This window comes from Oryctolagus cuniculus, chromosome X, assembly GCF_964237555.1.
Source record: "Oryctolagus cuniculus chromosome X, mOryCun1.1, whole genome shotgun sequence".
NCBI lineage: Eukaryota > Metazoa > Chordata > Mammalia > Lagomorpha > Leporidae > Oryctolagus > Oryctolagus cuniculus.
Window position 1 is genome coordinate 1,289,146 of NC_091453.1, and position 576,716 is coordinate 1,865,861.

The 576,716-nt window shown below is 43.4% G+C and overlaps 8 protein-coding genes, 2 long non-coding RNA genes and 3 pseudogenes across 32 annotated transcripts; 5 read left to right on the forward strand and 8 right to left on the reverse strand.

Annotated features, from left to right (window-relative positions):
- Nucleotides 1–749: 749 nt before the first annotated feature.
- Nucleotides 750–11,879, reverse strand: LOC138847717 (uncharacterized). The gene is made up of 2 exons (XR_011385661.1): nt 5,166–11,879; nt 750–2,351 (listed from the first exon to the last, which is right to left on the reverse strand). It is a non-coding gene; the product is annotated as an uncharacterized lncRNA (long non-coding RNA).
- A 56,216-nt stretch (nt 11,880–68,095) lies between these two features.
- On the reverse strand, nt 68,096–129,047 carry ASB9 (ankyrin repeat and SOCS box containing 9). Of its 9 annotated transcripts, none has more exons than XM_051827603.2 (8): nt 128,619–129,047; nt 120,674–120,753; nt 109,870–109,977; nt 105,697–105,859; nt 103,941–104,075; nt 102,273–102,464; nt 88,933–89,001; nt 68,096–87,616 (listed from the first exon to the last, which is right to left on the reverse strand). In XM_051827603.2, the coding sequence occupies exons 1-8, from the start codon at nt 128,710–128,712 to the stop codon at nt 87,435–87,437; spliced, it is 1,023 nt and encodes a 340-aa protein (XP_051683563.1). In that variant the 5' UTR covers nt 128,713–129,047; the 3' UTR covers nt 68,096–87,434. The 9 variants fall into 9 exon arrangements, with proteins under 9 accessions (XP_051683563.1, XP_017205412.1, XP_069923364.1 ...); XM_017349923.3 differs by having other exon boundaries at nt 68,096–87,613; nt 128,619–129,046; XM_070067263.1 differs by having other exon boundaries at nt 68,097–87,613; nt 105,697–105,847; nt 128,619–129,036.
- On the forward strand, nt 105,827–134,014 carry LOC103351770 (peptidyl-prolyl cis-trans isomerase-like 4 pseudogene; annotated as a pseudogene).
- Nucleotides 134,015–144,132: 10,118 nt separating this feature from the next.
- Nucleotides 144,133–169,204, reverse strand: ASB11 (ankyrin repeat and SOCS box containing 11). 6 transcript variants are annotated; one of them, XM_070067265.1, is made up of 8 exons: nt 164,179–164,508; nt 163,241–163,344; nt 158,406–158,485; nt 154,511–154,618; nt 152,480–152,630; nt 148,524–148,658; nt 146,368–146,559; nt 144,133–144,718 (listed from the first exon to the last, which is right to left on the reverse strand). In XM_070067265.1, exons 2-8 carry the CDS (start codon nt 163,311–163,313, stop codon nt 144,594–144,596), a joined length of 864 nt encoding a protein of 287 aa, XP_069923366.1. In that variant the 5' UTR covers nt 163,314–163,344; nt 164,179–164,508; the 3' UTR covers nt 144,133–144,593. The 6 variants fall into 6 exon arrangements, with proteins under 6 accessions (XP_069923366.1, XP_069923367.1, XP_002720042.1 ...); XM_070067266.1 differs by having other exon boundaries at nt 164,137–164,508; XM_002719996.5 differs by lacking the exons at nt 163,241–163,344; nt 164,179–164,508 and adding an exon at nt 168,816–169,204.
- A 3,018-nt stretch (nt 169,205–172,222) lies between these two features.
- Nucleotides 172,223–188,019, reverse strand: PIGA (phosphatidylinositol glycan anchor biosynthesis class A). Of its 5 annotated transcripts, XM_008272372.4 has the most exons (7): nt 187,878–187,969; nt 186,447–186,579; nt 184,024–184,803; nt 178,983–179,115; nt 178,155–178,287; nt 177,483–177,689; nt 172,223–174,540 (listed from the first exon to the last, which is right to left on the reverse strand). In XM_008272372.4, the coding sequence occupies exons 3-7, from the start codon at nt 184,739–184,741 to the stop codon at nt 174,274–174,276; spliced, it is 1,458 nt and encodes a 485-aa protein (XP_008270594.1). In that variant the 5' UTR covers nt 184,742–184,803; nt 186,447–186,579; nt 187,878–187,969; the 3' UTR covers nt 172,223–174,273. The 5 variants fall into 5 exon arrangements, with proteins under 5 accessions (XP_008270594.1, XP_051683558.1, XP_008270592.1 ...); XM_051827598.2 differs by lacking the exon at nt 186,447–186,579 and having other exon boundaries at nt 184,723–184,803; nt 187,878–187,975; XM_008272370.4 differs by lacking the exon at nt 186,447–186,579 and having other exon boundaries at nt 187,878–187,975.
- Nucleotides 188,020–196,971: 8,952 nt separating this feature from the next.
- On the reverse strand, nt 196,972–232,604 carry VEGFD (vascular endothelial growth factor D). Of its 2 annotated transcripts, none has more exons than XM_002719824.5 (7): nt 231,580–232,604; nt 211,214–211,424; nt 207,637–207,827; nt 204,533–204,681; nt 202,752–202,852; nt 198,123–198,318; nt 196,972–197,571 (listed from the first exon to the last, which is right to left on the reverse strand). In XM_002719824.5, the coding sequence occupies exons 1-7, from the start codon at nt 231,667–231,669 to the stop codon at nt 197,445–197,447; spliced, it is 1,065 nt and encodes a 354-aa protein (XP_002719870.1). In that variant the 5' UTR covers nt 231,670–232,604; the 3' UTR covers nt 196,972–197,444. The 2 variants fall into 2 exon arrangements, with proteins under 2 accessions (XP_002719870.1, XP_069923365.1); XM_070067264.1 differs by lacking the exon at nt 231,580–232,604 and adding an exon at nt 210,214–210,368 and having other exon boundaries at nt 211,214–214,531.
- Nucleotides 216,544–232,097, forward strand: LOC138847718 (uncharacterized). Its single transcript, XR_011385662.1, has 2 exons — nt 216,544–225,497; nt 227,959–232,097. It is a non-coding gene; the product is annotated as an uncharacterized lncRNA (long non-coding RNA).
- PIR (pirin) lies at nt 231,665–328,451 on the reverse strand. Its single transcript, XM_002719917.5, has 10 exons — nt 328,294–328,451; nt 326,400–326,526; nt 314,896–314,988; nt 295,601–295,684; nt 291,908–292,114; nt 266,539–266,623; nt 252,594–252,638; nt 243,373–243,455; nt 234,683–234,749; nt 231,665–233,165 (listed from the first exon to the last, which is right to left on the reverse strand). The coding sequence occupies exons 2-10, from the start codon at nt 326,493–326,495 to the stop codon at nt 233,053–233,055; spliced, it is 873 nt and encodes a 290-aa protein (XP_002719963.1). The 5' UTR covers nt 326,496–326,526; nt 328,294–328,451; the 3' UTR covers nt 231,665–233,052.
- Nucleotides 328,452–335,787: 7,336 nt separating this feature from the next.
- BMX (BMX non-receptor tyrosine kinase) lies at nt 335,788–389,093 on the forward strand. 3 transcript variants are annotated; one of them, XM_017350007.3, is made up of 20 exons: nt 335,795–336,058; nt 340,448–340,571; nt 343,928–344,074; nt 345,377–345,481; nt 348,143–348,224; nt 351,468–351,587; nt 352,530–352,594; nt 356,657–356,832; nt 360,162–360,233; nt 360,892–360,945; nt 364,542–364,596; nt 366,574–366,653; nt 369,066–369,193; nt 371,661–371,735; nt 372,439–372,610; nt 376,027–376,243; nt 377,125–377,189; nt 381,638–381,756; nt 384,341–384,498; nt 388,648–389,093. In XM_017350007.3, the coding sequence occupies exons 3-20, from the start codon at nt 343,937–343,939 to the stop codon at nt 388,720–388,722; spliced, it is 1,956 nt and encodes a 651-aa protein (XP_017205496.2). In that variant the 5' UTR covers nt 335,795–336,058; nt 340,448–340,571; nt 343,928–343,936; the 3' UTR covers nt 388,723–389,093. The 3 variants fall into 3 exon arrangements, with proteins under 3 accessions (XP_008270599.2, XP_008270600.2, XP_017205496.2); XM_008272377.4 differs by lacking the exon at nt 340,448–340,571 and having other exon boundaries at nt 335,788–336,058; XM_008272378.4 differs by lacking the exon at nt 340,448–340,571 and having other exon boundaries at nt 335,788–336,058; nt 360,165–360,233.
- A 4,710-nt stretch (nt 389,094–393,803) lies between these two features.
- On the reverse strand, nt 393,804–440,593 carry ACE2 (angiotensin converting enzyme 2). 2 transcript variants are annotated; one of them, XM_002719845.5, is made up of 20 exons: nt 440,454–440,593; nt 439,533–439,804; nt 430,640–430,798; nt 425,546–425,639; nt 424,992–425,135; nt 421,630–421,742; nt 420,072–420,177; nt 417,093–417,190; nt 414,401–414,570; nt 411,377–411,603; nt 408,262–408,406; nt 406,506–406,604; nt 405,711–405,833; nt 405,149–405,321; nt 403,567–403,625; nt 400,938–401,038; nt 399,640–399,756; nt 396,872–397,066; nt 394,646–394,775; nt 394,413–394,547 (listed from the first exon to the last, which is right to left on the reverse strand). In XM_002719845.5, the coding sequence occupies exons 2-19, from the start codon at nt 439,716–439,718 to the stop codon at nt 394,667–394,669; spliced, it is 2,418 nt and encodes an 805-aa protein (XP_002719891.2). In that variant the 5' UTR covers nt 439,719–439,804; nt 440,454–440,593; the 3' UTR covers nt 394,413–394,547; nt 394,646–394,666. The 2 variants fall into 2 exon arrangements, with proteins under 2 accessions (XP_051682905.2, XP_002719891.2); XM_051826945.2 differs by having other exon boundaries at nt 393,804–394,775.
- LOC127485083 (U2 spliceosomal RNA) lies at nt 410,942–411,109 on the forward strand (annotated as a pseudogene).
- A 2,088-nt stretch (nt 440,594–442,681) lies between the features above and the next one.
- Nucleotides 442,682–443,660, forward strand: LOC100351353 (ADP-ribosylation factor 1 pseudogene; annotated as a pseudogene).
- A 31,447-nt stretch (nt 443,661–475,107) lies between these two features.
- Nucleotides 475,108–517,055, reverse strand: CLTRN (collectrin, amino acid transport regulator). Of its 2 annotated transcripts, none has more exons than XM_002719875.5 (6): nt 516,700–517,055; nt 516,325–516,383; nt 508,097–508,182; nt 495,690–495,803; nt 488,654–488,848; nt 475,108–476,097 (listed from the first exon to the last, which is right to left on the reverse strand). In XM_002719875.5, the coding sequence occupies exons 1-6, from the start codon at nt 516,755–516,757 to the stop codon at nt 475,941–475,943; spliced, it is 669 nt and encodes a 222-aa protein (XP_002719921.1). In that variant the 5' UTR covers nt 516,758–517,055; the 3' UTR covers nt 475,108–475,940. The 2 variants fall into 2 exon arrangements, with proteins under 2 accessions (XP_002719921.1, XP_008270601.1); XM_008272379.4 differs by having other exon boundaries at nt 516,364–516,383; nt 516,700–516,828.
- Between the last annotated feature and the right edge of the window lie 59,661 nt (nt 517,056–576,716).

Below are 576,716 nucleotides of genomic sequence, written 5' to 3' on the forward strand. Positions count from 1 at the left end.
GCTTCTCAAAATGTCAATTTCATTTCTATAAGTTTCCTTTTAGGTGCTCTATTAGTTATCACAGGTCAGGGAGAACATATAGAATTTGTCCATTTGGGACTGGCTTATTTCACTAAGTATGATGTTTTCCAGTTTCATCCATTTTGTTAAAATGACTGGACTTCATTTTTATTATTGTTGTTTGTTTTTGTTTTTGTTTTACTGCTATGTAGTATTCCATGGTGGATGTATCCCATAATTTCTTTATCCAGTCTTCAGTTGATGAGTATTCGGGTTGATTTCATGTCTTAGCTATTGTGAATTGAGCTGTGATAAACACTGAGGTACAGACAGCTGTTTCATATGCAGTTTTTGTTTCCCTTGGGTAGATTCCCAGGAGTGAGGTGGCTGAGTCATATGATAGATCTATGTTTAGACCTCGGAGGTATCTCCACACTGTATTCCATAGTGGATTTACCAGCTGACATTCCCACCAATGGTGGATTGAGGTACCTTTTCCCTACATCCTTGGCAGCATTTATTGTTTGTTGATTTCTGTATGAACGCCATTCTAACAGAGGTAAGGTGAAACCTCATTGTGGTTTTGATCTGCATTTCTCTGATGGCTAGTGATCCTGAGCATTTTTTCATGAGTCTGTTGGCCATTCAGATTTCCTCTTTTGAAAAATGTCTGTTTAAGTCCTTTGCTCATTTCTTAACTGGATTGTTTGTTTTGTTGTTGTTGAGTTTCTTGATTTCTTTATATATTCTGGTTATTAATCCTTTATCAGTTGTATAGTTTGCAAATATTTTCTCCCATTCTGTCAGTTGTCTCTAAACTTTGCTGATTTTTTCTTTTGCAGTACAGAAGCTTCTCAATTTGATGTCTCAATTTGATGTAATCCCATTTATCGATTTTGGCTTTGATTGCCTGTGCCTCTAGGGTCTTTTCCAAGAACTGTTTTTCTATGTCAATGTCTTGTAGGGTTTTCCCCAATTTCCCCTAATAATTTGGTGGTGTTGGTTCATAGATTTAGGTCTTTAGTCCATTTTGAGTGGGTTTTGATGAAAGGTGTCAGGTAAAAGGTCTTGCTGCATGCTTCTGCATGTGGTGATCCAGTTTAAACCGTGCTTTTAACTTCCACATCTAGGACTATCACACATAGACTCTCTTGTCTCTCCATTTTGTTAGGCAAGGATAATACCACCTCATTCTTCCTTCTGTATTTCCTACTTCTCTTACACCTCTTAACTACTGTCAATTATATCTTTCTTTTGCATGATAACACTTATATCCTTACTTCTAACCACAGCTGTAATTTATTTGTAGATTTGTCTATATATGTGTTCTAAAGGTTAAAGCCTACAAACTTCATTTAAATTGGTATAATCAAATATTGTTCACCCTAGAATGAAATGGTGTTCTCTGGTGGCAAACTGTTGTAATCCCAGCTCTCCTTGTACTATTTGGGTAAACTTAGTTGTGTGATTCTGATACCTCATTTGAAAAATATGGAACAAGAATTTTACCTATCTTTTATGGTTGTTATGAGTGCTTAAGTAAATGAGCATATATAAAATACATAGTACCTCTACCTGGTAACTCCTCAACAAATAAATATTAGCTTTCATTATAATATATTTGCTTCCTATGACTTTAGTAGAGGAATGTCCCTAGCACCAAGTTTGAATCATAGTCTTTACTGATGCCATTTTCCTTTTTCTATATGGCCTCCAAACTGTTCATGTTGTCTGTCAGCTGATTCCCCTTAGATCTCCACTCTTTCCTGCCAGATTCCTGCCTCTTTCAGTTGAGCTGGATTTTCTCTAGATTGCCGCTCTGCTTTTTAATCCTCAGGTTTCACTGTTTCATTGCTTTAGAATTCCTTTCCATTTCACTTGTCTCTTACATCCTCTATTTCCACTGTAACTTGCCTTCAGATCTCCAGGCTCATTTTCATCATTTTTTAATTAAAATACATGCTCACATAACTTTCTGAGGAAAAACGCATGAATGTCAAACTTTCTTGCGATTCTGAAAGTCTTCATTATGCCCTCATACTAGCTTGATTTTTTCTTAGAATTTTACATTAAAATCATTTTCCCTAAGAACTTTGAAATTATTGCTCAACCAACATTTAGTCAAGTAGCCATGTGTCCCGGTTTACCTGTGATAGTCATGGTTTACCTCTATTCTCCAAAAGCTGATCCACGTGAAATCCCCTATTTTGGGCAATAAATTATATGGTTCCTCTAGCGTTTAGCATCCAGAGTTGCTGATGGAAAAAAGCATGGGAGTTTAGTGCTTGTTCCATTCTAAGTAATTTGTATCTTGTCTCGCAAAGTAGACTTTTCTCTTTATCCTCCATGTTCTGAAAAAAAAAAAGTACAAAATGTGTAGGGCTTTTTGTTGTTGTTGTTTTTATTGTTGTGGCTGCTTGATTGTCCTTTTGAATATTAACACTTTTTTGTTCATTTATAGAAAATTATCTTCCCTATTTTATTTGAAAACTTCTGCCCTCTTTTTCACTATTCTCATTATAATTACTAAGTTTCTGATTTAGATAACCAAAAAGATTTTGGGGATAGTTATCAAAACAGGGAATACAGAAAGAAGAGTAGATATAAAGAAGAAGCTAATTTTTAACAAATGCTTTGTCCATGGGACATATAAGTAGACAAAAAATGATGACATGTTCTCTACTTAGAAAAGATTTCCTATCTCCGTAATTCTCTAAGAAATAAGAGTATATCTTATTTGTGGTTTATTGGGAAAGAAACTTGGTTAATTATTTGGGAAAAGCATAGTTACCAAAAATCCCACGAGTCAAAATGTGGTTACTCAGTTATACCAAAGGTCTCATTAAAGGTTAATATTTTTCAATCACTGTATTTCAAAAACATGAATAGTAACATTCTTTATGAGTAGAAGGATTCATGCTGATTCCAAAAACACAAAATCAGCAGCCAGGGGAATAGGACTAGATAAAATGTTTTTAAAAACATGTCTCTCCCATTGTTTTCCTTTCCTTTTATAGTTTATTCCTTCTTAATCACACATTACCAAAACATTTCAGCCCACACGTTCCAGGATAATTTTCAAAGCTTAGAGTATGACACAAAAACACTCCAAGGTCATACAATAGTTGTACTTGATTGTGCCACTTGAAAGAGAGGAAATGCTTGAGAAAATAAAATATTAAAACACCTCTTCTGAAATTGTTCTGGAATCCTGTGGCCACCACTACGCAAAATGTTCCCTTTTGATACAAAAAAAAAAAAAAAAAAATGGAGCCTTGGGGATCCCCAACGGTTGTTTAGTTCATTTAAACATCTAGCCCACAGGCATTCTAAGCTGGCTCCTAAGGCATTCTCCTTAGTTTTTTCCCACCATTATTTTTTTGATATGGTATTAGGAGATATATATGCTAGAGTGTTTAAGCAGGCTCCATTCTGGCCAAGGAATCCATAGGCAATGGGAGGCCCAAAAGAATGGGCAGAACCAAGAGATTGTTGAGATGTGGAAGTAAGATACTGATCTATCTTATATGAGACTAAATTGCAGAGCCACAGGAAAGATTCAGAAGTTTAAATGGTGCCTGAAGATATCTTTGTGTGATAGAAAAATCTCTTAAAAGACCCACAAGGAATGTTATGGCAAACACTGTCATGGACCACCTAGATGTCTTTTCAGGAAGGAAGGATTTTACAACCTGGGAATGCTGTAGGCCTTCAGTCCTCATGGAGACTACCTTAGCTGAATCTAGCAGACTGAATCAATCCCAGGCCTTCTTTCAAGAGCAATCTCATCTAATGATTGATCCAGGACACATAAAGACCCAGCCCCTGGGCTCATCCCTGGACAACTTAGAAGAGATACTGCAGCTCCAAAATTCGGATGGGATTAGCTGATAGGACTACATTCCAGCTCAACTTCTTCCTAGGCCAATCCCATTGCCTTCCAAAGGTGTTGATCCTCAAAACTCCCTGATGAACTCCTGAGACCGTATCTACTAGTTCCATCCTATAACATCTCCAAGTCTGCTTCCCAGACAACCCAACTTGTAACAAATGAGAAGAACTAGAGTGTACTTGCTTTGCCAACAGTCATCACGATGCCCCCAAACCTTTGGGGGCAATATCTTCATGCTTGTGGGCTCTTTCAGAGTTTCATAGCACTTTCATCTCATTAGAATCTCAGACTCACTCTTTGAGTTCAGAACAATTTTATCTCTATTCTACAGATTTTGAATGTGAGTCTCCGAGAAGTTACTCAATTTACTAAAACATCTATAGAAATTCATATTTTTGAAGTACTTTCGCATCACCTTATCCTAAAGGAAGGTAGGGATACACTGTCAAAAGACTCAGGCCCTTTTTTTGCCACTGGATCTTTATATTTACTGTTCACAGTATGGGGGCTACAACTCCCTATGCTTTTTGCAGGTCTAGCTCCTCTGCATCTTTTAGGTCAAAATTTTCATGTCTTCTCAAGAGAATCTTTTCTGATCACCTTATCTACTTGAGCTTGTTCTTTCTCTAATTATATTTCAGCTTTTCACTGTTTTCATTTCCTGTACATTGCTGATCATAATCTACACATATTTTATTATTTACTTGTTTCTTATCTACCTCCTAAAGTACATGTAATATTGAACAAGGCAAGGACTCTTTTGTATTGATTCCTTATGCTTAGTGCACTGCTTGGTGTTCAACAAGTGCGCATTAAACTGCAACAAACTCATGAGCATGGCACCACACTTTAATAAAACCAAACTGTACCAGGGCAGAAAAACATCCCCTAGGAGCTATGCTATTGATATCTCCATTTTCCCAAGAAGAATATGTGAAAAAATAATACTTTGAATAAACTTTTGAGGTGTGGATGCAATAGCTAGCCAACCAAGAAAAGATTTATATAATGCTGGTGTTTCAAATGTTAAGGAAAGCAAAAACCATTTTGTCTCTCAAATGCTTTTGCAATCTATTCATCCACATGATGGTTGACTGTTAGTTCTTTACTTATACATATACCCAAAGGTGTATAGACATAAATATTAGTGGGTAATCTAAACTTTATGCTAAAAATACTTTAAATGCTTCTCTCTTGGTTACTATAAGTGCTAGATCTAAGTCCTATCCTTTTGGGAACTAAAGCTTCCACAAAACTGATTTCTCTCACGTACATTTCAGGATTGATTCATGAGTATGTAAGCAAAGAGAGTACTTCCTTATTCCTTCATCAAATCCTAGACCTCTTCGCCATCTTTCTCTGTCCATCTCTGCTCCAAGATGCTGATCTCTATGGACTGGATCACTTAATCCCCCATGCCTCTGGCTTTCAGTTGGGTTCATCTAACGGGAGATACCTGGAAAATGATCAGAACATGAGAGATTAAAAACAATTTGAAGTAATTATTCCCTGCCTCTTTCCTAGCTCTATATCTTCCTTGTATGATCACAATTTCTGTTGAGAGTCCCAATTCCATGGTTCCATCTACCACTGTGCCTGGCAGCTCTGTTCCTTCCTTTACCTCATCAGGGCCTAAAGATACTAACAGCTTCCTTATGTTATATACTCTGATGCTTCAGCATCCCTTAGTGGTTCTCTTATCTCTACCCATACCACTAACTAGTTACTTGAGGAAAATAATCTCTTCAAAACTTCCATTGAGTGTACTATTTTCTACTTGGATTCTGACCTATGTACTCATTTTCCCTGGCCCACTTTCCCATCTCACTCATCTTATTACAAGACTAAAGAAGCTGATAGAGCAGTACTAGGATGTTATCTCCTCCTGCCTGCTATTTACGAACATCCATGATGCTAGATAAATGTCTTCCACCAGTCTTTTCTGTCTTCGTGCTTCTGATGCTTTAAAAAACTGAGAAAGGTGAAATAAAATACAGTTCACATTTAGACAAGGATATTTTTCTGCTTAATAGAAATTAGTGCTGGCTGGTGCCGTGGCTCACTTGGTTAATCCTCTGCCTGCGGTGCCAGCATCCCATATGGGCACCAGGTTCTAGTCCCAATTGCTCCTCTTCCAATCCAGCTCTCTGCTGTGGCCCAGGAGGGCATTGGAAGATGGCCCAAGTGCTTGGGCTCCTGCACCCGCATGAGATACCAGGAAGAAGCACCTGGCTCCTGGCTTCAGATTAGTGCAGCGCCAGCTGTTGCAGCCATTTGGGGAGTGAACCAACCAAAGGAAGACCTTTCTCTCTGTCTCTCTCTCTCACTGTCTATGACTCTACCTGTCAAAGAAAAAAGAAAGAAATTAGTGCTAAGAGTTTAAAGCTAGTTTGGATTTCTTTAAATGAGAAAGCTTACCTTGAATACTTACTTTTGAAAGCTTTGAACATTTTTTGCTGATTTTTGAATGTTAATAAATCACTTGAGTGACCTATTTTGCATATAAAGTGCTTCACTTGGTTGCATATGCAGCAAGACAAACAATACCTGTGATGTTGGTGGTTCAGAAAAGAAACAAAGAGCTGGTAAAGTCTCCATTCTTTGAATCATTGTAAATGAACAAATGAACCTTGGGATAGGTACTTACCTTTGTGCCTAATTACAAAGAGGCCATTTTATGCAAAATATTTTATTGATGCAACTGAAATTTTATACAAATAAATGAAGTATTACATGAAAAATGATTTGAATTTTAAACAGAAAGGAGATACCAGTACAGTAGAGATATTGGACCTGGATCTATCCCTAGATATGACACATTTTAAAAATAAAATTTTGTACAAGTTACTTTACCTAAACATACTTTAAGTTTCTCATAGTTGAAACAATAGTAGTAAAACATTCCAATTTTATAAGTAATGAGATAGTTTGTTTCCTCCAAATAATAGCCTGAGACAAGGATTAGAGAACAAACGGTTTACTTGGGAATTGGTCCCAGAAACTAGAATGAATGAGCTTGCTACCACCATGAGTAATTTAAACCAAACCCACAGGGGCCTCTCAGACCATCCATGTAGAATTTTCCTCAGAATTGTTCTGAAAGAGAGAACACAGTGGCTGAAACATTAATCCAGAGAATCTCTTCTTGTTGAAGGTTGCTATCAGATGTTAACTCCCACACACCTTGTGCTGTGCCTGTCTAGAGGCTAAGAGGGCCACTGGAGCCCTAAGGATAAAAACAAAAACAGAGCTCTAAGTCCTTGAGGTTAGATAACTTTTGGGTACAGGGAACTGTCCATCACAGAGGTTCTGAAACCAGTGGGCTGTACTATGGCACAAAAATATGTCTGTTACACAAAATGTAAGTTAAGTGCTTTTTTTTCATGACCTGAACTAAGGAAGTTGTGGTGAGGATGGGGAGGGAGGAGGGTTTTGTTTTGTTTTGTTTTGTTTTGACAGGCAGAGTTAGACAGTGAGAGAGAGAGAGAGAGAGAGAGAGAGAGAAAGGTCTTCCTTCCGTTGGTTCACTCCCAAATGGCCGCCGCGGCCAGCCCGCTGCGCTGATCTGAAGCCAGGAGCCAGGTGCTTCCTCCTGGTCTCCCATGGGGTGCATGGCCCAAGCACTTGGGCCATCCTCCACTGCACTTCCGGGCCACAGCAGAGAGCTGGACTGGAAGAGGAGCAACTGGGACAGAATCCGGCCCCCTAACTAGGACTAGAACCGGGGGTGCCAGCGCCACAGGCGGAGGATTAACCTAATAAGCCGCGGTGCTGGCTGGGAGGAGGGTTTTAAGATACATTTTATGAAAGATCTCCACGAGTGAGATCCCAGTGGAAAGAACAGGTCATCAAAGAAGGAGGTACCTTTCTCTGAAGGGAGGAGAGAACTTCCACTTTGACTACAACCTTGTCTAAATATGATCAGAGTCAGTGAACTCAAAAGGCTTCCATAGCCTTGGCAACTCATGACAACAAGAGCCTAGGGTGATTACTGATGCCATAAACAAGAGTGTCAATTTGTTAAGTCAACAACAGGAGTCACTGTGCACTTACTCCTCATGTAGGATCTCTGTCCTTAGTGTGCTGTACATTGTGATTTAATGCTATAACTAGTACTCAAAACATTATTTTTCACTTTGTGTTTCTGTGTGGTTGCAAACTGTTGAAATCTTTACTTAATATATGCTAAACTGATCTTCTGTATATAAAGAGAATTGAAAATGAATCTTGATATGAATGGAAGGGGAGAGGGAGTGGGAAAGGGGAGGGTTGCAGGTGGGAGGGAAGTTGTGTGGGAGAAGCCATTGTAATCCATAAGCTGTACTTTGGAAATTTATATTCATTAAATAAAAGTTTAAAAAAAGAAAAAAATGTAGAAAAAAAATACATTTTAGCCAGAAATGGCAAGGTTTATCACTAGCCAGATAGAAAAATCCAGAATGAACTTTATACTTTTAATGTGGAAGGCTAGATAAATAGTTCAGCTAATTACTGAAGTAGTAAATATGTTACAAGGACAGTTACATGGAAGGACAGTAAGAGGTAAATGTTAGGTAAAATTTGGTTCATGATCCAAACTCTGTTTATTTTCTAGTTTCCTGAATATACAGACAAGTTTCTTTCATCATGATGTCATTCTATAATTCTGTAATTTCCTGTAGCAATGACGTTCTCATCTTGGGCTATATAATAATATGTGGGAAACCAGTATAGCTTTGTTATCCACAGCAGACTAGGTGGTAAGATGAATCAATCAAGAGGTTTCATACTGGGCCGGCGCCGCGGCTCACTAGGCTAATCCTCCGCCTAGCGGCGCCGGCACACCGGGTTCTAGTCCCGGTCGGGGCGCCGGATTCTGTCCCGGTTGCCCCTCTTCCAGGCCAGCCCTCTGCTGTGGCCAGGGAGTGCAGTGGAGGATGGCCCAGGTGCTTGGGCCCTGCACCCCATGGGAGACCAGGAAAAGCACCTGGCTCCTGGCTCCTGCCATCGGATCAGCGCGGTGCGCCGGCTGTAGCGCGCCGGCCGCGGCGGCCATTGGAGGGTGAACCAACGGCAAAGGAAGACCTTTCTCTCTGTCTCTCTCTCTCACTGTCCACTCTGCCTGTCAAAAAAATAAAAAAAAAATAAAAAAAAAAATAAAAAAAAAAAGAGGTTTCATACTGACTGATGTTGCAGTTGGGAGTATTTAGTCCTTTCCATGTTTGATATTTCCTTCACATGGAGGGATATCAGTTAATAAAGTCCTCATGCTCTCTTGATCTGAGAGAGACTTACTTTTTGGTATAACAAAGCAAGCTTACATAGCCCTAATCCTTCCTTCTCTACTTCTTTTAGGTTATCCTGCCTACAGAGGGTGTAGAACTTTGATTTCATTTAATTATTACCTTTGTATCACAGTCATGTTGTTTTCAGGGGTTCTAGTGACTTGATACATTAGGTCTGATTGATTCTAGAGAGTGGTGTTAAAAAGTATGCTTGTCCACAAATATACTCCATACTCTACTATCCTAAATGTTGATTTAGAGCTCCAATAGTAAATAAAGCTTTTTGAACACCCACAAAAAGAAGACCATTCAACTAGAAAGAACCATCACCCAAAAAATTGCAGCTCATTCCAAAAATATAATTATTACAGATGGAGATACTTAATAATTACTTAAGAATAAGCTAGGCTTTTCAAATTAAAGAAATATGAGAGCATATATTTCCAGAAATTTACCAAAGGGGTAGCCAGAACTCTGGATATTGACCCTCAATTGACCAAACACACAATTATGTATATACTCAGAGTATATGTGTGGAATATTGGAAAATTAATGGGACAGAAAAAATAAAAATATCTCTTTCTAGAGCATAATATCTTCATAAGACTTCCAATTCACTGAAAGGAACAGCATTTTCTGCCAATTTCTCTTTCAGATCAGACAGCCAATTTTCCCTGTTACCCAGCATCTTGACAGAATTATTATCCCTTTGTGCTTGAAAGGACCTTAGAAAATTAATCCAGCCTCCATGTTTTCTGTGCCTTCCAAACCAGGATGGACAAAGTTTTTCATAAAGAGCCTGGTAGTAAATATTTTGTTCACCACAGGGTCTCTGTGTCAACTCAACTCTGCCATTGTAGCACAGAAAACAGCCATAGATAATATATAAGTGAATGTGCATGGCTATATACCAAGAAAAGCTAGTCTAAAAATGGGTGGTGGAGCAAATTTGACCTGCAGACTTCAGTTTGTCAATTACTGCTCTAAACTAGTGCTACATAAAATAAAGTCTGTGGAGGGGCACTCATCCAAAACAAATGCTTTTAATATGTCCACCATGAGGTAGCTACAGAAGTTAACAGTAAACATTTAGAAACTTACATTGCAATTTGACATTGTTGACACCTAAGCACATAATTTAGGTTGGGAGAAGGGATAATTTATTCTTACTGTATTTACTAAAACTATCAGTTGATGATTAATTGGAAGTTAAACTCTGATCCTTCACCTATACAGTTTGAAAAGCAATACTCCAAATTCCAAAGTTGTCCTCATTTTCCAGATAAAAAAGGAAATTCAGAGAAGGAAGCTGTTGTCATCCAGTCAGAGCCAGAAATTGAATCCACATTTCCCAATTCCTAGTCCAGTGATAGTCCCCAACATGACACAAATTTCACTTTGTGTGTTAATGACTTCAAGTCTTAGAACGCTCCAGGGACACAGTTACAGCCTTGAGCCCTTGAGTCACCTTATAGTCATGTGCCAAGAGATTTTCTGTCGAAGTGGAGAATAGAACTCTCCTCTTCTGAACTCCTAACCCTGTGTTTCGTGTTATCTGGGCCCAGGCTGTTGCTCCAAACCATTCTGTCCTTTTCCAGTTATTTATTTAGAACTCTGAAATGTCCATGTTAAATCGATATAGAAAATTAAAAATTCATTCTTGTATAATTTCCATCTCTACTCCAGCTAAAATTACTGGGTTATGAGGAAGCCCTATGGCCCTCAATAAAATGAAAGGCACATTACCCCAAAAAGTATTCCTCCCTGAAAATTTTGTATGATTCACCTAGAAGTTTTTCAACCCCCATGAACATAAGGAAAAAAAAACTACTTATATAGCCAAAGAAAGTCCAGATCACTGTTCAAAATGCAATGAGTAATGAGGGGCACATGTAATGTCAGAGGAAGACAGTGGATGACATACTTTGCAAAGGGCCCTTGAAGTCCTACAAGTCTAAATGATGTCAAAGATTCATTGACGATGTCAGCAAGATCAGCTTAAATCCTTTTAAATGGATGGAAAATGTTTATTCAAAGATGAAAAAAAGGACTCCTTCAAGCATGATGCAGCCCATGAGATAAAATGGCCACACCATGGTAAATCAAGGAACACTTTTTGACAAAACTTTTAGTTTTATTTAAAGGACATTTAAATGCCTATCAATCTCAATTTCAGATTCCACTGAGTTGGTGTTATTGGCGAATGAAATAGGACTTGGGCCAAAATTTACCTGTTCTTAATAAACTCTACATAGATTGGAGATAATTAATATTAGGTATTTATTATGGATTTGATTCATACTTACAGACTTATTTCTAATTCCACATCATTTTTCTCTTTCCCTCAAACAGAACCCTAAAGAGCCTTTGGTAGATGATATGGCATACTTATTTGTTTTATTTTGTTTCTAAATATCTGCATGAAACAATAAACACTTATTTTTAATCATGCTACAAGTCAAATGCTCTTATGGTCCTGATAAACTTTTTGTAAATTAATCCAGATTAGTGTTGACTAGGACTTTTAGAATTACTGTACTGGTGATCTATCTAGGGCAATGAAGATATTCGGCCTTACATTTATTCAAAAATATTCACCAAGAGGGAATCAAAAAAGGTACAGCTACTATGGAAAATAGTATGGAAGGTCCTCATAATATTAAAAATAGAATTACAACATGATCCAACAATCCTGCTTCTGGGAATATATCCAAAATGATTTTAAGCAGGATCTCAAAGAAATATATGCACTACTCATATTCTTTGTAGCATTAGTCACAACAGCCAAGAGGTAGAAGCAAGCCAAATGCCCACTGATGGATGAATGGATAAAGAAAATTGGCATATACACACAATGGAATGTTGTTCAGCTTCAAAAAGAAATTCTGACACATGCTATGTAACATGGATGAGCCTTGAAGACATTATGCTGAGATAAGTCAGTCACAAAAAGACGAATATTGTATGATTCTACTTACATACATTATCTTAAGTAGTCAAACTCACCAAAACATAAAGTAGAATGGTGGGTGCTTGGGAGTAGGGGTAGGGGGAAATTAAGCATAGCATTTCGATGGGTTTAGAATTTCCATTTTACAAGATGAAAAAGTTTTAGAGGTCTATTGCATGGCAGTGTGAATATAATTAACACTACTAAACTGTTTACCTCAAGATGGTAACATTTATGTTTTATACCATAATTTAAAAAATAAATTAGTTTTAGAAAAATACAGTTTTCACCTATGCCACCTTGGAGGCTTTAGGAGCAACATATTATAGTGGTCAGACAACATAGACTGTGGCATTAATAGGCCAAGGTTCAAATCCTTGTGTTGGACAAGTTAAAATCTTTCTGTAAGCTTCAGCTCCCTCATCTATGACATACTCATCTTGTGAGACAGTTGATGAGAGTAAAACATCTAGGAAGCTAAAAAGCAGATGATTACAGTGATGAAAATGACGACAACAACAACCTGTTGCAAGGAGCCACACAAGAGAAACAGAATTCTCAATCCTAAAGGCCTCTTAATGTTTTGGGTTTTCTCTATTCGTTCCTATCTATCAGGTAAAGAATATCGTCCATTTTTCCTTTATAGGTTGTAGGAAGCCAGTAGAAACCTTCTTCGGTTATTTTATAGTGGAGTCATTTTAAATGATGAGCACACACCCTCCTATTGTTTCAAACTTTTCATTTCTGAGGAACAAAATAACCCTCTAGAATCATGACCTGAACCTGGCTGCCACTGAGTTTTGCAGCCACTAGCTATGAAAGAGACAGTCGGCATATTAAGAGCCAGGAAGAAACCACTCCACAATGCACTTTGCCCACTCTATCCTCAGAGTAAATAACGAGAAAAATTCATTTCCATGCTCAGATATGTGAGCTGGCATGCAGCCTGTATGTTTTCTGGCTTATAGTTACGGATGATAATGGCATGCATTGTAGTCACTCCAACACTTGTCTGCAGTATGGATTATTTTTAGAGCCTTACTTTTGAAATTTTCATCTTGGGAAAAACCTGTCATGGAGGATCATGATTGTGGCTCTAACAAATTTTTAATGCAATGTGCTGGTTATCATGGAATATAAATCAATACAAAATAAAAAGTGCTAGATCACTGAAGAGTGGTGGTGTACTTTTTCACCTTAAGTAATAAATAAAAGCAAATAAGTTCTTAATCAAGTTTCAGATTTTGGTTATGTAGCCTGGGGACTGGCAAACTGTTTCAGTAAAGAGCCAGATGGTAAATCTTTTGGATTTTCTGGTCACATTGCCTCTGTCACAACTATTCAGTTCTGCTACAGGGGGAAAAAAGGTGGCCATACACAATCCATAAATAAATTAGGATGGTTGTATTTATGGACATTGAAACATGTTCCAAAACAGTTGCATTTATTGACATTGAAATATTCATTTCATGTAATTTCCAATTGCTATTAAATTTCCTTCTTCTAACTTTGAAAACCATTTAAAAATCTAAAACATCATTCTTAGTTTGCAGCCTGTAAGATATAGGCCGCTGGCCAAATTTGACCTCCTGACTATAGTTTGCTGACCCCTGATGGAGGTTAATTGTCCTTTGGAATGTCAGTAGTGCCAGGAGGTGTCCTAAACATGCACAAAACAATTCCAAACACCTTAGATGGCATACCAAGGCTTTTGCTATCTTTCCTGAATCTTTTCTTCCCATTAGCACACTCCAATCCTCCTCTATCCAGATGAAACTATTTTTTCCCATCATTTTCAGGACTGTCAGATCACTATGCATTTTCCTCTTCCTTTCCCTACCATTTCTACTTGGTAAAATCCTACATATGCCTTAAGGTACAGCTTCAGTACCATATTCTCCATGAAAAATGGCTTTATACACTTATTTCTCCCAACAGAACAAATTTTTCGTGTCCTTTTCATTCACAGTCCTTTTTGTGTGAATCACCTTTGATATATATTAATGTCATATAATCTCATATTTTTCTGCCCATACTATAATCTGATGGTTACCTCTGTGAGGGCAGAAAATTTGTCATTAATAGCTCCATATGTCCCCAAGTCAATTCTCTTTTTAAAATTTTATTACTATACAGAGGACAGATTTCATTTATTTCACAGATACAATTCTAAGAAGTTAACCATAACACAATGCTGTGCATGTAACAGGTGTTCAGTAAATGTTTGTTGATGAATTGATTCATTAATGTATTCTGACACACAATCAGAGAAGCTTCATAATATGCTCATCAACACATCTCTAACTTTCTTGCTTGTGGAGCCCAGTTGGGAAGGAAGTGAGAAAGAGCTTTCCTCTGAAAAGGCAACTACTCCTGAGTAGCTGCCAAACATTTTGGGCTCCTTACAATCTGAGCCATTATACCAGTAGCAAGTGGGCGCAGCTTTCATGGATTCTGAGATAAGAGTCATATCACAAGGGAGTGTTTCAAAGAATCTTAGCAAGTAGAGCAAAAAGGAAGCTTAAAAATCACCTAATCCCAGGGCCAGCATTGTGGCATAGTGGGTAAAGCACCACCTGCAGTGCCGACATCCCATATGGGCGCTGGATCAAGTCCCGGCTGCTCCACTTGTGATCCAGCTCTCTGCTATGGCCTGGGGAAGCAGTAGAAGATGGCCCAAGTCCTTGGGCCCCTGCACCCACGTGGGAAACCTGGAAGAGCTCCTGGTTCCTGGCTTCAGATTGGCGCAGCTCCAGCCATTGCGGCCATTTGGGGAGTGAACCAACGGATGAAAGATCTTTCTCTCTCTCTCTCTTTCTCTCTCTCTCTCTCTTTCTCTCTCTGCCTCTCCTTCTCGTTCTGTGTAACTATGACTTTCAAATAAATAAATATATCTTTTAAAAGAATCACTTTATCCCATCAGTCCTTGCAAAATGAGAAAGTAGAGCTCAGGGATATCCCAGAACTATCTGAGACCCCCAGAGTCAAGGCTAAGAAACAGCCACTAGAGCTTGTTCACCCTCCCTTGGTTGAATGTATTGTTTCATTCCTTTGGGGTAAATACCAAGCAGTGGAATTTCTGAGTCAAAAGTAGGTATGTGTTTAATTTTGTAAGAAAACTAAACTGTTTTTCCAAGTGGTTGTAGCATTTCCGATTTCCACAAGAACACATGAGTCAGTTCCTCCATAGCCTCATCAACACAGAGTTTTCTCAGTTTCAATTTTAGTTATTCTCATGGCTCTGTAGTTGTATTAATTAAGTTTTTGCTACTATAATGAAATACCTGAGGCAATTAACTTTATAAAAAGCACAGTTTTATTTAGATTACAGTTTTGAAGGTTCAAGTTCAAGATCAAGTTGGCCCCATTGATTCAGCCTCAGTTGATGGCCTTCTTGCTGGCTGAGTCCTGAGGTGGTGAAGAACACTAAATAGCAATAGACAGGAAGTCCGAGTGTCTTTGTGTGGCCTTCCTTTCTCCTTATAAAACCATCAAGATTTAACCACAGTGGGGGTGCACTCCAGCAATCTTATCCAATCACTTCCTGAAGGCTTTACCTTCAGACACCATCATTAGATTGAGTTTCTACCCTTTTTTTATCACTAACATAAGAGTTTGGGGGCTAAACTCCTGAGTTTTGGGGGGAGGGCAAATATTTAAACCACAGCAGTAGTAATATTTCATTGAGTTTTAATGTATATTTTTAAAAAGATTTATCTATTTATTTGAAAATCAGAGAGAGAGAGAAAGATCTTCCATCTGCTGTTACTCCCCAAATGGCAGTGATGGCCACAGCTGGGCCAGGCAGAAGTCAGAAACTTCATCCAGGGCTCCCATGTGGGTAGCAGGGACCCAAATACTTGGTCTATCTTCCACTGCTTTTCCAGGCCATTAGCAGGGAACTGGATCAGAAGTGGAGCAGCTGAAACACCAACCAGCTCCCCTATGGGAGGCCTGTGTCCCAGGCAGCGTGTTTACCTGCTTCACCATAACACCAGCCCCTTGAAAATAGTTTTTAGAACATTGGACCAGAATAAATGTATTTTGATTCTCAGTATTTCATTATGGACTCACCCACATTTACTTTTATACCCCTCACCATATTCTTTTTAAAGATATTTATTCATTTTATTTGTATTTGAAAGGGGGGAGAGAGGGAGGGAAGGAGGGAGGGAGGGAGAGAGAGACAGAGAATCTTCCATGTGCTAGTTCACACTCCACATGCCTGCAGCATCCAGGAGCCAGGAACTCCATCTGAGTATTCTACCTGGTTACAGACTCAAACACTTGGGCCATCATCTTCTGCCTCCAAGGTATAATAGCAGGAAGCTGTATCAGAAGCAGATGCAGGGCACTAACCCAGGCACTCTGATATGGAATGTGGACATTCCAAGTGGTAGCTTAACCGGCTAGGCCATAGCACCTGTCCTGTTCTCATCATATTCTTAAGTAGTAATATATTTCTTTGCTCACTAAACTGATGTATTCTTTCAACTTGTAGCTGGCTGTAACATGCAATTTCTGCCACAGATTTTTGTAAAAAGCCACAATATTCCAATCCAATGTATGAAAATAGATGTGGAGTAGATTGAATTTCCTATATTGTCATCAAGCCTGTTGACCAAAAGCTATTTGATTCACAAAAGCCTTTCCTGGGTACATGGGTCAATGTTTATTTTCATGGATTTTGCTGTTCTAAATCAAATCAACCTGCCAACAAGCCATATTGAGTGCTCTAAGTCATCTCTGTGAGGCAGTTCGTGTATTACATATTAAATTCCAGTTCAAAAATCCAATTCCTCTTTTTTGTGCTAAGTTTTATTTACTTTCTTTTTAAAGCCTGTATTAAGCCCTTTCATCATTTTTAGCAGCCACAGAGACAATGAGGAAATCAAATTATTTTCCTGAAACATGACATCATCATAACTCCAGTTCAAGTAATAATAATAACAACAACAATAAAACCTTAGCTTTCTGTAATAACTCATAGCATGTGCATGCAATTGAATTATGCCTAATGCCTAAACCAAAGGGTAGAAATTGCCTCTCTGTTTCACTGATAAGGAAATAGTTTCAAGATGTAAAAAAATTCATCTGAGCTCATATAGCTATTGACCAGTAAGGAGAAAATCTAAACCCTTGTCTCATAAAATAGCTAACTGGCCTTTCTATGTTATGAGGAATATTTTCCAAAGGTGAAGAGTCTATTCCAAAATTAGATGTGATATAGCAAGTATAACTCCTGCTAAATGCTGCTAAAAAAAAAAAAGCAGGAAGCCTAGGAATTTGCTTCCTCTTTCAGCTCATGTAAAAGTGTAAAAGTATTTTAATGACATTCTTTTTATTTAAAAAGGACAAATCAGAGAATGCAAAAAAAAAAACATAAAAAGAAGAAATTAAAGATCAATTGAAATCACACCACAGTTAAGTCATTTGGAACACTGGAACATCTTTCAAAATTGCTTGTTCTCAATTTCCTATTTACTTTGTTGTTCATGGTCTGAGCACACACATGCACACACACACACACAGAGCAGGCTAAACTGAATAAGGATTGTTATCCATCCATTTCTCACTTCTACTCATCTCTGCTTCTCCTCACTTTCTGGATTTATCACTTCTCTCACGTTGCTAGGGAAACAGTGTCAATATGTTGACTCTTGGGAAGATTATTACTGGCTTAAATACTGGTTTATAAGGTAATCACCATGATCAGAGTGATAGATTGATTTGTCTGGTTAGCCTAAGTCTGCTCCTGTTTTTTTTTATTTAATAAATGTGAATTTACAAAGTGCAACTTTTGTATTGTTGCTTTCCCCCTCCAACCTCCCTCCCTCCTGCGGCCCTCCCCTCTCCCACTCCCTCTCCCATCCCACCCTTCATCGAGTTTCATTTTCACTTATCTTTATATACAGATCAACTTAGTATATACTAAGCAAAGATTTCAACAGACTGCACTCACACAACTGCACAAGGTATAGGGTATTGTTCGACTAGTAGTGTTGTCTTTAACTCTCATAGTAAAACACATTAAGGACAGAGATCCTTTGGGGAGCATGTGCCCAGTGACTCCTGTTGTTGATTTAACAATTGGCACTTTTATTTATGACATCAGCAATCACCCGAGGCTCTTGCCATGAGCTGTCTAGGCTATGGAAGCCCCTTGAGTTCACCAACTCTGAACTTGTCTAGTCAAGGCCATATCACAGTGGAGGTTCCTTCATCCCTTCAGAGAAAGGCACCTCCCTCCTTGATGGCCCATTCCTTCTGCTGGGGTCTTGTTCACCAGGATCTTTCATTTAGGTTGTTTTTGCCACTCTGTCTTGGCTTTCCATGCCTGTGAGACTCTCATGGGCCTTTTAGCCAGATCCGAATGCCCCAAGGCTTGATTCTGAGGCAGGAGTGCTGTTTGGGGTGTTTGCCATTCTATGAATCTGCTGTGTGTCCTGCTTCCCCCGCAGGATCATTCTCTCCCTCTTAATTCTATCCTTCATTATTTGCGTACACTGGTCTTATTTGTGAAATCTCATCGACACATACCCTATCTTTTTGATCGGTTATGTACTTACACTTATCACTTTACCAAGTGAGCTGGCATTGGTACAGCCTCCTTGGTAACACTGAGTTGAAATCCCCTGGCACATTTCTAGCACTACCATTGGAGGTAAGTCTGAGTGAGCATGTGCCGACCTATATATCTCCTCCCTCTCTTATTCCCATTCTTATATTTAACAGAGATCACTTTTCTGTTAATTTTAAACACCTAAGAATAATTGTGTATTGATTACAGAGTTCAACCAGTGGTATTAAGTAGAACAAGCAGAGCAACAACAACAAAAAATACTAAAAGGAATAAAATAGTAAGTTGTTCCTCAACAGTCTAGACAAGGGCTGATCATGTCATTATCTCTCATTTCACTTCAATGGGTTTCATTTTAGGTGCTCGTTTAGTTGTCATGGATCAGGGAGAATATATGATATTTGTCCCTTTTGGACTGGCTTATTTCACTCAGCATGATATTTTCCAGATTCCTCCATTTTGTTTCAAATGACCGAATTTCATTGTTTTTTACTGCTGTATAGTGTTCCATAGAGTACATATCCCATAATTTCTTTATCCAGTCATCTGTTGATGGACATTTTTTTTTATTAATTTTTTTTCACATGCAGAATGGACAGTGAGAGAGAGAGAGAGAGACAGAGAGAAAGGTCTTACTTTTTGCCGTTGGTTCACCCTCCAATGGCCGCCACGGCCGGCACGCTGTGGCCAGCGCATCACGCTGATCCGAAGCCAGGAGCCAGGTGCTTTTCCTGGTCTCCCATGCGGGTGCAGGGACCAAGGACTTGGTCCATCCTCCACTGCACTCCCGGGCCATAGCAGAGAGCTGGCCTGGAAGCAGGGCAACCAGGACAGAATCTGGCGCCCCAACCGGGACTAAAACCCGGTGTGCCGGCGCCGCTAGGCGGAGGATTAGCCTTCTGAGCCACGGCGCCGGCCTGTTGATGGACATTTAGGTTGATTCCATGTCTTAGCTATTGTGAATTGAGCTGCAACAAATATTGAGGTGCAAATGGCTCTTTTTTGTCCACTTTAATTCCATTTGGGTAAATTCCAAGGAGTGGGATGGCTGGGTCATGTGGTAGGGCTATGTTCAGGTTTCTGAGGACTCTCCAAACTGTCTTCCATAGTGGCTTTACCAGTTTGCATTCCCACCAACAGTGGATTAGTGTCCCTTTTTCCCCACGTCCTCGCCAGCATCTGTTGTTGGTTGATTTCTGTATGTAAGCCAATCTAACTGGAGTGAGGTGAAATCTCATTGTGGTTTTGATTTGCATTTCCCTAATGGCTAGGAATCCTGAGCATTTTTTTCATGTGTCTGTTGGCCATTTGGATTTCCTCTTTTGAAAATGTCTGTTAAGGTCCTTGGCCCATCTTTTTATTGGGTTGTTTGTTTTGTTTCTGTGGTATTTCTTGATCATTTTATAGATTCTAGTTGTTAATCCTTTATCTTGTGTAGTTGGCGAATAACGTCTCCCATTCTGTTGGTTGCCTCTTCACTTTCCTGATGGTTTCTTTTGCTGTAAAGAAACTTTTCAATTTGAGGTAATCCCATTTGTTTATTTTATCTTTGATTACCCATGCCTCTGGGGTCTTCTCCAGGAATTCTTCGCCTGTTCCAATGTCTTGAAGGGTTTCCCCTATGCTCTCAATTAGTTTCATGGTGTCATGGCATATCTTGAGTTCTTTGATCCATGTTGAGTGGATTTTTGTATAAGGTGTAAGCTAGGGGTCTTACTTCATACTTCGACATGTGGACATCCAGTTTTCCCAGCACCATTTGTTGAAGAGGCTGTCCTTGTTCCAGGGGTTGGTTTTAGGTCCTTTGTCGAATATGAGTTGGTTATAGATGTTTGGATTGATCTCCAGTGTTTCTATTCTGTTCTATTGGTCTATCCATCTGTTTTTGTACCAGTACCAGGCTGTTTTGATTATAACTGCCCTATAGTATATCTTGAAGTCTGGAATTGTGATGCCTCTGGCTTTGTTTTTATTGTAAAGGATTGCTTTAGCTATTCGCAGTCTCCTGTTTCTCCATATGAATTTCAGCATCATTTTTTCTAGGTCTTTGAAGAATGACTTTGGTAATTTGATTCGTATTGCATTGAACTTGTAGATTACTTTTAGGAGAATGGACATTTTGATGATATTGATTCTTCCAATCCATGAGTATGGCAGGTTTTTCCATTTTTTTTGTGTCATCTTCTATTTCTTTCTTTAGTGTTTTGTAATTTTCATCATAGAATTCTTTGACATCCTTGGTTAAATTTATTCCAAGGTACTTTGTTGTTTTTGTGGCTATTGTGAATGGGATTGATCTTAGAAGTTCTTCCTCGGCCACGGCATTGTCTGTGTATATAAAGGCTGTTGATTTCTGAGCATTGACTTTGTATCCTGCTACTTTACCAAACTCTTCTATGAGTTCCAATAGTCTCTTATAGGAATTTATTGGGTCCCCTATATATAAGATTGTGGGGAGCAATTCGGACTAGACTAAGTTACTGGAATTAAGACTTATTCTATGCATCTGCTCTCCCACAATATGGCGCTGGGAGAGAAGAAAACAGCTTTTACACAGCTGCCTCCAGTTCAACCAATAAACTGTAGGACTTGCTCCTGATTGGAGAGCAGCGTACTCGGCGTGTGGGCAGCCGAGTTAGGATTGGCGGAGGAGGACTATAAAGGAGGAGAGAGACAGCATGCACTGGAACATCTAAGCCCCCGAGAGAGCCGGCCGGTGGTGTGCCGCTCCCCTGCGGAAGTGGGGAATGTGGCCAGGGGGAACTGCCCTTCCACGGAGGTGGAAGGGACAGTAGCCAACCCGGGAAGAACCAGCAGCAAACCCGGGGAGGGCCGAGCAGATGAAAGAACAGCGCAGGGTCCTGTGTCGTTCCTCCACGAAGAGGGGGAGCGACATAATGGTGCCGTGACTCGGATATGAAGCCTAGGCAGGGTTCTGTGTCGTTCCTCCACGAAGAGGGGGAGCGACATAAGATCATGTCATCTGCAAATAGGGATAGTTTAACTTCCTCCTTTCCCATTTGTATACCTTTAATTTCTTTTTCTTGCCTGATGGCCCTGGCTAACACTTCTAGGACTATATTGAATAGCAATGGTGAGAGTGGGCATCCCTGTCTGGTGCCAGTTTTCAACGGAAATGCCTCCAACTTTTCCCCATTCAATATGATGCTGGCCATTGGTTTATCATAAATTGCATTAATTGTGTTGAGGAATGTTCCTTCTAACCCCAATTTGCTTAGGGTTTTCATCATGAAAGGGTGTTGTATTTTGTCAAATGCTTTCTCTGCATCTGTTGAGATAATCATATGACTTTTGTTTCTCAATTTGCTAATGTGATGTATTACATTGATTGACTTTCGAATTGTGAACCATCCCTGCATAACAGGGATAAATCCCACTTGGTCTGGGTGAATGATCTTTCTGATGTGCAGTTGGATTTGGTTTGCCAGAATTTTGTTGAGTATTTTTGCATCTATGTTCATCAGGGAAATAGGTCTGTAGTTTTCTTTCTCTGTTGTGTCTTTTCCGGGCTTAGGAATTAAGGTGATATTGGCTTCATAGAAAGAATTTGGGAGGATTATCTCCCTTCCAATTGTTTTGAATAATTTGAGAATGGGGTTAGTTGTTCTTTAAATGTCTGGTAGAATTCGGCAGTGAAGCCATCTGGTCCTGGGCTCTTCTTTTTCGGTAGTGCGTTTATTACTGATTCAATTTCTTCCATGGTTATGGGTCTGTTTAGATTTTCTATATCTTCACAGCTCAGTTTAGGAAGGTTGTATGTGTCCAGGAATCTATCCATTTCTTCCAGGTTCCCCAGTTTGTTAGCATACATCTCTTTGTAGTGGTTTCTGATGATTCTTTTTATTTCTGTTGTGTCTGTTGTTACATTTCCATTACTATCTTTGATTTTATGGATTTGGGTCTTCTCTCTCCTTTTTTTGGTTAGTTGGGCCAATGGTGTGTCAATTTTGTTTATTTTTTCAAAGAACCAGCTCCTGGTTTCATTGATCTTTTGTATTTTTTTTTTTTTTTGGTTTCAATTCCGTTTATTTCTTCTCTAATCTTTAGTATTTCTTTCCTTCTGCTGGATTTGGGCTTGATTTGCTTCTGTTTTTCTAAATCCTTGAGGTGCAAGGAGAGTTCATTTGTTTGGTTCCTTTCCAGCTTCTTGATGTAGGCACCAATTGCTATAAACTTTCCTCTTAATACTGCTTTTGCTCTGTCCCACAGGTTTTGATAGGTTGTGTTATCATTTTCATTTGCTTCTAGAAATCTTTTGATTTCTCTTTTGATTTCTTTGATGACCCACTGTTCATTCAGGATCATGTTGTCCATTCTCCATATGTTTGCATATGGTGTAGAGATTCTTGGTTTGTTGATTTCAAGTTTCACTGTGCTATGGTCTGAGAAGATGCATGGTGTAGTTTCAATTTTTTTGAATTTGTTGAGGCTCCCTTTATGGCCTAGCATATGGTTAATCCTAGAGAATGTTCCAGGTACTGGGGAGAAATACGTGAACTCTGTGGCTGTGGGGTGGAAGGTTCTGAAGATATCTACTAGGTCTATTTGGTCTATAGCATCAATTAGCTCTGTTGTTTCCTTGTTGAATTTCTGTCTGGTTGATCTGTCCATTGGTGAGAGTGGGGTGTTGAAGTCCCCTGTTACTATTGTATTTGAATCTATACCTCCCTTTAAGTCCTTTAGTAATTCTTTCAAGTAGCCAGGAGCCCTGTAATTAGGTGCGTATACATTTATAATAGTAATGTCTTCATGTTGGATAGATCCTTTAATCATTATATAGTGCCCCCCTCTCTCTCTTTTAATAGTTTTTATGTTAAAGTCTATTTTGTCTGATATTAGGATGGCCACACCAGCTCTTTTTTGAATTCTGTTAACTTGGAGTATCTTTTTCCATCCTTTCACTTTCAGTCTGCGTGCATCTTTGCTGATAAGGTGTGTCTCCTGAAGGCAGCATATAGATGGATTCTCTTTATTGATCCAATCAGCTAGCCTGTGTCTCTTGGTAGTAGAATTAAGACCATTCACATTCAGTGTGACTACTCTTAAGTACTGTCTTTTCCCAGTCATGTTTCCTGAAACGAGCTGTTTATGTATTTTGAAATTTGTAGCTTACTCTACTTTCACTTTTTTTTGTAGTGAAGTTCTTGTTTTTGTATTTCTGTGTGCAGCATGTCTTTGAGCAAGTGTTGTAGGGTTGGACGCGAGGATACAAATTCTTTCAGTTTCTGTTTGTCATGGAAGATCTTTATTTCCCCTTCATTCATAAATGATAGCTTTGCAGGGTATAATATTCTAGGTTGGCATTATTTGTCTTTTAAAACCTGAAATATATAATGCCATTGTCTCCTTGCCTGTAGTGTTTGCGATGAGAAGTCTGGGGTGAATCTGATTAACCTACCCCTGAATGTGATTGGTCGTTTCTCTCTGGCACATTTTAAGATTTGTTCTTTGTGTGTCACTAAGCTGAGTGTTGCCACAATGTGTCGCGGTGAATTTCTCTTCTGGTGTAATCTGTTGGGACTCCTCGTTATCTGCTGAATTTGCCTGTTATTATCCATTTGCCTTTTTAGGAAGTTTTCTGATATTATTTCATTGAAAACACCTTCCAATCCATTCTCTCTTTCCACCCCCTCAGGGACTCCTATTATCCGAACATTACACCACTTGATTGAATCTTGTAGGTCTCCGACCATATTTTTTAATTTTCTAATTTCTTGTTCCTGCGTTTGAATTGACTGTATTATTTCTGGAAGTTTTTCCTCGAATTCTAATATTCATTCTTCTATTTCATCTGTTCGATTTCCAAGGGATTCCATGGTGTTTTTTATATGGTCAATTGAATTTTTCATTTCCAGTATTTCATTCTGGATTCTCTTTAGGATCTCTAATCCTTGGGCTTGTTTTTCATTCAGCTCTCGAAACTGTTTCTCATTATTTCTAAGTAATTTTATTATTAATTTTCTGAATTCTTTTTCTGGCATGGTTTCAAATTCTTCTTCTTCAGCCTCTGTTATGGTTGGTTTAGCCTGCTCCATTGGCGAGTTTATAGGTTCTTCTATATTCTTATTCTGGATTTTTCCTTTGTTTTTCAGCATACCGTTTGGCTTGATTTTTAGGTTGATTTCCCTCTGCTATGGGCTGCTGTGGGTCTGTACCGATATTCAGTGTAAGCATGCTGCTCTACCTTCTAGAGTTTGTTTATTTATTTATTTATTTGTTTTTTATTTATTTATTTATTTTTTGTAACTTGAGTGGGCTGGTGTCAGGGCTTTGAGGTGCCAATCTCCGCCCCTTGGAGGCCAGTTTTCCTGTTCTTTTGTTCGCCCTAACGTGTCTGTGCCTGGGGTTTGTTGGTCAGCCACTCTCCCTCACTGCGCCTCCTGCGTGAAGAGTGCCGAGTAGCTCCAGACCACCTTTGGACTCCGCCCCTGCAGCTTCCTCCTTCCGAGCAGAGGCCAGCCTCCTTTACACCTGAATGTAAACAAACAGGATGGCTGCTCTCTGCCCGCTGCAGCTCTGATTGTGGGGAGGGCAGAGACACCAAAGGATCCTGGCGTTTTTAATCCCTCAGTTCGTTCCCCTGGATCGTGCCCTCTTCCTGCGTGCGCTATTCAATTTTTTTTTTTTCTGGTAACTTGAGTAGGCTGGTGTCAGGGCTTTGAGGTGCCAAGCTCCACCCCCTGGGGCCAGTTTCCTGTTCCTTTGTTCTCCCTAAGTTGTTGGTCAGCTGTCCTCCCTCGCTGCACCCCCTGCATGAGGAGTGATGAGTCGCTCCACTCCACCTTTGGACTCTGCCCTTGAAGTTTCCTCCTTCATAGTGAGGAGGCAGAGACAGTTCTCCTTTAAGTTTGAATGTAAACAAACAAGATGGCTGCTTTCCGCCTGCTGCAGCTCTGATTGGGGGGAGGGCGGAGACACCAAGGGATCCTGGCTTGTTCAGTCCTTCAATTCGTCCCCCTGGATTATGCACTCTTTCCGCAGGTGCTGTTCACTTTGTTTTGTTTTCGATTTCCTCCCCCACTCAGTCATGCGTGTCTCACCTGTCCTGTCCGTCCCAGGGTAGGTTGGGGGAGGGGTGGCGGCTGCTGCTGCCACGGTGCCAGGTGCCCTGTCTCACCTCGGCTTCCAGCGCTGGTGCGTAGACTCCTCTGCTGGCGTCTTGCACTTTAGGCGTCCGCATCCACCTCGCAGGTCTGCCTTGTCTCCCTAGTTTCAGAAGAGTTTCCTCTGCAGTATATTATCTCTAACTTTTCCCCGAAACTAAGAATCTCAACCCTTTTTGAACTTTCTTTTCCTGGACTATCAGTGTGCTCCCTCCCTATTCCACCATCTTGCCTTTCTCTCTGCTCCTGGTTTTAAAAGAAAAGGGTGGAGAGCCATGACAGAGAGGCTTCCTAGAATCTTATGGCCAGGGAGAAGGGGAGTTCCTTAAAGTAAGATCGGAGTGCATTTACTAGGTTCAGAGAAAATAATGACACCAAAAGGTGATCAAGAAATCACTAGAAAACTATAGATAAATCATTTCAAATAATGATGTGAAAATGTTAATTTGAAGCATCCTCAAAGGATCTACTAGTTTGTGAAGAAATAAGACCCATTAACCACTTCTTTCACTCTAGAAATTCAAGGTTTGTTTCAATATTTGAATATCAATAATTACAAGTTACAATTGTTGTACTGATAGACCAAAGAAGAAAAATACATATCGTTAGGTTTAGAAGGGGTAGAGGGCACCAAAAATGGACACTGGCCTCCTATCTGAGTCAGTTCCCTTTATCAAATCTTTCCTGGAAAACTGACCCAAGAATTACTGCTCACCACTCACTAAGGCTCCCTCCTCTTCAAGGAATGCTGGGAAATGCAATTGGTTTTAAGTCTGGGTACATGGATGCTCCCAACCATAAAGGGGTTCTGATACTGAGAAAAACAAAAAAAATGGACAATTAGAGGTAGCTGTCAGACTCTATATGTGTTTAATTCCTTTGTATATACCTGGTCTGTCAGAGAGATGTTTGTTGCACTCTATCACTCTTCTTCCATTTCTTACAATTTTTTTCATATTTCTTGAGGTATTAAATGGGATATAATGCCCTCTGACAAATAGTGTTGCTATGAGTTTTATCCTTCACTGTTTTAAAGTGACCCTTTTTGTATTATGTAATATCCTTTAATCTTAAGTTAAACCCTTGTTTGCATTTGCATTTGCCTAATATATTTACCACTTTTTTATCATCTGATTCCTTTTGCATAAATTTTCTTTTCCATTAGCATTTTTGTGTTTCTACATTTTTTCTCTTGTACTGAGAATAGTTTTCCTGCTCTCAATAGCCACCACAGAACATTGTATTTTAATGGATAAACTTCTCTTATATTTAATGGGAACACAAAAATATTTGATTATGAATAATCTTTGTTTTAGATGCTTTTGTGACATTTTCTTTATTCTTAACATGATCTTTGTCTCTTAGCTTCTTCCTGGTAAAATTATAGTTATGTGTTTTATTTTAAATTATAATTTTAATGAAAAGAAACAATTTCATTTTATTACAATGTATCTATTACTTTAAAATCTGAAATGGAACAACTACCAGTTTCATGGGAGATGACAGAAAATTCCCATTCCCCTCACTTTGCAGCTTTATTTTCTTTTAATTGTTGGCTTCTGTAATTTTTGATCAAAATGCAGGTCAAAAATAGCTTTGAAGTGACAGCACTTCAAAAATTTTGTGGAAAAATTGAAATTAAAAAATAATTTTATTTTGGTCCATAAAATTGAAATCCATGCCCAATTCTTTAAATTTTTTATTTAATAAATATAAATTTCATACGTGTAGCTTTTGGAATATAGTAGTACTTCCACATATACTCGCCCTCCCACCCCCACTCCTGTCCCACCTCCTACTCACTCTCCCATCCCATTCTTCATTAAAATTTGTTTTTAATTATCTTTATATACAGAAGATCAACTCTATACTAAATAAAGATTTCAGCAGTTTGCACCCACACAGATACACAAAGTATAAAGTACTGTTTGAAGACTAGTTTTACCATTAATTCTCATAGTACAGCTCATTAAGGACAGAGGTCCTACATGGGGAGCAAGTGCACAGTGACTCCTGTTGTTGATTTAACAATTGACACTACTATTTATGACGTCAGTGATCACCTGAGGCTCTTGTCATGAGTTGCCAAGGCTATGGAAGCCTTTTGAGTCCACAAACTCTGTCATTATTTGGACAGGGCCATAAGCAAGGTGGAAGTTCTCCCTTCAGAGAAAGGTACCTCCTTCTTTGATGGCCCCTTGTTTCCACTGGGATCTCACTCACAGAGATCTTTCATGCAGGCCAGTTTTTGCCACAGTGTCTTGGCTTTCCATGTCTGAAATGCTCTCAAGAGCTTTTTAACCAGATCCGAATGCCTTAAGGGCTGATTCTGAGGCCACAGTGCTGTTTAGAGCATTTGTCATTCTATGAGTCTGCTGTGTGGCCTGCTTCTCATGTTGGATCATTCTCTCCTTTTTAGTTCTCTCTATTGTTATTAGCAGACACTTGGTCTTATTTATATGATCCCTTTGACACTTTATGATCAGTTATGCACTTAAAATAATCACTTTAACATGTAAGATGGCAATAGTACCTGCCAACTTAATGGGATTTGGAGACCCATGGCAAGTTTATAGCTTTACTCTTAGGGGTAAGTCCGTGGGAACATGTGCAGGTCTGTATATCTCCTCCCTCTCTTATTCCCACTCTTATTTTTTACAGGGATCAATTTTCAATTCGATTTAAACACTTAAGAATAATTCTGTGTTAAGTAAAGAGTTCAACCAATGGTATTAAGTAGAAAAAGAAAATAGTAAAAAGGATAAAATAATAAGCTGTTCCTTGATAGTCAGGACAAGGGCTGCTCAAGCCATTGCTTCTCATAGTGTTAGTTTCACTTCCATGAGTTTCCTTTTAGGTGCTCAGTTAGTTGTCACAGATCAGGGAGAACATATGATATTTGTCCCTTTGGGACTGGCTTATTTCATTCAGTATGATGTTTTCCAGATTCTTCCATTTTGTTGCAAATGACCATATTTCATTTTTTACCACTGTGTAGTAGTCCACAGAGTACATATCCCATAATTTCATTATCCAGTCTTCTGTTGACGAAATGCCCATTTTTTACATAACATGCATTCTCCATGAACTTTTGAAAAATCCCTCATATTCATGAGTCTCAACATTTCTGTAACAAAATCAACTTGCCTTTTACTTCTATTTTCCACAAACTTTCTGCAATATCTTTGTAGCAGAAATGTTTGTTTATATTGTTCTATCAGGTAAGTTTAGATTCCCTGCAAGACAGAGACTTCCAAATAATGGCTTCCACAATGTTGGTCATTCTTGCCAGAGCCCAGTGGAACCTCAGCCTTGGCCTGGTCCTCAAAATCTCCAGCCCTCACCTCCAGTAACACTGTGGCAGCCTCGTACAGAGGCAAGTGATTGTTAGCTCCAAAGTCCTCTCTCAACTTGAACTAATTTTATTGTGTCTGGTCATTATCCTCCACAGATTTGGAAAAAAGTGTACATATTTTTCAAAAGGGAATGTAATGTTTTATTGATTTCCTTCTTTGGTCTTTTCCACCTTCATTCTTCAAAGGTAAAGTACATCTAAATTGCATGTTGCAAAAAAAAAACCTTCAAAATTTTATTGTATAATCTAAAGAAGGAAAACAAGGCAATCAATTTTCAACAACATCTTTTCTCATTGTCTGCCAGAGCCTGAGGCATATTTACCATGAAAACTGTGTTGTCTTTATGAAAACAAAATGTGTGTTCCATCAATGGACACAAGAGAGATACTAATTAGCTTGCACTAGAAAACAACTATATTTAATCTTCCTGGCTAAAATTATATGAACTAAACACAATCAGTTTAGATTAACTCAGCAGGCTCCTTGTGAAGTTCTTAATGTCCTAAGAAGTTTTTTTCTTGCTTATTTTTATTTGAAAGTGTTCCCAATCTGGACAGGGATTAACTTGGGAGATAGAATCCTATGCCTCCAGACAGGAATGCTATTAAAAATATTTCATGACTACTCAGGCAGAGAACCAATCAATCAGGATGGACTCCAGCTGTAAATAATATGTCAGTCAGTGAGTGTGCAGCAGCAGAAAGTAAGTCTTGCCTTTCTAGTAGTTTCATTGTTCTAAGTCGTACGTATGGGTCTTTGATATACTGTATTCCATACTAGATATGAGCAACTGTTGAGCAGTAATACAAAATGCATTTGTTTGGGGAGATGGAAATGTTAACTAACCTGATATGGTCATCACCCAGTGAGTATATGTATCGAATTATCACACTGTACCCATGAATATGTACAACAAAAATATTTTTTAGTAAATAAATAAATGGAAGTTCTGCCCTTAAGAAGCCTTGTCTCAGAGGATGAGACCTAGCTCGGGGCCTTTAGCTGCTTTCTGTTTCTTCAAATCCAGTGATTCTCCTCCCACTGTGTGCTCTACCATCAGTTTAAAATTCCCAAAGCATATTATAAAATAACTGAAATATATGAGGAAGAGCTTAAAAGCTGTAGAAATTGGAGAAGTAATTTCAGGCAAGGATCTGAATTCAATAATTATTTAAAAGTCTGTAGTTACTAGAAAAATTTACTCGGAGGTCAGTATCTAGAATTCCAAGAACCAACTTAAACATTCAAGGATTCATGGTGTTGTGCAGACTGGGAAAGTTAACCACTGGAATAAACAAATGAACATAATTATGTATCAAATTAGTAATATAACCAGTAAAAATAAATTTCAACTATCTTCATTTTTTTTAAAGAATTATTTGTTTGAAAGAGTTACAGAGAGATAGGTAGAGACAAAGAGAGAGGTCTTCCATCCAATGGTTGAGTCCCCAGATGGTCACAATGGCTGGAGCTGTGCCAATCCGAAGCCAGGAGCCAGGAGCTTCTTCCGGGTCACCCATGCAGGTGCAGGGGCCCAAGCACTTGGGCCATCTTCTACTGCTTTCCCAGGCCATAGCAGAGAGCTGGATTGGAAGAGGAGTAGCCAGGACTAGAACCATCGCCCATATGGGATGCTGGCACTTCAGGCCAGGACATTTAACCTGCTGTGCCACAGCACCAGCCCCTTCGACTATCTTTAAAACAGAGTTCTTTACACCCATAGGGCATCCATTACAAGGAAAAAAGAAATGCAAAGACTTTTTAAATTTTACTCAAGAGTTTCATGGTTAATGGAAACAGTACATTAATATCTTGAAAGTATTTAATATATTACAAGATAAAATAAATAAATGGAAATGTTTAAGATTTTTCAGTGTAAAAGTGCCACAAGTGTAAAGCCAAATAAGTAAATACGGTATAGTATTAAACTTAAAATAATATATGTTTTTATATCATATATATATATAAACTCAGAGTTTCTAAGGGTGTGTGTGTGTGTGTGTACATCTGTGAACTTCTAAAAATTCAGGGAAAACAGTTGAAAGGTAAATCATTTTTCCATGAACTTTTGGAAGATCCTAAATATTCTCAAACTGTTTGCTATGAATAACCTGGAAACAATGACATACCAGAAACTATGATCCCTAAGTGCCATTAACAGCTGAAAAGAAACAGGGCTCTTTAAAGAAACAGATGTATCTAAGGACAGGATACAGGAAATGCAATGTGAACTTGGGACAGCCAGCTGAGCCAGAAAGCAGGGGCACAATCAAAGACTAATGGGATTGAGCCAGAAGAACATGAAACTAGCTGGAAGAGGTTCCCACTGACCAAATTTGGGGCCATTTAAGATTCAAAAAGTATAATGAGGCTGTGTATTTGAAGAATGCAAACCAATTTTCATAATATTGTAAGTAAAATTAGCTGGCAGGTTTATAAGCCTGTGCTGCAGTAAATCAAAACCACGTCTTCCAAAAAATATAATGACTTTCATTGATTGAAATGCATTAACTATATTAAAATTCACAAGTCTCTAAGAAAACAACAAAGCACTTCTCTGCCATCACTGCAGGGGATTTTGTTACACCTACCTTTGCCCTGGAATTTGTATTAAAGAAACATTTTTTCCTAGCTTGCAATAGGCATTATATTTCAGAGTAACCAAATTGACACAGCTAATGAGAAATCTCTTTCTCAAAATGGAATGACAGCAGATAAGTATAGAATGAATGATTGAATTAGAAAACCACCCATCAGTATCCTCCTGTGTAATCACTGAGTCAGTGAGGCAAGGATTATGGTAGATGTTGAAACCACGAGGTAACTCTTAATGGCAAATTGGATAATCACATGTAACACTCCAGAGATTACACACTGCTTGCCGGGGGGGAACTGTACTTTTACAAGGAAAGGATCTGGTTGTCACCACATTAACCCAGTGATCAGTCACCATTATTGAATAATAATTGGGGAATCAGATCTTATGAGCCCCCAGAGGTGATGTGGTAGCAAATACACACCATCACTTATGAAATATTCCTTCCAGTAAATGCTTAATGTCAATTAAACCAAGCCTGAAGATCTGACTTCTAGTCTACAGGAAATACAGGAGATAGAGGAACAAGTAACACTTGAACACACCTAGGAAGTGGAACTGTTACGTGAAGCACTTGGGTTCCACTGATCATCCAAGGCTTCACACAAACAGCAACAATCTTCACACAGTGTAGGTTAGAATTCACAGGCAGGCACTTTTGCAGGATCCATGCAGAACTGAAAACATTATGGATGATATTCAAAGAAAGGGACTCCCTTTTTATGAATGGTCTTGCAAAATAGAGGGGGCTCAGGAAAGTGATATGCAGGCATTGTGGAGTTGAAGAAGCCTCTGCTGATACAGCCTGACAATCTTATGGGAAGCTGAGGTCGTGTGCAGTACCTCCCTCAACGGAGAAGGGAGAGCCACCAATCCCAGGAAGGGAATCCCTAGCAGGAAACTCAGAGAGTCACCAAAATCATTCAGTGGACAATTCTACTTGTCTTATTTTCACACACACACACACACACAATATTCCAATAAATGTTTCATGAATTAAATTCCACTTGTAGATTTAATTATATGTTTTCAATTGAATAAATTTAATGTGCAATAAGATTTTAATTAGATATCTTAATTCTATAAGAAGAAATATAAAAGAACGTGAGTTTGCTGTATTATTATTTTCTACCAAGTTCTAAGTGATTGCAAGCAAACTTCAGGCTTTAATTAAAATAATTGGGGTGTCAGTAGACATCTAAGCAGGATCTGAATTAATAAATGTGCTAACTGGATAGCCCTGCTGAGAACCTTAGCTCATTTAGATTTAACTGTGACCAGTGTTATTTCTAGTAGTAGATTTAGTATTTGCACAGCACTTGTTTATATAGCTTTGTTCTCAGACATTATCAAAATACTGAAAAGTAAACATTCCTTCCACTGTAGTTCCCTCCCCAGAAGAAAAACAGCCCCAGGTTTTGTTTTTCTCCAGAATTTTTCTATGTAGATTCATTGTTATCCTTCTATACTTGTAATTATCCAGCTTGACTTGATTTATTTTTAAAATAATATATGAACACTTTGGTCAAATAATTTTTAGAAAAGCTGAATGACTTTTTAGAAAGTGTTTATTTCCCCTTATTACCTTTAGTAATGAAACTGAAACTGAAATGGTGAGCAGTGCTGCTATCCTGAAAATTAATAGAATTTCCAATAGTAATTGAGTAAGGTTATCCAATACGATTGGTTACCTAAAAGGTCCTTCTGAAACAAAAGCAAAAACAGTTGTTGATGGAAGAAACTGCAAGTCAGGTATTTTAGCCCCTTAATACATAGCACTGCTTAAGGGAAGAGGTAATGTAGCCCCTTTTGCTGAAAATTGGTGTGGAGAAAAAAATTAGAAGTTCATCAGAAGATAAATGAGTTGCCACAGGTCACACAAGAAGTACGTAGTGGAGCCTTGGTTAATCTGCAAATATTGCAGTCTGACAGTTTAATCTCCAAACCGCTATTTCTCTCTCTCTCTTTCTCTCTCTCTCTCTTTCTCTCTCTCTCTCTCTCTCTCACACACACACACACACACACACACCCTCTGTGTGTGTGTTTCAAAAGAAAAATCAAAAAACCAAAAAGAGTATTAATGTGAGGCAACTATACACAGGAAGTAAAATTTGGAAGTTATTGATTCTCATTTATCTTGCAAGACAAGATAAATAGTTTTGTAATAAAACTATTTTGCTTATAGAACCCATGAGGCATTGACGTCATAAAAACTTGCTACACTTTGTGCATACGTCCTCCTTCCCACAGTTGTCCGTTTTCATGGGATAGATGCTTGATCTTTGTTGAAAGGACTCTTATTGCTACCCAGAATCCTCAAGAAATTCAGTGGTGGCTGTTCTTTATGAATCTTGATTTTATATGTACATATACAAATATATAAAATACCCATTGCAATAAAGCTTCTTTTCAAATCATTTGATTAAGTTGAAGTTTCCATCATTAAATATGAGCCTTGAATGAGCCAAGAAAATAAAATACAGGTTTTTCTTTTTTAATAATTAAAATGAGTGCAATATATTAACAAAAAGTAGACTTCTTCAATCCAAAGAAGTGCATATATTTCAGTCCAGTGAATTCTTATGTGTAAACTACAGGTGCTAGATGAAAGCCTTATTTGTACTATCTGCTTTCATCCTCGTAACTGTTTGAATTACATACTATCAATTTCCCCATTTTACAGATGAGAATACTAAGGCTCAGAAGTCAGTGTGGGTGTCAGAATTAAGGTTATGCAATATTGACCATGTGATGGCTCCCAGTTCTTGAGTGCTGGAATGAGCTCATAGAGTTTAAGCATTCAGCTTTGTCAGCATGGCAGCAGTGTCTCCTCCAGTCTATGGCCGGCCTCAGCAATTGTACTCAAGCTGCGACTTGAAAGAAAGTCAGAGAAGAGGTAACATCTGAATCAGACGAAGAAGGAAGGGACATCCAAAGGAAAGAAAACAAACGTGTTAAAAATCGTGAATATTAATATGTGGAAAGCAGCTTATGCATTAACTTCAAAAATGTGGTGTCACATTTTTTAAATTAATAATGGCCTCAGACTTTCATTTCCGTCCTTAACAAATCTCAGTAATCAGCTTATGAATAAACCACTAAAACCACCTTGTTCCCTGAGATGCAGATTCCAGACATGTTAAGACATGGGGTGCTATGAATGCTTAAAGATAGAGTTAGTAAAATGTAAGACAGTTCTGCTTTGAAACTTTCAAGTCTGAACAATGACAGCCTTCCCATAGAAACTGCAATAAATACAATCTGAACTTTGAAATGAATTTAGCTTGTTCCTGTCCTTCGTGATGCAATCAGTTCTATCAATTATAGCCACAGCAGCCCTGAGTACCTTGTAAAGAATTGCCAATAAAAATATGAAAATAGCTTTGCACAAGATGGGAGTATCATGACATCTGTTTTCAAAATTACTCTGCTATAATTGTTGGATCTCATTATAGTTGGTAAAAATTGTATTCTTTCACCTGGGATAAGTGCCTGTGATTTTAAATAGCATCACTTCAGAAATGACTATTGTGAATCCATGCTAATTACACTGTTGCATTGGGCTTGCCAAAAGGAGAGGATTCTTGCCAATGATTTGTATCGCTTCAGATGCTCCAGGCTCTGGGCAGCAACGAAACTCACATCAAACTGACTTACACGTGGGGGGGGGGGGGGGGGCAATGTACTAGCACATGTAAGAGGAAATCTAGAGGTGGGATGAGCTTCCAGCATAGAGACTTGGGTCCCTTCTGTTTCTTCCATGTGAGACTTTGAAATTTGCCAAAAAGAAGAAATGGCTTCCTGTCCAGCCTGCAGGGTAGGTGTCATCCCACAGTGTGATCATGATCTCCATGGAGTTCCAGGATAGCCACAGAAAGGAATCTACACTGCATCCACCCTCAATTATGTCTACCAAGTGAGCTTTCTCATGGAGCTCTCTGACTGTGGAAGCCTTTTGCTCCAACACCCTTGGAAAGTATCTCCTGGCCTCTCTCCTTGGTCCAAACTGGCTTAGGACTGTCCAGCCCTGAACTAATTACTGACAAGAAGGATGGAGTTCCCATGATTCTCTTGGGGACTAAGTGACAGGGGTAGAGTGAATTCAGGAGGGTTAACCACAATACCGACCATATCATATTTTAAGTTCAACACTAAACCTTCTTAGGACATCAAGGAATACTTCTGTGAAAACCTGAGGTATTCCTAGGAAGTATGATTTATTTAGCAGGGGGTCCCTTCTGATTTATCACAAACCATCAACAATGAAAGTGGGAGTACTTTTAACATCATCACTTTTCATGGTCTCAAAGTTTCTGTGACAATTTAGGCCGTGTCCTGAGAAGCAGCCCTTTAAGAAAACTTTCCTAGCTGGATTCTCTGATAGCTTCTCTGTCTCTTTATCCTCCCTTTTGGCTTGCAATTTGCAAAAAGGAGCTCCTGTCCTCTTAAAACCTAGCTCCATGATTCACAATCCTACTCTCCATGCTGGTGTCCAGCATCAACCCCATCTTTCACCATTACTTCTATGGCCCAGCATTCACTCTGCTCAAGTACTTTGGAAATATTTGGATACAAAATAACGGTATTGGTTAGCTGCAGTGTTATTAAAGTAACTCACAAATAAAACACCCCAGAAGCACAGGCAGTCAAAGCCAAAATTAACATTTGGGATTGCATCAAATTGAGAAGTTTCTGTACTGCAAAAGAAACAGTCAGGAAAGTGAAGAGACAACCGACAGAATGGGAAAATATATTTGCAAACTATGCAACTGATAAAGGGTTGATAACCAGAATCTACAAAGAAATCAAGAAACTCCACAAGATCAAAACAAACCACCCACTTAAGAGATGGGCCAAGGACCTCAATAGACATTTTTCAAAAGAGGAAATCCAAATGGCCAACAGACACATGAAAAAATGTTCAAGATCACTAGCAATCAGGGAAATGCAAATCAAAACCACAATGAGGTTCCACCTTACCCCAGTTAGAATGGCTCACATTCAGAAATCTACCAACAATAGATGCTGGAGAGGATGTGGGGAAAAAGGGACACTAACCCACTGTTGGTGGGAATGCAACCTGGTTAAGCCACTATGGAAGTCAGTCTGGAGATTCCTCAGAAACCTGAATATAACCCTACCATTCAACCCAGCCATCCCACTCCTTGGAATTTACCCAAAGGAAATGAAAATGGCAAGCAAAAAAGCAGTCTGCACCTTAATGTTTATTGCAGCTCAATTCACAATAGCTAAGACCTGGAACCAACCCAAATGCCCATCAACAGATGACTGGATAAAGAAATTATGGGACATGTACTCTATAGAATACTATACAGCAGTCAAAAACAACGAAACCCAGTCATTTGCAACAAGATGGAGGAATTTGGAAAACATCATGCTGAGTGAATTAAGCCAGTCCCAAAGGGACAAATATCATATGTTCTCCCTGATTGGCGACAACTAACTGAGCACCAAAGGGGAAACTTGTTGAAGTGAAATGGACACTGTGAGAAACAGTGACTTGATCAGCTCTTGTCCTGACGGTTGATGTACAATGTAATACTTTATCCATTTTAGTATTTTTTTGTTCTAGTACCATTGGTTGAACTCTGTAATTAACACACAATTATTCTTAGGTGTTTAAATTTTAACTGAAAAGTGATCCCTGTTAGGAATTTGGAAAACATTATGCTGAGTGAAATAAGCCAATCCCAAAGGGACAAATATCATATGTTCTCCCTGATCGGTGACAACTAACTGAGCACCAAAAAGGAAACCTGTTAAAGTGAAATGAACACTATGAGAAACGGTGACTTGATCAGCCCTCACCCTGACTGTTGATGAGCAGCTTAATATGTTATCCCTCTTAGTATTTTTTTTGTTTGTTCTACTTAATACTTTTGGTTGAATACTGTAATCAATACACAATTCTTCTTAAGTGCTGAAACTTAACTGAAAAGTGATCGCTGTAAAATATAAGAGTGGGAATAAGAGAGGGAAGAGATGTGCAATTCGGGACATGCTCAAGCTGACTTACCTCAAACGGTAGAGTTAGAAACATACCAGGGGATTCGAATTCAATCCCATCGAGGTGGCATGTACCAATGCCATCTCACTAGTCCCAGTGATCAATTTCTGTTCACAATTGATCGTAATGATAGGACTAAGAACCAAAGGGATCACATAAACAAGAATAGTGTCTGCAAATACTAGCTGATAGAATCAAAAAGGGAGAGAATGATCCAACATGGGAAGTGAGATACACAGCAGACCCATAGAATGGCAAATGTCCTAACAGCACTCTGGCCTCATAATCAGCCCTTAAGGCATGCGGATCCGGCTGAAAAGCCCATGAGAGTATTTCAGGCACGGAAAGCCAAGACACTCTGGGGGAAAAAAAAACCTAAATGAAAGATCTCCACGAGTGAGATCCCAGTGGAAAGAATGGGTCATCAAAGAAGGAGGTACCTTTCTCTGAAGGGACGAGAGAACTTCCACTTTGACCATGGCCTTGTCTAAATATGATCAGAGTCAGTGAACTCAAAAGGCTTCCATAGCCTTGGCAGCTCATGACAAGAGCCTAGGGTGATTACTGATGCCATAAACAAGAGTGTCAATGTGTTAAGTCAACAACAGGAGTCACTGTGCACTTACTCCTCTTGTAGGATCTTTGTCCTTAGTGTGCTGTACATTGAGATTTAATGCTATAACTAGTACTCAAACAGTATTTTTCACTTTATGTTTCTGTGTGGGAGCAAACTGTTGAAATCTTTACTTAATGTATGCTAAACTGATCTTCTGTATATAAAGAGAATCGAAAAAGAATCTTGATGTGAATGGAAGGGGAGAGGGAGTGGGAAAGGGGAGGGTTGCGGGTTGGAGGGACGTTATGGGGGGAAGCCACTGTAATCCATAAGCTGTACTTTGGAAATTTATATTCATTAAATAAAAGTTAAAAAAAAAGTAACTCACAAATATAGTCCTGATTTGGGTCAAGATTATAAAATCTTAAGGCAGTGCATACAAATGACCATGATCTTTTCAAAATGCAGATTCTGATATAGTATAGCTTCAGAGTTATGTTGATGTCAGCAAGAGCAAGAGGACCACCAGGAGGAAATGGTGAGATGATGGCACACAGGGACTACAATGGGAGGAGCAAAATAAGCCTAAAGAAGTTGTGTTGTGATTTTGTATTATGTTCTTATTTGAAAATGGAATGTGGAAATGGGGACATTGAATCTACTCTGTTGTCCACAATCTGCTGTTCTTCCTGTTCAAGCCTTCAGGTGTAACAAATGAAGTCGAGTATTCAAGTTGCTTTGGCTTATTCCTCTCTTGTAAATCCCAACCCTGGATCTCACATTAGCAGTGTACTGACTCACAATACTGCAGTGAGGCAACCTACATGCCAGGTGCCATGACCAGTTTTCCAGTTGGCCACTTGGTCTTAATTCAGTGCAGTGGTTGACTCATTTGTGTATGTTCCTACCAAGTTCTGGGGTTTTGATGACAGATGACACCCATCTGTTCCTCTGCCCTCTCATTTGACATTCTTAAGTCACATACTTGACATTGGCCTGGGGGACACCACAAGGGTAGATTCAGATGACCAACCCAAAATTCATACTTCTCTTCACACACACACACACACACACACACACACATTGGCATCTAGAGGGACTCTCTGTCACTTCAAAGCCCCATTCCGGAGGGGCTGTAGAAGTATGTGAGTAAATTCCTACTTCCCCCTTTTAGGCCAGCATTAGGGCAAATGATAACGAACTTTTCCATTTCTCTCATCTAGTTCAACACCTCTTCCAAAATAAGTATTTCCCTTTAAGGATTGCTGAAAACTACTCATTGGATTTCTGCTTGTATTCCTCAGAAATAGCGCTCCTCTTTGGGGGCTACCTCTATAGTTGACAAGTTCTATTCTCTTAACTGACAACCACCATCACTGTAGTACTTTCTTATTTTGGTTCTAGCTCTAGTTTTGTTTTGTTTTGTTTTTGGTGTGGGGGGGGGGTCATTCTACTTCCTCTAAAGTTTCTCATTTCCTTTAGTGATTACATAGTGATCCCCATACTTTCATAACATAGTGATCCTTACCTATTTCTTTTTTATCACTATCTGTGTTGAAATTTCTTGCCCAGGACATTACCCAATAAAATTTCCTCATTGGGACAAGTCACTACAGAACACTTTACCAAATACTAACCCAGAATAAAAATCATTTACTTGTTGGCTTGCTTTATTGCTTGTTTAAGCAGTCAGTTTACAGCACAGATTTTTATGGCATTTGGGTCACCAAGAGACACAAAGCTTTTTTGTATCTACATAGGAAGAGCTATTAAACCAGCCATTCCTCATCCTAGGGATAGTTGACATAGTACACAAAGCATGGTTTTTATAATCAGAGGACATGAGTACAAGCTTTGGTTCTTGCATTTGCCAAACTTGGGACAAGTCATTTTGTCCTTTCTGAGCTTCCATTTTTTTTTTTCACCTGGCAAACAGGATTGTTCAGAAGATCTGCCTTGCCTAACTGATAGGGTTCTTTGGAAAATCAGTTGAGAAAACACATTATCAAAGAATTTTCTTGTTTGAAAAAAATGATAGACATTTTAGTAATTCGTGGTTATTCCATGTTTGTGTAATCTAGTACCTGTTTAATTCCTGAAGATACAAAGTCTGAGGTAATGCATCAAAGTATTTTCTGATTTTAGAAAGACAAATGGAGTTGATGAATTTTTCAACAGAAGTTTTAATTAATCCAAGGCTTATTCTAAACCAATTTCAATATGATGACATTTTATGCCTATTTTATTTTTGGTTTTGTGCTTATGTTTCTAAAATAACCTAAGGCAAAAAGAGAGAAATGTAAGAAACATCTGTGTTCAAACCAACACAAATGAGCAAAAGTTTGTATTTTACATTATTTTTATTTTTATTTTGTGTTTTTATGCATGGGAACCTCCCTTACCCTCATTTCGAGTCCTATCTCCCATCCTTCCAAGAGCCAAATGTCAGTATGGAGGGATATACATCCTCCCAGTCCATGTTTTCCTGTTATCCTACAGAGATACCTACCCATGAACAACTCACCAGGGTGACTTATATGTTTACAATTAAATGAATACTATTGTACTGTGTGTATCTTACTGAGAACTGTTCTATTTACTAAGTCGTATGTTTTGAAGATCTTTCTGTGTTGACACATACGGATTTATTTATTTATTCCAGCCAGTGTACTCTATCTATGCACATAACTTAATGTATTTATAAACTCCTCTGTTGACCACTAATGGGATGTTTTCCAGTTGTCTTGTAATTCAAAAGATGCCACAATGCTCATTGCTCTAGCTCTCCTGGGGCTCCAGTGTCAGATTTTTCTCAAGAGTTTATTCCCCAAAAGAGAATTGCTGGATTTCAGACCATGCACATTTTTTAAAGATTTATTTATTTTATTTGAAAGCCAGAGTCACACAGAGAGAGGAGAGGCAGAAGGGGGGGGGGGTATTCCATCCGATGGTTCACTCCCCAGATGGCCGCAACAGCCGGAGCTATATCTATCTGAAGCCAGGAGCCAGGAGCTTCCTCTGGGTCTCCCACTGGGGAGAAGGGACCCAAGCACTTGGGCCATCCTCTACTGCTTTCCCAGGCCATAGCAGAGAGCTGGATAGGAAGTGGAACAGCTGGGACTCAAACTGGCACCCATATGAGATGCCGGCACTTTTAGGCCAGGGCTGCTGCGCCACAGTGCCGGCCCCCAGACCATGCACATTTTTAACAATAATAAATATTGTAAATTTTCTTTTCAAAAAGCAATGGTGAGGAATGTTACTTTCACCCTACAGCTTTGCAACACTTGGCATTGTCAGATGTTTTTATGTCTATCAGATTGATGGGTTTGAAATAGCATCTCATTTTAATTTCTGAGTTTGTGCTTCTTTTTGTATAGTTGTTAGGTATTTGTGTTTCCCATTTTGCCAATTGCCTGTTCCCATCTGCTTTATTTTCCTAATGCTGCTGTCACAAGTCACTACAAATGCAGTGCCTTAAAATGGTACACATGTATTAGCTTACAGTTCTGGAGATGAAAAGTCTAAAATGGGTCTTACTGAGTTAAAATCAAGGTTTTGGCAGGAAAGCACTTCTTCTGGACACTGTAGGGGACAATCTGTTTCTTTGCTGTGCTGGGCATTGTAGGATGTTTAGCAGCATCCCTGGCCTCTACCCACTAGAGTCTAACAACTCCTCCTCCATCTTACCCCCAAGTCATGACAACCAAAATTGTCCCTAAGCATTGCAAATGTCCTCCTGGGGGCAAAATTGCCTTTGGTAGTGCTTTATATTCTCCATCACACTCCTTTGTCTCCTGTGATGCTAACTCTAAGTTCTGTCTGGGATAGAGCTGAATGCACAGATAGGGCAGAAAGATTCCCTGTCCTGTGGGTAAGTTAGACATGTGGAGGAAAATGAGATAAGCTATCCTAAAAGCATTAAGGCAATAGCAACAACAAAAATATAAAGTTTACATCCTAGATCATTTTACCTTTGAGAACATGAATGTGGACATTTCTAGTTATAGTGTGTTTGAAAATAAGACCTCTGCTTTTATTTTCTAGGTAACTTCTAGGCAAACATGGTCTCAACAGGTCATATATATAATTGAAGTAAAAACTTCTTTTCTACTTTAATCCACCCTCCTTGTATATTACAAATAAATCTTAATCACTTATGATGTATAGTGTACAAAAACAGGTTCTTTGAAATTTTACCATGAACCCGAGAATTAACTGGGAAAATAATCATAATTTGAACAATTTCCATACAATTATAGGATCTTCCTGTAATCTCCACATATTTTTTTCCTTTAAAAGAATTCAAAAACGTTCTTGGTTTATAATACTCAGTTGTTCTGAACACCCAGAACACATGCAGTTAGAATGCTGACTTTTGTTCTGTTATTTCTTTCCATACTTGAGTAGATCTGAAGGATCTAGCTTGATGCTCTCAGACAGATCGTTCCTTTCTTGGTCAAGCTTAGTTTAATATTTTATAATTGCAAGAGGTGTCTAGGCCATAGAGGCCATTTGGGGGGATGAACCAACGGAAGGAAGACCTTTCTCTCTGTCTCTCACACTAACTCTGCCTGTCAAAAAAAAAAAAAAAGGTGTCCAGATAATCCACAGCCAATGTAATTACATGCACTGCTCACAAACTCTTTTGTCATTCCTAGCATGCTGGAAGATAAAATTACTCCCTGGGCAGGGAGGACATGGAGCCTCAGTTAGAGTGGCAGGTGGAGACATCAATAGCAAGCCTGGGCATGCCGGGAAGGAATTGAGAGAGAGGAGGTAGTCTCAGGCCGTGGCTTATGGATGAAGCCAGAAGTCCCAGCTCTTCTAGGTTTCCATGAAACCTGAGAAATGAAAGAGGAAAGGTCATGGGAAAGCACAGGCTCCAGACTGTCAAGTTTCATAGCTGTCACAAACCTGTTGGAAATGGGTGCACAGACTGAAAATGCACCTACATGGACTTTCTCTGAGAATAAGAGAGGCCCTTGTGTTGGGGAAGAGGTGAAGAGGTAGAAGGGCAGACATCTCTGCAGAGAGTTGTTTGGTTTCTAGCTCACAAAGGGTGGAGAAGCCTTTCAGATATGTTGGCTTCAGGATTAGAACTTAAATATATTCCACTGGCAGGAACTACAACTCTTGCAAGGCCAATTTATAACATCTACTCAAGAGCAATAATGTTAATGCATGTTAAATATTAATAATCACTGATTTTGCCAAGGTCTTCTGTCCCCATTTCATTACTTGATGAAACTACTCATTTTTTAAAGTCTTCAGAGACAGTGAAAATGGAATATGTTGAATGCTTTGAGAAGGTTACATGTAGAGGGCAGGAGAAAAGAAACAACAATGCAATAGAGAAAGTTGAAATACATTCCAGTGTGAAGGGCACACAGGGGTAATGTGCAGAGATGGCTCTTGATAAGGGAGCACAGACCAGAACTGGAGGACTGATTGCACTAGAGTAGACTGGCTTAATCCACGGGGCATGAAGAGCCACTGAGGGAATGAAGATGGATGTGGGAAGGGGAGGGAAATGATCAGATTTGTTCCTTACAAGAATCATTCTGGCTGCAAGTAGAGCATGCATTGACTTGTCTGAGGGTAGGAAACCAGGTGTGGGATGATGGAGGATGTGGGAGGGGTGGAATTAAATGAATGGATTCAAAAGCTGTCTGCTAAGGAAGAGAAAGGACTTAGACTGCTTTGGTCCCTTCCAGCAATTCTTCCCTGATAGCCCTTGCCTGCAGGACATCAGGCCTCCTTTTTCTGTGCTGTCCAGAACCCTACTCATCCTTCCACTGTCATCCCCCCTGTATTCAGCTTATGCCAGAGATGGGGAGTGGAGTGCAAGGAGAGAGGCACAGGATTGAAGCCAGAAGCCCTGGTCTTTAATTCCAATTATACTACCATAGGCTCTGACATGTTGGGTAAACTGCTTAACATTTCTACTGAATCTCTGTTCCTATAAAGTATAAAACAGAAATTTATGTTTTCCATGTCCAGTAAAGTTCATTTGAGACTCAAAATAATAGCATTATAAATGTAACATAAAATGATAAACAATCATGCTTGAGTATTGTTTCCATGTTTCTTACCTTCCTCCAATCCACATTCACACACACACACACACACACACACACACACACATTATGTGGAAGACAACAACTTGAAATAAAAGAAACAGTGAGAACTTGAGAGGTTTAACTTTCTATTTATCTGAATCTATGACTATGGGCAAGTCATAGTCCCCTTGAGCCTTGAATTAATAATAGCTAACATTTCCTATGTAGAATTAAAAGTAACCTTTTCTAAATAGAAAAAAAGTCTTAACTCCTTTTTTCCCCAATGAAACCTTTTATTTAAGGAATACAAATTTCCTAAGTACAACTTTAGGAATATAGTGATTCTTCTCACCATACTCGCCGTCCCACCCCTCTTCCTGCTCCCTCTCCCATTTCCAGTCCCATTCTCCATTAAGATTCATTTTCAATTAACTATACAAAGAAGACCAACTCTATATTAAGTAAAGATTTCAAGAATTTGCACACACACACACACACACACACACTTTGAGAACAAGTATCACAGTTAACTCATAATACAAGTCACTGAGGACAGAGCTCCTTCATGAGAAGTTAATGCACAGTGACTTCTGTTAATAATTTAACAATTAACACTCTTATTTATGATGCCAGTGACCACCTGAGGCTCTTGACATGAGCTGCTTTGGCTATGGGAGCTTTTTGAATCTACAAACTTCATCAGTATTTAGACAAGGCCATAAGCAAAGTGGAAGCTCTCTCCTTCTCCTTTGATGGCCACTTCTCTTCACTGGTGTCTCACTCACAGAGATCCTTCATGTAAAACATTTTTTGCCACAATATCTTAGCTTTCCATGCCTGAAATGCTCTCATGGGCTTTTCACCCAAAGCAAGATGCCTTAAGGCTGATTCTGAGGTCAGAGTACTACTTAAGGCGATTGTCATTCTATGAGTCTGCAGTGTGGACTGCTTCCCATGTTGGAACATTCTCTCCTTTATAGTTTTCTTTCTTTTTTTAAAGATTTATTTAATTATTTATTTTAAAGTAAGAGTTACAGAGAGAGATACAGAGAGAGAGGTCTTCCATCCATTGGTTCACTCCCCAGATGGCCACAATGGCCAGAGCTGTGCTAATCCAAAGCTAGGAGCCAGGAGCTTCTTCTGGGTCTCCCACGTGGGTTCAGGGGCCCAAGGATTTGGGCCATCTTCTACTGCTTTCCCAGGCCATAGCAGAGAGCTGGTTTGGCAGTGGAGCAGCCGGGTCTCGAACCAGTGCCCATATGGGATGCCAGTGCTTCAGGCCAGGGCGTTAACCTGCTGTGCCACAGTGCTGGCCCCTCCAAGTTTTCAATTTGATTTCTCTTTAAGATCTCAATTTTTGGGGAGAAATTTTCTTTCATGTCATGTACAGATGTCATTAGTTTGTGCATTTGCTTCTGATTACTTCTATGTAATCTTATGATCAATTTTTTAAATTCCATTTCTGATATTTCTTCAATCTCATCATCTTCATGATCTAGTATTAAAGTGTTGTGTTCTTTTCAGGGTGTCATGTTGTTTTCCTTATTCTTGTTTCTTGAATTGGTGCCTTTGTTATTTGGCATTTGTGGAGATACTCATTGGTTTCTTCTTCGTTTTTTTTTCCTGTGGTGGCTTTTATCTTTGTACTATTTCTCTGTAGATTCGTGGTGTGTCTGCTTTCAGAAAATACCTAGAGGCATCTGATGGGTGTGACCAGGGAGCTCTGTTCAGTTCTCCAGGGCAAAGGCCTGTCTAAGGTGACACACCCAGGTTTGGCATAGTAAATCTCTTTTTTTATCAGAGGGGAGGTTTATTTTGCTCAGCTTAGCTCCTCTCCTCAAAGGAGACCAGGGCCTGAGCGTTAGCTCCAGTGAGTATAATATTTGTCCACTCTGCCCCAAGGACCACACAAAGGATCAGTGCAATCCTCAGAGTAAACTCATATACCCCAGCAATGTCCCTCACCAGGTAACCAGGGAGCCCTGAGCATGTGGAGCCACCCACAGTGACTGCCCAAAGTCCTAGCCATACCATGAGTCCTCCCACACAGCCTCAGTGTTTTCACAGTCGCAGCACACAAGCCTCCCATGGTCACGAGCACACTGCCTGCTGTCAGTTCTCTCCACCAGTGTCAGGAGTCTCCACTTGGCTGGTTGCTGGGTGTGGACATGAGCTGGCACTGCTTTTACATATGTCCAAAATGGTGCCTGTTCTCTATCGGCTTGTTACAGGACACCATTGCAGGGTGATCAGGGAGAAAGAAACATGGCCTTCTTTTTTTTCTCCTCCTCTAGTTTGGCAGGTATACTATCGTCCACAGGGTTCCGAGCCAGGTTCCCTCTAGGCCCTTCCTGCAGCTTTATCACCAACGGCTTGGGTTGCTGCAGTCTGGTCTTACCTGACTCTCCAATGCTGGTGTAGAAGCTTTCAGCTGCTGGGGTACTGAGTTGTGGGTGTCCACACCCTCCACTTAGGTCCACTGTGTTCCTCTAATTTGCATAGTTTCCTCTGCCATTTTCTCCCTAACTCTTCCCCAAGACTGTACTCTCTCCACTTTTTTAAACTATCTTCTCCTAGTCTGGAGCAGCAAGCTCTCTCCCTACTCTGCCATCTTAATCCCCTCCTTTTGCATGTTTTAATTTACTTAATCCACATGAAAACCCTATGAGATGGGTACTGTTGTTATTCTCACTTTACAGACAAGGATATTAGAACCCATAGAAAGTAATTAGTGTGCTCAAAGCTGCACAGCTAAGTGGTGGAGCTGCGAATCTGCTTTCAGAGCTCACATCATGAACCACTATGCAGCCCTTCTAACTATAAGAGTATTATTTGCACATGGCTGTTTTATTCTTGTTTAAAGAATGGATTATTCATATTCTCCTTTTTCATCTTTGGCCCTCTTTGGCAATTTAGCAACATTTAGATTTATCTCAATAATTTCCTTGGAATAATCTCTCCATCAGTATTTCAGAGCCAGGCAAACTCTACAAAGATGTGCTATGAGTCATCCCTCCCTATTTCAAATTACTTGATGCTTTGTGACTTCAGCTATTTCTCTAGGGAGCCTAGTTCTTCATTTCATATCCCAGTAATTCTTTAAATGAAAGTCGTTTCTAAATCCACCTTCTCAATATCCTTTATCATTTGTTTGTGGTCACCACTTTTATTTGGCCCTTCTTACATGTTCTTAAAAACAATCACACATGACCTTAGTCAGTAGCCTTCATCCTGCTAATTCACAGCATTTCTCAATCCATGCTCTAATATCTAAAGGTAAATAGAAAAAACAAACTTGACTTTAATGAATATTTCATTCAATGAATATTTATTTTCTCATACTCTGTCATATGCATAAAATGCTTAAATACATTAAATTCAGTCTTTTCCAAGCTCTTTTAAAAATAGACCTTGAGAGTCTCTCTCTGTCTCTCTCTTTTCATCTCTCTCCCTCTCTATCTCTCTTCCTCTATCTATGCCTCTCTGTAACACACACACGCAGACACATACATATAAACACATGCTTTCTAAAAATTATTTATTTGTTATATTTATTTGAAAGTCAGAGAGACAGACACAGTGAGAGAAATATCTGCCATCTGCTATTTTTACTGCTTAAATGCATTCCAACAGCCAGGGCTGGGCCAGACTGAAGTCAGGAGCTAGGAATGCAATCCAGATCTCCCATATGAGTGCCGAGGACCCAACTACTTAAACCATCACCTGTGGCCTCTCGGGGTGCCTGTTAGCAGGAAACTGAAATAGGGAATAGAGCCAGAACTCAACCCAAGGCACTCTGATGTGGGGTGCAAGTGTCCCAAGTGGCATTTTAACTGCTGCTCCTAATATTCACCCCATACACATCTTTTGAATTCTTTTACCAGTAAAAGATTTTCTAAAATTCCACAAGCACCAGTGACATTTCCACCTGTTGGTCACTCACAGCATCAGCCATGATAGAATCTATAGGATAACATAGTCAAAAGTTTCCCTCTTGGCCTGCTGTGGAACTCTAATCCTATTTTTAAACAGCATATCTTCTAAATGAGCATAATAAAAAAAGGAAGAAACAATTAAAACATGTCCAACAATCCTTTCACAGTGTTTAGATAGTATTTAACCCAGTAGTTCTCAACCAAGATGCCATTTGCAATACCTGGAGGCATTTTTGATTGTCACTACTGTGAAGGATGGCATTGGTGGCACCTAATGCATAGAGGCCAGAGTACAATGCTCATGAAAGCCATGCACCACGCCAGCGCCGCAGCTCAATAGGCTAATCCTCCACCTTGTGGCGCCGGCACCCCGGGTTCTAGTCCCGGTCGGAGCGCCGGATTCTGTCCCGGTTGCCCCTCTTCCAGTCCAGCTCTCTGCTATGGCCCAGGAGTGCAGTGGAGGATGGCCCAAGTCCTTGGGTCCTGCACCCACGTGGGAGACCAGGAGAAGTACCTGGCTCCTGGCTTCAGATCAGTGTGATGCGCCGGCCACGGCGGCCATTGGAGGGTGAACCAACGGCAAAGGAAGACCTTTCTCTCTGTCTCTCTCTCTCACTGTCCACTCTGCCTGTCAAAAAAAAAAAAAAAAACCACAACCATGCACCACACAACACAAAACAAAGAACTGTCCACCCTAAAATGTCAACAGGTCCAAACTCAAGAAACTCTTATAATTTCTATCAGAATTTAATGCAATTGATGCTTGCACAATTCAATTTCCTAAAATGTGCTCTCCTAATAATTACACAACATCTCAGCCTGCAGACAGGTTTGGTGCAACTGAAGTTCCTCTCATAATATATTCATTGTGAAACTAAAAACATGTATACTCTAAGGTTATATCAACAAACCAGACTCCAAACCATATGTAGCCAGCAAAATCAGCAATCCATAACACATTTTTAAATGTTTCCAAAAGTCTTCATTTTTCAAAACAAACAAGACAACCTAATAAAGCAAGCCAAATTTCTTCTTGTAATTTAATTTCCTGTATACAGGATTTCAGGTTTCTAAGACGCAGTGTCATCTGATCTCACTTTCAGCTTGGTTTTGTGTTCCTGTGATGGGATATGTCATATCAGTCCTCCTGAGTTTCTAAATGAGAGGATATGTTCTGACGTATGACATAGCAAAAACTGCACCTGCAGATGAGATTCAAATCTGAATAATCAAAGAAAGGATATGCTAGAAAGGGTTATGCCTTTTTAGTTATCATACAGGAAAAAATGTTCTTTTTTTCTCATCAACTCCATTTCCACAATCAGTCTCTGTTGGAAGAAAATGTACCTCAATCAGTGACAACTGCAACTTTATAAACCCAGCCTAATGGCCCTTCTTGGCTTGGCCTGGTGCCACCAAAGACTGTTGGCTTACCCCAAAATTAGTTCTCTCGGCTACTCTCTTATTTTCATTTAGCAAATTCAGAATATTATGAAGAACCCTTCAACCCCTCTCTGGGATGATATCCAGGAGCCACTTTGCCTAAACAAAGTCATTGATTTTAATGGAACAAATGAAAGAGCCAATTAGTATTTGGTGGCTCCTTGACAAAAAAGGAAAAATGCTAGGACTCATTTGTCCTAAATTCTATCCCCAATTATAATAACAACTCTGCAACGAAAGTGACATTTCAAAAAAATAAATTAAATCATGTTACTCCAAGGTTAAACCTCTTCGATAGCTTTCCATTACTATTAGGATAAATTCCCAAATCTGCGGTAGAGCCTATAAGACTACCTTCCAATCCTTATCTTTCTCTCCAGGCTTAGTGCACTCCCTCTCCATGGAATTCTGTGCTCTCCTCTTCTGTACTCTTTAAGTACTCTTCCCTCTTACAAAGTTCATCCTCCCCATATCTGCACCCTTCCTTTACTTAGCTAACACCAACTCACCTTGCAGATCTTGGCTTTAATGCATTTTCTCAAGGAAATATTTCTGCTCTGCATCACATCTGCTAAAAATTCTATTGGTCAGGGCTGGCACCATGGCTCGCTTGGCTAATCCTCTGCCTGCAGTGCTGGCACCCCGGGTTCTAGTCCCGGTTGGGGCGCCGGATTCTGTCCCGGTTACACCTCTTCCAGGTCAGCCCTCTGCTATGGCCTGGGAATGCAGTGGAGGATGGCCCAAGTCCTTGGGTCCTGCACCTGCATGGGAGACCAGGAGAAGCACCTGGCTCCTGGCTCCGGATCAGCGCAGCATGCCAGCCATAGTGGCCATTTGGGTTGTGAACCAACAGAAGGAAAACCTTTCTCTCTGTCTCTCTCACTGTCTAACTCTGCCTGTCAAAAATATATATATACATGATAAGCCCATGGGAAGAGTGCAGATGTAGGCCGAGGGTAGAAATCAGAGTCAAGAAAGCAATCACCTCATTCCTCTTCCACACGTGTACAGGTGATGACTAGGGATGCAACAGTGCTCTTTTGGACATTGTCCATTAATTTACAGAGTTGAATGTTGAATAGTTCTTTGCCTCAACACATCCTCCACCTGAAGCTTCATCACCCTCTTCCACATCACCCGAGTAAGGTCTGGTAAGGTTCATCTTCCCTCCATGTGCAACCACAATGGCAATTAAACACCCTCTCTTATGATCAGCATGACTTACTCCTGCTTCTTTACCAATGATAACTGAAGCATTGCTTTAATTCTCCTACCTCCTAGATAAAAATGGTTAAAGAACCCCATCACCAAACTGTGTCAGTGTCCTGATGACTAGCTAGAAAAAGGCCCTAACTCCTCAAATTCTTCCTTACAGGATTTAGCAACCACCTAAGCTCAATAAACAAATTTTCTTTGAGTACAGATACAAAGTAACTTTACAAAGTTCATGGAAATGGAATTAAAGGATATTTTTGTTTTGGTGCAGAACATTTTTGGAATGCATGCATAGTTTTTTTCATACTACGTATTTTGTCATGAAGACCCCTCATATGTTCTTGAGGGTGTTTGGTCAGTTGCTTTCATCTCACCTCACTTCTTTTAGTACTCATCCCTATTCACAGAGTTGAGTACTCTGACACAGCCCTGGTTTAAAACACTGGATTTCAGGCACGGTCCAACAGCATAAAGGAGCCTGAAATGATATCACTGACTGAATTTAGGATTTACTCAGACTAAGCAATGCATTAGCTACTAGACAGGTGCAGGGAACAGTCACTGATAACACACGATGTTCCGCTTCTATAAATTCTGAACTGAATAATCAGTAATATATTCAGAGTGACTGTTATTCTCCTATTAGTGCCTAGACTTCCAACAAGATAAGGTTTTGTGCGATAAAACGCCCCCCTCCCCGTCCACATTAGCTCCTTATCAGAGCCAAACCTGCACAGAGGAAGCACAGTCAGTTCTTGCAGGAACCTAGAGACCCACTCTTCAGAATTAGCGTCACAAAATTCCTGGTTCATTTACCTTCACAGTTTATCTAATGACTATTTTATACTTTTTAATATGACATTGGCTTCATTTGTAGTCCTGGAAAAGTGGGAATAAATAGTAATTCTCACTTTTATTAATTTTTCAGATTCTATCAAAATCATACTCTATCATATTATTAAAAGACATATACACAGACCAGCGCTGAGGCTCAATAAGCTAATCCTCTGCCTGCGGCACCGGCACCCTGGGTTCTAGTCCCGGTCAGGGTGCCGGATTCTGTCCCGGTTGCTCCTCTTCCAGGCCAGCTCTCTGCTGTGGCCCGGGAGTGCAGTGGAGGATGGCCCAAGTGCTTGGGCCCTGCACCTGCGTGGGAGACCAGGAGAAGCACCTGGCTCCTGGCTTCGGATCAGCGCAGTGCGCCGGCCGCAGCGCGCTGACCACAGCAGCCATTGGGGGTGAACCAACAGAAAAAAGGAAGACCTTTCTCTGTCTCTCTCTCTCACTGTCCACTCTGCCTGTCAAAAAAAAAAAAAAGACATATGCACACTGTTGTGGAAATATCCTTCATCACAGGACTATCAGTAATTGGTAAATTTTCTTGGAATAAAGTATTATTTAGAAAAAACGGATGCGTATTCAGTATCAGCCTGAAAACCTGATAAGGAATGTTAAATCCTACTGAAATATTTCCCCAGGTATTCAACCAAAATAGTTCTAGAAACCATAACCTACTTTTCCAGCAAATTCCAAGTTCAGTTCTATAAATGAAGATGCCTTTTATACTCAAATGAGAAGGAAGATGAGTGAGTGACTTGTAAATATAGATGACACTTTTTTGAATATTGACTTTAGATGGGGCCGGCGCCGTGGCTCACTTGGTTAATCCTCCGCCTGCGGCGCTGGCATCCCATATGGGTGCCATGTTCTAGTCCCAGTTGCTCCTCTTCCAGGCCAGCTCTCTGCTGTGGCCCGGGAGTGCAGTGGAGGATGGCCCAAGTGCTTGGGCCCCTGCACCCCATGGGAGACCAGGAAAAGTACCGGGCTCCTGGCTTCAGATTGGTGCAGCACGCCAGCCATAGCAGCCATTGGGGGGGGGGGGGGTGAACCAACAGCAAAGGAAGACCTTTCTCTCTGTCTCTCTCTCTCTCACTGTCTATAACTCTACCTGTGAAATTTAAAAAAAAAAAGGATATTGACTTTAGAGATCTGAGTTTCTGTTTTCTCAGTTGGTTTTTCCCCTTTCTTAGTTAAAAAGAAAACTAGACTGACATGTTAGACATTAGTTTGCAAATTCTCTTCCCTCTGGGCACATGGCCTTTTTGTATTTCCTCACCCTCTTGGACTGAGGGTGGTCAGGCGCCTTGCTTTAACCAACAAAATGCAGAAAGGAATGTTTATTAATTCTTTCCACAAGAAAGGTTTCAGGTTGCCACTGTGAGACCCCTTCTCACCTCCATGGTGACCAGGAATAGTGCAGACTTTGTTGGCCTGGGTCCTAGGAGAATGAAATGTAGCCCCTCAGCCACTCTCACGATGAACACCTGTAACCTGAGAGTAACATGTAGTCATTCAGCAAGCCAAGGGGATTTTTCAGGGCACTTAGTTATCACAGCAGAACTTAAGTCACAACAGAGGTAAGCATTGATAGTGTTTAAAAAAAAGTTTTGTCAAGCAATACAAAAATATAGAAAGGAGAGTGGCACTGTGCAACACAGTAGACACTAGTCATATTTGGCCACTTAGATTAAAACTTCAGTAACAGTAAGTATTCATGTTCTTGGTTGCACCAGCCATGTCTCAAGTGCTCTACAAGCAGATGTCACTGGTGTCTACTGAACTGGAAAGCACAGGTAGAGAACATTTCTTTTCTTTTTTTTTTCTTTTTTTTTTTTAACAGGCAGAGTGGACAGTGAGAGAGAGAGACAGAGAGAAAGGTCTTCCTTTGCCGCTGGTTCACCCTCCAATGGCTGCCACGGCAGACGCACCGCGCTGATCTGAAGCCAGGAGCCAGGTACTTCTCCTGGTCTCCCACGTGGGTGCAGGGCCCAAGGACCTGGGCCATCCTTCTCTGCACTGCTGGGCCACAGCAGAGAGCTGGACTGGAAGAGGAGCAACCAGGACAGAATCCGGCGCCCCCGACTGGGGCTAGAACCCAGTGTGCCGGCGCCACAGGCAGAGGATTAGCCTATTGAGCCACGGCGCCGGCCAAGAGAGCATTTCCCTCAACACAGAAAGTTCTATAGGACAGTGCTGAAGAATTGAATAGCAAAGTGTCCAAATCACTGCCTATACCCCTCCAACTCCCTTCCTAACAGTTCTCAATACTTACACCTTGTTTGCGTCATTCCAGGCTTCGTGTACTTTTTATTAATTTTTCTCTGGCTTATGTTTTTTTTTTTTTGTTTTTTTTTTTTTTGTTTGTTTTTTTTTTGTTTTTTTTTGACAGGCAGAGTTAGACAGTGAGAGAAAAAGACAGAGAGAAAGGTCTTTCTTTTCCGTTGGTTCACCCCCCCAATGGCCGCTACAGCTAGCGCGCTGCACCAATCTGAAGCCAGGAGCCAGGAGCTTCTTCTGGGTCTCCCAGGTGGGTGCAGGGGCCCAAGGATTTGGGCCATCATCTACTGCTTTCCCAGGCCATAGCAGAGAGCTGGACTGGAAGAGGAGCAGCCAGGACTCGAACCAGTGCCCACATGGGATGCCGGTGCTTCAGGCCAGGGCTTTAACCTGCTGCGCAACAGAGCCGACCCCAATCTTTTGATTCTTATCTCATGACTGAATAACATTCATTTCAGGAATTTTTCCTGATGTAAATATTGTTCTCCTATTTGACTTTTGGTGATTTCTAGAAGTAACCACTTGAGCCATATTATTCACAGGGATCTTTGCCCAAGTTTCATTTTTTCCCCTCTACTTCAAAATGATGCATGATATGAATTGTGTTGCAATTTCTCTTTTTCCTTGTTAATAACAATAAAATTTGGAGATTATTTTGTCATTTATATCCTCCTAAATCTTCACTAATACTTTCATAATTTTTATTTTATATATAGCTCTTAAATCTAACTGAAATATATTATTTAGTCAATCAATAAATAATGTAAATGAATGTGTAAAATGCAATTTTGTTAATTATGAATCTATAATATTGGTTTTTCTATATAGATAGAAAATTATGTGTTTCCTTTTCTGACTAGTCTACCAGTGCCCAGTAAATAGTCATCTACTAATTATAAATGAACTTGCATCCATTACTGAATTCACTTTTCTGTCCTATTAATCTATTTATGCTATTTCTGAGTACTATAGGTTTTATTTAAAGTCTTATGGCATTATAGAATGTTTATAAAGTATTGTTTCTGATATGGCTATTTATTCTCAATTTTCCTTTTTGAAAATTTTCCTGGTTCTTTTTCTATACATTTTTCTATATGAATTATACAATTGGATTCTTCACTTCCTTTTAAAAATTGCTATTGGAATTTTGACTTGGAAAGCACTGAAATGAAAATTAATTTGGCAAAAGCTTACATCCTTCCAAGATCAGGTTTTAACATCCAGAAACATGACATAGCTGCATTTTTCAGGTATTATTTGATAGCCTTGCATATATGCTATTGATTTTTCTGTGGTTTTGTGTTATAATTACAACTACATATATACTTATCCATATTGGATGGTGGGTTGTCTTTTTAATTCAACTAACAAAATGCCCTGTATGGCAGTACAGATTTTGTTTTGTTTTGTTTCTTCATCTAACTCTTTCAGGTTGTAGGTATAATCTTGTGTTTTTTTAAGTACTCATTATTGTTGTTTATATTATAAATATAATCTTATAAACATTTCTTGGGCCCTGCACCCGCATGGGAGACCAGGAGGAAGCACCTGGCTCCTGGCTTCGGATCGGTGCAGCAAACCGACCATGGCGGCCATATAGGGGGTGAACCAACAGAAGGAAGACCTTTCTCTCTCTCTCTCTCTCTCTCTCTCCCTCTCTCTCTCTCTCTCTCACTGTCTAACTCTGCCTGTCAAATAAAAAAATCTTATAAACATTTTTATTTTCAAGTAAACTATGGTTAATATAAGAAGGCCGCCGGCGCCGTGGCTCGCTAGGCTAATCCTCCGCTTTGCGGCGCCGGCACACCGGGTTCTAGTCCCAGTCGGGGCGCCGGATTCTGTCCCGGTTGCCCCTCTTCCAGGCCAGCCCTCTGCTGTGGCCAGGGAGTGCAGTGGAGGATGGCCCAAGTGCTTGGGCCCTGCACCCCATGGGAGACCAGGATAAGCTCCTGGCTCCTGGCTTCGGATCAGCGCGGTGCGCCGGCCGCTGCGCGCCAGCCGTGGCAGCCATTGGAGGGTAAACCAACGGCAAAGGAAGACCTTTCTCTCTGTCTCTCTCTCTCTCTCTCACTGTGCACTCTGCCTGTCAAAAATAAAAAATAAAAATAAAAAAAGAAGGCCATTAATGTCTGTATTTTTAGTTTATATTTTAATTATATGATTATTTTCATAGATTTAATCTTTTATAAGAAAAAATCTTTTGGATTTTCAAACAGACATTTTTCTCTCCTTTCTAATATTTATGCCTCTTATATCTTTTCTTGATCTTCCTACTCTGACAGCGCAGTGATGAGAATGAAAATGTTATATTTTTCCTGGATTTGATACAAATGTTTCTACATCTCTCCATTAAACACAGGAGAAATCAGTCTTACATTGAATTGTCAAGTGTTTTTTTTTTTTCAGTATTTTTTTAGATGATTACCAAATTAAACTTCTTTACTGCGTTGGTGTCACAAATTACATTTATAAATGTCCAACTTTTAAGCTATCTTCTCATTCCTTGGACCAATTCTATTTAATAATTATGTAATACAGATTCAAAATATGACTGTATCTTAAATGCAAAATTTACTTAGAACTTCACACAAACTCATGAGTGTGGTTGGCCAAATGTATGTATGTTTGTGTGTGTGTGTTTGTGTGTGTGTAAGACACTTTTCTGATTTTTGTATCAGTACAATACTCACCTCAAATAGTGAATTTAGAAGCTTTTCATATTTTAGATGTTCTTTAATAATTCAATAAGCATAGTAGAAATCTGCACTTACAGGTTTTAGAGAAATTTCTTTAAAAAATAATACCTGAATATGGACCAGTTCTGGGTATAAAAACTTTTGAATATCATTTCCATTTATATTGTGAATATTATTCTATTCTATTTTGATATACCCTATTGAGTTAACTTTGCAAATTCATGTATTCTAAAAACTTTAATCTCATCTAAATTGAAAAAATAATTAATACAAAGTTGTGTATTGAACCCTCTTGTGATGAAATGTTCCTTTGTATCTCACATTATGCCCTTTTTTTCCTAAAACTCTTTATATCTTCTTCATTTTTCTTGACATTAAACTTTGTTAAGAGTAGACTATTTGGGGGTTATCTTAAAATAATGAGGTTTGTATTCTAGTGACCACTCTTTTATAGAAAAATGCCATTAATGTCTGCTTCATCATTGTTTTCACTTCTTTCAGGTTTCCCTTCTGTTGCTTTATTGGATTTTGGTTTTCAAATTCTAATTTCTTTCACTCTGCTTTTCTGAGAAGTGTGTTTATAACCGCATGTTTTGCTTCAAGAACTTCTTTAAGAACTTTGGTTATATTCTACATGAGTTGTTTTTTGTAGGGTTCTCACTGACCTTGATTGATCTTATAATTTGCTTTGTTTTCTCCTTAATCACAAGAGTAATTTGAATGATTTTGGTTTTCCTTTTTTTTTTTTTTTTTAAGAGTTACACAGAGAGAGAAAGAGAGGCAGAAAGAGAGGTTTTCCATCCGCTGGTTCACTCCCCAATTGGCTGCAACAGCTGGAGCTGCACCGATCCAAAGCCAGGAGTCAGGAGCTTCTTCCAGGTGTCCCATGCTGGTGCAGGGGCCAAAGGACTAGGACCATCTTCTGCTGCTTTCCCAGGCCATAGCAGAGAGCTGGATTGGAATTGGAGCAGCCGGGACTCTAACCAGCACCTGTATGGGATGCCGGCACTTCAGGTGATGGCTTTACCTGCTGTGCCACAGCGCTGGCCCCTGGGTTTTCATTTTCTCATTAATTTCTAATTTTATTGCATTGTAATCATAAAACGGCTTGTGATTTCTCTTTTAGACATTGTGTTTTTATACATGTTTGCAAAGAATATTATCTTCAGTTTGTTAGTTATGGAACTATACAAGGGGGGCCAGCTCTGTGGCGTAGTGGGTAAAGCTGCTTCCTGCAGTGCCAGCATCCCATATGGGTGCCGGTTCGATACTGGCCACTCCACTTCTGATCCAGCTCTCTGCTGTGGCCTGGGAAAGCAGAGAAGATGGTCCAAGTCCTTGGGCCCCTGCACCCACGTGGGAGACCTGGAAGAAGCTCCTGGCTCCTGGCTTGGGATTGCTGGGCTGTTGCAGCCGTTTGGGAGTGAAGCAGCAGATGGAAGACTCCCCTCCCTCCCTCCCTCCCTCTCCTTCTCCCTCTGCTCTCTGTAACTCTGCTTTTCAAATAAATAAATAAATCTTTTTTAAAAAATTAGATGAGGTTAAGTTTTCCCAAATATGTAATTAAAAGTTCTATATATGAATATTCTGGTTTTTTTATTTTTTTAACTTTTATTTAGTGAATATAATTTCCAAAGTACAACTTATGGATTACAATGGCTTCCCCCCCATAACTTCCCTCCCACCCCCCACTCTCTCTCCCCTTCCATTCACATCAAGATTCATTTTCAATTCTCCTTATATACAGAAGATCAGTTTAGTATATATTAAGTAAAGATTTCAACAGTTTGCTCCCACACAGAAACATAAAGTGAAAAATACTGTTTTGAGTACTAGTTATAGCATTAAATCACAATGTACAGCACATTAAGGACAGAGATCCTACATGAGGAGTAAGTGCACAGTGACTCCTGTTGTTGACTTAACAAATTGACACTCTTGTTTATGGCATCAGTCATCACCCTAGGCTCTTGTCATGAGTTGCCAAGGCTATGGAAGTCTTTTGAGTTCTGTGTTGTTGACAACAGTTTCCAGGAAGCTGTGTTAAATTCTCCCAATATGTTCAAGGATTTGTCTGTTTCTCTCCCTCTCCCTCCTCCTCTCCCTCTCCCTCTGTCTCTGTCTCTGTCTCTGTCTCTCCCCCCACCCTCAGCCGGGGATGGGCCAGGCCAAAGCCAGGAGCCACTAATTCCATCTGAATCTCCCATGTGGCTGGCAGGACCCAAGTACTTGAGCCATCAAGCTATCATTTGCTATTTCCCAGAGTGCACATTAGCAGGAGGCTAGATTTGGGAGCAGAGCCAGGATTTGAACCCAGACACTCTGATATGAGATGAGGATGTATCAAGCAGAATCCCAACCTCTAGGTCAAAGGCTTGCCCCTATTCTCCTGGATTTCTATTATATTGGTATTTCCTTTATATATTTTAAATTTTTGCTCTTCATAGCCATTGTGTCTCCTTAAAGAAATGTATCTATAGTTGACATGAACTCTTATTCTTTTTTACTTTTGACCACATTTAACAATGTTAATACTTTCATCCTTTCTTTCACTCTTCCTTTACTCTTTAGTTTTACCATTTTATTATCTATGTTTTCTATCCTTTACTTTTTTTATTTTTTTGACAGGCAGAGTGGATAGTGAGAGAGAGAGACAGAAAGGTCTTCCTTTGCCGTTGGTTCACCCTCCAATGGCCGCCATGGCCGGCACGCTGTGGCCGGTGCACTGCGCTGATCCGAAGGCAGGAGCCAGGTACTTCTCCTGGTCTCCCATGGGGTGCAGGGCCCAAGCACTTGGGCCATCCTCCACTGCACTCCCTGGCCACAGCAGAGAGCTGGCCTGGAAGAGGGGCAACCGGGACAGAATCCGGCACCCCGACCAGGACTAGAACCCGGTGTGCCAGCACCGCAAGGCAGAGGATTAGCCTTCTATCCTTTACTTTTACCATTTTATTATTCTCTTTTCTATCCTTTACTTTTTTCATTTTTCTATGTTATTTCATTTTAGGGATCTTTCTCATAAAAAGAAAATAGCAGGATTTTAATGTTTTTAACTAATCTTTTTTAAAAAATATATATATTTAAACAACCCATGCTTAGTATGGTTCTTAATATTCTTGAATTTATTAATACCATTTTATTTCATTCTTTCTGTTTATCATGACTTATTTTTATTTCTTTTTACTTCCCTGGCTTGTTCAGAAGGAAGACTTAGATACTCATTGACTTTTAATATGAGTACAATCTTTTAATATACTTTTGTTTAAAATTTAAGAATTTCAATCAGCAGAATAGAAAACTAATGATTAGGGGCTGGCATGGCATAGTGGGTTAAGCTGCCACATGTAATGTTGGCACCCTATATGTGTACTGGTTCAAGTCCCAGCTGCCCCACTTCCAATCCAGCTCCCTGCTATGGCCTGGGAAAGCAGTAGAAGATGGTCCAAGTCCTTGGCCCTTGCACCCATGTGGGAGATCAAGAAGAAGCTCTGGGCTCCTGGCTTTGGCATGGCCTAGCCCCAGCTGTTGCAGCCATTTGGGGAGTGAACCAGTGGGTAAAAGATCTCTCTCTCTTTCTCTCTCTCTCTCTCTCTCTCTCTTTCTCTTTCTCTATCTCTCTCTCCCTATAACTCTGCCCTTCTAATAAATAATAAATAAAATATTTTTTAAATTTTTTTAATTTAAAAAAGAAAGATGACGACTAATCCTAGGTTACTAGAAGAAAGTGGAACAGAAAATAATCAATACAGCAGTAGGCATGGACATAGGCTCTCAATTTCCTTCTTCACTTATTTTTTATCTCCTATGTAGCATCTAGCATTGTAGAGCCAGGGCTCTATCGCCATTATCATCATCCTTTCACTCTGGAATCTCTAATCAGGTATGGTGATCAGTAGCTTCTCCTGGATTTGTGCTTATCACTGTTCTTCATCCACATCTTTTTCTGTCTTGACTTGCATTTTCACTCTGTTGATATCCATCTTTGGGGAATGCTTTGAAAAAGCCTCCCTGAGTCTGCATATTCAAAAACACCTTTATTTCTCTTTACACTTGAGTGGTTGGTTTTCAGCTTATAGGACTCAAAATTCAATTTTAAAAAATATGCATCACGAGGAAAAGGGAAACAAATATGAATATTCATCTAATGTAGGCCACTCTGCTAGTTGCTTTCAGTATGCTTATTCCTGTAACATCAGAATAACCTCAAGGTCTAGGTATTCATTGGTACACTTTTCATAAATGGAAACTGAAGCTGAGAAAGCTGTTCTCCTGCCAGTGAGTGGCAGAGTGCTTTCAATCCACTGTTGCTGGCCTCGAAGCCCAAGCTCCAGAGAGAAGCACAGCAGGATGCAGAATACAACTCTCCAGTGGCAGTTCCCTCCACAGAATCATCAGTCTGAACAAGCATCATGCACAAAAAAATGCCTTTACAAGAGCTAAGGAAGCCAAGTGAGACTTCTCAAATCCAGGCTCAGAATCTGGAGCACATCTTTCCAATAGAAATACAATGCCGGCACATACGTGATTTCAAATTTTCTAATAGTCACATTTAAAAAAGTGAAAGAAAAAGGGTGAGATTAATTTTAATAACATTTATTTAACCCACTATATCCAAAATAATATCATTCTAACATGTAATCAGGATAGAAATATCAAAGAGATATGTTTGGCTTATTGTTCCTACTAAATCTTTAAAACCCTTATGGGACATCGAAGTTTGGATTAGCCGCATCCCAAGTGCTCCATAGCCGCATGTGGCTAGTAGCCACTGGATTGGGCAGCCCAGCACCACCCTATGCTGCTGTTTGAAAGCAAACACTTTCCAATCCTGCTAGCAAAGGCCCCGGGTGGGTGATTTTTTCAACCCTAGTTTGACATGAGGAAGTCTGATTCTTCCTGGAAATAATTTTATGGCTGTTTTGTGCTAATTGCAGATACACAATTAATTCTCCCTTGACCTTCATCTCCATTTTGTAGCACAGCCTCTCCTCCTGGCTTATGCAGCCAAAAGTCAGAAGCGCCCTCTGGAAGCCAACTGTTAATCCATTCAAAAGATAGATTAAACATTTCCCCCATTTGATGCCAGCTGCATATATATTTCTATACACACTTGAGTTCCATTTTCAGGAAAATACCTGGCCCCAGTTCAGACAGAGTTTTTTTTAATCATTCCTGGGACAGCGCTGGGACTAGGGTGAACATCCAATAGTTTTCCTTTACTCAATCCCCAGGAGTGTTATGAGAAGGAAATAACATACACACACAGCAATTTATTTTAAACCTCAGAAGCATCCGCCATTTCATCTCCTCTTCTGCCAGCATTTCCACCAAAATTAATCTCCCAGGCCCCTTGCAGAAGCTCCCTGGAGCCTCACAACTTCAACAGTACCAACAACTCAGACACTGGAGTTTGAAATAATAAAGGAAGCTCTTCTTCCATGGTGCACATAACAGGTTAACAGGAGGGGAAATTGGGGGCTGGATACCAGTAATGAGAGCGCCAAATTGCAGTTTCACTTCCATGATAAACAGCAAAGAATAGCAGTTAAAAGCTCAGTCAGCCGGCGCCGCGGCTCACTAGGCTAATCCTCCGCCTGTGGCGCCGGCACCCCGGGTTCTAGTCCCAGTTGGGGCGCCGGATTCTGTCCCGGTTGCCCCTCTTCCAGGCCAGCTCTCTGCTGTGGCCCAGGAGTGCAGTGGAGGATGGCCCAAGTGCTTGGGCCCTGCACCCCATGGGAGACCAGGAAAAGCACCTGGCTCCTGCCTTCGGATCAGCGTGGTGCGCTGGCCACAGCGCACTGGCCACGGCGGCCATTGGAGGGTGAACCAGCAGCAAAGGAAGACCTTTCTCTCTGTCTCTCTCTCTCACTGTCCACTCTGCCTGTCAAAAAAAAAAAAAAAGCTCAGTCATAAACCTTTGGGATCAACATATCACAAGTCTGTATTATGAGCAGTAGCATCTTGGGCAAGTCACCCAGTCACTTTCCTCCTTATTTCCTTCAATTCAAAACAGCAATCCTAATGTCTACTCCAAGATTAAAAGATGTGATGTATATAAAGCTTTATTATAACTGCCCAATAAAAGCAGCAAAATTTTTTTTAATGTTGATACTGAAGCAGTTATCTCCAGGCTTTGGTTCAAATGCTGGCTCTGCCATTTGCTAGATGTGAGACTTTGCACAAGTTTCTTATTTCTCTAAGCTCAGAGTCCAACCTAGTGATAGTCAAGATCTTGGCCTTGCAAGATTATTGCTACAATTGAATATGGCAACATATAAAAAGTACTTTGTATGGTATGAGCTACACATTGGGTGCTACATAAATTGTAGTATTTGTTACAATGGCTTGGTTTCATATTATAATGGCAATATTTCCATTATAATAATTTGATGAATTCTAGATGTTTCTGGAGAAATGCTCGTCCAACACACTGGCACACCTTAAATTCTTTTTTAAAAGATTTACTTATTTATTTGAAAGTCAGAGTTACACAGAGAGAGGAGAGGCAGAGAGAGAGAGAGAGAGAGAGAGAGAGAGAGAGGTCTTCCATCCGCTGGTTCCCTCCCCAGTCAGCCACAACGGCCAGAGATGCACCGATACAAAGCCAGGAGCCAAGATCCTCTTCCAGGTCTCCCACGTGGGTGCAGGGGCCCAAGGACTTGGACCATTCTCCACTGCTTTCCTGGGCCATAGCAGAGAGCCATATCAGAAGTAGAGCAGCTGGGTCTTGAATCAGCACCCATATAGGATGCCGGCGCTTCAGGCCACGGCGTTAACTTGCTGCACCACAGCGCCGGCCCCATATCTTAAACTCTTTTTTTTTTTTTTTACAGGCAGAGTGGACAGTGAGAGAGAGAGAGACAGAGAGAAAGGTCTTCCTTTCCGTTGGTTCACCCCTCAATGGCCACTGCAGCCGGTGCACCGCGCTGATCCAAAGCCAGGAGCCAGGAGCTTATCCTGGTCTCCCATGCAGGTGCAGGGCCCAAGCACTTGGGCCATCCTCCACTGCACTCCCGGGCCACAGCAGAGAGCTGGCCTGGAAGAGGGGCAACCGGGACAGAATCCGACGCCCTGACTGGGACTAGAACCCGGTGTGCCGGCACCGCTAGGTGGAGGATTAGCCTATTGAGCCGCGGCGCCAGCCACATCTTAAACTCTTAAAAATACAATGTCAACTGTTGACCTGCTAGGACATAAGAGCGTTTTTTTATTTTGAAAAGAACTTACTAGAACACTGGCAGAGGACACATGAGCCCTCTAAGACAGCCTGATAGGGAAATTGCATCCAGTGAGCCACCGGCATGCCCACTGTGGCAATCAAACTGCTACCTGCACTTCAAGAAGGCAAGAGAAGGAGGTTGCAGGACAAGAGAAATCTCATCTCTTTGGCTTAAATTACATTTTGTGCAGCAAATGAACCAAAACTAGAGTGTGGCAACTGATCTGAAATCTATCTGTGCAGCTTTTCCTGTTTTCTGTTGCACCTAGAATCCAAAAGAAAGAGAAAGTCAGTGCCATTAGCTATGAAAATGCCTCTAGCAGAGGAGCAGCTTGTAAGGGGACAGTGACAGCAGGACGTACATAAAATGTCTGATGAAAGGCAGGCTCCTCAAAACAGAGGGCTTCCCCCGGGAAATGAGAGCTGGCAAGCTCAGGAGCACACTCCATATGCCTCGTCTACCATCAAGAGCCACAGCCACTTGTGACTAAATGTCCCCACCTTCTTCTGGGCCTCAGGGCCAGACTCCCTCCATCCCACCCCACCCTGCCACTATGTACTTTCCTTTTTCAAGTCTCCTCACTTGTGGTCTCATTTTTGCTTTCTCTTCTACCCCTTGTTCATTTAGTTATTCATTTGATAAACATGTCCTTAGCATGGCACGTGACCATGTTTTCTCCACTTCTCAGAGTAACCTTCCTGGTCTGCCTGCATCACACTCAGGTGGGCGAATGATTAAAACGCATATTCCCAGGCTCCTTCTCAGCTCTAATGAATGGAAGCCTCTCATGAGTGGACTTCGGGGACTTTAATATTTTAGAAGGCCTCCAGAGTCATGTGATACACAGGCATGGAAGTCCCTCACCACAGAATTCATTTGCATTTTGTCTATTCCTTTAAGCGCTGATTCCTACACAGCACCAGCACCCATGCCATCTATTAGACAAGCTAACACTAGCTGTTTTAAACAAATACACCTGCACAATGCTGTGGCTTAGAATTTCTCACTCAGACAATGCTTTGGTGCAGGCTCATCAGTCGTGCAGTTTTTCTCGGTGGTGATTCAAGGCCCAGGATCCCTTTCTTCTAGTAGCTCTCAGAGTGTCCTCCAGGGCTGCCTTCCACTCCAGCGTGCCAGGTGAGGAAGAGGACGGGGGACCACCATTGAGGTTTTCATGAGCCGGGCTTGGATGTGGCTTTCCCACCTCTGTCTGCATTCCACTGCTCACACTGCGCCACAGGGCCACAATGACCAAGGAGCACTGGGAAGTGGTCGAGCCATGGTCCCAGGGAGCAGAGGTTTTGAAGAGAAGTTATTCAGCCTGTACCTCATACAGCTCATTCAAAAAAAAAAATGTTTCTTCAGCACCAGTTGATAAGCCTGACAATTGGAAGGTGCTATCCAAAGACATTAAAATGGTTTGTGGCTGCTGATTTTGTCACCTCAGAAATGAAGAAATATGTCTTCTGTACCCCAGCGCCCTGCAAGGTACTCTGTTGGGCCCTAAAGGTAAGCTGCAGCCTTATGGGGATGCTCAGGATCAGAAATCTCAGGTACTCTCCAGATGGCTTTAAAACACTTGCCAGCTGCAAATCTGACCATGGTCAATGTCCATGCCCGGCCAGGATGTTGACAGAGGACAGCATCCGGGTGAGGCATAGTAACCAAAAGAGCGTATCATCAAGAGACTGCTGTGCTGTGCTGGTAGAGATCCTGCAGCAAACCCGAAGCCCAGAACCTTGAAGGCTGTCATAAAATGAGCAGATATAGTAACCCATTATCTCCAAACTCATTATGTCAATCGCTTCGCTCTGCAGCTGGGAAAGGACTAGCAGGGATGTGAGATCTTGGGGCTTCGTAGCAATCAAAAGAGCAAGAACCTACCCCCAAGGGACTCTCATTTGCGAGATGGGCAGTTGGTGACAATGAGAAAGGTACCAGGCTGTTGCTTGATGATATTACAAATTGCAGTCTTCTGGAAGAAGTCTGCTTATATTTTTACTGGACTTGAAAAGATGCTAAGGCTCCATTTTGGCAAGAAATGGGGAATAAACAGGCTTTATTTAAAGCACAGCTGCAGTGCACATGTGTACAGACTAACAAACCATGCTCCACAGCTACACTTTTGCCAGAAATGCGCGAACAGCGAAACATAATTAAACTGCCAGCCACACAGAGATCAGCATTGCCAGCCACTGAATTTCTTGGTCAAGACCTAATAAATAGCCTTTAGCCTTAGAGATGTAGCAGACAAAGAAACTGTCCCTGAGCCGATCTCTGAAATTATACCTTCCTTTTCTCAGAACCCAAATGTTTACACAGCACTTTTCTTTTCCTGGTGGTAAGAATCAAATCTTCAGCTTTCTTTATCATTGTCACACCGGAGTGATTCACAATGTTTTATCCATTCCATACATGTATTAGCCCTTGAGAATCTTTCCTTGAAATTTCTGCTGCTGATTCTCTACTTCACCCCAGACTTTTTAAAAATCATAACCTTATTTTGAGGCTGGCACCGTGGCTCACTTGGTTAATCCTCCGCCTACAGCACCGGCATCCCATATGGACGCCAGGTTCTAGTCCCGGTTGCTCCTCTCCCAGTCCAGCTCTCTGCTGTGGCCCAGGAAGGCAGTGGAGGATGGCACAAGTGCTTGGGCGCCTGCACCCGCATCGGAGACCAGGAAGAAGCTCCTGGCTCCTGGCTTCGGATCGGCGTAGCTCCGGCCGTGGCGGCCATTTGGGGAGTGAACCAATGGAAAGAAGACCTTTCTCTCTGTCTCTCTCTCACTGTATAACTCTATCTGTCAAATAAATTTAAAAAAATCATAACGTTATTTCAGCTTCCACTGAAACTTTGCTGATCCCTTCACCCTAATTGCCTATCATTGAAATTTTTACATTACAAGGTTACCTACTTATTTCTTTGTGGACACCTTTAATTCCTCTATTGGAATAAAATAATAGATGGTTGAATGTATAGGTGGGTGTCTGAATGGATGGATGGATTGGTAGTAGAAGATAGAGAAGTGAAGAGATGGATGGATAGGTGACTGGGATGAATAGAAGAAATGGAGTTATAGAAAGATAAGTAGTATCATATAACAGTTAAATTTTTGAGCTCTGGAATCATGCTGAGTTTAAAGTTCAGCTTTGCCCATTACTTTTTATGTGAGCTTTGTAAAGTTAACTACCCACTCCTTAGATTCCTCATCTGTATAATGGGGCTAGTAATCTTTTCTGGGGTTATGATTTGATTAAATTAACACATTCACAAAGAGTTCTTAAGTGTGGTAATCACTTAATAAACATAAGGAGTTTTTATTTTGACAGATAAATAGCAAGTTTATGACAAAATTCACTTTTTTAAAATCTACCAGGAGAATTCGTTTATCTTTGTATAAACCTTCAAGTACACCCTATAGGCTATCATTTTCTTGAGGCAGGGATTATGTTCTATTCATCTTTTTATAGCCAGCACAGAGTCTTACATGGAGAAAGATCTTATTTTTTTTAACAGAAGAAGAGAGAGCAAGCATAGAAGTAGAGAGAGAGCCAGTGCTGTGGCATAGTGGGTAAAGCCTCTGCCGGCAGGGCTGGCATTCCATATGGGTGCCAGTTCGTATCCCGGCTGATCCACTTCCAATCCAGCTCTCTGCTGTGGCCTGGGAAAGCAGTGGAAGATGGCCCAAGTCCTTAGACCCCTGCACCCACATGGGAGACCCGGAAGAAGCTCCTGGCTCCTGGCTTCGGATGAGCTCAGCTCCAGCCATTGAAGCCATCTGGGGAGTGAACCAGCAAATGGAAGACCTCTCTCTCTCTCTGTGCCTCTCTCTGTAACTCTACCTCTCAAATAAATAAATGAAATTTTAAAAAAAGTAGAGAGAGAGGCTTGGGAAGTAAATAGAGTGTTTGCTGTCAGGTGGGGTTGGGGATGATTAAGGGACAGTTTCTCTCTTTTTTTATTTTTTTAACTTTTATTTAATGAATATAAATTTCCAAAGTACAGCTTATGGATTACAGTGGCTTCCCCCCATAACGTCCCTCCAACCCGCAACCCTCCCCTTTCCCACTCCCTCTCCCCTTCCATTCACATCAAGATTCTTTTTCGATTCTCTTTATATACAGAAGATCAGTTTAGCATACATTAAGTAAAGATTTCAACAGTTTGCAACCACACAGAAACATAAAGTGAAAAATACTGTTTGAGTACTGGTTATAGCATTAAATCACAATGTGCAGCACACTAAGGACAGAGATCCTACATGAGGAGTAAGTGCACAGTGACTCCTGTTGTTGACTTAACAAATTGACACTCTTGTTTATGGCGTCAGTAATCACCCTAGGCTCTTGTCATGAGCTGCCAAGGCTATGGAAGCCCCCTGAGTTCACTGACTCTGATAATTTTTAGACAAGGCCATGGTCAAAGTGGAAGTTCTCTCGTCCCTTCAGAGAAAGGTACCTCCTTCTTTGATGACCCATTCTTTCCACTGGGATCTCACTCGTGGAGATCTTTCATTTAGGTTTTTTTTTCCCCCAGAGTGTCTTGGCTTTCCGTGCCTGAAATACTCTCATGGGCTTTTCAGCCGGATCCGCATGCCTTAAGGGCTGATTCTGTCTCTCTTTTTTTAAAGATTTATTTATTTATTTATTTATTTATTTTAAAATCAGAGTTACAGTGAGAAATTAAGAGAGAGAGAGAGAGAGAGAGAGATGTCTTCCATCTGCTGGTTCACTCTAGATGGCCACAATGGTCAGCACTGGGCCAGACCAAAGTTAGGAGCCAGAGCTTCTTCCAGGTCTCCTACATGGGTAGCAGGGGCCCAGACATCTTCTGTTGCTTTTCCAGGCCATTAGCAGGTAGCTGGATTGGAAGTGGAGCAGCCAGGATTTGAACCAGCACCCATATGGGATGCTGGCATGTCAGAAGGTAGCTTTATCCACTATGTCACAACGCCAGCCCCAGATCTTAATTAAAAAAAAAAAAAGAATGAATGACTACTTGTTATATTTAACTCAGACCTAACCTAAAGAGTGCCAAAAACAAATAAGAGTTTCCACCATGATCAACTTTCCTCACTTTACTTCTTTTGGAATGATCTTAAAATACAAATATTACAGAATACAGGATACTTGTGGAAATAAACTCCTTTTAACTCTAAGAACTACAAGAACTAGTTGACACTAATCAAGAATTAACAATCTTAATCTAAAAAGACTTTCTCTGAAAGAGCAGATGCAGCACCTGGGTTGGGACTTCCTAGAAGTTGCAGCACTGGGACCTAGCTGCTGTTTCCCATGGAGTACCATCGCAGGGCCAGGGTTTGCAAGAGGGAAGGGCTCTGAAGCCAGGATCTAGCACTGCCCACCTAGCCTCTTCTCTTCTGGAAAAGTATGTTCTCATTTACTGGGCAGTGGACTGAGGCTTGGGTGCCTTTGAACTTACCATCCCCTTCTATCTAGCCAATGAACCACGTTGCCTGGAGATGAGACCAAGATGTCTGGCTTGGATAGGATGACGTTCAAGTGTACACCAGTGCTATCAGGAGCCAAGCAGGAATATTTCACCTAGATTCCCTCACTCAAAAGAGCCTGATGCAGCTAATTTGAGAGGTGATAACAAAAGGCATGAATAAGTGAGTGGGAAGAACAGAACAGGGAAGGAGAAAAAAACAGCATTGGGGTACATTATCAAAGTAACTGCTGTGCTAAGTAGGACCTCCATCCCACCAAAGAGGCAGCAGAATGACTATCCTTGAAGATAGGAGGATGAGGGGGTACAGCATTGCACCACAGCAGGCTAATACACCACATACCATGCTGATATCTTGTATCAGAGAGCTGTTTCAAGTCCTGGCTGCTCCATTTCGATCCAGCTGCCTACTACTGTGCCTGAGAAGAAAGTGGAAGCTGGACCAAGAACTTGGACTCTTGAAACCCATGTGGGAGACCAGGGAGGAGTTCCTGGTTCCTGGCTTTGACCTGTCCCAGAACTGGCTGTTGTGGCTTTTTGGGGGTTGAAATAGTAAATGAAAGATCTCCCTCCCTGTTCCTCTGCCCTTAAAGTAATAAATAAATAAAATAAATATTTAAAAATACAGAAATATGGGAGGTTGAAGTGTTTAGACAATAGAACCCTTCTCCTGGCCGGTGCCGTGGCTCACTACTTGGCTAATCCTCCGCCTGTGGTACCAGCATCCGGGTTTTTTTTTCTTTTTTTTTTTTTCATGCAGAGTGGACAGTGAGAGAGAGACAGAGAGAAAGGTCTTCCTTTGCCGTTGGTTCACCCTCCAATGGCCACCGCGGCTGGTGTGCTGCGGCCAGCGCATCACGCTGATCTGAAGCCAGGAGCCAGGTGCTAGGTGCTTCTCCTGGTCTCCCATGCGGGTGCAGGGCCCAAGGACCTGGGCCATCCTCCACTGCACTCCCGGGCCATAGCAGAGAGCTGGCCTGGAAGAGGGGCAACCAGGGCAGAATCCGGTGCCCGGACCGGGACTAGAACCCGGTGTGCCGGCGCCACAGGCAGAGGATTAGCCTATTGAGCCGTGGCGCCGGCCTATCCCGGGTTCTAACCCGGTTGCTCCTCTTCCAGTCAGCTCTCTGCTGTGACCCGGGAGGGCAGCGGAGGATGGCCCAAGTGCTTGGGCCCTGCACCTGTATGGGAGACAGGAGGAAGCACCCGGCTGCTAGCTCTGGATCAGCACAGCGCCAGCCATAGCAGCCATTAGGGGAGTGAACCAACAGAAGACCTTTCTCTCTGTCTCTCTCTCACTGTCTAACTCCGCCTGTCCAAAAAAATAAATAAAAGAACCCTTCTCCCATTAGCACCCTGATCCCTTAAGAAAGATGCCTCTCATAGCTGCTTCAGACCTGCTTGTCCATCAGCTGTGGCTCAGATGGAAAGTTCCTTGCAAATCAAGGCTCACCCTTCTCTCTCTCTCTGTCTCTCTCACTCTCACAGAAGTCTCTATTGAACCATGACTTTCATCAGTTACTGCCAGACTTCATTTTATTTTAATTAATTAATAACTTGGGAGGAAAAGAGACAGAAAGGACTCCCATTAGATGGTTCACTCTCCAGATACTCACAACAGGCACAGCCTGAGCCAGGCTAAAGCCAGGAGCCAGTAAACCAATCCAGGTGACCTATGTGGGCAGCAGGGACCTAACTACTTGGGCCACCACTTATTGCCTCCCAGAGTGTGTATTAGCAGGAAGTTGTAATCAGGAGCAGAGGCCAGACTCAAACCCAGGAACTCTGGTATGGGATAAAGGATCCCAACTCCGTGTCTTTTTTTCCATCAATAAACCTTTTATTTAACATATACAAACTTCATGCATTTCAAAAATACAACTTTAGGAATGTAGTGATAGTGATTCTTCCCACCCTACCCACTCTCCCAACCCCACTCCCACCATTCTTCCTCTTCCCTCTCCTATTCCTATTCTTATTTTTTACTAATATCTATTTTCAATTAACTTTATACACAGAAGATTAACTCTATACTAAGAGTTCAACAAATAGTATGGAAAACTGTTCCTTAACTTTTTTCATTTCTCTTTTGATTTCTTCAGTGAATCACTATTTGTTCAGGAGCATGTTGTTCAGTCTCCACGTGTGTGCATATGTTCTTAAGTTGTTGATTTCCAGCCTCATTCCATTGTGGTCAGGGAAGATGCATGGTATGATTTCAGTTTTTTTGAATTTGCTGAGACTTGCTTTATGGTCTAGCATGTGGTCTAGCCTAGAGAAAGTTCCATGCACTGGTGAGAAGAATGTGTATTCTGCATCTCTAGGATGAAGAGTTCTGTGGATATCCATTAGGTCCATTTGGTCTATAGTGTTGATTAACTGTTGTCTCCTTGCTGATTTTTGGTCAGCTTGATCTGCCATTGTGGAAAATGGGGTATTGAAGTCCCCCATTTCTATTGTATTTGAGTCTCTATTTCTCTTTAGATGCATTAACGTTTCTTTTAATTCCCTGTAATTAGGTGTGTATGCATTTATTATAGTAACATATTACTGGTGAACTGATCCCTTAATCATTGCATAGTGCCCTTCTTTGTCCCTTTTAACAGTTTTTGTGTTAAAGTCTATTTTGTCTGATATTAGGATGGCCACACCAGCTCTTTTTTGGTTTCTGTTTGCATGGAATATCTTTTTCCATCCTTTCACTTTCAGTCTGCATGAATCTTTGTTGGTGAGATGTATTTCTTATAGGTAGCAAATAGATGAGTTTTGTTTTTTAATCCATTCAGCCAGTCTATGTCTTTTAACTGGAGAGCTGAGGCCATTTACATTCAAGGTGACTATTGATAAGTAATGACTTGGCTCTGCAATTTTTTTCATAAATATTCCTATTTTTTACTTTGCATTTCCTTTGTACTTTTACTGGGAGATTTTCTGCCTTCACCTTCTTTTGTGGTGATGACCATGTTTCTGTGTTTCTGTGTGCAGCACATCCTTAAGCATCTTTTGTAAGGCTGGACAAGTTCTTTCAATTTCTGTTTGTTATTGAAGGTCTTTATTTCACCTTCATTCATAAACGAGAGCTTTTCAGGGTACAATATTCTAGGTTGGCATTTTTTCTCTTAAAACTTGGAATAGGGGTGGTTCTGTGGCACAGCAAGTAAAGCTACCACTTGCAGTGCTGGCATCCCATATGGGTGCCAGTTCTAGTCCCCACTGCTCCACTTCTGATCCAGCTCTCAGCTACGGCCTGAGAAAACAGTAGAAGATGGCCCAAGTCCTTGGGCCCCTGCACCCAAGTGGGATACCCAGAAGAAGCTCCTGGCTCCTGGCTTTGGATTGGACTAGCTCTAATCATTGCAACCATTTGGAGAGAGAATCAGCAGATGGAAGGCCTCTCATCCTCTCCCTCTCCCTCTCCCCCTCTCTCCCTCTGCCTCTCTGTAACTCTGCCTTTCAAATAAATAAATTTTTAAAAATAAAATAAACAAGTTTGACTAAGAAAAAAAGAGGAGAGGATTTAAAAAAGAAGACTTGGAATATATCTCACTATTCTCTCCTAGCCTGTAGGGTTTCTGATGAGAAGTCAGCTGTGAGTCTAATTGGAGATCTCTGAAAGTAATCTGGCATTTCTCTCATGCACATTTTGGAATCTTTTCTTTATGTTTTATTGTGGGAAGTTTGACTACAATGTGTCATGGTGAAGATCTTTTCTGGTCATGTCTATTAGGAGTTCTATGTGCTTTCTGTATTTGGACATCCCTTTCTTCAAATTAGGGAAGTTTTCTGTAATTATTTCACTAAAAAGGCCTTCTAAGCCATTTTCTCTTTCCACATCTTCAGGAACTCCTAAGTCCTGTATGTTGGGTTGTTTGGTAATATCCCACAAATCTCCAACACTGTTTTCTAGTTTTATAATTTCTTTTTTTTTTTGGTGTGACTATAAAGTTTCCAGAGATTTGTCTTCTAACTTGGATATTCTTTCTTCTGCCTCACCGAGTCTGTTGTTAGGGCTTTCCCCAACACATTTTATTTGATCTATTGAATTCTTCATTTCTAATATTAAATTTTGGTTTCTCTTTAAAATCTCAATTTGATGGGAAAATTTTTCATTCAGGTCATGTATGGATTTCTTTAGCTCATGAATTTGCTTCTGATTACTTCTAAGTAATCCTATGATCAATTTTTTTAATTCCATTTCCAGCACTTCTTCAGTCTCATCACTTTCACATTCTAGTATTGAAGTGTTGTGTTCCTTTGGGGGTGTCATGTTGTCTTCCTTATTCTTGTTTTTTGAAATGCTGTGTTCATTATTAGGCATTTCTGGAGATACTTGGTTTTTTTCCTCTGGTGATAGCTTTTATCTTTGGATTATGCCTCTGTGGATTAGTGAGGTGTCTGCTCTTTCAGTGAACACCTAGAGGCATGTACTAGGTGTGGCCAGGGAGCTCTGTTCTATGCTCCAGGGTGAGGGCAGTATCCAAGGTGACTCCCAAGTTAGGCTTGGTAAATCTTTTTTTTTAATCAGAGAGGAGGTTTGTTCAGCTCTATTGAAATGTTCTCACACTCACCTCTTCTCCTCCAAGGAGACCAATGCCTGGTCATTAACCCCAGTAAGTACAGTATTCATTTGTGCTGCCTCACAAAGGATCCATGCAGTCCTCAGTGTGAGCATGGATCCTGCAGCAATGATCTTCACCAGGGAATCAAGAAACCCCTAGCATATATAGCCACACACTGTGACTGCCCAAAGTCCCAGCCACACGCTGCACCCTCACATGCAGCCATAGTGTTTTCATAGTCCCAGCACACAAGCCTCCCATAGTCAGAAGCACCCAGCCACCTGTCAGTTCTCCCAGCTAGACTCAGGTTTCTACTCTCAACTGGTTGCTGGGCACACGGACATGAGCTGGCACAGCTGTTATGTATGTCCAAAATGGCACCCACCCCCTCATGGCTAGTTACAGGATGCTGATGCTGGGTGGTTGGGGAGAGAGAAACTTGCCTCTCCTTTTTCCTGTCAGTTGGAAAGTATGCTGTCCCCTACAAGGCTCCAAACCAGATTCACCAGGCTCTTCCTGCAGCTTTATTGCCAATGGCTAGGGCTGCTGCAACCTGGTCTCACCTCACTCTCATAAGCTGATGCTGAGGCTCTCAGCTGCTAGGGTCCTGAGTTGTGTGCATCCACACTCTCCACATATATCCACAGTGTCCCGTAATTTGCATGGAGTTTGCTCTGCTGTTTTCTCCCTAACTCTTCCCTGAGATTGCACTCTCTCCACGTTTTTTTAATCTTGTCCTGGACTAGAGCAGTAAGCTCCCTCCCTATTCTGCCATCTTGGTGCCCCTCCTCCCAACTCAGTGTCTTAAGCACTAGGCCTAATGCCTTCCCCACTGCCAGCCCTTCTCGAGGTCCAGTGCCAGATCTCCAACTGACTGCTAATGTCAAAGAAACTTTCTATGTTTGTCCAAAACACTACTAATTATCCTTCACCACCCACCACTGCAAATGAACATCTTTCTCCCATTGGCCTGTTCTGATTTATAGAAATGTCATCTAGACAGGAACTTGAGTCAGAAACTTTAGGTATCATCCTAGCCTTCTTCATTTCCTTCTCACTCAATCTCTAGTTTCCACTGGCAGTTTTATTCTGTCTTTTTAACATTTCTTCTTTCATACCCACTCTTTCCTTTCCACCTCAGCATCACTGTCTTGATTCACGACCTCATCACTTTTTCCACTAGAATTAATGTCATCATCTCCCAAGTAGTTTCTCTGTGTCTAGTTTTGTTAACTTCCTTTCATTCACTGATCATCCCACTGCTGAAATTATGTTTCTATAACACAAATAAGATCATGACACTTTGCAAAGATGTGTCATGGGAGGAAGATGGACAAAGATTGTTCTCAAAAAAGTCAGGCCAGGCATGCCATGGCCACTCAAATGATCACTGTACCAAATTCTCAGATTCAGTGGCATACAAAAGAGGCTGAGTTGAGCTTCATTCAACATGCAGTGAGTTTCTGGGCAAAAGAGATGAGAAGCAAAAGTGAAAGTTAAATTAGGCATCTGATGGAATATCAAGAAGATATGAACAGCTTTGTCATCTTACTGAGCTACAAAAAGAAATCCATTACTTTCTTTTAATGATGCATTTGAGAAAGTGCAATGTTGATGAAGCAGACATAGTACCCATGGTGATAGTCTGGTCTATAAAAGTCAAAGCTAAGATATTAATTCAGTTTGCAGTCAAAGGGCAATATCACTTGTGTGTGTGTGCGCGCGCACACACACTTCATAGGTATAACTTGGTCCTTGGCTACTACTATCCTAACATAATCTCCTATCCTTTTTCAACATGTGACAATCATGCCAAGCCAATTTCTTTTTTCTCAATGGAATATACTGTTGCATACTACCTTCTACTGGGACAGTGCTGTCGCCAATATGTAAAGTTTCTTCTCTCTCTCTCTCTCTCTATCTGGGGGGGGGGGCAAGTTTCTAATTAAAGACCTAGTTCAAAAAAGAAGACCTAGTTCACAGGCTCTTTCTCTGTGTATCATCATTCCTGTATATATTGTCCAAATGATCATTTTTTGCTGCAATCATTTGTCCATGTGTTTTTGAGAACTGTTGGGGGAGGGGGTCTTACTTATTCCTTCATTTTTAGTGCCAGCATTCTAATAATGCTGCCTAGTGAGCAAAAATGGTAGGTTCTACTTTTCTCATGTTGTAGTGTCACACGCAAGCCTTCCAACTGAACCTGAACATGGTGGCTATTCTGTAAAGGTTTTGATAAAGAGATCAGAAGTATCATACTTGCAATTAGAGTCAACTCTGTTCTGATGACCATTTGACAGCCAAAATTTTCAAACAACTGTGCTAAGATGCTTCATAAATGGATCATGTCAGTACTAATATAAACAGTTGGTGGTCTTAAATGAGGAGAAATTGTTTGAATTACAGTGACGGCCTCATTCCTGTGAATTCCCTCAGCAGCAACACAATCTGTTCACCCAAAAGAGGCTTTTGAAAAGCATCCCACATTGTGAAGCAATGCTTAATATGATGACTAAATTCACTCAGAAACATCTGTTAAGGTACTTTCTGCAAAGTAGAAATGATTTCTTTAATAGTAGTGAATTGTATGGAAGAACTTCTCAGTTACCCAAACATTGCCTCACCTTTGAAAACCTCAAGATTTCTTTTTTTAAAAGATTTATTTATTTATTTGAAAGTCAGAGTTACACAGAGAGAGAGAAAGAGGTCTTCCATCCACTGGCTCACTCCCCAGTTGGCTGCAACTGATAGAGCTGTGCCGATCCAAAGGCAGCAGAAAGGAGCTTCCTCCAGGTCTCCCACACAGGCACAAGGGCCCAAGAACCTGGGCCATCTTCTACTGTTTTCCCAGAGAGCTGGACCAGAAGTGGAGGAGCTGGGACTCGAACTGGCACCCACATGGGATGCCAGCTTACCTTACCTGTTACGCCACAGTGCTGGCCCCGAAAACCTCAAGATTTCCTCAAATAATATACAGCAATAGTAGGATGAGAGAAAGGCTGATCTGGGCTCACACCTACTGAGTGCCAGATATTAGTGCTTAACAGCCATTATTTCACTGGTGCTTAAATGCATTATTTCATTCAGTCCTCATGATAAGTACTTGTAATTTCTAGAATGTGTATTCTCTGTCATTTGACATCCTCTTTTCATCTTCTCTTTTAGCAAAATGTTGCTTGCCCTTTAAGACACAGATCAGATGTGATCTCTTCCAAGAGGCCATCTCCAACTCCCTCCAGGCACTTGTCTGTTCTTCCTTAGTGTCCTCTGCATAACTCTGTAGCAGTGCAAGGCACAGTTTTGCAAATCTTATCTGTTTCTCTTAGTGGGCTAGGGAATCCTTGAAATAGGGCCAATGTCTTGGTATCTCTGACAACTGAAACAGGAACTCTTCCTGGGTTTGGGTTTAGAAGTGCTTGTCAAGTCAATGTAAGCATCTCTCTTGGTGTTCTTACTTGGAAAGCACGTGTACTATTTCACAACATGTACATACTGTGAGGTTTGATTTTCTGTCAACTTGACAGCACACGGGGTGCACAGACATTAGGCCAGACATTATTCTGGGGGTGTTCGTGAGGGTGTTTCTGGATGACATTAACATTGAAGCAGTAGACTAAGTAAAGCAGATTGCCCTCCCTAATGTTAGTGGCCTCATCCAATCAGTTGAAGGTCTGAATAGAACAGAAAAGCTGAGAAAGATGGAAATTCTCTTGCCTTCAAATTGGAACATCCTTTTTTCCCTGCCTCCACATTTGAACTGAAACATCAGCAGGGGTTTTGAGCCTGCTAGCCTTCAGACTAGATCTATCTATCATCAGGTCTCTTGGGTCTCTAGCTGGCTGATTGCAAATTTTTTAATTTGCCAGCTTCCATGGACACAAGAGCCAATTCCTTAGAACTCATGTGTCTGTCCATCTGTCTGTCTATCAATTCTATTAGTTTTAAGAACCCTGACTAATATACAAACCTTTTTATTGGGGTACATTCTATAAATTTACTCTCAATATTTTGCCAAAATCACAAATCATGAATTGGGATCAATAACTAAGAAAGGTTGCCCCAAATCTCTATATGAATAATGCAAATAAGCTTTACATAGTGAATGTCAAGCAATCGGCTACCTTGGAAACATTATCGTAACTACTCATTCTTCATATGACTCAGACATTTGGCCTTGTATTTCTAGGGCACTATTTTACTCCACAAACAGGAGAAAGGAAGCTTTCATCCTTTTCTCCAGCAGATCTGAAGAGCTTAGCAAATGCTCTACATTTTAAAATGCTACCCTCCTGATCTGTCAAGGAAGCATTATATGATAGATTTATGAATTGTTATTTGACCCAGAATTCTTATTTTTTGCAGTGACTTTTACTTTTCACTTCACAGCACCACAGAGCATACAATTCCCAACATCATTACATAAGCAGCCCTTAGAAATCAGATAACATAGGCCGGCGCCGCGGCTCACTAGGCTAATCCTCCACCTGCGGCACCGGCACACCGGGTTCTGGTCCCGGTTGGGGCACTGGATTCTGCCCTGGTTGCTCCTCTTCCAGTCCAGCTCTCTGCTGTGGCCCGGGAGGGCAGTGGAGGATGGTCCAAGTGCTTGGGCCCTGCACCCACATGGGAGACCAGGAGCAAGCACCTGGCTCCTGGCTTTGGCCATTTTGGGGGGTGAACCAACGGAAGGAAGACCTGTCTCTCTGTCTCTCTCTCTTACTGTCTAACTCTGCCTGTCCAAAAAAAAAAAAAAATCAGATAACACAGTCACTATATGCATGACAATGAGTTTTCCTGCTTCATTTTTCTGCCAGGACTTCACAGAGGGCTCCAATTCCTTGGTTTTTAAAACTGCCCTCTTTTACGTCCACCAGATTTGATAAGGGAGAGAACTTTCATCAACAAGGATCCCCCTCCTCTTTAAATGATTTTCTTCTTGACATCCAATGTAATATATATTTGCTTCATTATTCTAACATCTCTCAAATACCTTTGCTACCTGAGCTGGATTTTATTATTTCCATATCACCTATTAGCCACCAACATTCGCAAACCAAATTCAATTCCTAGACCTTTATTCTCAATAAAATTAGATAATATATGTGTATCAGTTTGTCCACAAAAGTGGGGACCACTCTAGTTATTTTGAGCAGGGAAGGATTTGCCATCAGGAATCAGAGACTTACACAAATCCTAGAAGTGTTGGAGGGGAGAAAAAATTAATTTAAAAAAAATAGGGGTCACAGGAATTGCCACCAACAGCCTCAAATGCCCACAGTGCTGAAGTGGGCAATTTTCAGAGGTGCAACTGCAGCCCCTGTTACCTGCCTCCAACCACCACTGGGAAATAACAGCCTCTCAACGGTGCCCTTATTAAGAGAGTGAATCTGGAACTCTGATGATGAAAGTTCTGGGAGGTACAGTCTCCATGCTTTCACCCCTCTAGTTCAGAGGAGAGCTGAGAACTGCCAGGAAGCCACCCAGGATCCACAGAGGGTACATGGCACAGCATGAGAACATACTCAGTAAAACTCTCAGTGCCAAGATTGCAAAGCCGAAAGCTCACTCGGTGCTGGTGGTGACAAGATCCAAGTGAAAGCACTTGGCAACTGCAATGAGATATGGACCAGTGAGAGGGAAGAGTGACACAGGAAGAAGGAAAAGCCAGTCTCAGGGTGTATAATCGAAGTCCTCAATCACGGTGCTAAATGTGGATTCCATTCAACCAGAGAAGCAGGAGGAATGACCACCCTAAAGATGGGAGGTTGAAGTATGTAGACATTAGGGCCTTTCTCCCGTTGTGAGGGTAGTTCCTGGGGTACTTTCCTCATATTTCTGCTGTGTGCTTATACGAGGACCTGATGAGCTTCCAACAGTTCAGAGGAGACCTTGAAGCAGAATGCAGGAAGGTGTATGCTTGAGGTGGGGCTTTGTCTGTGCCAGCTGAGCCTAGATTTGCAAGGAACTTTCCATCTCCCTTACAGGACCAGCCAAGAGCCCCTCCTTCCCTGAACCTCATCACTGGTTTCTTTGGGAAACAGTGGCCACCTCTGCTTCCCCACCTCAACCAAAATTCAAACTCAATGAAGCTACACTGCTGTTTGATTAGGTATTGTATTGGCAACAGCCAAATCTGATGGTCCTTTGTCAGCTTTTATGTCTGGGAGCTGTGGGTGCAGAGGTGGCATTTACATCACAGGGGTGGATAAGGCTGCCTGGAGCTTTATGGATCAGAAAGTGTGTGCTTAACAAGTCATGTTGCTTAAGTGACTAGAGGCAGGGGACGGCGTGGGCTGATAGAAGGAATCCTCTAGAGGCCCAACGGAGCCCCAGCATCTGTTCTTCCAACCTACAGGAACATGAAATTAGAAGTTTTTCCTTTTGTCTTGAGGACTCTCTTCTTCCCAGACCCTCCAAATGCTTTGCTAGAAAATATCTTGGGTTTTCATTAACAAATATCAGAGTAGGAATAATTAGCAGCCAGTAAACCACAAGATAGTTAGATAAATGAGCCATGGGTTCTGTGGTGGGAAAAGCACCAGCAGAGGTGATTAAGGACGGCTGCTCATTGCAGGCTTGTCTGTCCTACCTCCCAGTCCCGTGCAGCCTGGGTCTGAGTACGACCCTGTGAAACTGTGCTCCCTTCGTTTACCCCATGCATTTTCATTGGCCCTTACTGCCATCTCCTTTCCACAGGGCAAGTCAGAGCACCCCTTACTCCGACTTAGGGCAGGACTCTGCTATCTTTGGAAACACTTTTGTCACCCAGTCACTCCCACTACACAAGGTATGACTGTATTCAAATTCCTTATCTGAATAGGAGCTAAAAAGAGTAGGAGGAGGAGGAGGCTATATATCAGTATGCACTATAGATTATAATTGATATGTAGGTCACTATCATTGAATAATACAAGGGGTCTTCAAAAAGTTTATGAAAATTCCTTGGATTTCAATGTTTTTGCACCAAAACAAGTTTATCTTTTAATTCTGTTTTCATGAATATTTCGAAATCCCCTTGCATGTTGATATTTTAGTATAAGATCAGTTGAACAAAAGAGCTCCAAATGTGGGTGCTTTTCTGGGTGGTGACAGAAAGAGCCTTATGATAGCCTCCTTAATCTTGGCTGCCTTCTTCATAACCACAAAAAGTATGACAGCAGGAAAGGAACGAGTACTTTCTATGGAACAAGCTGAAGTCCAGTGCAGCACTGCATTGGGAAAATGTGCCTGAAGAGACAAACTGCTATGTGTTTTCCTCCTTCTCTGGCTGGCTGCTCTGCTTTTCCTGCAGACCCTCATTCTTTTTAGGATTTATTTATTTAAAAGGCAGACTGACAGAGAGAAGGAGAGGCAGAGAAAGAGAGAGGTCTTCCATCTGCTGGTTCACTCCCCAGATGGCTGCAATGGCCAAGGATGGGCCAGACTAAAGCCAGGAACCTAGAACTCCACCCAGGTCTCCCAGATGGGTAGTAAGGACCTAAAAAGTGGGTCATCTTCCGCTGCTTTCCCAGGTGCATTAGCAGGGAGCTAGATTAGAAGTGGAGCAGCCAGGACTCAAACTGGCTCTTTGCTATGGGATGCTGGCATCACATGTGGCGGCTTAACCCACTGTGCCACGATGCTGGTCCCAACGCTTACTTCTGTGGTGATACGCACCATCGTCCACACCTGGTTCTTGTGCACTATGAGAGGTGGAACAGCGTCCCTGGCCTTTTCCATCTAGATGCCAGGGGCCCGCCCCAGTGGTGACAGCCAAAAATGTCTCCAGAGGTTTTCAAGTGTCCCCCAGGAAATGGGTTAAATTGTCCCCCACCGGGGACCACTGGCACTCCAAGAAGTCAGTGAGAACTCTGCAGATTGTACAAGGTGGAGAAAGGCTGTTTGGTTAAATGTAGGCAGTTGGCACTGAACTTGGACCATTAGCAGAGTGGTCAGAGCCCAAGTCAGTGACTGAGACAGAACTAAGGGGCGTGCATTTGCCAACAAGCAGGCATGGTTGAGGAAACCCTTTTCATTTATTTAAATAAGACTTCAGCCAAAGGCAGTTGCAAATAGCCAAGTACTATAGTTCAATCCCTGGCTGCCTGAGTGAGAAATCAGCACTGGTGCCAGCCCTGTGTTGTGTTCACACATCTCCTTAAGCTTTTATTTTCCCCTCTGCAATGACAAGCCCATTCCGGTCCACTCGTGACCTGCTAATGGGGTGCATTTTCATATTTATCTGCTTGCAGCTTGTCTGTGGCCTCTTTGGGAATGCTCCCTGATTGCTCTCCAATCATTTCCCACCCTTTTTGAGAACATTAGGTATTAATTCAAGCTTGTCAAATCTTATATGATAGGTTCCATTCAGGAGTTAATACCTCATCAACCTTACCTGGCACTGGAAAATTCAATTTCTCAAGATACCAGCTGTTATCCTGGAGACCTTGCATATCTCTTTGGAACGTATAACAGGAAATCTTCTTACCAGGCTAATTTTTTTTTTCTTTTGCGACTGGTAAGGTTCTATGACTTGGATGTGAAGTATGTCTTAATGAATCTTTGAAACAAATGCAATTAATAAATTTATAGTACAATAACCAAAGGGCTTCTTTACTATCACCCTACATAATAACAAATAAAGTAACCAGAGAGTATACACATGGAAGTGGTGAGATTTGTCTTAGACACTTTTGTGTGAAGGCTGTTGTTTTAGTCTCAAAAAGCACCTTGTACTGTGGGTGGTCTTTCATATGGCTGGAGGCACACTGTGGTGAATATCCAATCAACCTCAAGTTCTTGATTTAAGGGTTGCAAATGTTGCAAGTAGCATTAAAACGTCCACAGTTCATATTTCAAGGTGAAGACAGTCTTCCAAAGACAACAGAATGTTCCCGAGCTGTCTGTGTTGAACTCCAGTTGTAGAAACATCCAGGTTCGTTGTTGGCTCCGCAGGCAGGGAGACCATGATCATAAACAATCTAGCAGTAGCTTAATAATTACAGTAATTCCCAGGAGGTGATGAGCATAAAAGATACTTCAGAATGGTTGCATGAACTATAATCTAATATAAAAATCTCTGCAACAACCATGCTTGGCAGAGTTGTAAGTATGCTGAAATGATTCTGGTTGCCTACGTTCCAAATGGAAAGAAATGCTCAATTTCAGTTAGAGTTAGAAAAATTTTATTTTAAAAAGCTTAAATTTACAGGCCTTCTGAATCTTATGCGTATACTCCCAGAGTAATAAGCTCTGCTTATGGACTGCCCTGCTCCATTGTAACATGAAGGGCAAAACAAGGCAGAGAGAGAAAACATGCTGCATTTGCTCCTTTACCTCTTTTTTTAAAATTTATTTATTTATTTATTTGAAAGTCAGAGTTGCACAGAGAGAGGAGAGGCAGAGAGAGAGAGAGAGAGAGAGAGAGAGAGAGAGAGGTCTTCCATCCGATGGTTCACTCATCAATTTGCCACAACAGCTGGAGCTGCGCCGATCTGAAGCCAGGAGCCAGGAGCTTCCTCCGGGTCTCCCAAGTGGGTGCAGGGGCCCAAGGACTTGGGCCATCCTCCACTGCCTTCCCAGGCAGAAAGCTGGCTCGGAAGTGGAGCAGCCGGTCTCGAACCAGCACCCATATAGGATGCTGGTACTTCAGGCCAGGGCGTTAACCCACTGCGCCACAGTGCCGGCCCCACTCCTTTACCTCTTTGAGATCACATGATGATCATCACTAAGTTTCCTCATCATTCATTCAGCCTTGACCTCAGAGACACCCCACCCACCCCACCACCCTATTCTTTTCTGAATAGTGGCCTGCCTCAGGGCCTTTGCACTTGCTGTTCTCTCTGCCTCCCCCTACTACCGCCCCACTTTCAAGTTTCTGCATAGCTAGCTGTGTAACTACTTTGAGATTTTGACCTGTGTTTTTGAATGGCAATTTAGAATTGTTACTTAGAATTGCAATGTGTGCTGTGAGAGTTCACTGCAGTAGGCCTAGAACCAGCCAAGGCATGAGATCTAGGGATTTCTAATTGCACTGCTGTGTAACAGTGGGTGTGATATCAGGAGGGGTGTGCCAGCTGGTCAGCATTGTTTCGTGATAACAGTGAGACAGATGAGTGGCATCTCTTTAAGGAGAGCCCCTGGAAGGGCTCTGCTGTTATAGCTCATTCCCTGCCAAATAGTAAAAACCCAACACAAACTCACACTTTCGCCCATTCTCCATTTGGGGTCCCCTGGTACACATCTAGGGCTCCTGATGAGAAAACGAGAGAGTGTCACACCCCGGCCTTCACAGAGAGAGGGCAATGGACCTTCGTCGTCTCCAGAGCACTTGCTACAGGCCAGCCCTTGCCTGTGATGGGTCTGTGCTTACTTTCATGCTCTTTCTCCATGGCGTCCTTTGCCTGTACCGGTCTCAGATTTGGAAGCAATGTCCCCGGAGGGTCCTGTGCGTCTCCGAAGCAATCCAAGTTGTTTAACCGCTGTTATTACCAGGGCACAATCCCTATCCCGCCTCCCGTCCTCATCGCTGAGTTACTTGTCTCTATGGCACGTCTCACCATCTGACATATGTTTTAGGTCTTTGCTCTGTTCACCATATGACATATTTAGTTGATATTACTTTGCTTATTGTATTTTCTAATTGTCCTCCCACTGGGAGACCAACCAAGGTTTCTAGGTTAATTTTTTTTCTGACTGATGTATCACCACTGTCTGTGCATTGCAGACTTTCTACAGATACTCAGTGAATAAATGAATGAATTGGAGAAAAAGAGTAGAAAAATCACTTACAGTTCACATCTGTTTGGGCCCAGCTTCCAGACTGAAAATCGATACTCAGAAACTCGGAAAGACGGACAATGATAACGAGTGTGTTCACCTGCTGATTATACTCAAGTCGGTTATCCTAAGGGAGATGTTAACTGACAGTTGGCTGCAATAGGAATTGATGCCCCTAATCTACATTGACTCAAAGACCAAAAACTGATGTCGACGCAGGGCTGCAAACGGCTACGAGCTTCTCTTTCTGACAGCTATTTCTGCCTCTGAAGGCACTCAGAGTCACCCAGGTGTGGCATCTCGGGCAGTTTCCCTAATACTTTCAGAAGTGCTTGTTTTGGGGGACTTTGCTTGAGGGATGGAAGGACAAAATGGCTGCCAGCATTTGTGAATCAAGGACAACAGCAGTGAAACTTGGGGATCTGAAAGTTCGATGGAGGGGCAGGGATTTGGCCTAGCAGTGAAGACCCCACTTAAGATGCCCACATCCTGGGGCCGGCACTGTGCTGTAGGCGGCAAAGCTGCCCCTGCAGTGCCGGCATCCCATATGGGCACCGGTTCGAGTCCTGCCTGCTCTACTTCTGACCCAGCTCTCTGCTGTGGCCTGGGAAAGCAATGGAGGAAGGCCCAAGCGCTTGGGCCCCTGCACCCGCATGGGGGACCCACAGGAAGCTCCTGGCTCCTGCCTTCGGATCAGCACAGCTCCTGCTATTGTGACCATTTGGGGAGTGAACCAGCGGATGGAAGATCTCTCTCTCTATCTCTCTACCTCTGCCTCTCTATAACTCTGCCTTTCGAAAAAAATAAATAAATCATTTAAAAAAAAAAAAAGATGCCCACATCCCACATCTGAGTACCTGGGTTCAATTCCCAGATCCAGCTCCTGATCCCAACTTTCTGCTACTCTGCATCCTGGGAGGCAGTATGTAACGGTTCAAGTGGTTGGGTCCCTGCCACCCATGTGGGAGACCTGGATTGGGTATCCCACTCCCAGCTCCGGCCTGTCCAATCCCTGCTGTTGTGGGCATTTAGGAATGAACCAGAGAACAGGGGTTCTCTCTGTATTCCAAATAAGTAAATAACCGTTTGGTGGGGCCCTGGCACAGGCATTTGCCCTGCTGTCCTGCACTTGCTCGTCTGTAAACGCCCGCATTCGGACTGCTGCTCTAGAAGATGCAGCTTACCTTTGAGTGCTGCCCAGTGGGACAATGACCAAATCCTAGCGCACTGATTTCCAATCCTTTATCTGCATCAGAATCATCCAAGGAAATTGCTGTAAAATATTGCATGTGGCCTTGCTCTCCATTCTCTACCCTCAGTGGGATTCCAACTCTTTGGATCTGAGGCAGAATCTGAGGAATCCCTAGATTTCAAGGTTCTGTGTATGAATTTTCAGTTTGGGAGCATCTGCTCTGAATTGTGTCCTAAAGGCTTAGTGAATTCAAAGTGAACCAATTCTAGGAATTATAGGAGGAAAATACATTTTTAAACGTCAAAGTAGCAGAATCCTTTCAGAGGACACTGCAGTTAGCTCCAGGCTTGGTGACCTTGCTGACATCTCATTTCTGTCTTCCATTTGTTGTGTTGTTGTTCAGACTTCCAAAGGGAGAGCAGAAAAGGTGAAGGGCAAAATACACAATCCTGTAGGTTTGCTCTTGAATCGGTTGGAAAGAAGCTGGTGCCTGGTTACTTGAAAGTTGTTGGGAAGAAGTGAAGACCTGGGGACAGAAGCAAGATCTGTCCCCCAGTGTGCCACACCCTCACTCCTTTCCCAGCAGCTTATACCTTCCGATGCAGGCGACAGGAGCCAGCCTTGTTCTATACAGCCTAGCCCTAGAAGAGTCATGGCTGCAGCCAACTGGGATTATCTCCCAAAAGCTGATCGTGCAAATTTGTTCCCAAATTCTGCATTCACTGATGTCATGTTGGTAGCTTGAAATTGGTCATGTGGCCATATTTACACCAGAGAAATTGGCAAACACTGCAAACCAAAAGTTTTTTTTTCCCAGAAATTTGGATGTTAAACATTTTATCAACACACCACTACTCAAAGGTTAGTATCTGTGTCAGAATAGACAACATCCAGATGTAATTTTACTGTCTCCATTCGTTAGGTGAAATATTGAATAAAGTAGGTCCTCTGTGTTGTGGGCAGCCATGTATCAAGTATTGTCCTGTTATTCCACATCAGGGGAAAACAAGCTCCTCGAGGATTTCTGAGTCATTCTTTTCAGACCTAATAAGCTAATTCAAAGAAGCTCATTATTCCATGACTCTGCACTTAAAGCGAGACCTTTGCCCACAGTGACAAGCCTAAGAAGATGAAACTTTACAGCAAAAGCTATCTGCTTTGACAACTTCTTCCAGCACAGTATGGTCAGACCGAAGTTTCTCTCCCTCCTAAAATGGCTCTCTCCAGTCCTGACCTAGAGTGGAAATCATATGAGACACAGAAATTTACAGCCCAAGGAAAACGATCTGCCAGCCTCATTTCACAACCAATTTAGCATCACTAGCACTGGTGGGGATCCGTAGTGGAACAGCTGTCTTCCATCCCCAGATTACTGAACTAAAGACAGAAAACTGCTTACTCATTAATCAGAGGGAATGGAGTCAGCACTGCTCAGGCAAAGGAAGAAGCATGCTCTTAAAGCCGTGGAACCCACTGACCAAAGTCTTTGCAGATCCCTGGGGGAGTGTTGTGCTCCCTGGCGCTGGGCCTGGTGCACCTGTTGATTCTCTCTCTCTTCTGCTGTGAAGTCCCAAGCAGCAGAGTGTGTTTTCACCAAACCCTGCTGACGTGAAATACAAGAAGCAAAGGACACAACTGGGGCTGTTTCCATCACTACTGTTGGTAGCCAATACAGGACATTTTTTAAAGTTTAATTTTAATTCCCCATCATCAGCATTTGGACAGGTCCAGAACATAACCAAGACAACCATTCTTGAAATATGTTTCTACAAACACAAAAGTTAATGTCAAATTCGCAAAATTCAGGATTGAAAACAGTACTCTGGGCAATAAAAATCTTCCAAAGAAGCCATTTTCACCGCAAATATTTACTCTTAACTTTGTCTGAGAGAATCCCTAGACCATCCTCTCTTAAGACGAGACAAGTGTATCTGTTACACACCATGAACCTACTGACTCCATTTTAGTTGGGTTTATTGCCATCTGTGGTCCTCCCAAGAGTCAAGACTGATTTGTATTTCTGTGGCTCCCATCACACTTTTTTCTCCTTATGATGTAGGGACTATAGGACTACTGGCCTGTTGAACACATCTTATCTGAAAATCTGGAAAAGACAAACCAGTGGGTCCATTATGTCCAAGAACCTAGCACTCACACTCTCTTAAGTGATCATCTGGTTCTAAGGAAGTGAATCTACCAAGCTATTCAAAGATCTGATGGAATAGGAAGTTTTATAGTTTCCAGCTTCCACTAAAAGCAAAAATAAAGATGAGAGTTTCAGGAAGCCTAACAAGACACACACATGGATACTTACTCTGGTGCCCGACTGCTTGCTTGACTCAGTTGCCCATTCTCTGAGTCGTTTGGATTGCTTGATTCAAATTTTTCAGGGAAAAAATGTGAGTGACCAATAGCAAGCCTATAAACTAGCTACTCTGGGAGTACTGTCTGTGCTCGTCTCGTTACACAGTGGATATAGATAATGGACAAACCCCAGTGAGACAGTTTCTCATTCTCAAGACCAACAACAAGGAATGAGGTAAAGTAGAACAGGAAATTGATTTTGGACAAAAGATCCACCAGCATCTTTACTCAGCACTCTAACAAGCCATAGCATAGCATCACAGCCTGCAGTTAATTTTTTGAATGAATGTGATCTGGATTTCTACAATATGAAATTTACCTCTATAAATCAATTATATAGGCTGACTTGTGTTTCAAAGGAAAATATATCCACACACAAAACCAAAAAGTCAGCCATTCTATCATTTCAACCATTCAATGCATTGATTCACTGTGAAAAAAAATATCAAATCAGAACAGTTGATCTAGTGACCCAGAGCAGACCCAAACTAAAAGGAACAGAGGATTTGACATTTGTGTAGCAAGAAAAATTATTGTGATATTAATTGTGCTTACCTCTCACTGTGAGGTTAATGCTTTTGCCTTTCATTGCTAATTCCAGATCAGGGGTCAGAAAACTTTTTTCTGTAAAAGACCAAATAGAAAATAATGTAGGTTTTTCAAGCCAGATGGTCTCTGTGACAACTACCCAACTCTGCACTGTTAAAGCCACCATTGACAACATGTAAATGAGTGAGTATTACTGTGTTGCAATAAAGTTTTATTTACAATAACAGAAGACAAGCTGGTCTCCTAACCATTATTTGCCAACCTATGTTTTAGATCATTTCTATTCCTTCTCCTTCAAATACCTAGCCTCTTTTAAGTGTACCATCAGAGGGTACCACCCACTACCACTCAGTTCAGTCCTCAAGAATGTCTGGTTTTTAAGCCTGGCTCTTCATCTTCTTAATCTTGTATGCTGGTCATTGTTCTTGGCGACTTTTCCACTCATGGACAAGGCAGTTGACCTTGCACGCTAGTTTTGAAGTCCCTTGAAGTCTTTTCTACAGATGATCTTTTCCTCCGCACCACTTAATCCACTGCTTTCTCCTGGTCTGTCATCTCCAATAACCAAACTACCTCTAAAATCATGATTTTGAGCTTCTTGCTAATCACAAATCCTTCTTCCTCTATTTCACCTACTCTAGTGTCCCAGAAATCAGTAGTTCTTTGACTTAACAACACCATTGAAACTTCCAATACTTTGGCCCTACCACTGTTTCACTGTCCACAAGCCCTGCCCTCCCAAGTCTTCCTATTCCTCCCACCCAGAATGGACAAAAGATATAGCTTTGACACCACTGTCCCACATTCCCAGTTCTCCCCTAAGCCACAGATGCACCCGAGTTCTGTGTATTACAGGAAGAAAAAGCCAACCAGGAGCATAGCTCTGAGGTGGGTCCTTAGCATACCTAACGTCCCACTTCATCTCTCTAGTAAAGTCCACTTTCCCATCCATGGACACACACCTACTATAAATCTGTCTGTCCTCTAATCCCCAAAGTCACCTGTCCATATTCATTTTTCCTGTTTAATTAAGAAAATGGAAACTGCCCAAGCCTATGCTTCCCTGGGCTCAGGAGCCTTTTGTGCTGCAGAGTGCAAGGCTGAGGATCCCTACAGCAGGCACCTCTGCACTGAGGACCCACTTATTTTTTTTATTTTTTGACAGGCAGAGTGGACAGTGAGAGAGAAAGAGAGAAAGGTCTTCCTTTGCTGTTGGTTCACCCTCCAATGGCCGCCGCGGCCGGCGCACCGTGCTGATCCGATGGCAGGAGCCAGGTATTCATCCTGGTCTCCCATGGGGTGCAGGGCCCAACACTTGGGCCATCCTCCACTGCACTCCCTGGCCACAGCAGAGAGCTGGCCTGGAAGAGGGGCAACCGGGACAGAATCCGGCGCCCGACCAGGACTAGAACCCGGAGTGCCGGCACCACAGGTGGAGGATTAGCCTATTGAGCCGCGGCACTGGCCTGCTTTTCTTTTTTTAAAAAGGATTTTATTTATTTGAAAGGCAAAGTAACACAGAAAAAGGGAAAGAGATACATAGAGCTCTTCTGTCTGCTGATTCTCTCCTTTGGCTCTGTCGGCTCTGTCTGCTGGTTCACTCACAGCTTTGCTGTTGTGGATGAAGCCAGGAACCAGGAACTCCGTCCAGGTCTCCCATGTGGGTAGCAGGAGCCCAATTACTTGGGCCTTCATCTACTTTCCCAGGTGCATTAGCAGGGAGCTTGATCAGAAGTGCAGCAGCCTGCACTCAAACTGGCACTCTAATATGGGATGCAGGCATCCCAAGGGGCAGCTTAACCCACTGCACCACAATGCTGGCCCCTTGGAATGCGTTTCTGACAGCTGCTGAGGGGACCTTGCTAGATTTTCCCAGAGCTGAAAGGGAGTGAACACTTGGGAGATCTCAGGTGGAATTTAGCTACGTGGGGAGGCATTAATTCACCAGGACTGAAAGGAAACTGGGCTTTTGAGGTAGGTCCCAGAAGCAGGTGCTCATGCATTAACAGGGAATGGCTGCAGGGTCTCTTGGGAAAGCTGGCTCTAGCACTGGGCCCTCAGTCTCAGCCTGAGCATTGCGTTCCATGTGGCCTCAGAACCTCCTTCCACCAAGGAGCCACATGGGCCTACATGCTAAACGTCATCAGTGTCCTCCTGGACCTAAGACCCAGAGGGCCCTCTTCACTTTTGCGGGCAGCTTAAGGCCCTAGATATCTCTACTTAGCCCTTCGATGGACTCCATACTGTGACTTAGGTTGAATTTGCAGCCAGGCTGATGGTGGTCAGGACCAATCAAATTCACTTAGGAGAATCAAATAATTGGGACATTCTTTACACCCTATTTTGAAAAGTAAACTACAGACCCACTACATTTGATTCTGTACAACTCAGAGGAATGTGTGCCAGTGGCTTCCTGAAGCACATTCTTATTTAAATAAAATGCACATGTGGAGTGAATGAAAGCAAGGTGATCCCACCCCAGTTTTCATGGCCATAACCCAACATTTACAATGTAAATGCTCAAGCTTCCAACCATGATACAACGGAGGGGTGTTTTTGAACCAATGAAGCTTTAAGAGCTAGAATACCACATTAAAATTCCCACACAGGCCTGTAAAGCTATCTGATCTCAGTGTAAAAGAAAAAAAATCTCCACAACCACAAGCTTTTCAAAAGGGCATAGAAAGTTAGAAAATCTCATATCACCAGGAGTGAGCCAGGAGGCCTTGGGTGGGGAGGGAAGTGAGGGGAAATCAATTTTACTTGCTTTGGTCTCACAATGGATTTTGCAAAGCAAAGGGTAGAAAATCAATCTTGTCAAATCAGTGAGAATTTATATACTTGGAGGAGTCTAAAGGTCTTGGAGGGTGTATTAGGGAGTAGGACATTCTGCTCCTCCATCACATCATGGCGGCTACAGCAGGAAGCTTGAACCTTTTTCTTTACTCAGAGGACTTCTGCCATGTTTTCATCAAGATGAGCCCAAGGCAGAAGCCAAACTTGAAACTGATTTCCTTAGTCCCTGCCTAAACACCCGGATGGGCAGGATGGGAGGAAGACATAAGATGCCCTAGTTTTGCCTGTTCCTTCCTCCGCAGAATAAGCCTCCAGACTGTATCTGTAGGAAGCCCTCCATCTCTTGCCTCTGAATGTATATAACTCTGACATTTGGGGCCTGCTGGACCCTCTAATAAGCCTGACCTCTCGTGGTCACAGTGGTCACAGGGTAAGTCCACACCATGGTGAAGAGGGGCTGGCCAGTCCCAGCAATGTCATCAGGGAGCCAGACAGGAAATCTGGGTGTGGAGGCTAGACCTTGTGCAGAAGGTGCACCTGTAGTAAACTTAACTGGATTTTCTAACCATTTACTCAGCTTCTCTTTTGGTTTCCATAAACTTTAATAAGTCTCTGGTCCAACATCTGCTTCAGGGAAAGTGCTGTTCAGGTTTACAGAAGAATCATGAAGGCCGGCATGAGAAACAATGGTATTCCCCACCCGACCCTAGTTCCTGGATGAAGCATGCCAATGACCTCGAAGGGGTCTTGCAGTTGTGATTAAGTCCCAGTTGATTTAAGCTCAGGTTATTGTCCCTGTGGGTCTGACCTAATCAGAGATTTTTGTAGCTGGTCCCGGATTGTCAGAGAGATCCTCTACCATGCTGGGGACTTCCTATGGATGCGCCTCGTGCCAAGGAAGTGGGGCCATCTCTAGACGCTGGCAGCAATCCCCTGACAGCCAGCAGGACAATGGGGACCACAGTCCTAAAGCCACAAGCATCTGGAATTCTGCCAATCACCAGTGAGCTCAGAAGCCCCTGGAACCCCAGATGAAAACTGTTGCGCTGGCCAACACCTGATTTCATCCCCATGAGACCCTGAGCAGAGAATCTGACCCTCCTGAGGGATCCTGAAGCTCTGGCCCGCAGAAGCTGAGACACAGTCTGGTCGCTTGTTTTCAGTTTGTCAGAATCTGTTACACAGCAGTGGAAAACTACAGGGGAAGAGGGGGAAACCCACATACCACTAGCAAATGGGCAGTTTTGTTCCAAGCCCAGGCAGCTTCTTCTGCACCGTACCACATCCCAGATAGAGATTTGTCACCGACAAAGTCAGTCCAAAGCACTCTCAATTCAACCAAACAAGTTCATTTGCCCCATGGCCCTTGGTCTTAGGAGCAGGAGTGGTTCTGCACTCACCAACATTGCTGGCAGGGCAAGGCCATCCCACCTGCCCCCAAGGCAGCAGTTGGGGTCTCCCACGCTGCTTTATGTGATCCAGAATTGAAGGGCTGTGCATCCAGGCCGAAACCCGGGCAGCCTCCTAAGGTTACAGGAGCACCTCTCATTGGGCTCCTCCCCCACCTTCCAAGGCCTACCAGGAAACTAAGGAGGGGCAGTAGAGCTCTGTGCCTGAGGAAGAGAGAAAGCAGGATGTGGACGGGTTAAAAGCAATGGCTTCTGCGCTAAACCCTGGCTTCACTAACTACTAAGACCTTCTGCGAGCTCCTTAACTCCTCTGCACCACATGTGAAAAATGGGGCAAGAGCTATGAGGTTTTGAGAGGCTTATAAGCCACTGCAGAATCGTGCTTAGCTTTCAGCAAGCCCTCTAAAATGGGATCTGTTTGGTTGCTTTTGATGCTGACCTGGCCTTACAGTGAGGGCTAATGCGGGGCTTTTATCGTGTAAGAAAAGCACAACATTTGTCTCCGAATGGATAGACAGCCCATCTGCATCCACATCTGAGCCTTCACTGGCTGCTTGGTGACTGACAACTCCAGAATCAACACGTCATCCTTCCCAAGTCCCTTCCTCTTGCTTTCTTCTTTCACTGTAGCTGGATTGTGTTAGCAATATGCACCAACTGGCCAGCCTCCCTACTGAATAAAACCATGGAAAACATAGTAAAATGCCAATGCAGTATTATTCAAAAATAAGTATGTAAGCCTGCAATCTAAAAACAGACAATTATCACTATTAATAATTTTTGTTTGAGAGAAAGAGACAGAGAGATCCCATCCTGATTCATTTCCTAAGTGCTCACAATGGCCTCCAGTTAAGGGCCAAAGGCAGCAAGCAGTCCAAGTCTCCCATGTGGGTAGCAGGAGCCCAATCACTTGAACCATCCCTCACCTGCTGTGCTGCCTCCCAGGGTCTGCAGAAGCAGGAAGCTGGAAGCAGCAGCAGCCAGCTGTCAAACTCAGGCACTCCAATGCAAGACACAAGTTAAAGATTGATTTATTGGGGCCGATGCTGTGGTGTAACAGGTAAAGCCGCTGCCTGCAGTGCCAGCATCCCATATGGGCAATTCAAATCCTGGCTGCTCCACTTCCGATCGAGCTCTCTGCTATGGCCTGGAAAAGCAGTAGAAGATGACCAAGTCCTTGGGCCCCTGCACCTGAGTGGGAGACCTGGAAGAGGTTCCTGTCTCCTGGCTTCAGATTGGTACAGCTCCGACTACTGCCAATTGGGGAGTAAACCAGCAGATGGAAGCTTGCTTGCTCGCTCTCTCTCTCTCTCTCTGTGCCTCTCTGTAAATCTGCCTTTCAAATAAATAAATAAATATTTTTAAAAAATTATTTATTTATTTGAACGAGTTAGAGAGTGAAGCCTCCATGTGCTGATTCACTCCCTAGATGGTTGTAATAGCCAGCGTTGGGCCAGACTGACACCAGGAGCCAAGAACTTCATCCAGGTCTCCCATGTGGGTGCAGGGCCCAAGCACTTGGGCCATCTTCTGCTGCTTTCCCAGGTGCATTACCAGTGAGCTGGATGGGAAGTGGAGCAGCCAGGACACAAACTGGCACCCACATGGGATGCTGGCATCGCAGGCGGTGACTTTTCCTGCTACGGTAGGACACTGGCACCCAGGATGCACTTTAACCATCATGCTAAATGCCCATCCCCGATCACCGTTTTAAAAATATGGTTTCATGAGGCTAAGTTTACTCCATAATTCAAGGGAGGGGGTCTATTAAATGTCATCTAACCAACTTTAATGATGGAATTTACAAGGTTGTGCCACACTGGGGTGATAAATTATTCAAAGGTATTTGCCACTTACAAATACGACCACATGCAGAATCATCAAAACAGACTATTTAAATAGAATCTTGTTTCTGAGCATTGCTAAGGGAGGTAATTTCAAATTTTCCTCAATTGCAATGAGAGAGGTTGTGGTGGTATTTTTCCCATTTGTGGGAATAAGTATGTATTACATGGATTTGCAAATTGGTTAACTGCCTGGAATATTTAAGAACAAAACTACATTTCTGGTCATTTTATTACAGTCTTGGGTTAAACTCCTTGGATCTGGAGGAGGGAAGGTTATTATTCGCGAGGGTCTAACACATTTTATAGGAAAGAAGCAGGCCATGTTTTTAAAACTAGTGTTTTAAAAAAGAAAAATGAAGCAAAACGCCTATGGCTCCTCAGCCCTGAGCAAATGGTTCCCTGACTAGAGTGGAAGATGCAGGCAGTAAAACCTCTGGCTATCCGGTTTGCTGTTGTCAGCTCTGTGCCTAGAGTAGTGCATGGCACAGACAGACACAGGCATGCACCAGGTGTGTCCTAAATAAGTGAATTCAATGAATTAATGAAGTGGACAAGCAACAGGCAGGATGCTGATGTTCGTTAGCTGTCTGAGCTCTAAGTAATAGATGTAAACATGACCAGATTAAGAAGAAAACAAAACAGGAGCAGGAGGTGAGATTTGGTAAAGCCATATTCGAATTATTCGGTACACTGGAGGAGAGTAAGGAAACCCTGTGTCAGTGGAATCTATCACTACAAAGTTTTCATTCCTGAATGGAAATTTCCAGAGCCTCTGTTGTAAACCATTTTATGATGGGTCATTTATTAGAGGAGCAACCCGTTTGCTCAAGTGACTACGTGGCAACAGCGCCATCTGCTGGGATACTAGTTGGGCATTTTAGAGTAATATCCTAGAGTCTTTTCCTATAGCAAATTAAATCGAGAATCACAGGAAAATGACATTGGAAATATCTTTAAAGATCATCTAGGCCATATGTCATCTTGCATTTAAGGATTTGCCTTAAGTAGCTACAATATTCTCTTTCTTTCTATTGATGGAATGGTGCTGCAAATTCATCCCACAGAGAGATAACTGCAACAGCAGCCATCCACACTAGATTTTATCAGTTTCCTGAAATGTGAAACTGGAAAGCAGTTAAATCCATTCACTGAGCATCTACAGCACACTGTCCAACAGAACTTTCTGCAGTGATCCCTCTGCTGTCCAGTGCTGGAGTCACTAGCCAGGAGTGACTGCTGAACACCTGAAATGTGGCCAGTGATACTGCAGGACTGGCTTTTGAATTTTCCTTAATCTTAATTTACATTTCGTCAAGTGGCCACATAACACCAGTGCAGGGCTTCTGAGCCAGGGCACTGTTGACATTGAAGGCCAGACCGTCCTTTGCTGTGGGGGCCGCCCTGTGCACTATCGGATGTATCAGACGGCAGTTCTCCAATCTGTTCAGGACCTACCTAACATTTTGTCTGAGGCAAGGAGCTCACTCCTTTACCATGGCAGTAGCGGTTCTGTCATAAGAACAAGGAAGCTGAAAGAATGAGACAAAAAACAGAGAAACATTTTTCTTCTTTATCTTCCTTCTCGTGTAACAGAGAGGGAGCCGTGATAGTGATGGAAAATGCTGCCTTAGTGGGAACTCCCCAGGTTCACATCAGAAAGCCCATACTGCAATGTGTTGTTGTGCCTCCGCTCTGGGTAACTGGACATACTGATCTGAGTTGCGGTGCCTTACCTGGGGAAGGAGACTGAGTAGGACCCACCTGGTGCAGCTGCGGGGGGGGCTACAGCAGATGACACACCAAGTGCTCCTTGCTCAGTGCTGGATGCACGGTAGATGTTCAAAACAAGACTTGTTATTTTAGACTCTCTCTTCCAAGCAGGGGCGGAGAAAGTCTTCGTGCTGTCTACCCAGGAATTCAAAAGTACCCAGTGTGATTCGATTAAAAATGAAAAGCTAACGGAACAAACAAGCCAAGCTCTTGCGAGTCAACTTTATTTCTCACTGCAGCGGCCACAGCTCTCCGTGACTGCTTTCCTGTTGAGTGGGAAGCCACTGTCCTGATGCACTCAAAGGTGTAGGAGAAAGCGTTTCAGATGCTCCGGCAGGAGGAGCGCGCCGATCCTGTGGTGCTGCCGGGCTCCGAAACACCCGCGGATCCTCAGGCGGCACAACTGCAGGAGAGAGGGCGGCCCTGCGGAGACCAGAGGCAAGTCACACTTGGCTCCACTCCTCTACACTGCGTCGCATACAAGGGAGAGCTTGGTTATAGGAAATAATACGGGGCCGCGGAACAGGGGATTCTGTTGTGGCATAGAGGGTAAAGCTGCCGCCTACAGTGCTGGCATCCCAAATGAGTGCCAATTTGTGTCCCGGCTGCTCCACTTCCCATCCAGCTCTCTGCTGTGGCCTGGGAAAGCAGTGGAAGATGGTCCAAGTCCTTGGGCCCCTGCACCCACGTGGGAGATCTGGAAGCAGCTCTTGGTTCCTGGCTTCAGCCTGGCCCAGCCCTGGCTGTTGAAGCCATTTGGGGAGTGAACTAACAGATGGAAGCGCGCTCTCTCTCTCTCTCTCTCCCCCTGTGTGTGTTTGTGTGTGTGTGTGTTTCTCCCTCTAACTCTTTAAAAATAATTCTTTTCTTAAAAAAAAAAAAAGCTAGGGGCGGGGATAGCACAGTATTGCTTAAGATCATTTTCTGCTTTTGGTTGTGGGGCAGTGTTCATTGGTTGGTTGGAGGAACTTTCAGGCTGTGTTCTCTCTTTTCTGGGTCTAACGGAAATGAAATTGTTGCGTTTTAACTTGGAACAGAGTAAAAGAAACGTAAAGCTTGGCCACACTAACAGAGGCTTAAGGAAGCTAACTTGGGAATGACAGAGCTACACAAGAATTTCGATAACAGAAAGAAAGTTCCTGCTTAATGGTGTGCCTGTCTTTTCCCTTTAAAAATAAGGGCCTACTTCTAGATGCAGCTGTTTTGATTTCATAATTGGAGCACTCTTAAGATAGTCAACTATAATGAGCTGTTATGAATCATAGGTGTGTGTTATCTTTTTTCTATCATATTAAGGTTTCGATGCTGTGCTCAGAGCTATCCCTGCACTTCAACTCATAAGTGAAAAGCAAACTAGCACGAGGCTTGCTTAAGGGACTACACACAAGAGTTTATATTTGAGGACAGTGGTTCTGAATAGGGGCCTGGGGTGGGAAAGGGAGGGAGGAGGAAGTATTTTGTCCCCTAGGGGACATCTGGCAATGTCTGGAGACACTTTTGGGGAGGGGGTGCCACTGGCAACTAGTAGGACAGGTCAGGGACGCTGCACAGGACAGACTCCAAGGAGCCCAAACATCAGCAGTGGCATGACTGGGACACTGCGTTATTAAGGTAAAAGAGCAGAGCGTGATTTCCACACACACACCTCGACTCTGCACGAAACTGCAATGGAAATTCTCTTTGGTTTGTTTAAAAATGGCAGAATCAGCAGCAGCAGCAGCAAAGCTATATCCCTCGGGAATTTCGTAAGGCAACAGCCCTTGATTCAGACGGCACAGAATCACGTGAGGAGGGGGTCTCTTCAACTATGCCATGCAGGGTCCCACCCCAGAGATATTGCTTCAGTTGCTGCTGGCTGGAGCCTGAGCACCTGCGTTTGTGGTTGTGTAGCCAGGGTTGAGGATACAACCGAAAGCCCACCGTGGCCTCTGTTTCCCTGTGGCAACACCATAAGCTACAGGCGAACCGGAGTTGCCTATCAGGTGATGAGGAACAAGGAGAGGTGGAAATACACACGAGGACACGCACAGATGGAGATGCAAGACTGTGGGTCCGGCCAGACCAGTACATCCAGAAGGGGCCCTGTTGGTGTTTAGGACACCTTCCAGATCACGTCCAGGATACTGGAGCATAGAGCAGTGAACTGCTTCCTACTGTACTCAAGGCAAGTCCTAACTGCTCCTAACTGCAAAAGGTACCTCGTGGGGCAAGTGAACTTAAACTAACCTCACCAAGGACAGTTGGAGGGTCTGACTCCACACAGATGCGTAGTTCTACTGTCGGGGCAAACGTGAAGACAGGGGGCTGCTGAAGCACACGGAGAGTAAGGCCTCAGAGCAAGTGGGATGGAGAAGTCCGAAAAGCACGACACCCAGGCAAGCCCCAGATGCCAAGCCAACCGCTGCTGTTTACCGCAGTGAGGAAGATGCACGTAACCAGCATCGCTCTGACTCCATATAAACAGAGCTGAAAGCCCACGCCAGCTTTGCAGCCACCTGCGCCCATTCAGGGGGCCTTGCTCTGACCAATAATTAAATCAGCTAATTGCATATTTATCAACTGGCATTTTCTTTGGGGCCTCAATTTCTTTTTACCCCCCCCCAACACTCATGATGTTTTAAGGCCAAGTGTGTTTGAGAGGTTCCTGTCATGCTAGGCTGAAAGTCATTTTTACTCTTCATTGTGTGCCATGAGCAAACATTGCTTTAGATGTTTATCAAGAAGGGCGGGGTGGTGATATTATTGAGTTCCTCTCTCCTTCCCGCTACAGGAAAAACCCCGCCTTTCCTAACACCTACGCAAAACCCAATACAGGAGGTAGCCACTGTGGCTTAGCAAGTAAAGTTGCCACCTGCAGGCATCCCATATGGTCGCTGGTTCGAGTCCTGGCTGCTCCACTTCCCATCCAGCTCTCTGCTATGGCCTGGGAGGGCAGTGGAGGATGGCCCAAGTCCTTGGGTCCCTGCACCCATGTGGGAGATCTGGAAGAAGCTCCTGGCTCCTGGCTTCGGATCAGCCCAGCTCCAGCCACTGCAGCCATATGGGGAGTGAACCAGCGGATGGAAGACCTCTCTCTCTCTCTCTCTCTCTCTCTCTCTTTCTGCCTCTGCCTCTCTGTAACTCTGCTTTTCAAATCAATAAATAAATCTTTTAAAAAATGCAGAATATGGTTGGGTTTCCCCTAGTGTTCTCCAGTCACAACTCCCTGGAAAGAGGTGAGACATTTAATTAAGTCCCTTCCATGGGTACAAAGAAACAGGTGAACTGAATTGCCAGGGACACTCAGAAACAGAAATTGCTGCATTAAATCCACAGGTTGGACTTTCTGCACCTGCCTGGCCCCATTTCCTCGGGTAGGTTTCCGGCCCTCAGAGAGGTAACCTCCCCTGAGCTCCAGAAGTGACTCACGGAGGTTTCAAAACAAGTAGCAATTCTCTGCAGCAGCAAATGACACTTAACAGACCAATGGGACTCTTTATCCACATTGTCACCATGCGAAATGTGAAGCCAAGGCAGCAAAGGCAATTCTGAGACATCAAGATGGAGAAGCCAATGAAGGCAACGTGAAAATCCTATGAGATCATCTGATGAGTGAAGGGGATATACGCATCCTACGTGATGCCTTTAGGAGACCCTGAGGCCCTTTTGCCTTTGTGGAACCCTTTCCCAATTAAAAAAAAAATCATATTTTACAACAGTGTTGGTAGAAAGATGAGCATAATCCAGGTTGAGCTTTATGCATTTTTTTCTTCCAATTTTAAAAGAAGTTAAGACATTCCTGTGGGCCCAAGGCACTGTGCCATCTGTGCCTGATGGAGAACTCGGCCCTGGGTATTGAGAGAATTAGAGGAAAACAGGAGATGATCAAAATGTAGACCTTCCCAGTGATTACGCCACTGCTTGACAGAAAGGGTCTCAGTTGGTCTGCTCCTTGGGGCGGGGTCAGTCTTCCCTGTACGCTCCCCTGCCCTGCAGTAATACACTGTCTTGTTTGGCGAAGCTTCAAGGCAGGAGCTTGGCTGCCCTCAGCATCCCGGGGCAGTGGGTGTAGCAGGAAGGCCCAGGTTACAGCTTCTGCCTCGAGCCAGCCACACTTCTCAGCAATCGGGGACAAAATCACCAGATCACAAGGCACCAGCATCCTTCTGGTGGGGCAGGCTGCTCCAAAAATCCCAGCACCCCTACAATTTAAAACAGGCCGCAGTCTGGTGAGAAAGCAGGACTGAGCTGGCTGCTCAGCTGCCTCTTGGGGCAATTAAGACTGCAAGCAGGTGTCTCCTCAACCTGAGTTGCCTCCAAACTCAAAGCCCAAGGAATGTTCAGTTGTTGGGGTTGAGACTGTCGGTTACTTTCCACAGAGGAGTGTGGACTAAGTTGGTTAACGTACAAATGTAAATGTCTCTGGATTGGTGTGAATCCTCCAAGAAATTCCCTACACTATTAATTAGTGGCACTTTAATCCCAGAAATCAAATGCTCAGCAGTTTGGCCCATCTGTAGGGCAGTAAGACATCCTGAGGCATCACACAACCCCAAAGAACCATCATTCTAGTTGTTTTAGACAACTTTAATATTAAAATGCTCAAAGAGAGGCCGGCGCCGCGGCTCACTAGGCTAATCCTCTGCCTTGAGGCGCCGGCACCCCGGGTTCTAGTTCCGGTCGGGGCGCCGGATTCTGTCCTGGTTGCCCCTCTTCCAGGCCAGCTCTCTGCTGTGGCCAGGGAGTGCAGTGGAGAATGGCCCAAGTCCTTGGGCCCTGCACCCCATGGGAGACCAGGAGAAGTACCTGGCTCCTGCCTCTGGATCAGCGCGGTGCGCCGGCCACAGCGAGCCAGCCGCGGGGGCCATTGGAGGGTGAACCAACGGCAAAGGAAGACCTTTCTCTCTGTCTCTCTCTCTCACTGTCCACTCTGCCTGTCAAAAAAAAAATGCTCAAAGAATGTCTTAATTCTTTGAAAACTCATCTACCCCAGGTAAGAATATCAGCTTATTCCAAACAGCAGGATGGTCATTTGCTACATAACCGGTACTGTACCTATTTTTTTTTAAGATTTTATTTTTTATTTATTTGAGAGATAGAGTTATAAACAGAGAGAGGGAGAGACAGAGAGAAAGATCTTACATCCGCTGGTTCACTCCCCAAATGGCCACAACAGCTGGAGCTGTACCAATTCGAAGCCAGGAGTTTCTTCCTGGTCTCCCATGCGGGTGCAGGGGCCCAAGCATCTAGGTCATCTTCCACTGCTTTCCCAGGCCACAGCAGAGAGCTGGATCGGAAGAGGAGCAGCCAGGACTAGGACCAGCGGCCATATGGGATTCTGGCGCCGCAGGTGGAGGCTTAGCCCACTATGCCGCAGTGCGGTGCCTGTACCTCTTTACTCAATTAGCTCAACTTCCCCACACTGAGTAATAGCAGAGGATGATCATTTACAGAACTGGCAGTTAGAACTCAAGAACTACTTGCCTCCTACTAGAGCCCATAGGAGTCTAGAGTTAGGACTTAGGTTCGGGCAAGGAAGAAGCACCTTCTCTCTGCAAGAAGAGCTGCATCACAGGGCTCTCTGGAGGCACCAGCTCTGCAGGACGCTTGCCTTCGGCATTCTTAGCCTGGGTGTCTGCTCCAAAGTCCATGAGCAAGGCAGCCAGCTCCATACTGGACGCCCTGGCTGCTGCGTGAAGAGGGGACTCCAGACCTCTACCTTGGTTCACGGTTGCTCCTAAACAGGCATGGGAACAAAAATGGTCAGCCGAGGAGTACAGTCCAACCACCTGTCTTCTCAAAGCACTCAGCCCCCAAAGTCCCTGACCAAAGGGGTTCCCTGGTGAGAAGGGTGATCTGGAGAAAATGGGAGTTGACTTGATTCCATTTAATAATATAGGGAAAATGCCACTTGACAATGTGATCTGATGGGCAGCAGAAACCACGTAGCATATGAAGTTAAAAACTCATGTTTGCCACTATACATAGGCATGACAAATGTAAGTGAAGTTGTGGTGACATGAAAGCTGCGCATGTATTATTAATGGAGCCTACATATTAGCTAGTAAACAGAATGAGGCTAGATGGTGAAATCTCATCTATGCAAGCAGCCAAATTCACAAGCGGGGCAGCTACCATAGGGTTTAAAACCTGGCACTCAGGACTGTGTGGTCTGGACTATGACAAGCTACCAGCTCAGGGGGCGTCTCCTAGATGAGGAGGGCCAACCACAAGGTCACAAAGCAGGTGACCATGTTCTCAGCAGGAATAAGGTAGATTTCCAGAACTATCCCCACATAATTGCACCCATGCACTCTTCACAAATCCTCATCCCAGCCCACCTCCTGGCTCTCACTGTGACATCTGGAGACATGGCTTTGCCTTACCTGTTGTCCCTGTAATAAAATGAGAATCTACGTGCACTCAGCAAATGTTAACTGGATTGGTCTTCCATGTTCTTTGCCTTGTAACGGATGCCAAACATGGCACTTTCCTGGGTAGGATCTTAAAATCTATATAAGGCTCTGTGTGTGGTGTGTGTGTGTGTATGAGAGAGAAAGAGAGAGAGAGCGCGCGCACATTAGGGAAGCAGGATAAGAATCAACCTCATAATTCGTAGCAATGGCTGCCAAATGAGTGGAAGGCAATAAGGATAATAGAAATATTCAGTGGGAGAAGAGGTTACTGGAATCTTAAAGAGCAGAAAGGACTCCAGTAATGAAGGAAGTGAGGACATGGAGCTGGACAACAGCAGGGAAGTGAAAAGGCATGATGGTACACAGAGCTTTACAAAGAAAATATATTTACAATGGACCAAAAATGGGGCAAGTTCCATTTCCCAAAGAGAACTGGAAAAGAAGGTCCCAAATCAGAAGATGCAGCCCAAATGCAGCCAGTTTACAAGGTATGCAGAGTCTAATAATATGACTGATCAGAGAAGGAAAAGCAGAGAAGAGAGGAAAAACCAATCATCACTGAGGACCACCCTGGAAGGACGTGTCATCGCCATCAACATCATCTTGGTTACAAGTGTGAGAAATGAGCTACGAACAGTGTAACACAGTTCCCCCTGGAAACACAATCAACTTGAACCCTAATCCTGTCCAACTCTATCACTCACATTCCTTGCTCCACTACAATGGAAAGATCTTTAAAATATATTTAATTGAGTTTTCATTCTCTGTCCTTGTTTTGCCTTTTTTTTTTTTTTTACCTGACTCCAGGAGTTTCTTGGCACAGGCTATCTGCTGGTTTTCACAAGCCAAATAGAGAGGTGTTCCCATGTGATTGATGTTGTGGTCAATGTTGCCCCCGTGAGCTGCAAGAGCTTCAACACACTCCACGTGACCTGCAGCCCAAAGCAAGAGAGAACAGTTACAGCACAAGTTCCCTTGGCAAGAGAAACAATATCATCCCCAGGTTTTGTGTGTCTAAATTTGTTAACAATTTATCCTGGGACAAAGGCTATTTCCTTTACTTAGAATATGGAATGATTTTAGGGAATGAGTTGATCCCAAGATGCAGTCGCAGCTGTGGGTGCAATTGCACTGAGTTTGCTAGCCTCGGTAAGGAGGCAGCAGCCATCCACCTTTATCAGTGGCTTGTGGCTTTGCAATTGGCACAGATACAGACATGGAAGTGGCGGCTGAGGAGTACTCTGGAGGAACAGGGGCCGAAGGTGGACATGGCAAAGAAAGGGCATGGTGTAGGCGATTTACCACCTCACCAAGGGCAGGCCTGGGGAAATGGATGCAAGCAAGGCTTAGAAAGAGCTGCCAAGTCCATGAGTAGAGCCCAGCCCACCCAGTCAGCTTCAGGAAGAGCGTGGTCCGCACTTTCAACTGCTCTCCTTTACGTTTTCCTGTGATTTCAGTTTCATTGAATGTACCCAGTGAATCAGCGGGGTTTGCGTGTCTCCTAATAAATAAATATTAATGCTGCAGGAGCTCGTTCTCACTTGCAGTGGTGCAGTGAAATGGGAAGCCTTTCTGTGAAAGGCACAGGGTAATAAAAAGCCCTCTGGCAAGTCGTGGGCATGAAGAGGACGATGATAAACATCAGAGCAAAGCAAAATTTGCAACTTTATTTTTCATCTCCAAGTTAAGAATTTCAAGAAAACTGTAGCTTTATGAACAGAATCACCCTGAAGTGCATACAACATCTAATAGTTCCAAAAATTCAAAGTCTGTTTCACTTGGCAAACTTAAGTGGCCCTTAGACAATACTCTTTAAGAGAAGAACATAATTTGTTTTAGAAAAAACTTGATTTAGGGGCTGGTATGTGGCATAGTGGGCTAAGCCGCCGCCTTCAGTGCCAGCATCCCTTATGGGTGCTGGTTCGAGTCTTGGCTGCTCCACTTATGATCCAGCTCTCTGCTATGACTTGGGAAAGCAGTAGAAAGTGGCCCAAGTGCTTGGGCCCCTGTGCCTGCATGGGAGACCCAGAAGAAGCTCCTGGCTCCTGACTGCGGATTGGTACAGCTGCAGCCATTGCAGCCATCTGGGGAATGAACCAGCAGATGGAGGACCTCTCTCTCTCTCTCTCTCTCTCTCTCTCTCTCTCTCTCTCTTTGTAACTCTACCTCTCAAATAAATAAAAAATAAAATCTTAAAAAAAAAAAAAAAACTCGATTTTGATGGGGTCATGGGTTCTTCAATATAGCCCACAAACACTGGTGGATATTTGACTCTCTGCCATGTCCTGTCTCAGGAATACTGCTCTCAAAGGGAGGTTCTAAAACTTACTGTGCATTAGAATCGCCAGGAGGGCTTGCTACATACAACACAGATGACCGCCCACAATGACTGACTTCCCTGGGCCTTGAGTGAGGTCAGAACTCTGCATTTGCAAGCCAGGTCATGCCGAAACTTCTAGCCCCAGGACCCCATTTTGAGAACTACATCTCTAAAATATTCTTCCTCTTTCCCCCTTCTTTCAACAGTAAGGTGTCGCTGGAAGGAAGATTCACCTCTCCTGGCAGCTTCGTGGATGGGAGACGCCAGATCACTCTCAGGATGGGGGCTGGCTCCATGCTGCAGAAGCAAATTCACACAAGCCTGGCTGCCACTGACACAAGCATTAAACAAGGGAGTGTGCCAGTCCATAGTGACGCCATTCACCTGCAAGAAAAGCTCCAGGATGAAGACAAGCTGTGAGGTGGCCAGCGCTCAAGTCCAGCCTCCCTCCCTTTCAAGATAACTATTTAACATCCCTAAGCCTTCCCTGAATGAGGTATGGAATGTAAGGAGCCAAAAGTGTTACCAAAGATTCTATCTCCTCTGTACCCTCCCTGGGATCATGAAGTTGAAACTAGTTAGGACCATTTTTAATAGCTTACAAACAAATTTCCTTATTTTGAATTTTCATCCTAGACCTATCCCACATCAATCCAGTTTCCTCAATGCAGCCAGGATCATCTAAAACTGTTAAATTTAATTTTTAAAAATATTACATTACTTAAATGCAGATATGAAGTTAACACATGCCAAAGATTTTTTTTCAACTCATTCATTAATGGGGGGAGCCAGTAAGAAGGTTAAGGCTGATTCAAATTCTTATAGTCACTTAATAATAATTAATAGTCAAATAATAATCAATAATTGTGAATATGTGAAAAACCCTATGACAATTTTTTTTGGAGAATTTAAACATCAACTTTTTTTATTTTTTATTTTTATTTTTATTTTTTTTGACAGGCAGAGTGGACAGTGAGTGAGAGAGACAGAGAGAAAGGTCTTCCTTCCGTTGGTTCACCCCCTCAAATGGCCGCCACGGCCAGCCTGCTGCACTGATCCGAAGGCAGGAGCCAGGTGCTTCTCCTGGTCTCCCATGTGGGTGTAGGGCCCAAGCACTTGGGCCATCCTCCACTGCCTTCCCGGGCCACAGCAGAGAGCTGGACTGGAAGAGGAGCAGCCAGGGCAGAATCCGGTGCCCTGACTGGGACTAGAACCCGGGGTGCTGGCACCACAGGCAGAGGATTAGCCCAGTGAGCCACAGCGCCAGCCAGCATCAACTTTTATTAAGATAGAAAAAATCAATAGTGTTGTCTTTCTACTTTTTACTTGTTGAATATTATGATTAGTGGTGCATTAAGCATGTGATTATATAGTAGATTTATATTATGTTTTTGCAAAAATTTAAAAAAACAAAAAAGAAGGAAGGCAGATTGAGGGAGGGAGAGGGGAATGGAGGGAAATATGGTTCTCTTACACTGTACCTATGAAATACAAGAAATCTGTTCTCTTTATATTAAGAATTTTAAAAAATCAATAATGTTTATATGATGAAAATTGTGAGTACATACCTTTATGAAAAATGAAGACTTAATGACCCAAATGTCTAATTCTATCTGAATCAATCTACTAGGAGCTTGAGTAGAATGACCAGCCAGAGCACAAACACTGACTGTTACAGTGTCCTATCTCAGATAACTTAGGTGGCTCTCAAGTAATCAAGACAATGTTCTATAACATGGAAAAAAACTGCAAGGACCAAAGTACAAAAAAATTCTGAGCAATAATTTGGTAGAAAAAGATCTCATATTCGAGCGCATATGGGACAACAGAGGATTGTGGAACATCATTGGACAAAACGTTTCAGACATTTCATCCCACAAATAGTACCTGGACTACACTGATCTGACGTAGATAGATGATATGTGATTGTTTATGTAACTATTTAGAACAGGAAATTCCTTTTCCATTCCACATACAAAGGTAAAAAAATGGGTAGATACAAGCCCCTTTAATAGTAGCAACATTGCTTTCTACCTACTCCAATGATAAACATAACTAAAATTGTGTGGTCCTCGAGGGTAATACCCATAAAACTAGTTTAGTCACCTTTTATGTAGTGAAATTCTATATATTAACTCGCTGATATAGTATAAACATATTTGATTACATTTATATTTAATACCTTTATAATATTATAAATATTATTTCCCTCAAATATAAGTATTTGAGCATTCTCTTGATGCTTTCTGATACTCTTCAGTTTAAGTTTTTTCTTGAACATGGTAAACACTTAGGACAAACTACTCTTCAAAAGAAAATATCTACAAAAACTCTGTAATAGATAATAAACACACTCAAGAAATGATTTGCATTGGCCACATTACTTCTTTTTACTAGGTTCATCCAAGGAAGCTCAGGAAAGCATTTTACACCTGTTTTTTCATCTTTTATAGGTATATAATTTGGCATGTCTGAAAGCTATCACTCAGGTCAGGACAAAAGATGAAGAAGACTGTATGAAATATGTCTCCTCTGGCACATTCCCATACCCAACCCCAGACAGACGTGAAAAAGATGTCTACAGCTTTGTAAAGGTAAAACCCATTATGAGCCATTAGGGTTCTGTAAATTATTTAGGATTAATAAAAGACCACATTGGTAAAGAATGTTTTACTATGCTCAGTGCAAGTTCTCATTTTTCTGCTGAGGAAACTGAGGCCTAGTGAGGGTAAATGACTTGCTCAGCTAATAGATAATCGGAGCACAGCCAAGGCCAGGATGAACTTTGGACTAGAAATCCTTTTTTTTTTTTGAAGGTTTTATTAATGAGTACAGATTTCACATGTACAGCTTTTAGAGATATAGTGTTTCTTCCCTCCATTCCCTCCCTCACACCCCGACTCCCATCCCACCTCCTACTCCCTCTCCAATCCTATGACAATTCTTATAGTCAATTAATAGACTGCTGAAATCCATTTGTAAATATGAGAAGTTTTCAAAAATTTCATGGAAAATGCATATTATGAAGAATCTATGCATAAGTTTCATTTGTTTGAGGCCGAAGTAAACTTAACCAGTAATTCCATTTCCCCATATAGTTTTTGAAGTGTCCTCATAGATGTATAACTGGTTAATGTCCTAGGACCATGAGACTATGCTGTCTGGGGCTATCTCTTCTAAAGTTGGAAATCAGATCAAAATTTACAAATTAACATCTCGCTTCACAGTCTTTGGGCTACAATCAAATGGTGAATGGCAAAGCCAAGTGAAGATATATTCTTCTGTGTCTTTAGATACTTCACTGGTGGCTCTGTTAAGCAGTGATAATAAATTCATTCTCACACTCTACCTCTAAGCAAGGCCAGGATTACAGTGAGGCATAAGTGATGCCCAGGATACAACGCTTAAGGAGACACTCACCCTCAGGGCCCCATGAGTGTCCCCCCACCAGGAGTGAGCACCTCTGTAAAGTTTCTACCTGAGGTACCTGTCTTGCTTCACCTTGACCCTGGCCCTCTCTCCAGCTTTGAATAAGTTTCCTTAACCCCAACATAATCCTGGTGATGTGCCCAACTCTAGCTCTCTACTGATCTCAGAACAAAGCCCATTTTCTTGGTGTGCATGAGGCTGCTTGTGTTCTGAACCCTCTCACCCACCCACTCACTCTCCTGCCATAGGGAATGACTTGAAATTTGCTTCTGGCAAACTTCACTTCCCGGCACTGGCATTTGCTATTCGAGGTGGGTAGGTAGCCCACAATTTCCCCCAAGGCACCATTCGGCAGACCAACTTCAACAGATTCTTTGGTTTCAGCTTAGACACCAATTATTTTTATCCTGGGAAGCATCCCCTTTGGCAACATAGCTTTGCAACTCCTCCCATCACAAGCCTGACGCTAGTTTTCTCATCCCTGAATCTACACCTGCCCACGTGATTGGTGTTGGCCAAGGGAACAGTAACAAATGTGATGCAAGCAGACAGCTCACCCTTTTGGCTGCTCCTGCAATCTCTGCTCCCACGTAAGCCCTGAACAAGTCCAGGCTGCCTACTAATGGATGAGACCACACAAGGATTTTCTGTCTCCCCAGACATTCCAGTCATCCCAGCCAAATGTTGTGCTGCTTTCTACACTATTTTAATCATTTTCCAGTCATTGCAATGAAGGCAGAAGTTTCCCAGCTATTTATTAGTAGTGCCTTTTAGAAACTTAAATATACTCTAACATGAGTTTCTAGCTCAAAGCTCAGTATTTCATCCACCACTAACACAAACAAACTTGATGTCCATAAACAGCCCTCTTCATATTTCAAATCAGGCTAATCAAAAAGGCTGGAAATTATTCAGAAGGAATAGAAGTAGTCATTTCTCATGCTTGGTTTCTCGGATGTTATGTCGGTTGCACTTACCTGAGCTCCATGCTTTAATAAAATGTTTGCGCACAAGAGATGCCCTCCGAGGCAGGCTTCATGGAGTGGGGACACACGATCTGCCGTGATGAGGTTCACAGGCCAGCCCTGGCAGAGAGGAAATGAGCAGAGTAAGGTGTGCAAGGCAACAGGGCCCCGGGGTTGGGTTGCTTTTCAGTCACAGTCACAGTTTACCTGGCTCAAAGTCAGACGGTACACTCAGGTGATTACGATGAAAGAAAAAAAAAGGGACCTGCCCTACACTGCTGGTGGGAGGGTAAAGTGGTACAGCCACTCAGGGAAACAACTTGGCAGTCCAGGTTGGGAATATCCCTTTTTTAAAATGCTTGGGACCAGATTCTGGAATATTTGCATATACCTAATAATTATTTTGGGGACAGGACCCAAGTCTAAACATGAAGTACATTTATGTATATACCTCATTTATATAGCCTGAAGGAAATTTTATATAATATTTTGATAATTTTGTGCATGAAACAGAGTTTCACAGTGTGCAGTTTTTTACTTATTGGCATCATGTCCACACTCAAAACTCAGATTTTGGAGCATTTTGGATTTCAGATTCTTGGGTTAAGGATGCTCAACTTGTTTTTATTAGAGCTGATGTACTTGCCTACTACCTGGAAAACTGACTCTTAAGTATAGACATTCAATAAATACACACTTAATGTAAATATGAAAAGGCTTCAAAAAGTTTATAGAAAATCGGTGTTGGCACCAAAATAAACATTTTAATTCCATTTCCATGGAATTCCAAAAGGACTGCCTGTATATACAAGAATATTTACAACAGTGTTGGTCACAATAGCCAAAGCCTACAAAAAAACCAAATGCCCGGGCCGGCGCCGCGGCTCACTAGGCTAATCCTCCGCCTTGAGGCGCCGGCACACCGGGTTCTAGTCCCGGTCGGGGCGCCAGATTCTGTCCCGGTTGCCCCTCTTCCAGGCCAGCTCTCTGCTGTGGCCCGGGAGTGCAGTGGAGGATGGCCCAAGTGCTTGGACCCTGCACCCCATGGGAGACCAGGAGAAGTACCTGGCTCCTGCCTTCGGATCAGCGTGGTGTGCCAGCCACAGCGCACCGGCCGCGGGGGCCATTGGAGGGTGAACCAATGGCAAAGGAAGACCTTTCTCTCTGTCTCTCTCTCTCACTGTCCACTCTGCCTGTCAAAAAAAAAATTAAAATTAAAAAAAAATGAATGTCCATCAACACCCAACTGGATTAATAAACTTTGTGATAATCACTTAGCAAAAAGCACTTAGTACAGAGTTGAGTATGACAGAAAATGTATGGCCCACAAAACCGACAATATTTACTATCTGGCCCTTTACAGAAAAAAATGCTAACCCTGATCTTGATTAAAGGAAAGAATATATAATTTCTTATTTCATTCTTCATGTATAAGATTTTAAAATGTCCAATTAGCAGGGGGAAAATAGTGTATTTTCTCACATAATCATCACACTTTTCAAAAGCTGCTTTGTCAAAGCAATAAGAGAGGTGTGATTGTTACATGAGGCAAAAGTTATGTAAATGCATCAGACAAGTGGTTGAAAGGACAGGCCAGGGCATGGATCTTGGGCAAAAGATGTCCATAAGAAGGGTACCAGTATGAAAAAGTGCAGAATTGGTCAGTAAGGCAAAGCAAATCAGGGGTGGCCACAGGCAGCCACATCACTTCCAGAACTGTACAGCTCCCCCAAGCCAACCCTAGTGGGCAATTTCCAAGAAGATGCCCCCCCCCCAGCTCCAGCCAGCCCAGTCAGCCCATCTGACATCGGGCTCTGTCTAGTACTTACTGGTAGTGACAACTATGCCAGCAAGAATAAGGCAGAGAATAAGAGGAGCTTCACTGTGCCTGCCTTGCATGTCTCTGACCTAGGAGGTCCCTAGTGATTCCTGTCCCCTGATATTCATAGCCGGTTGTAATCCCCTCCCCTTAAGTGAGGGCTGAACTCCTGGGATCAACTTCTGAGAAAATGTGCTCTCCAGGGGACGGGTCACCAGCCCAAGACAGTCAAAACATGAAAAGCACTTGGAACACATTATCCTTAGCCAGAGGACATTTGTGCAATAAAATTCTTTTCCTGGAACTTTAAGAGCACGGTTAGTTTAATGAATGATTCAGTAATATATTGCACCTTTTCTTCCCAGAGTAGTTACAGGTTGTTTAAAGCCGTTCCAATACATTGCCTCACTCACCATCGTGCCCGACACACATTCTTCTACTTTTGTGAGCATTTATGAGTCAGCCCTAATCACCCTGTCCTTTTGGCTCTTAACCTGATTGGCGGGTTCACATAGTTTGAGATAGCCAGTCTTTCTAGCCTACACCTGAGTCTCCAGGAGCTCAAACCCAAGAGCCTGGGACGGGGTTTTATGAGACTCTCCATATCCGGCTTTTGAACTAGAAACTCCAGCGCCCTTTATGGTGTTTTGCCATCGCAGCTCTGCTGCTCACAGGGAGGGAAGAGACTGTGTCTCCCCACCTTTCATTGCCTCAAATCCCATTTATACCTAATGAGCACTCCATAAATGCTATCGACCCCCTGGCTCAAGAAGAATTTGGGTTACTGCATTTATCCCTTCACAAGTACCACCCATGGAATTCACAATGTGGCACCTGCTATTTTATTTTATTCTTGGCATTATTATTTTATTGTCTTACTGGAGGCATCCCCTCAAAGATTTGTTCTCAAGTCCTTTTTATTCCCTCGCAATGCTCCATACTCATCCAACCACTTCCACATTGCTAGAATACGCAAGAAATTCACAGCAAAATGTCAGCTGCATTTTCATCTGTGCAACAGATCATGAGCTGCAAGAAAACTGTCCTTTAAATGAAGTCTTAGTTGTTCTACTATGGGAAACATACTCCACCAGTCATGACTGCCATGTGTGACCAGCATTTAGGTGTTTATACATAAATCCAGGTAAATGAGATCCAATAAAGGAATTATTCACAATAGAGAACATTTTCACCCCGCATTACATATTCCCACTTCAATGAGGTTCTTTTCTTTCTAAAAATATAGGGCCTTGTTTATATTTCACCATCAAGCTACAGTTCTACTTTAAATGAACTGTGGTGATTTGTCTAAATTATTGACAAGTCTGAATCATATATCATTAGGTAATTTTTAACCTATAACTTCACACACTATCCAGTCCACAGAGGGTTCTCAGTTAAAAAGAAATATTGACTGGATGGCTTATATTTCATTTTTCTTATTATCAATGTCACCTAATCTCAGCCTGTGATCAGCAGCTCTTTCGGATGGGTCCCTGGGGCTGTGCACTACCAGAGCACCCACAGGCAAGACAGTGCAACTTGCTGTCCAAACCCCAAATCACACACTCACCTAGTCTGGACCAACTGGTCAGGCTTTGTCCTTTTCCCAGTCCACAGCTGCCACTTCCTTGTGTAACACTCAACAGAGAAGAAGCTCATGGACACCATCTCACTCCCATTCACCTGAATGCTCATTACCTTTCTACTTCACCAAGCAGACCAGAGCCATCTGACGTCCCGTTCCTACGCTCCCTTTAGCCCTACCTGTCGGTATTTTCCCCAGTCTTCTTTTTCTTTTCTTGTTTCTTTGAGGAATAAATACATGAGTCAGAGCTCACCCAGTCCCTCCTCCTTCCCCATGATCTTCTGTCATCCATCTTCTCACATGTGTTGGTGGCCCACATCTCTCCTCTTCAGGCACGCTTTGCTTTGGCTTTCTGCATCTTCCCATCCCTCAATCCCAACCTTCTGCCAAGCTACCACTCAATATCCTTCTTCCCTTCACTGTTCCTTCTTTTTTTTCCAAAAAAAACCTGCCTATGCCCATTGCCTCTCCTTTTACCCATACAAACCTGCCAAAATCCTGTCAAAACTGTTTTTAAAGCTCACCAGTGAATGCCTCCTTGTCGAATCCAATATACATCTCTCTGTGCTCTACCTCCTTCCACCTCTGAATTTGCAACATATGCGTCCTGACCTTGTGAAACCTCTCCTCTGGCTTCTAAAGTATACTTCTATCTGACTTCTAACCTCTGATGACCTTTTTTTCTATCTCTTTCACTGACTGTCATTTTCCTATGTTTTTCCAACATAGGCATTCCCTCAAGGACTTGCCCACAAATCATTTTTTCCCTTAATTCTCTCTCTCTCTCTCACACACACACACACACACACACACACAGAGAGAGAGAGAGAGAGAGAGAGAGAGAGAGAAACTTAAAATTACTTTCAAATCTAAATCTCCATCCATAATACATTTTCTAATTCCCTGCTGGCATGGCTTGCAACAAGTTTGGTGCCTACCAATGACCCATGCATTAAGAGCTTGCTCCCCAAAGTCTTATGTGAATAGATCAAGGATGGAACATAATTCAATGATAGTGTCTAAGGGTGGGCCATGGAAAGTGATCAGATTGGATTGAATTATTGGAGTGCAGCCACTATGATGGAATCATGGTGGCTTTATGAGAGACCACATTAGATATAGCTGATGACTATGCTTCCTCTCTGCTTTCTACCTCACCATAGGATCCTCCCTCTGCACGTGTTCTACCATACACAGCCCCCAGCCCACACCAGACCAATGGGGCCACCCAAGCTTGGCCTGTGAACCTCCAAAACAAAAATAAACTGTCCTCCTTCTCAAGGACTCCTCTCAGGTATTTCCTACAGTGATGAAAAGCTGGCTAACACACCTTCGAAAACATAACCTCTCAGAGACCCAGGTATTAACATAAATTCAGCCTTTGCCAACCAAATTCTCCCTGAGAAGAGTTCCTTGTCTTGCCAAATCTAATTCTCTTAATAGCACCACCATCTTGTTTTCATCCCTAGAACTGAGACCTCAGGAACGGAGATAGCTGAGTGATTCCTAAATTCCTTAATTCAAATACTGGCACTATCTCCTAATAGTGTGACCTTGGACCATTCACTTATCTTGCTAAGCCTCAGCTTCTTCATCTGTAAAATGGTGACCATTGTACCTACTTTCTAAGATTATTACAGACTAAAAGGATTATGTGTGCAAGACGCTTAGTGCTCAGGAACTTCTAGGCAGCTATCTTGGATTTGTTCTTTGTCAACTAGCTTTCAATCCGCTGCCACATCCTGAAGATCTGATAGGTCAGAATGCTAGAATCTTTCCTTGTTTCCACTCTAATAATGACTTAGCCATGGGGTGGGGTGTATGATAAGGACTTTTTTTAAGTTACTAAAGAGCCAGTTCTCACCACTTGCTCAGAGTGAGAACTTACTGGAAAGCTTCCTAATCTTGGCTGTGCATTGACATTACCTGGGGAGCTGTAAAAACAAAACAAAACACCAATCCTGATACCCAGGATGCTTCCCAGAGCGACTACAATATAATCAAAGGAGGTTGAATTCAGGCACTGGGATTTTTAAGGACCCCCACCAGACTCCAGTCCGAGAGGATTTTCGAAAGTACAGTCTAGAGTGAGAACCACCAAGTTAAGACCACATTGTGCTCAGGTGGTGGTGCAACTGTTTCGTGCTGGCCTAAAGAAACACTACTGTTGTTGTTTAATACATCTGTGTTGAAGTACAACAGATATCCAAAAAAGTTCTCAAGTCCTACACATAAATCTCAGTGAATACCACACAGCAACTATGCCTGTGTAAGCACTTTACAGGTAAAGAAAAGAATTGCTACCAACCAGACCAGTTATGCTCCATCCATCACCACCCATCTCTACTCTCAATGGTATTCACTAACCAACTCCTAACACCAGAGATTCATCTTCTCTGGCTTTGAACATTATATTAATTGAACTATAAAGTATGTATTCTTGTGTGTGTGCTTGGGTACTTTTATTCATCCATTCTCATTAATTTTAAGTAATAATTTTTTTTTAGTTTTAAGTAATAAAATGCCATAATATACTTATCCATTTTACTTTTGATGGACATTTATGTTACTTTCAAAGTGATTTTTGTTACAGCTGTGTATATAGCCATGCCTGTCTTTTTATAAACATATGCACACATAGCTATTGTGTATAAACTTAAAAATAGAATTGCTGAGCTATAGAGTAGGGTTGATTTTTTGATTTGGTTTTTTTTTAGCTTTAGTAGATATTGTTTTAAAATTTCCCAAATTGGATTACACACATTTAAACTCCCACTAGCAACATATGAGAATTCCAGTCGTGTTACATCCTTACTAACACTTACACATTATCAGTCTTTCCAAATACAACCATTTCGGTGGGCAGAAAGGGTATCAATATCTCAAACTTGTAGCTTGTATTACCCTAACTACTAATAAGCACATCTTGATACATTTCATGAACATGTGGCTCCCCTCCTCTAAGGAAGTGCCAATTCAAATATCTTACACATTTTTTGTGTTGGGCTGCTGGTCTATTTTGTACTGATTTTAGGCTAAGAATAGGAGTCCCATATTCAAAAGGTTTGTGGAATAGAGAATTTAAAGGTTAAGTTTATTTTGGTACAAAAAAAAAGTTTGACATCCACACATATGTATACATAAGATTCACTTATTACAAAATTTTCCTCTTAGTCTATTGCTTGCTTCCTCAATTTTCTAATATTAACTTCTGATGAACAAGTTCACTTTAATTAACCTACCAGTCATTTTGTTCCTTTTCTCGTGTTATTCCTTTTGTGTCAAATGCCTCAAGATCTCCTACAACTTCCAAAATGGGCTTTTGTTTTCAAAACACAGTGGTTCTGAAGAACCTTTTAAAAATACCAATGCAGGGGCCAGCACTGTGGCTTAGTAGGCTAAGCCTCCACCTGCAGAGCTGGCATCCCATATGGGCACCAGTTCGTGTCCCAGCTGCTCCTCTTCCAATCCAGCTTTCTGCTATGACCTGGGAAAGCAATAGAAGATGACCCAAGTCCCTGGGCCCCTGCACCCACGTGGGAGACCCAGAAGAAGCTCCTGGCTTCTGGCTTCAGATCAGCCCAGCTCCAGCTCTTGTGGCCATTTGAGGAGTGAACCAGAAGGTGGAAGACCTTTCTCTCTGTCTCTCCCCCTCTATCTGTAGCTCTACCTCTCAAATAAATGAATTTTTTTAAAAATATCATTACATGAAGCCGGCGCCACGGCTCACTAGGATAATCCTCCACCTAGCGGCGCCGGCACACCGGGTTCTAGTCCCGGTCGGGGCGCCAGATTCTGTCCCGGTTGCCCCTCTTCCAGGCCAGCTCTCTGCTATGGCTCGGGAGTGCAGTGGAGGATGGCCCAAGTGCTTGGGCCCTGCACCCCATGGGAGACCAGGAGAAGCACCTGGCTCCTGCCTTCGGATCAGCGCAGTGCGCCGGCTGCAGCGCCGGCTGCACCGGCCATTGTTGGGTGAACCAACAGCAAAAGGAAGACCTTTCTCTCTGTCTCTCTCTCACTGTCCACTCTGCCTGTAATAAATAAATAAATAAATAAATCATTACACGAGACCTTCCGGAGCCAAATAAGGATATCTGGGATGAGGTCCAAGCATTGTTATTTTCAAAAATCATCCAGGATTATGTCATTGTGAAGCCATGATATAGAACCAATAGGGTGAAGAGATATCCAACAGAATGGGAGACGCTTGCAAGCTATCTTTCTGACATAGGGATTAGTATCCAAAATATGTCTACAACCCAAAAAACTCAACCAAAAAAAATCCAGTTAAGAAATGGGCAAAGGACGAATAGACAGTTCTCAAAAGAAGAAATACAAATGTCTAACTACTATATGAAAAATGCTCAACATCACTAGCCATCAGGGAAATGCAAATCAAAACCACAACAAGATATCACCTCACCGCGTCAGAATAGCTATTATCCAAAAGAATAAATATTTATGTATTCAGTTTCTCCCCTTTTTTGGACTTAATGATAATTTTTATATATAATTTTCTCTTTGTTTTTTATAGACTTTTGAAGTTTGTATCTTATTCACCTTACTAAAATATGCTTATTTAATTTACCAAGTGTTTTTCAGTATTCTTTGATTATCCTAAGTGCTACATTTATTGTAAAAAGAAACTAGATATCTTTTGTGATGACAGTTGCTAGGTAACTCACAGATGTCCTTACCTCAGTTAATTCATTCAAACCCATATAAGTTAACATAACAGATTGAATTTTTGGTTTCAGTTCTTTATTCTCCTTTAGTAATGTAAGACATTCATATCCTCTCTATGATCTCATAGTTGGCAAAATATACTTCTTCGAACTGTGACTTTGGACTTCGTCACATGACTTGCTTTGATCAGTGGGATGTTAGTGGATGTGACATAAGCAAAGCTTCAAAGTATTCTTACAGGATCGGGCTTGCCTTTCTATGTTTCAGCCTTTTCCCTTTTCCTCAGCTAGCAGTAGTCCACACAGGATAAGAGATGTGCAACAGAGCTGGACCCAATACACAGCATGGAGCCACATGCAAGCCATGTCAGCTGACCCAAACATTCATTAGCAAGAAATAATGGTGCTGTATTATGTCACTGAATGTTGAGGCAATTTGGCTACTAAGTTTTGGGGTGCACTGAATCAGGCAGATATGAGGATGTTCATTTTCTGAAGGTGGAAATTGAGGTTGCAAGAAGATAACTCGAATAATGGGATAGAACTTACCTAAAGACATGGTTCTGGCTGGTATTCAGTCAACACATAAATAAAGACTATAAATGGTATCTGTCCACCTTAACAAGTGATGTATAAAAGCTGCAATGATCATTTCTGTCACATAAAATAAGGTAAATTTTCCACTTTATCTGAGAAGCAGCCTAACTTCTTTTAGCTAGCATTAGGTGTTATAATCTATATTTCTTTGGATAATAGGCTTGTGCTATCATAAAACAGTTTAAAAGATAGTGCCTTATGATAATATGAAATTTTTCTTTGCAAACTGTTTTCATATAGGAGGATTTCTTAATTTAGACAGGGTCATGAAATTGGAATTTCTTTTAAAAGATTTATTTATTTACTTGAGAGGCAGTGTTACAGACAGAGAAGTCTTCCATCCTCTGGGTCACTCCCCAAATGGCCAGAACAGCCAGAGCTGGGCTGATCCGAAGCCAGAAGCCAGGAGCTAGGTGCCTCCTCCCAGTCTCCCACATGGGTGCAGGGGTCCAAGCACCTGGGCCATCTTCTACTGCTTTCTCAGGCCATAGCAGAGAGCTGGATTGGATGAGGAGCAGCCAGGACTTGAAACGGCACCCATATGGGATACCAGTGCCGCAGACAGCTGCTTAACCTACTACAGCACAGCACCAGCCCCAAAATTGGACGTTTTTAAAAAGCCTATTTTTTTACTAAATTCTACATGAAATTTAGCATGCCCTTCAAATATTACATAACAAACCACAGTAATAGCAGCAGTGAATAGGACTATCACCACAGTAATCACAGATGTTTTTATTATATCATGATGGTTGCACAGACCTAAAATATCTCAAAATGTATGCTTATCTTAGCTGGAAAGTACGGTAATTATTAGAATCACCACTAGTATTCTTAGTTAAGGAATTACTTTTAAAGCCCATATATTATTATGTTTTACTATTTTGATATGTTTCAGGCACACTGTATTTTATACATTTGAAACTTGACTCTGAGAAGAGGTTCATGGACACTGCCAGACTGCCAAAGAGGTTCTTGGTGCAGAAAAGGCTAAGAGCTCTAACTTAAAAGATCTATGTTGTCTTTTCAGAGAGCAGAATTTTGAGACCAAAACTGCTAGGATTCTGAATGGTCACTTAAACGTCTCCCTTAAAAATGCCTTTGCTTAGGACTCCGGTAATTTCCAACCAGCAAAACTCAAATCAATGTGTGCTCAAAATTACACCTGAAGAGGGGCCGGTGCCGGGGCTCACTTGGTTAATCCTCCGCCTGTGGCGCCGCCATCCCATATGGGCACCGGGTTCTAGTCCCTGTTGCTCCTCTTCCAGTGCAGCTCCCTGCTGTGACCCAGGAGGGCAGTGGAGGATGGCCGAAGTGCTTGGGCCCTGCACCCGCATGGAAGACCAGGAGGAAGCACCTGGCTCCTGGCTTCAGATAGGCACATTTCCGGCCGTAGCAGCCATTTGGGGGGTGGGGGGACTGGTGAACCAAAGGAAGGAAGACCTTTCTCTCTGTCTCTCTCTCTCTCACTGTCTGTAACTCTACCTGTCAAATAAATAAATTTTTTTAAAAATTACACCTGAAGAGCAGAGAAACAAAAATTGAACTGTTCAGAGCTACTGTCAACTGGGGATTTAGCAGAACTGAAAATGTCTTTGAAATTACAACTACATATTGACAAAAAGACATTTTTAAGTCTTTATTTTACATGAGCGTTTTTGAAACAGCACTGCTGACATCTGGGGCTGAGTGATTTTTGATGCAGAGGGGCTGCCCAACGCACTGGAGGATGCTGAGCAGCACCCTTGGTCTCCACCACTAGAAGCCACTCTCACCCACCTCCCCAGTGTGCTGCAGACATTGTCAAAGCCACCAGAGAGCCACTGTCGTACATGCTATTTTTTAAGACACAGTCTACTGAATCAAGTGATGGCGATGTAAATACACTAACTTGCAGGTCATTCATTCAACAGGCAGGTAGTGAATAAGCTGCTATGTGCCTCTCACTGCATTACATTCTGGTATTATGCCAGCCTCCAAAGAAACAACTGCTTGTGTGGGACACGATGCACCTCATTTTGCTGAAGAGGAAATTTGTATCTTACTGTGAAGCGATGATTTTCCTCTTAGAGTGGTACAGCAATAGGATGTACTTAATAGTTACCATTTTGTTTGTCAGAAAGCTACCTGGCTGATGAGGTTCCTCAGAGAGAGCACACGTCCATGGATCGCAGCTTCATGGACAGGAGACCAATCAGACACAACATCTGCATGGAAACAGAGCAATGCGTTACAACCTGCTAATGCAGTGAGGCCCAGAGGCTCCTCCTTGTCCGGCCACAAGAGCCTCATGGGTCCCAGATGGAGACACTGGAGTCACTCAACTTCAGCACGTCTCCCCTCTGTCAATGTTTCTTGTGCAGTTTATTTGAAATGTATGGATAGCTCAAGAAACAACTACAGCCAATGCCTCAACTGAGGACAAAAGAGGCAGAGTGGGTGACAGATAGACTACTGTACTTGTATTTGCATGCTGGTTTCAAAGGCAAATGACCCATTTAGTTAAGTGAGAGCTTCACTAATTACCAGCGCTAGTGCATTAAGCTGTGGTTGCCAGTCTAGTTTCCTGCATGAAATAAACGTTGGCAGCTCAGTCATCACTGCCATATACTAATAGCAGTAATCATGTAATTACATACATCATTAGGTTTGGAATCAAATCTAAACAGGACCATGTCTATTTATGGATTGCTTCCTGTCCCAGTATTAACCGCAAATCGGAATTCAGTCTGACCTTGAAGCAGGGATATTATTTACCGCCAAAGGCAGCATGCCATGTAGCGAAGAGAAAGCTCTGAATGCAGACCCACCTGACCTCTTCTGGACAAGCTCTGGGCCTCAGTTTCCTTCTCTGTACAATGGGAGTAACAATGTACTTAGCCACAGCTCAATACATATTAGCTACTACGACTATTCTGCTCTAATATCAAACAGTCTTGACTATAGTCCATAATCATTGCTATTTAAAATCACAAACTTATTCTATGACCATATGGAAGGAATAGAGATTCTCAGAAAAGAAGCCTGTAAACCCTATCTCTCTCTCTCTCTCTCTCTCTCTCTCTCTCTCTCTCTCTTCATTGGGTGCGGATGTAAGTGAATGTGACGTAGGCCTGATTTTCTCTTATCTCACACTGCATCTAAGTTCCAGCACAAATAGATGCAGGACATCAAAATGTGAGCAGGCTTGCCTGTGCCCGCAACAGCGCTCACTCTGCCCACTTTGGTACACACACGACATACAAGTACAAACAAGGCAGCCTGGCTTCATACCACTTATGCCTTGCATGATAGCTAATAGCTCCTCAAAGCTGAGAAGACCTGGAGCACCAGGGCAGCTACGAACACCTTACCAAAAGCCCAGGAAGGAGGAGAGCAGAACACCTTGTATTTAACGAGTGTTGGCTGAGACTTGCCTGCCACCTGAGGCCATCAATGCCCTGGAAAATCTGTCCCAGTGATCAAATGAGTATCCTTCCAGATGGACTCAGGAAGCATCAATACATAAGAGGGGCCGGCGCCGCGGCTCAATAGGCTAATCCTCCACCTTGCGGCACCGGCACACCGGATTCTAGTCCTGGTCGGGGCGCCGGATTCTTTCCCGGTTGCCCCTCTTCCAGGCCAGCTCTCTGCTGTGGCCAGGGAGTGCAGTGGAGGATGGCCCAAGTGCTTGGACCCTGCACCCCATGGGAGACCAGGAGAAGCACCTGGCTCCTGCCTTCGGATCAGCGCGGTGCGCCGGCTGCAGCGCGCCAGCTGTGGCAGCCATTGGAGGGTGAACCAATGGCAAAAGGAAGACCTTTCTCTCTGTCTCTCTCTCTCACTATCCACTCCGCCTGTCAAAAAAAAAAAATACATAAGAGGAAGTGGGTGGGATGAGCCCACCCACACTACACTCTGCCCACTTAATGCTTTCCCTCCTGGGCTGCTGAGGTCTTGAGGTAAGAAACCTTGACTGACATGGCTTCTCCCACCTCCAAGACCTCACAGCCAATAGATACTCAGTGTCACCACAGCATTCTCCAAGGTTCCCATTTCCCTCGGGAAAACTGCTGCTCCTGGAGCTTGGACTTTAAAATCAAGACTACCGGTATGGCAAGACTGATCTCCAAATTAGAATTAAAAGGACAACTAGTTCCACTCTGTTGGTACTGATAATGCAAAATACAATTCACACAAAATCTGTAGTGACAAGAAGGAGCCACAAATGGAAAAAGCTTTTGAAAATCAGTTTTAAATAGATTTGCAAATGTACCTTAATGGATCACCATATGTGTGATGATTAATCCATTTCTCCTTCCAAGTGCTCAGCTGCTAAGCAATCTAGCTGCCACACTCCCCAACCTTCCTTTAAGCATTCTGAGATTATTGGAGTTGACAGTCTAAATAATCCAGGAAGCTAGCTGGGGTCCTACAGTGTAACTCTGTTCAGATTTCACAAAAATGGTACAATTATATTATCAAATGCAGAAAAAACAGTGCTTACTTTCTGCTCATTCATTATGCAACAATGACTCCCTTTATTCAGGGCAAATAAATAATCATAAAATTCTCCAAGAGCAAAACAAAGTCTACCTGAGGCTTTGCAGTATTTACAAAGCAGAGACAGCCAGTGTCTTTGAGAAATAAAATGTTGCTGTGGTACACCTGGTAGGATGCTGACAGTGCTAATATCTGTATAGCTGGCTGGCTAACATCTTTATTGAGATCTAAGCCACAAACATACAATTCACCCATTTAAAATCTATAATTCAGTGGTTTTCAATATATTCACAGAGTTGAACAACCAACAACACAATCAAATACCCATTCACTCCACATTCCCACTTTCCCCAGCCCCTAGCAACCACTGATCTACTTTCTGTCACTTTGGACATGCGTATTCTGGGTATTTCATATAAATGGGACCATACAATGTGTCCTTTTGTGACTGGCTTCTTTCAGTTAGCATGTTTCAATGTTCATCCACACCATAGCTTGTATGAATATTTCAGCCTTTGTTTGGCCATATAACATAGCTTATATGGATGGACCATATTTTATTTATTCACTCATAAGTTGATGGAAATTTGTGTTTCTTCCACTTCTTGGCTATTATACTTTTACAAAATTAATATACAAATTTTTAGGTGGATATATGCTTTTGATTCTCTTCTGTATACACATAAGAGTGAAATTGTTGTGTGATACAGTAATACAGTGCTTAGCCTTTTGAGACTATTTTCCAAAGTGGCTGAACCACTTAAGATTCCCACCAACAATGCAGGAAGCTTCCCCTAGTAACGTAAAGTCATTCTAGTCTAAGGTTTTTAAGCCTGTCATGGTATGTCTCTGCTTCTGTCCAGAGGGAAAACATAGGTCTTTGTGAAGACTAAATCCATCTCAAATTTAAACAAGGACGTTAGCATCAGCAGGTCTCAGAACAATTTAATGATTGTGTAAAAATGTAAAATACTGATAACAGATGTCAACATTTTCCTAACATTCACAGAGCACAGACTGAATGTGCAGGCACACACACACGCACATGCTTTGAAACATTAGAGGGAAAGTGGAATTGAAAGCAATGCACATTGTCCATGAACTTTCTCAAGTCCCCTTGTATATACAGCAAGCATCATAATTTGGAACATGGATTAGTCCACACACACTCTTCAGTTCCAGAAAACACTGAAGAGAGAGCTGAGATGTGTATGAAGGAGGGTCTGCCTGGCAGGACCTGGGAAATGCTGCTCCAGGGTTTTCCAGAGTCCACACCCCAAGCAGTCATTGAGCTTCAGGCTCAGCTCACGCACGGTTAAACCCAGAAGCAGCTTCAACTGCCTCTCCTACTAACTTGCAGCTGGAGCGAGCAGAATAAACAGGAAAGGGACCTACTTTCCTGTTAGAACATAGATGACGCCCATAATAGATGGATGGATGAAGCGGAGACTCAAGGGCACAATACCCTTTGCCGCTGACAGCACCACAGTCTTTGAAACTCAAGGGTCATTATCTCTATATAACACAGCATCGAAGCCATTTGGCAAATATTGAAGATTCTTTTCCAACACTTGTTCAACAATGGTCCATTGGTTTTGCTGCCAAAAAATGGATGCCAAATGAGGTCACTGGCAATGCCATGGATCCAATAGTATAGCTCTCGCTTAAAGTGAGGCAGGGATTCTTATAATGAAACCACTCCACAAATTCTCCAATTAGCGCCATTAAACTTATTTTTCTTTTAAACTGTGTCTCTATCAAACCTGTAGCACATTAGGAAGGCTGCCATTTCATATTTAGTGCAATTTCTGGAATGATTTTTTAAAATATCCATTATTTCAGAAGAGATTTAAAATGCACTAATTGGTATATTCTGAGAGAAGCTATTAACAAGGCTCCGAGAGTCCCAGTGAATGCTGTGCAACAACATAAATCAATCCATCCTGGGAAACACTTTTGCAAGGTCAAAGGGACAGAAGCCAGGTTGAGCTGCTCTGAGAGGGCAAGATCATTTGCTTTTAGCCTTTGGAACACGGTAAGCGGTGGATACATTGCAATGAACCAACACTGGCAAGGATCTCGGTGCTATGTTTACAATTAGAGGAGACTTTGGTTTGATTCCAGGACAAACAAAAGGAGGAGAGAGAAAGAAACAGGCTCACAATCAGAAAACAGGCACACAACAAGGCCCACTGAGGCAGTTTCTGAGCAAGTTCATCCTGTCCCTTACAATTCTTTATCTGGTTCCTTTACCAGCCTCTGCTCTCCTCTCTCCCTCTCCTGCCCCTCGTGTGTGTGTGTGTGTGTGTGTGTGTGTGTGTATCTAAACAGGGATTTCTCATTAACACCCATTCTGTCTGAACAGGCAGTTTTCCTCCAGAAAACTCACCTCTGCCAAGGTGCCCAATATCAAAAATTCCACCACAGAAGAATGAAATTGTTTCTTTGCAATGCCTGTTCTTGCCTGCCTTCTGTTTAAACGTGAACACTCTCAGGGGAGTGGGCTCAATTTTCTCAGGAAAGAAATCTCTCTGCAGGTGCAAATCTGCAGGTAAAATCCAAGCGATAGGCACTAAACATGGGAACAGTGGCTTCCTACTCGTGGAATTATGGGCGCCTAGTTTAAAGGATAACTTCAATGCATTTTCCAAAGATTCTAAGAGTAGGTATGAATTTCTTTCCTAGGGTTGCCATAAACTGGGTGGCTTCCAACAACAGAAAGCTATCGTCTCGCAGTTCTAGAGGCCAGAGGGCTGATGGAAGTCTGCAAGCAAAGTGCCAGAGCACCAGGCTCTCCCAAAGGCTCTAGGGATGACCTTCTTCATCCATTGGAGCTTCTGGCAATGGCCATTGATTCTTGGTGCTCCTTGGCTTGTAGAAGCTTCACACCAATATCTGCATCTGTCATCACATAGCATTCCCCTGTGGGTCTCCTCTCCTTGTCTCAGAAGGACACCAGTCATGTGAGATTAAGGACCCATCTCCCTGCAGTTACAACCTCGTTTTAACTAATCACATGGGCAAGAACTCTGTTGTCTAAATAAAGGTCACATTCAGAACTACAGGGAGGATACAATTCAACTCATTAATACAGTACCTTTAGCAGGAAAAAAGACATATTTTCCCTGCACCTGGGACAGGAGGGTCAAGTATTAAGTCTCTACAAAGAGCCAGTTGCCCATCTTCATAACCTTTCCTCCCACTCTCCAGAGGAGGACACCCTGCAGGTGGAGGTGGGAAGGGCAAAGCTGCCTACGACGAACCACCCCTGGGCCCCGTGTGCCCTCGCAGCTGGCCTCGTGCCAGGGGACATGCTTCACTTGAGCCGGCTTTCTCGCCCAGCCGCTTGGAAACTGAATTCTGAGTGCTCCACATTCCATCCTTCATGAAGGTCAAGACTTCAGGTGTCTAAACAATTACAACCAACTATAAATGAGGTTTTGCCCAAGAGGCAGGACTCCTGCGAAGCAGGAAGCGAATGACTCCACTTGCATGGGGAGGAGAAAAGTCCGGGAGAGCTTCGAGGGGGCAGTGGCTGCACTAGGTGTGGAAGATGACTAGGAGTTGCCAGTCGGTGAGAAGGTGAGACAGCAGACGTGCCTGGGCCTCTATCCTTGGGATTTGCACTTCTTCCAAAGCTTCTCTTCCCTTAGTCGCTGTGGAATTACAACATCTGGAGTTTCTTCCAGCTTCCCTGTCCGACTCCTGATCCTGTTTCCTTGACTGGAGGCCTGTTCCGGAGCTCTGTCCTTAGCTCTCGGCTCCTGGCCATCAGACAGTTTCTCTTGCCCGAGTTTCGCAACTTGCAACCTGTGCTCGCTCCCAAGCCTCAGCACAGCACCAGGCTGGTGAGCAGCCACCCCGGGCACGTCTAGGTGTGAAACAAAACTCCCCGTTCACACACGTCTCCCCGATCTGCTTATGGAGCTCTCTTAGCTGACGCTAATTTAGACTTGCAAACGTTACCATTTCGGCTGCCTTCCCTCCTTTAACCCTAATATTTAATGAAGCAGCAAGAGTCTCATTTCTCTTTCCCAAGAGATTCTCACTCTTTCTCTGTTATTTCCAAAGTTTAATCCAAATGGAAGCTCCATACTGCAACTAGTGCAGTGGTTCTTTACACGTGGGCCCCAACCAGTGCCACGAACAGCCCCTGGGAGCTTGCTGTGGCTGCACAGTTCAGGCCTCGCCCCTTCTTTATCCATCATCAGATGCTGTATTGCCTGCATTTTACCAAACCTTCCAGGTGATGCTTTGGCACAGGGGAGTTTGAGAACCAGTGGGTTCTCCTAAAACCCCATTACAATGTATCCCATGGCTACCAGATTTACTTACAGCTCTCATTATTGCGAAGTCCACACCAGAATGCACAGCTCCCAATTCCCTGCCTCCTGAAGCCCTTTAAAGCTTCACTAGCCAGCTGCATGCCTCCAGACTTGTCCGCACTCCCTAAGACTCTACATGGTAGCTCAAACAACGTGCTCACTTTCTAAACGCCGTCCTTTTGAGGGTAACACCCATCCAACATCACCCACCCAGCCCGTCCAATCAGGGTTGGCTCGGGACCTTTAGAAACCCCAGTGAAAAGTGGCTAGTGCCTCTTATGTGGAAAAAAAATAAGTAAAATACTTAACAGTAAAATAATCATGCAGGAATCAACCAAATTACTGACTCTTTCCATAATAATTGGTTTGCTGCTTTTAAAATATATTAACCAAATTCTTTTTTAAAAATGAGTTTTGATGCTGCTCTTCTTTCCAAATTTGTGCTCAATAATGAACAAATGAGCCAGTTTGTTGGCTCAGTCAAAGGGAAGGCATTTCTTATTTTATTTCTTCCAGGTTTTTTCCCTTTGAGTACCTGTACAGTAGGAGATTAATAAGGTCTAACTTTTTTATTATCCCTCTGATCAACAAATGTTATGGGCTGTCTACCAAGGTGTTTAATATAAGCATGCCTTGTTCAATGCCTAGACCCATTTCTTGGAATCCAGCCAGCCAACAGGCACCTGCTGGATGCTCATATGAGTGTGACAGTGTCTTTATGTGTGGGCCTCCATCCATTAACAACGACAGCAGGTGGGAATCATACCTCTAAGACATCTCTCCAAAGGCTTTAAAAAAAAAGCCTTTTAAAATGATTCAATCAGCATTTGAACATCATTTATAAATCTAGTCCCACCTAAATACCAAATAAGAAAGACTTTTTCACACAAAGAAGGTTTTGGCTTTAAAATTTTCCTATTTATAAGTAAATTTAAACCTGCAACTAATTGCATTTGACTCAGAAGGAATGATTCCCTGGAGCTGAAGTGTTTACTGGAGAAAAACCTGTGACAACGAAATCCGTGTCCTCCACGGGCTCTGCACAGAGAGGTAGAGAGGTGTCTCTGCACAGAGAGGTAGAGAGGTGTACACGTTTGAACACCAGTGTAAGGGACAGTAGCAGCTGGCCAGAGCCGTCTGTCCAGTCACTTCCCCACAGACCCACCTCGGACAGAGCGACTGAAACCGCCCGGCCCTTTCCTTTCCTCTCTCCTAAGCACAGCAGCCAACCTCCCACACTCCGGTTCCCGGCCCCAGCAACTCACCCCCCATCAATGGGTTTGCAAGCAGCCTAGTGTCAGAAGAGCCTTCGAGCCCCGGGGGCTTGCTGCCGATCCTGCCCCCTTGTTCGCCATCCATGGTGCTTTCCCGGGCCAGCAAGGTCCACGCTCCAGTTGCTCAGTAAAGTCCAAATTCCATGTTCCCCCTGTTCCCGGGAACTCCCAGTTCTGTGGCTGGCCGAACAGCACACGTTCTGCTCAGGCTCTCCGGCATGGCACTCGGAGCGCTACCTGTGGTCAGGCAGACAGGCACGCACGCCCACGCACGCACACACTCCACCTCGCCGGCTGGCCGCCAGCCAGAGCCCACAGCAGCCCCCCAGCCCCAAGTCTGCAAATTTGCTGATGTCACGTCCTTTCCAATACTGAGACCAATCGTTGAGAAAGCCTTGGAGTTTATCAGGAAGGAAACTCACTTTGTAACTTGGGGAAAGCGAGGGGAGCTGGGTGGGTGTGAAGGAAACAGCTCTCAGGCTGCAACCTTGACCCCCCTCCCGGGATCCGTTTGTTACGTGGGGGTTTCTTGTTGTTGAGACAAGCCCAGCACCAAGAGCTGAGAAAGCTGGTTTTGCAGCAGCCCTGCTGGACTGCTTGCACAGTAACACACACTGCACACCCTGGCCATCTGCACATGTGGTTTCAATTTTGCTGGGAGTTTCTTATGGGAAAATGTGTCTATATGTTACAGAACCGGGCGTTCGTCTTCTTCCTGTTACCTGCAGGGAGTTCACTGGATGTCCTCCTGCACCCTTCCTCCACATATTTGGTATTAACTTCTGAGTAAATAATGAAGCCTTGCAATTGCATTCATGGGCTGCTGGGTGGCAGGAGATGTGGAAAAAACCTCCTCTCTTTCTATTGTTATTTTTTCAAACTGTTTTGTGTTGTTGTTGTTAAGTAGTCATCAGCTTGCTGGTACAAAGTATTTTTTTTTCTGTATCTGTCTTTTCAGATAAACCCAGTTTCCCCATACCCCTGGGTGCTGCTTCGTGCGGACGGCCCCCTCCACTCCCATTGCTCCTCTTCTTCAGACAGAGGAGGAGTTTCACGCCAGCGGGGTAAGGCTCTGAGTTAGTCTCAAACGCAGTCTGGCTGTGCAGTGGTCACAGAGTTATTTTAATGCCAAAGGTTTTCAATTCACGGGTTCTCAGTTGGAACATTTGGTAACCACCGTTAAGGATTGGAAGAGGCTTTCTTATTTTAAATTCATTTGTGTGCACATGCGTATGCACACTTATCCCCCTCTATTTTCCATGAAATGTAATTACAGTAACCTTTGGTTCTATGCTTTTTACACTGATTTGCTCTGGGAGAGCTTTCCATTTCAGTGCATATAGCTTTGCTGTTTCTTTAGTTAGTGCTGCCTAGCATTCCATAATATGCCAAAGTATTTGATTATTCCACTAATAATGGAAGCACTGTGTTACCATTTCTTTTAGTACTTACAAAAGTACTGAAGACCATGTTTTTGTACATATGGCTTTGTGCACATATGCAATTTTTGGGAGATTCCTAGGAGTGGAAATGCTGAGTCAAGAGTATACTCATACACACGTGATATAGCATAGAGAACTGTAGACACACAAACCAATGAGTGCCTAAGACCGGTAGATTGTATGAATGTCGGTGTCCCAGTTATGATATTGTGCTATACTTCTGCAAAAAGGTACCACTGGGGAAAACCAGCAAACAATATGGGCGATTTCTCTGTATTCTTTCTGACAACTGCAGGTGAGTCTATCATTCATTCTCTGAACACAAACTTCGGTGTTAAAAAAAAAAAAAGAGGTGGCTCATTTGAAACTGGGATAAACACTGCCAAATTGCCCTCCATCTTTGCAGAATTAATGCAGAAGGCCGTGCAGTTTTCTCACCACTCCAAAAGGAAAGAGTTGAAGAACGATAAACCTGTGTTTGGCAGACACTGAGAAATTTGCTTCCAACATAGACTAGGTAAGAAGGAGTTCAACAGAGGAGCACACTGGGGAAGCTGGAAACTATTACCGTTTTATCCCAGGAAAATCTCCGTAGTATAGCTTCTTTATTTTCTTTTAATTAAATTTCAAGCTGAGATTTTTTTTCTTTCCACATTCAAATGTGACTGCCAGTATTACAATAATGATGTCCAGGTGGTTACCCTCTTACCTGGGAGGGAATCTATACACTAGTGACTAGGAGGATAAAACTGGACCATGTGGACTGTGATTATGGAGAAATGGGGTGGCTTAGCAAGACCCGTGAGAGAGAGAGAGCAATTATACCAATGTCTAATCAGCCCTTGTGAGCATCGTTGCACGTGTCTGGCTATTCAGTGAACTTGGCCCAGGTTAGGTACGAAAAGAAAATGATTGCTTGCAGCAGGTGGGAAGGCCACAGCCATGTCTTGCCATGTGCAGCATTCTCACGAGTGGAGCCTCTCCTCAGCCCTCAGTTAGATGTCCCAGGTACACCTTACCCATGGGTTATCAGACGCTTTCCTCCTGAGGCCTTGGGAAACCTCCAGTCACTTTTCAAGCCATCAAAGAGAGCCTAGGAGCTGAAAGCTCTTACTATTCCAGCCGGCAATTTTTCTAACAGAAAAGCCTTAACATCTGAAAGGTGCGCAGCCTCTGTGAGAATCTGGAATCTCAGCTTCTCAGGCAAAAAGCCTATGTGCTTTGGCTGTTGTGTAACCGCCTCTGCGTGCTGAGCTCGCTGACATTGCTGCTTTAGAGAGCAGTCACTCATCCCTACTCTGTCGAGCAGCACGAGAGCGCTCCAACAAGTTCATGAAAAATGGCATTAAAAAGAAGTTTGTTCGGTGCAAAAGGTTTTTGAAATATGTGCATATGAGGAGTCTTTAAAAATTTAACGGAAAATGCATATCATAAAAAAGTACACATGGGGGAACAGCACTATGGCATAGTGGGTAAAGGCGATTCAAGTCCCGGCTGCTCCTCTTCCCATCCAGCTCTCTGCTGTGGCCTGGGAAAGCAGTGGAAGATGGCCCAAGTGCTTGGGCCCCTGTACACACGTGGGAGACCTGGAAGAAGCTCCTGGCTCCTGGCTTCAGATCGGCCCACCCAGCTCTGGCTGTTTCGGCCATCTGGAGAGTGAACCAGAGGATGGAAAATTCTCTCACACCCTACCTTTCTGTAACTCTGCCTTTTGAATAATTAAATCTTTTTTAAGGATTTTATTTTATTTATTTGAAAGAGTTACAGAGAGATAGGTAGAGACAGAGAGAGCGGTCTTCCTTCCATTGGTTCACTCCACAGATGGCCGCAACGGCTGGAGCTGTGCCGATCCGAAGCCAGGAGCCAGGAGCTTCTTGCGGGTCTTTCCACATGGTTGCAGGGGCCCAAGGCCCTGGGCCATCTTCTACTGCTTTCCTAGGCCGTAGCAGAGAGCTGGATCGGAAGTGGAGCAGCTGGAACTGGAACCAGCGCCCATACAGGATGCTGGCACTGCAGGCTCTGGCTTTTTTTTTTTTTTTTTTTTTTTTGACACGCAGAGTGGACAGTGAAAGAGAGAAAGAGAGAGAAAGGTCTTCCTTTGCCGTTGGTTCACCCTCCAATGGCCACCATGGCTGGCGCACCACGCGCTGATCCAAAGCCAGGAGCCAGGTGCTTCTCCTGGTCTCCCATGGGGTGCAGGGCCCAAGCACTTGGGCCATCCTCCACTGCACTCCCTGGCCACAGCAGAGAGCTGGCCTGGAAGAGGGGCAACCGGGACAGAATCCGGCGCCTCGACCGGGACTAGAACCCGGTGTGCCGGCGCCGCTAGGTGGAGGATTAGCCTAGTGAGCCGAGGCGCCGGCCAGGCTCTGGCTTTATCCACTACGCCACAGCGTCAGCCCCAGGAGGGAAAGCTTTCTAGATTAAAAGATAACAGAGTTGATAACAAAATCCAATGCACGACCTATGATTGGATCCTGAATGATGGAACAAGAGAGGAAAGACTTCAATGGCACAACTGTGGAAACAAATCTGGATATATATTGGATAGTGGTGATGCAGTCATGTCTGACTTCCCACACCAAGAAGTGTTCAGTGGAATATAAACACATTTTGCACCAAATTGAAAAAGTTAATGCAAGTTCTACAGTTAGAAAACCAGTATATATAAAACCCACGTGGCCCAATCTGTTCACACACCATGGTTATTCCTCATAAACCCAACTGCTGGGCCGGCACCGCAGCTCACTAGACTAATCCTCTGCCTGCAGCGCCAGCACCCCAGGTTCTAGTCCTGGTTGGGGCACCGGGTTCTAGTCCCAGTTGCTCCTCTTCCAGTCCAGCTCTCTGCTGTGGCCCGGGAGTGCAGTGGAGGATGGCCCAAGTGCTTGGGCCCTGCACCCCATGGGAGACCAGGAGGAAGCACCTGGCTCCTGGCATCGGATCGGTGTAGCTCCGACCGTGGCAGCCACTTGGGGGGTGAACCAACGGAAAAGGAAGATCTTTCTCTCTGTCTCTCTCACTGTCTATGACTCTACCTGTCAAATAAATTAAAAAGAAAAAACAACTGCCACGTGTCCCGGAACCGTGGGCTGGTTGGAAACACTCTTCTCATTGCACAGTAATGCAGGTTGTAAAACAAACAAGCGAGGAGCTGGTGCGTTGGCAGTTCCACTGGAGAGCACCCTGGGTGATGGTGTCATCCACCTCTGCACCAAGGAGCAGCCACGCGAAAGCCCAGAAGTGCACACAAGAAACACAGCTGAAACCTACTATTCAAGCTTCTCCAACAGCCTGCTTGAATTTCTTGAAGTTTTGCAAAATAAAATATTATGATTATTGCCTTATTCACAATGTACAGAGGGATTTTACCATATAGACTGGTGATCTTACAGGCACTGGTCGTGGAAGAGAGTCTGTTTTTGGTCAACTGTATGATGATCAAGCAAGCTTTTTTGAGGAGGAAAAGGTGGCAAGAATTAAACACAAGAAGAAAAGCACTGTGTCCATGGTGAACAATGGCAGTGCTCAGCATGGGTCTCCATTTCTGATTACTACAGGAGAAAATCTAGATTACCTTCATGGTGTTCATACAGCATTTAGCAAGGTGATGGAGCCGTGGGCATAGTTAAGAAAATTAGTGAGGCCTTTGCTGATAAGGACTTTGTACCATACCAATTGCTTTTAGATAATCCATTTGGCACCCTCCTGATTTATTGCTGATCGATCACCAGAACCCACAAGGGAACAGTTAGTGGCCAAATAGGAGCAGATGAAGAAATTGATGATTTTAAAGAAGATCAGCTGAAGTAGACACCATCAGCCAGCTTAAGAAATAGACCAAGACCTACATTTTAAAGTCCTCTGTATGTCCTCCCCTCCAGTAATTGTTACTCCAAATTTTGTTTGTCATCCTCTTGCTAGTTGTTATAGTTTCACAATATATGTGTGCATCATTAAATGTAATAGTTTTTGTATATTTTTGAATTTTATATAAATGGCTTAATGTACATTTTTTTAGAAAGCAACAGCATGTCTTTATCAAAAATTTTGATATTTTGGCTATCTTGGGTGTCGCTCCCCCTCTTCGTGGAGGAGCAACACAGGACCCTGCGCTGTTCTTTCTGTCTGCTCGGCCCTCCCCGGGTTTGCTGCTGGTTCTTCCCGGGTTGGCTACTATCCCTTCCACCTCCGTGGAAGGGCAGTTCCCCCTGGCCACATTCCCCACTTCCGCAGGGGAGCGGCACACCGCCGGCCGGCTCTCTCGGGGGCTGCACAGGTGTTCCCCTTAGATGTTCCTGGTGCATGCCGTCTCTCTCCTCCTTTATAGTCCTCCTCCGCCAATCCCAACTCGGCTGCCCACACGCCGAGTACGCTGCTCTCCTCCAATCAGGAGCAGGTCCTGCAGCTTGTCAAGTTGGTGAGAGGCAGCTGGGTAGAAGCTGTTGCCTCCTCTCCCAGCGCCATATTGTGGGAGAGCAGATGCATAGAATAAGTCTTAATTCCAGTAACTTAGTCTAGTCCGAGTTGCTCCCCACAGATCCCCCTTTCTTTTTATTTTTGGCGTTGATACGCGCCTGTCTTCGGTGCCCCGCGGCACACACTCTGCTCTGCTTGCTAGAGTTGCCCACAGGTGCTTACAAGTCCTATCAATCAGGCAAACCGAATCCGGGTCCTCTCTTCGCCATGTTGTGAGGAGGTTTTTAGGCGCTGATGCGTGCCTGTGTTCGGTGCCCTGCAGCGCATGCTCTACTCTGCTAGAACTGCCTGCAGGTGCTTACAAGCCCTAACAAGCAAACCGAATCCAAGCCTTCTCATTGCCGTATTGTGGGGAGACTTATTGATGTTGATTCGTGCCTATCTTCGGTGACCTGCAGCTCATACTCTGGTCGAGCTGCCTGCTGGTGCTTACCGCCTTACTAATCAGGCAGACTGAATCCAAGCCTTCTCATTGCCATGTTGAGGGAGGCCTTATTTTTCTCCATTTCTCTATCTCCGGCATTCCTATCTCTCCCATTTTACTTCTATCTACCAGCATTCCTATTTCTCTCATTTTACTTCTAAACTTCTGTTTCTCTTATCCCTGCGGCTTCCCGGCACCCGCCCCGAGGCTGCTTCTCGGCGGCTTCCCGGCTCTGAGCCGCTTCAGCCCGCGCTTCTCCCATCTGCGCGGCTCGGCTTTGCGCGCACACTCCGCGGTCTCCACGCCCCTTTGCGTCCGCACCACGGCCTCGCGTTCCCTATCTATTCACGCCCCGTGCTCTCTCTGCACGCGGCGGCTTCCGCGAGTCACACAGCGTAGCTTGCGTCTCCGCCACTAGCATTCAATCCAAGTTCCCCGGGCTAACCTGGCGAATTCAACCCAGCTCACGTCTCCGCCCCACGATTTGGCTTCCCGTCCTTTGCTCCCCGGGCTAATCAGACGGATCCCAATCTGGCTTACGTTTCCGCTTCTGGTTTCAACTTTTCGCCCCCTATTCCCGGGCTAACTTGAGAATCCCAAAGTGGCTTTCGTTTCTGCCTCAGCCTGCCCCCCGCGGCTTCAATTTCCCTAACATTTTTCTCTACCCGGTATATTTCCCCAAGCTTTCCTCCAACAATACTCCTCCCTCATTTCTCCTGGCCTCTCCCCACAGTCCGCATCCGAGTCTGTTTGTTCTAGCTTTCACTTTCGCTTTCGACCTTAGAGATTTCTCCCAGCTTCCCCCCGTAGTCCGTATCCAAGTCTATGCCTAGGCTTTCAATAGCTTTTTCCGGCACCCCCTTCGTCCGGCTTTTCCCTAGGCTGTTTGCTAGTCTCTCTCTCCGATATTTTCCCATTTCTTCCCGTTTCTTCCCTCCTAAGTTTCCTATCCGTCCTAGGTTTCCTATCCGAGTCACGGCACCATTATGTCGCTCCCCCTCTTCATGGAGGAACGACACTAAACCCTGCCTAGGCTTCCTATCCGAGTCACGGCACCATTATGTCGCTCCCCCTCTTCGTGGAGGAACGACACTGAACCCTGCCTAGGCTTCATATCCGAGTCACGGCACCATTATGTCGCTCCCCCTCTTCGTGGAGGAGCAACACAGGACCCTGCGCTGTTCTTTCTGTCTGCTCAGCCCTCCCCGGGTTTGCTGCTGGTTCTTCCCGGGTTGGCTACTATCCCTTCCACCTCCGTGGAAGGGCAGTTCCCCCTGGCCACATTCCCCACTTCCGCAGGGGAGCGGCACACCGCCGGCCGGCTCTCTCGGGGGCTGCACAGGTGTTCCCCTTAGATGTTCCTGGTGCATGCCGTCTCTCTCCTCCTTTATAGTCCTCCTCCGCCAATCCCAACTCGGCTGCCCACACGCCGAGTACGCTGCTCTCCTCCAATCAGGAGCAGGTCCTGCAGCTTGTCAAGTTGGTGAGAGGCAGCTGGGTAGAAGCTGTTGCCTCCTCTCCCAGCGCCATATTGTGGGAGAGCAGATGCATAGAATAAGTCTTAATTCCAGTAACTTAGTCTAGTCCGAGTTGCTCCCCACACTTGGGCTTTTTGCCTTAATATTAACTTTTTAAAATATGATTTATTTTATTTATTTGAAAGGCAGAATGACAGAGACAGAGAGACAGAGAGATACAGAGAGACAGAGAGAGGCAGAGAGTTCTTCCAACCACAGGTTCACTCTCCACATGCCCACACCAGCCAGGGCTGGGCCAGGCAGAAGTCAGGAGCCAGGAACTCCATCTATGTCTCCTGGGTGGCAGGAGGCCAAACACTTGGGCCATCTTCTGTTGCTTTCCCAGGCACATTAGCAGGGAGCTGAACTGGAAATAGAGCAGCCGGGACTCGAACCGGTACTTTGATGTGGGATGTGGCTTAACCCACTGTGCCACAATGGCGGCCCCAGCATTGATTTTTTTAAACATTACACTAGGGACAGGTGTTTGGCCTAGCAGTTAAGACATCAGTTAAGATGCCTACTTCCTGTATCTGAGTGCCTGGCTCTGGCTCCTGACTTCAGCTTCCCACCAATGCAGACCCTGGGAGTCGGAAGTGAGTCTCAAGTAATTGGGTTCCTGCCACTCACACGGGAGATGTGGATTGAGTTCCCAACTCCCAGTTTCAGTCCTGCCCAGTCCCAGCTGTTGTGAGCAGTTTGAGAGTGTACCAATGAACAGACACTGCTCTCCTCTCCCCCCGCCACCCATCAAAAAAAAAAAATTCACTAAAGTTTTTACCTCATTGAGTTTTTTTGTCACCCACTAAAATTTTTGTCTCACTCTAATTCTAGCCCTGGTGAAGGGTCATGTTGTCCACTACATACTCACAAATAGTTCATTTAAAAATATATGTGTATAGGGGCCAGTGCTGTGGGGCAGTAGGTTAATCCTCCGCCTACGGTGCCGGCGTCCCATATGGGCGCTGGTTCTAGTCCCGGCTGCTCCACTTCCAATCCAGCTCTCTGCTATGGCCTGAGAAAGCAGTAGAAGATGGCCCAGGTCCTTGGGCCTCTGCACCCGTGTGGGAGACCAGGAAGAAGCACCTGGCTCATGGCTTCAGATCAGTCCAGCTCCGGCTGTTGCGGCCAATTGGGGAGTGAACCAGCGGATGGAAGACCTCTCTCTCTGTGTCTCTCTCTCACTGTCTGTAACTCTTTCAAATAAATAAATAAAATCTTTAAAAATATATATGTGTATGTATTAAGTATATGCGGGCTTACATATATGATACAGGTGTATGCACACATACGACATGTGTGTGGGTATTCACTCATATACATAGAGAGAGAAGCAAATGTGGCAAAATCAAACAATCAGTGAATTAAGGTGATATACAGGTATTCACTATACAATTCTTGGAATTTTTCTATAAGCTGGAAAATTTTCAAGCTGTAATCCTAAAGCAGGAAGAAAAATTACTAAATGGGTATAAAAACCAGGCATACATTTTTTACAGGTTAAGTTCATTAAAATAGGAAGCTGCTATTCTGAGTGTGACCCACATATTAGTCCTGGGACAGACTTTGCTAAGACCAGGGCCTCCGTTAACGAGAAGCCTCTGTTAACCATGATATTGTCAAATACATTCCGCATGCGAATGGAATATGTCCCTGCAAGAGCTGGCCCTGGCAGCGATGTTCGTTCACTGGGAGAACATGCAACGGCCTCCATTGCAGACCGTAGCCTCCCCTGACAAGCTGTGGCTCTGCAGCGCTCCGGCCCGCGCCATGGCAGCTTCAGGCGATGCGTCTGATGCGTCAGCTATTCTCTTTGTGTTCAGTGTCGCATGAGCGTTGTTACTGAGAAAAGAATCAGCTACAAGCCTCATATTTATTTGACATGGCAATGTTAGAAATAGCAAAGAAGAGAACCACTTTGGGAGAGACAGTTCCTTAACAAAATGTGAGCAAAAAATTAGATGTGGGCTGACATACCCAAGCTTTTAAATAATTTAGAGGATATTGAAATCATTAAAGCTTAAATATTCAAGTGTCACAGGCAAGCTTATTTATTTTAAATAACGGGTCAAAATAGATTATATGTTGGTACAGACAGATAAAAGAGGAGATAGATAATAGCTAAGCAGACAGACATATGGTACACAGATAAGTATATTAGGTGTATGAGAATATCTATATATCCAAATATATACCTATATGCTTCTATATAAATATGCAGACAGGTAATATTGAGTATTTATTTGGTTGTGGAAAGGCGTTTCCCTTAAATGTTTTATTGTGCATAGATTTTAAACTTTTACTTTTAAGTAGTTTTTTAAGTATGTGCATTGCACTTCTTCAAATCTTCTAAGAAATGTTTCCAACATTTTTCATCCCCGTGTTCTCTATCATAGCAAGAAATGAGAAATAATCTAACTATCCAAGAATATGGAAATAGTTAAGGAATATGATACCACCATTTGAAGAGTCTCAAAAAGAGTTTAAAACCTAAAAAATCATTAAAATGTGGTTTTTAGGAAAAGTGGGTATCACATATACTTTTATAATAGTGCATCTATGTTAAAAAGGCAAACAAATAAAATACACATGTTATAATAATACTGAAAGTACTCTGAAAGAAATCACTAAAACCTGAAAGTAAACATTTGCTAATAAATAATTGGATACATACATAGATAGTTATTTCAAAATTCAGTCACCCTGTCAGGGACCTTGGCTAACCAGCAAGTCTCAAATCATAGTCCTCCACCATCAGTCTTTACCCTAATGTGCCTGATTTTTCTTCTTACCCCTTTCTGACATGACGGTAGATAAGGACTCTTCAGCAAGTCAGTGCGAAATACGTATTAAGAAAAACTGCCTGGATTTCAAAACATTTTTGCACCAAAATAAACTTCTAATTGCCTTCTTCTACTGGAAGTCTCTTCATTTAATTATCTATTAGCTATTCCCTGCCGCCTCTACTGACGCTTGAATTTTATGAGGACAGGCATCTTGGCTGTCTTTCACATTGTTTCCCAGTGTCTGGCACATAATGGAGGCTGAGTAAAAAATGTGTTGAATGAATTGAGAAGCTGTCTAAGAGCACTTCAAATATGACGTAAATTATAAGAATACTATTTGGAAGTAAAATAGTGTGAAAAATGAAATAATCTGAGTTAGTAGTTAAGAATCCCAAACTTCAATTAAAAAAAAAAAGAATCCCAAACTTCAAACAAAATCATCTCATAAAAGTGAGATGATTAGTCTGAATATGGCTTAAGGGAATGTAGGACTTAAAGGAATTTAGAGTCTCTGTGTCCAATATAGTGCCTTCACTCAGAAACCCTAAGACATCAGCAGTTCACTCCAGCACACAGCACCCTGGGCCAGCGGATGAGTTCTAATGCCTGATGCCCTAGGACCCAGTTCAGGGTTTGGGTACCCCGCCCCCACACATACCCACACATCAAGGTCGGGAGGTCATCTGTGGGATCCGTGGGGTCCGTGGTCTGCAGTTTCAGAGCGTGATGGAACGGCAGGATCTCCAGTGCCCTAGAGTCTCGATGTGAATGTGCTAGAGCGGCTCGTCTCGGGATTAACACTGAGCTCAGACATTCAGCAAGCTCCCAGCTGACCCTGACCCAAGAGAAGGCACTCCGGACGGAGGACCGCCCCAGAAGAACATCCAAGTCTTGAAACTTCTCACAGGAAGAGACTCTCCCACTCTTTCCTGACATTTCCATGACTAGCAATGGCTCAAATGGCTCCTATTCTGTTTCAAATCCACCCTTTCTCTCAGTTTTTTAACTTTTTCCTTATGTCTATTTACTTGTACACCAACTTTGATAAATTTCCTATTCATTCCCATTACAAATATTTCTACGCATGAGCCTATAATATACTTACTAAATTCTGTAAGTAAACTCTTCATGTTTTGAAATGTAGAAGTCAACTGAGATGATTCTGTCCCTTACTATTTGCGGCAGATTGAACTGCACGTCCTTCCTGGCTTTTGGAAGATCCTGTGCCTTCTCCAAGACTTGTGAAGACTGCCTTCCCAAAGATTTGCGAGAATTCTTCAGGAGTTTATGTTTTTTCTTGTCACATCTCTCATAGAAGAGGTGCCAGTCCACATGAAACAGATAGTTTACAAATATACCCACACTTGCATGTTTACTGCAGCGCTATTCACAATAGTCAACATATGAAATCAACCTAAGTGTCCATCAACCTAGGTATCCATGAATGGATAAAGAAAAGGTGTTACGTCTAAGAAGATCAAAATTCTGTCGTAGAATTGAAACACCAGAAATCAACCCAAACATCTACAGCCAACTTATATTTGATCAAGGATCTAAAACCAATTCCTGGAGCAAGGACAGTCTATTCAATAAATGGTGCTGGGAAAACTGGATTTCCACGTGCAGAATCATGAAGCAAGACCCCTACCTTACACCTTACACAAAAATCCACTCAACATGGATTAAAGACCTAAATCTACGACCTGACACCATCAAGTTATTAGAGAACATTGGAGAAACCCTTCAAGATATTGGCACAGGCAAAGAATTTCTGGAAAAGACCTGGGAGGCACAGGCAGTCAAAGCCAAAATCAACTATTGGGATTGCATCAAATTGAGAAGTTTCTGTACTGCAAAAGAAACAGTCAGGAGAGTGAAGAGACAACCGACAGAATGGGAAAAAATATTTGCAAACTATGCACCAGATAAAGGGTTAATAACCAGAATCTACAAAGAGATCAAGAAACTCCACAAAAACAAAACCAACAACCCACTTAAGAGATGGGCCAAGGACCTCAATAGACATTTTTCAAAAGAGGAAATCCAAATGGCCAACAGGCACATGAAAAAATGTTCAAGGTCACTAGCAATCAGGGAAATGCAAATCAAAACCACAATGAGGTTTCACCTCACCCCGGTTAGAATGGCTCACATGCAGAAATCTACCAACAACAGATGCTGGCGAGGATGTGGGGAAAAAGGGACACTAACCCACTGTTGGTGGGAATGCAAACTGGTCAAGCCACTGTGGAAGTCAGTCTGGAGATTCCTCAGAAACCTGAATATAACCCTACCGTTCGACCCAGCCATCCCACTCCTTGGAATTTATCCAAAGGAATTTAAATTGGCAAACAAAAAAGCGGTCTGCACCCTAATGTTTATTGCAGCTCAATTCACAATAGCCAAGACCTGGAACCAACTTAAATGCCCATCAACGGTAGACTGGATAAAGAAATTATGGGATATGTACTCTTTAGAATACTATACCGCAGTAAGAAACAACGAAATCCAGTCATTTGCAACAAAATGGAGGAATCTGGAACACATCATGCTGAGTGAAATAAGCCAGTCCCAAAGGGACAAATACCATATGTTCTCCCTGATCGGTGACAACTGACTGAACACCAAAAAGGAAACCTCCTGAAGTGAAATGGACACTATGGGAAACGGTGACTTGATCAGCATAGCCCTGACTGTTAATGAACAACTTAATTCATTATCCCTCTTAGTAGTTTTTTTTGTCTGTTCTACTTAATATGACTGGTTTAATTCTGTAATTCATACACAGTTATTCTTAAGTGTTGAAAATTAACTGAAATGTGATCCCTGTTAAACATAAGAGTGGGAATAAGAGAGGGAAGAGATGTACAATTTGGGACATGCTCAGGCTGACTTGCCCCAAATGGTAGAGTTAGAAACATACCAGGGGACTCCAATTCAATCCCATCAAGGTGGCATGTACCAATGCCATCTCACTATTCCAAGTGATCAATTTCAGTTCACAATTGATCATAATGAAAGGACTAAGAGTCAAAGGGAGCACATAAACAAGTCTAGTACCTGCTAATACTAACCGATAGAATAAATAAAGGGGAGAGTGATCCAACATGGGAAGGGAGATACTCAGCAGACTCATAGAATGGCGGATGTCCTAAACAGCACTCTGGCCTCAGAATCAGCCCTAAAGGCATTCGGATCTGGCTGAAAAGCCCATGAGAGTATTTCAGGCATGGAAAGCCAAGACCCTCTGGCAAAAAAAAAAAAAAAAAAAAAAAAACCTAAATGAAAGATCTCTGTGAGTGAGATCCCAGTGGAAAGAACAGGTCTTCAAAGAAGGAGGTACCTTTCTCTGAAGGGAGGAGAGAACCTCCACTTTGACTATGACCTTGTCTAAACAAGATAAGAGTTGGAGAACTCAAGGGGCTTCCATAGCCTTGGAAACTCATGACTGGAGCATAGGGAGATTACTGATGCCATAAACAGGAGTGTCAATTTGTAAAGTCAACAACAGGAGTCACTGTGCACTTACTCCTCATGTAGGATCTCTGTCCTTAATGTGCTGTACATTGAGACTTAATGCTATAACGAGTACTCAAACAGTATATTTCACTTTGTGTTTCTATGGGGGTGCAAACTGTTGAAAGCTTTACTTAATGTATACTAAACTGATCTTCTGTAAAAAAACAAAAAAAGAAGAAATTATCAGTTCCCAACTTGACTCTCACTGGGATTAAACATGACAATATTCTGATCTGATTTCATCATTTAAAAAATCATCTATTATTTTTCACTTTATGTTTCTGTGTGGGAGCAAACTGTTGAAATCTTTACTTAATGTATGCTAAACTGATCTTCTGTATATAAAGAGAATCGAAAATGAATCTTGATGTGAATGGAAGTGGAGAGGGAGTGGGAAAGGGGAGGGTTGTGGGTGGGAGGGACGTTATGGGGGGGAAGCCATTGTAATCCATAAGCCGTACTTTGGAAATTTATATTCATTAAATAAAAGTTAAAAAAAATAAATAAAAATGAAAATTAAATTTTAACTGAAAAAAAAATTCTGTCGTTTTTCAGAAGGATGGATGGAACTGGAGAACATTATGTTAAATGAAATCTGTCAGGTACAGAAAGCCAAATACCACATGTTCTCACCGCTATGTGGAAGCTAACATTGATATCAAAGAAGTAGAGAACGGGAGCAGCACTGTGACACTGCAGGTTAAGCCACCACCTGCAGTGCTGGCTAATGCACCTGGGAAAGCAGTAGCAGATGGCCCAAGTGCTTGGGCCCCTGAATCCACGTGGGAGACCTGGAAGAAGCTCAGCACCAGTTGTTGTGGCCATTTGGGGAGTGAACCAGTGGATGGAAGATATTTCTCTCTCTCTCTTCCTTTCAAATAAATCCATCTTAAAAAAAAATAGAGAATATAAGAGTGATAACCAGAGCCCATCAGCCCATATTCCAAATGATTCAGCAATGAGCCCAACTTGGTGGCAAGTATCGGCATGTAATTATTTCAGAAACCCTGAAGATCTTGACTTTGATAATAAGCCAGTGTTTGGGTTGCAATATACATCAAACAGGGCCCCTAGGTTCAGATTGTTGGGGTATCCAGTGTTGCTTGATCCAGAACTGCTTACTTTGAAGAACAGCATGTAATATCAGAAGTGATAAGCAATAGATTCCAACCTCTGAATGAACTAACATCTTCCAAAATCTCTTTTACCAACCAGGGCCTCCGTTAACGAGAAGCCTCTGTTAACCATGATATTGTCAAAATATTTAGCTTTATATATATATATATATACACACACACACACACACACACACACACACACATTAAAAATGCAGAGAAATCAAAATTATAGCATAGATTTATTCAAGGAAAAAGATTGATAAAGGAAATAGAAGAGGGAACTAAATCAGAAACACATCTTGGACTACTTAATATTCATTATAATCTCATCCACTTGAATTTCCATGTGTCTATGCAGTGTCCAGGAAAGTGACTCTTGGGCACACAGGAAGCTGTATCACCAACAGTAGCCTGTTATTTTCACTCTACTTCACAGTGTTATTAAATTTATCACCACGAGATTAAACTAAAAGGTTTATGGTTGTCCCTTGGTTAATGAAAACGTTAAATTAACCAGGAGTTACCACTCCCCACATGTCCCATTTCATGGGGATCTACTCCTACTGGCTGAACGCATTGGAGGATACCGAGAATCCAGGTGTTGGGCACCTACACTAAGTACCCTGGGTACAGCGACAGCAAGCCTCTTATTTTGAAGTAACTGCCCCTGGGTAGTCGGAACTATTGGTATAGGAGGAATCTTTCCAGTGGCTCTGGTAGACGTAGCTGGTAGATGACTTGATGGCATGCTCGGCCCAAGCACTTCCGGACACACAGGCGACAGAGCTGAGAAAGAGCAGGCGGTCCTGAGGAAGAGAATAAAAATGGTGTAAACCTCATGGTGGTGGAGAGGGCTTGACGGTGGAAGGGGGAGGGCAGAGCTCTAGACGAGTGAAACTCTAAAAACCGAAGACAGCCTGGATCTGTATAGGAGACGCAAACGGCAGAGCAAGCACAAAATACAGATGGGGACATCACCTGTTTAGTGGAACATACAAGGGTACTTCAAAAAGTTCAAGGAAATGGAATTAAAAGTATATTTTGGGGGCCGGTGCTGTGGTTCAGCGGGTTAAAGCCCCAGCCCACAGTGCCGGCATCCCATATGGGTTCCGGTTCGAGTCCCAGCTGCTCCACTTCCCATCCAGCTCTCTGCTATGGCCTGGGAAAGCAGTAGAAGATGGCCCAAGTCCTTGGGCCACTGCACCGTATTGGAGATGCAGAAGAAGTTCCTGGCTCCTGGCGTCAGATCGGCTCAGCTCCGGCTGTTGTGGTCATGTGGGGAGTGAACCAGTGGATGGAAGCTGTGGAAGATGGGGGTAGGAGGTGGTTTCACAAAATGAAACCGGGAGGGCAATGACCCTCCTCCCCAGCAGAAGTCGCTTCAGAAGGCTCAGGACTGGGACCCCATCATAGTGAAAGCGCAAGTGCTGGGGTTAGAGGGCTTGGTTAGACTCCTACGGGTACTTCTTAGTTGCTCTGTGATCCTCAGCAAGCCAGAATGCTTCACTTTTCCCTTTTGGGGCTGGCATAAACACCAGCTACTATAAAATTTAGGAATGCAGTGAGATTACTCTGTTTCAAATCTCACTCAGTGCCTGGCACATGGAAAGCTGACTAATTATCTCTGATCCTCTCCTGAGCACACAAATGATCAGTGTGTGCCCAGAAAACCTCTTACTGTATGGATATGACATGGTTCTCTTCTGAATTTGGGATATGAAACTTTGGAAGCTCCATGTTTCTCCTCTGGCACCTACAGGTGCTCTTACTGCCCATGGTGGACATGGGAGTGAGGCAATGCAGAATGCAGACCAACCTCCTCTTGGATCTGAAGAACAAGCAAGCAATCTCCCCCATTTGGTTGTATTTCTAAGCTATAAGGGAATTTCAAAAAAGTCCAGGGAAAAAGTGAATGAAAAAGTAAGTTTATTTTGGTGCAAAAAAGTTGGAAGTCCATGCATAATTTTTTCATAAAATGCAATTTCCATGAAGTTTTTGAAGATCTCTCACATGCATGAATTTCAATTTTTTTTTTGCACCAACACATCCTTATCTCTCCATTCCATTTTTCTACAAATTCCCTGGTGTTTCCTTACGCGTACTCTGTCCATTACCTCCCAGCTTTGTGAAGAAGAGTTATGGTTTGCTCATTCATGTGCTTAGGCCAGAATAGACATGGCCGTTCACCCTCGTCAGGGGGAAACCAAGGTGTGTGATTATCTCCCCATTAAGGAAAGCACACAGCTACAATCCAGTGTACGCGAACGCCCTTTAGTTATAAGTGAATAACCACAGCATGCCATCTCCTAGAAGATATCTCAGTGACGTCACGACTAGCCACTTCCTACGATAGCAACCACCCCGTGTAAAAGAGAAAAGGAAGACCTTAGGATGAGACAGGAGGGAGCTGGCAGTGTACTTACGGAAGAGATGCAGGCGCAAGAGCGCTTCTTACCTTCACGGAGCAGGAGTGCCTGCTCCACACCGCTTTTTGGAGCTGCCAGATCGAGTGCACTGTTGCCCTGTGCGTTTCTGAGTTTCACATTAGCCCCGTAGTCAGTTAGCAGGTGGATGACCTCCACATTGGACTGCCGTGCCGCAGCATGGAGGGGCGTGTCCAGCCATTGGCCATGGTCAACACTGGCTCCTTAAATAAAGCAGACAGCCATAATTCAACACCAAGTGGTAATGTAAAACACAATGAGCCTAAAACATAGTTATCATACATTAAGACATCTTAACTGCCAATATGTTTTTTTTAAGTTCATGAAAAATGGGATTGAAAGATGAGTTTATTGGTGCAAAAAAATTTTAAACTCATGCACAGGAGAGGTCTTCAAAAAATCATGGCAAGGGGCGGGCACAGTGCCGTAGCGGGTAAAGCCGCCGCCTGCAGCACCAGCATCTCATATGGGTGCCAGATCGAGTCCCAGCTGCTCCACTTGCAGTCTAGCTCTCTGCTGTGGCCTGGGAAAGCAGTGGAGGATGGCCCAAGTTCTTGGGCCCCTGCACCCACTTGGGAGACCTGGAAGAAGCTCCTGGCTCCTGGTTTCAGATCAGCGCAGCTCCAGCCATTGCAGCCAACTGGGGAGTGAACCAGCAGATGGAAGACCTCTCCCTCTCTCTCTCTCTCTCTCTCTCTCTCTCTGTGTGTGTGTAACTCTTTCATATAAATAAATAAATCTTTAAAAAAAAAACATGGCAAATGCAAATCATGAAAAAAAAACTACGCATGGTTTGAAATCTTTTTTTGCACCAGCTTATTCTTTCATTGCATTTTCTTGGACTTTTTGATGTACCCTCATATTTGACAAATCTTAGAAAATATATTGTTTAAGCCTACTAAGACTGTCTCAAAATGTTTTGGTGAGAAAAGTGAAGTTAGACATCTTTAATCATTTTAATTACTGCTTTCCCATATGTATTGTATGGCACACAAAATAAAATATCTGAAGCTCCTGTTACGTCATTATTTTGGATTTTGGGGGCAAAAGATAAAGCTAAATTTATTTAGTATTTATATTATTTGGGCTCAAAAAGATTTTTTAGGATGTATTTATTTATTTATTTGAAAGTCAGAGTTCCAGAGAGAGGGGGAGAGACAGAGACAGAGAAATCTTCCATTCAATTAGTTCACTCCCCAGCCAGGGCTGGGCCAGGCTAAAGCCAAGAGCCTCATCTGGGTCTCCCACGTGGGTTCAGGGGCCCAAACATTTGGGCCATCCTAGGCTGCTTTCCCAGGCCATTAGCAGGGAGCTGGATCAGAAGTGGAGCAGCCAGGACACGAACTGGCACCCATATGGGATGCCAGCATTGTAGGCAGATGCTTTACCCACTACACCACAATGCTGGCCCCTCAAAAAGATTTTTGAACTTATAGAGAACAGTAAATGAAAGGGAATAGGAAAGATAAAAACCTTCTTGGAGATAAGAATTCTGAACTAAAGATTCTTACTACAACCTCCACTTTTATGGCAGTAGCTAAGATTGCTGATTCTTTTACCAAATAATAATTTCAAGACAGTTTACCTTTCCTGGACTCTTGGTTTCTATCTGTGCCTTTTAGAATTAAAATATGACAAAATAACGTAGCAGGACAGGTGTAAAAAGCTGGAGGCAAATGTCTGTTGTTTTTACCATCTGGCATCTTCCTGGTAATCACACCTATATTTCTCTCCCAGGAACCGCCCTCTTAGGAGTCTCAGTCGTGTGTTACTAGAGATGCCTGATGACTTCAGGGAAGACAGAATGCAGGCCTAAGCCAATCAGTGTACTGTATTCCCTTGGCCAATGTGATTGGGTCATAGGTGGGCACGTGACTCAAAAAGAGCCAATGCTGTTATGTATGGATGAGGAGGGTTACAAGCACAGGTGTGGCTGACAGTCATCCTGAGACTACTACGGACAGCCACAGCAGGTAAATGGAGCCAACATCAAAGGAAGCAGGACTGAAAATTAAAAGTACTCATTTCTCTGCACAAGTTCTGTTGCCAGTGCTCAACCAATAAATGCTATCAGAATTTTTCCAGCCCAACAAGAACTTCATCTTTGAAGCCAAAGACAACCAAGACGGCTAGCAAGTTCTTCTCATGAAGAGGCTGTGGAAATTACCTAATTCCAGAAGCTTCTTCACACAGTCTACCCTCTGGTAAGTGCAGGCTACATACAGGGGTGTTCCCAGCTGAGGCACCTCTTGGTCAATGTTAACATTATTTGCCAGCAGAATCTCCATGCACTCTCTGTGACCTGATAGGACAGAAAATAATCTCATTCAAGGAAGGCACACATTGGGTTTTCATAGAACTACAGGGCTGCTTATCTGAAACGAGCTTTAAAAATACCCAAATCTCTTTTTGTAGTCGGAAAAAGTTGTTTCTTGTTTTCTTTTGGAATGCTTAGGTAGAAATCCCCAAAGTAAAAATCACTAAGAGGAGGAGCATGCCCGTGACTTTCCCACTTGAACACCTTCGTTCAGCTCCTGAGAGAACTCCGACTCCGTGCTCCAAGGAGCACAGTTGAAAACACTTTCTAGAATGAAGCTACCACTTCACAGATGGAGGCTATAGGACCCACAGGTGGAAACAATTCACCCTATTATTACCCTGAAAACCCAGTGCCCAAAATCAAGGCCCAGCCCCCTTTCCTGTCCATTACAAACATCTTCTCTTCTTGCCCTACGCATGTGAGATCGGGTGTATGCCTTGCAACCTTATTTTGGTTAGCCTGGACCACATGTAAGAATGACTAAAATGGCTAGGTTTAGAATATATTTAAACACGCGTTCATATTGAGTGGCTAAGAAGGACTATGCTAGCAAACATTCTCCTTTGTACATGAATGATTGGTTCAGGAGGGAATGCCTCTGAGATATTGATGGGAGCTTGGAAGATTTAAATGTTCCCTTAAATCTAACAAACATTTTCTGTATAGATAACATGAAAGTAAGCTCCATCTTATGCCTACAGGATTTATCATGAATTCTCAATGTAAGTAAGCATCAAAACATACAACCCAGGATTTTGTAGATTCTAATCATTTTTTCACATTGAGTAAATAGTATACCTGGATTATAGCACCAATATCTCAAGGTATTGACTCGGACCGTGACCCAGGTTGCTCACAGAGGTTTCAAGCTTAAGACCCCAGGGGTCGGCATTTGGCGCAGTGGTGGGCATGCTGCTTGGGACGCCCACAGCTCCTGTCTGAGTGCCTGGCTTGGAGTGCAGGCTGTGCTCCCGATGCAGCTTCCTACTCACACACACGCTGGGAGGCAGCGGGTGATGGCTCAAGTACTTGGGTCACCCATGGGAGTCCCAGATTGAGTTGTGGGCTCCTGCTTTTGCCCTGGCCCAGCCCAGGCTGTTGCAGTCATTTGGGGAGTGAACCAACAGATGGAAGATGTCCCTCTTGTCTGTCTCTGTCTCTTAGCCTTTCAAATACAGTGGAAAAGAAAAAAACTGTAATATTTCAGAAGTAATGTCCAATCAGTACTGAAAACTGCCTGAGAAATATGGAGCATGTAATAAATATTTTTGAAACAGTGTTGTATTTTTTAACAAGAAAAAACTAATTTGAGCTAAATTTAAGCATTCTCATGAAGCTTTAAAAATAACTCCATGAAAGTTAAGTGGCTGGGGCCAGAGCTGTGGTGCAGCGGGTTAAAGCCCTGGCCTGAAGCACTGGCATCCCATATGGGCGCCAGTTCAAGACCCAGCTGCTCCTCTTCTGATCCAGCTCTCTGCTATGGCCTGGGAAAGCAGTAGAAGATGGCCCAAGTCCTTGGGCCCCTGCACCCATGTGGGAGACCGGGAAGCTCCTGGCTCCTGGCTTCAGATCGGTGCAGCTCCAGCCATTGCGGCCAATTGGGGAGTGAACCAGCGGATGGAAGACCTCTCTCTCTCTCTCTGCCTTTCTTTCTCTCTCTGTGTAACTCTGACTTTCAAGTAAAATAAATAAATCTTTTAAAAAACAAAGAAAGTTAAGTGGCTAGTACTAATACAAGGGCACTTCACAAAGTTCATGGAAACCAAGGTAAAAAATTTATTTTCATGCAAAAACTTTTGAAATCCAGGCATAGTTTTTTTTCATAACATGCCTTTTCCATGAACTTTTGAAAACTCCTCATGTAACAGTAGTTAAAATAATGAATTGCTAATAATTCTTCCATTCTGTGGATATTAGTCCTTAACATGATTTTACAACACAGAAGAAAATGTAGACATGCACAAACTGTGTTTATAGTTAATAAGCATGCATGTTTTATAGGCACAGAGATACCAAAAGCTCCATATAGTCATCCAAGTACTACAGGATTACTTAAGTAAGTCAAACTGTTCCTCACATTTATCCATTTTTAAACATTTGGGTGGAAATGCAAATAGCATTAAGTTTTACTGAAATCATTATTTAAAATTTGAAAAAGACTTTTATATCATTTCCAAAGTAGTTCATTACTCTATAACTTAAAGGACTTGTTTGGGAAATGACCAATATCTATTATGAATCAATAAATACATTTAGGACATGAAAGATAAGTACATTGAAATTTGAGTCTTTGGTTGCATTTAAAGTAATCTACTGGAAAAAATTTACCAAGTAACATCTTTATTAACCTGGGGAGAATTTTTCCCTATTGCCTCTTGAAATAAAGACCTTTATCCCCACTTACACCAGCAAAGATCAGTGTATTTTTCATCTTGATATAAGAAAACAACTCCACTTGTAGTTATCACCAAAATGTTGCTCTTTGTGTTTGACCTTTGACAAACGGCATTGTCCTCTCTTAAAAAAAAAAAAAAGCTTTGAAAAAAATTGTTTTATTTATTTGGGAGGCAGAGAGAATGAGCGAGCTCCCATCTGCTGGCTCACTCCCCAAATGACCTCAGTGACTGGCTCTGGGTCAGGGCCAGAGCCAGGAACCTGAAACTTATTCCAGGTCTCCCACATGGGAAGCAGGAATTCAATGACTTGAGCCATCGCCTGCTGCCTCAAAGAGTCTGCATTAGCAGGAAGCTGGTGTCAGGAGTGGAGCCCGAGGTGCAGCACAGGCGCTCCCATACGGGACGTGGGCTTTCTAAGCAGCATCGGAGCTGCTACGCCAAACACCTGCTGTACCTTGTCCTTGCAAAGGCATCTTGTTCCTGTCTTGTCTATGCATATGCTTCTTAGATTCCTTAAACTTACTCTTTTCCTTCCTTTCTAAACCAACTAGCAACCTGGGAGTCTAGTTTCCAGTGCCTTTTTAAATTGGCAATTTTGTTTTAATAACTGCCACCTAGAAGTCGGGAAGTTCATCTTTACTATTCGGAGATAGTATCAGCTTCGGCTCTCAGACGCGTTCATGAATTAATTCTATGTTAGCGGCTGGTGCTTTATGGGCTTGGGGGAATGCCCTGCTTTTCTGTACTAAGGAAGGAGACACCTGCACAGCACAACGCATGGAAGTCACAATCACTGCCTTGGCTGCACCAGCTGCCACTGAAACACCAGCGACGAGGCTCAGGAAAGCCTGCTGAGAGACTGCTTGGGCGGTGGGACATCTCAGACTCAAGACTTCCCAGGCTGTAAGGTCTGTTTCATAAGATCGAGGCAAATTCAAATGATTGCTGTGGTTTTTTTTTTTTAAAAAAGATTGATTTATTTATCTGAAAGGCAGAGTTACAGAGAGGAGAGAGAAGGATAGAGAAGAGAGAGAGAGGGATGGGGGTGGGGAGAGAATCTTCCCTCTGCTGGTTCACTCCCTAAATGGCCGCAATGGCCGGAGCTGCGCCAATCCAAAGCCAGGAGCCAGGAGCTCCCTCTGGGTCTCCCATGTGGGTGCAGGGGCTCTAGCACTGGGGCCATCTTCTGCTTTCCCAGGCGCAGTAGCAGGGAGCTGGATTGGAAGAGGAGCAGCTGGGACATGAACTGGCACCACAGGGGGAGGCCCCCACTGTGAGATTTCTAAGCCAATTGTACTGGAAGGGTGAGGGGGACCCGGGCAGCCCTGGCAGGACTCACGCTAGTCTGATCCAAGCATAGTGGAGTGAGCCCATAGTGCCTGCTGTGCATCGTGGCGGCTCATTTACCTCTCTTCACTGCCTCATGGATGGGTGAAGCCAGGTGCAGCTCGAGCTGGGCCTTGGCTCCGAACTCCAGCAGCACGTTGACACATGCCGCACTGCCACTGCAACAAGCGTTGAAGAGGGGCGTGGCTCCATGAACCGTCACTCCATTGACCTAGTAATGGGCAAAGAGAGGCACAGAGGATTTGCTATTCCATTCTCACCATCTCCACGTGTGTATTCCTGTGCATCGGCCTGGTGAATGAGGGAGGAAACTCTGCCTTGTTACAGTATTATGACGCCTCACAAGGTCACTGTGTGCGTCAAGTGAGTTACTATATGTTAAACACTTAGAACATTGCCCAGTGAGCACTTAATTAACATTTGCAACAACAATTATTGCCATTTTGCATTTACACGGAGTTGCGTGATTCAGCTCGCTTATGGTCCCTGGCTGAACATCTCCTCAGCAACTCTACACAGTCCTAATGTCTTTCTTGCCATATGTTTTTTATCCGGTCTACCATAATTCATATAAATTGCATATGCCAGCTGTGACTGCTAAAGAGATCATGCAACTCAAAGGCACATGGAAAGCAGCCATCAACACGGTATCTCCAACCATCCTCGGCAACTTCCAGGGTTATGGGAGGCATCTTGGGGCATCAGCAACAGATTGGAGAGAACATCAGGGGACCAAGATATTCTGATGGGGCAGCTCTGATATGCTTGAAATAAGGGCTTTATGTCACACGGTTTTGCCTCAACCACTAAAGACAGATGCTTAGGATAATCAGGATTATAAATTTTCTTCCTTCAGAAACAAAAAAAAAATTGTCTCCAGGGTTCCAATAAAACCTCCACTAAATTGGAAAGATGGCAGTGACAGACAAGAACAATTTCTTTCCTTGTTCATTTCAGCAAACATTTATTGAGCACCTACTACATGGAAAACAAAGGCAAGATGACCGCTTCTCCTTGCGTAGGTTAGGTTGGATTCTGTTACGTAAGGCCAAAACAGAGAGAGGTGATTTCGACACAGTAAGAAAGGCTTATGGAGTTGTGATTTATTGGATGGAGAGATGGCAGAAACAGGATGACTCCCAGGCTGAGGGCCAGCGAGGCCAGGAGACTGTCTCACCTAGTCTCCGAGAGTGAGAAAACAAGAGGAGGAGCAGGTCCCACAGGGAAGAACATGATAAGCACAGTTTCAGATGCGTGGAGGTTGAGGTGCCAGGAGGTTCCCAGTTATGGGAACCCGCCTACTCACTGACCAGCTTTCTCTGTCTCCTTTTAGCATTCTGGTTGAAATATCAAGTGGTTCGATACAAACATATCGGATGTTCCCTTACAAAACTGCCAGACAGGGAACACACCTCGTTCTTTTCGTCTCCAATAAAACGCCTCCTCTCTGACCCGCCACTGTTCCCCATTTCCTGCCAGCAATCTGCCTGTGACTGCAGTCATCTAGATGGACAGGAAGTGGCCGTCACACAGCCTCACCCTCACGGTCACCCAGGAGCCGAGAGGGAACCCCAGCAGAGGAGCGCCACCTGACAAACGCCTGACCGCGGTGACGTCAGGAAAATCAGTTTGCGCAAGGAGATTTCTCCATTCAGTTCCACACGCAGAACCCAATGCAAAGGAAACCATCAGGTGCTTAAAGACGCTGCATCTGATAAAAACAAAGCAGTCAAGGACTGGACTAAATGGCAGAATTAGTAACAGAGCAATATCTGGCAATGAAATATGAGTGTCACTGGGATTTTGCGGTGTTGGTTCTGTAGTTTACTTTGATATCTGTACTGTAAGGGAGCACCTCAGTCCCTCTTTGAAGAGGTCAGCACGGAAGTTAAAAATAAGATTGAGTTTTTTCAATGTGTTATTTACTAAAAGCTCACTGAACTTGATAATTTTGCTCAACAGAAATTGTTGCTGGTTTAGGTGTTGAATTAAGAGTGTTTCTTATGGTTCCTTTCAACCTTGTTCTCTTCAATGATTTCCAATAAAGATGAACTGAAAGTTTGTTCACAAATGGTCAGGGGTGGTACTCACGTGTGCACCATTTTCCAATAAGGCTTTCGCACAGGCCACGTGACCGCCAAGACACGCCTCATGGAGGGAAGAGACCCGGTTAATTGTCACGAGGTTGACGTTGACGCCCTGCAATTTGGAAGGAAGAGGGTTAAACGCCGCCATTGGGACAGCGGTGAAAGCCGTGCTGTTCGGCATATTTGAGGGGTTTTCCATGCCTGGGGGACAGGAGGAGAGGTCTTGCCGGGGGAGCCTAAACACAGTGTGGGAGCCTCAAATTCATTATGCAACACAGGCTTATGTACTAGGGCCTGGATTGTCAAAACGCAGGACACAAGTCGCTCTTCTCCAAAGGCCAAGCAGGGAGGCAGCAATGAAGAAAGCAGACAGCAAGAAGATCTGGATACCAGAAGCACATTCGAATTTAAGTGGGAGCACTGTGGATTCTTGAATCTGGCTTGCGGCACAAGAAACGTCACAAATGAGTTAGCCTTTAACCAAAGCTTGAAGCATAAAAGGCTTCGGGTCGGGAAGGCAAAGAAAGGGTGGACCATTAGAAGGGGACGGAACACGCCGCTGCAGGCCCCAGCTGCCTGCGTGGATCCGACAGAGTCCTAATGGGGGCCGAAGAAGAAAGAAAGTGCTTGTCTTCTGGGAATGAGGCCCCTGTGCATGTTAGGCTTCCAGGGGCCCGGAGCCAACAGGTGTGCTGGTTTAGGAGAGACACCCAGGTCGCAGCCCGGAGCGTTGACTGCAGGGGCAAGAATGTGAGACAGAAGCAAGCAGAGCTGGGGAGACGGCTCCATGAGTCCCAGCCAGACCGGAAGGGGGCTGCTGCGGGTGTGAACAGCAGTGAGATGACGCATAAGCATCGGAGCCAGAGAAGAAGAGAAGGTAGACACGGGTCTGGAACAGAAGGATGACTGCTGACTGGGGAGCAGACAGCAAAGTAGACCGAGGTGCCAGGATGGCCGTGCTGGCCCCGGCCCTGGGACGTGACCGACCAGACCACTCATCACAGTCGCGGCTTCTCTGAACCCCATCATGTCTTTTCCCAGGTATGAACGTCACTGCACTGTCCTAGCACGTGCCCCCTCCCCGTACTGCCTTCCTCACCCAGAACGCCATGACAGATGGTGAGGTCAGCCTAGCTGCTAGACGACTCTGGCTTCATACCTTGACTTTCACAACTTGGCTCTGACCATTTCCCCACTCTTCCTCTTTCTATCCACAAAGGGATTTAGGTCCCTGGTCTGTCCTTCCCGGATGAGCCCTGCTTTTGGTTCCCTGCATTGTAACTGAGCTGCTGAAAGCTTCCAAAACCAAGTGCCAAGATCCTGAACCCCAAACCCTAACCTACATACACACCGTCCCCTGCCAGGTCTTCGGCTGTGGCCAGCAGCTGATACCCACCCCCGCCACTGTCTGTCCCTTCGTCCTGATGCCTGTGCCTGCTGTGTCCTGCCCATTTGCATCTCCTGAGCAGGATGTCTGGGTTGTAGAGCTGCGCTACATATTGCAAATCCTGTGTCTAATATATCTAGGAAAGACTTTTCCTGCTCCTTTTGCCTGTGGAGGTGTGCCTTCTAAGAAAACAAGATAAACAACAGGCTTGTCCACAAGGTGGCAGGAGTGTGCTTAGGAAAACACTCGCATGGGGGCAGAACCTCAGAAGCTTTGGAGTTTGGAGGACTGTAACGCTGGACAGGCCTGCAAGGTCATCCGAAGCCAGTTACTGCAATTGCACGAGATGATGGAGACACAGAAAGTTCAGATTCCAGGTAGGGCCAGTGACAGCGGGGCGGCATGACATCCAGGAGCAAGAGCAAGTTAGGACGGCTCCATTTCATCACCCTGTTGAAGCTAACATGCTTCGGAAAAACTAAGAATAAAGAAGGGCTAAATGCAACATGAGCATCCTGGATTGGCCCTTGGGACAGAAAAGTACACCAGAGGGAAAACGGGTGAAATCCCAATAGCCCACAGAGAAATTAATGGTATTGCACCAATGTTAGAGCTAACTTCTTACTTTTTTTTTTTTTTTTTTTTTTTGACAGGCAGAGTGGACAGTGAGAGAGAGAGACAGAGAGAAAGGTCTTCCTTTACCGTTGGTTCACCCTCCAATGGCTGCCGCGGCCAGCGCAGCGCACTGATCCGATGGCAGGAGCCAGGTACTTATCCTGGTCTCCCATGGGGTACAGGGCTCAAGTACTTGGGCCATCCTCCACTGCACTCCCTGGCCACAGCAGAGAGCTGGCCTGGAAGAGGGGCAACCGGGACAGAATCCAGCGCCCCGACCGGGACTAGAACCCGGTGTGCTGGTGCCATAAGGCGGAGGATTAGCCTAGTGAGCCGTGGTGCCGGCCTAACTTCTTAACTTTTGACTGATGCACCATGGCTCTGTAGGAAGCTAACATAGGGGGAGTTGGGTATAGGTTACATGGGAACTCCCTGTACTATCTTTGCAACGGCACTTTAAAATCGTCCTGAAACAAGAACTTTATTTTAAAATAGTTGTAAAACCAATCTCGAGGTGGGAGGCTGAGAGGAAGGATGCAGGTGCCAGACTTTTCATTGTGTACTTTTTTCGTAACATTTTGATTTTTGAACTGGGTGAATATGTTACATATTAAAAAGTCATGAAATCAGATGAAATGCAAAGTGTTTAAAATAAATCAGCAAATGATAAAATCAGGTGCAAAGTCCATTTGATCATTGTTTTCCTTTTGCCTCTACTTTCTTAAGAAGTGACCAACTATAGAGCAGAAAGTTTAAAAAAAAAAGCAGCAGCCATGTGCAAAACGATAAGGCACCCAGCTGTTTCAATTCAACACGGTAAGGAAGCCAGGTGATAGCTAGAATGTGAGAAAATGACATAATGACTCACCTCCTCTGTACACATGTAGATTCTAAAGTAAACAAAGCAAATGGAGCGTGTACAGTTTCCTTCATCCATTTCACAAATATTTACCAGGCCACCACTCCTTGCCCAAGGTGCTGAGGATACAGTCATAAAAACAAAGTAGCCTTAATAACTAAGACTTTCATAAATCTTCCCCAGGAGTAAGATGTATCCATGTGTTAACCGACTGTAACGCTTGTGCTTGAACTAGAGCATCATGGGGGTCGGCAGCCTCCAAGATGGCACCCAGTGACCCCTGCTTCCTGGTTCGGGCTCTCTTGAAAACTGCCTTCCCTTTCAGCGTGAACCGCACTTACTGACTCACATTGAGTGGGTAGAACACGGCACAAGTGACGAGACACCGCTTCAGAGATCAGATTTTTCAAAACCTGTCACTTCCTTCGTAGACCCTCTCTCGCACTCTCTCTGGGGGAAGCCAGCTGCCTGTCATGACTCAGCTCTGGAAGAGGCCCCTGTGGCCAGGAATCGGGGTTTGCCAACAACCGCTTGAGTGAGTTGGAAAGGAGGTCCTTGCGCACTTGAGTCGTGAGACGCCTGCAGCTGTGGCTGAGCCGCCACCACCCAGCTAAGCTGCTGCTCAGCCCACACAAACCTTGAGACTCTGCTTCTTGTTTTCAGCCACTACGCTTTGAAGGGCTCTGTTACGCAGTGCCAGCTGCTGAGTGCAGCTGCGGCACTGTCGTGGCTTCACACACACTGCGGGAGTTAGTGCAACATGCATTGCAGGGCATCGTGCATCCAGCCTCCCAGGCAAACTTCCCATGAAGGAAGCTCCAGAAAGGAAGGGAGGGGAGCGGGTAGGAAATGAGGCAGTGCGCTGGGGGAGGAGAGGGAGAAGAAAGCTACAGCGAGGCAAAGGAGCACGCAGACGCCTAGAACGGCAGTGCTAGGAGACAGAGGGGGCCAGCCAGACCTCTGCTGCCCCCGCAACCAACACAGAGTGATGCTTCATTACAGCACAAGCACCGTGAGTCAAGTCTTCCGTTTACTTACTTGTGCAATTAAAGTTTTAAGGGCCAGTAAGCGCCCCTGGGCCGCAGCTTCATGAAGTGGGGATCGATCAGCCCAGCAGTCTGAAACACAAATCAAGTTCAGGGTCAAGGTCTGGACACTTCTTCCTGCAGCCCCATCCTGCTCCCCAGCCACTGTGAGAAGAAGCTGGGGGAAGAGGAGAGAAACAGGTACCTGCATGAGGCTCTCTCATCAGCCACTTTCAGGGTGACAAGCTACTGAACCTAAGTCCATTAGTGTGGTGGTATGTGCAGAGGGGCAGTCAATCTGACTTAGCAATAGATTTAGTCCAAATAGTGCCCAGTGATGCCAATAGCTCCAAGTAAGGCAAAAGGACGAACAAAACAGGTCGATGAGCTGCCACATTTTCATCCTTCCCTGGCCTCCCACCCACACAGCAAAGGCTCAGTAGCCTGTGTGCTACGAAGGAGACTCTGAGGGACCAGGAAAATGGTCTTTGCTGAAATTCCTTTGGGAACTGTCTCATAATGACTTGTATCTACTGTACTGCAAATATCAGTTTCCAGATGACATAATCCTCCAAAATTTTTCCTTATGCCACCTTGTTGTAGGAAGTTTAGTGTGATGGCTGAGCATGAGCTCAGTGGAGCCCGACTGTCTAGGTTCAAGGCCCGCCTTGACCACACACTCCGTTCAAATCAGCAAGCTGTCCAACTCATTTGAACCTCAATGTATTTATCTAGAGAACGGGAATGTGGCCGTCTAGTATTTGGTAAGTGCTTTCATCTCTAAGTAGGCCAATAAAATCCATCCACGATGTCAGGTGCGTGAGACCATTTATGATTCATGGGTAGAGACGTGATAGGACAGTACTCCAGGAACAGCCTGGAAACAACCATCGAGTGTCTTTTTCTTATAATTGCTTATCTATAACCAAGAACAACCAGCTTAAATGAGCATTTAAAGGGCCAATGTCATAGCATAACGGGTTAAGCTGCTGCCTGCAGCACTGGCATCCTATATGAGTGCCTGTTTGTGTCCTGGCTGTTCCACTTCTGATCCAGCTCCCTGCTAATGGCCTGGGAAGTGGCAGAAGATGGCCCAAGTTCTTAGTCTCCTGCACCGACATGTGAGACCTGGAGGAAGCTCTGGGCTCCTGGCTTTGGCCTACCCCAGCCCTGGCCTTTGTGGACATCTGGGTAGTAAACCAGTGGATGGAAAATAGATCTCCCCCTCTCTCTCTTCCTCTCTCTCTTGTCGCTCCCCGTCTTCGTGGAGGAACGACACAGGACCCTGCGTTGTTCTTTTGTCTGCTCGGCCCTTCCCGGGTTTGCTGCTGGTTCTTCCCGGGTTGGCTACTGTCCCTTCCACCTCCGTGGAAGGGCGGTTCCCCCTGGCCACTTTCCCCACTTCCACAGGGGAGCGGCACACCACCGGCTGGCTCTCTCGGGGGCTGCACAGGTGTTCCTTCAGATAGATGTTCCCCTTAGATGTTTCTCGTGCATGTTGTCTCTCTCCTCCTTTATAGTCCTCTTCCACCAATCCCAACTCTGCTACCCACACGCCGAGTACGCTGCTCTCCTCCAATCAGGAGCAGGTCCTACAGTTTATTGGTTGAACTGGAGGCAGCTGTGTAGAAGCTGTTTTCTCCTCTCCCAGCGCCATATTGTGGGAGAGCAGATGCATAGAATAAGTCTTAATTCCAGTAACTTAGTCTAGTCCGAGTTGCTCCCAGTTGCTCCCCACACTCTCTCTCCCTGTCTTTCCTTCTTTCTCTTTAACTCTTTCAAATAAATAAATCTTTTTTTAAAATGAGCATTTAAGAAGTAAACCTCTATTAAACATGCCAACGGGCAATCAGTTGTTTTGCAGGAAAATCTATTCTAGTTTGCAAAATGTGGACATTTTCCAAATCATGGCTGTGCTTTTCATACATGGGCTAGAATATAATGCAGTCTGGATTTAACACAAGGCACTGCTCTGAAGCGACCACTTCTAGATGAGTCTAATGGTGCTGAAAACTTTGGTTTCCCAGACCTGCAAATTTGGCATAACAAAATACCACCGAAGATGGGATTGTGTGAAAGTGAAATAATTCAAGGCCTCAAGGAAGAGAAACAAGGTTATAAACACTTCAATAAACATTTTTTGTATGTTGGAACTTACTGTACCTCTGAAACCATTTGGGTTATCAAAATGAGAAAAGCTAGAATAAGTTCCAAAGAATTGGACTGATATTTTTTAAAAGATTTATTTGAAAGTCAGAGTTACACAGAGAGAGAAGGAGAGGCGCAGAGATAGAGAGAGAGAGAGAGAGAGAGGTTTTCCATCCACTGGTTCACTCCCCAATTGGCTGCAATGGCCAGATCTGCGCCAATCCAAAGCCAGGAGCTTCTTCTAGGTCTCCCATGTGGGTGCAGGGGCCCAAGGACTTGGGCCATCTTCTACTCAGTGACATGAATAAAGGTCTAAACATAGTGAAGAGAAAACACTTTCCCATAATGGAATGCCATCTTGGAAATGTAGAAGAAATAAGAGCTGTTGTGGTGTAATGGGCTAAGCTACCACTTATGACACCAGCACCCATTATGCGCACTGGTTCGAGTCCTGGCTGCTCCACTTCTGAGCCACCTTCCTGCTAATGGCCTAAGAAAGCATTAGAGGATCACCCAAGACCTTGGGCCCCTGCACCCCCATGGGAGATTCAGATGAAGCTCCTGGCTTCAGCCTGGCTCAACCCCTGCTAATGTGGTCATTTGGGGAGTGAACCAGCATATGGGAGATATCTCCTTCTCTCTCTCTGTAACTGTACCTGTCAAATAAAATTTAAAAAAGAAAGAAATGTAGAAGAAATAGTAGAGCTAGCCTCAGCTTATCTCCCCAGAAAATCACTAGTTATATGGGGAACAGGGATAATTTTACAGTGGAACACGATGGTAGAAACCACTTTACCCAGGTGATCACAGTTCACATCAGCAATTCTGGAACAACTTGGCCCCGTGTGTCATCTGATGAATGCCACAAGTGACATTATGTGCCAATAAAGGGAACACAGTGAGAAGAACACGCCACTGCTTCTGTGAGATTCCTGCCCCAAATGCATAACCTAAATGTGATCATGAGGACACCGTGCACCAGCCATTGTACAAAATAACTGGCCTGTAGCCAGTTCAAGGAAACACTGGGGAACTGGTCCAGGTTGAAGGGGATTGGCAAGACACAGCATCTAAAGGCAACACCTGAGCCTCGATGAGATCCTTTTGCTATCAAGGCTGTCATTAGGACAGCAGGCTAAACGTGACTGGGTTTAGGCTAAACGTGACTGAGCAAAGAGAACTGGGAATTGTTGGTACCATTCCTGTAACCTTTCTGTTGGTCGAAACGAATTCCAAAATAAAAGGTAAAAAAAAAAAAAATAGATGAAATCATTTGAGATTCCCTACTCCTGATACAAATCGGTAATGCTTTTATAACAAAGAAAAACAAATAAAAAAAACTTTTTCACATGAACATATACTGTGTTTATATCTCCATTTGTTCCCGAGTCAGTTAAAAAGTGATGAGTGGACTATTTTTAAATCTCTTGGGATGTTTTTAATTTGCGTAAGCTGCCAATGATGAGATAATATTTGCATATAACCCTCAATTAGTCAGCCTTGGTTTTCCTCTAGTGCATCTCCATCCCATTCAAGATGCAGTGTGCTTGAGGCTCGTTACCCTCCTGCCCGATCGTCTTGGCAGCGAACGCAGGCTAGGAGCTGTCTTTACTCACGACTGGCAGTAACTCAGCACCGTGATGGATGGAAGAAGCACATCGACAGGGTGGCTTTGCTCCTGTTGCTCTACCAGCAAGGGACCGACCTGAGTCTCCTGAACGTAACACAGGCCCAGCAGCCCTAAGTCAAGCAGCGGATATCCAAAGTCATCTAAAATCTACAATCTGAAAGAGAGCTGACCAGATGCCACAAGTGGTAAATTCCACACCACGCACAACATTCTTAGAAATATTGTACAAACTTACCTTCAGGCTATCTGGATAAAGTATGTATGAAACATGAGAGAAGTTCACGTTCAGACTGGCATCCCAGTCCCAAGCTATCTCATTATGTGTATACGAACAGTCCGAAATCCACAAGGATCTGAAATCTGATAAGGGTATCCCGATACTCAACCTGTATGACTATTCGATTCAAGAATAAAAGCAGGCCGGCGCCGCGGCTCACTAGGCTAATCCTCCGCTTTGCGGCGCCGGCACACCGGGTTCTAGTCCCGGTCGGGGCGCCGGATTCTGTCCCGGCTGCCCCTCTTCCAGGCCAGCCCTCTGCTGTGGCCCGGGAGTGCAGTGGAGGATGGCCCAGGTGCTTGGGCCCTGCACCCCATGGGAGACCAGGAGAAGCACCTGGCTCCTGCCTTCGGATCAGCGCGGTGCACCGACCGGCCATTGGAGGGTGAACCAACGGCAAAGGAAGACCTTTCTCTCTGTCTCTCTCTCTCACTGTCCACTCTGCCTGTCAAAAGAAAAAAAAAAAAGAATAAAAGCAACACTGAAGTGGTAATTTGCTCTGCAGAGTTAACATGTGATAGCAACATGAAGCAGCTCCAGGGTTTCTAAACCTCATCGGCAAGGCTGCTGTGCCGACTCCCTTCCCCGCGGGAGGGCCGAACCTTAACCACACCTTGGCCCTTTCTCCAACTCGCCAGTAACTTTCTGCAGCTCGCCAGCCCAGGGAGACCCGGTCCGGGCACACAACAACATGGGTACAGCCCCCAAGCCTAGTGCTGCGGAGGAATGAAAGAAACGAGACACAGAACACACACCGTGTGTTTCCGCTTCTCTGAACACAGGACAAACTCACCTTCGGCGTTAGGAGCCAGCAGCAACCTGAGGTGGGGCGGAAGCTGACTGGAGGGGGTCACAGAGGGGGCCATGCTCTTGGGTGCTGCTTCCTGACTGTGCTCACTGCGAAAATCGAGCCAGCTGCTCACTTAGCATTTATGCGCTTTTCTGGATTTGGGGCATTCTTGCCTAGAGTTCCCAATCAAACTGCAACCACTGCTCCTCCTCACAGCCCCACACCTCTCCCCGTCCGGGCCCAGCAGGCAGCTGGGGGTGAGGAACAGCTTGTTCTCCACCCGCCTCCGCCTCCTGCCTCTGGGCGCCAGGTCCTCTGGTGCCTTGAGGGCAGGGAAGATGGCTTCCCAGGTACCTGGAACCCGAGGCCAGCCCTGCTCACCCGGCCTCCACGGCAGGCCTCATGCTGGGTCACCAGAGTCACTCCCAAGCACCTTTCCTACCGTGGGCCAGCAACGAAGCAACCTCTCCCGTCCCCAGCTCCTACCTCACGCTTCGGAAGTCACAGTGACCAGAGTGTGGCGCCATCTTCCATGGCAACAAGGAGGCGGGTCTAAGGGTTGCCCTGGTCTTGCTCCGGGGGCCTCTGCTTTCAGCTGTCTCTTCCCTGAGTTCTAAGTTGTCTGGGAGTGCCTCCTCTCAGGCACCCCTCACAGAAGCTTGTATTTTTCCTGGAGCCCCATTCCCCAGCTTCCAAGAGAGGAGGCAAGGGCCTTGCTTCCTGAGAACACCCCAGAACGCACGGCAACCACTGGGTACCACATGAACAGGTTTCATGGCTGGCAAGTGCCAGAAGTAGGCCTGAAACCCAAGTCTGGGGAACTCCAAAACACACCTCATTCTGGTTGGAAGATGTGTTGCTTTCTACATTCTGCCCATCCCCGTGGTAGATTTGCTCACCTTAGGGCTTTGTATCTCTCAACAGCACAAAGAACTCCATACCTTAGCCGTAGAAAGCAAAAGCAGCTTTGTTTCCCAACTGGAAATCAAATCACTCTCTTTGCAGCCCCACAGGATCTCCCGAGGTGGTCATGCAGAACCCTCCTCCAGAAACCTCACCACGGAAGGGCTCTCGGGCTTTTCTATTCTTGCTCCCAGCACAGTCTCCACCTCTTATATTCTCATTTTGTAAGTCAGAGCTAATTGTGAGAAGCGAAGGGGACAAGTTCTTTTGGCAGTTCAGGAGTTTTTCCATCCCTTTCAGGAAACATGCAAGTAAGCTCCCTGAATAGTGAGTGCAGAAGCAGAAGCCACTCTCTCTCCCCAGGCAATGTATTTTTAGTTCCCTGGCATGCTGCCTGTGTCACAGGGCTGCAAACACACTAGGAAGACGCTTTACTCTACAAATATGTTTGCCTGATCCTGATTAGGTGTGTGGAAAATGCTCAACTTTTTCATTTTCCCCCTTTACATTCATCTCTACTTCTCAGACTCTTTGAATAACAATTTCACAACAACTTCTCAAACCATATATTTCAACAACAAAACTGGTTCAGATGGGATATGGTTGTCTAAACCCCAAGTGTTAAGAGAAAAATCAAGTATTAATTTTTAATTTTTTTTGTTTTACAATTTTGAGCCTTCTAATTTCAACAAGTCTTTGGGATTACTGATTATTTCAAAAGACCACCTAACTAGTTATAATCCTTGGTATACATTGAATGATCTTTATTCTTATTCAAGTTCTGAAATCCTAACAACTTCTCTGGTAGCATTTATCAAAGAACACAAAATGCATAAAGAGCTTCAGTTTTGAACCAGAATGTAAGCAAGAATCTAGAAGAATTCATAATGTTTTAAGTATACTAAAGGTAATAAGGGAAAAATAGAACAAATTGACTGGGATATCCAACATATTATAAGAAGACTGGGTTAAAATTATATCCTCTAACATCCAGTTCTGGTCAGGACATGAAACTCAGTCAATGAACTGTGTTAGATACAATGTCCTGCTCTAGTGTGTGAGAAAGGAGGCTGAGCTGAAGGTGGGAAGGCAAGGAACTGGCTGTTCCAACTCGGGAACAGCAGGCACCTAGATACATAACCAGTTACTCAAGGGATGGTCAGGCCAAGGTTTGAGCAAACATTCAGCACACCTAAATAAGAGCAGAGGCTAGGTAGACACTGGGCAAGAATGGAAACGAAGGCAGGAAAATCTTAGTCTAACAGGACAAGAAAAAGGAGTCAGGATGATGAGTTAGGCAGAGACATGCTGTCAAATCAAGGTCACTCCCTTGAATTTAGAACAAGGACGAGTGATTTCCAACTTAACACTTAGAACTAACCTTTTAGTTTAAAATAGCTATTATTTGGAAGAACAGGATACTATAGTTTTGCAACCTCTCATCTGCAATTCAATGTCCCCCAAATTCTGAAAACCAAGCTTTCCCTCAGGTGTCATGCAAACTCCTTTGGCAGCGAAGTGTAGCCAGGACTCAGGTTAAGCAACTTTTTTAGTTGGATTTTCCCTTAGTGTGAATATTTAAATATAGGCTGAAGAAAGATCAAAATGTTTGATTATGGAAGGCAGCTCCGGCCCCGGTGGGAGTGCTGCGTGGTACACAGCATGCATACTGTGTAATCTTTCTACATCCAAAAGCTCCTCAATTCAAAAGCATGTCTGGCTCAAGGGCTGTGCATAACAGGTTACCAAATTATATCTACACTTTACTTTCACCAACTTTGATGACCATGTCATGGTACTAAATCTAGCTTAGTAATTAAATTAGCAAAGGTTGAAAAATCATGCAACAAACATGTGTCTCAGGTAAACTATAGTACCTACAGAAATATCGACAAGCTAAAGGTGGGAGCTGGTGCTCTAGAAACAATGTCATGGGCCAAAGACACACACACACACACACACACACACACACAAAATGTTTGACAAAATACACAGAGAAGATTGAAAATTCAGAGCTACAAGGGTATTACATGAAGTCTATGGGAAAGTGGAATTAAAAGAAGGTTGTGGGGTTGGTGCCGTGGCGTAGCCATCCTGTGGCATGGACTACCCATATGGGCACTGGTTCAAGTCCCGGCTGTTCCACTTCCAATCCAGCTCTCTGCTATGCCCTGGGAAAGCAGTGGAAGATGGCCCAAGTCCTTGGGCCCCTGCAACCATGTGGGACACCTGCAAGAAGCTCCAGGCTCCTGGCTTTGGATAGGCCTAGCTCCAACTGTTGTGGCCACTGGGGGAGTAGACTGGTGGATGGAGGACTCTCTCTCTCTCTGCCTCTGTAACTCCACCTTTCAAATAATAAATCTTAAAAAAAAAAAAAAACACAAGATTTTTGGGGCACAAGAAATTTTGAAGTTGTCTATATGAAGGCTCTTCAAAAAAATTATGCATGAATTACCAAGTTTTTGAAAACCAGCCATAATTTAATTCTGATGAGTTATCTACAAATGTAATAGTCAAAACCACAAAGAAATAACAAATAATGTATTCTAGATGAAATTCCAAGAATAATTTAAAAAACTTTCCAAAAGAATCTACAAAAACCTGATATTTAATAAATGATGTGATGCTGGGTGGCACTTCCCAGAGCGCTGGGACCCACGAAAGTCTACAGTCTGCCCTGGCTGAGCTTTTCACTCCCCTCCCTTTGCTTTTGACATTGCTGACGATGTTGACAAGAATGGGGTATGCTAGCAGAATCAAGGAATTTAACCTTGGGCGGAGAATTTTCTAAGTCAATGAACTAACTCACTGATTAAATGTCACCTATTTTCCCAGCAAACATTTGTCTGACCAATAAACAGTAAAAGTTATTTCTTGTTTAACACTTTCACAACATTTTTCTTGATATTTTTAAGACATCTAGCTTTAAATATGTAATATACGACTGCTAGCGGTCTCAGAAGACAAAATGACTGTTACAATTGCATAAAAACTACTGGCTCTGACCATATTATTATAGAAAGACTCATTAGCCAAATCTGGTGTGGGGATGCATGTATATGTATACACACATATATACATAGGAAGGAAATTAAACTGAGAAATTAACACACTTTCTCATCCCTGACTCTTATTAACAGTAACTGCAAAAATGTTCTTGACCTTATAACACCATGTTACTTGCAGATTAAGCAAATACTATCCTAGGAACTTGCACAAGTAATGATATGAACATTTGAGCAAAAGAATGAATGAATTCTATTTAAGAGACTTGTATTCTGGCTCTAGACTTAAGTTCAAACCATACTTATGTGGATTTTGACTATCACAAAGCCTTTGTAAGAGCGTACTAAAAGACCACAGAGACAGAAATAATGCACAGGAGTGACAGGAGAAAACATTCATAACACACCCTTGCTGACACTGACTTTGTTGGATTTTAATTAATTTAACCCATGAGCATGATGTATCTGTGAGAACATCAAAGCCACTGCTGAAAATTTCAGGAAACGTCTGCCCAAATTTATAAGTTAAATTACAAAATAGCTTTTCAAATCATGCTTAAAGTGAAACTAAAGAGAAGCATTAATTTATTTCAGCCAAAGTAACATACCTCCCTGAAATGTGTGACAAATGTAATCCCCAAAGGAAATCTCTTTCCACAGTCCTGGCCTTCTGACACTTTCTGAAACTTCAAAATTCTTCTCTTTTCCCTCAGTTAATTGAAGCATTCTGATGCTTTGTCTTTGGAGGTCTTACTGCTTTGGGTAAGACCACTCTATCTAGTGTCTTCCAAGTCTTCTAGTGTATTGGAATCGCATAGCATAAGTCTATTTTGAAAGAGAATCCTGGATGCAAATTGAAATGGATACTAGATAAAGAATGATGTAATCCTGGAACTCCTCTGAACACTAAAAATACATAAGGAAATTATGAAGTCTGTTTATGAATAAATACTTAATAAAGTGACAATCTCAGCAGTGATAGGGATATCTGATTCAGTTAGTTTTGTAGAATCTCAGTACAATTAAAGCGAATCATTTTCCTGAAAGAAACTGCGACAAAGCTCTACAAAGCATGAGACTTTAAAATGTTTATCCAAATCCGGGCATTTCATATTGTAATAACCTGTGTTTGTAGTGTTTTGCCTGGTGTCACTGGCAAATGGGCTTAGAGGTGTTTTTTTCTGACAGTGACAGTGCTTAATTCCAATTGCGAATGACAGCACAAAATATATATATATAGCATGCCACGTCTGCTGCTTTAGATCAAATTTACCAATAACTATTTCCTGAGGAAATGTATTCTTGCTACAATACTCTTCATCATTAAAAGTTTGGTTTAAAATATGAAAGAAAAGAAAATAATGCTATATATGTCATTCCTTGGGCCAGAAGAAATGAGATTTCTCAGAACAGTCTTAGAAAGCCACTACTCTACGTACCTCTCAAACAGTGACTGCTAATAGATCTACTCACTTGCAAAAAGGAAAGCTGAAAATCCTTCACAAGTTGGTGCAGGTAACACCCTTTGCCACTTTAAATGACAGAGCATTTTCAAAACTACCCAGTAAAAACCAAAGTCTAAATAAAATCTGCCTTCTAGAAATAATATTCCTATGAATTATCTAGGAGGGTTTTCTTTTAAGAATTGGGAGCAAATTCATGTATTTTACCTGAAATTCCACCATAGATCTCTTCTGCTATCCTAGCCGCTTCTTTTCTATTTCCTTTGACGATATAGAAATGGGTGAGGAGAGCCAAAAAAACTTTAATTAGAAGCTTGAAGAAAAAAAAGGTAGCAAACATTGTAAGAAAAATGTTTTTAAAGCCATAGAAAACAGGACCATCTTCCATTTTGGCTTATGCTCCGTACAGGTTCCTAGGACTGTAAAATTTCCCTGAGTTATAAGTAGTATCATATGACATCTATTTTAAACCTTCTAGCACTCGCTGCTCCTGTTACCAAGAACTCAGTTTGTAGGTTCTAACCTAACTGTGATTTGGTGACTGCATGTGCTGACATCCATGGTAAATGTTAACCAAACTAAAGAAACTTCCTTCTAACCAGAAACACCCAGTAGTTCTAGAACTATATTACTCAGCACTAGCTAACAAACCAGATTTGTGTCTGACACTTTTTACTCCCAATCTCCAATTTTTGCTACATTAATTTCGAAGGCAAAGTTGAAAAGATGAAAGAAACTTCTCAGGCCTCATAGGGACAAAGCAAGTTATTTGATGTTCATACAAAGAAGCACAAATACATCCACATTCCAAGCAGAAAATCCTATTTCTGAGAACATTTCCTCTTGTCTTCATTCTGTGGTTTATGGAGGATTAAGCCCAAATCTAAAATACCACAAGTTTAAAAAGACCATTTACTCTAAGGCAATATTTTAAAAAGGTCCCATTTTGGATGTCTCTCCAACCAAGTTAAAGTGTCAAAGTGACTGAAGTGTTGGTATACTTACTGTGGTAATTTCATCTGTGACAAGGTCCCTCAGCAAGGTTCCTCCCGATCATTCGCTTCCATGTCAAACAGCAGAGGGGCCTTTCTGGAAAACACAGGCCATCCTTGACCATGGAAGTCATAGCGACATGGACTGGAGAGGCGCCCTATGATCTGGGTGAAGTTCCCCAAAGAGTCCATGAACCAGTACCTTCCCTGGTTGGACGATATTCTCCTTATCAGTGGCCAATATCAGTGAAATTTATTTATTTTTAAATTTGCTCATCACTCCAGGTCTCTTCCTTCATTCTTGACTATGATCTTCTAAATGTCTAAAACCTACTGAAAAGACAAGTCAAAATAAAATTTTTAGAGCTCACTAAATATATCTTGCTTAATTAATGCTTCATGCAAATATAGGAATTTCTCCTAGCACTCAGGCAAATTAGAACGACCACCTCGGCCTGATGTTGTGGCATAGTGTGTTAGGTCCTGTATGAGTGCTGGTCCGAGTCCTGGCTGCTCCACTTCCATCCAATCCAGCTCCCTCTAATGTACCGGGGAAGGCAGTGGAAGATGGCCCAGCTACTTAGGCCCCTGACACCCACAGGGGAGACCCAGATGCAGTTCCTGGCTATTTCAGCCATTTGGGGAGTAAGCCAGCAGATGGAAGCTTGCTTGCTCACTCACCGCCCCCCATGTCTGCCATTTAAATAAATCTTAAAAACAAAACACCTCTTCTAAAAACAAAGACCACTTCTCTTTAAGAACTGTTTCACTGTAACTGATTAAAAGATTAGGGCCAGCGCTGTGGCTCAGTTGGTTAATCCCACACCTGCGGTGCCAGCATCCCATATGGGCGCCAGGTTCTAGTCCTGGTTGCTCCTCTTCCAGTCCAGCTCTCTGCTGTGGCCCGGGAAGGCAGTGGAGGATGGCCCAGGTGCTTGGGGCCCTGCACTCACATGGGAGACCAGGAGGAAGCACCTGGCTCCTGGCTTCGGATCGGCACAGCGCCGGTCATGGCGGCCATTTGGGGAGTGAACCAACGGAAGGAAGACCTTTCTGTCTCTCTCTCACTGTCTATAACTCTGTCAAATAAAAAAAAAATTAAAAGATTAAGCAACTTATACATGAGAATACAACCTTGGGTCCCAATAAACAGCTCATCCATTTCAGTTACAACAGTATAAAGATCCGAAGTTGCTTCCACTCTCAAAGAAGAGATATGAATGTAAGGTTTACTTTGCGAAGCTTAGATTACCTAGTAGAACACTAATGTACCAAAATACAAATACACGTAATGAAGGAGATGGGAGAAAGAATGGGAGGTGGGATGGGAGCGGGGTGGGGGGTATGGGGGAAAGAACCACTATATTCCTAAAGTTGTATCTATGTAAAAATGCATTCATTAAAAAAAAAAGTGCTGCTATGAAAAAAAATACATGTATTTTAGCTCTTTCCATGTATCAATCTTCAGTTGTACTCTAAGCACACAATCATCCATGTCAGGCCAGAGATGTATACTGCATTATACTGTTCTTCAATCTTGTTTTAATTCTCATTTAAAACATGGCTGTCCTTTGTGTATTACATACCGGAGAAGTTGGCTATGAGCAGCTCAACTTTTTAAAGGATGAATATTTCTGAGCACTTATTTACTACACTTGAGCATTATGCTTGATTTGGGCATCAAAGATTACTGGTATATAGTATAAGGGGCTTGATTCATAACGTTCTATAGAAGATGAAATAATTGACAGCATCAGAGTTTCTAAGCTTTAGCACTACTGGTATTTTGGACCAGATAATTCTGTTGGGGGGGGGGGGGGCTGTCCAGAGCATTGTGGAATGTTTGATTGTGACCAGGAACTGCACCCACCATTTAACGCAAATGCCCCATCTCCATCCAGTTGTAACAACCAGATATGTCTCCAGACAGTATCAGAAGTCCCCCTCCAGTTGACAGCCACTTGAGTCATAGCCAAATATAAATGATAAAGTAAAATTAACTCCCCAGGGTACTGTAGAACACAAATCAAATTCTCTATAGAATTTCAATTTTCATAACTTCATAAAAAATGCAGCCACAGAATGACACAATTAACATCTAGTTCTATTCTTTTGGGAATGCAGAAATGGAGAGAGGTTTTTAAAAACACTTTATGAAAGTAAATATAGACCCATGATAGCCAGACTTTGCCAAAAATAACTTCTGGTGCAAGATAAATTCAAAACTATGACTGTAGAGGATTGCTTTCCATTGCTTCCAACCAAAAGGGTGGGGAAAGCTGGGCTTTTGTCAAAGTATAGTCATATAGTTCACATCCACAATCATGTGTAGATGTATTCACTTGTCTCATATGCTCTTGTGCAGTAAAAAACAAGGGGTTTGGATCAGGAAATAGGACACATGTGAACTTGCCTTTCCAGTGAGTAAGACAGAATATTTTCAATATATTCTAGAAATAAAAGATGACAGTAATTCATTACCTGAGCAACATTTCCTGTTTTACTAACAAACCAATCAACACATCAAGCTGCACAAAGAAAAGTGGACAGGACAGGGAGGAAGAGGATCCTGTTCCGCTAGTAAACAACATTCAGTTCATAAAGCAAGACAAGCTCAAAAAATTGTCAAAATGCCATTCAGTTCTTTATTTTTTGGACATGTAGCATGTTGTAACAAATCAGTTTTACATGTGCAACTTTTTCTAACACCAAAAGAAATACAATGTATTTTTCATAAATTCCTCATCACTGTTAAGTTCACTTTTAAATGAATGTTAAGTAGCAGGGTACAACAATGTTTCACATACTGACCAGTGCAATACTGAAAGTTACAAGTAAGGTATCCAGAAAATCTGAAAATTAAGATTTAAGCAGGAGAAATAAATTTACTTCTATTTGTTAAAAAACATGGAAAATAATTTTAACTTGTACATTTCATATTTTACATGCAAACGTAACTAACTTCAAATTCTATTTTCATCTTCAATAAATGAGAATTTTAGAATTAAATGACAATTCTGAAAAAAATTAAGAAGCAAAAATACAAGAACAAAATAGTAAGGTACCTTTAAAAATTGCCTAGTAGAATAAATAAAACCAAACATTACAGTTTCTCCCTTTACCATGAATACTGGCACTGTTTATTTCATATTTACATGTCACTTTCTATGCATACAAATCCCAGTAAGACTGAATGGTTTGATCAATTTTCTCCAGCAAAAGAACCTCTAACCTTCTAGATTTTAAAAATTACACTCTCGTATTTGTGTTTTAATACAAACAAAACACAGATTTTCTTTTTGTAACAGTGGCAACCAGTTAATAGGCATATTGATACTTTTTAAAAAGTAAGTAGTTTTATGAATGATGTCTTTTTAAAAAATCCTGTACAGAATCACAATACTGACAGAATCTCTCCAATGTACCCAAGTGCCCCATGGTTTGGATTTCACAGTCCCTTTTTCACAAAAACATATTCTAAAGAGTTTGAAAAATTAAAAATACACACCATGTGGATAATTTGGGGTTAAAAAAACCCATGGCTCTGGGTAACGATTACAGTTAACACCCACCTACACAGGGACTGTGTTCCTGACATTCTCAGGCTCGATCTGTTATAAACACAACACTGGGGAGTGAAGCCTGTGCACACTGACAATACGTATCAGACATCAGCTAGGCCACAGTGAAGGGGAGTAACATATCAAAAAGACAGGGCAGCAGCTGGTTTGGAGATGACACACCTCATACACTCTGCTCAGGAAACATGAAGGCATTTACAGAGGACTGAATTATGCACTGAATGGGGAAGGCTTCTCTGCACGATCATCAACAGTGATATCGGTCCCTAGTGTTTGAAAAGCAAATAGGATCTTCATAGATACAACTGAAAGTGAAGGTTCTACCTAGAACACAAAAATAAAGTACTTGGAGTATGCTGGCATTTTTTTTCCTGGCATTGAATTAGCATGAGCATTTTTGGCATGTTGGATATTCTATCATTTTGTGTCAACTGTGACTACAATGAAGGAAGCCATTTGAATAATAATAAAGAGTGAACGTATCCCTGGCCCTTCAATGGCAGGAAGTACCTAATTTGGCATGTTACACATAGCAGGTGCTCAAAACATGGTGCTAGCTAACAAACCAATTTACAAGAAACCTGCTACTTCTATGTAACACCTATGGAGTGGACCCAACGAATGTGTAAGAGCATGACTGAGATGTTAATAAACGTCGATGACTATGACTTAAAATAGTTTATGTAGTTGTTGTACTTCCCCAAAGAAAATTTGTAAACATTTGGTGAGTGTCAAATTAACGGTATAACATTAAAAACTGGCCAAAAAATGCCCAGAAAACGTTTGGCCCTTCAGCACCCAAAGCTCTCAAAATATAATGTTAAAACATTTCTGCTAGAGGGATTTCAGTAATCTGAAAAATGTCATACCTGAGTGGGTTAAATCTTCTCTCCTAAATTTTAAGTAAGTGCAAGGAGTTTGTACACTCAGGAATTGCATAAGTTTCTATCTTTCCTCAAAATAAAACACTGAATGATATAGAGGTAGCATAACTTACTAAATTAACTTTCAAAAAAAAAAGCAAGGTCATTTTCAATATAATCTTCATAGAACTATTACAAAACATTTAAATCTTACAAGCCAGGCTCTCTTCTACCTGGTTTTACACTTTCCACTATCCTCAACCTTGTCTTCACTGTGAGGATGCTGATGCGTCCAGGTGCCCCTTGGCCCAGTGGCATCTACTGCAACATCAATGATGGAATCTGGAATTATCCATCTCAGCAAAACAAGGAAGAGAAAGTTGAACACAGCCAACAAAGCAAAAATGTAGCCTGTCACTGGGCCACAGTGAGAGATGAGCCTGTCCAGTCGTTGGTCCATTGGCAACACAGCCTCCTCAGCCACGCGGTCATAGACCTGGAAGGAGAGAAGGCCGAGAATGAGCACTCTAACCCAGCAGACGGCCCACGGGCACGGACAACCCACGCTGACCCGCCATGTCTCAGAAACGAAAGCAATCGAGCTGCTCAAGTTTTGTTGCTGTGATAGTAACGATGCCTGTAAGGAACTTCATCACAATAATTATTGCCATTTGATCCAAGGCTTCTTGGGCACTTCCTCTGGCCTACACTGCGTGATACCAAGAATAAGCCACTGGTCAGAATTCTAAAGTGCTAAGACGTCTCAACAGCTTCTGCAGTCACCACTATGGGGGCGCCATTCTGTTCAGCAGTGACTTCAGTGCTGCTAAGGTAGGACTGGCCTCTTCAGATGCCCCGACTGGCCTGAAACAACTCTCACTGGCATTGGGCAGACATCAAACACAACCAGAGTGCTACACTCTAGGGGGCTTCTGGAGACACAGGCTCTTCTTCCAACAACTGGGTGAGGCTGGCGAGGATATGGAGACATTTCATGGACTGCCAATAAAAGGTGAGGAAGATGGGCTAAGCTCTTGTAGATGGTACAGGTTGAACATTGGCCAATGAAATTAGGTTTACTGTTCAGACTCAGTAGTAGATAGCTTGCTTTTTAACCATTCCTGAGTATTAAACTCAGAAACATTAAAAAACAAAGAATACATCTAATGGGCCAGTGCTCATGTTTTTTAATAACATTTGAGCTTTACTTGTGCTCAGTCTCATATCAGACCTGTAAAATCATTTCCTTATGAACTCAAGAAAGTGAAAACATGCAGTGGCAAGTTCTGAAGGTCCATGGCCTTTCAAAGGTATGGGATATTTTCATCTAGCTCTTCTGCCCTGGGGACATTTTGAATACAATAACTTCAGAATATGTTGATACTGGCAAACTGTAATTGAAAAAGCATGTTTACAGCATGAATGTCAATTTAATTTGCGATTACTTTTCTAAATAACACAGTTAAACTAAAAAGAGCTGAAAAGGATCAAAACGTTCCAGAGTACAAAGAGCAACTACAAACTGATCTGCTTGTTCAATTTTATTTCAGATCAATTAATTAATTATCTTAAGTGATATAAATAATTACTATGGAGAGACTGTTAGGGATGACAATGAGCTATTAACAAGGATTAACTTTTTTTCTAAACATATACTATAAATTACCAGAGATTATAAAACCATAAGAAATGCAGATGTTTTACTATTATTTTAAGCATAGCTAAAAGAAAATGTGTGGTTACAAAAAGAAATCCTGGTTAACTCCTGTAACCCTGCCACCAGGGTCTTTTTCCTCTAAACTAATTACCTACAACAGCTCAGACTTTGGAAGTTTATATGACATCAGCCAAGAAGGTCAAGTCACAACTTACACAGCTGTAGCTCTCAACCAGGATGGAGATCAGCAAGGTATCACACAACAAAACCCTCCTAGGCAACTATCCTGGTCAATCATACTCCAAGTTCCATTTCTGCCCTCAAGCATCACAGTAGAATCTAGGCAGTAGTTAAGGAGGCAGGAAGCCATGAGCCCTACAAAGGCTACCTGGCAACCCTGACATGCAATCTCACAGGTCATCAGTGCTAGACTCCCATTTCCAAAGGAGAAGGCAGCTACTTCATATGCATGGAGCTACAGCAACCCTTCTAGAAGGTCAGCATGTCTCAGAGATACTTCATTCAAAAATAATTGACTGGAAAGCATGGATTTAGCCTCGCAGTTGAGATGCCTACATCCTATAAGGCAGTGATTGGGTTTATTTCCCACCTTCGGCTTCTGACTCCAGCTTCCTGCCAGGGCAGAGCCTGAGAGCCATCAGTGATGGCTGACGAGGGTGGGTTCCTGCTATCCACTTGGGATACCTGGGCTCCTACTTTCACACACTGGCCCCAGCAGCTGGGAGCTCTCCCCTTTCTCTCAAGTAAATAATGTTTGGCTATTTCAAATATCTCATATTTCAACAGAGAATGTATTACATATGATCATTTTTAGAACTTATATTCAAAAGACAGGCTCATCTTATGTGCTGAAACTCAAATTTATAGTAAATAAGAAAGCCTTACAAGAGAGCTATTCTTTCCTCAGCTCTACCTTGCTATCCATTCTAGGCTAGAAATTCATTACTCCACTGAATACGTTGATACTACAAAGCACTAAACTACTACCTTCTCTGTGTCCCACTTGGCTTTCTTTCTGGTTCATGATTTTTGCATACTAAGAAGGCGAATCAAGGCATAAGGCAGAGGAGGTCACAGGGAGGACTTATGGGACAAAGCCGAGAAGAACGAACGAAGTCCCTATGTCGAAATCAAGAGGCATGCCTACAACTATACTCCTATCTAGCGGTGTCAATCTATCGCCTGTCCCTGTCCTTTTAAAAATTCTCAATTGCTGCTTTTTATTTATGATTATTTTTCTAAGTTTTCATGTATGTTTTGAATTCTAACTTATTAGGTTCTCAATCAGCCCAAAGATGCAAAAATTCCTTTTCCTGCAGAAAATCACAGTAGTTAGCACAAGTACAGCCAGAGGTTTAGGAAATTGCCTTATTAGATATTTATGAGTTAAACAGTTGCTATGATGGGGAAAGCATGTATCTGTTAACAGGTCTATATGCTGTAGAATGATAAAGAGCCTCAAGAAAATCTCTGAGAGTAGATTTTAATACTAGTTTTGCCTCTAATTGCTGGGACCATCATCTTATACTCAGCTTAATGAGGGGACTAAGATTGCTTTAATGCCATTTTTAGATATCAAATGCAATGACTTGACTAGAAACTTAGCCTAGCGTGTGTACCTTAAGTAATACAGTTTGTTTCTTTTCCTGTGAAAGAGAATTCATAAATTTAGGCAAAAGCAGAAATGGTAAACTTGTATGAGAGAAAGAGCAAACATGCACGTGAATATCCCAAGTTCACTGTGCCGGCACATGACGTACTTTTTCAGTTCTCTCTGCCACATTCCTCCAGGTATAGAAAGTCTTTACTATGTTGTGGATATCTTCTGGAGCTGGCAACATCCCCGACCTCAGTTGGAAAATAGCTTTTTCCAAACCTTCGCACAAGGATTTTACTGAAGGCTCACATAAAATAATAAGACTTTCTGGAAGTACCTCAGGAATTCCACCAACCCTGGTACTTACAACCTGAAAAAGAAAAAAAAGAACACATGACCCAACATAATCCTATCTCAGGAAAATAGTCAAGTAAAAAAATTATCAACAGGGCCAGCTCTGTGGTGTAGTGGGTGAAGCTACTGCCTGCAGTGCTGGCATCCCATATGGGTGCTGGTTCAAGTCCCAACTGTTCCACTTCCGATCCAGCTCCCTGCTAATGTGCCTGAGAAAGCAGCAGAGGATGGCCCAAGTCCTTGGACCCTGCACCCACGTGGGAGACCCGAAGGAGGCTCCTGGCTTTGGATTGGCCCAGATCTGGCCATTGCAGCCATTTGAGGAGTGAACCAGCAGATGGAAGCTCGCTCTCTCTCTGCCTCTCTGTAACTCTGCCTTTCAAATAAATACATAAATCTTTAAAAAAATTATCAACAAACATTAATTGCCAAAATACAAATACAGAAACCCCAACGTTGCAAGCCCTCAACAATGTTTTACCTGTAAACCACAACTGGCTGCTTCCACGATCGCCATGCAGAATGCTTCCGTAAGGGAGGTATTAAGAAAAATATGTCCTTGAACTAACACATTTCTAACATCCTTGTGTTCTAAGGCTCCCAAAAGACGTACCCTGATTTTTTAAATGAGAGGGGAAGAAAGAAAGGAGTGAAAAATCATGCTGTAAGAGACCTAATTTAGAAGCCAAATCTGCTATTTACATTCCTGCCAATAATAATGTTTTCCATCTCAAAAGATTAGGATCGTAAAACACTGATCTGAAAGAAACAACTTCAAATGCTATTAAAACTCAGACTAACATGTTTCTAACTTTTGTCACACATATCATATTCCTTCTTCTCTTAAAATTGGTTTGCATGACTACTACACACTCTATGACAAAATGTTAAAGTATCTCAATTCTAAACAGCAAATGAATGGCCCTTTGAAAATTGATACTTCACTCACATTACAGCTCATGTGTTATCATATTGAGGAAAAGATCTGTCTGAACCTGTATGCGCAAAGCAATTTACATGGTTTGAGTTACATTATTTAATTCACAACAAATCTGCAAATGTACAAAGTGGGTAGGTTTTTTGTGCCTTCCATGGTGCCTCCAACAACCAGCCCCCAAGTCAAGTAATATTGTGCTCAAGAAGAAAAACTGTGAATCCTTTAACTAGGTTTTCCCAAATTTTTGAAATTCAGGCCTTGGGCTACATCGTATACCAATTATGAGTAAGAGACATAGCAAACCTAAGGCAGACATAGGCAAACCCAAATTTAAATAATCTTCACCCAAAACAACATGCAATCCATCAGTACCTGTCATGTAGCTGGTATCTTTCCCGCACTTCTTCCAAAATAATTCTCTTTGGTCCCTCTCCTCCAATTATGAAATGTAAATCTGGATATTTCTGACAGAGTTCAGGTATTATACCACTAAGCAAATCGGTCCCTGAAAATATAAAGTTGAATGTTGGAGATATTAAAAAAAAATCATCAGAACTACTGAGAATCCAATCACTTTGAAAAGTATTAGCTACACCCTCCTTCAAGTGGAGAAACTAACTCTTCAACCTTCGCCAGGAGGGTGGAATTCTTCACAAACTGCCAGTGCTCTCTTAAGAGTTTCAGTTCTTGAAGATACAGACCTTGACACACATGGTTACCTTCCACACACCCAAAATATGGACAGTTTTGTTTCATCTGAACAAACGCCTCTTTACACACCCCTGCTTCTAAAGGACACTTAAGGTGGCTACAGACTGCCTGAGCTTGCTCCAGAGCAGCCCAGCTGAAGGGAAGCCCAGCTCGTTAACATTGTGAGCCCTTTGGTCAACGCAGTCTCCCATTCTATAAAATGAACTGACAAATTCACCTAAGGTCCAAGGTCTCTTTCCACTATAAAAATCTATCCCTGGCCAGCGCCGCGGCTCACTAGGCTAATCCTCCGCCTTGCGGCGCCGGCACACCGGGTTCTAGTCCCGGTCAGGGCACCGGATTCTGTCCCGGTTGCTCCTCTTCCAGGCCAGCTCTCTGCTGTGGCCAGGGAGTGCAGTGGAGGATGGCCCAAGTGCTTGGGCCCTGCACCCCATGGGAGACCAGGAGAAGCACCTGGCTCCTGCCATCGGATCAGCGCAGTGCGCCGGCCATGGCGGCCACTGGAGGGTGAACCAACGGCAAAAGGAAGACCTTTCTCTCTCTCTCTCTCTCTCTCTCTCTCACTGTCCACTCTGCCTGTCAAAAAAAAAATCTATCCCTCTATGATCCCACTTCCTGCCATAGCAAAGGACTAAGCAACACTCTAACCTTTGCCTCAGCTTTACTCAAAATACAGTTTGTACAGAGAATTTTGCAATGAACACTACAGTATAAGCAAAATGTGAAAGACCAGACCATCCAAACCAGCTATAGCACATTTCTTCTGACTGGAATTAAATGAAAGTAACCGAACCACAACTCTGAGAGTATGTTAAGAGGACACACCTTGGTTCCTTCTTTAGAAAATAAATAGGGGTGGGGCCGGCACCATGGCTCACTTGATTAATCTTCCGTCTGCGGCGCCGACATCCCATATGGGCACCGGGTTCTAGTCCCGGGTGCTCCTCTTCCAGGCCAGCTCTCTGCTGTGGCCTGGGAGGGCAGTGGAGGATGGCCCAAGTGCTTGGGCCCTGCGCTCGCATGGGAGACCAGGAGGAAGCATCTTGCTCCTGGCTTTGGATTGGTGCAGCGCACCGGCCATAACGGCCATTTGGGGGGTAAACCAACGGAAAGAAGACCTTTCTCTCCGTCTCTCTCTTTCACTGTCTAACTCTGCCTGTCTAAATAAATAAATAGGGGTGGCATTGCGGCACACCAAGTTAAACTGCCACTTGTGATGCTGGCATCCCACACTGGAGGGCAGGCAGGTTTGAGACCCAGCTACTCTGCTTCCAATCCGGTTTCCTGTCAATGTGCCTAGGAAGGCAGAGGAAGGTGGCCCAAGTGTGTGGGCCCCTGCCACCCACGTGGGAGACCTGGATGGAGTTCCTGGCTCCTGGCTTCGGCCTGGCCCAGCTCTGGCCACCTGGGGAGTAGACCAGCAGATGGAAGATCGATCTGTCTCTCTGTTGCTCTGCCTGTCAAATAAACAAATCTTTAATAATGAATAAACCTATTTTCTTATAATATGGAAATACCTCAGGTAATATAAAGCAATAATCATGCCCTACTAGTCTAGTGGCTATCCAAAGTGACAGCAATAGGAACATTTGAGAATTCAGTTCATTAATAATTATAAATCATACATATTCAAAACTAAAAGTGTTTAATCATCCATCTAGATCTAAGTTTATTAATTTAAAAAATACACATACACAAACTGCATTTCTTATATCAATTGTCCCCAAAATAGGCAGATCAATTATAAAACAGATGCTAAAAGAGAAATCATACATATATGTGGTCATTTTTATAAACAGCTTTTGTTGTTGGTATTTTCAAAATATGATTGCATGTACTAAAAATAAATTCACATGCAATTTTTCTTATGAGGCTTCTCATTAAAATCTTAGTTTTGAGTCTTATTACCAAATCTACAGATTGGATTTAATCTACAGATAAACCACAAAGTGGCTTAATGGACTTTTAACATTTAGCCTCCTACAATTCCTTCATGTTCTTTCTTGCCTCCCCCTCCCAACTTTCCCCCTTTCTAATGCAGTCTGTTCTTCAAATAAAAACACCCCCACAGATCAATAATCCTGACTGCTAATGACAGCTAACATTACTGAATGCTTACTATGTTAGGCAATGTCTTTACAAGCACTGTGCCACTTAATCCTGACAACCACCTTAGAAGAAATAGAACTGATTAAAATTCAGTATTCAAAGAATACAGGGTTTCCCACTCCACCATAAAAAGAAAATTATTCTGGTGTGTCTAGGAAGAGTCTGACACACGGAGCATGCCAAGGGGATTTCAACTGCCACATTCACACAACATGGACAAGGACAATCCCTGTTTCAAATTGCTTTTAAAGCTCACTCTATCAGCATTTTAAGGAGTCTTCTCATCTACAACTAGCATAACAGTGGGCAGCCCGGGGCTGGAGGAATGGCAGACCTTAACTAAAGAACATCTGGACTCGTGTTTGTTATCTGTATTACTTACTGTGTAACCCCGGCAAGTTACTTACCCTGAGACTCAATTTCTTTGTCTGTTACATGCAGGTAACATCTACCCTATAGCTGTTAGGAGGGTCAAGTGAGGTACTGTACCATGCACAGGTTTTATCAACTGCAGAATACAAATGTGAGTTGTCATTACCACTAGAGCAAGAAGCGGGGAGTGCGTGCACAAGCACAGAGCACTGGGAACCCTGACTGAGGGCACAAAAGGCTGGGGAGATGGGGACTCGGAAGCAGTCAGCCGGGACACCTGGGCAAGGAGAATCTGAATTTGTTTTCTCTTACTTAATCCATTCCAGTGAGCTTTGGATATCTGGTCCAATGAACACCTCCTGAAAAGTGATGTTTGTTAATAAGGAACGGACTATTAATACAACTATTCATTTGATACTTTTTACAGGGGTGCCCAGCATAGTGAGGGATCCACAAATACATGTTGAGTATTGAACTGAGAACAGGAAAGGCTCAAACCATCTTTGGTGGTTAGCTCAGCTGGTTAAAATATCACACTGGTGAAGGAAAGGTACCACTTTATATAAGGAGTTAATTTTGCTGATCCTCAATCACGCACATCATAATCTTTCTTAGTTAGCTATCTCACAAAGTGTGTTATTTGATTAAAAAATAAATGAGCACATTTTCTAGGATACAACAAATGTATCATCAGTACTCCAAGAGGGATTCAGAATTCAGTTTGCTGGTCCATTCACATCTTGACTAAACGGAAGCACGTCACCGCCTTCTCAGAAAATGCAGTTCAGTCGAAGTCCTTGCCCTAACCTCCGCTGAACGGACTCCTTGGTCAACCAAGGCTTTCCATCCCAAATGTAAACTCTCTGACCAAGGCTCTTACCCAGATTGGGGGTCACTCACTAGCACACCATTGAGCTTCGTGCTTATCAAGATTCAGTTTGCCCCTGTTCTCAAATCCATTTGGTGCCACTTGTCTCTGTCACCGTATTAGGTAATTTTATTAAATATCACATAAACTGACAATGAGTTTCTACAAAAATTAAGCTGAATGGTTTGAAAACTTCAATAAAGACACAGGAAAAAAGTTCTGGTCAGGTAAGGGGAATTTTAAACCACCACACACAACTGAAAGCAAGTTAAAAATCCAGGAGCACACTATTGCATCAACTTTTAGGTTCCCACCCCCCTTTCCCTTTAAAAAACCAAAAGGGCAATGGTAGAGGATGTGGCTGAAATTAGTGACTGGATATGTGAAGCCTGCAGCCCTATCTCAAACCACCGGCAATTCAGTGTGCATTAATGATACCTGGAGTTAAATTCAAATCACTTAAGGGGTTCTGAAATTTTTTTAAATGATTCCCTACTTGAGATGACATTTTGTATTATTATAAAAGTTTTCAAATAGCATTCAGAAGACCATTCATATATTCTCAATAACCAGATGCCTTTTAGTAAATAAGCCTTCACAAACTCCACTGATGTCCATGCAGTGTGACGAAGGCCATTCAGCCATCAGTGGGCCCTCACCAGGTACACATTGTTCCTAAGTTACACAGCTGAAAACCCGGAAATGCAGAGATATGAAGTAACTTGTTGTCCTGTATCATACAAGGGGATAGAGCCTTTTTTTCAGCACTTACCTGCCAATATGTTATTAATGTCTTTTATGATTAAATGAAACAACCTACAAAACAGTAATGTACGAAACAAACCCACTGATTTTGAGCATATGTATGCATAAAAAGGGAAGTGAGAAATCAAAATATTCATCAGGGTCACCTTGGAATAACACAGTTACAGATGACTTTAGTTTTCAGCTTTGCACTTTTCTGATTTTCAAAACCTCTGCAATGAAAAGATATTACATTTGCAATCAGAAAGAAAACACCACGTGGTGGGCTCTACTCCTGACTTCTTACCACATATGCAGGGCCATTTTAACTTTTAAAAAGACCTGATGGATTAAACACAATCAGGTCATTGTCTTACGTTTTTGTAACCATCAAAACATCGAAGATGGGGGGGCAGCATTCACCATCATTCTAAAAATTTCTCTTCTTGCATATACACACCAACATTAGACTTTCTTTGCTACACTTAATGCAGAAATAGTTATAAAAGCATAAGACAAAATTAAAAGCCAAACAATCATTATATACAAGTATTCAACAGCTTTCCACAAGAAAAAATAAGTCCGCAATTATAGCTATCATTTCATTACCTTTTCTGTAAACAAGTCTGCTGACAACAATAACAGTTATTATACTATCATGCCTTCTAAATGGGTCTGGAGTGAAGTCAGTAGGATCTACCGCATTAGGAATGACGGATACTATTTCAGGATTCAGTGCTGCTCTTAGCACAGTATTTTCCTTACTAGTAAAGGAGACACAAATGATGTGGTTTGTGTCACAAAGAGACACAGTTAGAAGCTTGTTTGTAAGCACCGAGCTGACATCAGCAAATCCAAAAAGGGAATGGTCCGTGAAGACTGTCTGGAGCCCCATTGTCTTGGCGTGGAAGAGAGCATCATGGGCCATGGCAGAAAAAGAACTATGTGAATGGATTATCGTGACTCTCTCCCGAACAAATATGTACCTGAGCAATGGCAGACTGTGAAAGAGGGTCGTGGCTGTAGATTGGTTGTACATGACTTTCAGAGGCAAGTAATAGACTTTGAGGCCATTAGTGAGGTAACGGATGCCTTTCCGAGTTCCATACGCATGGGTAACAACTATGACCTTGTGCCCTCTTTCAATCAGGCACTGAGAGAGCTGGTAAATGTGACTTTCCACACCTCCCATATTTGGGTAGAAAAAGTCAGACACCATGCATATGTTATGAGCACTGGTTCTAGAGGCGGAAAGACTTCCAGGGCTAACGGGGGAGAGTGCAGCTGAGGGAGGCTGGCCAGGCCCACCTCTTCCTCTACAGGCCATGCTGAGATGGTTTACGCATCAGTTCTTAGAGCAACCCAGTTAAGATATATGTCCTCTATCACCTGAAAGAGAGAGCAAAACAGGATCTCAGCTCAGAGACAAAACACATTCCATATTCCAAATCCTGATAGACTGTTTGCATATTTATGTTAAATTTTGAGCTTTCTTCCCAGAAACAAAAAAGCATATAATCAATTTACTCATTTAGCAATATTTACTTATCACTTACTATGTGTCAGAAAGCAAAATTAGATTCGGTCATGTCTTAATTTTGCTCCAAAAATACTGCTACACATAATTTTGAATAAGTCTGTTACACCACAGCACAAGACAGTTTGTCATGCTAACAAACCAGTTCTTTTCAAATAATTAAATATACAGACATATACACATAAATATACCCATATATGCATTTCTCCTCTATGTTTTTTTATCACTTTACCAGCTTCTGCTTATTGAGTGGCCTCTATGTATCGGGTACTATGTGCTAAGAGTTTTCTGTATCAGGGCCGGCACTGTGGTATAGCCAGTAAAGCAGCCACCTGCAGCACCAGCATCCCATATGGGCACCGGTTCAAGTCCTGGCTGCTCCACTTCTAATCCAGCTCTCTGCTATGGCCTGGGAAAGCAGCAGAGGACGGCCCGAGTCCTTGGGCCCCTGCACCCATGTGGGGGACCCGGAAGAAGCGCCTGGCTGCTGGCTTTGGGTCGGCATAGCTCTGGCCATTCTGGCCATCTGGCGAGTGAACCAGTGGATGGAAGACACCTCTCTCTCTCTACCTCTGCCTCTCTGTAATTCTGCCTTTCAAATAAATAAATAAACAAATAAATTTTTTGAAAAAAAGGCTTTCTATATCTTACTGTAGCCTTATCAAAATCCTATAAGTCATCAACTCTACCTTACAAATACAAAGTCTAAAACTTAAAGAGGTTAAGGAACCCATCCACAATCACTCAGCTACTTAGAGGTAGCAATGTACCAGTCTGTTTCATTGGTGATCATGCCCCTCTCTTGCATTTGGTCCTGGTCTAACCCATAGGACCGGATGGAAATGATGTACAAATATTTTACAACTTGCAAAACATCTGTGGCTTCCACTTGTGCACTCTTGGATACCCTAATCTATCACGTAAGTCCAGCTACTAGGTTAGAGGGATAGGGGTGGGTAGACAAGGTGGAGGGCAGGAGCTCTGAGACTACACACAGAGAGTCAGAGGCCCAGCTATCCCTAGGTTCTTCCTTGGGTCTAGTTTCTAGCTAGCTAGCCAACTTAACACAGCCTCCCTAGTGACAGCAGGCAAGACCAGCAGCAGAAGTGCCAGCTGAGCCTAGCAGATGACAGAACGATGCAAAACAACAAAGGCATCATCAAGCTTTGGAGTGATTTATTATACAGGATAACTGAAACGGGCCAGGATTCTAATCTAGCTATACTGGTCCACTGCCTGATTTTTTAATAGTTCTACAGGAACACAGGCTTACTCATTCATTTATGTGAATTGCTACTTTCGTGTTACACCAGTAGAGTGGCTGCCACAGAGGCCACATGACCCACAGAGCCTAAAATATTTACCCTCCAGCTCTCTACAAAAAGTTTGCTGACCTCTGCTCTAGAGCTTAGTCACTGATTCAGTTAATCTCCTGAAGGCCTCCCAGTACTAGTTCTGCAGTTTATGCTAAAATACACTGTCTTATCCAGAGCACCTGCTGCAGGCAATCCATTTTCTCCTTCCTTATTCAAGGACGGCAATAAACTGCTCCTTTTACTTCTTGCTTCACCTTTCCTTCTGTTAACACAGGCCTTTCTTCCACACGCAGCCCTCCTTCAGTGTGGAGTCTGAAGATAAAGGTAAACTAGAGATGAGCTGGATCTAGGGCCATTTTCTATATCTCGAGACCTATTTATCTGAGGGGATCTCTAAAGTCATAACAATGCGAAATGCTCACTTACTAGTCAGTACCATTACAGATTCTTAGACTTTTAAAGCTAGAGTCTTGCAGATCTGGGGAAAATATTCCTTAGCTTTACAAATGAGATTTCCAAGGCTGCAGAAACTCTACCATACAATGGGAAGCCATCCTAAAGCTCAGAGTTCCAGATTTCACCTGCAAACTCAGAAAATTCAAATTAATTGTGTGTGCTAAGCCTTACCTATTCTCTCCAACAAATTCGTCTACGTTTTAAATACACTCTCAAAAAAACTCCGTGTTTGTTGAACTGAATTTACTAAGAGTCCATATTACCAAACATTGAAACACCTCAAGTCTGCACTTTTAAGTATCTTAACATTGTCTTACTGTGGCTTGTTATCTAAACCCGATCAGTTCTATCCAGTTTTTAAAAGAGGAACGATAACAAAAATAGTGAGTAATGAACCAAAGATTTTGTCATTAACCTGCGATGTTCTGTGACACACCTGCCTACGTCACCCAGGTTATCGCTCCTAATACCCTTATGTCGTAAAAACTCAATATATAGCACAACCACAGAATCTGATTTTAAAGCTTAAGAGAGGCTTAAAGAACTAGCGAGTACCTCCCTCACTTTAGAAATGAAAAGCCAGACAAGTTGAGTGGCCCATCTAAAGTCCCCACCCAGCCACTTCGGTGGCAAATTCGAGGCGACTGTAGAATTCACCCCCTTGGCCACAAAGTCCCAGGCACCAGCAGTGAGAGGCAGCCTTAGGGAGACCTGGCGGGGGCTGAGGGTCCACAGGACGGTACTTCCAGGGGAACTCCCAGGCACCGCCCAGCCTTCACTTTCCGAGAGGTGGCTGGGAAGCGACAGGGCTAAAGAGAGGACGACCCGGCCATTCAGCGACGCCGCCGGGGTCAGGCAGGGTCGCGCCAGGTTCAAGGGGAAGAGGAAAACAGCCGGAAAGTGGGCGGGGGCCGAAGCCCGCAGTCCCGGAGCCCCCGGCCCCCGGCCCCACCCGCTTCAGCCAAGAAACCCGCGACTCCAGAGCAGCTGCCCACAGGCACCCTCAACCCCACTCGACTTCGGAGAGCCTCCAGCCCGACTTCAGGGCCACGAGCCGGGTCAGCGTCGCCCGCTCCTCCGCTTGCCACGCTCCCACAGGGACAGCACGGCTCGGTCCGGAAGCGGCAACAGAAGAGAGGCCAGAGCGTACTTACCGGCAAGTCCCATGGCCGCCGGTGTCCGGACCTCCCGCGGCTGCAGCCAGAGTTCCACCCGGCGGAGCCGAGGCACCAATCCAGGGCATCCGCGCCCGAGCGCCGCGCCCCCGAGGCAGCCAATCATAAAAAGGCACTGGAATCACGTGCGGTAAGGACGCTCTGTCGCCCCACCCTTCAGCGCGGGATGTTAACGTCAGCGCGCCCTCGCGCATGTCTCTTGGACGTTGCGGAAGGTCTGGTGGGTTCGCATTTTGGTTGCCTAGTTACAGCGTCTCTTTTCTGGAAATCTGCTCTCCATGCCCGCTTTCCATTGGAGAGACATTTGGATGAGAAGGCTATAGAAAGCCAGGGTCGTGGTGGCGTTTTGTTTGTCATTATGGGTGCCACAGTAGAATCGTGTTAATGCTCACCACTCTGATAGGGTTGCCAGATGCAACAAATACACACCAAAAAAGTTCATAAAAATTGGAACTTTGGATTTCAGATAAACAACCAATGAGTTATAATATCAAACACTGGAGACGTCACTAAAATTATTTGTTAATCTGAAATTCAAATTTAGTTGGATTTCTTGCACTTTGTGGGGAGGGAGGCAGGAATCAGAAGTCTGATCTGCAGTATCAACTCCCACTCAAACTGGTTCAACTAGCTGTGGTAGAACTTGGCCAGGAGCCTAAAGAATCAATGATAGTCATCTAAAGATCATCCACCCTTCCAGTTGGTACTTGGAGTTCCCCAGCCCTGCCATGCGTATGTTTTCAGTTCATTTCTGGTGCCCTCCCAAAGCCTCCAAAGAGCATTAAATCCTATTAAAATCTTCCACTTTTGTATTGTAATAATACTTCAGCATTGAGCATTCATACTTCAGCCTCTGTCCTAGGGCCTCAGCATTAAAAGGTAAATAAACCATGATTCTTCCTCTCGAGTGTTCACAATCCCACGTGGATGCATGAGTCCATTATAGTCAGTTAAATATTAGGTGAAGATGTCCATTTAAGGCTATTTTCTGAAAGTCAAAGTTGTAGCAGGATTAACATTTAAATCCGGGGACAATTCTAATTATAGTGTTCTGCCTAAATGTATAATCTCAAGTTATGCCTTTAGAATTTTCTTAGAAACCGCTGAGTCCCAGCTGCTCCACTTCCGATCCAGCTCCCTGCTTCTGTGCCTGGAAAAGCAGCAGAGGATGGCCCTTTGCAACCTTGTGGGAGATCTAGAAGAAGCTCCTGGCTCCTGGCTCCTGGCTTCGGCCTGGCCCAGCCCTGGCTGTTATAGTCATTTGGTGAATGAACCAGCAGATTGAAGATCTATTTCTCTCTCTCCCTCTCTCTCTCTCTCTTACTCTGCCTTTCAAATAAATAAATTAAAAAACTGGTACTTGCACAAAAAATAGACATGTAGACCAATGGAACAGAATAGAAACCCCAGAAATTGGTTTGTGCAACTACAACCCACTAATTTTTTTTAAGATTTATTTATTTATATGAAAGGCAGAGTTACAGAGAGGCAGAGGCAGAGAGAGAGAAGTCTTCCATCTGCTGGTTCACTCTCCAAATGGCCCCAATGGCCGGAACTGCGCTGATCCAAAGCCAGGAGCCAGGATCCAAAGCTTCTTCCAGGTCTCCCACAAGGGTGCTGGGGGCCCAAGAATTTGGGCCATCCTCCACTGTTTTCTCAGGCCATAGCGGAGAGCTGGATTGGAAGTGGAGTAGCTGGGACTTGAACTGGCGCCCATATGGGATGCCGATGTTGCCGGCGGCAGCTTTACCTGCTACGCCACAAGTGTCAGCCTCTCTATTGAATTCTTAATGTCTATTATAATAGGTTTAATTACACAGAGCTCTTTTATGTTCTCTGACTTGTTTGCTGGTTGCACTGTCTTCCCATCATCCCCTTACATCACTTCCTCCCCACATACTACTGATTTGAAGTTTTCCACTCTCTGCTTAGTCTGTTTCCTCCAAATTGCTTTTTTCTGTTTTACTCTCATCTGAGATTTTTTCCCCCAGATATCTTTTTGTTTTTACACCTTTAAAAGTAAGGGACAGGGTTCAGAGTTTGGCACAGTGGCTGAGTTGCTGTCTGGGACGTCTACATCGTGTATCAGAGTGCCTTGTTAGAATCCCAGCTCCTCTGCATAGGACTCAGCTTCCTGCTAATGCAGACCCTGGGAGGCAGCAGGTGATGGCTTTAGTGGCTGGGTCCCTGCCACCCACACGGGAAACCCAGCCTGAGTTCCAGTCTGCTGGCTTCGGCCTGGCCCAGCCCTGGCTGTAGTGGGCATTTGGAGAGTTAGCCAGTAGATGGGAGCACTCTCTCTGTCTCTCTCTGTCTTTCAAATAAAATGGAAATAAATGTTCTTAAAAATTAAAAGGAAGGGACAAAAGGGATGATCAGAAGTCTGCTCCCTTTGGTTCTATGATGTGCTATGTAGTGCGAGGCTTGATTGTCTAGAAAGAGCAGTCTCTTTATAACAACCTCAGTTAGTTGGGATGCTCAGGGAATAGTTTTCTGGTAAGCCAGAAAACCCCTTTTTTTCTATTTCAATGCTGGTTGAGAACCATTCTAAATTACAACAATACACTTTCTTGTTTGGACACAGTATACTGGATATAATTTAACTCTTTTTTGATTTGGGGTCATGATTTCTAAACATCAGGGATCTTGGGATTATGTATATCGATGGTTTAGGCAACAGGGCTGGATGCAGCGCTTCAGATGAAGCAGGCATATTCCCTGGAACTCTCCTTTTTCAATAAATTTTTCCATAGGAAAAAAAAAAGAAGAAGAAGAAGAAGTCTGCTCCCAGGAGTGATGCCTGGTGACCTGATTGGACTGTCTTACAGCACAGTTCTCCTCCCAGCTGACTTCAGTTCACTTTAGATCTTTCTTCTTGAACTGGGCAGAGTGCCCTCCACCCCGGGGAATCGCTTTTCATGCAAAGGCCCAGCTGCCAGCATCGAGGTTGAACACAGAGGGACAGGAGCTGAGGGGCCTTGCCTCTGGTATGCACATACTCTTACTCCGCTTGTCATCGGCTCAGCACCGCACTATCATGGATGCCAGGAGTCCCCCAGCCTGGGTGCTCTCTCCTTGATCCGAGCCAGAGAATGAATAACCCATCTTTCGCGTGGACTAGAGAGGCAGTCACTCCAACATCGGGAGTGTGGGAGAGAATCTGGGATCAGGCGAATTCATACACAGATGTTGGATCCAACCTCATTTCCTCATCCCAACACTCCCAACATGCCCAGAGGTACTTGGGGCTCCAATTTCTGAGCCTTTGGGGGACTAGGCTTTCCCCCACTGTTGGCTTAAATGTCTTTTTTAAATTTTCAGGTCTGCCAAATCATTTACAACTTGTACGCATGGCTTTCAGCTTTCTGGTCAACTTTCCCACTCACCCTGTCCTTGTGGGTTTGGGCTTTTTAAAGTGCCTTTATTCCTGGGGAATATACTTCACTCAGTGATTTGGAAGAGAGCAAAGGTGGATTAGTATGGTTTTATGACTACCTCCACTCAAAGTCCAGGTCATAGACTCTAAATTTTAGAGATCATACCATGAACATAAGTACAATCCTTCAGTAAATGTATACATAATTTTATTTGAATTGCTATGAGCTGAAACTGCACACTACACATAACTAAATAAGGTGAGGCCATCCAGTTGCAACAACCCATCCAGGCCAGGTAACAGGATCTTTTTCTGTAGGGGCTCAAAGGACATTCTTAGTTTAATGTAAATTGATGACACTTGATAAGGTAAGGACTGTTTTATGCCAGGGATTGGCTAACTTTTTATGGAAAGTACTTATTTTAGGCATTGCCAGCAACATAGTCTCGGTCATAACTTACTGCACTCTCCTGTTGTAGAGAAAAAGCAGCCACACACAATACATCAACAAGTGAGCGTGACTGGGTTCTGATAAAGCATCATTTACAAAAATAGGCAGTGGGCCAGAATTCGCCTGTGGACCATTGTTTACTGGCTTCTGTTTCAGAACAAACAGTATCAGTGATTAAAATAACCAAAGCATATTTTTTTTACTAAGCTATTACATGATCAAATAACAGAATATTTTTTGGAATTTTGTCATTTTGTAAATATTCTGAGACTGGATCATTCACTATACTTCTTCCTAGAGTTGCAACATCTTAATAATTGAGATATGTGTATAATCTAGCTGGGTTTGAACATTATGAGTTACATAAAATTACTGTTGACTTTCTTTTCAGAGTTTTTTTCATTCACTGCTCACAACATCCACACAATTAAGTTGTTATTCATTGGGCACCTACTATAGGCAGGACATTGTTCTCACACTGAGAATTTAGAATGAATTAGACAAAGTCCAGCTCTTGTTGATCAAATGACCAAATCTATTAAGCTCACAATTTTCACTGAACTATGGCTTTCCTTCAAGACCTTAAAGTATATTCTTTGTGTCATCTCCTTTATCAGATGTCTTAGTAATCGAATCTTCATCCAACTCTGATATTAAGTTGCTCAATCTGTTTCCATCCCTAACGGACCTCCCAACACACAGTTTTAGTCACACATTTATGATCTGTGCTTTTATGTTAACACATTCTGTGGCCCTGAGGCTTAGATAATCAGGGACATCAGGGACCCATGGCATTTAGTATATTTGCTGTGAGCTCTGATGACTTCTCCCATTTTTATTTTGCAACAAGTTAAGAACTTTAAGCTTATGTTGCAGGGCTGTTAGTATTCTAGATATTCCTGTATGATGGTGCATAGACTCTGATAAAGCAATAAGCCAGTCACTCCTCTTCTACCCTAAATGACCCATCTGAACCCTGTCGCTCCCCCTCTTCATGGAGGAACGACACAGGACCCTGCGCTGTTCTTTCGTCTGCTCGGCCCTCCCCGGGTTTGCTGCTGGTTCTTCCCGGGTTGGCTACTGTCCCTTCCACCTCCGTGGAAGGGCGGTTCCCCCTGGCCACTTTCCCCACTTCCGCAGGGGAGCGGCACACCGCCAGCCGGCTCTCTCGGGGGCTGCACAGGTGTTCCCTCAGATGTTCCCCTTAGATGTTCCTGGTGCATGCCGTCTCTCTCCTCCTTTATAGTCCTCCTCCGCCAATCCCAATTCGGCTGCCCACACGCCGAGTACGCTGCTCTCCTCCAATCAGGAGCAAGTCCTACAGTTTATTGGCTGAACTGGAGGCAGCTGTGTAGAAGCTGTTTTCTCCCTTCTCAGCGCCATATTGTGGGAGAGCAGATGCATAGAATAAGTCTTAATTCCAGTAACTTAGTCTAGTCCGGGTTGCTCCCCACAGATCCCCCTTTCTTTTTATTTTTTGGCGTTGATACGCGCCTGTCTTCGGTGTCCCGCGGCACACACTCTGCTCTACTTGCTAGAGTTGCCCGCAGGTTCTTACAAGCCCTATAAATCAGGCAAACCGAATCCGGGTCCTCTCTTCGCCATGTTGTGAGGAGGTTTTTAGGCGCTGATGCGTGCCTGTTTTCGGTGACCTGCGGCTCATACTCTGGTCGAGCTGCCTGCTGGTGCTTACCGCCTTACTAATCAGGCAGACCGAATCCAAGCTCTCTCATTGCTGTGTTGTGGGGAGGCCTTATTGATGTTAATTCGTGCCTGTCTTCGGTGACCTGCGGCGCGTAAGCTGCTAGCCGCCCGCAGGTGCTCACCGCCTTCCTAATCAGGCAGACCGAATCCAAGCTCTCTCATTGCTGTGTTGTGGGGAGGCCTTTCTATTTCTCTATTTCTCTATCTCCGGGCATTCCTATTTCTCCCATTTTACTTCTATCTTCCAGCATTCCTATTTCTCTCATTTTACTTCTAAAACTTCTGTTTCTCTTATCCCCGCGGCTTCCCGGCGCCCGCCCCGAGGCTGCTTCTCGGCAGCTTTCCGGCTCTGAGCCGCTTCAGCCCGCGCCTCTCTCATCTGCGCGGCTTCGCACTAGCCCAGCGTTCCCTATCTACTTGAGCCCCGCACGCTCTGTCTGCGCGCGGCAGCCTCCGCGAGTCACACAGCGTAGCTTACGTCTCCGCCACTAGCATTCAATCTAAGTTCCCCGGGCTAACCTGGCGAATTCAACCCAGCTCACGTCTCCGCCCCACGATTTGGCTTCCCGTCCTTTGCTCCCCGGGCTAATCAGACAGATCCCAACCGGGCTTACGTTTCCGCTTCTGGTTTTAACTTTTCGCCCCCTATTCCCGGGCTAACTTGAGAATTCCAAAGTGGCTTTCGTTTCCGCCTCGGCCTGCCCCCCGCGGCTTCAATTTCCCTAACATTTTTCTCTACCCGGTATATTTCCCCAAGCTTTCCTCCAACAATACTCCTCCCTCATTTCTCCTGGCCTCTCCCCACAGTCCACATCCGAGTCTGTTTGTTCTAGCTTTCACTTTCGCTTTCGACCTTAGAGATTTCTCCCAGCTTCCCCCCGTAGTCCGTATCTGAGTCTATGCCTAGGCTTTCAATAGCTCCTTCCGGCACCTTTTTCGTCCGGCTTTTCCCTAGGCTGTTTGCTAGTCTCTTTCTCCGATATTTTCCACTTCTTCCCGTTTCTTCCCTCCTAAGTTTCATATCCGTCCTAAGTTTCCTATCCGTCCTAGGTTTCCTGTCCGAGTCACGGCACCATTATGTCGCTCCCCCTCTTCATGGAGGAACGACACAGGACCCTGCGCTGTTCTTTCGTCTGCTCGGCCCTCCCCGGGTTTGCTGCTGGTTCTTCCCGGGTTGGCTACTGTCCCTTCCACCTCCGTGGAAGGGCGGTTCCCCCTGGCCACTTTCCCCACTTCCGCAGGGGAGCGGCACACCGCCAGCCGGCTCTCTCGGGGGCTGCACAGGTGTTCCCTCAGATGTTCCCCTTAGATGTTCCTGGTGCATGCCGTCTCTCTCCTCCTTTATAGTCCTCCTCCGCCAATCCCAACTCGGCTGCCCACACGCCGAGTACGCTGCTCTCCTCCAATCAGGAGCAAGTCCTACAGTTTATTGGCTGAACTGGAGGCAGCTGTGTAGAAGCTGTTTTCTTCTCTCCCAGCGCCATATTGTGGGAGAGCAGATGCATAGAATAAGTCTTAATTCCAGTAACTTAGTCTAGTCCGGGTTGCTCCCCACAAACCCAATTCCAGGGATCCAGGTGCAGCTATCTTGGGAGTTATTGGGAGGAAAGGGGCCAAGCCAGGGCTCTCTATTAAAAGGCACCATCTAAAAGGCAACTAGAGACCACAGCCACTTCCAGCCCAAATACAGTTTGAGCTGAACTTAGGCGTGATCCTGGAACCTGTATAAAAGCCAAGAACTAGGCGCCGAGTTCTAGTCCCGGTTGCTCCTCTTCCAGTCCAGTTCTCTGCTGTGGCCCGGGAAGGCAGTGGAGGATGGCCCAAGTGCTTGGGCCCTGCACCCGCGTGGGAGACCAGGAAGAAGCACCTGGCTCCTGCCTTCAGATAGGCGCAGTGCTGGCTGTAGCGGCCATTTGGGGAATGAACCAACGGAAGGAAGACCTGTCTCTCTCTCTCACTGTCTATAACTCTGTCAAAAAAAAAAAAGCCAAGAACTTCCCAGAGATCCCAGGACTCCCAGGATTTGCTCATGGTCCTGCTTCTCTCCTTTGGGTAGTCCCTTTGGCTTATAAAGTACATTGTGCTGTCCAAACTGTTTTCACTAACGGTAACTCAAACTTGCCAGTTCTGATATATAAGGAGATGAGATTATCATCCACATTTGGCAGGTGGAGAAACTGAGGCTTGATGAGGTAGTTCAGCCTGCTAATACAATTAGGTGGCAGAGCCTATCCTTAAACTCAGGTCTTTTCTCCTTGTCAGTGATTCAGCCTCTCCTCTCCCGCCAAGGATAAGCAAAGTGACTTCTTTAACTATGCCATGTTCCTTGGGTGGTCTTCTGTCTCAACTCTCAAGGGAGCTTAAGAAAACATCCCGGAGGCCAGGGGAGTGGAAGAAACAGAATGAAAGGACAAAAAGCAAGCAGTTGAATGCTGTATATGTTTAAAAACCCAAGTTATGTGAGAGACCTTTTGAAAAGTTGATACAAAATAATAAAGTTAGAAGAAGTCCGTTGACATCAGTTCATAAAGTGAGGGCAAGAGGACCAGCAGCAGGACAAGTCAATGGCAAGACCGATGACAATGGGAGCAGAGTGGGGACTGCCCTCACCCCAAGGCCCAAGGCCGGAGACCTAAAACCAGGAAGTATCAGAGGACTTGGGGCCAGAGGCCTCAAACAACTTTGGTGAAAGCAGGGAGAATTCAAGAACAGCTCCGGAACCCTGCAGAGGCAGGGAAGGGGGTTGACATCCAGCCATGTCACTGGGGGCTAAGTATGTTCATCATTACACCTGTTTATGATCATACTGCTCCAGGGTGGTCTGGCCTGAGAAACTTGGGTTACACAGACTTGATAAGCACCCAGCTTCTAATCTCCAGAAATCTGCACTAGAGTGGGGAGAGAAACACAAACACAGCTAGTTACACAACTGTGTGATAGATTGTGTGTCTGTGCAAGATACTATGAGGGGAACCCATTTTTAAGTTACTTTTGATAAATCACACTGCTAATACTACTGAATTCCCACTGTTATACCAAAATTTCAGCGAAGTCTGTAACAGCAAAAATTATATGTAGGAGTCCTTTGGGAGAAAAACTGAGGGAAAAAGGCTTGTTTATGCCCTGTTCCCCGGTAGCCGGGAAACAGAAAAGAATCATATTGTCTTGAGAACTGAGATGTGAATGAGACTTAGAGTTGAGCAAGGGACAAAACGTGGAGCCAGGGGCCATCAGAAGTGGCACATGCCCTCAGTGATGTCAAGAGCATCGGTGGGCGTCTCTCCATCATGGGATGAGGGTAAGTCTAGTTCAGTTTCATTTCAAAGCACAGGGTGATTGCCAGGTGATTCTTGGGTCACACTCACTTAAGCTAGTTTATACTCTTAAGGTAGTTTATACTTCTCCCTTAGTTTTCCAAAGCTGAGGTTACGTTTTGCTGTGTTCATGTCTCTCTTTGCACCTCCCACCTCTAAATTCCTTCCAATCTCTATTTTTTTCTTTAGCATACAATGTATATTGGAAGCATATTAAAGGACACAATGTTTTATGACTTGAATAATGGTGTTTATTTCCATTAACTACACTTAAATATGGAACATCAGACAGTAGTTCACTAACTAGGAAACTACAAGCTGGACAGAAAGTCCGTGTGGCTCATACAAATCAAACTCTGCATAAGAATGAGACTCGTTCACAAGAGAGCTGCAATTAGCAGACACTCAGAGATTGTGCGGTTTGCCTCGTGAGCTCTGGCACCTGTCATTCCCTGACAAGCCAATCTTGCTCACTCAATCAAAGAAGGGTTCTTTAGGCCCCCTCCACTCCATTACTTTGTGTGCAGAGACATCTGCAGTGAGAAGACCAATCTTCCACTCGACACCCGCTAAAGACATCTGGAGAGCACTATGTAAAATAGATTTTTTTTCCCCTAACACCTGGGGAAACAATGGCAGCAGCTCAGCAAAGCAGTGTGCTGTTTAAAATGACAGCGCGGGGACCTGGAATCAGAGTTGCATCAGGGATTTTCTTGGCTTTGGAGTCCCCGGACAGCCCTTTTCTCCTTTGGAAAGCGGCAATGCCTTGCACACGCGTGTTTTCCACTTGCACATGTTCTGGTGTGAAAGGGGCATCTGTCCTCACAGCTGTTGCAAAAGAAAAGGAGGATGACAGTTCAGAATCGAGGGCTGAATCCAGAGGAGTGACTGTTCTCATCTGATTAAATTTTCCTAGGAATTTTTCCGGATATGTTTTTAAAATGTCCATATAAAATCCTGAATTGTTATCTCACGTGGATTTGAAATCTCTTAAAAACCCAATCGTAACCTCTGAGGGTTCTATTCATCAACAAACTTCCTGCTATATAAATCCAATGGCATCTTCTTCATCAAGGAAGAATACACAAATACATGTGAACATAGACCTAGACAGCAGAATGCTGATCTGAAAATGCCCCTCCCCAAAATAATTATTTAAATCTCATCAGTTTAGGTTTTGCCTAAGAGCTATAATAGCAGGTAGGAGTTTCTGAATTTTTAATCATCATTCTATATACTCTCACTTATCTGTTTTACTATCCCAAAGAGGCCGGAGCACTGAGGAAAAAATAGCTAAATAATGAATCTCACTGATCAGCATGGCATTTCCGTTAAATGTCAACGAGCCAAGTTCTAGGGAAAGCGAGACAGCCACTCGCCTGCAGGTGTCTGGGTGAAATCTCTTGTGCTTCTGGCAGCAGCTCTCCAGACTCTCTTTGCACTCAAAGCAGCTGCAGTTTTCCGGGTGCTGGATGAGGTCTCTGGGACACAGGGTCTTACAGACGCACTCACAACGCTCTTCATCGAACTGCATGTGTGGCCCGCAGAGAGCAGATTCCTGGAGAGGAGAGTGATCTAAATGGAAACCAAAACGTGCTGTTACCCAGATAGCCATGGCCTAGACGATATGCTCGCTGATGCTGACTGGAGATTCTACATCAAGCTAGAATAATAGGGATTCATTCAATCTTTCCAATAATTTTTGCCCCTATTTTTTTTCATGGAGTGAAAGAGATTCACCTCTGACTTTACAGTACAAACACAGAATTTGTTTGGTTTTCTTAGGTTTCTGATTTTGAAAAGTCACAAGCTGAATATTTTGGATAGTTTTTTAAGAGATTTTTCAGGATGCTAACTTGTTGAAAATGCAAAATTCCTGGGGCCAGCCCTGTGGCACAGTGGGTTAACGCCCTGGCCTGAAGCGCCAGTATCCCATATGGGCACCGGTTCTAGTCCTGGCTGCTCCTCTTCCAGTCCAGCTCTCTGCTATGGCCTGGGAAAGCAGTGGAAGATGGCCCAAGTTCTTGGGCCCCTGCATCCACATGGGAGACCTGGAGGAAGCTCCTGGCTCCTGGCTTCGGATCGGCGCAGCTCCGACTGTTGCGGCCATCCTGGGGGGTGAACCAGAGGATGGAAGACTCTCTCTCTCTCTTTCTCTCTGCCTCTCTGTAACTCTGTCTTTCAAATAAATCTTAAAAAAAAAAAAAGAAAAATGCAAACCTCCACTACCAAGTGTTAATAAAATACAGGATATCTAAGGATTAGGAGTCTAGTCCTCTCATTTTTTAGCAGATTAAAAGGAGGAAGCAACAGAAGCAATGGTGTTGCAGAATACATCTCAGACCCAGGGCGGCAGCAGAAGACTGAGGTAGTTGGGTCCCTGTCACCCATGTGGGTGACCCAGACTGAGTTCTGAGCTTATGGCTTTTGCCTGGCCTACCCCTGGTAGTTATGGGCATTCGGGGCATGGACCAGCAGATGGAAGTTCCCTGTCTCTGTGTCTGTGTCTCTCTTCTTTTCAAATAAATACATTTTTAAAACATGCAACAATGACAATGAACTTTGATTCCACAGACATCTACTAGAAGATACTTTCCCCTCAAGTGGAGAGTCTGAGAGGTTTTTGACACACCTAGCTCACAGAGACCTCTTCCAGAAGGTATACAAAACAATTGGATAGCTACAACTGCATGCCCAATTCTGGTGAGCAAATTAAAACTCAGTGAAAAAAAAAAGGCGGGGGGGAACAGGAACTTTGGAAGTCCTTGATTATGCTGCCATGTTTAGTTCCCCTCCCAGACCTGTCTGTCTCCCAGTCTGCCTGACTTAGGGAACGGCAGCACTAGCCGCCTAGACTCGCCCGCTGTATTAACTCTGATCACCGTGGCCACTGCATTGCGCTTCCTGGAGCTGGAGTTTGTTCCTTCCAGCACCACTGCTACGCCACAACTCAGCCAGTGCCTGGTACTGCTGTAGATGGCTGTCACTCTGCTCACCACTGCAAGTTTGAGGACTCCCATCTATTCCCCACACGATTTCCAGCTGCAGACCTAACGTCACTCACCTACTTTAAGCGCTGTAACTGTCCCTTCTCGCAATAAAAGCAATCTTGCCACCAGCATGTGCAAGACTCTCATGAGCTGGACTCAGTGACCTGCCAGGCTCCTCTCCCAGCCTCCCTTGCCTGTGTCTCCTATCCTATTTCCCATTCGTACCCACTCACAACACTTTGTTTCCCTAATAGGCCAGGGCATCTCAACACGCGCCACTGACCTTGGCCTTCTTTTGGTCAGTCATCCTTTTCTCCCAAATCTTTCCCACCCTCTCAAGTTCACCTAAGTGCCCATGGGTTACATCTCTCTGTTATGCCCCCGTTTCCTCCCCATTAAGTAAAACAGCCTGAAGGGTAGGAACTGGGTCTTGTTGCTCTAGCATAAAACAGACACTCAATACATATTTGTTGGATTTATTTGATATAATAAAGGGGTCCTGAAGCAGGCTGGTGTGTGGAGACTCGAAGACATTGGGTTAAACTGTGCATGTGATGAAACATAACGACAGCTCCATATCAAAATTCAGTCTCTTACTTTTAACTGCTCCATAACTGGTGATGCCTGAAGAATTCTGTGGACTGAGTGCTAGAAGGCTAGACCTTGGGAGACACCATTCTGAATTTTGTGAAGAGGAAAGAGGTGAGCTGAGTAAGCCATGCACCGGTGAGGCAGATGAGACTAGGTTGTTAAAGGACAGTTGAGGGGCCGGCGCTGTGGCACAGCGGATTAAAGCCCCAGCCTACAGCACCGGCATCCCATATGGGCACCAGCTGGAGTCCCAGCTGCTCCACTTCTGATCCAACTCCCTGCTAATGTGCCTGGATACAAAGCAGAGGATGGCCCACATCAGGCCCCTGCATCCACACAGGAGACCTGGAAGAATGGCTTCGTATTGGTTCAGCTCCAGCTGTTTCGGCCATTTGAGGAGTGAACCAGCAGATGGAAGATGGAAATTGCCCCCCCCCACCTCTGTCTTTCAAATAAAGTAAATCTTAAAAAAAGCATAGTTGAGAAATGCTTAAAATATTTACACTGACCACTAGGTGGCAGCAGAGATTCACTCAGCATGCTTCAGACAGGATGCCCCCTGGTACAGCTCCTGGCAGGGTGAGGTGAGGGTGGGGGCTCAGAGAAACACAGAATCCAAGGTGCCTGTTGAGCTTCAGCATGCTAGTGGCAGAGGCTATCCTCACATCCTTTAAAAGGAACAGAGACTGGATGCAGGCGAACTGGACGAGGCAGCGAGTAGCCGAGGGTGAGACCCCGAAGTGTTAGATGTTGATTTCCACCCCAGGGAGGTTGAGGACACGTTACCCACATGATCCGTCTTCAGCTTTGTTCTATTATCATTTTTATCAATAGAATGATAGGATTTTTCAAAATAGACTCTTGAAATTGTGACTCTTGAGAAAGGAAGAGATGGACCTATTAAATACTTGAAAATACAGACCACTTCAATTTTTTCTGTTTTGTATTGTGTGTGTTTCAACAGTTTATAACAAGATTTGAATCTAACAAGATCCAATTAAATTGGACTTAGATTCGCTAACCCAAATGCATTCATCTGGGAAAGAGAAGTTGTCATAGAAAAGACAATTGGGTCTACAGCCACATACATGAGAGTGATTGCTATTGAACAGTAAGCTCAGTACATGCCATTAGTTTGTCAGGGCCCCAGGAGAAATGAATGTGAACTTAGCCCGGTTAGGGAGTTCTAGGAGATGAAAATCAGGAGTGACCATCACCCAGTCTACCTGTTCTTTTGCAAAAATGTTGCCAGTTTCCTTCCCTGCCTGGGTCAACCCTTGCTCTTCTAGGCTCCTGGGATTGTGTTCAAATGCTAATAGGCACTCTCACTCTCTTGCGTGAACCAGTTGAGTGGTCTCCCTTCCTCCTCAGCATCACAGCTAAGCTCTGGCTCAAAGCTCACCAGATTTTTCTGCTGTGCCTGTGAGCTCCCCGCCCCTACCCCACAACCCCCAGTTTCCTCTCACACTAGCCAGCCCCATCTGTGTGAACTAACTGTGTGAACTTGAAGGTTCCCTCATACCCAGGGCTACACTTTCATGAAACACTGAGAGGGAAGCAGAGAAAACATTAGGTAGTGGACTGTTGTTTACAGTATCCAAAACAGATTTCTTAGCGTTTAATCCTTACTATCATTGCTTAAAGACTGTAGTTTAAAACAAGCAAGGTTCAAATTACACGACCCCTTGTGATTTTTTGTTGTTGTTGTTAGTGGAACTATGTCGAGCTCTATGGGAAATAAGTAAAAACTACATTCATTTTCGCCGTATGTTTGTTCATCACCAAAAGTCAGCGCAGTCTGAGTTAGGAGCAATGATGATAGCTTATCTCGTTTTGTTCCCATCTCCTCCCAGCCCAATAGCCATGCTTTGCTTTTAACTTTCCGTAGTCCCAGAAGTTTTTCCTTATTCCCCATTTCTTTTCCCAAATCACTGACATGTGTTCTGTGTTCACATGATGCAGCTGAAGGAAACTAAGTCCAAAGTCATGTTCCCTGAGACTTTCAAACAAATGAGCTAGTAAAGTATGGTTGGAGTGTTCAGTTCTGAAGTGGCTTTCATTAAAGTTTAAAGTTAGAAGTCAATGCCTTGGCATGCTGTAATCCTGGGCTTTTCTTTGAGTTGGAAAAGCAGAGTGGTGCATTCTACAAGATTATAGCACAAAGGGCCTAGAATCGGATCCCTTCTGTTACCTACCATAGGACCTACTATAGGACCTTGAAGAAACCACTAGACATCTTTGTAGGGCCATTTTGTGATTGTAAAAAGGGATAATAGGAGTATATTACAGGGTTGTTGTGAAGATTAAATGAGTTAATACATATAAAAGACCTACAGCATAGCCTGATCAAAGTTAAGTGCTCAATAATGTTCATCGCTATTGTAATTTTTATTATTCCTATTGTTATTTCACAACTGCTATCATTACCTTCTGTTCCAGCAAGTGGATTCTCTTCCTGTAAAACACATTTACACTTGTTGCTATCCCACAGCATGTCAATAGGGCAGAGTTTCTTGAATTGGGAACAGCTACAAAAAGAAAACAAAGAATTAGATTTAAAAGCTGCCAAGTCTAATCATAATTTTGAAACATTAAATACACTTCTGAGCAGAGAACAGTTAAGATTTTTTAAGTTTTTTTTTTTTAATCTCAGTCAGACAAGAGGACTAAGTTTTGAGACCTACTGTTTTGTATAGCATGGTGATTATAGCTAATAATAATGTATTGTATATCTCAAAATTGCTGAGAGTAAAGTTCAAATATTCTCACCACAAAAAACATGAGAATAGTTAAGATTATAAGGAGTTTAATTCATATTTATGAACTGCATCTTATTAGATAGCAATTCTGTAATTATAAGCTCTTCTGTGGAAACCTTTGGAAAGCAAACTGTAATTCTGGAAAATTATACTCTCTTTAAGAGGGTGAATGTTAAAACTGTGCCAATTATAGCTGTATTAACAGTTTGTTTACCAAACGTAAATATTGCTCTACATAGCTCCTAAGAGTACTGTGGTTAAAATGGAGATAAAAACACCGTTCAGGACAAAGGGAGCATGTTGAGGATGGGTGGTCCTCTCCTATGACCTTTTTAGCTGCTTGAGAGAGGTAGTGGTGTCCTTTGGCTCAGGGTTAATAAATGCATAAGGCCAGCTAACGGTTTCATTTGCCACTCAAACCATTTACCACTCTACAGCTGCAAAAATAAGTATCTGACATAATTATTTAATCTCTTCGTTCAATTTTCCCTTCATTTGTTTCTCCATAATTCAATTCCGTTTTTCCAGATCAATGGAAATGGTCCCAGAACACTTCAGAGTGCCGTAATTTCTTATATTCACAAAATTAGACAAGAAAATTTCAAAGTCAAATGAATTTTAATTCACTTCAATTTAAAATAAGAACTTCCCATTGGATAATCTTAAGGGGAAAGACTAAAAAGTTGCAAAAGTCATATAGGGATAATTTTGCCACTTCCCAAAGCTCCAGGAATTCTTTCATTCCCCTCATTTCAGGACTTAAACATACAAACATTTAATGCTTGTTCTGGAGTGAGGGGACATTTGTCACATTTATGGCTGGAGTACTTTTCCAACTACTTTAAATATGCATATGAAGAACAAAGATGCCTACATACACATGCTGAGTTTATAACCATTGAGCTTTTGAGTCCTAGCACAATATACATCTAATACCTAATAAAATAATATTTTCTGGGTTGGTGCTGTGGTGTAGCAGGTTAACCCCCTGCCAGCATCCTATATAGGTGCCAATTCAAGACCCAGCTGCTCCACTTCTGATCCAGCTCCCTGCTAAAGCGCCTGGGAAAGCAGAAGAAGGTGGCCCAAATGCTTGGGCCCCTGCACTCAAGTGGGAGATGTGGAAGAAGCTCTTGGCTCCTTACTTCAGCCTGGTCCAGCCCTGGCTGTTGCAGCCATTTGGGGAGTGAAGCAGCAAATGGACGATTTTCTCTTTTTTCTTTCTCTCTCTCTCTCTCTCTCTCTCTCCTTATCTCTTTGTATCTCTGCCTTTCAAATAAATAAAATAAATCTTTAAAAAAATAATATTTGCCAAATGGCAATTACCAGTAAATTTGGATTAGGAGCTAAAAGACGAAAAGCTTGAAGAGAAAGCAATGACTATAACTAACCAAGCATCTTCCACACACAGCTTTGGCCAAGGCAAAAACCAGCCCAAGCATTGCTTACCGGTCTTCTTCTGTGGTTTGGAGGGATCTTCTGATAATTGAGTATGGATGCCGAGGGGCCGTCGGCAAGCACTTACAACCTGTGTGGTTGGCAACTTTAACAGGCACTAACTCAGGTACTGATGTCAAAGGCACCGATATCTCAAAGAGCTACAGCAGGGAAAATAACCACAGGACATGTTATTTTATTTTACATTTTGCTTTGTACGAATGTCTGCACTCTGCATTTTTGCCTTTGTCATTTATGGTAGTGACGTTAGCAAAGTTTCTCGTTCAGAGTGAACTAATAATGGTCAGGGCCAAAAGACTGCTGGGCTGGGAGTTGGGAGACAAGCTTTACAAAGGGTCTAAACTTGGTCTAAATTTTAACTTCCTGGCATCACTGGTATCCTTGTAAAATGGGACTGTTGGTTCCTGCTCCTACATCAAATTTGAACGTAAACTGTAAGGATTAAATGAGATTAAAACTATGAAGTTTCTTTGAGATCTTGATGGATTAGACTATTATTCAAACTATTTACTTATCCCTTGCCGTTTCACCTCTATTGAAGAAAGGCACTTTCTTGTCTGTTGACTTTGGACTTGGCCATGTCATTTGCCTTGGCCAGTGAGGTGTTAGCAGACATGACACAAGCACAAACTTGAATTATGAGTGCTTTGTAGGCCATGTTTTCTCTTGCTTATGCTGTAGTCATGAGAAGACCATGAACTGGCAGGCTCACTGGTCCAAGGCCTGAGAAAAACAGGAAGACCTGGACTCACACTGCAGCTTGGAGTCAAGTCCAGCTGAGCTCACCCTAAACTAACTGAACTTCAGATACATGAATGAAAATAATGCACTAGTGTTTGAAGCCACTGAGTTTTCAGGTGTTTGTTATGTAGCACTGTATATTAATAGCAGACTGATACAAGGTCATCGTGCCCACACAAATCATCGTCACTAACAACTCATATGCCATTCTTTCAATGCTTCTATATGCGAAGTCTGGTTGTAAGCACTTTTATATTAATTCATTTAGGCCTTACAACATGATAAGATGGAGTAATTTTTTTTTAATCACCTTCAGCCCACAGATGAAGAAACAGATGTATTGAGACATTGTATAACTTTCTAGAGTGGTTCTATGATGTGTGGCGATTTTGAATTTGATCTCAACACATTATCAATTCAGCTTCCATTCCATGTAGTCCTTACTACACGTAGAGTACTCAGTTACTCGCTTTGTTTCTAGTTTACAAGATAGTCCATAACTTTGGGTTGACAGGTAGGTTCTTTTTTAACCACTATTAAAATGTTCTAATGTACATGTTTGGAAAGAAAAACTGCAATACACTAACACTTAAGTACATTCTTTAAAACTAATCATCTGTTGAGTGCAGTAGTCAAAATATTCAACTATTAAGTCGAAACAATCTATTAGGGTTCTGTTTATGCCAACTCCTCCATATGTGAAGGAACTTCCATGAGTCTAAGTCAGGGAGTGTTTTGAGAGCCTTTCCTTCACATAAACTTCAACTTCATGTCCTTTTGCAGTTCTTCAGCTACCCTCTAGGGAATAACATGATCATGAACTAACCCCTCTTACGTTATGCAAGCTTTGTTTCTACTAACAGTTGATGCTTAGCCACACTTATGTCATTGTTTTTGCTAACTGTCAAATAGTAGAGGCCAGAATTCTCACAACTCCCAAGATTCTCTAAAAGGATTTACCAAAGAAAATTCTCCAGTGTGAAGGATAGTGTAGAGGGTAAGAGGAATGAAATTAAGGATAAGTTAACTTATTGACACAACCAACTGACATTAAGAAAATTACCTAAGATGGATATATTCTATGCTTATATAATTGTACTTTTTTTCACAATCACAAGGAGAATAATAGAGGCCGAGGGGCTAAATGAATAGATCAATGACTGAGGAATTTGTAACATAGGACCAAAAGAAATGCTGCTTGATTTACAGCTTTTTATTACATCTTTTCTGAGTTTATTACTACTGCTCCCATATGCAATACTTATTACGTTGTACAACAACGTGGCTGCCATAGAAAGGAAAACTACACTACTGAGAATAAAGGATTTTATAAAATATAGAGAGCAGACTATTTATATTTATGTATTCTACTTATTTGAAAGGGAGGGAAGGGAGGAGAGAGGGGGAGAGCGAGCAAGCGAGCGAGCTCTCATCTGCTGTTTCTATCCCCTAAATCGCACAACAGCCAGGACTGGGCCAAGCAGGAACTGGGAGCTGGCAACTCCATCCAGATCTCCCACATGGGTGGCAGGGACCCAACTGTTTAGCCAGGATGTACATTAGCAGGAAGCTGCACTGGAAACCAGAAGAGCCGAGACTTGAACCCAGGCACTCCAATATTGGATGTGGCCATCTCAACTGGCATCTTAGCCACTGAGCCAGATGGCCGCCCCCAGAATTATTTTCAAAGGTTTTTTTGTGCTGGATATTCTCCCTTTGCCCTTCCAGAGACACCATCATCAATTTCGCTGCCCGCCAGGCCCTGTGCTCCAGGTCCTTGACTGCATCTAACATTCCTCTTGCCTCTCTCAGCCCCTGCCCCCACTCTGTGCAGGACTCAGGGCCGCCAGGGGCCCTTGAGACGCTCTCCTCCACTCTCCCTCTGAGTTCCTGAGACTGCTCCCTTCTCTGGCCTCTTCAGCACACAGGTGGGGACAGCCCCTCCCTTTCTGCTAGCCCCAGGTGCTCCACCAGCCCATCCCCTTCCTCCAGCCTCCACATCCTACACGGAAATCTCACTCATAGAACCTAACAGATCTACGAGACAGTGCAGCTATTTTCATTCCTTTCACCATCCTGTTCTAGTAACTTCCATGTGGTTGTCTGATTCTCCCCACTGTAGCACCAGAGAGACAGTCACTGATAAGATGGACTTCGGGCTCTGGAGTCATCCCATAGCCTGGTTGAGTCCCAGCTCTGCCATTTGCCAGCTGTGAAACTTTGGATGAGCCAGTTACCTCTCTGAACCTGTTTGCTCTTCTCCAAAAGGAAGAGAACATATAACGTTTGCTCGTTTCAGGGAATAAGTGAGATTTCGCAGGTCAAGCATTTGGCACTCGCTGCCGCCGTCCTACCTGTTTGGAGACGTACGAGGTGCTCGTGTTCATACAGATGAGGCTCTCCTCGTTGCAGCAGCCGCCGCAGCGGAACACATTGACACAGGGCGGCTTGAAGAACGTGTCGGTGCTCTTCCCCAGCTCGCTGGCCACCTCCACGCACGTCTCTCGCGGGCTGCACTGGGTTCTTTGCCACTCCTCATCTATGACTACAGAGAAGAAGCTCCTTGCGGCCCACACACCAAATGGCCCGTACAGGCCATCGTGCGCCAGGGTTAGGCTGAACAGTCATGTGCCCGTTTCCACTGCTTGTTTATTTTACTAGATGGATATTTTTGTCAGTCCTTAACCGAAGATTGTGTGCAGAAAGATCAAAACTACAACCTGTCTCTCCCTATCTGTACCATACCTTTGTGGCATGCAAGCCTTTTATTCCCCTCTGGGGACAAACATCACGTGCTGTGCACCAGGGACAACTGGAGAAGCTGGCTAAAGTGAAAGGAGGCCTGGGAGGAAAGCACCTGGAAGCCTTTTTGATCACGTGACTTACAGGACACAGCTGGGTAGCATTTCGTCTGCTTGAAGCCAGCTGTGGCTCGCTTTCTGTACCATCCAGACATGTCTTTCTGTTAGCTGCTCAAGTAACTACAGTAGGCCTGAACCCTGGGCAACACAGGAATGGACGTTTAAGTGGAACGAGTCTTGACTCAAGTCAGAGTTGTCTGTCTGCAAGGGCGTGCCATTCACTTTAATGGAAGGACCAATCCTCTGGTCCTAGCTAATTTGGGGGAAACAAGAAACAGAACCAAGCCTCTGGGACTAAAAAGAAACTTAGACACTTCATTCCAAAAGCAGCACTCACTTTTCTGTTTTAAATAAGATTTTGACACTTTGATGCTTCATGTGTATAGCCTTTCTCCAGCTGTTTGGGGGCGGGGGGAAGATTCAAATTTCATGATAAAGTGAAAACTGAACTTGCTTCTGGCTTGCCCTGGAACTGTAAAACTTACTATATGTCAGGGGCTGGTGGAGAAACTGACCCCCAATAAAATCCACCCTCTGGTAGTCACACCCTCCCCCTTGTGTGAGGGCTGGACCTAGGTGTTCCATTCTTATGAAGAGAATGCAGAAAAAGTGATGGACACCACTGCTGTGATTAGGTGAAAAAGACTTCAGTCCTTATCCCGTGCTGGCTCCTTGTTCTCCCGAACCCTTCTCCACTTGCGGAGTCTGCATGGCCCGGGACTGATGACGGCCTCTGGCCAACAGCCAGCAAGGACCCGGATCATCCGTCCAACTCTCTCTGGGGAATGAGCCCTGCAAACAACCGCTAAGTGAACTTGGAAGCACATCCTGCCCCAGTTTGAGCCTTGAGCCGCCTGCAGCCCAAGCCACCACCTCCACCGCAGCCTCTGGAGAGATGCTGCCGCAGACACAGCCAACTAGGCCGTGCTTGCATTTCTGATCCACAGAGAGTGTGAGATAAAACAATGTTGAAAAACAGCTAAGTTTGAGGATAACATGCTACGCGGCAACAGATAAACCCTTCTTCATCTTGACCTCACCTAGCCTCTTCCCAGATTACCCTGCACTGCCCTATCTGGAAACAGGTGTCCAGCGGAAGGGACAGGTAGGGCCTCTCCTCCCAGCACGCAGACAGGATACGACCGCTGGCGATCTGGCTCGAGGCCCTACGTGATTCCTGCAAGTGTCACTTCCATGTCCTTCTTTCCTCTTCCACCCCTTAATCCCAGCTGTCCTCGTATGTTGCTTCTCCAGTCACCAGAGACAGGAAGTACAAGATGCTGGGCTGTTGAGGGCAGCGAGCTACACAACTCACCTACGCTTGGAGATCGTTTCCCCACTATAACAGTGATTGTGAGAATCCCTTTGAAATATTCTGATGTGAATATTTATCCCAAGAGCTTTGAAGGCTGCAAATATGAGAAATCGCTCAACTGAGTATTAATATGGGTATTATTTAACTCACTGTTATAAATCATGGATCCTTGAAAAAACAAGTTCTCAACTTATGAAAATAGTCCCTGTTTAAAAGTCTACTGAAATGCTGCTTTTCGTTCGCTTTTTCTCGCTTTATAAAATTCAGTTCTGACAGTTTGAGAAGGTTTTAATCGGAAGTGTATGCGACTATGTCCAAGGCTCCATAGCCCCAGCGCTCTTAACTGCTGCACAGCAGTACAGCTCTGCCTCAGGGAATGCTCCCGCCTCCATAAGAAACAGTTGATAACAAATGCTGATTCGCCTAACACATCGCTTTGATTCTTTACCACTTCATAGTAACTGATTTAGAGGAGCCCTCCTGTAATGAGGAGACAAATTTTAGAATTTTCCAACTGCCTAATTCTTTTCTGATCCCTTGCTGACTTCTTAGAATCTCCTAGCCTTGGACTTATGCTGCTGCTTGTCTTCCCAGAGATCCACAGGCTCATCTTTGGCAGGTAATCTGGTTATGGCCTTTGATCTTCAGATGAGGTGCAGATCCCTTCGTTTTCATGAAGTGCATGCTAATTCAGTACACAGAAACAACTTGGCTAAAGTGGCTTTGAGCCCATGGTTTCCACCATTTCAACTCACTTAGCCACACAGTCGTACACGTGGAGAAAACATCCTCCTCCCACTCATGCTCACGTCCTTGCCAAGGGATTTCCCCATCTCTGCACATCCTTCCCCACAGCACAACGGTGGCATGCAGCATCTTTTTACAAATGAAGACCAAAAGCAAAACAATTCTAGGTAGAAAGAAAATAATCTTGGCTTAATGGTCAATTCAAATTATGTGATAAACAGTTACCAGCTTGTTGTGTTAATCAAATCAAAATGCTAGATCCACAACACCACGGTAGCTGCCTGTGCTGTTTTCACATGTCATCCAAAGGTTCATCTGAGGTCACACAGCTTTATTTTACAAGCAGTTCATTCATTTCATATGGAACAGTACCTACATCCAGTGATTTCCTTATAAAGAACCTCTGCACCTTACTAGGGAAAATAGCACTTCCTTTCAGATAGATTAATTTTTTGGCCAAAGAAATGATTCTTTTGTTTCAAGAATTTTCTCTCTCAGTTCCTCTCCCCGAACTACCGGTACCTCTTATTATGACCCAGCTTCAATTTCTACTATTACTTTTATGAAGGATCCTAGAGCTTTGAAGAAACAAAAAAGTTATGCCTAACCTATCTGATCTTGCCTACATGTACAAGCCAGAATGCTCTTTGTTGCTGAATACCCAGGTTGTTTTATTTTTTATTTGAACCCAGTGCATTTTTTTCTTGTTAACAGTGGTCTTTCTGCATTTTCTCCCTCACATTCCTGAATTAAATTTATTTCTATATTTTAAAGTGTTCTTTTGTGTTAGTTTTTTTTTTTAATGTGAAAATCATATTGGATCTATTTCTCTACTGACTAATCATCAAAAAAAAAAAATTTCAGGACTCATCACTAATACCAAAGCTATAAAATCAGAGATTCCCTTTTGTTCTCCCTCCTACTGAAACTTTTAGAAGTTGGTACACTTGTCACTCACTGATAAAGACAAGACTGATACAGAACTCGCCTCCGCACCCATACACCTACCTTTTAGTGTTTCAATGTCATAGAACGTCGCTGCGAACCTGGTGGACCGATGAGAGGCTGAGCGAGCGTCCACTCCGCTGAGACTTTTGAGCTTCAGCCGGCACTGCCACAGCTTCCAGTCCTCAGCGTGCGTGATGCGCAGCAGTTCTTCCAAACTAGAAGCAGCCCTAATCTGCTCTTCAGACCGTTCTAACATGGATCGAGATGACCGCTTTAAAAAAATACCAGTTCGAAAGCAAGTCATTAGATTTGTCTTGATCACCTTCATTGCTAAGACTTAAAAGTCTAAATAGATCTGAAAAGAAATTAGATTTTTCAGATGTATGTCAGGTAGGAAGTTGAAAATTAGCCCGTGTGTGTGTGTGAGAGGGGCCTGAAGACCAGCACCTAGTGTGGAAGCTCCAGAAGCCCAGCATCTTGCACTTCAAGTCCTGCTCAGACCCTGATAACCTCCCACATGGTCCCAGCCCTTCCCCCAAAGCTCCCAGGAGAATTCTCTCAGGACCAAATGGGTTACCTGACCTGATAACACGGGGCACTAAAACCTTCTCAGACACCCCAAGGGAAGCCCCTCTGCTCTGCCCGGGGCCAGCACATCTAGGGAGGAATTTGAGAATTTTCACCCAGCAAGCCCCTTCACCAGGGCTCCCCATCCTTTGTCCTGGAGGACAAGGAGGAGGAGGTAAAGAAAAAACCAGGAGTCCAAACAAAACTCCGCCTCTCGCCTCTCGGCTGAGCCGATCGCCTGCCCAGCCGGCCCAGGTGTAATCTCCCCAGTCAACCATGTAACCTCGCTTTCCCCCAGCCCAGCCCGAGTGACTGGGCACTCTCTACCTGTTCTTTCCTTTCTGGTGGATGCCCTATCCCTGATAAATCCTTATTACTTCGCTCTCTGTCTCATGCCTGAATTCTTTGTTGCATGAAGACAAGAACCCACGGCTTTTTCTCCGGTGACATGTACACCAAATGTGCAGGAAAAAGGACATCCAGTATTTCTGATTCACATTCTGCCCACTTACAATTGAATCAAAGAATTTACTTATCCCTCCTGGGTTCTCAGAACACTTACAAGGAATACTGCAGGAATTGAATGGTGGACTGCAAAATGTTATGTCCACATCCTGATCCCCAGAACTCGTGAACATGAGAAAAGGATATGTGCAGATGCAATGAAGTTAGGGACCTTGACATGAGATCATCCAGGATAATGCATGGGGACCCTGAATACAATGACAAGTGTTCCTCCAAGAGCCAGGAGAGGAGAAGCCACAGATTCAGAGGAGACAGGTGCAAGGGCTGCAGGGACAAGCCGGGCATCGCCTGGAGCCACCAGAAGCTCGAGGAGGTGAGGAAGGACGGACTCTCTCCAAAAGCCTTTGGAGGGAGCGGGAGCGCAGCCCTGCTGGAACCTTCACTGCAGATTTCTTCCGTTGTTTGAAGCTCCCAGCTTTGAGGTTATTTGTCACAGCAGCCACAGGAAACGACGACAGATGTTTATCATCCTACCTTGTAGCCAATGACAACTGTTTCATCGCCATTCTTTGAGAAACAGATTCACAAAGGCTTGTGGACCTTATCCCACAGTCACACGACAAAGATCTTGAGACCTTGGTAAACTTGAATTTCTGCTGACTTCGCATGCTCTTTTTTTATTTCTTTTAAAACCTGTTTACTGTTTCAAAAACATGACCTTTTTTCTGATAAAATACGGTTCTGGAGTTTATGCTGAAATTTTCTCTCCACATGGTTGTATAAAGTATCTTGGCTGATACAATGCAACTGTACTGAGTGGATTTGTGAGGGGGAAAGAAAGCTCCATCAAGAGAAGATTTTCAGTATGTAGCCTCTTGATCACAACTGGGGCCTGATTATGTAAACAACAACACATGCCTAAACAGTGAGTTACTATGAAGTCTTCAAAACCAGTGAGGTGGGGCACATGTGTGGACAAGAGGTTAGGTTCCCACTTGTAATGCCTGCATCTCATATTGGAGTGCCTGGATTTGAGACCCAGTTCCACTCCCGATTCGATTCCAGTTTCCAGCCAATGCATACCCTGGGGATGGGAGGCAGCAGGTGACAGCTCTAGTAGCTGGGTCCCTGCTACCCATGTGGGAGATTTGAATTGAGTTCTGGGCTCCTGGCTTCAGCCTGTCTACCCCAGCTGCTGTGGGCATTTGGAGAATGAACCAGCAGATGGGAATGCTCATTAGCTCACGCTCCCTCTCAAATAACAAAAATGTTGTAGAGGTACATCTGAACAGCATGACATGAGCTCGTCCCTAGAATGTGCTGGAAGCAGTAAGGTGATCTGTTTGTGGCTAAGACCTGGGATATTCTCTCTCTGAGCCTGGAGCTCCTGGGCTTTTGTTTTCCTGGGCTGTTGGGATTTGCAGGTTGAGTGCATGTTTGGAGCTGGAGTGAGAGGAGATGGAGGGCCAGTGTGGTTGCAGAGTGGTGCTGAGAGAGGAAGGGGGGGAGAGGGATGTGAATGTCAGCTGCCTGCTACAGGGGGAGTACAGTAGAGCAAAAAGAGATGAACAAGTGGGACTTGCAGAGTCCCGTGATGTACATCATCCTCAGTGACCCCCCACCAGCTGTGGTTACAATGCGCATCGTTCATCAGCATTCATGGAGTAGGGACTTCTGCCCATGTTTTTCTAATGGATACTGAAGAGTTGTTCCAAAGTGCGTGCTCAGAAGAGCAAGTGTGGTCCAAGTCATGTGTGATTCACTAATGACATGGTCTCTTTTAAATCACACATGAAAATAAACAATGGTTACTCTTCAGAGGTCATCAAACTATAGACTCCCGACCTGATTCAATCTGCCCCCTGCCTGATTTTGTATATAAAGTTGTACTGGAACACAGAAATGGTCATTTGTTTATAAATTATCCATTCCTTACATATGGCTGCTTTCAAGGTACAAGGGCAGAACTGACAAGTTGAAAGAGGCATCTTCACAATGGTTTCAATCTGAGGCCGCCTGTCTTTTTTCTCATTTCTTCAACATTCTCATCCATTATGTTTAATGACTACTTATAATACTGTCTCTACTCTTCTTGAAGTACTTACCAGACATATGTTGGAGCCTTTTACAGGTATATCAATTGGTTTATTTTCTCAATTGCCAATTTTCCAACTGTGTAGTCCAAGTTTATTTGGTTAAGTTTTTAATTTAAATAATCATATTTATAATCAAATATTTCTACCTTACTCCTCTTCGTATGTGCTTTTCTGCTTCGTTTCTGTATGTTTTTCTTAATTTATCATTCTTGTTTTATTAATACTATTCCTTTCTTGGTGTCTTTCAGGACCCTAAATATGCTTATTTTAAGTATTTTCCCAAGTTATTTTTAACCTCGCACATGTGATTTCTATGCTAATTATTTATTTTTAACATTTTTCTTAGTAATAATTATCTCTGTGCTTTGAAATTTTATTGAGTAGCTTCATCTTCATTGGGAGACAAAGTTTCCTTTCTCACTGTTCTTATCATTTGGAAATCTTGTAGTTGCAATCTCCCAACTCCATAGGCCCTGAATCCACAATGTTGTTGAATATTTCTGATTCACACATTGCTTAACTCAAGTCCTAGTGGCAAGGAAGCATCCACTTCCTTCTTTGCCTCTAGTTCAGCAGTGTCGTGGAAGGTCTAAGTGCAGTCAGCAATCAGCAGTGACCCCTCCTTCCTCTTTCATGGATCTGATGCGATGCACTCATGGAGCCCATTCCTACTGGAGCTGCGTGCTTCATGGCATCTGCCTTCCAGCCCGAGATGTGCCAGTCTCACAGCTTCAGCAGCTTCGTGTGTTTAGTGTCATCTCTGCACATGGTTAGCATCTGCACGTTTCCCATCATGTGATCAAGTTTATATTCTATAGACTATAAACTATCTCCAAACATGAATCTATAAGGTTATCTCGCTTGAACGTCCCAAGTGTGTATGTGTGTGTGTGTGTGTGTGTGCGCGTGTGTGTGTGTAATAAAGGCAGGGGAACCATGTATGTGTTTATAAATTGAGGGAAAGAGCCAACAGAGAGGAAGAAAGTGAAAGCATGTGTAGGAGAGAGAGAGCAGGGACCCAGTGAGGTTGGTTTGACGTGAATTCCGGAGATAAGTGGGGACAGGATGAGTAGATGAGAGGGTGACCCTCTGAGACAGAAGGGATATAGGGATTAATGCGGGTTTGTGGAATTGGCACAGCTTCTTCATCTAACAACTCTGGGGATGAAACAGAGGCTCATTTGCCACTAGTCTCTCTTTTTCTAATTATTCATTCTGTCTTCTAGTTAAACAGTATAACTACTACTGCATGTCCGGAATAGTCTTCAAAAGAAAATTTTCTGACAACACTGCTTCCACCTGAAAATAATGAAAGCAACCAACAGCTTTTAATAGGTTTTTAAAATTGGACTATATTGAAAGGATTTTTACTTATACAGGTGAATTTCATCCAATATACAGACATATATATTTCTCATAGGTTTCAATTCTATCACAGAAGTATTTTTAAGCTAGCCAAACTTGAGAACTCAAGAGAAAATATTAAAACTCTAGGTTGAATTAATGTCATTGAATGGCTCATGTGACTTGCCTTATCATGAGAAGTGTTTCCCCAACTACTCAGAATTATTTAAGCATATTTTAGGGGCTGACACTGTGGCACAGTGGGTTTAGCTGTCATCTGCAGCACTGGCATCCCGTATGGGCACTGGTTCGAGTCCCAGCTGCTCTGTTTCCGATCCAGCTCCCTGCTAATATGCCTTAGGAAGCAGTGGAGGATGGCCCAAGTGCTTGGGCCCCTGCAGCCACGTGGGAGACCTGGGAGAAGCTCCTGAGTCCTGGCTTTAGCCTGGCCCATCCCTGGCTGTTGCAGCCATTTGCGATTTGGGGAGTGAACCAATGTATGGAAGATCTCTCTCTCTGTAATTCTGACAAATCGATCAATCTTCAAAAAATAGCCATCTTGTTAAAAAAAACATACTTTAAGTTTCTTAATTTAAAATCTAGTTTGAAATAACTTAGAAATTAAAGTCATTTCACTATTATAAGCAGAAGTATAATTAATTCATTGGGGGCATCCATTTTCCAATATGCTTTCTGCACTGGTTGATTGTGTAATCAATTTTGTTATCTGCTCAGGCAAGCCAAAAGCAAACATTAAAAAGTGTTAATATAGTACCAAATACACACTTAAACCATTGATTTCAATTGTTTTAGCTATTATAAGTAGGTCATAATTTCTTCCTATTTTGTAACGGAAGTGCTAATCAAAACTAAAACAACTAAAAAGCAATCAGCAAGAGAAAGGAAATGAAATGGGGTTACCAGATCTCTGCTTTTTATTACAGAAGCAGCCTTTCTTTCCTTCTTTTTTCTTTTGGTTATTAATCTAAGACTGCTAGCAATTTTATTCCTAAATAATAAACCATTCTCTGATTTCTTGGCTGCCACAAGCCAGTTTCTACAATGTGAGGCTTAGTCTCTGGAATTGTAATTTATAACCTGAAGGACAGTCATTTCTCCTGCTATTAATTTCTAAGTTCACATGGCATTCTTCCCTGAGGATGCATGAGCAGCTCCATAGCTCAGACATAGGCACTGATCTAGGTCATGTGTGACCAAGACGGCAGGTAAGATGCTTTGAAAGGTATGACAGTGGGATTTCTAAGAGAAATTTGGAAGTGTCCATATTGTGCAGAAGTCAAAGGTCTTTGCTATTACTAATTTGAGCTCTTAATTTCCAACCTCTCAAAAAATATTTAGCCAAGTAATACATTCAAAGAGTGAACAAAGGCATGATTTGGTAAAATCAAGGAGACTCACTAAAAACAAAAAAAGCAGGAGGTTCACTTTGGTAGGCACAGCATAGGTTTAGGAGCAACAAGACTGGCAAAATAAGATTAGAAAGTGGGCTTGATGAAATGAGATACCACTTGACATCCAGTAGAATGTCTGTAATCAAAAAGACTGACAATACCAAGTGTTCCCAGGGGCGAGGTGCATGGGATCTACTGCTGATGAGATTGGAAAATATTACCACCAGTTGGAAAAGAGTTCAACAGTTGTTTAAAACTTAACATAAATTTATCATAAGACCAATCAATCCACTCATGGGCCTCTATCCCTAGGAGATAGAAAGTAGGCTTCCAGGGGTCAGGAATGGGAATGGGGGCTCACTATAAAGGGGCATAAGGGATGTTACATGGACGATGGCTGCACAACCCAGTAAATTTACCAAAAACCATTGCATTACTTAAGACGGGTGAATGGGTAAATTTTATTGTATGGAAACTGTATATCAATATAACTGTTTACTATAAAGAAGAGGAAGGATGCTGGAAGGCCAGGCTACTTGTACCCAATACGAGAAGCAATGGAAAATGTAGAATTGAACAATGGATTACTGAACATCTGTTTCATTGGTGTACTCTTTTGTTCATTTCTTTTGGCTTTGGCCTTGGTCCATGTTGTTCCCTCTGCTTGGAGTTCCCTCTGCTCTTTGTCTAGCTAAAGCTTTCTTCAATTTGACGTTATCTTCTCAGGGAAACCACTCTACAACTACCACCCCTGTCTAGGGCAGTCCTGTCACCTGGATTCCTAACATCCCATCTGTCCCTTTCCTCGCACTTACCACTACTGACACTAGTGAATTATTTGTGTCATTACCTGCTTTGTGTTTGTCTTCCCCACTGGGTTGTAAAAGCCTCTTAAGCAGTTACAGTATCTTATTCACATAGCAATAGCAAGAGCTGAATAAATAGTTATTAAATATATAAACAAAGTGATTCATCCAAAGCTTTAGAAAATTCTTCCCTGAGATTCTTCATTTATTGAAACTACATCACTTATCTTTTACATATCTTTCTCTAGATGTCCTTCCACATGCAGAACAAATGCCATCACTTCCTTAACACGTTCGTATTTCCCTTACTAGAGTAGGTCTCCTTGAGGGTAGAATGCCAATCGGATTCATCTCTTTCACACAATAAGCCTCCAAATATATCTGATGAAAAAATTTGTAATAGGGGCCGGCGCCATGGCTCACTTGGTTAATCCTCCGCCTGTGGTGCCAGCATCCCATGTGGGCACTGATTGCTCCTCTTCCAGTCCAGCTCTCTGCTGTGGCCCGGGAGTACAGTGGAGGATGGCCCAAGTGCTTGGGCCCTGCACCTGCACGGGAGACCAGGAGGAAGCACCTGGTTCCTGGCTTCAGATCGGCACAGTGCACTGGCCGTGGCGGCCATTTGGGGGTGAACCAATAGAAGGAGAACCTTTCTCTGTCTCTCTTTCTCACTGTCTAACTCTACCTGTTAAATTAAAAAAAGAAAAAAGAAAAAATTTGTAATAAACACAAACATACATTTGACAGTGATTTGGTCTAGGTTTGTGTGGTCTGCTTAATCTTTTGTAAAGAGTACAATGCTTCCCAAAACTTAATGTAGATACTGAAGACTTGAGAGCTGGCTAAAGCGCAGATTTCCATGCAGTAGGTTTGGGGTGACATCTGGAATGCGTCATTTCTGACAAGTTCCCAGGCGATGACCATACTGTAGGTTGGCTGACTGCACTTGCAGCAGAGGTTCTCAACCTTGGTTTCACCTCCATTCTACTTGGGAAGAAGCTTCAAGGAAATACTGATTCTTGAATCCCATCCTCAGAGATTTGCATTCCACAAATGTGGGTCACAGCTTTGTCAGCAGGATTTGTTAGCACTGGAGCTAGGTGAGGGGTGTGCAGGAAGCCTCTGTGCTGTCTTTGCAACTTTTCTGTAACTTTAAAATTAATTCTAAGTAAAAAGATTAGAAAATAACCTCAAACAATTTTAATGAGAACCACTCATTTGGGGCATAAATCTGATTTTTAAAACCTGGGTTAGTGCCTGAGCATTGGACAAGTCTACCACTCATCAGTGGGGAATAAATGGCCCAGTCATGCTGGCAAATAAGTCTTATTCTTTAAATTCCTTTGAGTTGTACCTTGGGTTCAAGATATTTACATGAGTATCTTCTGAACTGGATTTTTAAAGCCTTTTCCTAGCTCAAGTCACATGATTGCTGGCCTGTTCCCAACCTGAACGACTTTTTCAAGATTGAAGAATGATGATACAGCGTCATTGGCTGCACAGCATGGGGTTTACCACCTTATATAGAACTATCCTAAATGACAGGCTAAATTGCCTCCCAAATTTCCATAAAGCCCAAGCAGCTTATTTCTCAAAATAAAATAAAAAACAATAGGTACCACTTTAATGTGCTGGAATTCAAGAGAGAAGTATAAATCATAATCCTCTCAAAAGTCCGTCCTGGAAAGTATTTGAAAGAAAGCATAAATGAGAACATAAACATGGATACCAAGTGGAAGGAGCTTGGCTTAGCTTGGGAGTACATTCCCTGTTCTAGATATGGAAAAGGAGATCAACTTTGCTAAATTCCCCACTGGGACCTGGTTCTCACACTATGCATCCAAGCTTTTCTTTTTTTTTTTAAATAAAACAAAAAGCCATTGATGCAGGGTTGGCACTTGACCTAGTGGTTAGCACACCAGTTAAGATACTGCAGCCCACATGGGAGTACCCGGGTTCCATCCCTAGCTCCTGACTGCAGCCTCCTGCTAATACTGACCCTGGGAGGCAGCAGTGGTGGCACAAGTAGTTGGGTTCCTGGCACCCACGTGGGAGACCTGGATTGAGTTCCCAGCTACTGGATTAAGCCCTGGCCCAGCCTTGGCCATTGCAAGCATTTAGGGAGGGAGCCAGCAGATGGGTGCTTTCTCTCTCTCTCTCTCTTCCTCCCTGAGTGCCTCTCAAATAAAGCAATTTTAAGAAACCACTGATACTGTTTTCTTTGTCAAATTGTGTTGGAACTATGTCTTCAGGGGGTTTCGTGATAAGGAGGGCTAGTGAATAAAATTTTATATTTGCAATAGGCAGGAGGCTTGAGGTGACTTACAGAGGGAATATATTTCACACAGCTTTCCCTAGATTTGCATAGCAATTTAGAAGAGTTGCCTATGGTCCCTGTTCTCTTATTACTCAGCCCTGTGCAGTGGGTTGGGGTAGTGGGGGATGAGGTTACAATACAAGCAGTTCAGTGTGCCCATGACCTCTTAGAAACTTCTGTTTCGCTGAAAGAACAGTTTTTGCATTTCATCTTTAACTTGATGGCTAAGGTTTAGCAGAAACCACCAAATTTCCCTGTTTTGGGGTCCAAGTTGCACTGTCATGCTCTGCTTTCAGCTGTCTGCCACAGATGTTCTCCCTCCCCATCTGTCAAGGAATCTTCCAGGGTCATGCTGGACTTGTAGGCTAAGTTGATGTTTTGTGACTTTGCCTCCCATAACTCTCAAGTGGAAACAATATCCTCCAAAAGGAAGTTTTGCCTAATATCATAAACCACTCTACTGTCTGGACAAACAGCTTATTGGAAAAGAGACAGCCTGGATTCAAATGGTCCAAAACCACCTTTAAATGTGCTGGTAGTTTCTTATAAACATATGCTCACAATACGATACAGCAGTCCTACTCCCGGGAACTTCCCTTGATAAATTAAGTCCTATGCTCCCACAAAAATATGTACATGAATGTTTATGGTAGCTTTATTCATAACAGCCAAAAATCTGGGAACGACCCATTTGTCATCCAATGGGTAAACGGTTAAGCAATCCCTGGAATACTACTCAGCAAAAAAAAAAAAAAAAAAAAGGAATGAACCTCAGGTACATGCAGCTACTTGGATGGATTTCAAAGGCATTTTGAGTGAAAGAAGCCAATCTCATCAAGCTACGGACTGTATGACTCCATTTATATGACATTCTCAAAAACCCACAACGATAATGGCAGAGAACAGAGAATAGAGGTTGGGAGGAGGGTCTGACTTCAAAAGGGTGGCAGAAGAGCATGTGGGGAGCGATGAGAGAGTTTTGTGTCCTGACTGTGATTGTGGCTACTGAAATCTATACATGTATTAAACATGAAAATCGCAAAACCCACAATTTTTCCAGAGTAAATTAAGGACAAAATATTACTTTCTCCTTTTAAAAAAAACACTTCTAGGAGTTGTTTTCAGAAGAAACACTACTTTTAAAGTATCTGCTCAGGTTTCACATACATCTCCACAGGTGCATAAAGAAAAAAACGAAGCCACTTCTTAGGCGTCTGTGTTTTGTCGTTAGGGTCTGGCCTCACGCAGCACAGATGATGCCTGATGGCATGGGGCATCCCAACTGAACATTGTTGCTGTGCCTAACACTGCTGTGACTGCTCAGGTGGAACCTGCCAATGGCCTGGTCCAGAAACCTGGCTGTTTGGGAGTGTGGTGGGGTTGTCCTTCGTCTCGGGACCTCATGCTACTGATGGCTCTGTGGTTCTTTCCTTTGAATGTATTGATGAGAAATCCAGCAGTGTTTGATGAGACTTAGAGGGAAACTGCAGGAAAAGTATGCATGTGGGCACATTTGTGTTGAGTGTGGCTGTCCGGGTGTTTTAAGGAGATATGAGGGAACCAAGAAGGCAGAGATCTCCTTGTCCTCCGGTTTGATGAGGTTGTTGATGATTTTCTCTCCAGCCAAATCATCCTGCATTTGGAGAAATGTCTATGTCCCCCTTTGCATGTTTTAAATCTGTGCTCTACTCAAATGCCTGAGTTTCCACTCGGCGTAGCTGTGTTTAGGAAATGTGGGAACAGATGGGTGTGAGATGGGCTTGAGTGATAAGACAGCTCCAGGCCCTCTAAAAGTATGCTCTGCATTTCAGGCATAGAAAGCCAAGACACTGTGGCAAAAAAAGCAAGCCTACATGAAGGATGTCCGTGAGTGAGTGAGAAGCGCCCATCAAAGAAGGAGGTACTTTTCTCTGAAGGGAGGAGAGAACTTCCACTTTGCTCATGGCCTTGTCTAAAATTCTAACAGAGATTGTAGATTCAGAAGGCTTCCATAGCCTTGGCAGCGCATGTCAAGAGCCTTGGGTGATCACTGACGTCATACAAAAGAGTGCTAATTGTTAAATTAATAGTAAGAGTCACTGCACTAACTCCCCATGCGGGACCTCTGTCCTCAGAGTTGTATTATGAGAGTTAACAGTGAAACTTGTTCTCAAAGATCTATTTCGTTTCAGTGTACTCAGTGGAGGATATTCTTATGTCTCATAGTTATAGTTATGTTTAAGTGTCTAACTCCATTGCTTGTTTTCTTAGGTGCTTCCTTAATTAACAATAAAAGAAAGTAAGTCCTTGTGAACAAGTTTTAATGTAGTAAGTGGAGGATATTCTTATGTCTCATAAGTTATAGTTATGTCTAAGTGCTCACAAAAGATGTATCATTCTTGGGTAATTCTTTAAAGTTAAGTTTCTAAAAAAAAAGTGAAATTAACTCTGAGATGCAAAGACTTTGAATAGCCCTTGTTTGAACTGTTGAAGAACAGTTCTTTTTTCCATGCAAACTGTTTAACTCTTTACTTAGTATAGAGTTGGTCTTCTGTGTATAAAGTTAATTGAAAATGTATCTTAGTGGAGAATGGGACTGGCAATGGGAGAGGGAGGAGAAGGAGGGGTGGGAGGGCGGGTATGGTGGGAAGAATCACTATATTCCTAAAGTTGTACTTATGAGATGCATGAAGTCTGTATTCCTTGAATAAAAGGTTTCTTTGGGAAAAAAATTAAAAGTATGCTCTGAATAACAAGAGAATATGTCCATTACAGCCTTGCTATTACTGATCTAAAAAATCACCAGCCTAATGTCTTTACAGTGACTCAGTTATTGTTCAAAGCAATTTCATTCTGATTCCCTCTAAGGGAGCAGTAGAATTCCTCTTCGTTCTGATCTTGGGTCATGTGATATGTTTGGACCAATGTGGCCTTACAGGACATGATGCAAGCAGAGATCTGATTGCATGGTTCTCCTACGATTCCACCATCACTGCTGGCATGTGCTCCAGTAGCCCAGTGAGGCAAGGAGGAGAAGAGACATGTGGGGTAGAGCCTCACTCAACCTGTGGCTTGAGCCTTGATGCTGACTCCCAGCTGAGCCACAGAGACCTAAGAATTGATGATTGTTATTTAAGTCACTGAAATTTGGACTGGTTTGTTACATGGCACTATTGTGGCAACAGGCAACTGCTACAGCCCCATTTCAACCAGAGTAGCATAAGCCACTCAGGGAAGAGGATTTTTATGTAAAACTTTACTGTCAGCCCTGCTGTGCTACTAGCAGTCAGCCCAGTACCCCCTTTCACGGCTCTTCCTAAAGATCTAGTGGCCCCACATCAACATCCACTCATCTCTTTCTCCTCTGCCTTTACCATTGTCCTCCGCACTGTCGAAATGCCCAGTGATCCTGTCTTGTGACAATGTATGGATGAACCAAGCACATCACTGTCAAGCTTGCTTTTACTTTTTCATCCTACTCTGTTCTTTTGTGCAGTCTCTTGGGAAGAATCCAGGGTACTCATTCAATCAGAATTACACGCTTCTGAGTTTTCTCCACAACAGAGCAGCATTTTCTCTCTAGAAATGATTTGAGCCAAATTTAGGTTTCAGGAAAGCAATGCTTATCTCCAATATGCAGTGAATGACAAAAAGAAACTCATTATAAAAATTTACGTTATTACTTAAAGTTTCGGGCATTAAAAATATCCTTCCCACAGGCCAAACTGAACTCCCTGGCTGTTGGTAACACACGCACATAACTAAGACATCTTTATTTTATAGAAACATCATTTCCACTCACGTGCCTGGCACGAATGCCCAGTGTACGAAGTGTACAGCTTTCCTGTGCCCAGGGAGGAGCCTCCTGAACAGCAGAAGTAAAGCTGGCTTCCTGCAGCACACTTTGCCCGACTATCCAGTCATGGTGGGTTCACATCCCCACTAAAGGTGCTCTGAGTACGGACGCTGATTTCTTAAAGCAAGCATAGGTCTCCACACATTAAAGGAGCACGATGGAAACCAGTGGATTTTCTTCTTTCTACTCTGTCTCATCTGCCCCTGCCAAGCTATTTTATTACAGTTCATTCTCCAGCATTGCTGTAAGGCTGGGAATGTTTTGACATTGTAGTCAAAGGAATGCTCAGAAGCATTTAAGTAATCAAAGTTGTACATGATAGTCATTAATACTATTCACCAAATATTGCCAGTTTTCCATCTTCCGAGTGCATGTTAGGACTGCACATCCTGGCCCCTTGTGATATAGGAATGGGCCAAGGGGGCTGTGGCTGGAAGTGATTTGTGTAACTTCTAGGCCAGAGCATTTAACTGCCTATGTGAGACTCTCCCTCCTTCTGTCAGAGTGATTTACAGCGTTCAAGCTATAGATGCTCAAACCAGCTTCCTCTTGATGGTCCTATGATGCGAGCAACAAAGAAACCTCTGTGGTTTTTGAGCCCCTGAGATCTGTTATTGCAGCATGTCCTAGCCTAGCCTGACTAATGACGTATCTGACTAATTCACTATGTCTTCACAATTCACCTAGCATAAGATAAAAACATATGGAGCAAATCTTAGGTTCTCAGGAATGAAGTAAAGCATCAGGGTGTCCAAGTTGATCCAGACTTGCTGTGCAGCCACATGCTATTCTGTTCATCTTTTTTTCTGTGAGCACCAGGCTGGAAAGATGGGCTAAAGTGACTTCCTTCTGTAACTCTGGCTCCTATACATACATGAACACCTTACAGGATGGCTTGTGGCTGAAAGGACACTCCAGGACTCTGATACATCTGCTCAAATCCCATCCTACGCCCACAGGAAAACAGCACATGGTGAATACACTGCCTTAGAAAAATGCTTCCGAGTTTTTTAGAAATAATGAAAACAGACTGGCCATGATGCAAATAAATGTTGTGGCTACTAAAGCAGTAGTTCATATCCTAGATATCTTAAAATCCTATAAGCCTAGTCCTTCAACAAATATGGCCAGCCCTCTGGATCCATCTGTGGGCTCCTCATCCATGCACTCAACCAGCAGCAAACTGAAAACATACCCCTGCCAAGCTGCATCTATACTGAACATGTGCAGATGCTTCTCTTGCAATTATTCTCCAAACCATATAGCATAACAACAATTTGCATGATATTTACATGGTACTAGATATTATAAGTAATCAAGAGATGATTTGAAGTATGGGAGGATGTGCACAAGTTATATGAAAATATGACACCACTTTACACAAGGGACTTTTTAATCCATGGATTTGGGTATCTGCAGTGAGTCTTGGAACCAATCTCTCATGGATCACATAGGACAAATGCACTGTTTTAGTAACCACTCTGTTACAGGCTTGGCCCTAGGTGACTGTCGCTCCCCCTCTTCGTGGAGGAACGACACAGGACCCTGCGCTGTTCTTTCGTCTGCTCGGCCCTCCCCGGGTTTGCTGCTGGTTCTTCCCGGGTTGGCTACTATCCCTTCCACCTCCGTGGAAGGGCAGTTCCCCCTGGCCACATTCCCCACTTCCGCAGGGGAGCGGCACACCGCCGGCCGGCTTTCTCGGGGGCTGCACGGGTGTTCCTTCAGCTAGATGTTCCCCATAGATGTTCCTGGTGCATGCCGTCTCTCTCCTCCTTTATAGTCCTTCTCTGCCAATCCCAACTCGGCTGCCCACACGCCGAGTACGCTGCTCTCCAATCAGGAGCAAGTCCTACAGTTAATTGGTTGAACTGGAGGCAGCTGTGCGGAAGCTGTTTTCTTCTCTCCCAGCGCCATATTGTGGGAGAGCAGATGCATAGAATAAGTCTTAATTCCAGTAACTTAGTCTAGTCCGAGCTGCTCCCCACAGATCCCCCTTTGTTTTTATTTTTTGGCGTTGATACGCGCCTGTCTTCGGTGTCCCGCGGCACACACTCTGCTCTACTTGCTAGAGCCGCCACAGGCTCTTACAAGTCCTATCAATCAGGAAAACCGAATCCGGGTCCTCTCTTCGCCATGTTGTGAGGAGGTTTTTAGGCGCTGATGTGTGCCTGTGTTCGGTGCCCCGCAGCGCATGCCCTGCTCTGCCCGCAGGGGACTTACAAGACCTATCAGGCAAACCGAATCCAAGCCTTCTCATTGCCTTATTGTGGGGGAGACTTATTAGTGTCGGTTCGTGCCTATCTTCGGTGACCTGCAGCTCATACTCTGGTCGAGCTTTGCTGGCGCTTACCGCCTTAAATCAGGCAGACCGAATCCAAGCCTCCTAATTGTTGCATTGTGGGGAAGCTTTACTGATGTTAATTCGTGCCTGTCTTCGGTGACCTGCGGCTAGCCGCCCAGGTGCTCATAGCCTCACTAATCGGGCAGACCGAATTCAAGCCTTCTAATTGGCATGTTGAGGGGAGGCCTTATTTTTCTCTATTTCTCTATCTCCGGGCATTTCTATTTCTCCCATTTTACTTCTGTCTGCCAACATTCCTATTTCTCTTTTACTTCTAAACTTCTGTTTCTCTTATCCCCGCAGCTTTCCGGCACCTCGCCCCGCCGGCGGGTTCCCGGCTCTGCGCCGCTTCAGCCCGCGCGCCTCTCTCATCTGCGCAGCTTCCCGGCTTTGCGCGCTCCGCGGTCTTCACGCTTAACCCTTTCGCGTCTGAGCCACGGCCTACGCCAGCGTTCCCTATCTATTCACGCCCCGTGCTCTCTCTGCACGCGGCGGCTTCCGCGAGTAACACAGCGTAGCTTGCGTCTCCGCCACTAGGATTCAATCTAAGTTCCCCGGGCTAGCCTGGCGAATTCAACCCAGCGTACGTCTCCGCCCCACGATTTGGCTTCCCGTCCTTTGCTCCCCGGGCTAATCAGACGGATCCCAACCTGGCTTGCGTCTCAGCTTCTGGTTTCAACTTTTCGCCCCCTATTCCCGGGCTAACTTGAGAACCCCAAAGTGGCTTTCGTTTCCGCCTCGGCCTGCCCCCCGCGGCTTCAATTTCCCTAACATTTTTCTCTACCCGGTATGTTTCCCCAAGCTTTCTTCCAACAATACTCCTCCCTCATTTCTCCTGGCCTCTCCCCACAGTCTGCATCCGAGTCTGTTTGTTCTAGCTTTCACTTTCGCTTTCGACCTTAGAGATTTCTCCCAGCTTCCCCCCGTAGTCCGTATCCGAGTCTATGCCTAGGCTTTCAATAGCTTCTTCCGGCACCCTTTTCGTCCGGCTTTTCCCTAGGCTGTTTGCTAGTCTCTCTCTCCGGTATTTTCCCAATTCTTCCCGTTTCTTCCCTCTTAAGTTTGCTATCCGTCCTAGGTTTCCTATCCAAGCTAGGTTTCCTATCCGTCCTAGGTTTTCTATCCGAGTCACGGCACCATTATGTCGCTCCCCCTCTTCGTGGAGGAACGACACAGGACCCTGCGCTGTTCTTTCGTCTGCTCGGCCCTCCCCGGGTTTGCTGCTGGTTCTTCCCGGGTTGGCTACTATCCCTTCCACCTCCGTGGAAGGGCAGTTCCCCCTGGCCACATTCCCCACTTCCGCAGGGGAGCGGCACACCGCCGGCCGGCTTTCTCGGGGGCTGCACGGGTGTTCCTTCAGCTAGATGTTCCCCATAGATGTTCCTGGTGCATGCCGTCTCTCTCCTCCTTTATAGTCCTTCTCTGCCAATCCCAACTCGGCTGCCCACACGCCGAGTACGCTGCTCTCCAATCAGGAGCAAGTCCTACAGTTAATTGGTTGAACTGGAGGCAGCTGTGCGGAAGCTGTTTTCTTCTCTCCCAGCGCCATATTGTGGGAGAGCAGATGCATAGAATAAGTCTTAATTCCAGTAACTTAGTCTAGTCCGAGCTGCTCCCCACAGGTGACAGGAACACTGCCGTAAGCAAGACAATCTCAAGTTCCTCTTCTCAATAAGCTATCATTCTAGTGGGTGGTGACAAGTAATAAACCAATACACAAGCAAATAAAAATGTCTGGCACCAATGCAACCATAGATAAGGTAAGCAGTGTAATGACATATAACATGGCTCACAAACTATGACTGGTGGCCCAAACCCAGCCTGCAGCCTGTTTTGGTATGGTCTCTGAGTTAAGAAGGATCTTTTAGTTTTAAATGGCTGAAACAAAAGACTTCATGATGCATGACAATTACATAAAACTCAAATTTCAGTGTCCATAAAATTTCGTGGGAGCACAGCCATACTTGACATGATATGCCCTGGCTACCTCTTTGACCTCCATGATTGCACTTCTGGCCTCTACTTACAAACCCCCTCCAGCCACACTGCTCCCCAAGCTAACAGTCAAACACCCCAGCCAAATTCCTGCCCCACCACAGCCAATGCACTGACGGTGGCCTCTGCCTCCCTCAATTCCTTCAGGGCCTTGCACTAATACGACCAAATCAGAGGTCTCCCCTACCCACCAGGCAGCATTTCCTCCCCCTACAGGAATTTCTTCATCTTGCACATGTTTCAGATTTGCATACTGTCCACCTCCACCTGTCACATATGGAGTACAAGTTCCAAGGGAATGAAACATCGTCTTATTTCCTGTTGCATTCCTAGCCCCTAGATCAGTGCCTAGATATTCTAGGTGCTCAAAAAACACTCCTTGGGGGAAAAAATGAATGAATGGTTGGACATCGGAAAACTAATGAGAGATAAAGGAGATTATGTACACACTAGGACATCACAGCCAGCCCAGGCTTTCGACACATTGGGGTCTGAGGTATCTTTATTTTATAATGCCCTAATGTCTTGGTAAGATTGTAACAACTAGAGGTAAGGGAGAGAGAAAAGTGGACTCACCACCATAAAAGCAATAAGAGGTGATATTTAACCTCATCTCAATCACATTCCCAATTATATACAGTTCCCACCCACTCTGTTCATCTCACATTGTAGGAAAAAGTGCTCAGAGCAAATGTGCCTGAAAATGTGCTCAGAAACAGTTTTGCTGTCATTTGTGTCCCTTTGTTCTCTCGCACCTCTATCCAATGTGGTAATAAATGTGTTTGGGAGTGCGAGATCATACTCCCTCCAGTACTACATGGAATCATCTGTGTGTACAAACACTATACTCTTATTCCAAAAATCATCTTTGTAAGGGCTCAATAGTAAAGACTCATGCACAGGTTTGAATCTGGATTTTAAATAAAAAAATTAGTCATACAAGAACTACTGTATTCAAGATGTAAGATACAGGGGGCTCCGTTGCATCCTGGGTACCATTAATATGTCACAGTGACATGAAAGCTCCAAGCACCAGCCATACTCATAAATGAATAACTAGCTTAGGCCAGGTGTGTGTATCAAAGCATAGCATTCAACAAATTTAACTACAAGGTCAAGATGAAGAGGAACTTTTGGAAAACATTCTGATATCCCTTGTGCCGAGGACTGTGCCTGGTGAAAGCAGAGAGGAGACAACCTGGGGACAGAATTAGCATCACCATCCATTCTGGAAAAGAGGTGGTTAGAAGTGGGGAAGGTACGGAGGAACATACGCTCACGGGCTTTCTACTGTAGAGCATCATGAAACTGCAGCATTTTTATCTCAAAAAAAAATAATATTCAAATGCCAGTGTCTTGAACCATTACCATCTCACACTAAACTGCAATTTAATAACAAAACCATTAATAAACATATTTCTATAACCAATATGATATACCTCATTATCTCTCACCAGCTAGTCACATCTAGGCCAAAACTTCTGCTTAATTATAGGCAACCCTTTCCTTACTATCAGAAATAAGTTAAATTAGCTGGAGGCTAGGTGGATATAATCTCAGTATACACAGGTTCATTTTTGGAAGGAAATTCTGACATGTAAGAAAAGAACTTGGTAGCAGTAGTATGAGGAAGCATACAACGCTACATCTGCCTTGCACAATGTTTGCTGTCACATGGGAATCCAATTGCTTTCTTCATTGCCCAATTAAACAAATTTATGTTAACAATAAATTTAAAACTTCACTGTACCCAGGATACCTAACAAATATTTGGTGTTTGTGCACTTTAAAAGAGCTGAACCGCTAAAGAATATTACTTATTTCCAACAATTCTTAGTCTCATCTCTTGTACCACGAAATAAACGGATGCTTTAAAGTAGAATGGAATCGCTTCTCGGGGTTTTGGCTAAGCTCAAGTGTAAAGCAGGATGGAAATACTTTAAAACTCAGTGAGGCCAGCATATCCAAAGGATTTCTGTTGTGTGGATTTAATCAAAGCCTTGACAGCCTAAAAAGTCTTACCTGCTTGAAGCAGGTCACACTTCCTTCTCCTGCTACCTATGCTCAAAATGGGATTCCCCCTTTACCTACCGTGCGGCACTGAGATCCAACGATAAGGCTGGTCACAGGAAAGTGGAGCTCAAGATTGGGGTTTCTCCCACGTATGTTTGGCATTTGAAATATTAGGAAGATGCAGACTGGTAGACAAGATGACTCTACCCATAACACCAGTGTCATCCAACTTTTGATCTTACTGTCAATCCCTACCCTCACCCCCAGACTAATACCAAGTAGGAGCCTTTTCAGCCCTCTTGTCCCCCTGTGAAATCTTAGTACAGATATTCTACATATCCTTTTATCAGTGTATATCTGTGCTTTCCAGACCGAGAGTAAGGCTTTTTCACCTTTCCAAAGTCAATTTTCCCCTGTTGGGGGCACTATCACCCCTGCTGAAAACGCACGACCTAAAACAGCTACAATAACTCAAGCCCACATTTGATGGTCTATTCACAGCCAGAAATTCCTAAAGCAAAGATTTAACCATTCAGTCAAAACGGTTACATCTGAATCATCTTCAAAATACAAAGCTTAAAAATACATAACCTATGCAACACATAAAATTGGGTGAAACATTGTACTAGCTGTCATAATGCCCAGTTAATTTGTTTTTATATTGATTGGGCTCTACTTAATGCTTGTTTATAGAACCGAAGATCTGATTACTATTGCATTTTACACATTTCAAGGAGCAAAAAATAAAAAATAAAACAAAACCACCTCTGAGAAAATGTTCTGAATGGTAGCAATTGGTAATTTGCAAAACCAAATAGAAACCATCTGTTGAAGTCACTGGAATTTTCAGTTTTATAGAATAAAATGAACTAACCTTTGTTGCTCACAAATGACCTGAAACTAAATGGCCCACAAAGTTACATGTGTCATAAAAACACACCAGTGCTTCACTAGGAAACCACTGTCATCCACATACAGAGATGAAAAAAGATTGTATTAGAACTCCAAAAAACCTCAAACACCCCCAAAACAAGCATTTTCACATAATCACGCCAAAAGTTTAGTAAGCCTTAGAAACAGAACAGTCACCAACAAATGCAGGCTATATCCTGTCCATTACTAAGGGTGTTCTTCACTTTTACATTTTTTCAGAAACAATGAGGGCAAAGAAAGCAAGCCCTCTGCATAAGCCAATAAAATGAATCTTCATCACATTAATAATTGAGCTCACCTACCTTCAGAGGTCCATGGTCATTACTGGAACCCTGCACCAGCTGTATGTAAGACATCATGAAAATATTCACCACTGCCCACTCTCTGTACATTTTGAATAGTTTAATATCCACAGGTTACTAAGCAGTTGACATCAAGCAGGCAGAGAAAATTGTTTCAAAAGGCATTCTCCAGAAAGAAAGTTCAAAACCCCAAACTTCACATGGAAAAAACAATCACTTGTGATCAAAATCCAATGAAATGACTTCAATTAGGCAAGGTACTTTTTTTGGCACAACCTGGTTGCAGGGAGATGAAAAAAATTGTAAAATGTTCTCATGCTCCAAAAGTAATCAAGAGGTGGACATGTTTTCCACCTGAAACTAGAAAGCACTCTGAATTCACTTCACATCCAGCAAATTAAAAAAAACAAAACAAACAAAAAAAAAAAAACCAGTCTCTCCACCCTAAGCCTCAGGTTCAAGTTGCTTTACAAGGACGTGGCCACCAAAACTCACAGCCACAGAAAGCTGGAACCCAACTCTGGATTAAAACTTTTTTTTACAACCTTCATGGAAGCTTGCAGAAGCATGTGTCTTAAATCTGCCACAGATCTTGGCAGAAAATTCAGGGAAGTCTTGGCTGTAATCCTGTTGCATCCCTACCAATGGCAGGGCAGTTTTAAAAACTGACTTAAATGCTCAGAACTGCTGTTCCTTTAAAGCAGATAACCTGTAACACGAAACCGCAGCACAGTCTGCACTGCTGTATAGCAACAGCATCGCTTAGCAGGGAACTTCAGATCCTCGCATCTGCTGCCAGTGACATGCAGAAAGCAGTCAAGTACATACAAAAATAACAAAAGTGTCCATTTGCACATGCAAAACGGCAAACAAACACAATTTTTAAAATGTTATTGTTATTTAAAAGGCAGAGAGAGAGAGAGAGAGAGAGAGAGAGAGAGAGAGAGAGAGACTCACATCCATTCATTCTCCAAATGCCTGCAATAGCCAGGGATAGGTTAGGCTGAACCCAGAAGCCAGAAGCCAGGAACTGAATGCAGGTCACTCATGGGAGTGGCTGGAAGCTTAGTACGGGAGCCCTCAGCACTGCACCCCAGGGTAATACATATGCAGACAGCTGGAATCAGAAGCCAGAGCCAGGACTCAAACCGAGGCTCTCTGATACGGGATGAGGGCACCCCAAGCAGTGTCTTCACTCTGCCAAGTATCTCCCCTCAAAATTTTTTTAGCAGAAGCTTAGCAATTTAGGTCAAAATGAAGAAGACTGATTTTTAAAGAAGTGATGGTTAGGTTTATTCATGTGTACCAAGAGATGCCCTACACGCGCTGCTACAGAATCCATAATACCACTTTCGTATGCAACTGTTTCCAAGTACCAGTTAAGTCAGCTTTAGAAACTGAATGTCTTGAATGGTTGGAAATTACAAACAGCAAAATCCTAAGAAGCATAAAGACCTTCTCTTGTGTTCTTCACTAGATTCCAATCTTTGATTTCCAGGTCTTGGCCCTTTCAAATCCATTTTTTGCATTTCTGAAATCGAGAATGGCCTGAGAAATCTCTTCATTCGTGTTCATCACAAATGGACCTGTGGCAGAAGGAGACATTTAGAAAGTTCTGAGTGACAATATTTTCTCTACCACTAGAAATGGTGAGTATTTCTATGACCCTTAATTTGAAAAAACACAAGCATATATGAAGAGTAAAAGCCTGTTTTCACAGTATTCGATTTCCCAAGGACTTTAAAATGGATTTGTTGATTTGGATTGTGTATGGTTACAGATAAGGAAGACCAACCTTCAGATAACAAATGCAAGTGCATCTCACCCATCCATTCCAAGTACCATCAGCAACAGTAATTTTTTATTTGAAACATTCTTAGATTCAGTTATATTACAAGCATTTTTATAGTTTTTATTTTTATAGTATTAGCTAATGTCAAGAATTGAACCAGTCTGACACAAAGAATTGGCAGATATTCTAGTTCAGTGTCTAAGCCAATGACCCTCTTGATTTCCCCATCACATTGTTTCATTAGATGCAAAATATCTATCATTGTTTGATTACATATTTGATGTGAAATATCTGTCATTGTTTGATTACATGGGAAATATCTAAAAGCAATCAAGAGTTGAAGTCATTGTGACAAATACTTATCCCAGGATTTTCTGCCTCCAAGTACATACTAGTGCTACTAAATGAGAATTATCTCTATTCACTTTTGAAAAAATAAAAAGAATGATTTAAATATTTTAACAACTTTCAAAGGAGTACTATTCCTAAGAGGGTCATAGTTTTCTCTGAAAGTAAAGACTACAAAGACAGCATTTGCTATGGTTTGTATGTTTTGTCCTTTCCAAAATTTACTGACATCTGAATGCCACTGTGGCAGTGTTGGGTGTGGGACCTTTAAGAGGTGATAGGTACTTAAGAGGGGTTAATGCTGTTCTCCCATGAGTGAGTTCTCACTGTGATGGGGCTGGATTAGTTATGGCAAGAGCAGGTGGTTAGAAAGTGAGTTCTCTCCTTACAACGGAGCTTACTCATAGTGTTTTGCCTCTTCTGCACATGCCCATTGGCCCTCCCACTTTCTGCCGTGAGTCGAACAAGCACGAGGCCTGCTGGCACTAGGCTTTTGGACTTCCCAGCCTCCAGAACTTTAAGCCAAAATAAACCTTTTTTCTTTATAAATTACTCAGAGGCATCTTGTTACAGTAACAGGAAATGGACTAAGATACGATCTAAACAACTTATTTTTTGGTAAAGGTAAAAATGATAATTCAAGCCTCCAGTGAACTACAAAATCTTTTTCAAGTTGAACTATCCTAGGACACAATAAAAAATATCTATTTTTGTTCTTCCCTAGTTCTAAGTCCTACACACGATAGGTACTTAAGAAACGAGTTTTTTTTTAAGAGAAATGAATATAAATATGCCATGCATATGTTTTCCTCTGACAATGGAGAAATAAAACAAAATCCTCCCATTTGTAGATGGAGATATAGGACAAAAATCCCGATACTCTTCCCAATAATAATATATATGTAAAATACATTCAAAGAAACAGAAAATCAACCAAGAAAATTGTGATAATTTGCTGCTTACCATGTTGCACGACTGGTTCTCTTAATGGCTCTCCAGCAATCAAGACAAAATGGCTTCTCTTGGGATCCTAAATTTAACCAAAAAAAAAAAAAAACAATAAGCATTCACATTTTTAAACATCAAATTGGGAACCACTTGATGTTGACTTGCTAGCCAAATGGATGATATTCTGAATCCTGAATACAAGTCCTCAGAATGTGTGTGCAAGACTCAGTACGAAAGTATTTATTTCTTAAGACATTCGCTAGCAATAGCATTCAAGGATAAGTCCAGGCCACCAAAATATTATTGTTCTCAAATTAAAGGAGAATTTAAATTGAGGTTTTCTTTAACTGGAAACATCTTCATGACAAACTATGTGATTGAACTGGTTTATTATAGGGCTTATGATTTCTCTCTAACAATATGTTAAAAGGAAAATTACTTATGAAAATCCAAAAATAAGATTTTCCTACTTTTGACATTTATTACTATTAGTGTGAAATATGCCCCAGAAATGTTGTACTAAATGGAATCATAAAAACAGAGCATCCGCGGCTGGTGTTTTCGCACAGCAGGTTATGTTGCCTCCTGCAAAACCAATATCCCATGTGGGTTCTGGTTTGAGACCCAGCTGCTCCACTTCCAAAAATCCAGCTCCCTGATAATGTACCTGGGGAAGCAGCAGCAGATGGCTCAAGTACTTGGGCCCTGCCACCAATGTAGGAGAAAATTCCTGGTGCCTAGCCCAGCCCTGGCTGCTGCAGCCATTTGGGAGTGAACCAGCAGATAGAAAATCTCTGTCTCTCTCTGTAATTCTGCCTTTCAAATAAATAAATTTTTTAAAAAAACAAACGACAAAACAAAAAACCCAGAGTATCCAAGGGACATCTGCTCAGGTGAATTTCTTTCCAAAAAGAGTCTCAGATTAACATCTCCAGAAGTTTTGGTATAAGAATTAAGGCTAGGGGGCCGGCACTGTGGTGCAGCAGGTTAAAGCCCTGGCCTGGCAGTGTCGGCAACCCATATGGGCACCCGTTTGAGTCCTGGCTACTCCACTTGCAATCCAGCTCTCTGCTATGGCCTGGGAAAGCAGTAGAAGATGGCCCAACCCACATGGGAGACCGGAAGAAGCTCCTGCAACCCACATGGGAGACCTGGAAGAAGCTCCTGGCTCCTGGCTTTGGATCGGCTCAGCTCCAGCTGTTGTAGCCTCTTGGGGAGTGAACCAGCAGATGGAAGACTTCTCTGTGTGTGTGTGTGTGTGTGTGTGTGTGTGTCTACCTCTCTGTAACTCTGTCAAATAAATAAAATAAATCTTAAAAAAAAAAGGCTAGATTTTTCCCTCTGAAACTGGAAAATATTTAATTATAATATACAGGGCTAGTGTGGATACAGAGAAAGATACACTTTCATATATCACTTGGGAGATTTTAAAGAGGTGCAGGCATTGTTTCAAAGAGCAGCTTGACAATAAAACTGAAAATTCCCAATACAACTGACGTCCTGATGCAGTAATGCCAGTTGTAGGAATACAGTGTAAGGGAATACTATGTTTCACATAGTTTCTTTATTGTTGCACTATTTATCACAGCAAAAATTGAAAATAGTTCTCTAATAATGAGGCATTGGTTAAATAATTAGGATATGGAGTAGGTTTTGTAGTGCAGGGGGTAAACTGTCCTTTGTAACACCGGCATGCCATATCAGGGTGCCAGTTCAAGTCCAAGCTACTTTGTTTCCAATATGACTCCCTGCTAATGTGCCTGGAGAAGCAATGGAAGATGGCCCAAGTGTTTGGGCCCCTGCCACCCACATGGGAGACCAGGATGGAGTTCCTGGTTCCTGGCTTTGGCCTGGTCCAGCCGTGGCTGTTGTAGTCAGTGGGGAGTGCACCAGTGGATAGAAGACAACTCTCTCTCTGCCTTTCAAATAAATACATAAGTAAATAGTATGATTGTCATTTTTAGGGAAATCAAGAAATCACATATTGAGAGGTTAGAGGAAAAACATACCAACATATCAGCAATAGCCAGGACTGGGTCAGGTCATAGCCAGGAGCTGGGGACCCAATCCAGGTCTTCCACATGGTTAGCAGGAATCCAATTACTTGCGCCACTGCTGTTGCCTCCCAGGGTCCACCTTAGCAGGTAGACAGAGTCTGGAGCCAGAGCAGGCAGTGAATCCCAAGGCTGTCCAGTATGCGGCAGGGGTATCTTCTCTAGCGTCTTAACCATCAGACTAACCACCTGCCCAACTGCTTCACTTTTAGCATAGATCCTCAATTAGATCTTGTGGTTATGAAATCCATAAGAGATTCAAAGCTAGAAGGCAGGAAAGCACTACTGCATGATAATACAAAAAGCTGACATTTAATACCAATGATGGAAATGAAAAAAATATTTAAAAAGAGGCACAGGAGTTTACAAATCAGTCCAGGAGTCTAGGACCACTTAGTGCAAAGCTAGCAACACCTGAAAACATCACCATACTTTGGAGCTCAGAACAATGACTCATATACATGCTGACGACCCAAGGTTACAAAGAAGTTAAAATATATACAATATAATCTAAGTCCACACGAAAGGGAAAGTTTCTAATTGAATGATTTTTTTCTAAAATGATGTTTGAATGAATAAAATTTTGACAAAAACAAACTCAGTTACCACAAAAAATTTAGGGTTTGGGAGTGGTGAAATTTCAATGTGTAACAAGAAACATTTGACAGAAAAGTATCTCTGAAAAATAAATGATCTAGTAGCAATGATCAGAATTATGAGTCAATGTGAAAGAGGAAGTGATTTAACAGTGTTTTGAGATGTTATTTTATTGGCAGGCAGGGAGACATACTTGAATTCTAGGACCAGGAAGCAAAGTGGCAAGGGCTAGGAGTTAAGAGAGAAGAGAGGCAAGGCGTATGTCATGTGTGAGCTGACACCTCAGAATGCATGTTTCTCAGGGCCGCCGCTGTGGCATAGCAGGTAAAGCCGCCTCCTGTAGTGCCATATGGATGCAGGTTTGAGTCCCGGCTGCTCCTCTTCCAGGCCAGCTCTCTGCTATGGCCTAGGAAAGCAGTAGAAGATGGCCCAAGTGCTTGGACCCCTGCACCCGCTTGGAAGACCTGGAAGAAGCTCCTGGCTCCTGTCTTCGGATCAGCACAGCTCTGGCCATTGAGGCCATCTAAGGAGTGAACCAGTGGATGGAAGACCTCTTTTTTTCTTTCTCTCTCTCTGCCTCTCCTCTCTGTGTAACTATGACTTTCAAGTATAAATAAACTTTTTTTTAAAAAGATTTAAAAAACAATGCATGTTTCTCAACTGAGAAAATTCATCTTTCATGAATGACAAGCATTCTCTATGGTTTACACATTTAGGAATGATAAAATTTTCATAAGAAAGCTTTGCTTCTTTTGGTACTACTCAAATAAAATTATTATCTGGACAGCAGGACAAAAGGACACATGTATTTTGTCAGAACAGAGAAATTATCAAACTGCTGGGAGCTGAGTAGTTTGGTTTTCCATCATTTGAGAAATCTGGAGAATGTTCCAAATGTCCTTTAATGACTATTCTACAAATTTAACCTCTGAGTGGCTCCTTCTTCCCTAACCTAAAGCAGGTATGCTTTGTGCCTTTCTTAATGACTTTCTTTGGTAAAATCTGATAATCCTTCTGTTTCGTAGAGTGCTGATGTGGCTGAATGTCCCAGTTGCTGTTTTCTTGAAAAGTCCTTAGAGTGTCAAATGAAGAAAGTCATGGAAAAACAAAGAGAACAGAGACCTGTTTAAACATGGCTCCTTCTGTGGCTCTAAATCAACGCGTGATTACTACTACTAAAACTCACTACCTTTGGGGGCTCAGACCCTATCTTTTTCTTGGGTGCATATTCTTAGAATTCCCGCTTAGTCTGACTATTCTGGGTTTACTTAAAAATTTACTTTTGAAATTGTTCTTATTATTCTGTAAGTATTATTGTCAAGGTAAGTATTAAGAAGAAAGTCCTATAATTCATGTAACACACTGATAACATGTAAACTATGAATATTAATCAGTTTGAATATAAAGTTTGAGATGGCAATATGACTCTGATAATGAATCTAAAGACATGATTTGCTGCTCCGCACGCGGAGGAGCCGCACCAGACCGGACGCTTGTTGTTCCCCTTTTTTTACAAGTCTTTTCTATAGTAAAGTAAGAATAAGTAAACAGTGAACCCCCAAAGCAAGAATGAGTAGAGAGAAATAAGAACGAAGCAACGAACTTCCCCGCAAACTCTCCAACGCACTCTCCAACCAACCCACACCACCATGCCGTCTCTCTCCTCCTATATAGTCCTCTCCACCAATCCGTGCTCTGCTACCCACACGCTGAGCACGCTGCTCTCCTCCAATCAGGAGCAGCTCCTGCAGCTTGTCAAGTTGGTGAGAGGCAGCTGGGTAGAAGCTGTTTGCTCCTCTCCCAGCGCCATATTGTGGGAGAGCAGATGTATAGAATAAGTCTTAATTCCAGTAACAGTATAGTCCGAGTTGCTCCCCACAATGATTTTACTTCAATAACATTTATTATAGTAATATATTACTTGAAAAAACTATCAGAAAGAAATTAAGCTTTAGCATGACTTAATTTCACACAATTGTTCTTGCTAGACTTCATTATTTATACTTCTTGGGTCAATTGGAAGATAAAGTCATTATCCAAGCTCAGCTTTTTAAAAATTAATGGTTTCTTTTATCATGAGATTTAATCCATAAATAAGCAAAAAGTTGTCTCTAACTTTAGTATGGTGTTTTATTTCTTTCAATGCTTAGATTTAATCATGTTAATACTTAGCATTTTAATGGGTTTCCCATGAATGGCAAAAGTTAAAGAGCACTGTTATTCACAAGTATGTTTTGATGACAACCAATGAGGAGGTGGTTGTCTATCTTGGTAAAAGCAGGTGAATCTGCTAACTCAGCGGTTTCAGACCTTCTCACTAGGACACCAGTAAGAACACAGGTCTAAAGGTGAGGTGGAGTCTTTCACAGCAAACTGATTCCCTCCTGATCATGGAGCCATCAGGGGACCCATCCTCAGGAGGAATTCCAGAGTATCAACTGTGGGTCAAAGCAGCACAGGGAGCCTTAGCCCTTAAGACAGAACCTGTTCTAAGCTGACTAGCACCAGCCCAGGACCAGATAACTGATTTTATCTTCCCACTGACCCAAGCAGTATAAATAATGAAGTCTAGTAAGGACAACTGTGTGAAATTAAGTCATGCTAAAGCTTAATTTCTTTCTGATAGTTCCGATGTCCAGAGGATCCTGGGGTTGATTCTAATCTCCAAGGAACTCTGAAAAAGTCAAGTCTGCTTTGATGCCATTGTTGCGGTTTGGGCTTCCTCCAAGAAGTCAAAGGGTCTGACTTAAACACTATTAAAACTAGCATGAAGCAAGCCCCTTGCCATGGCAGACTCCAAGATAATGGTCATGGAAAGGAATTCGCCGTCTGCGTGAGGAAGTCAGGAGTCCCTGAGGTCCGGCATATACTGGCCTGGATGGGTCAATGCATGCACAGACGGAGCAGGCAAACCTGGGCAGACGAGAAGTCATGAACTTGATGTCGCCCCTCCCTTGCCCTCCTCTTCGCTCCCAGAGGAAAATGCCCGCTCTTCTGGCTGATCGGAAAGATGGGCGTGAGGATGCAGGACACAGAAATGAGCAGTAGTGAAAGCTCAGGAAGAACAGAGCCAGAGGAGACCAGGGCATAAACTAGCTCCTCCCTCTTGACTATAATTCAGTACAAATGGGATTAGGGACAGCCCTAGAAAGATGCATTGTTCTTCTCTATCAAGTCCTAAGGCAATTTCTTTTTTTTTTTTTTTTTTAATTTGAAAGTCAGAGTTACACAGAGAGAGAAGGAGAGGCAGAGAAAGAGAGAGGTCTTCCATCTGAAACGGCCGGAGCTGCGCCGATCCGACACCAGGAGCCAGGAGCCAGGAGCTTCCTCCAGGTCTCCCACACAGGTATAGGGGCCCAAGGACTTGGGCCATCTTCTACTGCTTTCCCAGGCCACAGCAGAGAGCTGGATGGGAAGTGGAGCAGCCGAAGGGGCCGGCGCTGTGGCGCAATGGGTTATGGCCCTGGCCTGAAGCGCTGGCATCCTATATGGGCACCGGTTCTAGTCCCAGCTGCTCCTCTTCCAATCCAGCTCTCTGCTACGGCCTGGAAAAGCAGTAGAAGATGGCCCAAGTCCTTGGGCCCCTGCACCCATGTGGGTGACCCAGAAGAAGCTCCTGGCTCCTGCCTTCAGATCAGCTCAGCTCCAGCTGTTGCAGCCATCTGGGGAGTGAACCAGCAGATGGAAGACCTCTCTCTCTGTCTCTACTTCTTTCTGTAACTCTGTCTTTCAAAAAAATAAAATCTTTGAAAAAAAAAAAAAAAGAAGTGGAGCAGCTGGGACTCGAACCGGCACCCATATGAGATGCCAGCACTACAGGAGGTGGCTTTACCCGCTATGCCACAGTGCCAGTCTCAAGGCTAATTTCAATAGAGTATAACCTATTGAATCAATATAGTATTGATGAACAATGGTACCTTAGGCCTTTTCTAGCTGCAGAAATTGTTATGTTCCCCAAGCCTTGAGGCCTAAGGTATGAAGCCTCATCAAGTAACATACATGTTGCATGGCTATCTGTTAAATTAGGAGCTACCATTATCTAGCACCTACAATGTACTAAACCAGGCATTGTCAAACATTTTCTATGAAAGGCCACAGTCTCTCAAGCTTTGATGGGCATCTAGTCTGTCACAACCACTCATTTCTATCTTTATGGTGTGAAAGAAGCCATAGACAATATGGACATGTTTGAGTGTGGCTGTGATCCAATAAAACTTTATTTATGAAAACAGGTTTGAATTTGTACTAACAGGTACCATTTTGTGACCCCATGCTAGGTCTGAAATAGATCTTTAATATACAAAATCTTAAATATTTTTTGTAATAATCCCATGCAGTTAGCATCATGATTTGATTTTGTAGACAAAGAAACAAGCTTGGAGAAGTTTATAATGTATCTAAGCTCACATAGCTAACAAGTGGCAAAGCCAAGATTCCAATTCTCCCAATCTCTCTTGTCATCTAAGGGGGATTTTCTTCTATCCCGTGGATCTAAGTGACACATGCCCTTTTGAAATGGTCATTTTTTTTAAAAAAAAATCAATTTTTCATAGAAACCTTTCTTAAGGTTTTTATGGGTTAGACCATGGTTATAAACAACAACAGTGACAGAACTTCACATAACAGAGTGATGCCCCTGGAGCCAGGAGCACAGCTTGCCAATGAATGGATGCTTTCAGGCACTTCTCTTCTCTCCCAGTGGTCTGCTGTCCTTGTGGCTCCCCTCATCCCTTCTGTCTGGTGTTCCGTTTCAGTTCCAAATCCTTATTATCCACAATGCACTCTCTGTTCTATTACAGGAAGAACTGGGATTGTCAAAAATAAGTTAAACCAGATAATATTACAAACTAATCTGTTATCAATAGGCTCTGGCCTTTGTGTGTAGTTTTCACACCTCTTTTCTGTATTGGGTTGAAATACATGAAATTGCCGGTTTTGTAGGTCAAACACGACAGTTTTATATGGTTCAACCTAACAGTAGAGGGCAGAGACCCCAAGACAGGCTTGTTTTTCTGGTGCTCATGAGATTTTTCTTCTGTTTACTTCCCAGTACTTCCTGGCAGATGACTACAGCTGCCAGGAGACTGACCAAAGATCCTGTGACTGCAAGCTCAGGGGCAGGGCTGAGTCAGGCTGCCTCTCCATCCCTATCTTCAAACTCTGACTGTTCAGGAACTTTTGTGTAGAAGTTCCAAACAAACTTGAAACCCTGCAAAAAAATTCTGCCAAGCCTCATAAAATATCAGAAACTTTACTTTAAAAGCAGGCATTCATCACAAAAGGGCTATGAAATGCATCATATGCTCCCCTCCATTCAAAATGGCGATGATTTCCGGAAGGCTCTGTGTGAGCATGTGTGCTATGTTTACACGTACAGAGGGCTGATCCATGTTCACGTGTGCTAAAAACAAACCAATTGGTTCAAGAAAGAAATTAGGAGACAAGGAAGATGTGTTGCCTGCAGATTCAAATTTCTGGGGGCAAACAAGAGGGACTTTAGATGACTCCTGAAGATGAGAAATCAATGTAGATGAAACTTCTAAAAAACCAACAGAAATAGCAGAAATTAATCAAAGGAGTTCATAAACTTGTAGCTTCATTTCTTCCACAAGGAAGAAAAACAATTTCCAGCTATATAGGAGATTTAGGCATTTTCCTGGAAAGATGTAGACAGAACAAGTTAAGAAAATTAAAGATTTATTAAATGTGGATTTTTTTTTTAAAAAAGAGTTATTTGAAAGGCAGAGCAATGGAAGGAAAGTGAGATCTTCTGTCCACTCCCCAAATGGCTGCTACAGCCAGGCTGGCCCAAGCTGAAGCCAAGAGCCCAGAACTGCATCTGGGATTCCCACGTGGGTGGCAGGGACCCAAGCACTTGGGTCATCATCTGCTGCCTCCCAGGTGCATCAGCAGGAAGCAAGGATCTAAGCAGAGTAGCTGAGATTTAAAAAGTCAAGTTGAATGTAGAATAGTGATTATTAGTGATTCATTTATTAAAATATATTTAGAAAAATGTAAAACAATTTAAGAGAAGTAAATGTTGTTCATACTGACCTTGTTCTCTACCTGGACATGGTCCCCTTGCCCCAGCACTGCTGTGTGATGAGGTTCTACCTTTTGTTGTGCATCATCAGGCCCTGCAAGAAGGATGACCCAGTACCTTTAACACTCATCACAGGGCATGTATCATGTAGTTACATGGTTATATCCTATTTGGTTAACTATACAGCACCGTAATATTCATTTCAATTTCAGAAATAATAGGATATATAATTATATTTCCTAGAGAAGTCTGTGTCACCTTCACTTTGGAGATAACCTACATGAGACAGCAGGGCTCATTCTGATACTTGCAGACAAGAAACAGGAGTCTAATGGATTTCTTAACCTAGAGTCAATATGCTAACAATGAGTCTGTAGCTAGAATCCAGGGCATGGGTAGACTTAGATGGAAAGTAAGTCACACGTTTAGTTTCACTAACACCTAACTGAAATGTAGCTTTTCCTTTGATCATGAATGTAATCAACAAACCAGTAAAATTAGCTGGACTCATGACTTTGTCTATAATAAAAAAAAATCACAAATACTTTTACATCATATTAACTGTTGTGGGTATCTGAAAATATGGTTTATGATCTCTGCTAAGAACTCAGAGAACTGCTGCTAGATGATATTATTTCAAATGCCGTTAGAAAAGCACATATATCATAACTGTATTCTTTGAACATCTTTGCAACTTTCCTAAATCTAAAAACAGTATTCTGGGGTGGGGGATTTCAAGATATGGGACAAGTTGATAGCACAACCCAGATTAAGAAATGCTGACTAGTGTTTAACTAGTGGCTTTCAGGGATTGGGGTGGGGGCAAACCTGGTTTGTAGAGTATGCCAATTTCCACAGTATAAATGCTCCCACTAGGGCCAATTTCAAGTACTAATGTGAGGTCAGGGAACAGGTGCACATCAGCTCCTGTAAGTTGCTGAGAGCCAGCCCAAGCATAACACTCAAGAGTGCTTCTCTATCAAAAGATTTAGGTCAACAAATGTCATGGATGTGAATGCTAGAACTCCGCTGCTTCTCCACTAATGAAGGGATATGGCAATAAAAGAGAGGTCCGGAGGGGAAGAAGCAGCTCATTTAGAGTTGGATAATAGTTTCAACTGCGACAAGGAGCAGCATTTTATTAAGTGTGCTTTACCAGAATCCCCTGGGAGCAATGAGCTGTGTCTTTATCTGCAACTAATTCATATATTACACTCATTCCCCATGTGGGGCCACTCCTGGCCCCTAATTTTGTCATGTAGGGTGTTTCACGATACATAGACCAAAACAGTTTGCAAGCCCCTTCAGTAGGTTTTAACGGAGCGAGCCGATTAAGAGACAGCGCTCACAAGCAATGCTGGGCGGCTACTTCTCCACACCGCCTATGAGGACAGTGCTTCACTGCAGTGCTTACTGGTCTGCGAGGAACTTCCAATTTAGAAACAAATGCTTCCGTTTTTGCAAAGGCTCGAATACGAACTTCATATGGCGTATAATTTCTGCCCTTTTCCCTTGCACATTGCCAGGTGTAAGTGTTCCTTAGCTTCTGTATTATCAAGTGAAATGTTTAAAGGGCGGTCACAGAAAGCAAAGACTGATTGTGTCTTCATGTCCAGGTCCTCGCTACGAGAGTTCATTCATCAGGTTATCTCCTGAACTTAAGAAAAGTCACCAAGGAAATGCATCGTGTTGTTTCTGACTACTTTCAGTTATAAATATGGCCACATCAGATCATAAAGGGTTTCCATTGAGAGTCTTTGCCAAGAATGCTACATCTAGTAGTGCCATTAAGGGAAATTTAACTGAAAACAATTTGACTGCAATACTTTTTTGCCTGAACAGTTATAAAAGGGCAAACTCCTTTGAAACACACTTAAAGTTAGTGCCGCGTCTTCGGTGTAGGATTCACTGCTGTGCAACTGTTGTGCGTATGCCGTCTTTTCTTCTTCCTATTCTAAGAATTGCTGCCCCACTTCCCCTGTGTCTCACACAACCTAGGACTTCCATCATAGATGCTGATAGAATCTATTTTACACATATAGCTGAAGCCTCTTACTTGATGCTTTCCCAAGGCTTACTCCATTACTTTTACATATTTTTAATTGAAATACATAATTGAAATTATTGGTGCAATTGGCACAAGCAGATTGAGAACAAACCCAGCTGCCCTGAAGTCTCTACAACTCCGCTGGCACGAGCAGCAATGGGCAGGTTGGCAGGAGGAGCTGGCCACCTCCCTCCAGGCATTCTTCAAAGAACGCGTGGCACTGCTCAATGCAGCCTGCGGGACCGGTGCAGTTTAGTTAAGAGGGCTTCCGGCATGTTCACAAGTGTCTCCAGGCAGCACTGAAGGAGTTGCACAATGGCATAGAGCAGGCAGCAGGCATTTGACAGAGAAAGCAAAAGTACACACACTCCCCCGTCAGAGCGTCAGAGTGTGGGCTCATGCGGAGAGCAGTGGCCCCTTCTCTGAGGGCTGTTTAACATTATATGGATTGCTTAATGAAGGGACAGGTGCATTCTAATAAACGGGAGGGATATTGATGGTTTTTCAGGGAAGAAGGCGGAGAGTTCACTCCTCATATGGTTCATTGTGTCCTGTCATGGCAGCAGGCAGGTATGTCATTTCGTGTGCTAATATATCCCAATGAGTGTATAAGGAGCTGTAGGTCAATGTAGGTCAGCCTTGGCCCCCAACCTGTTAGGAGCCTGGTCCAGGCGGGAGGTCTGTTTGTCTTCAGAGCAAGAAGAAGCAAACCCATATCTGTAGGCCATTTCTGTAAGCCCCAGGTGCCCCAACCACTCCGTCTGTCTTCCTGTCTCACAGGAACCATGTCAAACTTCTCAAAATTCACCCAGTGCCAGAAGCAAAAGGTTGAGCACAAACTAAGCATGAATAGTTGCTTTTAAAAATAAGATTGAAACATTTTACTACCTTCAAAAACCAGTTAGCTGTCATTTCAGTGACTGCAGATAAATATTTTTAGGTTTCCAAATACATTTTCTAAGCACCAACAGTATATTGCCCTGGATCCCTCTAGGGGATGGGCCTTCAAACTGAAAGGCCATTCCAAGTTTCAAGGACACAGGACGTAAACTCTTTTACCTTTCAGATCTCTGCATTTATGTGTCATGTCATTTTCATCACAGCTGCTGGCGAGAGATGCAGTACTAGTGTCTGTGGGAACTACTGCTTTTCTGACCTGGTGAAGTTTATGCTCTTTTGATTTTTCTTTTCACCACATGCTGCACAGATTCTAACTGAGGGTGCTCAAAGGACATTTTCCCCCAGTGCGACTGCTGTCAAAGTGATATGGACGAGGAGGCAGTTAGCAAGGAGGAGCTGAGGTTACCAGCCCTGCAGCCCTGCAGCCCTGCCTGCTCTGCCCCTCCCCTTCTCCCCTTTCTATGCAGTGGAAAACCATAGCTTCCATGCAACTGCTGCTCAGACCTGGCACTGACCCAAAATAACCAACATGGCTGCTGACTGCATCCCCATGACGACTTTTTGCTAATTATTATATCATTACAATAAAATTGCTATGGCTGACATTCCTGCTCCCATCATGTGCCTGATGCCATGACACTTCAAGATTTACAAGAGTGCAAGGAAATGGGCAGTACTCAAACCTCACCCTAAACCACACCCCCTAGAATATTCAATTAAATCATGCCCCAAACACCACCCTCCATGACTCCAGATCACATAAAAGGATGACCCTAAAAATCATTGAGTTCAGTTCACTTTTAAGCATTCCACACCCCCTTTCAAGCATGTACTTTCACTTTGCATGCAAATAAACCTTATTCCTCTGCTGACCTTAACCTATGTCTCACCATTGAACTCTTTTCTTGCATCAGCAACAAGAACCTGGACCCAGCCAACTGATGACATCTTGACCTAGCAACCTATGACAAAGTACCCCTCCCCTCCAACCTGTAGAGTTTTGAAAGCTACTATTCAATAGTCAGCATCAAAGGCTCTCCATTTGCAAAAAGTATCAAACATTAATGAGATCCTCAAAAGCATAAAATGAATACTTTCAAATGAACTTCAGGGGCCGGAGCCATGGCTCACTTGGTTAATCCTCTGCCTGCAGCACCAGTATCCCATATGGGCGCCGGTTCTAGTCCTGGCTGCTCCTCTTCCAGTCCAGCTCTCTGCTGTGGCCCGGGAGAGCAGTGAAGGATGGTCCAGGTGCTTGGGCCCTGCACCCGCATGGGAGACCAGGAGGAAGCACCTGGCTCCTGCCTTCGGATCGGCGTAGCGTGCTGGCCATAGCGGCCATTTTGGGGGTTGAGATGGCAGCCATCTTGGGAGTGAGATGGCAACCATCTTGGGGGGGTGAACCAACAGAAGGAAGACCTTTCTCTCTGTCTCTCTCTCTCTCACTGCCTATAACTCTACTTGTCAAATAAAAAAAAAAATGAACTTCAAATGAATATTTTCTTTTTAATAAAAAAGTACTAATTCTATTCTTATTTTAGCTCTGTTAATGCCTTCGTTAGAGGACATGATTTCATTATATGTACCTTATACCTTAAAATGCCTAACTTTGACAACTGCTTTGATGTCCATAGTTTTCTAATGTTTAAGTGTCCACTTGTCTGTACTGAAACTAAATCTACCAATGTCCACGTTTTAGATATTTCCTCTATCAATTAATATTTTAATAGCCCTTCTAAAATTCTTTTTTATGCAATCTTTCCAAATTACGTTCTCTTTTTTTTAAGATATTTTTATTTCTTTTTCATGCAATCTTTCCAGATTACGTTCTCTCTTTTTTTTTTTTTAAGATCTTTTTATTTTACTTGAAAGGTAGAGTTACAGAAAGGGAATGGCAGAAGCAGAGAGAGAGAGAGAGGGAGAATCTTCCACCTGCTGGTTCACTCTCCAAATGGCTGCAATGCTGGAACTGGGCCAGTCTGAAGCCAGGAGTCAGGAGCTTCTTCTGGGTCTCCCATGAGAGTGCAAGAGCTCAAGGACTTGGGCCATCTTCAGCTGCTTTTCCAGGTGCATTATCACAGAGCTGGATGGGAAGCGGAGCAGCCAGGACTCGAACCAGCGCCCATATGGGATGCCGGCACTGCAGGTGGCAGCTTAACCCGCTACACCACAGCACCAGCTCCTCCAGATTACTTTTTCAACCCAAATTGCAGCCTATTTTTTCTAGCTCAATACATCAAGTGTACATATTCATATTTATAACATTTACCTCAACAGAACAGAGGTGCTTAATGTTTTGAAAAACACAATTACTTGCTTACTGGCTGCTGCCATCCCAGTTTTATAAGCGAGACCACTCTGAGGGAGTAGTCAGGAGGCATTCACTGATTTCTCTCTGAAGATTTATTTAAAAGTCAGTGTCATCAAAGGAGGTACCTTTCTCTGAAGGGAGGAAAGAACTTCCACTTTGACCATGGCCTTGTCTAAAAATTATCAGTCAGTGAACTCAGGGGGCTTCCATAGCCTTGGCAGCTCATGACAAGATCCTAGGTTGATTACTGATGCCATAAACAAGAGTGTCAATTTGTTAAGTCAACAACAGGAGTCACTGTGCACTTACTCCTCATGTAGGATCTTTGTCCTTAGTGTGCTGTACATTGAGATTTAATGCTATAACTAGTACTCAAACAGTATTTTTCACTTTATGTTTCTGTGTGGGAGCAAACTGTTGAAATCTTTACTTAATGTATGCTAAACTGATCTCCTGTATATAAAGAGAAATGAAAATGAATCTTGATGTGAATGGAAGGGGAGAGGGAGTGGGAAAGGGGAGGGTTGCGGGTAGGAGGGACGTAATGGGGGGGAAGCCATTGTAATCCATAAGCTGTACTTTGGAAATCTATATTCATTAAATAAAAGTTAAAAAAAAAGTCAGTGTATTTCAACCGCTTATTTCTGTTTTGCCATTTCTTTTTCTCTGATTTGTTCTTGCACTTTTGTTTTGCTCATTAACATCCTTACTAGGGGCTGGGGTGGAGGAAGGGAAGGAGATAAAATTCAAATGAGGTCATTTGGCCACTCATTGGTCAAAGCAGGGTCCTAGGAGACCAATTTGTGAGCTGGATTCTCCCCAAGGTCCAGTGTCATCTGGACAGATGTGTCCCACTCTGAGGCTACAGACTGAACCCTATCTCTTGCCAGATGTTTTGCACCCGTGGCCCACAGTCATGAGGGGGAATCAGGCCAGCAGGAGAGATGACTCAGCAAAATCCTGCCTGACCTGAAGAAAAACAAGTAGAGGCGTGGCTCATTCTTGGCCTGAGAACTGTAGAGCTTTCTACTTGTTACCTTCTCACATCAAGGGTCTGTGAGGAAGCAAGGCTGTTGCCAGCCATTAAAACAGGTTTTGAAGATCACTTGTTAATTTTTCTCCTTTCATGCTCTGCACTGTACATTTAAACAATGTCATTTATTTATTTATTTATTTTTAAAATTTATTTATTTATTTGAAAGGCAGAGTTACAGAGAGGCAGAGGCAGAGAGAGAGAGAGAGGTATTTCACATGCTGGTTCACTCACTCCCCAGTTGGCCACAAGGGCCAGAGCTGTGCCAATCCAAAGCCAGAAGCTTCTTCTTAGTCTCCCACATGAGTGCAGGGGCCCAAGGACTTGGGCCATCTACCACTGCTTTCCCAGGCCACAGCAGAGAGCTGGATTGGAAGTAGAGCAGCTGGGGCTAGAACCGGCGTCCATATGGGACGCCAGCACTGCAGGTGGCAGCTTTACCTGCTACACCACAGAGTCAGCCCCTAAACAATGTCATTTAAAACCAGAATCAACAATGTGTGTTGTCCTGGAGCCCACAGGCTTAGAAAGGTTTTTTGCCTTTTTAGGTGTTTGGGCAGGGCGGGGCGGGGGGGGGGTGGAAATGGCATTTCATGACATGAAAAGCACATGCCACTCCTGCTTCAGTGGCTCTGAATAAAGTTGTGTTGGAACAGGCGGCCTATTATGGACCGCGGGGAAGGGCTTTTGTGCTACACAAGCAGGGTGGAGCGGTCGCAACTGAGACTGTGGCCCAGAGATGAAAACCTGAGTTACTTGTGATCGCACCCTTTACAGTTTGCTTCCCCATGCTTTTTCTCATCCAGGCCAACATTTCTAGCATCCTTAGCACCAAAGAATCCGTGTACTTTATTACTTTCCATGTGTGCAGATTATTTTTGTTGCTCTTGAAATCATCAATCAGGGTTGCTACTTCCATAAACATGTTTTCTATTTTTATAAAGTACTATGTGTTTCTCAGGATTTTCAGAAGATCATAAACAGAAATGATGCTTCATCTCTTCGGCTACTATAGGCTAATGGGTGCACATGGACTCATGATGCTACTGCTGGTTGTTTTATTTCCCCACACTTTCTTGAATGCTAAAACAAACAGATGCTGCTCAGTGAAAAGGGAACTAAGCCTGTTTATATCACATTAGGAATAAGTTCCAAACACTGTTATTCATTCTGGAAGAATAAGCTCAAGCAATCGGATGCCCTTTTTGGAGAATATAAGGATGGCTTAACTATCTCTGGGTGTGGCCTTCCAGCCCTGAGCAGGTGTTACCAAGAAGCTAGCTGTCTGTAGCTGCAAGTGTGCTGCTTCGGGAGGTGGGCGTTTTAGGGCACCAGGTAATTCGCTGCTGGCATGCCTGCGGGAGGGGAGGGTGGAGAGCAGGAAGCACCTGTCTCAGCAATGGGGATTCTTGGCCCGCATCTTGGGATGTCCCTGCTCCATCCACACCACCGGTCACTGTCCAAGAGGATGAGGAGAGGCAAAGAGGAGGCCGGTTCTCCCCCTTCAGGCTTTCCCAGAAGCACTAGTGAGGGTGCGGATTCCGGTGTAAGGGTTTATTTGGAACGTGATCCCAGGAAACAACAGTCCAGAAGGTGGGAGAGTTAGGAAAGGGGAGGCTGACAGCGAAGTGGGTGTCATCAAGCAGAACCCCCTGTGGCTGGTTCCAGCACAAGGCCACTGGGAAACTCTAGCAAAGGGTCTCTCACACGAGCCTCACAGCGCCCCACCTGCGAGGTCAGAGAGCACCCAGAAGAGTGCATTTTCCTGCACTTGCAGCCTGTCCTCAGTGGCAGAGCAGCCCTCCCAGGTGGCAAGGAAAGCCTTCTGGCTAAGCAACGCGGATGCTGGCTGCTGGCTGCTGGCAGCTGGTGGGTGGGCACTGAGGAAGCAGGGCCCCGGGGATGTGGGTGAGGCACCACAGCATCTCCACAGCCATTTTCTGTCAATCCCACAGAGCTGTTTCCAGGAACCCCTGGGAGGTTTCCTCTACCCCTCCATCCCTTGGTGCTTCTGCTGCTGAGATAAGGGATTTAGACTTGAAAAGACAAACATGAGGACGAAGAGTACAAGGGACAGTATGGACAGTGGGGTTGAGGAGGTTCTACTGCCAGGTCTACCAACACACAAGCCTGGAAACTTATGTAACTTTCTTTAGATCTCACATTCCTCATCAATCACATCAAGATTGGTTGAGGGGCCGCACTGTGGCATAGCAGGTAAAGTCACCGCCTGCAGTGCCAGCATCTCATATGGGCACCCGTTCTAGTCCCAGCTGCTTCACTTCTGATCCAGCTCTCTGCTATGGCCTGGGAAAGCAGTGGAAGATGGCCCAAGTCCTTGGGCCCCTGCACCTGCTTGGAAGAAGCTCCTGGCTCCTGACTTCAGATAGGCCCAGCTCCAGCTGTTGCAGCCAATTGGGGAGTGAACCAGCAGATGAAGACCTCTCCCTCTCTCTCTATGTAACTGACTTTCAAATAAATAAATAAATATTTTTTAAAAAAGAGCCGGTTGAGTCTCAAACACTCCTTTTTGATGAGCCTCAATAAGCAACACATACACAACCTTCAGAAGAGAAGAGAGGCAACTTTGCAATCTCTCAGAGGCACCTGGGACTACAACTGCACTTCCTTCCACCTGCCAGGGGACAGACACCATCCTGCTCCCCTTGCAGCCCAGTGTGGCACCATGCTCTTATCAGGATGCCAGTTGCCAACCTGCCAGCAAGTTCTGGTGTTCATACGCTCCTCCCTTACAGGACATTCTGGAAGCTGAGAGGCACCCTGCCCTGGGTGTACCTGTACTGGCATGGAGAGTGTTGTTATGAGAGGAATGAAGGAATAGTATTCAGTTATATAAAATGGTTTCAATCCACTTTTTCTCCACACTCAGCATTAAAAATAAAATTGCGATTGAACCCAAAGTAACATACCCATAACTTACCAATATACACATCTCCAGATATGGTGTAGATGAAGCTTGTCCACCCTGCAAAGGGACCAGCAACATTAAAATGTCAGTGCCCATGACATGAAAAAGAACAACGAGATCTATCACATAGATAAAAAGCAAAATTGGAGATGAAATCCTTGATTTTCTTTTACATATATACATATTTAAAGATTTATTTATTTATTTAAAAGGCAGAGTTACATAGAGAAAGAAGGAGAGGCAGAGAGAGAGAGAGAGAGGTCTTCCATCTGCTGGTTCACTCCCCAATTGGCTGCAATGCCCATAGCTAGGCCAATCTGAAGACAGGAGCCAGGAACTTTTTCTGGGTCATCCACATGGGTGCAGGGGCCCAAGGACTTGGGCCATCTTCTACTGCTTTCCCAGGCCATAGCAGAGAGCTGGATGGGAAGTGGAGCAGCCAGGACTCGAACCAGCGCCCATATGGGATGCCGGCACTGCAGGCGGCAGCTTTACCCACTATGCCACAGCGCCAGCCCCTAGATATATATTTTAGGATTTAAGGCCACCCAGCACTACAGTGCTGCAGCAGAGGGTGCACTGAATGCATTTGTGTGTATTTAGTTGCTGGGATGGGAAGAGAGTGAAGGATGAGTCTATGGAGGGCAAGAAAAGCAGCCCTGGGCCTGGGCCCTCCTTATCTGCCTGCACTGATGCTAACGTTCATCTATTCAGAAGACCCAGTTAGGGAGCGAATGAGCAGGTATTGTTCTGTTCTGTGTTTAATGCATCTCTCAGTTCTGGAGCCTTTTTTTTTTTTAAGAGGGGGAGGTATTATTAACAAAGAGGTCTTACCTGCAGAGTTCAAATGAGTTTTTCCAACATTTTATTATGAACACTTTTAAGATACGTAAAAAGTTGAAAAAAACTCATGTGAACATTCTTATCCACCACTCAAATCTTCCATTGAAGTTTTAGTCATCTTGATCACGTTCTCATCCACATGTCTGTCCACAAATGCATGAACTTTGCTTCTCTGATCATCCCTGTCTTCCACATCCCTCTCAAAATAGAGGACATTTTCATCACTTAAGAAAGTTCTCCATTCTGCTTTGAAATAGTCTGTACAATAAATCTGTTTTTGAAAGGTGCTTCAGGAAAAAAAAAAAGATTTAAAATCTGCAACCCCAGGGGTCAGTACTGTGGCACGGAAGGTTAAGCTGCTACTTTCAAAGCCAGTATCCCATATGGGAGCACCGGTTTGAGTCCTGGCTACTCCACTTCCTATCCAGCTTCCTGCTAGTGTGCCTAGGAAGGCAGTGGAAGATGGCCCAAGTGCCTGGGTCCCTGCCACCCACACAGATGGAATTCCAGGCTCCTGGTTTCAGCCTGGCCCAGCCCTGGCTGTTGGGTAGGGAACCAGCAGATGAAGATCTCTCTCTCTCTCTCTCTCTCTCTCTCTCTCTCTCTCACAGTTTTTAAATTCTGTGAGCTGTTTAAAATTCACACTCGATGTCCTAAATAGCACTCTGGCCTCAGAATCAGCCCTAAAGGCATTCGGATCTGGCTGAAAAGCCCATGAGAGTATTTCAGGCATGGAAAGCCAAGACACTCTGGCAAAAGATCTCTGCGAGTGAGATCCCAGTGGAAAGAACAGGTCTTCAAAGAAGAAGGGAGGAGAGAACCTCCACTTTGACTATGACCTTGTCTAAACAAGATAAGCATCGGAGAACTCAGAGGGCTTCCATAGCCTTGGAAACTCATGACTGGAGCATAGGGAGACTACTGATGCCATAGACAGGAGTGTCAATTGGTAAAGTCAACAACAGGAGTCACTGTGCACTTACTCCTCATGTAGGATCTCTGTCCTTAATGTGCTGTGTATTGAGATTTAATGCTATAACGAGTACTCAAACAATATATTTCACTTTGTGTTTCTATGTGGGTGCAAACTGTTGAAATCTTTACTTAATGTATACTAAACTGATCCTCTGTAAAAAAAAAAAAAAAAAGAAATTATCAACTCCCAACTTGACTCTCACTGGGATTAAACATGACAATAGGTCTGATCTGATTTCATCATCATTTAAAAAAAATCATCTATTATTTTTCACTTTATGTTTCTGTGTGGGAGCAAACTGTTGAAATCCTTACTTAATGTATACTAAGCTGATCTTCTGTATATTAAGATAATCGAAAATGAATCTTGATGTGAATGGAAGGGGAGAGGGAGTGGGAAAGGGGAGGGTAGTGGGTGGGAGGGACGGTATGTGGGGGAAGCCATTGTAATCCATAAATCGTACTTTGGAAATTAAAAAAAAAAGTAAATCAGTATGTACGATAAAAAAAAAAGAAATAATATTCAATTTATATTCTTAAAATATAACAAATGATATCTATTTTTTTTAGGTAGGAGAAGGCAGAAGTGCAAAGATTGTGTACCTTATCCTTAGTGATAAATCTGAAATAATTTAATTTAGAAGTTTATTCAGTAAAATGATCTTTTTCTCAAAATTGTATGCCATTTTTCAATAAACAAAACAATTACTATAAAAACAAACAAAAAAAATTCACACTCACACACACTCATTTTCTCTCTCTCTCTCTCTCTCTCACACACACACACACACACACACATACACACACACTCAGACCCATCCCTAAACCTGAATGACTTGGCCCCAAATGTTTAAGATCCACCCAGAGCAGACAATGAACAACTCTTCCCTTGGCTGTCTATCTATATGCCAGATGTTGTGTTAACAAAACAAACTGTTCCTTTCTGTTCCGACATCATGCTGTTAACTTCAACTTTCCAGTCAGGCTTCATCTTCAGTTTGTTGTGTCTCCAGGTAGTATCAAATATGAATATAGTGCTTATTGTACATAATTCCATTCTAGCTTCCAGTGAACGCATGTCTTTCAATCTGTCCTAAGATAGAGCAGCTCCAGGGATGTATAATCTTTGAAATATGAGTGGGTTTCACATGGCCTGCGAATTCCCTGGAATTGTCCACACAACTTTTCAGGTGTGTACATGTTTCTGTGAAGAGGGTACAGAACATTGGCCAGCTTACCACCAGGAGCCACAGGCCCAGGAGATCAGAAGCAGCAACAACCCACCATTCGCACTCCCAGTACCTGCACTTAATTTCACAGATAGTCATGGAATGGACCCATGGCCTGAAAGACATGCTGTGCTTCCCCTGACAGACAGGAACCTAGAAATGGCGAGCTCAAAACAGTTAGGATTCCCCCCTGTGCCCTCAGTGGAAAAGGAAGCCTGGAAAGGGAATGCAGGGCAGAGCTCAACGCTGGAAGGACAGGGCTGACTGAGGCTGGAGTCTGGGGCAGAGGGAGCGAGGAAGAAGAAACACAGGACAATGATACGGCTGTGACGACGGATGGACTGAAACATAAGAGAGCAGCATCTCTACAGAGAACATCTATAATTGATAAAAACCCAGCACAAATTGAGTCTCGTTAAGAAACGTGAAGGATGGGGAAACACACACACTTGGGTGGATGCCAGATGGTGTTTCTTCATCTTTCCATTTCACAGTTCTCCCTCTCTGAGATCTTACAAGACAGAGTAAGTTGAAGCCATCTGTAAGTAATGCTATGCACTCACGATTCGCTCACTCTTTGTCTCTGTTATTAACCCACACACTTCATCCTTAGAGCTCGGGTCTACCATCATTCACTGAGTATCTGCCGTGGGCACCCACTGCTGGGGGAGCTACCCAGACAACTAAGGCACAGCCAGGCGGGTCCAGCGGCTGCTCAGTGCTCCTATGCCTATTCAGCCTGACTTACAATCACACTCCACAATAAACCCCCTTTCTTCTCTGCTTTTAAAAAGTTTTGCCATTGAAAATTGTTGAAGAACCTTTTCAAAGCACAAATGATCATTTTCTTTATTATCAAAAGGACAGGTAATTTTTTTTTTATTTGACAGGTAGAGTTATAGACAGTAAGAGAGAGAGACAGAGAGAAAGGTCTTCCTTTCGTTGGTTCACCCCCCAAGATGGCCGCTATGGCCAGCCCGCTGCGCTGATCCGAAGCCAGGAGTCAGGTGCCTCCTCCTGGTCTCCCATGTGGGTGCAGTCGCCCAAGCACTGGGGCCATCCTCCACTGCACTCCTGGGCCACAGCAGAGAGCTGGACTGGAAAAGGAGCAACTGGGACAGAGTCCGGTGCCCATATGGGATGCTGGCACCGCAGGCGGAGGATTAACCAAGTGAGCCACGGCGCCGGACCCAGGACAGGTAAATATTAAAATATTTTAAGGATGCGAATGTGTGGAGCATGGAAACAAAATCTATAATATTCATACCGACCTTGACATAAACACTGTTAGCAATTTGGTATTTGTGCTTTCATGGTTTCTTCCTTTTATGTGCTATATATTATTTGCTTAGAAACTAGAACAGGGGCCGGCGCTGTGGCATAGTAGGTAAAGCCTCTGCCTGCAGTGCCGGCATCCCATATGGGCGCTGGTTCAAGTCCCAGCTGCTCTACTTCCGATCCAGCTCTCTGCTATGGCCTGGGAAAGCAGCAGAAAATGGCCCAAGTCCTTGGCCCCTGCACCCATGTGGGAGACCCAGAAGAAGCTCCTGGCTCGTGGGTTCGGATTGGCGCAGCTCCAGCCATTGCAGTCACTTGGGGAGTGAACCAGTGGATGCAAGACCCCCTTCTCTCTCTCTCTCTGCCTCTCTCTGCCTCTCCTTTCTCTGTGTAACTCTGACTTTCAAGTAAAATAAATAAATCTTTAAAAAAAAAGAAACTAAAACAAACTCAGTGTTCAACTTTGGACAATTTTCTATGTCAAAACATAGAGAAGTAACTCAGTCTTGGGAAAGAGTGCATAGCATTCCATCGTAAGGACCTGTCATAATTTATATAACCAATCCCCTCTTCATGGGTTAAAGCTATTAAAATTGTTTATGCATTTGACAAAATGTCAAAGCTCTCAATTGATCAACTTTTTTTTAAATTTGGGACCACTTTGATTGTTCTAATCTCTTTCTCCTCCATCTTCTTTGCTTCCTCCTCACCCTCCCACCAGAAGCTTGGTCCACACATACTTGCCTAGGTCTGTTTTCTTTCCATTTTTATCTTTTCTACATGATCCAGAAGGACCAAACTTTTGCTCCTAGGAATGGCCAAGTGTACTTATTAAGTGCATCCACTTATTTGTGCTCTTTGCAGAAGTCTTCTATTAGGACAGAGTCCATCTCTGGCAGTTAACAACACAGTTCACAGGGCATATGCATATGCACTGCTTGCTTTAAACCTTGTTTAATTTTCACTAAGTATCATTTCTTAAGGCTACCACAAGGGAAACAGTGCCACATTGTGTGAATGTTTATTACATGTTCAACAACAACCACATTTTATCAGAGTTCCCTCTCTCCTAAGAGCAGGATTACATCAGCAAAGAGCTCTGTGTAAAAGTTTCAGGGCCTTGCATCTTTTTCTTCTTCTACTTCTCCTCCCTTTTTCAGGCCCTGCACCAGGAACTGTGCCATTCCCAAACGCTCACTGCTCCGTCAGAGGTCACACCCCCATTTGCTTTTCTTCTGCAAGTGTGGTCTCCAAGCTACTGTCAGCTGGGAGGCTCTTCCCTTCCCTTGGGCAATGGTAAATAACAGCTGGGATGGAGACGGCATTTTTCCTTCTGGCCCTTGAGGAGAGTTAAGTCAGTAACAAAGTGAAGTCAGATCACTTCTAGCCAAATACAAAACATGTAAAATGTTTCTTTTTGTCGCTCCCCGTCTTCGTGGAGGAACAACACAGGACCCTGCGCTGTTCTTTTGTCTGCTAGGCCCTCCCCGGGTTTGCTGCTGGTTCTTCCCGGGTTGGCTACTGTCCCTTCCACCTCCGTGGAAGGGCGGTTCCCCCTGCCACTTTCCCCACTTCCACGGGGGAGCGGCACACCGCCGGGCGGCTCTCTCGGGGGCTGCACAGGTGTTCCTTCAGATAGATGTTCCTGGTGCATGTTGTCTCTCTCCTCCTTTATAGTCCTCTTCCGCCAATCCCAACTCGGCTGCCCACACGCCGAGTACGCTGCTCTCCTCCAATCAGGAGCAGGATCAGCTCCTGGAGGTCATCACTCAAGTTGGCAAGAGGCAGCTGCGTAGAAGCTGTTTTCTCCTCTCCCAGCGCCATATTGTGGGAGAGCAGATGCATAGAATAAGTCTTAATTCCAGTAACAGTCTAGTCCGAGTTGCTCCCCACACTTTTAAATATGTAAATCATTTTCTGTGGCATTTGCTTGAATTTCCAGGGAGGTTCTCAATTCTTGCAAATGTCCCTAGTGACAGCCTTTCTCAGCCTACATTTCTTGCTTTGACCCAGATCATATTCCTTCTACCTCACTCTTAGGCTTCATTATTCCAATGAGCTTCCAACTACTCCTTCTGCATGTATGTAGGGAGAAAGCAGACAAACAGGACCTCGTGACGTACCACATCTCTAAGAGAGGTCAGCTCTGGGGAAAGGAGAGAGACACACAGGACAGAAGAGGGAATGCACTTGCCCCAAACTCTCGGTCATCCTGGCTGCCAAGCCCTGAAGCACCCCTGATTCCTAAGAGCCTCCCCGACCCCAGAAGTGCCTGCACACAGCAATTGCCGCACCATGGAGCCACGCCTGGCTTCTTGGGGCAGAAGGCAAAATTGCTTGGTCCTCCCTACACCTGCCTCCATTCCACCACATTATTTTGTAGTTTTTATTTTGAAATAATTTCAGACACACAGTAAAACTACTATTGAGAATGACTATACACGATCACTCAGATTCCTGAAAAGCTAACATGTTATCCTGCCATAAAAATGTCATTCTTTTTTTGAAATACTTGAGAGTAACTTGCACACATAACACCCTCTATCTTGAAATAATTTTCAGTCTATAGTTCCTAAAAATAGGGATATTTCCCTACAAAAGCATAGTGTACTTATAAAAACTATGAAATTAACACTGATACTATTCTATTCTCTATATACAGATTTTCAAATTGTATCAACTGTCAACTGTTGGGGTAATCCCTTTTATGGAAAAAAGAAAAACAAATTTCTAAGCCAGAATCCCACACTACCATTAGCTGTCCTATCTAATCTTCCTTCATCTCAAGCAGTTCCTCAGTGTTTTTCTTCCATGAAATGTACAGACTAGTTATTTCACAAAATGTCCCTCAGTTCGGATTTCCTGTATATTTCCTCATCATTAGAATGAATTGTTCACTAATACCTTTCCCTCCAAGATTTCGAGAACTTTCATTCATCTTCAATATTTTTATTTTTTAATTCACAAGCACACAAAGGATGAAACTAATGGACATATATGTTGCCATATTTATTTCTTAAAGATAAGAAAGGAAAGATCCTTTCTTTTCAAATAAAACTGTACAGGAGAAAGCAGTGACCCCTAACTGGTTACCTCCAATCCATTTTCTACACACAGTGAACTGGACATCTCTAGAAGCCCCACTTGAAACCCTCCAGGCTCCCTGTTCTCCCAGGACAAGCCTGAACTCCTCATCCTGACAAGTAGATGCTTCTCAACCTGGTCTTACACTTCTCCAGGAATATTGTCCTCTGTGTGCTCTCCCTTCATATTTAATTCAATCCAGCAAACCCCTCCTGGGGAACAGTGGAAATACAGAGCAACAGCACATTTTAAATGGGCTTTAAAACGAGGGTGTTTGGTGCAGTGGTTAACAAACCACTTGAAATGCCTGCATTTCATACCAGAGTGTCTGGGTTTGTGTCCTGGTTCTGCTTCTGATTCCAGCTTTCTGCTAATGCATGCCCTGGGAGGCAGCAGGTGATGGCTGGAGTATGTGGGTCCCTACTTCCCACATGGGAGACCTGGAGTGAACTCTGGGCTCCTGGCTTCAGCCTGGCCCAGCTCTGGTTGTTGCAAGCATTTGGGCAGTAAACCAACAGACAGAAAATATCTCTTATTTCTAAATAAATAAATAATAAAATGGACTTTCTTGAGCCCTGGTGAACAAATCAACTAACAAACTATAAAACAAAAACCAAAATGAACACATATAATTATAGGCAGGAAGTATAGGTTTAAACATCAGCATATCACCTACTGGGAAATCTGGGACCAGGCATGTTTCTTGAAAAATATATTTTTCTAGAAATGATGCTTTTTTTTAAGATTTATTTTTATTTCATTTGAAAGGCAGAGTTACAGACAGATCTTCCATCCACTAGTTCACTCCCCAAATCGCTGCAATGGCTGGGGCTGTGCCAGGCCAAATCCAGGAGCCAAGAGTTTCTTCCAGATCTCCCATGTGGGTGCAGGAGCCCAAGCACTTGGACCATCTTCTGCTGCTTTCTCAGGTGCATTAGCAGGGAGCTGGATTGGAAGTGGAGTACTCGCGCCTCAAATCGGCACCCATATAGGATGTTGGCATCACAGTCAGCAGCTTTACCCACTATGCCATAACGCCAGCCCCGTGACTGAGTATTTTAACATGCTATTGGTGAGTAGAGGGCTTTGCAAAAAACTACCCGAGTTATTTTTCCTCATTTATTTATTTATTTATTTATTTTTACAGGCAGAGTGGACAGTGAGAGAGAGACAGACAGAGAGAAAGGTCTTCCTTTGCCGTTGGTTCACCCTCCAATGGCCACCGCGGCTGGCGCACCGCGCTGATCCGATGGCAGGAGCAGGTGCTTCTCCTGGTCTCCCATGGGGTGCAGGGGCCAAGCATCTGGGCCATCCTCCACTGCACTCCCTGGCCACAGCAGAGAGCTGGCCTGGAAGAGGGGCAACCGGGACAGAATCCGGCGCCCCGACCGGGACTAGAACCTGGTGTGCCGGCGCCGCTAGGCGGAGGATTAGCCTAGTGAGCCGCGGCGCCGGCCTATTTCCTCATTTATTTTTAAATTTTTATCCATGAAGTAAATCATGTGTTTCATACAGTGAACAAAATTAGCTGTTGCTTTCTCCATGAAAACACCCCCAAATCTAAAATTCTCTACAAATCCTTCAGGTTTGTGACATTCTCCCTGAAAGTAGAGAACAACTCTCTGCCAAGCTATCAGGCAGGAACCCTTAGGAAAACTCACCACGCGTCTCTGCAGGCTTACTCACATCTCGTTTTTTAATCACAAATGAGACAGAGCGGGAGGGGGAGGGTAGAATCACTGCTCATAGCTGAGTCACACCTGGAAAACCGCGTGGCACTGTGAACCAAGATCCTAAGTGTGGCAGCAGACTCTGAGGTGTCCCCATGCCTTTTGCCTCTTGGAGTTGCCCCCTGCCATCTCCTCTCTCTCTGTGGGCTGTGCCCGGACACTTGCTTCCAACCAGGAGACTACAGCAAAGGTTAGGGGATGTCACTTTCGAGATTGAGTTACCTAAGGACTCTGGATTCCATGCCTCTCATCGTCTATGCTTTCTCACTTGCTCTGCTGGAGCCAGCGGCCACGTTGTGAGCTGCCCTATAGAGAGGCCCACGTGGCAAGGAACCAAGAGCCAACTCTAGCAACAACCCCACGAGTGTGAGCTTGCAAAGTACATCCTTCTCAACTGAGCCCCAGAGGACATCTTGACTGCAGCCTTGTGCGGGTCCTGAGCCAGAGGGGACAGCTAAGCTCTGAGGCATGCTGAGACAACACGCATTGTTCTGGGCACTAAGATTTGGAGCCGCGTGTTCTGTGGCCTATTGATAACCAATACAATAATATTTATTTAAAGATATCATAATATGATTTACCAAAAAGCTACCATATGCATGGCAGTCAAATCTGTTTTATAAACCAAATGAGGAAAATGTGGCTCCTTGCCTTTTTTCCTCTTGAAAGTAAACACAGAAGCACAAAAATATGTTGACAATACTTAAGAGGCTGTGTTAGTTTCCTAGTGCTGCTGTAACAAATTGCCCAAAACTTAGTGCCTTGAAGCAACATGAGTTTCTTTTCTCACAGCTCTGGAGGTGAGAAGCCCAGAAGTGGGTGTCAAGGACCTAAAATCCAGGACCCCTTCTGGAGGCTCTGGAGCAGGATGTGTTTTGGCACTTTTTCCCCCTTCCAGAGGCTCCCTCCGCCCCTTGGCTTGTGGCCCTTTCTATTTTCAAAACCAATCATCACATCGCTTTTTTTTATTTGGACAGGCAGAGTTAGAGAGAGAGACAGAGAGAAAAGTCTTCCTTTTCTGTTGTTGGTTCACCCCCCAAATTGCTGCCACGGCTAGCGTGCTGCGCCCATCCAAACCCAGGTGCTTTTCCTGGTCTCCCATGGGGTGCAGGGCCCAAGCACCTGGGCCATCCTCCACTGTCTTCCCGGGCCACAGCAGAGAGCTGGACTGGAAGAGGAGCAACCGGGGACAGAACCCAGCGCCTTGACCAGGACTAGAACCCGGGGTGCCGGCGCCGCAGGCGGAGGATTAGCCTAATGAGCCGCGGCGCCAGCCCATGACATCGCTTCGACCTCTGCTTCTACGGCCACACCTCCTTCCCTCACTCTGACTTCCCTGTCTGCGCCTCCACTTACATAGACTCTTGCGGTAACATTGGACACACCTGGATTATCCAGACTACCCTCCCCACCTCAGGAGCGCAATCTAGCTGATTACATCTGCAAAGCCCCTTTCACTGTAACATGATACGTCCACAGGTTTTTGGACCTGGACATCTTGGGGGGGGGTCATTATTCAGCCTACCACTGAGAGTTAGATGATATGTTCTCTCACAAAATGTTGTTTATTGATCTATATATACCTTTTTTTTTTTATTTGACAGGTAGAGTTATAGACAGTGAGAGAGAGAGACAGAGAGAAAGGTCTTCCTTCCATTGGTTCACTCCCCCAATGGCCGCTACGGCTGGCGCTGCGCCAATCTGAAGCCAAGAGCCAGGTGCTTCTTCCCGGTCTCCCATGGGGGGGCAGGGCCCAAGCACTTGGGCCATCCTCCACTGCCCTCCTGGGCCACAGCAGAGAGCTGGACTGGAAGAGGAGCAGCCGGGACTAGAACTCGGCGCCCATATGGGATGCCAGTGCTGCAGGCGGAGGATTAACCAAGTGAGCCACGGCGCTGGCCCCAATCTATATATACTTTAAAGAAAAGTTATAAGGTGAGAGAAGCAAAAAGGCTCTCAAAGTCAAGTTTTTTCCATACTATAACAATTCTCCATTTTTAACATTCCAGATCATGCTTTTAAGTACCTATGAGGAGAGGCGCTGTGAAGGAAGATGGAGAAAACAAACAGGATGCAGTCGATCAGAAGACAAGGGGGACGTGAGGACCAGAAGGCGTTTTTCTTGAAAAAGATTGTTATTTTCCTAGAAATACAGGTTTATGCCCTTTACAATGAATGATAACAGTCTTATCTGTATATCAGCTTAGTGCAAAGAAAATCAGATTGCCTTGCAAGAGATGGTAAAAGTCACCACACAAAAACACCCTACTATTCTTTCTTTAGCCAAGAGCTAATATGAAAAATGTGGGGTCAATGTGAAAGGAATCTGGTACTGTCAGAGACTCAACAAATGGGATTCTTTGTAAGTGATGCACTGTCCAGCTCAATTCCTGATATCAACTGCCTTCCAAATCATCACTGCACGAAACATCTGTTTCCTACAAGATTAGCACAAGCCAACAGAAATGTGCCTAGCCTGAAGGAAACAGAGATGGCAAAAATCAATTCTAATACTATTTACGGGAAGGAATTCAGATAAAACCTGGCCCAATTCATGAGAAATATTTCCAGTCTCCCTTAAGTGGACTTCCCTTGGGATACAGGCATTTTCGTGGTATCAGGGATGGGGTGGTAGCAGTGTATGCTTCTATTTCTATCCAATTAGTCTGGTAATGAAACAAACAAGTCAACATTAAATTAGTTAGACACAAAGCTTCTGCCAAAAGCAAACATAACCCAGACATCCCTGTCAAATCCTTTTACCATGAGTAACACAACAATCAAAATATTATAAATAAAATATGTCCAGGATCCAACCAATGGCTCACACATTTCAAGGAATAATTGATGCAACAAAGCACCCAAATAAAATGAATTCAGACAATCCTTGGAGTTTATAATGGAATTCACTCTGCAGAGGTGGCTTTAAAAAGGGGGGGTGGTGACCTTTACTTGAACTACTTCATACTAAGATTTAGACAGCATAACTCTATCATCCAGTGTGCCTAATTACAGGCAGCTAAGACTGAAATCTGCAAATAAGAAGTGCTCTATAATACTTGAATTAATTAATTGCCTGGCACTGGACAGAGAAACCTCAAACTTTGGATTTGTCACATAATGCAAAAGGAGGCAGGGATGGAGGGAAAGAGAGAAAGAGAGAGAGAAGGGGGGAGAGAGAGAAGGGGAGAGAAAGAGAAGGGGAGAGAGAGAGAAGGGGAGAGAGAGAGATAGAGAGATAACGAATACCCTGTAACTGGAAGTGATGTCTTAGAAAAGACAGATTCTTTCACTTCATGGCTGGGTTTACAACAGACTTGTTTAAAGTACTTTACAGAGTCTCAAGGCTGACCGTGCATTCTAAGCTGCTTGCTTTTGAATACCTTCAAAAATGTTTTTGAAAGCAAATCTCAAGTTTAAATTTCATAATGACAAAGTAAACCACAAGCACAGCTTTGTAAATGGGCAGATACACAGTCTCTCATAAGGCAACATAGGGTGATGGCTAAGAGCAAAGCAAAAATGCACATGAACCATATACTTCTGCTGGTGGGGTCATGATGGAGAAACTGGTACCCCTTATACTGGTGATGGAAAGTGATTGCCTCTTAGGATTGCAACTTGACAATGCCTTTTGAAATTAAATATGCATATATACTTGATGTGATCATCCCTGGCAACCTGTCTCATCTAAATAAATCCCCATATGGGAAAAGACATGTACAAGGGTGTTCTTGGCAGTCTGCAGCAGCCAAGCTCTAGGAACAACTGAGTAACCATTGGTGGGGAACAGCTAAAGACATCGTAGTGAACCCACGAGTTGAATATCAGCATTGAAAGGAGCCATAGGAGTAGAATGGGAAGGAAATTAGATAGAAAAAGTATTTATCATACAATTCCATTTCAGTAAAAAGATGACAAGATAATCCTATATATGTATATATTTTCACAAAAAGAATATCAGGATAGAAAAAAATATGGAGAGAAATACAGCAAGATTTAAGTCAAGGTCATTGAGAGGAGGAACTGCTATGGGTGAATAAAGGAGCACAAGGAATCTGAGGGCAGCAAAAGCAAAATTCAAGGAAAAAAACATTGCGCTCGAAAGTCAAAGCACATGTGCTCCTGCTTGTACTGTTACAAAAATCATGGATAGTACAGGCATAGGTGTGAGTGAGTTCATCTAATATTTTCCCATACTTAAAAATAGCCAGAGTGAAAGAAAAAAAAGCACAAAAGAACAATATAATGGGCCCAAGGCTAATGCCCAATGACCTTGAGTATAATCATTTTTTAAAATAAAATTGGCTTTAAATACTTGGGAGTTTTCTAATGACTCTTCATTTGAATCAAATGTCAACTTAGAGGTGAGGTTTCTATAACAATATCTCTAGCAAGTAACACCTGTATCTCAATCAAGCACATGCTTGTTCGTAAGCAGCACAGGTCTGAATCTGCCTGCAAGAACACTGCGAGTCATCAGGTGCCAGAATCAGGAGATGGACACCTTACACGCCCTGCCTTGTCTGGTAAGTCTTTTTCGTGGCCTTGAGCAAGTAGTTAATGTGTTGGGCCTTAGTGTCCATACCTATAAATCAATGAGTGTGGCCCAATAGGTCTAGCTCTAATGTTGTGAGTCTCCCTTGATTTCCTTAACTTGGAAGGTGCCAACAGTATTTGCTAATTTAAACACTGTTAAACACAAAGGTCCAAGAACTTGGTGCTGAGCTTCAGAAACAAGCATGTTCCAGACAAAGCAGTCCTTTGTTTCCCATCCCTCCCCCTGATATGATTACTAAACTCCAGAACCCCTCATACCTTCAGGAATAGGCTGGGAATGCTTTGCTCCTTGGTCCAATTTGAAGTCCAAATATAAGGTTGGTGTGCGAGTAAAAACCTTGGACTACAAAGAAAAAGGAAACCATTAGCATTCTTGTAAGAATAAGGTTCTTTGCCTCAGCTGGGCCCTTCAATAACAGGCCTTGGCCTAGATCCATTATATTTATAGTCCCTCCTAGGGAGCTGTTAACTTTAACTGCTGTTAAAGGCCAGGTGGGCTACAAATACAGACCATCTTATGGGTATGGTCTAGAAGTTAGCCCTTCTACCTTTACAGTATGGTTGACAGGCTAATTTCAGGATAACAGCTGTCTCTCTATAGCTTTTTCTCAAATATGGACTAATGTTAATAATTTATTGCCCAATATTTGCTCCAACTTTCTAACCTCCAGCCTTCCACTTGAAATGGTAGGTTATCTCATATCCAAATGTGTGTATATATATATATATATATATACATATATATACACATATATTACATATATATATGTTTTTAGCTTGGCCTCTTGTAAAAAACAGGATGTGTACCACTTCTTGCTTGAGAAATATACAACTTCAAATGCAAGAAAGGCAAACTTTTGCAGGATTTTCTGTTGCAGTGGTTTTGATTCCATCAATATTAAGTACAGTTTGTAATTCAATATAATGTCATCTTGAATCATTGATAGAGATCAATATCCAAAGGGTTAGCACTATTGCTATAAACTTTATGTCTCATTATTTATCACAAAGTCCAGTGGTTGCGTTCTATTTTTTAATTTACAGATAAACATGAAAATGAAAAAGCATATAACATTAAGTTTGGCAAGCATGTAGAGTAACTAGAGCTTTCATACATTTCTAGTAGGTCTGTAACTTGATACATACCCTTTGGAAAACTTCTTGGTATATGTAGTACAGATAAAAATAGGCATAATATAGGACACAACATTTTAACTCATTGCTTTATACCTAACACATGTGTAAGAATCTTAACAGTGCTGTTAATAATAGCCCCAACTGGACATATACCAAATGTTGTTAATAAAAAAGTGGATAAGAGGTTGGCACTGTGGCATAGGGGGTAAGGCTACTATGTGCAGTGCCAGCATCCCATATAGGTGCCGGTTCAAATCCTGGCTGCTTCACTTCCAATCCAGCTCTCTGCTATGGCCTGGGAAAGCAGTGGAAGATGGCCCAAGTCCTTGGGCCCCTGCATCCATGTGGGAGACCCAGAAGAGGCTCCTGGCTCCTGGTTTTGGAACGGCCCAGCTCTGGCCATTGTGGCCATCTGAGGAGTGAACCAGAGGATGAAAGACCTCTCTCTTTCTCTCTCTGCCTCTGCCTCTCTGTAACTCTGCCTTTCAAATAAATAAATCTTTTCTTTAAAAAAGAAAGAAAATGGATAAGTGAACTGTAACATATATATTTAGTCTGGGAAATAGTACAAAGCTAGGAGCACGCATGAAGACAACCACATGGAATAACTCAGACCAATCTCAGCAGCATAGCACTGAGCAGATGAAGGCAAGCAGAGAAGATCACACTCAGTATGATTTCATTTCTCTGAAGCTCACAACAAGCCAAACCAATCTGTGGGGTCAGTAGTCAGAAAAGTGGTTGCCTTGGGGAGGCTGCTAACTGCCAGGATAAAGGGGCTTCAGAGGGCTGGTAATGTTCTCTTTTCTTGGCATGACTGCTGGTTTCCTGGGGATGTTCACTCCGTAAAAACTCTGAGCTGTACACTTGCTTTGTGTACTTTAATGTGCATATATTGTATTCTATAAAAGACTTACATTCAGTAAAAACATTCATTTGTAAAAAGATAACAGATTTGTGAGCCTGCAATTATTTACTATCTTTAGATAAAGCATAATTTTACAAAAATAATTCATGTGAACTCCATGAGGACATGCACATCTCAGCTTTTTTCAACACCGAATCCCCAGGACTGACCCACAGTGTCAGGACCAACTCACAGTGTCCGTCACATAGTAGGTGTTCAATAAATACTTAGGGAATAATGCTGCATAATGGAAAATGCCATGTACTATTAATGCATTTGTTGACAGCATGAATAGATTTTGTCAACATCTTTACCTACATGCAGCAAAATGCCCCTCTTTAGGACAAGTGAATTTGGTAGGGTCAAAGTATGTTAAACATCGTGGAATAGAAAATTGTAAATAATGTTGACTATCAAAAGCTTTTTGCCCTTTCTAAGGATATCTTCTACTGAAGCTCTAGGCTTTAAAATGGTCTGGCAGATGGTTTTCCACAACTTAGAAGGTCAAGCTTCAAAGACCGGAAAAGAAAATCCCCCTGTGCCTACATAAATGAAACCAGAAAGACCTGTGACATCAAGTGCAACCTGAGGCCAAAGATTCACAATCAATCTGAAGAGCTTGAAACCTACACAAAGCAAGGGCAGCACACAAGAGACACAAGATCCGCTCCTCTCGCATCATTAGGGGTATAAGGCACCATCTGGAAAGAGACGGGTTTTGCCGGATGAAGACTTCTAAAATTACCTCTAAAAAGATCAAGGGTAAACGCTACATGCTATCAGATGACTCCTCTGCTTGCACAATATTTTGCTCTCCTTCAAACAAAGGACCCCTCTTTGGTTTAAGCATATTTCCTAATGGCTAGCCCAGCGGCAGTGGTAGCAAGCCTACCTACAGCAAACAGACTAATCACAGGGCGGCTCCTGGTTTCATTCTGACTAGCATCCTGAGAATGTGCTCATAAAACAATATTGAACTGGAAAGCAGGAGCCTCTGATGCTCCTACTGCTTCCCTGATGACTAGGAAAGCACTTACCAATTCTTCTGGGTCTAGTTCACGCATCTGAAATCTTGTGGGGGAACTTGCTGATGTTTAAGTCTACTTCAGGTTCCGAAACGCTAAGTCAGAAATTAATGTTTTCCTCCCCATTCATTTTTTAATTTATTTTTATGGGTTTTTTTTTTTTTTGAGGGAGAGAGCGAGCGAGCGAGCAAAAAATCCCATCTGCTGGTTCACTCCCCACATGCCTGTAACCTCCAGCTGAAGCTGGGAGCCAAGAACTCCATCCAGGTCTCCCACATGGGTGGAGGGACCCAAGCACTTGAGCCATCATCAATGCCTCCCAGAGTGCTCATTAGCAGGGAGCCAGAATCTGGAGTGGAACCAGGACTCGAACCCAGGCATTACAATATGGGCTATGGGAATCTTAAACAGTTACTTAACCACTAGGCCAAACATCCATCCTCCCATTCTAATTTTTAAAATCTCTTTCTGATTTCTCTGATTAGAGCTGTAGAGAAGTGAGGGAGGGGGCAACTGGAGCCGCAGGAGGTGAGTGGGGAGCTGCTGGTTAACTTTATTCTTGCCCTTAACATCAGTCATCAATCTTGCCCTCGTGGTCGGCTGGCTCTCTTCCCCCCTTTCTTCGTGCCTCTGGCCTCTCAAGCTAATCCACGTTGTCCAAACACTAGTAACCTGCCTCTCCAGGACTACAGCTCCACGGATACCCAAGGCCAGGTGCATATACACACACAGAGCACTCTGTATTCACTTAACATTTTTAAACAAAAACCAGTGAAAGATTTTATAAAGCCTCAAACATATTCTATTCTCTTAAAGTGTAAAAAAGGCTAAAGAGAACATTTTAATACATTTGGAGGTGTTTTTCACAACATGATTCTAAAACCCTTTTTGCCTTAAAATTAGATCATCGAGGATTTCAATATAACAGAGCTTGAATAATCAACTGCCCAAAACTAAATATGCATTATTCTATTTTAATTAATCTATAGTGAGATAAAACTCAATTTGGAGTGTGTATAGGTATATATATATATGTCTACAGATATATTTTTATGAAAAGCAGGGAGATTTTCAAAAAATTATTTTGATCTTCCATGGTAACTAATAACTCTGCTGAAATAACAAATATAAATTTGCCTAGCCTCAAATGCACTTGAAAACAAACCTGGATTTAGCTTTCCTATTGCACACACTGTTGATTTTCTCTTTTTTTTTATTTATTTGACAGGTAGAGTTACAGACAGTGAGAAAGAGAGAGAGAGAGAGAGAGAGAGAGAGAGAGAGAAAGGTCTTCCTGCCGTTGGTTCACTATCTAAATGGCTGCTATGGCTGGAGCTCCTCCAATCCGAAGCCAGGAGCCAGGTGCTTCTTCCTGGTCTCCCATGTAGGTGCAGCGGCCCAAGCACTTCCCTGGCCACAGTTGAGAGCTGGACTGGAAGAGGAGCAGTCGGGACTAGAACCGGCGCCCATATGGGATGCCGGCGCCACAGGCAGAGGATTAACCAAGTGAGCCACGGTGCTGGCCCCCACACTGTTGATTTTCAAACACAAAGAAATATCACCACAAAACACATCCTTTCCTGTTTTCTACATTGTTTGTTTTTATGTATAATATTAAACTATTAATAGGCCCTTAAAATGGAATGACAATTTAATTAAATCATTCTTTGTGATTAAAAGTTAGCTATCAATGTATCTATTTCCACAGGATTAAAATAAATTAGTCCATGACAACCCAAAATAAAATATCTCACTTTAAATCTGTTTGAGAATAGAGAGAACTAATGCACTTAAATTCCATCAGTGAAATAGTTCTCTTTTTCCATTTTTTTCATTTGAGTCCTGATTAGGAATGCCTGCAGAGACACTAAAACCCAAAGTCATTCCTGTGTCTTCTTTCTTCCTGCTGCATAGCTCTGTTGAAAGTATTTATGAAATGTTCCTTTAAAGGTTAGAGCCTGTATTTGAAAACCCTAAGGGCTTAAAATCTTATGGTTCAAATATCATGCAGGCAAGCTTCTAGAAGGTAAGTAATGGAACTCTTCATGAGAGGTTATGCGTAAATTCTGACTAACCTACAAGAACAGGTGTGCTACCAATCCAGGAAAGCCTCGTCTCTCCTTCTCTATAAAGCTGTCAGAACTACACCCTGGTGGGGCCTCAGACACCACTACAGTAATGAGCACAGATCAAGCTCTATAAAACCACTTCCTTCTGAACACCAAGCACCTTCATCTTCTGTCCTTCAAAGACTTCCCCTGTACCTGCCTTCTGGTAGGACACCCTTGTCAAGCTGGCTTCCTTCCTCTGCTTTCATTCAGAAATGTGAGCTTAATTAGGAGATGAAATTACTTCCACATGGAAGCCATGTGTCTGACAACATCTTCCCAAGAAAAAGAAAAGAACAGGCTGAGTTGTTATGTATGAATGCGGCAAAGGAAATATCTTTCACAGATAACTGATGCCCATTTACTCCTGAGAGTTGCTGCTTTTACACCATGCTGGCCTTCCCTGAAGGCAAGTGGCAGCAATTTCGTGTCACATGTCACAGCTGTAATAAATGCTTTCACATTTCCTTGGGGAACTATTTCAAAACTATATGATTTAGTGATTTTCTAGGAAACACACTCAAATTCTCAATCCTACTGTAATGCATTGCTTAAGCATATCACTCTGATTGTACTAACAAGTGCCAATCTCAATATCCTATAAGAGAAAGAAACCGTTCCTAGACACTCAGCCTCAAGGTGGACCACCCCTCTGATGTGGGACATTTTGTTTTATTAATACAGTCTTTCTTTTCCCTTTTTTTGCATCATTGCTAACTTCTGATGAAACTCTTTGCATGTGCATCTCTGATCACATTTCTAATTTCTTCCTTCACAGTGAAATTATGGGCCTAAATGTCTAGACAACATGGCCAAAAGCAAATTGGTCAACATAATCAACTGGTTAAACAGCAACGCTCATGCTAGTCCCTGCTTTTCCATGCCTGGTAATTCTGCTGTAGCAGGACAGTTACGCAACTCTGCATGTGCTCTGCACGGCGGTTTTCTCCATCTACTTAACTTCCCTATTACTGCAATCTAGTTTTTCTTTTTCTTGTCACAAATATAGAGGGGAAGGACTAATTGCTGAAAGGAAAAAGAAAGAATGTTAAGAAAAAATATAAAAAAATCTTTGAAAATAGAAAAATGAAGAAAGGAAAATAGCTTAATTGGGGAAAAAAATTTTAAGACACCATTCCCATAGTATGAACACCAGTATTTCAACAATCAATATCTAGCAGTACTTTTTTTTCCCCATGTGGGTGCAGGGCCCAAGGACTTGGAGTACTTTTTTTTTTTTTTAACAAATCAGCATTTTGATCAGTTGTTACACCAACTGACTTGCTTTTATCCAAACGGTTCTTGGTCATACCTGCAAAAAGTGCTCATCTCATCAAAATGTTGACCATCTTATTTTTTTTAAATCTTAGCTAATTTAAAAAGTAGAAATTGATATCACATTGCTCTTTAAATTTGGCAGTTAGTTTCAGTGATATTATTAGTTTAATATAAATAATATTAAAGATGAGTAATATAGGAATAATAGTAGCTGTATATATTGAGGGCTTAGCATGTACCAGGTACTATTCTAGGCTCATCATATGTATTAATTTGGCCCTTTTAATAAAGTACATGCTCATTAACCTACTTAACTTTCATTCACTTGTTAATTAATCCCTTCACCCAAAAAATATTAATTGAAAACCTATAATATGCTAATCCTTGATTATTTCACATTTCTTTTGGGGTGCTAGTTCAAAAACTATGATTCAGTGATTTTCGGGGAAATGCACTCTAATTCTAATCCTGCTTGAATATATCGTTTAAGTAAATTTCTCTAAGTAATTGTGCCAACAAGTGCCAATCTTTAATATCCTAGAAAGGGAATAAAGATTGGTAGATAACAGATCTGTTCTGCCCTTGTGGGGTGTGCTTTCCAGTGTAGAAGATAATTTAACAAATTCACTATAAAATGGTAAGATGTGGGATTTCCTATAAAAGAGAGAAAAAATGGAGAGTAGTAGGAGGCCACTCTAGGGAGATTACATCGAGGTGAAGACTGGAATGGGAACAGGTGAGGTACAAGCTCCCTGGGCAGAGAAAAGGACATAGCACATACGAAGGCCTTGAGCAGTAAAGAGTTTGAAGGGTTCAGAAACTGAAAGGAGGGCAGTAAGGCAGACACGAAGTAATTACTGGAGAGGATGGCAAGATAAGAGTTTAGAAAGTTGGGAAAGATCCAACCAAGTGTAGAACATAGTAAAGCATTTTGGAATTCTTTAAAGAATGATTGAAACACATTGAGGAACATCCAGATGTGTTGAGTTGCTATGTGGAGACTTGGAAATAAGTAAGAAGAGAGGAGATCCCTGAAGAGACTGTTGAAATGGGTCAGCCAGGGATGTAAATAGATGTGAAAGAAGTAAATAGATTTGAAATATATTTTGTAGATTGAACTTTCAGTTACCAGGAAGAGCCTCAATAGGGAAAGCTGAGCGTCTACTTCACTAACTAGGTCAAGAGCTCCAACTAATAGCAGAATATCTACTCCATAATGTGTTCAAATCACCATTTCCCAGGGCTTCCCAACCTCCTCATCTTTCTTCCACTACCTCCCCATGCTCGTTGTCTGTGGGCTTTGAATTGGGTAGAAAAATGCATCAGCACACAGCTAGTCTCTGCAGCACCACAGATGCAAGAAGCTCACTGCCAGACCCCACCGCTCTGCATGGAGGACTCCACCTTCCCCTTTTTCTTGGAAAGTGCAAGGCTTTGAGGAAATGAAAAATAGATTTACTACCTTATTTTAAGCAAACTCCCAAGTCTCACTGTTTAGAATAGGCTGATGCTCTTCAATGCAATGATGTTTTCTGTCCCCAAACCAAAGCACTCTGATCTCTGAATTCTTGATTATTTTAAACAACTGATAAGGAGTGGGAGAGATTAGTTTCCATCCTTAGTGCCAAAGGTATCGTGGGAAGGATTAAAACCCTGAAATCATACAGTGTCATATACATGAAGTGCTACAACAAACAGAAGACAAGGAACTCTTAGGCAAAATGCCAAGGACTCTGTGTAGTGTAGGAGTTAGGGCCAGAAAACACTTTTAACTTCTATCAGATACAAAGGATTATGGAGAGTCTTGAGGACCCAGCTGTCCAACTAACCAAGAATTTTGGATGTGGTCAAATGCCCCCACAGCCTAGTCTCTACAGTATTCTTTGTCAAGCAGCCTTGAATCAATTATCACACTCTATTCTCTCTCCCTGTCACCTTTTACTTCTGGGAGTGGTAGTGAAGAACGAAGGGCAAAAGGGGAAGGGAATCAAGATGCTGACAGGACTCACGGTCCTGACATTGAACCAGGTGCATATGGATTGTGAAACTGGACTTTGATGTCTTTACCCTTTGAGGTACTATCCTTGCCCAAAGTTAGAGATGGCCTGATTTCTTGGGAAATTAAAACCAAGGAAAGAACAAACACTCATATCTTATATAAATAATCCACATATAATCCTATAATGCCAACAATACGATAAAACCATAAATGTCCCATAAATATACCAACAAGTAGCCTTCCTCTCCTCTATCTCCAATCCATGGGTAATGCATTCCAAGACTGAGTCAGCAAAACTATTAACCAATGCTAGAATATTGCTCACAGGGTCTTACAGTATTTTTAATCTTGATTAGTTACATTTGGTATCCATTAAGATATTTTTAAGAGTTCTTAAGTACATCAAGATGTAATGTGGGAAACTATTTGGTAAAGATAAGACTCCATAGGGCACTGGGAAGGATACCTTTGTTAGATATGCTCCTTCAATTTATGATTAAGGAGGAATTTACTATAGTTAGAAGGCTTCTCGTACATGCTTGCTTGCAGGATGTGCTAACACAGACAGGCAGTGGTGCATTCTTGTACAGACATCGACCTACAGGTACCCTGTTGGGGTAGAGAGAGTTGTCCATTCTGAAGCTTCCTTCTATGAAAATGAGAGAAGGTATTCCTAAGCTGGGGAGAGATACATGCAACAAACTTTTGCACAATGGTGTGACAGGCAGGGGGCAATGTTCAAACAAAATGGGGCAAAATTCAGGGAACCTGAATTTGGGTCTAGTCTACTTCCACAATGAGCTGTGTGACCTTGAGAAAGACTTTTGGCCCAGCTGGGTTGCAACTTTCTCACCTACAAAGTGGTTGAGTGTGCGAGCTGTGCTGCTCAGGTGTATTGCTGCCTGACATTCGGATTCAAATAGAAGAACCAGAAAAACATGCAAGAACAGACATTGGCTGGCTGTGAAAAGCATCTGCTGTTATCAGGAATTCTAGACTGTTGCTGACCTAAGAATTTCATTTGGATCATAACAACCCATTACAGCAGTGGCGGAGCTGATGAATGGAGTTTCCTGCCCGATTCTGATATACATGGGCCAGAGATGGCCCCTGTGTTGTTTACTTCTTTACAGCAGGCTAGGACAATTAGCCCAGTGCCCACTCGTGCCAAACTCTAATTCTCACACATCAAATTGCTTTAAATATATTCCAAACAACCTTATTTTGAGCCTTTTGGAACCTACCTCCTTCACATCCCTTGCCAAACTATATCCAAACATCTGCTAGCCAAGCTGCACCCAAGACAAACCTTGTAGCTATAAAAGACCTGTCACTACCCTTTGGAATGCTCTGATCCACAGACACCTCACCTTACTGCTGAATGACAGTCCCCAGACAAGTAAGCCACCCTACTCCTTAAGGTGGTCTCCTGCCCTATCTCCCTTCTGGGTAGTGGGCTCATGCCACCGTCTCTGGAAGGTGTCCAGTTGAGAGGGACGTCTCCTCTCATGCAGTGCTGTCCAGCACTGGCCAAATAAAGTTTGTGTGTTACTGCCTCTTATGAACCTGTCTCTTCCTTGATCAGCCACCAAATCCCCAAATTTATCACACCAACTCACATAAAGTAGGTACTCAAATAAGTCACACAAGTATCGAATATGGCTTCCTGGGAATCCACACACAACAGGAGAGAAAGTTCCCTGCTATTCAACAACAGCTCAGAGAAACTGAGGAGCCGCCCCAATCTGCTGAGGGGCTGGGACCTATGGAAGGGGTCAGCAAGTATCCTTACACAGGGCAGAGAACTTTGCATGAACTCCTGCACACGTAGGAAGTGCTCAGCTCCTTAGCAGAACTACACATAGGTCAAGGTTTCATCTGAACCCTTCCACGTGAATGTCTCCTCTGAGGGAGTCTCTGTCTTTAAAGTTCCCACAGATAAAACCAGCCTGCAACAGCAAATCGGATTTGTGTCAGCTTATGTTGAACTAGTAAGGACCTATGCGAGTTTGTGGTTAAGAACACAAACTCTGGAGTCAGACCATCGAGATGGAATCCCAGCTCTGTCACTTTCTAGATGTGTGACCCTAGGCAAACTGCTCGTCTCACTATGCTTCAGTTCCCTACTTCATTAGGTTGTTGTAAGAGTTGATGGGATACGTTTTCTGTGTTTCCTCAGAGGGTCTGGAACTTACTACCTCCTGAGCCATTGGCCGCTTCTGGAGACCCCTGTGTGTCACCACTGTTGCCACTGTCGCCATCCCCAGAAGCCCTGGACTCTCCTGCCTGACTGCCAAGTTCTATCACTGCCTCAATTATCCCCATAGCAGTAGGATCTTCCGAAGCTCCAGAGCCTGGGGTTGGCCTCACTGACCAACCGGGGCTCGGGTCCTCCCTCCATGGAAAGACCTGGATGAAGATTCAAGCCACAGGATGTGATACGTGGCCTGTTCAGAGGTTGCCGGAAAGGGCCAGATGACACAAACCAGAGGGGTAGAGAATTAGCTCCCCTTGGGGAAAACTTTGCCCAAAGAGGGATGAAAAATGTAGGAAGATTGGAAAATTCCTCATCTTCCCTCCTGCCTTAGAAAGTTCTGAGGTACAGTCTTCTGAAGAAGATTCCTGTGCAGCTAAGTATCTGTCTCTTCTCCCTCTTACTGCCCTGAGACTGCACATAACACTTGCCTCAGGCTCTGTTTTCCAGAGAAGGTAAGTTGAATCAGGATCGAAAGAACCAGTACATGTAAAACACTCGGAACCTCACTGCCCGATATGGTTGCCACTAGCCACATGTGGCTGTTGAGCACATGGAATTCTGGTGGCTAGTCTGAATTGAGATGTGTTCTCAGTGTATAATACACACTGGAATCCAAAGGCTTTGGACAAAAATATAAAATATCTCATCATTTATGTTGATTATATGTTGAAATGATAAGATTTTGAATATGATGAATTCAATAAAATATTGAAATTAATTTAATCTGTTTCTAGTTACTTTTTGAAGTGTTTACCAGGAAATTCTTATTTTTAAAGATTTATTTATTTATTTGAAAGTCAGAGTTACACAGAGAGAGGAGAGCAGAGAGACAGAGAGAAAGAGAGGTCTTCCATCCGCTGGTTCACTCCCCAATTCGCCACAATGGCCGGAGCTGCACCGATCCGAAGCCAGTAGCCAGGAGCTTCTTCTGGGTCTCCCATGTGGGTGCAGGGGCTCAAGGACTTGGGCCATCTTCTACTGCTTTCCCAGGCCATAGCAATGAGCTGGATCGGAAGTGGAGCAGCTGGGACTTGAACCGGCACCCATGTGGGATGCCAGCACTTCAGGCCAAGGCATTAACCCACTGCGCCACAGCGCCAGCCCCTACCAGGAAATTCTAAGTCATATGTTGCTTCCATTATATTTTTATTGGACAGCTCTGACTTACAACTTAGCTTCTTGTTAAGCCCACAAAAAATGTTAGCTATTTTCATTTCCCAACCCAAGAAATTCTAGAGATTTGCTATGAGGGAAGCCTGTCAGTAAAGCCCAAGGATAAAAGGGAATGTGGGAACACAGAGGGAGATAGAGAAAAGGGGAGACATTTATGAAGTACCCGCTATGCTGCTAGGCACATTACACAAGAGCACTTCAAAAAGGATGTGGAAGAATGGGACGAAGACGGGTTTGTTTTGGTGCATAGAGACAAAGGCTTACTAATTTGATAATAGGAATCGCATGTGTCACCTCAACAGCCAGGAATGAAGCCAGGAGCCCAGAACTCAATCCAAGTCTCCTACATGGGTGGAAAGGATACAACTAAACATAATAGATTGCTTTTGGCAGCTACACTATATCCCATCATATGTAACCAACATGTTTTACTTATCCATTCTCTGAGTAGCAAATACCTGCTTCACCTCTGACTCCTTTCTACTACTCATCACACTTGAATGACCACTGTCATTGTCTGCTTGATGAAGTTCAGGTGGAATACATACTCGGTTGGGGGGGGCACTTTCTGGGACATCCATATATGTAGTGTTAGTTTCAATGAGTGATGCCTGCTTCCTCTCCAAAATGAATACAGTTTACACACACTTGCCAAGCATGAAGCATTCATTTCTTTCCATCCTCACCAGCACTTGACACTACTCAACTTTCTAATTTTTGCCAACCTGAAACATGTCAAGTGGTAGCATATTATTTAAATTTATATTTCTCTGTATATTGGTAAAAAGGACATCTCTTAATATTTTTATCAGTCTTTCACAGTTGGATGGAGGGTTTTTGTAAGACCTGATGCCTGTAGTTGTGGGCAACAGAAGTATCTAACTTTTCAAGAGGGCTGGAATTTTGCAACTCAGAGAGAGAAGACAGTACGGATACTGGTTCTGTTTTCCCAACTATGCCAATGCTCTGGACTGACCAAGCACATCAATGTTCTACAGATATAACTGCTCCAGGGCTTGGAGATACGCTTGTGCAATGAAATTTCATGGAACCAGGATTGGTATTGTGATAAAGCTGTCTCCTATTACATTTTGGGGCTGTTGTAAAGTGCAACAAATGAGAACTGAGGTTGAAAGTCCTTATTCTGCTCAAGCAAAGAAGGAATAAAATTGGGTACAGATACTGTACTTAGAATGTAATTTTTAAGTCTAATTTCCATTGACTTAATTGATAAGGGCAAGGGGTTTTGGATCAAAACTTTACTTTTAATTTAGAAATTTGAGAATGGGAGAGGTTTATGTTCAAATTTGGGCTATTTTAATATTTTTATAATGTTTTATGCTACCACTTGGGTTTCTCACATACCTCTCAATGTGCCTGGCAATAATTTGACAGGGAAATAAAATAGGGAGTGAATGTGTAGCCCAGAATACAGATGTGCCTTGGTGCTAAGTTAATGGAAATAATATACCCTGTGTATGCATTTTTCAGATCCTTCAGATCCCAGAGAGCAGAAGTTCATTTCCATAGGAGGAGGTCAACACTGATAAATTTGTCATCGCCTTCCCCGAGGGGACAGTCACTGCAAAGTGTCCATCTAATTTTTTGGAGAATAAAACGCTGGGCAATGTTGGAGAGAGCCTCCAGACCCGCCTCATGTCCGCAGGAGGCAACACTGCCCGCTGGTCTCTGACTTGCCCACTAATCCCTGAGTGTGGTGGGGAGACAGGATCCAGTTGGTGAAGGCAAATTCATGGAACTGAGCATGCTCAGTTCAGGCCCTTCTGGGCTTTTTTCTTTCTCGCTCTTTCTCTCTTCTACCATAAGGTAAGAAGGCTACTCGGAAGAAGATGCCAATGACTGTTCAGCTCTGCCTGGACATGGTTCATGAAATGAGACAAGTAGTAACAAGCCCAAAAGCTCTCAGATTCAAGTTATAGGCTCTATTCAGATTTTACTAGTAAAAAAATATTTGGTTTCCCATCTGGCCAACCCCTCAGTCTACTTCTCAGTTTGTTCCGAACTTGGGAGTGGTAGAAAGGAATATTATCTCTGGTCTTCTCCTCAACTTCAGCTCCCTGCATTTGACTTCTACTGAATTCTAGGCCCTTCTCAATATGTTGTCTGACTGACAGACTTTGTCAGTCCAAACCTACAAAACCATTTAATGACAATTACCAGAGACTCTTGCTCAAAACTTTTTTTTGGAATGATAAGTAACAGATGGCCTCAAATTACTATCTGATGCCAGGAAAATTCACCTGCCAAGTCTGAGTAGTTACTCAGAGACACCCAGGGTCTCCAAAGGCAGACAAAGACCTAAGAGGTTACTGAGTCCTGACAAGCAGAGCTGCCACAGCCAGGAGTAGAGGCTGCTGGGGGGAAAGAATCTGGCCAGCAAGGAACAACTGGGAGAAACTCTAATTGGTGCAGGTGGAGTGGGGTAGTCTGCCAGAAAGGTTTTTGGTGGAGAAGGGTTGGAAAGGTGTGACCATCAATAGGAACCAAGATGAAGGAGAAAGGTGTCGCTTATTTTCCTTCCTCCTTTTTGCAGCACAACCTCCCTCTTGTGGATCACTGCTTTGTAATTAAAGAATAGTTGGATTATGAGAGTTAACAGTAAAACTTGGGGGCCAGCACTGTGGCATAGCAAGTAAAGCTGCCACCTGCAGTGCTGGCATCCCATATGGTGCAGGTTGGAGTCCTGGTTGCTCCACTTCCCATCCAGCTCTCTGCTATAGCCTGGGAAGGCAGTAGAGGATGGTTCAAGTCCTTGGGCCCCTGAATCCATATGGGAGACCCGAAAGAAGCTCCTGGCTCCTGGCTCCTGGCTCCTGGCTTCAGATTGGTGCAGCTCCGGCCGGTGCAGCTCTGACCATTGCGGCCATCTGAGCAGTGAACCAGCGAACAGAAGACCTCTCTCTCTTTCTCTGCCTCTCTGTAACACTGCCTTTCAAATAAAATAATTAAAACCTTTAAAAAATAGTAAAACTTGTTCTCAAATTTAGTTCATTTTGGTGTATAAAATGGAGGATATTCTTATGTCTCATAAGCTATAGTTATGTCTAAGTGTTTGCAAAAGATGTATCATTCTTAGGTTCTTCTTCAAAGTTAATTAAATTTCTCAAAAAATGCTTAAAAATAAATTAATTAATTAAACCTCAAAGAAAAAACAATAGTGGACAGGGGCAGGGGAGGGGAGAGGTAGCAAAGCCAGCACTGTTCTTAGAGTCTAGAAATGAGAGGCAAAATAACCAGAGGCAGGTGTCTGAGGGTGCTGGGAAAGAAAAGCTTTGTGCTGGACTTCAGAATAGCTTCCTTTAGAAGGAAGCAGTTTGGGGCCAGTGCTGTGGCATAGTGGGTAAAGCAGCCGCCTGCAGTGCCGGCATCCCATATGGGCGCCTGTTCAAGTCCCAGCTGCTCCACTTCTGATCCAGCTCCCTACTAATGCCGCCCGAGAAAGCAGCAGAAGATGGTCCAAGTGCTTGGGCCCCTGCACCCACGCAGGAGATCCAAAAGAAGCTCCTGGCTCCTGGCTTCAGATCGGCCCAGCTCTGGCTGTTGCAGCCATTTGGGGAGTGAACCAGTAGATGGAAGACCTCTCTCTGTTTTTTCCTCTATCTCTCTGTAACTCTGCCTTTCAAAATAAATAAAATAAATCTTGAGAGAGAGAGAAAGAGAAAGAAAACCTAGAAAAATGTGGATGGGAAAGATGATCACTCTTCCAATTTTCATCTTATGAAAATGAACATGTGTTTTGAAGCCTTTCTTAAAGCGTTGGTCTCTCAGCCACATCGCTGTGCAGGGACACTCCTACTCCTGCTGCCACCTGCCCGGCCTGGACTTCCCACCCTTCTTTGCCAGGTCAGCTCTCTCCTTTAGACGTAGGCCTGTTTTTCTTGAACCTCCAAATTGGGCTGAGGCTCCAATTCTGCCTTCCCATTAAGCTGCCAAACTGGCTAGTCTGCTGCCTCACCAAAGTAATGTATACTCATGTTGACAAGTGATGTACCTGTGTCCCTCCAACTCCCTGATATTTTTCATCTTTTCCCCCATACCTTCACAGGATCTTACATACAGCGGGCTCAGTACATGTTTGCTGAGCTCAACTCAACCATATCATTGTACCTTCCCAGAATACTTTTCTTGGAAATCCTTCCAATTCCCCATGCCCGTGTGTAAGACTTCCAGGAATGGCAGCATCTGCCAGTTTCCTCATCTTGTTTTACTAAACAGCTCCCGGATTGGCAGTGAATGGTGAAAAGGATTCCCTACAGTTTTGAGATCATAACATGCCCCTCCTTTAATAGATTACTATTAATGATTTAGAACTCATATGAGTTTTGAGATCATAACATGCCCCTCTTTAATAGATTACTATTAATGATTTAGAACTCATATGAGTTGAAATTTTAAAATATGTGGCTATCTTGGAGTATCATCATCAGCCCACAGTATAATTCTTTAAAATAACAACAACAGGCCGGCGCCACGGCTCACTAGGCTAATCCTCCGCCTTGCGGCGCCGGCACACCAGGTTCTAGTCCCGGTCAGGGCGCCGGATTCTGTCCCGGTTGCCCCTCTTCCAGGCCAGCTCTCTGCTGTGGCCAGGGAGTGCAGTGGAGGATGGCCCAAGTGCTTGGGCCCTGCACCCCATGGGAGACCAGGATAAGCACCTGGCTTCTGCCATCGGATCAGCGCGGTGCGCTGGCCACAGTGCACCGGCCGCGGCGGCCATTGGAGGGTGAACCAACGGCAAAAAGGAAGACCTTTCTCTCTGTCTCTCTCTCTCACTGTCTACTCTGCCTGTCAAAAATAAAAAAAAATTAAAAACAACAACAAAACAGAGGTGGGCATTTTGGCACAGTGGTTAAGCTACCACTCAGGATGCCCAAATCCCATATCAGAGTGCCAGGGTTTGAGTGCTGCTTCCATTTCTAATTCCAGCTTCCTGCTAATGTACACTCCGGGAGATAGCAGGTGATAGCTCAAATACTTGGGTGACTGCCACCCATCTAGGAGGCCCAGATTGAGTCCCAGGCTCATGGTTTTGGCCTGGCACAGCCCTGGCTATTGGAGGCATTTAGGGTATAAACCAGCAGATGGGCAATCTCTCTTTTTCTTTTTATTTAAAGGAATTTATTAGTATATTAGATTATATATACATCTTTCTTTAAAATTATTTTAAAAACACAAAAAGTAGATTTACTGAGGTATAATTTACTTCCATAATTTTAAAAAGATTTATTTATTTATTTGAGAGGCAGAGTTCCGGGGAAGGGGGTAGAGAGGTCTTCTATCTGCTGGTTCACTCCCCAAATGGCAATTGCCAAGGCTGGACCAATCTGAAGCCAGGAGCTTCTTCCAGATCTCCCACATGGGTGCAGGGACCCAAGCACCTGGGCCATCTTCCACTGCTTTCCCAGGCCACAGCAGGGAGCCAGATTGAAAGTGAAGCAGCTGGGACTCGAACCGGCACTCACATGGGATGCTGGCCCTGTAGGCGGAGGCTTAACCATCACACCACAGTGCCAGCCCTACCATAAACTTCTAATACTTAATCAGAACAATATCTGACACCAAATTTGTTCATCACATTTAATGTAAGTTTGGTCAAATTATTCAAAAACTGAAGATGCAGAGGACTTATGCTTTGGTCAAAATGTAGTACTGTGGTTGTAGCTATCAACAACATAGCTTTACATACACTGATGCCAGTTTTTAAAATATTGAACTCTACTTCACTTATATCTACAAGAGCTCAGCTTTCTAAAGCAACATGCAAAAGTCTAACGACAGCTCTTTGACTCTGTCCTATATCTTTGCTGCAGCTAGAAAAAAAAATATATAATGTGTTTCTGGGGAAAGACTAATCGTATCCTAAAAGTACAAGCCTTGGGGCCGGCGCCGCGGCTCACTAGGCTAATCCTCCGCCTAGCGGCGCCGGCACACCGGGTTCTAGTCCCGGTCAGGGCGCCGGATTCTGTCCCGGTTGCCCCTCTTCCAGGCCAGCCCTCTGCTGTGGCCAGGGAGTGCAGTGGAGGATGGCCCGGGTGCTTGGGCCCTGCACCCCATGGGAGACCAGGAAAAGCACCTGGCTCCTGGCTCCTGCCATCGGATCAGCGCGGTGCGCCGGCCACAGCGCGCCGGCCGCGGCGGCCATTGGAGGGTGAACCAACGGCAAAGGAAGACCTTTCTCTCTGTCTCTCTCTCTCACTGTCCACTCTGCCTGTCAAAAAAAAAAAAAAAAGTACAAGCCTTGACAGCCACATAAGTGGTCACAATATGCTCCAGTGTCCATGCACCTTGTGTGTTTATAGGTTTCATTATGCTCTACGTCCAGATTCCCTGCTAATTTACAACCCTGATCACTAGAGCCAATGGTGTATGAATGGCATGGGATGTAATTTCTGGCTTAAAAACGCACCTATCGTCTTCACTGACTGCCGGGAGAAGGCATGTTGACAGCACTGGAATGTACTTCCTAGATGACTGGGTCATCAGAAACATCTTGAAGGAATAAAAACATCTGGCACCCTTTGTGCACACCAAGAATGGCATTTCTGGGGTGAGTGAGGTGCCCTGGGCAAGAGCAACCTTTTGTGCAGCTGATTTGAAAAGATCCTGACCACTGTTTATCCGAGCATTCCTAACTGCAAATGAAGTGCCAACTATGGCTGCCGACCACAAGAAAAGTTCTTTGAAGTTGCTGGGTGCATTTCTTTGGTGTCCTCCTATTTACTGAAACTGACAGGCCTATCTGTGTCTATTCTTAATGCTGAATTCAAGCCAGGTTTTGCACTTGCCTGTGGAATGATGCTGATCATCTGCTCAGGCCGCATGGCCTGTGTTGGGCAGGTCCTACAGAAAGAATCGCTTCCTAAAATTTCAGATGACATAGGACTGCACACCCCATTTTCACCTCAAGCCCTGCTATTTAAAACCTGGGGAGAGAGGGATGCCGGGATATATATGCAATGAATATCAGCCTGGGGCAACAATCCAAGAGTGAACAAACTTGCTCTTGGATTTCTCTCTGTCCCAGCATTTTACACCATTTCCTCCCTTTTGCCCTTTCTCAACTCTACCGGTATCTGGTTGCTTCTGTATCTCCCTATCATGATCCCCCAGTAGTTACTGCACTCTTCCGATCAAAGTCATTTACCCATATACATGCCATTGCAAGCCATGATCCCTGCGTGAGTGCTCTTTTCTTCCCCTCCCTCCATTCACACAAGCAGAACCACTTCTCCCTCCTCTGCACCATCACGGAGGTTTTTTTTTGTTTTTTGTTTTTTTGTTTTTTGTTTTTGTTTTTTTTTTTTTTTTTTGGCATGCTGCTGTTTTCATGTTTCCTGTGTCACATTGCACTTCTTTTTTTTAATTTTTTTTATTTTTTACTTTTTTGACAGGCAGAGTGGACAGTGAGAGAGACAGAGAGAAAGGTCTTCCTTTGCCGTTGGTTCACCCTCCAATGCCCGCCATGGCCAGTGCGCTGTGGCCGGCGCACCGCGCTGATCCAATGGCAGGAGCCAGGTACTTATCCTGGTCTCCCATGGGGTGCAGGGCCCAAGGACTTGGGTCATCCTCCACTGCACTCCCTGGCCACAGCAGAGAGCTGGCCTGGAAGAGGGGCAACCGGGACAGAATCCAGCGCCCTGACCGGGACTAGAACCCGGTGTGCCGGCGCCGCAAGGCGGAGGATTAGCCTAGTGAGCCGTGGCGCCGGCACATTGCACTTCTAATATCTGCAAGTATCTCTCCACAGCTAGACTGTGAGCTTTTCTGAACATAGTGGTTATATCTTATCCCTAGCACATCTCTGGCACTGCAAGATGTACACACAGTAGGTGTCTGATGACTGAATGAATGGAGACCACAGAGAAATGGTGCATGCAAATGAAATGGTGACTGTCGTCCACAACTTCCACAGGGCAGGCAGAGAGGGTGGCTGTGTGGATCCGGGAAGAAGTCAGGATGACTGTGGGCCACGCAGCTGTGAAGGCCGCACCAAAGTCAGGAGACTAACGATGAAACTACAGCGTGAAGTTCAACAATTTTGTGTCATTCTTACGTCTTCAGAATATATCCCACTGGAATTGTTTGAAAGTGCTTAAAATAAATATTTTTTCTGTGTGGTTATGTTGCTGATATTTATTTTGTAGTTATTTATTTGAGGGTCAGAGAGAAAAATAGAGACGGACAGAGAGAGATCTCTCATCCACTGGTTCAGTCACCAAATGCCCGCAGCAGATAGGGCTGGGCCAGGTCAAGCCAGGAACCAGAAACTCAATCCAAGTCTCTCTCTCAAGGGTGGCAGAGACCCAGTTACTTGAGCCATCACCACTGACTCTCAAGGGTCTGCATTAGCAAGAAGCTGGAGTCAGGGGCCAGAGTTCAGAACTGAACACAGGCAATCTTAATCACTATGCTAAACACCTACTCTATGTTGCTGATAGGTTTATACCACTCCTAAGTGTCCCATTGATTTCTGTTTGTTTTTGGTTTTAAGATTTGAGGTTTTTTTTAAGATTTATTTATTATTTATTTGAAAGGCAGAATTACAGAGAGACAGAGAGAGAGAGAGAGGTCTTCCATCTGCTGGTTCACTTTCCAGATGGCCACAACAGCCAGGGCTGTGCCAATCTGAAGCCAGGAGCCAGGAGCCAGTAGCTTCTTCTGGGCCTCCCACATGGGTGCAGAGGCCCAAGGACTTGGACCATCCTCCGCTGCTTTCCCAGGCCATAGCAGAGAGCTGGATCAGAAGTGGAGCAGCCGGGACTTGAACCAGTGCCCATATGGGATGCTGGTACTGCAGGCGGCGGCTTTACCTGCTATGCCACAGCGCTGGCTCCAGGTCTGGTTTTTTTTTTCCCCTCAGTTTTCTGGTTTAACTTGATGCTTTAAGTATGTCAACATTTCTATCTTTCAAAAGTAGAAATAAAGAGAAATACTGAGAACAGTCTCACGTCCTGGACATCAGCCGTGCCCTGAGAAAGCCACCTGGAAGAAGCTAAAGCAGACAAGACACCTGCCTGTGGACCTCCCAAGAGGAAGCAGAACCCTCCTGACTCTGGTCATCATTGTTCCCACTGCCTGATCTGAAGGATTCTGCATAGAAAACTGTGGGTCTTGCAAAACAAGCCCAGCGTCCACCTTTAAAAAACATACCTATCTGGTTTTTATTTCCCTACTTCCTAATCCCTGAAACAGTTGATTCTATTGAAAAATACAGTTCAACTAATTTTTATTTTGAGTAAACTCACATTAAGCTTATTTCAATCTTTCCTAATCCCCATGTTGTTGATTTTCTTACTACTTTACCCTACTTCCTCTTCTTCCAGCATGCATTTACATTTTAATGATTTCATGTAGTTATTTGAAAATATTTCTTGATCATCTTTCTGTACCAGGCAGTGGTTCAGGTGCTGGGGGCACAGTGGAAAGCAAGATTTGGGTGAATTAGATCAGACATCTAGCAAACCCCTTTGGAAACTACATTTTTTTAGAAATGTGGCTATCACTCAATATATGAATACACAGTCTGGCCATCAGAAGGAAGATTCTTCAGATTCTATCTGTATAGTACTGAATACTGCCCTCAGCTATAGCAAGGAGTAAATGCAGTAATCACTTTAACAGAGGGCAAACTCTGTGTCAGGAATTATTTTAAGTTCTTTCTACATTTTAACCAATTTAATCCTCCCAAAGATGCTCCGAGCTGGGTCATTATAATCAGCTCCATTTTACAGATGAGAAAATGGAGGCTGAGCAAGCCTGAGTGAGTTCTCCAAAGTCTGTCAGGGGTGGAGCTGGCCTTGAACTCAGTCTGGCTCCAGGTTGCCTTTCTCTGATCCCAGTGGGACTGAGGCCTCCTCAAGGTTTGCTTCTGACACAACGGAATTTAGAGCGGCAGGAGGCAAGCAGAGGCATTTTGGGGAAACAGAATTGCGTTCCACAGAGAGCTGGCAATAAATATTGCTGATTGGCGACTGATAAGGATGGAATGGGGTTGCGAGAATCGCATACCCACATGAAATACACATGTGATCACTGACCTTTCAGAAGTGACAGAAAATATTCAAACTATTTTTATCTTTCATCCTCTTTCAGCCTTCACTTTAGATCTGCTGTCCTAGCAGAATCTTGCTCAAAATTGGCGATGGCTTTCCAAGGGCTAAATAAATGCTCGGACACAAACAACACAGGAAGTAGAAATGTATCTACACACAAAACCCCCTCAACCTTTTTTGTGGATGTATTTAATCAGAAAGATTAAATAAGATTTGCCAAAAGCCACAGATCCGGGACGGTTTAACATCTTCTAGAGTGCCTAATCATTCCTCAAGACAAGTAACCCCCACTCCCCCACCCCCGTCTTGGACTCCAGGCATATGACACAGATCACAGCGGGGAGCCGTCAGAAATGCAGAATCTCTCAGCGTCTACCTCAGACCCCCCAGACCTGCTGATCTGGAATCTGCATTGGAGCAACACCCCACAGGTGAGCTATATGAACAGTAACATCAGATAAGTGCTGGCACACTCACCAATTTCATTTCCTAGGTATTTATCTTGCAGAAAGAGGAGCTGTAGTTACATATAACATGCATCTCTTGAAACATATATTATTCTAAGCCTCACATGGAAATTTAACCTAAAATTATCTTTCTCACACAAAATAACCGTCAGCTTGTTTTTATGGCAGATGTAGATCTTGGAAGACCTAGATCTTTGAAGATCGAGTCATTCTTTGGTGAGCAGGTATTAAGACTTGAGATGTACGAAACAATGTTTCTCATGACACCCACAAAGAAATGGCCAATGGCGCCCATCTTCACAGTGACTCATCCTAGTCTCCTTTCTTCAGAGCTGGCGAATTGCCTTTCCCAAGTCATAACAAATTCCTTTAGCATACGCAGCCCGACTCCTGCCTCAGTTAACACAAAGTAAGCAAAATAGTAACAACAGCTGCCACTTCTAGGGTTCTTCCAATATGCCCAGTGCTGTTCTGAGAACTTAATGCATAAAAAGGCACTTAAAGCTCATAGAAATCAAAATATTTTATGGATGAGGAAACTGAGGCACAGAGAGATTAAGTGGCTTGGCCAAGGCCACACAGCTAATTCATAGCGGGGACTCTAACCCAGGTAGCCCGTCTCCAGTCCACACTGGTAACTATGGGACCATGCTGCCTCTAGAAATCTAAACTAAGGCCGCCCAAGCGGCACTTCTCCTGAAAATGCTCTCCTAATAAAGGCTGATAATTTGTTTATGAGAACATAATTCCCTTCAGAGAATTTACCAGACAAAAAGAAATAACAGAGGCCCGCAGCTGCCAAGACGTGGGTTTACAAAGTTAAAACATTACTTCTGCTCTCTAATCCTTGATTGCAAGGCCACATGGTCTGCTGCTTGAAAGCACTTTCAAATGTCCTTCTGCCTCTAATTGGAACCGGCTCCAACCTTACAATTGCCTTGTGTTTGCTATAAATGAAAAGCAGTTGTAAACTCAAGGGGTTCGTGATATTGCTGGCTTTGCTTATCTATTAAGTCACTGGTCTGATTTCTCCTTTTAGCTGCAGACAGCTCAAGTCTTTTCTAAACGAATTCATATGGGTAATTCCAAAACACACAAGCAGGCCAAGTCCTGTGCTTGGGTTGCAAGGGAAAAGGAACCTCCTGCCCTCCACCCTTCACTTCAGTAGCCCTTGAAGGCATGGTCCTGGGGCCCCAGAGTCCTGGGAACACAGAAGGGAAACCAGCACGAGACACAGTGGGCAGCTTCCCATCCGCATTGGTTTGGCTCCCCTTAGACCTCGCCGCCTGAAACCACACCCAGCAATGCCCTTTGGCCTGACACCAGGAAGACCTCCCAGGACCTGAGCTCTCCTTGTGGTGCTGAGCAGAGAAGGGCAGTCAGTGCCCAATGCTTGGGAAAATAGAAATGGGTCACAGAAATTACAGCAAAGGGTCATTTCCAACTTCAAAGTAAACAGCAGGCCTGACAGGGACGTGGGCAGCGTCAGATGTGCTTCATAAGGAGCAATCTGTGATATGTTTTTCCTCCAGTTATTTCTGCTTGCACTGGAAACACAAATCAAAATAATACATATATCTAGGCATACTAGACCCAAAGAACTGTGCTTACAGTGTAAGAAAAACAAAATCTCTGGTAAGCCCCAGCCAATAATCACAAGCAAACTGTTAACACGCATGTAACACGTTGCATTGAGTAGCCAGTCAGTAGCTGCCATCAAACCATTGTCCCTATGGGGACATAGAAAAAATAACATATATATCAAGTTGTGTTTCAAATAGTTTTTTTTTTTTAATTTGACAGGTAGAGTTATAGACAGTGAGAGAGAGACCGAGAGAAAGGTCTTCCTTCCGTTGGTTCACTCCCCAAACGGCTGCCACGGCCAGTGCGCTGCACCGATCCGAAGCCAGGAGCCAGGTGCTTCTCCTGGTCTCCCACGCGGGTGCAGGGACCCAAGCACTTGGGCCATCCTCCACTGCCCTCCCGGGCCACAGCAGAGAGCTGGACTGGAAGAGGAGCAACCGGGACTAGAACCCGGCACCCCAATGGGGACTAGAACCCGGGGTGCTGGCACCACAGGCAGAGGATTAGCCAAGTGAGCCGCGGCGCCAGCCTCAAATAGTTTTAAGTGCTGACTGTTCCCTGGGAGAACAGTAAAGTTCTCCCAATGTCCTGAGGCTCTCAACACCAGGTGCAATGTGTATTGCCCAGTGTCAAGGCTCCTACATCCCTTGGATCCCATTTCACTGCGTTATGCCCGCCAACCGGAAGCCAACAGCCATAACCAATGCCTGCTGGGTATCAGGAGAGCTCAGCTCTCTTGCATCGTGTGCGTCTGAAACGTCTGAGGCACACTGATCCTCCAGAGGAGGTTAAAGCCAACCTGCTCAGGATTGTGCCTGAGATGCCTCCATCGCCCGGTCTCTCTCCTACTTCATCCTGGTTCCTTTTACTGTTCCGCTGGGAGCACTCCCTAAAAAATCGCCTGCATGGGAATCCACATCTCAATGCCTGCTCCCAGGAAACCCTACCTCAGAGGGCAGGCTCCCCAGCTCGGCCTGGCCTCAGCCTGGTTGGCATAAGGCTCTCTAGCCTCCCGGGCAGCAGTTCTGGTGCACAATTAGCATAATACTTGCACACGTTTTGGTAATCTTTCACCGAAATTGATCTTATTTGATAAAAAGATGGAACCGTGAAGAGTATAAATAGTATGAAGTCTCAGCATGTTGTGAATGGGTCAAATAGGTTCATTTCTATAACGCAGTAGTACACTTTCGTTACCAAGTCGGGCATGAACACATAATCTTTGCTGAGTGGAGTTGGTCTTGCTTTTTGTTTGTTTCTTAAAGGTGGCGATCTTGCAGTACCAAGGAGCCATAACTCAAAGCATAAAACTGCACTGTAAGTGAAAGAAAGCAACTAGGCTAAATATGTAAGATAGTGAGGCATGGCTTCAAAGTGGCTTTTTGACCAAATTCTTTCCAGGAGCTTCCTTTCTTGTCCTTTACCTAATACTATGGTTTTGCATGCAGAAACAAATCTCTGGGTTCCCTCTGGTTGCACTTATTCTGACACCTATGAAGCAAGTCCATCCCGTGGGGCATGAACAATGACATACCCGGTGAGAGCTGACGGCCCAGCGGGGGCCAGCCTTATGTCACCGCACACCTCAGATTTCAGAGACACATGACAACATGGCTGACCTTTATTCCCAGGGCTTCTCCAGAAATGACAGCAACGGTCACACCATCCTTACTGGGTTTAGGGATATCTTCATTTTTCAGTTCTTGGTACTGAGGCTCCACCATCTTCTCAGAGCTCCTCAAATTAACCCACAGTTGCAAGCCATGCGCTGGCTCCTCCGAGCAAGGCATCTCAGCATGCAGAATACCCCGGCCCGCCGTCATCCACTGCAAACACCAAACCAAGAAGAACATTGTAATCCAAGGGTAGGCATTGGGCCTAGCGGTTAAGGTGGCGCTTGGGACACCCATGTCCCACATCAAAGTGCCTGGCTCCTCGCTGTTCCAGCTTCCTGTTAATATGCACCCTGGGAGGCAGCAGGTGATGGCCTGAATAGCTGAGTCCCTGTCACCCACATGGGAAAGGCTTAAGTTCCAGGTTCCTTGATTTGGCCCCAGTTGGGGGCCCTTGTAGGCATTTATGGAGTGAACCAGTGAATGGAAGCATTCTTTCTCAAATAAATAAATGAAAGATGTTTGATGTGTAATCTAGTTCCTAATAAGTCAGGACAACTACAACACCATCACTAACAAGGGCATCTTACAGGTGCTGCTGTTGGAATCCCTGGGCATCTACAGAAATAATAAACACCAAGGACAACTGCTGGAGCCCTTTTTACTTTTCCAAATGCTTCCCAAGCTTCCTTATTTGAAATAAATGCATTAGCAACATAATTCTTGAAAACAGAAAAAACCCCTTTGATATCCTTGAGTCTTAGACCAAGCTCTGAGATGAGAGTCAGACAGTTAATATGTCATCGTCTTGAAAAACAAAACTTAGAAAGTGAAGAAAAAAACATATAAAACAAGGGGATAAGCCAAGCAGCAAAGCTGTCACAACAGAATCAGCCAATCCAACAGGGAGCTCTGGAGTTGGGATGAACCTTCAGAATTATCCCAGCTTGAGGCAAGATGACCATGCTTCCTATCTCCACATCAGCAAATCGCTAACTGTGGGCCACCCCCAAGTAGGAAGCAAAACCTTAGGAGAGGCAACTGTCTGCTCCCCAGGACAGTTCCCAGGGAGGTAGGCAGCAGTGAGCCACCAGAGCCAGCATTCCCAGCAGCTGAGGATACAAGTGTGTGTCTTAATATACATGTAGAAGCCCCTAGGATCCAAGGCACTGTAGATGGTTGACGTGCACCTCTGCCTGCTCAGTTCTAGTGCTGGAGCCCTCACTACTTGAGAACTAGTTAATGCCCATACTTGTGCAGGTTCTTCAAATGTTTACTTACTGTTTTGTGAACCCCAGACACTAATCTCCAAATCTGGGAATGAAGATATGAAACATGATAGGTGTGCCCCCTGCTTGCCTTACCTTGAGTTCTCCCACAGAAGGTCCCGGAACAAGGACTAACCTGCAGGTGGCTTACTTGGAAAGTGATGCAGAAAGCACAAGGGAGGGATCAGAGTGAGTTAGGCAAGGGAGAAGGTCAAAGAGGGGTGTTCATAGCAGGTTACATCCATGAGCACCTGTGGCTCAATCCCACTGGGAACCACATAGACACACTTTAGAATTGTTGATTGGAGAAGAGGGGAAACTTAGGATATTTAGGCTCCAATTTCCATCTCTTACTGACCGAGTTCCCCTGGGGGTACTAAATCCCAGCACAGCCGGGCTGCCCAATATGTGGGCTGGAGAAAGCCCTCAACCAGAGCAGCAGCAGGTCCATGAGAGGTGGGCCACGGGGTCACGAGTCAGGCCACTGACATTTGCTGCACAGTCCTCATGGGGAGAAAAATCCTTACACAAAATAAGGACTGACACTGTGATTGTGCTTGGCGTCACACGAAGAAGCCTGCCAATTTCAAAGCAGCCTACCCAAGGGTGCACCATTTGCACTGAGACTCAAAGAGTAGGAACTGAGCAAAGGAAGAAGAGTCCATACAGAGTGAACAACATTTGAAAAAGGCTCTGGGATAAAAATGAACATTATTTGTTCAAGGATCTGAAAGAAGGCACATTCTAGAGATTTCTTTCATTCACGAAGTCTAAATAGAGTTCCCTCTATCTTCCATTTGATAAGACTGATTACACTTTCTAATGTAGGGGTTGGCAAACTATAGTCCAAGGGCCAAATCTAGCCTGTTACTTGTTTTGGTAAAGGTCTGCTGACAAACCTAGAAAATGTTGATTACCATGATTTCACCGGCACATTTCACACACATGTACTGCAATGCCATGCTGTACTCCATAGATAGACACAATTATTACTAATAAAAAATTAAAAAGACAAAAAGGATTTACTGACACAGAGCTATACCCATTCACTGACATGCTGTCTACAGCTGCTTTCATGCTACAATGGCAGAGTTGAGTAGTTTCAGCCGAGTCCATGTAGCCTGCGAAACCTGATATTTACTCTCTTGCCATTATAGAAAAGAATTTGCCAACCCTCATTCTAATGCAATATAAAGTAGCTCGGCCTGCTGCACGTCTTCTATCTGAAAACAGCTACTGCTGTTCTTCAAGGACATTCTCCCATTTTTAAGCATTTTCCTGTTGTGTTAACAGCTCATCTCTCTGTATCAACAATACCTCAGTTATCCTTTTTAGATATACCCTAGTTTGACAATACATATCTTCAAAAAGTTCATGGAGATGGCATATAATGCAAAAACTATACATGGATTTCAAAAAACTGGCATCAAAATAAAATCATCTTTTAATTCCATTTTCTATACACTTTCTGAAGTATCCTCCTATCATTATTAAAATGGCCCACCCATTGGATTCGGAGGGAGAGAACAGGGTTCTAGTTCCATAATCACCATCTACTCATTCTGAGGCTATGGGTATTTTGTTTTAACCTTTAAATCTCCAGTCCCTCATTTTTAAAATGAGATAAAAACATAACACTTATTTCAAAGAGACATGCGATGTGAAGGTGCTACATTAACTAAAAGACACTGCGCAATCATTATCCTGACCAAATGTTCAGTTATATGGTACAAGATACGGTGCGCAGCTCCACACGGGGAAAGCTGCACTCGCGGCCTGCTCGTGCAGATGGCAGGAGTCATCACGTCCATGCTCAGGTCACCCTCAGTCATCGTGTGTGTGTGTGTGTGCGTGTGTGTGTATGTGACTCCAAAAAGTTCCTGATACAGAGTTCAGACTTACCAAATTGGCAAAAACCCAAGTGTTTCCTGGGGATTTTAACCGTAACACATCTCCGACAAGACTAGGATGGTGGAGGGATTGAGTCTTTGTCTTAAGTGAGAACATCTAACTCTGCAAATCAGCTGGAAGCAAATTATCTAAAATGCAGCACACAGGTCCGGAAAGATGAGTGCTGAGGCAGTCCCTGAATCTGGCAACTGGGACGTCAGGACTGGTCACTGCCTGAACAGCTTCAGTGAAGCTTTGGAGGGAGAGTGCTGAGAGGCCCGCCTTGATTTCAGTGAATGGAGGACAAAATGGAAGAGAAGGAAGTCGATACAGTGAGCGCTAGAAAGTGATTAAGGGTCAGGAAAAGTATGAGATCGGAATATGAGAGACCTGTGCAGGTTTCCAGGCTGAGTGGATGGAGCCAGAGAAAGGGAGTGGTCAAAGACATAATGGAGGGAAGGCAGAAGCCTCGAAATGGGTGGGATCAAGCATGCACATCCGAATGCGACTACGATCAGCAATTCCTTGTCCTTGGTCATACCTGCAGATCTCCGGGGTTCAATGTCCCAAAGTGTCCACAGAAGTCTTCATGGGCCATGCTGCCCCCTTCCAGGAGGTAAGACACCTTTGAAAAAATCAAAGTAAAAACTAGGTCCTTCAAAAATTTAATTAGTTTTTTCTTGTGAGGGGGACTTCTATCAAATTGTATGAGTTCCTTATATATTCTAGACATTAACTCCTTATTATGTGTCTGTTTCAGGAGCATATATACTAAAATTGGAACCTCTTATTGTCATATGGTTTGCGAATATTTTCTCCTACTCCAGTTTGAATCAACAGCTATATGAAAAAGTATTCGACATTACTAATCATCAGAGAAATGCAAATCAAAACAACAATGTGATATCACCTCCTACCTATTCAGATAGCTCTATAGTTTGAGTATTTGTCCCACAGAACCCAGGAGTTTAGTCTTCAAGGTCTTACATTAATAGCACTGAGAGGGTGGAAATATAATCAAATTAATGGTGTTGAGAAGTAGGGCTTTGGTAAATAATTGGATGGGATCAGGTTGTGAGGGTGGAGCCCCATGATTCAACCACATGGATGTAGAGACACAGACTGACACACTCACTCCCTGCCTCTTGCCATGTGATGTCATGTGCTTCCTTGGGACTCTGCTAGCAAGAAGCTCATTACCAGATGCTAAATTAATGGAGCTCACTCAGTCCTGGACCATGAGCCAAAATAAGTCACTTATCTTTATAAAGTTAGCCTGTCTCAGGCATTTCTTTATAGTAATGAAAGGCTGACTAATACAGATGGCTATTACCAAAAAGTCAAAAGATAAGTATAGATGAGGATATGTAGAAGAGAGAACCCTTATACATTATTGGTCATTTTGTAAATTGGTGCAGCCATTATGGAAAATAGTATGGAGGTTCCTAAAAAACTTTAAAAACTGAACTATCATACGATCCAACAATCCTATGTCTTAGTAGATTTCTAAGGAAAATAAAATCATTATCTTGAAGAGATATCTGCAATCTCATGTTCACCACAGTATTATTCACAAAATCCAAGATATAGAAACAAGTGTCGGTAATAGATAAAAGGATAAAGAAACGGTGGTGTGTGTGTGTGTGTAGTAGTAGTAGTAGTAGTAGTAGTAATAGAATATAATTCAACCATAAAAAAGAAGGCAAATCAGCCATTTGTGATAGCATGGATGAACCTGGAGGACATTATGCTAAGTGAAAGTGAAATATGCCAGGCACAGGAATACAAATACTCCTTCATCTCATTTATAGAAACAGAGAGTAGAAGGATGATTATCATCAGGTTCCATCAGGGGGATGGAAAGTGGGAGATACTGGTCAAAGAGTGTAAACCCGGAGCTCTAAGATGAATAAATTGTGAAAACCTGATGTAAAGGATGGTGACTAGGGTTAATAATGATGTAATATAGGGCAGGCGTTCGGCACGGTCATTAAGATACCACTTAGGACACCCACATCACACCACATATGGGGAGTGCCTCGATCCCAGTCTCTGCTGCACTTTGATGCAGGATGCCTCCCAGCTCCCATGTGAGCTCAGGAGATGTCTTTACCAGAATTTCAAATAAGCACCCCTCGCTCCCAACACACAGCCCTGAGCATGCCAGAGGTCACAGCCAGGTGAGAGAAGTCCCTACTTCCCCCTCAGCCAGGTAGACAATGGCCCTGCCACAGCAGGCCCCCAGAGCGCCGGGTCAAAGAGGCAGCTCCCGCCCAAACAGCAGCAACCCCACTACCAAGGCCCTTCTGATTCATGAAATTCACAGGGGACGTTTCTGTTACCAGGGCCACAGATGCACTAGGTGCTCAAACAGTGTGTGTGAACTATGTCGGATGACCCCATGTACCTTAAAGTCAGCTTTTCCAGGGGTGTGTCCTTCCTACATCTCAAAGTGGAAAGAAGTTCTGTGCTGTTCAATAGCGTAACCACTAGCCACATGATGCTGCTGTAACTTAAATCGATTAAAATTCAATAACATTTGGGGCCTTCGTTGTGGCACAGTGGGTTAAGCCGCTGCCTGTGACACTGGCATCCCATATGGGCACCAGTTAATGTCCCTGCTGCCCCACTTCCAATCCAGCTCCCTGCTAATGTGCCTGGGAAAGCAGTGGAGGATGGCCCAAGTACTGAGGCCCCTGCACCCATGTGGGAGAGCAGGAAGAAGCTCCTGGCTCCTTGCGCTGTTGCGGCCATTGGGGGAGTGAACCAGTAGTTGAAGATCTCTGCCCCTCCCTCTCTCTCTGTAACTCTGCCTTTCAAATAAATAAAATGAATCTTTTTACAAATTCAATCATATTTAAAACCCCTTCCTTGGTGGCAGCAGGCACATTCTGAGTGCTCACAGCCCATGTGCCTCCTGACAAGGGATCGCACAGATTACAGCAGAGTTCCGTCTTTACAGAAAGTCCTACTGGACAGCACAGATCAAAATAAATATATTTGACAATCAGCAGGCAGCTATGGCAGGAATTTAGTGTGGGTGGAAAAGGCTCCCAAGGACCCTCTGCCACCACCACAGTACCCCCGACAAGACAAAATGTGTACCTCCTACAAGGCACAAGAAAAAAGAGCCTCTTACTTTATGATTTCACTAAAAGGAAAAAAAAAGCAACTCTAAAATTCTAACTTTTAAGGCTATTGTGTCTATTCTTGCAAAACCCGAAAAGATATCAGACACATACTGAGAATGGATTTTTAATTACCTTGGGGACATACTAATATTGCTATTTGAAATACACAATTTAGCACTTAAAGTTTAAAATGTGGGTCAGGATACAGGCTCTCTTTGAACAACCTATTTAGATTTTGATAATCTGTTTTACTCATTTTGTACCCTTTTAGGAGATCCATTTGTAATTCCTATAAGAAATATTAAGCAGTCTAAACAGTTCTGAAAAGTGTATGAAAATCATTTTTAACTTCAAACCACGTGTGCTCCCCACCTCAGGCTTAAGGATGACAGCTTCTAACAATTACATTATTGGATGAATCTTTTGTACTTTAGTCCACTGTTTTCTTTGATGCTTACTGTGTTCATCCTTTTCAATATTGGAAATTTCACTTCAAAATTGTATTAGCCATTATTAAACGAGTGAACCAGAAAACACAATCTATGTTTCAAATCCCAACATCTCTTATTTCCCAACATCTCTCATTATTACATATTCAGACCTAATTTTCATTCAAATACAGGAGAGACTTCAAAAAGTTCATGGAAATGGAATTATAAGATTATTTTGGCACAAAAATTTTGAAATCATAGTTTTTTTCAGAATTCACATTTCCATGAACTTTTGGAAGACCCCTTGTGTTAACGATTGAAATAAGTATTTTAAAAAAATGAGTAATGTTTTTTATCAAGAAATTACAACTTCCAAAAACTACAAAAAGAAACAGATGAAAATATTAAGAAAGAAGGGAAACAAAAAAATATGCTCAAGAGATAAAACATGGCCGGCGCCGTGGCTCACTAGGCTAATCCTCCGCCTTGCAGCACCGGCACACCAGATTCTAGTCCCGGTCAGGGCGCCGGATTCTGTCCCGGTTGCCCCTCTTCCAGGCCAGCTCTCTGCTGTGGCCAGGGAGTGCAGTGGAGGATGGCCCAAGTGCTTGGGCCCTGCATCCCATGGGAGACCAGGAAAAGCACCTGGCTCCTGCCATCGGATCAGCGCGGTGCACCGGCTGCAGCGCACCGGCAGCGGCGGCCATTGGAGGGTGAACCAACAGCAAAAAGGAAGACCTTTCTCTCTGTCTCTCTCTTTCACTGTCCACTCTGCCTGTCAAAAAAAAAAAAAAGATATAAAACATTTATAAAGTTCTCATCATATACATCAGCCATTGCTGTTTTACACAAACAAAATTGTCACTGTCTCCTCCACACAAAAATCCATCAAAAATATTAAGGCCATATTGTTTTCATAGTCTATGATTTTGCTGTATCCTAAAGTATAAAAAGCAGGCCTACCTACCCTTTTAATCTGAAAGTTATCTTCCAACATGGTACTTAGGACATTGTAGGACTTTGGTGAATATTTATTCAATGAATTCATAAATAGATGTTGCTGGGGAACTTATATTCTTAATTTATTATTTTTAAATTATTGTCAGAGACTTTATATTTGTGAATTGATAATCTTATAATCATTTCCCAACAACACAAGTGTATAGGATAAATATCATTGCAGGCATTTAGGCAGCGACTTAACAGCTGGAAGCACTGTAACTATCTGTCTCTCTGCTTCTCAAATAAAAATCTACAAAAAATTTAAAGCGATATAAATCTCAATTTGTTAACACATTAGTATGAACTAGTACTCAAACAGTACTTTACACTTTGTGTTTCTGTGTGGGTGCAAACTGTTGAAATCTTTACTTAATATATACTGAATTGATCTTCTGTATATAAAGATAATTGAAAATGAATCTTGATGTGAATGGAAAGGGAGAGGGAGCAGGAGATGGGAGGGGTGTGAGTGGGAGGAAAGTTATGGGGGGGAAAAGCCATTGTAATCCATAAACTGTGCTTTGGAAAATTATATTTACTAAATAAAAGTTTAAAAAAAGAAACATTGCCTTAAGAAAAGAAAAAAATATGAATATTATTTAATGAAAAAGCAGGTTACCAAACAACAAATCTATTTAAAAGGATCAACTGGAACAGTGTGTTTGAATGAGTTCATTTAAACAAAACTGTAAAAAGAATCATAATTGTATCCAGTCACTGTTAGCATGCAGAGGCACAGATGGACACATGTGATGTGAACAGTGGTCACCTCCAGATGGTAGAATTGCAAGCTATGCTTTGGTACCTTCTTTACACTTTTCCGATAGTGTGACTTTTCTGCAATAAGTAATTTACTTTCCTTTTTTGTTAACAGAAACAACTTTTCTTACAGTGGACAAAAAAAGATACTGCTTCTACTAGTCAATGAATGAAAATGGGTGATGCTTTATTCTACATAGACACTGGTGAATATTATTTGTTCCCTGCTTAGGTGAACTGGGGCTGGACAGGAGGGCAGTGAGATATGACAAGGAACACGAAGAGCAAGTCTGTATTATATGTGAGGACACTGTAGCTCCAACTTCAACATGTGTTGCTCGGTGGGAAAGACCCATAATTTTTACAGAGGGCACTCAAGTCAGAATAGAAGTAAAACACTCAGGATCCACAACAAAGCTTAAACGTTTAAGGGGACAAATAAAAAGCTTCCAAACTCCCAACAACCAGCTAAACTGTGAAGAATGGTATCTACAATAGCTTTTCATTTCCTGATACACATGCATTTCTAATTAAAATAATTGCTAAGAAAGGCAATTTCCATGCTGTTGGGACTGAAACTCCTCTCTGAATTCTCAAAGGGGTCCCTTTCAAATCATATTCATTTCCATCCCCAAATATTTTTCAGTTATCTAAGCCTATGGGCTTTCAAGTTGCTAACAATCAAAAAAAAATGTCAGGGAACCTTAAAAAGTAAATTGTGGTGAATATGATTCATTTAAAATTGAAAATGTAAGCAGACATCGAGAGGGTTTTTTTTTTTTTAATGGTTTCAGGGAATGATTTCAATACGGTTTCTGAAGGATTGGGAAGACAGTTATCATTCCCTTTCTTCTACTTCGGCAGTGTGGATGTTCTCTTTTTTCCTGGTCATATAAAAGTAAGCATCATTTTCCCCAACCTAAATACTGAAAAATCTGAATTAGAGAAATCTGACAGAGGAAGCCTTACTGAATGCATAATGCCTACCTTTTACTGCTGAAAGCAAAACCTATACTTTTAACCTCTGGTGTATGTGGGGTGGGGGAGGGAATCAGAAACCACTGACCTTTTATTTATCATAATATTTTATTTTATTTATTTTTGCTAAATGCTGCAAATTCTAGACTGAGATATTATGTATCAATTAGTGTTTGTAGAGGATTTTTCCTAACTCCAACAGTACTTCTGAGAGTTGACACAATCCAGATGATTTTTAGGGCATTACATAATGGCAAACACCTGGAGAGCTGTCGTGGGTGGTTGACGAATTGTGAGTGTTATGTTCAAACTCAAGAGCTGCATGTGTCTAATTAAATAAGAACTCTGTAATCTGAAACAGGTGTTTTCTTAAAGCTTCTTGGTCCCACTTCCTTCTTTCCTCCTTCTAGTCCTTTCCATAAATCTTTACCAAATATTTTTGCTTTCGTGTCAGTTCTTATTTCCTTGTGTGCGTGTGTTTGGGGGAGGAAGAGGACACAAACTTAGAACAGTGATGAAAGAAAAGCGTCACTTGCCATGTGAAATTTAGGAAAGGCACACCTTAAGGAGATATAAAGGGATTGTGAAGAATTACAACACGGGAGATAATACTATTTACTCTTTGTTTCTGGCTGATATTTAGAAAGAAGAGTGTGAATAGCTCAGTCAGTGGGAATAAGATGTTAAGACTCTTTAAAGCAAAAAGTTTATATTATTGAAAAAAATTATGTTTTCCTTTCATTTCCATTTGTCCTAAAAATAGTGGCTTTTTCTCCCTATGGGTAGCTGAGTAGGAAAAAAACAAAACAAAAACATGACTTGAGGTCATGGCTGATGAGAGATGCCAGCAAGGAACATATTGCATAATAGAAGCTTCTAACTGGTCTTCAAGGACAGAAACACGATGTCTGAAACCACACAATTATGGACCTAAGTTTTTTTTTTTTCCAAAAATAGCTGAATAACTTGAGCAAGCACTCAGAAACCTGGAAAATCACCCCATGGAAGCGACTCATCCAATACTGACCACACATACATCCCTTCACAAGTACCAGAGGCAGTGTTAAGAAAAAGGGAAAGATAACCAACGTGGTTCAGGCTCAAAGGGGCAACTCCAAGGATGTTAAAGCTCCGCTGGGTCCTGCCTTGACTCTTCCTGCGGCCACCCTGCAAAGGTGCTGTTTCAGGAACTCCTGCTGCGCTCACTCCTACTGCCTGGCACTGCCTCTGGAGCCCTGGTCAGTATCTTGGGTCCACCACTGCTGGCTGTGAGATGTGGGGCAAAGCCCCTTATCTTCTTGGAGACTGGGTTTCTTCCTGTACAAAATGGACCTAGGCACATAGCATATGCTCAGTAAGTTCTGGGATTAACACATCCACAGCCTCCAAGGGCAGAGTGCTCACTCACTGGTCCTCCCTCAGGTCCTCACTTCTGGTTCCTGCAATCCACGTCGCTTGTTGCGAAACGTGGACCTCAATCAATATTTTCTAGCTCTGAGAACAAAAGTCTTTTCACCATCCCATGCTGCCTCACAAACACCGGCACCAGATGCCCAGTAATGTAAGTGTTCTGAGTACTGTGCTTGCCTCTAAGGAGAGAGCTGATGGGAACTGCAAGAGAGCCAGGCCGTCAGTGGGTTAGCACAGGTGACAAGGGGCTTTTGCTGATTCTGATGGCCTTGGGATTCCTGGAGGAAGGGATGAGGTTGATGCAGGGCTTGGAAGCCGCAGGATCCTGAGAAAGGGTGATCATGGGATCCTTCTTTGGTGTGGATACGGAAGAGTCATACCCAACAACGAACAACCGACTTATTTTCCTCTTTCATCTTTATGTTGTTCCATTCTCAAAGTCTCCCAAACCTGCTCATTTTCCATTCTCTCTGACCAAAGTTTCTGACATGCACATCAAGTTCTGTACAATGATATTCCTGGACCTAACTGCTCAGTAAGACGAATTAGACACCTTTAGAACCTCTGGCTGCTTCTAGAACTCCTGAGACAGGAACTATTATTTCCTCTTCAAACTCAGATCAGAATTCAACATTGTAGTGAATCTCTCCAAACTACCCCTGGTTCCTCATGTAATCCATAGCCTGGCTTCCTAACTGGCTCTACCTACATCCTGTAAAACTTTGGTCAAAGTGTTCACTTCCATTGTTCTGTCTGCCTCAAAGGAGTGGGTTGCCAACATCTATGACTACCCAAATTTCCCATATGCAAAATTCTGTGTGCATCCCCCACGGATGTTAGTTAGCGCTACTGTTGCTTAAGAGCACCCTCTGCTGACCCAAATGATGTATGCTCACAGTTTTTTTACAAAGGGATCTCACCCAACCAGGTGTAAAAGAGTACTTCAAAAAGTTTGTGGAAATATTTTAAATAAAAAGATGGAAAATGGAGCAAAGCAAATAAGCAGGAATGTTAAGTACTGTAACACTGTCATGAAAATATCAGTAAGAAGCATGGTAAAAAACATTTTGTAGAACAGTAAAAGTCTGCATACATTCATGTATCTTTCAAATTATTTTAAATGTATTGATTGCTAAGTCAACTTGGAATTGCTTAATCATAAAAAAATCAATAATTCCTCAAATGTCTTTTGAATGTGTTTTACAATATCAAGTTGTAAGATTCTAAATAAAAATGTGAAAAAGGTCACAGAAATCTAAAGATAAGTTTATTTTTATACAAAAGTACTCTTGAATGTCTTGCTAATAGATGCACTGATAATGAACTATGTCTTCTAGAACATGCATGGTGTCTCCGGAGTGGACACAGTGGCAGGCTACCATCTAGCCACCAAGGCACCAGCTCTGCTGTGGAACAGGAGGAAGTCACTCCGATAGCTCAGTCTCCAGGTCAAAGTTCTCCAGGCAGACACCTGAGCAAGAAGGGCCTGGCTGAGCCTGTCTGCAGGCATGGGCCCGAGCAGGGACAGAGCGCACAGGCCTCCTTACACAGGGACAGTCTGAGGCCTGGTGTCCATTTTCTTTTTGCTTTAATATTTTGCTAAAACTTCATTTTAATACTTAAGTAAGCACATGATACTGTGAGGAGTAGATGGTTAGTAGGTAGTCAGGGTGGTCCTAATGGAATTGGGGGTGTAAAATATTTGCTTCCTTCCCCCCAAAAAAGCTATCTCTAGCAAGAACAAACAGGCCATCCTAATACTTTCAGAATCTCCAAACTTACCATGAGGATAGCAAGGGCGCTCTACTGAGCTCACAGCTTATGGTGAAAACAAGTTCCTATCCCACCCTTCTGGGTGGTCTTTTCTTTTATCCAGAGCAGGCCAGACAGGATGGAGAATTGTAAGTCAGGTCTTTTGATGGGTTTTGTCCCTGCCCTGGTAACTGAATGCCAATCTGATTGTCAAGCTGGTGTTTTTTTTGTTTTTTTTTTGTTTTTTTTTTTTTTTTTCATTTGAAATTGTTCTTAAAAACCCCAGGGGCTGGCGCTGTGGCCTAGCTGATAAAAGCCACCGTCTGCAGTGCTGGCATCCTATATGGACAACAGTTCGAGTCCTGGCTGCTCCACTTCTGATCCAGCTCTCTGGGAAAGCAGTGGAAGATGGCCCAAGTCCTGAGCCCCTGCACCTGCCTGGGAGACCTGGAAGAAGCTCCTGGCTCCTGGCTTCGGATGGGTGCAGCTCCGGCCATTGCGGCCAATTGGGGAGTGAACCAGTGGATGGAAGACCTCTCTCTCTCTCTCTCTCTCTCTGCCTCTCCTTCTCTCTCTGTGTAACTCTGACTTTGAAATAAATGAATAAATCTTAAAAAAAAAAAGTGCTACGAGGTTCTTCGGGTTTTTCCTCCCTTGGAAGCCCCCTCCATGCCACTCTGACTGGAGGTCTTTGACTCTAATAAATCTTTGTAAATCTCTCTGCTTCCACTTGCAAATTCTTCCATGTAAGGCAAAGAACCAGGGTAAAAATAATTTCTTCACCGCTGTTTTCCTGTAATAATACCTTTTAGGGGAATATGATGATGATGATAATTCCTTGATTCAATTCATTGTAGAGACTTAATTTCTCAATCTCAGCAAATACAGTCACTGTAATTATTATTGGACCACAGTTCTGTGATTTTGGACTTCAAGAAGCAATACAGTGTTTCCAATAAGGAGATCTGAGCCAGGGATGCCAACTCTGTCTCTCTTTTGTCATTAATTTTGGAATAATTTTAGACCTATAGAACAGTTGTAAAGATACTACAGAGTTTATGTGTACCCTTCACTTGGCTTCTCCTGTTGATGCAGTACATAATCCTGCACGACTGTGAACACAGAAACCGACATTGATTCATTACTATTTTTTCACAATGTGAAATGTTTTTAAGTTTTATTTTTCACCAACACATAATAATTACACAAATTTATGGAGTACAATATGATGTTTTGAACATTTGCACATTCATAATAATCAAGTCAGAGCAATTAGCATAACTGTCATCTCAAATACTTAGCATTTCTTTTGTGAAAAGAACATTAAAAAATCCTCTAAATATTTCTCAGATATGCAATACATTGTGGTTAACTAGAATATTGCTCCTATCTAACTGTAACTGTATCCTTGACCAGATACGTTACTGGTCACTGAAGTAAATAAGGTAGATGTCACCAGTTTTCCCATCAACGTCTTTTTCTGCTCCAGGATCCATGCCATCATCTCTGCTCAGTTTCTTCTGAGACAGTTTCTCACTCTTTTCTTGCTTTTCACGAGTGTGATCATTTTGAAGAGCACTGGTGAGGCATTTTATAGAATGCCCCTCAATCGAAGGAAGGGGTGCAGATGTTCAAATTTATATTGTAAAAGGGACAAACCATCTATATGGTCATGGTTTCAGAGAAGAAAGACTATTTTAGCAGCCAAAAAAGACAACAGCAATATCTAAATAAAGAATAATCTTTTAAATAAGGCAAAATTTTTAAAAATTTATTTGACAGAGTTAGACAGTGAGAGAGAGAGAGACAGAGAGAAAGGTCTTCCCTCCATTGGTTCACCTCCCAAATGGCTGCCATGGCCGGAGCTGCGCCGATCCAAAGCCAGGAGCCAGGTGCTTCCTCCTGGTCTCCCATGCAGGTGCAGGGCCCAAGGACTTGGGTCATCCTCCACTGCCTTCCCGGGCCACAGCAGAGAGCTGGACTGGAAGAGGAGCAACCGGGACTAGAAGCCAGTGCCCATATGGGATGGCGGCACCACAGGTGAGCCACGCGCCGGCCCCTAAATAAGGCAAATTTATCTATGGGGAAGATCTGCTGCTTTGTTAATCTTTCTCTCTCTCTCACTTCAGCTTGCACAGGGAAAATGTCTTCATAAAGTCACAACCAGGAAGTTGGGCACCACCCAGAAGGAACACAGTGGTCATGCCTTTCCTACCTTCAGGGAGCTACCACTCTAGCAGGAGATAAACCGTAAAAATGTACAGACAAGTGAGAGCTGAGCAGAAGCAGGCGCACCCCAGGGAGACTGCAAGAGAAAGATGACTTCTGGCGGATTCTGCTGAAGAACAGGAGGAAAGGAAGACTACTTCCCACGAGTGTCCTCCAGGTGGGCCTGAAAAGCCGCAAACACTGGGGCAAAGCGGGTGGGGCGCTGGGGCCAGGCGTGCGGGGCGGGGGGGGGGGGAATCCCACAATTCAGCAGTTAGAGCAGGAATCTGTTAATTACCATATAGCCAGATGGCGAATGCTCTCCTTGAGTCTAATACGAAGTTAAATGCTGTCCTTAAACATCCAGGTACAACCAAATCACTCCATTGCCTCATTGTACAAGTTCGGAGCAGAAATGAGAGCATTACTGTGCACTAGCACATAGGAGAATTCCAATCTCTGAACCAGGAAAGCATGAGGTTCCACACAAGTGAGCAGCAGCAGCATGGGGGTGTTCAGAGTTCTGTGATCTATGTCATTCAAGCAGTGTCATTTCTAATAATATTAAACATAGTTTACTCATCTGACCCTGTCAATGTACTTAAAGGTACCATGCGCATAGCAACTTAGTTCCAGAGAGAAGGCAGTAAGTGGGGAAGTGTGTCCCTGGGCTCAGGCGGCCTGCTCATGCTGCTCTGTAAGGGCTGTGTGAACTTGGGAACTCAGCACTTCCCCGAGCCTTAGCCTCCTCATCTGTAAAATGGAATGATAACAAGCCCTGCTTTTTGTGAGGCTTAGAGGCTATGCACTCCTGTAAACACATGAGGCTTCTCAAAACCGGACTGAATAGCACTGCAAGGCAAATTTCCTTCAAGTTTGCTTTTATATAGTCAGGCCTTTCATCACAAGCCTATTCACTGGGTAACTCTGAAGGAGCTTCCTAACAGTACCGAGAGTTGTGGAAGGCTTTCTACCATGTAATGATCGACGCTAACTTACCGTGGACTTACTTTTAGTCTTCTTTGAAAAGTAATATTTTATATTTGGTGAAATAAAATATTGCTTTAACGACTGATTTATAGTCATAATTACATCTTCTCCTTCCTCGGAGTTTTTTTAAATGTATTTATTTTATTTATCAGAGAGAGACAGATGGACAGAGGTCTCCAGCCTGCCGGTTCATTCCCAAAGTGCCTGCAACAGCAGGAGCTGGGCCAGGCACTCCATGCAGGTCTCCCAGGTGGATGGCAGGGACCTGACTACTTAAGCCATCACTGCTGCCTCCTGTGACGCACATTAGCAGGAGGCTGGAATCAGAAGAGCTGGGACTGGAACCCAGGCACTTTGATACGGGATATAGGCCTGCAGAGTGCTATGACACTAACTGCTGCACCAACCCCTCTCCACTCCCAACGCTTTTACTTAAGAACTCTAGGAGGTTGCCGACGCCGCGGCTCACTAGGCTAATCCTCCACCTGCAGCACCTGCACCCCGGTTCTAGTCCCTGTCGGGGCGCCGGATTCTGTCCCGGTTGCTCCTCTTCCAGTTCAGCTCTCTGCTGTGGCCTGGGAAGGCAGTGGAGGATGGCCCAAGTGCTTGGGCCCTGCACCCGCATGGGAGACCAGGAGAAGCACCTGGCTCCTGGCTTCAGATCGGCACGGTGCACCAGCCGCAGTGGCCATTGAGGGGTGAACCAACAGAAAAGAAAGACCTTTCTCTCTGTCTCTCTCTCTCACTGTCCACTCTGCCTGTCAAAAAAAAAAAAAAAAAAAACTCTAGGAGGGGCTGGCGCTGTGGCAGAGCAGGTTAGGTTAAGCTGTGGTCTGCAGTGCTGGCATCCCATATGGGCGCTTGTTAGAGTCCCAGCTGCTCCACTTCCAATCCAGCTCTCTGCTATGGCCTAGGAAAGCAGTAGAAGATGGCCCAAGTCCTTGGGCCCCTGCACCCACATGGGAGACCCGGAAGAAGCTCCTGGCTCCTGGCTTCAGATCAGAGCAGCTCTGGCCGTTGCAGCCATCTGGGAAGTGAACCATCGGATGGAAGACCTCTCTCTCTCTCTATGTCTCTGCTTCTCTGTAACTCTGCCTTTCAAATAAATAAATAAATCTTTTTTAAAAACCTCTAGGAATGCAGTCTTTGTTTTGTTTTGAAGTCCTTATACTTCTTTTTTAAAATATTTTTTACAGTTTTTGTTAATATAAAGAGAACAGATTTAGTGTGGCTCATAGATATAATTCTAAGAATACAATGATATTTCCCTTCCTCCCTCCCTCTCTCTCTCTTAGGAATGTAGTCTTCAAGACACAAATTGATTGTAATTTTGTGGATGGAGAAATTTTTTCAGAATTTATTTGCACTACTTTTGAAGAAAATTCAGTTGAACTATTGTTTTTGCTCATGGGATCTATACTTGCTGACTGAGACCAGGATTTAATTCTTTTCCTGCACTCTGGCCTGAGCACTGAAGGATTTTAGCCACATTGCTGGCCTACCCACTAGATGGCAGTAGCACCCCTCAGTTGTGACTACCAACAATGACTACAGAAAATGACCCAAGGCGGGTAAAATCACCCCCAGTTCAGAACAGTAACATTGACAGTACTCTACAAAAACCAAACTTTTAGGCTAAAGGTGGTGCTACTTTAACACAACTGTGTTAACTTGGGAGTTTCAAGATGTAAAATACCGGCCGTTCATTCGTCACTAGACCTCAAATTCGGCAGCGAGCTCAAGTTTGGCCCCAGCAATTGCCCAACATACATCTTTAGATCTCCTCAACCACCCCACCCCACCCCACCCCACCCCACCCTTACACAACCAAGTTCCAAGTCCAACGAGACTACTCCCCGTTTCTACTATGTCCCCAGACCACGCCCTCGACCTCAACCTCCACTCTCCAGAGTCAAACCTCACTTACTCCTTAAGCCTCACTAACACGCCACACTGCTGTCAGAACCTTAGCAGTGGTACTCTCTCCCTTACATCGTGGAGCCTCTTCAACAGGACCTCTCTCATTCCTCCTTAATCATTTTCTAATTCTCACACGAAATCTACCCCCTTCTAACTTCTAAACTCAGGGGCACACACACTATGGGCAGGGAACCATAGAGGAGGAGAAAGCGATGCTTTTCTGTTGAGCCAGGGACGTTGCTGAATGTCCTACAACGTTCAGATGGAAGAGCTCCCTACAGCAAGGAATTATCGTTTCAAAGTGCAAGCATTGCTCGGGTTGAAAATCTCCAATTTAAACAGCCCTTGAATAATGGATATTAATATTAAATTGTTCCCAATATTTGTCTTTATAAACAATGCTGCATAATATTCTACCTTCCAGATATATAATAATTTCCTTCTGTATAATTTCCAGATATATAATCATTCCCCTATTATTTTGAACACTTTGTTCTTTTTTATTTTTAAAAATTGTACTGGGAAAAACATTTCGATAATAAGCCTTTGTCCTTATGCTGGTTTTTTTCCAGGAAATTATTACATTCATAGAAGTTGGATTACTGTGTTAAAAGGGAATAACTTTTTTCTCTGGAATTATAGGGGTTCTGAATGCCATTATAAATGGGATGTTTTCCCACTTACATCTAGTTATTTTATACAGGTGAGTGCTTGATTTTTGCCTAGTTGTTTTGTATCTGGCCAGTTATTAAGAGGTTTTGGTTGACATTCTTAGTATGGTGATGCCAAGGAGTATCTTCGAGATAGAGGTGGCTTTAGCTTCCTTCCCATGATCTGTTAGCTTCACCCCAAATCAACATACACACTAAAATCCATGTGCTTCACTGTACCCACAATTGCAGGATACTAAACCACAACATGAGCCCCCACCTCCTCCAGTCACATCACCAACCAAAGCTGGATTCAGCCACTTTGGGTTTTCTTTTATTATCATACTACCGACCAATAAATAAGTTCCACCTTCCTTTCCAACAGTTATCCCTCTTATTTATTAATAGGACTGAAGCTTCCAGAGCCATGTTTCATGGTGCTGGTAGACAGTCTTGCCTTCTTTCTCATGTTGACAGGACACTGGGTTCTATCTCAGTGTTAAATATGACAGGCGAGGCTCTCCGAACAACAGTCTTTCTGATGTTGAGAAAGTTCAGTGAGCATCGCATCCTAGTTTTTCTAGAGTGTTTTCTTTCTTTGCAAAATGGAAGCTGAATTTAATCAAGCCTCTTTTTTTCAGTCTTGATGGTATGGTTTGCTTAATTTTTTTCTTTATATGGTTTGCTTTTGAAAGTGGTGCACAGCCAGCCAGAAAAAACAGGCTGTGGGGGAGATGGGAGGTTTGAATCCGGTCATAAGTTTTAGGTGTGAATCACCACAACCTTTCCCTTCCTCTCCAGGATATTGTTCAGGCATTGCCTGCAAATGCTGCTGGCTACCAACCAATAAATATGAATGCAGCTTTTCTGCTGGGCACACCCTTGGAAACAGGGCCGTTTTGTTCTCCTGAACAAAATCGAAGAACCTGCTGGGGCTTGTAGTGAAAAACCCTTAAAAAACACTTCTCAGCCTAATAATGAACATAATGGACAAAGCCATCCTAAAATGTCCCTGTGAAGCAGGCATGATGGTTAACTCCTAGCCGTTCTCAAGTTTAAACAAGCAGGAGTGACCAAGCATTCCAGGGTTCCCTGGAACACAGCGGCTCCAGTGCGAAAACCTGCAGTCTCAAGGCTATAATGGAAGGGCGGCTTTGACAGGCACAGGTGAAGGCTTCCTCAGTGGTGTGTGGACGCTAAGTAGCTCTATTTTTTTAGCCGAACTATAACTTGGCAGGGCTTGCTCATTTTTCAGATGGTTCATTGTTTCTGATCATTTGTAACTGCCTGAAACAAATCATGGTATCAGGCCTGACCAGAACAGGGAAGTACAAGATCACTAGGCCCTTTACCCCTCAGGCCTTTGGAAAACAATCCTCCTGGCAGGAAATATTGAAGGTCTTTCCCCCTTTGTTTTGTGAACGCCAGCTGTGCCTCCTTTCCCCAGGGTGTGCCTTCTTCCTCAATTTTCAGGCAAGCTTGTAACAGAAAATATATAGCTATCCAAATCTAAGCGTTAAGTTGAAAACAACGAGTAGCCATTGGCTCAGAAGAATCAGGTTCTCATTCTCATTTATCTTTTTTTTTAAGCCAACCAGAACATTTTGAGGTTTCTTTTATTTTTTTTTTAAAGATCTTACTTACTTATTTGAGAGGTAGTTACAGACAGCGAGAGGAAGAGACAGAGAGAAAGGTCTTCCTTCCGTTGGTTCACTTCCCAACTGACTGCTACAGCTGGTGCTGCGCCGATCCGAAGCCAGGAGCCAGGAGTTTCTTCCGGCTCTCCTACGCAGGTGCAGAGGCCCAAGGACTTGGGCCATCTTCCACTGCTTTCCCAGACCATAGCAGGGAGCAGGATCGGAAGTGGAGCAGCCAGGACTCGAACTGTTGTCCATATGGGATGCCGGTGCAGCAGGCGGAGGATTAACCCACTGCGCCATAGCGCCAGCCCCTCTCATTTACCTTTAGAAGCATAATATTTCTGGTTTGGAAGGTCATCTAGACCCACATTTCTCACATTTCAAAGTGAATGTGATATGGGCTCCGGTTCTAGTCCCAGCTGCTCCTCTTCCGATCGAGCTCTCTGTTATGGCTTGGAAAAGCAGTAGAAGATGGCCCAAGTCCTTGGGCCCCTGCACACTCGTGGGAGACCCTAAGAAGCTCCGGCTCCTGGCTTCAGATTAGTGCAATTCCAGCCATTGCATCCAATTGGGGAGTGAACCAGCAGATGGAAGATCTCTCTCTCTCTCTCTCTCTCTCTCTGCCTCTCCTTCTCCCTCTGTGTAACTCTGACTTTCAAATAAATAAATATTTAAAAAAAAAACAACAACAGTGCCCAGCATTGCTCTGGCCAGCTGCAGCGGGGAATGTGCACATTGGGCAACTCTTGTGTTTTCCCACTCTGTACATGTCCATGAATTACCAGGAAAGCACCACAAATACTGGTTTGGGGGTTACAAATAAATGTTAGTGAGTAGCGGAATTTGTGAACACAGAATCCAAAAGCAATGAGGATCTACTGTAAAGACAGATAACGTTTTAAGGAGAACTCTTAACCCAAAGCCAAGGGCCAAACACCAGTATTTGACAGCTGAACTCCACGGAGCTGTTTAAAGTGAGTGCCCTATGATTTATAAAGCAGCTCCCCATAAAAGATCACTATAAGGGAAATGAAAGCAACATGTTTCTTCATTCGTTTTATTTACTATATTCACCGTACTTAGTGAGAACCATCTCTTGTAATTATCCAATTAAATCCAGCCAACAGTTACCAAGGATCTCCACATGAAGATACAGTGAGGTGTGGGATGTTATCAGTGGAAGCCGTTTATAATCCACTTAAGTGTGTGAGCAGGGCTGGAGGCAGTTCCGAATCCCAACACAAGACAAATAGAACATGATCAAGGCCACTCTACAGGTGACACTGGTAAAAGTATACTATTATTGAGACCAGACAAAGGAGAAAGTGTGTCCTTTTGGGACTGTCTCAAAAAACAACCAAAAAACTCCATGGGGCTAGTGATATCTGAAGGCACCTTGAAGGATTACTAAGATGGCAACTGAAATTATTGGACACATGGCCAAGTGCGACTTGAGCAAGGGCACAGAGGGGAGGCATTCAGGGAAGAGGGTCCAAAGCCAGCACAAGTAGGGTCAGTGAAAGCAACAGCACTCAACACTGGGGCACCCAGACCTGCCAGCAGAGGAGAAGTGGAAGGTGAATGGCTGAATGGGGAAGGCAGGTGCATCCAGCTACCCTGACTCTGTTTCTAGAAGGCTCTTGCTTCATTCTACTTTGGCACTGCAGTGGTGAACTCCTTGCCTGTTGCTCCTTTACCCCCTTAACTAAACTGCATACGGAAGTCAGCAGGGATCACACCGCCTTCCTTAGCTTCCCTCCCTCTGCGTTCTACCCACACTCCCCAACGCATACACCCTGACATACAAGAGATTACCCTGCACCAGGTTCTGCATATCACCAGCCTTCAGAAAATATCTAAATATTCACTAATTGGCTTGACAAACACGCTAAGCCTTCAACAAGCCATGGTCTGCTTCCTAACAATACAGGTGGTCGCAAGCAGCTGGCTCAACTTTCTTTTTTTTTTTTTTTTTTTTTTTTGACAGGCAGAGTTAGACAGTGAGAGAGACAGAGAGAAAGGTCTTCCTTTTTTCCGTTGGTTCACCCCCCAAATGGCTGCTACAGCCGGCGCGATGCGCCGATCTGAAGCCAGGAGCCAGATGCTTCCTCCTGGTCTCCCATGGAGTACAGGGCCCAAGCACTTGGGCCATCCTCCACTGCACTCCCGGGCCATAGCAGAGAGCTGGCCTGGAAGAGGGGCAACTGGGACAGAATCCGGCGCCCCAGCCAGGACTAGAACCCGGGGTGCCAGCGCCGCTGCTCACTAGGCTAATCCTTCTAACTAGGAAGTAACTGTCCCTGTGCTTTGCTAGAATATGCGTATTTGTAGAGACTGGTAATCTTCGAAAGTGCCACAATATTATATTACTCAGTTCTATTTCAGTTCCTAACTGAAACCGAATATTAGTGTTCAGCATAATCTCTCAATTTTGCTATTAAACTTGTAAATGAATGTGTATGTGGCCATAAAATCTTATTTTTAAGGCCATGTTGTATCTCAGTTCCTGGATTCTACAATTCCTCAGAACTTAGTACAAATCCTCAGATTTCTTGTATTATTTGGGGGAAGTATAGTTTTATATCACATGAGGTTAAATATTTCTGAATAGTCTCACACAGAAACAGCTTTTCTACATAACATTATTTTAATGACCTCTTAAATAGTTTTATATCTCCAATTATTTCAATTCTAAAAATTTTGAGGAGCCAATTCTTGCTCTTTACTAACTGTTCAAAAAGGAATGCCTCCAGGGGTACAAATTCAAAAAATACTAAAAATGGCAAATACTTAAATTAAAATAAACTCTTGGAAAATAGATACTATATTATAGTAGACAACCTATAGCCAGCAACTTATAAATTAATTTTAGCCTATTACACATTACCTCTAAAATTGAATTTTCTATTAAAGTGAGGGGCAACTTTTAAAATACACACTTTTGCAGTCAAATAGCTATACTTACTGTTTCAAAACCACGATGAGGGTGATCAGGAAATCCACCTGGTCTACCGCCTTTAAATTCATCAAGCAGTAAAAATGGATCCAGATTTTTTAACTGAAATAAAAATAAAATTCAGCAGCTTAGACATGCCTTTAAAGCCAGTCTACCAGGCACTACATTCATGAACAGATCTGGCAAAACTCATAGAAAACTATATAGCCAATGGGAAAAGTTTTTGCAATGAAAATCACTTTCAGACAGAACTCCTTAGACACAGATATACTGAGTATGTCAGAGAGTTGACGTTTGGAGAACTATTTTGTGATCTAAGATATAAACAGTAAAGTACAAACAAGATACCATCTGTATTCTAACCGGATTCATAATCTCATGGGGGACAGGCTACATTAATTACAGTATGTCATGATAAATGCCCTGGAGGAAGACAACTTTACACCTGAGAGTAGGGTGGTATCAGGGAAGATTCTACTAGGGAGTCAATTGACCTGGCTCTTTTTTCTTGAAGACTTATTCATTTATTTATTTGAAAGAGTTACAGAGAGGGAGATACGGGGGAGAGTGAGAGTGAGAGCGAGAGAGCGAGCGAGAGAGAAAGAGAGGAAACCTTCTATCTACTGGTTCACTTCCCAGATAGGCTAAGCCAAAGCCAGGAGCTTCTTCCAGGTGTCCTATGTGGGTGGCAGGGACCCAAGTATTTGGACCATCTTCCACTACTTTCCCAGACCATCAGCAGGGATCCAGATCAGAAGCGGAGAAGCCAGGACACAAACCAGCGCTCAAATGGGATGTTAGCATCACAAGTGGCAACCGTACCCGCTATGCCACAATGCCGGCCCCTTGGCCTGGGTCTTGAAACATATGTAGGAATTAATCAATATCAAAGGGAGAGGAGGAGAATGAAGGCTACTCCAGGTAGAAGAATGGAGAAACAGATTGGCATGCTTTAAGAACAGCAAGGAAACTACTTTACTAGGGCGCACGATGAGCATGGAATTACGATAAGAGATGGTCAAAGGCCAAATCTTAAAGGAGTTTGGATTTTTTTATCCTGAAGCTGATGGGTTTTAATGAGGGGTTCAGACAATCAGATTTAGAAAGATGACTCTGGAAGATGGTTTGGGAAGGGAAGAAAGGAGACAAAGCAGTATTTAGAAGGCCATTTCAATAAGTCTGCGCAAGGCCAAAGGCCAGAACTAAGGCAAGAACAGTAGTGATGGACAATGGTTGAGTGACTGGGTAGATACGTACGAAGCAAAAAGAAAGAGCATTTGATGACTCCCACATTTCTAGCGATGGTGCCTGGGAAGATGGTAGGGCCATTCAGTTGCTCTGTTGTAACAGAGGAAGCAGCCTTGAAATTGCCATGGCAACTTCATTTGAGGTCACCTTGAGTTTGAGATATCTATATAAACGTTATCTGTATGAACAGAACTCATTCAACGTACCCCATACTGTGCAATGCAAGACAGCAACTTAAGACACATCTCAAGCTCAAATGGGAGGTAGACACAGATCTGCTGTCATCAGTATATCTATGATTTTCTTGGTTACTCTTGGCCATTTGTTGTTCCATATACATTTTAGAAAATTCATCAGACTGTAGGAACAAAAGTGTTGGACCTTTTGATTGGAATTGCCTTGCATCTATGGCTCAATCTGGCAAGAATTGCCATTTATATAATACTGAGTTCCCTATTTAAAAACATGGTTATTTAGGGCTCGTAATATGTTTTTAATACTTATAATTTCCTCCATAAACGCTTTGCATATATTTAAAAATGGTTTCCTAACATACTTTTTTAAAAAAAAGATTTATTTATTTATTTCAAAGGCAGAGATACAGAGAGAGAAGAGACAGAGAGATCTTCTTTCCACTGGTTCATTCCCTAACGTCCACAACAACCAGGGCTGGGCTAGGCCGAAGCCAGGAGCCTGGAGACTCATCCAGGTTTCCCACGTGGTTGTAGGGACCATCTTCTGCTGCTCTTCCAGGTGCATTAGCAGGGAGCTGGATTGGAAGTAGAGCAGCCAGGATTCAAACCAGCGCCCATTTGGGATGCTGGCACTGCAGGCAGAGGCTTGGCCCTCTACGCCACAGCACTGGCACCCCTACTCCAATATATTTTTAATAGTGTTATTGTGGGGAGCAACCAGACTAGACTGAGTTACTGGAATTAAGACTTATTCTATGCATCTGCTCTCCCACAATATGGCGCTGGGAGAGAAGTAAACAGCTTCCGCACAGCTGCCTCCAGTTCAACTAATAAACTGTAGGACTTGCTATTGATTGGAGGAGAGCAGCGTACTCGGCGTGTGGGCAGCCGAGTTAGGATTGGCGGAGGAGGACTATAAAGGAGGAGAGAGACGGCATGCACCAGGAACATCTAGGGGGAACATCTGAGGGAACACCTGTGCAGCCCCCGAGAGAGCCGGCCGGCGGTGTGCCGCTCCCCCGCGGAAGTGGGGAATGTGGCAGGGGGAACCGCCCTTCCACGGAGGTGGAAGGGTCGGTAGCCAACCCGGGAAGAACCAGCAGCAAACCCGGGGAGGGCCGAGCAGATGAAAGAACAACGCAGGGTCCTGTGTCGTTCCTCCACGAAGACGGGGAGCGACATAATGGTGCCGTGACTCGGATATGAAGCCTAGGCAGGGTTTAGTGTCGCTCCTCCACGAAGAGGGGGAGCGACATAATGGTGCCGTGACTCGGATATGAAGCCTAGGCAGGGTTCAGTGTTGCTCCTCCACGAAGAGGGGGAGCGACATAATGGTGCCGTGACTCGGATAGGAAACCTGACTCGGATAGGAAACCTGACTCGGATAGGAAACCTAGGACGGATAGCAAACTTAGCAGGGAAGAAACGGGAAGAATTGGGAAAATATCGGAGAGAGAGACTAGCAAACAGCCTAGGGAAAATACCGGAGAGAGAGACTAGCAAACAGCCTAGGGAAAAGCCAAACGAAAAGGGTGCCGGAAGAAGCTATTGAAAGCCTAGGCATAGATTCAGATATGGACTACAGGGGGAAGCTGGGAGAAATCTCTAAGGTCTAAGGTCGAAAGTGAAAGCTAGAACAAACAGACTCGGACACGGACTGTGGGGAGAGGCCAGGAGAAATGAGGGAGGAATATTGTTGGAAGAAAACTTAGGGAAACATACCGGGTAGAGAAAAGTGTTAGGGAAATTGAAGCCGTGGGGGGCAGGCCGAGGTGGACACGAAAGCCACTTTGGGATTCTCAAGTTAGCCCGGGAATAGGGGGCGAAAAGTTGAAACCAGAAGCTGAAACGTAAGCCAGATTGGGATCCGTCTGATTAGCCCGGGGAGCAAAGGACGGGAAGCCAAATCGTGGGGCGGAGACGTAAGCTGGGTTGAATTCGCCAGGCTAGCCCGGGGAACTTAGATTGAATGCTAGTGGCGGACACGTAAGCTACGCTGTGTGACTCGCGGAGGCTGCCGTGCGCAGAGAGAGCGTGCGGGGCACAAGTAGATAGGGAACGGGGCTGGCGTAGGCCGTGGTGCAGACGCGAAGGGCGTGGAAAGCGGAGCCGCGCAGATGAGAGAGGCGCTGGCTGAAGCGGCGCAGAGCCGGGAAGCTGCAGGGATAAGAGAAATAGAAGTTTAGAAGCAAAGTGAGAGAAATAGGAATGCTGGAAGATAGAAGTAAAATGGGAGAAATAGGAATGCCCGGAGATAGAGAAATAGAGAAATAGAAAGGCCTCCCTACAACACTGCAATGTGAGAGCTTGGATTCGGTCTGCCTGATTAAGTGAGGCGATGAGCACGATGAGCACCTGCGGCGGCTAGCAGCTTATGCGCCGCAGGTCACCGAAGACAGGCACGAATTAACATCAGTAAGGCCTCCCCACAAAAAGGCAATGAGAAGGCTTGGATTCGGTTTGCCTGATAGGGCTTGTAAGCCCCTGCAGGCTCGACCAGAGCATGCGCTGCAGGGCACCGAACACAGGCACGCATCAGCACCTAAAAACCTCCTCACAACATGGCGAAGAGAGGACCCGGATTCGGTTTGCCTGATTGATAGGACTTGTAAGAGCCTGTGGCAACTCTAGCAAGTAGAGCAGAGTGTGTGCCGCAGGACACCGAAGACAGGCGCGTATCAACGCCAAAAAATAAAAAGAAAGGGGGATCTGTGGGGAGCAACCGGACTAGACTGAGTTACTGGAATTAAGACTTATTCTATGCATCTGCTCTCCCACAATATGGCGCTGGGAGAGAAGTAAACAGCTTCCGCACAGCTGCCTCCAGTTCAACTAATAAACTGTAGGACTTGCTATTGATTGGAGGAGAGCAGCGTACTCGGCGTGTGGGCAGCCGAGTTAGGATTGGCGGAGGAGGACTATAAAGGAGGAGAGAGACGGCATGCACCAGGAACATCTAGGGGGAACATCTGAGGGAACACCTGTGCAGCCCCCGAGAGAGCCGGCCGGCGGTGTGCCGCTCCCCCGCGGAAGTGGGGAATGTGGCAGGGGGAACCGCCCTTCCACGGAGGTGGAAGGGTCGGTAGCCAACCCGGGAAGAACCAGCAGCAAACCCGGGGAGGGCCGAGCAGATGAAAGAACAACGCAGGGTCCTGTGTCGTTCCTCCACGAAGACGGGGAGCGACATAATGGTGCCGTGACTCGGATATGAAGCCTAGGCAGGGTTTAGTGTCGCTCCTCCACGAAGAGGGGGAGCGACATAATGGTGCCGTGACTCGGATATGAAGCCTAGGCAGGGTTCAGTGTTGCTCCTCCACGAAGAGGGGGAGCGACATAATGGTGCCGTGACTCGGATAGGAAACCTGACTCGGATAGGAAACCTGACTCGGATAGGAAACCTAGGACGGATAGCAAACTTAGCAGGGAAGAAACGGGAAGAATTGGGAAAATATCGGAGAGAGAGACTAGCAAACAGCCTAGGGAAAATACCGGAGAGAGAGACTAGCAAACAGCCTAGGGAAAAGCCAAACGAAAAGGGTGCCGGAAGAAGCTATTGAAAGCCTAGGCATAGATTCAGATATGGACTACAGGGGGAAGCTGGGAGAAATCTCTAAGGTCTAAGGTCGAAAGTGAAAGCTAGAACAAACAGACTCGGACACGGACTGTGGGGAGAGGCCAGGAGAAATGAGGGAGGAATATTGTTGGAAGAAAACTTAGGGAAACATACCGGGTAGAGAAAAGTGTTAGGGAAATTGAAGCCGTGGGGGGCAGGCCGAGGTGGACACGAAAGCCACTTTGGGATTCTCAAGTTAGCCCGGGAATAGGGGGCGAAAAGTTGAAACCAGAAGCTGAAACGTAAGCCAGATTGGGATCCGTCTGATTAGCCCGGGGAGCAAAGGACGGGAAGCCAAATCGTGGGGCGGAGACGTAAGCTGGGTTGAATTCGCCAGGCTAGCCCGGGGAACTTAGATTGAATGCTAGTGGCGGACACGTAAGCTACGCTGTGTGACTCGCGGAGGCTGCCGTGCGCAGAGAGAGCGTGCGGGGCACAAGTAGATAGGGAACGGGGCTGGCGTAGGCCGTGGTGCAGACGCGAAGGGCGTGGAAAGCGGAGCCGCGCAGATGAGAGAGGCGCTGGCTGAAGCGGCGCAGAGCCGGGAAGCTGCAGGGATAAGAGAAATAGAAGTTTAGAAGCAAAGTGAGAGAAATAGGAATGCTGGAAGATAGAAGTAAAATGGGAGAAATAGGAATGCCCGGAGATAGAGAAATAGAGAAATAGAAAGGCCTCCCTACAACACTGCAATGTGAGAGCTTGGATTTGGTCTGCCTGATTAAGTGAGGCGATGAGCACGATGAGCACCTGCGGCGGCTAGCAGCTTATGCGCCGCAGGTCACCGAAGACAGGCACGAATTAACATCAGTAAGGCCTCCCCACAAAAAGGCAATGAGAAGGCTTGGATTCGGTTTGCCTGATAGGGCTTGTAAGCCCCTGCAGGCTCGACCAGAGCATGCGCTGCAGGGCACCGAACACAGGCACGCATCAGCACCTAAAAACCTCCTCACAACATGGCGAAGAGAGGACCCGGATTCGGTTTGCCTGATTGATAGGACTTGTAAGAGCCTGTGGCAACTCTAGCAAGTAGAGCAGAGTGTGTGCCGCAGGACACCGAAGACAGGCGCGTATCAACGCCAAAAAATAAAAAGAAAGGGGGATCTGTGGGGAGCAACCGGACTAGACTGAGTTACTGGAATTAAGACTTATTCTATGCATCTGCTCTCCCACAATATGGCGCTGGGAGAGAAGTAAACAGCTTCCGCACAGCTGCCTCCAGTTCAACTAATAAACTGTAGGACTTGCTATTGATTGGAGGAGAGCAGCGTACTCGGCGTGTGGGCAGCCGAGTTAGGATTGGCGGAGGAGGACTATAAAGGAGGAGAGAGACGGCATGCACCAGGAACATCTAGGGGGAACATCTGAGGGAACACCTGTGCAGCCCCCGAGAGAGCCGGCCGGCGGTGTGCCGCTCCCCCGCGGAAGTGGGGAATGTGGCAGGGGGAACCGCCCTTCCACGGAGGTGGAAGGGTCGGTAGCCAACCCGGGAAGAACCAGCAGCAAACCCGGGGAGGGCCGAGCAGATGAAAGAACAACGCAGGGTCCTGTGTCGTTCCTCCACGAAGACGGGGAGCGACATAATGGTGCCGTGACTCGGATATGAAGCCTAGGCAGGGTTTAGTGTCGCTCCTCCACGAAGAGGGGGAGCGACATAATGGTGCCGTGACTCGGATATGAAGCCTAGGCAGGGTTCAGTGTTGCTCCTCCACGAAGAGGGGGAGCGACATAATGGTGCCGTGACTCGGATAGGAAACCTGACTCGGATAGGAAACCTGACTCGGATAGGAAACCTAGGACGGATAGCAAACTTAGCAGGGAAGAAACGGGAAGAATTGGGAAAATATCGGAGAGAGAGACTAGCAAACAGCCTAGGGAAAATACCGGAGAGAGAGACTAGCAAACAGCCTAGGGAAAAGCCAAACGAAAAGGGTGCCGGAAGAAGCTATTGAAAGCCTAGGCATAGATTCAGATATGGACTACAGGGGGAAGCTGGGAGAAATCTCTAAGGTCTAAGGTCGAAAGTGAAAGCTAGAACAAACAGACTCGGACGCGGACTGTGGGGAGAGGCCAGGAGAAATGAGGGAGGAATATTGTTGGAAGAAAACTTAGGGAAACATACCGGGTAGAGAAAAGTGTTAGGGAAATTGAAGCCGTGGGGGGCAGGCCGAGGTGGACACGAAAGCCACTTTGGGATTCTCAAGTTAGCCCGGGAATAGGGGGCGAAAAGTTGAAACCAGAAGCTGAAACGTAAGCCAGATTGGGATCCGTCTGATTAGCCCGGGGAGCAAAGGACGGGAAGCCAAATCGTGGGGCGGAGACGTAAGCTGGGTTGAATTCGCCAGGCTAGCCCGGGGAACTTAGATTGAATGCTAGTGGCGGACACGTAAGCTACGCTGTGTGACTCGCGGAGGCTGCCGTGCGCAGAGAGAGCGTGCGGGGCACAAGTAGATAGGGAACGGGGCTGGCGTAGGCCGTGGTGCAGACGCGAAGGGCGTGGAAAGCGGAGCCGCGCAGATGAGAGAGGCGCTGGCTGAAGCGGCGCAGAGCCGGGAAGCTGCAGGGATAAGAGAAATAGAAGTTTAGAAGCAAAGTGAGAGAAATAGGAATGCTGGAAGATAGAAGTAAAATGGGAGAAATAGGAATGCCCGGAGATAGAGAAATAGAGAAATAGAAAGGCCTCCCTACAACACTGCAATGTGAGAGCTTGGATTCGGTCTGCCTGATTAAGTGAGGCGATGAGCACGATGAGCACCTGCGGCGGCTAGCAGCTTATGCGCCGCAGGTCACCGAAGACAGGCACGAATTAACATCAGTAAGGCCTCCCCACAAAAAGGCAATGAGAAGGCTTGGATTCGGTTTGCCTGATAGGGCTTGTAAGCCCCTGCAGGCTCGACCAGAGCATGCGCTGCAGGGCACCGAACACAGGCACGCATCAGCACCTAAAAACCTCCTCACAACATGGCGAAGAGAGGACCCGGATTCGGTTTGCCTGATTGATAGGACTTGTAAGAGCCTGTGGCAACTCTAGCAAGTAGAGCAGAGTGTGTGCCGCAGGACACCGAAGACAGGCGCGTATCAACGCCAAAAAATAAAAAGAAAGGGGGATCTGTGGGGAGCAACCGGACTAGACTGAGTTACTGGAATTAAGACTTATTCTATGCATCTGCTCTCCCACAATATGGCGCTGGGAGAGAAGTAAACAGCTTCCGCACAGCTGCCTCCAGTTCAACTAATAAACTGTAGGACTTGCTATTGATTGGAGGAGAGCAGCGTACTCGGCGTGTGGGCAGCCGAGTTAGGATTGGCGGAGGAGGACTATAAAGGAGGAGAGAGACGGCATGCACCAGGAACATCTAGGGGGAACATCTGAGGGAACACCTGTGCAGCCCCCGAGAGAGCCGGCCGGCGGTGTGCCGCTCCCCCGCGGAAGTGGGGAATGTGGCAGGGGGAACCGCCCTTCCACGGAGGTGGAAGGGTCGGTAGCCAACCCGGGAAGAACCAGCAGCAAACCCGGGGAGGGCCGAGCAGATGAAAGAACAACGCAGGGTCCTGTGTCGTTCCTCCACGAAGACGGGGAGCGACATAATGGTGCCGTGACTCGGATATGAAGCCTAGGCAGGGTTTAGTGTCGCTCCTCCACGAAGAGGGGGAGCGACATGTTATAACCAGCATTTTAAAGTTGTTTTTAACAGTTTGCTGCTGGGATGAGAAATGTGAATAAAATGCCTATTTTGAACACTGCTAAGCTCTTAATTTTAATAATTCATCTGTAGCTTCTTCGGGGTTTTCTTTGTAGACACACCAGTGTATTTCTAAAGATCCTTTTGTCCAATAGCTCACAAGATATAATTTTTCTTGCATTAGATTAAAGCCTTGGCAGACTGATTTTGCTAGGATTTGCTGGGTTCCATTGGCCTCTTGATATCCACAAAGCTGTGAGTTGCTCCCTGGTAACTATAATCAAGGAGCACACCAGAAGGAGTTATTATATAAAGTTACTCTTTATTTTTAGTAAATAAGACCACCAGGAATCACTTCCAAAGTCATGGGTCCCTGCAGAAAGGAAGTGGGTATCTTTTATCCTAGGGAAAATGAGTATGTCAGAGTGGCAGTACCTGTCATCATGTACAGGGGTGGGCACAAATTCATGCAGGCACAGTTCAGGAACATGCTTACACATCTATTGCAGGTCATGGTAACAAGGTTTAAGCTCCTCCTGGAAGCCGAGATCTTAGCACTAAATTTTGGGAAATGTTAACTCAGACATTTACACAGCTCAGTTGCCTTGGCTGTGGTCACAACCAGCTTCAGCTACCTGTTTCCCCCGTGTGGGCCTGAAAGACAGCTTTGAGGAAATGTTACTCTTTTGTGTGGTTACCAAGGCAAAAGGGCTCCCCAAAGTCCTGTTATGTGGGTTACATTCTCATTGTGGGACTCAAGTTGAAACAGTGGCCACTATCAAGGTCATGCTGTTCTCATAACAAAGGGCAGGAGGAAAAAAAAGCCAAGTGAATCACGCACAATCACCTAAACATGCCCCATAGTTCAAGGCATGTAACAAGACTAAGGCAAGAAAGTGGGTACTTACAGCCTTCCTATGGCACTCCTGGGTAACACACCTATAAAATGGACTGGAGTGTCCAATCCTATTCCAGAGAGAGAGAAAGCAAGCAAATATCTGGGAGTAATGCTAAGGATATGCAAAGAATCATGACCTAAGAGAGAATGAGCACAGGTCTCTAGCAAGTGTGACATTTCCAGGTCTACCTTGGACTGCCTGTTCCGGGGCTTTGCAAAGAGAAACCCAAACACTTCCATAAGCCATTGATTTTGGAGGATGCTTTTGGTTACACACAGTGGAACTTAATCCTAACTGATTTAAGGGCAATCAAACCTGTGGTAGCAGCCTCGAATCAGGCCAGCCTAGAAGATGATATGGCAGCAGAAAAGGCCCTTCAAAATAGACTCCACCAGCACAGGTATACTCAACCTCCACACTGGGGCCCGGCAGTAACAATGAGAAGGCAGAAGGAATCTGCCACCACTAGATCCCAGACAGATCTAGATACGGCCTGGGGTGCACTTGAGCTGTGACTCTCTGCCCCTCTACCTTGACGTAGTATCTAGAGGCCTTGATAAAGGAGAGGACCATCTACAGAGGCTAAAGCAGTGGAGACCAAGATCAGTCAAAGGTATTTGATGATATAAGGTATTCTTCTAATTTTTAATCAGGATAATGAGATTGCATTTATTTTAATTAAAAGTTTTATCTTATAGTGCCACAAGCTGAAATATTTATAAATGAAATTATGGCTGGGATCTCTTCAAAATACTTTGAGAGAAGAAACAGATGAAGATATGCAACAAGACTGCCCATGAGCTGATCACTGTGGATACTGGAATGTGGAGATTCTTTGTCTTTTCTTTGTGTTTTTGTTTGAAATTATTCATTTAAAAAATAAGAGTGGCCCAGGGACAATCACAATGCACTGAGAAGTACCTGGTGGAAGGGGGAGCAGAGGAACTGCCCACCAACACCAGCTATTCAGCCACTCAAATCCCAGCCTGGCTGCCTGGCCCAGGTATAACTGGAATAAGGAGTGTGAGTGAGCCAGGCCCACTCCACCTCTTCTTTATTGTTAATCACAGAAAGGCTCAGCAACAGCACTGTGGATTCCTCTTCTATTTGGAAACTTGCAATCCTAGGAAACACATCACTTGAGACCCCTAAGACTGAGCACTATCGTAAATTGTATGCTAAAATAGCTCTGGGGTCCAAAGTTTATGAGCTCTTTCTTCAGACACATAAGCTTTGGTGCAGAGAGTTTGAAAAGTAACATTAGATATATGCTTGCATCCTCCGGAGATGGGAAGGTTAGAGGTCTGTCTTTCTGGCAAGATGGCAGTGTGAAAAAATATAAGAACATTAATGGTCAAAAGTAAGGCTAGGCATAGGAGAATAAGAGAATGCTCATACAATGGAAAAATACACCAGTGCTGTGGTGTAGCAGGTAAAGCCACTGCTTACAGTGCCGGCATCTCACATGGGTGCCAGTTCAAGTCCCGGCTGCTCCACTTCCAATCCAGCTCTCTGCTATGGCCTGGGAAAGCAGTAGAGGATGGCCCAAGTCCTTGGGCCCCTGCACCCGTGTAGGAGACCTGGAAGAAGCTCCAGGCTCCTGGCTTCCGATTGGCCCAGCTCTGGCCATTGTGGCCATTTAGGGGGTGAACCAGCAGATGGAGGACTTTTCTCTTTCTCACTCTGCCTCTGCCTCTGTAACTCTGCCTTTCAAATGAATAAATAAATCCTTTAAAAAATCTCATTTGGGCTTGGCCTGGTCCTCTAGGAGCCCCAACAAGGAAGCTCACTACCTCATGGCCCTTTCTTCTCAAATCCTTCAGTATCCCACCAAGCCCTTCTGAAAAGAAAGTAGGGAAGAGCCACCCGACCAGCATACCTCGGGCCTGCCAATGCTTCTGCGGACCCGTGCTCCAACCCCTTCCGGCTGCTCCCAGCTGAGCACTGAGAAAGTGACCTTCTTGGAGGACTCCATGCCAAAGTCTGAAGAGTGTTCAGATGCTGAGCTGTAGAGGATGGGGGGCAAAAGGAGGGGCAACAAGAAAGAAGTCACAAAGGAGGGACACCCAAGGACTACGAAATAAGGATCTTAAAATGAGATGTGCCCCAACAGCCCCAGCTAGAACTTACTGATTGCTTACTATGCTCAGGGCCTGGCTTCAGCGATTTAAAACTGCAGTAGTGGTGGTGAACAATGACAGTGAATCTGAGTACTAACAGGTGCCCGGTACTCCACTCATTATTGTTTTCTCAAGTGATCCTACAGCCACCTTGTACAAGGGCTGGCAACAACAGTGCTGTTGGGTCCTTACTAAGGACCCCTAATAAGCACTTTATCAGCTTTACCTCATTGAACATTCTCGATACCCCTACCCAGTGTCACCCCGTGAGGTAAGTGCCACCAGTGAGGCTGACAGATGGGGGATCTGCGTGTCAACACAAGGAGCACAGAGGAAAACTAAAGTTGGTGACTCATACCAGAGCATGCTGAAGATGCTGGCATTGAGAGAGCTTCGCGAATCATTGAATTCAAAGACCATTCTGGCCCTGCAGTTCAGGGCCAATTTTCCAGCCAAGAATCCTTGGAGCTTTCTCATAAAAATCTGGTATGCAGGCAGCTTGCAGATGAGCTGCCCTTGACGATGCATCCCACATTTCAGGACACACCTGTACCCTGTTTCCTCTTCGCAGAGTGTAAACTCTAACAAATGGCCTGTCGGAGAACAAATATAATCAACCCTCTTACTACCTCAACTCTTTGCGGATGGTACTCCCAACCCCCTTCATCTCTTCTTCAAGTGAAACATAATCAGTTCTTTCAAAGATTCCTACTGAAGCGAGCGAGGTGCTTTAACAACAGACAGACTCCTTGAGGCGGGCATCTGGCCTCGCAGTTAAGATGCCCGCATGCCGTATCAGAGTGCCTGGCTTATGGTCCCAGATGGGCTCCCCACTCCAGCCTCCTGCTAATGCACACCTGAGGAGACAGCAGGTGACAGCTCAAGTAATCGGGCCCCTGGCACCCAGGCGGGAAGCCCAGATTGAGTTCCCGGCTCCCAGCTTGAGCTCGGTCCAGCTGGGGGCCATTGTGGACATTCGGAAAGTGAACTAGTGGATGGAGGATCTCTCTCTCCCTCCCCCACCCCGCCTTTCAAATAATAGACAATTTTTAAATTTTTTTTTTTTACTTTTTAAAAGATAAAAGCCTTAAGCAATGGGTTTTTTTTAAAGTCTCTGGACCCATACAGCTTGGATTTGCATGTCCACCACATACTAGCTTTGTGAGCTGAGGATGTCTGCCTCAGTTTTCCTGTCTGTAAGATGGGAATAATGCATGCCTAGCTAAGAAGGGTGCATTCATTCTCCGAGAAGGTTTGCTGCTGTTATCCAGAGGGGCTTCACCAAGCTAAACTTTGCTGTTAGTCAAGGCCTGTCTTAAACTGTATCCTCCCCGGCAGGTAATCCCTACGTTTTGGGTGATGGAAATGAGCTGGATACTGCAAATAGTGCAAGCGCGTCCGCAGCCACATACAAGCAAACAGTGAGACTGCTTGCGAGTCTGTCCAGTCTCCCGAAGAAGAGGAGCCGAACAGGTCTCACAGCTTTGCAGAAACAGACGCCAGCTACCCCTGTCACCAAACCTCAGGGTACTACCGGAGCATCTTCTGACACCTCCCCCAGCTGTCCAGAGCGGGCTGGGCAAGGCAGGATCTCGCGGGCTGGTCGCCAGCCACCCCCACCCAGCCCACCCGCGCGGGGCCGCAGGCACTCACGCGGCGACAGCGGCGGCCCAGGAGGGGCGCGGCGGCGGCACCGGAGCCTCTGCGCGGCGCGGGTCGCCAGGAGCTGGCCGGCGCGCGGGTGGGGCGCTCGGCCGTGACTCAGCGCTTTGCGGCCGCAGTCTGATTCCCAGGCGGCCTGGGCGGGGACGGCCCTGGCTGACTCACCGGCAGCGCGCGGAGCCTCTCGCCCCGCCTCCGCCTCTGCTGCCCTTTGGCTCTGCGCCCGTCCCGCGCTGCGCCACGAGATGAGATGCACACCCTGGCCGTTGGGGGGCGCGCTGGGCCCCGGAGGGTTGCGTGGGCCGGGCAGGGGCTCTGACGTGGCCGGGGCCTCAGCACAGATTCCAGTGCGGCTGCCACCTCCTGGAGACACCACTTGCTGTGAGTTTGGGCAGGTGGCTCGGCCTTGCCTGCCCCCAGTTCCTCCTGGGTAAGATGAGGGTGGGGACGCTCATAGTACCAACCTCATGAGGTTGTAAGAAGTCAATGGGTGTGTCACGTCTTGAGCTTCACACAATTGTTTATTACCCTAAGTGGCTTGCCTGCCATTTGCCTGTTGTGGAGTCTGTGAACCAGCGCACCCTTTCCTTCGTATTGGGGTGATTCCAGGCTAAATGAGATAAGACACATGAATATTGAAAGTGCCATAGGATAATTAACTTTGGTGCTTATCGCCATTATAATTACTCCCCCAACTGTCTCCAAGTAAAACAGAAGCCTGGGCTCCCTGTGCGGCCCTTCGCAGTGCTCAGTAAATGCTTCCACATTCCCCAGCGAAGAATTCACTGCCTGCAAACTGCCCTCTCTTGCCATTGCATTGAGAAAGCCCATGATCTTGACTCCCCATCTAGTCTTCAATACATTCAGTCCTTCTCCTTTTGACTGCCACACACAGTCTTCTCTGATAGCCACCCCACTCTTCCTGCCTTGGGGTTTGCCCTGGCCCATCCATTCTCCAAGTCCCAGGCCAAGGGAATGACAGTTGCCTAAAACCCTCAGTGGCTTCTCATTACCCTCAGGAGAAAATTCTGTGATGTCCTTCATCTTGCCTCACCCTTACGGTGCTTGCTCAAGGACAAGCACACCCCACTCCTGCCCCACACCCCCACAGACAGGCACAGCCCATCCCTCCCTACTGTGCTGAACTTTTAGCCTTAGAACGTATGTGTTCCATCTTGTTGGCTTGTCTTGCCTTTCTGATACTTTCTTTCTCATTCATCTTGCAACTAGCTCTGTTTCCATATCACTTGTTCTGGTAAGCCTTCAATGCCTGTCCTCTCAAGTCTGGGTGAGATGTTTGACTTGGCAATCACCACACCTATACATCACTCCCCAGATCCGTTGTTTATCGTCCTTTGGAAGATTCCATATTCCTAAGATGGCCTGAACAGTGGCATCCATCTCACATACTGTTCTTCCACAGTCTGTGACCTTGACACTCCTCCATGAAAAATGGTGTTTCCTCTTGAGTCTAGGCAGAGCCTGTGGCTGCTTTCATCAATGCGATATGGCGGAAGCGGCATTGTAGCAGTTCTGGGTGTGATTCTGACATGGCCTGGCAGCTTCTGCTTCCTGCTTCGGCGAAGCCAGTGCCCTGTAAGCAATGACCCTGAGATCAGCACTCTGGCAGAAGCTCGTGTCATGTGAAGGAGAGGACATGGAGAAGGACACACCGTGTGAAAGAAGAGACAAAGGCTAAGGACACTGTGGCACAGGACACAAAAGAGCCATCTTGGAAATGGATCTTCCAGCCCTAGCTGCCCCAGCTGGCACCATGTGCCTAAGACCCAACCTCATCTTTCCCAACTCCCTGACTCACACAAGCATAGCCAAACAAAAATAGTTGTTTTAAGCCACTCAGTGTCTGAGTGTTTTGTTTTGTGAAAACAGATAGCTGCCACATATGCCTTATGCAAGAGAAGAGGTAGATTTTTCAAAGCTCTCCAGGCTAACGACAAATACTTAGCCTTTCAGAAAGTGGATATATCCACTGAAATTATTATCAAGGCAACAAGCCATCAAGCAACACAATTATTAAGTTAGGCCTTAGCGATTAAACGTAGTGTCCCCCCAGCCATAACAGCAACCTCGGAGTGCACGTGTAACCTCTTCTGTTCCGAGCAGCATCTGTAAGAACAATTTCATAACAACCGACAAGAAGACTCAGTTGTACCTGTTTAGCTATCTCTGTACTAGGTTTGTTACTAGGTTTGTGATATCCTTAGAGATGCTTCTGTTTCACACCTTTTCCTCTGAGACCAGAATCCCAGCCACCTCCACGCTGTACCAGGAGAATTCCTCCTCCTTCTTATCTTTAAGAGCCTGGATATGAGTAGAAGCTAAAGCCAAGGGTATGCCCAGTCATGGAAAAGCAGAGATTCCTTTGCAGGCCCTTGCAGGAAAGAAAAGGAGCAGATCTGGAAAGCCAGAAGGCTTAAAATGGGGAAGAGGTGGGAGAGGGGAGAATTGTTACACATGGTATAGGGTACATAAAATGTCTCATCATATCGGAGTCCACATTCAAGATGAGAAGTGTGACTCTTGCATTTAGCTTTGAGCACTTTTCATACGGTCCTTTACCAACCAGATGGAGATGAGGAGCAGGCAGGCAGCTGGATAGATCACCAATGGCCGGAGTACTCCAGGGAAAAGTAAAGAAAATGCCATGCTGAGAAGACAGTGAGCAAAGCCTTCCTTAAATGATTCCATTTTTCTTCAAGCTATCGATTTCAAAATTTTTCCTTACAGATTTTGATAATTTGCCTCCCCAAGGCCGTATAGCTGCTATTCATTAAATGACGTCTATCTCTGGACTATTCCATATTAAGGATTCAGACGCCCTGGATGTAGAAAATCAACTGGCTTCAAGATAAGGACTGATTATTTTGTGAACATTAGTTTAGGAAGGCCATTAATGCACTGGGTGGTGGGAGACTGCCAAGTATAGTCCCAAAAGATGAGTACATGTGAGTCCCGTTTCCACCCTGGTGAGAACATTCTGCAGAGGCCCAAGATGTTCCATCCACTAGGGCTGTGACCCAAGAGCTACAGTTGATCAACCGTTGCAGGAAACTCAGAACTATTCCTCTACTATTTCCCTGGGGGTTTTCGGCAGTGTCCCAGAATAGAACTGCTTATGACCCTACCTAGTGAGCTCCAGAACTTTCCTGGAGTCCATCACAGGCAAAACACTCTTAGCCCTGAAAGCCCAATTCATCTGTGAACCAGGGAAGTGGAGAAATTTAGGTGAATGATTCCCCTGATACTTAACTCAATTACCCTGATAACCTTTCTCAGTTTTCAGCTTTTGTAAAGTCTTCTGACCAAAGGAAGGCTACTTTCTGGATCACATTATTAGAGTTCAAATGACAAACCACTTTGTATTCATCTCTAGTTAATACTATAGATATACACTGAGGTGTTTACGGATGAAGTATACTGATGTCTACAACTTTGCATGAAAAGAAACAATAACAAGGTAGATTGATGGATAAAAAAGTAACAGATAAAGGGACAAAACTATGAGGAAGCAGATAGAGTAAAATGGTAATGGTAGAATCTAGATGATGGTGTATTGGTGCTTAACTTCTTCAAACTGGTATTTTGAAAATTTTCATAAGAAAATTTTGGAAAAAATAACTTAAATCTAAGTGGAAATCAGGGCTGGAATGATTACATACAGAAATCCTTCTTTGTCTACTTCCTTTGCTTCCAAGTCTTGCAGCTTGTACGCAGTGCAATTCAGTGACTGTTCAGTTGAGCCTTTGAAGTAAAGTCAAAGCTACCAGGTCATGCCATAGTTGGCAAGATTCTTCTAGAGCATGAGTTAGCAATTTTTTCCCGTCACAGCCAGGTAGTCAATACTTGTGTGCAATCTCTGACACAACTTCTCAACTCTGACACTGGACAACAAAAGCAGCCATACATAGTACAAGGAGATTTTTAAGTCTGAGGAAAGTGGAATTAAAAAGTTAGGGAGCGGCATTGTGGAGTAAAGGGTTAAACTGCCTCCTAACGTGCTGGCCCCACTTCCAATCCAGCTCTCTGCTATGACCTGGGAAAGCAGTAGAAGATGGCCCAAGTCCTTGGGCCCCAGCACCTGCATGGGAGACCCAGAGGAAGCTCCTGGCTTCAGTAGTTGCTGCCGTTTGGGGGTGAACCAGCAAATGGAAGATCTCTCTCTCTCTCTCTCTCTCTCTCTCTCTGTAACTCTGTGTTTCAAACAAATAAATAGATCTTTTTTTAAAAAAAAAAAAGCAAAGTAAGTTTATTTTGGTGCAAAAAATTTGCATTCCAAACATAATTTTTTCATAATAAGCAATTGCCATGAACTTTTAAAATACCCCTCATATGCATGGATTTCAAAAAATTTTTGCACCATATTAAACTTATCTTTTAATTCCATGAACTTTTTGAAGTACTCTCATACATAAATAAATGGTGGCTGTGTTCTAATAAAATTTATTTACAAAAACAAGTGGTGCTCCAAGTTTACTAATTCCATCCACACCTCAAATTCTTATCTTCCCCTTAAAGGAAAGGGGGTAAAACTGCTAAAATGTTAACAGCCTCTGAAGATGTTATAGGTGTCAGAAAAGGTCATAACAAAACCAAACAACAAACCTTTTCATGTCCACCTCCATCTCCCACTCACCCATCTCCTGTCATAAGGAACAAGGGTGTTTGCTGCACCGCTGAACCCAAGCTCTGGAATGCAAGCATGCTAGACAGGCAACACATTGGACTTAAATTCCAGTACGTGTGGAATGGTCACATCAGATCCCAACCCCTAGGTCGATTATTTCAGCAGCAGAAGCCATCGATGCGGGAAGTGGTGAGTGATGCCCTAATGAAGGCACACATGGGAAAAGCTCCAGATGCAAAGAGAAGCTGCTGGAGCCCTTGTGAGCTTACTCTTCAGGCAGGCAGGCAGGCAGGCAGGCAGGCAATGAAAGTCGTTAAGAAGGAAATTACACGTTATGTTACAAGGTGATAAGCGCCATGGGGAGAAGGAAAAGTAGAATACGATAAAGGAGCTTAGGAGTGCTGAGTGGATGTGAGGTCATACTACACGGGATGGTCTGGGTAGAGCTCATTAGGGAGATGCCACTTGAAGCAGAGACTGGAGACGAGGAAATGAACCAAGCAGATACCTGGAACAGTTCACTGAGCAGTGGCTATGGCTGATGCAAACGCCCTGGGGCAGAGCTGCTCAGAATATGGCAGGCGGGGGGGGGGGGGGCTTTTTGGAGTGACAAGGTAGAAAAATGATGAGATGATGTTAGAGACAGAACTAAGGGACCAGAAAGGGGGGTGGGATTGGAGCATTCAAACCAGAAACACAAGATTTGACTTACATTTAAGAGACTCCCTCTGGCTACTCAGTGCAGACAGAAGAGGTGGGAAGGGGAAAACAGGAGGCTAAGGCCGTATTCCAGGTGAGGGCGATTTAACCGGTGGCTAGCAGTGCAGGCACTGAAAAAGTGGCCAAATTTGGGGTTCATTTTGTAGAGTTAATCTTATTTCTTGAAGGATTGGATGTTGGGGGTGAGGGAAGGGTGAAGTCTTTGGCCTGAGCAACTGGAAGCATAGAGTTGCTATTAGCTGTGAAGAGAAAGACTGTAGCAGGAGCTGGTTTCAAGGGTTCATCAGGAGGTCAGCTTTGGACATGTTAAGTTTGACCTATCTATTGATATTATGAATATAGATGGACAAGCTGACATTCAAATATGAATCTGGAATTCAGGGGAGAGATTCTGGCTGAAATTTGGTATCAGAAGCATGTAGATTTTTAAGCCATCAGTCAAATGAACTTTTAGAGATCAGCCACAAGTCAGATCTCCCTCCCTCCCTCTTTCTCTCTCCCCTCTCACCAGGTTCGTTCTTATTCTAAAAATGCAAGCATAAGTGAATAAGCTTGTTGATGTCATGAAGTCAGGTTATCCCATGCTGTGTCCCTTTAGCTGTTGCCTGTTAAGGGCTGGCATGAACAAGCATCAGAGAAAATCCGTAAGAGTCTCACTGAGTGACGGTGACAATGTAGACTATAATTCCAGTAAATTAAATCATGTGATCGCCTTAGCAGGTTGCCAAAAGTCAAAATTTAACTAAAGACATAGAAGACACAGAGCCAAAGAAAGGTTCAGGAGATACCGCAGAGGAAGTGAGTGAGTAAAAGAAGAAAATAGATCTGTGACATTTTGACTTAGAGGAAACCACTCCTCCCAGCTGCCCTTGAATGTTTTAAACCCCAAGAAGGGGTGGAAAGTCCACAAGACTGGGCCCAGGTGTTTCCACAGTTGTGCCACCTCCTTCCCTAAATTTACCTCTTACTCGACAATGGCTCTTTTGCCGTGTTACCAGATATAAGTAAGTACGAACCACCAAGTGGGAAAGGAAGTGAGTGAGCAGAGTGGGAGTTCATCCATTTGGCCAAGTTGTTGCTCTGCTTCACTCAAATGACTGCCTACTTCATCCTTAGAGGACAGCGAGCTGTTGGGCGTCCGTCTGTGACGCGGTGATGTACACTCTTTCCAATTCTTCTGAAGGGCTTTTTGCCCTTCCCCAAATTCTAGTTTCCAGACTCAAGTATTAGAAATATCTCTGCAAGCTATTTTTCAGACTCCTAACTGAACTGCCAGTTGTGGTTCCTCCTCCACTAGACGTAAGCCCCCTGGAAAGGTGGGCTGTCTCTTTCTGTTTGCTGTTGTGTCTCTGGCCCCTACCTGAGTGCTTAGCATGTGGTAGGTTCTCAGTAAGACTTGACTGAGTGAACAAGTAGGAATGACGCAGACCCCATGTCCGTGCCAAAGAAGGGGACTTTGAAAGTCAGGCTTGTTGCACTCCTCTGACAATCCTAAACTCTAGCACAGCACAGATGTTTACAACTAATTTAACGTGTCCAAACAATTGGCAAACCAACACAGTGTTTAATTCCTGCCCAAAGCGTGATTGATTTCCTTGGCCATCCACAGCAGAGCCTAAAATATATCATTAGAGTTATTTTATCAGTCCGTGAGCAGCCGGTGTGCCCCAGAGAAAATGGTAGAAAGAGAAAAGGCAGCAGTTGTGATGTGGTTGTAATCATGGCCAATGGCAACCAGCTGGTGCGCTACCAATTAGCAAAGACAGTATCTTTTCCTTTCTTGGATTTCTTCATGTTTTAAATGAGTAGCCGTCTCTAGCCTGCCAAGCTTCGAGGTGACAATGAGCTCCTTCTCCGCCCCACGGACTGTTCTGCTGGCTCGTGTGTTCTCCGGTCCCCCTCTGCCTGAGCCTTGAGCCGAAGTGTTCATGCACCTTGGCGTTGCCTAATGGTTTCCTGACTGCTGTGAGAGAAGTTAGCGTCAAAAGTCGGGGTTTCGCGGAGATATTTTCTTGTCCTTTCCAGCACAGAACACTCCAAACAAAGGCAGGGTTATCACATGCGCCCGAGAGCTGCCTGGGAAAAGCAGGAGCTGCAGTTATCAGAGTTGGAACCTTTCTGAAATATGCTTTTGTCTCTGCTTCTGTGGCGTTCAATCAGATCAACAAGTGTTGGCTAAGTGTTGAGCGTGGTTTCCTGTAGGATTGTGTAAGGCCCGGCAGGACAATAAGCGTTTTGGGGGCACTGAGTAATGCAGCCATTTGTGAGCCGGCAGCCGGGAAAATGTGAGACAATTTGCTGCCGCTGGAAAGAGGACAACTGGGGCTGAGCTCCTGCAGAAGCAGATTAACCTCCCCGCGGCGGAGCCAGGCGAAGGAGCAAGTCAAAATGGTGCGTTTAAGCGTCCGGTAGCTGTGCTGTGTCGTTCCCTATGGGGAAAAAGTTCGAATCCAGGTGCAGTGGGGCCTCAAGTTTACAAAATCTGGGGAGCCTAATTTAGCCTAAAAATAGTACAAGATTGTGAATATGCAATCGTGGAGGGCTCCCTGGGGCTTTGGATGGGGCCATGTAACTTGGGGACCAGAGGTTTAAACTGCTATAGTTTTATTGTGAATTTGCCCCTTGCTCAAACTCTCCATCAGGGACGCTGTCAGGCTGTGCGCAGACCACCAGCAGCCCCAGCTGGCTTTGAGCTCCTTCCTCTGCTGATTCTCCCCGCACTTTTCTATAGGCTTTGCCCTTCCACGGCTTTTTGTATTGGCTTCATAACTGCTTTCGGTAAGACAAAGAAATATTAGGTACACCTTCTCTCTTTAATTGTATTTTTATAACATTATTTTAGCTACAAATGTTTGCTCTTAGGTTCCTAAATCAGGCGGTTGGGAGTATTTTAAGATGTAAGTGGGAAGATGGGAGGGAGGCGAAGCATACAGTGGTACCCATGTCCATATGAGTTTGAAGTTTCTTGTGGACTGGAACGGTTGCAATGGACTTAAAAGGTAGGTAGGACAGCTATATATGGTTGAGATCAGCGCTTCTCAAGCTCTCGTGGGCACACAGATTGCCTGAGGATCTTGCTAAAATGCAGATTCTGAGGTATGAGGTCTGGGGTGGCAACTGAGTGTCGGCATTCCTAACAGGCTCCCTGGCGATGCCCATGCTGCCAGTCCAAAGACCATACTCCGAGTGACACGCAAGTATTTATTTGTAAGAAATGCGGTAGCCCAAGTATACAGCCAATAGGGGGCTGGCTCGTGCTGATTTTAAGGCAACTAGCCCCAGGATGGAGAGTCTGCACCGAGCCCACAGAGCCGGTGCTTGCTGACTTGAGGTCTGCAGGTTTGCAGACCAGCTCCCAGGGTGCTGGGCATTCTACCGCCATTTTCTCTTGATTCCCATGGCCTCTTGATGTGGTTACTGGCTGACTCTCTTTACAGAGGGGGAAGTGAGGTTTCGCAGGATTAAGTAACGTGCCAATTGCACAGAAGCAAAGCAGGGATTTGAACCCATTGCAGCTTGGTGCTTTCACCCATAGCAACCCGCGTTGCCTAAGCAGTGTTATGTGGCCAACGCATTCAGCAAAGGCTGCTGGCGAGTGGCAGCATCTCCTTTTGCCTCTCTCCTCAGAAGAGGCCCAGGGAGAGTTCCCCAGGGCAGAGGAGAGTGGGAAAGGGCTTAGGAAAGCTCTGTGCGGGAGGCACTGAGGCTGACTCTCAGGCCCAATGGAATCTTAGCTCTAACATGAACAGCGCTGGAAATCTTGCTTGCTTTGTGGGAAAATGGTCTTCTCAAGGGGTCTGGTTTTCATAATTTCGTGTTGGAGCAACTAAGCTATGGTGCTTCTAAGCACTGAGAACTTGAGTGCCAATGTTTTAGCGTTGCTGTCTGTGCGATGCTGAGATCAACTGAAACTCTCTCCTGCATAAACTCAGGCGACATAGGGATTTAGCAGCTTTTGTCTGGGCCGGCCAGTATTTATTTATCTTTGGCCAGCACCATAAGACTTTTCAAACCACTTGCCTGATGCTGACTTAAGCTTTTTGTTCTTGTTTAAACTTAGCATTGTATTTTCTTCAGTTATTCAACAGGGAGATAAGCGGGCCTGGCCTTGGGCAAATAGTTGAAGGTCACGTTTGTCGTTTGTCACAAGGTCCTCGTTTTCCCTTTTGGAACACCCCTAGTCCCTCTTGGAGCCTCTTCCCGCTGCTTCTCTCCCTCCCCCTCTACTGCCCTTCAGGGCCATGTATTCTTTTTTGTGTCTTTTTTTTTTTTTTTGACAGGCAGAGTGGACAGTGAGAGAGAGAGAGAGACAGAGAGAAAGGTCTTCCTTTTCCGTTGGTTCACCCCCCAATGGCCGCTGCGGCTGGCGGGTGCTTCTCCTGGTCTCCCATGGGGTGCAGGGCCCAAGCACTTGGGCCATCCTCCACTGCCTTCCCAGGCCACAGCAGAGAGCTGGCCTGGAAGAGGAGCAACCGGGACAGAATCCGGCACCCCGACCAGGACTAGAACCGGGGTGCCAGCGCCGCAGGCAGAGGATTAGCCTAGTGAGCCGCGGCGCCAGCTTGTGTCTTTACCTAAATGACAAGGTAAACTAGAAGACAACTGGACCCAGTTAAGGGCTAGGGAGTTGCTCTTTTTTCTCCCAAATTTAAAGGATAAAGCTTTAGAGGAACCATCCTGAGCCAATCAGGACATAACGCTTTTTGGTGGGGGGAACTATCCGATGGCATCATTCCCTTGCTGCCTCCCACTGCCCTCTGCGCCCCTTAGAGTTTATTCTAATGTTTGAGGTGGCAGGTTTGAATCTATTTTCAAAGTGTAGGGACACTGCATTAGGGGTTCCTGCTGAAGCATTATTTATGGATCACATCTTTCTCCTATTTCCAATAAAATGCCCCCCGTATAAATCTGGTAAAACCCAAATTTATGCCTATTCTCACCAAAGAGCAGGCCTTAGCAAGGCCATAGAATGTTTACCTGAACACAGATCTTTTAGTCAATTTACTGCCATGCTGGAGTGGACAGGGCACCAGGCAGAACAATAGCGTCTGACTCCCTGGTCTGTGTCTCTTAGGATCATGGATGCTGGGACTCACGTTGCATCTCTAAAATGACTTCTAGAGCTGCTACGTGCTTTGAAATCCCATCATGGCCTTCCTGTATTTAGGTTAGAGCTTCTCTGATTCAGGAAGGTCACACAAGGACAGCTGCTTCTCCAGCATCAGTATCATGGTCAAGAATGTGGGCTGGCCAGCGCTGTGGCTCACTAGGCTAATCCTCCGCCTGCAGCGCCGGCACACCGGGTTCTAGTCCCGGTCGGGGTGCCAGATTGTGTCCCGGTTGCCCCTCTTCCAGGCCAGCTCTCTGCTATGGCCCGGGAGTGCAGTGGAGGATGGCCCAAGTCCTTGGGCCCTGCACCCACATGGGAGACCAGGAGAAGCACCTGGCTCCTGGTTTCAGATCAGCGCTATGCACTGGCCACAGTGTGCTGGCCACGGTGGCCATTGGAGGGTGAACCAATGGCAAAGGAAGACCTTTCTCTCTGTCTCTCTCACTGTCCACTCTGCCTGTCAAAAAAAAAAAAAAAAAAGAATGTGGGCTATGCAGTTAGACTGGCGGGATTCAAATCCCAGTCCCACCACACACTGGGGCCTGGGCAATTTATTGATCTATCACAGCTTCAACAGCTACACACGTAAGGACTGATGTTAGAATCTATTCTATAGGGAGACTGTATCACAACCTGCTCCAGGGGTGGGAATGTCACAAACTACCCTAAAGGATGGCTATGTTAGGACACGCCGACGCCGACGTAGGATGGTGGGCCTATTGCCTACTCCATAAGGTGTGCTTGTCACGACCATAGGGCAGTTGTGACCAGGAAAGTAATTTACACTTGTTAGCGGCTCTAAATTACACCTGGCCCAGGGCCAGCTCTCATTAACTGTTGACTAGGATTATTATTTTTACTAAAATTAGTCCCATCCTTCAAGATCAGATTTCAAGAGCCTCCCTTCCATAATACTTTTCTTGATTATCTTAAGAAAAAGACATGTTTCCTTCCTTAGGTCTTTGATAGTGAAGTCAGTGGACTCTGCCTTAGCATGTGAACTGTTTCTTTCCGCCTCTCTCTTTCAGTCACGATCTGGTGCCCAGTGTGCCAGGTGTTTTCACATAAGACTGCTCATTTAAGTCATGTAGAGTGTGAACACTGCAAACTCTCTCGCTTTACAGACCAGAAAACTAAATGTTAGAGCAGAGAAAAGATGACGAAGATGACACAGCTCACAAATGACAGTCCTATAACCTCCTCCTCTTCCTCTAAGTCCATCACCCTGCAGTAATCTTTACTGGTAATAAAATCCCATGAGGGTACTTTCAAAATGTTTGTGGAAAATGAAATTGAAAGATACAGTTTATTTCAATGCAATAAAAGTTTAAATCCAGTTGTTTCACAATATACATTTCCAAAAACTTTTTGAAAACCCATTGTCCTCTCAAACCTCAAAGTTAATCTTTATTTCTGCAATTAGTCACTCAATGTTGGGCACACTGTAGGCTCAAAGTGAAGTGTGTCGAACAGAAAAGCCAAACTGGACCTCTTACTATGGTGATATTATTTCCTTATACACCTAAATAACCATGATGGTTACAAGTCAGATTAATTAAATATGAAGCTTTTATGTATGTAATGGGTTATATAATGGTTCCTGACTTCCTTATAGAAAATACAATATTGATCTCTACCCCCCTCCTTTTTTTGCATGCTCTATGCTTTAGTCTCTTTCTACTTTCATGTGCTTATGGAACTATGCAGCCTGAGTGATTTGCTAAGAAAACTGATGTGTATATCCTGTGTGAGTAATGATCTGAGAGTCCAGCCGAATCTCACCAGCTCCCCTAGGTAAATGCATTTCTTGTTCATATGGACTACATTTAAGATGTCATTTTCTTTTAAAAGGTTGTTTTTTTCTTTTTGCCTTCACAACTGAATTTTCCTTAAATAAGGGTGGGCAGAACAGTTTATCAGTTGCTGAACAAGCATTTGAGTCAATGGTGGAAACTGAGCCCTGTTTATATATTGCACTAACACAAGAAAGGAGAAATTGCATTTCTAAAAGTCAGCGCCAGTTATCACCTCCTGTACCAAGTGAGACCATAGAGAAGCCTTAAGATGGAGAATCTAGGCTATTTAGAGGAGAAAGGGGAAGCACAAGGGAGGGACAGAAGCAAACAGAAGCAGAAGGAGGTCCAAGGCTGAACTAGGACTAGAGGGTTTACCTTAGAAGAAACTGATCTGGAGCTGACAAAAGCCTAAGTCATCAACACAGGGCTCTGCGAGTGTGTTAGGAAGCTTCTGGAGTCCAGCTCAGGGCTCTCCTTCCAGGTGACTGTTACATGAGAGCAGCAGGTTGCAGACCTATGCGCACAGTTGTGAACCCTTTGTGAAAATGAACATGCACACATTCTTGTGAATAGAAAACTTCTAGAGGTGTGTTACTCTTCCTTTACCCGCCTATAGTTCTTGGTTTTGTGGAATAAAAATACAGAACATGATTTTAAAAATGGAAGCCAAAGAATTCACAAAGGGTAACGTTTTGGAAAGAGCAATTGTGTTGAAATTTGAAACACTGCATTTTGTCAGATGCAACAGGCTTATAAACCCTCAGACATTTATTGGAGATGTGCTTGAGGACTGGCCGGCTAGCTTCCTTTCTATTCAATGTTCTTCCCTTCAGTACACAGAGGAAAGTTTGTGAATTTGTCAATGGTTTCTGTGACTCAAGTTATTCATGTTAATATAGTATTTAAAGCCCTTCCTGATGTGTGTATCATCATACTGTACTAGGAAAGACTGCATACTGCCTTGGTCATTGGGTTTTGCATTTTTAAAACTGGTCCTAATGTCACGAATTGATTTAACACCTAAAGAACAAGTTAAAAACTAAACTTTCTATTCAACCAACCATATCTGCTTAATTAGCACTCTGCTGTGAGAAGAGCAGATATCAGCTGTGAATATAAAAGGACTTTGGCAGGAGTTGTCACAGTTTTCTCTTTCTGCTTTATTAGTACAAGTTTTAAATGTAGGGCTGTAAAAGCCAAAAAAATGCCCTGCAATTTGGTCCAGTGTTATATGGCTCCCCCCAAAAGGGGGCCTTCACTCACAAAAAGTAGGCCTCATCATTTCCAAAAGTCTTCCAGCAAATTTTCTTCTGGGATTTAGAAAAAAAAAAACTAATCTGAGCAGTTGTATATGTCACTTTTGCAGTGGAGGGAGACATGAGAGATAGGCGTGCTCCCTGATGCCTTAAGGAGGCTCTGCCACACTCTGCCTTAGCCAGTGACTATGACAAATAGCCATCTATTGTGCTTGAGAAATGAATTCTTCTTTCACAAAAATAATTATCCTTTTTTTCAAAGAGATAAAATAATATCCAAAGCAAAAAATAACCATGACTTCATTGCACTGAATGGATAAGACCACCACTACCTGTCTATAAATCAACAGAATGCCTTTGGGAGACTTCATGAATTAATAAACAGACTCTTGATCTATGTAAATAAGTAATGAAAGCTGGTTTTCTCCAATCCAGCTTTAGAGTTGTGTGATCTATATCAGGAGGAAAGCTGGCTGAGCTGACCATGGTTTATTCAACACCCAATTGTATTTTATTTTTTTTAAGATTTTTTTTTTTATTTATTTGAAAGAATTACAGAGAGAGGTAGAGACAGAGAGAGAGGTCTTCATCTGCTGGTTCACTCCCCAGATGGCTGCAACGGCTGGAGCCGTGCTGACCCAAAAACAGGAGCCAGGAGCTTCCTCTGGGTCTCCCACGTGGGTGCAGGGGCCCAAGGACTTGGGCCATCTTCTACTGCTTTCCCAGGCCATAGCAGAGAGCTGGTTTGGAAGTGGAGCAGCTGGGACTAGAACCGGTGCCCCTATGGGATGCCAACACTTTAGGCCAGGGCTTTAACCCGCTGCGCCACAGCACCAGCCCCCAAGTTATTACTTAGTCTCCTTTCCTTTCCACTCCTGGGCTGTAGTGGGCCCATCACACTCCTGGGGCCAGTGAGAATCTTCCAGTGATTGGACAGATTCACTTGGCACCCGCCTCCGTCCAGACAGAGCAATACCTGCATGGCTGCTTCCTTATCACAATGATAAGCACGATGCAAATATCTTCTTTTGAATGCATGACCCTGGGTATAGCCAGAGGAAATGAACAATACTGCGTCTGAGCAGTAACTTTTACTTAGAATTGAGAGTTAAACTTAAGGACCCATACCTACAGTTCTAGCAAATCTAGCAAATCTAAGGTAAGTAAAGTTAATATCTTCATATTATCAATGAACTATTGGGCAGCCGAGTACCAGTACCTATGCACTTTCACAAAGCAAAGAACAACATGAGAACATTTATCTTTGTGACCTACTGCTTATTATTAAATGGAACATTACACTGAGGATTGAAGCTACAGAATCAAGAGAACCAGAAGTTGAATTCATGTATTTGTCAGAAATATTTCACATTTCAATTTTTACACAGGGAGAAAAAAAAGAATGTTTTCACCTTGTAAATGCAATAATTTTTTTCAAGTCTTTTAACTCTTTTTTGACAGCATGTTTGAATTGCACTCTCATACAGTTTCTTCATTTTGTTCTGTCTTGGGCATTCATTTGGATTTTAAATTCTCAGAAGTATTGTAAATTATACCCATGTCCTTTATGTTAAATTATGGTCATGATCAGGACTGTGGGTGTCATTTACAATGATATCAGCAGAACCCCACAATGGTTTGAATAATTTGGTAAAACCTTTTGGCCACATCAATGAAGAGAAATTTCAACGGATGAACTATTTAATACATGCTGAGCCATTTGGAATTCACCTCTTCACAAGGTTTTATTATCTCCTATGCAAGTCGGCAACTACTTCTAGAATATTTAAAGAATCAAATGCACTTTGATATGGTGATCTGGAAGGCAGTGCAAAGATGGCGAATTTATGACTCTGAGTGGGAGATGAGTCGAATGCATATGATGCTTTACAAAATCAACATATTTCTAAGTTTTAAAGTAAAAGCCATAGAAAATAACTGTAAGAATACATGTACTTCATAAAACTAAGTCAATCTCTTTTTTTAAATTAGCATCTATATTATCCCTAGTGAAAAAAGTTGACTTAAAATATGGAGGCTAAAAGAAAACCTAGCTAGATGCTGCAAACCTTCATTTTAAATATTTTATTTTATTTAGGACGATAACATGGATACAAAATCCATTCTAGAAGAACTTCTTCTCAAAAGGTCTCAGCAAAAGAAGAAAATGTCACCAAATAATTACAAAGAGCGGCTTTTTGTTTTAACCAAAACAAATCTTTCCTACTATGAATATGACAAAATGGTGAGACCCTATTTATTCTATTGTTTTTATACTATTTATTGTTTTCCCACAAAGTACTTGATTATAATGAAAGAATATCAGCCTTCTTAGCATACACAGTAAAAATGAACTTGCTTCCACTTATCACGTTGTCTTTTCTTAACTAAGATAAAAAATAAATTCAGGATAAAGGATTTTAAGGCATTTGTTAACTAAGGCAAAATATAACTTGAGACCAGTTGTTCTCAACTGAGGGCATTTTTGCTTCTCACAAGATACTGCACAATGGTTGGAGACATTTTAGGTTATCACAGCTAGTGAGGGTAAATGCTTTTGACATTGGGTACATGGAGGCCAGCAATACTGCTAAACACCCTACAGTGCACAAGGACAGTCCCACAGCAAAGAAGGATCCCACTCCAAATGTTAGTAGGCTGACAGTTAGAAATCTGCTGTAAGTCAAACTATTTCTATATAGTTGGGGATTCTATTGTAGTAGAAAAGCTGAAATTCTGTCATGAACCTGAAACAAAGAATTGTTTTGTGGAGTTAAATCTTAATTTTTCTGAGTGTTCAAGGGTACTCCAAAAAGTTAGTGGAAAAATGGAATTAAATAATAAGCTGATTTTTGTGCAAAAAATTTTTTTGAAATTCATGCATACGCGAGATCTTCAAAAAGTTTGTGGAGTGGCGGGTATTTGGCAGAATGGTTAAGCCCCTGGTTGGGATGTCCACATCCTATAGCAGAGTGCCTGGGTTTGAGTCCTGTCTCCACTCTTGATTCTAGCTTCCTGCAAATGTGCACCATGGGATGCAGCAGCTGATGGCTCAAGTAGTTGAGTGTCTGCTACCCATGTGGGAGACCTGGACTGAATTCCCAGCTCCTGGCTTCTGCCTGACCCAACCCTGGCCATTGCGGTCACTTGGAAGTGAACTAGTAGATGGGAGATCTCTCTGTGTCCTTCTCTGTCTCTCTATCTGTCTCTTTCTCTCTCAAATAAATAAATTTTAAAACCTGTCCAAAAAGTTCATGGAAAACTATGCATGGATTCACCACATGGCAGGTGATCTGAAACACATTTCAAGATAATCAAACAAGATTATTAACTACTGCTTAAAGACTTGCTTTTGGAGGAGTATAATGTGTCCACCCTAAATACATTCTGTTGTCATTGGATTTTGACTATTATGGAGGAATGGGAAGTGATTCTTCACTGAGCAGCCATCCTCCAATCTCTCTTCCAAGCATAACTTTATCTTCACGCTTTCTTTGGGCACCATGGTACATCGCATGCAGTATTGTAATATTTTGTTCTAATTCAGAAAAGAGGCAGCAGAAAAGGATCAATTGAAATTAAGAAAATCAGATGTGTGGAGAAAGTGAATCTCGAGGAACAGACACCAGTGGAGAGACAGTACCCATTTCAGGTAAGGGCAGCAACAGCATTACCTTGGGTGGAAGTTTCTTTACTTTTGGTTTTCTTTTTAGATTGATTTACTTATTTGAAAGAGTTACAGAAACAGAAATCGTCCATCCAGTGGCTCACTCCCGTAAGTGGCTGCAACAGCCAGGGCTGAGACAGACCAAAGCCAGGAGCCAGGAGCTTCATTAGGGTCTCTCATGTGGGTGCAGGGGCCCAAAAACTTGGCCCACCTTCTGCTGCTTTTCCCAGGCCATTAGCAGGGAGCTGGATCTGCAGTGGAGCAGCCGGAACTCGAACCAGTGCCCATACAGGACGCTGGCGTCATAGGCAGTGTCTTAACCCGCCATGTCACCACTCTGGCCCCTGAAAGTTTCTTTAATATTTTCTATCATGAACTCAGAATATCTAAGAAAAATAATGATGGTGTGAAATGATCTAGTAAGACATGACATGGCTTGGAACATCCCCAGATGGGAGTTGGGCAGTTAGCTGAAATTCTGTACAACAATCTGCCTTTCCTGGGGGGTGGGGGGACAAGAAGAGAGTGTAACTGCAGTGGCCTGGCCTGCTACGGGGCGGACAATCTCTTTCATTAGATAGTGTTCATCTTTGCTGTGCTATGAGCTGGAGCTGGTGGGCACACTATAGGTAATGAAACACTGCCCCTGCCCCAAGGCATTTGCAAGGAGGTGGCAAAATTGACAAGTGAACATAATGCAATGAGGATGAGTGTTGAGCTGGAAGTGGGCAGAGGACATCCATGGTGCCCCAGGCAGCAGGAGCTTTGTTCCTCCCTCCAGGAGGTCAGGGAGATGGTCTGTTGGAGGTGACACTCAGGTTCAGAAGCACAAGTAGTGCATAACCCAGCAAAGACAGGAAGCACAGCAGGACAAAAGCAACAGGTGTCAAGACACTGAAGTGTGAAGTAGCTTGGTCTCTTTGGCCAGCTCGAAGCAGTTTCTCTGAGTAAAGCACGAGAGAGTGAAAGAAACAAGCCTGAAGCAGTGGGAAGGACCCACGAGGAGCTTTGTACCCCCGTGGGCGGGAGTTTGAATTTGCCCTGATGTATTCCAAACATGATATGCTGTGGAGAGCACTTTTGGAAGTGACTTGAACTAAGCCATACCCGACTTTCATTTTATCATGAATTCTTCCCACTCTGATCTAAAGGCAATGGATTGTTTTTCAGCTGGCCAGACTACCTAGTGCTAGTATTAGGAACTTATGGTCAGAAAGAAAATCTGGGGGCCGGTGTTGTGGCATAGCAGGTAAAGATGCCACCTGAAAGCCAGCATCCCATATGGGTACGGTTCATGTCCTGGCTGCTCCGCTTCTGATTCAGCTCCTTGCTCGGAGCTGGTGCTGTGGTATAGCAGGTAAAGCTGCCGCCTGCAGTGTCGGCATCCCATATGGGCGCGGTTCGAGTCCCAGCCACTCCACTTCCGATCCAGCTCTCTGCTATGGCCTGATTCAGCTCCTTGCTTAATGGCCTGAGAAAAGCAGCAAAAGATGGCCCAAGTGCTTGGGCCCTTGTCACTCATGTGGGAGACTCAGGTAAAGATCCTGGCTCCTGGCTTCAGCCTGGCTCAGACCTGGCCATTGCAGCCATTAGGGGAGTCAACCAGCAGATGGAAGACCTCTGTCTGTCTGTCTCTCTCTCTCTCTCTCTCTCTCTCTCTCTGTAACACTATCTTTCAAATAAATAAATAAATCTTTTAAAAAAGAAATCTGATAATCCAGTTAATTAACAACCCGTACTTTCCACTTAAAAAATATTACCCAATTGGGAGAAGCTGGGGGAGAGTGCTTGGAGATGCTGAAAAGACATCACAGAGACACAGGTACTCAAAAGGGCACAGGACTTGGAGCCTCACAGAACTCCTACCCCTACTACTTACATGACATCCATTCAGCTTCTCTCACTTGGAAAAATAGCATACTCATATTTTTCACTGAGTTGAAATAGCATTAAAATATTAAGGTTAACTAAGAAAGAGCTCAGCAACTAGTAAGTGTTTAACAAATGGTATGTATCATTTACCAACAGGAGTTGAAGAAACTAGAGAAGTATCTGGAGAAGATATTATACTCTTTGAACGTTTACACGTGTGTGAAAGAATAGAGAAGAGCTTACTTGGGGATTCCTGGGTGCCATGTAATGCAACAGATTGAAGCAATAGGGAGATACATTTTTATTCAACATAAGCATGAGCTGTATAATGATGAGAATATAAGAAATCAGCAGAGATGGCATAGCGAAGTAAAGGACATTCTATCCCTGGAGGAATTTTTAAGGATAGAACAGCTAAATCAATGTTTTCTAATAGACTACAAAAGCAATCACCATTGGGTAGGCAGATGGACAAGACCCCTCCTACAACACATGTCATGTCTAACATATTAGAGTTCTCAATGGCACAGGGCATCTCTGCTGAGACCTCAATGGTCACCACTTTTAGGTACATCACTGCTATGATTTCCCATGCAAGAGTGTCTGGGATAAAACCAACTGAGGAGTGGAAGATTTTTAAGAATATGCTTTTTAATCACCTCCTTCCAGAACTAATGCAAATTATATATATATGGATAACAGGAAACTTGCAGATGTGCCAGAGCGAACTATGATGTAATTTTATCTAAATGCACCAAATCCTTTCCCTTCCAGATCGTCTACAAGGATGGGCTTCTCTATGTCTATGCATCAAATGAAGACAGCCGGAGTCAGTGGTTGAAAGCATTACAGAAAGGTATTTTTTAAAATGTCATAAAAGAGAGGAATTGACTGAGTTCTTTTGAAGCACGATAGAGGAACACCATGGTAGTAAAAGGACGCGATGCCAAGAGAGAACCTCCTGATTTGTCTGCCACCCTCAGGGACTGTGCCAGACTCATCATTTCACACGCTCATGGCTGCGTACAGGAAGCCTGTGGGTTGGATGCCCTTCCCTGTTCAGCACAGAGCTGGCCATTGTGCCTTCACAGCAGCTTGGGGAAGCCAGGCCACTTGGTCTCCACCCACTGGGCTTGCCTTTACCAGGCCAAAGTTCAGGTGCTCACGGACCTGTATCAAGTCCTGTGGCTGCTGTACCTTTGATGTTTAAGGAAAGTTAGACCCAGTATGCACTAAGCACTTACCATTTCCTAGCTGCTGCCAGGAGCCAGGAGCTTCTTCCAGGTCTCCCACATGGGTGCAGGGGCCCAAGCACTTGGGCCATCTTCCCCTGCTTTCCCAGGCCATAGCAGAGAGCTGGATTGGAAATGGAACAGCCAGGACATGAACCAGCACCTGTATGGGACGCCAGTGCTGCAGGTGGCAGCTTAACCTGCTGCACCATAATGCTAGGCTCCCAAAACCACTTTTTTTATCCAGTACATTATAAACACAAGGGCCTGCTGAAGCTTTTATTCAGTGATTTTTAGGCTGCCCTAGTAACAGCCTGTAATAGGAGGGAGAATCTTTGCTATAATTTGGCATTGTGAGGGTTTCCTCTGCAGCATTTTTACTTTAAAGTGGGTAATGGTCTGAACACAATCTTCCACTCAAATAATGACTTCGTCTGTGCATTTTCAGGCACTGAGCTCCTAGAGTGGCGAAGCTTTTCTTCCCTTCAAGTGTTAGAGCCTGCCTTTCCTCGGTACACCTCAAACTACACACACCAACTCTGCTTGGAGGCAGACACTTCCTTTTCCACACACAGGGCTTAATTTTCCCTTCGCATGAAAGGGCCTAACAGCTGATTCTGTAGGCAAGTGAGGTGGCCCACCGTGGGAGGGAAGCATCCTTCGCCCACTCCCAACTTGTTGAAGTGAGAAGGGAATCCCTCTTAGCATGACACAAAACTGCAGCCAACTTCTGCGTTGCTGTGCCATTTAACAGAACAGACTAATATTGGTATCTCTGGGTATCAGTTTCCTAACCTGTAAAATGAGAGATCACATTTCTTTTTCTCTTGGAGTAGTCATGTGTCACGAGTGAGATGGTCAGTACTTTGCATACGAGCATGAGTCTCAGTGGTTGTAGCAGAGTTTCCAGGGTCAGCTTGAAGACTCTGCTTCCCTTTCAACCTCCTCGAGGAGTGCGGGGAGGCGAACAATTGCTACGTAGACACCATCTGTGTGCAGCTCTTGGTCATGTTGTGGGTCTTTATCTGTGGGTCCTTCAGGAACTATCTATATGGGACGAGTTTGGATGGCCCCTGGGCAGTTGCTGTGAAGGCATATAGAAAAATGAAGAGTGGAGAGGCAGAAACATGTTTGCTAGCCCCTCAGAAAACTACAGCAAGTCCCCATCACTAGGGCAGCCACATGTGCAGTAGATGATTTGCATCCACGAGTAATGCTTTTTTTTTTATTTTTTGACAGGCAGAGTGGACAGTGAGAGAGACAGAGAGAAAGGTCTTCCTTTGCCGTTGGTTCACCCTCCAATGGCTGCCGCGGCCGGCGCACCGCGCTGATGCGATGGCAGGAGCCAGGAGCCAGGGGCTTCTCCTGGTCTCCCATGGGGTGCAGGGCCCAAGCACTTGGACCATCCTCCACTGCACTCCCTGGCCACAGCAGAGAGCTGGCCTGGAAGAGGGGCAACCAGGACAGAATCCAGCGCCCCGACCGGGACTAGAACCCGGTGTGCCGGCGCCGCAAGGCGGAGGATTAGCCTAGTGAGCCGTGGCGCCGGCCTCACAAGTAATGCTTTTGACTGCAGGTAAAAAAGATCTCAAACAACTGCTAAAATAACTTCGCTGTTGTTCTCCCACAGTAACAAATCCAGAGGTCGTCAGTCCAGGGTTAGTGCACCAGCTCAATGAACATTATTAGCTTGTGATATCTACTACTTCCTAATCTCTCGTTGTTAAGCAAAATATAACAATAATGCATCTTAAAGTGATACATATGGGCCGGCGCCGCGGCTCACTAAGCTAATCCTCCACCTGCAGCACCAGCACCCCAGGTTCTAGTCCTGATCAGGGCGCCGGATTCTGTCCTGGTTGCCCCTCTTGCAGTCCAGCTCTCTGCTGTGGCCCGGGAGGGCAGTGGAGGATGGCCCAGGTGCTTGGGCCCTGCACCCCATGGGAGACCAGGAGAAGCACCTGGCTCCTGGCTTTGGAACGGCGCAGCGCCGGCTGTAGTGGCCATTGGAGGGTGAACCAATGGAAAAGGAAGACCTTTCTCTCTCTCTCTCTCTCACTGTCCACTCTGCCTGTCAAAAAAAAAAATAATAAAGTGATACATATGAACAAAAAGAAAGATAGGGCAAATGTGGCAGGCAGTTAATAAGTGATGGATCAAGGTGGATGTTCACTGTACTATTCTTGCAACGTTTCTGTACATTCGCAATTTTTCAAAATAAAAAGTGAGGGGAAGTGAATGCACAGCAGAACGCTTTTTTCCTTCTCTGCTGAGACCTACTCCTGCCCGCCAGCCCCTCTCCCACAAAGAGCACCGGTGCTGTGGCCTCGCTTCCCTCAGGGCTGAGTTTCTCTAACTTAACACCAAGCTCACCTGTATATGCATATTCTACTAGGTTTTTTTTTTTCCTTCAAGAGTGATACAGGTTCAGCATCCCTAATCCCACAATCCCAAATTCAAAATCTGGAACTTTTTGCACACCAACATGATGCTCAAAAAGTTTCAGATTTGGGAGCATTTGGAATTTCAGATTTTTAGATTTAAGGATGCTCAGCAGGCAAAGTCTATGCAAATTCTCCAAAAGCCAAGCAATTCTGAACTCTGAAACACTGGTCCTAAGCATTACAAATAAGGGACACTCAACCTCTATACGTTATTTTGTTGTTTTCACTTTATACATGGTTAGACTCTTTAGCTTATTGTCTTCTGAGTGAAAAACTTACATCCTTTGAGAGCCATGTGCTCTTACCATGGTTGCTGGCAAAATGAGGTTTTTACCCTTATGTGATAAGAGTGCCTGCTGAATGCATTTTTTCTTTTGGACCAATGTTCACTCACATCTTGTTTTCTTCCTGCCTGCTCCCCAGAGATCAGGGGCAACCCTCACCTGCTGATCAAGTACCACAGTGGATTCTTCGTGGACGGGAAGTACCTGTGCTGCCAGCAGACCTGTAAAGCAGCCCCAGGATGTACCCTCTGGGAAGCATGTAACGTGTGACTCCTCTTTTGGGCTGGGCACTGGGGGGATGGTGCCCCATTAGGCCAACCCTAAAACAGCTTGGAAGTAAATAAGATGTGCCAACTTGGTTGACATCGTGAAAATCCAGCCTCACAGATGTTATGTAGCAAATGAAGTGTAATTCTAGGGCCAATTGAGTTATAGCTATTAAAATAATAATAACATTAACATCTGCCATTCTTTCACTTCATGAGAAATTCTTCCTGGCTTAAGTTAAACTCCAAAGAGGTAGAATGTGGTAAACACATCACCATGATCTAAAAAGCTACATTTCCCTCTTAAGAAAACCAGCTCTCTCTTCATGTAAGTAACAAAAATCATAAACTAAAAAACCGAAACTACACACTTCAAAAACTATATATCAGGGGCAGATGTTAGGCATAGCAGTTAATATGCTATTTGGGATGCTCACCTTCCATATCAAGTCACCACTGTACTTCTGATTCCAGCTTCCTGCTAAGGTGCACCCTGGGAAGCAGCAGGCCATGACTCAAGTAGTTGGGTCCCTTCCATGTGGAAGACCCGGATTGCGTTCCCAACTCCTGCCTTTAGCCTGGCCCAGCCTTTGTTGTGGGCAACTGGGGAATGGATGAACCAGTGGATAGAAGATCCCCCTCCCTTCTCCCCCCCTCCTTCTCTCCTCCTTCCACCTTTCAAAATAAATAAAAATGTTCAACAATATATCAAGAGATAAAATGTAAGTCACACTTTAATCACTATACATACCAAAATGATGATGGCTAAGTTTGAAAAGATATATTTAAGGTAGTTTTCCATTCTGTATATGTGTGTCAATTTTTTAATGACAGTAGAGTAGGTAGAGAGGGTTTGCTTTAAGTGCAGAGTCTATCCAGAGTTTTATTCCTAGGGAAGAGAGGGACTTATGTATTTCAAAAGTTTTACTTTTCAGATGCTGATCTTCATGTTGCAATCAATGAAGAGAAACAGAGAGCTCCTACCTTCCCAGACAGAGTGGTAAGTTGACATTTTGAAAATGTTTTTTGGCCGGCGCCACGGCTCAGTAGGCTAATCCTCCACCTAGCGGCGCCAGCACACCGGATTCTAGTCCTGGTCGGGGCGCCGGATTCTTTCCCGGTTGCCCCCCTTCCAGGCCAGCTCTCTGCTGTGGCCTGGGAAGGCAGTGGAGGATGGCCCAAGTGCTTGGGCCCTGCACCCCATGGGAGACCAGGAGAAGTACCTGGCTCCTGGCTTCGGATCAGCGCGGTGCGCCGGCCGCAGCGCGCCGGCCGTGGCGGCCATTGGAGGGTGAACCAATGGCAAAAGGAAGACCTTTCTCTCTGTCTCTCTCTCTCTCACTATCCACTCTGCCTGTCAAAAAAAAAAAAAAAAAAGAAAGAAAAAATGTTTTTCATGGTCAGGATATATCAAATCAACAAAGAGCTGCCAGATTCAAGACTAGGACATGTGGGCTTTGTTCAGACGGCTCTTCAAAGAGAGGGAGGGGAAAATGTGAGCTGTCACTAGTAACTATGGCTGGTATCAAATAAGGGATTCAAATATAGGCTCATTGTAGCATTTATATTTTTGTATTCACTGGGTCTTTGGGAGAAGTCCTTAAGATGGCCTCACACATAACAGGCAGCTGTTATTCGTTGGTTCCCTATTCAGGCATGGCCAGTACTGCCTCATGTTGGAATGAGACTCTGTAGGGGGCAAGTAGGAAGCAACATAATTCTTTCTCGCCATTATCCCTTCAAAGCTACTCGGTGGACTTTCCTCTCTGTCTTCAGGAAAAGTTTTAGGTAGATTTCATAGCTTCCTAGTCACTCCCAGCTGAAAAAATTTCCCCTGATACTGGTAGTCATGAGAACAAGTTTTGAATGGCCCGTCCTGTTATAATCACACAGTTTCAAACATCATTACAAGTAAAACTTCTCCTTGTCTGCTGTGGCCAGGGAGTGCAGTGGAGGATGGCCCAGGTGCTTGGGCCCTGCACCCCATGGGAGACCAGGAAAAGCACCTGGCTCCTGGCTGCTGCCATCGGATCAGCGCGGTGCGCCTGCCGCGGCGGCCATTGGAGGGTGAACCAACGGCAAAAGGAAGACCTTTCTCTCTGTCTCTCTCTCTCACTGTCCACTCTGCCTGTCAAAAAAAAAAAAAAAAAAAAAAAAAAAAAAAAAAAAAAACTTCTCCTTGTCACCTTGCTCAGTCTGCATCAGCTGGCAGCCTGCTTTTGGAGAGGGGCTGTGGAGAGGCTGGGGCTTCTGACCCTTGCAGTGCAGGACCAAAGAGGAGGGTATCTAATGGAAAAGAGACACTCGTGTGGCTGGTCCTACCATGATTTCATGGCGATACTGTTTGGGAGAGTTTGCACACTGCCGATTCTTTATCTTATGGGAGACTTTTGTGGGCTTCCCACAGGGCAGATTCAAATGTAGTTTTGTGACGGAAGATGGTGTTTTGATCCTAGCTCTTGGGATTTCATTCCTCAACTCTTCCGGGTCAATTCACTCATCTTGGTTAGACTCCGTATCAAGGTGACTCTCAGCCAAGTCTTCCCCCAAGGGTGGAGTTGGCCTACAAGAAACAACCAAATCCTTCATCACTCTAGTTAACTAAGCTGCATGCAGCTCACTCCTGCATGGTGAGCTGTTGCGCTGTTTTGTGTTCTACTTGTGGTGATAGTCACAGCTTCCTTTTAGCCTTCCTAGGCAGGTATCAGCTGCTTCCAATGCCAAGAGACACATATGATGGCCTCCCAGTGGTTCTATGAAAGGAAGAGGACATGTCCTCACCCACACGTCAAGTCTATGGTGTCTTAGGTACTTATTTTCAGCTACACACATTCACACACATTTCTCTCTAAGTAAAATCCATATAATTCTTGCAAACCAACATGAAGGATGAAAAGAATCTGTTATTGTGGGTTTGAATAGTGCTTTCCAAAATTCATGTTCTTCCAGAACCTCAGAATGTGGCCTTACTTGGAAACAAGGTCTTTGCTGATATAATTAAAGATCAAGATGAAATCACACATGACGAGCATGGGGCATAAATCCAAAAGGTGTGTCCTTGTGAAAGTATGGCCTTGTAAGACATTTAAGAGTAATGTTCGCAGTAAGCAAATCTATGAGGACCAAAGGTCAGCTAGTGATTGCCTAGGGCCAGAGTGGGAGTGGAGACTGGCTGCAAATGGGCATGAGAGATTTTCTCGGGGTGATGGAAATATGCTAAGACTAGATTGTGGTGAGGATTGCACAACTTGATAAAGTTACTAAAAGTCACTGAATTCTACACTTCCAAAGGGTGAAATTCCAATCAGGTTTGTTTAAACAACTCTAACAGCAGAGGATAATTTAGGAGTCAGGATCCATTGCATCTAGTCTCTGGCATCCAGTCTCCCGTCTCTGGGAAATGTGTTGAAAATTATCAGGAAATCTGGCCAAGAGTTCATAGGCCTGTTTTGAATATAAGCTGCCCAAATGAAGCAAGGATCAGAGAGGGTATCATGAAAAGCATGTTTTCCTTTGTTTTGTTTTTACCAGAGCACTCAGTAGAGGGCTTGTTCTCTGATTGGGGGGAATAAAAATGAGCTCTCCAGTCATTCTGTTTGCACTTCCGTTTAAGGAACTTTCCAATGCATTTATCTTTGGAGAGAACCCACCTCACAGCTCATAAATAACCGTGTCATGCATAGCTAAAATTTCCAGAATGTCAAAGCCTCAGCTCTGAGTAAATGATATTTCTGAAGAAAGAGCAAATAGAATGTGAAAAAACTAAATGTAGAGCAGATATACACACACGTAAATACACATATGTATCATGTAAATTTTTAATGTACCATGACTTTTAAAAACACAAATCCTAAGCATTCAACTTGATGAGTTGTCACAAACTGAACATACCTGTATAATTTACAGTCAGACTGGGAAACAGAAGCCCAAGGCCACCCTCGTGTTCCCTGTTAGTCACTACATTCCACAAACACTAACCACTAGCCTGACTTACAATCTGATACATTTTTTGCCTGGTTTTGACCTTTACACAAATGTTATCATAAAATATATAGTCACTGATTGTCTGTTTTCTTTTGTTCAGTGTATGAGACTCACTTAAGTTTTAGTATGTGATTACAGCGTATTTTCATTGCTGTATAGCATTGCATTGTGTGAATATAGCACTGTGTTTGTTTCTTATTGCTGCTCTACTAAATTACCACAAATTCAGTGGCCTAGAGCAACAGGAATTTATTCTCGAATAGTCGTGCAGCTCAGAAGTCTACAGTGGGTCTACATGGCTGTTCTTTCAGGAGGCTTGGGGCAGGCAGGGGAATGGGGCACAGGGATCTATTTCCTTTGCCTTTTCCAGCTTCTTAAAGACCTCCTACGTTCAGTGGCTCCTGGCACTACATCTCCAGAGGAGAAGGGCGGCAGATTCTCTGCTCTCTGAAACCTGCTTCCACCCTCATATCTTTCTAATCTCTGACCACCTTGCCTCCCTTTACTCTCTCCCTATGGCAAGATTCTTATCATAATCACAGTCTGCAAAGTCTCTCTTACCATGTTAGGGACTCACAGGTTCTGGGAATTAGAACATGAACATTTCTGGGGGCACCACTATTCAGCTCACTGCTACCACAATATGTTTATTATTTTGTCCTCTTGATGGGCATTTAGGAAGTTTACATTTTTTTTTATCTAATTCAGATAATTCTGGTAAGAAGATTCTTTTAAATCTTTTGGTTTCACTGTTGGGTGAACATACATATTTCTGCTCATAGATTATGAGCACAGCCAACTTTAGTTGATTCTGGAAAAAGGTTTCTAAAGTGATTGGACCATTTCATACTCCAACCAGAGATAGTATGAGAGTTCATGTTGCTCCATGTCCTTGCTAAGGCTTAATATTCCCTGTTTCCCCTCTCTTTCTTTCCCTTTCCTTTCCTTCCTTTTTCCTCCCTTTTATCTCTCTCTCTCTCTCTCTCTGTCTCTCTCTCTCAGTTCACTTTGGTTGTTGGTTCCCAGTACACAGATCTGTGCCTCACTGTGATGCATTAAAATCTCTTGTCCTTCAAAGCTCAAGATTCCTCGAGCAGTTCCTATTCTCAAAATGGATGTGCCGTCTTCAAGTACCAGCCTAGTTAAATACGACAGCGATTCAAGGAGAAACTATGTCTCCCAGCCAAACGTCAACATGGGGTGTATTCCCAGGGAAGACTGCCCTGACTGGTGGCAAGTAAGGAAACTGAAAAGGTAAGCCCTGGTGTTTCGGTTGGCTGCCCAGCATGTAGAGCAGGCATTGTTCTCACTGCCTTGGGCCTCAGCCTCAAAGCTGTTGATACAGCTCTCTGTTCAAATTGGGTTATTTTCTCAAAAAATGTTCTGTGCTTGAGCTGGAAGACTTGGGGAATCAAGTGGCCCCTTTGGTGCTGAGCAGCATAGACTTTCCTCTTACATTGTCTGATCTAATGAGCTAATGAGCACTTGAACATTTTACTCCTGCCCCTTTCTGCCCCCTCATTCCAGAACACAGAATCTTTCCAACGTAGCCTTTATACAAAAAACCTTAGGGTGGGCTTGTTTTCACAACGTGTTTCAGCATTGCTAGGCAAATGACAAACAGCATTTCAAGCGAACCCATGGCTTGCCTTCTCAGAATTTCACCTCTCCTGAACACATTAGTCTTTTCACATTTTTCAGTTTAAAGATTCTGGCTGGGGTTGGCACTGTGGCATAGCAGGTGAAGCTGCCGCCTGCAGTGCTGGCATCCCATATGGGCACTGGTTTGAGTCCCAGCTGCTCCACTTCTGATCCGGCTCCCTGCTAATGTCCTGGGAAAGCAGCGGAAAATGGCCCAAGTGCTTGGGCCGCTGTACCCATGTGGGAGAGCTGGAATGAGCTCCTGGCTCCTGGCTGTTACAGCTATTTGGGGAGTGAAGCAGCATATGGAAAATCAATCTCTCTCTCTCTCTCACTCACTCTGTATATATCTACCCCTCTCTATATAACTCCAACTTTCAAATAAATAAATAAATATTTTTAAAAAAGAGAGAAAAAAAAGTTCTGGCTAAAGCCACAACTGGAAATGCCTTAAAGATGGTACATAAATAGTGTGTCTCTCTGGGGTCTGTCACTGTCTGCCAGACTCGATCAATATCAAATTGAATTGCAAGATGACCATAGGGAAAGGGGCAAGCAACTACCCTTCCTTATCTGTTGCTCCAGACTTCCCCCGTCAGGGTCCACTGTCCACCACCTTCTCCCCCAGTTGTCAGCAACCCTCCAGGGCACAGACGCTTGTCTTTCCCCACAGTGCATGCAAAGCATCTCTTGGACTCACCCCATGTCTCTCGTCCTTATTTTCTCCCTTGCCTTCTTATTCCTTTATTCTTTCCATCCTCATCATGTTTACCTAAAGCAAATGCCTCCCCATACCGATGCTACAGCCATGGCACCATAAAGAGCTTGAAAGTGCACGCTTCTTAATGTGGTCCCTTTCATTCCAAGGTGGAGCTAGAATCCAAGTGTTCTAATCTATGTGCAGTGCCCGAGGGGAGGGGTGATGTTTTTATGTTTATTTGCCTGTAGGCGAGGATTTTTGTGGAATTTAGATGATCAGCGAGCCCAGGCCTAAGGACAGTGAGTGCCATGTGTGCTCTGTGCCAGGCCCTTCTGTGATTCTCTGAAGGAGACGTGTGGGAATGAATTTTCAGATAATTACTGGAGAACTATGATTTGCTGGGGCCTGCTGCGGAGGCGCTTCCAGCTCACAGATGGCCGGAGCCCGTCTTCATTGGAAATGTTGACATTTTGCTCATCAAGGGTGCTTTGCATTAAAGTTTTTAAAAAGTATTTCACTAGAATGCAATGTGTCTTGATTATTAAATTTTGACAACCCCTTGGATTTGGCAACCTTTTAGATTTTGTCCCAACACTGGATTTTTTCTTAGAATTTCAGAAAGCTACTTATCCGAACAAAGGATTCATTAATCACTTAGTAGTAGCAGCATGGCATCTGCAAGTTAATTACAGTAATTGCTTAAAGGTCTTCATGGGGCTTCAATTTTTAAAACACAACAATGATTCTTAGTTCATATACTAGTGACAATACTTTTTATCAAATTTCTGTCAGTTCTATTGTCTTCACCTGGGCTACTTTGAATCTTCATTTTTTTCTGATCAGTAAAATGATCCATGCTCCCATGAAAGCATCCAAATATCGCAGTATATCCAGTGTACATTCCTCTAAAATGCTCTCTTTTTTAAAGATTTATTTATTTTTAAAGGTGAAGTTACAGAGAGGGAGGGGCAGAGGCAGAGAGAGAGAGAGAGAGAGATCTTCTATCTGCTGGTTCACTCCCCAAATGGCCGCGACAGGTGGAGCTAGGCCAGTCCAAAGCCAGAGCCAGGGGCCAGGAGCTTCTTCTGGGTCTCCCACATGGGTTCAGGGCCCCAAGGACCTGGGCCATCTTCCGCTGCTTTCCCGGGCACTTTAGCAGGGAACTGGATCAGAAGTGCGGCAGCCGGGACCCAAACCAGTGCCCACATGGGAGGCTGGCATTGCAGGTGGCAGCTTAACCTGCTACATCACAGCATTTTAGAGAATGCTCTTAATGCACATGCTGCCATGTATGTATCTACAAACCCAGATTCTCACTACTCACTACCTGTTGATTTTTAGGATCAATATAGTATTCCATGATATATGGAAACGTAAGTGATGCATTGCTGATGGCCATTCTCCCCATAGTCTTAAAAACAAGGCTAAATTAATTGTTTGTCCTTTTTAAATACATTTCCTTACAAAGAGATGAAGTCAATAAGCTCTTCTTGTAGGCAAGTCTCTTTAGGAAGGTGCAGAAGGAGGCAATCCAGTGCTTGAGGGCTTTAAGCATTGCTTGAAATGAAGCCAAACATTTCTTTGCCAAGGCTACTGTCTCCATGAAGCATGGTTTTCCAAAAAAATAAATAAAAATAAATAAATAAATAAAAATAAATAAAAGCCTGGGCTTTGACGGCAAACAGGAAGTAGGTCCTGCATTCCAGATAAAACAGCATTTGGACTTTGAGAGGTAGGCACTTCCTTATAATCTGCTTAACACCAAAATGAAAGAGAGAATGAGGGCTGGCAGAAGATGATGAAAATCCTGCTGATCCATCTGTGCCCAGACGGAACTAAGAGTTCCATATTTTCAAGATTTTTAGCTCTAATGACAACAGCAAGGAGGAAAAGAACTTATCTGAATGTGTTATGTGACAAAATGCTTTCATATCTATAAAAAATCATGGCGAACCCAGTGAAGGCAGTTTATTACCCCAGGTTGTCTACTGTTTGGAGTCATTATAGGGTGATATTAGCAATCCTCTTTGGTTTAAGGGTATTGCCGAACTGCAGCTACAGCTGTGGTCTCTGAACGGACCAAAATGTGAAAGTAGCTCATTAGCTTAAATGTCCAAACCAGAAGTATGGGTCAAAATGTCTAGTAAAGCTAAACCATATCGGAACAAAACCATTTCTATCATCAGCATCTGTAAGTAAACAGACACTTAGAAATTTATGAAATCTCTGTCTCTCTGTGCAGCAGTGATGACGTTGCATGCGGTAGCCAAACAGGAAGAAGTGTCACAAATCACAGCATCTCGAAGATTTCATGGTAAATCAGATTCAGATATTCCTTTACATCCAGGATTTGCTTCCATTTGCAGGAAAACTAGTGAAATCTACAATAATTTTGCAACGAGGCTTTACATTTAAGGTATATGTAAATTAAAATGGCCATGTAGCTTGCTTCTTTGAACTCTTGAGTGGGTCTGAATCGGTCATTTGTGGGCTATAATTTTCCTCACAATGATTTTCTCCACTCATCATGTATGGTATACAGTGGCGTTACCGTGAACGTTAACATATCTGACTCAGGTGTCCTGAGCACAAGGAAAAGCAACACAGAGTTGACTAACTCTTCCCTATGAACTGCTCTAAACACAACCCAAGATTATTTTTTAGCTTCATACTTCAGCCATTCCTGAAGGAGTCTAAATCTATTTCATGAAGAGTCACAGAAATCTGAGTTCTTGGGGGCCTTCCTGGGCACCTCCTATACTGAAGAACCATTAAATTGGGCATGAGCCCAGCTTTTGGGCAGCTCTCTCTTCACTTTGTTGATACCTTTCCAAGTGCGAAAATGGAAACCTAAGAGTTTAATTTGTATTTATGTGGATAAAAACACAGTGGAATTTGATATTGCATTTCTAGACACTTGGATTGTTTCTTGGTGGTTTTGCAATTCATGTTGTTTCCCAACTCTTCTTAAGGGGATTTCCTGAGTCAAGTTCATCTGAAGAAGAGGAAAACCTGGATGATTATGAGTGAGTGTTGAAGGGTCCTTGTGTTTTTTCTAAATTTAGACATAGATGCTTCTATTCAATTCCCCAAAACACTAAAAGAGATGGCATAGACCTTGTCAGGAGGCTTTATTTATGGGTAAACTCATATAAGGCCCTGGGCCATTTATTCAGGTGACAATTGACAATTGGGTTATTTTCTGAGAAAATATTTTCCCCGATCTGGATTACCTAACCTGGCTGCACATATTCATGGGATTTCTCATATACCCAATATCCTCTTCATTTCACTTTGTCTGAAGCATTCGATATTTCTGCTCATTATTTCTTCTCTAGAGGCCTCTTGTCAAGTTGATGTTTAAAAGTTCTTATTAACATAGTTAGGTTTTGGGGGAAGTTATTTATGGTGCAGTAATTTTACAGGGTAAAATTCCTAAGGTGGCTATATCATTTAACATCCAAATTGGGATACTTTAGAGAAAGAGTCCACTATTAAGCTTACTCCCAATCAGACATAAACTCAACTGTTCTGGGCAAATGAGAATATGTGGTCATCCTGATTATACTGAGACAGATTTACCTAAGTGTCCATTAAGGTCTTTTCCAAAATGTAAGGTTCTATTTTCTACAAATAGGGACAAATTATTGTACCCTAGACTTACATATTGGTATTAAGGAGAGACGGGAGTAGTAGAGTGTACTTCATTTCTAGACACTTAAGCCTCTGAGACACAAAATCCACTTGGACACTAGAATTATTAGAAGGGTGGCAAAATTATCAGGAAAGACCTGTCATCTTCAAAATCAAAGAGATGATGATGTATGCTCAGGACTATAGGGCTATGTGGTCTGGGACTTTGCCTTCTCACACAACACTTGATGCCCTCAGTGTCATCTGTTTTATGGCCATAATGGCATGAACTATTCTACTCCATTCAATTACAAATGTAGGCATTTAGATATAAATAAATAAATAGTTTTAAAAAGTAAAATAAAATCAAATGTTAGGACTAGACCTAGGCCTTTGATGCTCAAAACTAAAATACTCAATTTTTTTTAAAGAAACAGAACCAAGCCTCAGAAAAATTATGACACAGGTAAAATGTGTATTTGTGTGAGTTGATGATGGGGTGAGATAGGGTATAAAAACTATCTCACTTTGCCTCTCCAGGCCTCTCTCCTTATTCCTTAGCATCTCTTCCTTCTATGTGCCCGTAAATATATATCCTAGATCGTATCCTCTGAAGGGTCATTTGATTAGCTTTAGTGAGCTTAAAATGGTAATTACTAAGAAAACTATCAGTCAATACCGCAAGAGTTAATTATACAACATCTATAAGGATAGAGTTAGAAGAAATTTTCACACTTATTAAAATCAGCCCTGCTCCCAATTTTACAGATGGGGAAGTCAAAGGTCACGAGACACGTGTTCAAAGGCATACAACTCCTTAGTGGGAAGTTCTGGCTAGAATCCAGACCTCCAAGCTGGCTGGATGAAAGCTGTTCAGCTCTTTTCATGTTGTTGAATTATTGCCAGTGATATCCCCTTCCTCAGTTAATATAGACGTTACCCAGAGGACCACCTCCATCCCTTCCTGCCAAGCTCTGTGACGGGGTCTGCCTGGGTTTGTTCCTACAACCCCCACCTCCACCCTCTTTTCTTTCCTCCTCAGATGTTTTCTTCTAAAAAGGAAGTCCTCCCAATCCTCCAAGCCTATGTGCCATCCCATCTCACACCCTGCTCATTTCCTTAGTATGGCATTTTGGCCAAAGCCAAAAGGGCGCAGGCATTGCTGACCTCACATGAGAAACAATTCTTGGCCTGTTGAGCTCCACGTGTAAAGTATGATGTAATGTTCTGGGCTAACTTAGTAAAAAGGCAAATATTCAAAGATTACTCCTGCCTTTCCCACATCATCTTTTTCGCAATTCAGTATAACTGTTCCTGTACTAACATAATCTTACATGTTTATCTACCGTTAGCATGAAAATTAAAAAAATTAAAAAGGAATTTGCTTTGAAAATAGATGCTGTTGCATCTATCAGATTATTAAAATGACAGAATTGAAAGACAAGAGCTTTCATCAGTGGCAACCCTGACTTTCCCATTGGAATAGTCTTCATTGGTTTAATCTACGGCCCCCATTAGAAATGGTGAAATGGGGGCCATGAACTGTGGTGTAGCCGGTAAAGCGGCTACCTGCTACACCAGGATCCCATATGGGCACTGGTTTGAGTCCTGGCTGCTCCACTTCCAATCCAGCTCCCTGTTAATGGCCTGGGAAAGCAGCAGAACATGACACAAGTGATTGAGGCCCCTTAACCCACGTGGAAGTCCCAGAAGACCAGAAGACCCTGGTTCCTAGCTTTTGCCTGGCCCAGCCTTGGCCATTGCAGCCATTTGGTGGAGTGAACCAGCAGATGGAAGATCTTTGTCTCTCGTTCTCCCTTTCTCTCTCTCTTTGTAACTTTTCCTTTCAAATAAATGAATAAATCTAAACAAAAAATGGTGAAATGTAAGAAAGCTTAGAGGTCCCATAAAGGAAAGCCAAAGATTCCTATACACCAACCTATTTAATGGGAGAAAATATTTGCAAACTATGCATCTGACAAAACATTAACATCTAAAACATAATGAACTCAAAAAATTCAACAACAAAGCTATCTAGTTAAGAAATGGGGAAACGATCTGAACAGATGTTTTTTCAAGAGAAGAAATACAAATGGCCAACAAACACATCGAACACTGTTCAGTATGACTAGCCATCAGGGAAATGCAAATCAAAACCAGCATGAGGTATCATCTCACTCCAATTAGTATGGTTATTATCAAAAATGTGAAAACCAACAAGTGCTGATGAGGTTGTAGAGAAAAGGGAACCCCAATACAGTGTTGGTGGGAATGGAAATTAGTGCAGCCATTATGGAAAACAATGTGTAGGTTTCTCAAAAAACTAAAATAGATCTATGATATCTATTTTGATATGGCCACATATCTATGGTTATACCGATTCTGGGAATATATCCAGAGGAAATGAAGTCAGAATATGAAAGAGACCACCTGCAATGCTTGTTGATTGCAGCACCAGTCATAATAGCAACCTAATGTCCATCAGTGGGTGAATGGATTCCGAAAATGTGATTTACCTGCGTAATGAAATATTGGTTTACCATAGAAAAAGAATGAAATCCTGACATTTGCAATAAAATGAATAGAATTGGACATCATTATGCTAAGAGAAATACTCCAGACACAGAAAGACAAATACCACATATTTTCTGTCATATGTGGAAGCTATATAAATATATATATATCCCATATTTTTTAGTACATGGGTATTTACAAACATTGTCTTCACTGAATTATACTCCTTACATAATAATATGGCTTTTTATACTAAGAAAAAATTCAAATGTGCAAGCGCCACCTCAATATTAAAATTGGGTGGTAGAGACTCAAATATCTATGCTTTTGAAAAACTTTTTGGGTGATTCTCTCAGTCAGATTTCCAGCCCCTGATGCAGGCCAGTGCTTCATTTTAAGGATTAGAAAGTTGAGTGTCAAGTTATACAATGGAAAAATAATTAATTCTCAAATATGGAATTCTTTCCTATTGTAGCTGGTTTGCTGGTAACATCTCCAGGTCACAATCTGAGCAGCTACTGAGACAAAAGGTTTGTATCTTGTGTTTAAAATAGCCTTTAAGAATCTCTTTGTATTGTTAGGCCCAGAATTTAATGTACGCCTCACAGAAACCTTGTTGCTAATTGTACGCCAGCTCATTTTAGTGTTAGTTGTTGGATTTTGGATTACCCAGCCCTTTAGTCTATCCACTTCTTCTGTGTCCAGTACCTATTGCTGCAAAATGAACCATCTTATAATTTAGTGACATGAAACAGATTTATGATTTGTGATTCTGTGAATCAGCTGTGCCAACAGTTGCTCTGCAGGTTCTGCCTAGGGTCACGCATGCGGCTGCATGTGGCTGATGGCTTTACTCGCGGGTGGGGAGAGTTGGCTGAGACAGTCATCCGAGGCACCAGAGGCAGTTCTTCTCCAAGCAGCCTTTACGTGTGCCTAACTTGGGCTTCCTCACAGCATGGTAGTAATCAGAGAGGACAAACCATGCAGTGCAAGCACTTAGGAAGTCTCTACTTTTGTCATTTGCTAACATCTTAACTTGCCATAGTAATCACATAGCCCAACCCAGAGTCATTGTGGGAGGGTACTGCGCAGGACCATAAATAAGAGAGATGGTTTATTGGAGGCCATCAGTACAACTGTTTACGTCAGCTCTGCCACTGCTCAGTAATACCTAAACCAGAGTACAGCAGATGTGAAAAAGTATAAATTTATCTGATTTTATTACCAATTAGTATGTAATTACCAGCAACAAACTCTTTTGATCTATACAAATGGTACTTTGATATAGTTCAATCTAATATAACACAACCCCACTAATTATTTCTTTTAGAAGTATTAAAGAGAATGTGATGGGGGCCAGTACCATGGTATAGAGGGTAAAGCCACTGCCTGCAGTGCTGGCATCCCATATGGGCGCCAGTTCAAGTCCTGGCTGCTCTACTTCCGATCCAGCTCCCTGCTATGGCCTGGAAAAGCAGTGGAGGATGGCCCAAGTCCTTGGGTCCCTGCACCCACGTGGGAGGCCTAGAGGAAGCTCTTGGCTCCTGGCTTCAGATTGGCGCAGCTCCAGCCATTGCAGGCATCTGGGGAGTGAACCAGTGGATGGAAGACCTCTCTCTCTGCCTCTGCCTCTGCCTCTGCCTCTGCCTCTCTGTAACTCTGCCTTTCGAATAAACAGATACATCTTTAAAAAAAAAAAGGAGAATGTGATGATACCACTTGGTAGTTTGTCACATTCATAGTTTATTATCTGCTCTTTCTGAATCTGGATCTCCTTAAATGTAGCCCAAGTTATTGAGAAAGACAAGTTGAGTTGAACATTTTTAACAAGTGATTTATTCTGCATGTTTTGTTTCCTAAGACCTTTCAAAGGCATGGTATAGGGATATGTGATCCTAATTTTATTTGCTAAAGATGGATACATTAGACTTGTATAAGTAGAAAACAGAAAATTACCAGAAAGGCTTAAAAATTAAACTGGAGAATGAAGCAGTGTTTGGCCTAGTGATTAAGATGTTGCAGGGATGCCTGCATTCCATGTTGGAGTGCCTGGGCTGGGGTCATGGCTGTGTTCCTGATTCTGTCTTCCTGCTGCTGTGCATCTCGGAAGGCAGCAGTTGATGGTTCAAGTACTTGGGTCCCTGCCCCCCATGAGAAAGACCTGTTTCTTGGCTGTAGCCTGGCCCATCCTCAGTGGTTGACAATGCTCTCTCTAGCTTGCTCCCTCTCTCTCTCCTCCCTCCCTACTCCCTCTGAAATAAATTAAATAAATAAATAAATAACTGGAGAGAAAGCATTGAAGCATAAAGGGTAGTTCATAAGAATTTTGAGAGAAAAGGAGGAAAGTTACACCATGCACCTCTTCTATGTCAACTATTGGATTTACTGTGACCTCAGTAACATTTAAAGTGAATGTAAAAGAGTTCTTTTCCTTCCAACTATGGTGAAAAACTGTTTTCAAGAATGAAAATGTGCCCCATTCCTTCTTCGTTTTCCTCCCTCTTCAGGGAAAAGAAGGAGCATTTATGGTTCGAAATTCCAGCCAGGTGGGAATGTACACAGTGTCCTTATTTAGTAAGGCTGTGAAGTAAGTATGATGATGATTTCTTTCTTTTCTTTTTCTATGTATGTTCTTTGAATGTGCTAATCACATCATCACATTTCAGAATAAGACGCCATCTACTTGCAGGGGGCTGTTCTCTGGGTGAGCCTATCTCTTGCCCACCCAGGCAACAGCGGAGTGCCTGAGCACAGCCTCAGGAAGCATTTATTAAAAAACTCCTGGCTGATTCCCTTCCATGCAAATCTAAGCCCAGAAAGAGAGCAAAATAACAATGGAGTCTCTGCACTCTCAACCCTAGTCATGCGCTGAGCTAAGAAACCTACCCCAATATCCAGTGCTTAGTGAGTCCTTCCAGAGTCAGCAGAAGGCTGAATCCATGTAGCTATGTTCTCTGCATAGCCTCTTTTTAAGGTGCTGTCCTCTCTGTGTGGCTGAGTTCCAGTCTGAAACCAAACTTATAGATTCAAATGCTAGCTCTGCCATTTCAAGCTTTCATGGCATTGAGCAAGTTGAACAAATGCCTGTGGCTCAACTTTGTCACTTGAAAAGGGGGTATAATGATGATGATTATGTTCTAGGGCTACTGTTAGCTAATCCATATGGGATTAAAACTGTCTGGCACATGGTGAGCAATTAATAAGCTAAGAGCAGTTACAGTTATTGTTGTTGCTGCTGGCAAAAGTAGTTTTCCTTGCTCCACTCTCTGCACCCCAACACCTAGGCATGTAAGACACTCCATAGTCATCTCATACAAAGCCATCCATCGCCAACATCTGGAGTGCTATAAGTCACTTTGCCACTGGTTGTTAGCTCTTTTGTCCTTGTAATTGTCCAACAAAGCACACAGGACAGTTGCTTTTATTTCACCATTTTACAGATGGAAGGATTGAGGGTCAAAGAGAGTTTATAAAGATCTGCCCACAAAGTGTCTGACTTGAAACCAGGCTTCCAATAACAAGTTATGTTCCTTTATCCACATTCTGTGTCTACACTGAAACCCTCAATATTTTGGAACAGGAATCAGACCAAAACTTGATTAGGATAATTTGGAAACACATATTTCTATGTGTGTGTCCTTTTTCAACAGTGAATCACATTACCCTCTGCCTTGGTACCTTCTGCGTGTACCCTATCCCATGATGCTTATGTTTATATTTATGATAATTAAGTGATGAAAGTGATGAAAGTTATTTTATTTTGAGAAGGTTTTTATAACACCTATCTCCAGTGTGAGATGATAGGATGTACCCTGAGTGGTTGTACAACATTTTTCAATGCCAGAAGTCCTGTCCCCAGTGCATCTCAGTTGCACATGATGACACCTGGATACTGGCTAAAGCCAAGAACTAGGAGAAGACTTTGATCACTGAGTATAAAAAGCTCTATGACCCTCTGGCCCTGAAGTTTCCACCAAACCTCATATTAAATGCCTTAATCACACTTTTTGACACCAGATTCATTTCTGAAGGTGACCATGTAGACAAATCAGAAAAGAGATAAGGAATCAAATGAAAACAGTCCTAATTAATGAAAACGAAACCCTCTTTTATGAAACTTCCTCAATGGGCTTGAGTGAATTTCATGCTGACACCACAAGCCAGTTGGCCATTTGCACCAAAAATATGCACCCTTTCTCCTCTTTATAATTGCAGCTTTAACTAGAATGATATTACAACCACAGCAATTTATTATTATTTATTATGTTTCTTATGTGCCAAGCATAGAGCAGATAGACAGATATTGAATCTATATAACAACCAGATGAAGTAGTTAGCAAGCTGTGCAACTGGACTCAAAGCCCAGTTCTTGACCACTGTGCAATACTCTGAAATGTGAAACAGGTGTATTATTTTTGATTAGCCTAAAGCAGTGTGCATCAGCTCACCACTGTTTTCTAAAAGTAAAGGAAAAGAATAGACTATTTTATGGGGAGAAAGTACAAGCTCGCATGAGGAATTAAAGGACAGCCTCATCAACTTCAAACCGCAAGCCCCACTCCCAAAAGAACTTTCTACTCGTGCTCAGGGGTGGGAATACTCACAGCCTAATCGTCTTGGCCTCCCTCACTTTTATCTCCATCATTATCCTAAAAGAGAATTCATGTTCTGAATAATGATCGTGAAGAACTTCAAAGCCTCTCAAATGTCAAAGGAAGATTTGAGTTTTATAATTATTAAGGGTGGAAAGTTGAAATTTTATTGTAGATGAATTCAGTATGTGCACGAAGGATACGTTGAGTTCAGAGCAGAGCCTCTTCCATAATTACTGGGTGTCATGAGTACCTCCCGATAAACACCAGCTGTCAGGGCTGGGAACCCCTCCTGACTTCCGTCTCCTGACATCCATACATTTAAAATAATTATCTAACCATTGCTGCATCAAGCTTCAGTCATTTATGTAAAATGCTTTTTTAAAAAACATTTTCTTCTTTACTAGTGATAAAAAAGGAACTGTCAAACATTACCATGTGCATACAAATGGTGAGAACAAATTATATCTGGCAGAAAACTACTGTTTTGATTCCATTCCAAAGCTTATTCACTATCATCAACACAATTCAGCAGGTAACCTATTTCAATCTTTCTTTTATGGGATCTTGTTGGTAAATATCCGTTTTCTTGGATACTACTGATCATAATATTCCTAATTATATAGGGAACCTCGAAAGTAGGAAAAAATGCTGTTGAGCCCTTTGGTTATGTGACTTTTAACTTATTTTCCTGGAATATAACAAGGTATACTCCAAAATGCCATAAAGAATGACACTGAATGAGTTGAACAACTTAAAAGGATAAATTATCTTTATAAAAGTATCTGTAAGGTTTCTCCTGCCTATAGAAACAAGTTAATTCTAAAATTCAAATATTACAGAAATATATGTCAATAGGTGGAGAGCCTCCATGGACAAGTTAGTGTCTATTATGATAGATTTTTTGTATGCTGATACTAACACTTATGATTCATTATATATAAATAGAAATGATATGTATATACATTACCTTTTTACAGAAATGAGATCATTCTACACCTACTGTTCAGCTTTCTTTTTCTCTTCATTATGTCTTAGGGATTTTTCTTTGTATGTATAGCTTATTTTGATCTATTTAACAGCTACATAGAATTCTTTGGCAGAGTTACTCCATATTTTTTTTAATTTACTTGACAGGTCGAGTTATACATAGTGAGAGAGAGAAAGACAGAGAGAAAGGTCTTCCTTCCATTGGTTCACTCCCCAAGTGGGCGCTACTGCTGGTGCTGCACCAATCCAAAGCCAGGAGCCAGGTGCTTCCTCCTGGTCTCCCATGCGGGTGCAGGGCCCAAGCACTTGTGCCATCCTCCACTGCCTTCCCGGGCCACAGCAGAGAGCTGGACTGGAAGAGGAGCAACTGGGACTAGAACCTGGTGTCCATATGGGATGCCGGCGCCACAGGCGGAGGATTAACCAAGTGAGCCACGGCGCCGGCCCCCTGCATAATTTATTCACCCAGCTCTCTGTTGGTTCGCAGATGGGTCATGTTCAATATTTTGACATTGCAATGGATGCTTCAATGTACAATCTTGTGCACATAGCCCTGTGTACCCAGATAGTTCCTATAGCCAAATTCCTAGAAGTGGAATTTCTGGCACAAAGGCTAAGACTATTAAAAATGTCCATGTTGCCAAGTGTTTTTAAGAAACATCCAATCCCACTAACAACAATTTCTCTCATCCTCACCAACATTCTTTTAAATGCTTGCCTAATTGACTGGTGAAAGTAATAGAGAAATCCCTTGTGTGCTGTGTGTTGGAGAATAGTGACTGAGAAGGAGCCATGGACTCAGTGTCAAACCTGCTCTACTCTGCCTGCCTTCCTTGCTGTGCATAGACGAATTGGCCTTACCTCTGCCTTCCATTTTAGTTCTTTCTTATATTTTTCCTTTTCCCCAATTTCTTTGATTGTTCGTTGTAATCTGTAGCATCCCAAAAGTCGCTTTTGTGAAAAGTATTGTATAAATAGACATCTCTATATGGAATGATTCCACCTGAAATTATGCACAAGAAAGTTCACAGTGTGAAGAAAATATTAAGATGTTTCGGCCGGCGCCGCGGCTCACTAGGCTAATCCTCCGCCTAGCAGCGCCGGCACACCGGGTTCTAGTCCCGGTCGGGGCACCGGATTCTGTCCCGGTTGCCCCTTTTCCAGGCCAGCCCTCTGCTGTGGCCCGGGAGTGCAGTGGAGGATGGCCCAAGTGCTTGGGCCCTGCACCCCATGGGAGACCAGGAGAAGCACCTGGCTCCTGGCTCCTGCCATCGGATCGGCGCGGTGCTCCTGCCACAGCGCGCCGGCCGTGGCGGCCATTGGAGGGTGAACCAACGGCAAAGGAAGACCTTTCTCTCTGTCTCTCTCTCTCACTGTCCACTCTGCCTGTCAAAAAAAAAAAAAGATGTTTCTTTAGATTTGTTTTATTAATATCATTTTCTAGAGTTTTCTATTTGTGAGTGTATTTTATGACCCACATAATATGTCATTATAGCAGTAGTTCTATATATATATTTCTGAGAAATGTGTTAATTTTAAAATTTTATTTATTTCAATTTTGCTGATTAAATCTGGAGGATTTTAAAAAGCAAACAAACACATTATACATAGAACACTCATATAAAAAGCAAACAAATACATAGAAAAAGGAAGAAGGGGAAAAGGACATGGGTGATAGTTCCCATAATTTGGAAAACATCCACATTTAAAGCAAGAAATATCTGTTTTTCAAATGAATTCTTTCAAGCTACTATAATTAGTATGATGAGTTTAACCTAGCTTTACCATGACCCTATGTGAACAAAATTATTTGACCAATGAATGAAATTTAGTAATAGACTCAATTTTTTAAAAAAATTTAGGTCGTTTATTTTTTATTTTATGCCTTCAAAACATCCTGAACTCTTTGCTCTTTCAGCTACTGTGGAGAGAGGATGGTTGTGAACCAATGTTATGCAATGTGACGTAATATAATAAAATGATGTGATGATATGATGCTGATTCCATTACAGGCATGATCACAAGGCTCCGCCACCCAGTGTCAACCAAGGCCAACAAAGTCCCAGTATCTGTGTCCTTGGGAAGTGGTATGGACATACCTTTGGGCTCTTAAATTTCATTTCTCACCATTTTGGGTCTAAAAATTTATGGGTGATAAGCTGAAAGCGGGGGGGCAACAATGAGGGCCCTGTTCAGATCATGCCAGACAGGACTTTATCCCTAATATATTTGTTCTTTTTCTTTCAAAAGAAATTCTTGCCTCCCAAATTCTATCTTTAGTCTCCCCAGCATTACCAAAAAGATTGTGAGATTTTTCTTACTCAATCCAATCATTAGCCTCTAGCAACCCATTGCCTGACCTTTCTTGTTCTTGACTTCTGTGCTGCTCAGCAGAGTCAGTACCCAGCCTGCATGTTTAGGATAGTGACACCCACTCAGAGCACAGCTGAATTGGCTTGAGATGAAAATGTAACCATAACTTACCAACATAAGGGCATGGAATATGTTTGGCATTGAATCTCTTCAGGATTCCCGCCAGTTGGCAAAGTTTTTCCTTTGAGTCTTCTTATCAATAACTGTAGCTGCTTCAAGAACAATATTGTCCTGAGCAACAGCATCATGCGCTCATAAGACCACATTTGTTTAAAGTTAACAGCCTGAAAAGGAAAAGGCTCATGTTTCTTCATATCGTGGGTATGGAAATCTCACTAGAGGGGAAACCACGTGGGAAGCTGTTGGCCCCAAACCCTTCTACTCTGAACCTAAAGAGTGTCTGTCTTGCCTTCTTAGGAATCTGGGAACTAAAAAGAGAAGAGATTACCCTGTTGAAGGAGCTAGGAAGTGGCCAGTTTGGAGTGGTCCAGCTGGGCAAGTGGAAGGGGCAGTACGATGTTGCTGTGAAGATGATCAAAGAGGGCTCCATGTCAGAAGACGAATTCTTCCAGGAGGCCCAGACAATGATGTAGGTTTTCCCAGTAGAATGGCAGTTGTCCCTCGCCAGCGAGGACATGTGCACTAACAAGCCTGTCTCTAACATTTGCAAGACCTAGAGCAAGAATCCATAATATTTATATAAATATGCACAAGTTAGAAGCTGAGCTAACAAACTTAAATAAAACCAGTTCAGTGCTCCCACTTTAACAAGTATAACTTCACAACAACCTAAAGGTCATGTTCAAATTTAGAATTCCCTCTATAGAGAAACTCTATAGAGAAACTAACTTCTGGTCTATGGTTCCCCCAAAGTCCCACATCTCCCGCTCTCCTTCCATCCTTTCCCCAGTTCCCTTCTGCACCCAGCGAGGTCTCGTACTTAGGTTGCAGGCACAGCATTCAGCACACCCAAGCTCCCTCAGTGTCTCCAACAAACAACTATCCACTAACCAATGATCTTGGCTAAGGATAGCACAGATCACCATTTGGGGGACTGGCCCAGGAGGGGTCTACATAGGTGCTGGAGGAGGCCACAAGACTATGTGGACAAGGGGGCCCAGAGTCCTAGTACCCCAGGGTAACTAAGAGTGGGACAGTAAGGCTCTAGGCAGGAATGTCTCCTTGGCTCTGTGGTCTCCTCGTCCTTTGGGAGGTGCATGGTGGAATGCGGGTCACAGTGGGGCTGTCACACAAGGCTGAGGCAGTGCTTGAAACTAATACGCTGCTGGCGATATCCTTTTCCTCCTTGCACCTTCAGTACAGCCCAGTTAAAACTCCCTTCTCACTCTACTTCTCTCCTCGCTTGATAAATGAAGATACCCTACCTAACAGATCTCAGCTCCGAGCGCAGCATGGTGAATTAGACTTTGTAGGGTAACCAAGCAACCAGGTTTGCCTGAGACTTTCCTGGGTCTACCAATCGCAAGTCCTGCATCCTTGGATATTCCTCAGTCTCAGGCAAACCAGGACAGTTAGTCACTCTACTTTTCGGGGAACCAATCAGCCTGGTATAAAAAGCATTGTGATAGCAGGGCTTTGGTCAAAGACAGTTGAAAGCACAAGTCCTAACCTGTTACAGATTGAGAATACTTTAAGAATTATTATTTAAATATTATATAGTGTTTACAGGCATTTCTCCAAACACTTGATAAATATTAACTCATTGAATTATCCAAAAAAGCCTATGAGAGATGTACTATTGCTTTGTTTATATAATAAACTAAAGTGCAGCCAATAAGAAAAAACTTGCACAAAGTCAACAAGCTAATAAAAGTGGCAAAGCTGAGCAGCAAAGCCAGGCACATTCCAGTGTCCGTTTCCTTAGTCATTGTCTTGTGAAGACTAAAGGGACCAGGACAATCTAGAGCAAGCATTTCACCACAAGTGCAAGACTGTTTGGAAGCAGAAGTTCTATGTGGATGTAAGCCTTTGGCCAAGGCCAGCTTCCTGGGCACGTGACCTACACAGTTGCAAGGGCCCCCAGCACGTGGAAGAGCTGTGTACTTTAGTACTTCAATGTTGCCATCCTGAAATGCTTCATAATTCTTAGACAAGAATTCCTGCATTTTCATTTTGCACTAGTACCTAGAAATTACATAGCTAGTTCTGCCTTTGACAAATGAATTGTCATAAAACCAGGGAGGGAGCCCTTGCTAGTCTCCTTTTGTAGGAGCGAATAAAATGGCAGAATCTGGAAATTGGGCACATGGTGCAACCCCTGAGTCCTGTTGAAACTTTAATCATTTTTTCCATTACAGTAGTTGCAAATAATCATAAAACATCATTATCACCTACACATAAAGAAAAATACCAAACTGTGTCGCAACAGGAAAATGTTAAATCCCAATGCACTGATCAAACTGAGGCCTATCATGTAGGGACTATCACTGTTGACTTTGTGTTCCTACCCACGAACCCCTGGGCAGGGACTACATTTGCTCAAAGAACAGCTTTTATTGGGTGATGGACCTTTGGCCTACCGCAAGCCTTCCCTTTGAAGGGAACAGTTCTGAGAGCCATTTAAGGCTCTAAAATTGCTCAAAGATGTGTAACTGAGCTCACTACCTGAGTAACATTGTAAGCTGTGTCCTTATTTTAAATGTAGATAGAAGAAAATAAGCAGATATTTAATAAATCTTCACTTGTTAAAAATTTAAAAGTTGTTAACATGCTAAATTTAGGTTTAACTTACACATCTGAACATTAAAGAATTATCCTGTAAATTGATGTAGATAAATCATGTGACAAGTTGATGAAGTTATAAAAACTGAACATTCATCCTGTCGTGATCCACCAGAAGTGCTATGCCATGTGGTAGCTACTACATTTCTCACTGAAAAAATAATGTGACAATAATGTAAAATGATCTTTTTGAATGGTATATATCTGGGAAGTACTGTGATGTTTTGATACATATATACATTGTGTGATGATCTCATTGGGGAGGCTAATGAAATATACATTTTATATACAAAATAGCTATTTTGAAATATACATTTTATAAAGATTTATTTTATTTATTCATGAAGAGAGACAGGGACAGAAAGAGATCTTTTATCTGCTGACTCACTGGCCAAGTGACTGTGATGGCCAGGGCCAGGCCAGGCCAAGGTCAGGAGTCTGAAACACTTTCTGGGTCTCCCACACGGCTGGCAGGGGCCCAAGGACTTGGGCCATCTTCTGATGCCTTCCCAGGTGTATTAGCAGGGAGCTGTTTCAGAAGTCGAGCAGCTGACACTTAAATCAGTGCTCTGAAATAAAATGCCTAAGGCTACCATCACCCTGTGGTGCACTAGATTCCAGGACTATCCTTCCCATCTGGCTGCAACTTAGCACCCATTCATCAACCTCTCTTTATTACCTATTTCCTCCTACCCCCTGCAGCCTCTAATAACCACCATTCTACCCAACTTCTATGAGATCAACATTTTTACATTTCCTGTGTGAGTGAGATCAGGCAGTATTTGTCTTTGCTGTGCTGGACCTAGTTCACTCCACCTCCCATCTAATCCTGAACCTAACGATCATTTTCATTTTACCCACACCCTTTCTATTATGGGATTTTTTAGAATTAAATATTTAGACATGAGAGTTAGATACTTTAAAATGGAAGTGACTTTTTTTGGATGCAGCTTTCTCCAAATTCAAGATGCTGCAAGACTAAACAGGGTTTCTGAGACAACAGGTCATCACTGCCCTGATTCCCTACAGGAAAGTTGAACAAAGCATCAAGAAACTGCTGATACAGAGGCTTTTTTTTTTTTTTTTTTGCCTCCAAGGGTATTGTGATCCCGAGATGAGGTCCTGAACTTTTTCCTGACCTTCTCTATTCAAGTAGAAGGGAGGAAATCATGTCAAAAATCTGAAAGTGATTCATTTCTCAGGACATCTGGAAAATGGAGTGTGGAAATTCAGTACTGAACTTTGAAAATCTGTTCTTTCCAGGAAACTCAGTCATCCCAAGCTGGTTAAATTCTATGGAGTGTGTTCAAAGAAATATCCCATATACATAGTGACTGAATACATAACCAATGGCTGCTTGCTTAATTACCTGAAGAGTCATGGAAAAGGACTTGAACCCTCCCAGCTCTTGGAAATGTGCTACAATGTCTGTGAAGGCATGGCCTTCTTGGAGAGCCACCAGTTCATCCACCGAGACCTGGTAAGCAGAGCCATTGGAAGCTCAAAGAAGAAAAGAAAGTAGCCCTCAGTTCCCACCCTGAGGGATGGGCCATCGGGAGGGAGGGCAAGGAGGGTGCCTTCACTTTTACTTTACTCATTTGCCACTTGTGTAAGCACATGAGACTTTCAGAATAATCACATTTAAAAATAAACGATTTGAAGTGTGGGAAGAATGGTAAGAGTAAAATAAGCCATCAAGATCTACATAGCTGAGTTTGATATGGAGGAAAAGAGGTGGGAAGGAAAATGGCCAATTTAGTGTTTGTTGGAACCATCAAATCCAACGTAGCCTTTTAAATTCTGGAATGACTTAATGGTAAAGCAGTAATTTGACATAATAACTAAAAATACAAGAAAATAGAAGTGAAATTGTGTGTGTGTGTGTGCATGCGTGTGTGTGTTTGGGTTGGTGTGGATGGGAAGTGTTGCGCTTGGTGCTCACTGGGGTTTGTCTTCAGAGCTTTCTTGTGCTGGGCAGCAGCACACCATGCGCACTAGGCCAGATGCCTTGCCTGGGTCCCTAGTGTCACTAGGTCCCTAGTGCAGCATTTATGCCTTCAAAATGTCTGCCAATACACTTTATCTAGTGGTAGAAAGGGAGACCCTAGACGCTCCCGTTTAAAGCATCACTCCTACTGCTTGGCAAGGAGGAATGCTTGGGTGACAGATACTTCTAGAAGCACATTTATGTTTTGAGAAACTGAAAATTACAAAGGAAAAAGCGACAACTTCAGAGAATTTGGCGTTGTGATAGACAATGAGATTTTGCTGGGAATTTGGCTTAAAAGGAGGAAACTTCTGACTGACGTCTGGAGATTCTTGCTCACTTTTCCGACTCGCTGATTTGTTTCTCCTCCGAAGGCTGCTCGGAACTGCTTGGTGGACAGTGATCTCTCCGTGAAAGTGTCCGACTTTGGAATGACTAGGTAAGCGACTCCAGTGGGACCACCCATGCAGGTGCACTTTCCATTAGCATTTGAACGCCATCATAATTAAAGGCCTTGGGTCGATATAGAAGGGGCTCTGAGCTGGTGGCTTATGAATTTGCGTGCTTGCCCTCCCCCTCCCCCCCACTGCCTCTGGCTATCTGTGAAACACTTCACCTGTACAATGGGATTGTTTTTCGGAAATCCCTGAGCTCACTTTCTTTAGTTCTTTAACATTGCAGCATTTTATGAACTTGAGTGAATTCCATAAAGATCCTAAATATTTGAATACCATATATTACAACCACATCCTGTGGGCAAATTTTTTTTTTTTTTTTTTTTTTTGAGGGAAGGGGCTGGGATGCCTGTGATTTAGCCTTTTTTTTTTTTTTTTTTTTTTTTTTTTTTTTGACAGGCAGAGTGGACAGTGAGAGAGACAGAGAGAAAGGTCTTCCTTTGCCGTTGGTTCACCCTCCAATGGCCGCCGCGGCCGGCGCGCTGCGGCCGGCGCACTGCGCTGATCTGATGGCAGGAGCCAGGTGCTTCTCCTGGTCTCCCATGGGGTGCAGGGCCCAAGGACTTGGGCCATCCTCCACTGCACTCCCGGGCCACAGCAGAGAGCTGGCCTGGAAGAGGGGCAACCGGGACAGAATCCGGCACCCCGACCGGGACTAGAACCTGGTGTGCTGGCGCCGCAAGGCGGAGGATTAGCCTAGTGAGCCGCGGCGCCGGCCGTGGGCAAATATTTATGATGCATTTTTAACACAATCAAGGCTCCTTCAGCTCTTTGGGGACTTTTAAAAAAGATTTTATTTATTTGACAGGTAGAGTTACAGACAGAGAGAGGGAGAGACAGAGAGAAAGGTCTTCAATGTGCTGGTTCACTCCTCAAATGGCCACAACAGCAGGTGCTGGGCCAGTCTGAAGCCAGGAACCAGGAGCTTGTTCTGGATCTCCCATGTGGGTGCAGGGGCCGTCTTCCACTGCTTTCCCAGGCCATAGCAGAGAGCTGGACTGGAAGAGGAGCAGCTGGGACACAAACCAGTGCCCATATGGGATGCCAGTGCCACAGGCAGAGGCTTAATCTACTATGTCACAGTGCTGGCCCTGTATGGGGAGGCTCTTAAAAATGGTCCAAGCATTAACACAAGGAAAGTTTTTGTTATCAAATCATGGGGGCCTGCGCTGTGGCATAGTGGGTAAAGCCGCTGCCTGCAGTGCCAACATCCTGTATCGGCACTGGTTCGAGTCCCGGCTTCTCCTCTTCCAATCCAGCTCTCTGCTATGGCCTGGGAAGGCAGTAGAAGATGGTCCAAGTCCTTGGGCCCCTGCACCCGTGTGGGAGACCCAAAGGAAGCTCCTGGCTCCTGATCAGCCGCAGCTCTGGCTGTTGCGGCCAATTGGGGAGTGAACCAGCAGATAAAAGACCTCTCTCTCTGCCTCTCCCCTCTCTCTATAACTCTGACTTTCAAATAAATAAATAAATCTTTAATTAAATAAATAAATGTTTACTTTAAAAAAATCACTGAATTTTCTGCATTATCCAACAAGGCATAAAAGTGTACACTGGGACTCACAATTTGGATACATTTCAGTTACAATTGAAAAGAGCCTTCCCTTTCCTTGGTTCTCAAAGTCGTACTATTTAAGTCTCAGAGAAAATTCTCCTGGGTGTACACAGGAAGTGAAGAAAAACTCATTGGCCTTTCTAGTCAACAAGCACTCGCTGAGTGCCTGCTGAGTGCCTAAGTTCTGTGGAGACACTGAGATGAGTGTGCTAGTCCCTGCCCTCAAAAGTGCTCGCATGTAGTCCTGACCTTGACACCAAATAGAGCCAAGAAGTTATATTGACTCAACAGAAACTCCCACAGTTCTCAGGAGGAATAATGCCACTTAAAAGAAATCTGCCGAGTTGGTAGAGGCCAGCTGTGTATTTAATAAACATGGATCCAAAATGCCATAGGAAGATCTGGTTTTCTGTTTTTTTAATGTCCTATCCAAAATTCAGTGTAGTACAAACCATGGGAACCATAGTAATTCCTCTGGGACTCTTCAGTTTTGGCAAGGTGTCCCTTTAGCTGTGTGCACCTGCCATCACTCCATCAGCCTGTGTATGAGTCTCCCACACTGATACCCCAAGCGTATGGCTCTCCCAAGGGCAGCAGACATGATCTGTTCACAGCTCCTTAGAGCAGAGAGCAGCTCCCAGGACAGGGGAGCTGATCCCCAACTTTTCTTCCAAAGAGAAATTCTGGCTGTTGTTCCAGCACCCAGACGACATGCTACCAGGTTCTCTGTGGCTTTGGAAAAGGGAGGCAAAGGGTCTCGCTCTGATGAGGGAATCCTGGAGGCGACCCACCAGACCCTGTTGGCCATGAGGCTCTGGGGCCACATCATTTAGATGCCTGTGGCTTAATTAAATCCCGATCAGTTGAAAGAAGATTTAAGCTATGAGAAAACTCACCCAGAGGTGCCAGGGTAGTACTTTCGGTGTCTGTGGTGGTGTCTGGGGAGCTGAGGGGGTTTGGAGAGAAAGCACGCAGAGTGCTGTATGTAATCCTATGGAAATGTGGCTTAGTGTTACCACTGCTAATATTTGGAAGAATGATCTCATCCACATTTTCCCCCTGATAGTTTAAATTACAGTAGAAATCTCCAGCACATTTTAGGATATAAAACTTTCCTGTTGACTTTATCCAAATATTAATTTCCATAATTTTTATTTTCCTATTTTCTCTAGTTAAAAGTCCTTATGTTTTCATTCGTAGTTTTGGCTTTTGGTGGACAAATAGAGCTCACCCCCATTAATAATATCAATTATATGTACTTATTGTGAGAAATGTAGCAGCAGTGTATAAAGTCAAAAGGAAAATCTGGCCCCACTCTTTGCCCCATCTTCATTACTAGGAGCAATCAGCACTAGCATATTTGGGGGCCTTCCCTCAGACCTTATTCTTAAGCACACCTAGTCAATCACATTTGCAAATACGCACTTTTGCTATCTGTTCCCACACAAATGGAATCAGGGATCAGGCAATTTTTTTAAAGATTTATCTTACTTGAAAGAGTTACAGAGAAGTAGAGACAGAGCGAGAGAGAGGTCTTTTATCTGCTGGTTCACTCCTTCACTCCCCGAACGGCTGCAACAGCCGGAGCTGAGCCTGTCTGAAGCCAGGAGCCAGGAGTTTCTTCCAGGTCTTCCACGTGGGTGCAGGGGCCCAAGGACTTGGGGCCATCCTCCACTGCTTTCCCATGCAAATTAGCAGGGAACTGGATCAGAAGTGGAGCAGCCGGGACTCGAACCTGCACCCATATGGGATGCCGGTGCTGCAGGCTGGGGCTTTAACCCACTGCACCACAGCACTGGCCCCAGATCAGACATTTAACCTAGTGATTAAGATGCCTGTGTCCCATATCAGAGTTCCTGGGTTCAAGTCCTGATTCCAGCTTCATGCTAATGCAGACCCTGGGTGACAGCAGGTGATGGCTCAGGTAGTTGGATTCCTGCCACCTGGATTGCTTTCCCAGCTCCTGATTCTGGCCTCAGCCAAGCCCTAGCCATTGAGGGCATTAGGGAGTGAGCCAGCAGATTGGAGTTCTCTCTGTATCTCTGTTTCTCTCTGTGTGTCTGTCTCTCCAATTTAAAAAAGATTAAATACAATCACATACTCGCTTTTGCACATAGCCATATGCTATGAGCATCTTTTTATTTCAGTAAATATAGAGCTATATCATTTTTTTAAAATGCTGCCAACTATTCTATTGTATTTATGTATCATAATATATTTAATTACTCCTCCACAAAGGGATGTTGAAGTTGTTTCAAAACATTTTATCATTATTCCAAAGAAGGGTTTAGTGAACATCCATAAACACATGTTTTTCTGATTGGATATTTCCATCGGATATTTTTCATCATTGTCCCTATAGAACAGCAGAGGATTAGAAGCAACTTACATGTTCAGCCAGTAAACATGATGCTGCAGCAGCAAATGTAACCACAGGGAAAAATGCTTGTGATTTGCCATTAAATGGAAAATCAAAGCAAATCTCAATGTAACTGAAACCCAATTTTGCTCAAATTGGAAAGTACAGACAAAATGTACTTTGATAGAATTACAGGTTATCTTTGGGGTGGGATTCTGAGTGACTTAGTCTTAACATTTTCAGGTTTTTCTAAATTTACCAAATTCTTCACACTCAGATTTTGCTATTTTCAAAGTTAGATATCATTTTTAAATGCTTGCAAATCATAAGCATCCTGGAGCTAAGTTCACACATTGAAAGAAAGCAAAAAACATCCAGAAACCCAAGACACTCAGCGGAGACTCCGCATGGCTGGACATCCTGCAGCCGCCAGTGCCGTAGAGGCAATGATGGGCGACAGAGGGCTTCCTGCCTTGCGCCACCGTGACGCTGAAGGGCTGTGTTGATGTTTTCCTCCACAGGTATGTCCTTGATGACCAGTATGTCAGTTCAGTAGGAACAAAGTTTCCGGTCAAGTGGTCAGCCCCGGAGGTGTTTCACTACTTCAAATACAGCAGCAAGTCAGATGTGTGGGCATTCGGTAAGGATGTGGCCACACAGGACCCGGCCCTATGTCGTAAGCTTGCTTCCACAACAGGAAACCACAGAGCAGCAACATCCATTTTTAAAGGCCTTGAGCATTTGCAAAATGATACACATGGCTTAAGATAAGCAAGAGGGTGAAGAACATGATTTTCTTTCTTGGGTGGGTTGGTAGGATGTCTTCTCACACCTGGTAGAATTTACATCCCATGAGTGCTTTCTCATAAAACTCAAAGGCATAAAAACTTTTCTTATGAAGATTTCAAACTGTTTCCTAAACTAAATCTGAGCTTGCCAAAGATCCAAAATACTTAAGGGCTGCAAATCAAGTCACTGATGTTCTGAGTGAAAGTAACTGAGAGCCATTCCCTTCCGAAGGACCCCATTCTTTGGGCAGCCCTAGTGTAAACGCCGGATATGACTTGGGAGTTTCTTTGGTTCATACCTGGCCTCAAATGGTCTCCTCTCTGTGTTAAAATCCACACTTCAGTCTGGGGTAGATAAGCCACAGCCCAGGACCAAGTCAGATGGTCTGTTTCTGTAAATAACACAGCCATGCTCGTTCACTCACGTATCATCTGTACCTGATGTAGTAGTTGCCACAGATACAGTACGACCCACAAAGTTTAAAATGCTCCCTTGGTGGCCCTTTACAGAAAGTTTCCAGACTCCTATTTTATTAAAAGATCTGTATTGACATTTAGTAAAGGTAATCAGAAAAGGGAACCCATTCTTAAATTGTGACTCCATAGATCTTCTTACATTTTTCTACGTGGTAAGTGTCAGGTGGGCCCAGGATAAATAACCCAAGTTATTATAAAGTTATAAAATATATTAAATATGACTGAGGCCTATTTCATGCCTGTCTTATTACATAAGTGTAATTTGATTTACTGCTTGACACCTGCAAGACTGTCTGGAAAAAGGAAAATTGAGTTAGCCAGTTATTTTTCTATGTGAAACAATTTTTTTTAAAAATTGTTCCCTTCATAAAAGTGGCATTGTTTAATGTACAAAAACAAATGTACCCAGATAAAGAGAAATTCACAAGGAATATAATTTGTGTTGATTAATTTTTATACCTTGTGTCAAAATTAGTTCCAATGTCCATCAGTTGCTATGCCTTATAAATACCCTTATTTAATAGTTATCGCTTGGTTTTGATGACAAAATAGCATTACCCAGCTTAATAATTCAGCTTATTCCACAGAACTTGGCCCCGCATACTTTCTGGCTGTTTACAAACACTAAATCGATTCTGGAGCAGTTTGTGCTCAATGAGGAGATTCAAAATGAGTCTCGCCTCTGAGAGCAGTTCCCCAAGTGGAGCCGCACAGAGGTCACGATCAGTGACGTCATCCCAGAAGTGCGAGCGCAGCCTTGCAAAGAGAGCGTTGCGAGGCAGTGGCACTCTTCTCGATGGTTTTTTTAAAATGTGTGAGTGTGTTTTAAAAAAACAGCAACAACAATGTGTAAGATTGCTTTATTACAAATATTTTACATAAAATCTGTAACCTTGAAGTCAACAAAAAGTTTGAGGTTAGTACCTCAGTTACGATCTTAGAATAATTTTCCTCCTTTTTGCATATTTCTGGTTTTCCAAGTTTTTGGACCTGGCTGATGGTCGCAATTCCCTGGCCTTGACCGCAGCAGCACGATGGCTCCCATCCAAGGGCACTCAGAACGCCCTTGTGCTCTACGCGTTTCATCCCTCTTAGCCCTGGTGGCACGTCCATTAAGTGCAAACATCTCTTTGTAGACAGGGAGGCTGGTGCTGAAAGGGGTTCAGAAGCTTACCAGCCTGTCGGTGATAGCACGCAGCCTCCAAGGCCACTGCTGCTGGCTGGCCCCAATGACCACCATGACTGGAACTCAGCTTCTGACCCTGGAGTCCACCATGGCCTGCGTGAGCTTTGGGGAGCTGTGGACATCTGAACCAGGACGTGAAAACGTAGTGTGTGCACTTTGCCCAGCGGACAGCCAGGGGACTTTATCCGATTCCCGGAAGAGAGCTGGCCGCTGAAAGATGAGGCGGCACTGCAGCAATCACCCAAGGAAGGGTGTCGAGCGTGGTCTTACCCCCGGCTGCCACGCACAGGAAATCCGATGTGCAAGGCGGTGGCTGCACACACAGCCCAGGCAGGCAGAAAGAAGAGGGAGGACTTCCAGCTGTCACTGGCAAGCGCTGAGGCTTGGCCTCCCTACTCAGGCCGTTGTCACTGAGAGGCTGAATGGGAGCCCTGCCCCTCTGCCCCCAGTAGAATCTCGGATCAAAGAAGCTGCCTCTGGCTGCCCTTGCATTCACCCGGTTACCCGTAAGCACAGAGTCTAGGTCTCAGGAAAGTGAGGAAGACACCCTAGGCTCCAGAAGTGATGGTGCAGGCCCCGCCCCATCCCCTTCCCTTCTCACTGGCACTCATTTCCCAGCAATCCCTTGTTCTGGTCCACAGCCCCCCCTGGCCTGGGGTGTGAAGTTCATTCCACAAATCCTGCACCTTCTGATTTATTCTCCTTTCTCTCTCTCACTGTGTGTGTGTGTGTGTGTGTGTGTGTGTGTGTGTGTGTGTGTGAATGCGATGCAGGGATCCTGATGTGGGAGGTGTTCAGCCTGGGGAAGCAGCCCTATGACTTGTACGACAACTCCCAGGTTGTTGTGAAGGTCTCCCAGGGCCACAGACTCTACCGGCCCCAGCTGGCATCGGACAGCATCTACCAGATCATGTACAGCTGCTGGCATGAGGTAAGCACCCCCTGGGTGAGCTGGAAGGGGTCCCAAGTGCATCACGCATAGTTCCCGCATCACCAGCAGAACAGAGCTGCTTGGAGGGAAGGTGCCTGGCACAGGGCTGGTGCAAACGGCCCTGGCCGCTGCCCTCAAACGCGCATCAACTGAGGCAATGCACGTGTCCTCGGCCGACTGCACAACCGACGTCCAGCCCTGTTCTAAGAACTTCATGAACATCTACCGCTTCATTCGCCAGGAGACACACACTGTTATCACTAAGACCAACAGAAGGGGGCACAGAGGCCCGGAGAGGTTCAGTGACTTGCCCACAGCTGCTCATGGTGGGCTGACCTGCACCAGGGGCCCTGTTCTTAACCACAACACCCCGGGGCCTCTCAGGTAGCAAGTGCGACAGACGGACACTAATGAACGTGCTCCCATGCTCACTCCCCTGCCTCCCACAGTGGGACTGAAAACACCAAGCGGTTTACCATTATCCGCCCACATCAGAAAGATAGATGCGTGCCAGCAGAGGTCAGAGGAGAGGCAGAGCACCTTCCCGAAGGCGTTGAGATTCTGGGCCAAATCAGGAAGCATTTGCAAAACGTGTGAGTGGAGATGCTGCCAGAGGGAAAGGGGTGCTGGCGACCCGCACGGCACAGCGCAGAGGCGGGCGCACGGCGTGCTCACTGCAGCAGTGTCGCCAAGGGCTGCCAATGAATCTGAAAGAGCAGGTCTGGTCCAGATGCAGCAAACTTAATGACGAGGAAGAGTGCAAGTTCTTTTTTATACATAATGAGGAGCCATTGAAGACTTTAGAGCAGTGATGTGATAAAGGGGGACTTTGAAGAACATTAATCCAAGAATAACTCAGAACGATCATGAGAGTTCTTCAAAAGCTTCTTGGAAGATGGAATTAAAAGATGAGTTTATTTGGGTGCAAACAAATTTTTGAGGGGCTGGCATGGTGGTGTAGCGGGCAAAGCCACCGCCTGCAGTGCCAGCCTCCCATATGGTTCAGGTCCTGGCTGCTCCACTTCCAATCCAGCTCCCTGCTAATGCACCCAGGAAAGCAGAAGAAACCAAAGTGATTGGGTCCCTGCGCCCACCTGGGAGACCCAGATGGAGCTCCTGGCTCCTGGCTCCAGCCTGGCTCAGCCCTGGCCATTGTGGCCATCCGGGGGGTGAACCAGCAGGTGGAAGATCTCTCCCCCCCCCAACTTCTTCAAATAAATAAATAAATCTTTTAAGAAAATTTGAAACCCCACATAGTTTTTTCATAATATGCATTTTCTATGAATTTTTTGAAGACCCCCACATATGGTTTACTGACTACTAAATATAGTAGTTAAGTATGTGGATTCTGGAACCAGACTATCTGGTTTGATTCCCATTTTGCTCACTTACCAACTGCATGACTTTGCACAAGCCTGCTTATATTTGTGTGCTTCACTGTAGAAAAAAATACTTTCCTCAGAGGATTATTGTGTGGATTGAATGAATTAATATTATAAAGTCCTTAGAACAGTGCCTCACAGTATAGGCTGTGCATTTGTTATTATTGTATACATAATTACAAACCACCTGTACAGCAGGCTCTAGGCTTGATGCTAGAAATGATTGATGCACACAACTTACATAGTTCTTTTTTTATTTTATTTATTTATTTTTGACAGGCAGAGTGGATAGTGAGAGAGAGAGACAGAGAGAAAGGTCTTCCTTTGCCGTTGGTTCACCCTCCAATGGCCACCGCGGCTGGCGGCCAGAGCACTGCGCTGATCCGAAGGCAGGAGCCAGGTGCTTCCCTGGTCTCCCATGGGGTGCAGGGCCCAAGCACTTGGGCCATCCTCCACTGTACTCCCTGGCCACAGCAGAGAGCTGGCCTGGAAGAGGGGCAACCGGGACAGAATCCGGCACCCTGACCAGGACTAGAACCCAGTGTGCCAGCGCCGCAAGGCGGAGGATTAGCCTACTGAACCGCAGCGCTGGCCAACAACTTACATAGTTCTTTATCTCTTGTCTTGGAACCTAAATTCACACTAGGGAAGAGCTGCTATATTGTTAGGGCGTATGTTTTGATATATGGCTCCAAAGATATGGCTCCAAAGATAGTCTTTTAAATGAGAGTCCAGTTGTGGGAATCACTATTTATTAAAAGATCATCTTATCCCCAGGGATGAGATACCACCTAATGGTAGTGAAATGCTATCTTAATGTTATACTAAATTTTCATAGGTATTTGTGTTTATTCGGGGTCTTTCTGCTCTTTGATCTCTGTATTCATGTGCAAGTTCCACCTTATTTTAAGTATGTAGAAGATTTATGATACTTTTTTTTATTTGACAAGTAGAGTTATAGACAGAGAGAGAGACAGAGAGAAAGGTCTTCCTTTCGTTGGTTCACTCCCCAAATGGCCGCTACGGCCGACACTGTGCCAGTCTGAAGCCAGGAGCCAGGTGCTTCTCCTGGTCTCCCATGGGGTGCAGGGCCCAGGCACTTGGGCCATCCTCCACTGCCTTCCCGGGCCACAGCAGAGAGCTGGACTGGAAGAGGAGCAGCCGGGACTAGAACCCGGTGCCCATATGGGATGGCGGCGCCGCAGGCAGAGGATTAACCAAGTGAGCCACGGCGCCGGCCCTATGATATGTTTTTAACATTAGGTAGGGTAGCACCCCCCGCCCCATTGCTCGTCTTTCTGTATAGTTTCCTAACCATTTTTGCACATTTTAAAAATCTATGTACTACAGAATCAATTTGTTTAGCTTGAAATATTTTTGAGAAGACTGTGTCTAGTTTTTATCTTGGGAAATTTGACATCTTTATGACACTGATGTGTCCTATTTCTAGAACAAGGAATGTTTAAGTTTACATGTACACTTTTCAGCAGTGTTTGAAAATTTTCCTTATTTGGTGGGCTTAATTTTTTAAGTATTTTTTGGTGTTGTTGCTATTATAAATGGGGTTTTCTCAGCCGGCGCCGCGGCTCACTAGGCTAATCTTCCACCTTGCGGCGCCAGCACACCGGGTTCTAGTCCCGGTCAGGGCGCCGGATTCTGTCCCGGTTGCCCCTCTTCCAGGCCAGCTCTCTGCTGTGGCCTGGGAGTGCAGTGGAGGATGGCCCAAGTGCTTGGGCCCTGCACCCCATGGGAGACCAGAAGCACCTGGTTCCTGCCTTCGGATCAGCGCAGTGCACCGGCTGCAGCGCGCCAGCCGCGGCGGCCATTGGAGGGTGAACCAACGGCAAAGGAAGACCTTTCTCTCTCTTCTCTCTCTCTCTCACTGTCCACTCTGCCTGTCAAAAATAAAATAAAATAAAAAATAAATGGGTTTTCTCTTCCATGGTATCTTCTAATTGGTTACTGTAAGTATCTACTGTCAAAAGGAAAAGGTACCTGATGAAGGTTACTGATTCAGTTGTTAATTTTACATCTTGCTCTCTTAGTGTATTCCTTTATGGTTTGAGCTGGATCAAACCTTGATACTATTGGGTTGTCCTGGGTATACAACCATATTGTATGCAAATAAAGACACATTTACTTTTTCTTTTCCAATTCTTGGGGCTCTAGTTGCTTTCACTTTCTGATTGCTTTGGCTGATCCCTTCAATGCAATGTTACAAGTGGTGGGTACAGTGGGCATCATTGCCATGTTCCTGACCTTAGTAGAAATGTCAGTGATGTTTCCACGTTTTAAAAGTTGCCAGGTTCAGGACTGAATATGCATTTTTTATTTTTATTTCGTTCTCCTTTTCTTTTTTTAAAAATACTAATCTTATTTGAAAAGCAGAGTGACAGAGAGAGAGGGAGAGAGAAAAGGAGAGGGGGAGAGAGAGAGAAATTTTCCAACCACTGCTTTACTCCCCAAATGCCCATAACAGCCAGGGCTAACCCAGGTTGCAGCCAGGAACCAGGCATTCCATCTGGGTCTCCCACATGGGTATCAGGAACCCAAGTATTTGGGCCACCATCCACTGCCTTTATAGGTGTATTAGCAAGAAGCTGGATAAGGAAGGTGGAGTAGCCAGGACTTGAACCAGGCATTCCAATAGGGGATACAGGTATCCCAAGCAGTGGCTTAACCCATTGCACCACAATCCCTGCCCCTATTTTTTAATTTTTATCATAACTTCCATCATCTAAAACATTTGCATATTCCTTTTATTTAGCTTCCAGAAAAGCGTCCCACATTTCAACATCTCCTATCTTCCATTGAACCACTTCTGGAAAAAGACAAGCCTTGAAGAAGAAATTCAGAGTGAACACGAGAATGAATATAAATATTGGCCAACATTTTCATTCTTATTATGGAGGAAGAGCAAGACAAAATATAATTTAGCTAGTTCTTAATAGTGTTTTGTGTGTTGTTTGTTATATTATCTTTGAATAAACAATGTAGGAAACAAAAGATTTCTTTGAAATTTAGGTCAGATTAGTAAGTTTTGTTTATGTTGTGCTTAATACAACACTTCCAGCCTACAGCAGCACATTTTCACATTGCAACATGAAAGTGTGTATCATGTGTAAAGATGGAACAGGATTGACAATTTACTTGTATTACCATTCTTTATATTATCGCTATCATGATCATTAAATATACTATCAAGTGCAGAAATGTGGACATTTGCCTTTAGATTTTAATGCTCGCAAACTTGAGCATGTGTGAAAATCAAGTGGAGAGCTTATGAAAACATGGGTTCCCAGGAACTACCCCGGAGTTCTGATAGAGCACATCTTGTGTTTTAATAAGCTCCCTGATACTGTGATTCAGTCAGCGTGAGCTACCCCACGGCACTTCCTTATGTGATGGGACACCGTTAGGTGGTCCATAATTCAATCCAGATGGCACAATTCTCAACTGATATTTATATTAAAACAATGGCTCTTTGTGTAACCATGTACATAAATATAAAAGCTAAATAGTATTAAATAATATATTAAATGCTTCACATAGAGAAAACATAAAGGTGCAATTTGATAGCTTTCTCCTTAGCCTTAACCTTAACTGTTACCAAGCTCAGTTTAGTGTAACTATTGTTTTATATCTAGAATTTATTATATTATTGCTTTCTAATCATTTTCGATCCTTGAGTTTGGAACTCTGGGACTTTAGGCTAGTCTGATAACTGAAGTTTCTATTTCGGTGTTCTACCTTTTTAAAAAAAAATATTTATTTTAAAGGCAGAATGATACACAGAAATGTTCCATCCATTGGTTCCCTCCTCAAGTGACCATGACAGCCAGGTTTGGGCCAGGCCACAGACAGGATCCAGGAACTCTATCCTGGTCTCCCACATGGGTGGCAGGGACCCAAGTGCTTGGACCCTCTTCCACTGATTTCCTAGGTTCAATAGCAGGGAGCTGGATTGGAAACAGAGTAGCAGGGTCTCAAAGGCACGCTTCAATACGGGATCCCTGCCTTGCCGTGCCGCAAGTCTGCCCCTCAGTGCTCTCTCAACACAGATACAGAAATACTATTTTAATGTCTCATAGCTATTATGAAAAGATATTTTTAGCTTTAAAACTATTCCTGGGAATGTCCCAATTCACAGCCTGCTGAACACAGTTCGCATCTGTTTTGGAATATTGCATTGTTTTTTGTCTAATGCCAAGAAAGGGGAGAGAGGGAGAGTATGTGAAGAGCACTACTACAATGCAAACACACCCCAGCTGTACTCTGCGGCTGTTTTTCAGGTGAAAGTTAATAATCTCCTTTCAGAGGCATTAATGTCCTTTGTCATCCCACTCACTCCCTCACCCACCAACTGGTTCAAATATGCCATCTTGTTTGTTTCTTGATGTTTAATTAATGATGCCTTTATTCAGCAGAGAATCGACACTTGCTAATATTCTGTTTTCTATACAGGCATAGAAATCTCAGTTTATAATGAAAGGTAATTTTTAAAATAGTCACTAGGGTATTTATTCACTGATTTGTATGTTTGTTTGATATTCACTGTGTGCCAGGTTCTTCCCCACACAAAGGAACAGACGATCAAGTGGCACCAGCCCGCCTTCTAATGGGCCCACAGTCAAGTGGGAGTGCCAGCCTTCCCTGCTTCTGATGTCAGCCCGCAGGAGCCTGCACCAGGCTGTTAGTTAACCCCCAGGGAATGCTCTCCCCCACACTGGGGTTTTCTGTGCTCCCTCTTTTCCTTTCTCCTGTTTTTGTGTATTTTATCTTTTAAAGATAACCCTTTTTATGACAACAGTAATACAGACTTGTTGCAAAAATTCAAACAATACAGAATCGTTTACTAGGAAAAGAGGCCAAAACTCAAGCCAAACCAAAATGTAAGGCACCACTAGAAGTTTATCAGAAAACAAATTCAGTGGTACTAGTGGAGGCACGGACCAATATTCACACTGTTTAAACTATGGATGATTATTTTAAAATGCTGTTTGTGTTTGATGGTGATATTCAGCATTTATGGTTGTTATTTTAACCCAAGAGTCTGCCGATCCTCTCTTGGGAGAGAAGAGTAAGGCAGATTATATGGTAAGAACTTTTCCCAAAGGCAAGTCAGAGAGCAAGTTCAGATAGAGCATTTGACCGACCCAGTGAAATGCAGCTCGTGCCTCCCACTCTTGCTGAGCTCTTCTGATCTGCCAAAAGCCAAACACCAAGTCAAGAATGTTGGAAAAATTCACATCCTATCTACTTGTGTTAATGAATATAAAGATTCCAACAAAATGGATTAAGAAAGTTGAGTTTCTCAGGTTTGATTCTAATGTGGAAGTGTGTTTATGAGCAGAGGAAACTGGTTTAAGACCCCATCTTTAAGTGGGCAGGGTGGGATGGATCGTAAACATGGGAGAATAATTGAGAAACACCTGCCATTTCTGAACTGATTACTTCTATCAAAATCCCCCACCTGGGGCCGGTGCTGTGGTGCAGCCGGTTAATACATTCCATATGGGTGCTGGTTAGAGACCCAGCTGCTCCTCTTCCAATCCAGCTCTCTACCGTGCCTGGGAAAGCAGTAGAAGATGACCCGAGTCCTTGGGCCCCTGCACCCATGTGGGAGACTCGGAAGAAGCTCCTGGCTCCTGGCTTCTGATCGTCACAGCTCCAGCTGTTGCAGCCAATTGGGAAGTGAACCAGCGGATGGAAGACCTCTCTCTCTTTCTCTCTGCCTCTCCTCTCCTGCGTAACTCTGACTATTGAATAAATAAATCTTAAAAAAAAAAAAAAACACCTCCCACACTCCATAAGAAATAGTTAAATTCCCAGAAAGGAAACATTGAGTGAATGACTTCAGATTTCACAAAAAAGCAAAAAAAAAAAAAAACACTTCTGGGTCTCTGTGCTCCAATTTAGTCCTTTCATATTTGTAATTTCATTTAATCCTTGCTTCCTTACAGCCCAGGGCTCAGCAGAGTTTGTCTGTAAAAGGGCTGTGTAGGCTGTACCATCTCTGTGCCAACTACTCAACCCTGCTTTGCAGCATGAAAGCATGTCTTAGCATGAAAATTAATGGGTGTGGCTGGTTTCAATAAAACTTTATTTGTAGACACTGAAATTTGAATTTCACATGATTTTCACATGCCATGAAATATTATTCTACTTTCTTTTAAGATTAATTAATTTATTTGAAAGGTGGAGTTAGAGAAAGAGGGAAACACAGAAATCTTCCATTCGCTGGTTCACTCCCCCAAGTGGCCACAACACCTGACCAAGGTTAGGTCAGGGCCAAAGCCAGGAGCCAGGAGCTTCTTCCAGGTCTCCTACGTGGGTGCAGGGGCCAAGCACCTGGGCCATCTTTCACTGCTTTCTCAGGTACATTAGCAGGGAGCTGGATGGGAAGTGGAGCAGCTGGGACCTGAACCAGCACCCATATGAGATGCCAACACTGCAGGCAGCAGCTTAACCCACTATGCCATAGTGCTGGCCCCTATTCTAATTTTTTTCAACCATTTAAAAATGAGAAAAGCATTCTTAGCTCATAGGCTTATAAAAACAGATGGTGAGCAGGATTAGGCGCACGGGCCGCCATTTGCTGCTACTCAGCCTAGGCCCAGGTACAGGACTCTTGGTAAAGGCTCCATTCTTTCAGAGGACTCTGCTGCACAGAAGGCCCACAGACTTCACCTGCTGGGAAAAGTGATCGCTGTGATGGGGAAAACTCCGGAATGAAGTTACAGAAATGAGAAGGTTTTCAAACGTCTGTGTTACAGCTAGATTTTGTGTCAGGTACCTGAGGCTTCTTTGGCTTGGCTGGAGAGGCTCTTTTGAAGGTATTAGCTAATGAAACTGGTTCCTGCAGAGATGATTCTTGGGCTGTGTTAAATCAACACTAGGGGTCAGCGCCGCGGCTCACTAGGCTAATCCTCCACCTAGCGGCGCCAGCACACCGGGTTCTAGTCCCGGTCAGGGCGCCGGATTCTGTCCCGGTTGCCCCTCTTCCAGGCCAGCTCTCTGCTGTGGCCTGGGAGTGCAGTGGAGGATGGCCCAAGTGCTTGGGCCCTGCACCCCATGGGAGACCAGGAGAAGCACCTGGGTCCTGGCTTCGGATCAGCGCAGCACTGGCTGTGGCGGCCATTTGTGGGGGAGGGGTGTAAACCAACAGAGGGAAGACCTTTCTCTCTGTCTCTCACTGTCTAACTCTGCCTGTCAAAAAAAAAATCAACACTAGGGTTAGGAACTTCATAAAGAGAATGTGGCAATTACAAGGGACATTTAGATATCAGTAGCTTGGCAGATTTTCATAATGTATAGGAGAGGATGGGAGATAACAAAAGATAAGAGAAAAAGGGTATCAATGAAATGGGTATGTGGGTGCTTTGCCAAGGAAGAAATGCTGTCGCGCATTGCCCTATAGAGTTTGGATATGCTAATCTACTTAATCTAGTTCTAATTAAACTCCAGGTATGCAGTAGATGCTGTGACCAGAACTGAGCTGGGGGGCCAGCACTGTGGCGAAGCGGGTGAGGCCGCTGCGCAGTGCTGTCATCCCAGATGGATGCTCCACTTCTGATCAGCTCTCTGCTGTCACCTGGGAAAGCAGTGGAAGCACCCCCCCCCCAATCTTTCTGCTTCTGCCTCTCTGTAAGTCTCCCTTTCAAATAAATAAACAAGTCTTTAAAAAAAGTTCTGAGCTAGGAACTCTGAGAAATATACAAGCCAAATCAAGTTTGGTTCCTAACCTGATGGTGTCCACAATGGAACATAACTGTTTTGAGGCTGATTTATAAATTATGTTAATAAAAAAAAATTCCTAAGAATTTTGGGAAGCCGAGGATCCCAGAGAGACAACTTTGTCCATGGTGAAAAGCGGACAGAACACCCACAGGCCTCAGCACATAAGGACACGTGTGACCGGAGTGTGTAAATCTAGGAAGTCTTTATTGGATGCCTGCTTTGTGCTCAACATTCAGACAACAGCAAATGACTACAAAAGATGTAAGAAGTTGGATACACACTTCGGAGGCTGAATATTCAGTTAGAATTCCCACTCCCTCCACAGTTAGAGAATAACAGAAGCAGGTCTCTGGGCACTCAGGGAGGCCTCGCCCCAGTGCTGGGTGTGTGTCGTGGGGAGATGTTGATCTAACAGCTTGAAAACAAAAAGCTAAGGTGCTCCCCCTATTCTTTGGGTTCTTGCTCGCTCTTGTTTCAGCCTGTCCCTCTGAAGAAGACTTAGTCCATTCTAGACATCACTGTGTGCACACGAATCCCTAGAGTACTTGAATTAAGTCACTGTGAAGAAAGCCCATCAGCCTTCACGCTTGGATTCAAGTGGACTGTGTGTGCCACGCTCAGTTCCTCCAAGCCCACCAGTTCATGGGCCCTGTCCTCACAAATGCCCCCCCGCCGATTCCATCCAAGGCCCAGCGCTTGTTCCCATGATACATCTTTTTTGTTTTCAACTACAGTAATGCAACAGAAATTTTCACTTCCATTTTCCCGTAATAGCCTGTGAAGCCCAAGAAACTTTTTGTCTGTTATCTCTAACATAAACATCTCTATTAGGAAACAGAAGAGAAGTCAAATCCTGAGGCAGAAATAAATATGGAGAGAAATGTCGGTGAGGCTGCCCACTCTTCCATCATATTCGCTCAAGGCAACCTGTCCGGAACAGAGCCATAGTTTTGATATTTAATAACACTTTTATAATCTTATATTTTCTGAACGATGCAATTAACATTTACATACAAGAACTTCACCTCAAAAGGAAAAAGATTTCTCTAAAATGAAGTCTGGATATCATCACTGTTTTGGAATCCCGAATTATTTTCTCCTTTACTCATGTCCACAAAGCCATAAGGATTTTCTTCCCTTTTGGCTTGCTTTTGCCTGTTAAATAAAACAAAGCCACTTTAGTATGGTGATGTAAGCAGGACACTTGTCACTAACCAAACAGATAAAGATCAAAAAGTTTGATGGCAGCCCGTGTTAAGAGGTCAGGTTGGGGGGGAGGGGGCAGGAAATGGTATAAATTGATGATATAAGTGGGCACATCCTCTATTGAGGGAAATTCAGCAATAGTTGTCAAAATTAGAAGTGCACACATATGCCGACCCAGATTTCCTAGTATCTTATAGTTATATTGGTATACACTGAAAATTACCTATGTTAAGCCACTGCAACTTTTTTATAAACACAAACATTTGGAAACAACATGAAAGTCCATCAGTAGGGCTGGAGCTGTAGCATAGTGGGCTAAGCCTCTGCCTGTGGCACCGGAATCCCATATGGGTGCCAGTTCATGTCCTGGCTGCTCCTCTTCCGATCCAGCTCTCTGCTATGGCCTGGGAAAGCAGTAGAAGATGGTCCAAGTGCTTGGGCCCCTGCACCCATGTGGGAGACTCAGAAGAAGCTCCTAGCTCCTGGCTTCAGATCGGCTTGGCTCAGCTCCAGCCGTTGCAGCCATCTGGAGAGTGAACCAACACATGGAAGACCTTTCTCTCTGTCTTTCCCTCTCTCTCTCGGTAATTCTGCCTCTCAAATCAATAAATAAAATCTTTAAAAAAAAAAGTCCATCAGTAGAGGGCTGGTTGAAAATATGATTCATGGCCGGCGCCGCGGCTCACTAGGCTAATCCTCCGCCTTGCGGCGCCGGCACACCGGGTTCTAGTCCCGGTCGGGGCGCCAGATTCTGTCCCGCTTGCTCCTCTTCCAGGCCAGCTCTCTGCTGTGGCCCAGGAAGGCAGTGGAGGATGGCCCAAGTGCTTGGGCCCTGCACCCCATGGGAGACCAGGAGAAGCACCTGGCTCCTGTCATCGGATCAGCGCGGTGCGCCAGCTGTAGCGCGCCAGCTGCGGCAGCCATTGGAGGGTGAACCAACGGCAAAAGGAAGACCTTTCTCTCTGTCTCTCTCTCTCACTATCCACTCTGCCTGTCAAAAAATTAAAATAAATAAATAAATTAATTAATTAAAAAAAAAGAAAATATGATTCATCCATATAATGAGAGGCAGGTTGCCAGGAAAAAACAGGGAAGCTCTTTATGCAATATGGCTAGATCACTAGAACATATTAAATGAGAAATAAAAATATGCAGAACTTTGTGTATATTCTGCTAACACTTGTATACTAGAAAGGGACATATATTTATAGGTGTTCAAGAAACTGATAATTTTGGTTGGCTTTGGGAAGAAAAATTGGAGGCAAAGGATGACATGGAGACTCTGTGCATCCATTTGGATTTTTCATTTGAACCGTGTGAATGTAACACCTATTCAATGTCAGATTTTTTTTAAGTGAAGCTATTTTGGAGAACTAAAAATCTCTAAAGTTTGACCAAAATAGACTCATACATGTAAAGATGCAATCAATGATATGTTTAGACAGCCTGAAGTGTTAGGTGCTATACAGTATTATTATTAACCTTCATTTCATAAGCCCTACAAAAGTCAACTATTTCTCAAGGTCAGGAAAAAAAAGCATGCAGTAGCAAAGCAACATTATAAATCAGATCTCTAGTGATTTAATTCCTCAATGAACTTTGATCTTCAACTCCAGAACAAATTACAGGGTAATGACCTTGAACTAAGGAGATAACGTGGAGTTTGAGCCACGTGAGGAGGAATGCGGGTAGTTAGAGTGGCAGTTTGAAGCAGATATCAGAGCTCATTCTTAAACGATCATACAGTGCAGATCTACCACTGGTCCAGGCTACAGGGTCACTTCCAGACTAGGGAGGGTCCTGCAGCAAAGACAGTCCCCTGAGCCCACCCACCCTGCTGGGTTTGCAGCAGGGGAGCCACACTGGCTGCAAGGTGAAGTGTTAATAACATATGGTAAACATCTAGGGGATGCATCAGGATATTTAGGCGCAAAATGGCCCAACTAACTGGCCTATACAACCTACCCCTTATGGTACACTTTCCCAGTAGTATTCCCTAAACCTGTCTTTCTTTTGGATGGATAAATTTAGGAAAGATCACCTACTTCCTTCGGTCCTTGATTCCAGTGAAGATCAGGACAACAATGCCAATCACTATCATTCCCATCACAACTCCAAAAACAACCAGCCATATGGGGACAGGTGACTCATAAGGGGGTTCAAGTGTTGGCTGAATCCCCACAAACTCCAGGCTGTTATCATCCAGACGGAAAATATCATTGATACGACTCCGGGACATGCTGTTTGCAAAAGCAAAACATAGAAAGACAGGCAAAATAAAATCATGTATATTTATTCTATATATCATTGTTCCCAAAAGGATTTGAGGCTTATCACAAGAATGCACATGTAGACACTGGCATTTAGCCTCATACTTAAGATGCCCACATCCCATGTCAGAGTACCTAGGTTTGATTCCCAGCTCTGGCTCCTGACTGCAGCTTCCTGTTAGTGCAGTCTCTGGGAGGCAGTGGTGATGGCTCAAGGGTTCTTGCCACCCAGGTGGGAGACCTGAAATGAATTCCAGACTCCCAGCTTGGGCTCCTGAGCCATTGTGGCCATTTGAAGAGTACACCAGTATATGGGACCTCACCCTCTCTATCTATCTCTTTTTATGCCTCTCAAATAAAGTTTTTTTTTTTTTAAAAAAAGAATGTACTTTTAAATGGTAATTATATATAATAGAAAGTAGATAATCAGGTCCAATGAAAGATATAAGCTTTTGACAATTGCACACCTTTCATACCTTACAACTTAGATTAGATTTGTCAACAGCTTGAATGGAAATGTGCAATTGGTTGATATGTTTTCATTTGTGGCCACTGTGTTTTAAAGGCAGTTAGTTGCATATAAGGGATCTTCAAAAAGTTCATGAAGATGCACCAAAATAAACTCATCTTTTCATTCCATTTTTCCATCAACCTTTTGTAGTACCCTCGTTATTGGCAAGACTATGTCATCTGTAAAGAGTCTATCTCCAAAGGCTTTATATCAAATAAAGAACAAAGGTAATTGGATTCCCCTCTTCTACAAATGTGGTAGAATTTTCCAAATAAAAGTGTCTGGTATTTAGAGGCAGCACTGGAAAGTAACATAGGAAAGGGACCTTTCCCAATGTCTCCTGCACTGGGATGGAAAATGACTCAATTTTAATGGAGGCAAAAGGATGAAGATTATTTAAAATAAAAACAGTGAAATGAAGAATATTCTAGATCAAAGATGCAAGTATTCAGCATCTTATCCTCCTATACCTGGGTATAACCCAGGTCAGGAGGTCAGAGTACACCAGAGAGGAAGAGAGGTCAAAACATTATTAGGGGGCCGGCGCTGTGGTGCAGTGGGTTAACACTCTGGCCTGAAGCACTGGCATCCCATACGGGCGCCGGCACTAGTCCTGGCTGCTCCTCTTCTGATCCAGCTCTCTGCTGTGGCCTGGGAAAGCAGTAGAAGATGGCCCAAGTGCTTGGGCCCCTGCACCCACGTGGGAGACCTGGAAGAAGCTCCTGGATCCTAGCTTCGGATCTGCACAGCTCCAGCCGTTGCAGCCATCTGGGGAGTGAACCGGCAGATAGAACACCTCTCTCTCTGTCTCTACCTCTCTCTGTAACTCTGTCTTTCAAATAAATAAAATCAATTTTTAAAAAACATTATTAGGCATGTAACCCCTGGCAATTTCAACCTGAAAATGTTTCAAGTCACTCTGGAGATAGCAAGTTCAAGGTGTCCTGCAGATTGCAGCTGGGTATCCAGAAGGGCTGAGCTCTTTCATGAATCTCAGCTGCCACTATTTCCTACGACAAACACAAGTCCTTGGGAAGCAGTGAGCGAGTGAGTAGGTATGATTGGGTCATCAGGTCATACACTCCAACCAAGCCAGATTTTTTAGACACACGCTGCCCAGCAAGTCTTAGATCTGCTTCCAAAGGTAAGCAGGACTTACTGACGCAGCTCAAGAGGGCCACCTAGTGAGTTATCCAGAGGCAGTCTGTATGAAACCTTTTTTTAATGACAAAAGGAACCAGCTAGAAGGTCTATCCATTCTTTACTCCTGCTGTCTGTTGTGGGAAATAATTGGGGCACACTGGACAAATCATTTCTTCTAATAGTAAGTCCCTGTCCTACCATGTAGATTAAGCAATGTCTAAGGAATCTTAGCCTTGCATATCTATTTCAGGCTTTCGGCAGTTAACGAATCCTACACCAAAGTCCTTACAGCAAATAAAGGCACTACTTGCCCAAGTCCCTTCTGCACTACCTTCCATGCGTGTCGGTCAATTTTCCTTCAGCCAGTACCTACTTCCTTCTGGCCGAGAGCATCCTCAGAGCAAAAGATCTGCCCTGCCTGTCGACCAGAAATGCGGGGGAAGTAATGCCACCTGGAAGCTGTTCCGAACCACTGACTGGAGGTGTTGAATAAATACCCAGCTCCCTCAACCTTCTGCTGGGACATCTCAGGTGCACATTCTCCATGGTCTCCGAGTGTCCCAGCAGGATTTGGCTCGGGTTGCCCACAGAAGTAACTTGCTAACGTATAAATACTGTCTGTCTTCCCTTCTCTGTCTCTTGTCCACATTTTCCTATCAGTGCTTCTTGGGATCACCTCCCAAATAAACCACTTTCATAGAAACCCTTTTCTAAGGTCCTGCATCTGCGGGAATCCAAATCAGCTCATTAAAACCCAAGGTTGTGGGATGAGATAAAGCATGTAAATAACCAGAACAATGCTCAGCACACAGAAAGAGCAAATATTAGCTCTTGTTGCATGTGTTAACCCCTTCAGCCCTTAACCAGTCTTTTGAAAGTTAGCCGTCACCTGATAGCCTCTTCAACTTCATTTCTAGGGATGATGTCATTCACGTTGTTAGGTGCAGTCACGAAGAAGTTGAAGGAGATTCTTGGCTTCAAATCACTCACTCTGACATCCTCCTCCCTGTGGAGAAACAAAAGAAACATCTTCCCTTGGGGCACAGAGGACACAACAAAGACTTCCCTTGCCATGGAAGGAGAGGATCACAGGTAGAGAGAGAAACAAGGGGCATGATGGCAAACAGGAGGATGTCATCTCCTACTACCGCTAAGCTTGCCCAACTATGTCAAGGACATGAAAGTTGCAATATAGAGTTTAGGAACTCTTGGTTCTGACCTTGTATAAAACATTTTTTTTTCAATGAGAGAGAAATTGTAAACTGAAAGCCCCAGAAGAATAGCAAGGAATCACTGGTGACCCAAGATGGTGATAAACAGCAAAGTGAACAGAAATAGCCCCCAAGCTGGCCCCACCACCAAACATGTCGCACCCATGAATGAAGGTAGTGACTGAGTCTAGTGAAAGCTAAGGTAGGCCGTGTGGCTTCTAGTCCTTGAGTCATACCCCTCTTGTTCAGAACAAAAGCCGAGGTCCTTAGAATGGCCTTCCAGTTCCACGAGAACTTTCTTCTCGCTCTCCTGCCCCTAGGCCTGACCACTGCCCTGACCACATCTCCTTGTCTCCTAGTAGATGCTCTGTTCCAGCCACATTGGCCGCCTGCCTGTTCCTTCAAAAGGCAAAGCGTCTGCACCTGCTGTTTCCCAGACGAAATGTTTTCTCCCACTGATGGCCTTGCTGGAGCTCTCTCCTGTTTCATGTATTTACTTAATTATTAGTAAGGTCTCTTCTGACCATTCCACTTCAAAAGGAACTCCCTTCCCACCCTCACACACACCTATCAGCACTTCCAATCCCTTCCTTGTTGCACTCTTCTGCCTAGCATTTATTGCCATGTAATTCTCTATTTCACATATGTATCATACATACACAACATATACACTAGTGTATCAGTTCAATGACAGCAGCGTTCTGCCCTTTCTTTTTTCAGTACTGAGGGTAGGTGACAGTTTTGGGAGCAAGAGGAGCACAGGGAGAGCTGCTGAACAAGAACACGGTCCTTGCGATCTGGGAGTCTAATAAGCCACAATCATCCTACACAGAGTGGTCCAAAGTCCAGGATGCTGGAGAAGTCCTCAAATTATGAGGAGTTTTTTCTTAATTTCACCTGAAGAAAACTGTAAGCAGAATATCTTTTGGAATTCAAGAGGAAGGGGAATGCTGGTTGGAAGAACTTGAGAACTCACCCAAAAAGAATCGTCTGGTTTTTGACTTCTGAAAAATATTTTCTCATGGCATATGCAACAGATGACCGGAATAAGTACATTTCACTGTCATTCCATTCGTACTGCAAATTCAGAAGAAAGACATTGCTCAGTAGGGATCATAGGACATATTTAAACCTGATACTCAGGGTGGGTGTTTGGTGCAACAGTGAGGATTCCTCTTGGGAAACCCACATCCCAGATGGGAGTGCCTGGTTTGGAGTCTTGCCTCTGCTCCAGCTCTGCTCCCAATTCCAGCTTCCTGACCATGTGCACCCTGGGAGGAAGCAGGTGATGGCTCAAGTACTTTGGCCCCTACCACCCACATGGAAAGTCAATTGAATTCCTGCCTTCTAGCTTCTGCCGACTAGAACCCTGGCTGTTGCAGCATTTGATGAGTGAATTAGCAAATCAATAAATTTTCGAGCCGGCGCCATGGCTCAATAGGCTAATCCTCCACCTAGCGGCGCCGGCACACCGGGTTCTAGTCCCGGTCGGGGCGCCGGATTCTGTCCCGGTTGCCCCTCTTCCAGGCCAGCTCTCTGCTGTGGCCAGGGAGTGCAGTGGAGGATGGCCCAGGTGCTTGGGCCCTGCACCCCATGGGAGACCAGGAAAAGCACCTGGCTCCTGGCTCCTGCCATCGCATCAGCGCGGTGCGCCGGCTGCAGCGGCGGCCATTGGAGGGTGAACCAACGGCAAAGGAAGACCTTTCCCTCTCTGTCTCTCTCTCTCACTGTCCACTCTGCCTGTCAAAAATAAAAAAAAAATTTTTTTTTTCATAATAAAGCCTGGTACTTTTCAAGCATTGCTGCTCATATTCCGGTGTCTTGCTTCTGCTTAAGTCAGAGAACAGCAACACAAGAGAGCATCAGCATCACCTGGGGGGCTGGTTAAAACACAGACTGTTGGGCCCCACCCTCAGAGGTTCTGACTCAGAAAGGCTGGGAAAAGCCCTGACACTGGAGCGCTCACAGACTCCCGGGGGCTGCCAATTACTGCTGCTGCTCACGGAACCACACTTTAGAAACCACTGGGGTCAGTGGTCCTTTTACTTTGATTTCATATGAATCAAAAATAAACAGCCCGAGGATGGGTTGTAGATCAGAGTCAATCAAAAGTTGTGGGTTTGCTTAAAATGTCTATGCACTGTAGGCAAATAAACTGAGTGTTTACTATTGTATGACAAGTTCTCATGCAAGTACGAGAGTAAACGAAAAAGAGACTTAAGGTTCAAAGGAAAAAAATAACTCGCCGTGAAGAGCAAGGTAATTGCTCTTGTTTTCCAGTGCTAAGCAAATGGTTTGTTTCAAAAGGGCCTTGAGAGACTTGAGAGGAAAAACAAGCTTTCCCTCTTTCGTCCAGTAGATGGCAGTAGAGACCAAAAATGGCACAGGCTCTGCTTCTCCTTTCCCCTCTTAGGAAAAAAAGTCTAAGATTTCACAAAAGAATTATTACATTCACTTCAGCTTAATTTCACCCAGGTTGTGTGTGTGTGTGTGTGTGTGTTTATGTGTAGGGAGGGTACTTTGATAGTAATAACAATGTTAATATTGTTGCTAATAATACTCTCATTACTATTTCCGTATTTGAATTTTTTTAAGGCTAAATTCTCAAAATAATGCCATAGATACAGTTGGCCTTCCACAGAAAATACAAGTATTTACCATTCCCTTGTTGCATGGACAGATCACATGAGGACACATCAAGAAAAAGTGGCTGACATTGTGGCGTAGCAGGTAAAGCCGCTCCTTGTAAATTTATTTCAAATAAATAAATAAATAAATCTTTTAAAAAAGTGTAAGTAATATGATTTTCGATAAATATTTGTTACCCCAAAATGGATCACTACACCAGTGGTTCTCAAAGTTTCCCATAATTAGAATCACCTGAGGAGCTTCTAAGAGTCTTGTTGCCCAACTCTTAAAGCCACACCCCAAAGCAACTACATCAGAATTTCCTGGGGTGAAACACAGGTGTTAATATTTTGAAAACTTCCCCATATGACTCCGATGTGCAGCCAAGTTTGAGAAACAGTGTTCCAAATCAGAGCTTCTGAGTGCTTACTGCATAAACAAATCCCCCCCAGGGTTTGCCAAAATGCACACTCTGATTAAGCAGGTCCAGGGCTGGGGCCTGAGATTCTACATTTTCAACAGGTTTCCAGGTGATTCGGATGCTGTTGACCCACAGAACGCACTCTGAGTAAAGCCAGGACATAGATAATTGAGCAGAACAAAACAAACAATAACTTCCTAACCATACTGCTTCTAAAAACAACGGCTCAAAATATAACCATGTCCTCTTCCTCAAATACAAACAAAAGTGATAAGAGTCCATTGGAATAATATTTGAGATTTAAGGACTGGTACAGATGATTTCTCATTGATCTTTACAACATCTCCAAGGTAATAAGTAAAAAGCATGCACAGCCTGTTCAAAAAGGAACAAGTTACTTAAAAAAAAAGAAGCGGAAGGCTAGAATCTGCGGCTAATAGTTCGGAAGAAAACCATGGCCTTTCCTCTTTCAGACCAAGCTGAAATGAGGCTATCGCGTCCTATTTAAGGGAAGAGATGCACTGAAACATAACGGGTACACCGTGGGAATACTCACTGCCTGGTCTCCAAGAGCTGTTTTTAGGCTTATCCTCACTTTGATGCTTTGGTCAGCATCTGATTGAAGAGAAATTACAGATTGCTGGTTACAAGTGACAGGTTGAACACATATGTTTATTTTTCCCCCTCCTGCAGTCCCACCAAAGTACTAGTAAAGGATTTTTTTTCAAGGTACAAGCACACTTTTGGAAAATGAGAAATGGTGGGAAGTGCTTTCTCAGGAGATAGAAAGCCATGATGTATGGTATGCACAGAGGGAAAGTCTTGCAATACAGGTACAGCAGAGGGTACGAAGAGGACACTGGGCAGAAAACAAGACTGTGGTTAAAAACACTTTGAGGAACAGCTGATCCTCCCACCCCATATGCCCTTGCTTAAACAGCCACTTGGGAGCTGTGTTCCAATAAAACTAGAGATAATCCAAGAAGACATGGGATCCAGGAAGCAGTGGATTCAACTCCAGAGAACAACAAACAAAAGGAGACTCGAGATGAGAACTGTTCCAGATTGAGGCAAAAGGATGTACCACTCCAAGAGGAAAGTCTCTAGGGAAATAAATTAGACTGAAAGAAATCAATATATTAGAACAGTTCGGGGGTGGGGGGAACCAAATGCAATACAGACAGCAAATTATACATGCAAAAAATATTGAAGCAAATAGAAACTCTGGGACAAACAAAAAGTCACATTAGAAATGACACAACAGGCCGGCGCCGCAGCTCAATAGGCTAATCCTCCACCTAGCGGCGCCGGCACACCAGGTTCTAGTCCCGGTCGGGGTGCCGGATTCTGTCCCGGTTGCCCCTATTCCAGGCCAGCTCTCTGCTGTGGCCTGGGAGTGCAGTGGAGGATGGCCCAAGTGCTTGGGCCCTGCACCCCATGGGAGACCAGGAGAAGCACCTGGCTCCTGCCTTCGGATTGGCGCGGTGCGCCAGCCGTGGCGGCCATTGGAGGGTGAACCAACGGCAAAAGGAAGACCTTTCTCTCTCTCTCTCTCACTATCCACTCTGCCTGTCAAAAAAAAAAAGAAAAGAAAAGAAAAGAAATGACACAACAGAGTATATTACATGGACCTACAGGCATAATGATGTGACTATTGACAGCTGCTTTACTAAAAGTCACAATAAAGCTTTACTGAGAGAGTAAGAAATGGAAGTAGAAGAACAGGCAGAAGTAAAAGTAAAAAAATGACCAATAACGAGAGACCAATATAAACAAATTATTTAGAAATGTGAAAGTAACTGCCAGAAAGAAGCTATAGCATTAAAATTGTTAAAAGTGCATGTCTTTGAAAAATAGGAGTCAGGTACAGTGGGGGTTGAAGACTTTTATACGCTTTTAAAGATGAGACTAATAAAAACAGACTTGCAAGTGTACATGTGTGCGCATCTGTGTGCATGGGGGTGTATGTGTACAATAGTTTTCACAATGCCAGGTACACAGTAGGTGATTACACATGTGCTTCCTACCCCCATCAAATGGCAGCTGCCAGCACAGCACCGTCTAAGTCAGCTTCTAAGTAGGGGGAAGCATTCGCAGCTACGTGGCCTTTGCAAAATGTGTCAGCATGGTATACTCACATGGGGTCCACTCAGTGCTCCAGCCCACAAAGGAATTCCTGTTCTGCTCTTTCAGCCAGGTAAACAAGGGCTCAAAGTAGTTGAGCAGTGGTCTTACATCCATATTTTTTGCTCCTACAACATTTTCCAATGCTAAGGTCCAGGGTTCTGATCTTCCGAGTCTCAGCATATTGCTACATGAGAAAAGAGGGTGTTCAGAATACTTTGAGAGATTCCAGATGCACATATACTTACATCTGTAGCCTAAGTGCTCTTTCACTTGCACAAGTTTGCTCCTGGCAGATAAGAAAATAAAACGTATTGATGAGATATTCATCCCTCAAACTCTCTATGCCCTTCCACTGACTACAAAGGGAGCTCTGAAGTTATAACATGGAGACAGCAGGTGGCCCATCGAGCCAGCGAATGGTCTAGGTTCCTGTGTGATCACAGATTAAACATTTACTTTGTGGATGAGGACATTTTAAAGCCAAAATGTTCTTTTTGGAACAAAGAAATCACATTCAAACCAAAGCATGGAAATGAATGAATATTGGAGACGAAGCATTGAGTCATTTCTTACAGCAGCTTCTGCCCAGCTTCAGTGGAATTTGAGATGTCACATTTGTGCAGGGGACCTTCATGTTGAGCTGCTTGACAAAGGGCTTCTTGAAACTGAAATTGATAAATTGTCCTGGTGTAATATCTGTACAAGAGACAAAGAAGCGAAAAAGCAGTCCCATGCTGAGTTACTGTGGCAGAGTCATAGATTAGGCTGTACATTTAAATCCGGGAGTCTAAGTTACCAAAGAGATACTAACAAAACTTCTTTCTCCAGAAAGACCCAAACAAGAACTGTACAATCTCATCATAGTCTACTTGCAGTTTGCATATCAATTCATAAACAAGGCAGCACTACTCAAATGTTAGCTCATGTTTGTATTGTGTTTTATGGATTTTTAGCCATTTTATGTAAATTATGCCAATAAATCTGTATGACAAATCAAAAGTATTGTTTTCATTTTACCAATAAAGATGCAGAAGCCTGGCAAATCCAAGGTCTGGGACTAATAGGTGAAGAACAATACATTGTGAACTCCCCCAGTAACAAGAAGACAAACAAAAGTACTTTTCAGTTTGTCCCAACGGTACTATTGATTCCTTGATAATGGGGAAAAGATCTCCCACAAACGTTATCTAACCTAGCAAATCGTGTTGGGTTAAATTGAATTGAATTGAGTTATCTATATTGAGCTTGGGGTACAAGTTGGAGATAGGAAGAAAACTTACAATTATCACTTCACTGATCCCTATTTCTTTGTCATTAGCACGGTTATTCACAAACCCTCAAAGTTAAACAAAGAAAACTGTCATTTACCGGATGAATGAATAATCATTAGCAACATGGAACAGAGCCGCAGGGTCGCAGTATGTTTCATCATGGGGCATGGGTTCTACCACCCCAACTATCTCTCGCCTTTGGGAAGAAAGGAAAAGATACGTTAGCTGTGGGGCACCCATCATGAGGAGGTGGGGTTGGACACAACTGCAGTTTCATCAGTCAATGGCATTTCTATTGAAGTTGGTTGTCAGGTGAAATAGAAACAGTATTAAAAAAAAAAAAAGAGTGTAAAGCCCATTAGGTGGTTATCTTATTTTTTAATTCAGCCAGAATATACCATTGGAAGATAGTTATGTCTTCAAAATACTAATTTAATAGATTCATAAAGTATGAAAACATACAATGAAAGCCCTACTAATTCCTATCAGGCACTGCACTTACTGTGTTCCTGGCAGAAGGAACTTTGTAAAATTGAAATCTTACTTGTTCTTCAACTCAAAAGTCCCCTCCTCTGGGAAGCCTGTGCCCAACACCACCCACTTTCCAGCGCAGTAAACCCCTTCAGCTCCCCAGCCTTCCCCAGTTGTGCCTCATTTTCCATTTTTCTCCCAATTTTGTGGTTACGTGGTTATTCACTGTTGCCCTGGAGACTTGACTGGGTAAAAAATACATAAAAATGAACATATTAGTCACTTCCTAAATAATATCAATTTAATGAAAGACCTACCACTTAACAATATAGAACATGAAGCAGTGTCCCCTCACCCAAGGTAGAAGGCAGGGCCAAGGAAATTTTATCTGAGCAGATGGCACTTAAGTGGACACTAAAAATATAAAACTGAGATAGCTAATGTGTGTTTGTGGCAGGTGGCTGCACCGGGGTGCTGTGGTGAGATGGCGTTCCCCGACCTGAATGATGCACTTCTTTCATTTTCAGAAAATTAAATCCCCATCTGCAGCTTTCAAGATTTATCTACTCAGATCTCAAACATTCTGACTAGGAAACAGTCTTTGAGAACCTCAATCCTAGTCACTTTAGTTTGGGTTTTCTCAAAACAGACCCTGAGACAAGGCCCTGGAAAAATGATTCCAGGAAGTATCAGCAAAGGGATAATGCGGTCATGCGGGGAAAGGAGAGCAGCCCCCAAAGCGTGGGCTATCAAGCGAGTTACCACTGTGGCGACTGGAGCTCCACCCCACTGAGGGGCTCCAGGACTCAGTGTAGAGCACGCCCACAAGAGTTACCCCACCTGAGTGCAAAGGAGTTGCGGTACTTATCCATCAACTCAGATCAGTTAGTAGTCGAGGGTCAGTGTTGGGGGGGGGGGTGGCATTAGTTTGGCAGCCTTTCCTGAAATTACAGGGTTCTAGTGGCTTTAGAAAACACTCAGGTGATGAAATACAGTGAGACTAGCTGGTTATGTACGTGTATGTGCACAGGTGAGTCAAATTAGTTTAAGTAATTGGTGAGGGCAGACATTTAGTCTACCAATTAGGACACATGTGTCCTGTATCAGTCTACTCTGGCTCCTGACTCCAGCTTCCTACTATTGTAGACCCTGGGACGCAGAAGTCTTTAGGTTCCTGCCATCCACACGAAAGACCTGGATTGAGTTCCTGGCACCCCGCTTCAGCCTGACTCAGTCCTGTCTGGAGCAGGCATTTGGGGAGTGAACCAGCAGATGGGAGTGCTCCCTCCCTGCTCCCCCCACCTTCTCAAATAAATTAACTAATTTAACAATAAATAAACAGTGAACTCACGAGAAAATATTTTACTGAATCATTGACTTACTTCATCTCCCACCACTTTTGCATCCACTGCTCTTTGGGAATTTCACCCTTAAAGACCATCCATCTCCACTTCTCTAACATGTAAGTAAATGGTAGAGTTCCAACAATCGTGAGTGCTTGTTTGAGTAGGAAGTTTATTTCTGTTTCTGAAAATAAATGGAAAATGGTAATATTAAGATGAAGATGAGAGTAGCTGTCTTGTGTTAAAGGTAATTTTCCTAATTTCAAGATAATATTCCTTGGGGCCAATGTTGTGGTATACAGGGTTAAGCCACTGCCTGCAGTGCAGGCATCGCATATGAGCACTCGCCTCTCTACTTTCACTCCAGCTCCCTGCTAATGTGCCTGGGAAAGCTGTGGGAAGATGGCTGAAGTACTTGGGCCCCTGCCACCCACATGGGACAGCTGGATGGAGTTTCAGGCTCCCGGCTTTGATCTGAGTCAGCTGCAGCCATTTGGTGAATCAACCAGCAGATGGAAAATATCTGTCTCTCTCTCTCTCTGACTTTCAAATAAATATTAAAAAAAATCTTTAAAAAAAGAAAATATGGCTGGCGCCGCAGCTCACTAGGCTAATCCTCCGCCTTGCGGCGCCGGCACACCAGGTTCTAGTCCCGGTCGGGGTGCTGGATTCTGTCCCGGTTGCCCCTCTTCCAGGCCAGCTCTCTGCTGTGGCCCGGGAGTGCAGTGGAGGATGGCCCAAGTGCTTGGGCCCTGCACCCCATGGGAGACCAGGAGAAGCACCTGGCTCCTGCCTTCGGATCAGCGTGGTGCGCCAGCCGCGGCAGCCATTGGAGGGTGAACCAACGGCAAAGGAAGACCTTTCTCTCTGTCTCTCTCTCTCACTGTCCACTCTGCCTGTCAAAAAAAAAAAAAAAAAAAAGAAAAGAAAAGAAAATATTCCTCAAGATATACTTACTATACAAATGAGAAATATTAACAATGAACATAACAATATGTATCTGTTCACCTTCTCAGCTAAGGAATTTGGAGTAGGGTGGAGCCATGAAACAGAACATGCAAATAAAAATCCACAAATTGCCCAATCCTCATTTTTTTCATTCGTTCCAATTGCCTTCCTCAAATGTCTCTTATGAGAGTTAATAAGGACCACTCTATCTCCTTTCCTAGTCATGCCACTTGTTCTTGAAAGCTCCACGGAGGCAGGGACTGATGACATTTCATTCAAGATTGTACACCCGGTGCAGTGCCTGCTACTCAATGCCCTCTCAAGTCTTTGTTAAATAAACATGTAGTAAAAAGATAGTGAAAAGCTAGTAAACCAGAGAGGGGGTAAAAAAAAAAAAAAGAATTTCCGTAGAGAACACAATCCTGGATAATCAAAAGTACAATGCCCTTTAAATATACTAGTATCTTTTTTACCAGGAATTTTAAGTGTTTTAGCAAATCATATCACTTCATTCTATATCTTATTAGTGACATGAACTGGGAGTAGAGCTCATCAAAGAAAGAGTGTACCAAGAAAGTTCACTGAAATATAAGCAGGAAGATGTTATCTAGTTTCCATGTCACTGTTTCTCTACTGTCCAAAAAAAAAAATCAAATGTCTTATATATGGTATGTTCTCAATAAATCTGGGAGCTCTTCGAAAAGTTCACAGGAAATGTGGATTATGAGAAAAGCCACATAAGATTCCAAATTTTCTTTCACATCAAAATAATCTTTAAATTTCATTTTTCCATAAACATTTTTAAGTCCCTCATGTATCTGGAGGAAGAAAGGAAGAGAGAGGGGGAAGAAAACAAGGATGAAAGCAATGTGTTTGTTTAACATCATTCACAAATCAGGAGCAGAGCCAAGCAAAGAAGCAGGGGTTTAACCACATCTAACATCATGTGAAAAAACAGTGATCTGACCACTTTTGCCTGCTGTCGTGAAACGTTAAAAAATGATAAAACAAATAAATGTATGCTCGTTGACTTGAGTGAATATTATTTTAAACTTAGGAAGCAGATGTGGCTACCGTTAATTCCTTTGCCTTTGTTATTCTCTTCATGGAGGATGCCACTACTGGTCTATAATCTGCGGGGTCTGTGCTGCGGTATTTCAGACATGGTAACTGCTTTACACTGGCTACTCACAGGCCCTTATGCGATCACCAAGGATCTGGAACCAGAGATCAAGGCAGAGTGAACGGCCTACACAAAGATGGAGCTCCTGGCCTTGACCTCACTCACCAAACACTCCAGCCAGCAAATGAGGGGCAAGAAATACATGGAAGAGGAGAAAGTATTCAGCTTTACTTGCTGTACTTTTAAGAGGAAGAATCAAAACCCATGGTATCCCCCATGGAAGAAATCCGAATCTCCTGAACATTTTTTATGTTCCATCAAGTCTGAGCCATGCAAGAAGAAATGGGATAAAGTTATTGAAGAACAGCATGAATTTGAAGGGATGTACAGGGCAAATTCATGCTTCAGTTGGATGAGCCAAATGTTTCAGTCCCTTCCATTATTGATATTGTGCCACCTGCTTTTAAAAATCCCAAATTCCAAGTTTCATTTTGCTTTGCACATATTATAGGAAGGAATTTAGGTTAGGGATTTGGTTTATATTGGGCTATGATTTTGCCATTACATTGCCTTTTTGATCTTGGACCATTATTTCCCTCTCTTGGATTTGATTTTCTCCTCTGTAAAATGGTTTTTAGAATCTGTTGTATTGCTTCTTGGCCTTTTGGCTAAGATCAAGTGTAGAATCTGTTGTAGCTCTAAAATTGTGCAAAATTTCCACCTAAAACCAAAGGAATATAATCAGAACACTGTCACTAATTAGTTAGGTGACCTTGGACAAGCTATTTCAGTTTTGTGAGACTGTTTCAACATTTTTAAACTAAAAAACAAAATGTGTTAGATATTTCCAACAGAATAAATTTCCACTCAGTTACTCTGCATTCTTTTTAAAAAAAAAAAAATAAGACCGCAAGTTATCATGTGCTAATACATACTTAATTTTTTTCCCAGTAGCAATTTGCAGTTACTCATAAATACCTTATGCCTTATGTGGCAAAAGGTATTTTCTATGCATTACAATAAATACCTTTGCCCAAATAGGACTAAAGACACCCCCATACAAATCATGAAAAATGTCCATACCATTGTCTTCATGAAAATCATATGGAAGAAGACCAATGGATTTCAAGTGCTCAGGGGTAGCTGCAGAAAGTGACATGATTTCTCCAACGGCTTCATGGAATCCTTCATTAGCTCCATTTCTTAGCAGGAAAGGCTGCGTGGCATATGCCATGTCATACTGGATATGTCCCATCTCGTGATGCGCTGTCAGGAAATTGTCCATTGTTACTTTTGTGCACATCTTGATCCTGCACAAAATGAGCAAAATTAGCATGCATCTCACGGCATTTCCTTTAATCACTGTGGCAGAGTTGTATGGGGTTTTGGTAGCATTTTCTAAGATTTATTCACCAATGAACCTGGAGTACCTATCTCTTATGTCCCAGACACTGTACCAGTTGTTCAATATAAAGTGATGGGCAGTGATGAATCTTGTTCTGCTCACATACCCCTAGGAAGACAGAAAGCAGTGTGCTCTGCTATAAAACTCCGAGACAAATACTCTATAAGTGATCAGTAGTACAACCTTGGCCATGACGATAGTGAAGGCAGGCACAGTCTCCTAGAAGCACTGAGAAAGGCGTTACTGAGGATGCAATGAGCAATCAGGACCTTGATCAATGTGCAGGAGTTTGCTAGGTAGATGGCAAGGAGACGGGCATTCCTGGAAGAGCTCAATGACAAAGACTTGAGAAAAGAACATGGCGTTCAAAACACTGCAAGCAGCGGCTTGGTTTAGCCAAGATAGAGAAATAGTAGAAGGGGCTAGAAATTGAGACTTGGGAGTCCTTAGCAGGTAAGTCACTGAGTGAATGTGATGAATGACAAAAAGACGGCCAAAAACAAAGCCTTGGGAGATCCCAGCAACCAAGGGGTTGGGAGAGGAAGTTGACTCCGGGAAGAAAGGGCATTCAGAGAGGTCAGAGTCCGGAAGAGGTCGATAATGCAGAAGACAAGGGAAAGTAGCATGTGAAAAAACACCTCGTAAATGTTGACTACTTCCGCTTCAGCCTGATGGGTTAAGGTCTGTATTTGGCAATTAGGTGGTCCTTCTCAACCTGGCGAGAACATTTTCATTCAGGTGGGTGTAGGAGTCATATTTCAGTAGATTCCCAAAATAATTTCCCTACCATTCTGATCATGTCACCTCCCACCCATTAAGGATGCCTCACTGCTCAAGAATACACTCAGCCGCCTTTTTACACCTCCAGTATGACCCCAACTGGGTTTTCCTAACTTGGCCTCTCTCCGTTTTCTTTTGAAACAATTTTAAGAATAGCTACTATATATTTACTGACTACTGTATGTATAAGAATCTCTGCTAAGAAACTTGGGAGTGGAGTCTTCAAAAATTTTATGGGAAATTCATATTATGTTATAATTCCATTTTCCATAGACTTTTTGAGGCCCCCTCATACATATAACTTCTCATTTTAAAGCATCATGCTAGTACTGGGCTTGGCAAACCACAGCCTACTGGCTGGCTTATTTTTATCAATAAATTTTTATCAGCATATAGCCACATCCAGCTGTTTAGGGATTGGCTATGGCTACTTTCATGCCACAAGGGCAGAGTTGAGTAATTGCAACAGAGACCTGTAAAGCCGACATCATTTAACTATCTGGTCTTCCATAGAAAAGGGTTGCCAACCCTTACTCTAGGGTAGGGCTCTCCTGTACCAGGCAGATCCACCATTCCCCGGTTGCCTGAGTCATAGCTGATAAGAGCCAATAGCTGCTTCGTTTTTTATTGCTTTGGCCAAACAGGAGGTTCCTCAACCAGGAGGTTGTGCCCACCCCCCCACACACACACACACATACACATTCTGTGGCAGTCCACAGCCACTGACTGACTCATTCAGGGTACAAAAGGCCAGTCCCCTTGTCTCAAGGTGTGACCAACTCTATGGTTCAAGGTCTGACTAACTCTGGGGAGCTTTAAGGGACCAGGCTGAGGTCAGTCTCCAGCAGAAATCACAACCTTTCTTACTTCTTACCTCCTTCCCCTGGCCCAGCCTGCCTCCCTCACTCCCCTGTGCCTGACACATCACTCTAAATGAAACACTTGTACAAATATTTCTAAAATAAGGAACCCAACCTAAGATACTTACAAACTTGGGAATTACTCTTCTGCTTTATAAATCAGGAAACTGAAACCCAAGATTAGAAACTTTGTTCAAGGTTGCCTAGTCATTAAGTGACACACCTAGGATTTCAAACCCCTCTGCCCATTCTACCACATCACCCAGACTCACCTTCACATGCTTCTGATTTTAGCAAACTTGCTGACTCCAGCACACATGCCAGGTCCTACCTCTGCATTTGATCCTGCTTTTCTCCAGCCTCATGTTCTCCTCCAGCTGTGTCTGTCCAAACCTTTCTTATATTTCAGATGCAATTCCAACGCTACCGGCCAAGCTCTGTCTGATTCTATCTCCTGTTCTAGATGTGGTCAATTCTCTTCCAGCTCCTCACAGAACATTCCCCTTGTCTCTTTTATGACACAGGCTACTTTCTTCCTTTTATCCCAGCTTATTGATTTCTCTATCCTGTCTCATTCATAAATGTGAAACATGGAGAGGAAGAGCAATGGCTGATTCACATAGTCATCTTCCATAAATCTTAGCCTCAAACCTTTTCTAATGGGAGCCAAACCATCACCATGATCATGTTGTTCTAGTGGATGCATAATATAAGGGGATCTTCAAAAAGTTCATGAGAAATGCATATTATGAAAAATTAATGCATGGCTTTCAAAAAAATTTTTTGCACCAAAATAAGTTCATCTTTTATTTCCATTGTTTCACAAACTTTTTGAAGTGCCCTCATATTCCAAATGAGGCAGACTGTCTAAAGGTTCAAGTTAAGGGCAGCTGGCAAGCATCTTTTTTTTTTTCTGGGAAAAATGCAGATGTACTCTAATGGACTCCTACCTTTAGCTCAAGGAGCATTAACTGATCTCTTCTACGCTCAGAGAAGAAGAGAAGGGATAGAAGTTCATCTTCTCCCATTAGATATCAACTGTGTCAATATCAGCCCCACTACCTGAAGTCGCCCTTCCCCAGGTCCCAGGCTGTGGGGTGGCAGACCACTTTCCGGCCATCTCCTGGCTCAGTTAGCATGGAGTTTTCCCAGAATCCTTGAGTCATACTAGGAAGACCAACAGACACAAAGAACTTCTCAGCCTCCTTGAATATCCTCTCTGCATCCCAGCCCTGTGGGAAAAAAGGAACAGTATTTAATTTGAACATTAGAATAACAACATTCTATAACATAAAAAAAACAACATTCTATAAAATAAAGACAAAAATAAAATAACAACATTTATTCTGTTGAATAAATATCTTGGCATAACCTTTCTGAAAGGTAATTTGGCAACATGTATGAACAGCTTTCAAAATGTGTATATTCTTTGTCTCAGTAATCTTGTCTCTAGGGAACCAATCTAGGAAATTATCAGAAGTTAGGTCAAGAAATTACACTGAGTGTGATTAATAGGAAAAAAAGTATAAGCAATCATCAGAAAGGTTAAATAAACAATACCTTTGTGGAATGGAAAATTGTGCAGCCGCCCAAATTCTACTTAAAGAATTTCTACTGATATTGTAAAATGCAGTTTAACAGTAAGTGAGAAGTTGGGGCCAGCACCATGGCTCACTTGGTTAATCCTCTGCCTGTGGCACTGGCATCCCATATGGGCGCCGGGTTCTAGTCCCGGTTGCTCCTCTTCCAGTCCAGCTCTCTGCAATGGAGGATGGCCCAGTGCTTGGATCCCTGCACCTGCATGGGAGACCAGGAGGAAGCACCTGGCTCCTGGCTTCAGATCGGCACAGCACCAGCCGTAGCGGCCATTTCAGGAGTGAACCAATGGAAGGAAGACCTTTCTCTCTGTCTCTCTCTCTCACTGTCTATAACTCTACCTGTCAAATAAATAAATAAAAAGAAAAAAAAATAAGTGAAAAGTAAAATAATAAACTACTCGTATAATATCATCTTAATAAAAAAATACATGAAAATGTTAGCAGTAGGCTGAGTAAAGATTACGTGTGACTTTTTTGGCCCTATTCTTTATAGCCATGGACAAACAAACAACAGTGACCTTTTATTTGCTAAAGACTATTCAATTCAAGCAACAATAATTGACTGAGTTCCTTCAAGGGGCAAGGCCCTGTATTGAGCTTGATGGAAGGAATAAGCCTTAAAGTGAGTATGAAGGCATGGACTTTTGGAATCAAAAAGGCCCAAATGTGGCCTTCCAGCCAATGGGTACTTGGGCCTAGACATCATGGTATGTATGGAGCCTAAACTTCCAGAATATTCTGGAACTGCAGAGAGCTAGAAGTAGGCATCTGCCATCTAGTAAATTTTTCTGGAAAGTAGTATCCCAGGAGCTTATCAAGCCTGCTTAGTACATAAGGCTCACATCAGGCAGGCTAAGCTTGTATAATTGGCAGACAGTTTACGAATCATTTTTAGTAACACAGAGAACATCCTCTAATCTCAAAGACTAGTCAAATCTGGTTTTTCTCCTATGTCAACCCTGGGAATACAAAACAGGATATGAGGTTACGGTTTTGTTTTGCTTTATTTTTAATGATTGACCTTTAAAGGCTTAATGGCAAGCTATTGGGATTGATATAAGTATGTCCTTCTTAAGCAGAGTGAACATATACCAAAATAGTGCAGACTAATAAGCATAGTTAACATCTGTTGAATGAACAACAAATGAACAAATGGAAAAACAAACTGGAAAGATTAAGAGTTCTGAATTCAATCCTTAGTTGTTGTTGGCTGTCTTGGCGAGTTAGGACAAATAATTTAGCTAATTCTCAATTTCCTCACCTAGAGCAAGGAGCTAGCACAAGACCTGCCCTGATAGTCTGGCAGATAATATTAGGAGAAAAGGTGGGTGTGAAAACACTGTAGAAAGGCTTAGGATCTACATAAAGATGGGACTTGACTGCTGCTCAACTGCAACATGGGGCCAGAACAACTGCAGTAGTTTGCAGGCCCTTGAAGTGTCCTGATTTTATGGACCTCACAGACTTTTCCCAGGGATGTGCTAGGAACATGAAGACATTCATGGCATTGCTACTTGCAGATTTAAATCTATTAATTACCAGACATTCAGCAATGTATCAGTAAAGTAAATTATGATACAACCATGTGAAGAAATGTTATAAGATAAATGCAAGTGTCATTATTAATTCTTCCCAGAAATGTTGAATAATGAAAAATACATAATTGTAACCATAATGTTATTTCATGAGTGGAAGGAACACAGATAACTTAAACAATTATACCAAGATGGTAAGAAAAGAGTGATTTAAATATTATTTTAAAGATTCTTATAATATTTTAACACTAATGATTATTTTGATACACAAAAATATTCTGACAGTCTTACTTTTACTAGCCATAGAGATTACTGACTGATTACTTAGCAATGACTAACTTTGGAAACAGTGATGGCCAGTTGATAATTCCACATCTTGCTGTTTAATGGAAAACACAGGTCACCTCCATTTTGAGTAGCTCTCAACAAGATCAACATCACACGTGTTATAAAAGGTTACACTGTAAATCATTTTTAATAAACAATACACCTAGATAAGACATAAATGTCTGAAATTTCTGTTTACATGGTGTCACATACAAAAGATAAGAACAGAAGGCTAGCATAAATAGAAATGAAGTTGAGAATTTAGCTTTAATTTTTAAGGTCTCTTCCTCCTACCTGGTTCACCATTGTGTCAGTAACATCTATGTTTGGTTTCTGTCCAAAGGGAACTGTCAAAGAGTACAGATTTGTCCAAAATCTACCCCACATATCACCTATTAAAAAAAGCATCTGTTAATATATGACAAAGACAGTAGAAATACAGACCTGATTTTACATAGTGCATGAGGTAGGATTGGTAAGCAGACAACACAGTAGAATTCTAAATATAATCTGATTTCTATGCTTCCCTTTCACTCCCTGTTTCCATTTTTTCCTACTCTTATTTTAAATTTCCAACATTTCTTTCTTCTATCTCCTCTAAAAGAGTGAAATGACAGATTATGTGCTTAAGCAAAACTTATTAAAAATTATCACAGTTTCTCCCATCTTGAATTACAATTCAGAGGCACAATTTATTACACATGAAGAACAACATAGCTACTATGGATTAGAAAGAGATTTAGATACTCTATCATCCATGGAACAAAATACTACAAATTAATCTGTTAGAAATGCCAGTATCAGATTCAAAAGAAGTCATATAAGATCTCAAATGATGAACTTCTACCAACATGTGACTAAGTTTCACTTCTATTACTATTTTTTTAAAGATTTTATTTATTTATTTGAGAGAATTACAGACAGTGAGGGAGAGACAGAGAGGTCTTCCATCCGCTGGTTCACTCCCCAAATGGCCCCAACAGCCAGAGCTGAGCTGATCTGAAGTCAGGAGCCAGGAGTTTCCTCCAGGTCTCCCACGTGGGTGCAGGGGCCAAGCGCTTGGGCCATCATCCACTGCTTTCCCAGGCCATAGCAGAGAGCTGGATCGGGAGAGGAGCAGCCAGGACTAGAGCCGGCGCCCATATGGGATGCAGACACCACAGGTTGAGGATCAACCTACTGTGCCACAGCAGCAGCCTTTACTACTATATTAATACACTTAACTGAGTGTTTTTCAAGCATCTCAAACAAATGTGAACTTGTATTTCAAGGCCAGATACCCTAAAATGGAAGATGGATCTAGAAAAAAAACCAAGCTAATAGCAGGATCAAAATCTTACCACCAAAGAAATTGGGAAACACGAGTACATGAAAAGTACTGCATTTTTTTCAAAGATGAAATTTAGTAGATTTCTGTGAAGTTTTATGATTATATTTTAGAGAAAAACTTAACTGCCATAGAAATATATATGTGATATCAGGCTGGATCACAGTTCACAGTGAAAGACCAAGAGTGACCCAATCCAATAAGCACTACGGCAGGGCTTCTAAAATACAAATGTGTTGGAACAGGCATTGTGCATTGTGGCACAGTGAGTTGAGCTGCCACTTGGGGCACCTACTTCCCATATTGGAGTGCCAGGTCGAGTCCCAGCTGCTCCACTTCCAATCCAGCTTCCTCCTAATGTGCCTAGGAGGCAGCAGATGATAGTCCAAGTACTTGAGTTCCTGCCATCCAGATGGAGTTCTTGGCTTCTGCCTTTGACCTGGCCCAGCCTTGGCTGTTACAAGCATTTGGAGAGTGAACCAGCAGATGGAAGAAATCTCTGTCTCTGTCTCTCTCTTTCTCTTTCCTCTCCATCATGCTGCCTTTCAAATGAATAAATAAAACTTTAAACACACACACACACACACAAACGTGACCTTGAGCTAAAGTGATAGAATCATAATGCCTAGAATAAAGGCAAATGTAGTAGTTTTTCCATATATTGGTCAAAATTGTTCTGTAATTAACTATTGGGTTCTGAGCATGACAGTTGAAGAAGGACATGGACAAAGTATAGTTTGACCGAAGAACAATTAGCAAAGTAGGATTGCAAGGAATAGTTGAAAATCTGAAGGATACTTAACTTTAAAAAAAAGAAAACAGTGCATACACTATGATAACAGTAACAGTTACCAAAATGTATTTAGTATTTGCTCTGGTGCCAGGTCCTAGGCTACTTCTTATATGATGGTAGTTTACAAATACCTAAAAAGTCATTTTGTAGAATAAGAATTGGAATATTTTGGGTAATCTTATAGCATGGAAAAAGGAGTGAGGAATAGAAGGCATTAGAGGGTTGTTGATTCAGTTCCACGTAATGTAGAACTGTCCTACAACTGGTGCCCTGCAGTAATAGATTAGTCTGCTTTGGACGGAAGAGAGCCTCATCATATCAGAAAAGTTTAATCTATTATGTCCCATTGCCCTATACATAGGACAACAATAAAAACTAATTGAGCAGTGAATAGAACACTTATGGTAACTTTGAAATAAAATTATGTTTTGAAATATTGGCAGAATTAAAAACTTTGGACTCAATGAATTAAGCAGAAAACAAATTACTGAATAATACTCATTGAGGATATTGTGGAGAGGATGTCTTTTCACTTTAGGGTCCTTCATTCATAGTCTCTCCTACTAATAGAAATGCAGTTTAGTCGTGGAGAATTCACTACCAGCCACAGCTGGGTGGGAGAGGGGAGGATACATACTCTCCTTCACTCATTACTCATTCCAAATGAAGTACTTTTCAGCAAGAGCTATTTGTGCAGTAGAGAAAGAACTTAGGAAGATTTCACCAAGGCTGTACCTGAATTTTGGAAAGCCACCTTCTCACTGCTGACCACTCTCAGCTTGCCAAACTTCTTTCTTCTGACAGACAATATGACACAAAAATACTGAACTCCACCTCAAGAGCTCAGCTAATCAACTTGAATACTAAGAAGTATTTTTCCCACTTCCACTCTCATTTGACCCTGAAGTTCTTTCTGTAGTCATCTTAATCCTTTTATCCTTTGGATTATGGCCAACATAATAACCCTTCACACCTACCAAAAACCCCTATAATGTAATCAAGAATGAGTCTTTCAAAATGTGATTTCTATGTTACTAACTTCATTCAGATAACCTTTTTCAAAAGTGTTATGTTGGGCCTCACTTTAAAAAGACATTCTGTTGGTGTGTATAACTAAGAGCCAAGAACACAAAAACATCCTGGGGCTTCTTACCAAGCAAATGAGCAGGGAGGCATCCAGTTGGACTGATACGGGAAGGGTAGGCATCCATCAACTTTGTCCTCACATAGGCATGGAGTTGTTCATATAATGGTTTAATCTGAAAAGCCCCAGGAAAGAGTTTAAAACCAAGAGTATCTAACTCCATTTTCCAATTCCCAATACTAGAGCTAGGAGCTTCTTTAGACAAGTAAAATTTCCTGAAATTATTTCTTCTCCTCTCAAATATTGTGGAAAATTTAAAACATTCCTTCTTCCCAGATACTGATGATGACCAGCTTCACTGCATAAATTGATAAACATGCCTAGAGGAACACAAATCTCAAAATGAAAGAAAATGCAAAAAAAAAATCATTTTTAAGATCACTTTTTTCTTTGTTTTTAAATTGAGGTACAATTTATATACTTTTCCTATTCATTTAACAGAAACGGAATCATTTAATTTGTGACCTTTGTGTTTGGCCTCTTTCATTAGAATATTCTATAGGTCCATTAGGCGCATTTGTCAATAGTTGATTCTGTTCTATTACTAAATATTATTCCATTTTGTGAATGTAGCAGATTGTTTACCTACTCACCAGCTGAAGGACAACTAGGTTGCTTCCAGTTTGCAGCTATGATGAATAATGCTGCTAGGGATATGTGTGTATGTCTTTCTACAGATATATGTTTTCATTTGTCTCACATAGTCAGCTAAGAGTGGGATGACTAAGTCATGGTAAATGTATGTTTAAATTTTTAAAAAATTGTCAAACTATTTTATAAAGTGCTCCATTTTGCATTTCTGCCAGCAGTGTATGAGGGCTCTAGTGTCTCCACAACCTCCCCAATACTTAATAGTCAATCATTTTATAATAGCCATTCTGGTGAATGTGTAGTGGGTTTTCATCATGGTTTCAATTTGAATTTCCCTAACAATTTTTTACTTGCTTTTTTTGTATTCATTTTTGATGATGTACTTATTCAAATATTTGCCCATTTATTTTGGGGGGGGGGTTGTTTGTCTTCCCTTTTGAATGGCACTGCCCAACTGTGGCTGTGACTGAGTAGCTTCACATGAGAAGTTTGAAGATGCAGGGATGAAGGGGAGATGGGAAGAGGTCAAAATGAGTAAGCGTCCATGAGCTAGTTCATGGTTCATAGGACTCTTTCTTCACTATAAAAAGTTCTTGATCAAAGCCTAATGAAATAATAGTATCAACTGTCCTGCGGAAGGAAGCAAAGGCAATGGCTCTGCTACCAAAGGAAGACAGTGCCAGGCCCAGGTAGCTCACCATTCCTTCTTATCAATCTAAAGACCACTCCTCTTGTTAATCCTGCTGAGTGATGGAAAGAAGAGGAAAGCAAATTAATTCTTTTTTTTTTCTTTAGCAAAATAATTCTAATCATCGGTAGGGGGTGCCTTTTTCTCTAAAACAAACTCTATAATTGCTTTATGAGGCCTGGGAATGGTTGACCAGTGTGCTAAGAACAAATCAGAATGCCTTCAGTCATTGTGCCTCCTCCCTATGCACTGCCCTCCATTTGTCTCTGTGTACAGTTCCGCAGTTACCTCTGAGAAGGTACGTTCCACATCGTCAATCAACTGGCTGCGGCTATAGTCATAGCCATCTGCCCCCTCGGCTTCATAATCTGCTCTCCAATAATCCCCGTAGTCTTCATAATCTGTTTTTTTTGTAAAGAGGAGGAAGACATAAAGAAAAGAAAGAAAACACATTCCATGTAGATTAGCCTTGTAGACAAGATAAAAGAAATCTAAAGGTTTTATGACATTTTTATCGCCCCTCTAAAAGTCAATTCAAAGGGATGCACATGAATAATAACACTAGGTAATTCCATCGAGCACTTGGTCTACGCCAGGAGTTTAAATGTATTATCTCATTGAATAAGCACAAAAACTTCACAAGGTTGACATTATTATAAGCCCCACTGTGCAGATTAACAGCCTATGTTTACTTTCAAAATAACTTTTACTGTATATACTAAAGGTATATGGTATAGTGTTATGAGGCACACACACACATATACATAGTACAATGGTTATTATAGTGAAAAGATGAATACATCATCATCTCTCAGAATTACACAGTTTTCTCTGAGGCAAGAGCTACTGAAAGCTCCTTACTTAGCAAAAACCTTGAATACATTATTATTAACTTGGCTCACATGTTGTAATTAGATCTTCGGACTTGTTCAGTCGCCATATCTGCCAGTTTGTATCCTTTGACCTACATCTCTCCATTTCCTCCTTCCCCATCCTAAACCTGGCTACCCACTGTTTTAATATTTATCTCTGTATATTTAACCTTTTCTGTTTTTAGATTCCACATATAAGTGAGATCATGTAATGTTTGTCTTTCTGTGTCTGGCTATTTTTACTTAGCATAATGATCTTCAGCACCATCCATGTTGATTCAAATGACAGGATCTCCTTTATTCAGACTCAGTAATAATTGATACCCAATTTCTTTATCCATTTGTCTGTTGATGGACACCTAGTTGTTTCCATATCTTGGCTATTGTGAACAATACTACAGTGAATGTGGAGTGCAGATACTTTCACAAGGTGGCAGTTTAATTTCCTTTCAGTAGATGCCCAGAAGAGAAATTGTTGGGTCATACAATAATTCTAATTTTAATTTTGTAAGGAACCTCCATATTGTCTTGCACAGGGGCTGCACCAGTCTGCATTCCCACCAACAGCCTGTGCTTAGAGTGGTTAAATCACTTGTCCAAGTTCACACCGTATTTCTACTCTCCCTAAAGGTAGTTTGCCTCATTAGTTTTAAGAGATATGATTCTATTTCTAACTTTCTTAATTCTCGTTTTGTTCAGGGCCTTATATTTTTATATGTGGCTTAACTCATCATGGACATTGCTACAGTAGACCTGTATTTGTTTGAAAATCCTGTGTATATATATAACCTCTCTATGTGCTTCAGTTAGTAGCTAACCATCAAGAAACAGGACCCTGTATTAAGGTATTAACTAATGAAGTTTGTAAATATAGTTTAGTAAGTTTTATTTTTATATACACATTGGCAAAGGATGATCTGGAGCATGAGGAGAGAAGTAGACATTGGATACAAGGATATACTAGATATTCTTTTTAAAAATTGGTGAGGGGATGGGGCCAGTGCTGTGGCGCAGTGGGTTGATCCTCCACCTGTGGTGCCGGCATCCCATATGGGCGCCGGTTCTAGTCCTGGCCGCTCCTCTTCCAATCTGGCTCTCTGCTATGGCCTGGGAAGACAGTGGAAGATGGCTCAAGTCCTTGGGCCCCTGCACCCACGTGGGAGACCAGAAGAGGCTCCTGGCTCCTGGCTTTGGATTGGCCCAGCTCTGGCCTTTGCGGCCATTTGGGGAGTGAGCCAGAGGACGGAAGACCTTTCTCTCTGTCTCTCCCTCTCACTGTCTGTAACTCTACCTCTCAAATAAATAAACAAAATCTTTAAAAAAAAACATTGGTGAGGGGAGGGCATTTGGCCCAGTGGTTAAGTAATCAGGTTAAGATGCCTATGTCCCATATCCAAGTGCCTAGGTTCAATGCCCCATTCTAGCTACTTACTCTAGCTTCCTGCTAACATAGAGCCTGGGAGACAATGGTGTAAGAGGTTCAAGTAATTGAATTCTTGTGTGCATTGGTGGTATAATGGTGAGCATAGCTGCTTTCCAAGTAATTGGGTTCCTGCCACCCACATGGGATGCCCAGATTGAGTTCTGGGTTCTTGACTTCAGCCTCACCTAGCCCTAGCCATTGTGGACATTTGAGGAGTGAACCAGCAAACAGGAGTTCTCTCCATTTCTCTCTCAAATTAAAAAGTATTTTTAAAATGAACTCTTTATTTTTAAAAATAAGAATATGAGTTTCAGTGACAGTGGGAGAAATTTAGAAACAAAAAATGAAAATAAAAATCTTCCTTACTCAATTCCAGAAGGCAGTGAATCACCAAAGCATAAAATCATTCAAAATAGCATGATATCAGATCATTATTAAGGCAGGAGAATAAATTAAGAAATATGGAAATTTCCTCCTCTGTTAAGATGTTTATGACTGGGGCTGGCACTGTGGCGTAGTGGGTAAAGCTATCGCCTGCAGTGCCAGCATCCCATATGGGTGCTGGTTCAAGTCCCAGCTGCTCCACTTCTGATCTAGCTCTCTGCTATGGCCTGAGAAAGCAGTAGAAAAAGGCCCAGGTCCTTGGGCCCCTACACCTGTGTGGGAGACCTGGAAGAAGCTCCTATCTCCTGGCTTTGGATAGGTGCAGCTCCAGCCATTGCGGTCAATTGGGGAGTGAACCAGCAGATAGAAGACCTCTCTCTCTGTCTCTCTCTGCCTCTCCTCCGTCTGTGTAACTCTGCCTTTCAAATAAATAAATAAATCTTTAAAAAAGATGTTTAAGATGTTTATGACTATATGCTTTGCATTATATTTACAACTGGCAGGAAATAAGTTTCCAGCATAAGCTAATCTTTTCCTCTTCTGGGAAAGCACCCTGAGGTAGACATGCACATGATCTTTGAGAATGAACAATGGTCACACGGGGTGGGGTGTCTGTATCTCTAGATAGTGTCTCTCTCATCCTACCTGAGAACTAAGATCCTCATTCACTCAACCCTTCAGGAAACCTTGAGGGTCCAAGATCTTCCTGGAAACTAATAATTCATAATTCCTGGCTAATTTATTTGAGACCCTGTAGTTGAATGTCATTCCTGAGCTCTTTAAACTGTAGAACTCCAATTCACCTTTTCTTATTCCCCAGTAACTTCTTCTAGGGACAGGTAACCTAAATTATGCAGCAGATAATCACTAAATTGGAGCTATTGTGATAGCAAAAAGCAGGCTTGGTGATGTCTAAGAAATAGTCCTGCAGCCCCCAGAACATGAGAACCGCCACAGAACAGCAGACTTACTGTTTGCTCTTGCCATCTCATTTTTTAGGACCACGTACTCTTCATATAGAGGCCTCAGCTGCTTGCCAACCACAGACCGCCAGCCTTCCCAAGCCCAGAGCCGCTCATTGTAGTCTGTGCTCTTTGCCATTATCTCATCCAAACCTGTTAGCAAAAGTACCCAAGGGCAGGTAAGCACGGATTTGCAAAATTTTTATTTGTAAACAGTTACATGAATTTTAAGAATTCAAAGTAACGCTGGCAGACATCAAAGTCAGAAAGTTATTAAACAAAATCTCCTGATTCATTAATTTCCTCCCCCTACTGTACTTTCAAATATTTCTGCAGAGAAGCTAAACCACTGAAATAAGTTGATTACTAACTTAATAAAATTGCTCGGATGTGACAGAACTTGCCATGAGCTTGTGTTAAAAGTCAGCACAGTGTCTATCTGCTAAGACACATGTCTGGGGTCTGCCGGCTTTGGATTATGCATCTGGAAAGCACAATCTCATTTTTAAAATTTGAGAGAAAAAAGAAAATTTCATAATCACCACTCAAAACAAATTACCTACCTGGTTCAAGTAAAAAGCACTCCTGAGGATTACTTTGGTTACAAACTTTTCCAGTACTGTAGATGGTGCTCATTGTGCTTAGAATTGTATTCAACTGCAAATTTAAGGTGACAGTGTTAAAAATAGAAAAGACCCTAAAGAGAAGGCTAATATCAAGACATCTTGGAGCAGGCAGGACTCAAAGCAGCACCTATGTGGAATGCCAGCACTGCAGGCAGAGGCTTAACCTGCTATGCCACAGTGGCAGTCACTGCCTTTCAAAAAAATAAAATAAATCTTTAAGAAAAAAAATGCTATCCTTTTGGCCACATGATTTTTGTTGCCCCAAATTACAGAATTCCACATCTTCTTTGCCAAATACTTTTGTGCATGTAGACAGGGAATATTTCATTTGTTTCTTCACTCTCAAGCAGCACAAAGTCCTTAATAACACATAAAAATATGTATACAAGATCCACCAAAAATCAAGAACTGATAGAAACAGATCTATCAAAGCCCCATTTTGCTCATCTGCACATATACAGAAAAGTGCACTGTTTCAGTCAGCATTTATTCAGCTTCTACAATGTCCTATGCTCTGATAATTCTGAAATGAACATGTCACTGGCCCTCATGAATACCAAAATCATTGGACGATAAGGGAGCCATGAAATCAGTAACTAAGAGTGACAAATGATATAATTGTCACAAAAAAGTGGTAATAACCTGTAGATTCAGAAGAGGGGGAAACATTGAGTGCCATGCTTGGGGACAGACATTGTGGTACAGCAGCTATCAAAGTCCTTGGGATCTAGTCCCACCTCTGCTTCTGATCCAGCATCCTGGAAGGTAGTAGATGATGACACAAGTACTTGTGTTTTTGTCACCTTTAGGGGAGACCAGGGTGGACTTCCTGGCTCTTTATTTCGGCCTGGCCTGGCCCTGGCTGTTGTGAACATTTAAGGAGTGAGCCAGTAAATAGAAAAATCTGTCTGTTTTTCTCTCTCTGTCTCCGTCACTTTGTCTTTCAAGTAAATAAATCATTCTTAGTAAAAAACCATCTTGAATTAGCCAGGTAGAGAAGGGAGTTAGAGGGTAGTACCTAAATGATAGCAGGAGGTTGGAAAAGACAAGGCAATTTCAGGTGGTGATAAGATGTTGACTGAAACCAGAGTGATGGTGTTCACTGGGAGAAGTGGAAGGAAGAGGAAGGAGAAGTAAGCAGGTGCAGATCATTAGGGACCATCTGCGCAAAAGAGTTTAAACTTTACCGTGTAGGTAAAAGGAAGTAAAGGTAACAGAGTAACGCAATGCTACTCGTTCAATCTAGGGTCTGGCGTTGTGATGCAGCAGGTTCATCCACCACTTGTGATGCCAACATCCCTTATCATAGTGCCAGTTTCAGTCCCGGCTGCTCCACTTCTGATCCAGCTTCCTGTTAATGCACATCCTGGTAGGCAACAAATGATGGCTCAAGTACTTGGGCCCCTGCCACCCATGTGGGAGACCTGGGTGGAGTTCCTGGCTCCTGGTTTCAGTGTGGCCACAGTACAAGACAGAAGATGGTTTGTTTGCATCTTTTTTTTAAAAAAAATTATTTATTTATTTGGAAGTCAGAGTTACAGAGAGAGGGAGAGAAAGAGATTTTCCATCCACTGGTTCACTCCCCAGATGGCTGCAACAGCCAGGGCTGAGCCAGGAGCTAGGAGCTTCATCTGGGTCTCCCACATGGATGGCAGGGACCCAAACACTTGGGCCATGCTCCCTGTTTTTCCCAGGTAATTGGCAGGGAGCTTGATTGGAAATGGAATAGCTGGGACTTGCACCTGAGCCCATATGGGGTGCTGGCATTATAGGCAGCAGCTTTACCAGCTATGCCACAACAGTGGCCCCTAGGTTCCCATCTTTTGATATGCACATGATTTGAAAGAATAGATGATAATAAACTTTTTGAAACAAGTTGATATTTCCATGTCAGTTAAGCATATAATCAATTAACCAAGTATTGATCTGCAATGGACTGGAAATAAAGGAAGAGGGAAGAAGGAAGAAAAAAGGGGAAGGAGAGAGACAGAAAGGACTAGTTTTCTCCCACACATGTTTTAAAAAACTCTGGAATCAGGATGTGTTTCCCCTTCTACTTTCCCTCTTTCGCTATTCTTTGGCTTTTGAAATAAATTCTTTGTGTAAAATTTCCACACGATCCTGCAGTCCAAAACAATAAATATCAATTCCTTACCTTGCAACAAAACCCCTCATAGTCTCTTTCTCTACCTGCCTCTTCAAGCTTCCTTTCCACTTAGTCCATGTACCCTTGAGTCCCTCCTTTTCCCCAGCACGTCCAATTCTTACATGCATTTCAGTGGTTTTTTTCAGTCCTAGCTGCACATTAGAATTATCTGGGGATCTTTTAAACATCAACTGTCCAGGTTTCCTCTAGGCCAGACCAGGCTGCCTAGATTGGAAGGGGGCAAAGTTTCTCATGGCATCCTTATGAGAAACATGCAGAGACGTAGAAGGAATAAATTAAAGTAGATTAATAACTAGCTGGATAATTGGACAGAAGAATGTGGAATAATAAATATCAACTTGTAGAAAGATACACACCATATGGCTTTTTTATCTTTGTCCTTATCGTGTATTTTTATTTTTATAAATGTAGACTAGAATATACACAGTTCCAAAGGAGAAGCAACTGAGGAAGAAGATTTTGAGGTTAAATAGCGAAATATTTTAGATAAAAGTATTTCAATAGGCTTTATCAGGGGTCTTCTGCAAGCTATGGTCTGCAGACCAAACCCTGTCTTCTGCCTGTTTGGGTAAAGTTTTGCTGGAACACAGCCAGTCATTCATTTCTATATTAGCTTTGGCAGACCGCCCGCTACAGTGCAGAGTTGCCGAGTTGTGACACAGACAATATGGCCCACAAAACTGAAGATACTATCTCTCCCTTTGCAGAAGAGAGCTTGCTGGGTCCTAACCTGCAGGGATGGGATGTGAGATGCTATTTTAACAGGGTTTTTGAATTTGCATAAAATATCTAAGAATACAATTTAAAAGGCACTATATTAGAGCAATGTTGGTGGGTGAGATTTGGATATTTCCTTGACAGTGAAGTTGCTATGAGCCAACCATGGCATTTAGCTACAAAAAAAAAAAAAAAAAAAAAAAGGCCGGCGCCGCGGCTCACTAGGCTAATCCTCCGCCTAGCGGCGCCGGCACACCAGGTTCTAGTCCCGGTCGGGGCGCCGGATTCTGTCCCGGTTGCCCCTCTTCCAGGCCAGCCCTCTGCTGTGGCCAGGGAGTGCAGTGGAGGATGGCCCAGGTGCTTGGGCCCTGCACCCCATGGGAGACCAGGAAAAGCACCTGGTTCCTGGCTCCTGCCATCGGATCAGCGCGGTGCGCCGGCCGCAGCGCGCCGGCCACGGCGGCCATTGGAGGGTGAACCAACGGCAAAAAGGAAGACCTTTCTCTCTGTCTCTCTCTCTCACTGTCCACTCTGCCTGTCAAAAAAAAAAAAAAAAATCTAACATGGAGGTCTTCAAAAACCTCATAAAAGGTACTTATTGTGAAAAAACCATGCATGAATTTCAAAAAATTGTTGACACCAAGATAAATGTGTCTTTTATTTCCATTTTTCCATGAGCTTCTTGAAGTCCCCTCATACAGGCCTAGACTGCCTTAGATGTACAGCACAGCATGTGTGCTAGCCTCCTGATCCCCTCCTCACAGAGCAGAAGCCACCGGGAGTGCTGTATTCACTTCAAGGTTACTGATGACGAAAACACAGCAACCAGGACTGCTGAGGGAACTCGAAAGCACTGCAGAGGGGGAAGCTGACTGCCTGAAACATGGTTAGCCTGGAGAAAGAAAGACTCAAGCAGTTTTTAAAAATCAGCTGCCTTCATTTAGAGACCACTGTGGGAAAGAGCAGCTGGGCACCAGAAAGTGGAGCCAAGAGGAGCTAAGACATTTCACACTCAATGGGGAGTCAATGTTCCATCAACTGGAGGGCATCCCTGAAGTAGCCTGACCTGAGGCTGTTAATGACTGTTTAAAGAAACTGCAGGGGCTGGCGCTGTGGCGTAGCAGGTAAAGCCGACGTCTGCAGTGCCGGCATCCCATATGGGCGCCGTTTTGAGTCCCAGCTGCTCCACTTCCCATCCAGCTCTCTGTTATGGCCTGGGAAAGCAGTAGAAGATGGCCCAAGTCCTTGGGCCCCTGCACCTGCATGGGAGACCCGGAAGAAGCTCCTGGCACTGGATCGGTGTAGCTCTAGCCATTGCAGACATCTGGGGAATGAACCAGCAGATGGTTTTCTCTCTCTCTCTCTGTCTCTCCCTCTCTCTCTCTCTCTGTAACTCTGCCTTTCAAATAAATAAAAATCTTAAAAAAAAAAAAAAAAGAAATTGCAGAGGACAACCAAGAATGAAAGGGGGAAGAACTGAACAACATATGAGGCTTCTCACACTTGCAAATTATTGACACTTGAGACAACATAATGTTTTGTTGTTGGCTATGCTGTTCATTGCAGAATGTTCAGGAACATCCCTACCCACTAGATGCTGACAGCATTTCTCAGCCACAGTGGCTACAAATGTCTTCAGGCATTGTCAAATGTCTCTGGGCAGGGGAGTAGACAAGAATCACTGGCAGACAAAGGGCTTTTCAGAGGTTCATGGGAAATGCATAGTATGAAAAAAATTATACACAGATTTCAAAGAAATGTTGACACGGAAATAAAATTATCTTTTAATTCTAATCTCTGCCAAACTTTCTGAAGTGCCTTCCTAGACAAAGAATGTTCTTTTAGGCTGTCAGATCCTCCCTGGAAGGTGACCTCTGCGTGGGGTGTCCATACCCACCACAAGGCTAGGGACAATCCCAATTTAATATTGTGTCTGAATGTAATTATTTCCAGTGTCCCCATTCACTATCAAAACGATTCCAGTTTGGATGACAAATGATATGGTCACCCTACCTGGGCAGAGTTCTTTCTAAAGTCAGTATTGCTATCTTTGCAGATAAAGGAAGCAGCTATGGGTGATATTAATGTTTAATACTTCCTAAACATTTCATCTCTTGGGATCAGTACTGAAATGTTCATAAGCATACTTGTTTGCTCTTGTCTGCTGAGAGCGCTGATGACCCACTCTGCTGAAGGGCCTGCAGTTGACGCTTGACTGTGAGATTCTGAACTTCTTGTGACGGATACGTTTTGGCAAGCTTGGACTGTTCTTCATAAAAGGCAGACCATTTGGCCTCAGCATCATTCTGAAATGACAAAAAATAGACTCGAAGTTGCAATAGCACTGCTTGAACGGAGCAGAAATATAGTCCAAAGAACATCTGGTGCAACATCTAATGTTTCCTGAGTGGCTTAGTTCTCTACTTTGCTCAAGGTCAAGGTTTAGGTTAAGAGTGACCAGGCCACTCTTGGTCACTCTCTCTTTTTGGCCCAGTGCCTAGTTTTCCCAGGGGTCCTGTCCCCAGAACTGGAAGTAAATTCTCACAGATAATTCACATTAGGGGCCCTGCAATTTATGGAATTAGTGCTGTGACGTGGGTGAGCTGGCCAAAGAATCAAGCACGAATGCTCTAAAAGAGAACCCAGGAAAGCTCAGAGTGGACATAATAGGAATACAGCCCCTCCTGATGATGGGACTCATGAGAGATGAGAGCCAGTCCACAATAAGCTCCTAGGTGCCCCGATCTGCTACAGGGATTCTGATCTTAAACTATGATCCCAAAAGAATGCTGCTCCAAATATGGCCATCTTGTAGTCATGGTGATTTTTTTACCAGTGCAAATCATGAAGCCAGGACACACATTTCCCCCATCTTGAATTTCGGTAGGAAGGCAGGCATTTCCAGACTACTCTAGTATAGTCTTCTCTCAATGCACAAATTCACTTCCATTTATCAAAGATCAAATGAGCAACTACTTGGCAGATACTATTGCTATAGCTCACGCAGAAAAGGCAGCATATAAGGCTAGTAAAATCTCCATTCTTGGAGTCAGACACCTTGACTAGCTGTGTGACCTTGGGCAAATCACTTCACCTCTCTGAGCCAGTTACCTTATCTGAAAAATGAGAGTTAGCAAAGAGATTCAACTCAAAATATTGTTGTAAGGATTAGAATTAAAAAATAATAAAATGCTTACCAGAGTGCTTGACACATCCTCAGCTTTCAATAAATTTTATTTTCCTACTTGTAGAGAAAAAGTCTTTGTCCTCAAGTTGCTTACAATTTTGTCAGAGAACATACGCATTATAAATGTCTCATTAATGAAGCATAAGAGTATATAACAATGTATAAGCTATGGGTGGACCAAGCAGTTTCTTTTATAAGAAGGAGAACTTACGCAGGTGACAAAATTTGGCCAAGTCCTCAGAGAAGATGTGGGCCTTAAGACGGACCTTAAAGTAGGTAGGAGTTGGATGAATGTAGAACACTTTGCAAAGAATTTACCTCATTATTCATATCTTCTTAACAACCCCATGAGATAAAAAATTCCCCCATGGAGTCAGCGCTGTGGCGTAGCAGGTAAACCCACCGCCGGCAGTGCCAGCATCCCATGTGGGCACTGGTTCCAGTCCCAGCTGCTTCACTTCTGATCCAGCTCTCTGTTGTGGCCTGGGAAAGCAGTAGAAGATGGCCCAAGTCCTTGGGCCCCTGCACCTGCATGGGAGACCTGGAAGAAGCTCTTGGCTCCTGGCTTTGGATCAGCCCAGCTCCAGCCATTGTGGCCATCTGCGGAGTGAACCAGTAGCTAGGAGACCTTCCACATTGATTACAGCCTTGTCTAAATAATGTTGGAGTTTGTGGCCTCAAGAGGTTTCCATAACTTTGGCAGCTCATGACATGAGCCTCGGGTGATCATTGACTTCATAAATAAGAATGTCTATTGTTAAACCAACAACAGGAGTCACTGTGCACTTGCTCCCCATGTAGGACCTCTGTCCTTAATGTATTGAACTATGAGAATTAACGGTCAAACTAGTCTTCAAACAGTGCTTTATACTTTGTGTGTCTGTGTGGGTGCAGTCTGTTGAAATCTTTACTTAGTATAGAGTTGATCTGTATATAAAGATAATTAAAAATGAATCTTAAGAATGGGATGGGAGAGGGAGTAGGAGGTGGGATGGTTTGGGGGTGGGAGAGTGGGCATGGTGGGAAGAACCACTATAATACAAAAGTTGTACTTATGAAATTTATATTTATTAAATAAAAGCTTTCTATAAAAATAAAATAAAATACTGATCTCTCATTTTCTCTTTTCCTATAGGCCACCACCCCTAGACCGATGATATTCTTTCAGCAACCTCTAAATCACTTCTCCTATAGGTGTGAGAGTTCCCTGATGACAGAAAATGAAAAACTGCAGGGAACCTTAGCATTCATCCAGTACCTTGGAATTCGACAAGATCCCAAGAAAACCTGCACCCTCAGGTCCCATTGCTGGTTCAGTTTCCAGATAGAGCTCTCAAAGTCACAGCAGGTTCAAAGATGAAAGCTACCTTGACTACATTTTAAAATATCCCCATATTTGTGTATTTTAAAAACACACTTATTCTCGGGAGTGTGGGATGGTTAGCACAGTGTTTAGGACGTTGGTTAAGATGCCCACATTCCATATCGGAGTGCCTGGGTTGAATTCTGGCTCCAGTCCTGATTCCAGCTTCCTGCTAACATGCATCCTGTGAGGCAGCAGGTGGCAGCTCAAGTTATTAGGTCCCTGCCATCCATGTGGGAGACCTGGATCAAGTTCTCAACTCTTAGCTTCAGCCCCAGCCCAGTCACAGTCATTGTGAGCATTTGGGTAGTGAACAAACAGATAGGATGATATCTCCCTCTCTAAGTAAATAAATAAATAACATTTATTCTATTCAATAAAGTAGCTAACCTAGGACATGTGAATATGAATTCCAGCCTCTATTTTAGGATTCAAAATTATTTTCTTTATCTTCTTTATTTTATTTATTTGAAAGGCAGATAGACAGAACTCTCCCATCAGGTGGTTCACTTCCCAAATGCCTGCAATACTTGTGTCTGTGCCAGGCTGAAGCCAGGCTGCACCAATGTCCATTTCTTTTCTTCATTTTAGATGTTAGGTTTAATAACCTAAAATTTAAATTTTTTAATATTTTAATTTTTTCTATATTTTGTCATGGGAAAAAAGTGCTCACTTCTGAATTCCACTGTACTTGCAGCATGGTGATCTTCCTCCACTCCTACACCTGTGTATAGATATTTATGTGTCAGGAAGTATGGGACAGACTCATTAAAAACCAGGATTAAGTTGGCCTTCTTCCTTAGGTAGAGAAAGTGGCTCAGAACTACCCTGCTCAGAGTTCATTGAGGCTCTGGGCCTAGAGACAGAAGACTAGGTTCTGAAATCTAAAAGAGGAACAGGAAGCTAAATGGGAATATGAATCCAAAATAGAAATAGGATTAGATTTACAGGGGATACCTGAGGAATCTGTGGCCCCAGCAACAGAAGCCTGAAGAAGCCCTAGAGACCAGCCAAAGAATAAGTGAGTGCCTTCTGCTCTCTCTTCCCAGCCTCCGGTAACTTGGCAAGAAATATTTACAAAGTGTTCCTAGAGACCTTCCACCCTCAATACTTCGGCTGTGTGGACTGGTGTTTGGGGCAGCTTTAGTAGTTACTGCCAAATACTGCAGCAGTGAACAGGTCGCCTCTTCTATTTCCTCTTGCTCTCTCCAGGCACAAAAATGGTCCAGCAGAGGCTGGCGTTCTGGCACTGTGGGCTAAGCCACTGCTCGGGATGCCTGCATCCCATATGGGAGTGCGAGTTTGTTTTCTAAACAATTGTCTATGTACTAATGTTCTGCGAAAAACACGTTTATGACATAAAAACTGTAAATAGTTTGCAAAACTTCTGTGAGGTAATAAACCTATCAGAAAACCAAGAGTAGAAATTTTATGTGTGCCCCAGTCACTGCGCAGCTGCTGAGAACTGGGCAGCCTCCCCCTCGAGCACCCTCGCTTTCCGACACTACACCCACCCACCCCCACCCCCCACCCCCCGCCGCCTTCTCCCTCCGCAGCCTTCCACAGGCCGTTTCCACGGAGGAAAAGGACTCGTATCGTATGCCCACTATCTAGAACCTCCTCTCTTGACCCCCTTCCTGATGCAAGTAAGGGTGATGACCTGCTTCCTGCTGGCACTGAGGATTATATCCATCTAAGAATTCAACAGAGAAATGGCAGGAGGACCCTTACTACTGTCCAAGGGATCACTGATGATTATGATTTAAAAAAAAAAAAAACGGTGAAGGCATTTAAGAAGAAATCTGCCTGCAATGGTACTGCAATTGAGCGTCCAGAATATGGAGAAGTAATTCAGCTACAGGGCAACCAGCGCAAGAGCATACGCCAGTTCCTGGCAGAGACTGGACTGGCTAAGGACGATCAGCTGAAGGTTCACGGGCTAAGTGCTGTGGCTCAGAGAAACTTAAGTGAGGATTCCCTTGCAATGAGTAGAAATGCCCTTCTGTCCCTTGTCACAAGTTTAAAAACCTCACAGCTTGTATGATGTAACCATTTGGGGTCCGCTTTTAACTTGGACTAGTTGGACTAGTTTCCTCCTTCCTGTAGTAAACTGAAAGAGCCATACCAAAAACAAAAACAAAAACAAAAACAAAAACAAAACACTATGTGGTCCTAAGAATATTAATGGTAATTGCTAACATTTTACTTATGTTCAATTATGAGTGGATTATTGTTCAACAAATGTTAGAGACTGGGGAGTATAGAGCAAGTCATTTTCAATGTCCAAGAAATTCATTTCTAGTTAACCCCAAAGAAGATACACTAGATCACCAGATAGTCTCATTAAAATAAACCCACACTGTTGCTAACTTAGTGAGTCAATGTGCCTTATAAAAACGGATGCTGGCCCAGGATAAAACATAGGGTGAAGTCAATAGTATACAAATGTATGGGAACAAATTCTCCCCTTTGTGCAGGACAGTTTCAGATATACAGACCGAGGTTGATATTTCTTAATTCCTGACCCTGGGTTCTTTGCTGCCCGCAGGCCAAGAAGAAAGAGAAGAACCCCGTGACTGTTTCTGGGAACTGCATTGCCCCACCTTCATGTTCCTCCAGCAGCTGGTCCTTGAATCTCAGAAGGAGCTCAGATTTTTTTCAACTGAATCTTTACTTTAGAACTTCTTCCCACTGGAGATAGTATTGAAACTATGGGCTCTCCAGAAGGAATGATAGTATTATTGTTTTCAATGTTGATATAGAGAAGGTTAAGTGCCAGACACGATATGAAGTCTCTCTCTCTCTCTCTCTCTCTCTCTCTCACACACACACACACACACACACACGAGGGGACTGCATAAAGTTTATGTTAAATAGAGTTAAAAGAGCATCGAAATTCATGCCCAATTTTTTCATAATACTCATTTTCCACGAACTTTTTGAAAATGAGTTCTGTGCGTATGTATTCGTGCCAAACACCTTCACTAAACTTAGTAATCTTGTATAGTATATATCACTAGTATTATGTTAATAATCTTCATCTTACAGATGAGGAAAATGGGTCACAAGGAAGTTAAGAAACTTGCTCAAAATCTTCAGCTTACAAGATTCAGAGCTAGGGGCCAGCGATGTAGCCTGCAGGCAAAGCTGCTGCCTATGATGCTGGCATCTCATATGACGCCAGCTTGAGTGCTGGCTGTTCCACTTCCGATCCAACTCCCTGCTGATGCACTTGGGAAAGCAGTGCAAGATGGCCTAAGTGTTTGGGCCCTGCCACCCACTGGGAGACCTGAAAGAAGCTCCTGGTTCCTGGCTACGGCCTGGCCGAGCCCTGGCCATTACTGCCATCTGGGGAATGAACCGCAGATGGAAGGTCTCTCTCTCTCTCTCTCTCTCTCTGTCTCTCCCTCTCTCTCTAACTCTGCCTTTCCAATAAATAAATCTTTAAAAAAAATTTAGAGCTGGGGGCCAGCATTGTGGCATAGCAGGGTAAAGCTACTCCATGGGATGCCAGCATCTCATATGGGTGCAGGTTCAAGTCCCAGCTGCTCCGCTTCCCATCCAGCTGCCTGCTAATACAATTGGGAAAGCAGCAGAAGATGGCCCAAGTGTTTGGAGGAGTGAACTAGCAGATGAAAGCTCTCTCTCTCTCTCCTTTCTAACCTGACAAATTTAAAAAAAAAAAATTAAAAGATTCAGAGCTAGGATTTGAGCAGAGGCTGGTTGTCTGGTCCCCGAGTGCACACTTACTGTATCAGACACGTATATGTGACCACCCTACACTGCATTCCCTACCTTTGTATCTCAGCGGCCTGCTCAGCTTGTTACTTTTGGTAGACCCTGCCATGGTGTCCACTGAACCAGGGGATCTCAATGAGAGTAGAAGCCATTGCTGCCATTGTCTCCCTCTGCAGGTAAACCCACAGCAGCACTTAAGTGCGTTAATGCAGCCTCCACTACTGCCTGAGGAAGGAGGTGTTGGGACCCTTGCTGTCTTCTTAGACTTAAATATTCTCACTTTTTCTTTAAAAAAAATTATTGATTTGAAAGTCAGAGTTAAAGAAAGAGGGAGAGACAGAGGGAAATCTTCCATCTGCTGGCTCACTCCCCAGATGGCCACAATGGCCGGGGGCTGGGCCAGGCCGAAGCCAGGAGCCAGGACCTTCATCTGGGTCTCTCGCATTGGTGCAGGGGCTCAAGCACTTGGGCCATCTTCTGCTGCTTTCCCAGGCCATTAGCAGGGAGCTGGATCGGAAGTAGAGCAGCTGGGACAGTAACTGGCATCCCACCAGCATTGCAGGAAATAGTTTTACCTGCTATGCCACAATGCCTGCCCCAAATATTCTCACTTCTTCCTTAAAAAGCTTGGACTTTCTTCCAGTCTAGCCACACTTAATAGCTTAACACTCTTTCATTTCTGAGTTTTGCTCTACTCTACTGGTACAATCGAAAAGTGAGTGTTGTAATGATCCAAAGACGGTTTTGGCACACATCACTACATCTCATCCCATAATACACATTCTTAGCATCCAGATCTCAACAGAACAGTTACGTCTCTTTAAAAGTCCTAACTCCCCATCACACTAATGGCAATGTCTTAGTGTTCTTGTGTGCACACACAGATAAAGCTCCATTGTGGTGGTTTTGTGTATCAATTCGATCTTCACAGGAGCCCTCTGAGACAGGTAGGGGTGCTATTTTCTTTTTCAGAGCTGTAAAAACTAAGGCCCAGGGAGTCTAATGAAGTAGCTCAAGTTCACCTAGCTAACGAGCAGTGGAAGCAGGATTTAGATGCGGACAGTCTGGCTCCACACCTGAGGCTTGACGCTAGTGTACTCTTCATCACTGTTCATGAAGTATTCAGCAGAAAATGCAGGCAGACACACAATACACTGCAGTCACCTCCAACAGAAATCAACTCACAATTGCGAAGAAAGCCAACACGAAGAGATGAAGAGAGGTAAGGCCAAAGTGTGAGGAAACAAGACCTCTTCTGACAATATTGGCCTGTCAAAAACTCTCTAGGTTCCTTGAATTTTAGAAAAACAGAAAAAATAATCTCTTTGGGGGGAATTTCGAATAACACAGTAAGTCTCAGATTTGATCTGTTCCGTGAATAATTTAATTTAAATATGCAACGCACTAACCATTTGGGAAAAAAAAAAAACTTTCCCAACTACCTATTTGTAGGAAAGTATTGCTGAACCAGTACCACAAAAAGACCTTTTCTCAAATAATGTGCAATTTTCCAGCTATCAAGTTTAGAGGGTATTTCTTTGGCATCTGTGAGAGAAGTTCTTTTTTCTTGTTTTCGGTCTTCCTTTTTTTTTTTTTTTCAAGTGAATATTGAGGAACAGTTTAATGAAAAGAGATAATGAAGAGCACACATCTGACAAATCAGGTGGGCATCTCAGTAAAGAGCTGGGAGCCCAGTCTGAAGGCAGCTGGAGTTTCACACACTCGGGCATGGGCCCTCTCCTGCCGGGCTGTCTGGCCGGTCTCCTGGCTGGAGGGCTTCCTGGGTTTAGAATTGCTAGAATTCCTCCCAGAGCTTCCTGACAGCCCCTTTAGTGCAGGGCAGTTCAGATTCCCCTAAACTGCCCTTAGGGAGAGGGCTGGGATGCAACCAACCAGGTTATTAACAGCGATAAGACTTTTGATATGTAAATGATAGCTTGTTACTACATTTCTTCCCTCATTCAATCTCACAAAAGACCCACCCAACAAGGTTATTGAAGAGCAAGACTTTAGATATGTAATTGCTGGCTTGCTTCTACATTTTCCTCATTCCACTACACAGAAATTCTCATTTTTTCTCTGGCCCTTCCTACACAGGTAGGCTCATGTCTTATCTCCCTATCAAGAGAAGTAACCCATAATCTTATGGCGGAGAAAAAAAAATTCTTAAATCTTTGCACTTGTCAAATAAAGCATCTCACAGTCCCAGAATGTTCTGAGATTTTTCCAAACTTGTTTAATTACAGTTTTTCTTGGAGGGCTCTGCTGTGACCTTTGAGAGTCCCTCAGAGCTCCGTGACAATAAGAGAAGGAATTCCCAAGTCCAGACTCACCCTACCCATGAGTAGCTTAATTACTACCTAGTTCTTTCACTAAGCCTCCAGTTTAATTTATTCAGTTTTAATGGATCATTTGTAGAAAATCTTCAGATATTCTTGTTGACACTTTGGGCAAGAGGAAATTATTAACTCAATAACTTATGACATTTCCATAAAGTCTTTGAGAATTATGGTGGTAACGTTATAAAGCATAGTCACTTGTTTCCTAGAATCTGGAGACCAGTGAATTATTTCATAAAAACTTTCCAAATGAACCCCAAGGTCAATTAAATTTAGTCATCTGGGACTCCAGAATCAGAGATGCAGAGGCAAACATCCAGCCTCATAGCTCAGAGCATTTGTTTGATTTCTATTTTCAGTTTTATATAATCTTTAAGAAACAAAAAGAGCCCCATGTAACCATGAAAACTCACCATCTTTTGGACATTCTCTTCGGTAATATTGGTGTTATAATCCCAAGAAGCAAGTGCACTTTGATAAGACAGGTCTTCAGCTTCCTGGTTAAACTTCTCCAAAAATGTCTTGGCCAGTTCCTCGATGGTAGACTGAGCAGCAGTGACAGCCACAAGGCTGAGAAGGAGCCAGGAAGAACCTGACATCTTTCCCGGTGCACCAAGATCCCATCCACTGAGTGACTTTCCCTGGAGTTTTGCTCTCTCATCAGCCTTTGAACTTGGGTTGGGCACTGAAAAGGGAAGACAAAAAAAAAAAAAAAAAAAAAGAAGAAAACCGTAAACAATCTGCTGAACCAATAGAAAGTTAAGTTCATCCTGGAGAGGACAGATATGCAAACAGATTTTAGAAAGATTTTTTTAAGTAAATTAAATAAAGAAACGTTATTCATTAATCCTAGAGAAATTTAGTTCTCTTAGAACATTACAGCCAAATCAAAACTTGTACATTTTGTTAATATGTCCCTAAAAATCTGTTAAAGATACACTGAAAGTGTTGTGATTTTACAGTATCCAGAGACCCAGAATTAGGAATCATGGGAGTAATGTTGCCATTTATATGTTTTCAAACAATTCTATGAATAGTTATCCTCTTTTACTTTTATCTCAAGTTCTTATTCACTGAAACCCTCTTCTGTAGTAGTATTTTCCCTTCCAGATAAATGACTTTGCCCTTGTTTTTAAGGAATTCATTTTTTTCTGATTGATTTTCATTTCTACAACCACTTTAGAAAATTCTAAGACTACCCTCCCCTGCCCTCTTGATTTGGCTTTGGAAAATCTAAAAGACTCATTTGCCATTTACCAGATCTAAAAGACTCATTTGCCATTTACCTGACTCTATGGCTAACTTTGTTGTATACCTCCTTCCCTGTCACTTACCTGTTCAAAACTCAGTCAAGATCCCCAGAAAGTTAAGAATGTTTCCTCATGGTAGGAGATCCAAAGACTGCATATCAAGTTTTCATTATCCATGGCCGTGGGATCATGGCCATAAAGAATCCAAAGAGATTTTAGTAGTTATCCTGTTGAATATCAGGAGCTGCTCAGTGTCCTCATTCCCAGGGTGTAGGCATGAGTGTCACAGATAAAAGACAGGAGTCACTTTAAATGACAGGGCCCATGGGCTTGCTTGACTGTGATTATGAAACCTTCACACAGAGAAAATATTTCTTCACCCAGAAAAACAAGTCTTCCAGGTTCAGGTGAAATGGTAATAACCAAGCCTTAAAAAAATTTCCACTACTTCTCCCTATTCCAAAGTTGTACATATTGTTGTAGAAAAGGAAAAAGATGTATAGGTAACTGTTCAAAGTACTTTGTACTGTAATATTTTATTTAAGCATCACAAAAAACCTATAGGAAAGCATCTTTAGCACCATTTTACAGATTAGGAAACTAAAATAAATTGCCAAACTCTACTTAGCTAATAAGTGATGGAGCCAGGACACGGATTCCTGCACTTAGATTCTAAAGGACAGGTCCTTCACTAAGCTGAAGTTAGCAGTTCAAGAATAATAATGAGGGGCCAGTGCTGTGGTGTAGTGGGTTAAGCCTCTGCCTGTGGCACCAGCATCCCATATGGGTGCCAGTTCGAGTCCCGGCAGCTCCACTTCCAATCCCGCTCTCTGCTACAGCCTGGGAAAGCAGCGGAAGATGGCCTAAGCACTTGGCCCCTGCACCTGCGTGGGAGACCCAGAAGAAGCTCCTGGCTCCTGGCTTCGGTTCGGCTCAGCTCTGGCCATTGCAGACATTTGGGGAGTGAACCAGCGGTTGGAAGACTTCTCTCTCTCTCTGCCTCTACCTCTCTGTAGCTCTGCCTTTCAAATAAATAAATAAATAAATCTTAAAAAAAATCATGAAAGTACAGGCAAACAATAGCAGAGGGACTTGCGCCTTCAGTGAGTCTAATGGATTTGGTTCTAACACACCTGATGTGAATCAAAACATATTCTCCCTTAAGATACAAAGCAATTGGCAAGTGTAAGTAATAATAATAACGAATGTTAAAAGATAGTGGGGTGGAGGGGGGGAATCAGTGCAAAAATCTCAGCAATGCTCCTCCCACCTTCAAGGACACTGAGAATACACTCACTTCTCCCAAGCATTGGGAGAAAAATCAGCCAGAAAAAGCTGTAGCAGCATGTGACTCTGAACAGAGTTGGAATGTTAACTGCAATAAACACCAAAACAAATCTCTTCAGCTCCTATGAATATGGGAGAAGTCCCACTGCAATTCACTGACGCAGAAATCAGATTTCTATGAGCAAAATGCTAAGTGCTCAAAATAGATGGACAAGGAGCCTGAGATAACAGTGAGACAGAAAAGTGTTGGAAACCAGGAAACTTTGACAAGGGAAGGAAGAGGGGGAGATTCTGCTATAATGGTTCTAGAAGAGAACCAGCTCATAATGGCTGCCCGCAAGCATTGACTGGATTGTTGAAATTGTTGTTTTCTCTCCACTGAGGAGAAGCCAATGTTCGGATAGTTATCTGGAAGTATTGTCTTTGAAGCCTTTCTGAGAATGGACAGAATCCACACAGGGGATGGGACGCAGAAAAAACGACTGGCCTAAAGGAATATAGTACCTTTGAGAAAGAATGGAGACCCTGAAAATACCAGAAGGCTGGAAGTGCAGGAAAGCTGTTCTAATTTTGAGAAGAGTCGAGGGTGAGCTTATATTTCATAAGTGATAGAAGGAAGTTTGCCCTTGACGGCTGACAGAACTAGAAATGGTAAATTTTAGAGTGTGGTTTGCACTTGAAAATGTGTATCTCTGGTCCATTAAGGATTCACCAGGACAAGTCAAATGCTGCCTGCCTCATTTCCTCTCTGATAATAGAATGAGAAAGTAAACAATCCAAAGACACAATATACTTTCCATTTTAATAAAAATCCAACAAAGGGTAAAATGCTATGAGTAGATGCAAATGCTCCGCCTAAAACAGCCACACAACCAATGCAGGATCCAGTACAGGATGCAATCCAGGACTGCCAGTGCTCTGATCAGCAACAACCCGTGCCCAAAACAACAAGAATCTTGATTTAATCATCATTGATTGAGTACCTGAATGTGCCAGATACAATTCTAGATATTGGATATGCACTAATGAGTAAGGCAGGACAAGTTCTTATGAATATCATGTTACATGAGGTGATGGAAGAGAAAAGAAACAAACAGTTGGTGAGAACAAGCAGGAAATGGAGGCTAGAGAAGTATGAAGCTGGGAGAGACATTTTCTATGAGGAGGACCTCTCTGAGAAGGTGACATTTGAGCAGAGACCTGGAAGAAAGGGTGAGGCCATCCTGTGGGAGCACAACCAACGTCTGGCTCCAAGCAGCTACTGTTGAGGTCTCCTGCTGGTGTAGCTTCCACTTGTCCACAAGCAAGGGGAATATTTTCTGCAAAGCTCCCCAGGGGCCTTTTTGGCAAGAAGGAAATGAGCATCCTTATGATGGGCCTGGATACTGCAGGGAAGACGATGCAGTTCAAGCTGAAGCTTGGTGAAATTGCGACCACCAGTTTTCAATGTGAAGATGTTGAATAGAAGAATGTGGGTATCACCGTGTGGAAGGTGAGTGGCCAAGACAAGATTTGGCCCCGTGGCACCACTACTAACAAAACACCCAAGGCTTGATCTTTGCTGTGGACAGCAATGACAGAGAACATGTGAACAAGACACAGGAAGAGCTCATGAGGATGCTGGCCGAGGATGAGCTGCAAGACACGGTCGTCCTGGTGTTTGCCAACAAGCAGGACCTCCCCAGTGCCATGAATGAATCACAGACAAGATGGGGCAGCATTCCCTAAGCCACAGGAACTGGTACTTTCGAGCCCTGTGCCACCAGCAGGGGAGGGCTCTATGAAGGGCCGCACTGGCTGTCCAGTCAGCTCTGGAATTCAGAAGTGAATGAGAATCCCCTTTCCCCCACTTCTTCCGCCTCCACCCTCTGCTTTCCTCTCATGTGGCAAACATGCGACTCTGTGGCCCAGAGTACCAGAAGTCCTGGTACTTTATGGGTTGGTCACAGTGTGCATCGTACCAAGCTGTTCCTATGCAAACGCAGCCTGCAGCCAGGTTCTTAGTTAACATAAATAGTTTCTGTTTCTGGTCCTCTGCCATTGAGGGAGTTTTTGATACTCCTATGCAATATTACTTAGCTCTTAAAAAATTATTGTAAAAAGAAAATCAACTCACTGTTTAGTCCTGAGAAGGGATTTAGGTACATTGACACCTGGACTCCAGGAGTCTGTAGCTGTGTTATATTAAGAGTTAGAAGCACCAAGGGGTGGGTGTTAGATCTGTTAAGACCCATCTAGTTTTTAATCCAAATTCAGTGCATTTTATTTTCTTTTTAAAGGATTTATTAAAGGCAGAGTTACAGAGAGAGAGAGTGAGAGAGAGCGAGAGAGAGAGAGAGCTGTTCCATCCATTAGTTCACTCCCCAGATGGCTGCAATGGCCAGAGGTGGACCAGGCCAAAGCCAGGAGGCAGAAGTTTCTTCCAGGTCTTCCAGGTGGATTCTGGGGCCCAAGCACTTGGGCCATCTGCTGCTGCTTTCCCAGGTGCATTAGCAGGGAGCTGGATTGGAAGTGGAGCAGCTGGGACTCGAACTGGTGCTACCATATGGGATGCAGGCACCACAGATGTGGCTTTACCAGCTAGGCTACAGCATCAGCCCCTAATTTTTTTAAGATTTATTTATTTATTTGAAAGTTAGAGCCACAGAGAGAGGAGGAGACAGAGAGAGAGGTCTTCCATCTGCTAGTTTACCCTCTAGATGGCCACAACAGCCAGAACTGGGCCAATTCGAAGCCAGGAGCCAGGAGCTTCTTCTGGGTCTTCCACTTGTGTGCAGGGCCCCAAGACCTTGGGCCATCCTCCACTGTTTTCCCCAGGCTATTAGCAGGGAGCTGGATAGGAAGTGGAAGCAGCCAGGACTTTGACAGGCACCCATATGGGATGCCAGCACTGCAGGCAGAGGCTTAACTTACTATGCCACAGGGCCAGCCCCAGTGCATTTTATAAAATAGTGTAAAATACAAGCGGAGGAGAACACTGGAACACACAGCAGGGAGACTGCCTAGCGTGGGGTTTGCAGTAACGACCTGAGTGCAGTAACTTGAGAGGCAGTGACAAAAAAAAAAAAAAAAACAAAAAAACACCACCACCACTCTGCATGGTCACAAGAGAGAGCCCGGGGGCTCACTTGTCTTTGGGTCACCCTGCATTCCATAGCATTGTGCTTGTACTCTTTCTCACACCATCACCTGGGGAGGTGGGGCTGGGAGGCCACTGCATCCAACTCTCCCCTCTGGCCCAGTTGGTAAGCATGCAGCCAGAGAGGGAGCCTGTCATTCCTAGCATTCACTCACTCACTCATGCACCTGTTAAGACATGTTGGCAGGGTGTCTGGGGTCACATCAGCAGGAGCACCTGCTACCTGGGAGGGTTGGTCCATTCTACAACCACAGCCCCCGGAAATACGCTGATCTCCATGTGTGAAGCAGCTTTCTCTCCCACAGCTTGCATGACTCTGATTTGCCACTGAATTATTCTTTTGTATTTTGATAAACACTGAAGAAGTTGGAGCTGTGAAATTTCTCTTGGGGAAAACCTCAGAATTGTTTTCTTTGGTGTCGTGGAACCTCTTACTGCTTTCAACACACGATCAGTAATCAATTGTTTTGTATACTTGTTTTCAGTTTTCATTTTGACAAACACCGTATTTATAACTATTAGAATAAAATCTCTTAGCCGGCGCCGTGGCTCAATAGGCTAATCCTCCACCTTGCGGCGCCGGCACACCGGGTTCTAGTCCCGGTTGGGGCGCCGGATTCTGTCCCGGTTGCCCCTCTTCCAGGCCAGCTCTCTGCTATGGCCAGGGAGTGCAGTGGAGGATGGCCCAGGTGCTTGGGCCCTGCACCCCATGGGAGACCAGGAAAAGCACCTGGCTCCTGGCTCCTGCCAGGATCAGCGCGGTGCGCCGGCTGCAGCGGCGGCCATTGGAGGGTGAACCAACGGCAAAGGAAGACCTTTCTCTCTGTCTCTCTCTCTGTCCACTCTGCCTGTCAAAAAAAAAAAAAAAAAAAAAAAAAAAAAAAAAAAAGAATAAAATCTCTTTATTAAAAAAATGATGAAAGCCCTGTGGCTATCTGGGGAAATACTTCCTGACAGGGAGCAGCAGGAAAGGAGACCAGTTAGTGAGTTACTATAGTAGCCTAGTCAAGTGTAACATGAGCTTTAAATCAACCTTGGGTGCTCAAGAAAATGGAAATCCCTCTTAGACTATCCCAGACTTTGTTAAGGGAAATATTAGATACAAAACAATCTGGAACATCTTACTCACTTTTAGAGAGATCTGAGAGTATCCAGAAGAAAATAAAAAAGAGAGAAGATGGTTATAAAATAATACAATTTGAGGAACAATCCAGATATGGAGAAGACTTAGGGTGCAACTGTGCTCCATCACGGTCCTGCCATTCAGAAGAAGAGTTGGGTAACAGGGGATTTGCTCTGTCACTGGTCAGCAGTGTGACTTCAGGCACTTGATATCCTCTCTGTACCTAATTGCTTTGCTTCAAAGCTGATGATGGTCTTAACACCATCTCATAGGGATGTTGTGCGCATTGCATCAATCAATACATTAGAACATGAAAAACAATGCTAGAAGTCTAGTAATAAAAGCTACTCAAGGCTGGCGCCGCGGCTCAATAGGCTAATCCTCCGCCTAGCGGCGCCGGCACACCGGGTTCTAGTCCCGGTCAGGGCGCCGGATTCTGTCCCGGTTGCCCCTCTTCCAGGCCAGCTCTCTGCTGTGGCCCAGGAGTGCAGTGGAGGATGGCCCAAGTGCTTGGGCCCTGCACCCCATGGGAGACCAGGAGAAACACCTGGCTCTTGCCTTCGGATCAGCGCGGTGCGCCGGCCACAGCGCACCGGCCGCGGAGGCCATTGGAGGGTGAACCAACGGCAAAAGGAAGACCTTGCTCTCTGTCTCTCTCTCTCTCACTGTCCACTCTGCCTGTCAAAAAAAAAAAAAAAGCTACTCAAAATGGAAGGTGCAGTGCATCTGGGGAGTAAATTTCCATACTACAATGTTTAAGCAAGCCTTCTGCAAGGTCATCTTTCAAGGATACTGCAGCAGAGACTGACTGAGTTTGATTCAAAGGTTCATTTGGACTGTAGGAAAAGGAGAAACGTGATGGCCTGTGCTAAAACAGTAGGCTGGAGGAGCTCACCAATGGAACGAGTAGAATCATTCGTGAAAGGCAGAGATTGTCACAGACAGGCTACATGAGCCCAGTTATCGAGAACTTCTCACTTAATTATGGTCATGTTCTAGCATGAAACCTACATAGAAAACAGAGAAAACTTGAGAGAAACAGAGGTCATGGATGTAAATGACTGCCTTCCTCCCCCCACCGCGCCCAACACTTGCAGATATTATCTTTGTTGATTGTATACTTTGCACCAAGCTCCATACATACATAAACTTTCCACAACAACCCTTGCAAGTAGGAACTGTGAGATCCATTCTGTAACTAAGGAAACGGAGCTTCTGAGTGTTCTTAAGACTGATTCAAATTCCAACAACTGATGGGTAGTGGAGCTGGATTTCGACCCCAGGATATTTAAGAGACCTCATTTTTTCCAATGCGCCACAGGCTGATTTATCTGCTAACTTCATGCAGGTCCAGTAAGTCCTCAGCAATCCCTCACATTCTGAGAATTTGCAAAAACACAAAATACTGCTTTGATTCTACCAGTTTTACATTTGAAAACCATTTTAGATACACATTTTTCTAAAATGCTTTTCATCTTAGTCAGGATGTTGCCTGGACATCATTCCATGCATATTTTTCCTTTAGATGTTTCAGTGTAATCATCTGGAACATTATTACTGGCTTGGCTATTAACGCGACAATGTCTTCAGGGCTTGCCATTAAATGGCTCCAAATAGCTTTATTGCTAATAATTCTGCTGTCTTTGCATGTTCGGAGTTCACTGCATCGACTTTGAGTAGCCCTGCCCACCACAAATCCCCTCCCTGTTTCTGATCTGCTGTATTGCTCACATCTAAAACCAGATAACCATGGAGTCCAACAGAAAGTTCCCTCTTCAGAGGCTCAAACCTGAGGATGAGTCTTCAGTTTTCTGGAGCAAAGTGCATAGACTTTGAGATCCACATTTCCCTTACTGCTCAACTTTTTATATACTTCCAACACGTTCACAAATGGTGAGGCTGCCAAACAGCTATAGCGAAACACTCCTCCAGCTTCCCAAGCTAAGATATCTTTGGCAAACATCACAGAAGAAAGGATGTTTTGTGCAGTTTCTTATCTTAAAATTGATTGAGTAATGCTTCTGACAGGAACCAGGAGGAGGATCAGGAATACAAAGCACAGAGAAATTTAACAGTTGACATGGCAAAGACTCATTCGCATTTAGTACAATTGCTTTTGACCACATGTCTATCACATAAAGTGAATTTGGAAGTGCTTTACAGAAAATAAATTATAGGGACTAGCATTGTGGCACAGCCGGGAAAGCTGCCACCTGTGACGTCAGCATTCCATATGCACACCAGTTCAAGTCTTGGCTGCCCCACTTCCAATCCAGCTCACTGCTAATGGCCTAGGGAAAGCAGCAGGAGATATTCCAAGTGTTTGGGTTCCTGATACCTACATGGGAGACCCCAATGAAGTTCCTGGCTCCTAACTTCAGACTGACCCAGTCCTGGCCATTGTAGCCATCTGGGGAGTGAACCAGAAGATGGAAGATCTCTCTCTGTCTCTCCCTCTCCAGCTCTGACTTTCAAAATAAAGAAGTAAACTTATTTTAAAAAAGAAAATAAATCAGAAGTAGGCTTTTCAGCCCAAATAAAAAGCTAAAAATGTTTTCCTGTTTATATTTCCAGTAATATAATAGTACTTTTTCCCTGCAGATAAAGCAAAGATACTCTCCATTAACCAAATTGACAAGTATTTTTTTTCCTTTTTTTTTTTTAGACAGGCAGAGTGGACAGTGAGAGAGAGACAAGGAGAAAGGTCTTCCTTTACTGTCTTCCTTTTACGTTGGCCAATGCGGCCGGTGCGCTGCAGCCGGCGCACCGCGCCAATCCGAAACCAGGAGCCAGGTGCTTCTCCTGGCTTCCCATGTGGGTGCAGGGCCCAAGGACTTGGACCATCCTCCACCGCACCCCCAGGCCACAGCAGAGAGCTGGACTCGAAGAGGGGCAACCGGGACTAGAACCCGGTGTGCCGGCCGCAGGTGGAGGATTAGCCTAGTGAGCCGCGGCGCCAGCCTTGACAAGTATTTTCAACAGATGAAGTTCAAATTTGTGAGGATAAACTGGATTCTGGAGAGGTTGTACTGATTATTATTCACTTGAATTTATGAGAGTACAGTGCTTGCCCCAGTAACTCAAATTTATTTACTTCTTCCACACCTAGACTATACGAACTATTAATAAGTACCAGAGCAGGCTGGGGCTGTAGTGTAGTGGGCTGAGCCTCTGCCTGTGGCACCAGCATCCCATATGGGCACCAGTTTATGTCATGGCTGCTTCCTCTTCTGATCCAGCTCTCTGCTAATGGTCTGGAAAGGCAAGAAGATGACTCAAGTACTTGGGCCCCTGCCACCCATGTGGGAGACCAAGAAGAAGCACCTGGCTCCTGGCTTTGGATCAGTCCAGTTCTGGCCTTTGTGACCATCTGGTGAGTGAACCAGCAGATGGAAGACCTCTCCGTCTCTCTGTCTCTCTCTCTCTCTCAGTCTGTGACTCTGCCTCTCAAATGAATAAATAATTTTTTAAAAAAAAAAAGAAGCACTAGAGCAAAGGAGCCCCCCTTTAGAGTGTTGGAGCCCTAAGCATCTAAAAACTTTAGCTTTTATCCTAAGTGAAATGAGTCTATGGTAGAATTTGAACTGAAGAGTGACATGATCTCATTTACATCTAAAAAGAATCACTCTGGCTATTGCATGGAGAATAGACTTCATATGGGGCAAGACTACATACAGGCAGAGAGGCCCCTGTGGAGGCTATTGCAATAATCTAGGTGAGATAGGATGGTGCCTTGCTGGAGCAATACAGTTGGTAAGCTATCATCGGAATTTGAAAACATTTTTAAAGTAAAACTAACAGAGTTTACTGGTGAATTGGATATAAGCTCTGAAAGAGTCAAGGATCATTTCATGGGTTTCCGGTTTGAATAACTAAGATGATATTGATATCAGTTTAGATGGGGAATGTTGGTGGAGAAATAAGTTTAGAAGGAGGAGTAGTTCATTCAAATTTGCAGTATCTGTTAGAAATCCAAGTGAAGATATTAAGAAGGCAATCAGATATACAAATCTGGGGTTTGACAGAGAGGTCAGAGGTGGAGATATAAATATGATAATTGTGAGCTAGAGATGGTTAGTCAAATATGTATTTTTAGCTTAGGCTAAAAGGAAAATTTTTACTTCTTCAGGATCTCAGTGTGCTGAAAACTATTAGTCCCAACCTCAGGAGGAGAGGGGGATAGATAAATAACTTACTTTAAATGACCATGCCTAATGGAGCCATCTGCAAAATAACAGGGGACTTTCAGGAAATTGCCCAGGGTGTCAAATACCTTCATTAGTTTACAACAAAGTAGAAATGTCTCAAGAGCAGAAGGCGATAGTGTTGAAGAAAGGTATGGATTCAGGGAAGGCAACTGACATGATAGTCAGATTCAAGTATCTCAGACCCATCCCAGGTCAAGGCTGCAGTACTGGTGGCCATTTGAGCAGAAGACTCTTTTTGGAATCAGTTCCTGCCTCTCAGCTAGAGTCTGAGGTTGGTCACTGCATCCTAAACAACTCTAAATATCTTGTAATAAGCCTCCATTCTTATTAATCCCTACTTCAATCTATGGTTTCAGTGTAAGAATCATGTTTTCTGATTTAATTGGAAATGCTCAGTAGTTACCTTCCTGAAGACTAGCAGGGTCATTTTGGAGACCCCATTTTACTCTCTCCCTCCTCATCTTCTAAGGAATTTGTCTGGTCTGGGTCGGTCATCAGTGGGACTTTGTCAAAAATAGATACTGACTGCATCCCCAACTTCACTACTCACTCAGAAAGTCTCTCCTAAGCTGAAGAGGAGACCGCACAGAAAACCAATGCAATAATATATCCAGGTAGAGCCAGTTGTACTAACTCCAAGATCATTGCTAGGATTGCTGATCAAGGCATTCACAACTATCATAATGCCAAAGCTCACTGATGACTGTGAAACTGAGAGTTAAGGAATGAAGTAACTTTGACAGTCTATTTCATTAATATTTTCTACTTTTTAATGTATTATTAAATGTGTTCATCTTTTTTTTTCAATACTACATTGATCCTTTGCTGCTACTCAGTACTGTCAAATCTGTGGCCACAAGCTAGCTCCATTTTTCCACAAGTGAGGTTATAAAAATCTCTAGATGATCAGATGAAGGATATTATTCTAAATAGAATATTAAAGTAGAATGTTGGGGCAGGTGTTGTGGCACAGCAGGTTAAGCCACCACTTGAGACAAACACATCTCATATCAGGGTGCTTAGGATGGAATACCACTTATGTTTCTAATTCAGCTTCCTGATAATGTGCCTGGGAGGCAACAGCTGATGACCCAAGAACTTGAGTTTCTACCACCCATGTGAGAGACCCAGATGGACTTTCTGGCTACTGGCTTTGGCCTGGCCCAGCCCTGGTTGTTGTGAGTATTTGGGATGGAAAATCTCTCTCTCTCTCTCTCTCTCTCTCTCTCTCCTTTCCTCCCTCCTGCTCCCTCTCCTCCCCTTCTGTGTCACTTTGCCTTTCAAATAAATAAATAAATCTTTTAAAAATTAAAGTGGAATAACAGTATTCTATAATGTAAATATAAAATAGTCTATAAAAATAACTATCTTAGATTAAGAGTCAGAACATGTACATACTCTTTCAGTCAGCAAAACATGGGAATGGCAATGTTAGCATTGCTAATTTATTCCACAATCTGGAAGTGCCCTGAACTCAAGAGGTTAGAATGTCATCAAAAGTCCATGACATTCCTTGAGGAGCTACTATGCCTTCAAGATGGTTCTTATAGCCAGTCATTCATTTCAGCAAAGATGAGATAACCAAGTAAATACAGACCCATGAAAAGAGGCCAAATACTGGCTAAACTGAAAGGTTGTTCTGGCAGACATGTTGGATGCATTTTTTTCCCTACAGTGAGAATGTATCAGGAGAACTAGAATGAGATCATTATGACTTGGATTTCTCAGAGGTGCCACACCTGTTAACAACAAGTCTGGTACTGGAATGGGTGTGATTACTTCAGAATAAATTAGCTAACAGTGATTACAGAGATAGAAGGCAACTCTGAATCACAAGACCTTTGGAATTCTGTGGCAGATGTGACCCAGAATGCTGCTAAGTCTCTGAGGTTCCATCTTTATGCCCCTTAGGATAACAATATCACACCAAATTTATACGTGACACATTTGATTCATAATTGATAGTTGAGTGGCCAATACAAAGTAGAATATGATTAATATGGCAATAATCCAAAATAAAGTCAAGATTCTTGATTATGTCATAGCTTAATCCATCACAAAAAAAAATTCTGAAAGTCCTGAGAGGTAAAACTTGGTTATTGCAAAGACAGAATGGCATGGCAGAGCATATGATGATACCTTCACAAAGTGTAGAATTCTCTTTTCTAGTTTTGCCCCTCTTTGACACACAATAGCTTAGATAAGAGCTTTTTAACACTGCTGGAAAGATTGTAAACTTCAAGGCTGGGGATATTTTCTTCCTTGGGGACATCAGATTTCTGGAAAGCTAGCAAGCCCAGGGTGAGGCTCAGAGGAAAGCTTGCTGGGCTGGTCTCTAGTACCAGAGAAGACAGCCTAATTGCAGCTTTCAAGTTTTCTTCTAGATTAGCCTGTAATACGGGTACCTTGCCCAAGGATACTAATGCTTATTTGATTGCAGGGCTCCTTTATTCTCTCTCTTTCTACAATCTAAGCAAGTGGGCAAATTGTGAGGGAAAATATGAGAGGTTATAGAAACACCTCATTTCATTAAATCACAGGGAAGAGGAGTGGATAAATCACTTTGTTATCTTCAGGTGCCTAATTTCTGATCTTCAAGGAGAACCTGTCTTAGAAGTCAAAAACTGAATGGCTTCAATCTCATGCCCATGTGAATACATGTAGTTGTAATTATAAGAACTTTTCTGAGGCTTCAGAGTCTGTCATATTTTAAGTCAAACTCTTTTGACTTTTGATGATAAAAGAGATGTAATGCCACCATGAAGCGAAATTATGCAAGAACTTTACTATTTTGCCATCAAAGATCCTCCTAAGATTGCCAGTTTGTCTTGAATCTCATCAGAAATCTCCTTTTGCTAAGAAATATGTTCATTGCGTAGCAATTACATCACATAAATCTCAGGGCAGCATTGTAACTTTTATAGGAACAGTGAGAAAGTGGTATATCTTAACAATATTAATTTGGATTCCATCTAGAAAGAAATCAGGGCCCTATTGCATTAGAATTAGGATAATGCCATCATTCTACAAGATGCTATTTTTAAGCACCAGTAAACATTAATGCTTCAACATCTGTTGAAAAGCATTCAAGGCTTTAGCAACCTCTGCAAGGATGAAATCATTGAGTAGTTGTGAAAACTGAAAGCTTGGGAACACACCTGGAGGGACTTTCATAGTAAGTATCTTCCTCTGTGAAGTCTTACCACTGGATATAGTAGTAGGTATAGTCCAAAGATTTTTTTATCTTTCCTTCATCTGCACTACAGTCTTCCTAACATTATCTGGAGAGCAAGAGTAAGTTACAACCCCTGGACAGCTTGATCATTGTTAGAAAATGACTCCGAATCCTATCTGGATCTCAGGATCAAGTTATATGAACTTGAAATTCAAGGATATCTTCAATACTTCCATATATGTTTCTGGAAGACCCATGTTTGGAAGCAGAGGGAACTCTGATGACACTTTTGGTTACTGGATTCATACCTAAAAGTAACATTCTCCTTGGCAAGCTGGAGAAAATGGGGAGGAAAAAGTTCTACATTTGTTATTCAGTTGATATTGCAACCTTGGCTTTCTTCTAAAGAGAAAATTGCTGGTCGTAACCAAAACATGGAAGTAACAAGGCTCAGAACAAGGCAAGTCATCAGGTCAGGTCCCAAAATATCCATTTTTTAGCATTAGGCATTGGCAATCCAGCACCCTGGATAGCTCCACTGGGGTTGGGTCACAAAACCTCTGACAGGTGTGGAAAAGCTAAGAACTAGAATAGTAATGAGGTAGGGGATGGGAGTAGTGGCAGAACGAATACGAAATTACTTAGCTTTTGTTTAACAAGGAGAGTTTGGAGAGTGGAGGTTAACATTTATATGCCAGGTACTATGTGAAGCACTTTTCAAGTATTATCTTCTTGAATCTTCACAGTCATCCCATGAGTAAGGAACAGAAATAAAACTGAAGACTGAAAGAGGCTAACTAAAGAGTTGATGTCTGATTAATAAGCCTAGGTGACTGGATTTTAACCCAGAAACTTACCGTGGTGTCCAACTAATTAGGGTGAGGGCTTTGCCATATTTATCATAGGAGCTGCTGGTGTGATGTAGCAAGTTAAGCTTCTGCCTGCGATGCCAGCATCCCCTAAGAGCACTGGTTCAAGTCTCTGCTGCTCCACTTCTGATCCAGCTTCCTGCTAATGTGCCTAGGAAAGCAGTGGAAGATGGCTCAAGTGTTTAGGCCCCTGTACCCATGTTTGAGACCAGGAGGAAGCTCCTGGCTTCTTCTCTCTCTGTAATTCTATTTTTCAAATAAAGAAATAAATAATTCTAAAAAATTATTTAGTAAAAAGTATCAATAGTAGACTGTAAAACTGTCTCTTCACCACTCCTTGTTTCCACACCCTTTATAGTGTAAATTTGCAGTATCTCTCCATTAACAGGTGTAGTTTATTTTTCCTCTTCTTGCATCTGCTTTGGCCAACAGAATGTGGCAGAAGTCATGGTATGTCAGTTCTAAGTCTAGGGCATAAGAAGTCCATGCATGCTTGTGTGCACTGACTCTCCCCCTTTTACCCCCATACCTTCTCACCTAGCCACAAATCTAAGCTCCTGGATAGCATAACAGCACTGTAGTACAGAGGAGGTAATCAAGCCGAAGCATCCTAGGTCAGCCAGGCCCCAGCCTTCCTGGCAACTGACTGTAGATGCATGAGTGAGACCAGTGGAGATCAACACTTCTCAGGTGAGCTCACACAAAACTGTTAAACCATGGACTCATGAACTAAATAAATGGCTGTTGTTTCAAGCCACAGAGATTTGGAGATTTTTTATGTAGCAAAAGCTAACTGATACTATCTTAATAACTTCATCTATCTCTTTTTTTTTAAGACTTTATTTATTTGAGAGGTAGAGAGGGACAGAGATTTGGAGTGATTTTTTATGAAGCAAAAGCTAACTGATGCTACCTTAATAATTTCACCAAGCTCTTTCTCTCTCTCTCTCTTTTTTTAAGATTTTATTTATTTATTTGAGAGGTAGAGTTACAGAGAGAGAGAGGGACAGAGAGAAAGGTCTTCCATCTGCTATTTCACTCCCAGATGGCTGCAACAGCTGGAACTGGGCTGATTCGAAGTGAGGAGCCAGGAGTTTCTTCCAGGTCTCCCTTGTGGGTGCAAAGGCCCAAGCATTTGGGCCATCTTCCACTGCTTTGCCAGGCTATTAGCAGAGAGCTGGATCAAAAGAGGAGCAGCCTGGACATGAGCCAGTGTATGGGATGCTGGTGCCACAGGCAGAGGCTTAGTCTACTATGTCACAGCACAGGCCCAACCGAGCTCTTTCCAAAGTATCTATTTAGTTAGGATGCTTTTTAGCTGCAAGTAAGAAAGCATTCTTCTTCAACCAGTATAAATGATAAGGAAAACCCACACAAATGAAATATCATTGTATGTTAAATTAAGAGTTCATTAATTTAGTTTCTTCATGATATAAAAACCAAATTTTCTTCTGTCTTTCCACTGTTCTACCCTCAGTATGTTGTTGACTTCAGTCCTTATGAAAGCTCCCTTCATGGTCACAAGATGGCTATAACAGTTTCAAATCACAGCAAGAAATGGCAGTATAGAAAAAAAAAGGAACTGTTTCTTCCCGTGAATTTTCCTCCTTTCTAATGGCATTGTTTAAGATGAGGAAAAGATTTCCCAAGAGACTAGGATACTTGGTCTAGACTAATCAAGATTTATATCTGATTCATGATGAAGAGTGATAGACATTCAATTAAATTTGATTCTCCATTAAGGGAGTAGAAGGGGATGTCTCTCACATAGGCAGTGTAGCTAATTCTTGTTCCACCCACTACAGATACGGTTATTTGTGGAATGTTTTCTGTAGAGACTTTTCATTCCAATCTTGATGTCTGTTCTTGAGAACTATAGAACAGGTGGCAGAACTTGCAAGGTCAACTTTGTGAATTATGCCTCAGTCTGGGGGTGCTTCCATCTCAGTATCAATATCAGGCTGTTGTCTCTACCCACTGATAAGTGGGAACGAGAGAATAAAGTCCTGATCAGTGAGAAGAAATAGTTCCGCAAACCTCTATTCAATTTTTTCCAGGTATATAGAATCCCCCCGCACCTCAAGCAATGTTAACAACTATTTATCCAATATATGAGGTAGGTAAAAGAATACAAATCACATAGAATATATAGTGTCTGTCTGTGTTGTTATTATGAAAGTTTACTCATGTAGCACAGATAAAAGGTAATATGAATAAATTCTGATCTTATTTCAGAGAAACAAAAGGTCAGAGTAGGCTCAAGGAGTCAGGTAAGCTTTCTGAAGAGTGGTAAAACTCTGATCACAGAGATTACTACTACTACTAACAACAATAATATCCAAACATGTTTGGGTGCTTACTATGTGCTACAGAGGGTTTAACTGCTTTACATGTGCTTCCTGACAACAACCCTATAAGTATCCGTATCATCCTCATTTCCTAGATACGGATACTGAGACACCGAGTCAAGACCACAAAGCTGGAAAGCAACAAAATAGAGATTTGAAACTCAACAGTTTTGGCTTGAATACAGAAAGGTTTCTTTGAAAGAAATATTTTCTTTTTTTTTTAAGATTTATTTATTTATTTGAATGGCAGAGTTAGAAAGAGAGAGAGAGAGAAGGAAAGACAGAGAGAGATCTTCCATCTGCTGGTTCACTCTCCACATGGCTGCAATGGCTGGAGCTGGGCCGATCCAAAACCAGGAGCCAGGAGCTTCTTCTGGGTTTTCCAAGTGGGTGCAGGGGCCCAAGGACTTGGAACATCATCTGCTGCTTTCCCAGGTACATTAGCAGGGAGCTGGATTGGAAGTGGAGCAGCCAGGACTCTAACCGGTGCCCATAGGCCCCACCACAGCACTGGCCCCGAAAGAAATATTTTCTAAAATGCTTATTTGAGAGAGAGAGAGCAAGAGCGAGAGCTCCCATCTGCTGGTTCACTACCCAAATGCCCACAACAGGCAAGATTGGGCCAGGCTGATGCCAGGAGCCAAGGACTCAGTCTGGGAATCCCACAAGGGTAGCATGAATCCAACTACTTGACCATCACCTGCTGTCTCCCAAAGTGCACATTAGCAGGAACCAGGAATCTGGAGTGGAGCTGTGATTCAAACCCAGGCACTCTGAGCATCCCAATCAAAGTATTTTTTTTAAAAAAGATTTATTTATTTATTTGAAAGGCAGAGTTACAGAGAGGTAGAGGCAGAGAGAGGTCTTCCATTTGTTGGTTCACTCCCCAGATGGCCAAAACGGCCACAGAAGTATCAGTGATGGCCCCAGAAGTATCACTTTATTATTTTTTGTGTGTTTACATTCTTCTTTTTCTTTTTTTTAAGATTTATTTATTTATTTGAAATTCAGAGTTACACAGAGAGAGGAGAGGCAGAGAGAGAGAGAGAGAGAGAGAGAGGTCCTCCATCCGATGGTTTACTCCCCAGATGGTCGCAATGGCCGGAGCAGCGCTGATCCGAAGCCAGGAGCCAGGAGCTTCTTCCAGGTCTCCCACATGGGTGCAGGGGCCGAAGGACTTGGACCATCTTCTACTGCTTTCCCAGGCCATAGCAGAGAGCTGGATTGGAAGTGGAGCAGCTGGATCTTGAACCAGCACCCATATGGGATGCAGGCGCTTCAGGCCAGGGTGTTAACCCGCTGTGCCACAGCGCCAGCCCCAGTATCATTCTTTAATAAGGAAACGTGAAAGGTGTGTCCAGGGGTAGGCATTTGGTCAGTGGTTAAGATGCTGCTTGAGGGGCTGGCATTGTGGTGTAGCTGGTTAAGCTGCCACCTGCAGTGTCGGCATCCCATATGGGTGCCAGTTTGAGTCTCAGCTGCTCTACTTCCAATCCCTAGCTCTCTGCTATGGCCTGAGAAAGCAGTGGAAGATAGCCAAAGTGCTTGGGTCCTTGCATCTGCATGGGAGACCTGGAAGAAGCTCCAGGCTCCTGGCTTCGGATCAGTCCAGCTCCAGCTGTTGCAGCCATTTGGGGGGTGAACCAACAGATGGAAGATCTCTCTCTCTCTCTCTCTCTCTCTCTCTCTCTCTCTCTTCCCTGCTTTCAAGTAAAAGAAATAAATCTTAAAAAAAAAAAAAGATGCTGCTTGAGACGCCAGTATCTTATATTCAAGTGTCTGGCTTTGAGTCCCAGCTCTACTTCCTATTTTAGCTTCTTGCTAATGTGCATCCTGACTACCAGTGGTGATGGCTTTATGTTATTTATCTATTTATTTTTGACAGGCAGAGTGGACAGTGAGAGAGAGAGAGACAGAGAGAAAGGTCTTCCTTTGCTGTTGGTTCACCCTCCAATGACCGCCGCGGCCGGCGCGCTGTGGCCGGCGCGCCGCGCTGATCCGAAGGCAGGAGCCAGGTGTTTCTCCTGGTCACCCATGGGGTGCAGGGCCCAAGCACTTGGGCCATCCTCCACTGCACTCCCTGGCCACAGCAGAGAGCTGGCCTGGAAGAGGGGCAACCTGGACAGAATCCGGCGCCCCGACCAGGACTAGAACCTGGTGTGCCGGCGCCGCTAGGCGGAGGATTAGCCTGTTGAGCCACAGTGCCGGCCGATGGCTTTATTACTTGGCTCCCTGACACCCACAGGAGAGGCCCAGACTGAGTTACCACCCCTGTTACAAGCATTGGAGAAGTGAACCCCAATGGAAGATCTCTCTCTCTGTGTCCCCATCTCTCTGCTCTCTGCCTCTCAAATAAAATGAAAATAAGTTTAAAAACATAAATAAAAAAGGGGATGTATAGACAGCCAGAAAAATGGTTCCACAATGACAATAAATTTGCATGAGTTATGGAGTTTCTTCTTGCGTTCCACATTCTGCATTTTCCTTCATGATTTTCACTGAGTGATAACTACTAGTATTTTACATAATTAGAGATCACAGATTCACAGATTACAACCTTAGGTGACACGTCAGTCATGTTCCCTCCTTTTTTAAAAAATATTTTATTTATTTGAGAGTTAGAGTTACAGACAGTGAGAGGGAGAGACAGAGAGAAAGGTCTTCCTTCCATTGGTTCACTCCCCACATGGCCGCAACGGCTGGAGCTGTGCCCATCTGAAGCCAGGAGCCAGGAGCTTTTCCCAGGCCATAGCAGAAAGCTGGATTGGAAGAGGAGCAGCCAGGACTAGAACCAGCACTCAGATAGGATGCTGGCACCGCAGGCGGAGGATTAACCTACTGTGCCATGGAGCCAGCCCCAGTCATGTTCTCTGCAAAGTACACTGTTTAGGGGCTGGCATTGCGGTGTAGTGGGTAAGACAACCACTTGCGATGCCAAACATCCCACATGGGTGCTGGTTCATGTCCTGGCAACTTCACTTTCAATCCAACTTCCTGTTAATGGCCTGGGAAAAGCAGTAGCAGATGACTCAAGTGCTTGGGCACCTGCCACCCATGTGGGAGACCTGGATGAAATTCCTGGCTCTTGGCTCTGGCCTGGGCCAGCTCAGGCTATTGTGGCCATTTAGAGAGTGAACCAGTAGATGGAATATCTCTTTGTCTATCCCTCTCTCTTTTTGACTTTCAAATAACTAAATCTTTTTTATTTTTTATTTTATTTTATTTTTTTGACAGGCAGAGTGGACAGTGAGAGAGAGGCAAAGAGAAAGGTCTTCCTTTTCCGTTGGTTCACCCTCCAATGGCCGCTGCAGCCAGCACGCTGTGCTGATCCGAAGTCAGGAGCCAGGTGTTTCCTTCTGGTCTCCCATGCGGGTGCAGGGCCCAAACACTTGGGCCATCCTCCACTGTACTCCTGGATCACAGCAGGGAGCTGGACTGGAAGAGTGGCAACCGGGACAGAATCCGGTGCCCCGACTGGGACTAGAACCCAGTGTGCCGGCACCACAGGTGGAGGATTAGTCTATTGAGCTATGGCGCCAGCCGAACTTTCAAATAAGTAAATCTTTTAAAAAAGAAGTGTGCTGTTTCAGCAGTAGAGCAGGGTTCTCAACCAGGGCAATTTTGCCTCCCAGGAGACTTGTTTAGTTGTCACAACTTGGTAGATACTACCAAATCTACTTGGTAGACACCAGAGATACTGATAAACATGTCATGTGCAGTGCACACAATAGCCCCCATAACCAGGAATTACTTGGTCCCAAATCACAAGTGTAAGGTTGAAGAACTCTTATCTATATAGTGTTATGAACATATTGTTCTCAAGAACATGTGTGCATGATTCCACTTCCCAACATCTCAATCAGGGCCAAGCAGAACAGAAATAACCTACTCTCAGTAGCCAAGGCCTGCAAGCACAAAGTATCTAATACTTCTGTTTAGACATGTGTATGCCATGATCTCAACAACACATAGGGGAAGAAAGGAAAAAGTACTACAGAAAACACCAGTGCAGATAACCAGCTCCGACCAGAACAACAGGAGTGATAAGTGTATGGGGGGGGCACCAACGCACATGACTTCTCTCCCCAAGTGCTCACAACCGCCTATTGTGGAAGCTGTTATTTTTCAAATGTTTGACAAGGTTATTCTCAAGCTCTGTGTCACCCAGGAAGAGAAGTTTGTTTTCCACTGTAACTGCTGCCTCTTTTCATGGGATATGGTAAACTCTCAGAAGAGCTAGTAAGTTTGTTAAAGACGACAACAGCTATGATTTTTTAAAAATAGATAAAAATGACAGGGTATTTTTGCCTTGAAATTTGTTGACGTCAATACATAGGAGATACTGTCCAGATAGCTCTGTGTCTCCTAAGAAAAGACTAGGAGGAAATGGACTGAAAAGCACAGCAAAAGCTCATGTTTAGTCCTAAGGGAGACTCACTTGACAGTATTAAACCCTGACGCAGATTCTTAAAGGGTGTTGTGTAATCTCTGGAGAATTCCATAGGATAGATGCTTGGCCAGGGAGGGTTTGAGTGTGACCCTGAATGAAGAGGAAGACATGGATGGCTAGGGTTTGAGTTAAATCCTGCTGTGAGAATGAGCCATGATGACAGCACAGCTGTGGTCTCTTCCCCATTCCCCTGTAACACTCCCACTCCCTCTATAAGGATCTTGATTAATGGGCAGTTGAGCCCATTCTCCCCCCACATTATGTCTCTAACATATTGATTGGGTGTCTTCTCTCCTTTCACTCCCAACCTTCCCAAGACCTCATCTCACCCCATCTGTTTAAATGTCATTTTTTGAATGGTTACATGAAGATGACAGATATATGGGTGTTCATTATCATATTCCTCCAACTTTTCTTTATCCATGGCCATTTTTATAATGAATAATATAGGGGGCTTACAGGGGTTTGGAGTAGATTGTATGGGGCCTTGTCACCTTGTACACACTTTGGCTTTTACCCTGGGAGAGATGGGTAGGCAAGGAGAGGTTTCAGTAAAGGAATGAGATGGCTGAATTTCTGTTAAACCAGGAGGATAAGGAAAACTGTAGTTCTGGTTATAGTTTTACTAGAGCCTCTGAAATATGCCTGTATAACTCATAAGAAAAAAAAAAGCACAGGGGTGGGTCTTTGGTGTAGTGGTGACGATGCCACTTAGGATGGCCCATTTCAGAGTGCCTGGTTCAAGTCCTGGCTCCTCTGCTTCTGATGCAGCTTCCTGCTAATGTGCACTCTGGGAAGCAGCAGGTGATGGTTCAAGTCCTTGGGTCCCTGCCACCTGTGTGGGAGACCCAGATTGAGTTCCTGGCTCCTGGCTTTAATCTGGCCCAGCCCGGCCATTGTGGACATTTGGAGATTGAATCAGCAGATGGAAAATTCTCTCTCTCTCTCTCTGTAACTCTGCCTTTCAAAGATATAAAAATAAGTCTTTTTTAGATCTTAGAAATAAAATCTCTCCGTTTGGACAGAGGTCTTGGACAGGGAAGGCAATCCATAGAGGTAGCTATTTAGATTCTCAAAACAAAGCAGGGGCCAGCGCTGTGGCCAGCGAGTTAATGCCCTGGCCTGAAGTGCCGGCATCCCATATGGGCACCGGTTCAAGACCCAGCTGCTCCACTTCTGATCCAGCTCTCTGCTATGGCCTGGGAAGGCAGTAGAGGATAGCTCAAGTCTTTGGGCCCCTGTGCCCATGTGGGGGACCCAGAGGAAGCTCCTGGCTCCTGGCTTCGGATTGGGGCAGCTCCGGCCATTGCGGCCAGTTGGGGAGTGAACCATTGGATGGAGGCCCTCTCTCTCTCTCTCTCTCTCTCTCTCTCTCTCTCTCTCTTCTCTGTAACTCTGATTTTCAAATAAATAAAATAAATCTTTAAAAAGAAGAACAAACAAAAAAATCAAAGCAAAAAAGAACTATGAAACACCAAGAAAAATGACCAAGGACACCAATTTTTAGATCCTGTAACCTCCTCAATCCTGCCCTGAAGGGACTCTGGTATAATCCTCAGGGAGGTTTTGTAAATGGCATTTATTTGCTTATCTAGTGGAATGTGTTGTGTCAAAACACAGTTTAAAACTGCAACCTGAAACTGTTTGCAGTCATTGAAATACTCAAATGAGCCTCTGTATTCCCTATAGTAGCTGTACAGATGATCATCTAGCAAGGAAACATTACATGATGGGAGTTTCATATGAGCTTCAATCACCCTTGGAATAACGGCAAAGATATTTACATTGGCAAACTTCTGCCACTTTGGAGCAGCAGATTTTAGTTCTTACATTCATTAGTTTAAATTAGCTTCGGCTGTTAAAAGAGCACATTAGATGATCCAGAAGTACCCCAAATGAAAGCCAAAATGTTTCTTATTTGAGTGAATTGTTTCACCGCTGGCTTATGGCCCTGTCTTCCCAAAGACCTTTGAGTCCTTGCTTGTAGGAGCTGCAAGCAATGAAGAAGTAAGATGATGACTCATCCCAATCTACCTGGCAAATTAGAGGCACCAGTCCTCAATGTAAGAGTCTAAGTGACATTAGAATTTGGATGCCATGTTTTATCATATTGATTAGTTAATTTAACAAAATAGTTTACCCATCTGCCAGAAAAAATTTTCAAACTGAATTGGTTAGAAAGCAGTTGATTCAATAAATATTAACCAGTTCAATGACAGTCATAGAGTACATAAAAAAGTAATTATTTTAAAACATGATCAACATTATCTGATTCAGTGGAAGTTAACACTGGGATAATTAGTCTCTCTCTCTCTCTCCCTCCCTCCCTCCCTCCCTCCCTCCTTTTTTCTATTTTTCTTTGCAGCTATCCTAAGCAGAGTTTTTTAAAAAATTTCTTTGCATTGAAAATTCAAATAGGTACTTTATCTATGTTCCCTCCCATTATCTCCCTACAGATGAATGTGTGATGTGTCTTTCCAGATGGATAGGTTGTCTTATTTCTGAGATTCAGCCCTCATAGATGCAAATACATATTCACATAGCAAAATATTTTCCTTAAGTAAATGCTTTTATTCCTTCTTTATGACCTCAAATTGAGCATTTAAAATGTTAATTTCAATAAATAAAATTATAATTTACAGAGAACAGCTTCTTTACTAATTTTACAATTTTTCATTATTTCATTATATTCTGACAATAACCCTTTGGACATGAAGAGCGACAATTAATTCCCTTCTTAAAAAGATTTATGGGGCCAGCACTGTGATGTAGCAGGTAAAGCCACCACCTACAATGCCGGGTATCCCATATGGGTGTTGGTTCCAGTTCCAGCTGCTCTATTTCCAATCAAGCTCCTTGCTAATAATGCACCTGGGAAGGCAGTGGATGATGGCCCAAGTGCTTGGGCCCCTGCCTCCATGTGGGAGACCCGGATGGAGCTCCTGGCTCCTGGCTTTGGCCTCCCTAGCCCTGACCATTGCAGCCATTTGGGGGAGTGAACCAGTGGATGGAAGATCTCTCTGTCTTTCTTTCTTTGTAACTGCCTTTCAAATAAATAAAAGATTTTATGGGATGCTAGGGTTGCAGGTGGCTGCTTAACCTGCTGTGCCACAACACTGGCCCCAAATTAATTTCTTTTTAAAGACAGTCTTTTTGGGGGGCCAGCTCTGTGGCATATCAGGTAAAGCTGCTGCCTACAGTACTGGCATCCCATATGGGCGCCGGTTCAAGTCCTGTCTGTTCCACTTCCTGTCCAGCTCTCTGCTGTGGCCTGGGAAAGCAGTGAGAGATGGCCCAAGTCCCTGGACCCCTGCACTTGCGTGGGAGACCCGGAAGAAATTCCTGGCTCCTGGTTTCGGATCGGTGCAGCTCCAACCTTTTTGGCCATTTGGGGAGTGAACCAGCAGATGGAAGACCTCTCTCTCTCTCTCTGCCTCTCTTTGTGTGTAACTCTCTCTCTCTCTGCCTCTGCTTCTCTCTGTGTAATTCTGACTTTCAAATGAATAAATATTTAAATTTTTTTTAAATATAGTCTTTTCTAACAAATGGGAATAAGTTTTTTTGCTGCATTGCCTCCTCTCCACTTTAATGAGACCCTGCTCAGGTGGGGCCACTCAGTTAGGAAATGGTAGTGTTAGGATTAGATTTCAGGCAGTACAGGTAATGCTGTACAGATACCATAGATGAATCTACTCCTAGTGAGATCTGAGGCAGCATTTTATTAGTGAACACTTGAATTTTTCTTTATTCAACAATATGATAATCTCATTAATAACTATGAAATATAATAAATGAAGATCATAAAGTTTTTTAAAAGATTTATTTATTTACTTTTAAAGTCAGAGTTACAAAGAGAGAGGGACAGAGAGAAATCTTCCATCCTCTGGTTCACTCAGATGGCAATGGCCAGTGCTGGGCCAGGATGAAGCCAGGAGCTTCATCTGGATCTCCCAAATGGGTGCCAGGGGCCCAAACACTTGGGCCAACTTCTGCTACTTTCCCCAGGGCATTAGCAGGGAGCTGGGTTGGAAGTGGAGCAGCCTGGACATGAACTGGCGCCCATATGGGCTGCTCGGCATTGTAGGTGGCAGCTTTACCCATTAATGTCACAATGCCAATCCTGATCATAAAGAGAATTCTACCTATTCAGGTCAGGTGTTGCCATCAAAGAGTTTCTGGATTTCGGAGTTGCTGATAAGGGATCCTGGTAGGTATTCCATTGTCCCTGTTTTTTGTTTTTGTTTTTTGTTTTTTTTTTTTTTTTTTTGACAGGCAGAGTGGACAGTGAGAGAGAGAGACAGAGAGAAAGGTCTCCCTTTGCCGTTGGTTCACCCTCCAATGGCTGCCGCAGCCAGCGCACTGCGGCCGGCGCACCGCGCTGATCCGATGGCAGGAGCCAGGTACTTATCCTGGTCTCCCATGGGGTGCAGGGCCCAAGCACTTGGGCCATCCTCCACTGCACTCCCTGGCCACAGCAGAGAGCTGGCCTGGAAGAGGGGCAACCTGGACAGAATCCGGCGCCCTGACCGGGACTAGAACCCGGTGTGCCGGCGCCGCAAGGCGGAGGATTAGCCTAGTGAGCCGCGGCGCCAGCCCACTGTCCCTGTTGAAAGTCTTCTAGATGAAGCAGTCATCTAATAGATAATAATTACTTGCACAGTCTCTTAGTGAAGAGCTTCTTGGGATAACAACCAGACTACTGGTGGTCAGCAGAGAGATCCATGAACTCCAGGTATTTTTTCCATTGACTTTATTATGCACCAGATACCATCCTCTTCTTTCTTTTACTACTGAGAGCACAACTACACTTAACACAATATCACTCAAATAAATTTTCACCCATTTATTTCTCTTTCAGCTTCTCTGACTTCTTTAGGAATGGAGAGAGAGAGAGACAGAGAGACAGAGAGAGACAGAGAGACAGAGACAGAGACAGAGAGATAGAGGAGGAGTGAAAGGATAAGGCCATATTGCAGAAACTGAGAAGGGAGAATGTGTTTCAGAGAATGACAGGGTGCCCCACACTGGAAAGTGCTTTGAAGGGATTCAGGAGGGTGAGGACTAGGAATCTGTGACCTTGACAATCAGAAATTCACAGTGATCTGTGGGGAGCAACTCGGACTAGACTAAGTTACTGGAATTAAGACTTATTCTATGCATCTGCTCTCCCACAATATGGCGCTGGGAGAGGAGTAAACAACTTCTACACAGCTGCCTCCAGTTCGACCAATAACCTGCAGGAGCTGATCCTGCTCCTGACTGGAGGAGAGCAGCGTACTCGGCATCTGGGTAGCAGAGTTGGGATTGGTGGAAGAGGACTATAAAGGAGGAGAGAGACAACATGCACCAGGAACATCTAAGGGGAACATCCGGATAACATCTGAGCAGCCCCCGAGAGAGCCGGCTGGCGGTGTGCCGCTCCCCCACGGAAGTGGGGAAAGTGGCAGGGGGAGCTGCCCTTCCACGGAGGTGGAAGGGTCGGCAGCCAACCCGGGAAGAACCAGCAGAAAACCCGGAGAGGGCCGAGCAGACAAAAGAACAGCGCAGGGTCCTGTGTCGTTCCTCCACGAAGAGGGGGAGCGACAGTGATCTTTGAGGGGGTAGTTTCCTCAGGGTGTAGGAATGGAAGCCAGAATGCAGAGTAGAGGAGTAAGTGATCAAGCTAACAGCACATATAGACTTATCTTTTAATTAACAGGCCAATTAAAGGTTTTCAGAAGGCCTTTAATAGTTCCATTTATTGGTTCCTGGACTTTCTCTTTCTCTCATCAGAACATACTTTTCACTCATACACTGTCAATTTTAAAATAGGCACAGATCATTAAAACTATAGTATATCATTCTTAACAATGTGATAAATATTTAAAACAAAATTTGATAAAACATTATATTTGCAAGAATAATAGACATCTTTTCATGCGATTATTGTTTATAGCCCTTGCCTATATTCTTGTTGAATTACTGTCTTCTTACTTTATATTTGTTGAACTGTTTATTTAGTGGCCCATTAAGCCTTTGACTATAATGTAAATTAAAAATATGTTATCTCAAAAATTCAAAAAAATTAAGATAAAAAAAAAACTACCTATATTTCAGGTGTGAGCATTTGCCCTAGTGGTTAAGAAACTGGTTAGGGGGCCAACGCTGTGGCACAGTAGCCTAAGCCTCTGTCCCCCATGGATGTCAGTTCATGTCCCGGCTATTCCTCTTCCAGTCCAGCTCTCTGCTGATGGCTTGGGAAAGCAGTGGAAGATGGTCCAAGTGCTTGGGCTCCTGTACCCATGTGGGAAACCACATAGAAGCTCCTGGCTCCTGGCTCCTGGCTCCTGGCTTCAGTCTGGTGCAGCCCTGACGGTTGCAGCCATTTGGGGAGTGACGAGCAGATGGAAGACCTCGCTCTGTGTCCCCCGCCCCCCATAAATATGCCTCTCAAATAAATAAATCTTAAAAAAAAAAAAGAAAAGAAACTGGTGCCGATCAGGGAGAACATATGATATTTGTCCCTTTGGGACTGGCTTAATTCACTCAGCATGATGTTTTCCAGATTCCTCCATCTTGTTGCAAATGACTGGATTTCATTGTTTTTGACTGCTATATAGTATTCTATAGAGTACATGTCTCATAATTTCTTTATCCAGTCTACTGTTGATGGGCATTTGGGTTGGTTCCAGGTCTTAGCTATTGTGAATTGAGCTGCAATAAACATTAATGTGCAGACAGCTTTTTTGTTTGCCAATTTAATTTCCTTTGGATAAATTCCAAGGAGTGGGATGGCTGGGTTGTATGGTAGGGTTATATTCAGGTTTCTGAGGAATCTCCAGACTGACTTCCATAGTGGCTTAACCAGTTTGCATTCCCACCAACAGTGGGTTAGTATCCCTTTTTCCCCACATCCTCTCCAGCATCTATTGTTGGTAGATTTCTGAATGTGAGCCATTCTAACTGGGGTGAGGTGAAACCTTATTGTGGTTTTGATTTGCATTTCCCTGATTGCTAGTGATCTTGAACTTTTTTTTTATGTGTCTGTTGGCCATTTGGATTTCCTCTTTTGAAAAATGTCTATTGAGGTCCTTGGCCCATCTCTTAAGTGGGTTGTTTGTTTTGATGTTGTGGAGTTTCTTGATTTCTTTGTAGATTCTGGTTATCAACCCTTTATCTGTTGCATAGTTTGCAAATATTTTTTCCCATTCTGTCGGTTGCCTCTTCACTCTCCTGATTGTTTCTTTTGCAGTACAGAAACTTCTCAATTTGATGCAATCCCAACAGTTAATTTTGGCTTTGACTGCCTGCACCTCCAGGGTCTTTTCTAGGAAGTCTTTGCCGGTATCTATATCTTGCAGGGTTTCTCCAATGCTCTCTAACAATTTGATGGTGTCAGGTCGTAGATTTAAGTCTTTAATCCATGTTGAGTGGATTTTTGTGTAAGGTGAAAGGTAGGGGTCTTGCTTCATGATTCTGCACGTGGAAATCCAATTTTCCCAGCACCATTTATTGAATAGACTGTCCTTACTCCAGGGATTGGTTTTAGATCCTTGATCAAATATAAGTTGGCTGTAGATGTTTGGATTGATTTCTGGTGTCTCTATTCTGTTCCATTGGTCTATCCATCTGTTTCTGTACCAGTACCATGCTGTTTTGATAACAACTGTCCTGTAGTATGTCCTGAAATCTGGTATTGTGATGCCTCCGGCTTTGTTTTTGTTGTACAAAATTGCTTTAGCTATTCGAGGTCTCCTCTGTCTCCATATGAATTTCAGCATCATTTTTTCCAGATCTGAGAAGAATGTCTCATATCAGAGTACCTGGGTTCCATAACTGGGTTCCATATCTGGTTATGGCTCCTGATCCCAATTTCCTACTAATGTAGATCCTGGACACAGCAGTAATCACTCAAGGGGTTGGATTTCTACCACCCACGTGGGAGACCTATGTTAAGTTCCTGGTTCCTTGTTTTGGCCTGGTCTATCCTGGGCATCTAAGGAGTGAACCAATGGATGGAAGATTGCTCTCTCTTCCTTTCTCCCCCTGCCCCTCAAATAAATAAATAAATATTTTTTCAAAGATTTATTTTATTTATTTGAAAGACAGAGTTACACAGAGAGAGGTAGAGCCAGAGAGAGAAAGAGGCCTTCCATCTGCTGGTTCACTCCCCAGATGACCATAATGGCCAGAGCTGAGCTGATCTGAAGCCAGGAGCAAGGAGCTTCTTCTGGGTCTCCTATGCGGGTGCAGTGGCCCAAGGACTTGGTCCATCTCCTTCTGCTTTCCCAGGCCATAGCAGAGAGCTGGATCAGAAGTGGAGCAGCCAGGACTTGAACAAGCATCCATATGGGATGCTGGCACTGCGGGCCAGGGTTTTAACCTCCTGCCCCACAGAGCAGGCCCCTAAATAAATATTTAAAAACAAAAAATTTTTTTTGACTGGCAGAGTGGACAGTGAGAGAGAGAGACAGAGAGAAAGGTCTTCCTTCCGTTGGTTCACCCTCCAATGGCCGCCGCGGCCAGCGCGCTGCAGCCAGCGCACTGCGCTGATCCGATGGCAGGAGCCAGGTACTTATCCTGGTCTCTCATGGGGTGCAGGGCCCAAGCACTTGGGCCATCCTCCACTGCACTCCCTGGCCACAGCAGAGAGTTGGCCTGGAAGAGGGGCAACCGGGACTAGAACCCGGTGTGCCGGCGCCGCAAGGCAGAGGATTAGCCTAGTGAGCCGCGGCGCCGGCAAAACAAAAAATTTAACACCTACTTTCCCTCAATCACTGGAGCTCAAAACACAATCAATGCTGGCTCCTACTAAATTGTATTCTTTATTGCCTGTTTTTATTACATTTTTGGCATTATAACAATCTGTCTTCTAGTATTTTACACAATAAATGTGTATTATTCAGCTATATCATGGAGTAACATGCCATTGTGAGATGGCCCATGGGCTGTATCAGCATGTATGACATATTTACAGGAGGGACATCTTTCCTAAATTCCAAAAGACTGACTAGCAAACTAATACCTTGAACCAGAGGAAGCTGCCATTTTTACAGGTCAAGCTGATTATATAGCACCAATTCTATATGGTTCTACTTCATAAATTTGCAAATGTTTCCTTGATGCAAACTGAATAATGATATTTATTTCATTATTAACTAAATACGATAGACTATGAACCAATGGTTTAGAATGACAAATGGAGTCCAGGGAACTCCAAGAATGATTAAGACATGAGTCCTAATTGAAATTTTGCTAACTTTTGCAAATAAAGGCCATTTGTTCACTGTAGCAAGACATCTGACAATGGCACCTTTCAGGCTTGCTTGCCTACAATGGTTATTGCTCATCTTTGCTCTATACCATACCCAAGAGCTCTTGTTCCACTCTTTCCAACGATCGTGGGTACAACATAGCCCTCCTGTTCTGGCAACCTACTTCCAGACTGGGTCAAAAGGCATCAGACACTAGGGAGGATAAAATAGTATTATTCTGGGTCTGATTGAATGTCCCTTGTGTTATAATAATTAAAAGATACTTATGTGTTGTATTTTTATTTTTATATATTTATTTGAAAAGCAGAAAGAGAGAAAAAGAAAGCTAGTTTACTCTCCAAATGCCCTCAACAGCCAGCAAGCTGAAGCTGGGAGAAGACAGGAACTCAATCCAGGTCTCCCACATGGGTGGCTCCAAAACAAGCCATCACAACTGCCTCCCAGAGTCCACATGAGAGGAAGCTGGAGTCAGGAGCCAGAGCTGGGCATTGAACCCAGGCACTCCAATATGGGATTAAGTATCCCAACTGGCATCTTAACCACTAAACCAAACACCCTCCCCATGTTGTACATTACAAATGGACTCCTATTCTGTGTGCAAAACTGATGTAAAATTCTTTTTCAAGCAATATTGTGAAAATAAAGATACTGACTCAATAAAAACAACTAGAAATTATTCATTCATGCAAGCAAAAGTTCCCTTTAAAAGAAAGTTCCAAATGGTAATAAACTTAATCTCCTTATAAATAATGAATGGGTCCCTTATAAGATATCCTTTATTTGCATATATTTCCTGAATGCATCATGGTATCTTGAATAGATTCTTCAGGAAGAGAAGAAGGAAGAAGGAAAGGAAGAAGCTAGGAAGGAAGGAAAGAAAATATCTATGCATTTGCTTGTGTGAGATAACTAGACATGCAAAATTTTTTATGAAAGGAAACAAAATGGAAATGGAAAATTGAGATAACTAGACATGTAAAATTTTATGAAGGAAAACAAGATGTAAAATGGAAAAGAAAATATTATGTTAAAGGGCCTCTTGATTTCAAAATAAGGTCTGGGGATTTGGACTTTGTGCTTCTTTTTGGTTCTTAACCTGTGTTCTCTCCTATTTCTTATTCCTTATCCAAAAATGATGGTAAATGTGCACATTTCTGGAATTTTAGCATTCTCATTCAAAATGAAAGAATTCACTGTACTCTTTTATATTATGATGTTTTATATTGTACTACTCTTGTGGGAAAAAAAAAAAAAAAACCATGGATGATGAAACCACACTGAAAAGACAGAAGTTGTCTGTGTTCACATTTCTTCTGTTGAACAAGTCCAGATAACACCATCCCAGCTGTTTTTTTCTGTACTGATTTGGTTTTCAGATGCTTTTTATGTATGGTTGATGATTGACTGTTTTCTAATTACCCAATGTGTTTGTCAAAGGCAGTAAGCAGGAGACATAAGTTCTATTTTGCTGTTATATTGACTGTCAAGGCTACAGCATGTCTCTGTTAGCGTAAAAAACTTCCCCAACAAGGATGTTTAGTGGAACAGATAAACCCCCTCTCTACCATAATAAACAGTAAGAAAAATGATCAAAAGAGGTTCATCCCAACATGAAGCATATCCTTTTCTTTTTCATAGTTGAGACTTTAGATTTTCTCCCCACTAGTTGCCCTGTGAAATTTTATTGCCTCCACTCCCAATTTAGCTTCCCGCTAATGTGCACCCTGGGAAGCAGTAGATGATGACTCAAGTGCTTGGGTCCCTGCTGAAGTTCCTGGCTCCTGGCTCTGGTCTAGGCCAGCCCTGGACAGTGGGTGGTAGATTCATTCATACATTGACTCTCTCTCTCTCTCTCTCTCTCTCAGATTTATTTATTTATTTATTTGAAAGGTGGAGAATTACAGTCAGAGGAGAGAGAGAGAGAGAGAGAGAGAGAGAGAGTGGAGGCGAGATCCAGTCCTAGGCTCTCTGATAATGCAAACAGGCATCCCAAATGGCAGCTTGACACTCTGTACCCTACACCTGCCTGCTCCTTTCCTTCCTTTTTCCTTTTATTTTACAGTGATGAAGAAAGTCAAACACAGTCTGCACCCACATGGAGCTGAAAGTATACATAATCAGAGCTCAATAAATGTGTGCTGATAGACTCACACATGAGATGGTAGCTGCTGAAGCTCATAGTCACATCCCTTCAAAAAGCCCTTCTCTCTATAAGTGGAAGAGTTTGAATTTGTGGGTTTAAGATTTTATACTTGGATAACAGTTTGTCTTGAGAACAATATACTTTGTAATATTTGAGTTTATTTATTTTTAGGAGAAGAATGAGATCTGATCTTTTGATTGGCAAACTATGACTTACTAAAAAACCATTTCAATCTCATGTACTCTTGAGCTGTATAGACTCCAGGAGAATAGTGAGACTTTGCATATAGAAATCTTTATGTGGTTAAACAGCTTCTGGATTCAACTAGTATGCAGGTGGCGGCAGCTTTACCTACTACGCCGTAGCACCAACCCCTCTCTCTCTCTCTCTTTTATTTATTTATCTATTTTTTATTTTTTGACAGGCAGAGTGGACAGTGAGAGAGAGAGAGAGAGAGAAAGGTCTTCCTTTGCCGTTGGTTCACCCTCCAATGGCCGCCGTGGCCGGCGCACCGCGCTGATCCGATGGCAGGAGCCAGGTGCTTCTCCTGGTCTCCCATGGGGTGCAGGGCCCAAGCACTTGGGCCATCCTCCACTGCACTCCCGGGCCACAGCAGAGAGCTGGCCTGGAAGAGGGGCAACCAGGACAGAATCCGGCGCCCCGACCGGGACTAGAACCCGGTGTGCCGGCACCACAAGGTGGAGGATTAGCCTAGTGAGCTGCGGCGCCAGCCTTCTCTCTCTCTTTACCTTTGCCTTTCGAATAAAAAAAAAGATAGAAAGAGGAAAACCAAGCACCTCTAAGAATATCATATTTAGTGTAAAGATACAGACTGTAAACAAATACATAAAACAAAGTGCTATCACCATTATAATTTAAACTGAGTATACATATAGTGGGGTTACAAAGCAATAGTTAATTCTATCTGGTTGGATGTGGGGAGAAAGTGAAGTGGGTTATGAAAATGTTGATGGAGACAAAGCTGTGTCAGGACTTTGGTAAGACCTACAGCTCTCTTACTTTTCTAGTCTTCTTCCTCCATAAAAACATATTTTAATAACTTGATTATAGTACAGTGAAATAAGAGTAATTCTCCGGGTGCTCAGGAGCACATCACCAGGAAGGCCAGCAGAGATCTCCCTGAAGGTCAAATGTTTAAATGAGAGAGCCTCAAGAAAGGTTGGAAGAGTGGCTGAGAGGCAGAGGGAATGCCTCGGCTAGTTAAAAAAGCCTGGAAATGAGTGATCTATGTATATAAGACATCAGAGAAGAAGGGGAGGGGGGCAGTGTTGTGGTATAGTGAGTTAAGTCACAGCACCAGCATCTCATAAAGGCATCTGTTAGAGTCCATTTAGGGAGTGAACCAGAGGATGGAAGACCTTTGTTTCACTCCACCCCCCTTTCAAATAAATAAAATAAATTTTTTTTAAAAAGGGTTGGAGATAAAAGAAAGGGATATGAGGGTCAAACCTCAACAGGCCCTATGTTAAGGAGCTTGGCTTTTTCCTAAGGACTGTGAAAAGCCATTTCAGTCTCTGTTGGGAGCCAACAGGACCAGGTTTGCATTTTGATACTCATTCAAGCTGCATTGCAGTCAATGGACTAGTAGATATTCTGAGGAGGCTCTAGGTCACCTCTTCAGATGCTGGGAATACTGGCTGTTGAAGGTTTCTAGCCTACTTCTTCAATGGAAATTGCATCCAGCCTCAGTGAACTGCCTTCCCCAAGTGTAGACTCTCCCAGCGAGCACTTAGAGCCAGGAGTGGCTAATGTGGAGGTCTAAGGCCAGGCCTCCTTTTTCTCAATCAGAAACAGCCCCAGCATCTGAGCTCCGTGAAGGATTGCTGGTTACTTCACCCTCTACCTAATTCTGATCTATTAGTTACCTACAGCTGCACAACACAGTACCATAAACTTAATGGCTTAAAAAATACACATTTATCATCTTGGCACACAGCTTAGCTGAGTCCTCTGCTCAGGCTGGAAAGTGTTGGCCAGACTGAATTCTCATCTATAGATGTGACTACACAAAAATATGCTTTTAAGCTCACTCTAGTTGTTAGAATTCATTTCCTTCTGGCTGTAGGACTGACCTAAGATTTTTTCTGGCTGTTGATTGGAGGCTGTCTTACATCCCAAGAGGTCACCAGAAATTCATAGAGGTCACCAGAAATTTGTAAAGGCTGCCCAGAGTTTCTTTTACATTGGCTTTGCCAACATGGTCACTTAGTGAATAAAGCCACCAAACAGTCTCCAGAATACGTCTGCTATCGCTTCTCAGCCTCTTGGTTAAGATCAAGTGCAGAATAAGTCTGCTAGCAAGACAGACTCATGTGAGTCTTTTAAAAGTTCATGGAAAGTGCATGTTAACTTTTCATTTCATTTTTCCATGGACTTTTCAAAGTATTCATATAATATAAAGTAACTGTAGGAATGTGAGAACTCATCATCTTTTCTCTATTCTTTTCATTAGAAGCAAGCAAAGCAAAGTCCCATACTCACGCAAGGGGAGGGGTCACATGAAGATGTCAGCAACAGGAGATAGGAATGATGGAGGCCACCTTAGAATCTGTCTGTCACACTTGCCTTCCTCTCTTCTTACAGGTGTCTCCTGAGAGCACTCCCCAGTAAACCTTCTGTCTGCAACTACGCATTTTAGAATCTGTATCGAAGGAGCAACAACAGAGGCAGGCAAGTAATTTAGAGGCTGCCGATGTAACATTAACTATGGTGACAACAGTAGGAGATTGAGTAGCAAATTTTATTTCCATTAATAAAGGCATAATCATTATTATTGGAATTTAGAATGATACATAGCTTATCTGCAAACAAAATCAATATCAAAACTGTAAGATGTCTTCGAACACAGACACATACAACAAAAATAATTCATTTCTAGTGCTGTAGAGCACATTAAACATAACTAATAAAAATTAGTCTCACTATGTTCTACAGTATGAAAATAAATCTCAGACCACAATCAGTCACATGCTAAAAATGAGAGGATTACCACTGTTAAATTAGCATATATTGAGCTTCTCAAAACCAACAAATAAACTTCCTTATTGGAGACTGATATTCAGAAATTGTATAGGCAGCTGTTGGTACAATAGCAGAAGAAAGTTCTAACCCGTATATCAACACTCCTTTTTATCTATTCAATTTACTTAATTACTTAGTGTTATACAGAGTAGTGTAATGAATATTCAAAAAGGATTTTCAATTATTTCTATACAATATTATAGGTATTTGCCACTGGAAAAACTATTTTTTAGGTCTTCAAAGTGTGAATACACACACACATATATCTGGCTTATTTCCAGAAATGTTTAAATCAATAACTACAAACACCTCATGACTTGAAAAATATTTTAGATTATTATAAATAGATAACAGCCTATGATTTCATGGTCTTCATGCTTATAACCAATTCCTTTCACTGTGAAGCATGTTTAAAATTTCTTACAAAAGAAGAATGATGAAACAAAATACATCATCTGCCTTTGGTATTTGGGATGCTCAGCAGTCGCAAAGAAATCAGTGTTGATTTTCTTGGGGAAGCAGAACAGCAGCCTTCAGAGAGGGGTGAGCCGCTCCTCCTCCGTCATGAAGGCATCATTAACGCACCCTCCCTTCGTGTCCAGCGGATCGCAGCGGATACCATTTTCAATTGTGATTGTGTTTTCACACTTATCTTCGGCATCACCAACTTCAGATGGTCCTTCGTTCTTCCTAAAAGCACGGAAAAAGAGTAATTGGGATCTGGGAAGAAAAAGCATGTCCGAGTATGGTACAAACATGGAAAGCAGAAAGAAGAATAGGGACCTTAAAAAGACAAAGTAATAGATAGTGTGTGTTTTCAAATAAATTTCGAAGACGATAAAAACTTCGAGAGATGAAAACATGCTATAAAGGTAAGAAGTCTGCAAAGATAATATACACAGATTGATTGGAACAAATGGTCTTATTTAGAATACTAAAATATATATGAATATGTTTATGAATGAATGCATATGTATATGAATGAATATGCACATATGTACGTATATATACATGTATACATTCACATACACACAAAATGCATCAAGGGATGGGAGGAAAACATGGCAAATTGCTAAGTTTAAAAATTTAGGTCAGGAGCCGGTGTTGTGGCATAGTGGGTAAATCTGCAGCCCATGGCACTGGCATCCCATATGCTCCACTTGTGATCCAGCTCCCCGTTTATGTGCCTGGGAAAGCAGCAGAAGATGGTCCAAGTGCTTGGGTCCCTGCATCCATGCAGAAGATCTGGAAGAAGCTACTGGTTTCTGGCTTCAGCCTGGCCCAGTTGTGGCTGCTTGGGGGAGTGAACCAGAGGTAGATGATTCTCTCTCTCTCTCTCTCTCTCTCTCTCTCTCTGTGTTTGTGTGTTTGTTTGTTTGTGTGTGTATAGGTAAGTAACTCTTTCAAATAAATAAATCCTTAAGAAACATTTAGTTCTAGGAGCAGGCATCAGGTGTAGTGGTTAAGACAACACTTGGGATGCTGGCATCCCCTATTGATGTTCTTAGGTTAGAAAACTGGGTTTGCTTCCAGTTCCAGCTTTTTGCTAATATACACCCTGAGAAGCATTAGGTGATGGCTCAAGTAGTCACATGGCAGACTTAGATTAAGTTCCCTGCTCCTGGCTTCAGTCTGGTCCGGTCCTGGCTATTGCTATTTAGGGAGTGACCCAACAGATGGGGAGGTCTTTCTGTGTGTGTGTGTGTGTGTGTATCTGCTTTTCAAATAAATAAAATAAAAATTTTAACTATAAACCAAAAAAATTAGCTCTAGGGAAACAAATTAATACAAAATTGAATTTAGTAAAATAAATTATTCTCACAGGATTTGACAATTCATGGTCCACAGATGTTGAGTGAAAATCAAATTAAAATGAGATATTAGAAAGCAAATTCATATTACTTTATATAAAGTAAGTAAGGCACAGTAGGTAAGCTACTGTCTACAGTGCTAGCATCCCATATGGGCGCTGGTTCAAGTCCCAGCTGTTCCACTTCTGATCCAACTCCCTGCTAATGCAACTGGGAAAACAGCAGAGGATAGCCCGAGTGCTTGGGCCCTTGCACACACGTAGGATACTCGGATAAAGCTCCTGGCTCCTGGCTCCTGGCTTTGGCCTGGCCCAGCCCTGGCTTTTGCAGCATGACCTAGCAGATGGAAGGTCTCTCTCTCTCTCCCTCCCTCCCTCCCTCCCTCCCTCCCTCTCTGCAACTCTGACTTTCAAATAAATAAATAAATCCTTAAAACAAACAAACAAACAAAAAGCAAGTAACTTGTAGATACTGCTGCTTGGCTCATTATAAAACAGTTGTGTTCATTTGTAAGTCAAATTTCTGGAACTTAGAGAACACTTTCTGATTTACATTACATACAACTCATAGCTGTGACTTTAAGTCATTGCAAAAAACTCTACATGACATGATAAATTTTTGGCTTTCTCATACCCTGACCTTTTGTAGATCCTTCTATCTTAATCCAGGCAGTAAGCATATCTTTAATATTTCCTTGAATGTGAAAGCTGTAGCCTTAAATTAAAATAATCTTTTCTGTCTTCTGTGAAAGACTAAGATCTACAGCCAATTATGCTTTGATATCAGAGTAAGGGAATAACGGGTGCCTGTAGGCAACCAGAGGGAGGATGGGTTTCTCCGAGGCTTTTCACAGGTTGGGTATCAGGGACATCCTTCCACAGTGGCACCACAGAAGCCTGATGGTAGCTATGAGGCTTCCAGGCTTTCCAAGGATCAGCTTGTCCAGGAGTCTATGGAAACCCCAAAGAGGCAGGCTCGAAGGAATGACCTGGCTGGGATGTTGGGCATTGCTGCAGTGACCAGGGTTACCTTCCATCACTATGGGAGTCCTTTAGGACCATGATGAGTCTCTGACAGATGAGAAGGTGCCCTGATGATGACCAAGTCAGCACTGCATGAGAGGTTATTTTAATATGATTTGTATTTTATATTTATTTATTTGAAAGGCAGAGAAAGAGAAAGAGAGAGAGAGAGAGAGAGAGAGAGAGAGAGAGAGACTGACTCTTCCTTCCACTAGTTCACTCCCCAGATGCCTGCAAAAGCCAGGCTTGGGCCAGGCTGAAGCCAGGAGCTAGGAATTCCATCTGGGTCTCCCATGTGGGTGGCAGGGCCCAAGCACTTGGGTTATCCTCTGCTGCCATCCCAGGTGCATTAGCAGGGAGCTGGATTGGAAGCCGAGCAGCCGGGACTTGAACTGGCACTCCCATATGCAATGCTGTTATCAAAAATAGTAGCATAAACCACTGTACCACTGTGCCTGCCCCTGATGATGTTTATTAAATAATTTCAAATAGTTGGAGTTTATTTTAAAAATGTAAAGTAGCATTCCAATACTGTAGATCACAATGTCCTCATTTGAAAGAATTCTGTCATCATGTATGGCATCATCAAATGTCCTAAGTGTCACTATAGATAAACATTGAGTTAGAGTCACTGTATTTTAAGCAGTCATTTATAAAACTTCTGACCTGATGCTGGGTTGGAAGCCAGGGATTATACTCTGAGAAATCTGGAAAAGGATAGGCTGCTGTGTTTTTTTACCCTCAAGGTGAAGAAACTGCCCTGACTGGCCCTTGCAAGCATCAACAACCAGTGAACAGCATAGGTTGGAGTAGACTAGAGTGTAATGTGATGAAGGGGTTTTCCAGCCAGATTAAATCACCCACCAGATAGGACTCACTTTGGCCCCTCCTCCTGTGGACAGGAGCATTGTCATTTTTCCATGTGTTCCAGAAACCGAAAGCAAACGACATTGTACAATTACCAATCACATCACTTCTATTCAAGTATGCAACATTCATTAATGACTATGTTTTGAAAGCCTGCTATGTGTGTGGAAGAGACACCATCCTGGTACTAAAGAAAAAGGCTAATGCGTCTGAGAAGGCATCAGAGGATGGCCCAAAATCATGCATCCACCCTCCCCTCCTTACCAATACTTTATAAAAGAGAGGAGTAGTTTCTCACAGGGATGAAGCCCTAGTTACAAACATTTTTGTAAATTATCATAAAAAAGTCTTGCTCAAGAAAATTCCCCCCAAATCACTCCACATGGGGCTTTTAGTGAATAACATTTTCTCACAGTGATGAATATATTTTAAAAAGTTCAACCTTACCCTGTAATTTGTTTAAGCATAAAACACACATGACAAAAACTTTAGTGGATAGCACATTCTGAGGTAGGTGGCAATGCAAACACAGTCTTAGAAATAATGGGTTGATGCTTCCCTTCCCCATTATATACAAATGTATGTCTAACCATGTATGCTCAACTGAATGTTCATTTATTTTGTTCCCTCTACTGGGTCCATTTTGCAAATGGTAGAAGGGGGCAAGTGGTAGGGCTGGGGTCTGATTGCTGCAATGAAACCTAGGGAGACTCCTGGGCAGCAGCTTTCCTCATTCTTTCTCTCTCCCAGTCCTCTTCCAATCATGTGGCCTCCATGTGGGTGTTATGGGCATGTGAAAAACCACTGCTGTGCCCATTACCTCCCTGTTCCCTTCCTCACCCAGAGGGTGTGGCTGATGAGGTCTTCTGGTGTCCTAGTGACCACTCTCTGTCCCCTGTTCTGGTATTTCCCTTCCCATCAGTTTCCCTTTTCAGTCAAGGTTGTCTCCCCACCCCCACTCCCAGCCTCTTCTCCGCATGTTGCTGAAGGTCCAGGCTCCCCTTAAGTTCCATGCTTGAACAATAAAGTGGAAATGACAACAAAAACAGAAGTAATGGGTTGACAGTATCTATTTTCCAGTTGCTTCAGTAAACAGTGGTTTTATGGAGTTAGGAGAAAAATGGAAGAGAGCTGGACATGTGCAAATCCGTGTAAGGAATCTCGCCTGTACCTCCCTAGCTACAAGGAAAAATAACCCATTTTGGTCACCACAAAGGAATGGGAAGAACTAAAGAGAAAGATGCAAACAGAGGAGAGAATTTTGCCTTCTTTCAAAGAAAGATAATTTCTCAACCCCAAAGATTCTGGGAAGTTGCTGTGGAAACTTATCCAACTGAACTGTGTCAGTAACAAATTAGGTACATATTGTGCTTTTGCGACCTTAGATCTGGTAGTTCAGAGTCTTGGTATTGCTTGGCAAACTTCAGTGTCAGTGACTTGCTGGCTGATAGACATGATAAGCAGCTCAAAGGTTATCTAACAGTAATAGGACACTCTGTCACATTTCATAGTGTATGCCATAATAAACTGATTCACTGCCTGTGCATTGCTCTTATAAAGAATACTAAAAGTTAACTATATCTCTGGATCATTTTGCTTTGATATTCTGCTAGAAACATGAATTCTTTTTCCTGAAAAATAAAATTGAGTGTTAATGACTTCCAATGATCCTGGAATGGCAGGTAGTTCAGGAAGAGGATGGAAAATCTGTGTGACTAAACTACCCGGAACTAGCTCCTCAGAGCCTTGAGAGTGGCTATCTCTCATAATGAGAGTGGATATCTCTTTGCCCCAAGAGGAGAAGGGCAAAATAGGGTGTAAATGAAGTAGCAGGTGGCAGTAGGAGATAGAGAGTGTAGAAGAATAGGGTATAAAGATAAAGTAGCTAAAAGCAGAAAGGGCACTTCTGTGGCCCTTCAAACACAACAGAACTTAAGAGTTAAGAATTACAAATAGCCAGAAAACAACAATAAAAGACAGACAAATATGATTTTCTTACAGGACAGAATCCATTTTGGGGCTGTCTGCATATCAGTCTAGATGGTCCCTGGGGAGATATCAACGTTAATGGAATGATTTGAGTGCTCATTACAGCACAGTGGGACTAGGCTTTGGAATCAATTTTATCTGGTCTTAAATCTTGATACCACAACATTCTAACTATGTGACTGCAGGCAAATCGCTTTGGATCTCCCATGGAATGGCAATAATAATGATAAGTATCTTGCATTGTAGAAATCAGACTAGCTGCTTGTATGCATTAACTCATTTAATTCCTACTGCAACATTATGTAGACTTTATTATTATCCTTATTCTTCAAAAGAAACTGAGACTCAAATATGTAGAGCAATTTGTCTTTTAGAATGGAATAAGATTGGTGAAAGGAATTGACCAAGAATTTTATTTAGTCTTCCTCATCTCCTTTCAAAACACACCTACATAGGATTGCTATTGGGTATGTATATTTAAGAACGTATATAAAAACAATTATTAACAACGATATTTCTCATTTTACTTACACACAGCATCTCAAATGGGCACCAGTTCAAGTCCCGGCTGCTCCATATTTTTTAAAGATTTTATTTATTTATTTGAGAGGTAGAGCTACAGAGAGAGAGAGAGAGAGAGAGAGAGAGAGAGAGAAGGTCTTCCATCCACTGGTTCACTCCTCAAATGGCTGCAACAGCCGGGGCTGAGCTGATCTGAAGCCAGGAGCCAGGAGCTTCTTCTGGGTCTCCCACATGGGTGCCATCTTCCACTGCTTTTCCAGGCCACAGGCAGAGAGCTAGATCGGAAGAGGAGCAGCCAGGACACAAACCATATGGGACAAGGCTTAGCCTACTATGCCGCAGAGCGGGCCTCACCAGCTGCTTCACTTTTGATCCAGCTTCCTGCTAATGGCCTGGGATAGCAGTGGAAGATAGCCCAAGTATTTGGGCCCCTGCCACCCACGTGGGAGACCTGAAGAAGTTCCTGGCTGTGGCCTGGCATAGCCCTGGCCATTGTAGCCATCTGCGGAGTGAAACAGTGGATAAAAGATCTCTCTCCCTCTCTCTCTCTTTTGCTCCCTCCCTCTCTCTCTCTCTCTCTGTAACTCTGACTTTCAAATAAATAAATAAATATTTTAAAAAAGAATTTATAAGGATGTGAAGTTTCAGTATATGAAAGTATTGACTGAACCCTATCTCCTGTGTGAAAAACAAGGTTTATGGAAATCCAAAGGTACTTCTATTTACTACCGGCCTTATGTGAATAAAAGTATAACCAGAAACAAATCAAGCAAATTTACTAATGACTGTTCAGCTGTGAGCATTCACTAGGGTTCTTTGTTCTAAGCCCCTGCCTGACCTGGTTTTGTTACCAGCTATAAGATTATAATCTCCTTGCAGGCAAAGACCATCCATGTTATCTGTGTTTGCCTCTTCCATACTGTATGCTAAAACTCTTACCACAGAACGGATAATCAATAAAGAAATAATATATTTTTACTTCTCTGGGCTTTGATTTCTGGAGAGTTGAATTTAGACAATCAGTAAGGTCCCTTCCTAAGACCCAGTTGTGACTATAGACCCAATTAAAGTCTAACATTATAACAGTCTATTTATATACCAGATTCATAAATCAATTCTACTCTGTACATGTATGTCTGTAATTATGCTGTGTCTTGGACTCTTTTCTATACCACAAAGTGGCAGATTATATAAAATTAGCACTTTGTAACTTCATTTTATGGTGATACTAGTAATTTACATTGACATAGCACTTTCTAATAAGCAAAGCATTCTTCGATTTTGTCTTCTCATCAACATAATCACTTGGACCACTTTTCGTATGTGATCTGCTTAAGGTCACTCAGTTAATAAATGCTAGAGCCTAAGACAGGAACCTGAAACCAAGAGTTTTGGTCCATTGTTCTTTCCATTAAGGCACATCACCATAACTGTCATCATCACCACCACCACCACCATCATGATAACTAAGGCATCTACTTCTGGGCTGGGGTGAGACACAGCTACAGTACAGACTTGCAGTTCATCTTGTTTGCCTTTCCACCTGTTCAGTTCCCAAACTGTTGCCCAAAAGTAAAAAATTACCTTTTCAACATTTTTCCTGCAACAAATCTCTCATTTCCATAAACTGCTACTCTCAACAAGGTGGTAATAGAGAAGCAAACTCCTCAAATTATTTCACAAGGAAGTAGTAGCTGTAGCAGTGAACTGGAGCTGACTGACACAAGTTTTCAAGGGTGAACTGTTAAATATTCATGTCTTTTTGGCCTTAATAGAAAAGTGCCAAATGCTACAAAGCAGATTTTTTTAGATAGCTGGTTAACCAGTTCACCACTATTATAGCGACCAGTAGATCTCATAGGATCATTTGCATTTTAAAATAGATGTTTATTCAGTATGGTAGTAGCATCAAGACAGAAACACAGACCAATGGAACAGAATAGCAAATACAGAGAAAAATCCACTCATTTACAGTCAACTGATCTTCAATAAAGTGGTCAAGAATACACAATGAGGAAAGAATAATCTCTTCAATAAAAAATGTAGGGGAAACCTGGACATTCAAATGAAGAAGAAGGAGATTAGACCATTTTCTCACATCAAATACAAAAATAAACTAAAAATTGATGAAGTACTCAAATGGAAGACCTGAAACTATAAAACTAGTACTAAGAGAAAACATGGAGAGCTCCATGACATTAGTCTGGGCAACATATTTTTTAATATGACCCCAAAAGCACAGACAACAAAAACAAAACTAGACAAATGGGATTGCATTAAACTAAAAAAACTTCTATACAGCAAAGGAAACAATATAGTGAAGAGGCAACCTATGGAATGGAAGGAAATATCTGCAAACCATACATCTGTTAAGGGGTTGATATGCAAAATACATAAGTAATTCAAATAACTCAACAGCAAGAAAACATATAACCCAATTAAAAATGGGCAAAGGATCTCAACAGAAAACTGCCAAAAGAATACATATAAGTGGCCAAAAGATATATGGAAAATACTGAACATCACTAATAATCAGGGTAATGCAAATAAAAGTCATAATGAGATATCACTTCACATCTATTAGAATGGTTGTTATCAAAAAGATGAAAGATAATTAAGTGTTGTCCAGGATGTAGGAAAAGGGGGAGCCTTTGTACACTGTTGATGGGAATGTAAATTAGTAGGACCACTATGGAAATCAGTGTGGAAGTTCCTCAAAAACTTAAAAATGGGCACCAGTGCTGTGGCATAGTAGGCTAAGCCTAAACCTGTGGTGCTGGTATCCCATATGGGTGAAGGTTCGAGTCCTGTCTGTTCCACTTCCAATCCAGCTCTCTGCTATGGCCTGGGAAAGCAGTAGATGGCTGAAGTGCTTGGGCTCCTACACCCATGTGGGACACCCGGAAGAAGCTCCTGGCTCCTGGCTTTGGATCAGCCCAGTTCCGGCTGTTGGGGCAATTTGGGGAGTGAACCAGCGGATGGAAGACCTCTCTCTCTCTGCCTCTCTCTCTCTCTCTCTCTCTCTCTCTCTCTGCCTCTGCCTATCTGTAACTCTGCTTTTCAAATAAATGAATAAAAAATCTTTATAAAAGATTCTACTTGGGATGTTTGCATCCCATATCATATTTCCTTAATCCAGGTTCTGGTCCCAATTCCACCCTCCTGTTAACGCACATCCTGGGAGGCAGCAGGTAATGGTTTAAGTAATTGGCTCACTACCACCATGTGGGAGACTTGATTGAGTCCCTAGCTCCAGATTTTGGTTTGGCCCAGAACTGTCTGTTGCAGGCATTTAGAGGGTAAACCAACAGATAGGCTATCTTTCTCTTTCAAATAAAGTAATTTTTAAAGATTTATTTATTTATTTGAAAGGCAGAGTTACAGAAAGGGAGAGACAGAGACAGATCTTCCATCTGCTGGTTCACTCCCCAAATGGCTGCAATGGCCAGGGCTGAGCCAGGCCAATGCCAGGAGCCAGGAGCCTCATCCAGGTCTTCCATGTGGATGCAAGGGCCCAAGCACTTGGGCCATCATCTGCTGCTTTTCTAGGTCATTATCAGGGAGTTGGATAGGAAGTAGAGCAGCTGGGACTCAAACTGGCACCGATATGAGATGCCAGTGCTGCAGACAGCAGCTTAACTCATTAAACCACAGCATTGGGCCCTCAAATATATTAATTTTTTAAAATAATATTTTCTGTGAACTTCTCAAAATTTTTATTAGTTTATTTTTATTTATTTGAAGGCAAAGAAGTAGGAGAGAGAGAGAGAGAGAAGAGAGAGAGATCTTCACTCTTCAAATGCCAGGGATGGGTTAGGCTGAGTCCTGGAGCTAGGAACTCAATCTGGGTCTCCTACATGAGTGGCAAGGGCCCAAGTACTTGAGTTATCTCCTGCTGCCCTTCAGTGTGCATATTAGCAGGAAGCTAGAATCGAGAGTGGAGGTGAGAGTTGCACCTAGCCACTCCAATATGGGTTGCAGGCATCCCAGGTGGAGCTTAATCACTGTGCCAAACACCCACCCTCATGAACTTTTTTAAGCCCCCATCATATGTTAAGGGTATAACTGGTATTTGAGTTTACCTATTTTGGGCTCCAGTGATTGTAATTTTCCATTCGTGGTTCTGCATAACCAAATTAGTGCTGTGTTGACAAAGCTAACAGAATTATTGAAGTTTGTTTGAGAATTGGTCTCAATAGTATGTTTAAATATACATATATCTTCAGTGACTCTGGCACTGTTCTCAAAGAAGAAGAATGGTGAGTTTTTTTTTTTAATTTTTTTATTTTCTTGACAGGCAGAGTGGACAGTGAGAGAGAGAGAGAGAGAGACAGAGAGACAGAGAGACAGAGAGAAAGGTCTTCCTTTTGCCGTTGGTTCACCCTCCAATGGCTGCTGCGGCCGGTGCATCGCACTGATCCGAAGCCAGGAGCCAGGTGCTTCTCCCGGTTTCCCATGCGGGTGCAGGGCCCAAGCACTTGGGCCATCCTCCACTGCACTCCCGGGCCATAGCAGAGACCTGGACTGGAAGAGGAGCAACCAGGACAGAATCCGGTGCCCCGACTGGGACTAGAACCCGGTGTGCCAGCGCCGCAGGTGGAGGATTAGCCTAGTGAGCGGTGGCACCGGCCAGAATGGTGAGTTAGATGATCCTACAGTCCTGCCAGGTCTTCTAAGGTTAAGGTTTGTACCACACAGACTATGCTTATTATTATCTAGTATGGATTGGATTGTTGAGCATTTCTTTGACGGTCTTCCTCTGGACTAAAGGTTGTGGGGGTAGCTCCTATCTTTTCCATGACTAAAAAGGGCTTTCATCACAACTATCAGGGCTGTCCCCACTTCAGACTGCACCCTCTCCTCATCTTTGAAGAAATATTTTGCTGGAGAGACACCCATCAGGGGTTGTATCAAACTTAAAACACAATATACAATTTATTTCCAGGAAGTTGTCCTAACTGTCCGGACTGTATTTGCTAATTGCTGATGCTCTCCAAGTTTACACAAGAGATTTGCCCATCTGCTTTCCTGGTTAGAACATGAGATAAATTTGTGAAGGCAAGGTTGTGACAACAACTGCATTTCTCCCAGGTAACAGATTATGATGCTGCACACCCAATTGTTACATTACTGCAGAATATGTTCAGAAGGAAAGAGATAGCTGATCCCAACACAAACTAGCTGAATGACCAGCAAATGGAAAGATAACAAAATAATAGTGATGGCTAACACTAAGTGCTCACTATGTACCAGATCCTAGTTTAAGCACTCTACCGTATTAACTCTTTTTATCCCAACAAGTTAATTATTTCCAGCACACCTCAGGTCACTCTAGAAAAGTTATCTATGCACAGAGAGCAAAGATAAATTTAACCATTCTGCTTCTAGCACCAGAAACCATATTCGCCTAAGCTTGGTTTCCCTGACTCATTGTTTGTACTTCCTGCTATCCACACAGTTAATGGATTATATACAAAGGCAGAATCTTAAAAGATAAATACTTTGAATCTAAGCAATCTATCTACAGACTCCATTCTTCTAACTCCTACACCATGTTGAACTGGGAGGAAATTAGGACCCAAGAAGATAAAGTGCATTCACTGCGGTTATAATAGACATCACAGAAACATAGCAACTCCAGATTGATATAAAACATAAAAATGTTAAACATAGAAATTCAAATTTTGAAAAAGTATATTCTTTAATATTCTTAAAACCAAAACAACACCTTGTACCAAGACTCTTTATCTTACATTTCATGATGAAATCATCAAGAAAGTACAACTTGATCCTATTCTTTTGAGTTTATTTTGGGGTTTAGACATAAGCCAAGTTTTTGTGAAAAAAATTACAAACATCTATATTTAAAATGATTACCTTCTACTAGTAACTAGGGTGAAACAGGGAAAGTAGTAAACCTCAGGAGAAGCATTTAGAAAACACAGACTTGGGCAAACACATCCCACATGTCCCCTGTGGGTACCAACCCTTTAGAAAACCATGCCCATGTGATTTTTGAAATGCATGTCCCTATAATTTCTGCCTAGCAGAATTCATCTTCCTCTGTATCAGAAGGGAAGGTTCAGAAGCATCAGAGCATTCAATGAAGAGTTAAGGATTTTCTCTTTTCCCCCCACCCTGGATTAGAAGTACTTATAAATAAAATTATTTTCTACTTTAGTCAAACTAAGAAATCCTGTTTCCTCTCTTCATCATTGTCTCAGTAACTCTCCCAGTGGTCTGAAATTCCCTCTTGAAGCAATATCAATGATTTAGACATCAAAGTTTGCAAGTGCTCCAGCATCCAAGTAAATGAACTCAAGGACTAGGAACCAATATATAATTTGTTGAATTGAAAGCTCTCAAATGAAGTGAATTAAAATAACCTAGATATTCATTAAAATGAATCCCCTTCAGAGATTCTAATTTAGTGGGTTTTACACAAGGTCAAGGACCCTACATTTTTGAAAAACCAAGTGTTCCAGGTGGTTCTGATGCAGGGAGTTGATTCAGAGAGGCCGTGAGGAATATAGCTTCATATTATAGGCACTAGGAGGGTGAAAGTCCATCAACAAGGGGTAAGTATAAAACAGCACAAGGAAATCTGGGAAAGAATGGTGGCCTTCAGGCACTGGGCCAAGAAGAGGCAAGCCAAGATAGGGAAGCATGGACAGAACTGTGGAACTGTTGGCACTGGAGCTGGACAACAACCAAGATTAACCCTGCCCACCCAAAAAGTCTGCTTAGCTCTGTGTATTCAGCTTATAAAATCACAACACATATATTAAAATCAAGTCTGGATATAAAATATGTGGTATAGAACAGAGAGAAAGACAGTGATGAAAGTAGCCTCATTAAGTATGGGACATAGACTTTTAAGAACATCTAAAGACAGAAGCATATCTAGAAAATTTTCTAATTTTTTTCAAAGCTTAAAAAAAGTCTTATCTTTGGCCGAGGAAAATGCTCTCAATTTTTCTAGTTCATGAGTAAATGGGAAAATGTTCTTTAAAGCACTGCCTTTGAATATCTTACCTTCTACGTTGCTGGATCCCTGACAAAATCAGCAGTGCAATTGCAACAACAACAATACAAAATATCACACCAAATATGATGATCCAGACGGGCACAGATGGGTCCGTGGGTGGTGCAAGAGTAGAAGGAATTTTTAAAAATTCCAGAGTCTGGTCATTCAAGAAGAAGGCATTGTTGATCCGGTCTCTATTCATTCTAAAATATAATAATTAAAAACATATAAGACCAAAAAAAACACATTGGGAATAAAATACAGACCTGTCCCTCAATGATTATAAATAGCTTTATCAACAAAGCATCCTTGTAGCGGGAGACTTCAGGTTCCCTAGAAAGTTTGCTGAAGGCCATCATGCCAGTTCCTTTTAATAAGCTGCAGCACTGGCTGTCAGAAAGATGCCCGGCCGGCGCCATGGCTCACTAGGCTAATCCTCCGCCTTGCGGCGCAGGCACACTGGGTTCTAGTCCCGGTTGGGGCGCCAGATTCTGTCCAGGTTGCCCCTCTTCCAGGCCAGCTCTCTGCTGTGGCCAGGGAGTGCAGTGGAGGATGGCCCAAGTGCTTGGGCCCTGCACCCCATGGGAGACCAGGATAAGTACCTGGCTCCTGCCTTCGGATCAGCGCGGTGCGCTGGCCGCAGCACGCCGGCCGCGGCGGCCATTGGAGGGTGAACCAATGGCAAAAGGAAGACCTTTCTCTCTGTCTCTCTCTCTCTCACTGTCCACTCTGCCTGTCAAAAAATTAAAAAAAAAAAAGAAAAAAAAAAAGAAAAAAAAAAAGAAAGATGCCCATCTATGCACTGTTGCCCTCCACTGTTGTGAAAGTTCTGGAAGCAACCAGAGGTCCTGAGTTTTGAGTTCTGCTCACCATGCTTATTTCCTGAGAGGTAACATTTAGATTAGAATGATAGAACTCTAAGGTGGCTTACATAAATATTCAGCACACTAAAAAAATAAAATTATATGCAAAAAGTAGGAGACAAACATCAAAAGAAAATAAAACTGGGGGTAGAAAAGAAAATATGAACCAGGAATGGCTTCAAATCCATCAATTTAATTGTTTTTCATTGATCCAGCAACGATTTGCCAAAAGCTTTTTTTTTTTTTTTTTTTTTGACAGGCAGAGTGGACAGTGAGAGAGAGAGACAGAGAGAAAGGTTTTCCTTTTCCGTTGGTTCACCCCCCAATGGCTGCTGTGGCCAGTGTGCTGCGTCGATCTGAAGCCAGGAGCCAGGTACTTATCCTGGTCTCCCATGGGGTGCAGGGCCCAAGTACTTGGGCCATCCTCCACTGCACTCCCGGGCCACAGCAGAGAGCTAGACTGGAAGAGGGGCAACCGGGACAGAATCCGGTGCCCCGACCAGGACTAGAACCCGGTGTGCTGGCACCGCAGGCGGAGGATTAGCCTATTGAGCTGCGGCGCTGGCCATGCCAAAAGCTTTCTAAGTATCAGACCTTGTTCTGGGTGCTGAAGATACAAAGTAAAATAAAAATACTAAGGAGTTTATGAAATAGAAGGGTGACAGATTAATATAGCCACAACCACAGTGCAGTGCACCATCTTCTGTGAAAGAGGCAAATATGGGCACAGCCAGAGCTAGTGGGAGGGTCAACTGTATTATGATGAGAATTCAAGGCTGCTTTTCTACAGGGGCAATTTTTGAGCTGTGTTTTGAGGCACAGTAGGAGTTCTTTAGACTAAAGCCTGTATTGAGCACAGGCATGGAGACATGATAACATATGGCTTGGTTAGTAAACTACAAATTGTTCCTTATGATGTAGGTTATGGTGCATTAGGAACCCCGTTGTGGTGACTTGGGAGCCCCAAAGTCTAGAAAATTATAAAGAGGGACGGCGCTGTGATGCAGCGGGTTAACGCCCTGGCCTGAAGCACCAGCATCCCATACGGGTCATATGGGTGCCGGTTGGAGACCCAGCTGCTCCACTTCCTGTCCAGCTCTCTGCTGTGGCCTGGGAAAGAAGGAGAAGATGACCCAAGTCCTTGGGCCCCTGCACCCATGTGGGAGACCCAGAAGAAGCTCCTGGCTCCTGGCTTCGGATCGGCGCAGCTCCGGCCGTTGTGGCCAATGAGGGAATGAACCATCAGATGGAAGACATCTCATTCTCTCTCTCTCTCTGTGTAACTCTAACTTTCAAGTAAAATAAATAAATCTTTTAAAAAAAGAAAATTATAAAGGTTAATGTATTACTCTTCCTGGGAAAATGTACATACTTGGTGGTGGTAGCAATTAGGCCGAGGTTGGTAGATAAGACTTATTCAACTGAAAACAGATTACTGCATTTATTTATTTTTTTTTTATTTTTTATTTTCTGACAGGCAGAGTGGACAGTGAGAGAGAGAGACAGAGAGAAAGGTCTTCCTTTTGCCGTTGGTTCACCCTCCAATGGCTGCCGCGGCCGGCGCGCTATGGCCAGCGCACCGTGCTGATCCGATGGCAGGAGCCAGGTACTTATCCTGGTCTCCCATGGGGTGCAGGGCCCAAGCACTTGGGCCATCCTCCACTGCACTCCCTGGCCACAGCAGAGAGCTGGCCTGGAAGAGGGGCAACCTGGACAGAATGCGGTGCCCCGACCGGGACTAGAACCCAGTGTGCCTGCGCCGCAAGGTGGAGGATTAGCCTAGTGAGCCGCGCGCCGGCCAGATTAGTGCATTTCTAACCAGAATTTTCAAAGTAGCTGAGGAGATTCTTTGGAGATATTTTACGACCTTTACTAAATTTATACTATAAAAAAATTGACTTCATATATCTCTAGAGTAGTCTTGGAAAACAGAAACATATTTGGGCCTTGTGTGACTTAAGATTTTCCAGAGGTAGGTGTTTAATGGAATGGTTAACATGCCATTTGAGATGCTCCATCTCATATCAGAGTGCCTGGGTTTCAGTCCCAGCTCCACTTTGGATTCCAGCTTCCTGCTAATGTGTACCCTGGGAGGCAGCAAAGGATGGCTGAAGCGCTTGGATCCCTACCATCTATGTGGGCAACCAGGACTGAATTCTGGCTCCTTCCTTTGGCCTGGCTATTCTGGGCATTTGGAGAGTGAATCTGTGGATGAAAGATCTCTCCGTGTCACTCTGTCTGTCCTTCTGCCATTCAAATAAGTAAAAATAAATAAATATTTCTTAAAATTGAATATGTGCGGGAACGGCGCCGTGGCTCACTTGTTAATCCTCTGCCTGTGCAGCCAGCATCCCATATGGGTGCCGGGTTCTAGTCCCGGTTGCTCGTCTTCCAGTCCAGCTCTCTGCTGTGGCCCGGGAAGGCAGTGGAGGATGGCCCAAGTCCTTGGGCCCTGCACCCGCATGGGAGACCAGGAGGAAGCACCTGGCTCCTGGCTTCGGATCGGCGCAGTTCTGGCCATTGCAGCCACTTGGGGAGTGGACTGGTGGAGGGAGGACCTTTCTTTCTGTCTTTCTCTCTCACTCTGTCTGTAACTCTGCCTATCAAATAAATAAATAAAATCTTTAAAAAAAATTGAATATGTGCTCTTGAGATATAAATTTTTTAAATAATGTCCTAGTAACTGTACTAAAAAAAGCATAAGTAATTTTAATAATGTATTCTTCATCCAATATAGCCAAGGAAATATAATAAAATATGAATTGGTTCACATTTTATCTCGTACTAAATCTTTTAGAAATTTGATGTGTATTTTACTGATAGAGGACACCACATTTTGGATTAGCCACATTTCAGTGTTTCCTAGGCACTTGGCTACAGTCTGTGAGAAATAGCTTGAGCATCTCTGCAGACCAGCACCAGGCCATCAAGGAAGACCTCCTTTAACAAATAAACCTCTGCTGAGGCATGATTATTTGTGGATGTGAAAGAGAACCCCAGCCAGATAATCTACAGCAAAGGATCATTTAAATGTCATGTTTTATCAAACTATGGAATGTTTTCATTTTTCATAACCTAATACTGATAATCTGGGAACACAAAACTTTCCACAAAATAATGAACTCTACTGCTAAGCTATAACTCAGAGAATAATGCAATGTTATTGTGAGTTCTCTTTCTGTCTTCCTGGTTGTTTAGTCCTTTGCTATTTTCTCACTTTGGGTTGGGAATGTGCTCTATCTCCTTTCAGGCTGATTGGAAGTTCTAGCTCAGGGCTGATTAAATCTCCACCATCAACTGCAACCCCCAATTGGTATCAGTGACTATGGATATCTTTCAGCCAAAAGGGTCACTGAGGGGCCCCACTATGGCTCACTAGGCTAATCCTCAGCCTGTGGCGCCGGCACACTGGGTTCTAGTCCTGGATGGGGCACTGGATTCTGTCCCGGTTGCTCCTCTTCCAGTCCAGCTCTCTGCTGTGGCCTGGGAGTGCAGTGGAGGATGGCCCAAGTGCTTGGGCCCTGCACCCCATGGGAGACCAGGAGAAGCACCTGGCTCCTGGCTTCGGATCAGTGCAGTGCCGGCCCTAGCGGCCATTTGGGGAGTGAATCAATGGAAGGAAGACCTTTCTCACTCTCTCTCTCTCTCTCTCTGTTTATAACTCTACCTGTCAAATTAAAAAAAAAGAAAGAAAGAAAGACAGGGTTTCATTCAAAAAACAAAACAAAACAAAACAAAAAAACAAAAGGGTCACTGAATCAGGTCAGGCCTTCACAAAACAGCTGCAAAAGACTTCTCAGAACCAGCTGATCATCTCCTTGTCTCATTCCATAGGTGTGAAAATTCTAGTAAAGAGGAAAAATCACTGGACCTGGTGGCAATATGCGTAGTTCCAAGTCCTCCCTCTTTGTCATTTCAATATTAATTTCTCTGAGCCTCAGTTTTCTCATCTATAAACCAGGGACAATAATAATCACCCAAAATAATCAGTATTAGTATTAAATGTCACACTTGCATAAGCACTTGCCTTGTAAACCAGAAGGAATTGTGGAAATATTAGGAAGAGCAAGTATTATTTGCCCAACCACATAGATTCTTCAGTTTTGAAATTCCCATTACCTTGCCCTCTAGGGGCCAGCTCCGTTTTTTTCACTCTATCCTTCCCTCTTGCTATGTTTTACTTTATTTTCATCTTATCCTGTACCATTCTCATTACCTAACATAAATTCTTATTCTATTGACCATTCTCACCCTCCAAATAGTTTTTCCTGCAAGGACCCACTTTGTTGTGAATATATTCATCGACTTCCACAACCTTCACCCCAAACACTCATTCTTCCTCCTCACATCAGCTGAACCCTCGCTTAACCATGGCATCTTCATTTTGCTTCCAGCCTTTCCAGATTGCAAGACTTGAATAAAATTGCTTTTCACATGAAATATGATACTTCAAATTCTTGCTACCTAAGTAGTGGGTCTTAACAGTATTTTTAGTAGCAAAAGTGCAGAAACAATTTAGTTCTAACCTTCTTCTTAGAGCAGATTAAACCATTTCCCATTGGTATAGATCCTTAGTGCATTTGCTGCAGCAAGAGAAGTAGATGATTGTCCACAAAAACCTTTGACATGTTATTATATACTCGTTATCTTAAGTGTTAATAGTTTACAGAAAGTAAATGATTTCTTTCAATAAGTATTTGTCCTTGATAAAGTGAATAATATGCTTTTCAGCAACTTGTAAGTCTTTTGTAGGTAGAGTTACTCTGCCTTGTTCTTTCTTTTTCAGAAAACAGTTGATTTCCTGAACTCATTCTTGTAATATATCTTTGTCCAACATCAATCACCTGCATTATTCGAAGTTCTAATACACATAAAGTATGCATTAATTGAAATAAAAATGAATTGTTTCCTCTGCTTTTTGGAAGTAAATAATTTGTTTCACATTGGAAAGTTTGTTAGCCTCACAATGAGAGGAGGTGGTTAACTGTTAGGAAAAATTGTGAAAGACTTACAAAGACAAAAAATTACTAGATTTGCTACTTTTTTATTTGGTATCCTTCCTAGTACTTTTTTTTGTGGAAAATTTCTACATCTTGTTGTGTCTGAGCTACTTTGCAAATTTATAAGTTCTAGAAAACCAACATAATATAAATGATTCTTGTCCTTAGCATAACAAATGAATTGTGTCTGATGAAAAATGACTGGGTACTGCCTGACAGACTGATGCAACTTTTTGTGAGTGCATTTTGCTACTCCTCATTGGTATACATATATGGTTCCTTGAAGTCTCCTTTGAAGTGGTTTTACGGTCTTGACTAGTTACCTCATTAGTGACATAATAAAATTTTTGACAGTATTTATTTTTTAATTTGAATGAAAGTAATGATTTTACCTTTGATTAAAAAATGTAAAGATTGTACATTGAGTGAAGAATGTAAGTCCCTAGAGGTCCAAATATGTGAATGTCTATCTTGGTATTAAAGTAAAAATCAAAGGTACAACATGTCCCTCAAAACTTTACATTTATGAACTCATTTAATCTTTTCAGCAACCATAAGAAAGGGGAACTATACTTTTTAATGTTCTATAGATGATGAGAGGAAAACAAATAGAGGGTAAGTAATTTGTTTGTATTCAAATATTTAGCAAGAGGCAAATCCAGAATTTAAAATCTAAGAGTTCATGCTCCAAAGTTCTTATGGTGAACCACGACCCAACAGTGTCATAAAAGGGGTTCTTGCCAAAAGAAGACAATACTAAACATTCTTAGCTAATATTTCAACCAGGCTTCTCCACCACAGCACTATTTACATCCTGGGTCAAATAATTTTTTGTTGTGGAGAACTGTCCTTTGCATAGTAGGATATTTTGCAGCATCCCTAGTTCTGCTTACTTGATGCTGGTGGCACACCCCTACTTCCACCTAGTTATGACAACAAAAACATTTCCAAACATTACCAAATATCTCCAGACACTGTCAAATGACTCCTCAAAAACAAAATTGCCCCTGCATGAAATCACCAATCTATACTCATCTCTAATAGAAAATAACAAAATGACAATCTTTACATCTTAATAAATGAATAGTACGGGGAGCAGAGAGAGAACTATCCAGTATCTACAAGAACAACTGAATTAATCAACATTATAGACAAGTAGAGGTCATATTTAGGGGCATTACCTTATGGCCGACTGTACTTCAACAGCAGGAATAGTGTGATTTTTTGAAGGGTCTGTAACCACAAACCAGAATGACACTCTCTGGGTTACATTGCAAAGTAGGACATGGGAAATTCTGCAGACAATGGAAAGAAAAAAATACATTATAAGAATATCATCCCAAATAACATTAAATCATTCACTCTGATGCTACTAGCACCTTAAGAAGTGTTTTTGCTATGTTTAAAAATGTCTACCATTATGAAGGAACGTCTTTTTTTTTTTTATTTGAAAGTCAGAGTTACAGAGAAAGAGGGAGAGTGCAGACAGACAGAGAGAGAGAGATACCTTTCATTTGCTGGTTCACTCCCCAAATGGCTGCAACAGCCGGGGCTGGTCCAGGCCAAAGCCAGGAGCCAGGAGCTTCATCAGGGTCTCCCACATGGGTAGCGGAAACTCAAGTACTTGGGCTATCTTCTACTGCTTTTACAGGTGCATTAGTAGGGAGCTGAATCAGAAGTGGAGCAGCCAGAACTTGAACCTGTGCCCATATGGGATGTCAGCGCTATAGGCAGTGGCTTTACCTGCTGTGACACTGCACTGGCTCTGAAAGAATGTCTTAGTAAGGAGAAAATTATATAGGAACTTCTCATTTAAAAAAAAAAAATTGGTCAATGGAAGGTGTTAAGGACCTCATTCTCCATCAGCTAGTGGCTGACAGCCCCTGATGTCTCCATCATGGCCCCACTGAACCAGAGAGACCTTGAGCATTTCCTTATTAATGTCTTTTTAGCACCCTGTCCATTAAGCCTCCCACCTCTCAGATCCAGACACAATCTGTTGCTTGCTCTTGATTTGGTATTGGATCTGTCCATCTCTACTTCTGTTCCCCCCTAATCCCACCACTGCAACCAGCTCACAGGTGCTTTGTGTGTACTTCTGCGCAAACACTTCTCAAGCACAGTTTCTTTTACATCACCTTGAACACACCTCCAAGCCTAAGAACTATAATCAATTACCCAGTAGCTCTTGGACAGTTTATTTCTGAAGTTAGAACTTTTCTATTAATGGAAATGTGCCTCTCTCCAAGATTTCTGGTAGAAATAGAAGGAGAGGACCGGCATTAGTGTTCAAAGAGAAGATAATCTAAGCATGGATGCATGAAAGCTGAAAACTATTGGAGAGTCCACAAAAAATCAGCGCTGCTTATACTAAAACATAATCCTTGGATGGCTTTTGCCATTTACTTAAGCGTTAAATTGAGAAAAGTGACATTAGTATAACATCCCAGAAGAATGACACATTACATATGCACAGAAGAGTAAATTCGTGATTTGTTTTTCCTTACAAGAGCACTCAAGTATGTGCTGTTTGTTGAGACAGCACCCTCTGTAGATGGCTACACAGGGAGACGAGCAGTGGGAAGGACACAGGCCAGAGCTTCCTGTGTCCTCCAAATACCATGGGATGTCCCCAACTCCACAGCTGCTGCTGGGCCTAGCGATGTCCCTGAGTCTGCAGAGTATGGGCCTGGCTCACGCAGGATCCCTTGGGCAGAGGGTACCCTGTGCCTGAAGCCCTAAAATCAAAGGTCATCAGAACCCTAGGAACTTTGCCTCTAGCTACAACCACATACTTGGGGAACTGCTGCAACTTGAATCTGCTGTTCCAAAGTGATCTGCCACACGGACCTCTACCTGAGCAGATGTCTGATCAGGTACCCAGGCATGCCCGAGGCCCTGCTGCCACCCCCACTGCCCAGCAGCACCAGACTTTGCCATCCAGGTCTGCTCACTGCTGTCAAGCTCAGGAGCCCTGCAAAGATTTCCATGTGCAGCAGAACCGCCAGTATGACCTGATGCTTCCCCACCACACTGTCTGGCTGTGACTATGGCAGGATTTGGAGGGCCACGGGCCCAAAGTTTGGATGTTCCATGGCTTCTTTGGTCTGCGACACCAGACACCTAGAGAAAGATATAGAGCCCAGCACTCAGGCCATCTGTCTTCAAGTCTGTGACCAGAAAGGGAGTGGTTCCCTGCCTTGGTACATAGTCAGATCCCAGCAGCAGAACAGGAGTGTCTTTTCCCAGGCAACTAAGTATGGCAGGAGGAGAAGGGCCAGGGCTGCTGTCCAGCTTCCCTCAGCCTTCTCTGTAGACTGCCCTGGTGCTGCAAGAGCCAGGCCAGCCCAGAACAAAGTCACAGAGCCTTAACTACAAGAGCCAAGGGGCCATCCACTCATGAGCACCCCAGCCTGCCGGCCCACCTTGGCTCCTAAGAGTCAGGGCTCCACTACTACCTCCTAAGATTCACATCCTACTGACTCATGTTCTGTCCCATGAGTCACTGAGCCACCAGGTTGCTTGTTTCTACTGAAGCTGACAGATCTGCCACCCCAGACCCAATCTCCTTACCCTAAGAGCCCAGCCTAAAGAGATTGCCCATAGAAGGACACTTGCCCTTCCCCCTGCCAACCCACTCCTGGCTGCTCCCTGCTTCCCATGTGCCAGTTTTATAGGTAAATATTTGGTCTTGTTTTCAATCAAAATAATAATAGACAGCTTTATTATAGAGATTGTCATGTTCTTTCTATTGATGACTCTACCATGGTTTCTCCAGCTTAGCTGCTGACTTTTTAAAATAAGATTTATTTAGGCCGGTGCCACGGCTCACTAGGCTAATCCTCCGCCTTGCGGCACCGGCACACCAGGTTCTAGTCCCGGTCGGGGCGCCAGATTCTGTCCTGCTTGCCCCTCTTCCAGGCCAGCTCTCTGCTGTGGCCAGTGGAGGATGGCCAGTGGAGGATGGCCCAAGTGCTTGGGCCCTGCACCCCATGGGAGACCAGGATAAGTACCTGGCTCCTGCCATTGGATCAGCGCGGTGCGCTGGCTACAGCGCGCTGGCCGCGGCAGCCACTGGAGGGTGAACCAACGGCAAAAGGAAGACCTTTCTCTCTGTCTCTCTCTTTCACTGTCCACTCTGCCTGTCAAAAAAAAATTTTTTTTAGATAAGATTTATTTAGTATTTATTTGAAAGGCAGATTCACACAGAGAGAGAGAGACAGAGAGAGATCTTCCATCCACTGGTTCACTCCCCAAATGGCCACAATGGGCCAGGCCAGGTCTCGAATTGGTGCCCATTTGAGATGCCACCATCACAGGTGGAGGCTTAACATGCTAGGCCACAATGCTGGCCCTGGCACTGTTGACATTTAAAGCCAGATCATTCTGTGTTGTGGGGGTGGTCCTGTGCCTTGTAGCATTTTAGCAGCATTCCTGGTCCCTACCCACTAGGTGCCAGTCGCAGCCTCCTGTTGTGAGTGAATAATGTTTCCAGGCATTGCCAAATAATCCCTAGGGTAGGAAGTAAAAAAAAAAGAAACACACTGGTGGACAATCACTGAGGGACAGTGACCTCTACTGGCAGTAACAGTCAAGCGCAAATTCCCAAAAAGTGCCATTTTACAACACAAGTCAAATATAAAGATGATCAAAATGATGTAGCACATGCTTGTCAAAAAAAAAAAAAAAAATGCACACATTTTGTAGAATCTTTGAGGTGTGACTCATATTTATTCTCATTTTTACTCATATTTGAGGTGTGACTGATATTTATTCTTTACTAAATTAGGAAATACAAAATTGTTTAAAATAAACTAGTGTTTTAAAACTAGCCAAAATTAAAACATTAACTAGGGCTGGCCTCGTGGTGTAGTGGGTAAAACCACTGCCCAGCTGTTCCACTTCTTTTTTTTTTAAAAAAAAAAAAAGATTTTATTTATTGGGGTCAGTAGCATGCTAAGGCCATGGCCTACTGAGCTGGCATCCCATATGGGTGCGGGTTCAAGTCCTGGCTGCTCCACTTCCAATCCAGCTCTCTGCTACTGTGCCTGGGAAAGCAGCAGAGGATGGACCAAGTGCTTGGGTCCCTATACCCACATGGGAGACCGGGAAGAATCTCCTGGCTCCTAGCTTTGGCCTGGCCCAGCACTGGTCATTGTGCCCATTTGAGGAGTGAAGCAGCAGGTGGAATAATTCTCTGTCTTTAAAAAAGATTTTATTTATTTATTTGAAAGGCAGATTTAGAGAGAGAGAGAGAGAGAGAGAGAGAGAGGTCTTCCATCTGCTGATTCACTCCCCAAATGGCCACAATGGCAAGAGCTAAGCCAATCCAAAGCCAGGAGCCAGGAGCTTCTTCCAGGTCTACCATGTGGGTACAGGGGCCTAAGTACTTGAGTCACCTTCCACTGCTTTCCCAGGCCATAATCAGAGAGCTGGATTGGAAGAGTAGCAGCCGAGACATGAACTGGCGCCTATATGGGATGTCGGCACTGCAGGCAGAGGCTTATCCTATTATGCCACAGCATTGGGCCCCCAGATTGCCCCACTTCTGATCAGCTCCTTGACAATTACCTGAGAAAAGCAGCAGAAGATGGCCCAAGTGTTTGGGCCCTGCCACCTACATGGGAGACCTGGATGTGGCTCCCAGCGTTGGCCATTCTGGCCATCTGCAGAGTGAACCAGTGGATGGAAGATCTCGATCTCCCCCCCCCCCCCCGCCTCTCTTGCTCTCTCTCTCTCTGTAACTTTGTCTTTCTAATAAATAAATAACTCTTAAAAAAGAAATAAATATGTCCAGAAGACTAAAATTATTGCTGAACATACTAAACTCTACATTTTCAATGGAGGCAGTTATTTTTAGATAGAAAAAAAATCTATGATTGCAACTCTCAAAAGTAAACTATTATTTTGAAGTTTATTACCTGCCAAATGACTGAAGACAAGTCATTTTAATGTACATGAATTACTAGGAAGGGTTTAAGTTCGTAGTATGTCAATGAGGGATGCTGCTGGCATTTAGGGTGGGAATGTTATGGGGGGGATGTCCTGAGCCTTGCACCATGTTTGTTCTCTCTTATCCTCTCTCTCTCTCTTTTTTAAAGATTTGTTTATTTATTTGCCCACAGGCAATCTCTTGGTTTCAGAGACAGAATGGTAAATATACTTCATTCATTTATGAATATTTTCTGAGAGCCCACCTTGACTAGCTAATATGGAAGAATTCCTACTGCAAGGGCATTTAGATTCCATGAACCCTCCCATAGTATCAGGTGCAGTTTAGTCTTGCTCAGAACAGTGAGGAACAATTTCAGTGTCTCAAGGCCACCAGCACACTGAAAACCAACATAGAAGCCAATAGCTTTCAGGATGCCAGCATATACAGAAAGTTCCATGCCCGATATGAGAATAGATCCAGGACATAGGCAGGGCAAAGGACTTACAGATTTCATATGTTTTGTCCAAAGTCTTTGTCAAGAGGGTCTCTACGGGCTGGCAATGAGGTATAACGGGTAAAGCTACCACTTGCAGTGCTGGCATCCCATATGGGTACTGGTTCAAGTCCTGGCTGCTCCACTTCCGATCCAGCTCTCTGCTATGGCCTGGGAAAGCAGTGGAGGATGGCCCAAGTCCTTGGGCCCCTGCATCCACGTGGGAGACCTGGAGGAAGCTCCTTGCTCCTGGCTTCGGATCGGCTCAGTTCTGGCCATTGTGGCCATCTGGGGAGTGAACCAGCGGATGGAAGAACTCTGTCTCTCTGTGCCTCTGCCTCTCTGTAACTCTGCCTTTCAAATAAATAAAATAAATCTTTAAAAAAAGAGGGTGTCTAATCCTGGCTCCCATTCTAACTGAATGATCTCTAAGCCCCTGTGTTTCTGAAGAGTGGCCCATGTGGATACTTACCACATGACCGGTAAATGTGTGGATGGATGAAACAAAGTCAACACCTCACTATTTCTGACCCTTTCCAGGGGAGAAAAACTGAGTAAGTTACTTGGGTCAGGACTGCAAAAACAGAAAAAGGAGGCAGTGAAGGAAGGGGATTACTTCCCCCAAACTGTTTACCCAACTACAAATGCTGAGATAACATGCTAGCACAGAGAATGCTCTACAAAAAGAATACTGAATATACTGTCGATGGGGCAGCCAAGAAGTGCAAATGTGAGGGGAGAAATGGTGCTAAAGAGGAAGTAACAGGAAGAATGACTGTATAGATTCAGCAGTTAACTTATTAAGGGAACAAAGAATATAAGTTCCTTCCAATGACAGATTATGTCCTATTAGTGTGACTTCTCCATGGTCCTTCGTCCAGACGTGACTACACTGAATGTCCACCAGTATCTTCACAATGGAAAACTATCAACCAACAAGCTCTTGCTGAAGTGTGTCTTTTTTTTTTTCTATTTGACAGATAGGTTAGACAGTGAGAGAGAGACAGAGAGAAAGGTCTTCCTTCCGTTGGTTCATCCCCCAAATGGCCACAACGGCTGGAGCTACGCTGATCCGAAACCGGGAGCCAGGTGCTTCCTCCTGGTCTCCCATGAGGGTGCAGGAGCCCAGGCACCTGGGCCATCCTCCACTGCCCTCCGGGGCCACAGCAGAGAACTGGACTGGAAGCAGAGCAACCGGGACTAGAACCTGGTGCCCACATGGGATGCCGGTACCGCAGGCGGAGGATTAACTTAGTGAGCCATGGCGCCGGCCCCTGAATGGTGTCTTTTAACAACAGAATTTGATGGAATGAACACCTTGAAATGCTATTAGAACAAATAAATACAGATCCTACATTTTCATGATTTTAAACATGTATATATCTGATGGAATTATTTGAAAACATGGACATTTTGACTATTTTTGTTAAGAAATTATATTAACACATACACATGTGACTCCATTAAGCAAATCACTAAAAAGAGGTAACAATGTTCTTTCCCTTTCCTCAAGTGTGGGAAGCCCTGCTCTAATGTTAATTCTCTAAGAATTGGCTCCACTGCCATTTTTCATCAACGGAGCCAGACAGGGCCAACTGTATTCAAGGGGTGGTAAGAATCAGGCTCTTGTTTCTGGAAATCAGAAAGACTAAATAATAGCTGGGCTGCTGTTTTGCAAGCACAAGACTGTTAATCCCCTTACCTTACCATGGATACAACAGCATGTTGTTCCTTTTTAGATCACAAGACTTATCCTTGAATAACAGAGGAAGAAATCCAAGATTGAGTTAGGTTTCTACTTCTACTTCTCTGGATAAAAATAAGAAATTACCTGAAATCAATATTTGAGTAAACTAGGCAGATAAATATCCCAGTTTACCTGGAAAATAGACTAAACTTGGAACTTAGCTAACAGATTTTCCTTAGAAATTGCTTTCAACATTTTCTAATTACTGTGAAACTGTTTCAGTAAACTTTGTCTAAATCTTCTTGTAAATAGTTGAAAACATCAGGTTGCCAACATCAATTCAAGTCATAAGAGAAACTTAAGAAACCTGATTTATTGGAACCAAAGACCTCTCAGCTTTATTTTTCTGTCCATCTTCCATTCTGCTTCAAGAAAATCCAATAGCAAGGAAAGTACATGATATCAACCCTAGAAAATAATGACTTGTTGAAAGAGCATCTTCTTGCTGTCACATTTAATCCATCTTCCCATAATGTCTACTGAGGCCAGGTTTCTGGTGTCGGTCTGGAGCAGTATCTGGTTTTCCCTATTATGTCAATCTCAGCGCCTGGCACAGAGCACACTTTCGACATGCATGACTTAAGGCTGGCCTCCCATGCCACAACCAAGGAAAACGCTGAGGTTTCTTGGCCCCTTGTCTTAGAGCACTTTCAGCTCTTTCTCCCCGCTCCCCCCACCCCACCCAACAGCAACTGGAACAGGCAGCCTGGCTTTCCTGTCCCTGCCAGCTCCCACATGCGCCTACCAACATGATGGAAGCTGCCCCCCCCCCCCCGCCGCCTCTGCCATGCAGCCGCTCCCCTTGCAGCAGTTCGGAGGGGCAGGGTCCTTTCCTGCCCGCTCCACCTCCTCCTGCACACAGTGCCTGCCCCATGCCTCCTCCTTACTCACCCAGGAATGAGAAAGGGAGCCGGGGGTCAGAGAGATAAGACAAGGCCCAGCTTTTTGTCGTGGCAGGTGTCCACATGCCCTCCGTCCAGAGTGTTCTGGGGGGCCTGGGGGACCTCCCTGGGGACCTCTGCCCTGCATCTCCCCCGACATGGGTGACGTGCACTGGCTGAACTCCTGCATGCCTGATGCAGCCCTGCCACCAGCAGGTACCTCCTGCTGGCTCTGCCGCCTTGTCTCTCCCTGCACTTGGTTCTGGGCCCAGCAGCCTCCCTTCTGTGGCCTCTGCGTGCTACTCAGAAAGCTGCCTTCCTCAGCCAGCACACAGGTGGCTCAAGCCACCAGCCTTGTTCAGGCTTCTCCAGCTCAGAGGTGGGCACACATGACTGAGGACACCAGCACCCAGAACCTCAGCTGCTGCTGCTCCTGTGGTGACTTCAGAGAGCCCTGACAATGTCTGCAAGCTGGGAGCATCCAGCCAGGAATAACAGGGCGGGGGTCTCCCCTCCTGTAGATGGCTCCGCTCTCCAGGAGTGCTTCTCTGCCTAACTTGAGGCTGGCGGGAAATGGCAAGGGGATCATGGAAAACACAGTCAACAGTGTGGCGTGGGCACCAGCTAATCCGAACATGAACACCCCGACTGGGTGCCCTCGGCTCCATGTACAGGAACCCATTCCTGCCCCTGTCCTACCAGGAATGGGGTGGAAATGCCACTGCTGGCTCTGCAGGCCACCCCCTTGCAATCTGTGTCTCTCTTAGGGATTCCTGTTTTCTCTTCTGCTGTCTGCCTGGGCTGACGGTGCCTAGACCAGGTCAGCCCTCCAACAAGACTTGTGTAGAGGCAGCTAGGACCTGTCTTAGAAGTCATGTCCTCTCCCATAGCCAATCAAGGTTCTTCTGCAAACAGATGTTAATAGTAGGCTTCCCGATATGAAGAGGCATCTCCAGGTGCTAACAAGCTGCCATTGGTGGTAACTAATTGATACAGACGATATTGTAGTCAAGACTAGGTAAAAGGGATGAAAATGAGATGTGTGTCATTCTGTTCATTGCTTGAATATTTTTAAATTCATAGATTTGTTTCAATCTTTGTGCTTCCTGTTATCTCCAAATTCTTCTGCACTATTTGTGGATAAACAATGGCAGAGGTAGGGGTGGGGGACAAGTAAACAATGTCCTAGACTGGGATCACTGAAGACATCCTAGAAAAGGATGTTTGCCACACTCGAGAATTCACTCTCCCCACGTTTCACCAGAAGACCCCTAACAGTCAAATGATTTAAAATTTGGCCCATTCCCCAACTCCTGCTGTTTTCCATTCATCCATCACACCCCAGAGAGGCAGCCTCTCCACAAAGCTCTTTTCAGTTCCATCTTGCATTGCGTGGGCCTTTTCCCATAGAAGAACCCTGCTTATGCAGGCACAAAGCCTTCTCCATGGCAGCGCATGTGGAATCCAGCCCAGCCCCTGAGTAGCCTCTTAAACACATCCTCCTCAGCACTCATGCCCTGACAACAGGACTGTCATGATTCATACTGCTTCACTCATTCCAGAAAATCTTCCTCTGACCCCTGGTTTAGTTTCACACTTTTTGGTTTTTACAACTGGCACTGATAAGAAAAGCGTCTATATATCCTGTGTGCCCAGTTGCATTTAAAAAACCTTTCAAATAGATTAAATCAGATACACATAGACTCCTACAGTGCCTCAGGTTCTGAAGGAAAGCATCTCAAAGATGATTTTTCAAAATTAATCTGAAATGTGACATATTTAAATTAATTTTTCCTAAGAATGGAAACACATGACTTAATATAGTCATGTGCCAGGTGAAATATAGGCACACTGAAGAAGTAGTAGTGCTATGAACATCGCAATGTTTACAACCTGCTTACAAGAAGGGCTAGAAGAAAATACCAAAAGACTATTGGAGGGGTTAGCATTGTGAAATAATCAGCATTTTTTTTCTTTTTAAAATTCCTTTTCAATTTTTTGTAATGGGATAACTGTATTTGAACTGAAAAATTACAAATAGCTATGAAAAGAACTGCACAGTTCTGCAATCTAATGGCACAAAATAAATGTGGTTTTCTAAGTTTAGGGATAGCCCTTTAGTGCAGCGGTTAAAAAGCCTGTATCCTACATTGCAGTACCTGAGTTCCATATTCAGCTCTGACTCCTCACTTCAGCTTTCTACTAATGCAAATCCTGGCAAGTACCTGTGATGGCTCAAGTAATTGAATTCAGCCTCTTACATGGGAGACCTGATTGAGTTTCTGGTTCGACTTCAGCCTGGCCCAGTCCCAGAGCTGGGGGCATTTGGGGAGTTAATAAACAGTGGGATCTCTCTCTTGCATAAATAAGGAAAAAAAATTTTTAATAAAAATCTATAAAAACTAGAGTGGCATTTACTTAGAGCAAAATTGTGTTTTGTTTTATGCTTCCTTTTAATTTTTGAATCATATGGATAGATTATTCTAAAATAAATATGGGTATACAGATAAGTACATATAACATGTGCTTATTTTCTTCCTCAAACTCCACTCTTATTTTTATTCTTTATATGCACATCCTATACATTCAATATCAAATACTATATGACTGAGGGAGACCAATAAATAGTAATCCTCTCCACCAGGCTTTGAGTTATGAGAAAATTAAGGCAAAACAGACCCAAATAAAAGGCCAGCTTGGAGAATACCATTTCAATCAGTAGGCAAAGTTTCTTCTTAATTTTAAAAATTCCTGAAATGAAATAAATTCAACCACAATGTCTCAAATAGAGCTGAACTGAGGTAGATATCACACATACTGCAGTAATATGCAAGAGAGTTAAACCTCACAGATGATATGGCACCTCTTGATCTCAACACTCCTCAGCAGTGAAAAGCAAAGTCAGCCTTAAGGTGTGTGCTGGCCCATGTGGGACAGGTTCTGTAACTTAACTAAGAAGTAGAACAGCACAATGACTGGTGTCAGGGGCAAGCTCACTGCCCTCCCCATGAAGAAGGAATCCAGGCCCTGGTTTTCCTTCCAGATCACCAATAAGATAAATCATTGCACCTCTCAAGATTCCTCCAGAAGAATAGAAAAAAAGAGGGCAAAATTATTGTTATACTAAGCACTTCTAATAAAATAAAGAAGGTGCTGTGACAGATAACACAAGTGAGAAAAACCAATACATATATAGGTTACTCTCAAAAATGAAGTTTGCTAGTATCTGTTTGCAAGAAAAATTATACACACCCAATAGAAATATAGAAAGCTCAAGACATATAATGACAATTTGGGGGGATATTTATCTCCATATTGCCTATTGAACAAAGAGTTGTGTCAGAACATGATATAAACTGTAAGCTGAGCAAAATAACAAAAGTTCTTCAAACACTTCAATTAAAATATGGGTTCCAGAGAGGATGTCCAGCCTAGCAGTTAAAATGCACACATACCACATTGGAGTGCCTGGGCTCAATTCCTGGCTCCAGCTTCTGACTCCAGCTTTCTTCTTCTTCTTCTTCTTTTTTTAATTTAGTAAATATACATTTCCAAAGTACAGTTTATGGATTACATTGGCTTTCCCCCCCATAATTTCCCTCCCACTCGTACCCCTCCCATCTCCCGCTCCCTCTCCCCTTCCATGCACATCAAGATTCATTTTTAATTATCTTTATATACAGAAGATCGAGTCAATATATATTAAGTAAAGATTTCATCAGCTTGCACCCACACAGAAACACAAAGTGTAAAAAAACTGTTTCAGTACTAGTTATAGCATTACTTCACATTGGACAACACATTAAGGACAGATCCCACGTGAGAAGTAAGTACACAGTGACTCCTGTTGTTGACTTAACAATTTGACACTCTTGTTTATGGCGTCAGTAATCTCCCTAGGCTCTAGTCATGAGTTGCCAAGGCTATGGAAGCCTTTTGGGTTCGCCGACTTCAATCTTATTCCGACAGGGTCATAATCAAAGTTCTCTCCTCCCTTCAGAGAAAGGTACCTCCTTCTTTGATGGCCCCGTTCTTTCCACTGGGATCTCACTCACCTGTCATTTAGGTCTTTTTTTTTTCCCCCAGAGTGTCTTGGCTTTCCATGCCTAAAATACTCTCATGGGCTCTTCAGCCAGATCCGAATGCCTTAAGGGCTGATTCTTAGGCCAGAGTGCTATTTAGGACATCTGCCATTCTATGCTGACTCCAGCTTTCTGCTAATGAGAACTGTGGGAGGAAGTGGTGATGGTTCAGGTAATTGAGTTCTTGCCACATAGGTGGATGATCTGGATTCCAATCTGGTTCTGACTTTGGGCCCAGCCAACATCAGCCATTGAGGCCATTTTAGGATGGGATGGATTGATTCATTCTCTCTCTCTCTCTCTCTCTCTCTTTCAAATAAATAAATAAATAATTTTTGTAATATGAGTTCCTTCAAAAATTAGGTCAAGGTTTTTCAAGATTGTGATTTGAAATAGTATATGGTTTCAAATAATAGTACAAATAATCAGTTAACATATCTGTTTGCTTACTCTGTTGTTTCTCTGTTAGGAACTTTTCTCATGGAGAAAGCCACCATTGCTCGGAAGAGATATTCTTCATTTGTATCCCAAGCATACTGAAAGAAAAGAAAAACAGAAAATGTAGAGGCAGGGGTAAAATGTGGTCCATCGAGCAGCACTTACTTGCACTCTCACTCTCTTGTGCTCCCTCTCACCTTTCTCATACACTAAAAACTGGAGATCATGATAAAGCACATCCCCATAATGTTCAGGATAGGGACATTCTGTAACTACATTCTGTAATTCCACATGTGATATGTTCCCTGTTGCACTATCTTCCTTAGAACCTAAATTCTAGGACGGGAATATAAATCTCTTCCTCCTTTTCTCTTGTCCTCCATAAACTGACTTTCCTGCCCAGTTTCCTTTCCTTTATTAACATGACTACAGCTTTTGTTTTCTTAGCTGGAAACATGAGTATATAGGCATATATATCATGAGCAAATCTGTGCCCTATCCCTCTACCTCTGCAAAAAAAATCATGTGGAATTTCTAATCCCAAATACTGCAGAATGTAACCACACATGGAGACAGTGCCTTCACAGAAATGATTAAATCAAAATGAATTGTCTAGGTGGGCACCTTAATCCAATATGACTTGTATCCTCAAAAGAAGAGGGAATTTAGGAGCAGGCATTTGGTGCAGTGGTTAAGATACCACTTGAGAAGCCAGTGCTGTGGTGCAGAGGGTAAAGCCTCTGCTTGCAGTGCTGACATCCCATATGGGCGCCAGTTCATGTCCTGGCTGCTCCTCTTCCAATCCAGCTCACTGCTTATGGCTAGGGAAAGCAGTGGAGGGTGGCCCATGTGCTTGGGCCCCTGCAACCACGTGGGAGACCTGAAAGAAGCTCCTGGCTCCTGCCTTCGGATCTGCCCAGATCCAGTTGTTGCTGCCATCTGGGGAGTGAACCAGCAGGTACAAGGCCTCTCTCTCTCTCTCTCTCTCTCTCTCTCTGCCTCTGCCTCTCTGTAACTCTGCCTTTCAAATAAATAAATAAATCGTAAAAAAAAAAGACACTACTTGGGATGCCTTTATCCCATAATGGACTGTCTGGGTTTGTTTCCAAGTTCTGCTTTCAATTCTGGCTTCCTACTAATGTGTAGCCTGGGAGGCAGCAGGTAACTGCCCTAGTACTGGGGTCCTTGCTACCAACATTGGATGCCTGGATTGAATTCCTGGCTCTTGGTTTCAGCATGACCCAATCTCAACTATCCCAGGCATTTGGGAAGTCAACTCACAGATGAAAGATATTTTTCTAACTCTCTCTCTCTCTCTCTCTCTCTCTCTCTCTCTGTGTGTGTGTGTGTGTGTGTGTCTCCCTCTTTCTGTCTCTCTCTCTCCTTTTCAAATAAATAAAACAAATAAATGATTTTTTAAAAAGTATAGACAATTTGGACACAAGCACAGAGGAAAGACATTGTAAAGCCACAGGAAAAAGATAAACAGCTCCAAGCCAAGGGAAGAGGCCTGGAGCAGATCATTCCCTCATAGCCCTCGGAAGGAACCAACCCTATAGACAGCATGATCTTAGACTTCCAGCCTGGAGAACGGAGAGAAAATAAATTTCTGTTGTTTAAGCCACCTGCTCTGTTGTACTTTGATACAGAAGCCCTGGTAAATATATGTGACTCATTCTATCTCTTCCTACAGCAAATGTAAGATCCTGAGGCACAAAGAGACTGGCGTGTTTAAGGACCACCAAGGAAGCTGGTGCAAGGAAAGCAGAAACAGGCATGGATAAAAGAGTAAAAACTGAGGGGAGGGCTGGAACTGGGTAGAGTAAGAGTTGGCCTATGACCTAGACACTGTCAGGATTTGATTTTCAATCTGAGATAGGAAAACATATTTCAATTGTTGCCTTTCTCCTCTTCTAGTTGAGGGGTTGGGGCAGGATGGTAAGTAAAGATAGATGATTCCTAAACAACAACGTACCACTCAGTTACATTCTCTGGATAAGAAGGTTTGTGACTGCACTTCTTCATTTTTCCTAAATACCTTCATAACATTGCTTTAACTTCCTTCAATTGCTTCTATTTTACTCTTTCTTCTTTTTTTATTTTTTATTTTTTTTAATTTTGGACAGGCAGAGTGGACATTGAGAGAGAGAGACAGAGAGAAAGGTCTTCCTCTGCCGTTGGTACACCCTCCAATGGCTGCCGTGGCCGGTGCGCTGCGGCCGGCGCACCACGCTGATCCGAAGCTGGGAGCCAGGTGCTTCTCCTGGTCTCCCATGCGGGTGCAGGGCCCAAGCACTTGGGCCATCCTCCACTGCACTCCCTGGCCACAGCAGAGAGCTGGCCTGGAAGAGGGGCAACCGGGACAGAATCCGGTGCCCCAACCGGGACTAGAACCCGGTGTGCCGGCGCCGCAAGGCAGAGGATTAGCCTAGTGAGCCACAGCGCCGGCCTCACTCTTTCTTCTTTTCAGTCCTTTGTTACATAACTATAATAAGACATTACCATTAAGAAGAGATTAAGAAAAATCCAATCTCTTTTTTTCTCACACATGTTGAATATTGCATTTTAATGTCAAGTTTAAATAATATTTGAAGTGTTCCTTCAACCTTTTAAAGTAAACTTTTTACTACATTTTATAGTATATATACTATGAAAGTTTAAAAATAATGAACTGGTTTATGGCATAGGTGTGGGGAGCAATCCGGACTAGACTAAGTTACTCGAATTAGGACTTATTCTATGCATCTGCTCTCCCACAATATGGCGCTGGGAGAGAAGTAAACAGCTTCCGCACAGCTGCCTCCAGTTCAACCAATTAACTGTAGGACTTGCTCCTGATTGGAGAGCAGCGTACTCAGCCGAGTTGGGATTGGCGGAGGAGGACTATAAAGGAGGAGAGAGACGGCATGCACCAGGAACATCTATGGGGAACATCTAAGGGAACCCGTGCAGCCCCCGAGAGAACCGGCCGGCGGGGTGCCGCTCCCCTGCGGAAGTGGGGAATGCGGCCAGGGGGAACTGCCCTTCCACGGAGGTGGAAGGGATAGTAGCCAACCCGGGAAGAACCAGCAGCAAACCCGGGGAGGGCCGAGCAGACAAAAGAACAGCGCAGGGTCCTGTGTTGCTCCTCCACGAAGAGGGGGAGCGACATAATGGTGCCGTGACTCGGATAGGAAACCTAGCTTGGATAGGAAACCTAGGACGGATAGCAAACTTAGGAGGGAAGAAACGGGAAGAACTAGGGAAAATATCGGAGAGAGAAACTAGCAAACAGCCTAGGGAAAAGCCGGACGAAAAAGGAGCCGGAAGAAGCTATTGAAAGCCTAGGCATAGACTCGGATACGGACTACGGGGGGAAGCTGGGAGAAATCTCTAAGGTCGAAAGCGAAAGGGAAAGCTAGAACAAACAGACTCGGACGCGGACTGTGGGGAGAGGCCAGGAGAAATGAGGGAGGAATATTGTTGGAAGAAAACTTGGGGAAACATACCGGGTAGAGAAAAATGTTAGGGAAATTGAAGCCGCGGGGGGCAGGCCGAGGCGGAAACGAAAGCCACTTTGGGGTTCTCAAGTTAGCCCGGGAATAGGGGGCGAAAAGTTGAAACTAGAAGCTGAGACGCAAGCCAGATTGGGATCCGTCTGATTAGCCCGGGGAGCAAAGGACGGGAAGCCAAATCGTGAGGCGGAGACGTACGCTGGGTTGAATTCGCCAGACTAGCCCGGGGAACTTAGATTGAATCCTAGTGGTGGAGACGCAAGCTACGCTGTGTTACTCGCGGAAGCCGCCGCGTGCAGAGAGAGCACGGGGCGTGAGTAGATAGGGAACGGGGCTGGCGTAGGCCGTGGTTCAGACGCGAAAGGGTTAAGCGTGGAGACCGCGGACCGCGCAAAGCCGGGAAGCCGCGCAGATGAGGCGCGGGCTGAAGCGGCTCAGAGCCGGCGAGGCGCGGAGAAGCAGCCTCGGGGCGGAGCCCGCTGGCGGGGCGAGGCGCCGGGAAGCTGCGCGGAGCCGTGAAGCTGCCGGCAGGGCGAGGCGCCGGGAAGCCGCGGGGATAAGAGAAAACAGAAGTTTAGAAATGGAATGAGAGCGGGAAGCTGCGGGGATAAGAGAAACAGAAGTTTGGAAGTGAAGTAAAAGAGAAATGGGAATGCTGGAAGATAGAAGTGAAATGGGAGAGGTAGGAATGCCCGGAGATAGAGAAATAGAGAAAAATAAGGCCTCCCCTCAACATGCCAATTAGAAGGCTTGGATTCGGTCTGCCTAATCAAGTGAGGCGATGAGCACCTGCGGGCAGCTAGCAGCTTATGCGCCGCAGGTCACCGAAGACAGGCACGAATTAACATCAGTAAGGCTTCCCCACAATACAACAATATTAAGCTTGGATTCGGTCTGCCTGAATTAAGGCGGTAAGCGCCAGCAAAGCTCGACCAGAGTATGAGCTGCAGGTCACCGAAGATAGGCACGAACCAACACTAATAAGTCTCCCCCACAATACGGCAATGAGAAGGCTTGGATTCGGTTTGCCTGATAGGTTTTGTAAACACCTGCAGGCAGTTCTAGCAGAGCAGAGCATGCGCTGCAGGGCACCGAACACAGGCATGCATCAGCGCCTAAAAACCTCCTCACAATGGCGAAGAGAGGACCCGGATTCGGTTTTCCTGATTGATAGGACTTGTAAGAGCCTGTGGCAACTCTAGCAAGTAGAGCAGAGTGTGTTCCGCGGGACACCGAAGACAGGCGCGTATCAACGCTAAAAAATAAAAAGAAAGGGGGATCTGTGGGGAGCAATCCGGACTAGACTAAGTTACTCGAATTAGGACTTATTCTATGCATCTGCTCTCCCACAATATGGCGCTGGGAGAGAAGTAAACAGCTTCCGCACAGCTGCCTCCAGTTCAACCAATTAACTGTAGGACTTGCTCCTGATTGGAGAGCAGCGTACTCAGCCGAGTTGGGATTGGCGGAGGAGGACTATAAAGGAGGAGAGAGACGGCATGCACCAGGAACATCTATGGGGAACATCTAAGGGAACCCGTGCAGCCCCCGAGAGAACCGGCCGGCGGGGTGCCGCTCCCCTGCGGAAGTGGGGAATGCGGCCAGGGGGAACTGCCCTTCCACGGAGGTGGAAGGGATAGTAGCCAACCCGGGAAGAACCAGCAGCAAACCCGGGGAGGGCCGAGCAGACAAAAGAACAGCGCAGGGTCCTGTGTTGCTCCTCCACGAAGAGGGGGAGCGACACATAGGTCCTTGTTTCCAACAATGCATTTGTCTGAAAAGTTGTTTTACATGGAACAAGAGTAGCTCTAGTTCAATCTAAGAAATAAGAGTAAGAAGCTAGTGTGGTTACAAATAGCACACAAACACTATTCATACAGGAAAGGCTTGTTAACAGAATGCAGAGATAGGGAGTAAACCTGCTTAAATGTAGATGAGAATGATCATCTGAGCAGCAAATGAAAATGAAGATTCCAGCCAACTCTCCCTGGAACATGAATTGAAGTTGTTTTTCAGATCTTGGGGATAATTTAACCTATCATCAGTTCTCTCAACAGTTTGCCTTAAAAACAAGAGCTTGAGGGGTGGGTAATCGGCACAGGAGTGCCTGGGTTCAAGTCTGGCCTCCACTTCTGATTGCAGCTTCCTGCTAATATGTAATTGGGAGGCAGCAGATAATGGCTGAGGTGCTTGGGTTCCTACCACCCATGGCGGGAGACCCAGACTAACTTCCTAGATCCCATCTTTGGCTCAGTCCCAAGTGCTGCAGGTATCTGAGGTATGAACCAGAGGATCAGAGCTCTCTCTCTTAATCCCCTTCTCTATCTCCACATTTCAAATAAATAAAATAAATAGATTATAGGTTAGTTTTTTCACTCAAGACCTTGACTTAGTAGGTGTCCAGTTTGCATCAGAGCAAAGGCCCAAGCTATGTAGATCACAACAGGACCAATACATCTCAAGGCATCAGTTTAAACTCTTCCATCCTTTCGACACCAAGATACAAAACTTCCTCCATATACAGCCTGTGCACCTGCCCCCTCAAGTGCCAGATGTGCTATTTGCCTCCTATCAGTGACTATTCTTTCCACCTCAGTTAGAAACACCTGCCCTTGCCCTCTGCTCTTCTCAGGCTCTAAATATCAGTTTCCCCCTCTCTGCTGTGATCAACTCTGACCAAACTCTGTGCATTGACTTTCAGCCATGCTCAAATCTTTCCCATCAAAACAAACAGCAAACACAAATCACTTTACTCAACTTTCCTTGCATCAACCTACTGCTGTCTCCTGTCCTTCAGGGACCAAATTTCCAAAGGAGTTGTCCATACTTCTATTTCCATGTATTCACTACCCATTTATTTCTCATTCCCCTCATTATCTGCCCTCCAATTCTACACTCCACAAAACAGCTCTCTAAAGACAACATTGGCTTCCACATTGCTTAAAGCAGTGCACATTTTTCAGTCTACATTGTTTGTCTCTCAACAGCACTGGACACTCTTGCATACTCCCTTAGTCTTGAAATAAAACTCCCTGACACAGCCCACATATTCCGTGGTCTGGCCCTGCCTTTCTCAGCTTATCACATTCCATTCTCCTCACTGCCCCACTTCTAGATACCTCAGCCTTCATTCTAGCCTTCATTCTCACCAAAGACCTTCCCATGATGAGCTTCGCACTGCTCTATTCTCTGTATTTCCTGCTTTTATCTCTTGCTCAGGCTGCAGACCTCAGAGAAGTGCCCGAGAAGGCCTCAGAGAAGGTACTGAGGCCCTGATCAAGGCCAAAGCCCTCATGTATTTCTCCTTCCAGTAAAACTTGACAATTCTGTACACTTACACTTGGTTTACTGAATATTTCATGCATGACCAATTCTTGCACTACTGTAAGCTCCTGAGAGCAGGAACAAGCCTACTGTCATTTTTTAAAAAGAGATTTATTTAATTACTTGAAAGTCAGAGTTGAGAGAGAGAGAGAGAGAGAGAGAGATCTTCTATCCGCTGGTTCACTCTTCAAATGGCCCCAACAGCCAGCGATGGGCCAGACTGAAACGAGGAGCCAGGAGCTTCTTTCAGGTCTCCCACATGGGTAGAGGGGCCCAAGGACTTTGGCCATCTTCTGCTGGTTTCCCAGGCACATTAATGGGAAGCTGGATCAGAAGTGGAGCAGCTGGGACTCAAATCTGCTGGCGTTGCATGTGGCGGCTTTACCTGCTATGCCACAATGCCATCCCCAAGCCTACTGTCATTAAGTAACCCCACACACTGGTAGACAGAGTGGATTCTTCAGTCAAACTGCCTAGATTCAAATCTTATCTCTGTCACTTGCTGGCTTGAGACCTTGAATGGGTCACTTCATGCCTTTGCAGTTCAGTTTTCTCATCATCCAACAAGAAAGGGAATACCTGCACTACTTTCCTCAAAGGTCTTTGTAAGGGCTACTGAATTAATACAAATAAGTGTTTAGAAGGGTCCCAGCTAGAAAGTAAACTCAGTTCTTAATAAATTCTGGCTGTTCCAATAATACTCACTTATTGAGTAAATAATAACATAATATACTGGTTGATTGCCCTACTTCAAAGTTTCTTTAGCACTCTTTCTTGGTTTCTATCCTGGGGAGTCCTTATGGGGAAAATTCTGCAGACCATGAAGGAAAACTGAAATGAAAATTAGATAAAGCTGCCTTATCAATTCAACAATCTTCACAGTTTCATATCCACATGAGTTCTATGATTTTTTTTTTACTTCTATTACATAAGCACATTTTTCATGTTGTTACTTTGAGTATTGAGAAGAATTACAGAAACTTCACATTACAATTGGAGATTTTAGGGAAGGAATTTATGCAAGTAAACCAACCCTTTCCAATCACTAGAAAACTGAAACTAACAAAATTCAAACAGCCACAACAGTGAAGGGGCAAACCCAACTGAGACCACAGTGCCTGATTCAGGCCCCTTTGTTCCTCCATGTTGGGTAGAGAAATTCAAGTTTTCTAAATTGTTTTGTGTAATGTGAAATTTCACAAATTTTCTAGCATACACTTACAGATTAAATACTTTAAGTAAAACCATTTCATTAGCAATTTCTATTTTACTATGATCTGTACTTCAAGAGGAGATCAGATTTGAGGTTTTTAGAAATAACGTTTTGAGATTAAGATAGCTATGAAGATAGGACTATTATTAGAGAAAGAAAAATGTCATTAGCAAACAAATTTAAAATCAACACTCAGGCTCTCTACTTACTGCTTTGTCTCCCAGAGCTGTTCTGATACTAAGTCTCACCTTGAAAGCATTTTCTGCATCTGCCAGACAAAAAAAAGTGCAGTATACAATGATAAAATCTGCCAAAACAGAGTCTGGTAAACCTCAATATTTATTGCAGCTCAAACCAACAAAACACAGAACTACAATTAAAACTGTCCCAAGTACCGCTGTAAAATTTGACCCAAATCATCTTAGATGGTTCAGATTTTTCTTTCAAACTCATAAAACAGTTAAAGGCTCTCTTTCAAGCCACAACATGCCTGCAGATTTAGAAAAATAAAGAGTTCTTTCAGCCATATCTTGTCAATCATTTAGAAAACTGTTAATGTATTTTTGAGTTTCAAGGCTACATACCTGGTTGACAGAGTTCAGCATGAATAGCAGTCACCAGGAAAAAGAACAGCCACAACATTCTTTCAGAGTGGAAAACACAAGGCAAACTGAGAAAAAAAAAATCCACCCTCCACTTAAAGCTGCCTTAGCCATTCTGTGACCCGGATTAGAATATCACAGAAACAAGTGAGCCACCATCTAAAAGGTTTAATGATTAACATCCATCACTTGGGTTAATACTTCCATAGAAGCAGACCATCTCCTGTCAGTTATTTACAAAAATCTGTTTGGAAAACAGATTGGTTGTTTTCCCCAAACTCTACCGCACAAGAATGTTTCCTCTGTTGACAAAGGCAAGTCCTCCTCCACCCCTTCTCTGCTTGTCTGGTTCAACGCTCCGTGTAAAGAACTGTGTCCTTTCTGGAGGTTTCCTTGGCATAAACTTTCTACCTTTTCGTGGCTAAAATATCTGGTTCAAAGACAGTCTATCTTAATTTGAGAAACAAACAGTACTCCTTTATGTCCCTGGTGAACAAAGGATGCCCTTCTGAGAATGGCCTCACCTGACTCTCACCTCGCAGGTAAACATCCGAGCAGAGCTCCCACTTCAAACAAAGGAAGTGGTTTTGTTCAGCCCCATGGTCTGGCAGTTGTGTAAAATCAAAGTTAATGATACCGAGCAGTGCTGCCCAGAGGAACATTCGGTGATGATGAATGCTCTGCACCTCCCTGTGCTATCCAGTATGGCAGCCCCGAGCCCTCAGAGTGGAGCTAGAGTGGCTGGGAAACTGCCTGACTTTAACGTAAATTTAGTATAAGTAGCTACAAGCAGCTGACGGCAACATTGCTCAGTGCAGCTATACAACAGTAATTAAGAGCTACCATTAGCTTGGTTCATGGAATGATTTCCCTAATCCTCAAAACAACACCTCACAGTTGTTGCTGTGATCATCTGATACACAGGGAACTTGGAATCCAGTGTTGAAATCATTAGCAGAAACAGGATGAGTGGCATGGGTGCCATGCTCCCAGATGGGCTGACTTGCACTTGAGCCCTCTCTTTACCACACTGAAGCACCCTGTGTCTCTGCCTGTCCTAGGTCAAACTAAAATGGAGACTAAATCTCAGAGATACTCCAAGGAGTAAGATGACAAATGTGAAAGAATTTTTTTCCCCTGGTGGGCATTCCAAAGATGCCAAGAGTAGCCCCCAAAGGCTCAATGCCAGGGTTTTCCTCTCTTGCGTGCTGCCTTTTTCTGAATTCAGGCCCCATGTCCCATGCTGTTACTCAAAAATCATGAATGGAAAAATTAGATTAGGTGGGTGTGTTGTTACATAGGAAAGATGAATTTTTTCTTTTTTTAAAATAAGTTTTATTTATTTTTGTTTTTATTTGAAAGGCAGAGAGAGAGATCTTCCATCTGCTGGTTCTCTCCCCAAATGCACACAACCGCCAGGAGCCAGGAACTCCATCCACGTCTCCCACATGGGTGGCAGAGATCCAGGATGATGACCTGAATCATCATCTGCTGCCTCTTAGGGTGTGCATTAGCAAGATGTTGAACCAGAAGTGGAGGTGGGACTTGATCCCAGGCACTCTGATATGGGATACAGTGTGATAAATTAACATATGTATCCAATAGAGGCTGGGAAGCGTTGGAGAGGAAGTCAAGGGGAGGTTGAATAACGGGTACCAAATCACTGTTAGAAAGGAGGATAAAGTCCCCAGTGTTACAGAGCACATTGGGGTGACTATGGTTCATGATAACCTATTCTGTATTTTCCAAGCAAACAAAGGAGAGGAGCTCCAAGGCTCCAGTGATAGACTAAGACCAAGAACAAGAATATGTAGATTACCCTGGCTTGATTAGTATACATTGTGCACATTTATTGAAGTGTCATGCTGTACGTTACAATGTGCACAATTATTGTTGATCAAAAGGTTTTTTTAAAAGTTTAAAGAAATGGAAATGCTAGTTAACTTGATCTGATGAAAGCTACAATGAGAAAAATATCCACAATGAAGACACTTCCATAGCAACTTGAGAGGTGTATTTTCTCCCTCCTAGTGAGGGTGCTATTTAGTTGTATCTGATCCATTTCTCTTGGCTGAATCCACCAAAGGAAGCTTTTTCTCATCTCCTTCCCCTTGGCTGGAAAAGCTGTACTAGAGGGAGAAGCAGGCAAAAAGTTGGCTCTCCCCCAAGTCTAGCAATTTCACTATTAGGTGCAATGGAAATTTCCTTAAAGGAAAAGCTCACTGAACTAACCCCTGAGAAAAAGGTCAGACTAGATGAAGTCATCTTGGAAAATACTAGACTAGATAAAGTTATCATGGGGAAGAAAGTCAATACACATAGGGATAGAGATTGCAAGAAAGTATTTGCATTAAGGAACAAAGCCATTTCAGGAACACACAAATGTGATTCAGTTGCATTTAGTTAAAGTGACAAATTTATCCATATGCTCTTAGAAACTATGTGACCAGGCTAATGAAGATAGTAGCATATCAAGCCTTAGTCAGTATAAGCCATTCATTTGAACTGAGAAGACAATCTCTTTTTCAGTTCGGATTCTCAGTGTTTGTAGTATTATTTTAAAATGACAGAACATATAGCAATAGAAGTTCTGTATAGAAAATGCGTAGAAAGAAAAAGAAAAGTAGAAAACACATGTAATACCACCACAGGGATGAAAAATGTTAATGCATTTAGTTCTCGGAACAAAACTTTCTTAGCCTTGGGTCTTCTTGCGTGTTCTTATATAATTTTGTTGTTTTAACTCTTATACTTGCATGATCCAAACAGGGTAATGTAATGTTTGGAATAATACAGGCTGTTGTCTTCTTCCCTACTTGATTGGAAATCCTGCTACTTCATGGAATCCAATGAGTTATTTTAAAAATGATGTGTCATGGACTGACTGTTAGGCATAGCAGTTAAGACACTGTTTGGGACACATATACCCCATGTCAGAGTGCCAGGATTAATTCCAATTCTTTTTCCAATTCCAGCTTCCTGCTGATGTGCACCCTGGGAGGCAGCAGGTGATGGCTCAAATGGTTGGGTCTCTGCCACCATGCAGCCCAGCTTCCCGAAGGCTATCGTTGCCAAGATGCCCAAGAGGAAGATCAGCTCTGCTGAAGGGGTGGTGAAAAAGGAGCCCAAGAAGAGGTCAGCATGGTTGTCGGCACTGGCTCCCGCAAAAGTGGAAGCAGATCCCAAGAAGGCCACCAGGAAGAATAAGTCAACAGACAAAAAAAATGCAAGCAAAGAGAAAGAGAGGAGCAAAGGGAAAACAGGCCAAGGTGGCTAACCAAAAAGCTAAAGAAGACTTGCCTTCAGAAAATAGAGAAACTAAAAATGAGGAGAGTCCAGCCTCTGATGAAGCAGAAGAGAAAGAAGCCAAGTCTGATTAATATCATACACCATGTGTTATTAGTGGTGGCTGTCTCCCTTCTGGTACAACCCAGAGGAATACTTTTATCAACTATTTTGTAAATGCAAGTTTTTTAGTAGTTCTAGAAACATTTTTAAGAAGGAGGGAAGCCCACCTCATCCCATTTTTTAAAGTGTGAATGATTTTTTAAGAGGTGAAATCATTTGCTGTTTTTTTTTTTTACAATCAGAAAATAGTGGCATGTTGAATTGTGGGAGGCTTTGACTGTCTTGGGTGTCAGCTTAACATTCCATAGGTGTGGGTACTTTCTATATCCTACAATGCAACACATACTAAATGGCAATTTGAGGTCTCAATTCTGTCTTGAATATTTTCAAATTACTTCTCCCATGTTGTTTAGTAGAATTGTTTCCTACAGAAAACTACTCCTTGTTGCTCTGTCAGAACCATGTGTCTCTGTAACATCTGGTTGTGGTAGTCCAGTTTTCCCAATAATTTCTCTAATGTGCTGTGAAGGACTGAAAAGTTGAATATGTCATATACATGATATTAAATTGTGAATTGGTAGAATTTATGTTACAGCAATCTTTGAAGATACTGGTACTTGATAGCCTCTTAAGGAAGAGTTGCCTCCAAATTTGAAGCTGGAAAGTCATTGGAATAACTTTTAAATAAAGAGTGACAATTCATGGCTTTTTAGATTTTTGGTATGTATGTTAAGAATTGTGTACAAATTAAAATGTCTGTGTACTGATTCTCAACACCAATAAAATCTCAATTATAGCAAAAATTTATTTTAGCATGCTGCTGGTATTAATTGCTAGGTTTTCTTCTAGTATTTTTAATCTTATTTTCTTAGACTATCATGTAAGTTCCATTAAAAGTACTTATTCTTGAAGCTTTTTTTGTTTGCTTCTGGCCCTAACACTACCACCTTGAAAGTATATAGAAATATTTCTAATGTTATCTATGTTTAGAAATACTTGTGGAATTTTTCTTGTTTTTTAAAGATTTATTTATTTATTTGAAAGTCAGATTTAGAGAGAGGGAGACACAGAGAGAGATCTTCCATCTTCTGGTTCACACCCCAAGTGGCCACAACAGCTGTGGCTGAGCCAGGCTGAAGAAATAATTGTAAGCATGAAAAATAAAAGACTTCACAGTTGAAAAATCTGGATCATGTACATTCTACAGGAAGGGCTATTAGAAAATTATCATTTCTTGATTGGAGAGAGTCAAGATGGTAAAATAAGGAGGGAGCTTACTGCTCTAGTCTAAGGGAAGATAGTTTAAAAAAAAGTAGAGGGAGTGCAGTGTCAGGGAAGAGTTAAGGAAAAAATGGCAGAGAAAGCTCCATGCAAATTAGAGGGACACTGTGGACCAACTTGGAGGGTGTGGATATGCACAATTCAGGACCCCAGCAGCCGAGAGCCTCAGCACCAGCTTTGGAGTGAGGTGAGAACAGACTGCAGCATCCCAAGCCATTAGAGATAAAGCTGTGGGAAGAGCCTGGCATGAGTCTGGCTTGAAGCCCTGTGAGGAACAGTGTACCTGCCAAACTAGAGGGGAAAGAAAGGGGGCAAGTTTCTCTCCCCTCAACCACCTGACACCGGTGTCCTGTAACTAGTCAAGGGCAGGCACCATTTTGGACATACACAACAGCTGTGCCAGCTCATGTCACCTTGAATGTAAATGTCCCCAGCTCTCCAGTTAAAAGACACAGACTGGCTGAATGGATTAAAAACAAAGCCCATATTTTTGCTGCCTACAAGAAACACATCTTACCAACAAAGATACATGCAGACTGAAAGTGAAAGGATGGAAAAAGTTATCCCATGCTAACAGAAACCAAAAAAGAGCTGGTGTAGCCATCCTAATACCAGACAAAATAGACTTTAACACAAACTCTTTTACACTGGTAAAAGAGTCAAAGAAGGGCACTGTGTAATGATTAAGAGATAAATTCAACAGGAAGATGTGACTATTGTAAATGTATATGTTCCTAGTTACAGGGCATCTTGCTATTTAAAAGAAATGTTAATGGATCTAAAGGGAGACATAGAGTCTAGTACAATAGTAATGGGGGACTTCAATACTCCATTGTCAGCAATGAACAGATCAACCAGACAGAAAATCAGCAAGGAAACAACACAGTTAATCAACACTATAAACCAAATGGACCTAACAGATATCTACAGAACTTTTCACCCTACAGATACAGCATACACATTCTTCTCATCTGTACATGGAATTTTCTCTAGGCTAGACCACATGCTAGGCCATAAAACAAGTCTCAGCAAATTCAAAAAAATCAAAATCATACCATGCATCCTCTCTGACAACAACGGAATGAAGCTGGAAATCAACAACTCAAGAATCTCTAAAACATATGTAAACACATGGAGACTGAACAACATGCTCCTGAATGAACAGTGGGTCATTGGAAAAATCAAAACATTTCTGGAAATAAATGATCATGACAATACAACATATCAAAACTTATGGGATACAGCAAAAGCAGTGTTAAGAGAAAAGTTCATAGCAAGTGGTGCCTACATCAAGAAATTGGAAAGGCACCAAATAAATGACCTATCAATGCATTTCAAGGATCTAGGAAAACAACAGCAAACCAAACCCAAAACCAGTAGGAGCAAAAAAAAAATAATTAAAATTAGAGAATAAAGAAAGTTGAAACAAAAAAGTTACAAAAGATCAGCATAAGAAAGAGCTGGTTTTTTTTGAAAAAAAAAAAATTGACATACCATTGGCCCAACTAACCAAAAAAGGAGGGAGAAGACCTTAAATCAATAAAATTAGAGATGAAAAATGAAATGTAACAACAGACACCAGAGAAATAAAAAGAATCATCATCAAAAATTACTACAAAGAGCTCTATGCCAACAAATCAGGAAGCCTAGAAGAAATGGATAGATTCCTGGACACATACAACCTGCCTAAATTGAGCAATGAAGACACAGAAAACCTAAGCAGACCAATAACCAAGCCTGAAATTGAATCAGTTATAAAGACTCTCCCAGCAAAGAAAAGCCCAGGACCAGATGGCTTCACTGCTGAATTCTACTAGACATTTAAAGAAGAACTTACTCCAATTCTTCTGAAACTAATTAAAACAAATGAAAGGGAGGGAATCCTCCAAAACTCCTTCTATGAAGCTAGCATCACCTTCATTCCTAAACCTGAAAAATATATAACAGAGAAAGAGAACTATAGGCCAATTTTTCTGATGAACACAGATGTAAAAAATCCTCAACAAAATACTAGCTAATCGAATCCAACAACATATCAGAAAGATCATTCACCTGCACTAAGTGGGATTTATCCCTGGTATGCAGGGATGGTTCAACATTCACAAATCAATCAATGTGATACATCACATCAACAAACTGAAGAACAAAAAACCATATGATTATCTCAATAGATGTAGAGACAGCATTTGATAAAATACAACATTCTTTCATGATGAAAACTTTAAGCAAATTGGGTATAGAAGGAACATTCCTCAACACAATCATGGCAATTTATGACAAACCCATTGCCAGTGTCCTATTGAATGGGGAAATGTTGGAAGCATTTCCACTGAGATCCAGAATGAGACAAGGATGACAACTCTCATCACTGCTATTTAATATAGACCTGGAAGTTTTAGCTAAAGACATTAGGCAAGAAAAAGAAATCAAAGGGATACAAATTGGGAAGGAGGAAGTCCAACTATCCTTATTTGCAGCTAACATTATTCTATATATAGGGGATCCAAAAGACTCCACTAAGAGAGTATTAGAACTCAAAAGAGTTTGGTAATGTGGTAGGATGTAAAATCAACACACAAAAATCAATAGTGTTTATATACGCAGACAATGCCATGGCTGAGAAAGAATTTCTAAGATCCATCCCATTCACAATAGCTACAAAAAATCAAATACCTTGTAATAAATTTAACCAAGGATGTCAAAGATCTCTATGATGAGAATTACAAAACATTAAAGGAACAAATAGAAGAAGACAGAAAAAAAGGGAAAAATCTTCCATGTTCATGGATTGGAAGAATCAATATCATCAAAATGTCCATTCTTCTGAAAGCAATTTACAGATTCAGTGCAATACCAATCAAAATACCAAGGACATTCTTCTCAGATATAGAAAAATCAATGCTGAAATGCATAGGGAAACACAAGAGACCCCAAATAGCTAAAGCAATTTTATACAAAAAAAAAAAAAAGCCGAAGGCATCAAATACCACATTTCAAGACATACTATAGGGCAGTTATAATCAAAACAGCCTGGAACTGGTACAAAAACAGATGGATAGACCAATGGAACAGAACAGAATAGAAATGCCAGAAATCAACTCACATCTACAACCAATTTATTTTTGACAAAGGAGCTAAAATCAATCCTTGGAGCAAGGGCAGTCTCTTCAACAAATGGTTCTGGGAAAACTGTATTGCCACATGCAGAAGTATGAAGTAAGACCCCTACCTTACACCTTACATAAAAATCCACTCAAAATGGATTAAAGACCTAAATCTGCAACCTGATACCATCTAATTATTAGAGAACTTTGAGGAAACCCTGTAAGACATTGGAATTGGCAAAGAGTTCTTGGAAAATATCCCAGAGGCACAGGCAATCAATGCCAAAATTGACAAATGGGATCACCTCAAATTGAAAAGCTTTTGCAATGCAAAAGAAACACTCAGCAAAGCAAAGAGGCAACTGACAGAATGATAAAAATTATTTGAAAACTATGCAACTGATAAAGGATTAATAATCAGAATATATAAAGAGATCAAGAAACTCAACAACAACAAAACAAACAACCCAGTTAAGAAATGGGCCAAAGAGTTAAACAGGCATTTTTCAAGAAGAAATCCAAATGGTCATTAGACACATGAAAAAATGCTCAGGGAAATGCAGATCAAAACCACAGTGGGGTTTCACCTCATCCCCATTAGAAAGGCTTTCATACAGAAATCTACAAACAACAAATGCTGGTGAGGATGTGGGGAAAAATGTACCCTAATCCATTGTTGGTGGGAATGTAAACTGGTCAAGCCACTGTGGGAGACAGTATGGAAATACTTAAGAAATCTGAATATAGACCTACCATATGACCCAGCCATTCCACTCTTGGGAATTTACCCAAGGGAAATGAAATCAGCATATGAGTTATCTGTACCCCCATGTTTATTTCAACTCAATTTACAATAGCTAAGATATAGAATCAACCCAAATGCTTGTCAACTGAAGACTGGATAAAGAAATTATGGGATATACACAGCATGAAATACTTCACAGTGGTAAAAAAGTAAAATCCTGTCTTTTGTAACAAAATAGATGAAACTGGAAAACATCATACTTAGGAAAATAAGCTAGTCCCCAAAGGACAAATACCATATGTTTTCTCTGATTTGTGATAACTAATAGAACACTGAAAAGGTAATCTATAGAAGTGAAATTGACACTTTGAGATGCAATAACTTTGAACAGCCCTTGTCTCAACTGTTGAAGAACAGTTTTTTTCCCATACAATTTGTTGAACTCTTTGCTTAGTATAGAGTTAATCATATGTATATAAAATAAATTTAAAATAGATCTTAATAAGAAATAAGAATGGGAATAGGAGAGGAGGGTTTGGGGTGGAATGTGGGTGGGAGGGCAGGTATGGTGGGAAGAATCACTATATTCCTAAGGTTGTATTTATGAAAAGTATTAAGTTTGTATTCCTTAAATAAAAAGCTTCTGAGAAAAAAAGAAAAATTATCATTTCTTACATTATAACTTATTTCATGTTTTATATTTCTTTGAGCCCATTTCAGCTATTTAAAATTTCCAAATTTCAATGAAGTTGAAATTTTCCATTAATTTTATATATTATTTCCCATAAAATATCTACATTCATTAGTATACTCCCTTTATATTTTCTAGTGTGTATTTTTCCATTATATTTGCCCAAAGTTTGCCTATTTTGTTGTTGTTCAATTCAGTTCTAGATTTTCTGTCCTCTGACTCATCAATCTCTTAAAAAAAAAAAAAAAACAGTTCCTATCTACTGGTTCATCCCCAAAATGCCCACAAAGGTTGAGTCTGGGCCTGGCCTAAGCCAGGAGCTAGGAGCTCAATCCATGTCCCCCACATGGCTGGCAGGAACCCAAGTACTTAGGCCACCACTATAGCCTCCCAGGGTTTGTATTTGCAGGAAGCTAAAGCATAGGAAGCTGCAGTATAGAGCTGGAGTTGGGAATTGAACCTATGTTCAAGTCAGAGGTGGGATGTATGTGTCTTAACTGGCCTCTTAATTGCTGAGATAAAAGTCCATCCCACATTATTTTCATTTGTCTTATTCCTTTGGTCATTATGGTCATTATACTTGTTTTTAGAAAATATTTTTTTTACAAAAGATTTATTTACTTGAAAAGCAGAGTTATGGAGAGAAAAGGAGAGTCAGAGAGAAGGAGGGAAGGAGAGAGGGAAGGGGAGAGAAGGAGAGAAGGAAAGGAGAGAAGGAGAGAGAGAAGAGAGAGAGAAATCTTTCACCGCAAGGTTCATTCCCCAGATGGCTGCAACAGCTGCGGCTGGTTCAGCCTAAAGCCAGGAACCTGAAACTCTATCCTAGTCTCCCATGTGATGTGGCAGGAACCCAAGCACTTGTGCCATCCAAAGTGCCTTCCAAAAGTGCATTAGCAGAGATGGATGGCAAGTGGAGTTGATGTAATTTGAATTGGTGGTCATATAGGGTGACAGTGTTGCAGGCTGCTGGCTTAACCTGCTTCGCTACAGTGCCAGTCTCCTATTTTTATTTATTTGAAAGCTAGAGAGAGAGAGAGAGAGAGAGAGAGAGAGAAAGAGAGAGGGAGAGAGAATCTTCCATCTTCCATCTTCCATCACACAAAGCCAGAAGCCTAGAACTGGTTGGGTTGAGCAGCAGGAATTGGAAGTAGAGTACCAGGGCTGGAACCAGGCACTCTGATATGGGATGTGAATATACAAGTGGTGGTTTAACCCACTGCACCATAACACCTGCCCCTATACTTTTTGTAGTCTTTTGAAACTCTTGAGTTGGCTAATAGGCTCATTTATTTCTAATTTTTCTCTTTATTTTAATCTTTAATTGATTATCTATGGTTATGAATTTTCCTTGGAGTACTGATCTGGTCAAATAAAATGTGTAGATGTGCAGTGACCTCAGTCATCTTTTCTAGGTAGTTTATAATTTATATCTTTAATTTTTCTATATCCCAGCAAGTTCTTAGAAAATTATTTTACAACAGTAAAACAGCCAAAAATGGAATGATTCAAAAGACAGGTCTAATGGATCCTGTCACATGAATAAAAAGACAAAAGTTCAAACAACAAATACGGGGGCCAGTGCTGTGGCGTAGCCAGATAAGCTGCTGCCTGCAGTGCCGGCATCTCATATGGGCACTGGTTCAAAACCTGGCGGCTCCACCTCCAATGCAGCTCTCCGCTATGGCCTAGGAAAGTAGTGGAAGATAGCCCAAGAACTTGGGCCCCTGCACCCACGTGGGAGACCTGGAGGAAGCTCCTGGCTCCTGGCTTAGGATCAGCAGAGCTCTGGCTGTTCCGGCCCTCTGGGGAGTGAACCAGCAGGTGGAAGACCTCTCTCTTTCTCTCTGCCGCTCCTTCTCTCTCTATGTAACTTTGACTTTCAAATAAATAAATAAATAAATATTTTTAAGAAACCTCAACAAATATGAGTTGCTGTCAATAATTTCACTTCAAATATTGATACCATGTTACATGTCACAAAGGAGGTACTAAACAGGAATTCATTATTAAACAGCTTGATAGAAATCTCAGTAAACTAGATGGAAATAGAACTTATCTGTCAACATATTATCTTTCACACTTTTCAAAAACATTGCTCAAATTTAGTGTTTGTTTTGATGTACAGATTTGAAGTAGGAAACTTTCAAATGTCCTATCTGTATAACATGCTTCATAAAATGCTCATTCTAGCAATTTCACATATGGAAGTTTAATGACTCATTAGTACTCATGGTAATGATGGCAAATAAAGCAGTTTCAATCGTTCTGAATTATGTTACTATTTCCTTCCAAATGTTAAAAGTTTAGAGCACGTGGCCGGCGCCGCGGCTCACTAGGCTAATCCTCCGCCTAGCGGCGCCGGCACACCGGGTTCTAGTCCCGGTCGGGGCGCCGGATTCTGTCCCGGTTGCCCCTCTTCCAGGCCAGCCCTCTGCTGTGGCCAGGGAGTGCAGTGGAGGATGGCCCAAGTGCTTGGGCCCTACACCCCATGGGAGACCAGGGAAAGCACCTGGTGCCTGCCTTCGGATCAGCGCGGTGCACTGACCGCAGTGCGCCGGCCGCGGCGGCCATTGGAGGGTGAACCAACGGCAAAGGAAGACCTTTCTCTCTGTCTCTCTCTCTCTCACTGTCCACTCTGGCTGTCAAAAAAAAAAAAAAGTTTAGAGCACGTAAGTTAAAAGTTCTGATTACTGTTGCCATGAGAGATACAAAAGGGATCCAAGTCTCTTGAGACTGGAAAAAGACATTGATTTCTCCGTGTTCTTTAACCTCCGCAACACTATTAAGCAGCAGTTTCTGGGCATACGCCTATTGATCTACTACTCTGGATGGGAAATAAACTATGACATCACATGGAAAGAAAACACGTGTGCTGTTCTTCTGACTCATGCAAGATACCATTTAAAGTTCATCAAAATCATAAATGCATGTGTGGATATATAGGCTCCATCTACCTGCAGTAAAGCAAGCAGTAGGGAAGGCCAATGTTCCTTTTTTTTTTTTTTTTTTTTTTGACAGGCAGAGTGGACAGTGAGAGAGACAGAAAGAAAGGTCTTCCTTTTGCCGTTGGTTCACCCTCCAATGGTCGCCATGGCTGGCACACTGCAGCCGCCGCACCACGCTGATCCAGTGGCAGGAGCCAGGTACTTCTCCTGGTCTCCCATGGGGTGCAGGGCCCAAGCACTTGGGCCATCCTCCACTGACCTCCCGGGCCACAGTAGAGAGCTGGACTGGAAGAGGGGCAACCGGGACAGAATCCAGCACCCCGACCGGGACTAGAACCTGATGTGCCGGCGCCACTAGGTGGAGGATTAGCCTATTAAGCCCTGGCGCTGGCTGCCAATGTTCCTTTGAAACTGACCCTGATTATTGTTTCCTTGTCACGAATGGGAATTTAATAAATCTTTAGCACCTAAAACTAGTACCATGAAACCATTTCAGACATAATGTTAACCCCATAGATTTTAACTGATTTAGCAAAATGTATCTGCCTGTGAACACACTAAAAGAAATCAAAACCTTTAATAACTAAACATGGAAATATTTTATGAGATAAATATTTTATACTTTTTAAAAAAAGATTTATTTATTTATTTATTTGAAAGAGTTATACAGAGAGAGAAGGAGAGGCAGAAAGAGAGAGGTCTTCCATCCGCTGGTTCACTCCCCAATCGGCTGCAATGACCAGAGCTGTGCTGATCCAAAGCTAGGAGGCAGGAGGTTCCTCCGGGTCTCCCACATGGGTGCAGGGGCCCAAGGGCTTGGGCCATCTTCTACTGCTTTCCCAGGCCATAGCAGAGAGCTGGATCAGAAGTGGAGCAGCTGGGACTTGAAGCAGCGCCCATTTGGGACGCTGGCACTGCAGGAGGCGGCTTTACCTGATACGCCACAGCACATGCCCCTGAATAACCTTTGTTTAAATTGGAATGAAATGTATGTACTATATAATAAACATGCCAAGGTGTTTATATTAATTAATACAGTATTTTCAGTATAACTAGGTAACAAAATGATTTCATTCTCTTTGCACTGGCTGTTAATATTAAGATGCATGGGAGGGGGGCCAGCGCTGTGGCATAGCAGGTTAAGCCTCCACCTGTGGTGCTGGCATCCTGTATGGGTGCATGTTCGAGACTGGGCTGCTCCACTTCTCAACCAGCTCCCTGCTAATGTGCCTGGGAAAGTGCTTGGGCCCCTGCCACCATGTACAAGACCTGAATGGAGTTCCCAGCTCCTGGCTTCAGTTAGGCCCAGCCCCAGCCATTGCGGAAGATCTCTCTCTTCCTCTGTAACTCTGCCTTTCAGATAAATCTTTTAAAAAGAAAGCTGCATGGGGAGAAAAGATATTTTTTTCTATTGTGCACAATACTCTATTTGAACTCAGTGCTTTTGAGTCAGGGTTGATTTTGTCCTCTGGAGGATAACTGGCAATGTGTGGAGACATTTTTGGGTGTTACAAATGGTGGAGAAAAGGGGTGGGACTGGCATCAGATGAACAGAGGTTAGGAATAATGCTAAACATCCTACAAATTTTAGAAACATCATTTAGTCCTATATCTGGTACATTTTTTCTTCATGTGTTAGGTTCACAGAAATAACCTACACAAGAATGAACAAGAGATAAAAGGGAACCATATGTGTGTACAGGAAATTAAGCCTTTTGTAAGATTGCAATATCATTTGTTCTATATTCTGAATTTGTCGTTAAAGTTAGCTTATTGATGTTTTTAATTAAGATGACTAATGAAAAAGAAATAATTTCTTGGTGGTCGGCGCCCTGTGCATAGATGGGCTGCCAGTCCAACAATTCATGACTACATTCTTATTCTCCTTGTCATTGACACTGAAACTATTTCCACATTAAAAATCTTCATTAGCAAGTAACTAAGTGCTAAGAGAATCCATCACTTTGGCCTCTAAAATCTGAATCTGGCTTGGCTTTTCCAATACATCTATATTAATGCTCCCTTCACCTTCCTCCTCTGAGCCATTCATTCTACCAGCTAGTCTCTGCAAGTGGGCCATGTCCCACCACTGTGTTTCCAGTGTGTTTGTTTTCACAGGGTTTGCTTTACTGGAATCCTGCGAGCTTTCCTTTTTTTTTTTTTTTTTTAACCTTTAAACATCTTAGCCATTGTTCCAGGTCTATCTTGATTATCACCTCCTTTGAGAAACATTTCTTTTTTTTCCCCACCTGCTTTTGTTGTGCAGTTTTATAATTGACTTGTAGAATCCAGGAACATTTTATCCTCTTCTTTTCCTGTATTTCCATAGCATGTTTTTCACACCTGTACATGCATTTATTGGCAGCATGATTTACTTTTGTATCCTACAAAATTTTAAGTTTCTATAGGGCAGGAACTATGTTTGGGCCCTCTTTGCATGTCTCCCAGCCCACGGATATCTGGTAATTTAAGAACACTGAATTGATTAATTTGAATCAGAAATGGCAGTTCTAAGAAGCTGGAGAGTGTGGAAATGAAATACAGCACTGTGAAGTATACTGCAAGGTGTGTGCTTTGAGGTTCTTCTTTTTTAAATTCCTAGTGAGAAAAAAATTTTTTGTCCATAATCCTTGAAAAACAAGAAGTCCTGAGGTTTGGGATATGTCTGTCTCCATCTCCAAACATTATGCCCTTTAGAAGATGAGAATCATATGAAGCTAGGATATTTGGAAAGCTCATCAAATTTTATAGGTTAATTAATAGCCCATAACCATTATGAACTTTGTCTTATTTTTCACAGGTTAACATTTTTCTACTTCAGAGAAAGTTAATCACTACTGCGTGGAAATAAAAATTAATTCAGAAAAACCGAGTGAGCATAATTCTACCAATTTGGTATTCCTAAAGAAAAATTCAAAGGAGACTTTTTTAAACAGAATATATTCATGCTTGTGTTTCACCTAAATCATGGAGAGCAAAACTTCACAGTAAGTCTCATTTAGTAAAATGAAGATTTTACTGACATTTCTTCCTATATGTTTAACAGGTAGGTTAAACAAAACTTATAGGAGGTCACTATTCGAAACTGAATTCCTGCACCAGACCCAACAGATCAGACCAAACCAAAATGGAGTCATTTGTGCTAAATGCCATACACTCAAACTGAAACTTTTAAGGAAGCAGAGAGATCCCTTAACACATGAGTTCTTGCTGAAAAAAAGAGATTCTGGTCTAGCTGAGTCAGTGTAATAAAGAAGTCCCTGCTGCTTTAATCCTTTTAAAAACATAACCTCAGGTAAGTGCTGTTAACCAATTTTTTGTTGTTGTTCTATTCCCTCGTTTCCATCTTACAAAATCCACTGCCCTGCTATTGTCCAGTGACTTTCATTTGATTTTGTAAAATGGCAGATGCCCTAATTCATGAATCATGAATAAAAGCCAATTAAATCTATAACTATATATGTTGTAATTTTGCCTTTTGACAGTTCTAAGAGTTTTCTCATGGTTTTGGCAGGTCATGATTTTTTCTAGGCCAAAATTATTGCAGCCATGCTCTGTGTAGTATTTTCCATCCTTAATCATCTATTTGGCTGCCAGTTAGAGGTACCCAGTTAAGTCACATTTAACTCTGTTTTTATTTATTTGAAAGCAGAGAGCAAAGACAGAGACGGGGTGGGGAGGCAGGGAGAGAGATCTCCCATCCACTGGTTAACTCCCCAAATGCCTACAATAGACAGAGCTGGGCCCAGGCTGAAGCCAGGAGTCAAGAAACCAATCCACGTATCCCATGTGGATGGCAGGGACACAACTACTTAAGTCATCACCTGTTGCCTCCCAGGATGTGTATTACCAGGAAGCCAGAATCAGGAGCAGAGGCAGGATTCAAACCCAGGCACTTCAATATGGGGAGCTGGCATCCCAAATGGTTTCTTAACTATTATGCCAAACACTTGCCCCTGGTGAGTCATATTTAGCCCAGAATATTGGTATTTCTTTTGCCAATCTCTAGAAAGGTATGGAGTGGGTGGTAAGGGGCATTGGGCTGGGGATCTTTTAGGCCATATGCCGTCATTATTCTAAAAGCATTTTAATCTACTTTCATTCTGGTTAATACAAAAGATATATGCATTATATCAGAGTTTTACTCAGCAATAATGACCTTGAACCCTCAACTGTCTGAATCTCAACAAGAATCTTGTAATGAGAAATGTTGTCTTGTGGACTGCCTAAAGGATGTGTACATTAGACTGCTATCACTATCAATGTCAGATGTCAGGGAGGTTGCTGTTTGCACCCACTTGTCCATTTTTGCACCCTTGAAAGATATTGTTAATCTGTTAGAGAACTTTTTCCTTCTCTGCGTGGACTTAGCCACAACACTTCCCAACTAATTCAGCCAGCTAATGTGAATGCATGGGAATTGACATGTGAATTAAAATTTACTTGCCACATAAGGAAAGATGATCTAAATACTACCTTGAATCAAGCCAGACTATTGAGGGTCTGTACTCAGTTGAACAGGATAGTTTGGAAAGTCATAAAACTGATTTAATACACTGTGCTTTGTGATTGTGGCAACAGTATATTTTTAGGGCATCTGTGGGTAACTTCTTATGACACTTATCTCCTGCTGAGTCACAGTATCATCACGAAGAACAATCAAGAGGTCCCTTAAGAGTAAAAATCAAGAAAAACTATGCTTCTGAGAAATAAAATCCTGATTGGTTTATGTGAACAGTGCAAACCCTTGATATAATTATTGTTTCTTCTTTCTTATGGCTATTTGGAAGCTTAGAGTCAAATCTCTGCCTACTTTCAACAACTGTTCTGGATCCAAAAGCATGAATACTTGAGAATTAATCCTACCATTGCTGCATTATTCTCTCTCCATAAATTTTCCTTCTGGTTCCTTCAGAAATTTCTTCTATATAGTGCTGTCCATTTTGTGATAAGCTGTGTCAGATCACCTGAAGAAGAAGGTGAAGTGTAACTAATGCTATAAAAGACCAATGCAGTGAGGCAGGCATGTAGCATAGTGCTTAAGATGCCTGAGTCTCATACTGGAGTGCTTGGGTTCAATTCTTGGCTCCAGCTCCTGACTATAGCTTCCCACTTATGTAGATCCTGGCAGGTAGCAATGATGACTCAAGTAGTTGGAGCCCTGCCACCCACATGAGAGACCTTGATTGTTTCCAGTTCCCAGTTTGACCCAGCACAATCCCCAGCCATTTGGGCATATGGGGAATGAACCTGTGGATGAGGGCTTTCTCTGTGTGTCTGTCTCACTTGTCTCTCTGCTTCTCAAAAAATTGTTTTTGAAATTAATGCAGGAATTTATGCAGGCTGTAGGTGGGCCCATTTCTTATGAGTTTATTTTTTCTGTCAAAAAATGACTATGGCTGACCTTTGAAACATTTTATATAAATGAGATAGGGTTCTCAGAGCCAGAGTGTGCTCAATAAGAATGCTTTGTTGAAAACTGTTCTTGGGGCCGGTGCTGTGGCATGGCAGGTAAACCCTCTGCTTGCAGTGCTGGCATCCCATATGGGCACCAGTTTGAGTCCCAGCTGCTCCACTTTTGATCCAGCTCTCTGCTGTGGCTTAGGAAAGCAGTGGAAGATGGCCCAAGTCCTTGGGTCCCTGCACCCACATAGGAGACCTGGAAGCTCCAGCTGGCTCCCGATAGGCCCAGCTCCAGCTGTTGTGGCCACTTCGGGAGCGAATCAGCAGGTGGAAGGCCTGTCTGCCTTTTTGTAAGTCTGTCTTTCAAATAAATAAAATAAATCTTTAAAAAGACAGAAAGTGAGTGGCCTGGGAACCTAAGGCGTGGCCAGGGTGTCAGGCAGGGAAAAGCACAGGGGCAGGAAGAAGTGGGCGATATTGGTCACGGGGTTCTAGCTTGTGGCCTAGGAGCACCGCCAACATTGGCCAGGATGGAGAGGAGGTGGGATGAAGCATGAAAAGGACGTGACATGAACCAGAGTCTGGGCTGGCCAGAGACTAGGGAATGGACCCGCCAGTCAGGAACAGGCCCAGCAGAGGGGGTCCGGGGGTTGCCGTAAGGGTATCGCAGGGCGAGACTTAGCCCGAGCACTGAGGTGGTGACAAAGATGGTGGAGATCGCAAGCGGGAATGGGGCGTCAGAGGCGGACAGCAGCAGTGTTACCAGACTGCACCAGAGAGGGCTATGGGGTGGTCAGGATGGGCATGACCAGGGGTTCAGAGAGATGTGCAAAGAACGGCGCTCAGAGGCGTGGCCTGGCCGGCGCGTGGAGGAGTGGCCACGGGTGAAGCGGCAGACCGCGGAGCAGCGCGAGGAGCTGAGGAGAATGACGTGGGTAGAACGCAGAGACGGGGGCGTGACATAAATGGTGGAGCAGGCGGAGGGCCGGGGCCTGGGCAAGTTTACCGCGCGGGCGCGTGACCGCTGTGGGAGGCCCGTGTCGGCGACAGGAGATGTACAGTCATGGTGAAGAGAGATACAGGTCCGGTAGCTTGCAGAGGACAGAAAGGAGCTCGGGCGCCTGCAGCGTTGTCAGGGCGGGACTTCCGGCCTCTCGGTGACGGACGCCGGAAGGACGGAGGCTTGGCCCGGATTTGCGACGTTTTCCCGGCATATGGGCGTGGCGAATCGCGATGGGGCGTGGCCTGGATGGCTGCGCTGTGTAGGCTCGTGTCCGGGAGCCAGCGACAAGGTTTGGGCTGCTGGAAATCTTTCCGGTAAGCTCAGCGGTTATATGGAGTGTGGGCAGCCAGAGAGGACAAGGACTTTGTCCCAACCCTGCTTACACAGACACACGGCCTCGCACCACCATGGGTCCCGGGGCTGGAGAAAATGCTGGCATCGTGAGGATGGCCAGGATTCCACCGGGTCTTCTCTGAGGAATGGACATGGGAGGGTGGCGGCGGCGAATGACCCCTCCTTCGGGGATAAGAAAGTTACAGTTGTCCGTCTTTCCCACGACTATGCCAGGGGTCGTGTACAGACTCACAGCCACTCCCGGAGTGGAGAATCAACCGAACGCTTGCATCCTATGACAAATCTGACTCTTCTCCACTGCTCAGTGTCTTCTAGCCTTGCTTTAGTTCCCCGCACCAGAGCTGGAGAGGAACCTCCAAACTAGAAAGACTGCTGGTGGCTGGGAATGTATGTGAGTTCAGCATGAAGTGCTGCTGTCCTGAGGTGGCTGGAAAGCAGTTACTATTGATATCAGTGTAATTCGGTCACGTTTATAATGCTGGAAAGAAAGACTGGAGAAATACCTGAAGTTGGCGAAGGTAGAGGCTTACATCTAAATTTGGAAAGAAATTGTTGTACAGCCACCGTTGTTTATAACCATGTTGTTTTCTGCTTCTCCTTCATTTGCTGATAATCTGGCCATTTCCTCCTTGCTGGTTAAGTCCTTGCTGGAGCCTGGACGATAGTCAGAAATCCCTGGTGAGAGAAGCTACCCCCTTGCATCTCTCAGAGCAGCCACTGTTTGCAACCTGTATCCAAGTGCACAGTAAATGGAAGTTCTTCCTACCCACCTTCTCTTCTGAAACCTGAAGAAAAGCTGCACTGTTGTTGAATATTTTGGAGATTAAAATATTTCTAGGGCTTTCCTCCTTTGCCTGGATGTTTTTGAAGCAGTAACTGGGCTGGAATTCACTGAGAGACCCAAAGCTGCAAGAGTACCATTCTCTGTGCCTTTACCCATCTGTCCTTGTTCTACCTGGAGCCAGGCAAAAAGCTGCCACTGCTCAAAGTGGAGCAATAAAGATTGAGTAAATTGTAAGTAAATATGAATATATTAGAAATCTGATGGAAGAGGAAAATGGTGTTGCATTTCATTGGCCACACTGGGATGTCTTGTCACACCACACAGAGCAATTATTAAAACTGCATCTTGAGATCTTTGGCAATCCCAGATTGGGATCATGTTTCCAGGGAAGGACTGGAGGAGAGGAGGAAGCTAAACTTTCATAACACATGACAACATAATCTCTCTCTAATTTTTATTTCAGGGAATTGCAACCGACTGGCTTCCTTTTGAAATCAGCAGATGAGAAAATGAAAGGTCAGTCTGATGACAAGAAATTTTTCAGTGTAGTTGTAACCTTTTGTCAATTCTTTCTTTTGGTGTAAATGTCTTCAACAGGCAGAGTTCAAGTTCTTAAACATTGGGGCCAGCGCTGTGGCGCAGCGGGTTAATGCCCTGGCCTGAAATGCCATGCTAGTTATAGTCCCGGCTGCTCCTCTTCATATTCAGCTCTCTGCTGTGGCCTGGGAAAGCAGTAGAGGATGGCCCAAGTGCTTGGGCCCCTGCACCCACGTGGGAGACCCAGAAGAAGCTCCTGGCTCCTGGTTCCTGGCTCCTGGTTCCTGGCTTTGGATTGGTGCAGCTCCGGCCGTTGCGGCCATCTGGGGAGTGAACCAAAGGATGGAAGACCTCTCTCTCTGTCTCTACCTCTCTCTGTAACTCTGCCTGTCAAATAAATAAAATGAATCTTTTTAAAAAAAGTTCTTAAACATTTAACAAATAGGTGTTTTATGAATGATTTTAAAATATTTCTAGAGTATTTTGTCACACATATTTTATTTCTGCAAAATAGCAGATAAAGGATGTGTTAATAAAATCCAGAGCATACGTAAATAACTAGTGATAGCAAAAGATAGCACAGAAAGCTTAGCTCCCCTAGGGCCCATCTGGCCACATAATCGTGAAATGTTGAATGGAGCACTGAATATACAGGTGATTGATTCTATTATTCTCCCTTTTTGTATAAGTTTGACTCTTTCCCTAATAAAAAGTTAAGGAGAGAAAAAAAGAGAATCAGATTTGAAACTCAAGTGACCCTTGCTCTTTAAAACTGGTCAGTGAATTCCAATAATGAAGGTACTTAAAATCCAGATGTTCTTGTCTGGCTACAGGTAATATACTGAAAGTGTATTATAGGCCGGCGCCGTGGCTCAATAGGCTAATCCTCTGCCTAGCGGCGCCGGCACACCAGGTTCTAGTCCCGGTCGGGGTGCCGGATTCTGTCCTGGTTGCCCCTCTTCCAGGCCAGCTCTCTACTGTGGCCCAGGAGTGCAGTGGAGGATGGCCCAAGTGCTTGGGCTCTGCACCCCATGGGAGACCAGGATAAGTACCTGGCTCCTGCCATTGGATCAGCGCGGTGTGCCGGCCGCAGCGCGCCGGCCGCGGCGGCCATTGGAGGGTGAACCAACGGCAAAGGAAGACCTTTCTCTCTCTCTCTCTCTCACTGTCCACTCTGCCTCTAAAAAAAAAAAAAAGAAAAGAAAGAAAGTGTATTAGCTGTCTGTCTTTTAGAGTGTCAGCCAGACTTTCACAGGGCTTTAATTTCTCATCTCCTCAGACATAGTGAACTTACCCCTCTGGAGACTGGAGTTAATGCTGCTCCAAACCAAGCAACCAGAGGCTAAATCAGAGTTCTCCAGAGATACAGAATACGGAGAGAGAGAGTCCTTTTTTTTTTTTAAAAAAAAAAAAAGATTTATTTATTTATTTATTTGAAAGGCAGAGTTACACAGAGAGAGGAAGAAACAGAGAAAGAAATCTTCTATCCGCTGGTTCACTCCTCAAATGGCCACAATGATCGGGGCTGGAGCAGGCTGAAGCCAGGAGCCAGGAACTTCTCCCAGGTCTCCTACATGGGTGAGGGAGCCCAAGGACTTGGACCATCTTCTGCTGCTTTCCCAGGTGTGTTAGTGGGGAGCAAGATAGGAAGCAGAGCAGCTGGGACATGCACCGGTGCCCATATGGGGTGACAGTGCTGCACATGGTGGCTTAACATGCTACACCACAGCACCCGCCCCGAAAGAGATTTCTTTTAAGAAACTGAGTCGTATGAGTGTGGGGCTGGCAAGCTGGAGACTCAGGGAAGAGCTGACCTTGGCAGCTCAACTCTGAAGGCTGTCTTTTTTCGCCTAAGGATTTCAACAGATTGGATGAGGCCCAATCACATGACTGGTTATCTGCTTTACTGGGTCTTCTGATTTAGATGTTCATGTCATCTAAAAATCACCTTCTTAGTGACATTAATAGTATGGAATCAAATATGTGGGTACTGTGGCCTAGCCAAGTTAACAAATAAAATAAACCATCTGAGTTTATTACGGAACAGATCTTCTGTAACCCTCCAAAGGCATAAACGTTGTTGACAACTTGGATTTCAGACTTGAGCCTCCAGAACTGTGAGATCATAAATTACTGAAATTTAAGTCTCCCATTCTATGGTACTCTATTGCAAACCAATACAGTGGCCTACAGACCTCAGGTAGGGAGTTAGGTCTGGAGGTGTTGAGATGGGGCATCTCCATGGGTTCATGAACTTCTAGCTGATGACCACACATCTCAGCCTCTGTGAGTAGAGTGTGTACATGAGGAATGGGGTGCCCACACAGTGCACATTACACCAGGTCAAAAGACTGGCACAATACTAGTTGGGGCAGAAGGCTTTTTGATAGCCTGTTGAATGGTTCTGCCTTGATCCCTCAAACGTTCCTTGGAGAGCAGTGATGGGAAGTACTCTGCTTCCTGCTTTCACTGGACAGGGCCTGTCGGGTGTGATTCTCTTTCCTTTTACTTAGCTGTAGCCTTATCCCCTCTGACTCAAATGAAGCTGGGCAAGGACAGTACAAAGAAGAAGAGCTAGTTCACAACCAGCTCACAGCAAGGGTGTGTGGGAAGAGGGGGAAGGATGAAATTATGCGGTTTGTCTCCTTGCTCTGCATAACTGAGAATGATGTGCTTTTGGTATCTTACACTCTTAAAAATGTGGCGTAGCGAGTACAGCCACCGCCTGCAGTGCCGGCATCCCATATGGGCGCTGGTTCTAGTCCCGGCTGCTATTCTTCCAATCCAGCTCTCTGCTGTGGCCTGGGAAGGCAGTAGAAGATAGCCCAAGTCCTTGGGCCCCTACACCCGCATACGAGACCTGGAAGAAGCTGCTGGCTCCTGGCTTCAGATCGGCACAGCTCCAGCCATTGTGGCCATCTGGGGAGTGAACTAGTGGATGGAAGACCTCTCTCTCTCTCTGCCTCTCCTTCTCTCTCTGTGTAACTCTGCCGTGCAAATAAATATATAAATCTTTTTTAAAAAGCATTTTCAAAGTATGAGGGTGCTTCAGAAAGCTTATGGAAAAATTGAAAGACGTTTTATTTTTTTTTATTTTTTTATTTTTTTAAAGATTTATTTATTTATTTGAAAGTCAGAGTTACACATAGAGAGGAGAGGCAGAGAGAGAGGTCTTCCAGCCAATGGTTCACTCCCCTATTGGCCGCAATGGCCGGAGCTGTGCTGATCTGAAGCCAGGAGCCAGGAGCTTCTTCCGGATCTCCCACATGGGTGCAGGGGCCCAAGGACTTGGGCCATCTTCTACTGCTTTCCCAGGCCATTGCAGAGAGCTGGATCGGAAGAGGAGCAGCCAGGACTAGAACTGGCACCCATATGGGATGCCGGCGCTTCAGGCCAGGGCACTAACCCACTGCGCCACAGCGCCGCCCCAAGATGTTTTATTTTTGCAAAGAATTTTGTTATCTGTGAATAAGCTTTTTGAAGACTTCTCATATAAACAACTGTATGCATGGGTACTGCTGGCCTTTGAAGAAAGGAGACACTTAGTACTCTGCTTGACCTTGCCTATGATTGTGTCACTGTTCCCAGTTCTTGAAATTAATGTCTCAATCACCAAAGGAACCCATACAGGTCACTCAGCTGGTGCCCCCTGAACACCCATCATATACCTGGTGCTTGTCCCTAAGGAATTGTTAATCCCCCAACTCTTGATACCCAGGGATCTCTGAAACAAAAGGGTATATCGATTTGTTAAGAGATGTTAGTCACCAGAAGTACCAACTGTTAGGACAAGTTTTATAGGCACTAGTAGCAAGGCTAGCTAGCAGTTGGGTTTTGGGAGGAGGGCCAAAACACAAAGTAGGTGTAAGGGAAGCAAACGAGTATGTCTTCCTGGGATGCCTAAGGAGTTTGAGGAATAAGAGTGGGTAAACAGTCGACTGGTTTGCCCTTGCTCCCAACTCAGGAAGCATATTGCCAGTCTGAATGTTGTCCTATTTGGAGGTTTCCACAGGACCTCAAGTCACCATTGTTTACATTTCCTCTTCTGCCCTTTAGGTTATTAGGTTTCTGCAAGTATATTGGAACTGATCTGAGATTTGAAGCTTGGGATAGTGGTGATGAATAGCTGGAGGATCGTTCTTCAAGCAGCTCCATGCACATTGCTATAGAGAAGGTTCTGGCTTTTCAGATGCCTGCCACTGTGGCCCTCCACCCTCTACACCTGCGCATAGCAAACCTGGAACCAAGCCTGTGAGTACTCCTCTTTAAAGAGCAAAGATGCTTGTTGAAATTTTCTCATTTTAAAAATTCATTTTAATTTTTCATAGACACCTATGGGATACAGTGTAGTTCAATATATCCATACAGTGTATAATGGTCAAAGTAATTAGCATTTCCATCCTCCTATTATTTCGTTGTGCCTGGGGACCTTGAATTCCTCCATAAAATACAAGTTGTTGGGGCTCGTTGATTTTGTAATAATCATGCATTAAACATTTGTGGCTGTGATGTCATTGGCATTCCAGTGTGGGAACATATGCCTCAAGTACAGTAATAACAACTAATTGTTTCTGTATTTGTTCATTAAAATAAATGTGGAAAATTCTTACTTGACCAATTTTAGCATATTAAAATAATATCCTGGGGCCGGTGCTGTGGTGCAGTAGGTTAAGCCTCTGCCTGTGGTGCTGGCATCCCATATGGGCACCAGTTCATGTCCTGGCTGCTCCTCTTCTCATCTAGCTCTCTGCTTTGGCCTGGGAAAACAGTAGAACATGGCCCCAGTCCATGGACCCTTGCACCCGTGTGAGAGATCCAGAAGAAGCTTCTGGCTCCTGGTTTAGAATCAGCACAGCTCTTGCTGTTGTGAACCAGCAGATGGAAGACCTTTCTATCCGTCTCTTCCTCTCACTGTCTGTAACTCTACTTCTCAAATAAATAAAATCTCTAAAAAAAAAAAAAAAAAAGATATCCTGAAGAAACTGGACAAGGGAGATGTCTAGTAGCAAATATCTTGGAACTTGTTCTTTATTGTTTGTTGTTAACAATTGTCACTTCACTAAGGTTGATTCACAGTCTGTAAATTATTTCTGTGAAATTTTAAGTCTCTGGAAGTCACATATTAATGTTTGCAAGCAGTTCAGTAATTTTGGAATATTCTGTGCCGAGTTAGGAATTGCACAGGTGATTCTAGCTAACTGGCTTGCAAGTTTGTTCTCCTCTATAAACTTGGAAGAGCAAGTGAAGCAGCAGATGGTCTTCCTCAAACCTCTCCCGTCTCCTTCCCCTCCTGGAAATACGAGTTACTGGCCAGCTCCAGATGGTGCAAGAGTTCTTCACTGTGTTGTATTGACATGGGGGGTAGACAGTTCTGTGTTGGAGGGGTCTAATGTCTCAGGACATTTCCAAATGTCCCTGGGGGTCACGGAAAGTAGCCAAAATAACACGAGTAGACAATTATATATCTTAGTAGAGAGACAAGTTTTGTTTTAAGGTTTATTTTTATTTATTTGAAAGGCAGAGTTAGAGGGAAAGACACAGAGAGAGAGAGAGAGCGAGAGAGAGAGATCCATCTGCTGGTTCACTCCCCAAATGGCCGCAATGACCAGGGCTGTGCCAGATCGAAGCCAGGGGCCAGGAGCTTCTTCCAGGTCTTGCACATGGATGGCAAGAGCCCAAATACGTGGGCCATGTGTTGCTGCTTCCCCAGGCTCATTAGCAGGGAGCAGCCAGATTTCTAACTGGTACCCATATGGGATGCCAGCTTTACAGGCAGCGGCTTAACTCACAATGCTGGCCCCAAGACACGAGTTTAATGAGTTAGCTAAGTTTATCTTTTAAGTAGTTATTTTGTATATTTTCCACTATTCACAGTAGTGATACTGGCATTCTTAAAGATTGTAGATTTCTCAACTTTTCCTCTTTGGGTTTATTCTCTTTGAACCTTTATACGCATCAGAAAAGAATTCATTATTAATGCCAATCTAGCTACCTCTGTTGCCTTGAAACTATTTCATAAGCACACTTTTATTGTGAGTTTGGTCCTTTTTTTCCACCATTGAGTGTGTTCTTACTGAAATGGACTGACCAGGATCATCATGAATTTCTGGCTGCTGTTTGTGTCCACATTCTACCTGGACTGGCTTATTCTTAACATGGCATTTTGTGGTTTGAGGTTTCAAATGGAAAACTAGTCATATTTATCTAGTTGCTAATGTTTTGTGTGCATGTGTGGGATTTTGTTTTCTGATTTTCATTTGTTTGGTTTTACTTACAGATTGTTGAAAGTTAAAGGTCTAAAGTCAACATGTTTATGTCCCTGAGAGCATTTGCTGCTTTTATTGCAGGCAGGAACCCAACAGTAGTGGTCTGCGGAGGTGGGGCTGAACCTGATTACTTTCCCATACCACCCAACATGCTCGTTTCCATGTTACTAGGAAAAACAGCACACGGTGGCCATTTGATTTTGCTTTTGGCATATTATACCATTGGGAGTTGTTTTCACTCTAGAGGATAATATGGGCTTTGCTGCTCCTGGCCTCTGAGCATGGCCTCTTCTGGTGTCCAGGTCCCACATCTAGTCAGTTGTGAAGATAGTACTCATTGTTTCTGGCAGCTCAGTACCCCAGCAGAAGGCCCAGTATACCCTTGTGACAAAGATGAGCCAGGATTGTTTATGTTTAGGAAAAATAAGGGGCAAAGTCCTTAGCTGGTGCTGGCCACACTGGGACACCTCAGCACCTGCTTTTGTTAACACGGTTGTTATTATCTTTAGCATCTTTATCAATACCAGCTCCAGGCTTCCTGCAAGTATTTAAATCTGACCATTTTTAACATGAAGTGAAGCAGGATTAGCAGTAAATGCAGTAGGAGACTATGGCAAAATCAGAAGGAAGCATTTCATGACAGGCCTGGGCTCGGTACTGGTAACTTTGTTCCCTATACCCCTTGCAGGCAACCTGGCTTGTCATCCCAGATTGCTATTGCTATCACCTCAAGTAGCAGAGGTAACTGTGGACATTCCTAACTTTGGGGACTTGCAATATAATAAAGATAAAAGCTTATGCCTTTTACCCAAGGTGAAAATACAGTGTTTCTTTTAGTGTGTCATCTGGTGAAATTTGACCTGTATTATCTGTTTGCCTATGATCTTAACACATAGGAAAAGGAATTTAATATGTTAATTCTTAATTTAACAAAACAAAGAATGTAGGCTGCAATGGAAATACAATAAATTTGATATTATTTCAGTGATTCTTAATGTTCATGATTTCTCTACTTTTAGAAAGGAGAAAAATAGTTCTTTTTAGGATAGCATGCCCTAGAGTGGCACTGTCTAAAGTGTACCCACAAACCACTTGTGATTCTTTACATGTAAATTTAAGCTCATAAAAATTTTACAGCCACATATGTGGAACACTTACCAAATTGGCTATTTCCATCTTCAGAGAAAGCTGTATTGGAAATTACTGGTATATGTTATTACTGAACTGCGTTATGAAGTTCTATTATTTTTCCAATTAATTTTGCAGAACTCAAAACATGGAGAACCAAAGGCTTGTTTTGTAGTATCTTTCCCAAGGGCTCTGATAGAGGCTGGCATGCCCCCAGACTCTTTGATCTTGCATTAACTTCTCAGTAACCTGAAGGAACAATGGGTCATTAAGAGCCACTCAGGATTGCAGAATGGACTCAGGGTTATCTTCAGCTGCCTGGGACTGACAGATAGCCCTGGAACTGAGCAGGAAATGTGGGCTTTAGTCTCCCGTGCTGGTAACTGCCTGTGCATCCTGAGATTAATGGACTCCCCATCAAAGTGCCTTTTCCAACCCTGATGCTCTAACAGGGCAGTTTGTGATTCTGTGGCATCCTCACCTAAGTCTTGTGGAGGGTCCTATCCCTGTGGCTGGGGCCTGCAATGGTGCTTTGCAGTTACTTGAGGAAATAGCATACCCCTCATAAAAAGGGCAGGGCATAACAAGGCGCAGAATAAAGAGCAAGTGGCGGGGTGGGCGCTGTGGCGTAGTGGGTAAAGCCGCCACCTGCAGTGCCGGCATCCCATATGGGCACCGGTTCGAGTCCCGGCTGCCCCACTTCCAATCCAGCTCTCTGCTGTGGCCTGGGAAAGCAGTGGAAGATGGTCAAATCCTTGGGCCCCTGAACCCACATGGGAAGACCTGGAGGAAGCTCTTGGCTCCTGGCTTCTGATTGGCACAGCTCCAGCCTTGTGGCCAACTGGGGAGTGAACCAGCAGATGGAAGACCTCAATCTTTCTCTGCCTCTCCTCCTCTCTCTGTATAACTCTGACTTTCAAATAAATAAATAAATCTTTTAAGAAAAAATTTAAAAAGATTTTTATTTATTTATTTGAGAGGCAGAGATACAGACAGACAGAGAGACAGAGAGATCTTCTATCCGCTGATTCACTCCCCAAATGACCCCAGTGGCTGGAGTTGGGTCGATTTGAAGCCAGGAGCCAAGAGCCAAGAACTTCTTCTGGGTCTCCCATGCAGGTGCAGAGGCCCAAGCACTTGGACCACCTTCCACTGCTTTCTTAGGCCAATCAGCAGGGAGCTGGATTGGAAGTGGAGCGGTTGGGACTCGAACTGGCACCCAAATGCAATGCTGGCACCACATATGCCACAGCACCGGCTCCAGTACTAGTTTTCTAATATTCACATTAAAAAAGGGGAAAAGAAGCAGTTTAAATGAATTTTAATAATATATGTTATTTAACTCATTATATCCAGGATATTATCAATATTATAAGAATTATTCATGAGCAAGTTTATATTCTTTACTCTGTACCAATTCTTCAAAACCTGGTGGATGTCCTACACTGATAGCACTTCTCACTTTGGACTGATCAAGGAGAGCTGCATAGGATGACCATAGTTTAGAAAGAGGGAGAAATGAGATTAGATAAGTAAGGAGTGAGCACATTGATACAGAAGTTACAACTTGTGCAGGCACAACGTGATGAAGGTGGTTTTGGGGAGAACTCCTGAGTGACAGAACACAGGAGTAGAAAAGAGTGAGAGAGGAGGGAAAGGCATCAAGAAAGAGGCTTTCCATGAAGTCTGGGTGGGTGGGACTGCTGGTCACAGGCAAGGCAACGAAGAAATAAACCTGAAGGATTCTTCAAGGACAAGTTATGTGGCAACTGGAAGGAGAGTAGGAAATAGGGTAAGAAGCAGATGAAGTTCTTTTTTTTCTTAAGATTTTATTTTATTTGAAAGGCAGAGTTTCAGAGAGGGGAGAGATGCACAGAGAGAGAGAGAGAGAGATCTTCCATGAGAGAACTCCCATCCTCTGGTTCACTCTCCAAATGGCCATAATGGCCAGAGCTGGGCCAGCCTGAATCTAGGAGCCAGGGGCCTCTTCCAGGCCTCCCACATGGGTGCCGAGGACCAAGCACTTGGGCCATCTTCAGCTGCTTTCCCAGGTGCACCAGCAGGGAGCTGGCTTGGAAGTGGAGCATCTGAGACTCAACCCAGTGACCACATGGGATGTGGGCATTGCAGGTGGTGCTTTGCCTGCTTCATCATAATGCTGGCCTTGGAGATGCAGTTCTCCACAGTGATGCTCTTTCCACCTGCTCGCTAGATCCTCAAGAGTTGGTGAAAGCCAGCTGGTTTGCAGAGCAGAAACAGAAGGCAGATAATTAGATACATGTTTATATAATTATAATTATACCATGTAATAAATGTTGTGAAGGACATCAGAGTACTAAAAATAATACTATGATAAAAATGAATACAAGTGGATCATTTTATAAGAGGAAGTCATCAGAGAAATGAGCAGGTGGCAGTTAAGCCTCAAATAGTGTAACCATTCTACATTTCTTTTTTTTTCCTTTCACTTCTAACTTTGGGACCAGCCACACATTTGCCATTATAAAAAGTACATCTTCCTTTCCTTCTGATATTCTAATTAATAAAAGCTAGTTGCGGGACAGCGCTGTGGCATAGCGGGTAAAGCTTCTGCCTGCAGTGCCGGCATCCCATATGGGTGCTGGTTCGAGACCTGGCTGCTCCACTTTCAATCCAGCTCTCTGCTACGGCCTGGGAAAGCAGTAGAAGATGGCCCAAGTCCTTGGGCCCTTGCACCTGCATGGGAGACCCAGAAGAAGCTCCTGGCTCCTGGCTTCAGATCGGCACAGCTCCAGTCATTGTGGCCAACTGGAGAGTGAACCAGCAGATTGAAGAACTCTCTCTTTCTCTCTGCCTCTCCTTCTCTCTCTGTGTAACTCTGACTTTCAAATAAATAAATACATCTTAAAAAAAAAGCTAGTTGCTTATCTTTCAGCTGGTCAAAAGGTTTGGGCAGATGGGGGCCAAAGAATTTCAAAAGCTGAAATTGCAGAGTCATAGGTGGCTGGAACAGCAGACCCCATTTGATAAGGGAGGAATTCACGACCACCAGCCAAACAGCAAAGAAACCTGTCAGACAACTTTCCCCTAACTCTCCTTATCCTTTAAATGTCCTTTTGCTGTCTTTTTTTTTTTAAGATTGATTTATTTGAGAGACAGAGTTACAGAGAAACAGAGAGAGAGGTCTTCCATCTGCTGGCTCACTCCCCAAATGGCTTCAACAGCTAGAGCTGGGTCAATCCGAAGCCAGGAGCTTCTTCCTGATCTCCCATGTGGGTGCAGGGGTTCAAGCACTTGGGCTATCTTCCAGTGCTTTCCCAGGCACATTAACAGGGAGGTGGATTGGAAGTGGAGCAGCTGGGACTCAAACCAGCATCCATATGAGATGCCAGTGCCACAGGCAGAAGCTTAACCTACTATGCCACAGCGCTGGCTTGTCCTTTTGCTGTCTTGAAAATTGGGAATAGCATATTTGGGACTATAGAGTCCTCCTTCCCATGAGTAGCCATTTGAATAAAGAAGTTGTTTCATTGCATCAGCTCTCATCTGGTGTTTTGACTGTCCAGCGTCTAGCAGCCCAGGTTTAATTTTAAGCAATAACAACAGGAGCAGCTCTGAGCAGAAGGAGGGAAAACTGGTTGATGCATAAGAGGAAGATCAGGAACTCCAGGGCTAAGGTGTGAATGGGCTTTCTGCATTTGAAGAGCTGAGGGACATAAAACAAGCCTGGGGAAATAGGTGGTACTTACATAAATAACCCCAAGACTTCTCCTGTTCTTAAGAAGGAAAACCTTTAGTTATCCTTACCATGTAATCTAAAGAAGTTGTGTTGCCCATCAGCAAATTTTTTTAGAAATCTTTTATTTAATAAATATAAACTTCATAGGTACAGCTTTTGGAATACAGTAGTTCTTCCCCCCATACCCGCCCTCCCACCCCTTCTCCTGTCCCACCTCTTACTCCCTCTCCCATCCCATTCTTCAATTAAGATTCATTTTTAATTATCTTTATATACAGAAGATCAACTCTATACTAAGTAAAGATTTCAACAGTTTGCACCCACACGGACACACAAAGTATAAAGTACTGTTTAAAGACTAGTTTTACTGTTAATTCTCATAGTACAACTCATTAAAGACAGAGATCCTACATGGGGAGCAAGTGCCCAGTGACTCCTGTTGTTGATTTAACAATAGACACTCCTATTTATGATGTCAGTGATCACCGGAGGCTCTTGACTACTGACACTTTTTAAATAACAGTGTGACGTTGCTTATTTCAGCAAAGAGAGAGAATCACACTCTCTGTTAACTTTGTTTTTACCTCTCAGAAGAACCTGAAAATGAATCCTCTGTTAGAGCTCATAGTCATCTTCCTGTTTTGATGGAAAGTATGACAACTGCAAAGAACTCATTCCTCTCTGTATTATATTAAAATGGAGGAAGAAGAAGGTGGGGCAGGGAGGAGGTCCTGGAACAAAAGTATGAGTTTGTCCTTTAGCACAAGAAGCCCTTGGCAGATACCTGGCTTCACGAAGGGGACCCTTCCCCCAGTGAGGGGTAATATAGGAGAAGGTAGCTAGGGGCCTTCTGGAAACTGAACATGGAAACAGAAGCGCATGAACTAACAGTAGCACTATGGCTGTAATGGAGTAATTGTGGGAGTAGGTCTGGTTTTCTCGGGTTGACACTTTCACGGGTGTGAGAAGTGATACTTCCATTTCCTGAATGAAGTGGGGAACACTTCAGGGTGACCGAGAGCATCATCTTAGGGACCTGACCATTTTTTCAGTTCTTACCTAGTCTCCACAGGACATCCTTATTGATTGACTTTGTAGAGTGTGAACACTGAAATTATCAACTAGTCTTTCAGAGGGATAAATGTGTAGTCTCTTTGTACCAGGCGTCTTTAAAACGAAAACAAGTCCCTTCTAGAAGGAATCTGCATTCTGGTCAGATTACAGTATTAAAATAGTGTGCCACTTTGAGTGCATTTTCTATTTAAGGATTCTGAAACAGAAAATTCCTGTTCCTCTCAAAGGAACAAGTTCTAAAATAAAAAAAAAACATTGGGTTTAGATCTCTCCAAAGGTTTAACAAAAGGGAAGGGGGTAGTGTGAGTTCTCATAGACCAGATTTCTCAACTTTAGCACTCCTGACTTCTGGTCTGAAGATTCTTGGCAGTGGAGGCCCTGTCTTGTACATTGTAGGATGTTTAGCAGCATTATTGGCCTCTGCCCACAGATGGCACTAGCATTCTCTTCTAGTTGTGACAACCCAGACATTGCCAGATGTCCTTTGGGGGCAGAATCCCTTCCTCTGTTCTAGAGACACCTAGAAGAGCTTGATGTCTGTATCCCTAGGGCAGTTCCCACCCCCGCCCCCCCTAAACAAAAAAGGATTTTTTTTAAAGATTTTTTTATTTATTTGAAGGTCAGATATGCACAGAAAGAGAAGAGGTAGAGAGAGTTGGCTGCAACGGCAGGAGCTGCACTGATCCGAAGCCAGGACCCAGGAACCAGGAGCTTCTTCCAGGTCTCGCACTTGGGTGCAGGGGCCCAAGAACTTGGGCCATCTTCTACTGCTTTCCCAGGCCATAGCAGAGAGCTGGATCAGAAGTGGAGCAGCCGGGACTCGAACCAGCACCCATATGGGATGCTGGCACTGCAGGCAGTGGCTTTACCCACTATACCACAGCACCAGCCCCAGGATAAGGTTTTAAACTTCTCTTTGGGCAACCACAGAAGGAATAGAAGTGTGTCTTCTGTCAGTAAACTAGAGGCAGGTTTCTGTTTTCTGCGGAAATCAGAATGTGATATGACCCTGCTGTATTTGGTGGTTTGCACTAGGTAGCAACTTCCTTACTACCTTTTTAAACCCACACACAACTGGTTCTCAGCAGTGGGGTGAGGAGCAGAGGATCGTTGGTAGTGTTTTCTGTCCTTTCACGTTTCTCCTGGTTTTCCTGTTGGTCTTGATTCTGCACATCCATGGTGTGTTCAGTGTTGTGTTCATCACACACAGATGTCTCTGCAGGCCTGTCTGGCGTGGCAGGGCAGCCGCTGGTACTTTTCAGGGACTTGCCTTGGAGACCTGGTGTTTGCAGGAGACAATCAGTTGTGGGATGTTGTCTGTGTGTAGGAAGAGTTGTACGATTCCACCTCACTAGATACGTCCACATTTGGTGACAGACTGTGGAGTCCAGAGCAGGGCTAATGTTGTCCCCAGGTTTGGCAGGGTGGCCATCTGGTCCTCAGAGGTGACCTCCACAGGAGGGGAGCCCAGCGTGCACGCTGATGTGGGCTGAGCCCAGTGCGGGAGGCCGCCGTGCCAGCCTTGACTTCTCCAGGCCAACCAACCAGAAAGCCCCAGTGCTGTGCTTGCCTGAAGGTTTGCTTCCCCAAAGCCCTTCCCTCATTCCCTTTGTCGCCAGTCTGTTCATGCCAAGTCAGTGACTTGGTCTTTGTCTTCAGAGCTAGTTTGGGGCAGCCTGGTCTCGGGAAATTATCCATGAAGAAAGAGCTCATTTGTGAGTACTCTGATTTCCATGGTGCACTGCTCTCCCTGCACCCTGCCCTCATCACAGGACAGATGGCGCAGGTTTAGGTGACCTAGGTGGCCGCCTGGGATGTGTTGTTGGCTTCACGGACAGCAGAATGCTGAGCCTCTGCACGATGCGCTCTGACCTGCCTTCACCTCTGCTTTAGGGAGTGGACCGAGGCCCTGCGCGGCTAATTCCTAAGACTTTGAGTTGCCATTTCTGGACAGCTTCTCCCTAAGTGGGATTGCCTCGTGTGTGACGCTCAGTAGTGCGGGGTCTTGCTGACCCGATCACTCAGCCCCACTCTCTCCTAGTGCATCCGCTCTGGGAGAGCGTGGACCTCGTTCCTGCGGGTGATCGGCAGTCGCCCATCAACATCCGGTGGAGGGACAGTGTCTACGATCCTGGCTTAAAACCGCTCACCATCTCTTATGATCCGGCCACCTGCCTCCACATCTGGAATAACGGGTACTCTTTCCTTGTGGAATTTGAAGACTCTACAGATAAATCAGGTGAGGACAAGGTCTGGTGGTTTTATCTGGACTTTAGAACAACGTTACATGGATACAGGACACGTCGGACTCCCTCCATGGTAGTGCTGACTGACCTCTTTGTTAGCAATGGCATTGACTTGTTGGTTTTTTTTTTTTTTGAAGTTTATTTATTTATTTGAAAGCCACGGCAACAGAGTGGAAGAAACAGAGAGAAAGAGATCTTTAACCTGCTGGTTCACTCCCCAGATGGCTGCAATAGCCAGGATTTGTCCAGGCTGAAGCTAGGAACCTGGAACTCCGTTCTGGTCTCCCAAGTGGGTGGCATGGGCTCAAGTACTTGGGCTATCTTCCGCTGCCTTCCCGTGTGCATTAACAAGAAGCTGAGTCAGAAGCAGAGCATCTGGATTCAAACTGGCACTCTGATATGGGATTCTGGTGTCTCAGGTAAGAGTTTAATCCACTGAATGTACCACAAGATTGGTCCCATCATTGGGCTTTTTAAAAATTGTCGTAAAATACACATGACACGAAATTTACCATCTTAAACAATTTTAAGACTACATTCAGGGGCTGGCATTGTGCTGTAGTAGGTAAACCACCTCCTGCAACACCAGCACCCCACCATATCAGTGCCTGTTTCTATCCCAGCTGCTCCACTTCCAATCTAGCTCCCTGCTAATGGCCTGAGAAAAGCAGTGGAAGTTGACTCAAGTGCTTGGGCCCCTGCCACCCACATGGAAGATCCAGATGAAGCTCCAGGCTCCTGGCTTCAGCCTGGCTCAGCCCTGGCTATTATAGCCACTTGGGGAGTGAACCAGCAGATGGAAGATGTCTGTCTCTCTCTTTCACTCTCTCCTGATAATTCTTTCAAATAAATAAATTTTTTAAAAAATACCGTTAAATAGTATTAAGTACATCCACATTATCACACAACCATGTAATCGTCTTAACTCCAGAATTGATCTTATCTTGCAAAACTGAACTTGACACCCATTGAACAACAAATCCCCTCTCCAGCCCGTGACTACCACCATTCTATTTTCTGTCCCTGTGGATGTGGCTGCTTTAGGTACCTCATGAGTGGGATCATACAGTATGTGTCTTTTTGTGACTGGCTTATTTCACTTATGATGTCCTCAGGGTCCATCCATTGTTGTAGCATGTGTCAGAAATTCCTTCCTTTTTAAGGCTGAATCATATTCCATTGCATGGGTGGCCATTGGTTGATCCATTCCTCACGTTTTCGCTGTGGTGGGGGATGCAGCCATGGACACGCATGTACAAATGTCTTTTTGAGACACTGTGTGTATGTACCCGTCAGCGGCATTGTTGGATCATCACAGACTTCTGAGGACATGAAAAAATTCCCTTCTGTTTTTCATGGACCTTCCTTCTAATATAGGCAGCATTTTCTACTGATACACTTATCTCCTCGTATAGATTTTGTCGTTGATATGAAAGATAGGGCATGAAATAAAATGGAAGCTTTGTTGGAAATCCATTTTCTGTGTGTTGAATATGTGCTGATTTTCCTCTGCTTGACACCTTTACAAGAACTTCTGTATTAAATACTAATACTATGTTAACGGGTTTTAAATTATAAGATGGCAATGCAGAACAAAAGGAAAATTAGGCAAGAGGCACACTTTGTCTATTTGTCATGTAATAACACATATGTATTTTGTTACTAGTTTATTTATTCATTCAACATTTACTGAGTGTCAGCCATGTACCAGATACCACACAAAGTGCCAGAAATACTAACCTAATTCTAGCCATCCAGAGTTCAAAGTCTAGTGAGAGGAGCACACTTGAAGTTAGGATTAGTAAAGCAAATGTAATTTGAAAAAGGTTACTAAAAGTGCCCTGGGACCACGGAGGAAAATAGAATGGCTCAGAGGAGTTTATGATGATTTCATCAAGTAGGGGGCATTTATATTGGGTAGTGAGGGGTGAATAGGAGTTTGCCAGGAGGACTAGAAGGATATTCTAGACTGAAGGAAAATCCATTATAAAAACTGATTTGTGGGGCCGGTGTTGTGGCATAATGGGTTAGGCCACTACCTGCAATGCCTGCATCCCATATGAGCACCAGCTGCCCCACTTTTTCTTTTTTTTCTTTTAAACAAATTGGCAGTTTCCACCTTTTTAAAAAAGATTTATTTTATTTATTTGACAGTTACAGAGAGAAGTAGACAGAGAGAGAGGTCCTCCATCCGCTTGTTCACTCCCTAAATGACCACAATGGCTGGAGCTGTGCCGATCCGAAGCCAAGAGCCAGGAGCTTCTTCTGCATCTCCCCCATGGGTGCAGGGGTCCAAGGACTTGGGCCATCTTCTACTGCTTTCCCAGGCCATAGCAGAGAGCTGGATTGGAAGTGGAGCAGACAGGACTCGAACCAGTGCCCATATAGGATGTCAGCGCTTCTGCCAGGGCTTTAACCCACTGTGCCACGGCGCCCCCCCCACCACCATTTTTTTAAAAAAGATTTATTTATTTGAAAGGCATAGCTACAGAGAAGTAGAGAGAGAGAGAGGTCTTCCATCTGCTGGTTCACTCCCTAAATGGCCGCAACAGATGGAGCCAGGAGCTTCCTCTGGGTCTCCCACGTGGGTGCAGGGGCCCAGAAACTTGGGCCATCTGCTGCTGCTTTCCCAAGCCACAGCAGAGAGCTGGATCAGAAATGGAGGAGCTGAGACTCAAACTGGCGCCCATATGGGATGCTGGCACTGCAGGTGGCGGCTTTACCCACTACACCACAGTGCTGTTCCCTATTCCACTTCTGATCCAGTTCTCTGCTAATGCACTTGAGAAGGCAGCAGAAGATGGCCCAGGTCTTTGGGCCCCTGCCACCCACATGGGAGTCCCAGATTATGCTCCTGTCTCCTGGCTTCAACCTGGCCCAGCCCTGGCTGTTACAGCCATTTTGGGGGTGAACCAGCAGATGGAAGATGTCTTTTTCTCTCTTTCTCTCTGATTCTGCCTTTCAAATAAGAAAAAAGTAGCTGATGTGATAGTGTTTCAAGAAATGATCAAAAAATAAAGTACTGAAGCAGAATGTAGAATGCATATTGTGGGGAGAGTCAGGGAGATTGGTGATCCTTGAAACTTAAAAGGGGGGTTGGTGCTATGGCTCAGCGGGTTAAAGCCCTGGCCTGAAGCACTGGCATCCCATATGGGCGCCGGCTCTAGTCTCAGCTGCTCCTCTTCCAATCCAGTTCTCTGCTATGGCCTGGGAAAGCAGTAGAAGATGGCCCAAATGCTTGGGCCCCTGCACCCACGTGGGAGACCCAGAGGGAGCTCCTGGCTCCTGGCTTCGGATCAGCACAGCTCTGGCTGTTGCGGTCATCTGGGGAGTGAACCAGTGGATGGAAGACCTCTCTGTCTCTACCTCTCTCTGTAACTCTGTCTTTCAAATTAGTAAAATAAATCTTTTTAAAAAAGAAACTTAAAAGATTAACCCAGCAACAATAGAGGGCACAGGGTCAGATTAATGCAGAGAGGTCTTCCATCTGCTGGTTCACTCCATTTAGGCTGGGAGCCTAAATGAAGAGCGCACCAGTGGAAGAACAGAGGAAGAGCAGGTTTATAAAAGCCTTTCTGAAATCACAGCGTCAGGACTTGGGGGCGGCATCCTCTTTAAGAGGACAGAAGGCAGAGTGGACCATGTCCTTGAGGTGTGTCGCTTGGCTGGCCTGGAATGCTGATGCCAGAAAGGGAGTTCACGAGTGGTGGACAGGGAATGGTTTATAGGGAAATACAGGGCGAGCATAAGGAATTAGAATTTCTTCTTACAACTTTTTCTGTAGCTTAGTTTTCAATATTGGGTCAAAAATAGAAAACAAGAGCTGGCCTGTAGTGCCAGCATGCCATATGGATGCCGGTTCAAGTCCCGGCTGCTCCACTTCCTATCCAGCTCTCTGCTATGGCCTGGGAAAGCAGCAGAGGATGACCCAAGTCCTTGGGCCCCTGCACCCACACGGCAGACCTGGAAGATGCTCCTGGCTCCTGGCTCCTGGCTCCTGGCTTTGGATCAGCACAGCTCCAGCCGTTGCAGCCAATTGGGGAGTGAACCAGCAGATGGAAGACCTCTCTCTCTGTGTGTCTCTACCTCTCTCTGTAACTCTTTCAAATAAATAAAATTTAAAAAAATAAAAAATAGAAATAAAAAGCACATTTTAAGTGGTCATCCCTCAAAGAAGAGATGTGTCTTTAACTCCTGTCTGTTTCTACATAGGGAGAATCTGTTCTCTCAAGGTAAGCATCTTCTCTCTTTTAGATGCAAATAGATTTGGGATGTTAATGTCTCATACAAATCAAGATGGAAATAAACAGGTACTGATCCCTCACTGAAATCTTATTGTGCTATATATGACTTATTTTTCTTAAATAAATTCTCCTCTTCCAAAACGATAGTGATTGCTGTTTTTTGCTTAAATTTCTTCCTCTTTATTTCTAGACCCTCTTGCCCCACATTGTCATATGCTTTTCTCAGTGGCTTTATTTTCAGTGAGGAAACATGTTTATCATTGGATGAATAAAGCTGACATTTTGGGGCTGACACTGTGGCATGGTGGTAAAGCTGCCACCTGCAATGCCAGCATCCCCAGTGGGTGCCAATTTGAGTCCCAGCTGCTCCTCTCCCATCTAGCTCCCTGCTGTATGTGCCTAGGAATGCGGCAGAGGATGGCTCAAGTGCTTGGGACCTGCAACCACGTGGGAGACCTGGAAGAAGCTTCTGGCTCCTGGCTTCGGCCTGGCCCAGCCCTGGTCGTTTCAACCATTTGGGGAGTAAACCAGCGGATAGAAGATCTCTGTCTCTGTCTCTGTCTCTGTCTCTCCCTCTCTCTCTGTAACTTTGACTTTCAAATAATAATTAAATATTTTTTAAAAAACTGTCTTTGTGTGTGTATGTGTGTGTACGCAATCCTGTAAGGCCAGGTGACAAACCGTCTTTTAGTAGTGTTTCGGCTGCATTTGGTGCATTAGAATGCAGTCAAATTTGAAAGTTTCAAGGATGCAGCAGTGGAGTAAAATAGTTTTTCTGTGACCAGAGTGTTTTTAAAGGTAAAAAAGAACATCACCAACTCTAAATGGTCCATTGTAGTCAAGAATGAAGATAGAACATCACAATATTGCTAGTTACTTTAAAGATATTGGGATCAATGTATTGATAAGGCTTGGCTTACAGTATTGTTCAAAATCTATTTAAGTGGTGTAAAATACCATTATGATGTGTGGTAACCAGAAGACACGTGTAATGTTGAGCATTTGAAATGCAACTACTGTGATTGAGGAAATGAAGTTTTATTTAATTTTAATTCATTTCCATTTCAACTTAAGAACTGATAGTTCAATTACTGGGAAACTTAAGAATGTTTGGAACCACTTGGGGTGTGTTTATTGTACCTCCTCAAATGTAAATTTTTCAAAATACTAAGTACAGATGAAGTATTTCTTGATGAAGATATACCACCCAAATTGAGATATGTTGTAAGTCTAAAATACATAAAATTTGAGACTTAATATGGGAAAAAATGTAAACTGTCTCAATAATTTTTCATATTGATTACATGTTGGAGTTAGAAGATTTTGAGCATATTTGGTAAAATAAAATATTAAAATAAGTTTGTCTTGTTTGTTTTTCTTTTTAAATGTGCTTACTGGAGGTAGATATTTAGCGAATAATTAAAATGCCAGTTAAAACACCTACATCTCATATCTAAGTACCCGGGTCCAATACCCAGGTCTGTTTCCTGCTAATGCTGACCCTGAGAGCCAGTGATGATAGCTCGGGTGGTTAGATGCCTACCACCCACATGAAAGATGTGGATTGAATTCCTGGCTCCCTACTTTGGTCCAGCCTGATCCAGCCATTGCACGCATTTGGGAAGTAGACTGGTGGATGAAAGTACACATGGCTACTCACTTGCTTTCTCTCTCAAATGAATACAGTTTTTAAATATGGTTACTAGAAATTTTTTTGAAAGATTCACCAATTTATTTGAAAGCCGGCGTGACAGAGAATGGAACAGATCGATCTTCATCCCTTGGTTCATTCCCCAAATGCCTGTAACAGATGGAACGGGCCAGGCTGAAGCCAGGAGCCAGGAAATCCTTCTGGGTTTTCCACACAGGTGGCAGGAACCCAAGCACCTGGGCCATCATCTGCTGCCTCTTAGGCACATTAGTAGGAAGCTGGATTGGAAGCTCACAGTAGCCAGAACTCAACCAGGCACCGTGATAGGGGATATGGGGGTCCCAAGCAATGAATTAATTTGCTGTGCCACAGCTCCCACTTTACCCCTGTAAATTGCATCCTATTTCTACTTTTAGGCACTGGACTAAAAATATAAAGGAAAACAACTAAGTAAATAAGGGCTGAAATGCATGATTGGTTTAGAATATATTTTAAATGTGGTGAAAAGATAAGCAGTTGTGGAAAGTAGTCATAAAAGATCTGGTAATTCTGAGTGCCGTGTGACACCGTATTTGCCAAGTGACCGTGAGCTCTCTGATGGTAGCAGTGTTGTCTCCATTCCTCAGATGAAGGAAGTGAAGCTGACCAAGGCACAGCGCTCCCCTGCCCGGTCACTCAGAAAGCTGATGGAGCACTGAGGTTGAAAACTCCTTGGCCACACTCTCTTGTGGCCTCCAAACTCCTACAGGCCTCTCAGAAGTCCTCCACTTGAGTCCCCTCTGGATGCAGAATGTTTTGAGGCCACAGAGATTGGCTTTGATCAGGCATGGTAAGAGGCAGAGATATGGGAATGAGTGTTCTGAAACAAGGAGTTTGTCATCCTCATACATAACCTATAAGCAGGAGGCAGGGCCATGCAGGGATGCACCAGTCTGGATTGGTCAGGACACAGAAGGAGCAGGGGAAACTGGGCAAGAGCCTTTGTTGTGGTTTCCATTGGAAGTTCCATGGGAAGCAAGTGGCAGGGCAGGGTAAGCAGGTTTAGGATTTGGCTGGTTCAGATGATTTCAACAGTGTGGGGTGCGGAGTTCCCCCTGATGTCTGCTGCCTGGCCCAGGGATGATTATGGCAGGGGAGTAGTGGCACCAGTGAAAGAACTCAAGTAGGGGCTGGCATTGTGTACAATGGGTTAAGCTGCCACCTGCAACTCTGGCATCCCATTTGAGTGCTGGCTGCTCTACTTCCGATCCAACTCCCTGCTAATGCACCTGGGAAAGCATCATAAGATGGACCCCTGCCACCCAAATGAAGCTCCTGGCTTTGGCCTGGCCCAGCCTTGGTCATTGTGGCCATTTGGGAATGAATCAATGGATGGAATCAATCACTGTCTATCTCTGACTCACTGTCTTCCTCTCTCCCCCTCTCTGTAACTCTGCATTTCAAATAAATAAATAAATCTTAAAAAAGAAAGAAAGCTACTGTCTTGAATGAAGGAAGGATCAAGCTCCAGAAAGGAGGTGCTTGGGTGTGTGGGTTCTGGTTTGCTTGGTTTGCATGTGAAAGACAGGCTCCTGGTTGTTTGTCCTTTCTAGGAATTAGCCTGTCTTCAGAGAGACAGTCCCTCCAGGGTCAGCAAGGCCCCAGATATCAGAGCATCAGACATTAAGCTGGGGAATGTGGCTGTTATACCAAGTCTCCTGGAGCATGCTCTGAAGGCCTGGCACTAAAAGTTGGGCCTCCAGATACCCTGGCTTGCTGGCAGAGCTTCAGGCTCCAGAGCCTCTGGGGGCCAAAACCCAGGGAGGCTCCTGGGGAGGCTAATGCAATGAGGTGCTCCATCCCCGTCCTGCACATCTGTTCTTTGTCTAATTGAATTCAGTGATGTGTGTGACGTGCTGCATTGCCAGTTTGAGTGAAGATTCAAACTGTGATTTCTTTCTTGGTAATAACGAGGCAGTTGATTTTAGCTCGTCCAATTCCAGCTGACAGATGTCCATTGTTGTTATTTTCACATTTGTTGTTCTTTGTGTATACAGACATAAAGAGCAACGGAAGTTGGTGGAGACTTTGCCATCAATTAAGCATAAGGTAATTTTTTCCCTCAGTCACTTGAAATTCAGTTTACGCACCCATCCCAGAGTGGAGGCATTAGCAAGGCCCTCTGGCGGAGTGTAATGGACTGCGTGTGCCCAGCTTCTCCTGGAATGGGGAGCCTCGTCGTTTACGGTGCCCTGGGTCACTGAGGGGCAGAAGTGGGTGTGCTGATGGGCACTGGACTTTCTGTGTTTGCTGCCCTGCTGCCAAGGACTGGGGACTGGGGAACCTGCTGTGAAACCTTGTGGAAACGTTCAGAGCAGCCCCTTTTCTCTGGCTCCCCCCCGCAGTGCTGCAGCAAGGCGACTGGTCTGGCTGTGAAGAACACTTACCCATGGATACCTTTGTGCAGGCCCCACACCCACGGTGAATCCTTCAGGATCCAGAAGTCCATATGTTCTCGCTCTCTCCCTCTCCTCCTCCCTCCTCCCTCTGTCCTCCCTGCCTCCCTCCCTTCCCTTGCACCCCTCAGTCCAATCTCCTGCTCCTCCTGATTGCATTGCATTGCAGAAGGAGAGTTCTCAGGTAGCCTCTCAGCTGCCTTGTTTGTGCACCAGCCACTCCCTGAGCCGCCTATGATAGCCAGGACCACCTGCTGTAAACTGACTAGAAGGGAGGGCCAACTGGTTTTGACTGTTTTCTCCCTGGGGGTATGAGAAAGATGCAGTTAGCTGCAGAAATGAAGCCTGGACAGTGATTCTTTGGGAAGCTGCCCAGAGTACCCGGCACTCTCCCAGGCCACTGCTGGTCCCCAGACACCCCTGACCACCTGGCTTCGTCATCCAATTCTTGAGTGGTTCTCACCTCTAAGGCTCTGTGACCTGTTCTCTTGGCCAGGACACCCTTGTGGAATTTGGGTCTTTCGACCCTTCCTGCCTGATGCCCACCTGCCCAGATTACTGGACCTACTCTGGGTCTCTGACTACACCACCCCTCTCCGAGTCTGTCACCTGGATCATTAAGAAGCAGCCAGTGGGGGTGACTGTTGTGCAGCAAGCCACTTTCAACAATTGCATTCCATACTGGAAGGCTGCTTCAAGTCCCAGCTACTCCACTTCTAATATAGCTCCCTGGGATGCAGCAGATGATGGCTCAAGTACTTGAGTCCATGCTTGCTACCCACGTGGGAGACCTGGATGGAGTTCCAGCCTCCTGGCTTCAGCCTGGCCCAGCCCCAGCCATTGCAGCCATTTGGGGAGAAAACCAGTCGATAGGAGATAATTGATCTCTGTATCTCTCTCTGCCTTTCAAGTAAATAAATAAATCTTTAAAAAAGCAGCAGCAGCCAGTGAAGGTTTATAATGATCAAGTGTGTTCTCTCCACATTTTCCATCTGAGAACGTCTTTGTTGGCCGTGTAAAAAAAGGTTGGACCTAGTCTTGAGTCAGTCTTAGTTTCCTGTGATGCTTATACATTTTTATTAAAATGTGCTAATGTCTCAGTTTGCACGTGAAGCTTGGGATTCTTCAAACTAGAACATAAGCTTTTTACTTCCATACTTGGCAATAGCATACTTTACATGTATTCTATAGAATCTATAAAAATGAGGACCTTTTGGTAAAGCTAAAAACTTGCCATGAGAATCCAAATCCCATTAAGTTGGCAAGTACCAATGCCACCTTACTAGTTAAAGTAATCAGTTTAAGTTTGTAACTGATCATAAAGATAGGATTAAGTGTCAAAGGGATCACATTTAAGTAAGACCAGTGTCTGCTAATATTAATTGATAGAATTAAAAAGGAAGGAACGATCCAACATGGGAAGTGGGATACACAGCAGACTCAGAATGGCAAATGCCCTAAACAGTACTCTGGCCTCAGAATCAGCCCTTAAGGCATTCGGATGTGGCTAAAAAGCCCATGAGAGTATCTCAGGCATGGAAAGCCAAGACACTGTGGCAAAAAATGGCCTACATGAAAAATCTCTGTGAGTGAGATCCCAGTGGAAAGAATGGGCCATCAAAGAAGGAGGTAGCTTTTCCTGAAGGAAGGATAGAACTTCCACTTTGACTATGGCCTTGTCTAAATAAGGTCGGAGTTGGTGAACTCAGGAGGCTTCCATAGCCTTGGCAGCTCATGACAAGAGCCTCAGGTGATTACTGAGTGTCAGTTGTTAAATCAACAATGGGAGTCACTGTGCACTTACTCCCCATGTAGGATCTCTGTCCTTAATATGTTGTACTATGAGAATTAATGGTAAAAATAGTCTTCAAACAGTACTTTATACTTTGTGTTTCTGTGTGGGTGAACACTGTTGAAATCTTTACTTAGTATATACTAAGTTGATCTTCTGTATATAAAGATAATTGAAAATGAATCTTAATGAAGAATGGAATGAGAGAAGGAGTAGGAAATGGGATAGTTTGTGGGTGGGAGGGTGGTTATGGGGGGAAGAACTGCTATAATCCAAAAATTGTATTTTTGAAATTTATATTTATTAAATAAAAGTTTTCTATTAAAAAAAGCACTAGGAATCGGCAAAGTTTAAGTAAAAGACAATAATATGAGAAATGAGAGAGTGCTTTGTAATGTTGTTAGATATTAATACTGTTATTAATAAATGTCACCATATTCACATTTAAAAAAAAAAGAGGACCTTTTTAAATGCAGAAGTGTAGGCTGGAAATGAATGTGTTCAAATCCCATTCAAATCCTTAAGGGAATTTTTTCCCTGGAATCTCTGGGTAAAGACAAAAATCTGACAATGACTGCAAAATTTGAATGTAGGTTGGTTGTTTTGAACTTGAGGTTTATTTTTCCCTTAGAAACTAAGTTTAAGTGGTGGTTACTACATCAATGTACAAAATCCTGTCATAATCCAACCATAATGATAACAGCTGCTTTTACTTGTGTTACATTTTTAAATATTTATTTTTTACTTGAAAGGCAGAGTGATGGAGAGAGAGATCTTCTGTACACTGTTTAACTCTTCAAATGGCTGCAAAGCCAGGACTGGGCCAGGTTGAAGCCAGGAACCTGGAACTCCATTAAGGATCTCCCACATGGGTGACAGGGACCCAAATCCTTGGGCTGTACTCAGCTGGTTTCCCAGGCACATTAGCAGGGAGCTGGATAAGAAATGGAGCAGCCAGGACTCTGAACTGGCACTCATATGGGATGTCAGCATTGCAGGCCATGGCTCAAACCGCTGTGCCACAATGCTAGCCCCTTATATTGGATTTAAAAAAAAATTTTATTCATTTATTTGAGAAGCAGAGTTAGAAGGAGAGACAGAGGGAGAGGTCTTCTATCTGCTGGTTCACTTCCCAAATGGCCACAATGGCCGGAGCTGGGCTGATCCGAAGCCAGGAACCAGGAGTTTCTTATCGGTGTCCCATGTGGGTACAGGAGCCCAAGCACTTGGGCCTTCCACTGCTTTCCCAGGCCATTAGCAGGGAACTAGATCAGAAGTGGAGCAGCCAGGACTCAAACCAGTGCCCATATGGGATGCCGGTGCTACAGGTAGAGGCTTAACCTTCTACACCACAGCACTAGCCCCTGGATTTTTATTGGTTAAAAAATGTTCAGAAGAAAAATTTCCAATCCTTTATGAAGTCAGGATAACAGTGATATCAAAACCCATCAACAACTGTATCCTCTGCAAGAAAAGCAACAATAGACCAGTATCTTTCAAAAAAAATTTAGGAAAAAGAGCCAAATAAGATATTAGTAACAGAATCCAGCAGAATATTAAAAGATATACTTATTTTATGCAAATAAGATTTATTATTGAAATGCAAGAATGATTCAGTCCTAGGAGTTAGAGACTTATGATCAATATATTTTATCTCAGCAAATCTGGAGAGAAAAATCCTGTCATTCCAGTAGATTCCTAAAACTAATTGGATAAAATTCACCATCCCTTTAAAAAAAGTTAATATCAGAAATGAAGGGAGATTTCTCTAACTTGACAAAAATTGATTCATCTTAGCTAAAAAAAAATCATGTATTTAGTTTGGAAAGGGTATTTAACTACCCCTACTGTATTAGCATAGTGCATACTAAATTGAGTTAAATTCTGGTAGGAGCCTGTGAAGTTAAACCAAAAAGGTAAAGGTCATTAGAAAAATAGGAAAAACTATAAAAATAAGATAATTCTGTAATTAGTGAAGTAACATTGATTTATAGAAATCAGTTCCTTTGACACTCAAAGATACTTCACAAAAGTTTGCAGAAAATGGAGGTAGAAGATAGGTTTAGGAGCTTGTGCTGTAGTATAGAGCATTAAGCCACTGCCTGCAGTGCTGGCATCCTATATGGGCACTGGTTTGAGTCGTAATTTCTCTACTACCAATCCAGCTTCCTGGTAATGCACCTGGGAAAGCAGCAGAACATGGCCCAAGTACTTGGGCCTCTGCACCCAGAAAAAGCTCCTGGCTTCATCCTGGCCCAGCCCTGACTGTTGTGGCCACTAGGGAGTGAACCAGCAGATGAAAGATAGCTCGCTCTCTCTCTCTCGCTCTCTCTCTCTCTCTCTCTCTATATATATATATATATATATATATCTGCCTTTCAAATAAACATTTAAAAAAATTTACTTCTGTGCAAAAAAAGATTTAAATCCATGCATAGTAGGGTCTTCAAAGTATTCATAGGAGACTTGTATTATAAAACTATGTATGGATTTCAAAATTCCAGAGAGACACAAAAGCCTTGAATCAATTAAATTCATGCTATGTTACTAAGTAGGAAGAGATTATAAAGACATTTTTTATGACAATTCCCTATAAATTGTGATCTCTATAAATTTAATGTGTTCTTAATAAAAATGCCAACAGAACTTTAAAAACTGATAAACTTCTTCTAGAGTTCAGATTGTAAAGCAAACAAGCAGGGATAGCCAAAAAAATTCTAAGAAAATGAGGGATGAATAGAAAGCCACAATAATTAAATAGTATGAGACTAACATATAAGTGAAAAGTTCAACCCAGAGGAAAAATAGTAAGCTCAGCCATAGACCCAAACAAAACACATGAGAATTTAGTTTATAAAAAAGCATCTCAGCTCAGTGAGGGAAAAGATCAATTCAGTAAATGATTTTGGGAGACAACTGAGCAGGCATTTGGAAGAAAAAATTGGATCTTTCATCCAGTCCTTAAATACATTCCATGTGGAATTGAAGGTAAAAAAAATGCCATAAGTATCCCAGGATAAGCATAAGAAGATTCTTTTGTTCCTCCAAATGGAGGAAGCTTTTCTAACTATAAATCAAAATTCAGGAGTCATCAAGAAAACAGCTAGCAAATTAAATTACGTACAAATTGTTTAAAATCCTTCATGATGGAAATCATAATCAAAACAGATAGCAGGAACATTTGCACCTCTGTTTATTCAGCTCTGATATTTATTGAGTGCCTACTATATGCCAGCTATTCTTCTAGGTGTTTGGGACACTACGGTGAACAAAACAGAAAGAGCTAACTGTCCTGATACATAAAGAATTCCCAGAAACCAATTTTTAAATAATCTACAGCAAAACCATTTATAAAGAGGAATTTTACAGTTAAGGAAATGAAAGAAGCTCATACACCTACGAACTTCCAACCTTGGTTACAAGAAGGGATGAAACTACTATAGTGAAATAATGATTTTCGCCTATCAAATTAGCAGAGATTCCAACATTTAATCACCCCTAATGCTGGTAAAAGTATGGAGACCTGGCAGTTTCATGCATTGCTGGTGATGGTAATGGCACGTGAACAAAGATATAAATCAGTGGTACAAGAAATTAAAAAGCATATTGTTTCACTAGCTGTTATCAGAGGAAGAGAAAATGCTAACTTGGTACTGTTGTAGTAACTATCAAAGTGCAAATACATATAACCTCTGAACAGCAATCAGTCCTGCATGTAAATGCAGGCCTAAACAGTTATAATATACATGGGTATTCTTTGCACCATTGTTTGTAAACAACTACCAGACACTTCTTTGCTATTACTCCCTCCAAATTTGTATCTTTTGTGTAAATCATGAAAAACCGTAAGAAAAACCAAACCAAGGCAAGACTTGTACAGAATCCCTACCCAGACGTCTTCAAAAGCATCAAGATCATTAATGACAAGACCAAAAAGCAGAATGGAGGAGACCACTGAGAAGTAGATTCTGGAATTGAAAAAGACAACACCAGAAAAACTGTGGAGAGGCAAATAATGTCTGAAATTTATTTAATAGCATCAACCCAGTGTTAATTTCTTAGTTTGATGAATGCATCTTGATTATATAAGAAAGCATTAGGAGAAACTGGGTGAAGGGACTCAATTTCAGCACCACTGACATTCAGGCCAGATCATTTTTTGTTGCATGAGCTGTCCTGTGCATTACAGGGTATTTAGCTGCATTCCTGGCCTCTATTTACTGTATGCCTGTTGGATGCCCAACCTCCCAGTGACAACCAAAAATGCCTGTAGGCATTTTCTTCTATCCATTGTGAACTCACCTCTGGTTGAACAGCACTGATGTACATCAATCTCTAATAGCAACTAATCAGTGAAATCTTTTACTTCTTGGTAAAGGAAAAAACAGAGGTCTTCAATGTCTTTTTGAATAGCTTTATTTATTTGTTAATTTTTGAGTTTGAGAACAGAGAGATCTCTTCCATCTACTGGTCTACTCCCCCAGATGCCTGCAAGTGCTGAGGCTGGGCCAGGCCAAAGCCAGGAGCTCCATCCAGATTTCTCACATGGGTGGTAGGAACCCAGTTACCTGAGTCATCACTGCTGTTTTCCAGTAGCAACATTAGTAGGGAGCTGGAATCAGGAGCTAGAGCAGAACATTGAACCCAGGTACCTCAAGATGGTTCTCTGGCATCCTAATAATTGCCTTAACTGGTAAACTAAATGCCTACCTCTGTGAAAATGGCTTTTAATTGATCAACATGTTGATTTAACAGTAGAAGATATATGTGGTGGTGATTCACTTATGACTACGTCTACCTTACCAGGAGTAGGCTAAGGTTTGTATGAGCATATTTGGCCACAAACTAGAACAATGCCTACTGGGCTGTCTCGTAAAATGGGCGTGAGAAATTCTACAGACATTGGACAGAAAACTGCATTATAGGAAATCCATACTCAGTGGTGTTAGACTGTCCATTTTTATGCCATTACTAGCGATAGGCCAGCGCTGTGGCTCACTTGGCTAATCCTCCACCTGTGGCGCTGGCACTCCGGGTTCTAGTCCCGGTTGAGGCACCAGATCCTGTCCCATTTGCTCCTTTTCAAGTCCAGCTCTCTGCTGTGGCCTGGGAAGGCAGTGGAGGATGGCCCAAGTCCTTGGGCCCTGCACCCGCATGGGAGACCAGGAAGAAGCACCTGCCTCCTGGCTTCAGATCGGCATAGTGTGCTGGCTGTGGTGCGCCAGCCGTAGCGGCCATTTTCGGGGTGAACCAACGGAAAAGGAAGACCTTTCTCTCTGTCTCTCTCTCTCTCTCTCTCACTAACTCTGCCTGTCAAAAAAAAAAAAAAAGAGAGAGAGAGAGAGAGCTATATAGAAAGTAATTTTTACCGTTATGAAAACTGATGCCACAAGACTATCCGAATGTTTTCAGAATCATATACCTGGGTGTCATTCTTTTTTTAAAAAAAGATTTATTTATTTATTTGAAAGACAGTTACAGAGAGATCTTCCATCCACTGGTTCACTCCCCAAATGACCACAACAGCTGGAGCTGAGCTGATCTAAAGCTAAGAGTCAGGAGCTTCTTCTGGGTCTCCCACGTGGGTGCAGGGGCCAAGCACTTGGGCCATCCCCCACTGCCTTCCTAGATGCATTAGCAGGGAGCTGGATTCAAAGTGGAGCAACCAGGACTTGAACCAGTGTGCATATGGGATGCCGGCACCGGCAGATGGCAGCTTTACCTGCTACACAACAGTGCCGGCCCCTGCGTATCATTCTTTAAATAAGGGGGAAAAACATCACTGGAGAGGATAGGGGTCTTATTCTTCTGTGTCCACTGACCCCATGAATGCATCTGAGAACACTTGGCCTCCTCTAACCTCAGAAACCTGATGGTGCTTCCTCCTTAAGCTCTGTTTAATGTCACTAATCAGCCACTCTCTCAGATCTGGATTGAATTTGTTACTGACTTCCCCTTTCTGTCTCCCTCCATGCCAGCATTTGGGCCAGGCCAAGAACTACCTCCTGCATGTGCTGTGGAGGAAAATGTTCTCAAGAAAAGGCCTTGAATGGACCTCTAAGCTTAAGTACTACAATCAATTACCCAGCAGTCATTGGACATTTTCAAGTATCTCCAAAGAACAAAATCATTCCCTGGTGGAAAGCACTGAACTAGAGCTACATTTTAAAAAGAGGAAAATATGGTAAATCTCAAAAACATACTTTGAAATGTGAAAGAGGTACAAGAAAGGGCTTGGGCTCTGAGTGCGTCAGTGGAGACATTTTCAGCATTTTGGGTGACATTCCTTGTTCTGTGGAATTGTCCTGAGCCTCAGACCACATTAGTTGTCTCTTGTCCCTACCCTCTAAATGCCACAGCATTCCACAGACATTTCTGGATGCTGCCTGGGTGAGGTCATTACCATGTCCCACTGGGAAAGATTTCTTAATCTTTAACTTTTGCTTTCAGACTATTTGTATAGTTTTTACTATATATATATATATGAAATAACCATATATAGTTACTCTAATCAAGAGCTGGTAATCACTCATTAGTCTCGAGAATTACTTTACCTTTAGAAGTTTTGTTCTTTCTATAGATTTATAATTTACAAGATGTTTTATTTGAAATGCTGTCTTGATTTAATGTACATTTTTTTAAAGTTTTCAAATTTTTCATTTGGAAGGCAGAGTAAGAGAGAGATTCCATCCACTGGAGAGAGAAAAAAAGAGAGAGATAGGAGAGAGAGAGAGAGAGAGAGAAAGAAACTTCCATCCACTGGCTCACTCCCCCAAATGCCTTCAACAGCTGGTGCTGGGTCAGGCCAAAGTCAGGAGCCAAGAATTCCAGGTCTCCCATGTGGGTGGCAGGGGCCCAAGTACTTGGCCATCATCTGTTGCTTTCCCAGGTACATTACCAGGGAGTGTATCTTTCTGTCTCTCTCATTCTGCTTTTCAAATAAATAAAAATCTTTTTTTTTTTAAAGAAAAGCTGAGCAATCTGAATTGTCTTGAATCTACTTAATAGTATTGCTCCAATGTCAATCTCTTAGTTTTGAGATGACTGTATCACTGTTAGGTGAGATAATAGCACTGGGGGGAACTGGGGGCCCAGAGCAGGCCTCCGAACTTCAGCACTGGGGACTTCTGGGGCTACTCATTGCTCTGGGCATTGCCCTGTGCTTTGTAGGATGTTTAGCAGCATCTCTGGCCTCTACCCAGTACATTCCAGCAGCACCTCCCTTTCACTACACCCTACCCTTCCCCTCCAGGACTGAAGCCCAGCAATGCCTGTGCAGATTTCAAATGTCCTGGGTGGGGGAGCTGCATACAACTGCCTCAGGTTGAGAACCCTTGTTACACAGGAACTCTGTATATCTGCAGTTCTTTTCAACCTAATATTATTGCAAATTAAGACATATAATGTGTTAATATGTGTGTATATATACATATATAATATATATGTTTATATGTCATATATATATATATATATATATATATATATATATATATATTAGCAGGAGCTAAGCAGTTCTTGAAAAAAGTTGTCTGGGACCAGCATTGTGGCATAGTGGGTGAGGCTGCTGCCTGTGATGTCGGCATCCCATATGGGCGCCAGTTTCAGTCCAGCCGTTGTACTTCTGATCCAGTTTCCTGCTAATGAACCTGAGAAAGCAGCAGAAGATGGCCCAAGTGCTTGGACCCCTGCACCCATGTGAGAGATCCAGAAGATGCTCCTGGCTCCTGGCTCCTGGCTCCTGACTTCAGCCTAGCGGCCCAGCCTTGGCTGTTGCAGCCATTTGGGGAGTGAAATGTAGAAATGTCCTCTGAAAATAATAATGAAATATATTCAAATGCGAGATACTGGCACTCACGTGCTATATAATGGTCTTAATAATGATCTACATTTTATAAAATTTAGCATTTTTCTACATTCACATATATTGTGTTTATTACTATGCCATGCACTGTACCTGTGTCTTTTTTTAGAGATTTATTTTATTTATTTGAAAGGCAGAGTTACAGAGAGGGAGCAGGGGGAGGAGAGAGAGAGAGAATGAATTTTCCATCCACTGATTCATTCCCCAACTGGCCACAATGGCTGGGTCTGGGCAAGGCTGAAGCCAGGATCTAGGAGCTTCATTTCAGTCTCTCACGTGAGTAGCAGGGCACAAGTACTAGGGCGGTTGTATGCTGCTTTCCCAGTTCTGTTAACAGGGAGCTGGATCAGAAGTGGAGCAGCCAGGACTCGAACTGACGTCCATATGGGATGCTGGCATATAGGCGGTGGCTTAAGTTGCTATGACACAACACCTAACCCTGTACTGGTGTCTTAAGTGACACCATCTTCCTCACTTCTAGGACTCATATTTGGAAAAGAGATGAACAGTTTTAACTATTTCAGGTCTTTAACAGAAGAATATATCTCCTATGTAATGATGCCGCCAAGATAAGTAAAGTCTAAGGTTTTTAGCAAATAAAAAAGCAACCTAGTGTTAACAAATGTCAGTCTTAGAAATGTAATTGTAGAGATGTGCTTGCATTTTGGTCACATGCAGACCTCTGAACTAGGGGTTCAAAGGAATGAGCCCACTTCCTAAGTGGTGAGAGTGCGGGAAAGAGGCCAAGGGAAAGCACAGCCCTGCCCTCAAGACAGACACAGGCAAGAGCTGCAGATGAAGACGGGACGCTCTCATGCTCTATTTGCTTGGGCCGTGCTGAACGACCTCTAAGCAAAGAACACCTTTTTTAATTTCATCAGCTGCAGAGTCACCAGTGAGAATACTGAATACTTCGCTCATCTGCAACACAACAGATTTCTCTGGGCCCTGGGACATGAAGACAAGGGACTAGTCTGCTGTGCTATGAGCCCCTGTGTTTCTGAAGAGTGGCCCAGGTGGAGAATGAGTGGGTGGATGAAAGTAAGTTGGCATCTACTGTTTGTGGAACTTGTTCCTGAGAGACCTTGTGAAAAATTTCACAGAGCCTGAAGTAATAAATAGTGGAGGAAAAGACAGCTATAGATCCCCTCCCTGCCCAAATACACATATTCACGGACATACTCTCAAACAAAAAACTAGGATGAAAAAGAATACTGAATATACTGTCGATAGGGCAGCCAAGAAGTGCAAATGTGAGGGGAGAAATGGTGCTAAAGAGGAAGTAACAGGAAGAATGACTGTATAGATTCAGCAGTTAACTTATTAAGGAAACAAAGAATATAAGTTCCTTCCAATGACAGATTATGTCCTATTAATGTGACTTCTCCATGGTCCTTCGTCCAGACGTGACTACACTGAACGTCCACCAGTATCTTCACAATGGAAAACTATCAACCAACAAGCCCTTGCTGAGCTGAGCATGTCTTAAGGTAAGCTTGGGTGGAATGAACACACTGAAATGCTATTAGTGCAAGTACATAGAAAATCCATATTTTCAAGATATTAAATATTGATCTGATGAATTCACTTTAGTAGTAATTTTAAAATCTATATTATGAAATTTCAGTTTCTTTCTCTCTTTTTTAAATATTTACAGAGAGACAGAGGAAGAGACAGAGAAATCTTCCATTCGCTTGTTCACTCCCCAAATGGCCACAATGGCTTGAGCTGGACCAATCCATAGCCAGGAGTCAGGAGCTTCTTACAGGTCTGCCATGTGGATGCAGGGGCCCAAGTACTTGGGCCATCTTCGGCTGCTCTCCCAGGCACATTAGCAGGGAGCTGGATAGGAAGTGGAGCAGCCAGGACTGGATCTGGTGGCCGTATGAGATGCCAGCATTGCAGGGGGATGCTTTACCTGCTATGCCACAATGCTGTCCCTAGTAGTAATTTTAATCAATTGTTGTTTTTTTTTTTACCAAGGAATTATATTAACACATAAGCAAGTTGCTTCTTCCATTAAATCACTAAAAAGAGGTAAAAGGGTTCCCTGCCTTTCCTCAAGTGTGGGAAATAGTTGCTAATTCTCTAAGAATTGGCTCCACTGCCATTTCTCATCAATGGCGCCAGTCAGGGCCTATTGTATCCAAGGGGTGGCAAGAATTGAGCTCTTGTTTCTGGAAATCAAAAAGAGTAAATAGGAGCTGTGCTGCTGTTTTAGAAGCACAAGACTATTAATCTCCTTACTATGGGTACAACAGGATATTGTTCCTTTTCAGATCACAAGATTCATCCTTGAATAATTAGAAGAAGAAATCCATTACATGTATGTCCTAGACTTGTACTTCTATTAAGAATGATAAATTATCTAAAAGCCAGTATTTGAGTAGACTTGGCAGATTATTTATTTATTTATTTATTTGAGAGGCACAGACAGAGAGCTCTCATCCACTGGTTCACCAGTTGGCTGGAACTCAATGTAAGTGGCTGGAGCCCAAGTACTTGAGCCATTGCTGCTGCCTCCCAGTGTCTGAATTTACAGGAAGCTGGAATCAGGAGCCAGAGGTGGGTGTCAAATCCAGGTACTCTCACATGGGATGCTGAGGTCTTAACCACAAGGCCAAACATCTACCTGCAGATGCTTAGGTTGTTTGCTTGTTTGTTTGTTTGTTTGTTTGTTAAAGATAAAATCAGATTCACTATGGGAACTGAAAACTAGATGCAGTCCTTTGGCACAGCATTTAAGATGCCACTTGGATTGCCCACATCCCATATCAGAGTGCTTGATTTGAGTCCTAGCTCCTCTGCTTATGATCCAGCTTGCTGTTAATGTGCACCCTTGGAGGTAGCAGATGATGACCCAAAGTACTTGAGTCCCCGCCACCTATGTAGGAGACCTGGATTGAGTTGCTGGCTCCTGGTTTCTCCTCTCCCAGCCCTGGCTGTCTTGAGTACTTAAGAAATGAATCAGCAAATGGAAGATCACTCTTTCTCTCAGATAAAATGAAAATAAATATAAAATTATTTTAAAGAACTAAAAATATAAATAACATCACATTAAGGATTTTCAGGGGTAGGCATTTGGCACAGCAGTTACCACTTGGGATGCGCACATCCCACATTGGAGTGTCTGATTCGAGTCCCAGCTCCACTCCTGAGTCCAGCTTCCTACTAATGTGCCTCCTGGGAAGCAGCCAGTGATGGCTCAAGTTCTTGGGTCCCTGCCATCCATTATCGGTGACCCAGATTGAGTTCTGGATTTCTGGCTGCAGCCTTGTCCAGCCCTAGCTGTTGTGGGTAATTGGGGAGTGAACCAGCAGATGGGAGATCTGTGTGTGTGTGTGTGTGTGTCTTTCAAATGAATAAGAATTTTAAGATTTTCAGTCACACTGTACAGTTTGTTGAAATAAGTTATTTTCATGAGGTATCCCCTTGTTGTACTGTCCTCCTGTAGGGTCAGAAACCGTGGTCTTCCATAGGGATCAGCAAGCTTTTCTGAAAAAGGCCAGAGACTAAATACTTGTGGCTTTGCAGGCCTATGGTGAGAGACTTCACATGACTGCAGTTGGAGCAGGAGCACCGCCATGGATATTAGATCCACCAATGACCCAGACTGTATTCCAATGGCACTTTATATGTGGAGAAAAAATGTAAAAATCGTTAACTCATGAGCCATGTAAAAAAGACATCAAGCTGAATTTGGCCCGCAGGCTGTGGTTTCTTGACCCCTTACCCATCATGTTCATCCCACTGCCCAACATGCAACAGGCTTGCAGCATGGGTGACTTAGTTCTGTGGAAACAACTATAGCAATAAAGTTGCACAGACTGGCCTCCCATGCCACAACCAAGGAAAACGCTGAGGTTTCTTGGCCCCTTGTCTTAGAGCACTTTCAGCTCTTTCTCCCCGCTCCCCCCACCCCACCCAACAGCAACTGGAACAGGCAGCCTGGCTTTCCTGTCCCTGCCAGCTCCCACATGCGCCTACCAACGTGATGGAAGCTGCCCCGCCCCCCCGCCGCCTCTGCCATGCAGCCGCTCCCCTTGCAGCAGTTCGGAGGGGCAGGGTCCTTTCCTGCCCGCTCCACCTCCTCCTGCACACAGTGCCTGCCCCATGCCTCCTCCTTACTCACCCAGGAATGAGAAAGGGAGCCGGGGGTCAGAGAGATAAGACAAGGCCCAGCTTTTTGTCGTGGCAGGTGTCCACATGCCCTCCGTCCAGAGTGTTCTGGGGGGCCTGGGGGACCTCCCTGGGGACCTCTGCCCTGCATCTCCCCCGACATGGGTGACGTGCACTGGCTGAACTCCTGCATGCCTGATGCAGCCCTGCCACCAGCAGGTACCTCCTGCTGGCTCTGCCGCCTTGTCTCTCCCTGCACTTGGTTCTGGGCCCAGCAGCCTCCCTTCTGTGGCCTCTGCGTGCTACTCAGAAAGCTGCCTTCCTCAGCCAGCACACAGGTGGCTCAAGCCACCAGCCTTGTTCAGGCTTCTCCAGCTCAGAGGTGGGCACACATGACTGAGGACACCAGCACCCAGAACCTCAGCTGCTGCTGCTCCTGTGGTGACTTCAGAGAGCCCTGACAATGTCTGCAAGCTGGGAGCATCCAGCCAGGAATAACAGGGCGGGGGTCTCCCCTCCTGTAGATGGCTCCGCTCTCCAGGAGTGCTTCTCTGCCTAACTTGAGGCTGGCGGGAAATGGCAAGGGGATCATGGAAAACACAGTCAACAGTGTGGCGTGGGCACCAGCTAATCCGAACATGAACACCCCGACTGGGTGCCCTCGGCTCCATGTACAGGAACCCATTCCTGCCCCTGTCCTACCAGGAATGGGGTGGAAATGCCACTGCTGGCTCTGCAGGCCACCCCCTTGCAATCTGTGTCTCTCTTAGGGATTCCTGTTTTCTCTTCTGCTGTCTGCCTGGGCTGACGGTGCCTAGACCAGGTCAGCCCTCCAACAAGACTTGTGTAGAGGCAGCTAGGACCTGTCTTAGAAGTCATGTCCTCTCCTATAGCCAATCAAGGTTCTTCTGCAAACAGATGCTAATAGTAGGCTTCCCGATATGAAGAGGCATCTCCAGGTGCTAACAAGTTGCCATTGGTGGTAACTAATTGATACAGACGATATTGTAGTCAAGACTAGGCAAAAGGGATGAAAATGAGATGTGTGTCATTCTGTTCATTGCTTGAATACCCACATTTCAATTAAGGCTATTTTTTATTCTTTGTGCATCTCAGTATCTTCATTTTCTGCACTACTCAAAGAATAGGAAATAAAAAAACAAAAGACAGTCAACAAAGTCTAAGATCCATGAAACCATCCTGGAAAGGAATGTTCATAATGTATTAGTTTGCTAAGGCTAATGTAACAGACTGGATGGCATATAATAGAAATTTGCTTTCTCACATTTTTGGAAGCCAAAGGTCCAAGATCAAGGTGTTTCCAGGGTTGATTTCAGGGGCCTCTGTCTTTGGCCTTTAAGAGTAGATAGCTGTCCTCTCACTTTATCTTCATGTGGTCTTTTCTGTGTGTACAACTCTGTCCTATCCTCCTCTTCTTGTAAGCATACCAGTCATATTGGATTTGAAATCACCATAACGATCTCATTTTACCATAATTACTTGTTTAAAGGCCATACCTGTGAATACAGTCAGGTTCTAAGGTCCCAGAGTTAGGACTTTAAAATATGAATTAGAGAGGCAGGGAAACACACATTAGCCCGTAACAGCTCCCCTCCAGAATTTAATTTACTCTGTCCCACATTAGAATCAAAAAACCCTCTGGAAGACAGAGATTTCAAACCTAACCATTTGCCCAGCTATTGGTATCTTCCATCCACCTGCCACACTCAAGAGAGGCAGTTCCTCTCTTTGCAAAGCTATTTCCAGTCCTGTCTTGCATTATATGGTGCCTTTCCCCACCAGAGAAGCCTGTTCATGTAGGCAGCAGCCTTCTTTACAGCAGCTCATGTAGAATCCAGCCCAGCACTTGAATTGCATCTTAAACACATCCTGCTTCATTGAGCTGCCCTCATTACTCATCCCGCTGACAGCGGGTGCTGCTGGGACTCGTACTGCCTGGCAGCAATACCATCACTTGTCTCCATCCAGGGCCTCCTGCCAAGAGCCAGCTCCTCAGCCCTTGCAGGCTCCCTGTTAATGTAGTCTTGGCTTAAATGACACATCCTCAGAGACGCCTTCCCTGACCTCCAGTATTAAAGAAGCCTAGCCCCGTCCCCCATGTCATATCATTTGTAAGGCAGTCTGTATTTGTCTGCCCTTGTAACACATATTTACCACCACTCTCTTCACTGGTCTGCAGAAACAATTAAGAGTGTTTCCTAAGGATACTCACAGTGGGCAACCATCTGCCCCAAGGGTGGTTGGGGAAATTTTGCGTACTAGAGCCTGGCAACAGCTGCCATTTATGTCCCCTGTGATCTCTACAAGTTGTTTGTTCCTTTTCCTGCAACTTCACACAAGTAAAAGTATTCAGATAATGGTGGCCCCATGGGATGTCTTGGGGGACTTAACCCATGATAATTGCCATGAACACCTCTCTCATAGCCACTCACTAAAAATGTGGGAGCTTAGTGAAAGGGGACGATGTTCTCAAAATGTAGCCTCCCCACCCATCCAAAGAATAACTCTTGACACCACCACTGTCTGACTATTGGAAACCCAAAGGAATATCTCATATGCGTTAATGGCTATTTTGCTCAGAGGGTAGATTTTTAAAAACTAATTTACATTACAGTAAAACAACTCCCTTGAGCATGAAGGAAGAACTGGCTTTAGACCAATTCCCTTATACTTTCTGTAATAACTTCAAACAGGAAAGGAATGACTTGCTGAAATACAAATTCTAAATCATCATTGTAGTGAATAATTTTAAGATTTCTCCGAATTTACTGTCATAAATATAAGTGAAAAAGAATTTTGAATTTCATTCTCTTCATGGTCTCCTTCCCTGCCTCAGAAGCAGAGGTACAGAAAGACCTGAAATCTACAAACTTGAAAATCAAGAAAAGCCATTGTTATCAAGGTTGGGCACATGCATTCACTCAAGGAAGGATTGTTAACAGTGCAGAGATGGGGGCTAAGGCTGCTCAGGTGTAGGAGAGAGTGGTAAGCTCAGTGCAGGAGATGAAAGTAAAAATGTTCTCAGGCTCTCTCCAGAGCATCAATTCAAATCGCTTTTCAGATCTTGGGGTGATTTAATCAGATCTCCTTCCTTTTCATTAGTCCCTCTTTTTTTTAAGATTTATTTATTTTACTTGAGAGTCAGAGTTACACAGAGAGAAGGAGAGGCAGAGAGAGAGAGGTCTTCCATCCGCTGGTTCACTCCCCAATTGGCTGCAACGGCCGGAGCTGCGCTGATCTGAAACCAGG

Coding starts and splice junctions, on each gene's coding strand:
- ASB9 (XM_051827603.2), bottom strand. CDS start 128,712: ATGGATGGCGAACAAGGGGGCAGGATCGGCAGCAAGCCCCCGGGGCTC. Junction 120,754..128,618: donor TGCAAACCCATTGATGGGGG/GTGAGTTGCTGG, acceptor GTTTCCATGCAG/ATGTTGTGTCTGATTGGTCT. Junction 89,002..102,272: donor GCTCTTCTTGCAGAGAGAAG/GTGCTTCTTCCT, acceptor GGTCTTTTACAG/AAAAAAGTTTTCTGACCCCT.
- ASB11 (XM_002719996.5), bottom strand. CDS start 168,996: ATGGAAGATGGTCCTGTTTTCTATGGCTTTAAAAACATTTTTCTTACA. Junction 152,631..154,510: donor TATTGGAAAATGGTGCACAC/GTGAGTACCACC, acceptor GCCCATTACTAG/GTCAATGGAGTGACGGTTCA. Junction 146,560..148,523: donor GAAGAAGCTTCTGGAATTAG/GTAATTTCCACA, acceptor GCTTTATTTAAG/GAGCCAGTGTTGACCATGGC.
- PIGA (XM_008272370.4), bottom strand. CDS start 184,741: ATGGCCTGTAGAGGAAGAGGTGGGCCTGGCCAGCCTCCCTCAGCTGCA. Junction 178,288..178,982: donor AGATACCAGCTACATGACAG/GTACTGATGGAT, acceptor TTAAAAAATCAG/GGTACGTCTTTTGGGAGCCT. Junction 174,541..177,482: donor TGGCAGAGAGAACTGAAAAA/GTACGTCATGTG, acceptor CTCTCCTTCCAG/GTCTATGACCGCGTGGCTGA.
- VEGFD (XM_002719824.5), bottom strand. CDS start 231,669: ATGTACAGAGAGTGGGCAGTGGTGAATATTTTCATGATGTCTTACATA. Junction 204,682..207,636: donor CCTCGTACGTCTCCAAACAG/GTAGGACGGCGG, acceptor TCCCTGCTGTAG/CTCTTTGAGATATCGGTGCC. Junction 197,572..198,122: donor TTTCACCCAGACACCTGCAG/GCGAGTGGCTGT, acceptor CTTTTGCAACAG/CTGTGAGGACAGATGCCCCT.
- PIR (XM_002719917.5), bottom strand. CDS start 326,495: ATGGAGTCCTCCAAGAAGGTCACTTTCTCAGTGCTCAGCTGGGAGCAG. Junction 314,989..326,399: donor GAAGCATTGGCAGGCCCGAG/GTATGCTGGTCG, acceptor TTTTTATTTCAG/TTAAAAAATCTGGATCCATT. Junction 252,639..266,538: donor TTCCCAGCCTATTCCTGAAG/GTATGAGGGGTT, acceptor GTCCCTTTGCAG/GGTGGACAAGCTTCATCTAC.
- BMX (XM_008272377.4), top strand. Junction 351,588..352,529: donor ATGTACCCTCTGGGAAGCAT/GTAACGTGTGAC, acceptor TTTACTTTTCAG/ATGCTGATCTTCATGTTGCA. Junction 372,611..376,026: donor CAGGAGGCCCAGACAATGAT/GTAGGTTTTCCC, acceptor TGTTCTTTCCAG/GAAACTCAGTCATCCCAAGC.
- ACE2 (XM_051826945.2), bottom strand. CDS start 439,718: ATGTCAGGTTCTTCCTGGCTCCTTCTCAGCCTTGTGGCTGTCACTGCT. Junction 411,604..414,400: donor CTGGGGAAGGGCGACTTCAG/GTAGTGGGGCTG, acceptor CATTTTGTGCAG/GATCAAGATGTGCACAAAAG. Junction 397,067..399,639: donor GAAGTTGAAGAGGCTATCAG/GTGACGGCTAAC, acceptor TTTTGCAAACAG/CATGTCCCGGAGTCGTATCA.
- CLTRN (XM_002719875.5), bottom strand. CDS start 516,757: ATGTTGTGGCTGTTCTTTTTCCTGGTGACTGCTATTCATGCTGAACTC. Junction 488,849..495,689: donor GAAGTACAGTCGGCCATAAG/GTAATGCCCCTA, acceptor ATTATATTTTAG/AATGAATAGAGACCGGATCA. Junction 476,098..488,653: donor GGGATCCAGCAACGTAGAAG/GTAAGATATTCA, acceptor CCGTGCTTTTAG/GAAGAACGAAGGACCATCTG.